This window comes from Phaethon aethereus, assembly GCF_964289735.1.
Source record: "Phaethon aethereus genome assembly, chromosome: 12".
NCBI lineage: Eukaryota > Metazoa > Chordata > Aves > Phaethontiformes > Phaethontidae > Phaethon > Phaethon aethereus.
In genome coordinates, this window is record NC_138588.1 from 18,276,650 (window position 1) to 18,853,365 (window position 576,716).

General features: G+C 40.5%; 3 protein-coding genes across 3 annotated transcripts; all 3 read right to left on the reverse strand.

Moving 5' to 3' along the window:
* Positions 1 to 3,838: 3,838 nt before the first annotated feature.
* ANXA2 (annexin A2) lies at positions 3,839 to 27,352 on the reverse strand. Its single transcript, XM_082005136.1, has 12 exons — positions 26,721 to 27,352; positions 22,530 to 22,629; positions 16,469 to 16,563; positions 13,174 to 13,287; positions 10,386 to 10,476; positions 8,942 to 9,021; positions 8,548 to 8,607; positions 7,798 to 7,891; positions 6,977 to 7,072; positions 5,894 to 5,952; positions 5,121 to 5,243; positions 3,839 to 4,206 (listed from the first exon to the last, which is right to left on the reverse strand). The coding sequence occupies exons 1-12, from the start codon at positions 26,766 to 26,768 to the stop codon at positions 4,147 to 4,149; spliced, it is 1,020 nt and encodes a 339-aa protein (XP_081861262.1). The 5' UTR covers positions 26,769 to 27,352; the 3' UTR covers positions 3,839 to 4,146.
* A 22,011-nt stretch (positions 27,353 to 49,363) lies between these two features.
* On the reverse strand, positions 49,364 to 76,756 carry ICE2 (interactor of little elongation complex ELL subunit 2; the record flags this gene model as incomplete). The annotated part of the gene is made up of 15 exons (XM_082005135.1): positions 76,716 to 76,756; positions 75,570 to 75,674; positions 72,539 to 72,806; positions 71,272 to 71,391; positions 69,466 to 69,600; positions 68,982 to 69,098; positions 66,452 to 66,611; positions 64,223 to 64,407; positions 62,757 to 63,705; positions 61,305 to 61,483; positions 59,755 to 59,884; positions 54,073 to 54,157; positions 53,925 to 53,975; positions 51,738 to 51,996; positions 49,364 to 49,552 (listed from the first exon to the last, which is right to left on the reverse strand). The coding sequence occupies exons 1-15, from the start codon at positions 76,742 to 76,744 to the stop codon at positions 49,364 to 49,366; spliced, it is 2,961 nt and encodes a 986-aa protein (XP_081861261.1). The 5' UTR covers positions 76,745 to 76,756.
* Positions 76,757 to 88,765: 12,009 nt separating this feature from the next.
* On the reverse strand, positions 88,766 to 459,845 carry RORA (RAR related orphan receptor A; the record flags this gene model as incomplete). Its single annotated transcript, XM_082005461.1, has 11 exons — positions 88,766 to 89,398; positions 90,706 to 90,818; positions 92,158 to 92,268; positions 93,678 to 93,785; positions 94,466 to 94,598; positions 95,828 to 95,949; positions 99,038 to 99,433; positions 101,059 to 101,200; positions 109,198 to 109,283; positions 199,630 to 199,659; positions 459,677 to 459,845. 11 exons carry the CDS (start codon positions 459,843 to 459,845, stop codon positions 89,234 to 89,236), a joined length of 1,575 nt encoding a protein of 524 aa, XP_081861587.1. The 3' UTR covers positions 88,766 to 89,233.
* Between the last annotated feature and the right edge of the window lie 116,871 nt (positions 459,846 to 576,716).

Sequence of the window (576,716 nt, forward strand, 5' to 3'; positions counted from 1 at the left end):
TACCTGTTTTAGATCAGGAAGCAGCAGATAACTTCAAGATCAAAACCACTTCCTGTTAAAGAAAGGGGAGAAAATTCCTTTACAGTTATTATCATTAAGCCACTCTTTGAAAGGTTATTTATAGAAAACCTTTCAGTTTTGAAAATTCATAACATGATTAGAATACAAGAAATCATTTCGGTTGCCTACGCCTAAAAGAGAGCAATTATAAAATTTGGTTAAGTATTCAATTTCTAGATACAGAAAAAATACTGGAAGATGAAACTGAATTTTTGACGTGAAGACTTAGAGTCAGGGAATGTAAATGTTTGGAGAGACTGGAGTTCGTAATATATAGGGAGATATAGTAGAATTTTTCTTGTTGTTTTGACTGCAGGAGTACTTGAAGCTTTCTCTGAGCTCCCTCTCGTGATCAGTTGCTGACAGTGCACCAAAAGCATCACTGACAGCAGGACTCGAATAACGTACGAATTGCAATTTCATATTAAGTTACCTGTTTCTTAATGCATCTTGCCCCAAAGGGCCTTGCACATAGAGATCTTTTATTCCAAAGATACTATCCATATACATTTATCTTTCCCTAGAAGAAACAGGATATATATAGAAAGACACCCTACACCCCACAACCGCTTCTCTATGTGATACTTCTCAAGAGCTCACCACCCCTCACTGCAGTGAGAAAAAAGTACACTTGAGGAACAATCTTTATGAACAGTCATGGCAGTGTTCAGCGGCAAGTGTAACCTGTTAAAAGTAAAATGATATTTATCTTTCTAATATTAATGAAAAAAGTATTTTAAAGCAAGCACTTAAAGAAAGCTTCTACCTTGCAAGGAACTTTTCTTTTATCAGGATGTGAACATTGGCTTAGTTTTGACTGAAATACAATTTGTTTTAATAAGTCCATTCTAAATCTGTTTCTCACTTGTAAAACAATCTTGCATTATTCCCTATGAATGCACTGCAGTAATGGACTACTCGTTTTTGTAAGGTGTTTAGATGCTGTTATGGAGTTACAAATTGCAGAAATAAGGGTTTTTGCATCAAGGAACTAGCAGAGCCTAGTACAGGCCTGACAGCTATTCCACATTCGCAAGCATTTAATGACTTTATCTTACTCTGAATTAGGCTGTTCAGACTCTGACTCCTCTGAAATCTGAGGACTGGAATTCTGTATAACTAACAGTAAAAATCACCCTTATGCGTATGAGTGGAAACCACACCAAGGAAACTACTTACAGCCATGCTAGAAACATCATTACTTTCTTAGTAGGTGTTTAAGTAGATACTTGCCCAAAGGTACACTTCTTCAGCCCTATGTTCCAATGTCTGTGTTACACAGCAGGTCTGGTAAGAGACTAGTACAAATCCAGTTAAATCCTACTACTGCTACTTGTTGTGTAATTCGGGATAGACAAAGAAACAGTCCCAATGAAAGGAAAACCTTTTGTTGTTGCATGTGGTGTTAAAATGGGAACTCCAAAGAGAACAATAAACTAAATCAAGATCTGACTTGAAAAGAACTGAAACTGGACCCTTTCTTCACACATTCTTGGGACAGCAAATATCTGGAGAGGCAAATTTTAGCTGTGTTTTTTTTTTTCCTTCTGAATGTAAATAGATCTTAGAGTAACAGTCTAGTCTAAATTATATCATCAGCAACTGAAAGTTTCTTTTTTTTTTCTTTTTATCATGTGTTCAATTTATCATGTGGGGAATTATTAGTAAAACATTGCAACACTGCCAAGCACCATTCTTCAAGATATTTCTGACTTTCAAAGTCACAGTGACTTGATTTTTGCAATGCATCTCCATGGACAAGGACCTACATTGCATATTAGCGGGCCTGCAACCAAATGACAGGATCAACACCAGAGCTTGCAAATTTGTTCCTATCTGGAACATCAGTATGCCAATAATAGTAATAAAAAAAGTTTAGAGAAATCATCAACAATACCAACAAACAACTTTAATTACATTCTTGAAAGCTTCTAGCTCTCACAGGAGACTAATTTTCTTTCTAGTCTACAGTCAGCAAAAATGGCCCTGGCCTTTGAAATCATGACGGTTTATTTAACATTGCCTTGCTCCCAAAGAAAGACTGCCTGCAATTTTGAACATCCTGTAGCAGTGAGGCAGAGCATGCCAGCCATCAAATTCTAGTTGTTCATTGCACTGACTGGAAAAATGCCTGCCATTTGATTTCTTTTATAGGGCCACATTTGAGCAAGCAAAGTTTATCGAGATGACTTACCTAATTAGATTCAGAGAGTGATTTGCTACCTCAGCAATAGTTTTTAAATGTACAAATCTAGACAGAGAGACATTTTGTAAACAGGTGTGAATGACACTGCTCCATCAGACATTAAATTGGAGCTGCTCCTGAAAAATGGCATCATTTGTGCATTTAAGTTACCAATATTTTATCAACTACAGTGTTTCTACACCAAATATTCCTTGTGGTCTACAGCAAATGATATTTCAGCAAGATCTCTCACCCTTTTAATAGCAGCATGAAACGGGCTACTGTGTGCTTCTCATGTCTCTTCTGAAAGGTTGATTTAAAAAGCCTCAAAATTATCTCTGAGAAGTGTATCAGTCTCTGAAAACAGCCGATACTTGCAGGCAGTTGTGTATTTGCAAAGGAACAACAGCTGGGAAAGGAAGAAATTACTTTCTCTTACGACAGTTACCTAATATTTATATTACAGTTGTACCCAAGGCCTTCTACACTAGGCAGTGTGTGGATACACAAACACCCAAGATGACTCAGGCTTGGCCCTTGCGCCCAAGATGGCAGCTCCCCTCAGCCTTCATGCCTGAGTACCCAAAGGTGACACTTGCAGCTGGAGGGAAAGCTTTGCTCTTTACCCCTTTTCCCCAATATTTGGATATGACTTTCACACAGTAGTGGAAGATAATATTACAGTATGACATGAAAAGTGCATTTTAACAGGTAAGCTTACTTCACCACGGCTACAACTAAAGACTGAAATACCTGTCACTACACGGGGGAACGAGGAGCCCCGAGCACAACTGCAGGGGCATGGCGAGCGCCTGCATCCCCGGTTAACTGCTCTTGGCTGCGTTGTGGACGGTCCGCGGTCCCCTCAGCCGGACGCCTGCCCGCCGCGGCCCCAGGGCGCGCGGAGGCTGACCGAGGCGGCGCCGCAGCCCCACCGCCGCTCCACTGAGCGCCGCGGCCCCGCCCGCCCCGCCTCAGGCTCTGCCTCGGGGCCAGGCAGAGCACAGCAAGGACCGTCCCTGCCTCCGCACCGTGGCCGGCTCCCCGGCGCGTGGGGAAGGCGGGGAGAGGAGAGGCGGGAAGAGGAGAGGCGGGAAGCTCCCTCCTCGCTAAAATAAGCAGCGCCCACTTCGCTCCTCCTTGCTTGCCGGCCTGGTCTGGCGCACCCGCGCAGTACACCCTCGCGCCCGCGCTCCTGGAGGAAACGCTTATGTTACAACAGGCTGTCTGTAAATGTTTAGGGGGGACTCGAGACTATTTGCCCCACGCGCACCGGCACAGAAAATGTTTCAGAGGGATTCAAAAGTGTTTGCCCCTCACACACAGACGAAGGTGGGGCTCAGGTTTTAGTGTCACTTACGGGGGGGGAGAGGGGAAAAAAAAAAGAATGGGTTTGCTTCTGCTGAGAAACTCAATCACCAAATGGGGGAAGGGCTTCAAGGGAGCAAGACAGAAGGTTTCAGCCACAAGTACTGAAGCTTGGGAGGAAAAAAACACAGAAAATGGACGCCAAAGGCTAAACACATGTCAATTGTTCACACGGTTTTCAAATTAAAGGTCTGAGAGACCCATCTTCTTAAAGTAAAACTTAAGTTTTATTTATGTTTTATTAGAAACTTCGCACAGAGAGGCAGAGTCTTTCACAAGCACTTGTAAGCTCGTTTATCTTCGGAAGGTTAGTTTCCCTGGCTATACGTGGTTAGGACCTTTGGCAGAGCCAAGCAGAGCACCGCTGCTGAGAGAAGTGCACACAGCACCGGAAAGTGTACTACATCAGTGGCCTTGCAGATACAAAGGCAAGTCAAGGTTAGCTAGGCAAGTCAATTTTTTTTCTAGGATTACAGTAATAGGAAGAGCAAAAAAGGCATGTCTCTGGATTTGGGTTTCTTCCATCACAGTTTTCAGTCCTCTCCACCACACAGGTTCAGCAGTGCTCTCTGGTAATCCCCTTTTGTGTCTTGCTGTAAAGCAAGGGAAGAAAAACACAAAATACAGATGAGGAAACAATCACAACGTTATGAAAGTATATGCATTACATCCTAAACCTGTGGACTTGTCTCACAGTTGAAGCCTTGTCAGCCTGCAGGAGGTTGAGTTTTACTTATGCATGAATCGAAATTAATAATCATTCTTGCAATAAGATGCAAGGCCAAGAAGGAAGAGAAATTCTGGTGTGAAAGAATGACAAGACAAAGGAAAGCTGAAGGACTCAATGCTGTTCCTTCTCACTGATCACTGCAAATATCATACATCAAGTTCACTATTTTGAAAATTTGCTTATAATCTAAACTTGACATCTTCAGGAAAAGATTTTGTCTTAAGATTTTGATGCAACTTCACCTACACAAAGAATAATGTATCATATGCTGTTGTGAAGGTGGGTAGAAGACTAGTTTTTAAACAGACAGACAAGCTCTTTACCTATGCCCCAAGTTAAATAAAACCTAGCACCTGTACCTCCTGCCCAATCACAGAAATGGACAAAAATCACTCTAGGTAAAAAGCCTACTCCTTGGGCACTGAAATGAAAAGGAGTGGCAATTTAGATGCTCTATTTTCATTCAGCAATCACAGAGCAATTCTGTTTTTTCTTTTCTTTTGGTCTGCAGATAGGGACAGGTGAACAGAATTTTCCTTGGTAACACATCAGCTGATTGCACAAAGCCTACACATACTTTCACGTGGCTGCCAGGAGTTGTACCAGCTGTGGGCTGTAAAGTTAAAGGCAGGTTTTTTGATAGTGCATGGATAATAATGTCCTATTCTCATCAAAGCCTCTAACACATCTCCCATGAATTTTAAGGTACAATTAATCCAATGAAGGCTGCTGCAAAGATCCATACAATTGATATAAAAAGAAAGCTGAAAAACTTACCTGGATGAAGTAATACAGAGATTTTCCGTACTTCCTCTTGAATTCACTCTTAATTTTTAGCATGTCAACCTCGCAGCGGGAAACCATAATCCTGATCAGAACCTTGTCACGGGTTCCCTTGCCCTACAAGCAGATACACATTTAGAACTCTAATAGCTGAAATGTGTAAAAGGCCACTGTACCTAATGGTAAGATGGCAAACTACAGGCAACTGAGAGGTAGCAATAAAAGATACAATGAATTAAACCTAAGTTATTTGAGTGTGAACATCTCTTTCTCATCAGCCACGTCTGACCAACTACCAGTCACAAATCTAGCTGCTTAGACTAAGCAGCAGTTTGGGTTCACAAGGAGGTCTTCCTGCTATTGTCTAATTCCTGCTACCAGGTGTTTTCTCTTTCATCCTTTTTCTTGAGAAAATGTTTTAAGGCAAATTTAGTGTCTTATTTTGGCACTTCAATAAACAGCTTTTTCTGCTATCAGCTCTTTGTTACCTGCAAAAGATGTGTCTAACTCTCCTAATTACAATCAACTGGTCTAATACAGATCATTATTATGAGACCCTTCCCTATATTTCCCCATATCAGATGCATCTGGGTAGATGGTCTAGGCTCATAACTGTTAAAGAATGCTTTTAAACAACACTAAGTCATTGTCAATTTATTCACATGCCAGTCACACATCATATGAATAAAAGTGCCTAAGCAATCAAAATTTGATGAAACAATGGCAAGAAAAAAAAATGAGTAGAAAAAAAGAACAGTCTTCCCTACCTTCATGGAATCATACAGTCTGTCGGCAAAATACAGCTGCTTGTTCTGAATGCACTGGACTGAAGAGAGAGAAAAGAATGGTTAAACATCCTGCCCATACATGGAATAACAGAACACAGAATCTTGCAGCCATTTTTAAAGACACAGTAGGTAGTCAAAATACGGTTTTCAGCAAAAGTTTCTCCAAAAGGGGACAAAGAGATATTATTTTTACCCAAGTTGTTACTTAGAAGTTGCTTGGTTAAACTTGTGATTGAACCACAAATGCTTACAATCTAAGCAAGTATTTCCCTCCATCACTAGTATAATTTCAGAATGCTAGCCCTTCTCCACCCACACCACAATTCATTCTTCCACTTCTGTAAGCAACCTCTCTTCTGAAAACACTCATTGTATGTTAATGCATGAGAAGTCTCCCTTTCAAGGTTGAGCTCTGTTTATTCTCAATTTGCATTACAGAGCTCTCAGTTTGCTCTTAGTCTGAAATGGTTTTTCCTCTTGAAGAATTCCCTCTAAACATGGTGACATCCTTGTTGTCTTCATGTCATGCCACAGTACCAGCCTTTCACCTTGCCTTCCTTTTTCAGAGAATTCAGTGCCAAATCAGCTCCATTAGCCTCTAGCATCTGGCACTGCCCGTCTTCTCCTCTCACATAAACACTGTTCTCTCTCCAGCCTGTGTCTATATTGAATATTTAATGTGTTCAGCTATAGTTCCAACTTTTTTGTTCGTTTGGGGAAACAAACATTAAACCTCTGTGTCAGACAAAAGCAGAACTAACAACAGATCACAAAACACATGCATTTTTATTTTCATCTGGAAAGCCAGGTTTATATTTTGCAGAGGGCAAAAACATGCTACTTCTCAATACCTGTAATATCCTAAAATACACTAGTGGATGCAATAATGCCAGCACTTCCAGTTTCTTTCTCGTCCAGCAACACAGAGGAATCTGGGTCCTATTGTTATCGTGATATAGGTGATATCGTGTATATATATCACTATAAGGATATCCTATATCACACTGCAAGAGCACCAAGAAGATCCTACCTACAGATACTCTTTACTTCAGCGTAACTCACCAAGATTAAGGAAAGCATTCTCCAAGTCTCCCTTAACCTCCTTCTTGATGCTCTCCAACATATCATATGGGCTGTAGCTCTTGTACCTGTCAAACACTATCACAAGATAGAAAACAGATGAAATCAAAACCAGACCAAGAACTGGTAAAAGTAACCAACCAAATCAAAAACAGAGAGAGAGCAATGCAGAAAGATATGATTAAAAAAAAATATCTGTCCAAGTCCTTCTGAGAACTTTATCTGAAGTACAGCCTAAGTTTGTCAGCTGATAGTCAAATTCCCATGCTATGGCCTTTTTGTTTTCCTTGAATACCTTCATAATCTGGTAAAATACAGTCTTAATCCTGTACTTCGATTTTTTGAAACAATGGTGATTTAGGCCCTGAAAAGGTAAGTCTTCAAATGGCTTTTCCATGTGCTTCTTACAGCAATATCAGAGCTGCTTTTGAGTCTTCGCTGTCAGATTTAAACATGATATAGCTAAGCTACCTTAGGACAGAGGGAAAAGCTAAAGGACTTCTCAAGGTCTCCTGCTGCCCTGTTTTCTAGATTTGTAACAGTTTTGTTCTCAGTGTACATGACATATAATTGAGAGTTGTTACACCTGTGTAAAAAAAGAGGTCTACACATAGTCAAACTGCAAGACTCACACACTCACAGAAATAACTGTATTTTTTAAAAAAAAATTAACAGCTTCGACATCTCCTGTGTTTTGCGAGTGCTTTTCACACTAATTTCAATCATATCTGGGACAAAATAGTTACCGCTTTGGTACAATTTTCTCTTACAGGAAAAAACTAAATCTGTCTCTTGAATAATACCTTTCTGCAGGTGAGGGACACTTCTTTCAGTCATAATGTTGATCCACTTGGGGACATCAGTTCCCTTTCTCTTCACACCAGCATCATAGAGCTCCTGTGGTTAGAATGAAAAGCAACATCATGAAAATCAGGAGTTACACAAGCAGCCATCGCAAATGTATACAATTTCCTTACTGGAAAACAAGCACTACTGGAATTGTGTTAGTGGGGGAAACGCAAAAGGACACGTGGTTGGGCAGACCACTAAGGACAGGATCTATGGATCTAATCTGAAACTAAGACTAATTACTTCGTATTAACTCTATCTACAGGTTTTACTCTGTATTTAGCTCCGTTTACCTCAGCAGAACTACTCGACATATACAGATGTAATAAACAAGCATTATCAGCTGCTAAGTTCAATGGTACTTCTCTCAATCTTACACAATTACTTGGTTGTAACCAGCCTTCACAATGTATGTTTCCTTTTGTTAAAGGCTCCCTTTCTCAACATGCCTAAGGGAAATACCAGAGACCTTCTTTCTGTATAGGTACTTGTGGGTGAGAAGCCTGTGAAAACTGGTAACTGAAGGTGTCAAGATTGCAAGGGGCATATACCTTGCAAGAGCATGCCAACATTACTATGCAAGGCAATCTGAAATACACACATCTGCTTTCATAAATGCCTCTCACTCCCATAGCATTTGTACTTTCAATATCCCCAAAAGCTTGATCAACTGAAGATATTTAATAGTCATTACCAGCACTTACCCTAGCATCTTGGTCAATCAGCTCATAATCAATCACAGAGGTATCTTCACACCTTTTGCCCTTCAAGCAAGGGTAGCAGTATTTAGATGATGTTTAACAGACAGTAAGCAGCTTGCTATATGCATACTTTTTTCTTTGATTTTTAAAATCTGAATTTGCTAGATAAGTAACCGTATGTTCCAACCCCATACGAATCTGCTGCTATATGGATACTACATTTCTGTCAAAATACTTCACCCTTCAACATTTGATTTCCGCCCCCCGCAAAAGACAGTGAAAATACAAGGAAACTTAAAAGTGATTCAGAAATCCAATTGTTTTACCAGCAGAGCCATCAGTCAGTTACCAAAGGGCAGGGATATTAAGAAAAGTGGAAAAATATGAACAGACCTACCTTGGCCAGGGCAACCATTAGCTTGCGGAAGTCACCAGATGTGTCTGATATAATGTCCTTTTCCAGTTCTGTCTTGTACACTAGAAAACAAAAAACTCTTTTCAAGTAAATGGTGTCCTACAAATACTCCTTTACAAGAAGAACATACGCTAATTGCTGTGTTTTATGCACATAAACAAACAGCTACAACCTAAGTCATGCGTGGAAGACAATGAAAACAAATGCATGCTTGCATACAACAAAAACATTGTTACCAGCTAGTCATGAGAGTTCCCATGCAAAGTCTGTCATGGAAAGATAACAGGAAAGCCTGAGTATCAAAAGGAAGGGAATATTGTTTTAAGCTCAATATCCTGTCAGATCATTCTTCGCTACCAATGAATGTTTGCTTGTTTGATAAACATAGCATTTAGGCCTTCTCCACTCATGGAGATATAACTGGACAACTGCAATTACAAGCTTAATGCAAAAGACAAAAGCTGTTATGAAAAAATCAAAGGAACGCTGTGTGTGATTCTGGTCTGGTGCCTAAACATTTTAATTGCTTTCCAAGTGGTAATACTCTACATTGGTACAAAAATCACATTCTCTCTTCAACAGCAATCTAATCTACAGGAGCAACATCTTCTTTGCTGATATAATTTTTTTCCAGTAACCAGCCATTAAGACTACATTGTTTTTGCTTGTGCTTATTGACTTAGCCAGCACCTTACCAGAATTGCTTGACTACTATTAAGCATTAGCACAGAGCAATTTGCTATGTTTCAGTCTGTGTGTGCTGAAGTTCAACTCTGAAGCTCAGGGAAACAAACAGGCACTAGACAGCTGCACTACTGAATTCCAATAAACACAAGCAGAATGGTCAATATAAAAATATAAGAAATATTAAAGAAAAATTAGTATTTTTTGAGAATGGATCTTAGATCACGTCTTATATCTTCTTAGAATCAACTAAGAATTATAGCTTCAATCAGATAACATGCTTTAGAAAAGTTGAAAAACAGAATATATGCTTTTATGAAGTTTTATTTCATGTCTTTCCTGGCAACTCTACCAAATAAACTTACAAGGATGCTTTGGAAGATTTCAGATTCACCTATTTATGACATACTTGATCCTAGAATCCATACATCTAACATCATAATTCTGTCACTGTATTAGAATGCATGTAGCTTACAAAAAAACCCAAACCACATTTACACACAACTTATATGAGTAGTAAACGTTCTCCAATTCGTTTGCTACCAAGCAACAAGATAAAACTGTATAAACACACACAAATATCCAGGACACCAGTACAAAATAGTATCTTATGTCCAACTGACAGAGAATCAAAGCAGATGTTGTGTAAGGGGCTCTAATAATCAAACTCACACTGAGGAGAATTTATCCAAGTAACTTACTGTAAAAACATAGTACACTGAAACCTTCAAAGTAAACTTACTTTCCCTGTAGACTCTGTTAATTTCACCAAGCTCCTGATTTGTTCGTGAGCAGATGATTTCAATGAGTGTGTCTTCATCAGTTCCCAGGCCCTGCAACACATACATGACTCAGGTGCTAGAAATGAACAGGCATGCTTGAACAGTTTAAAAACATTTTACAGACATCTCCTTTCTCCCACTCTAACAGTTTCACAACCACTTAGGGATATCTTTTGCTACCCACACCTGAGAAACCCCAGATGTAACATTTTTAGTTGCCAAATACTACTCAAATAGCTTTGAGATCCTGTAGATACTATCTCTGGGCAATGTGCATTTGCTGCGAGTGTCTGTAACACTCAGTGACCTCCTCAGCAGCATAACTGGATGAGGTGAATTTATCACAGTCCATGCGCGATTGTTTTCTATCCATTGAGAGCACAGGAAGAAAGTCTGATTCTTAGCATGCAAATGGGCAGCAATCAACCTGTTCTCCCCTGCTTTTCTTCCCCATCTCCCTCCACACAACTCCTCCGCCATCAATGCAAAGCCAAGGATGACACCATCATTAGCCTTGGCCTGCCTCCAAGTCAGCAAAGATTTAAGCATGTTCTGAATTTCTAGCTGGCAAATAGCCCTTCTTGAGTTGTCCATATTTTCCATGTACTTCACAACACACAAACACAGATGAAACATAACTATTAGCTATATTAAGAACTAAAAATGTACTTAGTATGATAAACTGAATATTCAGATTTTATATTTTTTTCAACAAGCCAAAAGAATTGAGAGGTCTTATATAATATTTCAAAGCCACTTTTGTGATCAAGGTCAATAAAGAATCAGTACTTTGAACTAAGCTGCATTACTACTGTTTAAAAAGTAATATAGGTATTAGCACTATAACAAAATTACAAACCACATTAAAATGTATCAGCTATCAATTAAACCTTGTAGTAACTCAGATACTCCAAAATAATGTGGCTTGATCAATGTGCTCTAAACCTTGTTCAATTATTTACGTAAGCAGCCACATTTAAAAAAAAATAATTAAGAAAATGCTACCACCACCTAGCCTCATCTTCCAGCACCACCAGCAGACAAAAAACCCCACTCTTCTGCCTCCTGTTAGGATGCTGTTATGTTAAGCCCATCTGGTCTATGGCAAAAACGGGCATGGTTTGCACAGGACTCCAAAAGAAGTCTGCTGGGTAACATCTTGGGAAAACTTCTCATACTGCTGTCTTTCACATATGGAAAATGGAGGAAACTATGTGGAAAACTACCCTCTCGGAAAAAGGGTCTCCAAGGTGTGGGGGGGAAGAGATAACTAAACCCAAGCAATTTTATAAAAATGGCTACGAGAATTAGGAAAGCTTTCCACAGAGTAGTTCTGTGGTAGGTATCTGGGGAACAAACAAAGGCTAACAAAGTTTAAGATTTCCTAAGTATTATTTTTAAGTATTTCATAACAATGTGTACTAGAAAAATAATTTAGTCATCAATGATAACTTTGCTTCACTCAACTTTGATTCCCATGTCATAGCTTATTATGCTCAATATATCAAGTCAAACTTGCGCTCAGGCAAATTCAGGACATTAGACTAGGTGCTTGGGAGTTGGGAATAGCTGACCTATAGAGAGAATAGAATATTCTACATTTGTGGCTACTCTGAGGTAATGGCTTGGTCTTTGGGCTTATAAATGCTATATAAGTATATGGTCATCATAAATATAATGTATCAGATGTAAGACATTAAAAAAAACCCACGCAACCCAAAATAAAAAACCAAACTGATCTGATTCACAGTAAATTATGGCTAGACTCTACTTAAACCAGAAGAGGGCAGCACCTGATTACTCGAAGAAGGGTTTTGGCCCATCATTAGAGTTGCCATCTCTGTACTGGGTTGGTTTTTTGGATTTGAGGTTTTTTTGGGGGTGGTAGTTTTGTTTGCTTGTTTGTTTCTAACTCCTTTTTCATAGTCTGGAGAAATTAATTAATTGGGTTTTTTTGCCTTGTTTTGAATTTCAACAGAAATTTTAATATTTTTTTAAAATTATATTTAAAAAAATAACCTGATCAAGAACATTCAGATTTTAAGTGACAATTATAAATAAAAATTCACAAACCTTCCTTTGCTGAGAAAGGTGAATGTAGTGGCACGACCACCTCTCAAAATCTTGTTTCAGTGGCCTGCAGAGCAGGTATTTCTAAACTGGCAATCTCTTCCATGCTTGCTTGTGATTGTAGGGACTGAACAGTGACTCGCTGCTGTGCTGTTTCTCCAAAGACTACTTTTGATGCCCCCTCTGTGTTCCACACAGAGGCAGGTCTGGTACAGGATGTTCTTTCAATATCAGTGATGTGACCCAGTAACTGGAAACTACTGCTTAAGCCTATAAATGCTAGCAGAGGATTTAATGGCTCCAGCTAATAGCTGCTCTCTTAATGTTTTTTTTGTACTATGAACCTGTATATTGTTTTTAAGAGCAGTCAGCAAAGCAGCAACCAGCCAGAGCAGCCTATCAGTTATTTCTGACCTGATGAAAATTATTTTTTTCCTTAAAGAGAGGATTTAATTAACAGTTTAAAATCACACAGTTCCAGAATTTCTCTCATTTTGGATGCCTTGCAGCTGTATACTTAAACTGTAGTACTTAAAAAAAAAAAAAAAACAAAACCAAACACCAAAAAAACCAAAATCGGTGGACACGTTTGAAAACTCTGGCCTTGATATGAAGTCCATACTCATTCTTGAGACAGCAACATCAGACTAACATACTTAAATTTCAAAGCTCATTTACCTTCATGGCAGCTTTCAATTCAGAGGCATCATACTGTGCTGGTGTCTTCAGCAAGCCCAAGATCACTGCTTCCAAATGACCCGACAGAGCAGACTTGAGCGCTGCAGAAAGTTCCTGTAAAAAAAGGAGGGATGATGGAAGAAAAAAAATTCGATTCTGATCTCCAGAGAATTTAGCCTGTAGTGCTTTAAGTCTCCAAGCCTGCAACAGTGTTTTTTACACAATTGACAAGGAAACAAAATATAAAGAGCTTTTCTTTTGTGAAAGCCTAAGAAAGAAATTAGGGCAAAGGACTTTTTTCTCATCCTTTGGAAATAAGAAGAAATCCACTGGTGGCTGACAAAGTGCTGGGAAGCATGGTGTAGACACATCTGAACAGCTCTGCTCCAGTCCTGAAGCACTGACACTTTGTTGGAGCTAATAAGCACAGATGGATCTGAGTTTGACTCCCTGTGGTGAGTGCTTCTCCATCATACTTCCATAGTTTTCCCAGTAGCACTGTATTATTTGTGTTTTTCCTATTATCCCAGCCCTTTACTAGCTGTGACGCTGGAAAATTGACTGCTCAGTTATTCCACTGTACAGGCCCAGTTCCCAAACAGCTATCTGAACAGAAAAAATCGTCCCTGAGCACAGAAAAATTATCCTTGTCTTCAAGGAAACTATCAGAAGAGTGTAGCTAAAATCTCTATTGTTAATTGTCAGTCAATCCTAGAGAAAGAAACAGGTGCGTTCACTTCACAGGACACATGCAATTCTCTAGCAAGTCAGTCAGAGGCATGTCCTCTTTTATGGGTTTCAGATACAACTTGAATAATGCTAATTATCAGCATCATTGTAGTGCAGTTATAAAAGTTGAAATCACTGGGATCAAGTCTCAGGTTCACACAGATCAATGTATTTCCTAAGCTGAAGTTAAGTCCGTAGCACTCAGAAGACAATTACTGCATTTCAATTGCTGGTTTCTACACTAACAATCTGTGAGCTTGAGGGGCAGGGGAAAAGCGGGCAGAGAAAGAGACCTCAGCAAAATTTCAGAGAAGTTTGTACCAGAGAGATAAAGAGCCAAGGCATCTAGTTCGTTTCCAGAGTCACCCCTTTAATCCAGGGCACTAACATATGCTAATACTGTATACACTTACTGCATGGATTGACCAAGACAGTGAATGAGGGTTTTGGGCATCTACCTGCATTAGTCTAAGTAATATTTTAGTACAATGACTCAATTTTGGATACAATGTTCCACCATTTATTGGTGTGAAAACAGGTTCTTCAGACATCACCTGAAATAGCAAAGGTACCGCATAACTCTGTAATAAATTTTAAGACAATGCCATGAATTCCAATTAACTGAGTGAAGTTTTTGCAATCTTTGCACTTTGGTGTGAAGGCTGAAGGAAATACAAATCACTACAGTAAAATTTACCACAGTAACTGCAACAAAACACCTCAAACTGAACTAAGCACCTGCCCTCATATTAGCAGGCTTCTGGAGAAATAAAGTCTTCTCGCCTGTCAGGAAAGCAGGGTCTCCACTCCGCCATTCCTTGCCACGGCTAAAAGCACTCTAAAAGAGAAGTGGGAAGCAGATAACTGACAGATATAATTAATTTATAAATAGCAAAGAGAAAAGGTTTTATTAAGTGTTCCAAATAAGCATCTGAATATTAGCAGGTCATTTTAAAGTTAGAAATTATTGATGGCAGTTAAGGCTGACCAGACACATATGAAGACACACATGCAGAACCCCACTATTCACTGGTAGCTCCATTAATGCTGGCAATGGGGAAAGACTGCATAGATCAAACACCGTTCCTCAAGATTCCCAACAGTTTCCATTAGACACAGCTCAACTCAAAGGAATGAAAATAGAGGTAGATCTGTGACTTCTTAAAATGATAATCATCTATTGCTAAATCCTGCAACACACAAAATGAGCAGCCTAGTACAACACAACACATTGCTGAAGAAATCTGCACAACCCATTGCCAAAGAAAGCCACAAGATACCCTGCCTAGAAGATGTACCTACATGTCTCTTCATATCCCACTTCCTCCTCTCTTGCCACACTTGTTTGTCACTGAATGGTTTCTACTGCAAATTTCCATTTCTATAGACTGTTTTATTCTTTGGCACTTGTTAAACTTGATAAATTCAGTTTGCTCTTGGGTTGCAGCAAGGTGAGAGAGAAACAGATGAAAAAAGTTGCAGATTTTCTTGACTGAGCATTTTTGTGGTCATGCAAAATATTTAACAAAGCTTTAAGTGACACATTTCACTACTAGGGTCCACTTATATCCATGATTGTCCCAGTGCCCACAGGGTGCAGACGTGGGCACACATGCATGTGTCCAGCTCACGCATGCTTCTGCATGTGGCTATATCAGCCATGCATAAAATCGGTGTATTTCCAAAATTTTACTAGATTTACATTTGGTTTCAGATGAGCATTCTGGGCTGCTGTTAGAGGACTACCATTTGGGGTCTGGCAAACCTGAAAGAGATACATTCACCATAATTCTAACTCTGTACATGTTTCCTCTTTTTCATGGGCATAAAACTTCAGTTATGGTAAGATTCTCAAAACTTCAAAGGTCAAGAGAATCGCTCTTCCCTTCCAGATAGCAAGATACATTATGTAGAATTCTGCATACATTTTACAGATTTCTCTCCATCAATAGATCAGTACCTAAGGCACTTCTGACAGGATAATATCTAGTAATAGTTCAATTCATTTTATCACTTTGTTCCACATCTGCAGCATTTGTAGCACAACTGACCGCAGTCTTTTCTCATTTAAGGTAGCTCTGTGAACAGGAACAGAATACTCTGCTTACGCTGAGTTGTCTTAACAAAGCAAAATAAAATAATTAAAAAAAAACCAAACAAAAACCAAACCAATCCCCTAAAGTGTCTCCCTTTCATCTTTTCCTTCAAACTGAGGCATTTCATGTCACTGGCTTTTCACTATTGTTTTGCATATTTCACCAGGGAATCCTGTGGCTGGCTGGCTGATATGTCACCCATTGTGATTCCTGGAGGTGCTAGGAAACCACCATCTCCAACAGATTTCAGTCCCAGCTGTGCATACTCAACTAATTTGGAAGTCCCACCCGTCCTACACTGTGACAGCATGGACAAAGTAGACACTTCTTTAATTTCAGTGAAAAGACAAACTAAATAATATTTATCTCCAGTTTACATCTGGTTAACTGTGAAACATGCAAGCCCTGAAAAATCTAATCTGTCCTCAAGAAAAATATTCAATACTTGTTATTTCTTCATGTTGTACTACCTTTTTGGTTCTCCTCTGGTAGGCAAAAGCAATATCCTGCCTCTGTTCATTGCTGCGGTTTGTCAGGATGTTGATGATGGTGACCTCATCCACACCTACAAAGACAGAAAGGTTAAAGAAGCTTTCTTGTTACTGTTCTCTTTGTGTTAATATGTTCTCCAACACGCAAAACATAGCCTATGTGCTGTCTGGAGCAGAGCTCAACAGCTCTCATTAGTTAGGGTATGTCATGTGGTAGCCTTGGAGAAAGCAACCAATTACAGCCCAAATTTTTGATGTAATGCATATCTTTGTGTATACAGCCATGTATACACCTCAGCAAAGTCTACAGCCTGCAACTGCAGGCTGAATTGTTAAGATTTAGCATAAGTTAAAAGCCAAAGCATGCATCTAGGGTTACTTTGGCTGTCAGTAGAACCTAATGCACACCACAGCTTTAAATCCTGTAGGGGTCATCAATGCAGGTCAATGCATATAAAGAAGAAGCTTTTATGTTGTACAGGAAGCAGGATTTCCAGATGTTATTTCCTAGATGAAGGAATTACCCAAATTATTACTCAAAGCAACCTCACAGCAACTTGAAACAAAGGACTGCAACAGATATTATAAAATTAATCATATAAAGTTTGAATGTTGCAAATGACCTTTTAGTCCCTAGCTACAGAATCTAAAATGGTAGATCAAACCTATAATACCTTTCTCCCTCTTCACCACATTTTCATGATGAAATACTGTACTTGATAGCCTCACATCCTTAGCTTATGCTGAGGCAGACCTACATCAGTGCTCTTATTCACACAAGCTTGGCCTGCAAAAGTCAAAAGGCCCTGGAAAACATCATATGTCTTAGTTACAAATTTTGGTTTGAAAACATGCTGAACTGCACATTTCAGCCATAATATACTGCAGGACATTTTAAAGTGTTCCCATTTTATAAAAGAAAACAAATTCTCCCAGTCCAGAAACGACCACACAGACAGACACACAGACATTGGGTCTTTCAGCTATTGCAGGGCCACAGCATAAGCCAACATCTTAAGCTTTTCAACATATTCAAGCCATTCTTGGCATTCAAAAATGGCAAATTACATTTTCAAGTTTAATCACAATTGTGATAGATTAGAAGCCCACAAATTATTGCATCCCAGTTTCTTATTTGTATGCTTTGTAGACGGAAATATGAAGTTAACTCATTGCTCTGGCATTTAATGGAAAATAAGTGCTTGTACGCCACACTTGGGAATCACGCTGCATAGACAGGATGCTGACTCACATCTGCTGAGGTGGGGTGGAGCAGGAGAGCAGCTCAAACATTTTTTCTTTGCTCTTCACTAAAATCTCTGGAAGTTTCAGGGTAATGAAACAAAAGTTTATTTCCAAATTTATTCTGGCTGGACAGATTTTATCAGTGCATTTCTATCAATAAGCAACTGAAAATTAGACATTGTGGCTCACAGGTTTTTGTTTTTTTTTTTTTTTTCCTAAAACAAGAAAATTCCTTGCAGATGGAAATGTATTTGATGGGGGTGGGGAAGTGGATCTTAACTCCCCTCCAATTAATAACAACTTTTCCTCGAAAAGAGGCAATCTGTTGTGTTGGTAAGATTACAGTGCTATGGCTCAATCAGCAAAGAAAGAGGAAATTAATGTAATCAAAATGATCAATTAGAGTTTTAAATTTTTTATTCTGCTTTAAAATACACTGTACTTGAATTTCCATGGGCCAAAACAACAGCAGCAGCATTGTTTGGATCAAAACGGATGATATGGACAGTCACTTAACTTTCTAGGACAAGGTGAGAACAGAGCTAACATACTTTCATTTTGCAAGAGCTGAGATACATTCATTCAGCTCCTTTACTAGAAGTCTGTTCTCTTAAACTTCATTTTCAAAGACAGCATGGACAGAATACCAGAAGCTATTTGTGTCCTAACAGCATCTAGGTACTGCAGAGGTCATCAGTCTACATGAATGAATGAAATGGGATAGCAGTTGGCCTCAAATTATTAGTGGGAGATATACACGATTAGCCCTTGTTAGACCTCAACACCACTGTGTATCTGGTACCAACACGGTCCTAGGACTATCTGCCCAAGCTCATGATCTGCAGTGTCTTATTTTGCCTGGATAAAACCCTGGTCCCACTAGAGTCAAAGGGGAAAATTTAGATAGAATAAGACCATAATTTCAAGTCTGCTATTTTGCTTAGCAAGATTTCACTAAGCCCAAGCCATGTTGCAATGAGCTATTTCTTTACAGATACTATTAATATTCTGAATATGTGACTGATGCAGTTTGGTGGATTTCAGGCACTATCCTCCCCCACCAGCATGCCAGCACATCTCCTCTAAACTTTTACTTTATAACATTAAAAACTCTGTTAAAAGGTATGGGCATGTTGGATATACTGTATAAAGAGTGAATTCAATCTTACACAAGACCCCTCTTGTGGTTTACATCTCATGACTGTTTTACCAATTTCTGGATATAATGAATTTATTACAGATGTACATTCTAAGCACTTTCCTACAACAAACCTATGTTTGAATTCTGCCAGTCATGGAATTAGAAAAGTATACAATAAGACCTCAATAAAAGATTGCAGTTTAGGTTGCAAATAATTAACTGTTCATAACCTAGTCTGACAACAAAATTATTTAACAAAGTATTTGAGACACACAAATGCTAGGGAATAACTCTGAAACAGAAGAGAGGCACTTCAGCAGTCTTCTCTCCTATGAAGAATTAAAAGGAAACCTAACATATGGTCTGTTAGTACTCTTCTAATTAGTTGGTTTCTTCTGTTTAGGGTCATATACTTGTGCTAGTCTACACACAGGGCACAATGGAGCATAATACAGAAATTAAACAGCCTCTTGTCCTACCCAGCAGAAAGCCAACAATTACAAAGGACATGCTAAGGCACTAGATGAACTCGCTACAGAAAAACTAAATAGCATAAAAATGAAAACGGCATAGGAATGACATTTATTACAAAAGGAACGAGCCAGAACTGTAGCAAGTTATTTGCATTATGCAAACTCTAGGCTGAACTACTGTTAGCTACAAATTGGTTTTATATCATCTAGAGCCATTTTTGCACATCTCCCTTTCTAGGCTGTTGGGTATATATAAAACTCCTGGATTTAATTCAACTCCACTCAAAGCCCAGCAAAGGGCTGGGCAATATATTTGTGCCAGTATAGTTTTTACAGATAGATCTAATCCCCAAAAAGCACATCACAGTATTTCCCACAGAACCCACAATAGAGAAATAGATGGCTAACCTCTGAGGAATGAATCTAAAGAGTGTGAATGAATGCTGGGATATTTAGATATTACACAGAGCAGAACAGTCAGACACTCTACCCCAGATCTTTGCCCTAGAACAAATATATGGCTGCTGTTTAGCCAGTAAAATAAGTTTTACCTATTTTACACACAACCACCAAAACAGAGATTTGTGACTCTGATTCAGGGAGTTTGCATTACTGGGTAACAGCTGGATAATTAATTAGATGGTAAGTTTTCAAAACTGGCCTGCCCTGACCACAAATACCGTACTTGCATATTGTTTACATAAAAATGCAAAGTATCAGTGATACTTCCTAGGAAAAAGGTAGCTGCTGTGGGTATGTACTGTTTGTTCATTATGAGCGTTACATTTTTAGCTCAAAAACTATGAAGATATTTCCCAGAAATATTCTAAAATGTTTTCTTGCAGAAGAATTTCCCTGTGTAGCTGTTTACATCACTGTTTGTAGACAACCAATTCTTGCCTGGATGATTCAGAATTTTCATTTGGAAAAAAACCCCACATATATTTTAGAGAGTTCACATTTTAGCAAATTTTCTGAATTAGCAGATGAAAATATTCTGTAACCAAGCATTCAAAGTGCAAGGAAGCAGTACCTGGAAGAAGGGTCCTAACACTCTTGTTCCTTCTCTCCCCCAGGAATACTTCCTTTGAGAGAGTGTTTATGGTGGAAGATTCAGTATTAAAACCATAGAGATTCTCCCCTTTAAAGCTACCTTCCCCAAAAAGCTGCTGGATAACAAGCTAAGCAGCAGAGATAAGCTCAATCCTACAAAAATGCAGGTCCATGAATAAATTTCCCTATTATTTATTCAAAGGGTTAGGAATCATCTCTCTAATGAAATGTTTCCATGTATCTTAAAACCAAACTCAGCAAACTGCTTATCTTTGCTGGAAGAAAGTGAAAAAAGCTTGACTTTCCTGACTGGAAAAGCTTTTGTACTGCCTAGGATATTACAATTTCCTTTTGCATTAATTTAAAGCTTGAGTATTAAAATGCGTAAATTTGTACCTATCCTGAAAGTCTGACAGCGTATTTGACATGTTTAGATTTGCCCTATAATCAGAGCTGTAAAAAAATTAAAGTCTAGACAAAACTCTACATACACACAAAGCATCTTCTGCCAAACATAATGACATTTACTCCTCTCTTGCAAAAGGATTTTTAAAAATAAAAACAAACCATAAAATGATTCAAAATTGGAACTGAACCTACTTTAATGAGTAGGCAACAGATTTCTCCAGTTAAATTAAGAAATCTTGTGAAAGGAAGCCTCATGCTTGTTAGGGAGGCACAATGTTTTACATTTTATAGCAAGTCAGACGTGCTTTGTTGGCACTGATGGAAGACTCTGCATTTCGTTCTGATGAGAAATTGTTTGGCTTTTAAATTTCTCCCTCTCTTGACATGTAGGCAAAAGACTTGGCATCCAGCTACACCCAGCTGTTGCTTCTCTGGCCTGGAGGAAGTCTAGAAAAGTAGAAAAAGCGTGGCACAGTTTCTTTGTTACAGAGTAGGACAAGGACCTTTGAAGAAAGGCTGAGAGCATTGGGGTTGTTCAGCCTAGAGAAGAGAAGGCTCCGGGGAGACCTTATTGCAGCCTTTCAGTACTTAAAGGGGGCCTATAAGAAAGACTTTTTAGCAGGGCTTGTTGCAATAGGACAGGGGTAACGGTTTTAAACTAAAAGAGGGCAGATTTAGACTAGACATTAGGAAGAAATTTTTCACGCTGAGGGTGGTGAAACACTGGCACAGGTTCCCCAGAGAGGTGGTAGATGCCCCATCCCTGGACACATTCCAGGTCAGGCTGGACGGGGCTCTGAGCAGCCTGGTCTAGTTGAAGATGTCTCTCTGCTCACTGCAGGGGGGTTGGACTAGATGACCTTAAAAGGTCCCTTCCAACCCAAACTATTCTATGATTCTAAGGACAGAGGATCACTGCCTTGGGAGTATCACCAAGGTATTACTCCAGAGTTGTAGTTCGTACTCCCTGTACTCCTGACTGTTTCAGTATACCAGGCTTTTCCACGCAGCTGCATCTCTCCCGTGTTCCATCATGGTCTCCTACCAATCAGTGGAAGTGGTGGATCCTGGCACTGACATAAGGAGATGGGAGCCTACCTGAGAGCCTGGCTCAGAGAAGCAGAGGACTCTCAGGCTGCCCTGCCCCTCAAACACTGCAACATCATTGCAGAAACTAGATTCTGTTCTTTCTAGGACTTTCTTTGACCCAAAATTAATAAAAGATACATGAGCATTTAGTTCAAAACGCAGGAGAACAATGTTCAAACCATCCCTATTCAGCTGTCGGGAGAGCTGAAAGGAAGCAGAAATGTCCAATCCAATCATCCGGTAGAAATTCATTATTCAGAGCTTGGTTCCAAGTCACTGCCACAGTGACATCACTGCCACTGATCCTTCACTCTCAGTGGCAGAAAGTAGCAGAATTTGAAGTACTGATGAGTCAAGAGAAAAAAGTGGGCATTTTCAGTGATAAACTCAACAACTCTTAGCTACAAACTTCAGAAACATATTCAAAGCATGCATTTAGAGTTCAAAATCTAACTCGGTCAAGATTTCATCAGTGAAGTCTGAGAAATCCAACACCTCCTAAAATAGGTATCCTAGAGTAAGGATATTAAAACGTTGGTCTTGAGACACAGTACTTTTTTTTTTTTTTTTTTTTTGCACACCAGCATTCTACCTTACAAGTAGAAACAAACCCACAGCCCATGTTCCTCACCTTTGGTCTTGATGGCTGTTTCCAGGGCTGCAGCATCCCGGTCAGCATCAAAATTTGAGTAGGCCTTAACTGTGGCATATGCACTTGGTGGCAGAGAATGCTAGAAGAAAAGGAAAACAATCTCCAAGTTAAATCATGTAATCCCATCCTCGCCGCAGTTAATAAAACATGTGCGTCTTAGTTTGCTGGTATTTAGACAAATTTTTAAATACGGGAACGGAATTCTGCTAAGAGCCACCACACTCTGTTCTCCTGATGTGTATTGTCCAGCAATCCACTCACAGCCATGCTTATTATAACAAACAATATATACAAATAGATATATTATTGCAGCAAAACCCTAACACATTCCAAGTTTACTCACTAAACCTCAATATTCTAAAGTCTGGAGTTTTCTGGCTAGTTCTGAAGGAAATTGACTACAGAAAGCCAATTCAAAGAAAGCTTATGTATCTCCTATGTTTGTCTGAAGTATTTTAGTTTTGAAGCCAATACTTTGGATTACAGGCTACACTTAAAAGTAGAGGGAGATGGAAGATGAACAATGAGTAAGTGAGAACAAGTTTTGTGCCCTATCTCATGGGCTTTAAAGGTAACACAAAAAAAACTTTTTTTAAGCCTATAGTTCTAGAAAGCAGAAGTTAATCACAATCTCCTTTTGAAACTACATGCCTGCAGATACTTGGTTACCAGCATGAGGCTTACAAAACCAAATGGCATTTCAAGTTACCTTTGCTAAGAATAAGAGGACTTGCAGGTAAGTTCTCTTAGTAAACAGTTGCAACATTTTAGAAGTTACAAGATTTTATCAGTTTTTTATTATTGTCCTCTCCTGAGGATTATAGCTTCAAACAGGAGGTCACCAGAATAGAGATTCAACAATTCAGCTGCTTCAGTGTAAGCTAACAGCCTATCTTGTATCACCACCTGTAGGCAGGTTAAACTAAACCACAGATTTTCATACAAATAGCTGAGAAATATTCACGAATCCCACTCTACTGAGTTCAATTTAGAGACCTAAATCTCTGGCAGAAGGGTGTCATGACTAACACCTCTAATTGCCATAGCTGTTTCCCAAGTCAATGAATCCCTGGAAACTTTTGTTTCGGTCTCTAACTCCAACAGAAAGCTGGGTTCATAAACAGGACTAAGCTATCTAATACCCCTGGAGGATCTTTTTACATGCAAATTGTTAATAGGAGAACAGATTTTAACTAAAAAATTCCATGGTTTTTGACTACATTTGACTCTATCCTGTAGAGGTCACACTGTCCTGAACAGATTCCTCTAGCAGCAATCACTGTGTCTTCTTGAGACAGTCTGTGTTACGCTGTGGAGACGGGAAGTCAAAAAAGCACCGATAAACTGAACCATTCTTTCTTTTGCCTCTTACCATCAGCTCAATCTAGCAAAGTGGCCCCAGTTTGGCCCACAGCCACACCACAAAACACAGCCTTTCCTGTTAGCAGATCAAATTGCTAACAGAAACAGTAAACGGCGATATGCAATGCAGCTTCAGAGAAATCTGTGCGGCTGAAAGATTCCTCAACCAAAGCCCATATAGTACACACAATCACGTGGCACTTCTATCTAATTAACCAGCACTGCTGGATTATCTGAGGCAAGTTACCTGGTGAGCTTAGCAGACTTGGGTACCTCCCCTTCCACCCAGCTCTAACTATTTTCCGAGCCATTTGGACAGAGTGTTTTACTGTAAGATGGTATCACACACTGAGAAAATGCATAGCATATTTGCAAATTGTGAGCCGTCTTTTCCCCTGTCTTTCCACCCAACACATGCAACAAGTTGGATTCAGATCCCCTGACACTGGTCAAAAGACCCAGGAAGCGCCACGTACGCATGCATACCCAGGAAAGACAGAAACATTCTGCTGGCTACTCTACCAGTAAATGGACTGTCTTCAAATTCACCATCCACAAAGATTATGCCTTACTCTCTCAGGTGACTGTCTTGAGTACTTCAGTGGAGTAGACACAGGTCTTATCAGGGTGATTATTCTGCCTATGAAAAATAGTCATTTCAATTTCAGACTATAAACTCACAAATTACTCTGGTACACTACGGTAGCACAGTACTGGTACTGTATGTTTTCAGACAAGACAGTTTTCCCAACTGACTTTTCCATTTACTTCACTACAAAATTTTCCAGGATGAGTCAGTAAAAGCTCAGCTAGTGTGTAACTGCACAAGTAGTCTGGGCCAGACTAAAGCAGAGAGATTTTTGGTTTTCTCCCCACATATCTAGCATGCTTTAGAGGTCCTCCAACTGGTTTACTTCCTCCAAGCTTGATAAATTCAATCCTATTGGGAAGAGCAGAACACAAGGGAGAAGCACGTGTCACTAACAGGAAAGCTGAAGAAGCTTAATTCTAAAAAAACCCAGGACCCTTTCAAGATATCTACATTTCAGTATTCCCTGTCCTCAAAAAAAGTTACCAGTCACGTTTGAAAACGGAGTAACTTGACATCATCCAGCAAGTAGCCTATAAAGTCTTGACTGAAAAATAGGCTTCTAATTCTCAGTGCAAAGATGGAGCACATGATGAAGCACAACAGCAAGATCTTTGTTACAAAATCTTTCTATACTCTCTCACGGATAGATGCAGAAACTGCAAGCATAGGTGAACTTCAGCTCAACTCCCTCCTTTAAGAAAAGGAAGGAGAAGATAATACCAGGCTGAAGCAGGCAGGCCAGTTTCTTCGTCTTGAAACAAATCAATCACTAGACCACTGATGCGGAATACACAAATTCCTTATTGCACAAGACAGGACTTGCGTTCAGCTGTGGCCATTCTATATCCTCAAAGTTAAAAACTTTTGAGAAAAACAGGTGGTTGAAGTACTGTGTTTAATGTAAGTTGACTTCCTGAATTGCTTAGGGGAACTGGGCAAACACTTTATGCAAACTAGCTACTCAATAATTCTGGCTTCTACAGAAGGATCTACAGAACAAACCAGCTGTCTGATACTTCTTGCACTCTATGGCAGTATTTCTGATGAAAATGCTGGCACGGAACAGTATTCAAATTTTACTTTTGCAACTACTCACAAGCATCATGGAAGAAACGCTTCTGCCCTTGAGAATAGATTGCTCAAATATTATTCCAAAAGTAATTCTCCATTGAAAAAACACAGCCAAGAAATCTGAAGAGTTGACTGCTTCTGCAGTACAAAATCAGCTTTGCTACCTACCTACAGTACACTAGCCAGTTCTTTGCAACAGCTCTTTCACAAAGATCATATGGTGTAATTTATTTTGCAACAAGTAATAAAAATAGGCAAAAAATTTGCTTGTACAGAGCTCAGATCTGGAGGTACCAGCTATAAATTTAAAAGTATAGCAACTTTATAAGCAACATGATAAAATGATGCATGGATAGGATTCGCTTCCTCTTCAGTGACAATCACAGAACCACAAATTCATGGCATGATATCCTGACACTACACCGGTAACCCTACCATCTAATGTTGCAATGTAAGAAAACAGACAAAGAGAGTGTGGTTTTCCAGTATTTCAATAACACTATCAAGCAAGTGCAGATGTGGTGGAAAATACACAATCAAAACCAAGATTCTTCATGCTTTTCAAAACAGAAAATGAGAAAAGTTTGAAAAAATAATTTTTTTTAAGAAGTAGTTTGGTTTTGGTGACAACCATTACACAATAAGATCCCCAATATTTTAATTCCCATTAAGGAATGTTCTCCATTTTTAATTAAAAAAAAAAAAGAAAATAAAAGAAAAAGAAAAGAAAACTCTGAAGGTATCAGCAAAACCGAACACATTTCCATCTTCTCTCATCATCCTTAACTCACTTGTTGCTTTGGAAGAAAGGGGGACCACAGATGCGAACTAGCAATTCAGTTTGTCCTGTGATCTTTTTCATGTGGCCCAGCACATGAATACTGCTCATGCTGCTGGCCAGTTAGAAGAACTGTCATTAAATTTAGTCACTTCATATAATTGTCCTGTGGTTTACAGCTGCTTTGTGGCTGAAAACTGATCACTGCTGACTAGGTTTTCAGTCAATGTAAGTTTAAGTAGAAGAGGTGTGTGGAATCTTGTAAACTGTACAGCTCAGTACAATTGTTGGTAGAGACACTTGTAAAAGAAACAAGATGTAGCATTTAGGTAAACCAAACTTTTCTTATTTAGATAATACTACTTACATCTCCTTCAAGGCTGAGCTTGCTTAAAATTTCATGGACAGTAGACATCTTGAAAGAATGCTGGAGAAAGAGAAAAAAACCCAAAACAAGTAGAGTTAAATATATTTACAATTACATCAGTCCTGAAATACTGCAGTGCTGAAGGTGACGTAGTCGGATAAATCTGCTAATCCCAAGCAAGAAGAAAGCAAATTTAAGAGCTTGCAAGCCACACCACAATTAATAATGCAACAGTGAGAGATTTTCACTCTATTGTACTATAAAAATTTATCTTTACTCCTTAAAAAAAAAAAAAAAAATCTGCATTTTAAATACTTAAACTTAGAAACTGGAGAATCTCTACCTTAGAAACAGAATCAACGTAGCCTACAAGTACCAAGAAAATTTTGCAGAAACATTATAGCATGGTCCAGCTCAAAGCCAAAAAGCAGCAACAAGTAGTAGCATTTCAATCAGACGCTCAATTCCTCAAGTACTCATGGAATACATTGAAACTATTTATACTCATGCAGACATTTTATAAAATCGTAATGCTGTTCAATCATTAATCCTGGACACAGGCCACAGATGCCTCTAATATCATATGGTTCTGTAGTGGCTCCCCAGTAATAAGAATCACAGGGCAACCTACAAACACCAGTTAGTAACATGGTTGTCAGATACTAGGTAACAAGAACTCTCTTAAAATGGTAGCTGCAAAAGTAAGAGCCATTGAGGCAAGATATTCAATATCATTGCTTTGTCGCCAGAACTTGCATAAGATCTTGCTAACATATGTAAAGAAAAACAGGAAAAAATCTGACCCCGAGACAGATTATACACATTGCAGAAATGAACACTGATGTGATATGCTTATGTTACAACACCCTGCCTTTATTCAACTCTGATTTCTGGTCAGGGAAGTTTGCCAGAGCTGTATTACTATTTTACTGGAAGGGTCTCTCAACTAAGGAGGAAACTTTTTCCAAAGGTTATAAGCCAGAGGCAATATTTTAAAAGGCTTGATGCATTCCCAAAACTCTGCTCTCAAATTCCTCTACTGAAAGGACAGACTTTGCCACTCACATTACCTTCTAGTCATCCAGGTTGGTACCTGCAGCAAACATTATTTTGCCTGTTGAAATTAAAGCTTGTTTCTCAGGAACTCTACAGTCAAGCTGTAGAGAGCGTTATGAAATAGGGAAAAAACTTGGCTTGATAAGGAGAGAAAGGACAGCCAACACCTCAAGACCAGTGACATTCCACTAACTGATAATTGAGCCTGAGACCAAAATTGCACCCAGCTTCACTGGGTGCCACTCCCTTCACTTCCACGCTCTCACCAGTTCCCCCAATCCAGCTCCCAGATACCACGCCCGCCAAGCCAATTCCCAGCTATTGTGCAGCCAGTCCTGGGTATGTCCTTTCAACTGGTTTTCAGATTCTGGTTTTTATCCTCCATCAGTCACTCTTCTGATGGTATTGGGCCTTTCTAGCCACCCAGGCAAATTTCCCAGACAAACCAAATTCCTCTCCACTCAATGATCAATCTGAAACCAAGAGCTCAGAGAGCCAGGAAGAAGTTTGAAATAGTTTCTTAATAATGGAAATCTGTTTAAAACTCCAGAAAAAGTGGTTTTTTTTGTTTTAGCTCCTGTAAACCTTCTGTACATCAAGAAAAGCAGAGAAATCCTTATTAACAGATATAGCAAATATTAGAGAATAAAATGCAGAAACACAATTACATGGCTTTTGTAGCATAACTGCTGTAATCACACTTTTCCTCACTTAGAATACAGAAAGAAAACCTTTCATCTTCTGAAGCAACCTAGGTATAAGTAACAAAAGCAACTTTACTTCAAGGAAAAATTAAGATCCCAGGGGAGGAAAAATAAGAGAAAGAACGAAAATCACAGTCATGCATCAACTTATTTGAGAATAAATCTTTTTCAGAGCAAAAATCCAACCCAGACTTTTAAAGATAGGATGCAGAAGTTGTAATAAGCTGCTACCTGCTATTGGCACTGTTAACCATGCTGGTTAGAGGGACATGATGTGTTACTGAGTTAGGAAATGTTTCATGTTTACTCTTAGTAAAATGAAGTGCCTAACAATGAAACCTTTGTATTCCAACAGTATTACAACCAATACCAAAGATGAGCAACTGAAGTCTTTTAGTCTTGCTTGTAACAAAGAACTAAACACCAGTGAAAGCAAAGCAATTGCAGCATAATCTTTCACAAAACAACCACTGAACAGCTTTTTGCAGGACTCCTGTTTCTAAATCAATTAAAAACCACACTGAATCAGGCTTGTTGGAACAAAAAGCTTGAACAGAGTCCAGGAACACAACTAACACACCCTCATGTGAACCTCCCAGTTCCAGCTCTGCATCATCAGCACACAACAATGCTACAACAACCGACTGCCCATCAGCTGCAACCTGGCAAAAGAAAAAAAAAAATTGAAGTTTTTGCAAGAATCTTTGCAGAAAAAGACCTTTACTCAGAGAACAAACACATCTCTTGTCACACCCTGCTTTGTAAGGCACTCATATTTGAGAACAGACTCTCACTGTTCTCTGATGGACTAATTTTATCTGATGTATTTTGACAAGCTCTGAGTGGGTTTGAACGTGTAAATAGAAAATACTTGCACTAACTTGCTCTTCCTTATACTGGAAAAGAATCAACTTCTACCTTCTAGCTGTAAACTAATACTTCTATACCTTAAGGCAAGTTTCTACAACCAGTTTTCCTCCTAAATCCACATTACATAATCCTGAATCATAATGTTATCCTACTAAAAGAGAGAGCACCTGTTTTGACCTGGACCCCCACAGTAATCACAGGTTTGCAGACCTGTTTTTATATTTGGCCTAGTCTATATTCAGTACCTTATCCCCATAACTGTTTGGTGACAGAAGTGTGTGTTGAAAAGCAGCCCCATGTCTCAATTCCCAGCAGCAGCTCACACATATTACAGTGGAAAAAACCCCATGTGATCCATGGAAAAAAGTGTCAGGTATGCACAAACAACGACATTGCTTAATAAGCAGAGTTAGCGTTTTAAGAAGCACTTATTATACTCTTGTAGACAGCATTGAGCAAAGGGTGTTCCCAGACATCTGAGCCAAGAAAACGGCATCCCCAGAATGACAGGATGGAAACTCTTTCACTCAGAGTGCATTTGTGTCAGGTCTCCAAAAACTAGGGCAAGGCCTGTCAACAGAGGAGGTGAGGGAGAGCAAGGAAGATCTGCAGTATCTGCTGTAAATCAAATAAGGACTCAAAATCATTCATTTATATACAATGCTAACCACAACTACAAAACAGCCAGGCTGTATCTCCCCACATCACCCAATAAGGTTTAGCAAATTGTTTAAAGCCACTACTTGGAGAAAAAAATAGCTTTAAAGAAAAGGATTTCAAAACCCATTAAGCCATACTACCACAAACACACTTTAACCGTTCTCTTCCACAGACACTGCTAATAACCCAGGAGATGTTCCATTCCAGGAAGATACTATGCACATACAAAATTAAGGGCTTTTATTTCTTCAAATTCAAGCTATTCTAACTTCTAAGATTTTAGAGAAAAAAACTTTTTAAATCAAGACAAACCATACCATACATTAGCTAATGGAAGCTATACTCACTAGGGCTGCTTGTCACAACTAGCTCCGCCAACAGAAGGCACACAGAGGGCACTGATGGTCCAAAAGATTCTTTCACTATTGACCTACATGTTGGGGTCTGCACATCTCTGTACAGATACAGCATTCGAATATGAACGTAAGAACAACTAACATTAAATAGAATTATAGCTGCCATGTATAAGAACACAACTCACTTCTGCATGACTATCCGGAAATCATTTCACTTTTCTTCCAGTTAAAATACATGGCAACATTCCTTTGCCCTCCCTCCCCTCCTTCACTCGAGGAGGAGGAAGTGGTGTCCAAGCTGACTCACGACCAAAGGGCACCAGCAAGATCTCAGCAATTCCGCTCACGGCCGGGGCAGGGTGGGAGAGCCGTGCCCAGGCCTGGCTCCATGAGCAAGGAACCACACACGGCACGCCGCGGGCGAGCGCAAAGGCAAACCTGGGGTCAGCACTGGCTACCCCGAACACTCCCTGCACAAGGGCTTCTCTTCTGTCCACGCCAGCGGCTGCATCTGCAACTGCGCCAGCAGCCGCAGCCCCACCCTGGGGGAGACGGGAAGGGGCCGCTGCCCCATGCCGGGCCCGCAGGAGCAGCTCCAGCTGAGCGAACACCGCCTGCAGCGGCCGGCGAGGCTGGCTGGCCGGCACAGCCCGCGCCTCTGCCGGGCGCCCGGCTGAAAAGCGAATTTACAGTATCACCGTTAATCCAGCTGAGCCCTCGTGTACCTTAACGAGGAGAAGAAAAGGGCATTTGGGGAAGTTCGACGACCTTTGGGGCCGGTTCCTCTTTCCTGAGCGCTGCCGCCACACCCAGTGTTGGTGCGGACGCTCGAAGCTCTCCGGGGGCAGCCTCGCCCTCGGAGGCCGCCGTTTCAACGTGAAGCCGAGAACCGGAAAGTAACGGGCGGGTAATGCCGAAGGAAGAGGAGGAAAGAGCGGGGCGCGGAAGGGCGGCGACCGCACCCAGCCACCGCCCCGCGGTCGTGCAGCGCCCGCTCCGCTCCCGCCCGCCCCGCTCTCGCCGAGGAAGGGGCTAACCGCGGCACGACACCCGCCCGTACCCCCAGCCCGGCCCCGCGGGGCTACCGGGTCCCCCCGCTCCGCTCCGGTGGGGCCGGGGTGCCCGGCGAAGACTCACCTGGCCGGGGCGGACAGGGCGGCTCTGGCGGCGGCTGGGGCTGGCGGCGGCGGCTCTGGCGGCGGCTGGGGCCGGTGGCAGCCCGGGCGGGGTTTTGTAGGGCCGGGCGGGCCCTCCCCGCCCCGGCGCCCCCCCCGGCCCCGCGCTGACTCACTCGGCCGCGCCCGCCTCCCGCCGCAGGAAGGGGAGAGGGACGGGGTGGGCAAAGGCAGGGCCGCAGCGGCCTCTCCCTCCGCATCAGTGTCCCGCAGGGCCCCGTCCCCGTCGGCCGCCCAGGGGCTCCCTGAGGTTGCGGAGGCGGCGCCGGCAGCGGAGCCCCGGGGCGCAGGGGTCGGGGCTCAGCCCTCGCCCCCCCAGCCCCGCCTCCACGGAGCGCCGCGAAAGCTGCACGGTGGCTGCCCGCCTTTCGGCTGTGGGGAACGCGGCCGCCGCGGCGCTGCCCGGTGCCCCCGAGGCAAGCGGCCCCCAATAGCCCTGCGTTACGGGGACGGCAGGCTGTCGTCGCAGGCTGTGCTTTGGGTGCCCCAAAGCAGGGCGGCTGTGAGGGCGCTCGGGCACAGCACCTCACTCCCAGGCACGCAGGGGACAGCTCACGCTGCAGCGCGGCGGCCCGGGCCCCCACGCCCTGCCAGGCCGGGCAGTCGCTGCCACCGAGTCAGAACTGCACCCTCCTGCTCCGGCTCGTGCGCGGCCACCCGTGCTCCCTACAACTAGCAGCCAGAGCCAAGCTCCGCTTCGCACCACGGGCGTCCAACGATCAGTGCTCAGAGTTCAGCGTGTGTTCCGAACTCTACACCACGCCTGACACAAGCAATAAACGCTGGAAGACCCAGGCAGGAGCTCGGCTCTGAGGCTCACTGAATCATGCTCAGATAACCCCAACAGGCACACCACACCCAGAAGGGGCAGGGGGAAGCGAGGTTTCTCCCAGCCTGACTAGTGAAGAATAAACTATTCGAAGGCCAGATGTTACACTGGTAACAAAAGCAAGATACAGTTAAAAAGTATGTGCAAAAGAAAATCTTCAGTTGCATATCTTCAGATTACTGTTTCACCACAACAGTGTGGCCAATTTACTAGTGATCAACCTCAAATACTTCAGAAAAAAGCAAGTGCTCCCCATTCCCAGTACATACAGTTATTCCTGTAGTCTGTGGGTTTTTTTTAATCCCCTAACAGGTGAATACCCTTAGGTAGTTCCTTCAAGAGTACGTTGTCACAGAGCAGTTTTGATTCTGCAGAGATTTGCCTCTGCTATAAGGGTTTTTTTGGTAGGCATGCACAGAGGTGTCTTCTGGTAGACAAAGAGGGTAAAAAAGTTTAATGCTTGCCCCGGCACATAAAAACAGCAGTGGCAAAAGCAGGCCAGGACAAAAGAGACACAAGAACATGGGCCAAGAGACAAAGTAATTGCTGTGATGAAACAAGATCAGAGATACAAAAAGGGAGAAATATTAAGAAATACTACACTAGACTTCAAACATCACATGGAGGCAAGTGTCACCTGCAGAAGGTGAAAATAATGTTAATAGCCCTCTGCTGAATAAACAAAAGTGACATGAAGGGGACAGCCACAGGAAAAGGCGTATCATGGCACAGTGTTTTGTCAGAGAAGAACATCAGTGCCAGTATTGCATTAGTTTGACACATCAGCTTTCTTTTTGGCAAGGCTACTAGGGTTATTTCTCTGCGTGTTGATGAACTTGTCTTTAAAAATTAATTCCTAGTTATCCCACCTCAACCAGTGTCTGTCACTAACAGTTAAACAGGTAATTTCCCCCTGCTTTTCACGTTTCTTAGAAAAAAAATCACTGGCGAATTGGAAAGGTGATTCACAGATCAAAAATACATACAGTCCTAGAAGTAACAGCCATTCTGTAATGCAGTATTCATTAGGGACTTTAAATAGGGATAAGCAGCTGTGCAGAAGCCAGACAGCCAATTTGCCTACTAATGGATGCACAGTCCCTCAGGGATAGTTCTTTTACCCCCACGTCTTGTCAAACATTCTTAAAGCAAAAGCAGAAAAGCATAACCACAACACCTTCAGGTGAAAATACTTTTTTTCAGCTATGTAATGTATTGCCAACATGCAACATATATGTTGCATTCTTGTATAAAATCTGCTGAGTCACATATTAATGAATTAATTCAGAGATGAACACATTCACTGTCTTAACTGAAGGTCCATTTACCTTTCAGTCCTCTACTGCAGCCCGTTCCACTACTATTCCCACTTCCTTAGAAAATTGTTCTCTAATAACTCAACACTTCTTAAAATTTGAAGTAGCTCATATACCACCATTAATTTTGGTTAACTAGATCTTCATGTGAACAGGTTGCAAAAGCTTTGATATCATGTGAACTATTATTATAGGCACATTAAAAGATTTTCCAGCAATTCCAACAGCTTCAGAAAGGGAACAGAGATGTTGTCTCTAACATCCAACTTAATCATCAATTATTCAATCTCAGAATCACACGTTCACCTCAGTTTAAAATAGCAGCCTCTTGGAACTTACTCAAGCTTCAAGGACTGTTGAAGTGATGTCAAAGGAAAAAAGACTGACAATAGGAAAAAAAGAGCAACCACATTCAGAGCCATGAAGATATGAACATTATATTCAAACATATTATGAATTCCCTCGCTTGCTCTCTGCTTATGTAGGTCAACTGACATCAAAGGCACTTGTACCAGCTGGGGGATCTAAGCAGTATGAACAGCAGAAAACACATTAACACTGTTGGCAGACCAACCAACCATCCCCTCACAGGAAGGCCTGGTGATCTTGCCTGTGGAAATATAATATATTCTTCATACCTTTAAGAAAAAACTCTGCACAACTAGTCAGTTGAAGAAGGCAGCAGTTAAGACTGTGCAAATAGGAAAGACTTCTGTTAATCTGCCAAACAAGGAAAGGAAATCAATTCAATGGGAGAACAGCAGCCAAGTGTCTGAATCGCCTTTTAAAACAAGATATAAGCTTGTAAGTCACATGGGTTATTTCTGAAGACTTACCCAAAGCTTGGAGGGTTTGTACAACACCTATCACAAGTGGTTCTGGTCCATGAACACTGCTCCTGAGCACTACATTAAAGTAGCTACTGTCAGCATTAGGCTAGATAAAAGGCTGGGACAAGGACGCATTAAACCACAAGCCCAATGTCTCTCTGTGCCTGCCTCACAGATGATTTACTGGAAGAAACAGGCAGCAACTCGCCTGCAAGTAAGGCAGTGCCAAGAAAGGTTTTCAATTTGTCTTCACATTGCTTAGTCCCCACACTCCCTTAAAATATCTGCATAGGTGGTCATATTTCAAGTAACTGGCAACTACTGCAATTACCTATTTGTGATCTCCAGCTTCCTGCATGCTGACCAGAGAAAGCAAAGAGAGTGCGCTTTTGTTGAGTGGAGCTCCCCAGAGTCCTGTGGATGGAAAAACAAATGAAATTGTGCTAACTTCTCATTCTTCCCTTCTGACAGCTCACTGTGACTGTGGTTCATCCTATACTCTGTGGACATGCTGTAGGTCCATTTATTCCATCCTCTCAGACTCAGTGACATTACCATTGCTAAGTCTCCCATTGTTTTGTTACTGCTTAATATTGTTTGATACTATTTTTTTTCTCCCTCTTTCAATTCAATATACCATTGTCTCCCACTTCACCAACACCTTTGATTTTTCTTGTCATTATCTTCTTTTTATGTTATACTACTGAAGGCTTGATGTGCTTAACTCAAATATTCAATTTAAGTTCCCCTCTGACCCAAACTTTATCTTTGCAGTAACATTAGTGCATATGGGGTCACTCTAGCTCTCAATAAGACTTTTCTCTCACTTTGATCCCTGATTGTTTGGCTCCTTCATCTACACAGATCTTGCTCACACTCTTTTGGGATGCTGCCTGCAATCAATCAGATGCATGGAGTTATGAAGGCCACAATGGAGTTATGGAGGCCACAATGGAGTTATGGAGGCCACAATTCTGTCAATATGTATTGCTTACTTAAAGTTTTTTCTTAAAAAAAAAAACAAACCAAAAACAAACCACAAAACAAACCAGGACAAAGGACTTTCTGGTTTAGGTGTGGCTGAGCCTTTATGTAGTGTTGCTTCACTGAATGTGTTATGTTGCAAGAGGATAATACAAATTCCTTTCTGATTAACATATCGATCAGGCAGACCTCTGGGTGTTATTTTTGCACCCTGATTATTTGGTCTAATTTGGGAACTGCCATAATACAAATACAAATAGATTTGTTATTAGCACCTAGAATAATCACAGGTTACAGAGAAAGTTAAGTATAGCTTAGAAGATATGCTAGTTGGGTTCCCAGGTAAACAACTTGACAAGGTGTTATGTCTATGGCTATAGAAGAAAGGAGGAAGGACTCCTGAAAGCACAACTAGACTGCATTAGTAAAACTCTAACACTCAAAGTGTTTACCTTCGTTTGGGTTTTCTTTTTTTTTGGGGGGGGTGGGGTGAGGAGGGGGTGTGGGGAGGGGGTGTGGGGAGGGGGTGTGGGGAGGGAAGAAGGGTGGAATGCAGTGGTTTTTGCTAACATCCATAACTATTTACTCTAAATCTTACAGAAGTGTAATTCTAATGTACATTTTTGAAAAAATAGATCGAATACCAATGCCATCTTTTATCTAATATAATACCAGAGAACCAGACATCTTGTTAGGTGCTCCACCTAACAACCTAAGCCCTCGGATCAATTCTATTCTGTGCAACCTCATTCCTACACTACATGCACATTCCTGCACAAATTGTTATTCTCCACTCAGAACTTCATTTACTTGAAATAATCCCTTTTAAAGAGCTAGACTTATCTCTGGAATGACCTTGTGTGTAAGCCAGATTTCTAATATTTGCTACACGTGTATTTTACAAATGAGACATTATAATGGGTAAAGTAGGCGGCATTTGGTAGTTCAGTCAGGGTACAGAGAGTTAGTATGCTTACAAATAGGTTAGAAACTGGACACCTGGACTGTATGCCTTGCAGTGATATGGTTTGCTGTGTGATCTTAGATTGTTTCCTTCTCACTGATCAGGTCCTGTCTTTCGACTGTTAACTCTTCAGGGCAAAGACTAAGTATTGAATCTGCTCAAGAAAATGCTCAACAACATAAATTACTTCATCAGCATAGAGGAATAAATTAGATTCATCAAATTGTTTCCAGTTTATCTTCATCTGTTTCATACAAAGTCTACACTACATGAAAGCTGATGTAACCTTGTTTAAAGGATGTATTTTAGCAATCATTTTAACTGACGAAGACATGACAGGCATTGTGTTCTACGGTTACTTCCCATACAGCACCTTGAAGTGCTTCACACAGTACATTAGAACATGACTGCAAATACTTTTCATGGCTAGTAAAACGTCTACCTCTCTTCTCACCAGTTGGCTGCATCTTGCATGTGACTTCCAAAAGGCTCCTCTTATATCCTGATACTGTTTTATCCCTGGATTTGTCTTCAGCTACTTCTCAACTATGTTTTTGCAACTTAATTTCTGTCTGCTGTTCAGGATCCCTCCTCTGCCACTTTCATGCATGCCTGACCATAATCTTATATAGCTTCTTTCCAAAGGTTTTCCTCACCACCAGTGTAAATAGCACCATAGCCCTCACCCTTTTATCTCACAACCTCAGTGGATCCTTTCCCTCTAAGCCTATGGGCACAAGGAGCTTGCCTCCACAAAGAACCACATGGGTGACTTGGGATCCAAATCAAGACAAGAGAATAACAAAGCAAAATATTAGCTAAGACTATAGTTACAGGACTCAGTCAGAAAGAAACTCCTTTCACTATGCACAAAAGCTAATAATAAAGCAAGGTGTCTCAGGGCACATGTACAGCCTAATTAAAGTCACAACCAATTGCCAAAACCCATGAAGTTTGAGTCACCATGGTGGAATCCCATTGCACTGGCTGTCCACTGTTAACAGAAAACAACATGAAATTGTCCATGCTCCGTCAAAATACTCAGAAGGAAGCAAGATCCTTTGTTAGTCTCATCTAGCTGACATAGGTAACAACATGGGCCAGCAACTTCAAAGGTGCAGTAGGCTTGTTTCCCTCATGACTCAGCCCAGGCTATTGCATCTTCTTTCCTTCTGTTTGACATGCTAACTAGAGTAAATCAGAGAGGTACATATATTCACATGACACAGAGATTCAGTGAGGAATATGCATCATGAACAAATGGTAAACCAGCAATTCAGATACATGTGTACCAAAGAACAGAAAAGTAACTCCTCTGGCATACATTCATCATAAGTATTAATAGTGTCTGGAGTTCAGTTTGATTTCTAAAGTAAAACATGAATCACTTGCATTTTGGTTTTTCAGTGTGCCTCACTGAAGTCATCATCTAGTGTCTGACTAGGAGGCATCGCCTAGAAACACACATAAACTGAAATGAAACACACTTGCCAAATTCCTTGCACTGGTATTGGTGGTATGAATAAACTCAGCATCTTTATACTGAATGAAACGGTCGCAGGATATACAAACAAACAGTCGCTATGTGTGTAACCATGTTTCAATACATTTTCTCAGTCCTTCGGGGACTTCCTGATGCCCTGCTTGATAGCCATCTGCCTCCTTACCCTAAGATCATGTAATCTGAGACAAGACAAGCACTGTAAAGCATAGTCAGACATTAAAGAAGGCAACTTTACTTTCTGGTTATCATTAATACCTTCAAGGCACAGTTTAATCTACTCAGGGTTGGAGAGTTACAATTCCATCTGAATCTAGATATAATACTGTCTTTGGTCCTATGCAGATTAAGAGGTTAAAGACACATCTCAAAACCACTGTGAATGAGTTCAGCTTTCCCAGCAATGTCAGCACAATGCTGCTAGCATAAACAGACTACCAGTATATATTACAGCGTTAAGAGAGATTTTGAACTCGTTTAGATGACACAGTACTTAAAACGACCACATCTGCCAGGTCTACAATAATGTTCCCCAGACTGCCAGCACACTGGAAAACACTGTAGGAAATATTACCAGTGCACATAGGAGCCCCTGACATCATCCAGAACAGAGGAGCATGAATAATCAGTAGAGAGTTTGGTCTGTCTTGCCAAAGGACAGAAACAGCTATAAAAGATGGAAGCTGCCAAAAGTCCGCAGGGAATTTTTCCTAGGAATAGTGTTAAAAGGTTTCATCTAAGACCAAGTCTGTTCTGCTTCATTGTTTCCCATCATTATGAGCTTTTTCCACTTTAGTGACTCAGAACACAAACAGTCTCATGGTTTGGATTAATCTGGCCTCTGCCGAAGTACAGGGGAGACTGCCACACCTTAAATATGTTCCTGAGAATCTTGAGGAATAATTCTGAAAGTTTCAAGGAATCTAAATAAGTACCATGTAAACTTACTCTAAGGATCCTTAAACAACAGGTTCTTATGGCAAATCCACAGGCTGATAACTGCATACTGCAAAAAGTATCCCCTTTTTATTTAACATCACACCACCTCTGAAATGGCCCATGAAAATGAGTTTAAAAATCACTTACAGATTGAAGTTCACTGACAGAAATCAGCATACTACTATTACAGCAGTCTGGAACACATCTGTAAAATCTGAATTAAAATCAGTGACTCTGTGAAATAGCAGGAAAGGGGTTTTTTGTGTGTTTTTTTGTTTTAAAATAGATCAACCCTGATTTTGTACAAAATAACATAAAACACCTAGGATTTTGAGTAAGTTCTTACATGTTCTGAGCTTCATTACTTAATTAGGCTCAGCTGAGGTACTAGCTGGGGAAAAATGACACTCACAACACAAAGGAATGTCAGAAATTCTTGATTGAATGTGACTGTTTACATTGATATCTTTTTTTGCTCTTTCAAGTGACATCTTACAGGTTTAGATAAAATTTAAGGCACAGTAACTTGCCTTCAAAAAAAGCTGTTGAGTGAGTGAAAGGGAATGGCTGTTACGAAGAGATTCGTTTCTGCCAGGCAGGCTAAGACTTGCTTTTCCAGGTCAGAAGCACAGGTTTGAATTCTAAAACTGCAGATCTCTTCCTTTAATGAATCAGAAAAATACATTAAAAGCTTATTGTCTTAGCATGAAGGAGTACCTATAATATTTAATGTTTTCATTAATGTTTGCTTTCAAATAAGCCTTCAGTAAGCACTTCCACCTGAGCTGGATAACCGTCATTGCTGTGTCCTGTGTGCTAGTAGCTAGTACTCACACAGAGAACGGATCTTGAACCTTCAAGGAGATGAAATAAAAGGCTGTAGTGATAGCACAACTACAGATAATTTTCAAACAGGTCCTCAACACTAAAGGTTTATTTTCTTAATGCTACTATCATCCAAGAAGTCATTAATAAAATAACAAGCAGCCATCTCAGTGTGTATAGAATAACTGGTTTCAAAACAGCAGAAGAAATATGTGGAAGCCTAGCTGACTGATCAACAAGAGCAGACATGGAGAGACAGACAGCTGTTGTCCTTCTTGTGGAGAGAGAGGCTGTACCAAAGAAAGCCTCCAGGAGGGTTTTGCCAGTGTACAAGGCTAGAACCCAAAATGTTAAGCAACAGCCTAACCCATGTGTACACACACACAGTAGCATGAAGCCACAGGCATTTAACAGCCAAAGAAACAATATTTTGTCTTCTCAGTTTGTCTATTTGGGCTGGTAGAAAACCTCTAAATGGAAGATAATGCATTCTTATGATAAATATGATGTCAGGTGAAGTATCTTCCCCTGGACAAGGCAGGAAACAAAATTATTTATTCATGCATCTGCATATAAATTTACAGCTTATTATTAAAAGAAAAAAAATAGGCAGGCTATAATGACAGGTCTATTGACCCATGAGTTTCTTTTTCTCCAGAGATAACAACAGTGTAAGTACAATATTCTCTCCAGGTTTCTTAACCTAACTGTGCTGCTTTTGGATTAAACAAGTCAGTCTGACCAATTTTACTGTGCATTCTGCTTAGCTTACTCACAAAGAAGCCGAAGAATTTCAACTGTGATGTTAGCATTTGTTAATTTGGAAATGACTACAAAATTTATTCAAAGTAGCATGCAGTAATTATGCCTCGTTTATATTTTATTACTCTTGTTACTAACAAAGAACATCCAGAGAGTTGCATGAGGCTACTGTGCTCCTCCTGTCAATCAAGGGACCAGAACTGCAGTACTGGATGCATTAACTACATTGTTCTGAAATAAATGGGGATTGACTGCTGAGGTAGCTTTTAACAAGGATACATGACCTACTCAGCAGAAGGGATAAGAAGCATTGGGGTTCTGATGGCTACTTTCTTCCCTCCCTCTTTTTTTAAGCTTAAATTTAACCTAACTATTAAAATGCTTGTTGAAGTGCCCTATCTGCCAAGCAGTATAGCCCACACTAGACAGGCTGACAAGTGACTTGTTTCAGTAGGAATTTTTTTGCATTCTTCCTGTTTTTTTTATTTTGAATTGCTTGTGCAAAGATTTGGTAGGTGGAGCTTCTGAATGTAGTGAAACATCAATTGCAGCAGGCCTGGCACAGGCTGGCACTCGCACTGTTTACTCAACTATCGGACAAAGAAAGTTAAAGTCTGCATTAAGGTGAGAGCCGTTAACAGACTTGAATTATCTTCAAGCTTGCATCATTACTCCAAATCTGATTTTCAGTGATGAAATGAAGTTCTAAACAAATATTCTTATTTTATTCATAGATGCTTTTAAAAAGTTTCTGAAAAATACACTAGAAGCATTGATCTGAGAGAGAATTTAGCTACACTGATATGACAAGTATCATGGATATTCAGAAATTTGTTTCCAGAAAGTCCTTGCATTTTTCTTTCTATGCTGAAGTATACCAGAATGGAGAATTGACATGAGAAGAGCTAGGGCATCTCAGTGATACCAGCTATGCATGAATGCACTACAGCAGTGGCTGTGGTAGCAGCAAACCTTAGGGGAGGCAAGATTAACAGCCACAAACAAGACTTTCCGATAGATGTATTTTGGGAAAACAGTCAAGCTCTCAGGTATACAGATGCATCCTCTAGTTAGAAAATTGACCTAGAAACAGAAAGGTAAACCCTAATTGAGAATAACTGCTCCCAACAACTGATTCTGTGCCCAGATGTACAGTGTTTGCCACTTTTTACTTCGGATTATTCTGGTCTGAAGAAGCACTAGACCGGTCAAAAGTTTGTCTATTTTTCTTTTCCTATAGTTGATCATCCAAAGATACCTGTGTATAAACTCTGGAAGTTTACTATGATATCACAGAAGATCTTTATAAGGAAATGCCCAAACTTTCTGACTGTATTTTTGCAGAGGATGGGTAGTTATATCACTGTGATGTCGCCAGGAACATCTTTAGTATGTGTTGAATAGATAGGGAACAATCAGACTTCATTTGGCATCACTTTATCATCTTTCATGCTGTTTTGTCGAGGAATTCATCAGCTCCTTTTCTACCTAAACATATGAATCTAACTATTTTGTGGTGCTCACACAGGTCATTGCTAGTGAATGACTGACTGCATTTACGCAGCATTATCAGTATCACTAGCTCTGACAGTCTTACGTTTGTTGCTTTTCTGAAGGGATCAGTTCCTAAAAGCCTGCAATGATACAAGAACTCAGGATTGCCTGAAAAAGGCAGTGATGGGCAATGGAAGGGGAGTTTATAGTTCTCACTTCCAAGGGAAAATTTAAAAAAATGCAATTTGAGTCACATGTACTTGAGTATCAAAAGTTATACACAGAAACATAGTTATACATAGAAACACCCTTTAAACACTGAAAAGGCTCTCAAAAGTATGCCAAGGTTTATTAAAACACAAAATTATTTTTAAACTCTAGATTTTTAAGAGTCAGGATCATTACCTTTTTGCAAAGAGTTCTGACAATATCTGGCATGGTAGAGTTTGCTCTTTTTCTTTTCTCACAAATTGTATTAATTTGGCAGCAACTAAGAAATGAGAGGCACTGATGGGGTATGGGCTAATTTTTAGGCATCAGCAGGTAATGTCACATTCCTAGCCATTCATACTGCCTTACAACAGAAGAACTTCATGCACATGCGGAAAACTGTTTAGCTAAGTACCTCGGAGTACGTCTCAAGTAAGAGCTTGACTGTTTTCCCAAATACATCTATCAGAAAGTCTTGTTTGTGGCTGTTAATCTTGCCTCCCCTAAGGTTTGCTGCTACCACAGCCACTGCTGTAGTGCATTCATGCATAGCTGGTATCACTGAGATGCCCTAGCTCTTCTCATGTCAATTCTCCATTCTGGTATACTTCAGCTATACTTAGAAAGAAAAATGTAAGGACTTTCTGGAAACAAGTAAGTAAGCAAGTCTTAACTGAGATGTATTCACGTATCTTTTGGAAAGTTGACTCTAAATCTATCTGTATAACTGTAATGTGGACTACCACTGTCAAGCTGAAAGAAGCTGGTTTGGCTGATTGGATTATATAGCTTTGGTTGATAATATTAGTATACTTTTCCTTTTGGGTCTTCTGAACAAGGACATTGCCCATTGGAAAAATAAACAAACGGTTTTCCTCTATTAGGGCAATAAAAAAATAGGAAACGTACACTTGTAAATACATGCTGTGAATAAACAGAATGATGTGGCTACTACATTTCATTTAAAGAATCAGGGAATATGTTGCTGGGTTCTGTAATAGTGTCCATCCCCATGCCCCTCGCACCCATAGTTACTATTACTCACTTTTTTTGTGTGTTCTAATTTTGAGTTAAAAGTGACAATGTTCTTTTAGTACTTATTGAAATCTTTTAATCACGAACAATAACAGGAAAGATTAAGTTTCCTCTGAACTACCTCTACTGTTACACTTCATAGAAAACTACCACGATATCTTGTGAAAGAATGGGGCTTTCATGGCTTTTTTTTTCTCCCCCCCCTCACTGGGCAAGCATCCTAGCCCACAGAAGAGTTAAGTATCGATACTGAGGAGTGCCCTGAATTCTGCACTAGGACTGATACAGTTTAATAATTAGTATACTAAATTATACTACGAACAATTTAGAAATTGGCAGTGTATTGTTGCAGTTCTATAGGAACTACAAAAAAACCTTCTCTGCAAGGTATAGGACAATGGTGTCTTCCCAGTCTTACAGCTAGATAGGGACTAGCCTGCCTTCAAGACATAGCCATAAGTAAGAGCAGACTTGAGATTACCTACAGGAGACCTTCGTAAGGCTCAGAATGGCTGGGATCAGCTTTTTGTCAGTGACAATTCTCCACCTACAAGCTAGATAGAGCATAATTCAAATGATCCGTGCCTAAACAGACTGAAATGTGGCCACAAAAATTGTTTTTTTGGCATTGAGAAGGAAATTTAATTTGGCATATATAATACAGCAGTATATCTTTGAAAACGTTTTGATGTAATAATTTTGGCATAGAGTAATGGAATTTGAACTTGCAAACAAAATTTAAGAATCTCTGCAGAAAAATACAATTTAACAGCAACTAAAAAAAGCAAACATACTTTCAGCACGGAGAAATGTAACATATCAGGCAATGACAGTGCTTCTGGGAAGGACTCTGCCCACACTTGTAAGAAAGACTGTATTTTGTTAAGAAAGAAGCAGCTTAGTCATGTAACTTTTCAGAGAAACATCTGAGAAATAGTTATACATCCAGTCAGACTTAGACAGAGGGAAAGACTGAAAATGCTCCAATTCCTTCTACTTGTAGAGCTAAAAGCAGCTTAAACGGAGGTCAGCACTAAACATTCTGAAAGACCACGTCTGAACTGATTTTTATATTCTTTTTGAGACAAGTTGCTATTTAAAATATGGGGCAAGCAAATCAGAAGCAAAAGTAGTACCTCTTCAAATGGTTCAATGTCTGCTACTGAACTTCACTGCATGGGGTCATTAGCTGTTGGCAGCTCTCGCCTGCCAGCACAGGAATGGATGTCTGGTCACTTGGTCACAGTTCTCTGCTTCCAGCTGCTAAGCTACATCAGAAGACAGAGAAAAAACATAGTACATCTATTTCTAGCATATTTTACATAGGCAGTGTCTATCGTATCCCTAAAAGGTTTTGCAATGAAACAGAGAAGGTGAAGAGGTTTAGCCAGTTGCATATGGGAATGAAAGCAGTTCCTAAGTGATTCAGTAGTGCATAGCGCAAATAAAATTTGAAAACGCTTGTTACTACAGAAATAAAGTTAGATTTCACAACCAATAACCCATTGCAGTTATTAATACTAGTATAAAGAACTGATAAAAGTTCCATGGTTTGGCATGTATGTCAATCAGTAATCTCAAATACCAGGTAAGAATTCCCCCTCTGGTCCTCCAAAACTAACTTCAAACTGCCTGAACATGACACAAAGCTATCAACTTAATCTCGTAACAAACAAGAGTGAATGGAGAGAACTGGACTTAATATCAGTGATCTTATAAAGCATGGAAACTGATGTTTTCAGAGGGTTTCTTCTGTTTTTATTGAAGTGGTTAGTGGCTCAAAGCTGAACTAGCAGCTGGTCACAAACAGAGTTTCTCAGGGGTTGATACTGGGTCCAGTACTACTCAATATTCTTATAAATCATCTGGATAACAAGATGGAATTATCTTCACCAAGTTTGCAGACGACATCAAATGGGGAGAAGAGGTAGTTAGAGGGGACAGATGGGCCACTATTCAGACAGACTTGGACAGGCTGCATGACTGGGCCAACAAGAATTGGATGAGACTTAACAAAGTCCTGTGACCAGAAGGAAATAATCTCAAGCAGCAGCACAGGCTGCTCCATTAGCACCGGGCTACAAACATCCACACTGAAAAGCTAAGAGACAACTGAATACAGAGATCCCTGTGAAATCAGTTTGACCAATTCTTCAGCACTTCGAGCTTCCTGTTCTGAAAGACAGGACAGCATATACTTCCCCTCCTTTATAACCAGGCAAATCTACATAAATTAAAAAAAATCTAATAAGGGAAAAATATAACCGGGAGATTCTTAGACTGGGTAAGCTGCATCTAACCACACACTCCAAATGCATATGTAAAATATATTCTTATAATACACATTGACAAAAATAGTAATTACGTTTAAAAACAAGCCATATAAATTGCAACATAAATACACACAATCCATTCCAAATACAGAGCTGAGGATTGAAATTATAGGACAGGATTGTGAGATCTGTGGAATTTTTTTTCCTGAACTCAGTGGGTTCAGGCCATAAAAAAGGATCAGCATTAGTTAGCTGTAAAGCAACAGTTATCTGGAGTGTAAGATCCAGGCCCACTCCTTCAGTTGCAGTTCCCTGCTTTCCCCAGCTTTACACTCTGTGTTAACATTTAGGAATTTATACTTTGGTGGTATCACAAGAGTCAGGATCCCCTATATTCCTTCTTTCTCCTCCACAGGTAACTGTAACTTCAGGAAGAGTCTATATAGAACCAGTGATCCAGCAACTAATGCCACCACATTTTCTGGCTTTACTGAAATCTTTCTTACCAATTATTTTGTTTAGCCATTTCCTTTTGTTCAAATTTCTGGTGTTACTGCCTGAAATAAACATGCTATCCCTTCTCCTCTTATCAAACTCTGTTAAACAGAATTTTATTTTAGATGCAAATATAAATGGCGTATACTTTTGTACAATGTTTGCCTCAAAATGATAAGGGGCCATCAGCATTTAACGTGTTCTACTCTCAGATCCATTTCACTGAGCAGAATTTTGCTGAATTGTTGTTAGAGAAAACAGTAATGTAATTTTATTTCCCAATGCAGGCATCATATTGGATTAGAAAGTTGCTTTTTAGGCAAAGTAAAAAACTCACATTAGATTTTAGTGCACGACACTTCATAATCCTCCATTTTTATTTCATCCATCATGACATGTTGAAAAGCAAGGCAATCTTTCCAGAAATGGGGATATCCAACTGCAAGATGATCAAGGACATACTGTCTTAATTCTGTATCAGGCTCCTGGATAAAAGGACAAGTTCTGGTCTTCATATGGTGTTAAGATGACCATCTCTCTTCCCACAGAACCTCATGTAATAAGACCTTATCAGGATGTGGCAGACAAAGACAAATTACATTAAAAATTTTACCCCTACTATTACTCCCGTTCAGACATAGGAAAAGGCTGTGCTGTGAGCTAGGAGGAAGTAGCAATCATTAGCAGAAGCAAATTGCTGTTTACCTTCGATGTCCATCCAGATCTGGAATGTATCCACAAACATGCATAAGACATAAAACTGCCCTACTTTTATAACCAAGTGACATTGTTCTGTGCCAATATTTCAAATCAGTCCTCTTGGGGAATATCCCCAACGTGCATTTTCGCATCCTCAAAGTTATGGAGAACAGCAATTTCCTTTCTTGCATCAGAAAGTTTGTTGTGCTGTAACTTATGTGTAAAAATTGTGATTTGTACATGAAATTGATCAGTCTACAATGTGTGTGGCCATGACAAACCGAACAGACCACAGCTCTTGATAGCATGCATTCCATAAAACTAATGACAGTCAAAGACATGCCACCACCCACCCGTGACAGATGAGTAAAACCGGAGTCTTTTAAACAACTAACTCATCTCAGAGCAAATTACTTCAGTACCACTTAATCCAAAAGAGACCAACCAAATAAAACATAACCATGAATTAAAAAGCCATGTCATGTGTTGTATAGAAACTCCACATTCCCTACCCATTCTGAACAGATTAGAAACTACAATTAGTATACTATCATTAGTGGTATACTAGTGTAGTATATATATATAATACTATATATATATATATATAAGAGAAAGACACAAGTCTTTTAGGCATATAGATCTATGGGCAAATAGACCATACACTTCTAACATAGGAAACTGCACTGAGAAACTAAATTCCATATAAGTCTGGCAAAACTTTACATATATACAAACTGAAAGCTGCTTTGAATCCCCACATAGAGTCAATTATCTGGCAAAAATGACTCACAGCTAAAATATTCCTATTATGAGAGGTCACTAAGTGCATTTAGGATTTCTTTATCAGAACTACTTGTAATTTGCAAACAGCTCTACCCCGGCTGTTTGTCATTAGCAGCAAAATGCTAATGTTGACCAAAAAAAAGGAATAAACCGAGTAATACTGCAAGTGTATCTAACAGCGTGGGAAAAAAATAATCAGAAAATGTTTTGTATTTCACAAGGAATGGTTTCTAATAAACATCCATTGTTTAAGCCTGTTTAAAAAAAACCCCACAACTACCTTCAGGATTTTGTAACAGGTATACCCCAGTAAACAATGTAAATACTTTATTTTTACTTTCATGACATTAAAATGTGTAATGTCAAGCCCCAGTGAGCAGAAGAATGCTTGATCAGATGTGTGTACTTGATAACTTCCTTAGTCCAAATAAAAGACTTGGAAGAACATCTCTAAGGCCTTTGTTTTTTGTGTTAGCAGTTTAAGCATGCATACAAACAGCTCTCCAGAACATCATCCAAACAAAAATTGGCTCAGACATTTTGCAACAGTTGTTTGTGTTGTTTAAAAGGCAAAAATGGGAAAGAATTTATTGGACTCATTCTTGAAGCTTTCAAGAATTCATAAGCTTTTCTAAAAACAATACCCTTAATAAAATCCAGAAAACACAAAACAAGAGCAATGACGGAGAATATAATTTTTGAGTCTCAATCTCAAGGACTGTTTCTGTTGAAATTCTGTTCGATAAAACAGTGAAACTATATACCACAAAAGAGCTGTAATGCAGAGAAATCTTCCCTCACAAGCAGTCATGTTAGTTACAAACACATCACAATACAATGTGTTTACATACTAACACTCAAAACAACTAGAATTTTTCCACACAACTCCTATTCACTAGCAAACTGCACATCATCACATTGCTTGGTCATTTCATAGACAGTAAGCATTCTCTCTTCCTAACTTCCCTCTGTCAATTTGTCTCTAAATTTCAAGCAAACTGCTGATGTACAGCATAGTCTGGTTGAGTTTTTGGGACAATGACTAATGCCTTCATCCTATCACTTGTTCCTCCAGGCAAACCATAACACCTCAGATAAGCACTTACTGCATATCAATGTTCAATATGAAATGAGACTTAGGCTGTAGCTATTCAGTAATACAGTAAACTGCAATATTCATTTTTGAAGACATGCCAGAATCCAAACAATTTTTGGTAATTGTTTTGGGGAAGCATAAAAATATGTATTTTAACTTTTTAGCTGTACTTTTAAGTTTCCTAGTGCAAATTTATGGCACATGCTATTCAAGTAAACAGCCTTTTTTCCCCCCCAAACCTCATTTGTTACACCATCCTAAAAAGAAAATGTATTTTTATAAGTAATTTAAAAACTGGTAGACACTGTGTGTTGAAAGGATTAAGTAATTAAATCCAACTTGTTCCCCTTATGCACATTACATAAAGTAAAATATAATTTAAAAATATGTCACAATAAAAATCTGTAGTGATTCTGGAAGAATTAAGCAAGCTGAAAAGTTATTTTTCTTGTTGTTATGTGGTATCAGATATTGTTGTTGACCACTGCTTCATTCTTCAAGCTGTAGCATTTCTAACAAAATCACGAGAACAACAGAAGATACTTTTGTCCCCTAACCTCAGCTACAGACACTTGCCTTTTTTGCCTCTGACTGAATTTGAGATTTTCACTTGAAATGAGTCCACTGAGGTAAGAAAGGGTTAAAGGTTTATAGAATGTTTCAGCTGTGGAGCCATTTTTCCTGCCAGCTTGTTCTGGCTCCTTTGAAACGGCAAGAAAGCCTCAGATTTCTTGTTTTGTCTTGTCCTTTTCCAGGCCATACTTATCACAGCATGGTTCAGCTATTCCTACTTCAGTTGCATTTTGTTGTACTTCATTTTCCACTTTTTCATCATTCTTTGTTTGCAGTAATTCTTCTTCGGCTTCTTTGTAGCCACACCTTCATTTCTAACAGGCTTAGCTGAACTGCCTTTTGTTTCCATAGCTACTGGCTTTCCCTCATAGGGTGTGTCCGATTGTCCTTTTGCCCCAGGCATCTAGACACATATGGGGAAAGAATAAAAAAAACCAAAACTCGAATTAATAATCTTAAATCTGTATTGAGCGCGCGCACACACACACACACACAACTACCTTCAGAGAACTGCATTCTACTCGTCATTCAAGCCAGAATACTCAGAGGCCACATCTGGACTGTGTGACAGGCACATCTGGTCTTCCTGTCACCAGTGGGATCTGACCACTCCTGCCTCTTTCTTGCCCATGTGACTGGGCTTCCTTCTGGTAGAACCCAAAACGTACTAATTGGAACTGATGCACAACTCCATTTTGCTCTCATATGAAGTCAGGATGTGGCTAAAACATATAACTGGGCCTAAAAAGCATCCCACAATCCACTAAGATAGGTATAGTTAGCCTGTAGCTTTTACACAAATGAGTAAATCTATGCTGAAGGAAAATAACGTTTGAAAATTTTCTTACTTTTAAAGTGTCGTACTACCTCTTCACGACATTAGAGCTGAGAGTCGGATCTTTGGGAATTTCCAAAGCATGATATGCATCACTTATTCACCCACATAAATGACAAAGCAGATTGGATTCCTAAAAAGTTTCCACAAAATTTCTATCAAAAGTTTCTTTGGATGCAGACAATTAATTCTTCTTCCCATAATAAATTGTATTCTGTTTTAAAAACAGCAGCAACAAAAAAAAAAGATGCTAGTGACTTTTAGCTATATTAATTTTTATTTATCCTAATGATGTCTGGAAGGAAGATCACATTGAAACATCTAAACCATTTTATTTCTTTAGATTTAACCGCACTCTGAAGAAATTAAAAAGGAGTAAGCCATCCACACAATTTTGTATTTATTATCTGAGACATAGAAATTAGGTTTTCTGAAATTAAGGTACTCCCATGCCTCTAGACAAAGTATATATACACCTCTATACAAAATAACATATTACTCTTATTTTAGAAACAGTACTGCATATATACTGTTATGAATGTTTCACTGTATAGGGAACAGCATACCAATGAGAATTTAAATTTCTGTATGTCAGGGAAGCCACCTGAATTGCAATGAAAGTTTCCTCAAAGGTGAAGGAGTTCAGGGCAACCAGAGGACTGAGGAAAAGTACTTACACTTTCAATAGAGCAACGACGTTTGATTTTCTGTCTTGCCATATGATTACCCCACACCTACTAATGTAAAAGCTCTGACAATTTTTTGTTTGTGTGGCCAGTTTGCTTACAACCTCTCTTGTCTGCATGAGATTTCAGGTATCAAACATTACAGTTGAGTGCTCATTGCTGTCCCCCCAGAGGAAGCTCTAATTTGGATCCCTCTACTCTACCTGGCTACTTATTTTCACTAAGCTAGTTAGAATTTAATATCCTAAGACATGTCAGTTTCTGATGAAATAGCCCAACAACTTCAAGATTTTGAGATCGGGGGAAAGACAAAGGGACAAATGGAGATGAAGGCGGAACTGAAAAAAACAGGAAACCAGGTTGAATGGTCCTTCCTGAAATTGTTTGCAGAAAAAAGTACATCAACAAAAAGCACCAAAGAGGCAAAATTAGAAAATCCTTATAACAGATACAAATATTGTATCTGTTTCAGCTGTACTGCAGACCTATAAATTACAAAGCTTTTAATTAAGCCAAATGCTACAATCTTTTTGCCATCCAAAATTATTACTAGCTCACATTAAAGATGCAAAACTTCGTTTTGAAAGAATTTTGCAATCAAACTGTATGTGTGTGTGGGGAGTGTATTTAAAAAACCCAACCACTGAATGTTTCACAGAGAACTGCAATAAGAGTTCTCTTACCTGATTTTACGTGTCTACAGTTGTGCCAATCATCTTTACTCCTACTGTCATTAGAGAGAAAGCGACAACTCTACAGCATAAGTCCTCCAATCTATTTAAGAGGACCATCCTAGTGTGGAGATGCATGTTACAAAATATTCCATTTCCCTCTGTTAACAGCACAACCAGCTTAAATGTTGTTTTTCCATACTGTAATGTTTAAAGTTAGGTGAGATGAATTTTTCAGGAAAAAGGCATTCCTATTCTTGGTAGTGGATCCAGAACTCTAAAGGGTCTCTCTGACCCCCAAAGATGACAGATAAATATACCAGCTATATATCCAAGGGACCGAAATAGATTATTTCAAAATTGCTAATCTGCGTTTCCATCAAGTGTGATACTGACCTTCTGTTTCCACAGGGCTTCCTGAGGAGCAGGTGGAAAGGTACATGGCACTCTTCCATGATTCACGTGATAGGGCAAAGGGAGGCTGGGATCTAGCGGCACCCAGGGCACTGAAAGAGTGGCAGGTACAGTAGGCAGATCACAATGAGCTTTATGCAAGTTATAGGATGCTCTCATTGTCTTGTCAACAGAACTCTTGTAGATTGCAACTGATGAATCTCCTGCAGCATGAGTCAATAAATAAGAGCCCTCCTGCAAACTGAAAACATAAAGTTCAAAATGAAGAATATTATTTAAATGTTTTTGATTTGTTTCATTTGATCAGGATAGCTACTAAGTTCTTAATACAAAAGCAAAACATCTTTAGCTATCAGTTCCTGTTTTGTAAAAAGGCTATGGACAAAACAGTAATTGATAAATACATACTAATCCGTGTATTCATAGTGTACTAATTTGTCATCATATTCAACAAAACATTTAAGCATACACTGAAAAACATCCATATTTGGCAAACTGTAATTCTTTAACGAGCGCCTTACAAAGCATAATGTATATATGGACACAGATACAAAGAACAGATATGGTTTAAATACAGGCAGGATTAAACAGGTTTTCAGGAAGATAAATGTCAACTGATGGCCCATATCAAAGATCTTAGCCACAAATCATGAAGCTACAAAAATTACGAAGTACGGGAAAACTCTTCTGTGATTCAAATTAAAAGGCTTCACACACAGAGCAACAAACCTGCTTCACAAAAAAAAAAAAATTAAGACACTTGCAGACTGAAAGCCTTGAAGTAGCTAAATAAATAAAGGAAAGGAAGGAGCAGGAGAAAGGTTGCAATGTTGTACAGAGAAAGAGATATGCTGTTGTAAGTCAAGCTATGCAGAAGGCAACACAAACGGTATTATTTCTACAGATTAAGCAAAAAGACTAACAAAAACCAGACATCCAAATTTTAAATGTCAGCCTACACACAAAATATTACAACTCAGCCAAAAAAGGACTGTCATGGTTTAGCCCCAGCTGGCAACCAAGCATCACGCAGCCACTCACTCACTCCTCCCCCCCTCAGTGGGACAGGGGAGAGAATTGGGAAAAAAACTCATGGGTTTAGATAAAAACAGTTTAATGGGACAGAAAGAGAGAAGGAAACAACGATAACAACAATAATGATACTGACAAAGGAATGTACCAGAACAAGTGATGCCCAATACAGCAATTGCTCAGCACTCAGTGATTGCTAGCTTGTCCCTGAGCAGCTATTTGTGTCTCCTTGGAGCTGCCAGGCTGACAGCATACTTCTTCCAAATATTCTGCTAGTTTATCAGGATTCTGCACTTGTTCGGGTGTAAAGTTCCAAAACACGGGAGGTGCCCACCGCCCTAGGCATTTGCCCATGCTGTTCCACACACCCTGCCATTCCTAACTATCCAGCCTTGGGACAGATCTCTGGATGACATTCTTAAACTGCTTGCTAACCTTAGACAAAACCGAAACAGTGTTCCCCAGAAGTAGCAATAGAAGTATTTTAACTACCCAAGGGTGTTCAAAATACTGAAAAGTTATTGTGATGAAGGAGAAAACGTTATGATAGAGGGTAGCAAAGGTACCATTCTGCACTTCCTCCATAAAAAGCCTTTCAGAGACAGAAGTATAATTGCTAATCGTCTCCACAAGATAGGAGCCAAAATACAGTAACGGCTTTAGTACAGAGCTCAGATACCACATTAAGCTCAAGGTCAGTGTTCTAAAAACAAGTCTCGCAGGCGAGACATTACTAATCATCGCAGAGCACAGCAGACTGCAGAAACCAACACCGATCCTTAACATGTACGGCAAAGACGAGAGCATCATGCAAATCAAATAAACTGATACTGTGACCTGCAACCTGCAATTTCATCTCCTGTGAAATCAGCTCAGGAGTGTCCAGTCTCCTCTCTTGAATAAGTCGTTCATAAAAAGTAAGTTCTTACTCTTTTGCATCATTTATACACAGCCTGTAACCCTAGGAGCATTTTTACACTGTACTGCATTACACTATGATAGACATAAAAGAATGTGTAAAATATTGCATGATCTGAAGAAATAAAAATTAAGAAGTAGATAAGCTTTCTACAGAAGAAATAGGATGACCTAGGTACTGTTGCAAATAAACACAATGAAGAAGAATGAAGCACTTACTCAGACACTTTCTTCAAAATGTGATGAAGTATGTTTAATGAATTTGCAGGCCTGCAAAAAAGAAAGAAAAATAATTACAGAAGTAGAAACTTGCAAGGCTTGTTAGCATTTCATATTCATTGGTAAAAAACCTACTAAAAATACTCACTTAATCAATCCAAGTTTTTCTCTTAAAACTTCTGGAAAAATCTTTTCTAGCATAATAAGCTTTGATGTAAAAGCATCAATATGTCCTGAAAAATATTAATTCAATTAATACACTAAAGGAGAAAACATGCAAAAGCATAACTTGCAGACCTAATGCATTTTAAAAGGAACAAAAAAAAAACCCGCTCTTTTACAGTGTAGGACAGCAAAAAGTATTTATCAATGTTGCACAATAACGGAAAGTAAAATGTATAGCTGCTTCAAGTACAGACATCTGTATTTTGGCTGTCTTTCTAAATCAGGGAGATGCCCATGATTCCAGCAAATCTCACATCTTGGGTGATGTCTGGGATATAAAACCTCATTTTGCCATGGCCTTAATCTCATCAGTTAGTTTGTATATTCTCAAGTTTTTTTGATCCTTATCATTATGCTTCCTCACTGGACAGATCATGAAAGTTTATCTATGACAAATTTACTGCTGAGTTTAATATACTTGTTTTTTTATTCTGATATGTTATATGAACAATTGTGTTATCTGATTTTCTGGGGATTCTGTACTTTCATCTCTTGACAACCCCCCCCCCAATGACAATTTACAATTCAGACCTTGTTCACGGCAAATTGTTAAGGATTATTTTTCTTTGGCATAGCTAGGAGCAACAATTCAAAGCTCTCCTCATCACATTTTTAAAATAAAGGCTGACAAGAACAGTTAAGCCCATGTTTTCACTTGATAAACAATAAAGATCATTAGCATAGCTTGTACACGGATGTGGTGACCGTGCCTTACCTTCAAGTTCTCTCTCATGTTGAGGTTTTCCCAGAAATCTGTTCTATTCCAGCTCCCACAATGAGTATGAGAAGGCAGCATAACAAGATACAACCAACTCAGTGGAATTTACTGCCCTACTACAAATCTGCTCTTGTAGGAAACGTAAATGCTTCAATTGTACAGTTAAAACTGCTAAACCAAGGCCTTTCACATTCCAAGCTAAACATTACTAGCAATTTGTTATGTGATGTTAAAATGAGAGTTCTTTCTTGCTCTTATTACACAATTTAAAAAAAATGCACCAGGGCAATTAATTTTTTTTAAACACTGTACATTTGTTACTTCTGTTGATATCAGTATTTTGTGCAAGTCTAAGCAGCTAGGTTTAATATTCTGTATTGCTGACTAGAGGAAAAGAAACTCAAAGTCATTATTTAAAAAAACCCAAACAAAACAATCTGTTTGTGTTATCCATTCCTTATCAGCCTCTCCTCAATTCAGAAACTTCTCCATTTCTAAACTCACGGACAGCATAGCTGGGGAAAAAAAACCAAACCAACCTATCTATGAACTACTCATACCTAATTTATATTACTCTATCTTATATTTGAGAAGTGACTGATTGAAAACACTTGACATTCAGTAAGTTACCCACACAGAAAGTACTTCTTTCCAACCCATTTTTAAAATAATCTTTATTAAAAGGCCAGTATTATTCTATTCGAGTGAAGGTAAACTATTCTTTTTGCAGTAAGTTTCGCTTAGGCACTTAATGCAAATAAGTGAATAATGGCCGGGGTAAAATGTTCCTATTAATCATCAAAGCTTATCACAACTTTATTTACTGTTTATATCAAGTACAAGTATCTTATTTGGGAAACATGTCACAGAGATTATTCCCTTTGCAGATGCAGGATTTCCTATCTGAGTAGCAAGGGGACTTAAATCAACAACCAAGCAAGGTACTCTACTAGCAAGCAGAGAACTGCACTCTTAAGTTTGTTTGATGATAATATCTCCGCTTTTGTGCAAACAATAACTACCTTCTTTGAGAACATAACAAATAAAAAATTTAACTTAATATCACACCTTGCAATTTCTGCAGGAGGCCATAGTTACACTTGTTTTCTTTCTCATCTCCTGAGGTGGCAGCACTGCTGAGTCACTGCGCTGAGCTATGAGATTGCTCCCTCAGCCACACAGAGCAATACAACACTGAAGAACAACGCCGGGCAATTATGGGGCACAGACCAAGGTCCAAAGAACTTTCCACCCATACTTATTTGGCAATACAAAAGATTGTTGAAACAGTGAGTTAAGTTTTTTCAAGATCCAAGAACTGCTAAGCACTTTAAATGCTGAGGTCTGCTACATGCTCAAGACATAAATTTTAGAGGCTTCACTTAAGATCTATATAGTCTCAGAACTGTCTGAAAAAGAATTCAAGTTGTAGGTACCATGTTAGTAATGGTAAGATCGCAGTTTTCAAACAGTTGTTCCATACTTTCACATTCATACTGTCAGGTAAATTTAAAAAGAGTAGCAAGTCTATGGCTCTACTATGGTCAATTCAAAAATTCCTTTATTATAGGACATATTTCACTTAATTCAAATTATAGCATGATCTGAGAAGTCAAATTTGTCTCTCTGCTTACACCAAACACGATAGCAGCAGTCTTAACGTCAGGTATCAGATTAATGAAAAAGAATGAGATATTCACCCATTTTTCGTTGTCCATTATACAGGGATATTATCACTCTTAGAGGAATGCCCCTGCAGCTTAAGGAAGCAGCTTTCTGTTGCAAAGAGCCATGGAACTAAATTAGGACACTTGCAACACTGTATTTTTCACAGCTCCTCAGAAATACAAACTGAAAGGTAGCATTTAACAGCCACCAGACAATATTTCTCAGAAAGAGCAGAGAGAGTCCGTAAGTAGGATAACAGTTTCCTATTAAAAGCTGTGGTAGATGCTTGTTCATAAAATGGATCATTTACTTCCATGTATGTCTTTTTACCTACCTATATTAGAAACCACATGGCAGCACCAAAAATCTGCAGTCCCCAATTTGCCTACCTGAATAAATCACATATTCTCTCTGTATCAAAAGTGGGTGACATGCTCAGAGTCCAACTCTGTATTTGTAGCAGACTTTTTTTTTTTTTTTTTAAAACAGTGGTGGGTGGGAGCCTGCCCCACATGCTGGGAGTACTAATTTACTGTGTAGGACAGTGACAACCCGCAGTAAGCCTGTGCTTCCTCAGAGCACACAAAAGGAGAACCCCTGTGGACCCCAGGGTTTGCTGCTGGAAGAAGCACATCCAAGAGCTGACAAACATCACTGGAGTGACTGGTGTTTCTCAATCCCAACGACTTTTTCTCCCAAGTACATGAACAGAGAGAGCATGCTGGAGGCCAGGCCAGTGAAGGCTGCCAGCCTCGGGCTCCATGCCTGTTTCACAGCTAGCAGGTATCTACAAGGGAGACACTGAGGAACCTCTGTATCAGAAAGGAATGCCTGTTTATGCCAGAACAACTCCTGCAGCACGCATCCTCCTTTCTCCTACACTCTTGAGAGCCTCTATAAAAAGGGGTGTTGGCTGGACGAGCTGCCTGCAAACTTCTGCACACAAGCCGTATGTTACATATCCTGTAACTGATGTGAGATTAGATAACGTGCATTCTTTCAGTTTGTGTACTTTGTAAGCAGATTAGCCCTCTCTCTATAGTTTCACTATTTCCTCACACTGCTTGTGACTCTGGAAATGTTAACAAAAATGTTAATACTGTTTTCTACAGAGGGCTAAATTTCAGTGCAATTCAGTACACTGTTGCTAAAAAAAAGATAAATGCTTCAGTACTGTACATTAAGATATAATTAGAAATGGAGAACTGTATGTGTAATTATCTCTTGTGAGGGTTTTTTTTTTTTTGAGAAGAGAAAAAACACAGCAAATATTGTTTTAGAATTTAAAATTAGAAACATAGTTTTCACTAAATATGGACAGCAAAGATAGATGCAATCAGCAAAACAATTACCTCAAGTATATTAGATTTCACATAAATCTTATAATTCTATGATAGGATGCAAAGTTTGTATGTAAAAAATAGGAAAGAGAGAACACAGCATTTCTAAAATAGTATTCTGATGTGAGCCACCAAAAGCAAAAGTGTAATTCAGTGCACAAGTGGGAAGGTTAGGCAATCACAGGCCACAACTGCTGCTGTAACAACTACTAAAAAAAGAGAGAATTTTTTCTACAACAGGAAGGCGAGGCAGTCCCCGCTGCAGAACATTCATTCACGGCACAAACAGGACTGCCATCGCTCCGTAGAAAGTGCCAAATATATTCTAAAACGCTTTTTGACTAACCACTTTGTTGCAGATTTTTCCTTTTAAAATCTTTTTAATTAGAAGACAGTTGGTATCAGAGAGCTCTCCATATATTAAAAGGGTTATTAAAATAATCTGGGCACATTGTTTATATGCATAATTTTCATTTCTCTACAGAACATATGTATCCTAATAGACATACACCTCCCTGATGTTTAAAATGTCATGGTACAAACATGAATACAGCATTTTCTACAGGACATTCATTAGTGAAACTTTCCTTGTAACGCTGCATTCATGGAGTGCTTGGTTCATGTGATTTTGGATAAACAGCCTTTACAAGTCAGATACCTTTCTGCCTACATCTCCATGCTTTTTATCCCTGCTTTACTGTCTTTTTATTTTCTGTGCTCTGAATTACAGTTTTCACCTCTTCTACACGAGACTTGTCGTTTCCTGAAGTAACGTATGTTACTTCACATTCATAGATTCTATTACATTATCTCCTGTTTCCATCTGCTGCATGATACAGGACAAGGAGTACCAAGACCAACCCTTTGACAGGGATGTTTCAAGTCATATCACATATTAGGAAATTGTATTTCATGGATCAATTATACATGGCCAACGGAAAACCCGGAAAATGTGCGTGTTTAAGTAAAATCATCCAGTGCTCAGAACTCCTGAGGAATACCATAGCTATGGAAAGAAGTTTTCAATGAACTTATGCTATGTATTTTTCTTCTTCCTGTTAGGAATTTAATTTCTGCAAAACCAGACAATTATTCCCAGCACCTTAGATATGAGACACACGTACACTGTTTTCAAAGCATGTAATTTCTTTTATTTCTGAACAGCAGAACTTGGTTTAGCACTATCTTGCTTTTTTTCCTCATTCTCTTATATCTTATCTGTCCGTGTTATCAGTGTAGAAATATGAACATTATTGCCTGTTTCCAAAGAAAAATAAGTAACATTTGACCTTTTCCCATACTGCAAGATCAAAGGCCAAGGAATCTGTGTCCTCTGAGTCACATACCTGATCCTCTGTTCGTCTTCTATTTTGGTATGTAATAACAAATTCATTTAAAATAATTTCAAAAAATGGTAAGATATATTTATAACTCAGATTTCATCAAGAAATATTTTTACCACTCCTGTGATAAAATAATTCATGTTGTATATGACTCATTTAAAAAATAACCAAACGCTGCACCTCCCGCTCCCGCCAGATACTTTAAGTCATGGAGATTACTAACTTCAGAGAACTAAATTCACCCTTATAATTCACACTTACAGACACATCTGTCTTTGAAAGGCAAATAAATGCAGTTCTTGAAAACAAACATTACTGGATGGTATTAATCTAAAACCAAAGTTGAAATACCCTTATTCTCCACCCAACAGAAATTTTAGACAGAGTGTTTATTTAAGATAAAAGTGAAAACCAAAATTAAAAAGTTAAAATAAGGACATATGGAATATACCTTTAGTAAGTACTTTTCTCTTCTGTTAGCCTATGAATATTCAGACATACATTTTTCTTAAGCAAAAATCAGCACACGAACGTACCAATATAAAATAAGCATTCAGAATGCAGCATACTCTCTGTCCACAACTGACATACTTCACTTTCCGTAAGAGCTTCGACACCGTAGTAGGCTTGGTATTCTAATTTTGGCAACAGGAATATTGGAATAAGCTGTAAAAGTGAAGATACAATAAAAATCAGCACTCACTGTCCAAAAAACATCCACAATTGAACTACATTTTGTAGTGGATAATAATCATCGTCTTCCACTACAGCTCAAGAAACAAAGACATTTCACAGATTTTTTGTGTGATGGCTCACATTCTGTGAAACCCATAGTACAAACGTTGGACTACAGAGACTCTATAGTGGGGAAGGTGAAATGGACGAAAAAACAGCAAGCCTAGGCAAGCTTTCACAGATAAGGAAATTTTGCCTCTAAGTAATTTTTCCATGCGACTAAATCAACATGAAGTTCACACTTCTGTGCTCTACTGCCCTCTGCAGGAGCTTAAGAATACATACATTATATTTCTGATTTGTTTGTTATTAGTGGAATCCTGACATGTATTCCCCTTGTTAGAATCTCATTTGAAATTGGAACCTAATGCTTGGACTCTCATTTGAGACCAGAGGCTAACCTTTGCGTGTTAACGCTTCACAGAGAAAAATATAAGAAAATATACGGAACCGTAAAAAATAACGGTGCTCAATTTGTGATTAACAAACTAAGCAGCTATTCACAGACACTTGTAAGTTGTGGATCAATAGCAAAGAGATGGTATTTCTTCAAAATTAGATTTTGAGCACAGAACCTCTGCAAGTAATCAGAGTTACAAAGATCTATTTCCATATCAACAAAACATAAACACCTCACAAAATGCCTGCCTACTGTAATTCCAGTAGTCTGGGGAGAGAGATACCATGTCAAATTTGTCAGATGATTCAGAGGACTATTGACAAAATAATAAACTACTGAGGATTCCAGAATAAGCTTTCCTTCTTCTGATGTTACAAGGAATTACATTTGCATTTAAAGCATTTTATTCCTTAAGACAAACTATTTGCTAAGATGTATACCAGTGTCTTTTCAAGTAGAATGAATAGGATCTCTTTTTATCTTTAAATGTGTCCTCTATTGTTCATTCTATCTCCTATTTCTCTGTTTAACTAGGCATAATAACAAGGCTGAATCCTGCTTGAAAGTATTTATGATCATGAACATTCTCAAAGCCTTGGGCCAAAAACCTAATTACTGCATTAACTTTTAAGAATAGTTCAAACTGACATTAGTTTATATGAATATAATTATCCATGCATATTACTGTAATGCAGTTGTAGTAAGAAATGCGGAATCACACTTGCTTTTCTTCTAATCAAGTAGGTTTAAAAGAAATCACAAGTCATTCTTCCCTCAATTCCTACAGTAAATATTTACTTAAAAAAGACACACCATAGAATTACAATTAAATGTACTAATTGTCTGAGTGAAAACACAAATGCTATGAAGGACTGGGAATCCCAGAGATGCCAGCTGAGCACAACTGTTTAAAAAAACACAAACCAAAAAAGATAAGAGCAAAATCTGTACCTTTTGGGCTTTCTTCTTTTTATGGTATCGTGGCAATGACTTCACTTTTTGTACACTGCAACGCACAAGTAACAACAGATCATTCAAACTGAACAGCTTATACACAAGGTTGCCATCCTGAGGTGCTTTATACTCTGAAGGGTCTTCTTCAAGCATCTGAAGTTCATTTGGCAGCTTTCCTATAGAAAATAGAACAGAAAACTACAAGCTTGCACACTCTTCACCATGAAGCTAATTAGCTTTTATTTTCTTGCAGTAGATTTAAAAACAATTTTTTTTAATAGAATCTGTTTTGTTTCCAAAGATTTTGGGATAAAAACCATCTCATTAGGCACAAGAAGTCACCTATGTATTAAAAAAATTAAATTTGGAAAACAGCTGCTATAACTTTTAAATAGTGTATTTTTAAATATTCCCACATATTTTACCCTAATCATTAGATTTCTTATATAGAGTTGTGAAACTCCATTCTTGTACAAATGGAGTTCAAAGGCTGGTTTATAAGCCACAAGTCACTCAGCACAAAGGAGACAAGAATTCTATTTACAATGTATGCCTCCTGAAAGCTGCCATCCATTTATCAGTTACTGAAATAACTCAAGCCTCAGGTTTGGATGGTAGCATAAGCCTCTGTTCCAAATTGAATTTGCTTCAACTTCAATTTCAATATTAGCATATTCAAAAGAAACATTTATTATATCTCCAAGGGCAGCTCTGATGTAAGTTAACAAACTTCCCTGCATCCCTTAGAGATATTTTAACAAAACATTTAAAATAAACAAGAATAAACTCCAACTTCAGATCATGGCCCTTATGATCTTCAAGACTTCTGGTTCTTGGTTGAGGTCTGGGTGTAGCATAGGTTCTATTTCCAGCTAAAAGCCTGAAAACTTGGACATGTGAATTGCAGTCCTCATTAGTGTTCTGAAATAGATTGCTAAGAACTAAGAAAGAGCATCTGAACTACGAGGCTCAGAACTTAAGACATTCGAATTTCAAGTTTTCTTTCAAGTTTTAATTGCATAATTTGATGAAATTTTTCTTCTACAGAAAATGTAAATTCCATTTTTGATTGACAAGAAACTATTTTTGCCCACCAGAATACTCAAATATTTAAATTTCTGAGGAAAAGTAACTCATTTCACTACCAAATGATTTCTTTTCCTTGCTTAAAAATGTTGTATATAGCAACTTTTTGTTTCCCTAAACAATATTTCACTTTGACCTCTGCAGACAAGCAGCTCCCAAGATGCTCCCTTATGCATGCAAGACAGTAATTCTCCACAGAAAAGGTATCTTTTTAAAAAAAAAAAAAAAACAAAACGAAGTCACATCTCTAAATAAATGTAACGGAGGTACTATCAGGACATTCTTCAGATGAAGGACTGTAAAATGTTTTTCAGTTAAATCTTCCTGAAACTTTGAAATTTTACTCCTTATACAATTACTTACTCTTTGGCACTCCCTGAAAAAGCCAAGTCCAGGTACTTCTAGATGAGCTGTTGGGATTTGAGGCAGGGACTGGCACAGTTTCTGTGCTAGAGGTCACCAATGGTTTTGGAGATTGAGGCACATGGGCTGGCGTAGCATTAGAATTATCACAGCTCACCACTGGGTGCTCATGAGTTTTTTGTGAAGGTGACTTGAGAAGTTCAGTTTGCATTTTCAAAATCTGTCCGACAGGATCAAATTCCTTGGACAACTTTCTTGTAGGCTTTCTGGAGGCGTTTTTTCCCTGATCCACGACATCTGAGCAATCAGTCATGCTTGCTAATGGAATCTGGGTGGGGGAAGGTGATTTGGCAGTCTCCAATGAGGTATGAGAAACAGTGTTTGCTACAGTTGTTTTGCAACAATCAGTGTTTTTACGTTCTGTATCAATTACCAAACGCTCTTCATCCGTGTCACTACTGCATAAAGAAGTGTAAATCTCATTTTTTGGTGCAGAATCAGATTCTTTCTTGTAACTAGCAGCATTAGACAGAGTATGTAATTTTGTTTCACTGTCCGATACTTCTTTGGTCATGACATGCTGTGCTTTGTTCAGTCTTACCTCCTCTGAATTAAAGCTTTTATGAGATGAATTTTCTTCAGGGCTGAAGCACAGAATGCCACCTAATGATGGAAGCTGCATGCTGGCACATACTGAAACTCCTTGCTCAGGAATGGTGTTTTTCCCTTCACTGTTTATGCTGGACGTATTTTTTTTCCCCATTTTTAGGCCATGTGATAAAACTTTAGCAGTGTTACTAACTGTAGGAAAAGTACTTTCCATTTTAGAAGTTCTTGAGAGCTTGACAGTTGCTCCAAAAGTTTCCAGTTCTGTAACATCATCATCAAAGTCCATCCCTGTGTCATCTGGAAGAGGAATCTTCCTGTACTGGTAGCTATCAGAAGACATCTTAACGCAGGGAAGAAAAAATAATATTAAAGATATTTAATATTAAAAAAATAATCAAACAAACCAAGAAATAGAATGTGTTAATCACAAATGAGACACTGTCAAATTGAAAACATGAAAAATGTTCTACTATCCATATTTTGACTGTTGGGAGAGAGGGGCAGTAATCGAGAAAAAAAAAAAAAATTCCTCTGTTTAACGTGAAATATCTTAAGTCCTAAGAGTTGAAAGGCCTTTCAAAAGAGGAATAAACTTCATAAAACTTCTCCCACTTAAATAAACTGATCAAAATACATTTTAATGAAGTAAACATTAAAGCTGAGAAGCCGATGTAATAGAAGCATTTAAAGGAACTAGACAGACATTTTGGAACATAAAGTCTGTAACTCAGCAGTAGAAAAATAACCAAAGGGAAACTTAAATTTTCCTTCATTAACACAGAACAAGTAACTTAGGAATTATAACAGAAGTTTTTGGTTTTGTTTGTTTGTTTTTAAGAAGAGGTGAAGCTACATACATCCCACTGAAGCAGATTGTCCTCAGCTGGTTTGTCCATCAATACATCAGAAATTGAAACGTAAGATGTTTTAGTTGCTAGGAAGTCCATTGGAATTTCATGGAAGATTTGGTTCCTCTCTCGTACTGTCATTTCCTTTCTCAGCAGAGGTGAATCAACATAAACCACTTTAGCTGGTTTGCTACCTTTTCAAGAATGGAAAGGGATTGAGTACATACTAAATGTAAAGAAAAAAAGATTGTTGTATAATTTAAATAATAAATCTTTCAACTTCCAACTACAGTCAAAGGTATTCCACATTCACAGTAGAAGAAATGAAAAAAACATCCTCTCATTCATTAATGACAGAAAATAAAACTATGTCCAGATATAGCGTGAATTATTAGGATCCTGCAGCAGTAATACACACCAGTAACAGTTGATCATATTTTAAATGCAGTTCTAAATAGAGAATTTGTAAAATAAGAATTTAGGATTCATCGCTCTTTATACTGCATTATATCATTAAATGTATTTAGTTTTCTAAAAGGATCCTTTCTCTTCCTTTGATGAACCTCTTTTTTTTTTTATTTTTTTAAGCCTTATTGCCCAAAAGTGATGACTGCAGTTTATACTTCTTCTAGTCAGTAGCTATGTCTAGGCTCTGCTACCCTACTCTTTTGTTTACACCTTAGCACACTTACACAAGTCATTCATAGATACATTAAAAAATAACAGTGATATCCTGCCCAATATTATACAGAAAACAACAGCATGTGGTGAACATACTATCACTGTTTTATTAAAAAAAAAAACCCAAAAAAACAAAACAACAAAACCAAAAAAACACAAAATAAACTGTGGATGAAAAAAATATCACTAATGCAAAAGGTGGGTTACAGGGAAGGTAGAAAAGAAAGGAGAGGAAAAACCCTTCAAGAAACAGTATATATTGTTAATATATTCTGAATGCCTTTTAAGTGTTAAAAATCGGATCTAAAAGTTAAGTTTAAAAACTATAATGGAGTCAGGCATATCTTTACAGATGAAGTAATTTAATTTCATGCATGAAAGTGCAAAATTAGTAAGATCTGCTGATATTTGACACCTTTACTGCTATCCAGAAGTCTGCTATACGAATTTGTGTGAAATGCACACAACATGGACATTTCAAGACAACAACCATTATAAATAATCGCAGAATTATCAGTGCATTTACAAAATAAAAAAAGGGGTAACAAGAAAGAACATCTATATTCATATTACCGATGGAGTGCTTGACAACTAAAGTATAGCACTCGGATGAATTAATCAGTTTATTCAAAACATTTTTTGTTGCAAATGGGAAAAGTGATCTCCACGGACATTAATTATTTATTCATTATTCTATTTGTCAGTCCTTTTAATTCCAAGAAACATTTGCTCTTTGTTTTTTTCATAAAACTTCAGAATTTATCTTTTTTAGCTTATTGAAATCAGTTCACTTGATAATTTTAACAGCTTCATGCAGTTGTTTTCCTTCTAAGGAACAGAGCCTACAGTTTTGAAAAAGCAAAGGACATTTAATTGATTTTTAAAAAATATTTCTTCCTCAAGTGGAAAATTGTTGTATGTCCAAATTCAATGTTAATGGTGATACCTCTAGAGGTTGTTACTATTCTCAGCAACAAGGTGGAACAAGGTGTAGAAAACCATGGAATGACCTTGCTATCAGCTTTCCTGCTGAGAACAGAGGACAAACTATAGCAATGGATTTTTAAAGTTCATTTTTTACAATAAAGTTGATTAAATTAAACACTTTTCTCTAAAACACAAAGGTCCCTGACTCCTTACTAGATGACAACTGAAAACGATTAATTCTGATTTTTGCCCTTTAAAATGTGTAAACTAAATAAGTCAAATTTTATTACTTACTTTGATTCCTGAAATTAAAAACATGAAAGTACATATGAGAAACTATTTTCTTACAGCTGCATTCTAAAATGCTGCTTCTTCAGGAAGGGCAAAAATCTGAGGTAATAATTATGACTGTCATTAACCTTAGCTTCTTTCTTTTAAAAAAAAACCAACAACTAAACAAAATTAAACTATTATCATGTGAACTAAACCAGACTACCTTCTACCTTCCTCCAGTTGGTTTGACTGGATTTTCTAATTTCCTGTTCTTCAGTCAGCTTGAAAAGGGTTATGAGAGTATATAAAGGTCTTCATGGACAAGACCATAATTTTTATAACAAAAACATACTATACCTGCAACAGGGATCATTTTAATACAAACTGGAATTTCCCATTGTTCCTTGTAGTTTAGTCCACGATTATTCAGTAAAGTAAATAATGAGTGATTACTTAAAACAACTTGAGGACAGTATTTCAAAGCAAGTTTTTCTGCATTTAAATCCGAACTAATATCCTAAACAGAAAAAAAGTTAAATTTTTAAAGGTTTTTAAGAAAGACCCACATAAATTTAAATTCATAAGAAAAACCCCAAATGCAAACAAACATGGATTAACCATGCTCCCCCCTCCCCCCCCAATACCACCACAGTGCCAAGCTTCAAAACTAAATCAAAAAACCAAAAAATTCCCCTCAAGGTTTTTGACTGAATCTTATGCATCCACCTTGCTGCATGAGAAGAGGCTGGACAAGCTCAAGGAATGGGCCCGTGTGGATCTCACGGGGTTCAACAAGGCCAAGTGCAGGGTCCTGCACCTGGGTCAGGGCAACCCCCAGTATCAGTACAGACTGGGGGATGAAGGGATCAAGAGCAGCCCGGCCAAGAAGGACTTGGGGGTACTGGTGGATGAAAAGCTGGACACGAGCCAACAATGTGCGCTTACAGCCCAGAAGGCCAGCCGTCTCCTGGGCTGCATACAAAGCAAGGTGGCCAGCAGGTCGAGGGAGATGATTCTGCCCCTCTGCTCACTCTGGTGAGACCCCACCTGGAGTCCTGCATCCAGCTCTGGAGCCCTCAGCACAGGAAAGACAGGGACCTGATGGAGCGGGTCCAGAGGAGGCCACAGAAATGATCAGAAGGCTGGAACCCCTCAGCTTGTCCCCACAGCAGAGAGAGTTGGGGTTGTTCAGCCTGGAGAGGAGAAGGCTCCGGGAAGACCTTGTTGCAGCCTTCCAGTACTTAAAGGGGGCTTATAAGAAAGACAGGGACAGACTTTTTAGCAGGGCCTGTAGCAACAGGACGAGGGGTAATGGTTTTAAACTAAAAGAGGGCAGATTTACACTAGATATAAGGAAGAAATTTTTTACAATGACGGTGGTGAAACACTGGCACAAGTTGCCCAGAGAGGTGGTAAACACCCCATCCCTGGAAACAATCCAGGCCAGGTTGGATGGGGCTCTGAGCAACCTGGTCTAGTTGAAGATGTCCCTGCTCACTGCAGGGGGGCTGGACTAGATGACCTTGAAAGGTCCCTTCCAACCCAAACAACTCTATGATTCTATGTGTCTTCTTAACTTGCACCTTTCAGTTCACTCCTATTAATTTGAATTACTAAGCTGAATAGGAATTTGGATGGTTGTGAAATACGGGAGTGCACTGCAGAAGAAAAAAAAAGAAAGATTCACTCACGCATATATCACACATTTTCTGATGAGTAATAGTACAATGAGGACATCTAACATGAAGTTAAAACTGTACAATTGTTTGAATACAGACTGCACGTAAAGAATCTTGAAACAAATACAAAAACATAAAGGATACAAATTCAGAATTGAAACAGTAAAATTACTAAACATTACGAGTACAGGTTTCCATGAAGAGAAGAGGCTAGGAATGCGCATGAGGTGGAAGGAGAACATCAAGGACTAAAAAGATAATGGAAGCCCAGGAGCACTGAGGACCATGAGAGAGAAATAAGAAAAAAATCTAGCTGTGTTGTTTTTTCTGCCACCTGAGACATCATGAGAAATACTCTCTGTTTGTAGCTATAACATGTCTTGAGCTATGTATCATTCTCCTGTGTCACCTCTGCTACTTTCATAAGCAAAAGTGTCTTTGCAATCACAGTGCCCCTGTTAAAAGTTTTGGTTTTGGTATGTGAACAAACTCCTTAAATTAGTGGATAAAAAAAAATTATCTAGAACAAACAGTCACAAAAAATGAGTTCTACAGAATGAAAAACTCATTGATTTTCTCACAAACAGAAACATTGGATATTTTATTTAATATTATTATTTCCATCCATTAAGATGGAATGAAATCTAAAAATTGTTTAGTTTATGCTGTTTAGCAAAAGAAATTTCCAGGGGAAGCTAACCTCATCAACTTTTCATAAAGCTAGACAATCTAAAGTATTTCTTCTCATCCTCAGGACTTCTTTCTTAAATCAGAAGCCTTTACACCTATATGCATTCATATATACACTATATATATACACACACACATACATATATACACACACTCTCACAAACACAGAGGCCAGCTTTGAAATTGCAAAGTTTAAAAGGAACAACACTGTAATAAACAATTCTAGATTTCACAGACAGTGTGCTCTAATTTAAGGAGCTCTCTAATGTTTCATTGAGAGAACAGAGGAAGTCCTTTCAAGAGGCACTAGGTTCAAAAGGTAATAACCCAACTTTTGAAGATGGCAGTATGATTGCTATAAATGAAATACTAAGCAAATAATGATACAGTATGCTACAAGATGTGTAAGATTAGGGGGAAAAAAAATTATGAAGAAACTTAATGCTGCCACATAAAAGGACCAAATTGCTCTTCTCTACAAAACATGCCTTAAAAATTACAATTAAAAAGTTACTTACATTGTGCATAATAGAAGCCTTTTTTTCTGGAGTTATAATGGATGTAACAGTTTCATAATCCGTGGGCAGTTGAACAGGCATGGTAGGGAAATCTGTTTTACCACGTCTTGCCGTACCCTTGAAGAAATGAAGCAGTATCAGAAAACAGCTTTCACTGAAATCATGCTGACTCCACATTGCACTTCTTATAATGAAAAATATTAGGTATTTGTGCAGGTGCATTATAAAGCTATTGTTAAATTTAAATATTACTATTAATGTAGTCTTTTTATTGCAAACATACAGTAAAGGGTGTTAACAGCCTTACTACCAAAATAACTTAATTTGCATATTCATTAGCAATTTTAGTTATAATTTACAACCCCTAACACCTAAGCACTGAATACTACTTGTAAAAAACCTGACTCCTTGCATAACACAATCCAGATGTAATTCTACTTATTTGAAAAAAACATTAAAACAATACGCATACGTAAGATACTACCATTACAAGAAGGTTTTTTTCCAGCCTAAGAGTCAACTGTGTATGAAACTTTCCTCCCATGATACTCATGATCTCCTGGAGCGTGTAAAACTCAGGATACTTTTGCACATGTCCAATACAAGCACGTAGTAATTCCTAACATAAAAAGAAAAAATAGTTTATGCATTTGTATCTTTCATAAGAATTTAATTGTAAAAAGTTTCTTCTGCAACTGCAAGTTGCATTTGCATACACTTTCTGTAGAGAATACAGGTATATTTAGGAGACTACTGCTAACAGACTTGAGTTCAACTCAATACTAGAGATAGTATTAAAAAACTTAAGAGATACCAGTACAACTCTATAGTAATCTTACAATCCCTGGTATCAGAACTGAAACATATTCTAAATTCTCCTCAACCCTTCATATGCAAGGCTAACAATGTATCCACACAGGCTCAGACCAACCGTTTAAAAAAAAGTTTAGTACAGTTTGAACTGTGCTAAACCACGTAATTATTTTCTTTTTAGTTTATTTACCTTGGGTTTTAGAGGGACTAGTATTTTTCTGTGCTACTACCTAATTTACACTAGGCCTAGGTAAAAGCCACAGAGGCAAAGACACAGGAACATTTTGTATGTGCTGAAATTTGCTTTCCTGTCAACTCTAGATCCAAAGATAATTTTTTCTGTTATCTGAATTATGTATTTAAGACATTTAGGTTTTATTTAGTAATCAGAATGAGTTATTTCTGCAAGTATTGTTTAAAACAAAGTATGTGCCCCCATTTCATTTTTGACTCAGGTTATCAACTGAACTATAAATAGTACTACAAGTTTGGAGACACATTTTGTAACGAGACAAGATCACCTAGAAAAATAGGCATGAGACAAGATCACCTAGAAAAATAGGCACAAGTATAAGATACAAAGTTACAAAGCCAATACCAATTTTTAGGAAAAAAGCAAGATTTCTCCCTTCACGTGTGCCCAAATCATCTGTTAACAAGAGAACAAGTTTATCGTGTGCATGAAAAAGCATGCAGTAAAGTGTTATGGTGAAATAGAACCAAACCTTCTGAATTTAACTAAGTGATCTACTCTCTAGTGAATTATTTTTCTTTTTTATTCTGAAAAAGAAGGTGATGAGGCACTTACTAGAAAAGATTGAAATTTTAAACGAACATATATAAGTAGGCCATTTCAATTAAGTCAAGAAACTATGTGGAAAACAAGCAAGTGCAAGTCAACCCACTGATAGGAAAGTTTAATGAACCTGTATGCTGGAATTCTTTTCCTGAAATGAGCTATTACACTAAGAGAGATATAGAAAGTTGCATTCATGTTTGGTTTTAGATTCATCAAAGTGGATATCTACCACAGCATGAACTTGCAGATGATTATGATTAAAGCCTGAGTAACCTCTGATTAAAGCGACTTTGTAACATGCTACTGTGGAGGAAAGCTTAACATTCTGTCTGGTAGTATATATTTAGGAGCAGCTTGTTAATGTAAATGCACACCTGAAATGTAATTTCTCCTTTCCCAAATATAACAATGTCATTTACCTAATTGATGACTAAAACTTTTACAGTGTTGTATTCACTGACCTCACTACTATCGTATCTTATTGGCTACAATAAACTGTAGGACAAACCATGCTGCACAGCGTAAGGGAAATTGCTACTTCTCATGTCTCACCCCAACAGGGAATCAGCAGAAGTTCAGGGAACATCAGATCCCATGAGCAGTGCCTATGCATCTTAATCACGATTCCAATATGATTATTTAAGAAGAGAAGGAATTAAACAGAGTATTGGTAATTACCTCAGTATAACGCAGTGCACCTTCAGAGATGGCATCATAATCTTGTGCGCAGCTTTTTGCAGCATTTTGGGCAAATTTCATAAATTCTGCAATTTCATTGTTTACTACTTCTTTCATTTGCTGGAAGGGAGGAATAAAAATCTGTTTTTTAAGACAGAATGGAATCCTCTAGGCTAGGTATGTAACTAGCAAAATTTCCAGAGAGGTAGTACAGGTGATGGTATGAGGGAGGGCACAGATTCCATGTGCTGCTAAATTTGGCAAGTCTTTGCATATGTTCAGAGTTTCACTTAAATAAAAAAGTTTTGCAAGGTCCATTTCCTTTAAAAAAACAAATCCAAAACACCCCCAACAGCAAGCATCTTTTGATCACACATTGGTGGTTTATAAAAAGAAAGGTTACAAGACATTGTTGGAGCAAGTTTACATGACAGAATGACAAAGATATCTGAGCTCTGACTTCATAAGCAATTACATTATAAGCAACAACAATGCAGTAGGTACTGATGTGCCTGGGAACGACATTCCCAGGAAATAAAGGAATCAGGGAACCAGCATTAACAAGGAAGAATGGGAAACTAAAAGCAATGGCTCAAAAACTTTCTGATTAATTACATTATACAGGGCTCAACTAAAATGATCCTTCCAAACAACATGAGACATAGCCTTTCACTATTTAAAGAACATTGCTGAGAGTAAGCAGCAAGTGTGAACTTCTGCCTTTCTAATCCCGTAAGTGCTGATACGGCAAACATAGAAGGTTAACGTACGGGTCCCCTCACATGCTAATGAGGAAGGTTCCCATTACAGGGTGCTGTCAAAGATCACATCAAAATCTATTCTTCTTAATTGTACAAGATTGCTACATGCCATTACAAATGCTAAAATCACAGTAAGGTCAAGTCCTAACTTCCTTCTCATTAAAAAATGCAGGGTTTTTTGGGGGTGGGTGGATGGGTGTTTGATCAGCTATCAAAGATCTACACTTACCATCAGTTGTTTAGACTACTACCCCAAAAAAACCCAAACCCCAAATAAAAAATACACAAAAATACCACCCATTTGCAGTGAAATAACCAAACACACTTTCGATTTATATTAAAAATGTTATCCTGAATACTTTAAACCTTTATTACCATTCATAATACTATGTTAGAAGGAAATTATGACAAATTGAATTTAAAAACATTTTTGCTACATTTGCCTTAACTCTTTGTAACAAAAAAAATTCTATGACTGCCTCTGTGATGTTCATACGTACACTTACCAGATATGTGAATAATTCTCTTTTGCTTGCTGCATTAAGGTGAAAATGGTGGGGTTTTTTTGAGTACTTAATCATCAGATATAAGTATGTTTTCTGTTCCTTCTCAGTCAAACAAGAGGTAAATGGATAGGGGAGTCTAGGTTCTGGAAAAGGGTAATCATCAGCTGTGCTTTTAGCTTCCACTTCAACTGGATCTGCAGCCTTCATGCTACAAGTCTGCCTGTTTTCTGAAGAGTTTGCCAACACCTCCACATTTTTCTTTGCCTCTCTGAAAGAAAGGTAATAAATGAAAGAACTTTTCACATAAATGTTAGTATTTGTGAGAATTAGTAGAGGCGGTCATGCAAGCCTAAACTTCAAATCCATTAAAATGCACTGCGAGATACTGTACTATTCCAATTCCTAGTCTATGTTATAGGAAATTTTTTATTCTGAAACTTCACCTGGACAATCAGACTAACCCTTAGTACCAACAGGTTTGCCACTAGTTTAAACGATTAATTAAAAATAATACTTTTTTTTTTCTCCTCAAAATAGTTTATATATTAGTCTGTATACTCAGTGTTGAGGTCACAAGCTAAAAATGAAACTCTAATTCTTTGTTCTGGAAACACCCATTACTAATGAAAAGACAGAGTCTCAACATTTTGTCATTCACTGATGGCTGGTGCTCAGGAACAGTTCACACCCAGGAAAGTTGAATTTATGATAGTAAAGGAGAAAGACTTAACTAGAAAAAGCCTTTCTTTCACTGTAAAAGAACTAAGTTAAAACTACTAAATTGTAACAATAGAAATTCCAGATTTCAACGAAGAAGTTCCTAAAAACAGAGCGCACGATTCGAGTTTCATTTTCTACTCTAAGCAATGCTGAAATCAGTTGCTAAAAAGAATGTTGGGCTAAGACAAGGGGCATAGCTGCCCTAATGACAACGAAGTACTAACATTATAAAGCTGGTTCTTAAAACAACTCCAGTATATGAAGGCCATCTTAGCCCTTCTCTATTTAAAATACCTGTTCTTAAGCGAGAAAATATTTAAGGTTAACAAAACAAACATTAACTGCTGACCTTGGAAAAAGCATATTTTTAAGATACAATTTCAGCAGTAGAAAACATCTCAAGTATTACTCAAACCCAGCAGTATCACATCCACAGTTCTTAATAATACTTCACAGCTGTCTCTCTGAATATGAGAATGTGTCCATCCTCGTGGCACAAACTGGCAAATTTAATTAATCTGCAACAGCGACAAGATGCTGACTCAAATATGCCAATGTAGGAGCATCAAGAAATTCTAGCAGCTTAAATTGGCTATATTCAGCACTGAATAAAATGGCAGCACATCAAGATCATTTCAGTATGCAGTGCTGTCACAGTCTTCATCAGGGTGCAAACCGAAATAATCTGACAGAGCTTTTCTGTCCATATTTACAGCATTACACTTTATTTGAGCTGACGGCTTAAATTTTCCCCCTTCGTTTTATCAGCGACCTACCTTCACAGCTTCTATGGTGACAGAACATACACTTCAGTAAATATCTATCAGAAACCCCCAATATAAAAGTTGACAAATTTCCTCCAGCTTTTACCTTCACATTTGCCCCAACAGGCTCCATTTTGCTTCTTCTTGACTATGGCCACACGACCCAGTTCCATCAATTTCTGAATTTTTCTGGTTGCAGCCTCTCTGCTGGATGTAAGCCCACTTCTACCATACACAGCTGAACACAATCACACTCTTGAGTGGTCATGTCTGCTCCAGAAACCCTTTTTCTACATCATCTAAAGGAAGAATGCTACAGTAATATTCAGTGTACCCAGTAGTAAGCTGAGGGCTGTGCTCATCTCTGCCAGTTCAAGAAAAGTTGATCCCACAGAGATGAACCAGAAAAACCTTCTCTAGCTAGAGATGTGGGAAATAGAGAGTCATGTGATGTAGACACAGGTATTCCCCTCAAATGCACGTTCTTAAGTGTCAGTTCATAGAAGTAAAGCAATTCCTCTTTACAACAAATTATTTCTCCATATACTGAACTCCACAACTTAAGAGCACAGTAGTGATCTTGGTCTCCCAAGTACAGGAACCTTTCCACGCTATTTTGAAAGGCATGAGGAAAGATTTATATCTGTCTTCCTCGCAAATAAACTAATTCAAAATCAACTCGACTCTCTAGGCTTAAAAAAAAAATCCACATTCTTTGTGGTGTGAATGTTCATCTACTGTGAAACACTTGGCACTTGTACCTCCTTACCAGTTTAATGACTTCTTAAAAAAAACCAATAGCATAAACACAGTCCTCCAACTTCTGAAATCCAGCAGCATGAGCTATGCTTTTCAGTACAAGAAACTAATGTTGATTCTACTTCCTCAACTTAAGAAAATAAAGACATCAAAACTGCACAACCAATACTACCTGTACCACCTGTGTTCACATAATTTCATTTCCCATTCTTCAGCTAACACTCTATACAGTTTCTTCATTACTCAAGAAACTAGTTGCATCTCCACTACACCGAAGACACTGTTGGATTTACGTAAACAGTGTTGGCTACTTACAAAAGACACAAATAAAAAGGATTTCAGTGTACACTATCATCAGCCTTCTACTAAGTGAGAAGACATGAACAGAGAGGAAGACACTAATTTCTAAAGATTTAGGTCTGGTTCATGGGTTACATGATCCTTACCGTGACCAGTTAAGAGCGTGGGTGAAACTTCATCCCTCTTTGGTACATAAGGGAAAGCAAAAAACAAGCACCACCCACAGAAAAGAACCCATACCCCATCCTAAAACCCCCAAAATACCACCCTCCCCCCACCAAAAGACACAAAAGACCAGAGGTCCCAACCTAGACTCTTTCTGCTTTCTGAAGTTTCACAATAGGTAAAGTACAGACCAACTGCTGGACCAAGTCAGTGTAACAAATCCTTGCACACTGAGTAACACGCAGCTTTCCCCCAAAACAGTAAAGGTATGTATCAACAGGATGATGACAAAGAGCACAAAATTATAACATAACAGAATATACCTGTTTGATAAACGCCATAGTTCAGAGAGGCTCGGAGCCAACGAATGTTTTTCATAAATTTCATGTGAGAAAAATACTTCACTGCCATTTTTTGGTGAAATATCCCTGATAATAAAAAGAACCACAAACAACAAAACAAGCACATTACAATACACAAAAAATTAAAGGCCACACCTGTCCCTGAGGAAAAAAGAAGAGAATTATTTATTTAAAAAAAAAAAGGGCTATCTACACAGTTTCCACATTCACTCTTTACAGAGGTTACGTACACACAGTCCAATTCCCTACCAGTTTTCAATAGCAAAATACATGTTCTTCACAGTCCAAAAATAACAATTTCATTAATACAGGATATAAATTGTAGATATGGTGTGAAAAATTCTAATGGAGTTACACACTTTCAGATGTTCATTAATCAAAACCAAACATCGTGTTGAACTTGCTGGAATTTTGAGAAAAATTCAACAATCTTGGTTTTAATTTTTCTGAAAAGAGATATTTTGTCTTCTACACAGACCTTACCTTCTAAACAGCATTTTAAAACATTTTTTTTTTAAATATAGCCTTTCCAGCGTACAGGAATCTTTCCAGGCCATTTTCAAAGGCATGAGGAAAGATTTATTCCTGTCTTCCTCACAAATAAACTAAATCAAAATCAACTCGACTCTTTAGCCTTAAAAAAGCCGGATTATTTCTCTGTAGGGATTTTCATATTAAAAATAAGAACAACGTCACTGCCCCAAATCCATAGTGTGGATGTATATTACTTAATTGTTCCTCATTTCTGAAGGTAGATAAACATACAGGCTAACACTTCCTCAGAGAAAGCGCACTCACTCCTCCCTTTTGCCACTGAGAGAACGACAAAAAATGGCACCGCACCGCCCTCCCTCCCTCAGCGACAGGGCGGAGCCAGGCAGCCGCGGGAACCTAGGCCCGCCTGCTCCCCGCGGCTGCATGCGGGCTCCCGCCGGGCGGTGGGCTGGAAGGCGCGCTCTCTTCTCGGCGGGGCAGGGCGGAGCGAGGGGACACCTTCCCTCTTCAGACGCGCGAGTGTCTTTCCCGCTCCTCAGACCCTCCAGGGGACATCCCCCGCTCCTCAGACGCGCCCTGCTAGGTTAGGGCGTGAGAGAGAAACGTACTCACCAGGTCAGCAGCTGGCCTTTGACCGCCATCTTGACAGACCCCTCGGGCAAGCGTATTTGCAGGTTCCTCGTCTCTCTGCCGCGCGAGCCTGCCTCACGGAATTGACCAATCAGCGTAGCCGAGCAGCCGGCGCGCGGGATCAGGTGTTCTGAGCCAGCCAATGGCAGCATAGGCTCGAGCAGCTTGTGGGTGGGGCTGCGGCGGCCATCTTGTGGCAGGCGGTGCGGCTGTAGGGAGGGGGTGAGGGTGCGGGGGCTGCGTCGCCGCCGAGGCTTGTGCCAGTGTGGGCCGCGTCCCGCCTCGCCGGGAGATGAAATGTACCTAAGGCGTCTCCGGGCTGTGGGCTCCCTTCCGACTCCACGTTCTTCACTAAGGTGTGGCCCTGACCAGGCGTTGGGTGCCTCGAGTGGCAGTTCCCGCCTTGGGTGTGCAGAGGTGGCTGGGCCGGGCTCTGCTGAGCAGCTTGTCACCGAGGGGGGTTGGGACCGTGTGTGAGAGGGCTGAGGTGACCCGCGGGGGTTGCTGCATATTATTGGCTTCCCTTCTCTCCTGGGCTTCCAGTTTTCCTGGTTCACGTCTCACTTGTTAATGTGTGGGCAGGGCCGCAAAGCCTTTTTTGTGATGACCAGGCTTCCGAATGTCTTAAAATGTGGAATTAAAATGTTCTCGGTACCTGTGGGTCTAGGTGATGGAAACTAATTTGTTTGTGGTGTTACAAGAAAAGGTGATCCCCTTCACAGCTCTACAGATGGAGAAATGAAGAGGGAAATGAGGGTTGTGGCATCAAGCAATCAAAGCGTTCACAGCACCTAGTCCTGTACCTTAAGACTGGGCACTATACACATACATAAAAATACTGAGATGGTTCAGAATGATGTCCAAACCACCACAAAGGAGCCTCTTCAGCTTGTTTGCAGATCAGTTTTAAGGACGTTGTTTGATTTTAATTCTGCCCTTTTTTGGTTTGTGTATCTCAGAGAAGTGGAAAGGTTTCTATGTCCCCACTGCATCCACCCAGAGCCCACTCCTGGAGGTTGCCTTGTAAAGGAGTGATCTTACTTCCAAACCCAGGTATGCTAACAGTTACATAGCCAAATGATTCGAAGACTTACCTCAGATTGTGAATGTGGCAGGTTAAATCCTACTTCAGTATGCATGTCTCTAAAACCTGCAGTGTCCCTTTTTTTTAAATGGTGCTCTTCCTTACATGTGATCTTTCTGCTTGCATGACTCAAACATCAGCATCAGGAAACACTTTTTCACTGTAAGGGTGACCAAGTGCTGGCACAGGTTGCCTAGGGAGGTTGTGGAATCACCATCCTTGCAGATACTCAAAAGCCATCTGGACATGGTCCTGGGCAACTGTCTGTAGGTGGCCTTGCTTGTGACCTCTGGAGGTCCCTGCCAACCTCAACCATTCTGTGATTCTGTGAAATAGTCAGAGGTCAAAACCACCACCTCCTAACCTACCTGTGAGTGGAAACATTGGGCAGGAATCATATCCTGAGGATGAGAAAATTAAATCTGGGTTTTCAGTGTCTCAAAGACTGCTTTAGTTGTGGAGCTGCTATAGAACAAATGGCAGTACTTACTGCTACAGTTCTAAGAAAGCAATCCCATTACATTTTTTTATAGACTTGATCTGTAGGTGAAAGCTGCTTCCAGATACAGTGCTTCAAAGATGAATGCTAATACCTATTTCTGGATCATGGTCAGGCATATAAATACTGAGCTGTTAAAGCTCTGTCAAGACAGGCATTTCTGGGTGGGTGCAGAAGTAGAACTTTACATGCCTGAAGTCTTAAGACCAAGTGCACTTGCTGATGTTCAGGTGCTCTCAATGTTAGCGCAGCAGAAGGGGGTTGCAACTTTGAGTTTTGATGCCTGAATTCTATTAAAACCTCCATTTTGATACCCAAATCCTCATTTAGATCTAGCCCAAAGTGGTATTTCCAAAGTCACTGAGAAGGCCTTAATCCAGATTGCTTATATCTTGCACTTGATGCAGTGAACTATGATTTCAAGCAAGAAGACACCTTCAAGGAGAGGGAAGCTACATTAATCCATATTCATTCTGAGGAGGTTTAAAGCTCTTGCTGGACAAAAGGAGAGCTTAAAAGGTGCTTGGAAGTCATGTCGTTTCCCACTGCCAAAAATTACATGATATATGTGCTAAACAGCTCTGATACATGTGCTTGAAAGCATAGCCTAGTTTTGTAATGGTGCATTCCTTAAGGAATAAACATAATAAACCACGATTCAGAAAAACAAACAAGATGCTACTGACAAAAAATATAAGACAGATTTTTCCATTAGAAGCTGAAGTTTTATTACAGGATAAGAGTACATAAAGCACATCTAAAATCGATGTGTTCAATGCACTTAATAAAGGTAATGTAATATTAAAGGTACAGTTTCTAAGTACAATATAACAACATTCATATTAGAATGAAAATTGGAGTATTTAAAAGACAACATTAAATCTCTTATTTTTACAGTCATATTTACAAAATGAATCAAAATACTTTTTTCGGGACTGAGTAAAATAACAAACTTGAATATAAGCAGGCTATTGTAAGAGTGAGTTGGAAAGGTCCATGAAAGTGAAAAGTTAAGTGATTGGGTAAAGATCATTAGCAAAGGTTTAGTACAATACCACTTTAGTATTCCTCTTGATGGCTTACATTTTATCGTGGCTAGAAAAGAATTTATACATACTGTACACATAACAGACAGCATATATTTACATGTACAGTATAATTGCATTTAAATTTGTGTGTATTTACAGAAATTTGAGCATATCACTCAACGAGGTTTTTAAAGTCTATGTGCTTAATCTTCAAACTGCTGTATATTTCTAATCAGCATTTATTCTGGTCTTGTTATGTTGAACATTTAGTAAACAGGGAGAATATATGTTAACCAAATGGTTTTGCATAAATGTATCAAACTATTAAAATTAAAACAATAGGGAGAACATGTTCCTGGCATATAGGTTAGTACCTACAAATTTAAGTGTGAGACCTCTTCTCTTTGAAAATATCAAAAGGTGACTTAAATCAACACGGGAAAATAAATTTGTCATGGCTTATATTTAAATAAGTTGTAGCTTCAAGAGGTTTTTATAATTGTCCTGATAGTGTTTGCAATTAAACATTCCACTTATGAAAATATACCCACGGTGCAGTAAAGTTTGTATTTATTTTTAGGACAACAGTATGTTTGCTGTTTAAAAAAAATTATTTATATATATATATATTCCTTGGATTGAGGGTATAAAAGCAGTGCATGGAAGCCAAGAATCATGGCTTTAAAATTCACTACCTTCTATTATCAAAAAGTGCAGTAAACAGAAACATTGTATTTAATAAATTGCTCAAAAATCTTTGCTAAAGATCTTATAAATTCAGTAATAGTACAGAAAAATTCTAATAAATATTTAAAAGGTTAATTACCTCCTTAGTTAGATATTTGATATCCATCAGTTTTTAAGAATTAACATGAAAACAGTATCTAGAATGAAAGGAACAGGGGATAGGAATACTTTTAAGGGTACATGACTATGTAAATCAAGGTATACATGAAAAATGAAAACAAAACCCCCAGACCTGACAAAACGTTGCAAATTCCACTTCTTAATTAACTTTAGTTGCTAATGGCTGTCCTTGGATATGTATGCATGACTTATAAAGCATATCCAAGGACTGAATTTAGCCATCCACCTATCATGGAAGATTTACAGAAAATTCCTATTTACAGTAACTGGAATTAAGTGTGTAGGCATGGCCTAGTAATATCCACAGTTTGAGTGTGTACAGATCCTATTTAAAGTGAAGAGGGAGGAAGGCACCCAGCAGAATAACATCTATAAATATCAGATGCAACGACAGGATAGAACTCTCCCAACAAGCCAAATAACTACCTCCCTTTCAGACAGACAGCATATTGTAATTTCTTTATAGTGGCAGATGAGATGTTTTTCTTTTTTTCTGATACAATAGAGGCAGACTGTTTTAGTAACCAAAAGGATAACAAGCTGGACAGAACATATTTTAATAACGTTAATAATTAATAATGTTAATAATGTAGAAGAAAATTCTACATTTGATATCAAGTATCTGTACCGGTGAAGTAATTTTCTCCTTATTAAATATACTATAGAATAATTTATATAATGACACTATGCATTTAAAGAGAAAACCATGTCCCAAATCTTGTACTCTGATACAGGTACTTGTTGGGCATATGTTGGTGTGTGTATATATATATACACAAATATATATATATTTATATATAGTTATACTCGGTGAAATTAACAAGACCCAAAGGTGGTATTGTCTAGGAATAAAAGGGGTTTGTTTGCTTTTGTTCACAAAAGTAACTTATCTAGCACCACACATCAGAAAAACACAAAAATAGCACACTCTAGTTCTAAACAGCTATGTCTAAAATAGATTATATAGTAAAACAGATATTATACAGCATAATGTGGTATTTGATAAACAGATAAATATTTGCACTGTGTAGGCTGTTTATAGTATAACTTTATCTATACAGAATGAAAGCAAAAAGTTAACTGTATAGAGGTGAGCAGAACAACATTAAATATTATGACTCCAAAGCAGAGACAAAGTTAGAGTTGAAAGAACAGAGCAAGATAAAATGTTTACAGGCCATTACAAGTCCTTAAATTAGTAGTAAAATAAGGAATCAGTTGCTCAAGTTTAAGAAAGCAGTAAACAAGAGATTGCATTTACATGCAGATGTCTAAAACTTGTATTTCTTTTAAATCTATGCACAAAAAGTCATTTGTTTTTATTGCTTGACATTCAGTTATGGCTAGAGTATTTTTAACCTTTTTTTTTGTACTTTGGAAACAAGAATATTGTTAAAAGGTGCCATAAAAATGGACAGCATTGAAAACAGTTTGCAAATAAACCACCTAACACTGCAGTTCTTTATACATTTTAAAAAGCCTTGTCTGGGGTTTGTCATATGTTAAATATATTTAATCTGGGAAAATACACCGTAGCTTGAAGCCTCCCATTGGCCCAAACATCCAATACAAAAACACATCTCCAGAAAAGGAGCAGGCAGACAATACAGTTACATATAAAGAAGCAGCCAGTTAATGTCCTAATAGTTCAAATATTCACCACTGTTCTGTAACTTGTTTCTAAATCAATGTAGAAATGAGGAATATTTTGGATTTAGAAAGGTGTACAGTACATATGCCATTTTGTGAAATAAAATTCACTGTATTGCTTATGAATTCTCTGCATTAGATATAGATAGCATTACAGATTGCAAGTTCCTGTAAAATTTGTGCATCTACATTAAAACTTTGTGGGGTAATTTAGGGTAGTGTTTCTCAAACCGAAAGTCACAACCATTTGAAAGTTGCCAAAGTGTTTAGATGATTATCGAAACACTACGTCAGGCAAGCATAGCTCGGTTCTCCAGCACAGAGCATGTGGGTGTGCTGGCTGCAGACAAGCGCACTGGCCAGGGAACTCGTCCCACTTACTGGATGCAGCTCAGTCCCTGCAGCATGGAGGAGCTGGAAGAGCTGGCCTTTGGCTGCAAGCATCTGCAGTAGCCATGGAGTTACTAAGTACTAGCTGCAGCTCAGTTCCTTTAGTTAGGAAATGCTGCTAGTAACTATAGCTGGGTCACACTCCCTGCCCCAGAAAAAGAAAGTTAATTCCAACACAGAACGCCCTATGAAGAAGTAACAGCCCAGAGGGATTGTGCTTTCAGAAAGCTTGAGAAACACTGACTTAGAGGAAAACAAATATACGAAGGACATATGAACACCAAAAACATGCAGATGTTAACAGAAAGGTGTGATGTCACACATCAGGTTGAACAACTTGAAGTTCAGCTTGAAGAAGTAATGAGATTATGAGGGAAAACATACAAGTGATTATTGTGGTAGGAGAAATGAACCTATGAGTATTATCTGAAGCCTTTATCATGTTCTGTTTCTTATTTGGATAGCCTACTTATTGCTATAAAGTTATTGCTATATTCTACCAATGATAAAGGCAAAAAAAAAAACCCCAAAAAACCAGCAACATTACATATGAAAAAGGTAGAATACAGCTTTTATTTTGATGTTAAAATTCTATTTAGTACCTGAATAAAGTTCCAAAGATAGACTGTATATTATCTAAAATGTTACGTATTTTCCCCCTCAAGTCCAGTGACTTAGCGTTATTTAGCAAGCTATTATCACAGTACTAGGATTAAAGCACATACTGCAATGATTTTAAAATAAATACTCATGTAAATTTTAAACTTTTCTTTTTGTTGTTGTATTTGGTATCCATATGCATTTTCCCTCATTTCCACCAAATGACAGAAGTATTGAAGCATGAAGGAAACAGGAGGCTAATATTCAAATATATTCATGGATGAAATTTTTAAAGTAATAAATATTAGTATTAACAGTGAAAAAATAATTCTAATAGTTATATTTCTCCAGCTAAGGAAAATAAAGATGTTTCTTCTGTGTAATCTGAATCAGCTAGCACAGACAGAATTTCATATACCTAATACTCAAGAGAAAATGGCTTCTTATTTTTGGATATTGGATAGTAAATGCTGTTTCTGACATTTATTTTAGTAAGTTTATCTACATTGGGGAGTTCAAGAATGTGTATAGAAAAAAAATAGACATTGCTTGCGTGCACAGCTTATACTGTGCAACCTGTTTTGTTCATCAAGTACAGGCTGGGGAAGGTCTATGCCAATCCAAAAAAAGATACTGTAATGTTTGGATCACCCCACTATATCATTAAAACATCTTATAGGTTGTACATATTAACAGTATGTTTAACTGATATGCAAGTACATAAAGAATAGGTTCTACTGTGAATCACCAATAGGAATTTTCTTGTACTGAAGATGCCAGACCACAAACTGGTCAAGAGGTTATACTCGCTAAGCAGTTGCCTGCCTTGGAAGGCCATTCCATCCTAAACTTGACCATCAGCAGGTAAAACCGTAAGAAAGATTTCCCTATTTATTAAGCAACCTAAAGTAAACAACTGGAAGCCATATACCCAGTGAAAAAACCCTCAATAACCTAAGATACCGCGCAACTGATGCTTTTTGCAGGACAACATAGACATGTTTGATGGAGAAATTCACTCTCTTCCCAATCGAACAAAAGTGTTGAAATCTTGTTCTTTTTGTTAGTAGTTGCTCGTTTACTTTCCTACTTGCATTTTCAAAAGAAATGTTAAGCCATAAAACAGGGCTAATTGAGACAGGCTTCCAGAATCCTACAGTTTGGCCCCTGGGGACCTCCTAGACATTGCTGGTTGTTGGTGCCATTGTAGTAATTTGGAATTGCTGTTTTGATGTACTAGACATGAAAATGTCTTAAGCCTCAGTGTTTCTTTCCAGTCAGGTTTTTTGCTTTACCATGAAGCGTATGCAACACTGACAGACAACGTCTGGACTGTTGTGCTTGTACTCCTGCAGGTCTATGGTCCTTTTTATATGACTTCACTGCCAAAACCTAATCATTACCTTTTCATTATTACTGTACTATCACAAACTGATTTGTGTTCTTTGACAGTAATTTAAATACTGAAAACTCCTTTTCTATTGCAAAACACTGAAATTCAGCTGCAAAAATAGTCCTATCATTATAAAAATGTCCAGAGAATATTGAAATTAATTTCAATCATTCATGTAATGGATCAGCATTAATTTATTTTCTAAAATAGAACTGCAAAACCTTTGCACTGTTTGGAGTACTTTTGTTTTGAACAAAATAAAGACCAAGAAGCAGCTATACTGCAAAACTGAGTAAGAGAATGAGGCACGCATAGAGCATTTCGTTAAAAAAAATATCCAGTTCTCTTGTGCCTGGGGGCAGGGGGGGAAGGGAAGAAACACTAGCATATTTTTTGAAGTTATTTGTTCCACCAGTAGTACTGGCCACCCTGTTGAAGAGTTTTAGAAGATCCCTGAGCACATTAGTTTCTGACTCTTAACCCCAGCTCCAAAATGATATTGTTGGTAACGAGATGGATTGTCATTCACAGTTAAGTCAATCATAAGGTGCTTATCTATTTACCCTTTTTTTCACCAATCAGCACAAAGAACTGTCAGAAAATAACTTTTATTTTTCTTTTTTAAATAATAAAAGGGCACAAAATTTAAACAATCAGTATTTTGTGACAGTGGTTTAGGATTATTATCTGGCTGCCCCTCAACAACAGACAAGTGATTCAATCGACATTCCTTAGCAAAAAAAAAAAAAAAAAAAAAAGAAAAAAAAAAAGGAAAAAAGAAAAATCCTGTACAAATATGTATTTTTCCCTGAGGGGTCAAGGTTACACCCGCAAGTGCTCTATGTACATATTGCACTGTAGAGGAATGAAGAACATGTGCAAAAAAAGCAACAATGATTGAAGCTTACTAATCAAACCTTTTAATCATGACTGCTATGTCATCTTGCATTTTGGAATGTCGGAACACAGCTATTCCTTTAATCTAAAATGTAAAAAAAACCAAAAAGAAAGAAAAAGAAAAACACATCTCTACTATGGCACATTCAATGAAATAAAAAGTTTTCCAAAGACAAATAGACAAGATCCATCAAGAAAATAATACAAAGTTCGTTCGTTTGTCGGTTTTTTTTTGTTTTTTAGAAAAATTACATTACTTTCTTTCATTGTTTCACATTACAAAATCTTTTTTTTTTTTGTTTACACAAATCACATTTTATTGCAGGAATATTTCAAGTGCCATCAAACATTTATAGAAGGGTTAAAAAAATAGAAGTCTCTCTAAAGTGGTCCAGACAAGGCTTTGTATAGAATAAATCTTTTTTCCACCTTCTATTTTTGACTTAAGTATTTTGAATACATCATCTTTATTCCATTGACACTTAACAGCCTAGAAGCAGCCACTCACACGTACTCACGCATATATTCATGTGCGCACACAAATGTATTCCTCACACACACAGGTGCACATACACACACAGACATCTTGGTATCTATACTAAGATAGATAAGCTTTAATAAAGAACAACCAAACTTAAAACCAGCCTCCCTTTTCACCTAATCCCGCAGTTTTTTTAAAACATCAAACAACGCTGGAGATGTTGAAGTGTATTAGGGTGGTTCAAATGACCGTATAGTATAGCATCTCTTTCCTAGAAGGCCAGAAAACATCTCTGTGGATAGATAAAACACCCACTGAAAATCTCTTTGCGGACTTTAAGGAACAGATCATTCAGAACCGATATATTATTTTATATTCAGCTATCCTCATTTTTTTTTGTAGCAAGCTGGGCAGATTATGAAAGTGCTCATGTGAATTGTTGCCCTCGATTATATTTTTTTAACTGAATGTTTGGTTGCTCATCTGAAACCAGCCCAGAGATTCTGCAGAGCGCGCTACCTCTGCTGCATTGGGCTCTTACACAGCCACTCTGATGTTGTTCTACATCCCCTTAATAAAAGCCTCCTTGGCAACAGAAGTCTCACCAGTACGTCTGCCGTGCCGTAGCCCTTTTTGCCCCTCTCTATGAAGAGTGAAAGAAAACTAAGACTCTGTTGCCAAGTGGCTGTTAACTGTGATCAGGAAAGCAGACTTACTTGGGTATGTATGCACAGCCTGATTTAACAAGGTGCCAGTACACAGGAGCTCCCATGGACAAAACTGACAGCACTTTCTGGCCTGGATGATCACGTCACAGGCTGTTTTCAGATGCCAAGCGCTTTCAGCTAAGGCCCTATCTGGAACCTTCTTATGGTTATGTATTTCATTAGCAAATGCTCCAAAAATCTGCGTTGTCTATGACTTACGGGTGTAAATATGCTGAACTAGATACCAAACAAAACCATTGGCACCTAGATGCCTGGTAAAGTACTAATATTCATCAGGAAAAGGTAAGAGAAAGATGTGACTGAAAATTAATCCCAAAATACTTTGCCTGGTAGTCTACTTATTGTCAGGAGTTGCATCTTGCGCTCTAAAAACGTACAGGTCTTACTTCATTAGTTGACACTGAAATTAAGTTTAGTTGATCTTTACAGGACTAGCACCTAAGGCTGGTCACATTCAGAAAACATTTGTTAGTTAAAAGGGTTGCTTTAAAAATGGGAACACACATTAGAATGAAAGTACCATATCGTGCCAGTTACTCCAATAAAGTAAACAATGATTCTAGGAAAAGTGTTTCAGTGGGACTGGAGAGAGTATGTGCTGGGCAGTGAGCTGCCTCTTCAGGAGCTGGCAGGATGGAGCAGTAAAAGGCGGGCTCTGGACTTTCTCCAAAAGCCCTCTCATGCCTCCGTCATGGTGCTCGGGGAGGTGCAGGTGCTCCCCTCCCATACTCCGGGGCATACTGCTTTGAAGGGGAAACATACGATGCTCATCTCCCCCTACTTTCAAACCAGAGAGATGAGTGATAGCTGTAAGCCTCTCTGATGCGGCAGACTGTAAAATTTTTAATAGGTGTCACAGCTAAATGTCTCAACTTGACCCTAAAGGAAGCATGTTCAAATCATAGAATAAACCTCTGCTTTGCTCATAACAACACACTCAACTAATTCTCCTTTTTAAAATAGTTAGGCTTCCGTGTGCTTCTGTTCACTTGTGTTACTTCTCAGCGACTATAATATACGTAAGAGATTGTATATCCTTGGAAATTGAAACAGTGGAGCACATTCTGTCTCGTTCCTTTTTCTTATGTACTTCATCAGAAACTTCATTTGCGTAGGCCTACAAGGCACCCAGTTACACATTTTCATCTCATCCAAACCAACTACGCACCTCTGTCTCAAACAGTCAGATGTCGCTTATTGTGTATCTGCTTCCTTCAGAACTAGGTTTACTTGCCAAATTTGCTGAGAGACAGTATTCTTCCTAAAAGGAATGGTAATTAATAAAGATTGCAAGATTCGGCTTACTGGTTGGTTATGCAATACAGGAATCACAATTTCAGAATTACGGAATGCAGATTTATGATATTAATAGTTTGCAGGCATTCTACAGAGTACAAAACAGTGCTTTCTAGCAACAGTGTGCCTTTACTTTTACTTAGTCTGTCCTCATCTGATAAAGTGCATCTTTTTAAATAAGGAGAGCAATGGGCTTCTCTGTTCAGCTACCTGAAAGTGAACTGCTGGATGCTGGAAGAACATGGGTCGGTGTCTCATCTCACTTGAAGTCAGAGCCAAACCTCCTGTGGATTTTGATAGGCTAGAGTTTGGAGTTTGAAGGCATTGTTTACGATATGGAGTACAAAAGTATGTAATATTCTGTATAAAAATTACTTTTCCACATACGTGTCATACACGCATACTTTTACTGTAGATACAGACTTGAGTAAATACCTTCCAATCTGGATTTACAGTGAGCAGAAACACACTTTATTTAATAGCCTGATTTTCAAGGATGCTGTTGTTACTCACTTGTAAATGATCTGTCATTGCTTAGCTTAACTTTGACGACGGAAGCTCAGCACCTTTGAAAATGAGGCTCCTGACTTGTGCACCTAAATGTGAATTTAGGCATGTAATTTTAAACATCCAGGTTTGAAAGGTTTGAAAATAAAAGTACCTTTGAATTTAACAGCTTAAAAGCCGATTTTAATTTAGAAAACTGTCATTATTTTCAACTCTTTAAAAAAATCTGTAACCATTTCAGGATATGACCAGCCTCTCTTTAAAAGTAACATGGAAAACAGCAGCATAAATACCTCCCAACGTACCAGTACCTGCCAAACTTTTTTCAGTTAAACTTGAATTTCTGGTGCACATGCAACACAACAATGAACACGCTAGCATTTAATTTAAAGAAAAAGGTGCAAAATGAAAGTGCCTTATCAATTCAACAAGAAAAGCTATACCAGTAACTACATTTTATATTAATTAAAACAATATATAAACAATATCTCTTTTGCTATATATAGTCTTCATGCCCATTTACCCTGTAATATATTATAATGCTATTGTTGCTATTGCTATGGACCCTTTTCATGCCGTTCTGTCTACTGGCAAACAGTGGTAGGTGAGAAAAATCGTCCTTCATGAAACAATGAGCAAGTTGTGCAAACTGATGCTGAAATCTCTGCAATGCACACCAGTCGCCGATTACTAGATGGACTCTCTGTTCTGATCAACAAATTGATGGTTCTGTCAAAAGTCTGGGCAGTGAACTACAGGAGAAAACCTTCTGACATTAGTACCCTCAGTCTGTGTAAACAGAGGTCAAGGATTGAGAAGCTGAGACAGAAAAAGGGTCCATATTTGTAGGCATAATGGAAATCATATGCATGAGAAAAACAAGTTCAACTTTGTTTCATTGTTTCCCATCCTTCGCCTGACCCCGACCGCCAAGAGATGTGCAGTGTGTTGGCTCCCTAGGTCTGTGCAGGGCCATATAAAGTGTCTTGGTTTTCTTTCTTTTTTTTTTTTTTTTTCTTTTCCTTTCTTTTGTTTTAATGTTTGTACTTCGGACATTCTAGAAGTGCTTAGGTGATACGTTTACCCATCAATTTGCATCGCTGGCTCAAATTCTGAAGTGAACAATTCCTTGTAAAGTGGAGGAAAATGAAGTCGTACAATGTCTGGGTATATTGCTTTAAATGCCATAAGCTTTTCTGTATGTCGTCCACACAGTGCTCTTAAAGTAGACACTTTGCATATTAACTGTAAAAAAATGAACAGAAGTCATACAGTCATATATGGAACCAGGCCTCCCCATCTTGCTCTTAGGATTAAAACTCTCCCAAACACTTTTGAGTTCACTTCAGTGTTGTTTACCTTAATAATGACATTTCAGACCCATAGTCACGGATGTTTGTTATGTTAGATTAAAAAAAAAAAAAAAAAGCCTTTAAAAAGCTATTTAAATAACAGATTAATGCTATTTGTGAAATAATTTTTTCTTTAAGTTCCTAGGAAAATTTATCATTAGGTTTCCTCACTTGCCTACCAAGCACTGGATTGATACAGAAGTATCTCATGGCTGGATCATCAGTCATCCTCTTGGAAGAAGGCAGTCCTGACTACTTTTAAACCCACTGTGAATATTATGGAGGGAACTGGCAATGAAACAGGTTATGCTTTTTAAATTTATGCCAAATAATGTGAAAAGGAACAGGAAAATAGCACTAGGGTACTCCCTGAACTTGCTGAGTAAATTGCTTCTATCAAAGCACGTGAAATAAACTTTCTTCCAGGTATCCGAAGTATACGCTTGGAAAAGAATTAAATAGCTTGCACTTGAGACAAGGAAAATCTGCAAATCCTGGGCTGGACCATCCTGCTTCTATTACAGTTAATTCTGTGGCATGAAACTAAGCAGAAGCTTTCCATCTGTGCAGAGTTCTAAAGGGAACTACCTCTGTAAGGAAGTGCCTGTCCTTCCCCAGTTCTTCAGATGTACTCTTTTTTTTTTTTAACATCACATCACTTTTCCATTTTTTAAAAATTATGTGAAGATACTTTAGATTAGCATAATAGTATGCAGTATCTCTTTTCCCTAGGCATCAGTATTTGGAAGAACTGCTGAGAAAAACGCTGTGTAGGGAACCTCCCATGGAAGACTGAAAAATAAGGTTAGTATGGGTATTGCATCTTATAACTTAATTGTCATGCAGACAGAGGCTTCACAAGGATTAAAGTATGCATGTTGTAGAACTGAAACAGTATTCTGCGTGGCAGAAACACTGTGTAGGAGAAATAGGATAAAAACCTTCGTTGCTTTTTATGACATTCAACATCAGAATACTACTTTTCAGACCATTGTCAGCCTTGTTCCCTAATACATCATCATTTCACCTCTTCTAGTTTTTAGTAAATAGTTTCAGCTAAGCACCTCAATTTTGAACAAAGAATTACAGCTTTATAAATAACAAATTAACTGCATAAAAGCTTTTACACCATAATTAGGATACCGTTCATAAGAAAGCATACTTTCAGAGTGATGTGACATGGCAGAGTATGATTCTTACCTTTGTTAAAATTCCATCTTCTCGGTGGTTCTTCTGTAGGACATGCTGAAGTGCTAGCTGGATCTTCTGTTGGAGTTTTTCAATTTTTACTTTCTCCTGAAGCCATGAGCGATCTAAATATAAATGGAGTTAACACCTCTAGTGCTGCACACATCAATCACAGTGCACCAGGAAGTAGTGAGTCTGGTACAGATTCTCATCTTTCCTGTTTGCAGCCTTCCTTCCACTTCTTACATACTCTCATATAGAAAATGAATTTCAAAATTAATAGGTTTTGGAGTGTATTTATTATAAATAGTGCATTTAAAATTACTTTTATAAAGCCCTTAATTAGAAGAATGCAGCGTATCTGAGTAAGATTTATTAATCATTGCTAATGAGGTCTGTGAAATGCAGGGTATTTACAAAATGAAGCTAGCAACTTTTTAGTGGGAAGTGAGTAGATCACATAATGAACAAGTAGTTGGAGTGGATCTTCTTGCTAAGATCTACAGTGGCCTACAGAAAAATCGGAAGCAAATATTTAGCTATCAAAAAAAGAAAAAAAAGCTCCTAAACTTCCTAGCAGAAAAGTAATATTAGCTGCTATATCCCCTGTGTGGCAGAACTGTGGGATTTTGTGGCTCACATACTAAGACACAGGGCTAACATACTTCTGATCTGGCAAACGGCCTGAGAACGTAGTCATGATAGTCTCAGTAAACCCACTGTTGCTAACAGACCCTTCCACCACCACTCGAGAGTCCACTGTGCTGCAGTCTAAAACCAGAGCATTTATTTCCCTGGGTGTTATGCCAGACACAGACTGACTTTCTGCACTGCTATCTTGTTTCGCCCGACCTAGTAAGCCTTCCCAGAACCTGGAGTACAGTGCCTATCTACTTGAGATTATTAAGTTATTTTAGTCATGGCTATGGTAGACCCAGGCTGACTCTTGGGGTGAGACTTGTATGTCTGGCAGCACAATTCTCAGTGTACTCAGTTTCACAACGGGGACAGAGACCTCGGTACCTTTGTAGACGCTAAAACGGCAACCTCACTTAACAGACCTGAAAGCATTCTGTCATGTGCTTGAGATGATTCTGCTACAGCTGCAAGCTCATAGACCCTGAAAGCTGACTATGTAAATTCAGGAGCTACCTTCTGCCTGTCTCACCTAGATTCATCCAGTCGTCTCACACACATTTAAGCTTCTGCAAAGAAGCTGGAGTCCTCAGTGAGGTGAAAGTTTGGAAAACAAGGGCTTAGGTTAGGATTTCTAACTTAACAAATTTATTCCTCAATTCATAGTTTTAATGAGTTTATTAAAATAAAAGTTTTTGTCAAGAAGACGACACTCGAAAAGATGGCGACATTTCACACTGTCCAATAGTCTTAACATTAGCATTAAAGAGACTTCAAAATAAAAACAACCTCTACCAAATAAATCTAGAGAAAACCTTTATCTCTTACCTGCTGACATTAAAACAAACGCAGAAAACAAAGCTATCTCGTCTTCTGTCAGGTGCATAGAACATAAACTTTTTCCAAATTCAAACACAAAACTAATGAAGTCTTCGCAACCTGCCAAAAAGAAGGTACAGCTCAAACCATGTTGTTTAAAAGTACTTCAGAGCTACAGTTGTTGAGTTACTCTGATGGAGGTGAAAAATGGATGTAAAATACTTCATAGGTGAACTGTCTTAAGGACTGTGGAGTGATGGTAGTGAGATCTTACCCACACTTGAGCTTATTACCCCATTCCCACAAGTGCCTAGCTCCCACACCTTGACAGCCAGTATTTTTAAGGTTTTGCACACCGTATCTCTTTCACATTTGGTTCTTTGGGGGTAAATATGGATAAAACCAAAGCCATTTGCAAGCTCAAAATTGGTTTAGCTTTGTTTCTGTTCTATATCGAACTTTCTCATGTCACTGCGGACTGGAGGTTCAAAATGTGTACTTGAAAAGTGCCGATTTTAAGATTATCGAGCGCACAGAAGGGGCGGGGGGGAAGAGAGGTGTACGAGGTACATGCAGGAGCAAGGGGAGAAGCCAAGGTCTGAAAGCTTTTCATGCGGAAAAGGAACTGTGTCTCCTTTCATCCATTCTCTTGCTCACGCAGGTGTAAGTCAGGTTACTGCTGCTGTCACACATGCTGTTATGCAGTTTGCGGAAATGGAGCCCCGCTTTGAAGGGGATTGCAACCTGATGGAAGAGGGCTCTCTGCAGATCTTGGCCCCAACCCAGCCTAAATTTCTGGATGTAGTTGGTAACAGATGAAAGTTATGTTTCATTGGAACCCACATCTGATACTGCATTCTGTGAATTGCTTGCACTCAGACCTTGTACCTTGAGGTGTTTTAGAAAGGCAGAGAATACTTCAGTGACTGTACGGCCTTCTCTGCTGCTGTATTTTCACTGCCCTCCACAATGGCTTACATCCCAAATCTAGACCCAGTGAAATGCATCTTTTGAAAATTAGCAAAAATATGCAGGAAAAAAATCCAAAATTATAAACGGTGGTTTAATTAAAAAAGATTTACAGTATTTTACCTGCAAATAACTGGGCTTTGCATATTCTAAAACACTATTAACATCTTCAAAGCAGTAACATCAGTCTATCCAAAATTAGCTTAAAATCCACTGCCTTTTCCAACAGGACATATAACATGTTACACTAGAGAAGAAATCTGGGCTTCTGTTCTGAGCAAGTGTGTCCAAACTGCTCCACCCTGATCCAAGTGTTGAATTTCAACACCAACAGTCCTTTGCTGCATAGCGTTAAGCTGTTTTAACTCCTGCAACCAGCTTGGCCTCAAACAGAGCCAGTACGACTGCTTACAGAATAAGCAGTTTGAGCTTTGGAACTCTTGCCTGAATACTATAGCCTGAATTTTTCAAAGTAGTTGTCCCCTTGCTTTTCCACCTTGTTATTTTTATTCTGGTTTTTGTTTGTTTGTTTGAAGGTACAACACTTGATGTTTCCTTACCTAAGGACTTGAAAACCTCTGGGCTAGCATACTTGCCATCAAAGTAGACTGTGTTGTTCTGGGAGTCAAAGGCACGGCACATTCTGATGAACACAACCTCTAAAGACCCTAAAACAGAAACAATGTACGTTTGACTATTTAAGTAGAGACTTCAGTTGCAAAGAGCAAGCGAGGCTTTAAAAATTTCCTATGCTCTGCATTCAGTATCAGTGGAGTAGGGTAGTAGGTTTCTGTGGTGTAACAGAGTGTAGTTGGATTTGCTAGTAGAATTAAAAGAATTCCCATGAAACCTTTTAGAAGTTTTTGCTAAAGCAAAATGCTAGTTAATGCTAATAAACTCTTAATAGTTTCGATTAATGAAGTCTCTGAAGTCAAAGCAGCTCATTTAGATTTATGTTCACGAAGCTTTGACAACTTTGTCTAGTATTTGTAAACTGTGTTACTTCTACAACATCTTGCATCGAATGATCTGGTTTTTTACCTTGAAATATGTTATTCACTGTTAGTAAGCGAAAATAAAAAATCTGAGTCCAACTTTTCCATCTCATTGCTCCCTTTGTTCATAATGGAAAAATGTCATACGTATGCTTGAACTCATTCTATCCAGAGTAACTAAGAAGGCGTATTACTTCAAACGAACACACAGACAATTTTTAAGGTCTCTCCCTTGTATTATTTCAAGGATCATCGTACAATATATGTATCTATGCGTATACAACCACTGTATACAGGTAACACCTTCCTCAGTCAAAACTAATAGAAGCAGACCTTAAAACTGACCCACATACCTGCTTTTAAAAGCACAATTTGATCGTTTTGACACAGTTCCATAAAGCCATCAATGCGTTTGGCAAATTCCACTACGTACTGTATAGCTTCTGTTATTTTGACTGCACATAACTGCCACATTACCTCCCTTTGCTGTTTGAGAGAGAAGAAAAATCGAAAAATTAATAATAGAGGTCTGGAAAGCCCATTTTCATAAAGTAAAACTGAGCTGAAAAACAAAGCAGGGTGAATTCTCTCCAGCACTCCTGGCTACAGTCTGCTTATAAGACAAGGAGAATTAACCTCAAAGCCAAAGCGTTGTTTGTATGAGTGACAATGCAAACGCATTAAGACTTCTTCAGTGATGTCAGGAGAGATCCAAGTTGGAGTATTTTTATTTCAGAAGCCAAAAATGTCAAATATAATGGTTCTGGTCACTTCAGTGGGAATTTTATTTGCTGCATCAGAAGAAGATGCCAGTTTACACTAGCAGCGCATAATCACATTTTTCCTATCGACTTCTGTATTTTGTACTGAATGTAAATTAGCTAGCTAGCTCGTCTTCATAAGGGTACCTATGAAGATATACATACATGAAGATCATCTCGTTAACAATGTAAAGGCGGCATGCAAGTAGCGATTTTTTCATACGTTGATAATAATTCAGAATGAAATTGCCTGACGAGTGGAAAAAATTATATTCCTAAAAGTAAAATATTTTTTTCGGGAAAATAAAAAATATGGTGAAGGGCCAGTGTGCCTTAATAGTGCTTCCCAAGACAGTTTTCCTAGAGTAGCCATTTGGGAGCAGTTTGTGGATGGAAGGCACATTGGAAATGCAAACATCGACTAAATCTTACAGTACCCACTGGCGGTACGGCAGCACCGTGCTGCTGTTCTACAGGTAGAACCGAAACGCCGAGGGACAGCTGGAGAGTGAATCCCCGGCACCGAGGGCTGGGAACCGGACAGAGCTCTGTGTTTGTAAGCTCAAAACAAAACACACCACGGGACATTACAAAACTTGGTGGCTTCAACTTTCTCTGTTGTTGCTGATCCAAATTACAAGTGAAGGAAAGAAAATAACGTGCTGGTTAGGATTGGGAAAATTCCTCGTTTCCTATCCTTGTTTCTCAGTTACAGAGAGAGAGGTTTCAGGAGCACAGCTTTGCCTTCTCCTGTGCCTGTAGGAATCACAAATGCAAAGGCTATCCTAACCATCTGGCGGCTTTTGGTTCGAGTGTATTTTTTTTTTTGAAAACACACAAAAATACACATTCCTGACAGTAAACACCCAGCAGTGAAAAAGTGAATTTTGCAGCATGTTATGGAAATACCATGCTTTAAAAAACCGCATGCCGTCATTTGGCATGCTTTTATACCTTGTTCTGATAGTTCTCGATCTCTTCCTGCAGAAAAGTCTGCCACGTTATCTGCTGTAACTCCTCTCGCAAGTACTGGCACGTTTCCATGTGCGACTTGGAGATATTCTGCGCGAGATGCTCTGGAAGAGAAGAGCAGACGGCGGGCGGTGAGCGCGGCGAAGCTCTCCCCTCGGCCGCGAGCGCGCCGACGTGTCCGGTTGCGGCGGGGGCGGGGCGGGCGAGCCGTCAGAAAGCGCCGCTTGCCTCGGGCTCTCCCCGCGCGGCAGCCGGCGCCTCGCAAGCGCGCGCTCGCGGAGGGCCGCCGCCTCCGGCGCCGGGCGCAGCCGTTAGGGGGCGCCCCGCGCCCGCGCGCCCTCTCGCCCAGCGGGCGCGGGGTTTCCCGGCGGGGACGGGACGGGCCGAGGTGTGCCGCCCCGCCGGCGCGCGCTCGCCGGCAGCCAGCCGCTCCGGGGAGAAGCTGCTGGCGCGCCGCAGCGGCGGAAAGCCGGCGGGAGCGAGAGGCCCGCGAAGGCGAGGCGAGGCGCCGCTCCTCGGCGGGTCCCGGGCGCGCTCGCCCTCGGCACGTGCCGTAAGGGGCCTCCTGCCTCCGGTACGACGAAGGCAGCTTTGAAACCCGGGCCGCGGGTAGCGCCACAGACATAATCCCAGTGAGCGAGGGGCGACGGACCCCTCAAGTTAGGGTCCAGGAAGCTCCCTGGGGAGCGCCCTGCTGACCACGGGACGCTACGTATCACAGGGACCACCGACAAGGGAACACAACGGCACGGCCAGCCAGGCAGACGGTCTTCAAAAGCGTTTCCTACCGCAGAAGCTTTCTAATAAATACTGGTAGTGAGCACCCCGTTCTGTCAAGCAGGACGCCACCCCCTGAGGCTGCCTGTGAGGGAGAAGTTTCTTTTCTTTTCTACTGTCATATCATTAACAAAATACTAGGAAAGTACGCTTCTTATTAGAGAATCCAGGTAACCAACGCTAAAGACTCGAGGGTTCTTCTCCTCAGCTTTAGAGTAGTCGCTTAGTTAACCGCACAGGACCTGAAACTTCCATACAACGTTTTAATACCAAATAAACTGTTTTCTGCTGCTAGACCTACCTGGTTAAAAGACCCATAAGGCAGATTTACATTTATTAATAAAACTTGATCCCATAAACCTTTAGGAACATCTTCAAAAGCATGAATAGCATTGCAATTCCACTTCTACTTTGTCTCCCTCTTTTCTACCCTGACTCTTCACACACGTCTGTTCCCCTATTTTAGCACGCGGCAAGGAGAGGCCTGGTGACTTGCCTCACAATTCTGCAGTTGGTGCTTTGTCAGGTTAGGCCACCGAAAAGGAAAGCTCAACATGAACAAGAACGGTGGTCATGAACAAGACGCGGGTATTCTGAGGGACTTGAGCGTTGTGACACTTGCTTTGTTCAGTAACGACCAAACCCAACTCTTTCCAAATTGAACTGCTGTCCCAATCAGTCTGTTGAGTATCATGCTTACTGCATTAACAGGTTGATGTAAGATACTACCCAAAATGTCTTTAACATACAGCTGAGGTAAAATCAGCTTGTATGTGTTACCTGAGCGATCAGTAACGTAGAACATAAGATAGTTTATACTTTGGTTGGCATCATAGCTTTCATGTATGTCACAGCAAATTTTTTTTTCTTACAAGCGTGTACTTCAAACATTTGCTCTCAGTAGCAGCAACTGACAGCATTATACCTGAGCCCTTGCAGGATACGGAAGATGAAATATTACGTTATTCACAAACCTTGGCCTCCGTTCTGGACTGTATTTCAGCGCACACCTAAACGCTTTCCAAACTGAACCCTTAGTCTGGAAGACAAACATTCTTCAAACCTTGTTGGGTAACGTCAATGCTGGGCACCCAAATCATGCTCTGTAGGGTTTAAGTGCAAGCACTACGCAAATAAAGATAAGCAACAGGACAAGCTTATTTTAGGCCAGTGTTCCAAACTCAACACCTGGCCTAGGAAGGAAATGCCCTTTCTTTTTTCTGCAGGTTTAACGTAGATTTTTTTCATAACTCCCACGAGAATATTAACAACCATTTGATTGAGACAAAGCTGGTAGCACAGCCTTTATCCTAATTTTTTCTTCTCCTTTTCTCTCAGCTGTAACTGAAGTTACTTGAACTGAAGGCAGACACGGAATTTTGGCTGTCACAACAAATCGTATTACAGAAAACTACATTCTGCAACATAAGGACATTAAAAAGTAAGCCTTTTTGTCCCTTCCCCTCTGCAAAGTTTCTCAAAGGAACATAAACTAAAATAAAACAAGCAAAATTTCCTATCATATACTTGCCTCAAGTTAAAAAAAAGTTAGCAAAAAGAGAAATAACACCTGATTTTTCAAACTATTTTTAAGTTTTCAGAATGGAATCATTAGCCAAAAATGTTGCTTAAGCAAGCAAAATCACTGTTTTAAATACCTGACTGCTTATGTAAGTAACAGAACCTTAAAGCCACTTCTCAAACATCCTGTCGCAGTTTGCTTACAACAGTTCCCACAGCACGCTCTAACTCCAGTCTTGGATATTGACAAGTCATAGTTGTGGAATTCAGCCCAAGTGTAATCATTCAGGGAAGAGTTTAAAGCAAAGTGTGCTAATTAATGTGGTCATTATAAGGCTCTCGGGGAAATTATCAAAACTTGCTACATTCAAAAATTTTCTTAAGTATCTGGGGCCAGATTCGCTTCTACCAGTGGCAAGGAGAACTGCCCTCAGGTTAGGCTGGTGCTTTCGTTTCCTATTTCCCAGGTACAGGTAAAGGGCAGAAGAAAATCAGTCACATCACTTTTTGCTAGAAAGGAAGAGCATTGAGGTAATGAAAAAGAAGATAAAATATTCAAAAATAATCTGCAAATAAAGAAATACTCTGTCTGATTGCTCAGCACTGAAAAATGAGCTTGTTAATCAGTATTCAGAGGGTTCTATTACAGGGACTGAAAACAAAAGCAACACTGCTAGAGCTGATCAACCACAAGCTCCCAGGATTTTGAGTCCAGTTCCGTAAGGTGTTCCCCATGTACCCCAATGAGGGTATTGTGCGCTTCACAGAAGAATGCCCATACATGCTCACAGCTGTACTGAAGCAGCATTCTTACTATCAGCTGGCTAAACGTGTCACTTTAATCCAAAGGGTACTATTAAGACAATTACAATGGAAGCTTTTCTCTCTCATTACCTAATTCTGCCATGGACACAGTTGGAGAGGTCTCCCCATTTGTAAAAGAACAATAAGGGAAGAAGCCCGATGCTGGTGTGTAGTCACATATTGGTTCTGGTTTGATTCCATTAATATCAAGACCCGACTGATCTGGAGAAGGCTGTATGTCTAAGTAGAAGCTGCTAACTGCAGAGTCTGCTTTGCTACCTTCAGGGGTATGCCCATCAATGTAATTACTGAGGTCATCATGTAGCTCTGTTAATCCATTGGTGGTGATATTGTATGTTGGTGTTAGTGGTTCTGCCTCTCCTGGTTGCTGCTGATGATCTCGCTGCTGCTGCTGCATTCGATGTTTCTGCACCTCCGCATACAGGCTGTCCCTCTGCTTTTTTGACATTCGACCAAACTTTACAGCTGAAATACAGACACATAATGTATTACATCTCCACAAATCCACTACTGCATGTTAATTGTCTTGGGTGTTTAAATGCTACGGGGAAGGACACGGTATAAAAGGCAAATCGGCAGGATGGGCAGACCTAACAATCACTTCTGTCAGTTACAGGTAACATAGCTGCAGCATCTACTCTTTAAAAGACCTTCTAAACATGCTACTTCAATGGACCATTAGAAGTCACTGTTTCAGCTTAATTAACTAACTTTCCACTTCTATACCGAAAAGACTTTTTCTTCCATGTCCACCGAAGTTGACAGGTGCAGCTCTTCAGCATTCAAATCCTACCTGGAAAAGCAGAAGCTAAAACAGAATATGCTGGCCTGACATAAACTGTCGAGTTCCTACTAGCAGTATATTCCTACTACAAAGTGAACCTAGAGTTCGATACAAACACGTGGGGTCTAGCTGAAAATTGAAAAGCAAGCTTTACTGCTCTTGGGACCGAAGCACTTGCTTCTCAGTGCTGCTTACTGTGACAAACAAAAATGTTCACCTGGTGAATTATTGTTAAAGCTGCATATGTTTGCCTGCGCATGCACGTGTGCATCTCTCTCCACAAAAGTATTACTACTTTGAGAAGTATTAATATTAAGCGTAAGCCAGAAGCAACTGGTTTGCAACATCCAGGCAATTCCTAAGAACACCGTATGTGATTTCTGGGACCTGTCTCAGCTGTAAAAGCCTCATCGGTTAGGAAGACGACTGCCACCTTGTACTCTTCTACAGGAAAGCAAACATTGGAGGGACTAGTCATTACACGAGCAACCATTTCATGCCCAATACAAAAATTAAGACAACGTAATTCAAGAAGTAAATGTAATCTGAACACAATCTCCTTAATTGGGCCTCATGTACATAGTGTAACGCGTAGGTATGTGTAGAACACTTAGCGTTGCTGTCACTGTGGCAGGGGAAAAGACTGAGTCACATCTTCAAATTGGGTAAGCGACAGCAGCTTCATTGCATCGATGAGGGAAGGTGTGCAGGTATCAGCTGCAAATCCAGTTCTGAGTTACATAACCTTCCATTTTACAGAGGTGGGTTTCTGTCATGCCACTAAGTGTAATTTTGAGCTCAATACTAACAGCGCTGGAACATGTTTTCTTCAGAATGCTACCGTTGAAAAAACACTGTGCTATTTTCTCTTTGCATTTTTTCCATTATTCATTACACACACATTTAAACTTCTTTATATATTGTGAAAGAGTTCAGAACTGTACCAATAGGGCAACTGGAGCTTTACTTGCAAGTATAGTATGTCACTTCAATTGGAATGAACACACAGAGAAAGTATTAACTTTTACTTAGACTAAAAACTGCATCTCAAGAAGGAACCAGAGGCAAAGCTCCTAACTGGGAACTATAATAGGCAAGTGGGGGGGGGTGGGAATATCCATGAACTTCATATCTGCCCTGATTTATAGATATTTATGTGACTATATAGCAACATCTAAAACAAACTCAACTACCTCAGCTATCAGCCTGATGCACAATTAAAGTTCTACATTGTTTTAGCTGAACACACAGTATACTAAACATTATTTTACTTTCTGCAATTAAGCTACGCGTTAGCAGAGCTTACCATCTCGAGACATCCCCACAGCAAGGCATTTCTGTAATCGACAGTGTTGGCAGCGGTTTCTACTAGTTCGGTCAATCAAACAGTTCTTCTGACGAGGACAGGAGTAGGTAGCATTGCTTTGCTGACTCCTTCTGAAAAAGCCCTGTAATAGAATTGCAAAACACAAGTCAAGAAGCTGTTAACTGATAGAGCAAGTACAGACTCTGAGGGGTAGCATACTGAAGAGAAAATGAAGTTCAAGTGCACTACAGTCAACTAAAGGAAGTTAAGAGAGTGGGTTTTTTCCCCCTCTCTGAGGAACAAACAAAACCCAGTAGCTAGTAGAAAACAGTTCATAACGAAGTGTTATGACAAATAAAGGAATCACATTTTTTCACTGATTTTACAGATCCCGTATTACATACGGTACACCAGTTCTTTCCAAATTAGATAAAACTAATTATAGACCTAGATTGCCTATCTTTCCTGGGTCAGCATGGATCTCCAAAATAGGGAGGATTCAAAAGCTGCTACCCTGCTCTGCTCTTCGGAGGTGACAGTGGCAGGCTCTGATGTTCAGCCTCACCCATGTACATATGTGTCCTAAAAATACAGAACATGATACTGAGCAGTTCCTTCTACAAAGAACAATTTTAAAAAATGTTTTCTCTTTATTAGTTCGATGCTGACAACCAAAGTTTTGTTCAACTTCGCACAGGGTTTAGATTTTTAAGGAGGGGGGAAGCCAAAACAGTTTTTACGTATTCTCTCTTTTCCCGAGTCAGCTGTAGTAAGTAGGCCCACCTCCGAAGAAAGTTTGCGCTGGAAGGTTATGCATTAGTTACAACCGAGTTCTCGCCATCAGAACGGCGCGTGTTATTAGCCAGCGTGCCAGCTCTTTGCTTTGACATTCATCTCATCTTTTTGCCACAGACTGTCCAAACATAAGCGGGTGTGTGTGTAATACCTACTTCACAAGGATTCTGCGAAGATGTAGTCATTCTAAAGAGGCATTTGCCTGAGATCAGTGAGCACAGTATTTTAGTTTTATGTTGCCACATAATGGATTAATTAACAGCACCGCAAAGAAAATACTTCCTCAGAGAGGCTGGGCACCTTTTAATTAAAGCTGGACTTTTACCAATTTTTTATTTATTCGAAGGCCACTTTCTGGCGTCCCTTGGCACATGCCCACGCTGTCCAGACACTTGGTGAAACAACAGGAAGGAGTTCTCCGTGACAAGTAAGAGATGTGCTAGCAAATTTCCTGCAGCCAGAAACATGACAAAACACTGAGAGGAAGACCCCCGCTCCATCTTACGAGGAAGGCACCAGTCTTCATCAACTATGCCCCTTGTATTAAAGCTTTAACAGGGAAACATGGAATATAAAAAAGTGAGGGAACTGAAGATGCCTGTCTTTAATCCTGTTTTCCAGTACATCGTTTCTCACCCATTTATTCTGGTCCTTGTTTCTATGTGATTGAACTTTCAACTGTTTTTTAATGTTTGTCAATAGCGAGATGATCGTCACCGAGACTGAAAGTATTGCACATATTGAGCACTGATCGAGCGCATTTCACCCTAAAGAAAAGCTGAAACGCCGTGGAAATTTCTACCATTCCAACATAGTGACCGATCCCTCTGGAGGAACCAACTCCTAGGTAAGTAGATCGCTTCACTGCCAGTTCTGTTAGCACCCTTGCTGGAGCCTGTCGCTCCAGTGCGAGTACACGAGCAAGTGCAATGCTATCCACTAGAAAAACAGGATTAGGTACCGACCTGACCAGTGACTTACCGATCACGGTTCTGCATCTCCGCAGTACCAGTCCCTCAAAATTTGAGTCCTCTGAACACTTTAACAGTTGCACTGAATGACATGCTCACATATGAACTGTGCGACATCTTCTGCCACCACTGAGACCCTGAAAGTCAGCTTAATCAATATGTAAAATGAACCTGGCCCAATAACCTCAAAGATCTAGAAGTTTTCCTTCAGCCGAGATGTATATAGAAACTGTATTGCCAGTTTGGCACATTTCTCTTTATTAAGAATAGTCTTGTCAAGCTGAGGATTATTTTTAGTATTATAATGGAGAAAACTCTGGGCTTTTTGCTTTTCCAGATTTTCCCTAGACGAGACACAGCTGCTCAATACATTTTAGCGTACAATATATCAGCTACGTTAGAGCTTGAAGCTAAATTTTCAATAGAGCAGAACCGCCTGAAACCAGGGCCTTTAAAAAGCACTTGCGCTTTACAAACCAGAGATGTAGTAGAGTGCTTTTAAAAACAAACCCTACAACGTTATTGTGGGCACATTGAAAACATCAGCAGTAGCTAAAGCAACCCTCCCCGCCTTACCTCAAACTTCAGAAATGAATCTAATCTGGACAAATGAAACTTGTCCAGAGCTCAGAAATACACGTATCTGAGATTTGGGATTGGATTGACAATGAAGTTAAACTGAGGGTTTTTTACTCTGAAGTTTTTTTTATATATAGTTCTTCTATATTGTTGTCATTTATTTGTGAGTTTTCTAACCTTTCGGTGGTCCTTGGGCTCTCGTATCATTCTAAGGCATGCGGGGAAGCGCCTATTATGGGGGCCTTCTGTAAGTAAATCTTAGGTTGTTTTTTCTCCCCCCTTTATTAGAAGAAGAGGAGGAGAGACGCTATATTCTGTTGTTCTATTTCCTCGCTTTTGCCAGAGGCACAGAGCTAACTATAATTTTTCCACCAGGAAGGAGGAGGTGGATGCATGCATGGTACACGTGTATACGTTCAAGCATTATGCAAACCAGCCCAGGCCACATGCTTTTAAATTGCATCCACGTTCACAACCCTTATTTCACATTCAGACTATTGCCTAATGGGTCACAGGCAGAGTGGACCCCTGTTGATCAAATACACAAACGAAACTACCGCTGCACTAAAACCCGTCACTGTGTTACACCGCTCCGACCGCCAGCACAGGCTGAACCAAGGTCTCTGGCAGCGAGTGCATGGAGCCCTGCCTCCTTCTGATGTCAGTGTAAAGATCCACCTGATTTTGGTGAAGCATCATTCAGCTTTGCATGTCTCCCTTTAGATGCATTAACGCGGTGCCAGAAGAAGAGCAGAGCAGATTACAAGCCATAGCTTCATCTCTGCATTTCAGGCTCCTATTTATATACAACACAATATATGGGTTTTCATATGCTGCCAAGAAATCAAGTTTGTGGAAAAAAAGGCGCAAGAACTTTTCATCTGCAAGTCAGTTTGAATAACAACTTGTTAAAAAGGAACTTTGAAATGTAAATAGCAGTTTTGGCAACGTCTATTAATAGTTTCAGTAACTCCACTGCTCAGCGGCTCGGTATTACAGGCGTTTGTGTCCAAGCTCGCTCCTTAGCAGGGGAAAAGCCAGTTGTGCTTCCCTGATGTCCCAAAAGGCACAGCCCAGGCTCCCTCTCCGCTGCGGCACAGGCTGAAATGCTGATCTCATGTTTGGTCTTTTGACAAATTTCCATTTAATGAATTGATTCCTACAGTTCATTAACATACCCACTTCCACTTCTGTATACACATATGTCTTAATTAGCTGCTCATTGGTTGTTTAATTACAAGAAAACAGCTGACAGCTGCCTTGCTGCATCCTAATGGCAGACGTTTTGGAATGACTGTATGCAAGCCTGTGACAACAAAGGCTTATTCATAATCCCATGATTTATGGCTAATACTTAAAGACTTCCACGTATCATTAAGTTTTGCAATATTCTAAGCAATTAACAATTAGTTCGGGGGATGCAATTCTCTTACTGTTTTCTAAAGCAAACGATCACCAATTTTCTTTAAAGAAACATCAGAACAATACACTGTCATATGAAAGACAGGCAAACATTCAAATTCGATTTTTAACGTTTTTATGACAATGAGCACATATTTTCGTTGTAAAAGGAGGGAAGTGCTGCAACAATATTGTTTGATAAACTTAGTTAATGAAGTATTTGATAACAAATGTGTAGTGCCACTGAAAACAGAGAAAAAATGTTCAGTTTTACATATATAATAAAGACAGGAGTGAGATTGTGTTCTGTCAGGTTATACAAGGCTTCTGACCCGCCCTTTCCGTAACATGGCTCATCTCTCTTCTAACCTGTTTCGCTTGCAGTTGGCTGGGCAAAAAAATTAAAAAAAAACACCTTCAGAAGCACAAATTTGAGGTAAATGTTTGCGACACCAATATGACGCTCCACGTTCAATAGCGTAATGAAAAATTGCATGGATGGTTTTTTGAGACCAACTGTGTACATCAAGTAGAGAGAGGGATCACAATAATGCATTTGTGGGTCAGCTGGGCATGAACTGACGCTACTGACAGCAGAAGCAAGACACAGTTCGTTAACAAAAACTTCATTGCAAACTAAATGCTCTGCTATATCCTTTTGAAGCATTCAGGTATTTTCTGACAATGCTGAACTGGATTCAGCTTTCAGGTATGAGAAAAGAACATGGATGTGTACAAACCAGTCTCCTTTCTCAGCACGGCCCCTGATATAGAGCAAACAGTTGTTAATGGGTTCCCTCAACTAACAGCTGAGGAAGTGCTCCACAGAGATACTTTTTTTTTCAGTAGTGCAACTGCAACAGCAGTATTTCCAATCTTACACAGGAGAATAAACTTATTTCTGAGTCATGGTACAGTCTTTGTGTCATTCTTCATCCATGCTTCTGAGTAGAAGTCTTATATGATTAATCTTATCTTCCCTTTTCCCCCCAAAAAACCCTCTCTCAAGATTTATTTTATTTATAAGCCACAGGAGCCCTCCTAGATAAAGTATAAAACAGAGCATGGCTAAAAACTTATTTTTTTCACTAGGTGGGAAAAACAGGAGAGGGCGTTAGATTTTATTTTGTAAAGGCAGATTCAAGTTCAGCACAATAGGTTGATAGATTGGGAGTACTCAGTGATGTTTGTGCAAAACACAGCCGCTGACTTCATCAAAACAGCCAGTAACATCACAGCAAGGTAGGAAATGAAAACTTCTCAAGAAACACCAATTGGCTTCTTTATAAATCTTCAATTCTAGTTACATGAAACACAATATAACAACAAAAATCATTCAGAAAACTTTCAATTACCATGAAATGCAAGGGTCACAAACCTGCAGAAGCGTGACAGCATCAGCTCAATTTGACAACAGCTTGTCTGTGATTTCATACATGATATGAATTAAGATTGCAAAATAGGCCTTTGCAACTAAACCTTCACTTTAGGTTTTAAATGAATTGTATTTCTGGTGGTTATTAGTATTTCCACAGTAACACTTCCGTTAACATTACTATTAAGTAACATTAAAATTCACACTGAACTGGAGTGAAAACCAGTAAGAGCTGAAAACATCCCACTTTGCTGCTGCTATTGCTGCCTGTAGATCATTCTTGACAGGCCTGGCTTGAGAGGGCAGCCGCACATCTGCTCACTTCTGATGCCTAAGGCCCCGATCCTGCGGTCTGATGCACATGGATGGGTTTGGAGCACCTGTGCAGAACCTCACTGACTTCTCTGGGACTGTCTGTTGGTGCAGGACGTCAGCTCCAGGACTCGGAGCACAGGACTGGGAACTAGGTCTTTACAAAGGAAGGTTTAGCACAGCATGAAGAGCAGTGTAAGCGTGCTCAAACCTGCAGGGATCATAGCCACAGAAAAGCTGGGGGAAAAAACATACCGATACACACCTGGCTCATTTGGCAGAAGCCAAGCTATGCCAACTTTTTCACCAGCCAAAATAGTTCTGTTGGGTGAGACTTTGTTGACATTACTGTGGAAGAGCGTAGCACAAACAAAATCAGTCTGCTACAACAGAGCATTTTAAATACTGTCCAGGCCGTGATCAGTTAAACTCCTCCTGTGACTTGTGCCCGTTAGCACTCCCCTGTCCGTCACTACTTGCAGGTCATCTGGGCTCTGGCACTAAAGAAGAGCGAGCTTCAGACTTGGTTCCCTCCTGAAAGGGAAATAACTAAGTTGATATCCATTGGTTTTAGAATTCTGCCTGAAATTGTACGATTAGAAAACTTTATTCTGCTACTCCACGAGAAGGGGAAAATGCCTAACCTCATTCACTGGGCCACTGTCTTATTTATTCATGCACTCTGCTCTCAAGGTTCAAATGGGTTTCAGCATGCTGAGCATATACTCGCCTGCTTGCCTTCCCTTCTGCCTTTTCCCACTAGCTGAGCGTTCTGGTGGGTTCTCGGAAGCAGACCGAGGATTGCACAGAGCTCCCAGAGAACTCGATTTATACAGAGTTCAGAGGAAAACCATTTGTTCTAAAACGTGAGGAACTGCACACGCAGTTCTGACTGTCAGGCTAGCACCTGTCGTCCTGACTGCTGGAAGCACACAAAGGACTCCTCTCCTTATGAGGCACGTTTGCATTTATTCCCGGGGAAGTGCAGTCACTCTGACGGAGCAATGCTCGATGGGTACGTCTGTCGCTTACCCGCCCGCTACGCACTAACGTGACTGCGAGCACGGTGCGCTCTGTTGCTTCCTTCTGCATGCAGCAGCCCTGCTGCTTTTGGTGGGGGCTTTTCTCACGTACAGGACTGAGGAAGGCAAGGCCAAAGAACTGCGTGAAGATGAAGCAAAAGATAACAGGGCTCGCAACTCTGCTTTCCTTTGGCAGCCTCTTCCTGTTTGCAGCCAGCCATGCTGAGAAAAGCCTGTTTTCCGCGTAGACAAGCGTCACCATTACGCTAACCTCGGCCTGTTGACAATGATGTTCGTCGGGGATCTTGAGGCAGCCTCTCAGGTATACTGGTCCCAGACCAGTTAAGGATTAAAGAGGTCTCGGACCTTGAACATAACTTGATACTCTCTGACAAAACAGCTGTACAGCAGAATTCTCACTGCAAATGTCTGCCACTTCACACAGCTGAAATTTGATAAATGCTGCTCAACCACAAAGCTGAGAAAAGTAATCGCTTTACTATCAATGCTTTTTTAGTGCATTTCTTGCATTTTCCATAGCACAGCAGTTACAAAGGGCAGAAGGTGCTGTTTGTAGCATTCTAACCTTCCTAGATTTTTTTTTTCCCCCTTCCTTCTTACCCATACTTCCATGAGACTGAGAGATCATGTTAATGAAAGCACAAAGATCTTCCTTGAAAAAACACAAATCTCTAAAATGTGAAAGCAAGGAAGTTACTTTCTGAGGACGGGTGGTAGTATCGAGCAGGTCAGGAGAACAGACTAAAACCTGTCATAACTTCTTCACACCCGAAGTGTAGATTAACAGTGCAAAACGTATCAGCGAGGGATTGCAACACGCGCATAAATGAAGGCAGCAACAAGCTAGAGCACGGCCGTGCACACTGTGCCATTCCCAAGCTAGCGCTGTAACTCTGTACTAGTTGTAAAAAGGAGCCATTAGCTTCACAGCACTCTGGCCTACTGTTAGCCTTGTCTGATTTAATTCTTGGTTGTGAGAGACAAACTAAGCAAAATATAAATACTTCTAGTGTAATCCTTCTTCACTTCAGCTACTAGAGTTACTGAAGGTGCAAAACCAGGAAAAAATCCAAAGCCTAAACCTTACACAGCAATAGCTGCACTGCAAGGAATAGGCACTGCTTCCAGGAAGGCCTGAGTATGCTTAACACCAGTAGCATGTGCTATTTGTGCAACAACAGCTTCCATACCAAACAGAATAGATTTGTAACTGCAGCAGATTACAAACAAAAACTGAGAGTCAGAGAGCTCTCAGGTATTTCAACACAGCTTCCTAGCAATTTACAAAGCAAAAATGGAGAGAGAGAGTCAAGAAAGCCACAAACACCCTCTCAAGTGAATCCACAGAAGACATTCTTTGTGGTATGCTAGAAGTGGGTCATCTTTCTGCACCCCTTTGGCTTATTCACAGAAAGACAGTTTATGGCACAACTGCATGATTTTTGAAGCTTGTCCTGAAATGTGTGTGTGCATGTGACAAAACCGATCTATTTAAAAGACAAATAAAACCAGTACTTGAGAATCTCCAATTGATTTCATATTCTTTGAAACGGAATCCACCAATCCAATTTTGGTGCAGTGCTTGCTCTTTAAAAAAGGAAGGAAAATAATCACTATCAAAAGGCTAAATGCCTTTTTAAGATTTAGTATTTTGGAAGCTTACCTTGCAGCCTTCACATGTAATGACACCATAATGGATTCCTGATGATTTGTCTCCACAGATCTTGCATGGAATAATTTCAATTTGAGCTGCAACAGAAGCACACAACCAGTTAATTACATTTTCTTTTAAACACCTTATAAAAGCATTCCCTGATCAGCGTTTGTACAGTGAAAACTAATAACCTGCTAAACATTATACTGCATTAACTATTCATTGCTGAACTGCAAGGGTCCCCTAGAGCTTTGGACTAAATTATGGCTGCTCATTATATAATAGCTTTTGGGTTATTAAAATGGGTCATTTGAGAAGGTGTTTTAAGAACCCACAAGAAAGCCAGAATCAGCATTTCAAGGCCGAAAAGAACAGGAGAGTCCACATTTTGGCCAAAGAGCTAAGACGACGCTTGAAAGGTTTCTTCCAATCTTATTCCTGTGAGATCGTAAAAGGTAATTTTGAAGTTCATCCTGCCTGAAAACGAATGCACCCCCTTCACCAGAGGGGTCACCTCCATGCCATCCACTTCACACCACTGGCCAGTCCGGAAGAGAAGTAACAAGGTAAATAGCAACTGCAGTTCACACAAGAAATCCAAAATTCACATACCCGAATTGGAAGTGAATTATCAGTACGTATTTGTGTATTAGCCACCACAGAACAAACGAGGGAGAAAAATACAGCAGTATTCTTCTGGTCATCTTACAAAAAAACAGAGGTGTCGGTACAGTCTGGAAAATGTCATAGAGAGATGTGATATGAAAGCCCCGATTTTTTAAATTAAACTTCACACGTATAAAACATACCTACTGAATTCAGTTTAGTGTGTGACGACAGTCTCCGCGTGTTATCTCTATATCACAGCAGCTTCCCATCTGAATACACGGACTTAAGAAGGGACTTCTGTATGCTCAGGAATACCTCTGCAACTGCTTTTGGAGTATAGGGCTGCAGTAATTTCTGGATAAGCCCGTCCTGAGGCAGTGCTTTACAGTATCAAGACCCACAGTCCACGTTTTACTTGCATGTGCTTACACAAACACAGACCGTACGCATTAGGTAGATAACCCAAAAAATCCCAAGAAAGCACCTTCTCTTCCGCAGTGGTGTCTGGATCAGGCTGCATTAGTTTTCCTGAACCGGCTCAGTCCGAACAGGAGCACAAACACCACTCTTGCTGTGTCTCTAGCTGCGATATATGAAGTGCTGTTAATCTCCCGTGAGGAACAAGATGCTCCACTGTTTCAGAGAGCTTTTATTTCGTGAAGTTTATGGCTATCCAGACCGTGACAAGAAACAAAACCGCATCGAGTACTGCATTCACTTAACTTCAGTTGTGCTCTCAACAGTGCTTTCAAAAAAGCAATCCCTTACAGGATCAGGCCAAAACTGTAAGATAACTATAAACTAGAAGACCAGCAGACTTTTAGCACGGCACTGGCTGTGCTACAACTCCCCTTCAAAATATTCTCCAGATGACACCAAATGCAATGCTTGGAGCAGTTGAGTAGTACCTGCATAGTACCCATTTGCTCCCAGGAACCTAATGGCAGCTAAAATGCTCTGCTTGAGGAAAGCAGTGCCCAGCAGCTACAGGACTACATTGCTGTTTTCCCGACAGTTCTGTATCAGCAGCTTCCAAAATATTTTCATACTGCAGGACACCACTTGCATCTGCTTCCATCATAAGGATCCTTATGTTCTTGACCTTTAATCCCCCACCTTCCCTGCAGCAACAAAACGATAGGCTGAAATTAAAAGGTCCGTTTAGGACACTGAAGAAAGGAAACCCTTCTTCCCTGCAGTCCTACAAAAACTGTTTTAATTTCACTTTGCTCTCCACTAACACACTAAGCACAATGGAGCAGGAAGTGAACTAATAAAAGGGAAAAATAAAGTGTATGCCATTTTGTTAATGTGTTACATTAATTATTGCTAGTGTCTCACACGCTTACGAACAAAAAGCTGCTGGCAGGAAGGGTAGCATAGCCCCACTTCACGGCAACAACTTGCACAGACTGAAGTTGACAGAAGCTCCAAATTTGTATAACGTGCAGTTCAAATTCAGCAGCAATCCTGCGGGCAAATTCCGGAATACATCTACCGATCCCCCAGTTGTGCCTTTTCAATATATGATTATCTTTCTATTCTGCTACAGTGAGTCAGCAGCCTTCTCCAACTCCTTTGGCAGGCTAGTGACAACGCTTATCTCAACAGCTACATGGCAATGTATTTTTTACATTTCACTTTTATATACATAATTACTGCCTTATTTTGAGTAGGTACGATAAAATTGGATCTTGTTTATCTACAATCTCCAGCAGATTAGTTAAATCGCCCATGAAGCCTGTCCATGCAATCCCTATTTCTTAAGCAACAGGACATTTGCAGAGTGCTTCTGAAGGAATGTAACACGCCTTCAAAGCGACGGCCTAAAGCTAGGTTACTAATAGCCTAAAAGGTGCCATAATTAGTCCCAAATGCATTTTCCAGGGTGCTTTACTGTTAGAGAGAATCTCCACAGATTCACAGGCTCCAGCTCTGCCAGCATTTGCCAACCACTGTGTCTACGAGCAGCACTACCAAATCAGATACGTTTTTAGAATTCCAGATTTCCTCGAATTTACTACATCTTCAAGGTACTTAATTAAGCACGCAGCACTTAAAACTTCAGCTTATTGTTTCACTCTGAGATACAGGACAGTGGGAAGAAACTCAGAAGCATAAATCGCTCGGGACTGCCACAACCAATTGTATTACAAATTAATGCATGGAAAGACATCAGATCAACTACTGCTCCACGTGGCTGCCTTTGCAAATCAACTCACTGAAATGGAATCCCTGTCGCAAGTTCATACACTTTCCATACAGCATGAAAGGAGGTCGATACTTTAAACTTACTAAATGCAAATTGCCTGTGCCAAGATTATGCATTTTTCTTACGAGGGTGAAAATATTTTCCCCACTTTTAACTTTGACATGCAAATATGTACTTGCTAAAACCTTGTTCTTATGCAAACAAGGCAGGTGGGAAATATTTTTACATGTCAAGAATATGTTCCAACTTGGTTTCTCACATTCCCAGAGTTACTTAAAGCTTCCTACTGTGCTCACATTAATTGTACCTGTTCTGTGCTTACATATATTTATATGGTATATTTTCCAAGATTATATAAAATACTCTAATTCATGCTTTAGACTAGAATTAGCCTAAATTACAGTTTACAATTTCTGTCTCCTGGGGTGGTGCTCAGGCTGATTCTGGTTCATGCATGAGCAAATTATTTCTTAAATATGAATTGCAGAAAAAAAATAAACTCTTGTGGTTGCTTAGAAACCGCTACAGATACCCAGGTGACAGATGTAGTTTGTGTTCCCAGATTAAAGGCCTAAGAATCTTTCACACCCTGAAATAACACTGCTGCAGAATACTACCACGGGTGTCCTGTGCCAAAGGCAGCAATGAATGGGAACAAAAGCCCAAACAAACCACCAAGAGCAACAAATGCCAGCTCAAGCACAGAGATCCAACGCAAGCATCGAACCAGTTGCTCCAGAAACGGCTCCTGAGAGACGTGACCATCAAGGGCCGGAGGTAGGAATCGTTACAAACTGATGTCAAACACGGGGCAAACTCGTCTCCATAGGAAAGGGCATCTGACATCCACTAAGATCTCTCAGGATATGTGCCTTCAAATGTGGCTATTCCTATCACTGGAATGCCTGGTAATCTTCCTGCTGCCGTAACGTCCTATGATCTTCATTTTACAGGAGGAAAATAGAGTGCTGACTCTTTGCTTTGCTCAAAATCAGGCAGAACCGGAACTTGAGCCCAAGTTATCACAGAGGAAAAAAGCCTGTGTTTTTCTCCTGAACCCTACTTCTTCCTCCGTCCACTGTGTCTTCACTTGGCAATTGTCTGGAGTAGCTCAGGTAAGCTTAAATTACACGTTTGCCTCCACCTAGTTCCTAGTGAACATGCCTACCAGACAAGCAGAGAGAGCGCTAAACGACATCTTTCGTTGGCAACCAGCACAGAAGAATACGCCTTACTCCCTCCTACTCCAGACTTCACTTCTGTCCCCAAATCTGGAACAGTTTCACTGGGCTTGCCTGCCTTTTTCAAGCTCCCTCCCACAACCAACCCTTCTAGACAGCCTCTCCCTCTTTGTTAATTCCCACTGCTTTATTCCTTGTCCCGTTTGAGCAGTAGCGGAGGAAAGAAATCTAATTCTGCATCTGTAAGGAAATGCTCTGTACAAGCATATCATAATCTTTAGTTTCTTCCTTTCTAACTCCTTGGGCAGACTCCAATCAGGACAAGAACCTGTATAGCCAAGTAAAGCATGGGGCATCTTTCTCCCCAGTTCTGCCATTCAAGTGGAAACACATTGAGCTTCAACCCAGGAAAGCATACTGCCAGTCCGCCCTGAAGAAAACGTTTTTCAAAAGAAAACATTTTCCAAAGACAGAAGTTGTTTCCTCCCCATTAGTGTGTCTGAATGAAATGTTCGTTTCTAGTGCATTAATTGTCTTGGGGTAAAAAAAAGGATTTTCCCATTCCTCCTCCTGCTTACACACTTTTAAAAGTGTATTTTAAAATCATACATTCACACAGATCAGATCATGTTGTTTTTTCCAATTTGCAACAAGTTTCATAAACCTCAGCTTTGGTATCCTGGGAAGGGCTCTTCAATGGAAGCAAAAATTGGTCCCCATACCTGCCTCTTAGGTGTGATTCACCTAGCTGACCTGAGCTATCTTGAAGGTTGGGTAATAACCTGAAGTTTAGCTAATTACCTTAAGAAAGAGAGAGAATGAGAAAGCGAGAAGGAAAAAGGGAGAAGGGGCATGATTCATCTTATCCAAGACTAAGCAAGATGAACCCCTGAGTGGAGATGCCTCCTCTTCACTGACCAGAGAAGGAATTAAACAGTACCTTAATTACAAGCATAACTTTTAGAAGGTGAAAGTCAGGTGACTGCTACTGCCTCTTACTATTTCTGAATTCAAAAATTAGCATTTTCTGGACAGGAAAACCTGTGTAGGAAGCGCTCTCTTCCCCTCCTGTGGTACACAGGGTCCCAATCACCTGCGCACACCGGCACCACTGAGGTAAGAGCATGCACTTCGCTGGAGTTCCCCGTCACAGCTCCCACCCTTCAGCTCTCAAGGCAGCAATATCAAGAAATTCCAGGTATACACGTTCCTTTTTCACTCGGTAGAGATGGACTTAAGCACATACTGGTTCGTCTGCCAGACTGGTCTCTATTTGTTAAAACCTCTGTGGACAATGAGCGTCCTTCTCTGACGCACTGGCTTTCTGGGGAAGGCACCCTAACCGAACTTGCTAGCTGAACTGAGGACTTCCCTCGAGGCTAGACGTGGGGTACATACAACAGCCAGGACTGCAGCTGGGATCCCCTGGGCCTCAGGGTACTGCTTAAGAAGTTATGCCTTCTTTGACTGTAAGAAGGGCTTAAATTCCTTTCCCTGAACGTGGCTCGCCTGTCCCCCACTTGACGGGGTATGCACAATTCCGCAGCTAATTCAGAAGGGCTTTGAAATAAATATGATACACATACAAATTGGGCTAACCTGCTTCTAAAAGGGATGCAGTTTGTGCCAGACATCACTGCTAGTGCTCTTCATAAGTATATTGATTAAATTAGGAATATACATATTCACTGACATATTCATACATATTCATTGACTCAAACAAGGGTACTGCATGTAATGTGGTATTTAAAGCAACATAGTATCTGATCACAAACTGAATTAACAAGGAATGATTTTACTATATAATATTAAAATCCTCCTGCATTTTCAGCTTCATTACCTGAATAATTTGCTCTGTCATGTACCCTAAGTAATTTGAGCTGGCTGCAAATTGCTTGCCTCCGAACACCTGCAACTTACAAACGCTGCAACTCCACTGAACTGAAAGCTAGTGGCAGCACAGTTCTGCCCATTCCATTAACGTACTATGTTAAGTGACCATCTGTCCACTCATATATATTAAAATACTTAACCCCACTGTACTTCTAAGGGTGACGGCTGGTTGGTAGATGTCCGAGGCATTTTTAGAACACACAGTAAGTGTGTTGATCAAGAGCTGATGGAATTTACCTGCCCACTCCTTGTGTGAAAGGTTTCTTTATTCTACATACGATCCCTACCATAACGGCATTCTGGCCACGAGCAGGCCAGCTGGAGATTGCACTGATAGGGCTAGTAAAAAGTAGCTCCCGAGAAGAACTAACAAAGCCTGGTATCCTAGAGATGTGTGTCTCATGGCTGGATTTTCTGGGGTCCAGGAAGGTTGAAATTCCATCAGAAGCCTTCCCAGCACATGGGACATTCCTTGCGCCTTTCACTCCTTTACAGATTCTCCTATCTATAGCTGAGCTCAGGCTGTGCAGCACCCCTCAGTGCAGTATTAGTTGGGTATCTTTCTGGGTATGTTTTTCAATTTTCATGAAACACGTAGGAACACATCTTTGGGACTGCTGATGCTCTCCAGCTTGGCTGAAATGGTTTTGGAAATGAGGAGGATTGGGGTGATGGGCAGAAAACCAGACAAACACAAACAACCTCTCCAAGCCTTGTTTCCTTAGGAAATCACACTAGTAATAAAATAAATACTGAGGTTATGCTGGTACAAATCCTTTGAAGTCTGTGGGTGTGATGGGTGGAGTAGAAACGAACATGGCCATCACAGTATTAATTAAAAGTAAAGTATGAGCAACACCTCAAACACACAAGGCAGAAATGCTGCAATGCCAAGACTTGATCTTTGGGTCTGAACACAGCTGGATCCCTCTTAGTAGGTCACTTGATACTATGCAGCAGTCCATAACACTAAAAACATTCGGCTTCAGAGTATTAAAGGGGATGCACGGTAAACAGTGTGGAACAACCTGAGCACTTTTAGGGCTTGCAGTACTGACTTTTAGGAATAAATCTAAATTTTTTCAACCTCTGTTACTGATTGGACACATCGAAGGGAACAGTGCAGTAACAGCTCCTATTTTCATGCCAGGATCACCAACATTTATGTTTATTATTTCACGTTAAGCCAAGAAATTTTACTTACACAGATTTTAATTTGACCAACTAAAGCCCTTCTGTTACATGAAGCACCGGCTTCAACACAGGCACTTGCACACCTAATGAAAGAAGGCTATATGGAAAATAGTTTGGATTCTCTAACAGGCAAAACTGTTTCTGTGAAGTTGTTGTAGTGAGGTCTCTATGTATATTTTTAATGTTAGATTCAAACAGAAAATTAGTGAAAAACCTTAATAGGCCATCATAACATTCTTAATTCTCATAAAGAAAAATCAAAACAAAAAGAAATCCTAACACAAACAATCTAGGACTTTGCAAGAGCACAAACAAGCTAAAAACAGATTCAGGGTTTTCAGAGGACCTTGGAGAGACGATGTTTGCTCCCTCTCAGTCATGTGTGCAACACTAAGTGATTTTTGTTTTCCTTTTGTATGACAGTCTCCTACCTCTCCACTGTCTTGGCTTTATCCATGCAGAAATATTCCCATTCTTTTCTGACCCAGCCATGCCACTTGGTATCTCAACATTTGTATCACCATGAAACTGAAGACATACTTCCTCTTGTATTTTTGAGGAAAGAAGATCAGCAATCTAGTTTGCAGCTGAAGGTGAGATGATTTGATTTCCCTCGTTGAAGGAATGACAGGTAGAGACAACTCTAGCTTGGGACTCTGATCATATTATGAAACCATACCACAGACCAAAATACCAAACCGCTGACCTACAAGCCTCGGCTCAAAATAATCAGGACTGCCGCATCCAGATGTATTCAGTTGTCCAGGAGCACAGAAAAGCAGTTCTTTGGAGAATCAACCTCTCGTTACTTCCCGGGGAATACAACTAACATCTTCCCAGTTTGTGAAGTCTAGGAAGTTATGAAAGCTCCAGCTTTGTTACTATTTTCATGAACTGAAACCAAACACAAATCATGAAGATGGCTGAAATACACACCAAGAGACGTACACTGTAGCAAGATGGAGAATAACGATACTAAGTCTATTAAGGAGAAGATAAAACCAAGAAAAACCGAAGCACCGATTCTGAATACAAATTTTGTCTTTTTATAGTGGAGGAGAAGATTCATTCACTACACATAACACACAGGCACAGTACCAAGAGACAGTAACCAAACTTAGTGGTAAAGAACAAGAACAGAGAAAGAACAAAGGGAAAAGTTCTGCTATGCAATGTCCTATGCATTTCAACGCTAAAGAATTTGAAGTAGTCATCTAATATTTCAATATGGTCAGAAGAGACTTCCAAATTTCATAACACACCAGTTTTGTCCCATAATATTCTGACTTCTCACTTTCATTCCTGCTGGCTCAGGTGCTTATGAAAAAACATTTAACCATTTTACACCCCTCTTCTCCTCTGGCTGAAAATTAATAGTAGTTATACTGGCTATGATGAGCACAGTTTGCAGTATGATTAATTTGAAGACTAGGCTAAATGTAATTCTTGTGAAATTAAGCAATTCAGAAAAACAGTTTTTCACAAGAAAGGAAAACACACTCGCACTGCAGTCATGTGACTCTCTAATGAAATATAATATACTTTTAATCAAAGCCCTGAACTGCATGCCAAGAAATAGATACTATAATCCTCATTCTAGTGCTGATTTGCTGCATGAATGGGGATGCTAGTTGGTGTCTCATTTTCTCTATCTATGTAATCGGGATAATCGTTCTTTATCTCTACCTCTATCTCTAGCTATCTTGGGTGACTGGCACATACTGCCAAATCTTGGGTCTTGGTCTTATGACCCAAGAAACTAGTGAGCAGATCTCCAGACAAACCAACCTCCAGCGTTTTGCATTGCTTAGATAAAAGTTGCCACAAAACTCTACAACAGGACTGCTATTTGTCTACACAGCTACAAAACATTGTTCTTGACAAAATTACACAAACCACAAGTTTTAGAAGCAACATAGATGCGAGCTATTATCACAGTAGCTGCCAACACTGACTTTTTCTGCTCTGATTTGCTACTGCATTTATTCATTAAGCAGCAAGCTAGTGGTTATGTCAAGCCACCCTGTATGTTTTTACATGATTCTAGAGCTCGCTCAGGTTTTGACATCCCTAATTTCTTCCTACAGATAGCCACTAACATCAGGTATTTGCGAAAAGGAACACCTGCTGCATGGGCATAAGCACAGTTCTGCTATGATACCATCTATACCATGCCACTGTGCCGCTAGAACAAACCAATGCATATTGTCTGTCAAATTAAAAAAAAAAGCAGCAGTAAGCTGGTAGGCCAAGACACATGTGCGCTTTGAGGCAGGGCAAGTGCCCTTGTAACACTCAATCACACCGAGGTTTCTCGTAGTCTTTGCAGCTTATTTTTCTCTGGTACTGGGAAAAGCAAATCTACACAGATTTCTCCTTCCTGGCGTCTGTATGTTGGTCTTTCATTTTGTAGTATTAATGGAGAGGAAAACAGAAAGTGAAATTTGCAGGAGAACATAATTCAGAATACATTTATTTGCTGGAGCTAGCTGGACAATACTAAATGCATTCTCCCCACTCCCACCAAAAAGAAACCTGTATCAAAAAGCTTAAATGTATTTGTACTTCTGTCCAACTTGCCAATTCTTTGGAAGAAACTAGTAAAGACTTGATTTTAATAAAGAAAGTCTTATAATAATGTAGCATTTTGGAGTGAAAATCTAAATTACCTCTGACATTTGCTCCACAGTTTAAATGCACAGAGCCCCCATTCTATGTGAAATGTCCTACTCCCGAGTGTTGAGCCTGGCCTTCTGAAGACTGGAATTTGTTCATTCCAGCAGTGCCCTCCCACCTTCCTTTCCCTCATTAAATGTACTGGCTTAAGGGAACATCTCAACATTGCTGTTTGCTTGCAGTAGGAAAACAAAGAAGAACTGACCACCCACTCATCAATTTTAAGCACCACTTCAGGAAGTCAGCTAGGACTATCACAGCACAACAACCTTTACTTGAATTATTTTTCATAGGCTGCAAACTGTCTTAAAACATCAATACTTGGAAGGCAATAAATTCAGTCCCTATTACAAAGCGTATAGTTACTGCATGCAGGATTACGAGAATAACTTAGTTGCTAGCTAAAGCACACTGCCATTCATTACGGAAGGATCTTGTACTAGGTTTTGAGAACAGTGGTGAAAGGGTACTTAAGAGAGTCTTAGACTTCCTTTTATACAATATGAAACCTGGGTCATTTGATTTTGTTAAGAAGCTACATACATTTGTGCTACCCATTTGCAAAATTAGATGTCAGTTCAATGGCCTCATTAGGCTATCTACTAGCACAAATCAAATCACAACTACAGTTACTAGATTAAAACAAACCAAAACAAAAAAAAACCACCACCTGGCAAAGCTAATCACCTGCAGTGTCCAAATTATCAACAATTTCAACTAAATTCATTAACAAGGTGACAGGCTCCTGAATCGTTGAAGGGACATTAGATCAGTGGGAGCACGGCACCAGATAACTGCAGGTAACGCTGCCTTTTTTCGTTCTACTCATAGGCATGTAGCTTTCAGATCAAGCATTAGTAATTCCTCATACTGCTGCTTAGAAGGTCGTCTCCGACTGGCAACCCATGTGAACACCGCATGTTCTCTATCAGAATGCACACGCTTTCCTTTGTACTTACTATTTGACCAAGTCAAGTTCCACTTTAATAGTTAGTTCCCCAGAGATAACAACAGGCAGTTTGGAAAAAGGAATATGGAATGAATGTAGAAGAGGTAACAAAGCAGGGGGGAACCCAATAAGGGAAGTGTCCCTTTAAAAAAGGGTCTGTCATGATTCAGTTTTATCGTGCCATTTTGCCAGGCTGCGCAAATTGTATTAAGGGTTTGGCCTCTGCAGAAATTGCAGGCTGTATCCCTGTGTGTATTGAGAAATGGGACTTTGTCCAATTAAGTTAAAGCCAGGCAAACATGGCTGGTGCAGAAGCCACTCCCTTACAAAAGAGCTGCGCTTTGATGAAAAACCGCTCAAAACCTAAATTTACTCCTAGGTGAAAAAAGTTGCAGGGGAAAAAAAAAAAATGTATTTCACCCAGACTAGAAACTCCATCATTCTGAAGTGACTACATCTGCATTTTTAAGATATTTTTCTTTTTGGCTGCACACGAATTTGATGTCATTAAAAAGGCTTCCTTTGATGCTGGATGCCAAGTAGAATCATTAGTTTCTCACAAAGGTGCGCTCTAAATGTCTAGTTTAAATTTTCATTTTCAGATGATTCATCTAAGAGATGAACAATAACAACCAAAAACAACTTCAGAACTCTAAACCGTAAAAAGCCTTTTAGCTGCACTCACTCATTTATTAACTCCCTCCGATACCTCCTTTCTGGATTCACATGGCAGTCAATACTGAGCATGAATTCTGCAACTCCTTAAGCGATACATGGCCATAAGAACCAAACCACAACCAGATTCCTTCAAAATTCACAAAAGATGTTCTTCTGAAGTCTGTACCCTGCATCTTTCTAGCTGACACAGGGTCACTTTTTTTATCCAAGGATGCTTTCCACTGACACCTTTTCTAGTATATATGCATTGTTTTGTCACAGCTCCTCTTCATGAGTCCTCTTCAGAGGTCATTAGAGGATTAATGAAACTGAGGGACACTCCAGGGGAAGCCGCATCCTCAGCCAGCGTAGCTTCACAGGGTGGTGGGGAGGCCACAAAACAGATTAATTATACCTACATTTCCTCCATTTAAATGCAAACGTCACTGAAGTCCAAAAACAATCAATGATTTCCAGCTGATCTATGTTTCCTGATACACATTGAAGACACTAGAAAGCACAGATGCTATGGAGAGCTTACAGCCTTTTTTGTAGTACAGGGTCAAATTGCTACTGAACATTTGTTTTCCCCGCCAAGAAAGATGCTTCTCTTTCAGCCCCCACTCCATCTGAGAGGGAGCAAATATAAGCATATATGTGGGATCAAGAGGAAGGCTACATCACTTCTCAAAGAACTGCCTAGAAGACAGCCTGGACAGTGAAAAACTGATGCAGAATATAGTTTTGCCATCACTCTTCCCTAATACCTGTACAACTTCTTTGACCACCTAATTATACTGCTTTGAGGAGAAGACCTACACACTCCCCCACACATTGACCACTTGCTCAAGATGACCTGGATAGGTTGCATGCACGCTCGCCAGACCCTGCTACCACATAAGTCTATAGGAGACAGACACCAGCACACGCTGCACTTACGTATGGCCACACATGCTTCTTGCTAATGACGATTTTTACCTACCCGCAGCATTTCTACCAGGGTCTCCCATCACCTAGAACGGGCTTTACAAGGCATGTCTGTCGTACTTCATGCTGACACTCTTGCCCTTCCCTCGACCACTGACTGGATCGCTCCAGTGTCATGGCGATAGAACTTTTTTCTTTGTAGTAGTCTTAGCAGTACTTTATTGACTTGCATGAAGTTACACAACAGTCCTTCATCTCTATGAAGCAGGCTGGGCCCTCCCGGCTGGCCAGGGACCGGGGGGAAGCCGTGGGAGGACAGCCATCTCTACCTGTCTGCAGTCAGGCATGTGTTTTTCTCCTCCCTCAGATGTTCTCTTCTAGAAGGGCACAAGAGGAAAACGCTATGACCCGTCCCCAAAAACTGCGTCAGGAGGAAGAATATGCAGGATGATATCAGGGTAGATGGGCATTTTATAGGCTCTGGCTTACAACAAAATAAACCCACCATCAGTCCAGCAAACAGTCACAAAAACACTCCTACCAGAGAGAAAGTTTTTTTCCCCCAACATGTTCTTCAGACAATGTATTACACCGTTATCCCCCATCAACGATGCTCACGCCATCCCCCTGGACCCGGCTGTGTTTCTGTGCTTCTTTGTATCCTCATGATGTCTGTATATACTGCCCTCAGTGTTTGAAAATCATCTTCATTTTGTGACAAAGATCATGAAAGAAAAAAAAAGTAGCTGCCCACAAAAATGTTTTAGCAAATTACAAGCTTGTGAAAAGAAAAGGTCTAGCAAAAGCTCTTCCTTTGCCACAATTAGATTAGGTGCTATGACCTTCATTAAACCCTTTCTTTTGCCTAGTTATTTCATAGCATTTAATTTCCTGCCTCTCAATGATTAAACCAACTGAGAGGTAGTAGATAAAGCAAGTCTGCTTGCTGTTTCAAACAGATATATTAATACTTTACACTTGAAAAGCTTTCAAAGCGTCTTCACATGCTGATTAGCAAACATTGTACATAAAACCATGTCTGAGGTCAGACTGTGGCAGCAGATATGTGACTGAAACTTACTCCAACAGCTCTATTGCAATGCTGTACGCACAGGATACCTCCATTGCATACATTAAGGAAGCTTAAAGTTAAGCTTCACGTATTTAAACACTAACACAAAGTCTACTTAATGGCAGTCTTCAAAATGACAGTGGCCTCCTAATCTGCTGGAGATAAAGAAGTGCCAAGATTAATGATTACATAAGTGCATCGCAGAGCCCAGAAACAATAATCAGCTCTTCTGTTGTTATTTGTGTACAAAGGCTATTAGAGTCATCTGACATTCCAAAATCCAATTTAAAGTTGTTAAACCCCTTTCACGTTCTTATTTGAGGTTGGAAAACCGACAGGTTCGAAAAGGGAAAGGAAGGGTTTGATTTCCCACTTCTTTTCCCCTTACTGATTTTGCTCTAAGCCAAATCTAAGAAATGCAAAAAAATAAGCTTTTAAACAATGCCTGGAGTAACCAATATTGCTGTTGAAGGAATAATACCAATAAAACCCTAACATGCTTAGATAGCAAATTGTAAAATAATGACTACAAGCAAACCGAGTGACTATTCTATAGGAAAAGACCTCATTGAGTTGAGGGTGTCAATGACATCAGCTGCACAACTCTGACAACAGTGGCCATCTTCAGCAAATCAGGAGGGTGAGAAACTGAAGGTGCTCAGGCACCAAAACACCCATCTCAGTCTGGTAATGGACTCTGTGAGAATTCACTCTCTGGATTCATGCAGGCATAGTATTCTTTGCCAGAGACCAGACTGCTAACTGCAAAGAAAGGCAAGTGACAGGTCTGACTGCAGCCTTTGTAAATAATACACAGTCAATTCTTTTTCCACAAAAATCCTCTGAAATTGAAAACAACCCTCTTTGTTTCTGACAAGACTGAAAAGCAAGTTTAGAAACCAAATGAACAAATTGGTCTTCTCCAGATTCCTACGTTGGTCCTTCGCCTCCCGTGACGACACGGGGAATGGGACAGGAAAAGAGGTGGCTACATCCCTGCCCTCTCCATCTGATCAACGAGTCGCGCCTCCCCAGCTCCAGGCCGACTGCACAAGCAGGAGCGCCCGGCTGCTGGGAGCTTCGTCAGTGGCCACGCGTGCAGCGGGCGCACGGGTACGCTGCACATCGCGCTTGCCTCTCAGGGGAGCCGTCTGTTATTATCCTGTTTGTAGCACAGATCGCTGCAGCCCTGAATGCAGAGTTCCCCCCGGCTTCAAAACTCAAAGAAAGGGCAGCTGAGCAGGCCCCAGCTCTCAGACAGGAAGGTGTGCATGGCAGACAGACATACAGACCAAACCGCTGCAACTTGATCTTGTGGGCGACGCGCTGGGCCTTGTGCTGAAATGGCAACTCCAGCAGCCACTGCCCTTCTGGGGAAAGGACTAGCCTGGGAGCAGTCAGCCTCTGGAGACCACAGGCCCCACTCCCTCAGCTTGGTGGTGACTTCCTCTCCTTATATCAGGAGAGAGGCGAGGTGACACCTGGGATTCAAGCTAATGAAGGTAATCATGAGAACACGTGGAAAGGAAGGGCAAGATGCCGACCGTCACAACCGAGCTCGCGTAGCGGCGGATCCGAGACAGGCCTTCTCCTTCCCCGTTGTGACATCGGTAGTAAAACAGCCTCGGTTTCTTGTACAGCAGAACAGAGCCATTACAGACTACGTGCCGAAGTTCTTCCTTTACGGCTGTGAAATTATTTTCTAGTGTTCCCTAAGGTAAAGTCAATTAAGTGATAACTGCATCTGTGCAGAGAGTATTCAAAATGCTAATATCCCCACCCAGATAAGTCTTCAACTTTGACTGCTTATTTATCTCTAACTCTTCGAAATTATTGCCACGAATGCTCCAGTGCCTTCCCCCATTATCTTTGCAATCCTGCTTCTCCCTAACAAAAAGGCAAAAAGCATAACGCTTAAGAGCTGTACCACTCTGACCACACTGGGGAGTAAAATGATACGAGCAAAGAAGCATCAGCTGATCTACTGCAGTGTAGCTAACTGGCATATTTTGCCACTTTCAAAGTTGTTCAGCTTTTCATCTAACCTACAGAGGTAAGAAAATCTGCTATGCCGTCAGAGGCTCACATACTCTAGAAATAACAGCAGTTTGCATCATGAATTATCTAACATGATTTACCACTCAAGGAAAAGAAAAGCTGTCACGTTTGGTGTTTTTCCATTTGGCCACCAGACTCTAAAATTTTAGTGTTTTTTATCTCTGGAACAGAGAGAGCACAATGCTGGTCCCAGGCACTCAGCTGTAAGATGGCTTCCTTACCTCAACATGGGATGACGCACGTCTCTGGTCACACGTGTTGTATGTGTTCCCATGTTTTTAAGTGAAAAAAGCCCCCACATTGAAGCTGGAAAACCCAATGCTGAAAGCAAAGGAACTTGATGTGCTGACTTACCATCAACATTTATATGAACACCTTAATATTTTATTACTTTTGTTTATTAAAATCACAAAATTGCAAAATGGCCACCAAGAAAACCCAAAACAGAGAATACTGACACCTTTTTCAAACAAGTCTGACAGTACAGTAAGGAGAGGACAACCCTATGGCCCACAGAACCAAGCAGAATACACGCATTTGGTAGAGTATGAATAGGAGATTACAGAATAAAATGACTGAGTCAACTGTTGCTAAATGCATTTAGATTAAAGAAATGTATTAATTTAACAGATTAAAAGGAAAAACCCCGACCTGCTTCAAATGGTTAACACTAGGTTCTAATGGCCAAATCACTCAACAAGGTAGACGCTGGCAAGTAGTGAATGTATTGGATTTGTGTTTCCTCAAATAAAGGAGGCTTGACAAAAGTTAGAAGAAAATAATAGAAACAGCACCTGTATTACTGTAATCATTTTACGCAAAGACAATCCAAGCCATTTAATGAGCTAAGCTTCATCACTTTGTCAGGACAAGAAAACAACCTTGTAACCAAAGCTGAATGAAGCCATACAATAACTTACCAAGAATGACGAACATAACTTTTCAAACCTTTGAAGACGGTCTTTAGCCATCATTCTTGATGATGTTTCTTTCTATGCTTGTGTTCTGCACGCATCAGAAAACAGACAAGAACGAATGCCAGGCAAGTCCAAATTGGTACCATTTTAACACCATGCTATTTTAAAAGGCTGACACAGACAGTCAGTTCCTGTACCGTCCTTGATGAAGACCCAAAACGTTTAACCAGAACTCCCCCATTCCTACTCTCGGAAGAATACCTGCAGCATAACTTCGATTATCCAAAGCTCCCAGGGGACAAACAGAAGCAGAGATAAGTGGGGGAGCAGCCAGAGGTCTGAGAATAATGGAAGGGAAAGGAGAGGAAACAAACTCCACAAACAAGAACTGTTGGCTCAGCTCAGCCCTAAAGTTTCCCTATTCCTGAATGGAGCATTCATAAGTAAAATAAGCTTCTCTAAGCAAGCACTCCAAATGATTGTAAAAACCATTTGACAAAGTGAAGAATTATGGTTCGTTTTGGTACTTGACTCTCCAGAGAGACAGCCAGCTGTTGTTCTTACTGCAGCAATTTATTAACCAGTGGTACAGCTGTAACAATGTTCCTGGTAGCGTCTCGATGGTTAACAAGCAGGCAGATTCTTTCCAAATCTGTGTTTCCCAAAGTAGTATTTGGAAAACATTGCTAGAAAAAGTTCCAAACTGAGTGAAAAAAAAAAAAAAAACCCACAAAACCAAACAGATATATCACAAGCCTTAATCCCAGGGCAGAACATCCATGTAGAAGAAATCTGTTTGGGGAGTTGTGGGTGCTTTATGCAGAAAGTACAAGTTTTTATTTATATTACTGCAGCACAAGTTAATGCCAATTAAGTAGGAGAGTCACTTTGGATTTAGCACAGAACCTGGCCCAGGGCACTGGCACACAGAATAGAAATAAATACTAATCATGCTTGCTCACACTGAGAGGATTAGATAACTACAGACGTAGGAAATTAAAACCACAACAAGATGACCCCACGCTTGTGATTTCCCTGTTGTACCAGATCAGTCAATATGAATAATCGACAATGTAAATTGAAATCCTCAGATAAAAATAATGGTTTTACCGCTTTATTTCTCTTCGCTTGCACATAAATTGAGTTGACTATCTCTGACAATGCCATGGTTTAATATTCTAAACACACTACCTCCTTTAACAATGCCTGGAATAGAAACAAGCTGCTGAGCCAGATCCTCAAGGGGTGAAAATCAACATTGCCACACTGACTTCAGTGGAAGCACATTGATCTCCACCAGCTAAAGCTTTGGGCCCTAGTGGGCAATTAGGTTTCTATTATATGCTAATTTAAATAATGTACCACAGAACATTCTCTGTACAATAAAGTAAGTCTACATTCTTTTGTGGAGAAGGACAAGCATTTGCTGTGGCATGATGAGAGTTATGGATTCTGGCTTCAAAGAGCAGGATGAAGTTTCGGTATAAACTACTCCTCATAATAACATTTTTAAACCTGCAATTACTCATACTATACTGCTTTAGGAAGCCTGTAATTATTTGGTAAGTTCTTACCAATGTCTAGTCTAGATCATAATTGCTAACACTGCCTCCTTCAAAGGAACTAGGGACTATGTTAAAATCTGGTTTTTGTTAGGTTCCTACTACAAAAAGTGGTTGTGCTGTAATGTTACGATCTGTATTCAGTGGAGGAGGAAAACCAAACTGATTTATGTCCCCGTCTTGAGCCTTTGAGCAAGGCCTGAGCAAAAAACCGAACATAACAATCCCACACACGTTTCTTTTGAGGCTTCTGAGATGGCTGGGTTGGAACAGGGACTGTGGCTGCAGCCGACACGGGCCGGAGCTCTTTTGTAACAGAAGTTAATGGCACTGAGGACCATCTGCAACACCTTCTCACTCTCCCAGTGAGGCTGCGCACTCCAGCCAGAAGACAAAAAAGCAGAAAAGTGGGAAGACAGGGTTCAGCCAAAAAGACAGCAAAAAAGATTTTCAGGGTGTTATAGGGCAATTCGGGTGAAAAGATACGACCCCTGTGTAAAAAATGTTAACAGCAGTTAAAGAAAATGTTTTGTTCTCTTCTGTAGCGATTTCTTACGTACAAGAACTTCTTTCAGTCTCCTTTTAAATGTCATTGGCACCCTTCTTCCTGCCTTAGTCATCAACAACCAAGTTATTAGCATGCCAAGGTCCCTGCCTAAAATTTTCTGGACCTCTGATGTAGTCAGGATGAGGGCATCATTCCACACTTACAGGTTCTCCTACGCCACAGTCCTTCAAGTGAAGCAGCAGGGTTCAACACATACCCTGTTCTCAAAGCACACCTTGGTGCAGCAATTTGGAAGCTCTCTCAATGCCGCTTCTGAGAGAGGGATCCGCAAAACAGGGGCTTCTCCCCATATGTGTGACTCTCGCCTGAAAGTCATAGCAGAAAGCTCCTGGAGATAATACTCCCGCTAAAGAGTATAAAACATGCATGCAATTCCAATTTGTCTTGTTTTCTACGGAACCACTCAAGACAGGAAGGCAAAGTAATGTGGGCTCACGTAGGTCAAAGTGGTACAAGGTGAGATGTGGTATTAAGCTGCAACACTTAAACTATGTGATTCCCTTTATAAATGTACTTATCCCAGTAATAGTGCTCTGCTCTGCTGCATGTGTAACTCCTCAGAAATAGTTTAATTTCAAAGAGAAAAAAGCTTATACAGAGTCAAGCGTTTTTAATGATAGCAGCCACACAAGAAAAACTTGCTGCACAGGGAAGGTCTAGAACGTCACCACAGTAGGAACTCATCCAAAGCTTCCTCTGCGCTCTGGACTTCTCAGCTGCCCTGTCACCGTGCTTTGGGTGGCCTCTACAGACACGGGGGAAACTCACAGCATGCAATCTGCACTCGAAGGAAAGAAGAAACCAGAACTGACTTTGGTTAAGCTTTTGATTTTGTTTACATGCCCAAGAGGGAAAGGAGAATACAGAACTCGACCCCACTAACTCCAGAAGCATTTTAGCCAGCAGGAATCTCCAGTCGTTGAAGAGAGCTGGCCTCCCCTCCCTCTCCCAGTGCCTGTACAGCCGTCCTGCAAGAGCCAAATGAGGGAACGACTCAGGCTGAAACTGTTCTTTGGGGGATTAACTTTAACCTGAATGAGTTTCCTGCCTTAATTCCCCACGTGACTGCAGAGATGCTGCTTGCACTCGCACAAGGGAGGGGTGCATGTGTTTGGCAATGCCAGATTATGGGAGGTTAAAATACTCACAGAACTGAACTGTTAGTCTGCTAAATCAGTAAGAGGAGATCTGGGGTAGCAGGCAGAAGGACAAGGAACACAAGGTTGGTTTTCCAAGAAACAGAATAGTCTATGAATAAGTCATTAGTTTCTATGTCCAGTATTGCTGTGAACCTTTAAGCAAGTCCCTTATTTGATGTGTCAATTCCTCAGCTGTGAAATGAGGACAACGCTTTCTTACATCACTGAAGTGTTGTAAGTTGAAAATTAATGACTGAGATACTTGGACACTCTGGTGCTGAGGGCCAAGACAGGAGGTAGCTACAAGAGCTGAGTGATTAGTGACAGGGAGGGGCTAAGGAATCAACGCAGTATTTTTGGTGGACTATTTCCTTAGAGGATAAATGAGAGTAACTGCTACTTACTTGATTGCAAGGAATTGAAAGGCTCTCTGTAGCTCCCTCGTGGGTGGACACCTGAACAACTAAACAGCTATGACCCAATTTTAGCCAGAAACCTTATGTCACAAGGAATTTACAGGGAGGTGTCTTCTGTATGGGCAAAAATAATTGCACTGTGGAAGGATAGTTGACCAATATGTTAATTTAGCTGTACAACATTTAGGGATAGACTGTATCCCATACTCCTTCCTCATATTCCCAATCCTCAACTTTCTGAACATAAGAGATACAGCTGCATGATACAAAAGATCATAGGATTAGGACTGCAAGAAATTCTGTGAACATGCTGCTTCCAGCATCAGAATGATGGGGTCAATTTAAGGAGAAGTTTACAGAAACCGAAACATAAGGATGACAGGTAATGTTACAGTCCAATCTCACCTTCTGTGCGATACAAACAATGGAACATCACCCAGTGGGTTTTGTATGATGCCCATACACACCAGTGATACTAGAAGACACTTCTTTTTAAAATGCCATTATTACGCACATAGAGCCATCAAGTGATAGAAAATGCACCCCAATTCTAGAAGAAGTTGTTCCAACAGCTTGTTTTCCTCACAGTTAAAACCTGTCCTTTCCTTCTAGCCTGAATATTCCTGCCTTGTTTCAGAGGAAGAAGGGGAACATTTCTTCCCCTCAGGCTAATGCAGGATTGCTACTATGGGATTGAGAAGATCTGACTTCAAGTCCCTGTGCTGCCGCAAGGATCGCGTGTGAGAGCCAGGATAAGTCACGTAACTACCACAGAGTTACGTGTGCATCCAACTTCTGTAAAATGTGTAGGTCTCACTGAAAACGTCAGGAGTTAAATGATTCAATAGCCTCATGGAGCTGGGCACATGCCTTTCTGTAATTCAGTTGCTACCTGTAGAACGTTAGGATTGGAGGCTTCCTATCTGTGAGGATCCATTAAATACCCTACTGTGCTTGGATACATTGTTAGGAATAGAAGCCACGTAAGTACTTAAATATGTTTACTTAAAGTGTTTCAAGTCTTATTGAGCTTATTACATCTCAAGAGCTTATTATGCCCTTGCTAGATTAGAGAGCACGTATTCAAAAAACAAACACAAACATAAGGAAAATAAGAATCCACCAAAGAAAGCTTTTCAGTTGCAATACCAACCTTGGGATTTCAGCTCCAGCCTTATGATTTTGAGACATCGGGCTGACCATTCTAAAAATCCCTTGGAAGGGGTAATACCAGAATTCCCTTTCCTCAGTCCTCTGGGCCAGGGCATCATCCCTAAATAATCATTATTATGAAACTGTATCAGTGGATTAAAAAAAAGGTGTCAGTAGAAAGTGAAAATCCTGCCCTATCTGGATTTGCTCTGAAGACCACTGAAATACAAGGCAAGCCAAAATCTCTGCAGCCAGTCTGGCAGTTTGCAATTAAACTGCTAGGAATGCATAAGCACTATTGGCCTTCCAAAGCAGATCCTTCCAGTTTTATGGGCAGAGAGTTAAGCACTCTGCAAAAATTGTACCCAAGACTCAAATCCTCAGCATTGCATCTGTTTTTGTTCAACTTCTTATTTTCTGAAGTCTTGTGGTTAGGCAACGAAATGTGAATCTGTTGATTCCTGGCTATGACACAGGCTTCTTGTGTGGCCCAGGCCAAGTCTCTTAAGCTATACTTCAGTCCCCTACTTGTGAAACAGGTAAAACACATCCCTGAGTGATGTTTTAGGCATAAATTAACTTGTGGAAGCCGGTTTTTCAAAGAGTTCACTAATTAACATTATAGACAATCCTATAGATAAAGAGATTGTCAGAGGGCTCTGTCTGGCAACCCTGGCCCAGGGAAAGAGCGCATTCCAGAAGCGATGATAGGATCTGCATATGATTCCAGAAAACCAATTTACTGAATTCCACAAAGTTATTTTTTAATTTTAAATTTTCATTTTTTATTTTTAATTTTAATATTTTTAATTTTAATTTTTTATTTTTTAAGAATGGGTACTTCTTGGTAACATATCATAAGGATTTCATACAATGTAGGGCATCTCCTACATTTAGTTTTATTTGGAATGAAATGCCACCATCAGTTTTCAGCACAATTTATATGTGCCCTCTTGACAAAATTTTATTGGAGAAATTATGAAACATTTAGTAAGCTTGGAACAAAGAGTTTAACATTGGACACCCTGTTTTCCACAAACACACATTTACAAGTTGCTGCAGAATGCAAAGACAGTTCTACAAACGTCATGCTGATTTTCACATATTTTCAGATGTAAGCTCAACAGGGTAGATAATATATTTTTCCTGTGTTTACACAGTGCCTAGTATCTCGCTTGTGCTTAGGACATGGCATAATGTCCACAAACAACCTTGTTTTCTAGTTTTCATATACCAGTACAATATCTAAGTACAAAACAAATTAAATAAAACAGTTTTCATACTAGGATGACCAGAAATACACTAGAAAGAGAACTGAGTATTACTAATCCTTGTTCTGCCTACACTGACAAAAGAGGCTAAAACAAGAAGAGACTAAACCATGAATCTTCGCTGTCCCCTCCCTGCCTTTTCTTTACATGGTATAGGATATAACTTCACAGATCTACAGACTTCACTGTGATCGCATGATTTACTTAACCTAAAAGTATCAAACCTTTTAAGCTCATCTCACATTCAAACACACATCAATTGAAATAGTCAATATTGAAAGACACAAGCAAGAGAAAGTTTTTACCAAGTCTGCAATTACGGTTTTCAGGAACCACTGAAAAGTGACTCTACAAGTAGAGGCTGAAATACGCTTTCAAACAACAGCTGAACTTCTGTCATAAGTTACCTCCTAGCCCACACCCCAAATATTTCTAGTTTTCTTTGAAACACAGCAGCTTACTGATTACAGGAACTAAATAATAATTTCTGCCTTTGATTTTAAGGCCATAATCCAGTACTGGAAAACGGATTTGTCACTGGTACTGCACACCAGTGAATTCATTTGCTTCATTTAAAATGTAACAACATTACCATCTCACTCTAAGGCAAATATCTGAGCAAGTAAGAGCAGCTGACAACAATCCTCAGAACACAGGTAACAAACTATAATTTTTGAGTTTCTCTGTCAAAGCGCAGGTGAACTTCACCTTTGTTTGTCTTGTGTTTGCTCACAGGTGATGTAATTAATCCATCAAAAGCTCTGTTGCAACTTTAATGACATTCAAAATCAGCATGCACAAAAATTGTTATTAAGTTTATTTAAAAAAATAAATTGCCATGATTTCATGACCGACTAATCAACACCACTGCTTTTCTAAAACATATATTCAACTCCACCTTGTGCACAGTGTTACATAAGGGAGGAGCGCCTGTCTGCCCCTTCACACTTCCGTCCCAGAACTGACGGTACCGAACTAAAACGCGGCCAGGGCTTCCCTCATGCCTTCATACTGTCCTACGGCTGGGACTTTGCCATCACTACACTTCAGTGGAGTTCCAGCCTGCTTACATCCCAGTCCCCTCGAGCGTAGTTTATCATCTTTACACAAAAAAGAACCTAAGTTATTCCAGAGAAAATGCAGCCATTACAATACTGCAACTTTTAAGTAACTGGAATCATTTTTTATGTCGGGGTGGGGAGAAGTGCTTCTTGCCATACGAAACTAGACATGCCACTGCTAAATTAGACTATCCATTTCTGGAATATACACTATTAGGGCACTAAAAGAGTAATTTGCTAGTGATGGTGCAGCTCTGAATCCTCCCAGTACGGCAACAATACTAACCTTTCAAACCATTCAGCTATTTTGCACTTGTCTCAGAGAGCTTAACGATGGGGAATTTTTTGACCAATGTACTTTTACATTGCAAGTGAAGGCAGCAGCAAAAAGCCAAATCCGTATTTCAGGCAGAAACTACAGTCATAATCCAGAGTAACAGGGCAGACAGATCTCTTATGTGTGTGACTGCTCAAGTGAGAGGAGTTGGAAAACAAGCATTACAAAACTGGGCTGTAATTTTCATCTTTGCCCTTAAAATGTAAAGTCTTCCCAAAACTGAAGAGAGCAGTTTAATGAAGCCTATGCAAACAAAGGATTACTAGCCCCTTATCTGATGCCAATGATCCTCCGAAATTAGGTGTTACCCAGGCAGAGCAGTGGGAAGGTACAGGGCTTGCCACTCCTAGGTGGTACCCGTCTTGAATACATTCCCACGGTTTTTCACATTGCTAGCAAGGAAAAATAAACCGAGCAAGGCCAGCAGCGGTTTTCTGAGAAAGCTGTGAAAAAGCAGTTGCGGCTCCTACCATCCATCTGGTGCAGTGGGGAAACGACCCTCCCCTTTCACCAACCTCCACCCAGCCCTAATACCCAAGAAAGCTGTGGTGGCCCTGCAATAGGAGGGTGCCAGGCTGGGAGGGGGAAGGCTGACGGCGGCTCTCCCAAAGAGGTAGGAACGATCAAGAAAAGAGCGATGACTCACACTATGTGATTTATTGCTGGGCACTGTTCCCAAATGTGTTAATAAAGTTGCAGCCAAACAAATACACATCCCCTAGGTCTCGTCTTTGTTCCAGCATGGCCAAGACAATCGAGTATTATTTTCAAGTAAAACAAGGATGAGATTCTAGACAATATTCCTACCACAATTAATATTTATGTTTCACTGTTCTACTTCACAGCGTTGCCAACCCTCGAGTATTTCATAAAGAAAAACAGAAAACAAGAAAGAAGCAAGCATATGTAGGGACACAGAAAGTAATCAGAATTTTAAGAAATGGGTTTGAGCTGTTCTATTTGTTTTTTAGTTTATCTTCAGTAATTTCAGGTGTAAAAGACAGCAGAACCACTCCATAATCATCACATTCAACTGAAGCAAGATGTCAATACAAAACCAGTTAACTCCGTGTCAGGTAGCAGATGGCTTCAATAGTTCACGGCAAAGCTCCTCTTGGAGGTCTTTTGGAAACTGAGAAATAGAGGGAAAGAGAGAGAGGCCAAAGAATTGTTTGAACTGAAACATGTACTTGATTAGCAGTGAAGCTCTGGGGAAGTAGCGATCAAACATTAAAAACTGTGACAGGTTTCTGTAAGCAGCCCGCTCAGGTTTCACACACCAGTTAGTGACAAAGAAACATATTTCCATATAGTGTGATCACTGTGCAAGCAGGTGCTCCTTTTAGCTTTAGTTAGCATTGAAAGAGATGCTATATTCGCCCTTTGACTTCCAATATAGCTTTGAATCACGAGAGACATGATAGCTAAATATGAATTGCCTGCTGGCGTATGCATTTCACAGGGCAGTTCTGTGAGGGAGAGAAATGATGAAGCCACTAGAAGGGCAAGGAAGTACAAAAGAATGATGCAGTTTGCAGGATATGCTTTCCCTGGTGTTACCCACAGGTAGTTTCTGAAGCCATTGAGTCTGGAGATTCCTTTGTTTCAGAAACTAGATAAGCCATGGGTTAGATGCACAGAATCACAATATATTTCCAAGCTATATCCACGAGTAAAACCACTAGGAATATTTTTAAATGATAGCTGAGAATCAGCTCTATCCGTTTCTCACTTCACTGTAATTCTGGTTTTGTATACCTCATACGCGATTTAGACTACAACTACTTGTGTTTTATACAACAACTTGTTTAAAGAGTAATTCCATACAGCTTTCTTGCTGCATGCTAGTTCATGTTAGTAAACCTCAAATTTACTAGGCAATCTCTGGGCAAGGCAGAGGTTTCATCTGCACCTTCCTAAAATCTAGCCTGCGCTTGATCTGTTATTAATCACGCTGGTAACCAGAACAGCTTGTATATGTTTAGGGAGCTGACGATAGAGAGTTAAACATTTTAGATACTGCAGCAGCTTCCACAGTAATTCCACATCTCTCTCCTCCAACGCTGCGAATCTGAGCGCCGCAGTTTCTCTCCAAGGAAAACAAGAAGCAAGAACAAATTAAGTTTCCTAAGTGTGCCAATGAGTGTCTGCTAGTGTCCCTGGCACAGGCGACCAAGAAGTGGTAATAAAGTCAGAAATGTTTGGTGGTTGGGGGGCGTGGAGCATGGCTATAGAGACCAGACGTGAATTTTGGTAGATGGCAAACAATTAAAGCCCATCTGGAGAGATGGTTTCTTCCAGTTGTCATGGCCCTCTGGTGTGCTTGGAACTATTCCAGAAGGCTACTAAAGGAACAAAGATCTTTTGAAGAACTGAGCGGGCAGTCTTAGGTAAAGCACAGAGGTGTCCTATCTTTCATTCTTTCATGATGATCTGAAACAGCTGGCTATAAAGGACCTAAAACGTACAGCTGTGTTGTTACCCCTCACTACACTGAAAAAGAGATTAAATGAGGCACTGGCAGTTTGCTTTTAAAGAGGGTGAAAGAAGAACACAAGAAAGTGAATTAGAGATGAAGAATGTTAATATGAAGGAGAAGAAATGAAAGGAATGAAATTAAAGAAATGAGAAACTAGACAGCAAAGGAAAGAGGATCAGGCAATTACACAGCACTTCAGCGAGATGACAGTACCGCGTGCAGCCTATGTGATCCCAGGGCGATGTGAATTCCAAACAGGAAAATTCTTGCAGCCACCTAAATGGAATAGCCAAAATGGAAGGATAAAGATGGAAATATAGCAGAAGTACCACACTCCAGTATAAAGAGATATAAACTACTTCTTTCCCAATCTGTCTTTGGGAAACTGCAATCAGCAGTGCTTAGGCTTATTATTTTCTCTCTCAAACTCCTGAAAAGACAAAAAGGAATCCTGTTAATAAAGCGTAATGAGCAGGCTCACGAAGACTGCATTAAAATCCACCGTGTTTTGGCCGCATCTAGATTTTAGTTTTGGCGATCGCTTAGCACTTCATCATAAGCTTCACACAATACACATATTATAAAAAGTCAAAGCTGTAACATCTCTGTCTTACATTAAGTTGTTTGAATGTAGCAAACCAATTACTCATTTGAACATACATCTGAAGGAACTTACCTTGAAAATTTACCAATCTGACAAGAGTTAATGTATTTAATATCAAAAAACAAGGGTTTTTTTTTCTGCACAAACTAGTAGGCTCACTGCATAGCCAGATCTTATTGCAAAGCTGAAGACCTTAACATGATAAAAGCAAAAAGCATTAAGTGTATTAGTGCCCGTTCAAAATGAATTGTCTTTGCAGTATAGCAATGCATTATCTAGCTTCTGTTCATACTTCTTTGATTAGAAAAACAACACCACCAACCCAACAAACCACTCGCTCTTCATAGCTTAAAAGGCCCAAAAGCCTTTTCACAAAACAATTCTGTTGTCACTTTTATATAGGGCTAGTTGATGCCTTTCCCTCTCCTTTTTTCAATGAGCTAAGTATAATTAATGACTTCAGAATGGAATTAGTTCAACAGCATTTGGCTGAAAGCATTTATTTCTATGAATCCAGTTATAAATCATAACTCAAAGGCATATTGTAAAGAAATTTACTTCATTGAAAATTCAAATAGCAGCCTTCTATATAAAAGTGGTATTAAAGCTTAGACATTACTACAGTCAACATAAATTCTGATTTTAACAGGCTTGGATAAACTTATAAATTTTGGCTCAGCGAGTCTGCTTCGGCTGTCAATACTCTCAAATAGATACAAGCTTTAACAAACCTTTAATGCAAAAGCCCATTATTGTACCAACTGAAATAGAAAGACTCTAGTATCAAAGAGGAGTTCTTCCCCACTTTTATGGCATTACTTCTGTAAGACACCAATTGATCTACAACCTTTGAAAGAAAACAACTCGCTTCCCTCTCCTGGATAAAAGTCAGTGCAGTTTTTTCATCCATCACAGTGTAACAGCAGCAAAATGCACCTTCCACATCAACTTAAAACAAGGGAAAAAACCTGCAAACCACAAAGCCGTGTCAATTTATGTTGTCTGACAGGTTTACCACAGGAAAAAAAAAGTTTTCATTAAAAAACCTAAATGAAGATTTGTTTAAAAGGACTCAGTAAGAAAGAAATGAGGAAAAAGAGAAGTGAGAATTTATACAGATTTACCTATTGCTAATGGTATTCTGAGGTGCTCTTCAGCTTCATAAAGAAAACATGGATAGCTTCCCGAATCCAGTAAGCGAAACATCACCTTCACCTAAACACCAAAGTGCAAAGCCCCCCTTTTCCTGGCAAAGAAAAGAGCAGCTGTGCAATCAGCACAGCGGTCAGGAGCTGCTTTCTCCAGCAGCATCTACGGGAAGGAGACGCACTAGCTGAGCCTTACAGAGGGGACGGGCGGGTCAAGGTAAAGTCAGTCCAGCAGCAGAGAAAGGCCCGGCTCGGGCAGCCAGCTGCCAGCGGACAGTTATTACAGGTCTAAGTTTTGACAGATTTAAGCCCTTTACCAGTTTAATATCAGACCATTTGGAAAGGACGTGACAGATGTAACTGTTACAGGCTGTTCAGGAGTCTAAAGTCTAAAGAGCACCTGGTGATTTGTCCGGTGCGTGCTCCTTTGGGGTGGATTCCAGCCCACTCTGCTCCTTTTAACCCCTGCCATAACGCCCGTTTCTGCGGGCTCTTGCAGAGGGCAGGGTGAAGTTCCATCCATCCATCCGTGGCGCGCGGCTGCCTGGCACAGCCCCGTTTCAGATGGTGGCAGGACATCTGTCCAGAGCATCAGACTGGATACTCACCTTCTAAACTGGAGATTATTTTTCTGATCTAGGACTATTAATGCAGTGTCCTGAGATTTAATAAATTGCCAGACTAACTGTTGGTTACTTAATAACTAAGAACATCCACAATATTTAGCAGCGTCTGAAAAATTGTGTAACTGAATTAATTTACCCTCTCTGACATTAAAACCAGTTATTGTTAATAAACAATGCCTTAAAATATTTAAGTGGGTTCTTTAATACAACTGAACAATGTACTTGGAACTATCGTGATGGCATTAGCAGACAGGTAAACAGATACATGCTTGTTTTCATTCTTTCAGTGCTACAGGTATTTTCTCTTTAAGAATACAGTCCTTTGGCTTCTTCTTGTGTACTATTACTATATGCCGTTTTCCCTGAAAAACACCACAGTATTTACACTCAACTTTTTTTTTGGATGAAAATGCTTTTTTTCCTTCCAGGCCATGCTAAATCCTCTTTGATTAGGTTGTTCAAATACCTGATCTCATCATGGAAAGAACACCATTTTAAGGAGGAGGAGGAGGAGGAGGAGGAGGAGGAGGAGTGATAAGCACAGCTTCACTGCAAGACCGGATTTCCTTACTGGCCCACACCAAAGGAGGGAAGAGCTCTTCTGCAATGTTACCAGAAAGGTACTGCACAGATGCAGCTCAGCCTGTCTGCATTCGGTGACAGGAGCCTCTTGCACATTTGATGCACACAAGCAACTCCGTTAATGTGAAGAGAAATACAAACAGGATCTGCTACACCAACCTTATAGCCACTTGCTATGAATCAAGCTAAAGGACAACTTCTTCCTTTAGCTAGTCTTCAGGACAACAAACAAGTTTTAAGAAGAAATGTAAAAGCCTAACAGAGGGTAGGTTTGGAATAATTTCTCCCAGTCTACTAACATGATTTATGAGCGTTCAAACTGCCTGGGACACAACATTGTTTTCAAAAGGAAAAAATGAGTAGGTACTTAAAACTAAATGAATCTCAAGACTACTCTGTACTGACATTGTTTACAATGGGCTTAATTATTTACGGAAAGAAACCATCCTATTGTATAAATGCCTGAATTTCTGAAAAACAAGTAAAGGGAATAAAAATTAAAATCTTGTTTGTAAAGCACTGGATTAGCAGCAAGCAATCTGGGTTTTGTCTCCTTGGATAAATCTCTTAGATGGATCAAAGTAGTCCTTTGTGAAACAGACACTTCACTGAGATGTCTGGAGACTTGGAACATTTTCCAAAGTGATAACAATTTTGGTATCCAGCTTAATACAACTTTGAAAGCATTTTCTGAAAACTAGAATTAATTATAATTAAATTTAATTCTTCTCCCACATTATATTTGGTGATTACATTTGAAGTCACGCTATGTAATTTCAATTATTAAGGTGCTTTTACACTAGAAGTAGACAAGAGCCCTCAAAAACTGTAAAACCTCCACAATGAAAATATGCTTGGTTAACAAAAACTTACTCAAATTTAGAAATAACGCCTTAGCAAGTGCGCAGCAGTGCTTCTGCTGTGCTTTGTACCAGCTTTGGACATGCTCCTAGAACTTTAACTTTAGGCTCCTAGGAGACAAGTTGGACATCTGTGCACGTTGCCCATTCAGACTATTCACTCATGTGTAAAGAGAACCCACCCACTGCTAATACAAAATCTGAACTTAGCATAGTTACCAAATAGCTAACAATGTGACAACAATCCAAGAAAAGAAGTTAAGCTACACAACTCCACATTATTTTTTGTTGTCACTGCCCTAAGAAATTTTTCAATTCAATTCAAGGCGGGGGGAGAAGTACTGAAGGATTTCATTTTTGGATTTTGATTTTACAAGTTGCTGGCAACTCTCCCTGCACATGCACATACACACACTCTCTGAAATAACAAGCTATTAAACTTGACAGTTCAGGTTTTTTAAAGGTGGGAAAACCGTATCTAAAGAGTTAGGTTTTGGTAGTGTTTTTTTTCAATTCAGAAGTAAGCTCTTTCAAGAGTTCCTTCAATTTAGCATATAAATTGAATTCATTTGATTAGTCTTTCTAAAATGTAAATGCACTCTATGGCAGCTAGCAGGCCAGGACTTGACCAACTTGAGTGAGGAAACCTCCACCTTCTTTTAACAGTACAGTACAAACATGTCTGCTGTTAATTCCTCACAGCAAGGTACACACACAGCCACCGCATTTACTTGAGAGCAACAGTCATGATTTACAATCAAGTATCATAACTTCCTGAGCAAAGGCTTGATTTCATCATGTTGAGCATCCTCAACTCTTCCCAATGCCCCTGTGTGCAGAAGTGGGCAGTGCTATTAGGAGCATACCACAAGCTCCAGGTAGAGCCACTTAGTCAGTAAAGCTCTTCAAGTATGGCTCATTTCTCCCCATTGACAGGGTGAGGCACCAGATACTGAAACAGGCCTCCTTAAAAATAGCTATATTTTTCTCTAAACAGAAAAATATGAACCTATTTTCCTTGTAACGTCTTCCTCAATTCACCAAGAATTAACGTTTCTGAAACACCAGAAGCTCATGGTAGTAGCTCCTTTTTCCTCTTGGCCACAGGGACTCATCACAGTGCACGTACTGTGCCAGGGTGGAGTTCTTTCTCCAGGTACTGCTATTGCAATGGGGTAGCAACAAAGGATTTGATACAAGTTTTAAACACATTTCCGGAAAAATAAGTCATTCATGTATCATCACATCCAGCCTGATCTCTACATACATAACTGCTGCATCTCTTTGCGGTAACGTTATAGAAGACCCTGACTTTTCCAAAAAGATAATTATAGACTGGTTGCTGACAATTATTTCTAGGTCTCAAAGCAAATAACAGAAACAATGGCACAAATCAGTGATCCATTTCATATCTCAAGCAACAACCTGACTATTAGAATGACTGACTTTAAAGCACAATATTAAGAAAAGGAACATTTTAACAACACTTAACCTGACATTGTTTTAAAAATATAAGAATATAGTCTAGGGAACTGTCAGAGTATCAACTTGAAGGTGGTAAGGAATATTGCGACCAGTAGTATCCAAGGTGTTCACAGTTGTTTCATTGGCGAAAGAAAGCGCTAAGCACAAGCCTGAGCCTCCACAGTTCCCCCTGTCCTGGCCTTCTGGAGAGCTTTCTATCCTTCCACCAAATGCAAATACTGGTCTCTCCTGAGGCACCCAAATTGTTATTTTCAAGCCTTGATGTCTTTACACAATTCCCAGAAGTTCTTCTTAGCCTCTTACATTCTGACTTCTGTTTACTGATGCACTGAGTGTAGTAGCAGATCAATTAATTATACAGTAGTATGCCTAATCAGAGTTCCCTAGGGTTTTTAACAGAAACCTTTTGTATTTCTTAATGATTCCATGAGATTGTAACTATTTTTAGTTATGTAATAAAAGAAACAAGAGCCTGCTGACAATACTATCTCCGTAAAAGGTGAAACTCGTTTTTAGTAAACCATTGATCCAAGCACACTTTGGAGAATTCAGTTTTAGTCTGGATTTTATGATGAATATTTTTACATACCACATAAGCAGCCAGCACTTATAGACAAGAAATACAAATGAAGACGACAGACTGACACTGAAGAATTAATGTGACCTACTTTACATTTTAATATTAAAACAGATACATTCAAATTAATAGCAGGGTCTCCACTGCCTCCAACACAATGCTACCACCAATTGGTCAACAGCAGCCCAACAATTTTCTGTGATCAATTTCTCGTGCCCTGCCTTTTTCTGAAAAATGACATGTGCTCTAGATAACCCAAGATTACTTTTTTTTAGTTCTGAGGCAAACATCCACAAACTATCTCATTAATTCAAGGGAGAATTCAGGATTAAAAAAAACCACCACCAAAACCACAATAAACTACTGAAAGCTCAAATCAGCAAAAATACATCCAGCTTCCACATTACAAAAGCTCAGAAAAACGAGTAAAAACAAAACAAAACAAAAAACCAAAATCAGTTTGGTGGACTTTCACTGTGCTGGAACTGGTCACATTTTTGGCCAAACTGTGTCTTGTGTTAGGAGCAGTCATAACTAAAACCGTAAGTAGACAGCTGCCTTACTATAAAAGTGTTATTCTCATAGAATCACAGAAGAGTTGATGTTGGAAGGGACCTCTGGAGATTGCTTGGTGCAGCCCCTGCTCAAAGCAGGGTCAACTACAGTTCAGGGTTGTGTCCAGCTGAGGTTTGAGTATCTCAAAGAATGGAGACTCCACAAACTCTTTGGGCAACATGATAGTTATTTGACCACAGGCATAATAATATATAAAAAGAATTAATCCAAAAGTAAGCATTTAGCTTTCATTCATGCATTTTCTGTACCTTTTGCCCATCCTGCCCCCACCCAGCGAAACAGCAGTATTGTATACGCACTTCCTATCTGTCACCCATGTTTATACACTTGAGTCACGCCGCACACAGAAACAGCACTGCTGACATCATGTAAGCTCAGACACTCCTACCTAGTATATTGGCAAGGCTGGATTCTGAGACGCTGCTTTTAGTTCTTAATCTTACCTATTCTCCAAATCAGAATTGAAGATGTGCAGAGATAACTTCCACATTATGAAAGCAGGGCTCTCTGGCATTCCACGGGGACCTGTCTGCAAGGCTGAACTGTATCTCTGTAAGTTTCCTTTTGTCCTGTATTTGTTCTTTGATGTACAAATATGCCACAGACTAAGCTGTGATCTCTTTGATGTTGAACTTTTATACTTTATTGCAACTAGTGTGCTTACAAGAGGAGCTGCCACTCATTTTCCCTTCTAAACATTCAAATTTCATGAGGCAGTTGCTTTATGAGTCAGATTTCTTAGCAACTTGTTTTCAGAATTTTCACAAGAACTGTGCTACTCTTCTGGAATGATAACTTGATTAAAAACCAAGATCTGATCAGGTTTTTCAAGTATTACAAATTAATAGAAGCATTAGCTAATATACCTGAATATATTTAACATAAAGTATAATTACCTAGTCACATATGCATTTCCTCAGTTTTGTTTAGATAAGTCAGGCTGGTGCCTGGACTCTATCAGTGACCAGGAGCAGCTGCACTGGAACAGTGTAAAGCCAAGGCAAAGCATGTAGTGGTACCTCTCCGGCTCCTCTGCCAGCCTCCAGCAGCTCACAGTTCAGGGACTTCCAGAGCCAGCGGTAGCCTCTGCAGTACAGTTTTTCATAATGCAGAGTGTATACATAAAATTTTAGACTGACAATACCAAGGCAGATTAAATTACAAGGTTAGTTACCTCTGTGACAAAACACTAATCAACGTTGGCAGGAATAACATGTTATAAAGTGCAAATTTACCACCAGTACATGCTAGAGCTGCCAGTGTGAGACATACAAAAGAGGTTCCATTCTGAGGCACTTCTGCGAGGGCTTTTAAATCAATTCTAAGAGCAGAAATTCTTTGGAGTGAGATTTTGCCATTCAAAAGGTCTCTGCTTTAGAGTAACCTTTATGTTTGGACATTTTTCCCTTCTGTAAGTATAAACACTGTGGTTGAGAGGGAAAACATCAGAAGAAAATTAGAATATTTTGGAACCCTGACAGCAAGGAGAGAACGTTTCCCCATGCTGAGCTCTAGGTTTCCACAACAAAATCCATACTGCTACTGATGCCCCTCTCCAAGCCAGCTAGTTTAAAGATACATCGTCAGTGTACTGGCCAGAGAAATGCACTACTTTGAACACCTTAATTTCAAGTTAAAATTTTGAAGTAAGGAAACCATATTACAGCTTAGTCATTTTTAGTAAGGGAGAAAAAAGAATCTAAAATGAATCAGATGTGTTACAGATTGCGATTCCTCTTTCAGAAATACCTAGCAGCTCAGTAACAAAAAGTGCATGGTAGAAGCTCGATGTATCCAGAGCAAGCCCTTAGCACCAGCCCTGCCAGGCAGCCAGGTGCTGCACTCCACCTTTCTGGCTGGGAACTGCCAAGTTATTCCCAGAGATACCAGTAGATCTGTAAGAAATCTGGTTAAATAGAGCCAGCCGTAGCAATACTGGAAACAGCACATCTTCAGGGCCTTTTCAGGTCCAGGCCAAAGTTAGTTCTCAGCACTCACCCAGATCCTATCATATGTGCAGTAAAATAACCCATCAAGAAAAAAAACAAGGCTAAAATACTGCTCGTGTTACTGAGAGGTTTCACACAGAGAGCCTCCATCGAAGCTTCCCGTGCAGGAGCCAGGAGAGTGAATTTTGATCCTTCTTGAAGGCAACAACAGGAAAATCAGTTCCCTCATTTAGCTCCCTCCACCGGCACCGCTCCAGCCCCTACGCCTTAGCGCCAGCCCAGAGCCTTTCCCCACTGCTGACTGCCACAGGTGCCGCCAACCACCGCTGCCCTTCCTGCTATCACTGGGGAGCATCTGGGCAGGGAGGAATGCTCTGGGCCTGTTCTCCTCAGCCATTTAGAAGGCGCCTATGTATATGAGGTTTCTCAAATTAAACATCTCTGGCTCTTTAATTAACCTGTCTGGTTTTTTTATTATCTGTTGATACAAGAATCTATCCAGCAGTTATAAACATCTTTATGTACTCATATTTTAAGCAAATACTTCTTTTAATTCAACAACGTACCCACGGTACAAGAAAAACTCTACCCAAAGCTTAGCACAATACATCTCTGTCAATCTAACAATTGCAGGGAGTGTCCCTTTGAAGGAAAACAACGCTGAGCGTAAACTCAGCTACTCCAGACACTCACCAACAATCTGCCCGTCTCCGCGTGGCAGAGTGTGACCCTGCAGTAGTAGTTGCAAACACACCTCCAACACCCTAGAGCGCTCCAGCCTGATGTATGAGGCCTACTACCAAACAGTAGTTTCTCTTACATGTATATTCCCCAAAACTGGTTAGTAATCTAACACCCAGCATGCAAACATTTCCACAGTAAACTAGAAGGAGCTAGTCCAAGGAGGGGAAAAACCAGTGGCAATCTACAACAAGCAGTTTTCTGCAGTGCAGAAGATGGGTTTAGTAATTCACAAATTAAGCTTCAAGCAATTGCTGTAAGTCTACCAGAAAATGGGTGCTTTCCCACAATAACTACTCTGACAAATCAAACACAAAGATGAGCTAATTAATTTACCTAAATGGAAAAATGCGCCCATTATGAGTAACATTACAGTTGACAGAGGAAGAGAGCAGCTACTGCTTCTCCTGTCAAGTAGTAGAGCAATTTATACCATTCAGATGTAAGTCAGAATTAAAGCATGCAAATGCCTATGTACAGAAAGGAAGCTCCAAATGTTCTGATGACCTGGGATCACTTTTTACCGGCTTTCTATGCCCTACCTAGACTGAGGGCTTCAGGAAAAGAGCACCCGGGGCTTAGAGAGAATTTCACCTGCTTTTGGGGTAACAACATGATAAATGGCACTTCCAATCATATCCCATTTAGGCACAGGGCCAGGTAGAGGCTGGACAAGAAAGTGCTTCTCTCAGAATTGAGAGTCAGGGAAACATCAGCTCAGGTACGTTTTAGGCACGCCTCACCCGTGGCACAGTATCAGCTCCTAAGACACCTGGCAATCTCACAAGATGTGTGAATTAAGTGCCACATGCAAGGAGAACTTGATTTCTAACTGGATCGTGTAAATTGTATTAGGTCTTGAACAGCAAATGATACTTGGATGAAGGGGGAAGATTGCTCTGCCAATCCCAACTTTCACAGTGTTTTGAACGAACAGACAGAAATTCAGTACCACAAACACATGCTCAAGTGCAGCCCTGTCCCTTTCAAACTGCAGTGGAGACTGAAAACCTGAGGTTCTGCATTCAATCCACTGTTCCAATACATCTATTCTGAAATTACTATTTGAAGCTAAGACAGTTCTGTCCAAAACAAAAGTCAGCTGAACAAAACACAGCTTTCAACGGCATTTCACATCCACGCCACCCAGCCTTTTAAGAATAGTTAACTAAAGCGGTTCAAAATACCACCCTACCTCACTTGTATAACTTGGTAGGTAGAAAACCCCAACACCTCAGACACCTCCCCCTTTGCCTCTGGGGCAGAGAGGTGGAGCTACCAGCAGAAGCAAATACATCAGCTCTTGGTATCTGCGCGGGCTGGAAGCAGAAGCCACGGCCATACTGCATCCTTCCCCAGGTTTCCTTTTTGTGCAGTTAACAAAACAACACCAAGAATAACAAAGTCTTTAGGAATTCAAGAACACTAAACAAACAGCACGCTGCAGGAGGCAGCGTGTGCAAATGGTGACAGGACCCTTTCCTTATTTTTAGTCGGCAGTGCAGAAAGTATTCTCAACATAGCAGGTGTGACAGAGGTGGCAGGAGGCCCACACGCGCCTGCCGTGCGCGGCGCCCGCAGCCTCTGAGCAGCACCACCTACAGCCAGCAAAAAGCAATCCTGGCACGCAGGAACATGGCCCATGGTACTCGGTCACCCAAACAAAACTCCCCTTTGTGGTCACTTCAGTTTGAAAAAACACTCTGACAAACCCTTTGTCACAGTGCATCTGTCTATGTAAAGATTTAATGTCGCTTTTCCGCCCCCTCAGTTGAGAATGATCAATTTCTTCTCAAGTGCATAAATAACGAGTCATGCAGTTGGTTTTATGAAGCACCTTGTCCCAGGATTCAATGGCAATAAATAGCACAGTATTTCAAAGAACACAAACATTACACAATAATTACATGGCTGATACCCTATAAGTATGCTGACTATTCTATTTGCATTGTTCAGAAGTGAAGAGGTTAGACTTATTTACATCCAAGTAGCTTTAATTAAGCTTTGAGATAAATGCTCTTAAAATGAAAGCTGGGATGATTATACCTCTCTCGACATTGATTTTAGCCTAGATGGCTATGTATGTAGCATGACAAAAGGCCCAAAGGCTGGAACCACACAAACAGAAGAGCCACAAGCTATGGGTCCTGCATCACTCTCCACCACATAGGAAAGAAAACAAAAAATGCAGTGAAGTCGTGACTTTCCTGAAGTCAACTGCTTAAGTGTAGTGGAGCCAGGCTGCACGTTAAAGGGCAGCAGCAATGGGTGCTGCTGACCACTGCAAGTTCACTCTAAGATGAACTGCACCCAGCTGCATTCACTAACAGTGCTGAATAAATGGGCTGTTCGATGATGAGGGCAGCACGCAACCCCCCTGCCCCCCCAACCGTGCTGTGGAACGCCCAGACTTCTTGGGCTGGGGACTCTTGCACTTGTGAGAGCTTTAGGTGTCAGAGATTCACACTAGGCCGCACCCAAAGAGCACAAGGGGCATTAGCCATCTCAGCGACTCCAACTGCGCGGCTAGTAACAGCTTCAGCTTTGTGCTTCTGAGTGGTGGACAGTACACACGCACAAAGCGAGAAGCTGTAGGACGTGAGATGCCCTAACATTCATAACACTGGACTCAGATTTTCCCGGATATACATTTGCTCCTATTAGCATAAAGGCTTCACCTTCCCCAATACCAAAAAGGAAAAGGGAAGCAAACGCTAATTTAATTACATTTTTCCACAAAAATGGGAATCTGTGTGTGAACCTGTGCAGTCAGACAATCTCAGTGTAGAGTGCTGGTACCACAAGGGGCTCTCTCCAGTGCATCGGCTTTTCCAAGTCTGTCAGCAAGCTCCCTGATGCAGCTAACCCCCACTCTTTAGAGGGGAACAGCATGACACCCCGTGAGTCACTGCCGCCCTGAGTCACTCCCTGGTGTTCTCAACATAAGGTGCAGGCAACTGGGAAACAGCCTGAAACTGCACCGAGCTTGCCAACCTGTGTTTTGCAGAACTTCTTAGCCTAAATGCCTCTAGCAAGAAAAGTGGAAAAAAAAAAAAAAAACACCACCACAAAAAACCAACCAACCAAAACCTGGGCAAACTAAAGACTTTGTTAACCACAGGCAAGGCTCCCTTTAAAACAGTATGAAACATAAGAAGTCCATCTGCCAGATCCCCTAACAAGGCTTTCTGCTTCAACTTTTCAGTCTGTGCTTTTTTTTTTTTCTTTTTCATTCAACAAGCAGAGGTCTGCACTGTATAGAGTCACCTTTTTCTCACAACATAGCTATTCTTGGAGGACAGAATCCTCCCCTCCCCATTAATGTTTATTGTAAAAAAGAGGGAAAAAAAAGAACAACTTATCTTCAAAAAGGACTGAGAGATTTAGAAGACAGTTTCTGCACCATTAGTTATGTGCATATCCCTTGGATATCAGTCCTCAAGGAAAAGACAAATCACAAAAGGCGAGAACTACTGCTTGCTTGATCTCAGGAGTGATCAGCTGTAATTGCAAACTAGAGCTCACAGACAAATACAAGAAAGGTGAGTATCTTCTTTTCTCTCACTGCAAATAAAAAAGCACAGAGAAACATTCTAAAATGTATCAAGTCTGATACAGTTACTAATTCTTGTCATATGCAGTTATTTTGCACACTACAAAAACTTATGTTGTGGCAATGCAAAGGGAAAAAAAAAAGAACATGCTGCATCTCAACTTCCTCTAATACTAGATAGAGAATTGCGAAGTCAGACAAAGTTGCACGTATCTACTCAGGAGAGACACAAAGATTTGTCAGTTTGATCTAGTATGTATAGTTCAGAAACAAATATACCAATTTGGAATTCTGTTGTGTAGTGAAGATCAAATACTAATAACCCCAACAGTAATTAGTACACAATAGCCATCATTTCTATATTGTACTGTAGGCAAGAGAAGCAAGAAAGAACATTTAAAACCCCTTAAGGTTAAAATTGAGTGCTACGTCATCCTAGAAAAAAAAACCAACAAAGATGCAAGGCTCTCTATAACGGGGAAAGAGTAAACAAAAATCAGTCTTTTTCATAAACGCTGGGTAAGCACTCGATATAAAGAGGACTCAGTTCTTGACCGAGGTCTCTAGACACTACTCCCCGAACTAATAAATGCCAATACAAACATTCACCTCTCCAGTGCCAAGCTAACCTGCAAGGCTGCAGGCCATTCCCCTGCATCACGTGCTGAACCAGCCACCATCGTCTCCCGAACCCCCCCATCAGCTCACTGGATAAAACGTGATGATATTTGTGCAGAGACCGCACCCCAAACACCAGCTTAACTACCCACCTCTACAGCCTCATCCCTTCAGGAATTTTTTTCTTTTTTTTTTAAAAAGGGTACAGAAGTCCTTGCGTGGTGTCCATAGACAACTTCACTTTTTGCCCAATTACTCGGAATTATCCTAGAATAATTATTTTTAAGATTATATTGCCAGCCAGCTGGAACAGGCTCACCATTTTAGCTTGGCAAGAGCTGTATGCAAGTTTAAAGAGTTTGATCTAGTGGGATGTTCAGCACCCACAGTTTTTGCTGACTTAAACAGGACATACAGATTCTCCACACTTGAAAAGGAGCATCCCCAACTGTGGCTTGTACAGAGCACGCAATTGCCTTTGATTATGACAGAGCGAGACACAAAAACAGATTTCCTCCTCTTTTACTTGCAAATCTTGAGAGTCTTTTAAAGGGCCTGAAAAGTACATTTCAGCAATAAACCTCAAACCGATCTCATCCTGCGAATGTGATGCAACAAATGGCTTAGGTACAAGTAAGTCATTCAGATCAGTCGTATGAAATTAAAGCAGCAAGAAAACAGCCTCTCAACTAGCAATTCCAAAGGCCAGATTCTGTTAATATTTAGTCAACAGAAGTTCTGTACCAGGGTATTTGCTAAATTGGATTTAACTTTCAACAGTGCCACAGCGAAAGCAAATTTAAACATACTTCAACTTGTAAAGCAACTTTTTTTTAAACCTATGGCAAGGTATTTTTCCATAGGCAGCTGCTTACTGGTGAAAAACGCAGAGTAATTACCAACACACTGGCAGGTTGGTGCCAAGATACATGACAAAAAACACGTCAAAAGGTCAGGCTTGACAGACTCAGAAAAGCTCACCCACGGTAAGCAGTACTGTATAAATCCCCGGACGGACAGCCTCCGAGCAACCCGGCTCTGCCGAGTCCAGGGCATGGAGGTTGCTGCAAGTAAAGCACGCTCCCGCCAGCGCTACAGCCAGGCAGCAAGGCAAATCCTGCCTATCTGCCCAACCGCAGTCTGGGTAGGCAGAAGAAATACAGTAAGATCCAACAATCACGTGCACTAATAAGGAAACCAACAGAGTCTATTTCCTTAAATAGGTATTTTCAAATGATTGAATTTTCGTTCAGTCACAGCATCAGATGGGAAACTAGTTACATTTCCAACAGTCCACGCACAAACACAATGTTCCTTACAACCGAGTAACAACTGATTCTACTCATCTGGGCTATCCTCCACAAAACAAGCAACAGATTCAACTTTGTTGATGTCCACACAGCAAAAATTAGGACTGGCAGCTCAAATTCTACCTTAACAGTAAACACACCTGGTAAAAAACACATAGAAAATTTTACATTTACTTTCTCACCAATCTTTATTTAGAAACGCCCATAGGAAGGATAGTAAAACTATTGCTAGGTTCGTTTTCATACTTTATAAACTCATCAGTAGATCAAACCCTTCTGCCTAGGTGTGATGATGGTACAGGACAAGTTCTTCAGCTCTCACCAACACCAGGCCTGATTCACCCCTGTCTCTCTACATAGCAGGTACCAAAAATAGGTAAAACACGACACTTTTGAATCTAGCTCCCTCTGTCTTGGACTCACCTCCATGGTGAGCTACTGGCACGACAACTGAATCCATATTTCTACTCCAGCCCAGAGTATTTGCTCACCAATTCATAGCACTTAGACCATTCTCCTTGAAGTCAACCTTGAAGCCTCTGCCAGTGAAGACTCTCACAGGAATAAGATCGGTACCAATGAACATGCTGGCGAAATTACCTGATTTCTTTGCAAACTTTTACTGGTAGGCATATAGAGTTGCACTCTCCCTTAAAGCTATGAGCTTGTTAACTGGCCTGCATACATTATAAACTAAGAATGCAAGGCTCCCTGAATCCTCCACACAGACTCACAACAGTTGATAAATAATTTTTAAAAATCACTAAGTAGCTCTGATTTTGCCTTTTATTCCAAAGCCTTTTCAAAACGAGCATCTGTCTCTTAAGATGGCACTTTAGCCCCATTAATCTACAAAACGCTTATTTGGTCATTATGAACTTTGATGCTTCATCACTGCCTATTTTCTTAGAAATAGAAAAAAAACCCCTCTTTCCTCTCTGCTTGGAACCAAAAAGTTGTATTTCTTATCACCAGCCTGTCTTAAGGCCATGCCCAGCTACTTCATTGGACTGGTCTGTTTTCCAGCTCTTTAAGCGTACTAGCGCAGCTATTGATGTGCTGCCAGCTGGTCAAAATCTTTACTCATTCAAACCTGTGTATCATCTGGAAGTCTGAGGACTTTTCAAAATGAAAGAAAGCATGTTTACCAGAACATTATATTGCATGAAAAATATGACGACTTGCAAATTTCATATGGTATCAATTTGGGCTACCTGAACAGCAATAGGAAAGGAATTAATACTCTTCTTTTTCTCGTAAAAAAAAAAATAAAAATCCAATACAGAAATCTGTAACATCCCAAATTCTCCTGCACTTTAACTTCATAACTATAGAACATCAGAAGCCCCAAAAGATGCCATTTCAGCACCAAGAATAAATAAAATATTCAATTCACCTACACATTTTACGTTTTTCCCTTGCACCTTTGAGCTTACATAAAGCTGCATTCCCTATGCTACTGGTCTACTTCTCTCAAACCACAATACTGGATTGCAGATCTATTATATCATGGCAGACAGAGGTCACTTTAAGACAAATGACAACACACTTCCTCCAGCTGAACACTGTCCAGCAAATTAGAGAAAGGATAAGGACCCAAGAAAGTTTTTTAATGCACTAGAAAACTAAATAGCATGAAACAGGAATAAAAGGTCCCATAGAAGTATCTTGTAAAAAGTACAAGGATCTAAATATATTAATAATAAAGCCATTAGGAATTACACTTTAAATCCCAAAAGCTGGGCTCCATCAAGATTTTGCATCAGTGGGGAAATCGGTTTAAATGAAACCCCAAGAGAGTAAAAAAAAAAAATTTCAAAATCATCTGCCTGCTCTTTTACAACACAATCTTAAGTCTCCGTCCAGAAGCATACACGGCATTAACACTCTTTGATATTTTTAAATTTGTGTATTTTCCTTCTTTTCTTTTTTAAAAATTTAATTTATTTGATTCTAACATTTAATTTCTTCGGTTCTAACAGGCTTCTGAGGGACATGCTGAAAAACTATCTTATCAGAAAATGTAGAATACTAAGGAACTGCTAAAATATCGATGTAGTTTGCACTTTAAAAAATGCATTTCCTTTTATTACACATGCAAGTATTTGAATCAACCCAATTACATTTTCTTGCCAAATAAATTCAGCATGGCTAACGATTAATGAATACAATGCTTTTCTTTTTATTCACGTAGGTTTCTCTTCAAGAAGAAAAAGAAGCCTACTAATTGAAAATTACTGTGCTTCAAACACTGCTGCTATTGGTGCACATTACCTACTGCTCGTGCAAAGTGGGGGGGAAAAAGGAAACATTCTCTAGCTGAAGCAGGATTCTATCTTCTTTTTTGAAGTATTTATTTTTTTTTATAAAAGAGAAACTTTACCTAAAAATCCATGAAAATATTTTAAAGTGTACAGATGTAGTATTTTAGTGGGGGCATTAAATTCAGATGTTAACAGTGATACTCTTTAGATTACTATGGAAAAAAATCGCATTTAAATAAGAGAGTTACTGGTTTTAGGGTTTGGGGTTTTTTTGCTACAATGCAAAGTTCTACTGTGAACCTCATTTTATTAGGAAACAGGGCAGACTGAAAACATATCTCTAAAGTTTTTATTTCTCATCAAAAACTTCGTTTGACTCTCCTAAGTCTGACATTGCCCCTCATTAAGGACTCGGATCAGCAAGCAGAGGAAACTTCAGACTTAAAAAAGATAAAATAAATCACTAAGTAGCTCTGATTCTGCCTTTTATTCCAAAGCCTTTTAAAAACGAGCATCTGTCCCTTCAGATGGCACTTTAGCCCCATCAGCTACCTCCAGGGTGCTGCACGTTCTTTTCCCCTTTGCTAGAGACGGGTTTTGCAGTACGTATTTTCTCCAAGGGGCTGCAGAAAGATGAGGCGGCTCGTCTCCGCTGCGTGCGGCTCCCGCCACGTTAATCACAGCCTCTCCCTCCAGAACGCCGTGGCGGCAGAGCAGCTGTCGCTTACCCTCCAACTAGTACGCGACAGCGCGAAGTGCAGCGGCAGCGCGGGGCTATCGCTCTGCTCCCTGCGCGGCGCGGCCGCCTGCGCCCGAACACCGCAGCAGCGCAGCGCCGACAGTCGCGGGCGCTGCCCGGCGCTCAGGGGGAGGACCGAGCCGCCCCAGCCGCTCCGAGCTCCTGAAAACCGACCCCTGCGGCAGGGGCCGCCCGGCCGGCCCCCAGCGCCAGCGGGCAGCTGGCGGGGCAGGCACCGGCAGGCCGCCCGGGGGCGAGCGGGGCCGCCCCACACCGGCGGGACGTCGAGCGGTAGCCCCGGCACACCGTCACTCCAGGCGGCCCCGCCGATCCCGGGACGGGCTCCCCGCCCCGTTCCCCGCGGCGCGGCGACTCCCGCGGGCTGCGCCTACCTTTCATCGCGGCGAGCACAACACACATCATTTGTCAGGGGCGAAGCGGCAGGGAGCAGAGCGCGGCGGGCAGGGAGGCGGGGAGGGGAGGAGGGCCGGGCCCTCGGCGTGAGCCGTCGCCGCCGCCTCAGCAGCCGCCGCCACCGCCGCCTGCCAGCGGAGAGCCGCGCCGCGCCGCCATCCCCCGGCCCATATGAGGCTCCATGTGACCCGCTGACATCAGGCCGGCCTCGGCCCCCGCCTTGTTTACACCGCTCGCGCCGGCCCCGCCCCTGCCGGCGCCGAGGGGCGGTGCGGGCGACCGGTCACGGGGCGAGCCCGGCCCGGCAGCCCCGCCCCTGCGCGCCCCGCCCGAGGCCTGTGGCCGCCGCGGCCCCGGGGAGGCGGCGGGCGCGGCAGGTGCGCCGGCCGCGGCCCGCTGGGCGGGGCCCCGCAAGGCCGGGGCGGGGGGGGGCGCGCAGGGAGTGCCCGGCTGCGGGGCCAGGCCCGGCAGCCACCCGCCCGCCGTCGCTTCTGCAGCCCGCGGCAGCGCCGGCCGCTCGCTTCCCTTGTCCCGCTCCGCTGCCGAAGTTGGCCACCTTTGTTGTGTTCAATTCCCCTGAAGGATCTGTGCGTGTTGCTTTCAGTGAAAAAGTAACCGGAGCGAAGCTACATCTCGGCATAACACCACTAATAGTCGTGGAGGGGATGATCAAGCAGAACATTTACATTTTAAATGTGCCTGGTGCTGGGTGCCTGTGCTCTGAGGAGTTACTTGGAACGTATGAACCCCTATGCCGCAGCTGGAGGTATTTCATATACTCTATAGCACTGGCTGGCACCGGGCTGTCAGTTTGCGAGATGAAGTTTTGCTACAAGAAGGGATAGTACAAGACCGAATGCAGAAAAAAAATCGAACCCATGAAAACAAAAAACCCCAACCATCCCACCACTTTGGTGAAAATGGTATTAACAAAGCCAGTATTTTTTCCTATTCCTGTCTTAGCCACTGGAAGAGTGTCACAAAATATAAAACTGCAGAAAAGCACTGATGCATTGCAAGCTATTTAATAGGGGACAGAATATAACATTCCATAATAATTTAATGGGAAGTATAAGCATTTAACGAAAATAAGACAAGGGAAAATAGAAACAGAAGCCAGAGGAAGTATCTTAATATTTGAAACTAAGCCCTATATTTAGAAAGAGCCTTTATGAGATGAGGACACTGAAAAAATCACTTACTAAATGGCCCCTAATGGCTAATTCTTACCTATTTTTTTAATGAGTTCTTAATACAGCATGATGTTATTCAAACACGATTAGAAGCTATCCAGGTGTACTTACCATTTATCAGGCTAGTCATTCAAGTCCCATTAATACAAAATATTGTTTTAAATCTTCCTTATTTAAAAAAACCTCCAAGAGCTAATCTGGTGCAGTTGTGTAAATTTAGCAGGTATCTTTGGCATGAAGTTTTTGATCTGGGTTTGTCACCCTTACTTACGTTAAGGCAGTCCTACCAATAGCACTGCATAGATAGCGAGATGCTGCTCAGGGAAGTTACAGTGGCAGATCCGGCCCCAGATGGGCTTGGGTTCATGGAGTTTTATCCGCAGCACTTGTCTTAGAGTTGCGACATACTGAACAGAAACCTTAACCGGTCACCCTGGACTGAATCACGTACCACTGACGGTGCTGTTCAGAGCTCTTCAGAACCTGGAAAATGCTGCTTTTACAGGTGGGCCAGCTGCTGCTGCTGCTGGGGAACTTAGATGCAGTCAGAAAACCCGCAGCATGCACAAGAGAAAAGAACGATGTCTTAATGTATTGTAATGTGGAGTTAGATCATTGTAAACATTTCACTCTGACACAGCAAGTAATGTCAGACCTATGGCTTGAAATATGTCACAGTCCATTAGCGCTCGTTGCCTTGTCAGACATTTAACCTTAAGGTACACAGCATTACGTTATTACTGATCTGTATTTGTTTCCAGTCCAACTGAAATGCAACTGGTAATCTAGAAGGACAGCTGATGTGCTAAACGCCTTCAATAATAAGCAGGCAACACAGATTTTGCATTCTTACAAATGCCTTACAACAGCGGCTTCATAAAATTATAGAGGATTGGGTCATCAGGCATTTTAAGTGAGAAGAGCATACTTAAAATAGCCTATTATTTGTTATCAATATCCCATCTAAAGCCATCTGCTAACTGACTTCTGGATGTGTAAGTGCATCCATTCGCACTTTAGCTTTCTGTCTTGGTTTGACCTCATTATGAAAATTCAATTCAAAATCCATTCCCTCCCAATTTACCAAACTATTGCAATACTGAAAGTCTCACTTGAATTCAGACACCATATCAATGACGACACCAAGACAACGTGCCAGTCAAATAATACTTAGCTCGGTGTTACAGCTTACTTGACACGCAATTGCTTTCACTGGTTTGTACAGCAGGGTTTCATTTGACTTAGATGAATGCTTCTTATTTCCCAGAAGCTTGTACTCTACCATGCTTGTTACTTAAGGATTTGATAAATACCTGTAAAACACTGCAAGACTGCATACTCTTCACAGGAGTGAGAAACTACACCTCAGGTTACATGAAATTCTTTCCCCAGTTTCTGCATCCAAAGACCTCCTGAAGTTGTCAAATCTATGTATTAATGGTTCAGACTAATTAGTGGCCTGCAAAGCAGACCCTCACCACAGCGTGCATTCCTCCTTCGTGCCCCCTTTTCTTCAGAAAAGACAGTAGTGGGCCCCAGGGGGACGACTGGGCTTGCTGCTCAACATCCGAGTCACCATTGCTCCCTTTGCAGGGAGCACGCCCATCTCCCACTTATGTACGTGCCCCAAAACGTCGGTGGTTCCAAAACCGCGCTGCAGCTTGCCTCTGGCTCCAGAACGGGGCCATTTTGGCGAAACGGAAATTTGCATTTCAGACTGGGTGCTGCTGGGGAGCAGGCTGCCCGGCAGGGACAGAGCAGCAACGGCTAGCACTGTGAGGGGGGCCAGGAGGATGCGAGATGCTCTCCCACCCTTCCACAGGAGGTGGAAACGAGTCAAGGCAGTTGCACTCTCACCTTCGATATGCCAGTCCCGAGGCCTGCCACAACTGAGGGAAGCCGCGAGCGCTAAGGTTCTGCTACGGCGTAAACTTAAATTCTAACCACACTCAAACACCTAGGAACAATAAACGTTAGGCTGCTAGTTTAAAGATGTTAAGATATTGTGTAACCTTATCAGGCATTGTTCTGTGTGGTGTTGATACGAAAGGCGTTCAACTTGTCAGCCTGACCGCAACAATTGGAGGGAAACAACTGCTTCTAGCAACCTTTTCAACCTCTGCTAGGCAAAAACCCAAAAGTGTTAAATTGCGAACAGAGAAAGGGAAAGCACCTATGATGGCTATTAGCACTAGTAATCGGGAAACTAGGATTTAATTGAGACAGAAAATATGGAAAAGCTCTCCGTCTCCACCTCTTTTTAAACCTACTGGGCAAAGTAATAAATTGAGCTTCTAAGATGAACCAGTAACTACTCCTAACTACTTGTTCAAAGACATCCCCAACAAAAAGTAGTTTAAATGCAACTAATTAAAGAAGGATGTTTATGTTGTCCTAACTTGGAACATGAGTGGAGAGCATTTCTGCAGACTGCTGGGTTACGTTTTGCATTCTTGCCTCAGTGAAGCTGCATGGTTAGGCTTAATTCAGGAAGAATTTTGAGCCCTCCTTATCACTAAAATTTAAGATTTGAATAATAAATGTAGGATGTAACCACCACCTTCCTTCCCTATATAGCATAGAGGGAAAAAATGCTCACAGAAGAAGAAAATGTGTCATGTAATAACACCCTGTCTGAAGGACGTATAACCACACAGGGTTGTTTGGAAGCTGAAGTCGTCAAACCACTACGAGGTACAGCATTTACCCACTGCTCTGTCACTGTCACATACACAACCACATGCAAATCCTCCCATGAAATTACTGCATGCTGCATTCTCCCATGGAGATGAAAACTTTGCTTAATGGAAAAGAAACGCAATATAAAAATATTTGAATAAATAGTCCCGGGCCTTCACATTTTCAGTTTTAGCAGGGACAGCTTCTTCACTTTGTTAAAATGACCTAGAGCTAAGTTTTCCACACATGTTTTTGCTTGGAAAAAAGCACTTAGACTGTCAGTATAAATGTACATAATCATGCATATTTTCAATTTTTTTTTCTGAAGTTTTCATATGCTTTTAATGAAAGAAGTTCTTTAAAATGTTCAGTAAATCTTGCATTGATTCAAACAGCGGTAACATTTAGAAAGGTTCAAGTGTTTTCCAGTACTTTGAACACCTATAGAAAATTCACTCCTTATCAACATTTAAATAGCTCCTCTGAGGAGTTCAACCCTGTCCAGAGAAGGTGGCAGCAGCTACCTGGTAAATAGGAAAAAGCAGGTGATACTGAAAGCAAAGCCTGTCTCCAATTGCAACCCAATCACATGTCCTAACATCAGGTGAAGTGTTCAGCTCCCAGCTCATATTAGGGATGCAGCTCTAGATGTAACAAGAGTTTAAACCATGTGATGAGTTCCAAGCATCGGAAAGCTGTGCTGTTGCCTTTCTGGCTTCTTACAGAACAATAATCATACATGAAACCACACAGGTACAGCAGTCGCAACAGCTTTGTTTACCAAATACATCCAAAAGAAAGTGTAGAAAAACTGCAGATCTAAATAACCTTTAAAATACAAATCACAATTCTGTCCACCCTATTGACAATCACTTTTTAAGGGGTTTCTAACTGGTATACGCAAAACCCACAAAAAGAAAATGATTGTTGCTTAACACATTTACCCCTCTAGATTTAGCGGTATTTTAATCTTCATTTCTAGCCCTCCAAGTAGCACACTCTTGAAGATGAAACTAACTGAGGTTGTCCTCATTAAGTTGCTTCTTTTTCATCTTTTTAAAACCGCTACTATGCTGACCCTGCAATCATACCATTCTGCTTCAGATAAAATACTTCCTAAGTTCTTGCTGAGGAGGTGTGCTTTTGTGCAGTGTGGGCCTGCAGCTATATGTCTTAAGCCATTTTATAAACTACCCCACAACTTCCAGATAAGTACATTGCTATCCACAACTGTTGAACTGGTTGCTGTGCTCTGCCAAACAGCTGCTACAGTTCTGCACCTGGTTAAATGAAGTATGAGTTGACAAAATATTCTGGGGTTCATCTGGATGAAAGGTAAGTCCAAAGTCATTATCACCAGCTTGGTATGCTGTTGGCAGTAAAAGACTGTAAAGATCTAGTCAATTGGATTGCCACCCAGTTTCCTCTGACCTTAAAATCCCTTGAAAGGCTATCGTATTTACTGCTTCTTGAAAGGTAAGGTAACAGCAATACACCTTGGAATTAAAGTGATTAGAAAGATGAGATTATGGCCTATTAATCAGCTGCCACCAACTGCGGGTGGGTCCATGAAAAGATTACAAGACTATCAAGAAATAGATCAAACTGGACTTAGTAGCATCCCTCTTTTCTCTACACCTAAAACAGGGTTATGAAGTGGCTGGTATTGGATTACTGATCACGCAGCTACTGCTGAGTCCCTGTTTAATCTCACATTGATTCTTGTCTATGCAGTTCTGAAGTTGTCTTAGATCACATTATCAAATTTTCCTACAATGTCCTAACATTAATGCTGCCAAAAAGCAGGAATTGTTTGAAAGCTGTTAGAACTCTTTTTCATGCATAATCTTACCTGGCTATTTTTGGCCAATGTTGCTTGCCAAAAACTGCAGCTGTGTATTGTTCAGTATATCCCTTTTGGTGGGGAAAAGTCAATGGGCCGTGTAAAACCTACTGTTGAGATGATTGTCAGTAGCATGAAGAACAGCAAGATACTGGTCATCCTCGAAGAAGGATAGAAGGATAGTGAGACCCTTGTTTAAGGACCATCACCATCATATAATTTTTTTTTTGGCATAAACAGGCTCTCCAAAGACCTGCTTTTCCCTGTAAACCTACTCAAAGAGAATCGTGTTGGTTGTAGTGAAACATCTTCAACATATTTTTGTAATCATCAAAAGTCCTTTTGCTCCTTATCCTTAGCTTGATGTTTGGGCTTCAGTAGCACAGAAACAGCCCTTGTGAAGTTGCCTAGTTAACGACTGAACATCCTGCTGGTGACAAATGAAAACAACTGCCTGGATGCAGAGATACTGGCTGTCAACTGTACAGGTGCTGGTGCCTTTTGGAGGCCTGCTGAGAGTAGACAGAACTGTGTAAGCACTTTGGTCCCTTTCTGAAAAATACCTTAGTAGTATTGGAAAAGTTCTTACTTGTCTAAAAAGCCTTTGGTCTGTACCCTTTTTAGTCAGTTTTATGGGCAACAACTGAGTTTCACGAAGTATTAGGTCCAGTTCCCAAAACTGAGTGCATAATACAGTCATTTGCAGAAGAGTTGCAATACTCACAGGGATGCCATTTCCTGTTTCCATGCATTCCCATAGGAAGGGAAAATGAGAACTAATAAGAAGGCTCAAAGCCTCCTTGTTTCCCCCAGCAAATTTATGACTGACCTGACCACTGGCTTCAGGTCTTTAGCCAGTTACGTACTAGGGTTAAGTAACACTTTTTTTCCTGAGGCACATTGATCAAATGGTGGTGTTCTGCTTCTTTAATCCCTGGGTTTCTCTTTCTGCCCTCTTTTCAATCATCAGGGATGGCCAAGGAGGGAAAAAAGGTAGCAGTGAGCAGCACATGAGATGAAGCCACACAGACTTCTTTCTCAGAATTTTCCTCACAGATGTGTCTGGACAGATGCAGTGTCAGGAAGGAACCTAATGGTTTTCTGGCCTTTTCCTGAAGACTGGTTCAACAGTCGAGATGATATGGGCATATTCCAGTGGATGCTCCATGTGCCTAGGGCATTAATAGCACTTTAGCCTCTTTTATTTCCTCTCTGCTGATGGCACATGCTCTAATCTGTTGACAGACAGAATGCTTCAACTATGCTTAAGAATAACCAGAGAAATGTGATAGTCTGCAGTCTACAGACAGCCAAACAAAATTGTCCCTTCTGCCTATGAACTCGAGAAACTATGTCTAAGTCATAGCTGCCAGAGAACAACTGAAGCAGTCTCATGTACGGAGCTAAGGGGTAGGGGTGAGGATGCTTCATGTATTGAATTTGCCCTGCACTCACTTCGAGATTGAGCAAAATCAACCTAAGTGAAACTGTAAGTATGCCAACATTTAAATTGTTTCAGGTCATGCCCAGTGTCAAAACTCCCTCTTATGCTATACAAGACCAGCAAGCAAATATTCCCTATTTTCAAGAATGTGATTAAGAATGTGGGCTTTAGTGGGACAAATAAGTTGTGCTGGGCATTCAGAGAACTAATATGGAAATTATTTTTCTTTCATGGAAAATAGAAGCATCTGTCCAGTCAAGCAAACCAAGCAATGATTCTGTGTTATGAAATACTCTTTTTATAACTATTGACATTTCAGTCAGTAGTGCCACATGTCAATAGTGGTTTTATTGCTCACATTTAAAGTACAGCTTTCAGGACAGGATTCTTTTACGTTGACATTGTCTGATCAGCAGCGTATTTCCTGCTCCTATGAACATACACATTATTTATACAGCTTTGCACTGGAGACTCTTTGTGCTATTATGAGAAAAAATTTTAAAGATCTGGCACGTTTTCTATGTCCCAATTGAAAATACTAGCTTAGAACCACACATGCTTTCTCAGATAATTAAAGTTCCGTGTTAGGCCTCTGTCCAGAATTAGTCTTCAAGCCACAGCTTACATGGGCTTCTAAGCCTGTCTGACTCCCTCTTTTCCAGCACAGTATTTAACAGACAGGTCTTAAGTACTGTGCATATCGCATTTTCTCCAGTTCCTCATCAGATTAATACTGAGCTCCAGAGCAGAAATATTTTGGCAAGTCTACCATACCCCCTGATCACCTACGAGTAGATCACTCTTAATTTCTCCCGTTTCTCACTTCTTGGTATTCTAATGGTAGTGAGCAAACTGTTTTTTACGGATCAAATGCTATTGTTTTAGTGAAACTTAAGAGCCACTCCAGCAGCCTTCGCTCCAGATGTCCTCCCTCACGAAACCACTACATTCTTAAAATTATCAAAGAAAATTCATTATGCCTGATGCTGTTAGTGAAAAATAAATGGCAGCCGATTATGGCTTTTAAGGCTTCAACTTTAAGAATAATATAAACTTTAATCATCTATTTTCAAAAGTCAATACAGCTTCAACTATTGTACTTCAAACAAACAAAACACTGGATACCTACACTTAGAGTGATAAATAAGATACAGTTCCTGGGCATGAAATCCACATAGCTAATTCCTCTGCATAATTCTGATTATCAGACATGATAAAGTGACACTGTTGAAGGATATTAGACTTTAGTAGAGGCAAAATAAGATGATTCATTCACAGAGAAAGATAATTATTTGAAGCATTGTTTTACTAGTAATCACCAAGTTCAGAGGAGAACACCTGCACAATACCATCTTTTACTTTAGAAGTGGGGAGAGCAGTATTCTAAGCTGATGAATTTGATTACAAAGCAGAGCATATAGGGCAGACCACCTATAGGGAATGATCTATTGCTTCATATAAAACCTGGTTTTAGAACCTGTATTTGTATTAATTCAGCTCGAGACAGCATTTTAAAATCCTATTTAGAAAGCAAAACAGGTAAAGAGGAATTTAGAAACCTTCTCATTTTCTATCTTAGTAATTTAATCTGAGCTACTACCTCTTGCTTGATAAGAATAATTTTAAACTCATAATTTGAAACTCATTAGCATACACCCATCTTGCAGAAAAGAATCCGCCAAGCATTTTTCACATAGGCACATCATTTCTGATTATTTCAATTCAGTTTTAAAGGATCTTTGACAGGGCTACTGAAAGGCTTGTCAAAGAAGAGGGAAACATTATGACATTCTTTCCCCTTATCCCTTTCCAGAGCATGAAATATGAGGGACATTTCTAATAGAATCAAGGATAATTTAAGACACCATTAATCTTTACTTTAAGGCTGCTATAGCTGGGGAGGTTACCTCTAGCACATGGCAGCTGCTCTTCAGTCCACATCTGTAGTCAGGTTCTAACACATACCCCATTTATTAAAACGCAAATTTCTTGACTCCAAAGCAAATGTATTGCAAGCATGTACTTTACAAGCTACAATAAGCAGAGACATTTGAATTTCAATACAGGTTGTTGGGTTTTTTTAAGTGTCCAATAATTTAAAAAGGTACCTGCTGCTTTTAATCATTCTATTCATTTTTAGCTGAAGGACAAAGATAATTTTTTTTTTCCGACTGGAAACTGCTTCCCAAAAATAGTATTTTTGCTATTTTAAGAGAGTCATTTATCTGCTCTCTAGCATGGACAACTGAAATTGATTTGTATTTTCAGTTGAAGTGCATCACCAGCGCTGTTATACTTTACATCTGTTCAACAAGCCTATTTCAACTACGCAATCCACAAAAAGTTGTATGCGAGTTAGAGATAAGATGCACTGCATATAGCGGGCCAGACTTTGCATCCTGTACACATCTGAGCAGCCCTGCTGAAACCAGTGGGGTCGCTCACACTTTTGGGGCAAACAGCACTGATCCAGTATGTTGGAGCACTGCTCTTCTGCGGACTGTGCATACAAGATCTGCAACACCTGGGACAGGTGAGTAATTGTCACGTGAAACAGAGAGGCGCATAAGCTGGGGTATGAAACAATGAAAAATGAGATACATGCCAAAGAATAAAAAAATCAAGAAAATAATTACTAAAAGAAATAGGAGGTGTATCAATAAAAAGTAAAAGACGAAAAAGGCTGTACAAGATCAAGGGACGTTAAGTTTCTCCACGTCATCATCAGAATTACAGCAGCGAGATAGAACCTCTACAATTCACTGATCAAAACCAACGTGACAGACTGCCCACAGCTGTGGTAAAGCCAGATGAGGGATGGAAATGAGCTCTTGTGCAGTTGGCTAAATGCATGCAACGTGCTAGATGAACACATGACACCATTTTTTAACAAGTCTGACATGAATGGAAGCTGTATCACTCCTAATAGCAGAACTGAAGAAAAGTTGAAAAGGAAGTGAAGAACAACTGAGGTTCAGAGATATTGATGAGATCCGCACCAAAATGCTGAGGGAGGAAGTTTCTGAAGCACTGCTAAAGATAGTTAATACAATACAAAATTAACAGAAATCGCTATCAAATCGGAGGAGAGCTATCAATGTGAAATTGCTAAGGTAGGACAAACTACCTCGATGTGAAAAATGTAGAGGACTAACACTATTTTTACCCAGAATATCATCATCGTTTTTTCTTCACAATCTTCCACTTAATAATTTTGAAAAATCATACAGAAGAGATGTATGGTAAAAATCAAAGGCTATTCTAATAGAAGCAATCATATAAAGCTTACATTTTCCTATAGCATGTTTCTGAACAATACAGAACACTAGACGACTCTTTCTGAGCCTCAGTTTTGAGAGAATGAGAAAATACAGCATTCTTTGTAACAGCTTCTTTACTCTCCTCAGTATCTATGATACATCTACTGTATTTCCATCCAGTCTCGAAAATGAAAAGGAGACAAGTAGCAAATGGGAGCTGGTGTGAACAGAACCTTGAAAGCCCTGTACTCAAAATTAAGTGTACTACAGGAATGCTCACCAATGCACAGGACAGAAGAGGCATTTCCAAAAACTAGCAAGTATATGCAGCGGCCCTCAAAGTTAGGAATGTATCAGTGCCTGTGGTAAAGACAGTCTGCTAACATTCTGCAGTACACTATAGATCCAATAGCAAGGGTCCCCAAAGCTTGGTGTCAATGTGCATTGACCTCTTACAGGAAAGACGCACCATTCCAAAGCCCTAGACGTTTTACTTCTACCTAATCTTGCTGTCTCTTTTGTTTCATCTATATGTTAGCCTTTCCATACAGCATTCAAAGCTATGCAAAAGCATTTATTCTATGTTAGACTTCTTTTCCATTTAAGACAGGTACTCTGCAAAGAGCAACATGCACAATTTCAGAAGGGGAAATGAGTGCATTATTTTTGCCTTCACAAACTCCAGCCCTTCCTCTTTAGTTGTCTAGTGATCCCAAACTGAAAACATGCCAAGACATTGCAATATAAATGCTTGATTGGTTTTGTCAGTCAAGTAAGAAAACAAATGTTTTCAAGCAATCATTATATTTAAATTAAGCCTGCAAAACATTTAACAGTATTAAGAAGGAAGAAATACACTGAATTTTTGTATGCTGAAGTTGAAAGGAAAAATTTGTAAAGCCTATAAAAAAAACCACAAAACCATATTTCCTGACACAAGAACTAAATCTTAAATCTGGCCCCTAAATTCCATTCAGGATCAGTGGTCTACCTGTACGAAAGAGGCAGTAGCTGGGGTTCACACTAGGGTTTCAGCCGGCATGGTAACAGTAGGCAGGTCTGTCATTTTCCTAAGTGAAAAAGATGCTATCTTTGTCAGGAGCAAATCAGAATATGTTTCATCCTGCTGTACCAAATCCTCAGGTCTGATCTAACTTTAGAGCTGTATCACAAGTACGTTGTGAGCATCGATGACCATACAGCATGGGCAAAAATCACTATGTTTGTAGAGGTCTTATGCCAGGTGGAAACTTTCAGGCGATTCATTACAGATATTTCACCTTCTTTAAATCACAGAATCACAGAATCACAGAATCACTAGGTTGGAAAGGACCTTTAAGATCATCAAGTCCAACCATTAATCCAGAACCACCATGTCCCCTAAACCATGTCCTGAAGCGCCACATCCACACGTTTTTTGAACACTTCCAGGGATGGCGACTCCACCACCTCCCTGGGCAGCCTGTTCCAATGCCTGACCACCCTCTCAGTGAAGAAATTTTTCCTAATATCCAATCTAAACCTCCCCTGGCGCAACTTGAGGCCATTTCCTCTTGTCCTATCACTAGTTACTTGGGAGAAGAGACCAACACCCTCGTCGCCACAACCCCCTTTCAGGTAGTTGTAGAGAGCGATAAGGTCTCCCCTCAGCCTCCTCTTCTCCAGACTAAACAACCCCAGTTCCCTCAGCCGCTCCTCATATGACATGTGCTCCAGACCCCTCACCAGCTTCGTTGCCCTTCTCTGGACACGCTCCAGCACCTCAACATCCTTCTTGTAGTGAGGGGCCCAAAACTGAACACAGTATTCAAGGTGCGGCCTCACCAGTGCCGAGTACAGGGGCACAATCACTTCCCTGCTCCTGCTGGCCACACTATTCCTGATACAGGCCAGGACGCTGTTGGCCTTCTTGGCCACCTGGGCACACTGCCGGCTCATATTCAGCCGGCTGTCAACCAGCACCCCCAGGTCCCTTTCCGCCGGGCTGCTCTCCAGCCACTCCTCCCCAAGCCTGTAGCATTGCATGGGCTCAGATACACGTTTTCGCTACTTGCAGTGCTGATTCCAGTTATTTCACACCCGGCCATCTAGCTCTTTTTTGCTTTCATTTTCTCATGCAAATAGAAGGGCAACCTAAGGAAGCACCAGCATGGCGTTAGTTGGTCCTACTAATACTACAGTAACGTCTCAGTTTGTAATTATTTCATGTACCATGATACCGAGTAGGATACAGTCATCCAAAATTGTAAGATAACGTTCTGCCACATTTCAAGTGCTCGTTGCTGGAGATGTGACAGGTTACTGATGTGAACCAAAATCCAGCGAAGACAGAAAAACAAATTTAAAAGACATGGGTAGCATGACCAGCTGAATGCCTGTATGCTTCTTGCTCTGCTAAGTAAGGTGAAAAATCTCACTGGAGATAGGCCTAATTGTTTTCCAAACTGATGAAGACAAAGGAAATAAATAGGAAAGGACTGGCAAAGGCAACACAATACTACCAATGGTGTACAGAGGGTTTTACAAGAGTTAGGCTTAGGGATACAGCAATAGCGCAGTATCTTGGTGTTCACACTACTATTATAAAAAATCAAGACAAACAGAACTAGGTCATATTTGAAAGCATTACCTTGCCTCTTTAAAGGACATTAATAGCTTACCTTCCAGGCTAGTATTATTTTTTCCCCTTATCACTCAGACCAATCAATATTTGTATGGATATTGCTATTCCTTTACGGCAATTCTGAGTTTTGCTAAAGGGGACTAGCGGGAGTGGTGCACTGTAGTTCCCGCCGTTAGTACTAGGCAATGTTGCGCATCTGTGCTGCAGGGTGTGATACCGTACCGTCTGCACAGCGCTCCTTCCTGTGCACGTCAGCTACATTCCTCTGAGAGCTGCATTTGTAGCCGTGGGGTTTGAAGGGAAGCAATGTTCAAGATCACTACTCAAAAGGCACAGGCACAAATAAGGGACAGGATTGTCACTGACAATGCCTTATTTCTTCAGGTCTCCCACTGACTGAGTTACCATTTCTAAACTGGGATTACTGGGCTAGGGCAGTTTTCCTCTGTACCCGTGACACCAATCCCATGCTGTCTGCCTAATTGTTCATCTTTAGGTTAGACAGATGGGAACAAAGGTCTCCCTGAATCAGTGCGGTGCACACATCTTCCCCTCTCTAATTCTGGTAACAAATGTGTTGGTGTCTCGACAAAACAGGAAGCTTTTCAAAATTAAAGGAGGCAATGCAGAGAAAACAAAAGCTTCACATCACATCATTCCAGAAAGTTTGGAAAACACTCATTTTTTGAATAGTGAATATTTCCTGGTCCTTTCTCCAGGTTTCTAGACTGCATGGCTAAATATGGACCCTCATTTGCTGTATCAGTTAGCATATTTTGTTCAAATCTAAGTATGATAAAATAGTTTGAGGACTAAGACTTCAGATCAGAAACTCAGCAATGGAGCTTATAATTTGTTTCATGAGGTGTCAGATGGCCTGTAATGGAACATTTGGAGTAGAATTCAAATAGATCTGAGGTTGTAAGAGTTATTCAACAGTGAGTTAATGAGAGCACTCCTTTATAAAATGAAGGACTACAGAGTGCTTTTATTGAACCATAGCTTTTTTGAAAAGCATTTACTATGGAAACCAAGTTCTGTGAAAAGATCCAGAATACAAGGGAAACCGCAGGTATGGCGTCTGAACCAGCTTTCTGACCAGGGAAACACGAATTTTAAAGCCTGTTGGTAGGGGGTGATTGGATAGGAAGATAAAAATCCCTGTTCAACAAAAGCAACGTCTGGTATCCTATCTTGAAGACTGCAGCTTTTAGCGATAAAGAGCAAGGTGTCACACTCCTCCTCTGTATGCATTTCCCTGGCTTGAGAATATTTCATTAAAGCAGATTTTAAAAAAGACTTAGCCATTTAGAGTGGTTTTTCACTCATTATAGGCAATTGCAAGCTCTACTGATCATTTGCCTAGCTGACCTCCCTACAGAGAAGTGCTGGGAACAACATTAGAGAGACTAAAAAATTCAGGTCCACCTAGGAATGTCTGGATCAGCCACTGGACACAGAAGGTAGAAACTCTGCTGTGAAGTGGTAGAGACCTGGTGTAAGCTCAGGAAATTATCACAAAGCCTTTCACCCCTGAGAAACCAAAATTTACAGATTAAACTCCCGTGTTCCATCCAATCTTTCAAATCCTGGTGCACCAGAATATGGATACCTGGGCTCTCACTAACTAAGCACTCCACTCCTTAGCTAACAACACTGTTCATAGATCTCAAGTGTGTTTCCATGCGCACACCTGGAAGGTGTTAATTTCCTTTATTCTCTGTAAGGGTAAACACACCTTCATGCAAAAGATTCAATAGTCAATTCAATAGGTTACAAAGGTGCCCTACCCATAAATACAGCGTTAAAATAAGCCTTTTATGAACAAGATGATGGAAGGGAACAAAAAAGCCCACTTAAGAGTAACAGCCTACTGGGTTTGTTCACCAGAACTAGATGGAAAGCAAAAGAAAACCTATGCTGCTTTGCAACTTCTTGTCAAGCAGGTGAATTGAAAATGTGCTGTGCTACACATTTCAATATTACATGCCCACACCCAAAGGATGCACAGGGAATGGAGATGAACAGAATTACATGTTCCTTCTTCAAATTGCACCTATTATCTAATATACCAGTAGCGACATTTCCCACAATAATAATATGCATAAGCCTCAAAAGCTGTTTATTTGGCAACTTTGATGTATACTTCATTAAAGTACTAACTGGCATATCACCCTACTAGCTTATTGCAATGATTTAGGGAAGAAAAAAACAAAACGGAGCCATCTTTTGTCCACATTGTAAGCACAGCAAAAAAGAAGCACGGACTGGCATTTTTCTCGATGAATTTGCGCAGCTTTAGAACCACAGACTGTTTACATGGATGACACAGACTAAAGTGTTTGTCCTGCACTATAATACTGTTAAGTGAAGACAGCTGGATTCTATTCTACCAAGAACATCAATCAATAGAGCTGCCAACTGAATTCAAATGAAGAAACCAGTTATCGTTAAAAACAGCAGAAGTCAAAGGAAAGGCAGAACTGGATGTAACTAGATCACAGTTCATGTTTAAAATGTTAAAAAAAGAATCAGAATGACTTTCAAATTAAAACAATTAAATGCAGAAATTTGGAAAACAAAAACGTCGCACTTTGAGTTGTCAAAGAGAATAATGGCTCCTTCAGTACTGTTAGCAATTCTTTCCCACCTTCACTAGGCCAGGAGAAAGTAAATGGTACCTACTGGACAGCCATTTTGTGCCTGGTATTACTCAAACCAAGCCTGCAAGCTGTCCACGTAGCTCAGAAACCACTTCCTCTTGCATATGATTTGCAGGAGACTTCATTGTGTACTCCAAAGCAGTTATTTCAGATCACGTCTAAAACAAGCTGGACCACAGGCCTAAAGCTTTGGGTGTTCAGTTCTCCACCTGGATATTCTGGAGGAGGGCTCTCAGATGCATTTGACAAGCAGTACTGATAATTGCCTGCTAGTTTTACTGCCCTAACGAAGAACTGCCCAAAACGCTTAGGAGCAAAATGTTTTGAAGACAGCCATGCTGAGGAGCATGTAAAGGACTATGTTAAAAATACTCCATTTAGCTTGCAGCTTAAGCAGGGAGTGAACCAAAACACAAAATATTTCCACACACAAAAAGGCTATTAGGGATCTTTATGTATGTATCTCCTGTGGCTTCTCTTTGGGTCAGAAATGTCCGCTGTGCCAAAAGCACAGCACATCAATGATTACCCAGTCCTATTTATAATTCCCATATGCCAAACAACTGTGACACAAGGCTCACCATAAACTCTGTCATTTTCTGCTTATAAATAATACACTGTTTGCTGAAATGACTCCACAAATAGTAGTCCTGCACATCTGCAGTAACATAGGAAAATAGATAAATCTGCTTTATTGGCAGATTTTTAAAATACCTATAGGCAAGTTTGTAGTTTGTCTATGGCTACATTTAGTGCAGCCGGCATGATGAGATCTGTGCATATTTACTGGGTATAATGTTACAAAATTTACATTACTAGTGTATCCAAATGTATTTTTGGGAGGGTAAAAAACTGAGGGAGTGGTGACTGAGTCAGGATCCCACATATTAGATTTCCATTTGGAATAGGTTTCCCAAGGTATCTAATTTCACTTGCAGCACTATGTGTCTGGGATTTCTCAACGGCTAATTGATGGAAAATATTATGTCTGTGTTTTAATCCAATTCCTAAAAGGCATTCCCTTTATATGGTTCTGAGTACTTCAGTTGGGTATGCCAGCAGACTTTTTGGTATTGCCATACCAAAGAAATCATGCTAGATTTTCCATAACGGGCATAAATTCCTGTGGCTGTTGGGTCTTGGCTTTTTTAACTATCAACCATATGTCCAACAACATACTCCTAGCAATCACAAAATATTTGGAACATCAAATATTTTAAATTAATTCCCTCAAGGTCTATATGGATCAAAAGAAATCCTGGAGTTTTAAGCATTTTGCTAGTTGGCGAAGAATAGCAGAAGGTATTTTTAATTTAAGTTTATGAGGATCACCTTCCCTCTTGATTTATCTCCATTAGAACTGCACTTCACAGTAGGAGTTCCTTTGCCTCTGAACTATCAGATCGGAGTCTAATTCTACAGGAGTATGATTAGAAGCCCAGGGATGGGCATCTGCTTCATTATCATCTTCTTTCCGACTAGACCAGCAGACTGGACACAAGGGAGATAAATTACAATGCAGAACTAGAATACAGCTGTCATTCCTCTGCTCTGCAAAACGGATCACTTTGTTGGGCTCTGGATCACAAAAAGGATCACTGAGAAAAACTGCTGATGAATTTAAAGAAAGTGGAAAAACAATAACCAATAAAAGATGCGACCAGAAAAACAAATGGATAGATTCATATCACCAATTTCATTTGCAATTACAAAATCATCTCTTTGGGATGTACTTGGCTCCAGACTATTGGTAGGGCCAGCATACAGTTCAGAAGGAGGCATGAAGTTTAGATCCTCAGCAAGCTATTCAGCAGCTCAGTGATCCGTCCAGACCTGCTGTTCTGACCAAGGCCCATCCATGCTAAAACAGATGAAAGAACACTTCAGCCACGCTGCTCCACTTGCTGCTCAATCGCTGAATGGCAACAAACAGCTTACTCAAAAATTACAGGTCCAAAATCCAACAAATACATTGCATAAGTGGAAAAAAATAATTACATACATGATTTCTGAAAACAAAGTTACCGATTCTGGTTTCACCCTCACATTGCTCCAGGCATGTATAATTTTAAAGCTGAGACTGTTAAAAGCTTGTGCCTTATGTTAAAATAAGTATGTTTTACATACCTTGTTTGTAAGCTAACAACTCAGATATGCTTATTTGTAGGCTAACTGTAGTACTAATCACATGAAGACAAGGGTATAAGTTCCCACTATCGCTATGAATAGCTCTTATTAACTGTGCATGTAACAGCAGAACAGATTCTGCCTATTTTCAGTACTTACCACAATGAAAGCTCTGAAGAATTAATGCTCAGGGAAGTTCAGGATTCATTAACAAACTGAAAGTCCAAAAATCCATACTTCAGGAAGGAAGAATTAGAGGAAACTGCCATGTCCCACTTATAGTACATTATAGACAAAATTAAATTAAACCCATGTAAACAAAGTTGCAGACACAAGAATAAAAACGATGATGCTTTGCCACAGAAAGAACAGCTCCTCTGGGAAAAGATTAAATCAATATACTTAACCTTTACATTCCAGAGGACTGCCAAATTGCCTCACTTTGGCAAGGACAACATGTAAACAATCATCAATTAAATTAAAAATCTGGGAGAGAAATCTAGTTGAATTCCTCTAGGAATGACTCTTGCAGATATAAATCAAACGCCAATGGAGGGCAAGAACATAATAATTCCTATAAATCCAAGGTTTATAATTCTTCAAACACTTCCAACCAATTAAGTCCATGCAGACTTTAAAAGCCAGCTTCAGTATGAATATTCAGGCAAGCTCTAAACATGCCTATACATACAATGCAAATAGCACCTCTAGCCCTCTTATCAGCAAGGTTTCAGCTGGAACTCAAAGAAAACAGTCAAAGATGCTGTGACACACCGAGTTTGAGAAGCCTACGACTGCCGCACTAGGAAGGCGACTTCTCCGTTTCGACGACAGACAAAACAGGTCAGGTACATACAGGCACACTTGCACGCCAGTAAGCACGTCCGGCTAAAGGTCAACAAACAATAGGTGAAAATGATAACTTTTCAAACCCTTTGACTGCCCCAAAGCACATGCTATTACACCTGAATACAATTATACTAGTTCTGCTACCCAAAACTAGCTGTACTGCTCTTTTTACACAGCGCTGAACGGTATATCTAAATGATATACCTCTAGTTTTAATTCAAAAAGCAGATAATTGAAACCTGCTGAGTAGTTTCAGCTGACTGGGAGAGTGGCAGATGAGAAGAAGGCATTTTGCTCTTGCACATCTAAAGTTCCACATTCCGCTCACCAAAACTTTACTTAATTGTACAGCAGTTGATGGAAGTCTTTACAGAGATTAAAGTATGCTGCAAATGAAAAAATATCCCTGACCTGAAGAGTCTCCCCTCTAAGGTGTTAATAACTTACTCATTCACCAAGAAAACAAGCAAGCAATATGGCAGGGAGAATATGAGGACGACAAGGTTGCTTCTGCATGAAGTTGGGCAGTTCTACAGTTTAATCTTTCCAATCTTTACTTTACACTTACATCTTTCTAAATGTAATTATTCTAAAGAACCGGTCATTATAGTCTGAAGGTTTTAGGAAAAAGTCTCTTGCCCTATCTCACCTGTCAACCATGGGACATAGGGCAGTCAAGCTGGCAGAAAGCATCTTTTGGGCATACTGTATCAAGAATGAAAGCAAACCCTTCCAGCTGCTACAGTATTGTTGGAAATCAGTCTGATGGACAACATAGTATTAGGCTGTCTGTCAGCTTTCCGGAAACAATGGCCTTGTAAGGGTGCATCATCAAAACTTCTGCTTTGTCCCTTGTGCAGCTGTTAAACTACAGAAGATAATGGTTTCTTCATAGCAGAAGGGCAATAGCCATTCTCTCCTCTTCACTCTAGCAGCAGCCTTGGGAGTGCACCCAGGCAATGTGGAGAAGCTCTGGCCATTTAAGAGACCTACATTTTAGCTGGGCAAGAACTCCAGGCACCCATTCATTTCCAAGTGCCTCTTGTCTCCCAGGTAGCACGGGCCTGGAAAATACACTCCACAGGCTCCACAGGAGACCAGGCATACTGTAAGGAGGTCTTTAAATAGTTGATCCTCACTGCATCCTGCATTTTGATTTTTAGAGAGTAGTTATATGTCCTGCAACACTTAATCTGGCAATGCTGACTCCTGGTGGAGATTTGCCAGAGTTGAAACACAGGTTCTAAAGGTCATCTTAAAATATATTGGAAGAGGGCCTGGGAAGGAAGGGGGTTAGAGCTCAAAAGCAGGAGAGCAAGTTTTCCCCATTCAGGGAGCTCTTGAACAACACATCTCATTTTGGCTCCCTATCTTCATGGGTCAATGTCCAATAGATCACAAGTCAGGAGAGCATCAGGAAAGAGGCATGCTTTTCCACGATCCTTCAGTGAGATAAAATTAATTCCCATTCTAATTCCAACACTTGCCTAGGGCAAAAGGATTCTGTACAAGAAAAAAGGCTTCTAGTTTTGGATGAAAAAGGGCCATGAGCACGGTGGATGTGCAGCCTTTGACAGGTTCACTGTGTTTCAAGGGTTTGGGTGTGACAGCATTTCTCCACATTTTCCTGGGCTGTTATAGAAAAGAGAGCACTTTGAGTTAAGTTTTTCCCCTCCAAACATGCTCTGAATGGAATGTGCAGAGCTGTGTTTCCTCATTGGCCTATCACACACGTGGCGAGCTCTTGGCACACACAACCAGCCCATCTACTCGAGAAAAATATACACCCGCCTATGCAAGTACAGCTCATGGCAGGTTTCTTCAATTATCATGTCTCAGTCTCTCACCACAAACCCTTAAGAAATCACACTTCATTCTGGCACTGTTGCTTTGATACCTCCATTTTACAGCTAGTGGACATGAGACAACTGGAATTTAGATATGCCCTCGCCCAAGTCAGAGGAAAGTTTATGGCCAAATATGTTCTCATTAGCTTTCTGGCAGAGATACAGGAACTGTAGCTGGCCTGTACGTGCCTGTGTTAGCAAAGGGTGTGCATAATGTTCCTACCACATCTCTAGCTGGAAGCTGTTCTGGCTATGACTTCTGCCATTTTGAGTATTAAACATGCCTTTGAAAGATTAAGGTGGAAATTTTCAGAAGAGTCTAAGGAAGACAGGTGCTCAGATCATAATGGAAGTCAGTGGAATTTAGCTTCTGAAATTCTACCTTAATTAATTTTGGTTCCAGTTCAAACAGGACGTTATAATAAGTCATGTTTGGAATATCAGAAACCACATTACTAACTTAAATTTTGCAATTTCTAAGTGATTAATACTTGGGTTAAGATGCCAGAAACCTTCAGACTCCACTTCCTTCGCCTGTGCCAGCCAGGTTAACAAAACACAGAATAGAAAGAATGTATTGCCTGGCTCTCCGTTCATCTTCAATAGCTCCTGTCACTGAGTCATTTGCCTCTACTGCTACGACTTTACACAACACCAGTCTCATAATTACCTAGTGCTGGCTTAAAAAATACAGATGCACTACATCTCACACTGCAGTTATGGAGAGGCTGCCAGGCAAAGGAAACACTTACTTGTATTATACGTTGATATTCTTCAGTCGGATAGCAGTGTTACTTACCTTTTTTGTGTGTGCACTGGCCATTAAACTTCATTGTGACAGATTCATATAACTGAGGTACACAGGAAAACTTGGCTAGAAAATGCAGCTGTTCAATACAGATGGCAAGACCAGCAGCGGTAGGGCTAGGAGAGTTGCTCTCTCTCTCACTGCTAACATCATATAAACTGATATATCAAGAATCAAGCCTGTCTTCACCTCCAAAGGTTAGATTTGGTGCAGTTTTGTTAAGCAAGGAAGGGATAAGCCTTGTGGAGAGATAATAAAACTGGGCATAGCAAAGCAGTGATTTTTCTGCCTGCAGAATCAGCCTCCTCCGGGAAGGTGCAGAATAGCACATAAGAAAGTAAATGCGTTTAGGATGGGTCTGGGAGAGAAGGAGGATCCTCTTCTGCTTGAATCTCCTTCTGCTGAGGAAACCTCTCTTCCCTTTGTAACCATCTTCCTCTTGCCACTTAACAAGTAGAAAAACTGATTGAGGAAGAACAGTAACAATGTGGGAGCTATCTGAAGAGGAGGTGAGGGTGGCATTTAAACAAACCACACGTTCTCATGCTCATTATCTCCTCACCAAATGAAGTCTTCTTACCCACCTGTGCATTGTTCTCATGCAGCTGCCCTACTTCTGTTTATTATGTAGCATTCATTAACTGGTTCTAGGGATAGCAATTGAGAGTGAGTAATTATCTCCCTAGCAGAAAGAATAAGGGTCAGATTCTTAAAGGTGACTGCTGAAGGTTTAAAAAAAAAAGAAATGAAAAAAACAGTCAGGCCTATTTTGCCTATTATGCCACTGCTGCATAAAGAAAGCCTGGACTTATAAAGAGATACACTTTATTTATACTGTAAAAATTCTGCATTGCCAAAGCAGATTTTGATGGGATACTGACAGATTTCAGAGGCTCTATACTGTCAACTCTCCCCTCCGGATGGGTAAATACAGTATGGCCGCTCTGTGTGTTCTTTATTCAGAAGGTCAAGTCAGTTATCAATGGTAAATCACAGTCTTCAGATCTGTTTCACTAAAACTTTAGCACATGTTAGCATGCATCCAGGTAACATAATTTAAAAGAGCAGTAAAGATACGGTAGCACGGTATTTACTGGTGATCGAAGTGCATAGGTAGGGCCACTGGAGGGTTATTAATCTGTTTGCTGGAACATACTAAGCTTGTGCTGTTGTGAGGTTGCTGCTGTTGTTACCTATGCTAGTTGTTTTTTCTTATAATGCAAACTTTCTAAGACCATGATACAATTTTGGCTGAGAATACTGCAATTATACTACTTTTATCTTAGTATTCCTCAACTAATTTCCTCGTTAGTAATTACAGAATGCCCCTAGTTGCAGTGGTGAATCATAATGGCCCACCGTAGCCTACCACTAAGGAAAGTGGTGGGACAAGGGCAGGAAAAGATGGAGCAGCCTAAGAAAAAGGACACGTATCACTAGTATAAAAAAGTTCAGGGGGCAACTTTCATGAAGTGATAAGCAATCCCAATTCAGAAAGTCTTCAACAATTTGACAAAGGTCTCCTTTGCAGCAATGAATGTTTCAGATACTTGATTTTTTATTTTGTTGCAAAGCATGGTCTTACCTTCCCCCGAGATGCCTTCCTAAATACCAGAGAGTGCTTCTTTTGGCACTGGCAGGGCCTGGCCTTCTGCATAGAAAATATTTTTCTTAATAATAATTATGTAGAAGAACACAGTAGTATTTACAAAGAATAATGTAAAAGGCTTTTCACATTTTCTGATTGGAAATTATTAGCATCAACACAAAAAAAAATTGGTAAGCACCAGCACCCATCAACATTACTCGTTCCCACTTAAAGCAGTCCGAATTAAAGCTCTGTCTGAAAGCAGTACATTTGTTAGAGCCTGGATATCTACACAATAAAAACTTGCTAATAGAAAGCAAAGCAGTTACACTGAAGTGTCAGCAGGGGCTACTTCATCCCACAGAAATTTCAATTAGCTGACACTGCCAAAATTTTCCTTATTTACAGATGTTGCCAGCAGCAAAAATAAGGAGCATACTCAGGAAACAAGTAGTACCCAGTTGATCTATGTAACAGTTGGAAAGTCATCCCTCAGAGGAGGGATACACAGCATAGAGGACTATCACATAACCAGGAGATCGGGGAAGTTCTGTTCTGAACACACAATGCTGGCTGAAACTGGGGTATTAGTTGGACCACTAACCAGCATCAGACCGGCAGTTTCATGAAAGAGGAAAACTGCTTCCAGCAGCAGCTGATAGAGTTTGCTTGGCCTTGTCAGCTCAACCGCGCAAGAGGAAAAGCCCACATGCCACTCAGCCTGTGGGACAGCGAGTGCTACAGCACTAGATGCAGATTAGCTCTGAAGCCATGGATCGATGTTTACCCTCAGATCAGTAGCACGCAGCAGTAATGCAACCCTCAATTTCTGTTTGTAGGACAGTATCTGAGGCAGCTTAAGTAACCACTCCCTAATCTACAATGGAAAAAAAATTAAGCAGTCAGAATTGCTGACCAGGGCTAACTGGGCTGATTTTGCTGTAAGGGGGCTAGGGCACATTCACACCATACCACTAGCTACGAGCTGGAAAAGGATTTGTATGACTCTGGTTTCTGTAAGTCTTGGTTCTCCTTCTATGGATGAGAGTGCTTCTCTGCCTTGTTCAGATTGTGAAATATTAAAAACTGTGAAGTACTTGGCTCTGATGGTAATGAGGGCAACCCTAGATATGATTACACAAATGGACAGACTCTGCTCAAAATTTGGCATTTGTCATTTTTCAAACTTGTCCAACCAACATGCTCCTAAAAGATGGACTGATCCTTACTGGCAGGGATGTCCACTTTCAGACACTGTGGTTTATGGACTAGTTGGGTTTTTTTAAATTGGGTTTTGTTCTGTGTGCTGAGAAACGCGCATGAAAGGTCATGTTTGGAAAACCTCATCATCAGTTACCCTAGCTTAGCTACAGATAACAACAACTAAGCTGATGCCAAGACTGTTGGCATCTACAAAAGTTACTACAAAATATCTTTTAGTTTGTACTTAATTTGACTACTTTTTGTTGTTGTCAGTATTGAAGTAATTTAAAATCCTTTCAATTGCTAATGTGACGTATGAGTTGGAAAGTCAATTTAAACACTAAGTGGGACCTACATGAACCTCTTCACAATAAGTACCCATCTAAGCCACGGCTCCTGTATTGGAAGTCCACCAAAGCAGTCTTGAAATGGGCTAAACACCATGTGCTGATCGGGAATGAAATAAAATGTTAATGAAAATTTCAGAACACTGTGCAAAGTCTTGGCAAAACTTTAATTATTAGCACCCCAGAGATTCATTGTACGTTTTGATTATTTTTCCATTTGCCTACAACAGCAATTTTATTTTTTTTTCCTTTTTTAAGATTTAATTTGAAAACTAGAACACGGGAATCAGCAATCATGCAGTGAAGAGTTGAAAAGCACACAAATTCAGACCCAGGCTCTTGCCCCTGCGTAATGCCTCTGCTTTTTCACCTTTATAACAGGAGTAGAGCACTTTGCTAGCAATCCATTCGCTGACGGATAAAAACCAATTGCATATGGTGTGCCAGTACAGCTAAGTACCTACTAGAAGCAGGCATGGTAATGTTCCTCCTCAGAGGAAAAACAGGTTTTATGTAGCATGGATTTCATTACAGTGTTTTCCAGAGGGAAAAAAATTTCTGTCCAGGCTCATCATGGAAATCGTACTTGTTTCCAGCTAGCAGAACTGCAGATTTGCATTGTCATTCAGAAAAACTTAAGAGATCTGAGCTGACAGATCCAAGTTCAGAGTAATAGTTTATAACACCTATTAGCAAGCAAACCAGACTGTGTTTAGTAAGCAAAGCCGGGATTCTTTCCCCCAGAAATAAATACATTTGCAGCAGGTAATTGTTAACGTCATTCAAGTTCTTTTGGCATCACTAATACTCTACAACCAAAAAAACCCCATTGCTCAAGTGTTACTCACCCTGCTGGCTAGGGACCATGCTAAGGCATAGGACAGTGGCCTATGAAAACATTACAAAAAAAGAGTACTAATAGTAAAAGTAACATAAATACACACTTCACAGAAACTTGGGTATGTGTCAACACCAAAGCACAGTTGGGAACTGATTCACAATCATTGTCAGTGGCCTGTGCAAAGGCCAGCATTTTTAATTAAAATCTTTATAACAGCAAGATTTTGCAATGCAGCTGTTTACCTAAATGCTTTAAACTTTATTTACCACCTCCCCGCGTCAACTGCCAAATTACACTGAAATGCAAAGGAATTCTGGATTTTTTTTCCCTGAAGATTAAATGGTAGCTGGCCGTCGTGGTTTAGCCCCAGCTGGCAACTAAGCACCATGCAGCCGCTCACTCACTCCCCCTCCCGCAGTGGGACGGGGGAGAGAATTAGGAAAAAACCTCGTGGGTTGAGATAAAAACAGTTTAATAGGACAGAAAGAGAGAAGGAAACAACGATAACAACAATAATGATACCGACAAAGGAATGTACCACAACAAGTGATGCCCAATACAGCAATTGCTCACCACCCCGTGATCGATAGTTTGTCCCCGAGCAGCGATTTCTGCCCCCCGGCCAACTCCAGTTTATGTACTGGGCATGACATCGTATGGTATGGAATATCTCCTTGGCCAGCCTGGGTCAGCTGTCCTGGCTGTGTCCCCTCCCAGCTCCCCGTGCACCCGCAGCCTTCTCACTGGCAGGCCAGCACGAGAAGCTGGACTGTCCTTGACTGCTCAGCAACAACCCAAAACATCAGCACATTATCAACAGTTTCTCATCCCAAATCCAAAACACAGTCTCACACTAGCTTCTGTGAGGAAAACCAGCTCTATCCTGGCTGAAACCAGGACACTGGCTAAAAGACATTCAGAACCACTGCACTAAAGAGTTAAAACCCTTAATAACATAATAGTTAAAATTCTGTTAGATGAAAAAAAAATCTACTATTTCTGGTGCACTTGAGTCAAGAAAGGATGGTCTGTCGGTACAGGGGACAATAGGAGTATTCACTGGCTTACAGCCAGCTCATAATTCATATAGTAGCATTATCAGCCAAAGTTAATTTTTTTTTTTTTTGATTAATCATCTGCCAGAGCTTGAGAGTTTGTGGCTAATTGTTCTGTTGTTGACTACAGAATGAATTAGAGAACAATGTGCAGTCCTAAGCCAGGGAGGGAAAACACAAAGCAAACCCATGAGCACATAATGAATGAATAGTTCAGGTTAGTTAGGTACTTTGCTCCTCTGTTCCTAAAGACATGGTGAAAATCCACTGCTCCAAGGAACAGCAAGCATAAGCGATAGATGTTAAAATCCTACACCGTGTGCTCACAGGCGCTGGACTCATGTTTGACAGCTTGGGTTATGGAATAATAGGTTTGAGCAAGGAAGAAAGGAGAGCAGGATCACATTAGAAGGTTAACTCAGATTTAAGAAGTAACTGACTGAGGCAGCAGGTGTCCAAGGAATGATGAGTGGGCAGCAATACAGAACAGACACCTTTCATTATAGGTGGCTGAAAAATATTGTTTAAAAGGATATTACAGAGCAGTTCTTGTGGCTGTATCTCTATGCTAGCAATGTCAATTAAAGGTCTGTTGGTACTGGCTTGTGTAAGTGAAGGACTGAAAAACAAAATTGTCAGACAAATTCTCAAACAAAAAAGAAATACAACATTAAAAATGCAAATATAAAGAAACAAAACCACAGACTACCACACTTACACATGAGCCACGATAGGGTCATTGTCCGTGACTCCCTCTCATTCACATTAATAACAACATGTTTGCAAAAGAGCATGGAAAAACAAGATGAAAGCTAGATAAATATAATATACTGAAATTCTGAGGAAAAAAAATGATGCATTCTCTGCTTGGGCTTCCCCTTTCCATTGAGAATGAAGACTTGGAGGAAAAGGAAACACCAGTGCCAACAAAGAGAACTATTAAATGACTGAAAGGACAGCAATGTTTAGATGAAACCTTCAAAAGAAACGCCGAAGTTACGATGACCTAAACAACCAACGCCTAATACTATTAGATACTTTTGGGGTGAAGAAACAAAGTTGACTGACAGTAGAGAATGAAGTGGCACCAACACAGAATAACAACACTGACTCAGAGGAAAATGTGTCCTTCTAGAATCTGAGGAGATTCTGGGACCCCATTTCTATGTAACATTACAAAAAAAGAAGGGTAGGAACATGATTTTTTAGTTCACCGTGAAAACGGAAACGGATGAAGGCACTAGAGATCGCTGAGCTGCTCAAAGTACCAAAGACGACGACTGCGAGGAACTACTGATACACTTATGCAGAGCCTGGCAGCAAATGACAGTCCATATATTCAAATATTAAATAAAATGTTATCTTGTAGTAGGCAATTACCACAGTCTTTCTTTTTACAAGTTACGTAGCACATTGTCAGCACTGTAACAAATAGCACCGAGTTAGTATTTACTAGGGCTGATCTTGAGTGAGTAAGCGAAGGCCGTGAAAGCTTTACCACAGTACATTAAATTGGCAAAAGAAGTTCTGAATCAGAAACTATATGTGCACAGGTAATGACAAGAAAAAGGTCACACCTGTGCACCTGCAAAAGAATTGGGTTCCGTGTGGAAAACTTCTCTTTATAGAACACCTTGTTGTTTTCCTCTTTTCTTCATGGATCTCCACTGCTATGGGCAATGGAAGCAACGTATGCCATAAGGAGCAACGTAGCTTTTTTTCTGTAACAAAATAATACTGAAGAACATTAAAAGCTGCATTTCAGTGACCGTTTTCACGACGTGCAGGGGACACGACATCTCCTCTCTCCTCTACCCCACTAAATGTTTTCTCTGTAGATGGTAATATTACTGATATTGATTTCCAGCACTTCCTTACATATTGAACATATCCAGCATACTGGATATGCCATACAACAGAAATAGAAAGGAAAAATGGAAGATCAATCTGAATTTCCTTTATGAACTGAAGAACAATTAAAGGGCATTCTCCAACCACCAGTTAGTTTTGAACACGGACAATGCTAAAAGATTAATATGATTACCCTTCAGCAGTTATTATATAGTGTAACGAAGGAACACTTCATATTTATAGAAAACCATGTCCTTTCACAAACCTATTCACTTTACAATGTATCTGTGCATATGGGTTGCTTCTGGAGAAGCGGAGGAGTTTAGCTATCCCCACGATGTGTCGGAAATGGGCAGAGTCATGGGGACCACTTCAGGGAGAACATAAAGGCTAGAGGAAGGCAAGGAGACTTGCCACAGGCAGTTTAGGAGAGTCTGTACTGCAAACGCTACTTTGCTAGGAAATTTCTAGCCCCATTCAGAAATTGCACGTGCAACTTTTTAGTGTTAGTCTCCAACAGCATTTTAGTGCAGATCAGGAGTGTGCTTCTGAAGCAACTCTTCCCATCGCTTCACTATGTTTTGGTTTGCATGACAGAGTGGCCTCAGAGTGCATGAACAGGATTCCTTTCTGATGAAACTACAATGAAAGATGCACTCCCAAACAATATGTAATTCATTCCAGCTGCAATAGGCTCCATAAGACCAGACTAAATCAACTCTAAAGTCAACAAACAGACCAACCCTGAAACAGGTAGAGTGTGGATGTCAGATCCTCTGTGTCAAGTGCTCCACTGTATAGAACTGCTCACTTTCATCTGCATAACTTGGCAAAGTGGACATGCCTTTAGCGTTCCAGACTGGAGTCTTTTCGTTCGGTCTATCCCAAGTTCAGCTATGAATAAATTACAAGCATGTACCGAGAAGTTTGCACAGAGTGTATCAACGTTAATAAAAACAGATATTGATACATCTCCAATAAATCTTCCTCTGGCTTGTGGGTAAGGCTAAGAATTTATAACTTCTTTCTGTTACACCATTAATGTAAGAGATAACACAGAGAGAGAACCTATTCTGGGGAAAAATTGGAAAATTATTCTGCTACTATGTGGCAAAAAATCACAGTACAAATACAGAGTATAAGCAGTACAAAGTTTACAACATCACAGCTCAGCACCACTTAAATGGTTTTCACCCTTCCTTTAAAATTAAATGACAGCTTCATACCAAGACATCTGTATTCTTATATGTGGTACACCACCTATGACAACTACACACATAGGTCAACATTCCGAAAAAAAAATTGGCAATTATAGTCAGTCTCACATAACCACTTTGTCTAGCAGTAAGACGAAATGAAAAATGGCTGTTATGCAAATGTCTATAAACATTCACTACCTCTTTCAGATAATCTAACACCCATTTCAGTCACCTGAATCTGAAAGTGATAAATTTACTATCTGCTTTGCATTTGTGCATAACAATAAATAACCAGCATATGCCCCGAGGACTAGGATTTCACAAATCGTTAAACTTGTCACCAGGTGGATGTCTGTCATTAATTATAGTTTGAGCTGCTAGGAGATATGCATAAGGACAGAATTGAGAAAATTAAGTGTAACCGATGCTCACAAAAAAATCAAGTTCTGCCATTTGATCTGCAAAGGGAAGGACCATGGTCTTACACAGATATCCCAGCAGCCACGGAGGGCTGACTAGGAAACAGGGTTTTCTCACAGGTCCCTGTGAGACACCACATAGGCACAAGTGTGGACAAATAACCCTCAGAGAGTTTGAAAGATGAGCAGGTGTTAGGCAAACTCTGTGTAAGGAACTTAAAGCATCCATACTGCTTTGAGTCAAGTCCTACAACTTTTTCCAACAAGAAATTGTCTTCAGTTTTGCTGCACAGAAGAGACAACCACAGAATAGAGTCAAGAAGATATTGAAAGACATTACCTGTGTGATGTGAAAAATGGACTTAAATCCCATCCATTAGGGTTCAAAACAAACCAATCCATTTAGTTAATTCCACTGTGAAACTTCAAATTCATTGTAGAGAAATTTATTAAAGGCTTTTCTACAATCACAAGAGGAAATATAGTTGAAATGTGCATGTAAAATATGCATACATTTTCCCTGTAGAGATAATAAATAAACTAAATAGCATTTTTTTTCCTAATTATTTGCATAATGTAATAGAGTAATATATGCAACTGCACTGATACCTGGAAATTACTCCTGAAAATTTTTGCATGTGAAGAATGAGCCATTTCTAAGTAGAGTCATATTCAATTAAACTGTATGATCAACAGCAGTTTATACTATAAAATACAGCACAGCATGACAGAAGGAAAATTGATTTTACTGCCTTTTAACCCATAGATACTGGAATGTCAAGATCAGTGGGATGACAGCGTTGTGTTTTTTTTAAAGTGTAAGAACGATGGAGGCAGGAAGGCTAAAAGGGCTTTTCTTGTACAAGTATTTCCTATCTTAGTCAGGGAAGATAACATTCTCTTTACGATGACCTTTACATTGTCTCTGTTCCATATGCATCACATACTGTCTTAACCTTCTCTTGAACAGCCTGATGCCCAGCACACCTGTCAGTAGAGCAATGACAGACTATGTTGTTGTGAGTACAGTTTCCACATAACAAAGATCACTTACTGATAAAACTACAGCTCATTCAACATACCTACCTCACTGACACAGGACTTTTTTTTTGCTATAAGCTTACTCTGTAGGCTCTGCTCTCCCTTCTAGGCGCCAGTCTGCTTTGAAAGTAATTTTTCAGCCTGTTACCATGTGACCCATGAGCCTGCAGTTACAATTCCCAAATGGTTAGGCAATGCCAAAACCCTTGCTGTAGTCCTTAAGATCAGTCAGCTCCAGTAGTATTGGGTATGTACAGTCATGTGGAGCCATTTCTTCCAGCTTCCTTGCTTTTTAAAGCAATTTCTGCAATGCATGAGCTGAGTGATAAAGTTAAATGTGCAAAGACACTACAAACTCTACCAGCAACCCTGATATTTATAGTCAGCCCTTACTAAGCACAGATGACTCTGACTTAGACACTGATGCCACCTCTTTATCAGTTTAAATATTTAAGGATAGTTAGACTAAGGAGTTTCTATTATCTTAATACAAGCCTCAAACAAACACGCCTAAATTACCACCACCTACTAATTGACAAGAGCCTAATTTCTCCTCCACGTGTGAGACTTCAGACCTTTTAATGTCTGAACATTGACAATTTGACAGTTTTAAGCTTACATCATAAAACACTGACACAGTGAACATGCCAATTTCAAGATGACTGCCATGAAAACATAAACTGTTTGGCATTTAATAAGCTTGTGTTTTCATAGAAATACAATGTGTTATAGATGGTTTCTTTCCATGAAAACACATGGTTAGAAATTAAATGGAAGTATTTTTCTCAACACTAAGCACAAAAAAAAAATCATCTGCAAAACAAACTAAAAATCAAGAATCTTAGGATTCACATTTATATTAAATAACCAATGAAGGGTCAAATACAACAGCTAATAGAATTATTTTTACCTCTTTCAAAATTTGGAGTAAAGGTGTTTTGTGAAATTTATTCAAAAGCACCAAGGGACACAAGTGCTGCATATGGTAATGCAAAGTAGAGAGAGCAAACACACGCAGATGGGGCAGTTTGGGAGAACTGTATTACCCTATTGGCAAATAGTCCAATATGATGCTAGCTTCTTTCTTTACTGAAGTTAATACCTGTATAAATAGAGCAAACCAAATACAGTATGGTGTAGCATCGTGGGCATAAAAAGAGAAGCTATACCACTTTGTAATAAACAGGATCTTCTGGCTCTAAAACCAAGGGCAGTTTTTCTACTGGTTCCAAAAGGTACACAACCTTCCTCTTTCCTTTATGTCACTGTACCGGTCTTTGATCATCTTTTTTCTCTGATGGAAAAAGGTCTCATGAGGAAAATCAGGAGTGCAACAATTAAAGAAGTGAAAGCTTCACTTTCTAAGTGAAGCCTTTTCTTTTAAAGGAAAAAGGACATTTCTATGAATATGTTATGTTTGGAGTATGGACAGCATCAGATTTAAATTAGTAGTTGCTGCTACATGCAGATTCCTACAGGAAGTATCCTAGAAGTGCTTTTTTGAAAGAGGCTAAGTACTTTTGCTCTAATCTTGTAACCTAGGTATGCTCAGCTTGATGCATGTAGGTAGTGGTGTGATGAGTTATGACCTCATTGGAAGGAAACAGAAGTTTAAGAGCTTTAATGGATCAAATATAAAATTTGCCATCACTTAGTTCCTGTTGCCTTTCCTGTATACATAATTTGACCACCTACTCTGAAAGTAGTCAAGCTGAAGCTTCTGTTTCTCTTCTTACCTAATAGGTGCAAATATATTGAACAGGCACGCAACTTTTTGGTAAATACTCACTACATCCTTTCCTCTTCTTTTTTGCTTCTCCTGTCCTTTTCCTTCTGTTTCTCTAAAGCTCCAAGAATAACAATAATCATAATAGAAATATAACCTCAAAACGATCTGGAAGCAAAAGTGTAGCAAGCACATAAAAACCATCAAAGGGGTTTAATTTAACTGTGTTCAGTGATCGAAAACTAGAAAACAATAGCAGCCCAAAGCAGAAAAGACTAACTTGAGCTAAAACTATTTAAATAGTCGATTAAAAACTTTTTTTGGATTTATTATCCAGCAATGAACTAACCTCATAAAGGAAATGGTTATTTTTGGGTATGTCACTCAGAACTGGCTTACTGAATTAGGTGTTGTGTTTTGTTTGGGTTTTTTTTTGCTTTGGGCAAACTGTATTTGCACCTTGGTAACTTATCTATTTAGAAATAGAGCCATTTTTTAATGACAAGTGCCTAGGAGAAAGATGTTGTGCAGGAATTAGCAAAGGGACAGGAAAGGGAAGAAGGAGAATGGAATGATACAGTTACTACAAACTTTTGTAGTGGATATAAAGTCTCTCAACAATTGCCCAAATCCCACCAGTGGGAGGAGGTCCATGTCAAACTAACAGTTACTCATTCAATTCATAACTGCTGGATAGACCTCTGGTTGTCAAAAAGAGCACAATCAAGTTTTGATTTGGAGCGGCACAACATGGAGGCTTACTACGCCAGTGCCATTAAGTCATTTTGTATATGCAAGCCAAATCTGACACAACAGAATACACAAGATTTCCTGGACAACCTACACCCACCCACAATACATTAGAAATAGATATGTAAATAGTCTTTTGTTGCTTAACTAGAACATATAGTAAAATGCCAATCACATTCATACACTCAGCTTTGTGATTTCAAGACCAGGAACTCAATACCTTGAGTCAAGAAAATAAGCAGCTACATGTAAGCCTTCTCAGTTTTGCACTTACCAGAATACAATACCATTTACTAAGCTGGACCCATAGTCTAACTGCAGATTTAACCCCAGAGTGAGGAAAGCAGTCTATTTGCAAAACAAGTGACAGGTTCCTACCTGGAGTGACCATAAAACAACCTCCCATCCAAGGTCCGTAAAAAGCAGCAAATTAACATGCAGTAAGGGGAATTTTCTTGGCAAACTTGGATTGCCAGGTATTAGTTTCACAAAGAGTAAGCTTGCAAACTATCTGTTCTCAAGTCAAGGTTCTCTGCATCTCTTTTCTAAGGTTCCCTGTTAGAAATGGATGGGGATTTTTTGGTGACAACATTGTCTGTCAGAGTTTAAATATCCCAGAGGAATATATATTACCACTTCATCAAGGATGGGATTTCATACTAAAATCTACCCTCAAAACAGCTGACAGTGAGGTGGTGAAGTCCTGTTAACAGGACATGGGAATTTAAGGTTGAAGTAACTGAACTGCCTTGTTTCTAGGCCAACTCAAAGTCATGTCACTACCATCCCATGTGAAGGACTACTCAACCATGTTCTAAGTTAACAAGGGGTTTTCTTACCTTCCTCCTGAAAACTGTAGAAGAAGCCTGAGACTATTTCAGTAAAATATTTTTTTGAAATATCAAAAGCTCTGTTTAACAGGAAAATTATTTTCAGCCAGCCTTCAGTACCCTTATGTCCTCAAACAGCATGTAAAATCATCTTTTTGGATGACCCCTTTACTTCCATTTTTACTTCAAGGACCGTAACTCTGGAGTAAGCCAGCAATATAGGGAGGAAAAAGGAAAAATGGGTCAGAGTGAAAATGTTAAGAATTTAAACAGGAAACTTGCCTTATCTGTAAACGTTGTCTTTGCAGCCAGCATGTATCACACCTACGGATCAGTTAGGTAACAGTAACAAAGATAAGGAAACAGTTCTTCAGACAAACATTGGTGGGAAGGATGGTTATCAACTGGTAACTATATCTAAAAGGAAATCACTAAATGGCTTTGGTCGTATACTGGCTTTCTGAAACCAGAGGTTTCCCTACCTCTGTTGCATAGAGATTAAATAAAGCCCAATCTGAATTTCCAGAAAACTGCGAGAACACCACCACTGTTGTGAACTGCCTTTTGAAGTTGGTGGTAAACATCACGGGAAAAAAAAAGAGAGAGGAAATTGCTTTGAGGGTGTGCCTAGTCTGTTGTTCAGCAAGTCACATTGCTACAACTTGCAACCCATAGTTTATGTTAACCTTGAACAAGAACCCATCTTACATACAGGGGAAGCTAAGCCTGATAGCAAAAAGGTCTCATAACAGTTCTCGCAGCGAAGTCATCATCCTCTTTGTCAAGGCTTCCTGTTTAATTTATTGCTTACATTTTTTGCAATAACTCATTGAAGGTTCAGTTCTATTTCAAGTCAAGGATTTTACCATTAATGACAGTAAGGTTAAGACAGGAAGCTTCCTCAAGTCCCAGTTGCAATCCCTTAAAACCATAACTTCTGTTTAGGTGAGATCTATTTCTTTGATAAAGTGAACAGTGAATCCAAAACCAGAAAATACAGTAATTTAAGGCAAGGTAACTGCATTGGGGTTAAAGACCGAATCCAGGTTCTACTCCTATAGTATCTTATAAAAGCAAGAGATAAAATAGCAAAGGATAGTCACACTGTAATTCAAAGCTATTCAGACTGGAGGATGTAATTTTGGTACTTACTAATACTGACTCACTTTCTTGCTCTGTGTATAAAACATTTAGAAAAAAAGTATTTCAATATTGTCATGCTTATTTCAGTGTGTGCTGGTAGCACATCCGCATATGCCAAATCATGCAATTTTAACCATGCTTTTAGGGTGCACATGCAGTTGATTGAAAGGAAATCATTACGGCATTACAGAAAAATTGTGTTGTTCTGTCATATCATGAAAGCGCTGTATTTCTTCTCCTGTTTTAACGTGAAACACAACTATTAAATTCAACTACTCTCCTATACTAAAATAACACCAGGTACCATGTTTTCTGAGTCTTTCAGTTTAATGAAGAATTTTGCATAAGCAATTTGTATGTGAGCATAGTTTAGGTAAGCGGATGACCATCTTCCCAAACACAAATGCAGAGGGCATTACTCAAACTGAAGTAACTGTCACTACCTTTTCATCCATATAAAACCCAAGAATCACCTGTACTCTAACTCAACTATAACTCATATCTGGCAAGATTTCTGAAAAGCTGTCTGCACTGCTTTCCCTGCCTGCTCTCCGCCCCCCCCCCCCCCAATTAACCAATATATACAAAGACGTAGCATTTTGTCAATACACCTCAAAACTCTTCAACCATTATGAAGAAAGAAAAAGAAAGTTGAATTTTAAAAAGCCTATATCCCACATTCCACCAGGATTCCATTTAATTTTCGGTTGATCTGTTCCTGTACCTACTTTTCAACTGTGAATTATAGTTCTTCAGACTGACACACACTGCCCTTTGAGGCTTTTGGTCCTTTTTAGGTGAGCATTAATTACTATACTTCATCATGTTTGGAGACTTAGAGGGAGAAAAACTCTGCAGCAAAACTGTTTTTAAAATAGGAGCTTTACAAATATCATCATTATTTGGTCATAAGATTAAGAACAAGCTATTTAGTATGAGTTAGAGTGACTACCTGATCTGCCATAAGGAGCTGCCTTACATGTTAGCTGCAGGAAACTGTGTTCCTGGCTGGGGTCAACATTTATATAATTCCAGGTTGATGTTCTCAGAGAAATGCTGCAAAAACTTCCAATATTTTTACGGTATTAATAAGGTTAGCCATCAACATACACTAAAAAGCCCTTTTCAGGTTCAACAGTTGTTTCAGGATGCCAACTGCGCAAGGCTAGCAATGCACTGTCAAATAAACGCGTCTATTAGGAATGATGGAATCAGGCCCTGGTTTCAAAATTCAGATGATAAAATGTGCTTTTTTTGGTTCAGGTACCAACTTTGGAGAAGTCCGTATGACTGAGCTTGCTTTAGAATCATTAGAATTCAGCCTCGCTAACACAAAAATGCAATATTTTGTTATAAGAAACAATGTCACAAAGTGAAACGAATGTGAGCTGAACGCTTTAAGGACAGATTCTTCTCAACGTGTGAAAAAAGGCAGCAGTGATACATCCATGGGAATAATCCATCTACTTCAGGAAAACACTTCGACATTTGATCTTTGAACAAATGGACAACCAGGCCTAAAGATCATGTTTTAATCCTGATTTTAATCCTAATTTAATCCCAACATTTTGCTGTATTTGATAGCAATCCACTCACAGAGACAAAGACTTACCTTCCTATAAAGACTGAAGTGACTTTAAGGAACTGTTCAAATCAAACTGACAGTCTTGCACAAGTCTCATTTAGTAAGTACAATTACCTCTTAGGAAACTGTTGCAAAGAATGTAGTCAAAAGGCTTTCAGTGTATTGATATTCCTCTGTATCTGTAGTTAGAGCTGCCTAGAGTCAGACTGTTCAGAGCCAAAATATGCAACCCACATATTAAAGAAAGTCATGAGCAGTGACACTTCCTATTTGTTTTCACACTGTTCGCATTGAACAATATCCAGAATGCAAAAGCAGATTTGGAGATGCCTCACCTGTCAGTTTCCTGGTGCCCAAGCCACTCAAAAACTGCAAAAAACCCCAAATTACCTAACCTTGTGACTTTGCCAAGACTAACTTCTACTGCTTTCAGAGTTGGATTAAAGTCTTAGAGTGTGAGTGTATCACGTATTTTGAACCTTAGATTGCAGCCCATAACACAGTTCTCTTCTGTAACCAATGACCATACCAAAACTGTGGATGGCTGTTGTTATCAGGCCGGAGACATTAATTTCATATAACAGCTGTGAGAGTTCTAAAGACAGGAGACTTGAAAAACAACAGCAACACAAATGAGAATATGTTTTAAGGGCGATCAAAGCATATTTCAGCCAACAGAAATCCTTAAAGCAGCTGCAATAGGATTCAGATCAGTCCTATGCTTTCTCTGTTAGAGTGAGTTGCACAAGGCACAAAGGGTGTTCATGACTTAATTCATTATCTCTAACATCAGCCAAACGACCTCAGGAATTAATAGATAGAAGAGGGTACAAATGGCCTAGGAGCAACTTTCTAGGGAATTATAAGGGAAGACCTAGGTATAAGAGAACACAGCAGATGCTACCAATGTATTTACTATGTCCACAAACAGTTTAAATTTGAGTCACATTCACAATCTCTTAACATCCATCAACCACACTGACAGAATTTAGGTGTCTAATGTCAGGAACCTCGCAATGCTCTCCTAGCACTTCATCATTCCTTAAAACATGGGCTTCCAGATCATTTTTTAAACAGGAAAGAGAATGTCTCTTCCCATCTTGTATGCTTGCACAGGACAGATCAGAAAAAGAAATGAAGTGTGAGCAGAATTGGAATTTACTGATTTGTAACCTCTGTTGATATGTATTACAGACATGGAAAGGGTCAGGACTTACCCCCAGATAAAGACCTGCAAAATTTAAGACAGCTTCCTTTCTTCTGCCATGCCTAATTGAGTTTGCTAGGTAACTGTAATTTAGAGGTATCTGAACTATAATCCAACACACTCACACATTTTAATACTGGATGATTAATATTTTGCAAATGCTACTCAGTCTTAATTTGCCAAAATTAATTTTCATCTGTTTACAGTTTTTTACCTTGCTGCAGTTTGCATGCTTCTTTGCTATAAAGGCAAAGAAAAACCTATCTTAAGGTATTTACCAGAAGACGCACAGTAAGGTAAGTCCATAATTAATGGTTGCAGCCAAAAACCCCACGTAGATAGAAGCTGCTCCATATACTTGGAACAGAACCAGAGAAGAGACCTGACATTAGCTTCAAGTGCAGCAAATAGAGTTCCCCATGGGACTTTGAGGGCAGTGCATTTAATTGCCTGTTCCAACAGCCTTAGAGAAAATGAAATGTTCCTTCCAACTGTGCCAAAGGGTAGAGGCCCAGGCAGAAACCAAACTTTTGGGTAGCTAATAGAAGATTAGAGGCACCAGATTTGTCTCACCTCTGATCAGTTATTCTGTGAGGGCATAAAACCTGAATTAATAAGAAGTTCTCCCAACACTTCACCCACAGCTGCTTCACATGGGCCAAGGGCCAGTCTCTCTCACAAATACCAGAACTTTCACAGAGGAAATGTTTTGCTGCTATAGACCTACCATGAAGAACCAGAGCATCCACAGATTTACATGTATATCCATATCATGAAAGTCACACAGTCACATGCAGCACTGTCACTCTGTGTACTCTTTCTCCCAAGCCAGCCAGAAACATTTTCTGATTTTAAAAATATTCCCTCCTCTCCTGACTATTAGACAGTGCCTTCATCTTTGCCCTTGTACTCAATAACTTAGCCACCACAAGAAGGCAACATTCATTCTCCCTCAGGCAACAAATAAGTCACTGACATAGTGTTTTGTGTGGCAGGGAATAAAACTGACCGATTGATGATGCTGGCACCCAAAAAAAAACTTTTTACAGGGGTGGCTTCAAAGTGGAATTAAAGGTACAATATCTAGCTGCTGATGGAGAGGTTTTCTTTGGCTCACAGCATGAAAAAAAAATAAAAATCAAGTGTAGCAGTAGTTCAGTAAAAGTTTTGAACGAGAGAAAAGCCCTAGATAGTTGTCTTCAGATTCTTCAGCAGGGCAAACAGCGCTTCAAGGACAAGTAGGAAAGTAGCTGCTATTTGAGGCAACTTCATTATAAAATCATTTTTAATAAGCAATCTGAACAAAGAGAGGGAGTGCTCTTGCAGAGAAGCCCCCAAGGGATCTTAAGGCTGCCCAGTAAAGTTATTAGGAGGTTACGCACAGGGGACCAAACAGCTATTTTATTGGCCTCAGGGGACAGGGTTTAGTTTTCACCTGTTCTCTTTAGGCCTTGGTACTAACAGCAGATCCTGTTAACCATCAGTTTTCTGCAGGCTCCTATTTTTGAGGGAAAAGTATCATTTCCTTACTTTAGCTGGCACCTTCACATGAGGTGAAATAGACAGTACAATGCACAGTAGACATACTAAGTAATTATAAATCATATCAGAAAAAAAAATCAGAGTTATTTTCTTTTTAATGCAATTAAGCAAAATAACTAACAAACTTTGAGAAATCAGTGCCTATAAATATAACGTGGAAAGTAAAGTCAGGGAAAAAGAGAAATCCAGATCTTGGGTTCAATTAAGCTGCAAAGCTTCATATGCATGTAGAACTTTGGTGAACAACAGTTCTAAGATACTTGGACATCTGAGAAGCTGAAGAGCTGTCTCCTGCCCCAAATCGGCTTCTTAGCTTCTAAAAAGCTATGTCCTTTTCTTAGCAACTGCTTAGAGCCAAAGATACGAAGGACATGATTTAGGAATGGATCTGCTCAGGATAGTATTAAGAGTGTGCCTACGCCTACGGAACAAGACACTCCCTTTTTTGGTTAGTTGTGCTGCAGTAGCAATGAAAGTACAGCACTCCAAGCTTCAGTCAAAGGCTTACGGGCTTTGGATATGGGTATCTATTGAGATACCTGAACTTTTTCACTCCAACTTCTCAGGTCTTGTTTCATATGGTAGGCAGTATACAGTCAAGCTGATCTCCCTATTGTATAATCAAACCTTCCAACTGCAGGGTGAACTTGAAACACGAACTGACCACTTAGCCTGAAGGTAAGTCTCACTGAAGCACACAGAGTCAAGATACTTCTCTAGACCAACACCTACTACAAGATGAGTGTAAGAATAATTCCAGAGCTTGATGTGGGAGTGATGGAAGGGGTTGGGATAGGTGCTTGGTGTGGGATCTGAGATAGCAATAGGGATGGGTTTAGTTCCACCCTTTGCCAACAAAGCTGCCAGCTCTTCATGCAAATGCTTTTATTTAGTGATAAAAATTAAAAGCTCACAGCCCCCACTTGATTTTCCAGCAGGAGGTCGTAACACTAAAATCAGCGCCTAGCTTTGGAAACATTTCTTATCTGCCAAAAATTAACTGACAGGATAAGTTCAGTGTAAGTAAGGGATATTTAATCCAAAATTAAGGAATTCATACAGAGATGCCTACTGATATAACTGTTTAAGAAAAATTACTCTAGAATAACTACTTCAGTAAATCACGAACAGCAGAGAAATCCCAAGTCTGAAACAAAGGGCAAATACCTTAGAGTTACAAAGGGGTCTTAATCTATAGAGGGTTTTGGTGTGACTGTTTTCTGTTGAATCTGGATATCTCTTGGGTTATGAAAATATAAAATACACACTGCTAAATGTGATACCCCAAGTACATCTACTTGCATTAGAAGCAAACACAGATAATAAAGGATGGAGAAAATTAGGCCACAAACTACTGATTGTAGCTTTCTCACTGTTGTACCTATCACAACACAATCTACAATGCACAATCACCAGCCACCGTTTCTTCCAGTATTGCATGCTACCAGGCAGTGACACAGAATAAAGAAGCAAGTGTCAAAACTTGTGGTAGTTCAGGAAGCAGGTAACAAGTGGTAACATGCTGAAATGTGACAGTCCATGCCAAACCTGTTCAGGTACTGAGAAGGTATAGTTGCTCTGGCCTTATTCTACCACAGGAAGCAATGCAAAATATTATATACATATATGTTTGAGATGAAGCTGAACTTCCCAACAGCTTAACTGATCAGATTGCTGTGAACAGAGAATGAGATGCACATTTTGAACACCATTTTGCAGCAGCCTTTAATGTCTGACTCTCTTGAGTCGGAGGTTTAGGAAAGAATAGTGGCAAAGCAGCACAACTAAAAAGTTCCATGACCAATAAGGGAAATCCTTATCATAAAGACATGAGAGAACAGACTGGGCTGGCAGGTCTTAATCTTAAATTTCCCTGAAAAGTGAGCTGGTCCAGGTATAGGAACTGAGGTACTTGGCTCTCTGTCTGTAAGACTGCCCAAAGAAACATGCTTTCTCTCTCTCCAAACGGCGATAATTTAAGTCTAAGTGCATGAAGCAGGCAGTTGTCAAACAGTTTTGGACTTGGCTCACAAATGGCCATCACCCACACTGTATGTTGACGGTGATCTGTAGGTGCACGGACACTGAAAAGTTAAAACCCAATGAGCAGTCCCTAGTTTGAAGTAGCACCTGGGTTAATCTAGTCCAGGTAAGAGCTCGCCTGCAGGTCCCTGCCTCTGCACCGACATGTATGTGTCACTAGGACCTAGGGCTCCTGATTCTTTCCTGCTGCAGAACACCACACCAATGGATGCTAGGAGCTCTTGCATGGCTTTCTGGAGATGTGGACAGAAAATTGTGTGAAAGGAAGGCTTGCAAGATCTGTGCAGGTTTTTTTTCTATCTTAAAAATGTCAGGTAAGCAACTAACTGAATGTAGCTGGACCTCTATGCAGATATGAACTCCAGCTAAGCAATCAAACTCCTTTGAAGCTTCTGACTGTGGTTCATTGCAATTCAAATAGCGAGGGAAAGAAGGTTCCATTACATTGCACATTCATTACAATACTAGCCTTCCGGGTGCATCTGCAGGAAACCACCCCTTACTTTGCTAGGCAGTCAAGTCAAATTCACTTAAGAAAGTCAGTGCCCAGGATATAAAAATAATCTGGGGAAAAATAAGGTGATTTATTTGTGTGATAATTCTGAGTCACAAGTGGTCTGGTAGGGGCCATCAAAGCCATTGCATGAAGTATGGCAAGATTTAGATCTAAGATGCCAGAAATGAAATACTACACACTTCAGGACTAAGCATAAACCCAAGTCCGGAGGTGCTAAATGCCAGGTCCTTTGCAGCCTTCTGTTTCCCAGAATTTCAGGTCTTTATTATGACTGATACAATGACACCTCTCTGAATTTGCAAAAAGGCTGAAGCTATGCACCAAAGTTATCATTCGCTTTGAGTACTTTTCTATTCGGAGCATAAAACACAAAAGGAAGAGGGTTGTATTGCAAATATTAGTGCAATTTAAATGATTAGAAAAGAATCTAAGTGTCACTCACATCTTTCTTGAGTCAAAAAAGAACCAAAACACCAAAAGTCCCACTTTGTATGGAAGATGAGATAGGACTTGGCCTCTACTGTCTGACCTAGCTAGACTAAAGGTTATATAAAGTGATGGTTAACCTAACAAGTTGCCATGTGAGGCCAAGAGAGAATAGGTCTACAGATAGACTGAAGGCATGAATTTTTACTTCAAAAGCCTGTTTAATCTACCGAGGGAAAAACTGCGTTTGTGAGGGACGGGACAAAATGTATTCCTTTAGTACTGCTTGGAAGAGTATTACAGTCCGTGTTTTAAAATGTCAGGTTTTCGTAATGCTCAAACTCTGATAAAGAGAGGATGTGGAGAAGCAGCTAGTGAAACAGAATACTTGGATAAAACTGATTGTACCAGAAAAAATGAAAATCTCTCAGGTTTTATTTAGCTAGTTACATTATGAAAGGCCTATATTTCTTCAGCACTATATTGCATGTGTACAAATAATGAACTGCTGCTTGATTCGGAAATGACCTAAGCACCTGTCATCAGCCCAGTAGTTCAATTTCAGCTGACAGAACACTTTTGTCACAGACTAATGCCAAGAAGGGGGTAAAATATACCCAGAATCTCCAACAATAAAACCAGAAAAAACTAAGTAGCAGAGACAGACCACCACCGATTTCAAAACCTGCACAGTTAAAACGGCTATTAGGATGAACTCTGAAAAGGATTAATCTGATGTTTCAAATGCTAACTTATCAAACTTTCTGGCATTATACTCCACTAATTAAGTCAAAAGGTCATTAGAAGTGCTAGTTTACAGTCAGCCAACATCCTCATATGCCATATATTGTAAACTCGGAATAAGAGGACCTCATCCATATATCTCAGCACTAGTGCAGACAATGTATATACACTTCACAAAGTGTTTGTGAGAATGTTTTTTGAAATTCCTTTGCAGAAATCCTACTCCATGTAACTTAATTTGGATATATTTTATATATATACTGATACAGAGTGGTAGGAAAAGTCTAAATCAACGCAATACACAAAAACTCTCTCCTTGTCATTTGTAGTTGTTAACAACTCAGATTAGAGCTGTAATTTTTGCGTTTAGGTGTTTATATAAAATTATTTTTTTCCAAGTCATTCCAAAACTGTAAATTTTGATGTCTACTTCTTCTATTCAGTAACAGAAGAGTTTCAAAAAATTCTAGGCGATAAGGAAAAAAAAAAAAGCTTATTGTGCAAGATGCCAAAATGCCAAAGATGTGCAATTTACATTAATTCCCGCTCCATGATGATTTGTCCTAACAGGAATGAATCCTAACAGAACTTCAACCAAAACTGAATGACATCTCATGCATATTTGCTAACAAACACAGTCTGCATTTTCATCATGCCATTTACAACATATTGCTCCTTCTATTTTAATCCTTTCTTAGTGGGCAAGCTCATCTTCCCATTATTCAGGGAACTTTTTGGTTCATGCTTCAGCAGTAGCATGACAACTGATTAACAAATCAGGGAACTATTCTTTGATAGTTCTCTTAGAATGGCACAAACAGAGCTCTCAACATAGAAGACACTGGGACCCTAACTTGCATCTTAACTAGAGTAAAAGCCATATATGGTAAACAGGAGTTAATCATCTAACATAATTGAGGAATAGATCTTTTTTTCGTCACAGGCCTCAAACATAGCATCCATTGAGACATACATGGCGACAACAATTTATCAGTCTGGCATGGCTTAAGAGCCTATTTCCTACACTCTCTAGGCCTGTGGTTACCATTTAACATTCGCTACAAAAAGTATGGAATACTGGAACTGAAGATGTCACTCTTCTAGCAGGTCAGTACATGGCATTGCTGTATACAAAATATATTGTAGGGTGATGTCAGCTGATTTCCAGGTGGAGCGTTACAAACCACCACGTACAGCCATTAGCCTCTATACAAGAGAGGCCCAAGACTGAGCTAGCGTAAACGCTGAATTACTTACCACCTCTAGAGAGGGTGGTCGCTCCAGGCCAGGGTTGAGCTCATGGGCAAGGCTGTGCAAGGAAGCTGTCTGTACAATGCCTGGCCTGCGGATATATAGAGGACTTCAGTCTCCTGTACTGTCAGTCAGCATGAGCTCAAGTATTCACCAAAAATGTAAGGGTCAAATTCCACCCTCAGATGCCTACCTGTAGCTCCCACTGAGTTCAGTGGAAACCATATATTCAGCCAAAGAGGATCTGACCCTAAGAATGCATTAAGCAGCAAGCCCACCTAAGCAGCAGAGGATCATCATGTTCTGAAAGTTTGTGACATTTAACATTTGCTTCAAAACTCATACAAATCAGCTTCTCATTTGAAATTCTTAAATCAAGCAACTGTATTTTGTAACTCAGTCTGGTGAGAATTCATAATCTCAAGTGAGATTTTTCATTACATGGATTATTTTAAAACCAGGAATGAAATAAGAATGAAATTAATGTAAGACACTTTACGACACCCCTTTAACCCTAGAAGCTGCAGTGAACATACTTCAAATGCATAATCCTGTTAAAATGTATAGTTCTTTGTAAATTTTATGCAGCCTACCATCTGTTCTGCTAGAAGGCTTTCATGAGACTGATAGCCTCAGTTTTAGCCTACTCCTGTTTCAGATCCTGGGCAAGTACAATTCCTGCACCACCAGGTTTCCAAACCTCCACAGTATCTGAAGAATCTCAACATATCTCCTTCAGCTACAAATCATAACATTTTCTTGGAATTGTGCTTTTAACTCACTGCAGAGTAGATGAGAGTTGATCCCCAACAATGATGTCTTTGAAGAAGATTCGGAATAAATGTATACATAAGTATATGCACGCATCCACGTCCATTTCCAAGGTTGGCAGTTATGAGGACTGTTTGTTTATATAGTTGAGAGCAAAACAATAATCTCCTCATTTTCATCAAGAGCTCCTTAAGCACAAGCACAGAATGATTTACCTTACAGATTAATGCATAGGAAGGGACAGAAGACTTTCAGTTAAATGTTTTTTTGTTATTTGAATCATACTGCGTATATGACAGACATATCAAAATATAATCATTCTCCTCACCTGTATTTTCTGGATATGTTACTTATCAGCTAGCTGCAAGGTATACATACTAGAATACGGAATTCTGCCTTTCCTTTTCTGCCCTCTGACTTAACACATGTGAACGCACGCACACATAAACACACACACACGCACGCATTGTATATTCATTTAGACAACATTTCAGGTGAGGACCGGAACCACTCCAAACCAGAAAACCCACCAGAATTTTTAAAACTGAGCCTTCTCAGACTAGACCGACACCTAATAGTCTCAGCACCCCAGCACAGCCTAATATGAATTCCATTTGTATGAAAAGGCCAAATGAAAAGGTGTTACTTACATGTATGAGTCTTCTTTGTTACAGAAATACCTGTAGGGGAGAAATGATACAAATGTTAGCAACGCGTCCACTGAGTAAATTCTTTTGACATATATTTAATCATCAAACTATTTTATTTCAGACACAACAGAGGCCACTATAAAAGAGGAATGAAAATTGCAATGATTTGTACATTAGAGATGGGAGGATCTCCTTTCTTTGCATACAGACTTTAATGGTATATTCGCTCCTCACACCTCATCGATAAATGTTTCAACATGTATTGCTTAACTTTTGTGGCTGGAATGCGTACCTACATGCTGCTGTTTTAAAATTGAAGCTGATGCTAACAGAAGACACCAACACCACTATGGAAGCCCCCCTTTTATTTTCCATGGTTAAAAATTTTCTCACACTAGCACACACCAAACTACCCAGACAGAACAGATTTAATCCGTACAACAATTCATTTGCTATGTTGTTAAGCTCAAGTAGTTCCTTGACTGCAAGCTGTAGCTTACGCTCATTAAAACCAAATCAACAGCTCTCTCAATATGAGCATTACTTGCCATAATTCCAAGCCAGATGCAAATATCTCCAAGCTGTTAAATATACACTTTCTGAAGTAATAAAGATGTTTTTATGCTAGACAGGCATGTGGCGGCAATCACCAGTGATGGTCCAGTGCCAGTGAAATTTGAGAGGCATTTTAAAGAAAGCAACAGAGCGAGCAGAACGAGGCAAAATTCATAATACCAAATAAAGATAAAATTAACTCTGTTAAATGTCATCGGAATTCATGCTTGAATACAAACGATATTGTCTCCACTTTAGTAGATAACTGGTGCTGTACTCGAACCCCTCAGTAGTTAAGCTTCACTCTCCTTGGGGGGAATTTTATGAGAAGAGAAAGAGGTTACTGGAAGCAGTACAAGTATTTGAAGTATTTAATTTCTGATTAAGGCCTGTAATGAAATTTTGGAATTGGAATTGTTTGGCTTACTGTCCATGAAAGACAGAGAGACCTGAATCTCCTTAGCTACCCTCCTATTCCTTTAACTACCTCTTCCAAAAACAAATTACTATGGAAAAAACAGGCTCTTATTTCAGGCTGCTTTGTTGTGGAACATCTCAGGGGGGCAGCAGGTTATAAGAAGTCAGAAAAATATAGATACCTTGTTTGCAAATTTAGACCTAACCTCGCAAGCCAACAGTTTTCAAACTATTCATGTTTTTGGTAGATACATAAATCTACAATGCCAACCCCAAATATGTAACTATCGAATTTGACATAAATGTCATGAGGATTTTTTTTAATTGCAATTGTGTCACTCTTGGCTTTTTGTTTCGAACCACTGAGTTCTACAACTGCGAGCACTGGAACCTTTCATTTCCCTGAAAAGAAAAGCTGAGGTGATCCAGGCTTTGGAAAGAGAAGTTCTGAGCAGCTCCTTTGAGTCATTTTGTACATGTGAGACACTGGTAAGCCATTTACAAAAATTGGAATACTAGAACTTGATTACGTATGTGTACTGACTGAAATGGGAAGGTACCAGCCAAATCTGCACATTCCCCATGCTAGGAATTAGGGTTGTAGCCTCAAACTGTAGAGCCAGGGTAAGCAATAAGAACAAAAGGAAAACAAGCACAACAAAAATAAAACCTTTGAGTTACATAAGTAGCTACTACAGGGTGCAAATTCATCCTTTACATTTGTGTTTTGTAAAAGCCAGCTTTCTTGGATTTTCATTCCAGTCCAGTCATTACTGGCTGGCTCAGAGTAGGTGGACAGGACAGGACACGAGCGTGTGTCAAGGAGGTGAGCGTTATTATAGGAATGATAGCTTAGGGCAAGAAGAGGGGCAGCATGAGAAGCAGCAGAGAGATCTGAAGTATCTACATCACCTTCGAATTTGAAATTACAGCTGTTGTTAGAACATTTGTTCTTCCACCAAGGATGAGCATTTCTGCTGCTGTTTGACTTGTTGAGAGACCACTGACCAGCATGTACAGCTCCTGACAGTCTTCATTGTCACGAACGGTCCTAACATTCCCTTGGCAGAAGTACCCGCTCCGCCCTTGCCCAGCTCCTACAACTTTAAGGATGTTTTATGGAATGGGAAATGCAGAGAAAAAGGTCTTAAATCTGAACACCATTTACAAAACTTCCTCTCTGAACACTAGTGCTAATAAATGGATACATCAGTGCTCTTTCAGCATTATGGGAGCCATATGTGTACTTTTCTCAGAAAATAATGCTTTCTGTAAAATCACTTTGAACAGAAAGTGCTTATGCTGTCACTTCTGATTACTCACAGCCTCTTCACAATGGGATTTGCCAGAGCAGAGAACAGACTTCGCTGTACTCGCTGACTGAGGGCCTACTTTCCCCTGATACACAAAACAGTGAAGGAAATATTAGTGCTTATATTTTTCTACCTAATTGTTTTTTTATACAAGATGAGTGGTGGGTTTTTCCAATCAGATGTTTCCACAATAATTACTGATTACCATCTGGTGAGGCCTCTTAGCTGGTTTATGCAGATATTTTTAGATAACCTTTTAAAACAACAGCTTAGAGGTAGACTTTTTTGAATCATCTTCATAATTACATTGGTAGCTGCAATGAAACCAAAGCATTTTGCTTTGAACTGTGATTTTACAGCAAGTAACTGCAATCTGGTGGAACAAGGATAAATGTTGCCAGTAAGTTCAACAGGATTAGATTTAAATTAATCAGGAATCTTTACTTACATTAAAATGAGTTGTGAGTTCTTAAGAAGCCTTCCCTTCCACATCAGTAAGTAACTGTGACTAGAAAAACTGAGCAAAAGATGTACCAGCATATCCAAACATTCACCTAGGTTAGATACATTATGACTAGTGTTTTAAACAAAAATATTAAGTATGCAGCACATTCCTACATCACTGCAATCAGTTTTAGTTTTAATGCAGGAAGCCAATGACTCTGCTATTCAGAACACTCCTAGAAATGAGTGTATTATAAAAAAAAAATCAGTCTGAAAACTACTTTATGTAAAAAAGGAGAGTTACAAGATCTTTGCCTTTCTTTGGGTCAGTGCTAAGTCCCGCCTGCACATCTGTTTGAATGCCTTTCCTATGAGCTGTATCCTAGAAATCTTACACAGACAGCTCAGTAGTTCTTTTGAAATCAACAGGATCCTCTTGAGAAACTAATTCTGGAAGTCCAACATACATCAATAATTTTCTTCACAAGATTAGGCATGATTAACTGCGATTGCTCTCGTTTGTAAATATTTCTGGGACCGGACCATTAGTTTCCGTAGATTTGAGTAGACACTATATAATAAAACCTAAACCTAATACACCACTGAAAGACAAACATTTATTTATTTTTAATAAGTGGAGCACAAAGAACCGACTGATTCCTTTCAAAATGTAATTTAATGTAAAATCTCATTTTTAAATGGGCTTCATTTCAAAGTGTGATAGACTGGAGTAATATGTGACTGCTTGCCACTATTAGCACTATTCTAAACAGCCAGCTTTCCATTCTTATTTAACAAAAAAAAAAAAAAAAAAAAGGAAGAAACAACCGTATAACTTCTGTGTTGCTAACACAGAAAGACTTCCTGACTTAACCAACTAGACTTCAAAGTAAAGCAAAGGAAATGTCATGAAAATACCACAATATATCACTGCCATGGTTATCAGTGAGTGAAAGTTTCAGTATTACAGTTATCACAAAATTTATCACTTCATCAGTACAATTTGACATTCCTGATCAACACCAAATCTTGAAACAAATTAACTTCTTAGACTTTTCAATGCTGCTACACAATGCTCTTTGCAACAAGAATTGATTTTTTTAAATGAAAAGAATTCACACACCATTCCCTTTTCCCCCTCCCACTAACAATATGTAATTTGCCATGATGGGTGGTATTTACAAAAATAGCTTTCTTGATGCAATGAACTTTGAAAAGAGTATCTACCAACACAGACAATATATTCTTTTGCAAGCGGTTAGCCTGACTGACCTTCACTAGCCAACTTCAAATAGAGATAACAATGTCTTCAAGTACAAAAAGACACTGAGATATTTTATACATCATAAGCTATTTCTCACAGTTGTCCATCCAAATAAAGAAGCATAATGATACACTGCTTACTCTGTGAACCCAGATCCCTGCTGCTGTTGTACAGTTGTCAAATTCCCATATTTCAATGGGAAAACACACTTTGATGTACAGCAAGATAAGTAGAAATCCCTTGTCTGGCAGAATACATTACTCTGCAAAATATCAAAGGAGGATATTCTTGAGTGCAGTTTTCTTAACCTGAGAAAACTATTCCTCAGAAGTTTGTATGAACAAACACATGCCTCACTGGCAGAGCTCATACCTAATCTCCAGGACTTCTGTTAAGTACCATTGTTTTTCCTTTGCTTTCCTTTTTCTGCCAACGTCAGGTGATTAACATTTGTCTGATGAGTAGATGGTATACATATATGATGCTTTGCTGATGTGGGTGTGTGTATCTCTATCTGTCTATATATACACCCCCCTTTTTTTTTTTTTTTAACTTTATTCTACTCTCCCCTTAAGCCAGCATAATGGCTCTAGCATGCTTTGGAATTTGGTCACTTTACAACGGACTGGAAATGTTGGGGGAAAAAACAGTTGCAGTTTTAAACTCTAAGCATCCTGCCTGACATATTGTGTAAAATTAGAAAGAAAATGTATTATAAGCTTGGATCCCACTGTGTTTCAACCTGTCACTCCACTTCTTTTTTACTTTGTTACTACACAAAGCTAGCAATTACGGTGGAAGAGTATATGTAACACTTGGGCACTTGCAGAGAACCTACCAAAGCAGAGTAATAGATTTGAGTGTATTCAGAAAGGAGTTCATTCTTTTAGAAACTTTAATAACAGTTTATATTAAAGTCTGTAAGAATCTCTGGCTTGAGGAATTTTGTGATCTTTGTAGGCCATTGTTTACGGTGACCAAGGTAAAAATAACATACATACAAGTACTGTAAATACAACTTAAGTGAATTTAATCGAAAAGCTTGTTGCAAAACAGTATCCTTGTCTAGGACAGAAGAGCTCTTAATGGTGATCAGCACACACTACTGAAAGTGTTCCAAGTAATTTCAGTATTTTGTTTTAAAAATTGTTAATGGACACTAATGATATATTTAAGTCAAAAGAGAAATAAATTATGTGCTAGGGTAGTGAGGATCAAGGATGACATCCACTAGGCATGTAAAAGCAAGGAAACTTTCCATAATTATGAAAAAACAAAACAACAAAAAAAAAGATGGAAAACAGCAGCTTTTTCTTTAAAAAAAACCCACCAAACAACCAAACTTCAAATATAATGACTGTAATTTTTAAATATAATATTCCAGTTTTTCCCAGATTTGTTCATAGCTTTTACTGAAAAAGAAAGCGCTCACCATGCAAAACAAGGATTTTTCAACAGGTCTAAATAATTTTTCTGTTCTCAAGTCCATAGGCGTATACCAAAGTTCCAGAACTCAAGATTGACCTAAATGCTTCAGTACTGACAAAAATTAGCCTTGCTCTCCTAAGATTCACAGCTGTTTCTTATACCTAAATTCTATCAGAGCACTATTCTGAGTTTTATTTTTGAGGTGCTGCTTCAGTCTTACTCCTAAAATCATACAGCTATATCAGAATTAGCTACAGAAAATTTTCCACAACACCATTATTTTACTTTCTACTCATATATGGATGCAGGATATTTGAGACAAACATGTTAAAAAACCAAGGATTTTAAAAAAATGTTTTGACATTTTGGCCTAACAGTAAGTGCATCTATAATAACAATAGTATCGTTATCTCTTCTTAGGCTGAAACCAGGACACTTATTTTACTGACATAGATGACTTTTTCAGTCCTTGCAACTCACACTGGCTTCCTGATTCCAAGAGTGACTTCCTGCATCATCTAGACATTTTATGACTTCATGTTTTGGTGGCTGACAGCCTACCCCGCCCAATATCCCTTAAAATGATAGTAGTACCTGTGAAAACATGAATGCAAATGACTGTAATTCCTCCAAAGTTACAGAGTAACTCATAAGAGCGAACACAAAACTATCATGAGTTATTTGTACAGTTCTCAGTTAAAAGAATTCACTGTCCCAGATTTTTCCCCATCAAAAATTCTTAATAGACCCCAAAGCAATTTCAAACCTCTGATGCCAAAACTGCTCCAAAAGAAACAAGAATTTAAGAAACAAATTGAAGATCCAAGTGTCTGCATTTAAGGCTGAGATAACGATACAATTGTTATTATAGATGCACTTACTGTTAGGCCAAAATTAAAACACTAACTTCTCATTTATGATGAATACTGAACAAACCATTTCCCCCTAATATCATTCTAGACACCTGACCACATGCAACTACTTGTTTCAAACCTTCCTATAAACAATCTGTTCCTAGCTGTATGGAAATCTTAGATTAATACTCATTTGATGCTGGACTGAAGTCATCTTTTTATGTGTGGATCTCTCACACACAAATAATTACCAGGTGCTGGCATCATACGTGACTGCTGGCACAGAGTGCTGACTTTTTTTTCTCTGATGTGAGATTAAATACTGAACAAATCTGTGAAAATTACAAACAAAACTCTTAATTGTAAAAATTACGATCTTTAACCACTTCTTCATTCTTGTACAACCTCACCAAAGGTCCCTCTGAGCCTTGATATTTCTTTTGTCCTCACATATAGACACTCTCTTAGATGGGGAGAAATGAAATAAAGAATCTTCGTTAAATGGCCATTATGTTCTCCGTTGACAAATGTCGCCACAGAACATACAGCCAGAGAGCAGGCTAAATATCTGTCCCACATTTGTACTGTATTTCACACATTAGAAGTTAAAGATAGTTCAGAACTGTATGTAAGGGTTATTACCAGCAGAAGTCTTTATAGGAAAACCATTAATTATCTTTGTTTTAAGGACTATTAGTTACACAATTGACAAGCAAGTCACAAGTAAGGATTTCACAGTAGTCTTGCAGAGCAACACAGTTACATTGACAGAATCCAGTTGAACATACAAAGTTGTGTAAATCCAAGCAAGCCCCTACAATTCTTGAAATAGACTACAATGTAAGGAAAACCAACATTTCTTAAAAAATGTCACAGACTTTCTTAGTATTGTACAGTTACTTGAAGTGTGAGTCTTGCTGCAAGTCACCATTTGACATGCTACCAAAACTTTTAGTCTACGCTTCCTTTTCAAGTATTTATAAAGCATCAAGTATTTGGATGTTTCAGCCTTGATTTCCTAGTTTCAGATATCTTAAGTCAGATGCTGAATTTTGACATCACGTACGTTGCAAATGGATTTCAAATTTTATCAGCAGAGGTCATTCTGAAAACAACGCAAACAATGCAAACCTGCATCCAAAAAATACATATGTATGGGTGAAATTCTACCTGTTTAATATCAAGCATCACATTTCAGTAGGAAGTAGCTGTAGAATTTCCAGATATTAAGTACATTTTCTTTAAAAAAGTCTCTAGGAATTAGAATTATCAAAATAAATCAAGAAGAAAGACTGTTACAACACATTTTGTTGCTCAGAAGCACTTAAGCTGGTGATAGAACATTGGTGACAGAACATTGCCACAAGTATGGCAGACATCACCACTGTAAGCACTGTGCTTTTTCCTTCCAGTGACACTCGGTCTCCTTCAGCTAAAGGCCTGTCCTGTCAGCACACTAATGGCAACAACCCGTTTAGATTGCGCCAGAGCTACCGGCAAGAAGCGGCGTAATGCGTGTAGTTTCCCGAGGGGAATCAATCCTCGCATCTGGCACTCCCTACCATTCGATTCAGTGAGTACAATTCTACTTTCTTTCCACTTAGCGCGAGCTTGGACAAAGACAATATCCCAGTAGACGTGAACCATTAAACGAGCACCATTTTTGCAAATTCCCTGTCTGTTGATATTAAGAGGAGTCAAAGAGTACCACCTATAAAAGCAGCAAGTTAGGCATGTGCATGCACACACATGTATGTGTGCTGGACACCCCACAGTCCATACTATTGTACCAGTAATAGTACAGCTTTTGTCCTCCATTTTGAAGCATAAAATTCCATTTTACTTGGCTGCTCTCCCAGACCTACCATATCAAGCACCTCATCCCAAGAATACTTTGAAGTAATTTCAAAGCAACATTTTACTGAAACATTGCACTCTCCATTCTTATACAAGCCTTTCAGACTGCCTTGTTCAAGACTTCTTGACAGCGTAACATTTAAAAGCACGAGCCAGGCCTCAGAAAGTTCATGGTATTTTCATAAAATCCAGAAAATTATAAAACTACAAATAAAAACTGAGGGTGGGAGCTATCTTCCTGTATGTTACCTCAGGCCAACTGTTTTCAGTCATTTCTCCAGCTGCATGGAAATCTAACTGTCCTTCGAGCAAAACTGAAATTCTCAGAGAGAGGCCCAGGAGCTGAGATATTGGCTGAGATAGCAACCACAAGGCTGCAGCGGTCCCCATTACACCAATTCTCACCTACAGGCAGTCCTTCAAGATGGAAGATAAAAGAAGCCTCAGTGCCCTCAATTCTGTGCCTTCAGGTAGCTAAAACTATAATGTGAACATTTTCACACAGGCTGCCAAAGCTCTCTCACATATATAAACCAAAACAAAATGAAACAAACCCAACCAACTACCAAATGCGTAGCTGTAGTCCTCGTTACTTACATTTTGTGCACTAGGAATTCAATATTTAAGAATATTAAAAAGTTAAATACACTGGATTATGATTTAAAATGATCTGATGGATATTCTTACGTCAGGGAAGGGAAAATAATGGGTTTCTATTTAGAACACATTTTAAGATATGACTGTAGATTATATTTCTTCTTATTCTACCCTGTAATATCTTCCAGTGAAATCTGCTGTATTTAAGAATATATCCATTTATATTCTGTGCTCTTACTGATGCTACAGGAGACAACCAATGAAAATCCTATCAGTATTTCAATGACCAGGAAAAAAAAAAACCCTGTTCATCGGTTGTCCAGAAGTAGAATGTGATCATAAAACTCTGGAAGCTGTATGCATTCATGAAATACAACAAATCAAACCCCCAAATAGAAACACATCTCCTTAATTCATGAGTTACCGTTCCACTCAGTTTTCTGAAACCATGTCCAGTGAATGCTGGTACTGCAGTGGGCTACCTGCTTTTACATATAGTTTGCATCTACAAAATTAATCATTTAAGATTTAGGCCTCCAGCATTCAGTAATACAAGTAACAAATATTTACCAATCACAGAACCCAGCCTTGCTGAGCATTAAGCCGTTCAAAGCATATTATACCGTACCACTGTCTGATATGGCAGAATCTATTTGAAATAGCATTAATAAGCCGCATAAGATACTCTAAATTTTACAGAATGCAAGTACATTCTGGGAAACAGTCTCCTGCACTAGCTACACACTTCTTACCCAGCTGCCCTTTCTGTAGCCTATGTTCTAGGCGAATTGAAGCTATTAAAAGTCATCACACTCAGATGTCTGTACACACCCCGCAAGTACCTTTGTCCAGTTCTGTCTCATACAATCATGCAGGATTTCTTTGTATTTCTTTTGGAGAAGTATCAGCAGTTGCAATGTCAATTCTTTCCATCCTTCACATTACTACCTAGTGTAACTATTTGCATTAAAACTCATTTAATATTACATCACTCGAGATGATGTTAAATTAAATGTGAGTGACTTGTCAGCATCAGGTAGGCTCTGTGTGTCAGTCTGACACCAAACCCCAAGGATCTTCAGGTGAAAGGAAACAAATGATATACCGTCATGTTCTGAAATCTACTTTCACAGGAATACATGGGTTTAAATGATTGCATGTATGTACCTCTTTATTTAAAAAAAAAAAAAAAAAATTAAAAGGACAGAACTGTTTTGGACTTCAGAATATTCCAATCTACATCTATGCATCCATCCTCTTTTTCACAAGAGCTTAAATCAAAGCCGGCATCCAAAATACTTGGTTAGCAGGTATGCTGCAACATGTCCTGCTGGTTAGTTACATCCAAATATTCTCGCTCCTTTTGGTTTTAGTCAAATACATACACTTCTCTTGAAATAAAGAGACCATCAAGACTGCTGTAATTTCAAAAATTCAAGAACTCATTATCAATTCAAATGTCAGTCTTAACTGCCTGGTTCTCAGGAATAACCATGAAAAGAAAGAGTGTTCATAGATGAGTTCTTTCAAATAAGCAAAATTTACATAATTAAAAAGTACATGTAACAATTCTTCTAACACCTTTCTATGAGAAATTAAATTTGTACACTCATCAGTAAGAGACAATGACCTACAATTTATTCATGTACTCAAAGCAGAGGAATTCTTTTGCATGGCCAAATGAAAATGCTACTTGTTTTTGCCCCTTGAAGCCACTGACGACTGTCTATGGCAGGCAATTTCCAGCAAATGGAAGTCCTCATGGAAACCCAGTATTAGAGCATTAAGTATGCTCTTAATCCATTTCAAAACAAAATTTCAGCTTCACAGAGTTTTAAATGCTGGATCAAGTGAAGACAATGAACAAAGATTATTAGTAGTAGTAGTATTGCAAAGATGCCAGTGAGAAGAGCACCTTGCTACTCAGTTTTGCCTGTACCACATTCCAATGCCTTTAAGCAGTTCCTGTTGTTATTACACTGCTATATAGTCCTACAAGAAATACTGCTCAGCCAACTCTGTGATGATGGTCACTTTAAACAAAGAACAGATGCATCCATGGACTATTGAAATGTACAACTCTGATGGCAGGTTGTAAAATTGGCATGAAAAAGGATATAGGAAAGTTACAAAGTAATTGCAACTTGCTATGTATTTTATCTGAAAGACAGCTTTTTGACTAGCACAATCCTGTCTGATAGAACAGAAATATGGCTTCTCCACTGAGCTGGAAGAAATGGCGTGAGGAAGGACACTATCAAGTGATTTATCAACCCCATTTGCTCCGACATACAAGTCGCTCTGGGAGATCTCCGATCCAAATATAGCCACAATAAAGTACAGGTTAACTTTTGAGAACAAGCGGGAATATCATACGAGGTGATACGTTTGCAAGCTACAAGCACTTTTTATTTGGTCAGTTCCTTCTCTAACTTACAATCAACCTATGCGATTGCACTTCACTGAGTAACTTCTGTGACTGACCATAGGTACAGTTGTAATGTTTGCAAAGATGTGAGAAATTTAGTGAAAAAATATGACAGTTACGCTCAGACAAACCCCAAAATTCTAAGATTTATCCCACACCAAAAAGCAGGCAACTCTACCATGGGTACTTTTTGTGTTTCCCTTGGCAATACTGGGTTGTCTTTTTTGCCATCATCAAGTTAGTGCTTAGATATCCTCAAAAACCAAACACTACTTGCAGCTAACAGACAAAGAAACAGAAACCAAGTACTTATGTAACTACAAGTCACGTATTTACAAACTGGGTTGCCTGGCTCATAGCAGCAATCTTGATTCAAAAACTCTCCAAGCAAGAGATTTTCTCCACTGACTCTTTCACAATCAGCTCATGGATTCATCAAGATGACTGAGATATCACAAGATAAGCAGTATAACATGTCTGAAGACCAGAATTTTAATGCTGCATCTCATACTGTAACCCACATGTATTTTACAAATGCAATTTTGGTTTCCATTCTAAAAGTAGTCCATGTAATAATGTGCTAAGGTCACATTATTATTATGTATATGTGCTAAGATCTCATCATGAATACACAGAAAATAAATGCTTCCTAAAGGTTTTTCAAATTATCCTACAGTATTGAAGAGATAATTCCACACTAACTACAGAGAATTCAGTGTTCTTTTGCAGATTTCTACAGGATTTAAAATGACAGCTGTCTTGTACGGTAGTTATTTCTCTGCCATGCAAGAAGCCCTTTGAAAATAATGAAGGAAGTTTATTAGGCTGACTGAACTCCTTGGTTCACCCCAATGAGTTTCAGCTACCTAACACCTTGGATGAGTTTGGCCCATTGTGCATCAAATGAAGCCAGCTTTGGATATCAGGTTCTTACTACAACTGGGAGGATTATTTTAAGTTTAATTGAAAGGTCATCAATAGTTGTAATAAGGAGCATATTTTCTTTACTCAGTTGTTCTGCGAAGTACTTTATAAGGTAATATTTTTTGATCCAGAAAAACTGATTCCTTATACATCACTTCATCTATCCCAACTGAATACTTTATCTGGAATGTGCTTGTACATTTGCCTTTCAGTATTCTTCTGAGACTGACTGTTGCAAAAATTATACTTTTTCAAGTAGTCTCCTGTCATGGCAACTTTTTTTTTTTTTAAATTTTTTTGCAAAATATACTGAGGTTGAACCTCAACTTTTCACTGCTTTTCTCTCCAGAGGAAAAGAAATAAGATTCTATTATGTCGTCTTCATCAGCTTTAATGAATGAGGGGAAAATAGGGAAGGGGAAGGATTTGTGCTAGAAGTTCATGCAAAATTTGAGACTTGAATATAGCACAAGTAGCACTTCAACACTTCAGACTCCTTCAGTGCTGAGACCCCTGGAGAGTTGAGTTTAAATCACTAAACTTATTTCAGGAAAGGGGAGAACACTCTGGAGAAAAGTCTGTCAACTCCAGCAAAATTAATAAACTGGTTGCTCTTGATGTGAACTACATTTCTTGACAGGAGTTTGACAAATTTCTAATTCCCTCTCAGCTAGCTTGTGAATACTGCACTTGTTGCTCCTTTTTAACAGTTATTTAATACTACAGCACAATAGAAGTGATAAAAATTGCTAAGTTTCACTCACCTTGCACTTTCAGTGCCAGTTAGAAGTGACATAGGAAAACTAAGACATTCCTCAATGTCTTGTCAAAAAGGGCATCCTACTCTCTCCTCATTTAAAATGTTCATGTACAGAAAAAATTGTTTAACCCCCATTAGATAACTTTTGTTTAAAGAAATCCAAATTAATAAATTGAACCAGATCTCAAATAAGAAGTCCATAACATTATGCATTTTTTACTAAAGACAGGGGCTGGTTGTCTGGTCCCATATGTGCTACAAATCTAAACAGAATTAGTGAAGTTTCCTTTTTATCTAACTGCATTCATCTAGCATAATTACACCCCAAATTTGGCTGGACACTCAATTCTCAGAGTTTTTCTTTTCTCCTTCTTATTAAAGACCATTGCTGTTTTCGCTGTGTTTAGGATGCCAGCTGTTTTGCAGCGCTCAGTGCACTGCGGTGATGGCTGGTGATGCACAGTCCAGTCAACATCTCAGCAGGTCCCTGTACTCAGGGACTTGTGGAAAAGCTTAATTCCTTTACAGATATGATTATGTTCTAGAATTCAAATGCAGCTCATAATATATTTATGTGTTTTAAGAAACAGAGTAAGGTGTTAATATGCTCTTGACCTGAAGTATATTTTAGAACTTCTGTAATAAAAATGCTTATGAGATATCTGAATTACGCTTAAGAAAAGCCATAAAACAAATTGGAATGGATTCCATTTGCTTTTTATAGCATATACTAAGAAGTGGCATTTACCATCTCGGGAAAGAAGTCAAAAAGGACATGCTGAACCAATGGCCCCAAAGTGACACAGTTACTTGGCAGCACAAAGGACCTTTTTATTATTGCAAGATAAGGTTTTGTTTGCTTTAACTATTAAATTATAGAGCACAGACACCACCCTGATGTATTTTTCACTTACGTTAGGGCTCTGTCATGCCTGTAACTGTATGGCAAGGTCAATATGTTTCCCATGATCCTGGACCTAGGAGGGCCTTTCCATTAAGTAGGAAAGATCTTCCAATACGAGATCAAGAGAGTTTCCCTTAAAAGCTCTACTCAAAAGTAAGAAAATACCTGCTGTGGTTAAAGAAGGAGGAGGAAAGATCATATTAAGAAGCATCCTAAAATACTGCATGGATATGTGTGCTGTACACAGAAACAATGATCACACCACAGCTATAATCACCTGTAAAGTACAGTTGGGACTCCGCGCTTGTTACTCCAGTCTTCTGGCGGCTCTGCTAATAGGCAATTGCATGTTCCTGTTTACAGCGTATGACAGTAGATCCGAGTGTTGCACCCACCATTCCAAAACTTCGTACTGCAATGCACACGGGTTTCACCCGTAGATTGGTGGAATGAGATTTGCAAAGCAGCCTACTGCCTACAAACTCTCCAATCATCCCGCCTAGGTTAGTCTTGTCCATGTGTTCTTTCAGATCTGAAAGGTTTCTTGTTTCTTATACATTAAACTTGAAATGCAGCGGAGTACTTCAAACAAGTGTTTACCGCTTTCAATAACTTGGCACAGAAAAAAGAAAGTTAATTTTAGAAATAAGCCCCAAGCAAAAATCCTGCTTCCAACACATGTTTCAGACTGACTTTAGTCTGTTTCTCCCTCTGTGCACTGAACTCATGGATGCTATCAGTGTCATCTCTCTCTTCTTATGCATATGCCTGTGGGAAGAGACTCGTTTCTATGACTTCAGTGAGCTGATATTATTGACACAGCATGGTTGAATGTGCCAGGCCAAGTGGTTAAGATTTCAACTACAGGTCCCTCAAGTCTTAGTGCATGCACCCACATTCTGGTTTTGCCATCAATTCCTCCAATGACCATGCAAAATTCACATAATTTCTATGTGTTACAATCTCCTACCAGCAAAATCAGTAAATTCAGCTTGTTTCTTCCTCTCTTTGCCTAGCCAGTTCATCTGATAAACTTTTTAAGATGGGTCCTAATTCTTGATGTAAGTTTGGATCAACTTTATTCATTGGTGCTTCTTAACTATTAAAACTATTTTCTAGAGGTCAAAATCACTGAGTATCATCACAATGAAAAGATTTTATTTTTGGGAAACAGAGAAATTTGGTTAAAACAAGTGATTTTCCAGTCCGTTCTGTACTTTATATCACCATCCACAACACCTACCTGAAATTGTAACTATGTCTAACCACATTTAGCCATCAAAATGCTTTCCTTAAACTTTCTGCTCCCTGAAGACAACAGTTTGCTCAGGAGTACAGCAAGAGCTTTTACGAATGCTTGGAAGCAATATGAAGCTATATAGCGGGGGGGAGGGGGGAAGCATGAAAATATCCAAATAATCCCACATTAGTTACTCTCAGGCCTCCAGGGAAATTAAACAAGGGTGGGAAAAAGGCATAACCTGACTCCTTTACATACAGAGCTCAACTTTACAGCATTAGGAATTGAAGCGCAAGACAAGAAAATTGAGCACTAGTCTGTAAATTCATTCTAATGACATCACTGCCATGATTATCCTTTTGGGGATGACTTGTGTAGGGGGTTGGGAGGAGAAGGCAAGGGACTGAGGAAGGGAGATTTGATTATGTTTGAGCTATTTCGATTTGAGGATGCTCTTAACTGACAAAACAGAAAGCATCTTCTCTGAGAAGGGATTTCTCTCAGCTGCTTTAAAAATCCTCCATACATACTGAAAATCAGCACATTCCCTGCAGGATCAATTGGCTTGACAAACTCTAGACATCCTCTATACCATCCTACAAAAAAAAAGTATTTCCATATAAAAACTTTCTCCAGGCAAAAGCATGATATGCAAGGGTTTGTCCTGGGGCAATTAAAAAAGAACTTTTTATAAGTAAATTTAGTGCTTGCAAAAGTTGCTGCATTGACAATACTTGACACCAAAGGGTTCTCCTTAATACAACAAGCTGCAGCAGGGCAAATGGCTCTTCTGCCACTGCTCTTTATCTCACACTAGGATAAACTAGAACTAAAGGGGGGTGAGGGGTGGTGGTGGTGAAAGGGAGCTTAGCTCTTCAGGCCTATTCATCAAGAAAACTTACTTTTAACTCACAAGCTGTCTCCCTGATTTAAAGAAAACTCTTGTCCAAATACTTGAAGTGCTTAAATGACTTCCTACATTTTAAGCAATGAAGTATCGGTCTCTGCTGAAAGGGCCAAGACAACTGCCAACTATAGTCAACAAAAGCTCTGTATGGAGCTATTTGGTACAGAGGTGAAGAGCTGGTAAGAAACTGACATTTGCTTCAAAAGATTTCTTCGATTCGCTGCACTAAAACACGGAGTTTATCTGCCTAACAGCAGTCAATTTCAAGAAAGCTGTCCCTCTTGAAAATGATAATGTTTTTAAAGCTTTTTTATAAGATTGTACTTTTTGCACTGAATTTATTAGTGTATTTGCACACCACACATCTACATAATTATCTTTAGATAGCAGAGATGCCTGCAGAATTATTCCTAAAAGACAAAATATAGGAAGAACATAATTTAAGAAAAAAGAGCTTTCCTTTTTAAAAATCTGAAATTACAGGTGATCATCCTTACAGGTGAACTTACAATCTTTTACAGAATACAGAAAATTTAATGACTAAAATACAAAAGCCAGATTGCCTGAAAAGTGATCCTTAGCTGGAGATCAAGGGAAGGATTGCCATATCACAGCCCGATCTTCACAGCAGAAGGATTCCCTAGGAGCTCTTGCCTGGGTCATCAGCTGGAGTAGCTGAGCACTGCCGATTCCCAGACTGGATCTGATCTCCACAGCATGGAAATAAGCCATGCTCACCTGCATCAACTAACCCAGAGCTCCTTACAGCACTGCCTTGGCACATAAAGAAAGGAATTGCAACTCACTTTAACTTTAGGCATCTAATTTAGGTGCCTAGAGTTCCTATAACCTCACATTTAGGGAATACAGTTCCATGGAGATAGAAAGTGTGAATGCTCCCTCTGTACATCAACTAATGGATAACAGTTGGAAGGTTCACCTTCCATCCTATATTTGTTTTTGAGAAAATTTAAGTTGCCACTACCGTGCATACTTACTACAACCAATCTAGCATTCTTCCCTCTTTTAAACTTGTCTGCTATCAGATTTGGCACCAAGTAATGAAATAGGTGGGATTTTGTTTTGAACTGCTTTCAAAGAGGACTTTACAGTTGAGGCATTCCAGAGTTCCAGGCCACCACACGCTCCACATGCAAACAAAACTCCCATTAACTTCAACGTGACCAGTATGGGATGGAATACCATACCTTGAGCTGCTGGGCAAGAACTATGTAATTTGGCATGTGACTTAAGCCAGACAGCATGGTTTATCATGCTCACTTTTGGGATAATACAGCATGCCTATAACAAACACTTCTGGGTAAGCGTCTCTACTAGTTAATACATGTAGTAAACTGAACAAAAAACTGTAGGATGAGCTCCACTAAAAAGAAATGAGTTACGCTCATCAGAGTTATGTCAAGGTTACTGTACACATTAAAAAATGATGGGATGTCTTCAAGGATTCTACAGTCTTAAACATGAGAGTTTAAGAGACATTGCTACGGCTCTATCTCACCACAACACAGAAAACTGGACAGAGCTAGTTTAGCATTCTCTTGTGATCCAAATATTTATGCTAACCCAAGCATCCCCAGGAAGATGTGCACCCAGTGTTCCATCAATCCTTACACAGCTAACATATTTTTGTTTTCTTATTTCTCCAAACCGCATACATTAAAGAATGAGAAATCCAGGAAAACTACTGCCTAAGACACCTCACATAAAAATAACACATTACTTTGTAACATCAGTAGTGCTGCATAAATGCAACCAAGAGTAGTACTTGAATCAAAAGATAAGAAGAGAATACAGCAGAAACAACTGAAGGAAGAAAAAGAGTAATTTGTGTGAATTTTGAAATTAAGAATCCTCTAACAACTAATTTAAATTAGAAATGCTCCAAGAAGCTCCTGTGATGTTTCCATAAATTCAATACTTCGGTGCTCACTTCCATTTGTGCGCACAGAAAGGAGATATTTGCATATGCAGCTAAATGTGTATGTGTGAATAGCTGGATACGTGTTTTCCCATATAGATGGGCAATTTTGTCAATATATCTAAAGCAAGGATTCTGACTGTGTCCTTGAGCCAATCATTCCTTCTCTGTTCCCCATCTGCCCATCTATTATCTATAGGGATAATATTGCCTCACACGGATTCTCTGGGTGAGGATAAATAGGATTAAGTTTGAAAGGTGCTAACGCATCCCAGAAAGCTCATACAAATACATCCTGATAGGTTCCTAACTAATATCAGCACAGCACAGCATTCAGTTATCTGACAGATACTCAACGATAGTATTAGCCAGTTGGTTTAAATTAGTAATTGCCATCCACTGTTTTTTAGTGGTTTTTTTCATTTTCCACTCCAACTCCTGGCAAACATGATGAAAAATGATAGTATCACAAAGTGGAGTTCAGAAAAAACCTTCAAAAACCAACAAGGTTTAAATTTTAGAATTGCTATGCTCAGCAGGGGTCAGACAAGGAATTTGTTAATATGTGTAAAAAGCCTCTTTTGGATGTACTGAAAATGAGCAGTATTCATAACTAAAAATAATGCATGAGTTGTATAAATATTTACTGAGCTGCAAGAACATGTCAGCCAATGTTTTCCAGAAATTGGTGGAAGGGAGTTTCTAATTAATAAAACCAAAAGCTGTAGGGTTTTACTAGGCACTTAAGACCAGTTCTGGAAGCTAGACGCAAATGCCATAGTTCAAACACTAGAGTCTAATAAGTCCTAGTGCACTCTTGCTCTCAGCTGACGGCTTGCAAACTGTGAAGAGGATTAAGGTGGATGGGATCACTGCCAACTTGAAGCTGTTAAATGACCGCATTACTAAAAAAGCTCCGTAACTCACTGTTGTGGAATATTTTCCCTACAAAATTCTCAGCCCCTAGAAAGATAAATAGGGAGGGGGAAAGGTTACTTTTTTGGGTTTTTTGGGGAAGTTGGAGTGGATTTACTGCACTGACAACAGCAGGATCATAACCACCTGACCCGCTGAATACAAATAATAATCGGAAAAAAAGAAGCAATAATTAATGACCAAGTCTATGTGCATTCCATTAAGTACAAACAGCTGTCAAACATCTTAATTTGAAGAGCTGCTGGATAGGGAATTATAGCACTGTAAAAAGCTTCTACCTTCTGCTGCTCCACAGAACTAGAACACATCAAGGCTTTAAATTTTTAAACATGGCTTTCATGTTCTTTAGTGCACAAAAAAACCTCTGAAAAATCAGCTTGTTAGGAGATTAATCTAGCAACCTCCTACCTTCCTTTCTGTTTGGAATGCTCCCGTACACTGAATGGAGATCATTCAGCTTATCAAGGTTTTTAAACAACTTAAAAAAATTATTTAACAGTATAGTAAGTTAACCTCATTATATCCAGAGTGTAAGCAAATCTTGCTAAAATGTCACATCTTCTATTAAATTGGGCAGACCTCAAGATTTGCCCAGCTTTTTCTTACAGGTAACAATGTTATCGTAATTAAGAGCTGGAACATTTGAAAGCCACAAAGACAGACCACTTCTCATACCCAGGGTGTAGCCAGAGCACATTCAGAGGAAAGCAACTCTACAGTGATAATAACAAGTTGTTATTATTAAAGGAATAAGAGAATTTTGTGCATGCCAAAACCTTCTCAAAACGGCAGTCCACTGCTGTCTGCTCATTGTATGCAATGTTTTCGAGATGAACAGATCCTAGCACTACAGCCTCCTCCATTAAGAAAAGTCACTTTATTTGCCACACCATATTTGAACATGTGGGGTTTTTTATTGCCTCCTCTTGCCAGTAAAGAGTGACTAATAACTGTAACTTGTAATTTCCCAGCTTTTGTGGTTTCTGTTTTAAGCAGCGTTCCTTATCTTTTGTGAGTTTCAATTTGGGGAAAATTATCTTTTATACAATATTTTCTTCCCATTTCGTGTCAAGTTAACACCTTCTGGGTCCTAACTATAGCACAGCTGACAAGTACACTGACAAACACACTGATAGACACTATTTTTGTTTTTATAATGCTGCAAACAGGCCAAGTATCAGAAACATTAACTGCTTGTGTTGGTCATGCAAAGAATGCTGGAATTGAACTATCTTTCAAATTCTGAGACTGAACCATGAAGACAGGTACCAACAACAGGAAACACCGCTTCCCCCCGCCAAGAAAGGCTTTTCTTTTCAGAAGCACACTCTGCAGTGTCCCTGCCAAAAGGAATACTTGGTATTCTTTTTCAGCCCTGGCATACATTAAATCTTTCCTTTTAGATGCACAAGCAGCTGATTTAGGCCTTTGAAGACGTTAATCCTCATCTCCTTTCCAAGCTGTAACTTAGCTCCGCTGCTGCATAACCCCTCGAAAACAGGTCGCAAGGAAACGCTAGGCCTAGCCTTCACTAACTTCATGCCCTCTGCACAGATTAATGAACGCAAGACACAGCGAAGGACCTGTTTTCCCATGAAATGCTGATCTTTCTTTTGAACTAGGTCTTAGAAGATGAGCGACAATGTGTGTGTTCCCTCCCAGTACTCAAGCCTCATATAGCTCCACTACATGTCATTTATTTAACAACAGACTAGAAAGCATGAAAAATATTTCAGTTATACCAGCATATTAAGGAAGAAATTAAAAGTGCAGATTTTAAGTAATATAGACCAATCACTACGGCATTTTCACAACTCTGAAGTCCAGAACATGGGGGTTTAAATGTTTCAGTTGGGAAAAAAGCACACAAATAAACACAGAATACTCCAGAAACCAAACCAAAGCCACAAAATCACAAAACTAAACCAAACCTCCAAACTTTAAAAAATGCTTTAATTAATGTTCTTCACGAGCGTCTTCTCAAAGAACAGCAAAGGGCCAATTTCTTAGTGAATCAGAGGCTGGCAAGACATCAGCTGACACACAGGATATCAGGCCTTAGAACACAGTGCAGAAAGACAGAAGCACTTGCAGAACCATCTCAGCAGACTGTTCAGGTGGGTCTCTTACACCTGTATTTTCAAGTAAGCCCCTCAATCACCCATACTACCTAACATTCCTGTGCAAGTCTTGATTCAGTTATCTCACTTGCCAAACCCAAAAATTCAGCCACAGAAGATGACTGGCTTGAACGTAGCCTCCCACCCTCACCCCTGTTCCAGGCATCATGCATATAATGCATTTGGCAAACTTAAAACCATGGGTAGCCTTGCCTAACAAAGACAATGTATGCATAGTCTAGACCTAACCTTTAACTCTGACAGATTTGCATGATAACATGTATCTGCATTTGAGACCAAGAGAGTCTCTATCTATCCACAATCTCGTGAGAAAATAAAACCTAGGGTTCTGGTTAACAGAGAACAAAAAGAAGGAAGTCTTAAAATGATGGGAATGTCCATCGTTTCCTTGTTTGTGCTAATAAAAATGCAGAATTTAAGTAGTGCTTTTGTTTCCGTATTTCCTTTTTCTTGCTCTTTTGCTGTAGGTGTTTTTTTGTAAGTAGGAAAAATGGAAATGGCAAACACTTATTTTGTAATCAAGGAGAGAATCCAGTAAAGCAAGGCAAGGGCATCCTAGTCCCAAGAAAAAACTGCAAGCTCTTCACACACAGCTGTTTCATCTCAAAAGCAAGTTGCCAGTGTATTCCAGGAACAACACGCAGTTTGTTCATTTTCCTTCTTTCAGTTTCAAAAACATAATGCAAACTGACCGAACGTACTACATCATTCTGAGACAGAACCAGGAAGAGGATAGGATGAGCGATGGAACTAAACTTGGACTGTAGGGAAACAGTGATCCAGAACTTCATAGTTAACTATCTCTAACTGTGATGTGCCAATAGAAAGGTTTTATAGTCTACCAGTGCCGTTGCCAAGCTACTAATTTTCAGTACTCCCCAGATCTCTGCTGAGATGCAGCACTGGAAAACTTCCCAGCAGTCTGCCTACCTAGGCTTCCAGGATTGACAGCCAGAAAAACTGGTCTTTTCATTCTAAAAAACTTCAAAAGGAGTACAGACACCCAAGAATATTTTAACTGTGGCATCCAATGACTGATACCGAATGTGAGTTGTCATTATCAGAGCAATGAGACACAAATATTCTATTGACATGAAAGTTTTAGGCTAAAAAAAAAAAAAAAAGAGGAATCAATTTCTTTCTCCAAAATATATAGCAAATATCAAAAGACACAGTAACATGCACCTACTCTCATTCCAAAAAGTATTATTTTTAACTTCTGACACTTTTTCTAAAATATCATCAGTATCTTTTTCCACACCGAAAAGTAACTCTGTGCCACTTCTTCTATCTTTGGCTAGGATCGCCTTCTTCAGGGCCATTCAACACCGACACCTCACCTAATACTACTTTTGTATGTAAAATTTTTAAGAACTGTTTCTTGCTGGTTTTTCTTCTTCGGATGAGCTTACATGAACTCCTTCACATTGGGATAAAATAGAGTGTGATGATGTTTTCTTGCATCCAGCTCTCTGTATACATAAAACAACTGGTGCTTTTAAACTGGATTTTAATTTCTCCTGCCTTGGCCCCACACCTATGTCTAATAACATATGTCTTTCCAGTATCTACTCGATATTTTTCTCTACCAACAGTGAAAAGCATACAGACTTCAGCATCACTGAAAAACACAGAACATAACAGTAGCCCTACTTCAGAAAACAATCACTTCCCTCTTTAATCATGTAACTCAGCTCCAGGTATCCATGATATACCATATGCTCAATTCCATGCTAACATTCGTACTTGTTTAGTTAAAGCAAGTGCTGCAGAAGATGATAAAGGAATCAGACTTTATTCACTGTTACTTAACTGTGTTTTCACATCTAATTACTTTTGAGTCTCACTTTTTAAACCACCAACGGGTAAGGAAATTTTGGACCAATATTTGACACAAGCTAACACAGAGTAGAAAACTCTCTCTTCTTAGAAATAGTCTCTACCAATGCTAATGAATCTGTTCTAATGCCACCATATTAGCACCACTGCACTGAAAAGCCACCTGTGTGACCACTTAAATGAATCTGTTTGGCAAACCACCTGCATAGAAACACAACAGAAAATGCTGTTATACAAAAATTGCACCAAAATATTTCATTGAAAGTCTTAATACAGTCTTTGTAAAAAAAGAGTCTAAATATTTTTTTTTTTGTTTACTAATCTCCTATCAGCTGTAATACTCCATTTGGGATGCATTGAGAACTAGTGTAATTCAGTTCACTTGCATTACTGGCAGAGCGAAAAACAATGACCTTTCCATTAAGCATTAAAATACTAATCATCCTAAAGAGAAAACTTGATGATATTAAGTGTTAGCTTTTTAGCCATGCAAAGAGACTGAAGAGAAAGATATGCACATGATGCTTTTGTTTGACAGATTAGATAAAGGGATATTATCTGAGAAGATAGGAACCTTGACTTGCCCAATTCAACAAGTCTCATGCAAACCCCAAGTGCAGACAAGCAATTAGCGTTATTGGAGTCTATTGGTTACAAACAGGGTAATTTTAAACAGAGCACACTGTGCTTTCCTTATTTATGCACTCAGGTTTGCACAAAAAGGTTATGACCAGTTATTGGCCAAGTAAAAACAAGACCTCACTCTTCTTGCACACCTGAAATGTAACACGAGTTTACTCAAGCTTGGAAAAACAGACAATGGGTAGTATCTGAAACAGTATCTCAAACTACGGCAGCTCTAGCCTGAAACTCATCCCTGAAATGGACCTGAATTTATAAACAGAGATGGATGTCTCTTTGCTAGACTTTTGTAAAGGACATTAAATGAAAACAAGCAAGAAGATGTATTTGGTTTAATTAAAAGCAAGCACGCTGTATTTTGAGGTGCCCTCACACACTGCTTTTATACTATACGCTGAAGAATATTAGCTGAAAGGCACCTGAGGAAGTTAACAACATCTGATCGGCCAGGTGTGAACAATGTTCCTTCCCAACAGAGTGAACTTACAAAAAAATTTTAGCCCTAAGAGAAACATACAAAATAGGTATGTTTGTTGAACAGTAAAGTACAATTTATTAGTTCATGTGGAGGAAAAGTAAAAAAGAAATAATCCTTGTTTCTCATGGAATCCAAAACAGACTAAAGTGTTAGGTCCTGCTGTCCTCTTAAGGATTCTAACAAAGTGAGTAACTGAATCCCATGTACTCTCTGGAAAAAAAATCTCAGTCTCTTGCTTTTAAAGATAATAATAATAATAATAACAACAACAACAACAACAACAATAACAGAGAATATTCAGAAAATCATATTAAAAGATAATTGACAATAGTGTTTTATATTAAACCCTAATGCTCCTAGTTAGACCACTGAAGCAGCCTTTGAAATATCACAGATCCACTAGATCTTATCTTGCCAAGCTGTAAAATACACTCCAAGAAAGTTCTCTTTTCTTTCTCTGCTCATTCTCATGCGGATCAGTTCCTGAAAGATCCTTAGAGACTGCTTCAGGACAGGAAAAAAGCTGCACTACATAAAAACTCCAGGGATACCAGAGAGTCCCTCTGCGGTTTGTGGAGCTCTCACAGAAAATAATTTCTTAGCACTTGGTAAGCAAGAGGTTAATAGCCTATATAAAAAAACACCTCTAACAAAAATGTTATTTCAATTGTATTACATTTCGGAGCCCTGAGGGTCATGGGGTAGATAATCAAAAAGGACAAGGAGGAAATTAAAAAAGGGAAGAAGGCAATCAAAAAGGGCATTCAGAAGGACCCATAATCCTCCATAGGAAGAATACTAATTATACTACTGCATCATCTTATAATTAACCCTGATCTAAATTTTTTTTTTATTTTAGCTGTAATAACTTTCACATGTACAATGATTTGATTGCTAATTCTTGCCAGTCTTCCTTGAACAGCTATTTTAGTTTTGGTTGCTACTTTTTACATAGCAGTTTAACTCTCATCTCTAAAGAAGTAAGACAAAATATTTAGGTATTTGAACTGTTTTGTCATCATTCTGATCAGCACATTTTATTCTGACAGTGTTGGGTGGTACATTCTTTCTTTCCGCAAAAGTCTCTTCTATTTAGGAGTAAAATCAATCTCTGATATAAATTAGTGTGTTGCATCCACTTTGGCAGTCAAATGTGGCCATACGTCTTGGTGATGACTTCCATCTGTATTTCATATTTCATTTAATAAATGTGGGATATTATTGTAGCCAGCAAACCAAATTCCCAACATACCTTCATTCCATAGCAGACCCCTGCTTGGGCTCACCTACATTCTTGGGCAACTGGGCACACATTGCTATGATGTTTCTAATGACTTACAAACAAGTCTGAGTTTTTGTCAAGCTGCAGAATATAAGCAAGCCCCAAAAGAAGCTGCCTTCCCTTGGATGAAGACTAGTCATTTATGTATGAAGCCAAAATTCATTCCCAAACTAACCTGAGGTGTTGACACATGCAAGGATTTCACAAGAAAATCTGGCAACAAGAATGTATAAAAAGTGGACTCTACAACCAATCTGGAGAAATAAAACAATCCAGAAATAAGCCTGTCTGAAGTCTGTCCTCAAAGGCAGGCATCTACAGGCATAACTTTTCCCCCCCTGCCTTGGTCTTTTGGATTAATTCTAGCCATACATACTCTCTGCAGATATAAAAGCAGACCTGCTCCCCCCATAGATTCAGATGTATGAATAAGCATACATAACAACAGAAATTACTTCTAACTGAATTTGTGTAGCATGATATGAAGTTACCCTCTTATTTTCTATACTTCCTTCATGTATCTGTAAGGCACCTTGCTAATTAGTTCTTAATGGTCACTAGATTCTCAGATAATTAACATTTGGAGGGCATTATTCCCAAGTCAGGGCCAATCTAAGGATGGTAGTCTCTAAGGCTTCCTCCATAGCATGTGTTGTGGGAGGAAGCATGTTTTTTAATATTTCAGCAATCACTTTACTTGAGAAAGATAGGGCCTGAGGGTTTTGGCTTACACGGTATGGGAAATATCAACTTCAGAGAAATCTGGGACTACACTGTGTGGTCAGCGGCATGTACTCTCTGGACAAACACACTACTCCTCTGGACAAGAGAGAACAACAGAAAAAAACAAAAGGCAATCTATGTGATTAACACTGATTTCCTTCTGATTAACCAAAGAAAGTATTCTTTCCAAAGCAAGAATTTAACCCTGATGAAAAGGCAAACCCCAAACTTTACTTCTTAAATAATACACTTTAGTCCTGCATCAAGAAATTTTATCTAGGCATAGCAACAGTTCACAGAGAGGAAATAAAGTCAGGATTTCTTCCTGTATCTGGGAAAGAGGAATGCTACCTCCCTGGAAAATGAGTGAGAATGGAACATTCTAAAATGTGAGTAGGCCTGCCTGAAAAACTCAATCCTTTTTTCTTCCTTTTGAAATCCTATCTTAACCTAACTGCACATTCTCAATCAATATTTAATAATACAAAAGCCACATCACCCTGCGGCATTCAAAATTCTCCTATTCGTAGTATTTTCAATGTGATAATATTTAATATAGCCACTGAATCATTTGAACTGATGGTTGCACTCCCCAGAAAATACTAAAAACTAAACTCGAAGCCAGTTTAAGCTTCTATTGCAGTCTGCATCATCAGGCAGATGAAATTGCAGGTTTGAAATTAGAGAGTAATTATTACTTAAAGTATCACCTCTTCTATCTTATTCAGAAATACCGACTGCAGCTGTAGTGATTTTGTCATAGGACATTGCCACACTTGTCAGTGTTTTTTCTTTTTGCTGGTTTATCTTACAAGCTACTAATGCAGACAGTAATGAAATGAAGCACAGAATCATCTCATTAATGACCTGTCATTCCTAATGCCTCCTACTTTTCATAATTGAACAAATAATTTAGAGCAAACAGAGTAAACAGCTTACACTTGGAAACATCAGAAAATGGCAAAAATTGCCATCTTGTAAATGAACTTTAGGTCAGCTTTGAATGTTGAGCATGCATGCCCTGTTATGCCCACCCAAGTTGTGCACTCACAGCATGCAATTAATGATGTTGAAAGTTTTCCCTATTAAAAGTTGAGCAGTCACATTACCACTCTGCAGCACACTTTTGCCCTGGTTAACTCAAGGCGGTGCCTACTTAAGCACCTGCATACTCTGCAGTCAGACTAAGTATCACGGAATTTTCTGCCAATACAGCTAAATAGAGCCCTTTTATATTGCCAAAGCTCAACATTAAAGTGTTATGCTGTTACTGACAGAACCAAATAAAGATTATTTCATCTGCTTTCAGCTATTGCTTTTATGAATATAACTTGATCACCTAGAAATGGAAACAGCCACCAACAGAGGCTACTTGCTAATGATTTTTTCTATTTATGTATTTTTTTTTTTCAATCACAGCTCCCAAAAAACTGCCTCCATTAAAATGAACAGGTAACAACTCCAGTCAGAGATTTAAAAAAATATAAATACTTTTGGAAATAACTAGAAAATAACAATGTTACAACACCAATTTGCATAGGAAACAAAAATGACAGGACTTATCAGATAATTTTTTTGTATATGTATAAATAATTGCTCGCTCAATTACATGGCTACCCTTTAAGAAAAGAATTATGCTGACTCCACTGTACAAGTAAGTTCCACCACACAGAGATGGGCTGGCTGATATAAATACTTTAAAGCTTATCTAGGTTGAAAAAAATATTCAGGCATGCAGGGCCCTGCCACATGTACCCCGATCAACTCATGCTTCTTGAGGCTATTGCTGCTGGCCTGTCCTGCAATGCTGCAACAGCCCAGCCACAGGGTTCTTGGAAGATGATATTATCTCCTGCCCAGGGACCATTTGTTTCCAAACCTTGTCCTTCCTCAGCTTCCAATATATATGTTCTGGTTCATGGCAAAAGAATTTTTACTGGATGGCTCATGGAGTCAGCAATTGCCCGAGAAATAAGCCTAAAGTACTAGCACTAAATATAGGCTAAATTTATGCTAAGGGTATGAAGGAACCTCAAGAATAAAAAAAGTTAGCCTAGAAATCACAGGTGGGAGATTTGTAGGTATGTTAACTTTATGGTTTTCTCTTCCTCTTTCAGCGAACACATGGAACCCCTTTTCTGTTTCTTCCTTAAGAACCTCCCACAATGGTGGGAGTCACATCTTCAGGCACTATTGAGATGGTACGCTGATCTTTCCAGATGCTATGGCAGCTCCCTGGTGGTTTTTCCTGCAACCTTCAGCATGTACTGAATGCTGATGGCAGCTGGAACTTCATTCTTCTTTTACTCATTTGTTAAATAAGCAGGCCCCCTGCTTTAACTCTTTCCTGCACAGCACAAAATAAAAAAGGGAGGCGATGATTTCAACACTTTAACTCAAATGTAACTGAACAGAATGCAGATTAAACATTTCTTTACAGGAGTTTTCTCCCCGCTGAATAGGCATTCTGCAAACAATGGAGGCATTATTCTAAGGGGGGAAAAAAAAGTCTGCAAAAACCTAATTTACCACGTTAGGTAACCTAAGCATAGGCCCACCACAGCTCCCTTTGTTATTGTCTATCCAAAGCTGAGCAAGTCTGTTACATGGATTACCAATAGGTTGATAATAGAATTACCCTGGTATAAAGCTGCTTTGCAATCAAATTTCTCTTCTAAGGTTTGTGGGGTTTTTTAACCACTAAACTACAGTTCACCTACTTTTTGCCCAGCAAACAAACTTACTTTTCTCAGAATTTCAGTTTACTAAAGTTGTCCTGAAGTTGTTCAAGGGACAAAACCCCAAAGAAACCACATAAGATACTCTTTCCAGTTCAGTGCAGGACTATCAAAGCTCAAAGGATTTATATATTTTCTTGAGACCATTCTGCTCCTCTCTTCTCCATGCACACTGCTATGCTCACACCAAGACAGACAAGGGGCCATGCAGAAGACTCTCTTTTTCCCTCTGAAGAGCCCTACCCCTATGCATGAACTCGGAAATACTATTTTGGGTAGTGTATGCTCAAAAAGTGGGCCTGTGAAAATGTAGGCTTTGTTACTAACGCTGAAACGTATTTCCCTGGTTAGAAAAAGTTCAGAACTCATACAAATGACACGGCAAGACAGAGAGGGATACGCAAATTTACATTTCATTGGCAATCCTGTGATGTAACGACTTGAAAATTGGCAAGGGAGAAAGGCAGGCAGGAAGACAGAAAGATACCAATTGGTGAATATTCCAAAGAAAGTTAAATGAGATCAGCAATAAGTAACTGACACTGTGCTTTCTAACTATGCTTCACTAGAATTTACTCAAGGTAGATAAGGGCAGTTGGATAACCAGTAAAAATAGTCACACACACTGTATCTCCACGGGCCATAAATGGGTAAGCTACAGGCAGCCTAAGCCTATGATGCAGTTGCCTTGAAAGCAACTGACCACCCATAAACACATTTTTTACCCCAACATGCTGCCTGCAAATGACTAAACTGTTTTCATGCATTTCCAATTTCAGCTGTTTTTCTTCTGATGCTGCTGTAATTGGATCATTTGCTTTTGGAGATGTTTCGGACCTGACTTCAGCTTCAGTGACTTCTAAGTAGCAGTACTAGATTTAGGGAAGAGGGCTACTTAACGTCATCAGGTGTGCTCTTCAGCCACTCTATTTACAGAAGCAAATCAGTGTGAGCTATAAACAACTAAGACTCATTGAAATCTCTCCGGACAGAAGAAAAATAATTGTAGCCACAGACTCTGTAATATGCAAAGTAGACCTGAGTGAACTATTCGGAGAATAATCTTTGTGGCAAATTCTCCCTTCTTCCTAGTTATGAATAAGCTTTGACTTTCATTAACTCACTTGTGATTTAAAAGAATTACACAGTCAGGATCTAGCCTCACAGATCACAGCCATGTACTTGGTTATTTAATCATGAGGGACCAGTTCTGCTCCCTCATTGGTCACATGTATGTTTGTAATTAAAAAGGAACACTGAAGAATAGAGCTAACAGCAGAGCATCCTAAGTTCTTTTAGGAATACATACAGTATTGAGTTAATGATATTCACCAGCTGGATGAGAGACTTTTACAAAATGGCTGAAATTTAACCACTGGAAAAGACTGACTTTTTAACATGCACCAGAGCCAGCCTTAAAGTAAACATAGAGGGTGCATGACCTCCTATATTCAGGGGACAGCCAACCTCCTCGAGTGCAACCAATTATCTAGTCAAATTCTGGCCTTGGGTAGTGTGCTACTTGTCTCACCTAGAGATTACTGAGCCTGCTTAGGCTGCTTATAAAAGACACTCCATACCTTCTTACCCTTAATGTTCATAGCAAACAGGAAACCCACTATAGCTAAGTCAGACCAAGGCTTGCTAATCGTGTCTTGCAACTTCCTCTTTACCAACTTCTCAATCGCTTATCTAACATGGATGAGAATATAAAAAAGTAAAAGCACTTCAGGGATTTGTTGGAAAAAGAATTGGCAAAAAGCCTTAAATTTCCTGGCCAGAATAATTTTAAAAGCCCCATGCTTTTCAAAATAACACAAGAAGTCATTTCATTTGAATAGTCTATTTCGCTGTTCCTCTCTTGCACTACCTAAGGGTTCTGAGACAAGCCCAGCTATTCCCGGTTTCTCAAAGCTTTTACAGTGAGTGAAAGACTAACACAAGCTACCGGGAACACAGCCCCCTCAAGAGGCAGAATGAGAGAAGTTAAGCACCTCTGCCCCTTGAGCTTCAGCATAAACACAGGAAGTCAAGGTTTGGCCCGTTTCTCCCACACAGGCTTCATTTGACAGACAGACTGCACACCAAATCATCCTGCAGGACTTGTACTAATCTACTTGGCACTGTATGTGCTTAGATATCCAAGAGCAATCCCACTGTGATGTAATTCTGCACTTGCATAGTCTGTCTTGTTTCTTTGGTTACCTAATCTCAAGTAATCCTCTGCTCATCATCTATTTTGTTAAAAGTTAGCCACGAGACTGTAACTGCAATGACTATAAACTGCAAGAATCCTTTGTTGCTTTAAAGCGCTCACTTCAAAATAATCTCCACAAACGGGTGTAAGTATATGTCTTGTAGCACGTTCTGTTGATCAGTTTATGAGATTTTCACACATTTGGGTAAAGAGAATCCAATTGTCTTATTTTCAAGCCCATGATCTCCATGTGACTGCCTTCTTTCAGTGTTTTTACCTTCAGTTACACTGCAGCGACATTAGGTATGTTCTTCTGCAGGTAGGTGTAATTTATTCCTGAGTATTCACTGATCATCCAGTCAAAACAAAGATCTGAAAATGGAACTCTGTCTAAGAAAGGTTAAGATGGAAACAGAAAAAAGAAAAAAAAACGAAAAAAAAAAAAAAGGGCAAATCAAAGGGGAACAATTGAGATCATATAAGTACGCCATTCTGTAGGATCTATTTTATAAATTATCATCAGGCTTTCAAACAACAGTCATTAGACACTCTCAATAATGCTAAATGCTTAACTTCCCAGTGGAGGTGGAAACCATAACACATAAACTATAAATTCAAAAGCAAAATAATCTTACACAAAAAATAGACTGATACAATGAAATAGCTTCAGAAGCATGTAAAATAAAAACTGATCTTGTGCACAAACTTTGACTGTCCATTTAAAATGCAAAACTCCCACTCTGTCAAGGCTTACAGATTTGTCTGGAAAAGACATTCATATTCCTTGATGTGAAACAAGAGCCTGAGAAATCATTAAAGGCAGCAGTAACAGTACTGTTAGGCTTTGTCAAATGCAGCACAGCCCCTGTGAAATGGTTCTCTGAGTGAACAGAGGTAAATAACAGTAATTGCTTTGTTAGACTGCATGCCAGAAATAAAGCCTTTTATACTTATGCAGAGTAAAAGTCAAAATCACGGCAGGAAGACTCTATTTCAGCAAACAGACTGTAATGAAATAATACTGGTGGTTCTGCTAGCCAGAAGCTTCCTTGGGCCTTTGAAATGGTAATGTCCTTCACTGTATAGCGGAAGCCTAGTAAATGAATAATCTTGTTGCATAGAAATTGATATTCTTTGAACAGATACATCTATTTTCCCCAACAGCTCTATTTTCAAGTTAGCTCTACTACATCCCTTCAGACTCTCCTGCTCCTATTTTACAGGCTACCCACAAGGTAGACAATGTTTACTAATCCTGTTTGGACTTGACAAGATACTGATTCACAAGGAAGCTCTTCTTTTGTCCATCAAGCACATCTGTTTTCAACATCTCATTCAAATGTCACATTCTTGCATGTGCAAAGGAAATCTGTGTCATTTGTGCACCTATGGTAATACGGTCATCTGTCATATTCTCCTTGCCATGCTCTGCCTCTTCCAGAAAGTTCTTTTCTTTCAGATTTAATGGCAAGTATTTGCAAGGTCAGTTCGTAGTTGTATCTTCTAAAATACGTTCTTCTTCTACCACCAATTCATTTCTGAAAGAAACTAGGCCACCATTAAGCAAGTAACAATTTTTTGGGCATTAAATCAGGCAGCATCCCAGACAATTACGTTTATAACTCTTTACCTATGCACCTCGTAACACATGACACTGCTTAACGCAACAGCCTTTCTACTCTAATACACAGCTTGGCTCTTAAAAACACCAATAAAATTTCGTGTAACTCTAAGCACCTATGCTTTCTTTTTTCTGTGCCCTATCTGCCATACTCCCAATCCTAATAAAAAAAAAATTTAAAAAACCCCAACAAATTACATGAAGCAAAAAGTGCAATATAAGGTCAGGTGACTCCAAAATGCTTAGACTCTGCCACAATGACTTAGCAAGGTAAATGCTGTTCAGACAGCTACAACAAAGAGGTCAGAAGTAGAAGTGTTTGGAATCAAGTCCCAGAGCCAGATTCTGCTCTTAAACACCTGAGAAACTCCATGGGTTTTCAGGGGCTTCATTTTCAACCGGCTGGGGGTGATGGGGATGATTGCCTATGAGGATCAAAAACCCAAAGAAGTCAGTGGGGTAGTTTATGTGATGCTACAGTGCTAATCAGTATCAGGAATAAAAGCAAAGGCCTCACAGCTCAAACTAAGGTTCCATCAGGCCTTCAAACGTACTGTTGGGTTTTGTAATCCCCCTCGTCCATTTACTTGTCCAGAGGAAATTATGCTGAGCAGGTCAAAGCACACTGCAGAGAACATCTGTGTTCCCTCATTTTGAGGCCAAGCTGGAACGCAGATTGCATTGCATTTACACAACATGAATTTTTGTTACATCTAAACCAAAAAGAGACAACCACCAAAGTGAGGTTCCAAGTCTGCGCACTTTGTACACACAAAGTTCCCTCTAAAAGTTCCCCCAACGCTGCCTGAGCAATTGACACTGTATGGGTTCTGCTATAGGCTGCAAAAGGGAAACATTACACACAGCGTTTGAGTATCACTGGCATAAGAAAGACCTATAAATGTCAGACTCAACTGCAAGGAAAAATGCTGTCTTTTCTCTGATTGCCACTTGAATGAAAGATGTGGAGGTTACATTTCAGATGAAGGAGCTAACTGCATTCAGAAAAGATTTAATGAAACATCTTCCAGTAAGCTACTGATAGTGACATTAATCAAAGAGACATTTAGAGAGAGGAGTATAGCCCCATATGCCTATGAACTCACATTTATGAATTTGTTTACTCTCTGAGAAGGGTGACGACTGGGATACAGAGCATTAGCGTGAGATCTCATATTCAACTCTTACAAATGCACATAAATATACAAAGTACAAGATAAAACAATGCTGGGTTTTTTCCCCCAACAACTTCCGCTGGAAAATACAGCACTTTGCAGCTTTCTGCCCAAAACAGAAACATAAAACTCATGAATAGTATTAGTAGACTGTGGAGCAAAAGGCTCCAACTCTTTCACAGCTACAATGTCTTCAACAGTGTGAGAAGTGACAACTGGCACAAATGAGTATTGGTAACACTGAATCTCGAAAGTGTTCCAGCTCAGGTCCTGACCAACAGTCTATTCCACTGACTCCCTTTCGCTATCCAGAATGTTCCCGTCTGTTATTTCTGTCTGTTCCCAATCTTGTGATGTGATTAGAATAGATGATTACACTTACATAATAGTAGCAAATTAATTTGCAGCAGAGCACAACAGCAGAGGAAATTGTTTCGAGTTCTGAAATCTCCCCCTCCCCAGTTTATTTTAGTGACATCAGGGGATTGAGGCAAAATGGGTCAGTAGAACACTGCTGGGAAAACAACGAAAACAGCAGTCCTGACCTTGTAAACGGGAGTGAGAGAGACTGCAAACAAAGCAAGCCATTTATAGCATGTTCTGTAAGAAGAGCCATCAAGGTGAATCAGCTTCCTAAACACCTATCACCATCTGAAAGCTGACAGAGGACAGCAGGTAAAAACCACATTGCACAGAGTCTTTCATCAGAAACAAGCATTTTGGGAGTATTTTTCCAAAAACGTGGAGGACAGACATTTAGAGTTTTACTTTCCATTAGAGGATGCCTTAATGCCAACAGTAATAAAAATAATAAGTTCCTGCTACTTTAAACCAAGGTGGGGGCACTGAATAAAGCCACCTATGTGCAGTCCAAGAGGCCTAACATTACACATCTCAGTTCTCTGGCATTCAGTAACTCTGGATGGTTCTTCTCTCACTTCCTGTACAAACAATTTCCTACTGCTGGGATGCTGAGATGGGGATCATGTTGTAGGGTTATATCCACGTAATTTTATAGCACTCAACACAGTCTTCTGATAGGTGTACAAAGACCATGTTAGTTACAGACCAACAGATTTATATGGACTGTTGATCGTTGGCTTAGCACAGGAAAGCAACTATTAACCAGGTTTATCACACTGCACAGCTGGTTTGTGATCGCTGATAACCCTTTATGTACAAGGCACCCACAATATATTTACTTTCCTTTGGAAAAACAGATGCTTCTTCAACAGCTGGATAAATAAAATTTGGGCCTGGGTCCAACTTCTTAGAAATATCCTAATGACTCCTTTTGCTATCTGTTTGTCTTTTCATCCTTCCAATACAGGCACCTACTTTCCGCCCCAAATATTTTAATGGAAGTAAGTTAGTATGACTTCTCATTTAACAGCAGCTTCAGTTTTACACCTTGACATGCCATAGCAGCATCCTTTGTGCTTTGTCTGCTTCGTAAGCTGAGGTAAGCACAATAACTAGGAGTGATGTGCATTTGCATGCCACTGTTGCCGGCTGTGCCAAGACATTGACACCTTCTGCGCTCTGAAAAAGGCAGTATTTTAAAAAAAGTATCACTCAAATGTTCAAATTTTATCATGACAAGTAAATCTAGGCCTAACACCATTAATTATCTAATGTCTTCCTTGTGCTCTATGAGCAGCACCATCATATATCTGTGCTTTATATTAGGTTTACAATGCTAAACACGTAGATTTCCAATGTCACTAAATTCCGCCTCCTCCAACATGGGTGCAGTCATACATTCAGCGCTCAGAATAATTCTGCATGGCTGGAAGTTGCCTGGTATGGCACCTACTTACTGTATTTGATCAAGTGTGCAGTGTCACAATATGTTGATGCATTTAGTCTCTTCCTTCAGCAAGGTAGAAAGACAGGCTTCATCTTGTTTCTAGAGCATACGAAATGACAGAAGCTCTCCATATAAAAATTTTATCAGTGATCACAGTGAAAAATGAAGAAGATCACACAAAGGCAAGTACTATGCAGTTCTTTCCTGAAGCATCACAAACACAACATAAGGTAGTCAATGCTGGAAGTATCATCTAAACCTACTTTTCCTGCTCCTTCCTATTTGTTTTTCTTCTCTATCAATCTTATAATGCTTTGATGAAATGCAAGTATGAATGCACAGACATACTGTAATTTGTTGTGCTTTTCCTTTGCCCATGTCTGTAATTTCTACATAACTAAGACAACTTGTTAGTATTAATCTGATTTACACATAATAAGAAACACAGTACTTTGTTCCTTTAAGCATATAATCATGAAACTTGCCCATCGTGTTACTGGATTACAGAAGTCTAACCTGTGGTCACGTTTATTAGATGTTCAGTCTGCCCACAGATATTTCCATTGCATACATTAGGGAGAAAACATTAAACATTAGAAACTTTGGATATACTAAGGTTGACTCCCTCAACGCTGCACATAGTATTCTACGCTGCTCTCTATATGCAAGATACATGAAAAAAACCCGACAGCACAAAGCACAATGTGGAAAAGAAAAAAAAAAAAAAAAAAAAAAAAAAGGAGGGGACATACTTTAGGTTTCCTCCATTCTGACTGCTTGGTATTCTTCTATTCTTTAACATTGCCCTAAAGACACTCCTCTTACATAACTTCTCCGAATAAAATAAAATGGACTTTTATGTGGGGAGAGTGAAGGAGGGATTGTAGTATTCATAAACTGCCTAGGTCAATGAAGTCTTCAGTACTGTCAGTGAAGAACTCACATCTGAAACAAGGTACTACCTAAACTGATCTGTCAACAAGGTTTTCTTAACAGAACATGTTATTTTTCATGCCTGTACTGTTGTTGGATAGCTATCCAGTGCCAAATGATTAGTAATTCAGAAAGACAGACACTTAAAATTCTATAAATTTACTCTCTGCCCCTGCTTGGGCATCCTATAATCAAAGTACCAAACCCTACTAGCCAAGCTGAAGAATACTCTACAAAATTACTAAGTTCCTTGATACAGAACAATTTTTTCTGCAGAACTTACAAATTCATCCAACTTCACCTTCAACAGTGCACCAGATTCCTCCCATATGCTGATGAAACGCTCTTACTTTTTCATCATCAAGAAGACTTTACACTGCAGTCTTTTGATCCTCACGCTACTATCAATACTATTAGCAACAGCCTTTCCCCCAAGTCTGCTCTAATGTCAAGCCTGATGCTACCTCCAGCAATTAACACAATATCACAAAAGGGACCACCTCTTCCCCTCCAATATGTAGGAGTTGCTACTCCCATGGATGTGTCATGGAAACTCTCAGGAGCATTAAATAACATGTAAGTTCACAGACAAAACTAGGTGTTTTGAAATCCTATATCAAAACCCTGTTTTTTCCAGGGCTCTGACAGACTCAGGGGTGGATTCAAACAGGACATCTGTATCTGCATGCTACTGTCCCGTCCCTCCTGTGAAGGTCATGGAAATTTAGGCAGGGATACCTAATCTATTCATAAACCAGTTCCCAAACTACCATACTTCTCAGATTAGTACAGTACTATAAATTGAAAACTAGACCCTATCTTCTTTGGTAGGCTAGGCTGAAAAGAGCAGCAGTGGATCAGACACCACCAATTCTGGTTTGTGACTTTTGCCTGGAGAATGGATAGCAGGAAGTGGTAATATCTTGAAAGGCTCTGGTTAAGATGCTGCAGTTGATCTGCTAGAGTTCTCAATCAAAGAACTTTCCTGGGACAGATATTAACAATTTAAAAAAACTTGGGGTTGACAGTATTGGCTACAGCTGGCTGATACTGATGCAATCAAGTCATAAGAAGCTTTCATAACTCATTTCTTTGTATGTAAAGCTAGAATCTACTGTCTAATCCACGGCAATAGTCATGAAATCTATGGCAAACAGCTGCTGAAGATAAAAAGCAAGAAAAGAGGCTGGTTTTGGATGGCTATCTATATTCCTTTATCATGGACTTAAGAGTTAGTTCTAGTAGCTGTGAAGACAATTTTAAAAACAGACAAAGATGTACCAATCCAAAGCGCTACCACTTCAGCCACTAACTTCAAACCTTCCTCTTGTTTTATACCACCAGGGAAGCAGAGATCATGCCTCCATCTTTTTTGGGAGGTGGGGGAGTGGAGGAAGAGTGGAAGAATAGATCCTATTGCAGAAAAGTCTGTAGGGTCATAAGGATGATTGAGCTTAACTAAAATGCCAGAAATTTCAAAAAAGTGCTTTGAGCAATATTTTCCTTAGGCTTGCGTTCAAGACTTTAACTCTCTACAGACACTCGGGCCTGCGTTTAGTGATCAACTCCTTAGTCGTAACCACTACAACATCGCATATTTACTTTTTCCAATTTATAAGCAGAACACAACATTGAGTGCTAGCTTTACTCATTTTCTGCATCGGACAAACTCCAGCCTCAGACTCCTGTGCATTTAAGATGGATGACAGTACTTTAAGGTGACAGTTGAGGGCACTGTGCTGTAATACACAATTTATGTCTCTAATGTGTTCTTAAGTCATTAGAAGCTAATGCAGAAATCATAAAATATGTACCAGTACTTCCACCATTTGAAAGCATTTTATCAAGCATCACAGACAGCACCAAAAGGAACATGAGATTGGCATGATTTGTGCACCTGACTGAAAGAGGCAGAGCTTTTATAAACCACATCTTTACATGCCTGAATCTTCATGCTACTCAAACTTCTTTTGAGTACAGTAGGGCTAAGGATTGTGCACAATGAAAAATATCCAAAAATAAGGTATTATTTCATTAGACTTGTGATTTTAGGAATAATTTTAATAGAAATAAAGCAGAATTATATTATAAACTAGCTGCTCAGCAACTTGCCCATTCATGGGATTTGCTCCCATACACTCAAGACACCCAAGACAAAACCCTATTGACTTACATTGGGGTTTGTCTGAGCAGACAGGCAACACGGATTCTTTAATGCATACATGTACTTGCCAGTGCAAGGAACCATGTATTTATTTCCGCAGACAGCAGGAGCCAAATGAATCTAACAAATGTAATTTTATCTGATGCTTCTGCTGTTTATAATAATAAACCTACATCATTCCTCAGTCTGCAGTTTCTGTAGGAGCTGATCCAATATTATGTCTCCAAAAAAGAAAACATTAAAGTGTTATAAACCATGGCTATTTCTTCACTCTCTGCTAGACATGGTCTAATGAGTTCAGAAAATTACATTCAAGATGCTGTTTTGCTGATCAGAATTGTCACTACCCGATTCTTGAAGGGCACACCCATGCCTAACTATGCGCAGACGTTTTATTAACTTGTGGTCTCTGCTTCTTGCATTTTAAGTATTTAAACCTTCAGAGAGTCAACAAATGTTTTAGAAAAATACACTCTGTAACAAATACCTACATCCACTAAGGCAATAGCAGCCATTTTGATGCATCTAATTTTGAGCAAAACTGGAGTTTTACCTGAGTTTCTGGACCACAGAATCTGAAAAACAGTTCTCCTCTCCTGAATTTACCCGATTTTTTCAACCTAGGTATGTAACACTGGACAACTAACCTAGAAATCTAAAAATTTTAGGACCAATCACAGACTTTGAAGATTGATGACACAGATCCAGAAATATCTGTGGAGGCATGAGGAAACAAAAGTGAAAGGTAATCTTCTATGGCACGGTCTGCATCTGTAAACTGATCCAGTTTACTCTTTTCCTCAAAGATGTAACACAGTCATTTTTCAATGGAAACAGATAAACACAGAAACTAGAAAAACAGAGAAATCAGACAGAAAACTAGAGCTAGCTTCCCATGCAAAGGATTGAAACCTTTGGTTAAGTAGCCATGAGACCTCCTGCCAGCTGATGCCAGCAGATGTTTCAGGAGGACCAACAGAATATGAAGTCTATTCCTGCTCCTGTACCAGCAGGAGCACTTTACACTCCTCTGTTTTCATGTCGTAGTCCAACAGAACATCAGGGTTACTTCAGCCATGTCCACAGCTCCTTGGAGTTTAACATATAAGCCTAAATATTAGTATTACAGTCGTGGCTATAAGATTTTCACTCTGCTGCTTGTCTGGTTGGGAGAGGCAAAAAGAAGAAAGTGCAAGAACCAACCATCTGGGATCCTTACCTGGTTGCTACATAAAATGTAACCTTTAAGAATTCAGTGTAAGAATGAATTCAGGATAGTTAAGGAAGCAGAAATACTATGGGAATCTCATAAACACAGAACTCGTGCTCAGGTTCTTCCAGCACCTCATGTTTGACAAATACAGCAGTATCACACAAGCCTCTGGAAATGGGCTGCAGAACTCAGAACCATGCCAGTTTTGTTAAGGAAATGAATCGCTTCACAAACTGTGAACACGTAATAAAAATAAACAGGCATTTAGAAAAATTACGTTGTGTCCTAAGCTGTTGCCAGTTCTTCTTGAGCAGCAGAAGTACTGTCTTTGTAATGTTACAGCCCTGGCAATTTGTAAGTTAGCACTGACTTCGCCCTTCCAGCCAGGCCGAGTCACTCGTGCTCATCAGACAGAAATAACTTTACTCCCTGTAACATTAGAGCCCTGATCTCCACCTGCGTTTCTTTTCTCTTAAGCCTCGTTGCTTCCTACCTGCTTCTGATGGTGGTACTGCTCTCCCAGCAGGCTTTGTACATCACTCCCAATGTGACTGGCATGTTATTAATGAAGAGGTGACTGGTGTCTCTCATTACACTTCCACTGAGTGAAAGTACCTCAGAACTAATTTAGCTTTCACTCGCAGGGGAAGACACAGTACTCCACCTAGAAGTTCACTATTCTGCTGCCTTTAGCAATAAAATCCCTTTCTTTTTTTGTTTTAACATTAATAAGGTGAGAGAATAGAGTATTTCCAAAAGAAATTAAGAAATGCAGAAGATAGATGCAAGTGCAGAGGTTCCCTGTGAGTAATCACCAAGCCCTATTCAAAGAGATAACATGCATACTGAAACAGACGTACAGGGTGGAGAAGAAATCCACAGGCAAACAAGCGGTAACAAAGCCCACACTTAGTGCACACAGTTAAGCAGGTCTCTCAACCATTTAAACTTTCTTCCCTGTTTGTGAGAGTGTTCAGTGGCAACAAATGCAAAACTCGTATGAAATTAAGAAGTATGGAAATAATTTTGCTCCCCAGGCTGAGAAGGTCAAATAGATTCAGAAAGTACTTCATATCCCTTACTGTAAGAATAGAAACCTAATTAGAGACCAGACTTCACTGGCTAAAACAGATCAAACTCACTTAAAGCTATAATGTGAAACATATTTTTAAAGGCTTTCCCTTATTATTAATTCATTTACTTATACTGCAGACAGGGAGAGTCATTCACTTGACACAGCTCTGCAGTCGCTCATTCCCTGAAATGAACCACCTCTTGACTTCCAGTCACATTGTATTTGCCAGCATCACTGTTTGTTACACTTTCTCCTTTTCCTATTTCTATTATATCTCCTACTTTCTATTTTATGCTCTTTAAGCCAGGATATTTTACATTTTATATTCTCATACTTCACTTTAACAATTTACATTTCATGCTTACAATTTTGTATTTTACTAATGGAGTAGCAGTAATACAGCGAGCTATCAGAACCACAAGATGACAGCCTGTATTGTAATCACAATATCAGTAGGTTATGTGCAAACTTACCAACAAAGGTGTCCTCTACCATAGGATCAAAGCCATCAAGAAAAGGGAACAAGAAAGATTTCTCTTGCCACATGCATTTAAAGATTTTCCAGCTATGTACCAATTAAATAGTGTAGTGGAACTGCCAGTTAATCATTACATAGATGGACTGGGATCAATGTCAAACCTCATTTAAGGACCAATGCATATTTGCCTTATATGTAAGGAAAAACTTACTGATTTTCATGGACATTTTCTTATTCCTTCATATTTGAATAAATTTAATGCTCAGGAAAGAGTACAAAAGAATAATAATTAACTTAATTTGGGCAGGCATGCTTTAAATTTTCTGTGCCATTGTTGCAGCAAAAGGGGTAAATGTTTCTTAATGTGCAAGAATAGAATGAGGATGAAATTAAACGCACTTTACCCCTTGTTTGAACAACTGCAAGACTAAGTTTATAAGGCCAACTATTTTGCAATTATATTTTGGTTAGTGTTTATCTTAGGCTCATGCATTCTCTATTACTTACTCTGTACTAAACACTAAAGATAAAAATCAAACAGAATTAGATCACTATTCCTCATGCTAGTGATAGATGCTGGGTAGGCAATCCAAGTTTAATTGTTTTTCTACCCCAAAATTATCTGCATCCAGAAAGTTAATCAACCTTCCTTTGACAAAGGGGGGGGGGGGGAAGAAAAAGCTGGAGAGCAGTTACACAATCAGAATTTTTCTGCATTTTAAAAACGTTGTTGTTACTACTTATGAATGTATCAATTCCTCTTTCTAATATGCAGTTATTGCTAGAGAGTATTATTATACTACAAGCTACTTGGGAGATTTTGGCCACATTATTTACTTGTGACATTAAAGTTCAAAATTTGGTCCTAAATGAGCTAGCTTTGGCTTGATCAGCTCAGTGTCTGTAGATGTGTGGAAATATATGCATGCCCAGATAAACAAACTCCAAACCATAGATATAACTTTGAATGCAAGCTATACTGAGACGTCTCACGATCATTTCAAAAGGCTTCCTACTGTCATACTGAAATGCCCAGATAAGTAGACTGCTGTGAAATATGTAGGCGATGCCTGCTGACTGGTTTTCAGATGACGAGAAGCATTTGAAAGCATCAAAGATTCTTGTGTGGATGTGTGTACACTAATCCCTCCCTTTGTGATATATAGACTTGACTATTGTTAACACGTTGTTTAATAGACTGCAAAACTGCTCCTCATAGACTGAACCCTGTTCAGAAATGTCAGTGCTCCCCACCAGGCTTCTTACTGATTTTAGGTATCCTAAACTTAACATGATGGTTGCTGAGAGACTGCATTGTTTGAAGCCTAAGTTTACATCTCTCTCAATTTGTTGTCTTCTCCATTTCGCTATTGGCAGGACTAGAACTGAAATGCTAAATGCTCCTCAGATAGGAAACCTGTAACGAAGGGTAGAGCTTTGGATGAGGCAGTGCCTGATCTTTAAAGCTTCTTGAAAATGTAGTTCAACTTACATTTGCTTTAATAAAAAGCAATAATCTGTTGTTAAAAATTCATATCCCCCACACTGCTCTAAACAGAGGAAAGATGCTGGGACAGTTGTTTTGGTTGTGGTGAAATATATAGTAGAAAATCTCAGATACGATGGTGAAGAAAGACACTAAGCACCCAGACTTCCAGTAACAGTTTTTCAAAGCAGTAGAGTTGCCATATTCTGTTACATGTCATGTTTTCAGCTTCATTCTTCATTATGGCATTTCAACAAGTGGCATAAAAGTCAAATATGTGCTTATCCACCTCAGTGAGCTTGCTGCTTTCAGTTCACAAGAGAAGACATTTGTACACTGAGCAGAGGAGCACAGAGAGAATAGCCTCAGAAAACCTAAATTGTGCTTCACTGTGAATGATGAGTAGTTCCCAGTTCCTATGCTGTGCTGCATGCTTTTACAGCACCTTTCTGAACGAAATGTTGTCTGAAACAATGGGTTCAAATCTCACTTAATATGTAGAAGTGAGGTCTGTGACAGCTGGAAAGCCAGCACTTCTACAGTATGTACAGCGCTGTGCTAGTTCATCATATAACCTCCCACAGTACTGAGGAGACTCACATTGAAAAAAGTATCTTTAATGTACCAAATAAACCAAAAAAGACAAGCACAATTTAATTAAATAAACATTCAAAGTTAATTTTTCAGAATTATGGAATATTTTTATGGGTGATAACTCAAGACTGACAACACACCTTTGCTGAAAAAGAATACGTGATTTCATGAGGGACTGCAGGCCTCTCTTCTCTTAAAGCATGCACAAAAGGGAGGGACAGTTTGTAGCACTTGCCTGCACTGTTCTGGGCTCATTTCTAAGTTGCTAACAAATGTACTCAGATTCTACATGTATTTCCATTATCTTCTTCAGGACTTCCAGTGCAGCTCTCGCAAAGATCAGTCACTGCCCTCTTTCTTTGAGAATGACTTCTAGCTCTTCTTTAAATCCCTTCTGGTTCTTCCATACAGTCAGCATAATAATTTACCACTGACAGGACTTGCCAAACTTCCCCTACATCTATTTCCATTTCCCTTCATTTTTCTTGCTCCTTTCATTTTTTTTTCCTGCGTATGCTGACTCCCTAGTTCCTCTTCTACTAAATTATGCTCTATTATTTCTACAGCCTGAAGAACTCACAGCTGAAGCATTATTTCTAACCTTATTTTGTATTCCTAGCATGTCCTATAATCTGTTTTGAGTGTTATTTGCAGCCAAGATGCTGACACAGCATCAATTTTGTTTTCATGGTTTGACTGGGTAGAAACGTGCCTTACTACAGGCACTGGGATAAAAACCGTCAGCTAACACAAACAAAACCACATTTAGAATGAACCTTATTTTTTCCAGTTTGTGCATTATTGTTTCTGAGTGGTAACTGCAAAGCCTCAGCTCATCTTGGAAAGAAAGGGAAAAAAACCAATAAATTGAAATGGTCTTTTTGTTGCATATTCTCTTTTTTCCTTTCCCCATTTTAGTATGTCAGTTCTTTCACAGAGAATACACATTCATACCTGACCCACATCAAAAGCTACAGCAGTCACCAGGCTGAGAGGGGCCCGAAAAGCTTTTCTGACTGGTTAAAATAAAAATAAATAAATAAATAAGTAAATCTGCTTTCCTTTTCTCAGAGATCACTAATACCTAAACTGACTCATTTATACTAGAGCTCCTTCTTGTGTGTCCTTAAACACCTGAGGCATTCACACTTCTGTCTTTGACCCACACAGTTCTCCTCTTTTCATGTGAAACTATGCTTTATGAATACACTTAAATCTAAAATCGCATATCCAGACCTTTACGAAGCTTTAGGGGAGACCTGGAATGTGAACCACAATCCCATTTTATAAAAGGGCCCTTTAACAGCTGAACCAACCTCTTCAACACTTTTGAAGAAAGCCAGTAAGGACAGTGAGACATTAACTTCCTTAGCTCTGATAATCTAAACTCTCCATTTATTATGGAAGTCTAGGGAAGTTATTAAGAAAGCCTAATTTTTATACTTTACTTTTGACACTGCTTTGTGAGTTAGTAATAAAATTTATTGCAAAATCATCATGCTTAGCTTATTTGATGTATAGATTGCAAAAATAAAGTCATCACCAATGATGCAAATTCAACACATTAGAAAAACAGTCATGAAGAAAAGTATTCTTAGTGTAGCTTGTAAATAAGCATCATGTAAACTGGCATTAACATTTGTAATTAAGAAAAAAGAAACACAATTACAGAGGACCAAAAACCTGGATAACTATAGGTTTTAACACACAGCAATACAGCCAATGTCCAGAGATGTATCATGTTCAAAACAATTAACTAATAATGGTACTGGAAAGCCAAGCTTACCTCAGAAGAGTGAGATAACCCTGGGATGCACATCATCACCACCTCAAAGGAAAAGTCGTCTTTTTTCGTCTCCCCCTGTCCTCGCCCTCCCCGCCCCCCCCCCCCCCCCCCTTAAACCAGAGAGGAAGTTATATGAATACTGAGGAAGAATAGAGTTAGGATTTCTAGCTCTCTGACCTTTCAGCCTAGCATTCTGAAAGAGAGGTCACTAAACGACAAAGAATTGCTACTGGTCTCCTCAGAGTGATTCTGCTGTTCTGTGTGTAGTGCAAACGTGTTACAAAACTCAGGACGAATAACTCAGCACGGCTAGCTGGGAAAAAGGCTGATAGCTGACAGGTGAAGTTCAAGGTTTTAGAATTTCCAATGTGACACCAGCCACTTGTTCTTGTGATTGCCATTAGCTTCCCATTTTGGGCACAGCCTTTGTATATTGAAGGTACTCCCTTTTATTAACTCCCAGAGTTCCTTTGCGATAGGTTAAGTTATATAATTTTCTGAAGAGGCAAGCTTCACTACTGGCTCATCATCAAGAGCCTTGTGCAAGCAAGGCTTTTGCTAGCTGAAAAACCTCCCCTGGAAATTTCCAGGTCTCAGCATATGAACTTCTACCTCAACCAAGAGCCTGCAGATGTCTGGATGGACTCTGTGCTGTCCTCTTGCTCACTGCAGAGCTTGCTGACCTAACTGGGCTTTAGCCTAATAGTTAATAGCAAAAAAGGCTGCAAAAACACAGTACTGCCAGAATACATTGGCTTTCAGTCATGTAATAGAAGAGACGTGGCCCAGATTTATACATGCAGTCTCCCCCAAACACCAGGCACCTAACCAAGGTACTGGCATCAAAACATCACCTTAGATCCCTGCATAGCTCACAGGAGAGACACAGGCACCCCAACCCTAAAGGGCGTCAGCCATTTCAAACCTGCATCAGTGAACCTCAGCTGCTGCTAAAATCAATGAAGAGCTACAGGGACTTCCACAGAGCAATTCAGGCTTGGTGTCTGAATCTGACATTGAATCCCGGCATATAGCGAGCACCGTTCGTGAATCCCCATTACATAACAGGGAAAAAAATATTTAGAAAAGTTGAGAAAAATAATATGAAAGACAGTCTTAGAAAACTACAGCTGTTACAGATTTCAGGCTCCCAACTTCACATGTGGGAATGGCTATATTTGAGCAGCATCAACAATACTTATAATTAAGAGGCATCTTGGATCAATACAATTTTCTGCGTTTATTTTACTTTAACTTCTATTCAATGCCAAAACCAAGAAAGGATGGGTAGACATAATCTAACAAACCTTACTGTACTTCAAACCCTTCTTCTCCAGCACATAACTTAGTTCAATTTGAGTTTTAACTAGAAGGTACAAAGCTTCGGGTTTAAAATTGAAACATAGTCTTACCTGTACTTACAAGAAGAGGAGCTAAAAAAGACAGGTTAATACTCAATTTGGGAGTACTCAGTTCAGTTCACCCAGACTGAATTCCCAGTGTTATGTCTAATTATCTTGGTCTTCAATCTTTTTTTATGACCCATTTTAGATATGCGTAGTTTCATTACTAACAGAAATGTTTACCGATGTTGACAGGCTTCTGGTGGTTTTTTTTCAACTTACATTAAACTACCCAGGAGGTCCTCTAATACTAACCACAGCCAGGAAGCCCCATTAACTTGACCAAACTATGTTTTCTGTAGCTTGATGTACCTTTCTTTTCATGTGGCTTTTGTTTTCTCTTGGCCCTGCCTTCTTCTGTGACTCATTGCTGGTTATACTGTCATATAATCCCACACACTCATTCTCTGCAGCTTCAACTTCAATAATTAGCCCATTATCATGTTGTATCCATGTTGTATCCATTTTTTACCTTAGCAAAATACCGATTTTTATCTGATCCTCCCATGCAGAATGCCACACCTGCTCTTCAGCATGAGGCAGTTCCATACTTCAACGCCCTAACCCACCCCCGCGCATGATTGCTCTGTCATTTCATTCCTCTCTGTTCTTTGGATTCACTGTTTTATTCCCACTACAAAATTTATATTCCACAACCAACCTTGGCTCCCTCTCCTACTTCTGCTACAGTCAGACAATTTTTTCATCCTGAAGAACTAGAGCAATCATTTCTGTATCCCTCGGTTTACACCCTCATCTTTCACCCTGTACCGTATTCTCTGCTGAACTACAGTATCCATGTTTGGGGACCCCTATATGTATTATCCTGCTCTGCATAACTGTTTGTAGCTTCTTGCAAAAACATCTGAATGCTTTCTCCTTTCTCAGGAGCTTCATCAACCGGTCAGAAAGACCGCAGCCCTTTTTCTGTAATCCCCTGCACTCTTGTACTGAGGCAGATAATGACTTGGTAACGCAGGTATTTCCCAATTATTTGAAATATACATTACTGTTAAAAGAGGGAGAAAGGAACTGGGGAGCTTTTGGAAAACTGCAACTTTGACTTACTCTCTCCCTTTGTCCGACATTTAGCTTCATAGTACACCCTCTGAGGTACAGCTGTTATTGTCGCACCTCTGTTGAGGACGCTGCACAATAAAGATACTGCTTTTGCGTGGGAATCTTCGGGTGCTATTGAAACATACGTGTTAAACAATACATCTCTTAACAATGCCCTGTTAGTGTTTACTTTCTCCCTTCCCCCAACACCTGTATATTAAGCAAACTATTGCACAATTCTAGCAGACATCCAAGAAAAAAAATCAGGGTTCTATATTCCCCCAGGGTAGTGCATTGTGTGCTATGTATTTTATTATACTTTGTAACTAATTTGGCTAGTTATGGCATATATGAATGTGACCAGCACAAAATAATTTTCTGCTGTTTATCATCTCATCTTTCACAGGAAGAAAACAAAATAAATACAAAGAACCTCCTAATATTTATGTCAATGCAAGAATGGATCAATGGATCAAAGCCAAAACAGTCCCAAGAGGAAAGCAGTAGTCTCTTTTCCTGTTAATGAACAGTCTGTTGTTGCAAATTCAAGTAGGTCTTAATTTAATAAACACAAATGGATGTATGTGCTTATGGGATGTCATCCCCTTTAGGCTTGAAATCACTGACATGGAAGAATTGTCACACTTCAGTGAATTGAGCGCTGCTCCCTACCCTTTCAAACCTTATTCACTGTGGCAACACAGACACGTAAAATGAAATTTAATTTTATAACTAATTCTTGTGCCTTTGCTGAGTTCAATTCTTTTGCATTGGAATGTGGATTTTAAAAGTTATGTCTTGTTTTACCTGAATTAAAGCTAAATTGTCTCAGTTTGACTAAAAAAAAAATACAAAATCAAAGAATGCTCAGCTTGAACACAGAGTTTTAATAAATTCAAAAAAACCCCAATAAATTACAGTTGGAGTTCACTTGACCTCATGCAGGTGGACTCATTTTCTGAGTCTACTAATGTCAATAAGCTTCAGCCCCCACATAAAGCTTACTGCAATTTTGGACATATTGATTTAATAAATGCTCTTAGTTTCAGCTAGAGTCTAAAACCTGCAATATATAATGCGTATTATATAGCGCAGAGTTTTTAATCCATTCTGGAAAACAAGTAATGATCACTAAAATCCAAACCCCCTGTGCAATAAAATCTGCATAAAACAGAAACTCAACAACTCTTTGTCCATTGCTACTCAAGCTGGCAAGGGTTAATAATCCTTTTGTAAGCACTACTTTGTTAAGGAGGGAGACACTTCCCTAGAAATAAAGGGAAAAGAAGCAGGGTGCAAATTCTGGAGGCCCATCTCTCTCTGTATTCTTTTAAAATAGTTTGGAGAAACAGAACTCACTGCAATCACATGTGCACAAAATACACAAACATACCACACAAATCTATCTGGTACGCTTACATTCTCTTAAAATGGCTTTAAAAGGAACAGTTTAACACAATCTAACAAAAGCACACCTGGAGTGTCACGTCACTCTTACACATTCTTGAATTTGAGCTCAGAAATAGAAAATTACTTAAATTTAATCCAAGAATCAATACAAGCTCTGTTGTTTAGACTCGATCGACACAGAGCTCAAGTACAGCCTCCAGCAAGGGGGGCCTTACGCACACATGCATATTGTACTGCAAACCTGTATTGATGGACACCACTGGGGTTTGTTCCTTCAGTATGAAACAATTACTGAGGAGTGCATTTTGTGGGAACAAACGTAATCCAGAGATCAATTCAGATTTCTCAAGGATTTTTTTTTTTTTTTTTAATCTATTTTACAGCTTGAGTAATACCGGCTTGTTAACTCAGGCATGTCTCAAAGTTTCTGTAACAGACAGGGTTATGCTCCATGGGTGTTTTGGGTTTGCTTTGGCCAGGGCTTGTTTGGTTTTCTTCCAGGAAAGCCTTTTCAAAATGTAACCAGAAAAGCTACACTTTCCCAAGCACAAAGAAATGTTGTTCCACCTCTTTGTCCTTTATTAGTTGCAAAGGATATAATTGCATATAACAAACTTCATTCAAACAATGCTTTTCAATCTGCATTGACTAATTTGTCCAAGTACTAATACAAAAACAGATCTGTGACTTTGCAAAATTGGATCTAACTTAGCAAAGCTGGTAGTACACAGTCATCTAGCTGCAGATACACATTTACATCTTGCTGTTTTCTAGAACTGATATCAGTATTACCTAGCAGAAATGGAAACAACAACAACAAAAAAAAATTAAAGGGATACTGTCATGCTTCTGACACGGAACTCTGCCCTCCAGAATTCATATGAAATGTACAATGTATATAATTTCCAAATTTTGCTACCCCTTAGAGTTATAGGAAGGTGAAAGAAGCTGGAAGAACATAGGATACCAGACAGTTCCACAGAATACACAGGCTACAACCTTCACACCATGTCAGTTTGACTAATTTAAAAGCCATCTTCAACGTTTCAATGGAGTGATTACCTGTCACCCCAACCACATCAGTCATGTCATTCAGTAGCATAGCATATTTTAGCTTAATTCATTATAAATGTCTTGCTTCAGAGTGAGAAAAGGGGATCAAAAGCTCACCTGATGGGGTATATAAACTTTATGTCAAGACACATTTCTTGTCTAGAAAACAGCCATGAGCCACAGCTTCATGCTTGTCTTTAGCCCTTGTGAGAAACAAACAGTAAATTTTTTGCTGTTTACCCCAAATGGTGGCAATAAAAAGGAACACAGAATGGACATTTCAAAAACAAACAAACAAACAATCAAAACCCCCAGGCTGGCAGGCGATGAAACTTACTGGTTGACACAGCTAATCCACAAGCTTTTCAGAAGACTAAAGTGAAAAATTCCAGGGGGGTGGGGGGGGTGTGTGTGATAAAGAACTTCTTCCAAAATGGACAAAACAGAACTTCAGCTACCCTTGAAATGACAGCACATGTTTCCTAAAGAAGGTGGAGCCACTCAAAGTCCATCATCAACTTGTTAACAAGCTATTCTACCTACTAAACTCATTAAATCCTCACTACCATCTGAGATCAGCCTATCTATTGCTTTGATAAGAGGTACTAGAAAGGACTCCAGTGAAGCACAGTGCAGAAAAAACCTTCACAGCGTACTCTTGCCTGAACATTTTGATAGCACAGAAGCCTGCAGAAATACTAGCTCAGTCACAAAAGAAATAGCTGCAGCCAGACTGATAATCTGCTTCTGAGGTCATCCAATTAGCTGGTTTGTGGGGTTGTGCTGATGAAAACATACAGCTTCTGGTTCTAGAGTTAGATGAGTCAGGGCTAGTTGATGGATCTCTGCATAAGACTCTGCTGCACAGTTTAAATGTGCCAAGCCTCAGGTAAATCCTTTATTTCACTTGAGCAAACCAAGTATGGAGTATATTCCCTGTTTGTTGTCATCTTTAAAGAAATTTCCTCACTCCTAAGTTAACATTGCAGAATGCCACCGTTTTGAGAGATATACAAACCCAGTACAGTTAACAGACATATACATCACAAGTGCCTTCACCATGGCAATCGATTGGAGACTTTTCAGACACAGACTTACGGGTACTTCGAGTTTTTTGTAAATGTGGCCCTTTTGGGGCCCAATGGTCTGTGCCCACCTGAAATTACTTGCTGTGAGCATTTTCATGTGGACCACAGAGCTAATTCTGGCTGCTCATGGTGAGTGATGACTCCTGCATGAGCAGAGAGTGAGAGCAAGCGATGCAGGCTGTGTTTATCAGGTGCCTATGTGAATACTGGAGGAGCTGAGCCACTGCTGGAAATGCAGTGTAGTTAGCTGAACCGTGGCTAGTACAAACTTCTGAAGTTCCTATCACCCTCTGGTTTATGACTGACAGTTAAAGGAACACTGAGCTATTGAAACACAGGCCTACTTACCTTTCCCACATCTGCCTTTTATTTTTTTCTTTAAGCAGTTTTTCTTGTAAACTGAAGTGTTTGCTATTTAGACCGGCTTGATGAAGTTGATGAGGCCTAATATTTAGGTTAACTGTATTTCTAGAAAGGCAGTTTTCACACATGTATTTTACTACAAATACTGTAGAGAAAAAATAAGTCGCAATGCTCCAGAGAGGCAAAGCAAGGTACAATGAAATTAAGGGTCTTTTCTAGGGATACCTATGAAAATTGGCACAATCCTTTCTTCTACCAGCCGCAGCCCTTATTTTTAAAATAAGCTTTTCAAATATTAGAAAGTACTAACTACTCACGAAATAACTATACAAATATACCATTATTAACATTTACTTCAGATTTATCCATGCATGCATGCGTGTGCCATGATCCTGCCTGTACAAATCACTTCCATTTAGAGCAATTCAGTTGAACGAGGTTATACTAAACAACTTTGGAGTTTAAGGCTTTGGAAGAACAAGTAAAACAACACAAAAACTCAGTCTGCAATCCAATCACTGTGTGGCCACATGCTGTTGACTATTTCATTGTTGGAAGAGTCTGCTGCTTCCATGAGGTGAATACCAAGTGCAGTAACTCCAAGTTAATGTGGCAAGGCCTAAATGCAGTTTGGCAAAACAGAGCTATTAATTTTACTTGATCAGGTTCTGTACTCTGCTCAGCACGTTTACCAATACTCAAACAGCATGAAGTCAGTAACCAACAGCTTAGTGCATTACATACAGCTGCTCTGTAACGCTAAGTCATCCATTTATCCTCTAAGTGTGCTTCTTCATGCAGTTAGCACCACTGCCAAGCGCACTAAGGAGAATTCACACTTTGCTACAGTTCAGTAAGCTGAACTCCAGAGCTACTGGTAACTTGGCTGCCGTGTCAAGCCCCAGTTATATAACCCGCTGAGCTGAACGCCTCCCCAGAGTCGGGAGGCGAGAGCACAAAGGCAAGAAGGAGCAGGAACCCACATTTCAAAGGCGTTATAGTTCCAAATGTCAGGGTAACAGACTTTCTAATCTTCTAATCCACAGCAGATTTTGTAGAGGTTTGTTCCTTTTTTTCCCAGGGTAGAACATTTGTAGTTTGAATCTACACAATTAGAGAAAACAGTGAAGTGAATTAATCTCAGCCACTTGGATATACACTTTAGGCTGTAGTCTAAAGACAAATGATACTGAGCACTATTATCTGCATTCCTAAACTAAACTTCATGAGCAGGCATGTATGAATTAAAGGATTGCTGCAAGACCAAGTTACTGACATCTATATGACTGATGGAAGCCTAGAATGGTAAAAAGGAGAGGTCTTGCACCTAGAGTCTCTAACATGATTGAATAAATACGATAGCTTTATTTCTACCATGATGGTAGTTTTTGGCTACAGTACACCAATCACTTTGAGAAGGATGGCAACACATACCGCCTCTCAGATGATCCCGCCAAACCCTATTTTGTCCAGACACACCCTCAAATTCTGTTATGGCGCAAAGTCAGCTCCTGAGCTAGTACAAGTGAACTGCTGCAAGCAGAATCCTATTAATTTATTCCAGTTTGAGCTCTAGCCCTATGAAACCTTGACAGCAAAACAGCTGAAAAATAACAAAAATGAGAATTAAATTAATGCTGACTCTTTTCCCAAAACTGTCTCAGGTGGTAGGGATTTTGGTAATGCTGCCTAAATGCTAGATTTAAGATAACTAATTTATTTCATACCATGGATAGTTTGCAGTGTAACAAAATTCTGTCACTACTAATCTGGGTTGCTATTTAAGTAACTGTAAGAAAAGAAGGGGTGAACAACGGGAAGTAAAATCAGTACCTCAAAAATCCAGCACCTCACAATCCGTCTCTTGTACCCAAATTACTTCTGCTGGGCCTTATTCAAACTTTGCAAAGTAAGGGCAAGTTTTGAGATCTGGGCTAAACCACGACACTTCTAGTGGATTAAAAGGATGAAGAAGTCTGAAGATTAAAATATTTTTCTAGAGACAGGAGCTTTATAAATAACTTTGCAAAATACTGATGACAGGTTGGTCCACTAGACTAATTTCTACTGTTTTGGAAGCTACAAAAATAAATACAGTTTCATACCAGGGCAAAATATTCCATCTTTTTAATTCAGCAAAGGTATGGATACTGTTAGGTGACTAAACGAAAAAAAAATACAGCAACTAATTTAATTAGAGGAGATATTTTTTTTTTTTCCTGCCAATTAGGTGGTGGTCAAAACCTTCAATATCACAATTTTATTTAACTGACCTTAATTGCAAATCCCACAAATCACTGTAGTAGCTATCTTAATAGTTTTAAGTAAAAAAATCCTCAAATTTTAACCTCAGCCCATCATTAAATCTGACTCTTAAAGATGAAGTAGAAGAGGTAACTAACTTTACTGTGCATCTCTTTTGACCAAAACCAGAAACAGGTACTGTGAAAACCACGAGAAGTTATCTTCTTTTGGAGAGGTGGTAGTGTTAGCTGGTTGTTTTCTTGTTTGTTTTGTTTTTTTGTTTTGTCTAATCCTAGATAAAGTCTGGAAAATCTGTAAGAGACTACTCTCCATAGAGAATGACAGTCCAAAAAAGGTGAGCTTCTGAGTATTTTGATCTTTTCAAAATTCCGAACTAACTAACTGAGGCCCTAGTAACTCATAACTTGTGCCAGTTAAAAGTCTGGACGGCTGCACGAAAAGGAATAAATATGCAAAAACCAGTATACCTGAAAATTGGGACATTACAGCAGTAAAAAAGCAGCAAACAAGCAGCAAACAGAGATTACCACAGAGGAAGGGCGCTAATTTTTATCTCCTAGTAAGGAAACAGTGAAAACAAAAGAAGTCACACAGTAGCTTTAATTATATAGGTTTGACCTCTTAGATGATAAAAACAGTTCTGAACAACTGGATGTCTTCCTCAATGCACTGAAGGCCCTGTACAGAACAGAATGAATCATAAAGAAAACAGTACCAAGTAAAATGCAACTCCACAAAGAACTAAGTGCCTCTCAATATGCTGAAAAATGGAATGGAGCAACTTGATAGGCATATAGACCACTCCAGATTAGCATGCAGATGTTGCTAATTCTGCAAATTACTTAATTCACCGTTAGGACAGTAATTAATACTGTTCTTGTTATACTTCTGTATATCTAAGAGCATGGAGGAATTTTAGAGAGCATACCTGAAATTCTGAACCAGTAGTAAACTGTCTGCAGCTGTATGCATGTACGCAGCGAACATCAATGTGCATCTCTCTAAAGGATCTAATAGACGCACAACACTAAATTATGACACTTGAAGGGGAGAGGGCAACGGCGTGACTTTTGAAACAATATAATCTTTCAGCTTGCTGAGTATTTCAACTCTGTTGAAAATAGGAGGGGAATTTATGGGAAGTTTCTTTCAAGTGGGAAATACTTTAAATAAATAAATAAATAAGTAAATGGAGAGGAGATTTGGGTTTTATCTGAAAACCTCTAAGGCATAAAGAAGCCAAAGCAGTGCACGCAAATACTGAGACAGCCTTATATCATCCTTGCTGTTTCTTCCTCATGAACACACATATATGTAACAAGCCTGTATAGTAAAAGAAACTGTGTCCTTCTATTGGGAGGTATCTGTAGTAACATTCAGAGGATTCCTTGGTCACCTTCACGAATCCTTTGAGTCTGAGCCAAAAAGCTTAAATTCTTCAATTCTGCCTGGAAGTTCCAGTTAGCGTCAAGCAAATTACGTAGTTAATAGGGGATATCGATTTGTGCATCCATGTAAGTACTGACCACCCTCTGCTCCTTTTTAATAGTTTGTGAACAGCCACTGAGGTCCTGCTGCCTGCTTCTACTATTTTGTCTCTCCTGGCTGTGCTGTTGATAAGTACTCAGAAGCAGTATAGTAGGACTCTCAATGACTAGTATTACGTATTGCAAAAGCACGAGGGGCTCTTCCTAAAAATGCTCTCAAGTAGAGTTCACCCTTCTTACCTGCTGCAGACAACCACAACAGTAACACGGTGTTACACTATATTGCAGTAAGTTTGCAAGCGCCAGGAAAGCCATTTGCAATACGATAGGGCTGAGGGGCAAACAGTGCCACTAACTCGGAGGAGTATCTGGACATCAGAGCAGCATAGGACAAATGAACTGTTAACTGGAAAAGGCCTATTCTTTTAAAGCTGTGTACTGGAGTATGTACGTAGTACCATCAAAAGCAAAGTAAATGGCAGTGAAAGATAAACAAAGTGCACAAAATGAATCACCTGGATTACAGCTAAGCATCAGATTTATGGAAACACTAGTTATCAGAGTGCTGTGAGAACAAAGTCCTAGGTAAAAACATGCTAGACTCCTAGGCTTACCAAGAAAGGTTATTTAAGAGGGAGGTTGCTAGGAAGTAAAACTGAGGTTGTTCAGCAGTATTCTAGGGCTCACAGGGTACAAGTCGACAGAAACGCATGCTCTGAGCTCTCACTGCCCAGCAATATCCTCTGCATATCCCAGCCCCCAATGCCAGCTGGCCCTTTTGGAAAACTCTTCAACATACGTTTCTCTCGGGTGATCTTCTGTTCTGCCTCTACAGAGTTCTTTAAACTTGATTGCCTAAGCATCCACAGAGACACCTGAAATTCTGGGTGTTGGCTCATATCTTTAAATACAACTTACAGCTTCCTGTCTCTGAATATAAATACCACAGGCTGAAGTCTTCGAATTATACGTTAACAAACATTGTGCTCCAAAAAACAGAAATTGGTGTGGGCTTCACTGGCTAAAACCATTTGTCTCTTGCCTAGGCAGTAATACAGAGGAAGTTAGATACTAGTCTCTCAAACTCACCTAGACACAGCATCAAAAGTAAAGAGGCATGTTTGGTTGTATCCAACATGGTTTTCATGCCAGTATTCTAATGTATTGGACTCTCTTCATAAATTTATCCAGCTGCATAAACAGAGAATACGGAATATGAAAATAGGGTCCATATTCAGACAACAGGAGAAGTGAGCCAATATTTAGGGAATATCTTTTATTCTATAAACTAAATATATCATTGGTAGAGTTTTTTCATTTTAATTACAGAAAATAGCAATGTATTACACCAGTGCTGCAAGGCAATCTGCCAAGAGAACTAACTAAATTTATGAAAATACTTTCACTGAAATAACTTCAGCTGAATTAAACGTTTTGCCGCTTTATTTGATTTGGCTTACTGATCATTTAACTGTCACCAAATTCTGAACTTATGAAGTGGCAATATTTAATAACAAAAAGACACTGTAGATCATGTGTTAATGCTGATTAATGCACTTCCCAAGCGTGCTGGAAGCATTTGGCTTGCCTTGTACCTTACACTATGCACCCAAGGCATGCAATCATCAGCACTACCGCTCAGTCTGTCATGTCTTATTGCTGAAGTAGCACACCATTCTCAGTATGTTTGCTTTGAGCCTGCCTCAGCCAATTTACATTACACTGCCCACCCAAACCCACATTTTTGAGGTTCACCCAGCTCTTGATGATCAGGGGCCTGTATGTTTAATAACATTTTGCTCTGCCAGTCTAATTAACTCCGGCACTGTATCTGCAGTCAGATAAAATGCTCATTTCACACCACATTAATTTTTATCAGCTGAACATTAAGCAACACAAAGCTATCTATGCTTGGTTTAATTTACATACTGACAGAGCTACAAAGCATTACTGCAGTGACTGCAAAGCAAATAAGTAGAACTGGCATCAAGCATGGCTCCTTCAAAATGAAATATTGATTTGCAAGAATGGCATCCCAAAGTGAAAAAGAGGAAAAGAAAAAGGGAATGAGAAATTACTTTCCCCTGTCAGCACTAGAAAAAAATACGCCTTTTGTAACCAGTATTTCCTTAAATGCTATAGCTTGAGAGGGTTATTAAAATTAAAACTTATTCTTTGATTGGCCAAGAAAAGTAAGAGGTGCTGGTAACATTTCTCATGACTTAGAAAGAAAAGAAAGAAGGTGGAGGGGGATGACAACACACGACTGTGTTAAAGACATCTTAAAAGATTTTCCTGCTCTCTTCACTCGGCTAAATTTAGCTGAGCAGTCATCTTTTTGTGGACTATGGCCAGAAGTCAAATTTGAAGTAGGATGTATAAAAGACCCTGGAATTCTAGTATATGAACAAAAATACAGAAGAAAAATTCTAGGAGCCTGGGATTTTATTCAGGGTCTAGCAGTGATCCTTCGGTGCTATTTAAAAGCATCTATGACCCTACAGTACCCAGAATAATAAGTATTCCTCAGAGTTAATCTGAACACATAAAAGCTGGCCATGTAGATCAATCATTCCCAGCTTTTCCAGAACGTTGCACCACAGTAGTCAGGCAAAGACCTTAGCTCCAAAAATAAAAATATCCTGTCTTCTGCCACCAACTGGCCAAAGTCAAATCTTCACTAAAGCTAATTATGAATTGCACACCATTAAAGTGCTATGGTACACATCCTCCTTTGGGCTTTATCTAGTCTTTGGTTTGAAGTTAAAAAATTGGGCAAGCCCAACTGGGCTGCATTGCAAAAATCTCTCAGAGGTTTAGCAAATGAGCAAAATTAATAAACTAGTGCCGTTACACTTCTGCCTGTAGGTTGATGTAATCTTTTAAACCTTGGAGCTAGCACCATTAAGTATATGAATGATCTTCTAATGCTTTTTTCACAGTTCCTCAGCCATTCTAAACATTAAGCAATGATTCTACCAGACTAAAAAGGTTTCCACTCACAAAAGTGCATGAGGTCATCAGCACAAGCAGCTCCCATGTAAGCAGGCAAGGAAGAAAACGCTTAAGTCCTAGAGGAGGACTGAATAGCTAACATTCAGTATTCCTTTCCTGAAGGAAAAATCCTGAAAAAGTTTTTGTAAAATTCAAGAGCTTTCTTGAGCTAGGATTTAGGCTCTGTTCAACCGCATGGTTTTCTGGCTGCTCTGTCCTGAAAAACTGTTATTGGCATTGATAAGAGTCACAAGTCCGAACTCTCCTCTGAAGGGAGAGCTTATCGCTCTCTACAACTACCTGAAAGGGAGTTGTGGCGAGGTGGGTGTTGGGTCTCTTCTCCCAAGTAACAAGTGATAGAATAAGAGGAAATGGCCTCAAGTTGCGCCAGGGGAGGTTTAGACTGGGTATTAGGCAAAATTTCTTTACCAAGAGAGTGGTCAAACATTGGAACAGGCTACCCAGAGAGGTGGTGGAGTCACCATCACTGGAAGTGTTCAAAAAATGTGTGGATGTGGCATTTCGGGACATGGTTTAGTGGGCATGGTGGTGTTGACGGTTGGACTTGATGATCTTGAAGGTCTTTTCCAACCTTAGTGATTCTGTGAAGTCTCTATGACATTTGAAATTTTCCCTGTTCCCATCTCAATGGTCTCCCGTACTTCCCTGCCCCTACCTCCAAGTGGGCAGAAGAGTAAATCTACACTGGACTGGGGCAATCATGGAATTGCTCCCTGAGGAAATCGGCTATTGCTGTGAAATCTTTCTTTGCTGTTGAAGTCACCTTTATGAGGAGCTCTTTTCTCTTCAAAGAACAAATACAGTTAATAACCTCCTACCTAGAAGCACTAATATTCAGCTTGACTGGTAAGTGAAAAACCATTTCAAACAGGACATGGTATTGTAGCTACTTCTCTTGATTGCAATGCAGTTTATTATGGTATTCCAGCTATTTTGGGAAACAAGTCAACTTAAAATGTCGTCTTAATTATTTACAAAATACTGGCATAAATGAAATTAATATTTGACTGAAGTAACAGTTCAGTGCCTAATTCTGCCTTCTTAACGAACATAACAGGGAACTGCTGAATAATTTTCTGCTTACTCTACCACAATCTTCCCTTCTCCTCCTTCCCCTGCAAGGGGAAATAGACCATCAAAAAAACCTCAGGCTGAGACATCTCTGAATCTTGGATGGGTCAAAAATCATTATCAAATCTAGATTCTGTCTTCAGATAATGCTGGGGAACTGTTTGGTTTGTCTTTATGGAACATGCCTTCAACATATGTTACAGTTAGTGTCTCAGGGCACGCTCACTTTATTTTCAGCTGTGCTTTGAAATATGAGAAGCAAAATAGCCCCAGAATACCATTCTAACTAAAATCAGCCATTGTTTCGGAGTAACTACAATACAAAGATTATTGACCCTTTCTGACTTCCTTGCAGATTAGTAGCAGGCAGTTTTCTAAAACATTAAGTCAGTCGGAACCCAAAGGATAACATGACTTCTAATTCAAGGTAACTGGAATAAAGAAAAGAGGAGAGAGGCTGATTAATTAGATCTGTACAGTGAACTAATTTGCATCCCTATTCTCACTGGTTTTCTAAAAAGAGAATCGACGTATGTTTGTGCCTCTTGTCTTCTGGTTCTTCCCCACATTAAAAATGACACTTTTTGCAGGTGAAAAAAATAATTTTCCTATAAAAAGGTACTATTTCCTATTGGGACACAAGTGATTTTACCAAAGTAAAAATTTCTTCATCAGTAGTGCGTTTGGGATAAGAAGCATGGAAATTTGTTCTTGGAGTTCTTCCAAGAACTTGCAGGACTTCCAGCACTGCTGTTACAGAAATTTTGAGAGGTTAATCTATATTATTTCATGCATCCTGCCACCACGTCATCTGTCGTGTCACCACTTCTGCCCAGCAGACAAAACAGTATAACCCTTCCTTGCAACTTAATTCCTAGATCAAGGAATCATTGCCTTGTTTCTGTCTTTCTAGCACATGAAGATGCAGAAAGCAGCGAGTCATCATACTGAATTTTCCATTCAAGACTGCTGACTGAAACGATAGGTCTCACAGCTGCACAGTAACACCATGTACTCTGTTGGAGGAGATCCCTCTCAATCCATTCACGTTTCTGTTTTAAATCACGTTTTTATGGCAATGAAATTTTACTAGTAATCCCAGCTGCTTTACTGAATTATTTTGGAGGTCCAAAGATCCTCATAAATTTCTTTCAGCATCTAAGGCGGCACTAACTCATTTGAACTGAAGTGGCTCTGATACTTCGAAATAAATCTCACTTTATGGCTTGGAAAGATCTGGGCAAATATTAGCCATTTAATTCTCCTCTGACTTCCTGCCTTAAAAAGTGATAAAAGGCCTTGCCAGGGCTATTGAACTGAATTTTAACTCTGCTTCAAATCAGCTTGAAATGCAGAGATAGGAAGAGTTGTGTTACAGTTCACATTGCACTGTCTCTGCATCAGCAAACTAATCAAACTTCTTTTCAGATGTTTTTTTGGTTTCACTAGCCCCAAAGCTGTTTTTCCGAACTAAGACTGGATGTGCCCTGAAATGTTGGCTTGCACCCTAGGCACATTTTGTAAAGCATTCACCCATTTTGTACAGCACTGGTTTTGTATAACATTATTTTCTGCCCTTCCCAGAATGGGGGAATCTAACTTATCTATCTGTAAATATTTCGTCTTAAAATGAACAGATTCCTTTTCACTACCCCATTCCATCCAACTTTTTCCATGGGCTCTGCTTTTGCCAGCATTTTGTGTAGACTGTTTCTTTTGGTACCAGCAGTTTACTGCTATGCAGGCTTCAGGAGTGAAACGTCACTGGCTGAGAGGGAGCAAGTATTGGTCTTGACAGTTTGGATGCTGCTTCTTTTCTCAAAGATGACTTTTTTGACAGCACCAGAAAGCTTTGTCTGTTTTCAAACTCTAAGATATGACAGGGACTCAGCAATGCAGGATAAGACAGACCATGCCAGGTCAGTGTTTTTGTCTACACAAGCTTAGGGTCTCTTTGAATTTATAAACTAGCAGAGGAAGAGATGCTGGGGAAAAGGAGGGGAAAGAATATCTAAAATTCTTGCAATAGGTATGAAGAATATCTCAAATTCTTGCAATACGTATGCTTTCCACAGCCAAACCCTGATGTATTCAAGTGGAACCACATAGCCTTTGTTAAGCTATACATCCAATGCTTAATTGAGAAATGATTCTTAATAAGTCCTGGAGAGCTACAGGTCTATCTCTCAAATGGGAAACAATCATATCTCACGGCAGCTCATTACGTATTCTTTTTGTACCATGAGTTGTTTTAAAACCGTGAAATTAGTTCTGGCAGAGTGTACAGAGAAACACCCATGAGATGAGACTGAACGAGTTATGTAAGGGTTCCACACATTCCTCATGAATGTTAACTCTTCATGGCTAGCAGTCAGCCTTTTCAGATGAAGAAATATGCATGTAGTATATAAAGGAAACATGGCTTTTTTTCTTCCCTCTGACACGCTCTGTATACAACATCTCTGTATTTATATTTGGCAAAGAAGTTGACAAATTAGTTGAGCTGGAGCTGCTTGTGCTGCCAAGTAAATTGACCCTTCTGTGTGGTATATCGAAAACTTTTCAGAACATAATCAGACCCATTAATATACGTAACATCACATGAGAACACAACTGCCAGAAAACAAGGTCAATGCGATGTTCTGCCTGATGGGTTGGACTCTCTAAGCCTGGATACCTTGGACTCTCCAGCAAGTATCACAAGTCTTCCCAAAGACTGTAGCCACTGTAACTATCAATGAGCTTTTAGCCTCTCTAGGAAGAACATTAGCCTTTGAATATTAGCACACACACTTTTTTGTAGATGCTAGGTTTAGCGAATTGAAGGCCTTTAAAGCTGGGATTCTTCGTTTGTCCTACTCAGCCTAGAGAGGTATGATGACAACTGGGGTCAGGTTAATGGTATAGCTCAACAAATGCACATTTGGAGGTGGGGAAGAGAGTCCTTGTGCTCTCCTGCAAGTAGGGCAGAGGGTCAGGAAACGAAGCTAAAACTTTTGTTCAGCTTTGAGAGCTATGAATGGGGTCAGGATTGAGCTGCAGCTCAAGGTACATTTTAAGATGGGATCTTTGGTCGTCGTTCTTTTCCAGTGAGGCTCCAGCCCATTGCTAACTAAATCAACAAGTCTGCCCATGATACACACAGTGTTCAAAGAGACAGAGGGAAGAATTTATGAGGCTGAGTGTCAAGACACAGTAGGATCTGTACAAAAGCACATATTGCAAACTCAATCTTCCTGAATTGCAGGTATTTTTATAACTACTCAGGGTATGAAAAAAAAAAATCACATGAAACTTTCAGTGGAATTCATGTCAGAAAGATTTTATGTGAAAACCTCACTGCTTGCCAGGCCTCTAGGAGTGCAATCTAATGAACTGCCTTCGCAGAGTTGCTAAAAACCACGCTAGCTCTTCAGAAATGCAGCTTCTTTTACTTTTTGCATTTTAACAAGAAATTCAAATTCTTTGACAAAACCACAGTGGAATTAAGTGACAAAACCACAAACAAACAGAAGAGAAGCCATATATTAGATAGATTGAGTAGCTTAGATAAAGAGAAGGAAAAATTTTTCATTGTAATGCAAGAAGGTGACCACCACTTTTGAAAAAAACCTTCCACATGTTACATACATATCAACTTCTGAAATTTCTTAAGTTCTGCGGATAGAAATGGTCTCATTTAAGGCCATGTGAAGTTAATGAAAGAAAACCAGAAGATTTGCTTTTTAATTCCTGACAAGCTTCTGTTGACATACTCTGCTACATACATAATGAACAACAAAAGTCAGAAACTTCCTGTTAACTGATGGGTGTTGAAGTTCTGAATGTTATACAAATTGCAAGAAGTAAAAAGTTTCATTGACTTGTTCTAAAATTGCATTAGGCCATTAAAAGAGAAAACAATTTTAGCTACTTAAATATTTCTTAAAGCAAATGGGACCCTGGAGTTCAGCAAGACTGTAGTACTGTTTCCAAACGTCTTCTTTTCCTCTTTTTAAACATTCTGGAAAATTGCTCTGAATATGATGCCAAAATGTAAAACTGAAAAACACAAAGGATATTAGGACTGTCTGAATTAGATTCCTCTAAAGACTAATGGCATAAAGATGTGAAACAGACTGACCTTAAATGTCCTTATTCACAACCTCTTTAAAGGTCTTGTGCTTGTTTCTTATAGTTCACTTTTATACCTGTGCTGACTGGAAATGATGATAGCCATTTATAGATATCTTTAAAATAGAATCTAAAATTGCTCCTCCGTGCAACCGAGCCCACTGCAATGTATTACAAATAGCTAAGATTTCTAAAATCCTTACCAACTTTTCTCTACAAGACACAGCATTTGAGAGGAGCAGGTGAGCAACAGGCACTGGCAATTGATAAAAAAAGGAAACAAAATAACTCCCTACTACAACAAACACTTCTGCTGATAAAAAAAGAAAGAGACAGAAAATCTTTCAGGATATCCTTTCTTGTTTACTACTGCAGACACTTGCCATGTGAGAGGGCATAAGGCGTGAAGACAGAAAAAGACTTCCAGTGGTGTAATTCAGCTTTAAAGTTACAGAAGAATGTAACAGCTCATAGCTCTTGGAGCTATTGTGTGCTACCTTTATAAAACTCCTGGTATTCCATTGCCCATTGCAGTGAACAACGTTGGTTTTATTTTGTTTAATGGAAGGGTTTTCACTAAGGTTAGCAGAAAACCAAGGCAACTGGTTGTCATTGTTTTAATAGCAGCAAATTAGAAAATTAGTCTTTACAATTACATCATTTAATCATTCTCTCTTTCTTTGTCTGTTCCAGAGCAGACCGATACAATTTACTTCTGAATGCAGTGATGTGCGCTGCTGGAAAGTTACCACTTTTTTGCTGCAACCGATACCTAATGTTTTAAAGGTGTCCCTGGCTTGATGCTTCAAAATAACTTTCTGCTTACCAACAAAATTACGCAAGGGCAGAAATTCAACCTCTGCCCCCCAGACCTCTACGAGTGAAAAGGAAGCTGTATAACACTATAGCCTGACTCACTTCACTAAGATTTTTTTTGTGATTTGATACTTCTTTCCAACTGACAGTGAGCTGAGACTCCAGCTCTGAATGTACAGTATGCATGACTGAATGCATGACATAGACAGTTCTACCTCAAACTGAAAAAGGATAACACAGGATACAACCCTCTTAAAAGCTGGTCTGAGTCATGAGGAATGTGTTCTGTGGCTCTGGCACACCCCGACTCCATTCATTCTTAGCAATGACTAGCCACAGGATGCCTTGCACTTTCCTCACTGCTGCTTCCACATCGGTAAAACTGAGACGAGACTGGATGAGACTGAAGAATCAGATCTTCCAACACTTGAGGAAAACATGAGGTTTAAACTAATCTCTAACTGCAAGAAATAGTAAACGTGACCGGCAATTCCCCCCAAGCCACCTCCCTATTTGAGCTTCTCCGTGAGTTTTCATCTGTGTGTATCTTTTGGGGATAGCTGGGAACAGGAGGACACTACTTGCAGTCAAGTAAATGGTTTTGGCAGAAAATACCTTTTGCCTGGCTGTGAAAACAAAGACATGGCTTGAATTGTGATTCCATCCAAACTGTGATTACTTAATAATCTATTAATTTAATAATCTACATAATCTACAGCCTAACATGCAAGTGAGGCTGTCCAGCTCATGAGATTCAGACCTATTGATTTATCCTAATATAGTTCCAATAGCCAAGGGAACACCTGCCACCACATGAATTACTTCGTTGCCCAGAGTTACGTTGACAACAATTCAAAGATACCTCATTCCCAAAGTAAGCAACAGGATCTTCAGTTGTAATTGAGCAGCTACTTGTTAGCCCAATCCAACATCCAGTATTACAGCTTATAAAAGTAAATGCAGACCCTCCCTTGTTAAAAAAAACAAAACAAAACCAAAAACCAAAACAAACCAAATCAAACCCACAAAAAAACACCAAACCCCTCAAAAAATGTGTAATACTAAAACAGAAGAGTAAGTGAATTAGGAAGTAGAAGACAAAATAATTCAATATTCCACATCATTTCCACTTTTCATGGTGGAAGGCCAAAATAAACCATAGCACCTTCTAACACTGAGAGTGGAAAGCAGCATAATTCATTTACCTTCACTTGCACAAGTATTTCAACTATGAGCTTTATGGCTCAACTCTAAAGAGCCTGGGGTACAGCCAATGCATCCTTAATATGCATTTTGATTGGTGAAATACTGCTTGGAATACTTTCCTTTTTCTTAGAAAAGTCAAAGCTGTCAGAAGTCTAAATTTTCTGCTCTCGATTTTTAGTGTAAGAAGCAAAAAAATATTTTTAAGGCACTTAAGAAAAGGAAACACCCATCATCGAGTTGAAAATAGTGCCTAACTCATTTTATGTTTTTGTAATTTCATCTTCCCTAACCAACATAATGCAAGTGACCAGAAGCAAACACACAAGACTTTCCATGTTGACAGGATATTTTCAAGTGGCCATTTCAAGTAATGAAAAACTAAGAAATCTGAAAAATAAATTGTCTAAACCCCATCCAGTTTTATAAACAGTTTAGTTATATTTTTGCAGTGACGGCAAAAGGTCAATTGCTGTGCCAATTTTGTAGACCTTGGTACTCTTTTTTTTCAAAGAAATGATGACTAGAACTTCTGAGTAGGGCAAAACCATTCTTCTATGCTTAGCTCTGAAGTTATATCTTAAGAAAGAGTTGAAGAATTTTGACTAAAATTTAAAAAATTAAAGCAAGGAAAAAATTTAAAAACCTCTCCTCTGTTTGTACTGATTTCAGTAAAGACAGCAGTAACACACATCACTGCTTCTCTAATGGAAAATACCAACTGACTAATTAATGACTAATTAATGATAACACTTTATCTGCAGTACATCAACCTGAGCTACAGACCCAGCAATGCTCCTACTGTCCAGTAGCTTCAGAAGAGCAATACTACCATGGCAAGTGAGAATATTAGAAATTCACTATTATTCTATGTAGCCCAATTTCTTGACAAACCAAATGGGTCAATTTTTAAAGTTTAAGGTTTAAGAGAAGTGTATCACTACAATATAGTAAAATCAATTTCTTCTGTTTTTCTATATAAAAAAGCTTAACATATTAAATCTGGTGGCCAAGAATTTCAGTTATCTTTCAATATCAAGCAGGAAGCGTGAATTCCACTAACGTTACTTTTCATATTTAATATTCCCTTTCCTGTTACTGCATTTAACTAACACTATGAGAGCTCACTTGTATCTATCATCGTATCTCAATGCCGCATTTTAGAAAATGCAAATGCATGAAATAAAATCCAATGAAGAAAGAAAAAAAAATGCACCTAAGTTAATATTGACTAAACCTACCTTGCTAATTATAAAAAAGGCACATTTCAATATTGTTTTTGAAAGCAGATACAGTATTTAAATTAAAAAATATGTTAACACGCCCATTTTTATAGCCGTATGAAGCCCTCACAGGAATTACTTAGGCAATATGTAATAACTACAATACCAGCTGCATGCATGTGCTAAACCCAATATGCAAAGAGTCTGAAAATAAGAAAATGGATTAGATATTAGAGTTACATAACAGTTATACAGTCTTCCCTCTTTACAACCGTTCTTCCTGCATTCTACTTATGGTTCCATGGTTTCAGCTGGAGAGGAGTTGTTGCCTGTTACGTATTTCTAGACAGCATGCAGAAATGCAAGCAGGGTGACAACTGTTAAACTGCTCATTCCCTCCTAGATGCTGTAGTTAGGGCACTGATCTGACTTCCATTGCTACAGTCGCCAGTCTCTTAAGATCATTTTGCCCTTGCTGTGAGGGAGACCCTAACATTATGAATAAAAGTATCTAGAAGAAAGGCTGCTGTAGTTGAGACGGTACAGTTTTGAGTAGAGTCTGACCTTTTTCTCTTTGCACTCATGTATGTATTAAATATTTGCATGTACGTGCTCTCCTAATCCTTATTCAACACACTCATGACACCTATTAAAGGGCAGCGAACACTGCATTCTTCACAATGGCTAAATTCTGCTGTGTAGATCATTATCTTGTACCTAAATATATTAGGTGGTTTCACACTTCGTTTTTCTGCCTCTAGAGTTTCCCCTTGCTTGGAGGCGTAAGATTTTTTTCTTTCTTTCCCTCCACTTGTTAAAGATTCTCCAGCATATAGTTGTATGGTTGCATAGTTGTCATATAGTTTTGCATCTCTGTGAAACATGCCCCTAAGTCATGCTTTCACTTATGGTCCTTTAAAAGAAATAGCTTCCTAGTTGTGACAGTATCAGAGGTTTAGTTAACTAATAAATACTTTGGGAATTTACTTTGGATATTGATGAACCTTTCATGAAACCGGAACATAGAATATAGATGGAGAGCATTCCTCCTTATGATAAAATGTATTCTGGACAAGTCTCCCCTAGAGACTTAGACACAGTACACAAAAATCTTTCTCTTCAGTTATAAAGTTATTCATAAGGAATGTATTCTGACATGAGGAGTTCCTGAGACTTGTTCGGAAAACTACTTTTCTCTTCTTTTTAGCAAGTCAGAAACAGCCTGACAGCAATCTAATCAAAACATGCAAATGAGGTCAACTTTCTTGAAGGGTTGTAGCATTTCTCCAGAGAAATGTACAGACTGTCCTGGCACAGAGGTATTTTCTTAAGTCACTGACTTGTCTTCTCTGGTTCTATACCAGTCTATAAGGCCTCCTTGTCAGTTTGTACTCTGCTGGGCACAGATGCCCCAGCTGGGGAGACACTTAATTTTTAATTTAATTCTGAACACCTCAAAGGATGGTGAGTTTCAGGAAGCAATGGAATTACAGGATCTTACATTTAGCCTTCCAAAATAATAATAATCTGATAAATAATAATTTATTCAACACTCAAACCTAAGTGACTTGGCCGACTTCAACATCGAATTTAGAACTATGGTCAAAGCAGGTGTTTTCTTCCACTGCTGATTACACTCTTTACTGCAGTTCACACAGAAACTGACTTTGCATGCAGACTGAGCTAAGAATAAAATAAAAGTCTCCCTGTTTTCTTGACTCTCTTCCTTCTCTTAGCTGTCTGCACCGTCCCTTTCCATGGCATTTGGTGAGACACCGATGATCTGAGGAAGCTGTTAAGATCCAAGTGTGTGCAATGAGCGTCAAGCCATTTTTATAGAAGGCAGATGAATTTTGCTGAGAATTAGAATAAGCGTTCAGGAAACCCCGCCTAAAAAACAGAGAAGGAGGTTCCGCTAATACAAGCAAACACCACCAGCATCCTGCCTTTGCAATAACATATCACTGGTATAAGCTAATGTGGAAGATGAAAAATATGTCAGGTTCTCTTCAGCACTGTAAAAGCACACACCTCCATGGATTATACAAAACAGATTGCATGTAATAGCCAATCACCACAGTTTGGTTTCCCACAGTTTGACAAAAAACATTAACATACTACAGTCTATCTACAGCTTGCATACATGGTAAACTATCTGATGAACTTCTAATTGTCTCATATTATATACACCTTCCTGCTTATCGTGTGTCTACTGGAATCGCAATGACGAACTCTGGCATCCAGCAATTTGTACAAAACCACACATGAGCATCTCTCTATAAATAGACCATACTGCACTTAACAGTACCACAGAGCTCTGTCTCTCTGATTAAAAAAAGCACTAAAGGGACTTCAGCATAAGCGGAACAACAATACTATCCCAAACTACTAATACACAAGGGATGAGATTTTCAGAAAGGCATATAGGACAAGTACTACAATTTCTATGAAATGGTGACTGATTAAATGCGCAAACTGAAACACACCCATTTGGAAAAGAGACTGAATACTCAAGGCACAGGATTCAAGACTGGCATACAAAAAAGGCCCTAGTCCAGTGATTAATTATTTACACAAAGTGGAAGTACTGCACTGAGGCAGCCTGAAAGGGCTCTAATGCAAAGACAGTTGCCTATTGGTCAAGGGTCCCCCCGACTGCTACAACACACAGCTTTAATCACTCATCTCACTGAAGAAGGAATGGGCCTTGAACCTGAATGGCTTTGGCAAACAGATAACAAACTCGTAAAAAGAAATCCATTCCGCATCCCGATGAAATGCAGAATTTTGTACATTACTTGCAGATTACCAAGGTCAGAACTATTAATTCAAACTAAAAGAGCTGGAGAGCTTCAGAGAGGGACAAACCCATTCTTTTTCTGTATTTAAAGACATGACAGTCAGATATCAAGACACTGTCCAAAGCTGGTGTAGTGTCTAGAAAGAGAAGGCTCCTCCTGCAAACCTTGGTGCATGTTTCTTCACACATACCTCTGCACACCACACTAGTATGTCAGAAAGTAACTAGTCTACGTCTCCCACACACACCAAAGCAAGATCAACACAAAGTTCATCTAAGTGTATGTACTAAAAAAGTCAGTTTCCTCTACTCCCATATTAACATGCACAAAATGTGTTAAACTTGTCACTTACACATATCACTAGAACTGAAAAAAACCCAACCTCTCAAGATCATACTTGTAAAAAATTTATCTCAGTAAATATGATCTAATGAAGAAATAGTTACAATTATTTTTATTATTGTATCACATATTATCATAGCTGGATTACTGAAATACAAGTAACCAGTGATGACATGTAATGGCACCAGTACCAGTCTTATTTGATTACTTTGTACAAAAACAACAAATAGTGATTCTGATGCATTTTTCAGACTCCTGTTCACTAAACGTAATTCAGAAAATGAGTAGTTTTTTCATGGAATTGCCTAAATACTACATTTATCCCTTTATTTTCTTATTACTTTGTATTGCTTGCTTACTATTAAAGGTATTCCTATAATTCTTACAGAAAGTATAAACTGCTGTCTGCCCCTCAATTCACATGCAAATCTGAAGAGGCAGAATTTATCTCCATAAACAAATCTGTAATGATTGGATGCCTAAACACTTACAGAGCAGATGCTTAACATTCCAAATTGTGCAACACAAACAGTGCCTGACAAGTAGAAATAACAGCAGAATACTGATGATGACATCAGGACTACCTGGAGATTTGTTTAACTCCTCCTCACCCCCAAGCTCTCAAGAGGAAAGCTAGGAAAGGAATTCTCTCTAGACTTGGATTCGGAGTCTAGGTAGCGCAAACCCCCAGAGTTTGGTGGTACAAATTACAACCCAGATTAGTGAGGGCTCTGGTTCGTTAACTCTAACAATTCTGACCCAGACCAAATCGGCACGCAAGTCTTCTAAACCCTGAACCAGCTTCGTGTTCCAGAACAGGTTTTTTTGTTGCATTATATTGAAAGGAAAAAAAAATAATTGGATTCTATTTTTAACTACTCTTGATACTAAACCTCATTTGACATAAATGCGAAAGGGAGAGTTAGCACTGACTAGGATTTTTCTCTTTCCCTTACTCCTACTCCCCACTGAGAAGGGTGTAATATTTATTGCAAACTGGCTGATACTTTCCTGGCTTGGAAATGATAACTTTTAAAAAAACAATATCATCTTTTCTTCACACTATACTGCAAGCATAGGCATTACTCTCCACTTGAATGTAAGTCATTTAACCCTTATGATGCTTTTGATCCACAGATCAAACAGCACTCATTACAGATTAATTCGTTACAACCTGCAGTTGTCTCAGGTTTTACTATACCATCATCCCTGCTTTACAACGGAAAAGCGACTAAGTGACTCCCCAATATCAGGCAACATGCCAGTGGCTTAGCAAGTACCAACACCCATGAATCTGGAAGTACAGGCTCTCTCTAACCATCATTCCACTCTCTCAAACAATGGGCTTCATAAAACCAGAATAAATTAATGCATCTCCATGGAGTCAGATTCACATCATGTAAGTACAACCAGAATCAGACACAAAATACTTAATTAGATTTTGGATGGGGATTTTTCAGCTCACAGTCATTTAATACAACTGAGTCATTCATGCATTATAAAAAGAATACTGACTTCTTATTAATAGTACAGATTAGACGTAGTTCAGATGAAAGCTGGGCGCGAGGCGGGGGTGGTGTTTGATCCCTATACAATTCTGCTTTTTTCACTGGAGTCATGCCGGTGTGAATGCAAACAGAACCAAACCCAGGCTAGAAAACCCAAAGCTTAGGGGTTCATTGCTACAAGATTTGGGCTACCTGGCCTCAGCCATTAAAGCATTTATGCAAAACAATTATAAACAGCCCCACTGAATTCAAGGAACCAGTCATGCACTCAGTTTTAAGAGCTGAAGATAGAATGGCACTTATTGCTTAACTGACCTTAAAAGCCATCTCACAATCCCCAATTTACAATAAAAAAAAACACAAATGAGCTAAAAAAACAGTAACAAAGCTGTACAGAGGCTACAATTGCAATGGCCTTTCTGCATCTCCAGATGCCAGCTAATAAATCTCAGCTAGCTAAAATAAACAGCCACAAAAGCACAGCTCATTTGATCCTGAATATACTGAATTAGGGATTTCAATTGTGATAACAAATGAAGTTTGATCAATTATCCCACCATAAGAATAAGTTTTCTAGGTGTCAAACTGCATTAAGATTACAGAATACTTCTAAGAAGTTAAAGAAACAGCTACTAAAAAAACCCATGAAGGTTATCAGGCATCATTCATAGTCTGAAAAGTCTGGAATGTATCTTTGAGTCTATAGAAGAGCTTTCAATTTATATTAATACCTTGAGAACGAAGACCACGCTTTCAAACAGAGCTGAATCCTGCAGTTACTATTTAGCTAACAAGTTACTAAGCAGGTTTAGAGGCAAAATGCTTAAGAACAAGGGGGACGGAAAGAAAGTGCAAGTAAGTTCCCTCATTCTCCGTGTGTGCTAGATAGTGTATGGAAATAGCGTGGCTGGAAGCGTATTGCCCAGGGCTGGATCTCATAGTCGATGTGATACCAGATTGCTTTAGAATTTTAGGGACTGCTTGACAGCTTAATGAACAAACAGGTCAAAGAAATCCTTGTTCGCTTCCACAGTCTACTTGCCCCAGTGGAACCAGTCACAAATTTTCATCAGAAATTCACAGTAAGCAACAAGGCCTCTCCACAGATTTAGAAAAGCTGTCCAAGACACCGGCATAAAGCCAACCGTAAGGACAGAAAGTGAGCATATTTTATTCTTGCTAGATGGCAGAGTTGCCACTGCAACATGTTCTCCTTGTCAGCAGCCCACAGTTCTGGCAGGGTTAACCATGACAGACTCCCTCTGCAGAGTGGGCTACTGCACAGCATCGAGAGAGACATTTTAGAAGGTGCTTTACTGTACTGAATTAAAAGCAGGTTGTCTCTCCTCCCTTTGAGACACTTTCTTAAATGTGTGACATTGTTCCATTTTTAAATTGTTTTCAGCTGATTAGTATTTGTATTCATAATGCCAGGCAGTGAACAAACATAAAAGAAAACATACAATCCATCATCTAAGAAGAAACTGTCGAATGCAAGATCGCCTGCTTCAGAAAATTATCCAATCTGTGTAGTAAGTATAATTAAAAACAATTCTTAAAAGGAGGAGGGAGAGGTGTTGTTTTTAAGTTTATATTTATCTTGTTATATTTTCTAAGTCCAAAGAGAAATATCTTTATAGTATCATCCAGTATACACTCCCCCTCAAAAAACCCCGAGAACCCTCCCAACCAGAACTTGCAACAGTGCCAAAAACTCAAAGAAAACCAAAGACGAATAATAACTAAATAAACCAAAGAATTAATACCCAAAGATAATAGGGAGGAAAGAAGCTTACCAAATGTGAAGTAGTTCATTACTAATCTTAGTCTTTGTAGACAGTGAAGGAAAAAATTGCTAATTTGTGCGTCTCTATGGCACTGCAAAGTCCATTTCAAGCTTTGACGAAATTTACTCAATTCTCCACCCTACACAGGTATTTGAGTTTGCCTCCTAGTGCTGTACTACACTACTAAAAGAAACCTAACAACCTATTGGTGGTGTTTTTGTGTTTGAAAAGCAGTCTGGGCTCACAAGCCAAAACTATGAAGAGAGAGACGGAAAGAAACAAAACTTATTCACTCATATATGTGATACATATAATGAAAAATAGCAGCTTTTATGGCTTTGCTTCTGCCTTAAATGCAAAATAGACTCTAAGAGCTGCTGGCAGTTTAAAGAATACCAGGAGACAGGTGAAAAGCATTTATATTTCCTCTCTGGCAGGGAGACACAGAGGAAAAGCTCATCAATTCCCATACTACCTTTAGATATTTGCTGCCAAGATATGAGGGAGAAGGTTGGCATTGCTAGTTTTGGTTGTGAAAAACAGAGATGGTTTACGACTGCTAATGAAATTTTTATGCTATCTTAGCATATAGTAAGTCTCACATTCTTACCCAGTTGCATAAAAAGACATGAAAATGTAAATCTAAAGCTTCAAAAGCCCCAACAAATTGGAAATCCTGATCTTTTAAACACACGGGTGTTTAAGTTCTAGGCTTTCCTCTTGCCCTTAAAAAGTTTTCAAAGACTACACACAAGTCATCAAAAACTTTCCATGGGACCAAAGGCTAATAAAAATGGATACTTGAGCTTACACTCCATACAATGTGACCTTTGAGCATGAGTTTTACCTTAACTCAGATCCTTTTGCTTTTCATCCTCACAATTAAAAGTATTTCTAGTCAGACTGTTGTGATATTTATCATATTATCAGCTGATATTATCAGCCTTTGTAATACTGCTGTGCTATCTTTGAAAAGAAACCTTAACTTTCATTTTTCACTGTGACAAACAGAGTGAAAAACATGTTCTGGTGAAATAAGAATTGACACAAAGACTGCATTCAGTTCTACAAATAAATTTAAAAAACAAATAAAGACTTTCAGAGTTAAAATAGGATGGCCCACTCCTATTAATTTTCAGATATCTGCCTGCTTCCCTATTTGTTTGCTACCATCCAGAAATACTGGAAAAATCATAAGACAAATTACTTCCAGTGTAATTGTGTGATTATTTGCTGAACAGAACATTTGAGAATTGTTGCATATTTTGGTTTTTACATGGCAGTAGAAGAAAAAACAGAAGTGTACAGCCGAGTTCCTTATAACTGTTTTTAACTAGAAACAGAAAACTACTGCCAAGCTGCCAAAATTCAGTTACTCCAGATTTGATTCTAAAAGTGGAATTAAATAACATTAATGGCACTGAAATTTGAGTTCATTACCATTTTTTCTTGTGTTGTGGGCTTGCTGTGATTTGCTAGGATACACATGTCTTCAAGAAACAGGGTAAATATCATAGCTTCTTTAACACTTTTATCTTCATAAACAAAACCAAGGGGCCAAGTACCACATATGTCTCAAAAAAAGGATGGGAAACTAAATAACATTTGAATTACCATTGTTACAAAGAAGTCTAGGATCAACTGATATTAATAAAAAATCCCAACCAACAACAAAACCAAACAAAAAACCCCAAAACCAAACCTAAACCAAAACCCAAACACCAAACCCACCACCCAAAAGACTGGTTTTCCCCCATACATGCACAAATCAGCTGTCACTCAATATACATTTTATCAACTTGAAAATAGGCTATAATTCAGGGAGTACAGATGGGATAGTTATTTTTCATGTATGATTCAATGGATAAAATATATGAACGTCAATACAGTCATCACAGAGGTATCACCATCCAGTAAGTACTAGTCAGCATATAAATACAAGGGCTTTTTTCTGCTACTTCCCTTCCCTCAGGTTGGGACAATGTTACTGTCTTTTCCAAGCTGCCTAGTATATTTAATAGTGATCTCTATAAAACAGGAGCTCCCTTTTTTGTGTGTCTGCAGTGCTTACCACACCACAAGCTTGGTCTTGCTATGTAAATAATAAAAGCAGAATACATTAGGTGGAAGCAAAATTACAACTTGGAAGCAAACTGCTTTTGTGAAACGCTAAGTTCTGAGGAAACTTTTAAGGCACAGCAAACAATCCAACTACTGTTGACTTCCTTTAGTGCTTGAGGAAGAATGCAGGTGAATTTGTTTCTGTAAGACTGAATAGTTGGTGGGGGTGCAAACGTGGAGTGTGTTTGGAAAGCTGGAGGGCTTAAATCTTGCTCTTCTACTGACTGTGGGCGTGGGAGGAGGTAAATTGCTAATTGAGACTATTTTGTTTTCTTCAAATGTTAAATCATTACCTCACAAAACCTCCTGGTGGCATGGCAAGGATTGACACGAGACCTAAGAGTATTCTGAAAATGAAAGAACCAACTTTGCGCTTACCTTCAGTAACACAGCCTTGAAGTCTTTTAGGCAGGGCTGGTCTGATGGGAATATCAGAACGCTTCTTCAAATTGTTAGCATAACACTTACACGTAACTGTGAGGATTATTTGGATCTGGGAAAACACAGTAGCATTTCCAATTCCTACACAAGCCTTCCGAATTTTCTGAACTTTTGCATGTTTTCACCATTTAATCTCCATTATATCCTAAGCAACTGGTGATTAGAATATCAGCATCATCTCCAGTATGGAAGCTGCACTGAAGATGAAGTGAGGGGTTTAGGTTTACATTTCTCTACACCTCCACTGAAATGCCAAAATACACATAAACAGGCACAAGCACAAGATACTTCCAACTCCAGCCAGACAGATTACTAATCCAAAGGATAGGCATTCCTTTGATAAAACCAAAGGACTATTTAAAACTGAGTTTCAAATGTTTATCGCATAAGTTAATTGCGAGGAATGTTAATTTCTAATTTCTCTACTGCTGTTTTTCTTTTTTTGGCCTTTGAGGAAATTTCTAAGCGTGACAACAGATTTTGCAGCTACTGAAACTGAATACAGGAAAAAATGCAAAGCTCCTTTACTTGCTTTTTGGTGTGAGACCCTAACACCACAAACCAAATGTCATAATGAAACTGACAACAATATGGTCAGATAAACATTTTTTTGAGAAACATCTTTGTGAAAGCTTAGCTGTTTCTATCAGATTTCTAGCACAATGATATTGGCACCAGACAGCTGACAAGTAGTGGGGAAAAAGAAGGGTTCCTTGCCCTGCACCCCAAGAGTGTCTTCCAAGACAAATAAAACAACACTTAAGAGTTTAACACTGTTCTGCAGAACTGTACAACTGATTGCAGGACTCGGCAACACTGATAAGATCAATGAGCTGCACCTGCATCATGTCAACAATGTGGTAAAAGCAAGCACCCTGAAAAACTCCTTTTAAACTTAGGCACAGTTACATTTTATTAATTTGACATATTAAAATATGATTGTTTAAATCTTGTTTCTGGGGCAGTTGAAATTCCCATGTAACTATGATTGACAACTTTCAGAGAAAGCATGATTGTCTCTCATGAAGTATACATTAGTATACTGTACTAAAGTTAGTATTTTATTGAACTGTTTGCGGCTGGAAAGCTGACCAGGTTGCATTTAAGTGCAATTGCAGGAATGAGGCAGGCTCAGAAAACAGCAGAACACTATTTTTACGATAGTCATGCATGGGCAGTGAGAACTCAGCTGAAACAAACCAATAGAAATTTTTGGTTAAATAGTTAATTAACATTTTGTCAATGTCAGAAGTATCATTTTAGATCAATATTTGCTTTCAGACTGAAATGGCTTTGTCGAAATTCTCAGCTTCAAGCAGAAGAGCAAATTTTCAGAAGCGAGTACTTTAGTGTGATCTGCTCATGTATTGAAAATATGTTGAAAATATAACCAAGATTCTGTCTGTGCCACCTCCTGGCTGCTAAGCACTGCAGAAAATCTAGATGGGGTCTTTTCTTTCTCAGTACCTCTGTCTGGGTTGGGCTCTTTTGAGAGTCAGTTTGCAAAGATAACAGAACAGGTAAAGGGACAAAAACATGTTAATCAATTATGACGGTTTTGAAACATTCACTCCTTCCGACAGTTCTCTTCCCACAACCACAAAACAAACCTCCCATAAATGTAGTTGTCATAGGGCTCTATCATAAAAAACAGCCACCCACAACTAACCTGAACCGTGCAATATTGGAAGAGTCATTAGCACCCTGTGGATAGCATATAGCAGTACAAGCAAATGTTCAGGAGGGTTATATAGTTCATGTGCAACCCTCTGATTTCCTTTTAAGGATAGCAGGAAAAGACACACACATTTAAACTGAAGGAGGCTTGCAAGAGGGCTGAAGAAATCATAGCTATATGTGGTGTAGATTAGTCTGGAAATTAGGAAAAGGATTTATGTTTTGATTTGACCAAAGCTCTCTGTGTGTATGATGTAAAATTATCATAAGCTGTTCCAGCTAGATTTAGACCATGAGTAGTGGAAATACATTTAGTTACTTTCACATTATTCAATTTAGGTTGAAAGAGCTGAAGAATGACTAATACTGTGAGATTTCTATTACACCTATTCCCGAATGAGTCCAGGCCTGCTTGAGAAACTTTTGCCCATATAGCACTACTGGTTAGAGGTGTGATTTTTTCCTTTTTATTTTGCAACAGTACTATACCAGCAAAAACTGTAGCACAGAGGCAGTTTTACCGTCGTGAGGGTTTTCACTTCTGTAGTTTACTGTATTCAGGGAACTGACAGAAGCTGCATCATCAAAAGCACTTTGTTGTTGTGTAAATGGGGTTTATCCCAGACGGGTTTGGTGGCAAAACTATGCAGGCAAACAATCCCTCTTTGCCATAAGCATTTATAGTGTGCCTGTACCAAAACTGTAAGGGATCTTCCAGTTTTGCTACAGAATGTGGCTCTATCATTTTGCAAAACTGTTTTGCAGAAGTAAATACAAATACAAAAAGGTTTGACATTTATAATGCTTTCATTTACCAGTATTCAAGTCTTAATTCTGATCTAGCTCCAGTAACATGGGGGCTTCTAGAATATGATATACTGACTTATTTGAAGTGTCTACCAGTGGAAGAAATTAATTATGGTCTAGAAGTGCCTACTTGTTTCTGCTGACTACAAAGAAAATCTATATAAGTAGATTAAATGTAAACGTGTTCACTGCTGGCAGCTGAAGGTCTGTCAGATGAATCCCCCCCACTGCCTGCTTTTACAGCTCACATCAGCCTCACTTCTGTCATGTCAGAGATCTGCAGGTTGCAATATAGATGAATTATAAGAGGTATTCCTTTCTCTTACTCCCCCTCAAACACAACAAGCCTTCAAAAAGCTAGTTGCAGAATCACAATCTGCTACATGAACACTAGAATCAGCTACTCAGATCATTCTGCCATTTGGCTGAAGAAATTGATAGACTGGAAGAAATACTGAACTGTCAGAAAAAAAATGCTAAGTCAGTGTTTGCCAGAATTTCAAAAGTTCTCATTTTTAGGAAAGTTTTCAGATTCTCTTCTGACACAATAAACCGGTATGAACATCTAGGAAAAATCTGTCATTAAAAATTAGTCATGAGCAAGGTAAAAAGTGAAGCAGGGACACAGAACGGCATGTGATGACCTAGTGGCACAAACAGGGCTCTTATCACATGAGACAGGATTCGATCTTTCTTTCAGCAGAAAGATAGAGATACTACATGTTTGTTTAGCTATGTTTCTATGAGCAAGTCTCAAAAATTACATTTAATTTGAAAGGATTAAGTTATCTATTCTATTGTAAAATGGCAGGATAACCTAAGTCTGGTGTCATACCCTACAGAAGTTTGCATCAAGTACCTCACAGGAAAATGAACTCTCTTCCTCCAGCTATAATACACATGGTCAGATTTGCAGTTCTATGTCATATCAACGCTGGCTTTCTTACAGATCTGGTCATTATTTATTCTATAAAGCATGAAAGAGCATTTTTAAACATCAGCAACCTCCTCTTCATTATTTTTCTTACTACGTATGTTTATCTATAAGCCTGAAATGAATCACCACGAGCAAAAATGGTCTAGATTTCTTTTTTCCTTGGGGCAGGAGGGAGGGTAGAGCAGAGACATGTGGCAAAGTAACAGGGGTTGATGAGTACTGGATAATCTTGTGGGTTTAAAAATTCAAAGTACAACAAAATCTGGAGAACAGTAGCGAAGGCTAAAACCTCAAAAAGGCAAAAGCAAATGATAATCTGAATGGACAACATATCTGATAATAAAATCAATCCACCCTTCATTTGAGCTTACAACTGAGAAAAAGTGTAAGAGTCGCACAACAGCTGGGGCTCATTTGTTACAGTAACTGCTGATGATTAAGCCAAGTATTTATTTTCATGTATCTGCCACAAGGGCAGATATAAAGGTCTGCAACCATCTTGGCAGCAAGCTCATTTATAATATCAATGCTCTCAGACGTTTTCACATTACTAATACAGTAACTGAAGTTGGAGGTGAAAGTGATTCCCAAAATACACTCTTGCCATTTATGAAAAACTCAAACACAAAACAACAAACATAGCAAAAAATAAAAAGCCCAAATCGTATCACCTGGAACAAACAACTGCGACCCACTTCTGACCAAAAGGTCACTATACCACAACCTCGGCCATTAACTTCAGCTCTAAAGGTCAGGTGCTTTCAGCCACGCTCAGAACTTACTGCAGCTCTGACACCTAAAGTAGTCGAGGCACATTCAATGTAAAAATCAATAATCTTAAGATATGGCACAACTCCAACCTTTTCATGTAGGTTTCTTTGGCTTCCATGAAGCAAAGTCACACAATATAAAATGAGACATTTCCACGCTCTACAAAAAACTACAAGTCTAATTGGATGGGTTACAGCCAGCTGCAACAATTTCCGTATAAAATTTACACCAGGTGCTCAGTAATAATGAACAAAGATGAAATTATAATCACATTCAAAGTAACTAGCAGAAGAAAAGGGAATCTGGTAAGACATTTAAGGCCACTAACCATTCATTTCCTTGACTGTTAGCATTGAGCTGGTGTCTTGGTGGCCTTGTGCTATGATCTGTAGTTGCCTCTGCAGCATTTCAGTTTCAGGAGATGAATATGTGTTTTCGATATGAATCAGTCTGTTGGACTCCGGTTCTTTATCTATGGTAAGCTTCAAAGCTCCCACTTCTATAGAGGCCTAATGAGAATCAAGCACACTATGTACAGAAAAAAATTGCGTTACAAGTATAGAATGGTAACTAATCTAAATGAACTCAAAACTGGAATTTAGTGATATTCTATGGCATCTGTAACTACACTACTTTTCTTGCTTGTATGCATCATCATAAAGGTGAATTCACAGATACTCAGCAACCTGAATGAACTAGAATTAAGCTTTTCATGATTTTGAGCTGATTTACAGAAATAATGCAAAGCTTAGAGTATTGCATGAACAAAACTATGGCTGTCTTGAGGTACATTAGAATTCTGGAGTTAATCTGAGTCTCAAATAAAGAAATAAACCCACGGAAAACTAAGCTCAGATGCAATTTCCATACTGCCCAGAGAACCAGAAACCAACAGTTTTTGCTGAGTGCAGCTATCAACCTCTGAAAGCAGACAGATTTTTAACTGCCACACACCCCCACGTTTCAGCTTTGCATGCACGACACCCATATGCAATAGATGTAAGTAATCTCAGTAGCAATCTTGACGTCACACATGGAAGCACCCACATACTTCTCACACCCACAAACACTTTCTCCCAAAAGTAATTCATGGAACATATAACAATACTATTAAATAAATGTTTAATCATTAAGTGAACAACACAAAATTAGTGATGTAGGGAGCAGTAACTTTTGAAGTTAAACATCAGACTAACTAGAAGTGCAGTCTGATAATCACATTATGAAAAACCAGATTAAAAATATATTACATTTTGACAAAGATGGACAAAATCAAATACTGAAGCTATATAGATATACAGGATTCTGACAGCACTGATTTGCTGTTTTTTCCATGGCATGTGGTGGCATATTACTCAATAGCATCTTGCTGGATACTGGTGTTTTACAAGTAATTGGACATGGTAGAATTTGTTAAGTGTGGCAGTTCCTTACAGCTTTTAAGCGTGTGCTTATATCCCCTTCAGTAAAGGGCACACATAACGAAGTAGGGAATAACTGTTGCATCAGGTCTGACTGGAAGTGTAAAACAGATCCCTCCTCAGCAGCACGCTGACAATAAAACGGTTCACTGTGCTCCAAACTGCAGCCCTCATGGGACCACGCTATTTCATTTCAAGAGAACTGCTCGAAGTAGGCTCCATGCTTTGTGACTTATGATATCCACAGGGGTTGTGTATATGATTCATTTTTACATACTGGTTGGCCGAGGTAATCACTGTACCTATGCTGAAACAACATTCTTGTGAGATCCTTCTGCTTTCCACACTTGTAGTAAAAACACAATAAACACAAGAACAATTGTACTATGTATTACTCAGCTTGGACTGGAGATACAAATGCTGGTCTCATATCCAAGGAACGAAATGGATGTTTTTAACCCAAACCAGAACTCAAAACACCCATTTTACTGATGGGCTATCAATGAACTGACATTTCTGCTACTGATTTATTTCCAGTCACCTCTTTCTCCCTACGGTTTATGTGGATTGTATGCTTCATATACATTTAGTTGACTTTATGGTATAATACAAAAATTGAAGAAAGCCTATTTAAGGAACTCTAAAGCCCATATAGAAAGCAATTCCCAGAGAAACCCTCTATTTTTTTTCCAAAGGAGCCCATCTTCTCCTCCACTACTCCCATTCCCTTTCTGTCATGCATGAAAAACCTGCACAAGACTTGACTTCTACGAATTGCAGGTTACAAATCAAACTACTTTCACACTAGTTTCCTCAATAGATTACAGCTATTTGTCTTCCCTCATTAAGAGTAGGTTACACATATAACAAACTATTAAATAAAAGCTACTCAGGTCCGGAATATTTGACTCTTCCAATGCAAGAAGAAAACCAGTATTTCTAAACATCTTCTCATACTACTACGTTCAGACTCATTCTGCATAGAATATTATCTTGTTCAGTGCAATGGTCTTTCTGAGCTAGATCACAGCTGAACAGAGTTAAGCTTTATGGATATCTGGAACTCATCTGTTAAGTCAAAAGAATATAACAAGAATGTCTGGTGAAATCTGTGAGACACCTGTTTTTCACATTCCTCTCTGTTCCCTGGAGCAAGTTGTATCAAAGAAAAACAACAATGCTTTATGAACTCCTCTTTCTCCTTTCATGTGGTCTGAGGAGATAAAGAGCAGCTACCCAAAGTCAGTGGTTATTGCACAGACACAGTAGTTGTATTTAACACATGCATATATATTTGTATCACAAAACAGCTGCAAATGAAAAAATCAGAAAGTTTACCTCACACACAGACTACTACCAGAAAATTTCACAGCGATGTCATAGGAAAATAAAACCAAATGGCTTATTTTAATTTTTCACCCTCTTTTTTCCCCAATAGAAAATATGAATTAAAGAAAAAGTTTTTACAAAATTTTTCAGCTATTCAAAATATACAACTCCAGTTATCTGAGCACTAAAATATATGCATAGCTATGCATTTTGGATAAATCTGTGTCACATCTTACAAAGATAAACATATAAAGTAGAATGTGTCAATTCTCACAGATCACTCAGCATTATTTAATGAGTCTGTCCATGACTTTCCACTAAGTTACTGCGTCAGGAAACAGTAACAGCTTACCAAATGCATTATGTGCACAAGGCAGTATGCTGTTCTGTTTTTCCAAGCTGATGTGATAGAGTGGCTGGAGAAAACATCAACTATCAAGCCAAAAGCATTTTCATACTCAAGGTCACTGTATCAATCTATTTATATAAAGAAATTTACTATGGTATTTATGATTTAGTAACAGGACAAGCATGTGTCTTCATTACCTAATTACTTAACTATTTGTTTTGATTTTGTAAACACAGGCAGGAGAAAAAAAAAAAAATCAGCAGTCACTGGTGGTTCCTCACATCCTTAGAGTATCTGAACTATGTTTAGGCTCGCCACAGCAGCCCACTTGAACATTAATATATTCACAGTATATTAACACTGTAAGTCAGGCTGTCTTGTGTCCCAGCTTGCAGAAATTGATAGTGCTTCTCACTAGAGTGGAGTGATTTGTACTCAGGGTACAGGTACAAGGAGAGTCACTAGTCCTTGGTAGTATTTCTTTTGCTTTCCCTCACTGTGTATTTCCAACACAGTAACAACCAAACCATTATTGAGAAAGTCCTTTGTAAAAGCAGTGTCTAGCTTTTTCATGGAAAAAAAAAAGTGCCACAATTGAAATAAAGTATTACAGTTCTGTTAGAATGCTCTTCTCTTCTGCAGACTGGCTGCAGCATAACTTGAAGCCATTTCAAAGAGCCTTCAACCACGCGCCCCAAGATACTTCCACTCGGTCACTCAACAGGAACAGTTTTCATGAAAGAATTTCCAAAGCTTCTAAGCAATCTATTCTGTTCAACAATAACCTGGTAACCTCACAGTTTATCCACTTAGTACACTTGCCTTTTAAACTCAACATGACTCTTATTCCTTAATGAGAGTCCTCCGGAATATTTTCATCACACACAAAATAACACTGCCTGCAACAAGTGGTGATAACATTATGTTCAGATTGTTTATAGCATTACAAGAAATGCACAGCATGATTTGGCTTTCATCCAGATGCATTTAACTGCAGAATCCTCAACTAGCTTTCATTTCTGTCCTGTCTTGCACCCATCAAGGAGAATGGATGAAGATCCCTACACCAATAAACTTACTGATGGTTTTTAATTAGTTCACACTTTGACTGGGAACTGAGTACTGCGGAACACAAACACATCCTTGCACATCAACTTACCTGTAGTAAGTGTCTTTGAGTGTGCTCACAACCTCTTGTAAAAGTGTTTAAGAGATTTTTAATACAAAAGACTGAAGCAAATCTGATTTTTCTTCCAACTGAGGTTTATACCTATAAAGCATTTGCTGAAGGCCACATAACTTCTGATCAGTTTATGTCTGTAGCTGGTTTCTCCACTAAAAATGCTGAGAGGACACTCTGCCCATACTGCAACCTTAATCCACCACAGATGTGAACAAAGGACTAGCATTCCCTCTAAAGCCTGCACACATGGTAACTCAATGTTAAAGGAAATCATTCAGCAACATGGGTGCCAGGGTAAAGCTTTGGAACTTTACCAGAATTATGTTCCTGTGTCACCGTGTATCCGTATCACATGTTGTTCAACATTCTCCTATAAAATTTTCAAAGACAAGGAAATAAACATGCGTTTCAATTCTGATAAGCACTTTACTAGGTCTCACTATTGACATGTAGTATTGTATTTGCTTTGTACTATCGCTATTTATTTCTAATAGAAACAGTGGCATCATTTCAGCATGAAAATATACAGGAGTTCTGTCAAATACAAAACAGACATTGCACTCTGAATACAGCTTGGGAAACAGAAAACAAGTGACCCAGTCCAACTAACAATTTTTTGCAGTACAATAGCCTGAGATGTGATGACATTTACTAACTTGCACTTAATAAATGCAGAACTAGGATAGATACCACTTAGAAATAAGCTGATGCTAAAGTAATTTCAAAAGGAATTGTTCTCGTGCATATGATGGCAGGTTTGAAACAATATACTGTAATGTACAACAAGGTGCTGGCAATAACTAACCATTGGGATATTTTTTTCACTTCTTTCTACCAACAGAAACAAACAAAAACTTGATTTTATTTTTGACACTTCTTACAGTTCTGTATTTCACCACTTTGCAATGACTTGCTTCAGTGCTATTAGTTTGCCCTCAAAATTGTCCAAGATTTATTAAAATGTGAACTCTTGTGTTTGCCTATGTAAGTTATGTTGTGTGAAGAAATGACGCTTTACATTAACCAGTAAGTGAGAAATTCAAAGGCCCTCAACATAAGGCTCCCACAATAAGTCATCATCTTTTGCACCAATTTGCTTTTACCACAGTTCTAAATGAAACCTGCACTAAATGCACACCTGGCTCTGGCAACACTAGTAGCACAAATTCTTAAACTGCCATTAATCCAAAGATGTTGCAAAACACATGTATTTCCTAGACCTCTCTGACACATCCGTGTGTGTACATCTGTGTTATCTCTTCACAGCGTTGAGCCAAACTCCCAAGAAACAGAACACAAGAGTCCTCAAAGGCTTAAAGCACACCCTATCTCAGAGCTCCGAACTCAGTGAATTTTAGATTAATGGCTCAACTTGCCAGGGACAAGAGACAGCTGAAGTGAAACACAGACACTGTGTTAGGGTCCTATGAAACCTGTTTTTACCTTTGATTGCAACAGACATCTATTATCCTAACACCTCCTTATATTATTCACCTTTACAAACAGGTGAATATCTTGCAGCATCACATAAGGAAAAGCCTCAAACTGTCCTTTAGTGACATGTCACGTTTCCTTAATAACAGCAGTATAACCAGTTTATATAGCTAAAATAATAAAAATGGCTCTAAAAATAAAAAAACAAAACCACCATTGCATTTTCTGCTCCAAGTTAAAAAAAAAAAACAAAACCCTAAGAAAAAAGAACTACAGGTGAAAGATGGGAGCAGGGAGAAGAGACAGAAGATTTCTAGATTCCTTAAAACCAAAAATACTTGTATGCTTCTAAAATGCTGTGAATGCTTTTTTCTGTACAGGAGCTCAAACTGCTTAGTTTGTAGACATTAACCACTCCAAAGTGTGGAGCATTACCATTTTGCTGAACACTGCAGTATGTTCTAGTGCTCGGCTCAACATCACATCTCATTCTTTCAGGCTCTGCTCTCCTTCTACACTTTGTTTTGGTTGTTACTGCCTCTCACCATTGGAGGAGAGATTAGCTGTAAAGGGTAACCATGTATTTAGTAGTTGTAATAGTCATACCTGAAGTACAGCAGTTTACTTACAAACTGAGCAGCACACCAGTGGCACCGATGTGTTTCCTCTTAATTCAGATGTATTATACTGGATATAAAGCAAGCTACTCCATTACACAAAAACCTTAAGCTGCACAATAAGAATTCAGAATTTTCTTCTGTGCCAATTTCTGTCTATGTCTTGTATTAAGAACTGGGGGCATGTGTAGCAGTAAGACTGGCAAAGTAGTATATTCAGAGCTACGCTGACTGGCTCCGTTAAGAACGCCCACAGTAAACAATGGTGAAATATCCTCAACATGAAGGGCTGTACCACTATCACAGGAGTCATCAGTTTCTTTCCAAAAACCTCCTAAGGAAACTCTTTAGCAGCTGATTTATGCACAAGATTGCAACTATGTCTAAAATGTAAAGGTATAAATGATTGACAGTCTGTCCATTGGAGTTCACTACAAAAAACATAGTATATACTAGGACAAAAAAATCTCACCAGTTACTGTCAACTTATTTATACAGTAGATCCTCACAGAACAGTCTTTTCACCTCGCTGTGTGGGAATACAAATCCCTTTGATCATGCTCTTGGTTTGCATTGTCAGGGGATACACATGCATAAATAGTGTATAAATAACAGCCATGTTCAAATTCTAGGAATTGCAGATATACACTTTGCTTGCATTTGTTTTGAACCAGTTTTAAGGAACACCACAGAAAACTCATACTAAATCTATGTTAATATCATGCTCAAGATCTAGAAAACTGTTATAAAGATGAGCTTGCCTCTTCATCATTAGGCTGGCACTCAGAATCACATCAAGTTTTTTTAAGTGCTGTGGTCCTCTCTAAGGAACATTTAGACAACAGGAGATTTGCATACACTGACCATTCACTAAAGCATAACAGGCTGAATTAAGACTTCTATTTCTGTTTTAACATCAGATTTCATGGCTCAATCCTGAATTTTATTTCTCATAATTAAAAAAAAAAAAAAATCTTTAAAATGATAACAAAGCAGAGAAAATTACTGTCTGAGCTCCTGAAAGTGACTGTTGAAGCAAAACATTTACTCTATTACGAATTAATAATACAACTCATCTATAATCTATAATTGAGTGCTTGAAGAATTGTTTGTACTCAAGTGGACAGAAATTCTCTCTAGAACCCATTTATTTTAGAAGATAAATTTAAGAGTAGTGTCACATTTTGAAAAATGTTATTTTATTGGCTGTAATTTTTCATGGTACCTGTGGGGACTGGATGACAGCTCAACACTGCATTTGTCCTTCATGTTGATATCCTTTTTTTAGTTGAGACTGTCCTGGGAATATACTAAAACTGATTTATTTGTCCCTGGACCTGTAAAAGGTTTCAGGAAGGTGGAAATGGATGTACAGGTAGTTGAAAAGAAATAAAAAATGAGCCCAGCATACTTATTTAGCCAGAAAACTAACAACCAGCAGGGAATATTTAATCACTTCACATTACAACTGAGTAAGACTTTTGATGGTTCATCTCCTTACTGCTTGCAGTGAAAAAGCCAGCCAGCCCAGAATCAGCAGCCCACTGCTTCACAATAATGAGGTATCCTTTAGCATCTACTTTATACTGTCATCCTCAGAGGCCAAGCAGTGTAACAGTATGCTGCATGTGCTATTGTGACTAATTTTCCAAACGAAATAACCCTCCCAAGTCAAATCTTACTTAATGAATAGTATTCAATGTTCTCTATCAACGGCCTACAAAGCTCCTGTTTTAACAAAGCCAGCTCATTTTAAGATAGACACTTGTATTTGTTACCATCCGTACGAGAAACCCACATTCTGTAACTGCATTAAACCTGCTCATTATTGGGTCAACCAGGACAACAATCAGTATTCCCTCAGCCATAGCAGGTAAGATGACAAAAACAAAAGAAGGGCTTTGTAACAATTGTATATTCATCACACATTCTCCCGAGAGGAGGTGTTTGCTTAAAGAAAAAAGAAGATATGCCTTTAATTTAAGTAGGGCAAGTTTTATTACTATTTAATGAAATTCAGCCTTTTGGAATAGCGTATTTTAAAAGCACCAAGACTACCCATTTGCAGTTTATCTTGGGCAGAAGACTGTGGGTCTTAGAAAGATTGAGGGAGCCTGTCTAGACACAACCAAATGCAGGATCAGAACTTCGCTCTACAAATGACAATAGCAGCAAACTCTCATTTGGTTTGATTCTCAGCATGTAACTCACTAACAACAGTAACAATAATCAACTGTTAGTGAAAACAAAAAAATAGAAAAAGTTTCCACAGAATTTCCTTGCTTTTGGGCTGTTCAATTTATTGCACCATATACACATGAAGAAATTATTTACTATACAAGCCTCATGCATCATCTTTCTTCCTCTCAAGCCCAGTTATTACTACCTGGATTATTCAAGCAAAGCATCCCCAATGGCATTGCTATTTAATTATTTTAAACACGAGTTATGCAGACCCACTCTAGAAACATGCAGGTTTGAAAGAACGCATTCAGATCTGCAGTGCTTATAGCATGATTTAAACTGAAACAAAAAATATTTATTAAAACAGGAATAGTCTTTGTCTGAAAAGTCCAAATACACACATACAAACTTCAGCTACCAGGCTCCACCTCATAGTGCTGCACTGTATAACATTTCTCTAATATACACAAATTAAGTTAAAAAGATACTATAAGGCACAGCTAACCATTATATTTTTAAAGATCTTCGGCTGAAATCTGGTCATACTGTATTCCTTGGATGAAAGGACTGCAGATACGTAAGCAAAGACATTTTTAACCAGCCAGAAAACATTCCATCATATAACATGATGCTCACTACAAACCACGAACCCTATCCCCCAGTCACAGCACACGTCTCTTGTATAAACAGGTATTTTGCATATTTATACCATGTCAAGTGTGGCACCCATTACAACACATAATTTGCAGAAGGAGGACATCAGAACTTATCCATGCTGTAAATTACATTCTTGGCCAACAATAATAAAATTATACCCCATTTGCAATACATCGTCGCTTGTTTGTCCAAACTTCTTACTTTGGCTAATTCTGAAGAACACTTTGGGGACTAATTTTAGAAGTACATTTCAAGAGTTCAGCAACCATTGACACTTATTCCTTGCTCTGGTTCATTAACTTTTTCAAGTAATTGAATAATTTTTATCCTTTAGAAAAGTGTTTTTCATTTGTGCAGGGAGAAACAAATTTTTATTCTGAGCTACCATGAAATTACCTTTTCGTATAAAATCTACTCAGATGCAGCCTTCAGCCCTCAGAAATTATAAGGTATACTAAAACACTAAGACAGAGAACATCAAATTAATTATCAAGGTAATGTATTTGTTACTACTATTTAAAGTACATAAATTACGACACTGACAAAGCAAGTTTGACAATTATTAGGTTTTGGTTGGGTTTTCCTGGGTTTTTGTCCTCATTTTCACGGCTACCATCATGAAAAGGCAGGCACAGCTATGTGACCAGGACATTAAATAGAACACAACATTTCTGTTAACTTCTCTTTTAATTTAGTAGTTTTACTAACCAAACTTTAATGCTGACAAATAATTTTACACTATAAAAACTAAGTGCAGTCATACAGGTCCATGAACAAACACTAAGTATTTTAGTCTTTCAAATCAAAACTGTGGCACTGTCCTCAGAACTAGCAATATGCACTCTGAAATTTTTTTTTTCTCCCACTACACTTGGCCACCTTCAAAATTAGACCAAGGTAATTATGTGATTAGACAAGGGAAATGATAAGCATGTAGACACTCATTTCAATCTTGAAACTATAATAAAAAAACCCCAAGACTAGACATTTCCTGTCGAATTAACTCTGTAGAAGCAGTCATTTCCTGCAATTCAAGTTATATTAACCAAAGCACAGCTAGAATGACTGGGACACTGCCATAAACCGATGCTTCAAAAATAAAACAAATGGATAAAGAACTACAGGGCAGTTCCAGACCTGTAATGTTCCATGGGTAGAATTTATAATAATTTACCTATAGAAGTAACTATTCCTGTGTTGTTGTGTTTCGAATGACTTTTCCAGAAAACATCAGAGACAATACCTTAGCTGTTGGAATACTGACTATCCTTCTAATGATGCTCCCAGGAGCAGTAACTTGTAGGGATGGAACAATTTGGGATGTCTGGCGATTCAATAAATATCTTGATGATTTTGGCTCCATTCTGTTTTCAGAAGCATAGAGCTCTTGTAGGGTAAAAAAGTTTTTTGAAACTAAAAGCTCTGATTTTGATTCAATATTGTTCAAGGCCACTCAAGCAGATTTCAGGAAGCCTGCTGCTAAATTTTTGAGTTCAGCTCTCAAGTGCAATGTGCTCTAAATACATGCCCTGCATTGAACTGCTGCCCTAGCAAGTTGTAGCTATTATTCACTTCACAATACAAAGTCCATGGTACTTGAAGGCTGGATCTACACCATATATTAAATGCCTTATGAACACTACTTTCTTTAAGAGAGCATGGCCATCCAAACTGTGCACAATACCATTTATCAACTACACAAAGACATTTTTCCAAGTCCTCCACCTCTTTTTCACCTAGATACAATTCTTAGGCAGAAGAAGGTAAAAAACCCAAAACATTGTGCGAGATACAAACCTACAGTGTTTTCTGTCACTGAAGACTTCCTCCCTTAATTCCCATTACTTTCCCAACAGGGCCCAGTTACAACCTCTGTCCAATATTATCAGCCTATGTCCTCTGTAATTAGTAGTTTATGGACTGACTCAATGAACTGGAAAGTAATTGCTCATAAAGTAAGAAACAATCTAAACAAATGTAACACAGCAGTTTGTCTCCAGTGCTTTTGCTTTGTTCCCATGTAACCTTACATATACAAAATGAACTAATTGTTCCATTAGAGGTTAAGGATAGACTTTGTAATTTCCAATGGAAGCTATGAATGGCATAGAATAATTAGCTAAATCACATTTCTCCTTTTATTCTTTTAATTCACAAGACATTAACACTTTTTGATTTTACATCTGAGGAGTGGATATTTGAGGCCACATCAAAAATAAAGACAATCAAACATTTATTCTTAAATGAATAAAAAAAGATGCTTTCTTGACACACTGGTATCCTACAGTGGTTCTGTCCAAAAAATAAACAGCTGAGCCTCTAACAAGGAGTTAACAGAAGCATATAGATACATATAGAAGGGAGTATTATATGAAAGCAGGCATTTTAAAAGTTCATCATTATGACTTGATAGACAATCATCATAGACAGCAAAAGTAATTTTGTTGCTTGCTTCACTCTAGTCAGGGTAAGGGAATTTCTGAATGAGTAGGGCATAGGAAGGCACAGTAAGACTAGCAATAAAATTGGTCTGCTCAATTTTTAAAACAGAGGACTGTGTGAAGAAACCCTTTGAAATATTTATTCACAATTGTGTCTAATTCTTATATATTCTGATGCATGAACTGACGTATAAAGTAGTCTCAGTATTGAATAATGGTATACGAACTAAAACCGCCACTCGAAAGGAACCTTCACATTTTTATTCATCTATCCCTCACTAAGAACTTCTTTGGTATTTAGCACTAGGAAGAACACAAGTCTTTTCTCCTGTTCAGTGAGTTATTTAATGCTGCAGATGTCTAAGCAAGTTTTGAGACTAAAACTACGTCATCCCAAAGATCTGCACTTTCTCTAATGATCTCTGATAGCTCTCATTTCATGACATAGGCATCTTTTCCAGTATGAGAAATAGTTTCCTAATATGAGGTCACAACAATTTGATACTGAAGCAAGTTAATCAGAGGAATGTCTGTTCCACCTGAGCAATGCGTAAACTAAGAATACTCCCAGCATTTCACTTCATACTTGGTATGAAATATGTACCTCAAATTTTGCGGGCAACGCATGTTTAGGATGTCAGCTTTATGTTACCGGGTGCTGCATGGGAAAGAAGAATTAATTTTTCCCACAAAAAACACTGTACGTAGGCATAAATTCTTTATACAATCTATTTTGCTTGCGGACTTTTTCAGGAACATATACAACCATGTTTACAGGTGACTCTGACTACTATCAAGTATGTCAACACAACAAAGAAAAAACAAACCAAACCAAAATGATGTACTGCTAGCATAGTGAGAACCCATCTTACACCTTATCATCTGTCAGGGAGTAGAGCATCCAAGATATGGCCTTTTATATTGTTAATAAGGAAATATTTGGTGTGGTTTCTACTTTCAGGTGAGTTAAATTCTTTCTCTGAACATTACTTTTACATGCTATTTAAAAAACGTCTCAACTTACATGTTAATCCTTTCAACCCACAAAGCTGGTCTCTCTCGATTCTTAGGCTTACCTTCTGTATTTCACACCATGGTCCTTCAAGTGCACTATCAGCAACACTAGATTAATAGATTATCTTACTTTCATTCTAAGGGGTGCGGGGAGCTATGAAATTAAAAGAGGAGTGCATTATTTTTGCAGTGCCCTAAATAGTGTTCTTTCCCTTGCTCATTAATAAAAACACCCATGATAGCTTACCATTGGCCCAACTATTTAAGAGACAAGAAACATTTCTTAAAAGCAGAATCTATAGATATAAACTTCATGTTTCTTGGCTATATGGTAAGAGGGAATTATTTGCTGGAATATAAGGATTTTAAAAATGAAGTTTAACTAATTCAAAGCTCCATAGGGCAAACTGAAAAAAATTGCCTTCAAGGATCTCTTCTCTCAGTCATTCATCAGTGGGAGTGATCTTCGCCAAGACAACTGTAGGCAGTACAAACTAAGACCAAACAGTATGTGTGTAAATGAGTCCAATACTCAGTACATTATGTTAAAAAATTAAGAAATTTCTCAATGTCCCCTGAAAACAGTTTAAGAGATAGCTCAGAAATAATTAATATTTTAGTAATAGGATCTTACCATTTTCACATGGCCTATACAGGGAATAGAAAACTAGCTGTAGAAACACAAAGCTTCACTTCACTTTGAAAAAAGTAATTCTTCAAAGAAATCAGGTTTTCAAATGTGCATTTACCCACTGAACAGAACATTTGCAGAATCTCGTCTTCATTTGCTACTCACAGATTGCACATTCATAAACACATCTGGAGTTTTGATACTAAGTGCTGCTTTAAAGAAAAAAAAACCCAACAGATTTTGTATCATGGGTGAAATATTTGAGACCTTTAACATTCTGCTATTGTACCTGAACCTAACAGAATTAGCTAACAATAGACTTGAAACTAACACCTATACTAGACAACCAAATCTCAAGTCCACCTACAATGCTCTTTGCTTTTCTTCAAAATAACAGTGAAAGTAGGCTTAATCAAATCTATTAAAACAGAAAAAAAAAAAATTTCCAGTGTTTAAAGGCGGCTCTATGAAATGAACCTCTAATTAAGGTTAGAATACTATAAAATTACACAGATATTTATACCCTCTAACTTTGAGGAATTGATTCCTTTTACTTTTATTTATTTATAGCACAGATGGAGGGGGTAAAAAAAAAAGTATGACTCTCATTTATTGCTGTTTAGTTTTTCATTTTGAGCCTGACTATTTTTTCTTACATCATGAAATACATCAGACTTGTTTTTAGTATAAATATCACGGCAATGGATACATTTAAAATTTGTGAATACAAATTTCACCTCTTCCTTCCTCAAGATACTAGACAACCATATGTGACTTTCAGGCAAAATTAAAACAAATGGGTCAAGATTAATTAGTATTACTGAACGTTACCATGGCTAAGTTGGTGTCCACTACATTATTCACACCACAGCTTATTTTACAAAGCAGCTGGTAACACATCTGCAACTCTTCTTACATTTCATCCTACTTCTTGTCAAGTGGAGCCGAGAGACAGTACAGGCCATACCTTGTGGAACTGGGGCCCTGCTTTATTCCTAAAATGACAGGCTTCATCCAGTAGGAACCAGCTACCTATTCTTATCTTCTCTCTTCAGCAGCTGCTTTTTTTTTTAAAATGCTTTTTTTTTTTTTTTTAAATAGAAAGCACAGCTGATAGAGCAAGCTCTTACCACTTGTCTCTGTAGGAAGTTAGTGTGCACGTACAATGTTCTAGCTCTTCTCCACTAAATCCACTCGTGGGCACTTTAATAAGCCTTTGTGTGAGGATAGATTTCTTCATTTTAAAAGAAGTATGTCTGGAAAGAAAGAGAGCCTACTTCTCTCGCTTTTCTTGACATTAACTTCCTCATAAGAATTAGAGAATCCTTCCTGAAGATTCCAAAATGCTAGTTTTCCTTAATAGTTACTTTTTCACTTTTTAGTCAAGAGTAGGTATTTGCATATCTATGTTCCACCTCCACCACAGTACCTTCCCATACCAGTTTGGGAAGAGCTTTTCTCAGAGCATTTCCAGTGCTGCCAGAAATGAGAAATACCTGGTATTTTACCAGAAGCTCATTTCCTCAAGAGATTTCTAGACAACTTTATCAGAATGAGCTCTGCAAGCTGTTTCTTGTAAGGTTTGTTACTCTAACAGAAACCACTATTTCTCCAAAAGCAGAAAGTCAGGGCAGAATAAAAATAACGGTAACAAGGGGCAGAACAGTCTCTTTATTGGTTCTTTGGTAGTAGAGCGCTATGTCAGGAAGTCTTTATCACTGAAATTATCTTTCATTATAAATAAATTATCATATTTTGTTGCAAATTAACCCACATTCTTTGCCACAAGAAACAGAACTAATTGATCTCCAGATCTGAAATTCAAACAGGATGGTATTTGTTAGTGATCAGTTACTGTTGGGTCACTGACGAATCCAAGTTGTGAGAGAGATTTGGGCTGTTTAAACAGCAGTCATTCGTAACTGCCCTCCAAATCAGGATTTTTTTTTTTTCCCCTTAAATATCAGAGGAACTTAACTAGACAGAGGTATGCACTTCTTCAGCATGTCTCTACTATTATGGCAAAAATTACTCTATGCTTCAGAATATAAACATTACATTATTGTGTTTGATAGAAGGTAGTATGATTTGACACTGAAATGGTTTGGATAGTCTGTGCAGCAAGCACAAACTGTGTTGATTTAGACAAAGTATGTTCGCTAGACTTAAGGAAACTATTTAAAAAACAAGTAGTTGGAATAAATTACAGAGGTTTAGAGGCCAGACTTGCCTTTGACACATAGCTTTCATATCACTCCAGTATGCTCTATAATCTTTGGTTTTATTCAGATTAGAGGAAAAAAAAAATTACTCTATTAACACTGTTTAACAGCCAGACTTGTTTTCTGAAGCAAAGCCAACAGATGAACTAACTACAGTGTCAACTACATAGACAGTTCCTCTAGATCAGGGATGAGGCAGTTTGGCAGGAGAACGATGGGAAATAGTGTGAATGTGATCCAAGATCTTTTTAGCTCAACAGCAAGATACCTTTTTATTAGACCTACACAGTATTGGTAATGCAGCCCTATTTCTGTAGATTATTCTTTAAGATGAGCACATGTGCACAGCCACAGAGCCTGTAAGATAAAAGCTGGGATAACTCACAGGGCTAAGCTGTTCTTTGTGGACTCTCAGTACTATCTTTGATTTTGAAAAGGGACATATAGTTGGATATTTGATTTCTTCATAAAAAAAGGAACAAGCAACACAAAGGCATTTCCCCTTAACTAGTATAACCACTGTAAACCTGGGACTTTCTGGTTACCTACGCAAATTACTAGGAAATGGATTGAAATCTAAATGGGCATGCCTTCCTGCCTAGAAAGGGCAACAAAAATATATAGTCCACTGTGAAGAGAAAGTAGGATCCATTTCCACAAACTGCTGAGCAGGCCACATAACACACTAAATGAAATCCAGACTTTAAGTACCCTGCGGGCTAGAAAGAGAACTGGAAATCCAGGAAAATCCAAATCTTCCTGCTTTTTCACAGTAAACAATTCTGACTGGCTTTCCTTCCTCATTCCTGTACATACATGAACTTCATTAACAAACATGCATCAAAAAGGTGCTTGAGGTCAAATCAGTAATTGCTCTTTTATAACAAATCAGAAGTTACTGAGAAAATCTTCTATAAAGACTCTGTCAAAACAAGTCCCTTAAGGATTAGCAGAAGCTAAATCCTCTGTCAGAGAGATTTTTCTCAACAGCAGTAAAAGGGGTTTAGTATCAGAAGATCTTAGAAAATATACTTTCCTCCCTCTCTGAAGGGTTATCTGAATAGCACAGCCTTCTTCAGAAGCACAGATTCTATTTCTTCCCTTTTGTTTTTATACAAGCTGTACTTTTCACAGCAAATACCCCATTTAACAACTCCTAAAGCAACAACATTGATTCCTTTCTCATTTCACTGGTATTGTTATTGGCTAGGACAGTACCTTCACAAACATTTGCCTAGTGTGAATGAAAGGGAATTAACAAGCTTTGAGCTAGCTACATATTTTCAAATGATAGCCCGCACGTTATGTCTGGGGAATACACCAAGAGTTAGATTTCTTTTTTTTTTTTTTTTTAAATACAGAGTCTTATTTGCTTGTCATAGAAGTCAGCATTTGCTCTTTCAGCCTATAAGACACTTCTGCGGAAGATTGATTTTAAATAGTCAGAATCTTGACACATGTCAAAGCCTTTCAAACTCACAGTTTGAGAAATTTATATTTAACACACTGTCAATGAGGAGCCATCATGTTTATTGTCTTAAAGTAATTTGAAAAAGTTTTTATTTTGACTTGTCACTTGAGCTTACATCACTAACAGAATGCAGTATCTGTCTCACTCTGAGCTACTGTGAAGTAAGTAACTGCAATCGATAAGATAATTACAAACAATGCAGGGTTTTCTCCACACGCAGAGAATAGACCAGTGGTATGTGCCAGCATGGTCACATTCACAATCACCTCCTGGACTGGAACAATACGCGTGCTTTTCCCAAACGCTTTTCTGACTGGAATTTGCAAAGCTTGTCTGGATTGTATGCCCTTAGCACTAATCAATAAGATGACAGAAAATCACTTACATGTTTAGTTTATGAATGGACCCCCTTATTTGCCAATGTTTATGTTTTTCAAATACTGTCCAAACCATTTCCAGCACTCAATTTTCTTTTCATCACAGCAATACCCTTCCAGAATTGAATATATAAAAGCTTTAGGTTGGCAAATTATGTACCATCACAACTACTAATGAATAGTTGGTGTAACCTAAAAGCAAACAATGTTTTTATTTCCATGTCACAGGTAGGCCATTGGGGGGGGGGGGGGGAAGAGGTGGCTGTTCACTGAATTTAAGCCTTTTTCTTTATCATTGAATTGGCAGTACTTCCTACTTAGAAAGGGTAATCTCATCTTGAAATGGTGTAAGACTAGCTATTGTACATGGAAAGCCTCCATCCACTGCAGGCAGTCAGCCTACCAGTGCATTGTTGCACTGCATCACTTCCTTGTAAAAGCAGTGTACTGTATAAAGTAGCCATACAACTACTTGTGTTGTCCAGTTGTTTTTGTACCAATCTTCAACTACTTGTAAAAACCATAAACTTGTAGATCCTATCATACCCTGATTCAGCAAGTCAAGCAAACACATGAGTCTAATAGATTAGCTGACTCAATTCGTGATTTGAACATTCAGTTTATGCTGGGGTTTTTTTGCCCTAAACATCTCATGCAATCTATTTTTATCATTTACAGCTCAGAATGCCCAAGAAAGTATCCAAACTGCATTGCAGAACCTTTCATATGTACAGCTCAACACAGAAATAAAAATAATTTATAAATATAACCCATTTAACAACAGTAACCGCTCCCCATTTCTTTTTATTTAAAAGACAACCTACAGGTTGATCATGAATAGGTCACCAAGTTCAGCACTGATGATTAGTTGGCTTGCTTCACAATTCCGGAACAGATGAACCACCTGTTCTTTAATCACGTGCAAATACTTCTGGTGCAAATAGTAATGCACGATACCGTGATATGGTCAATAGGAACAACCAAATTCAAAACTCTAGACCTTGTGGTTTCTGATTTTTAACAGCTTATATGAACATGAAACATACCTGCTCTCCCTTGAAAAAAACCTTGCTTCTGGAGATCGTGGGCAGACACGGTCAACTGGCTACTGACTTGACAAGAGACTGTCAGCAAAACGAGTCTCCAAATGGTCAGTGTCACTATTACATAGGCATGACAGAATCGGAAATCTGTTGTGCTACATAAACCTATTCCTCCTGTCTGACTATACATACAGAAATCTACATATAGCCTAATGCAGCTACCAGAAGCACTGGCATTTGCAGTATTTTTATGAAATCTCTAAAATGGGAACAGACATCTCTTTAGGGTCTTGGCTGCTCCACCAACCCGTATGCTTGAACACCTACTACAAAAGAAGATCAGAAATCTAAAGAATTTGCACAAGTTACTGCCTTAATCCACATATTTTAAAGAACTCTCTGTACTACTCCCTATGCATTTATTCTAATGCAAATTGTAAAGATTTTGCAGGAGCTATTCCATTTATATATCATCTTTTATAAAACATTTTATGATGTATCATTCATTAATAAATCAACTGAACTATTGAAAAAAAATTATAATCAATATATATTGTTAAAGGGCAATTCTTTTTGCAGCCTAAATTCTACAGCCGCAATCCTTAAACTTCCTGAGAATTTTGTAATAGATGCAACAAAATGAACTAGTACATTCTAAGCTGATGAGTTGTAAGCGTCCATTCTCCATTCAAGAGTAAGCAACAGGAATGCAAAACTGTCAACTACAACATTGTAGTTTTGTTCCAATTGTAAAGCTGAATGCCAAGCCTCAAAGGGACACCGCTAAAAGCAATGCACACTCCCTAGCTACTTCCATTCATATTGTACATTTAGATTATTATATGCTACTCCATACTAAGATTAGTTTTCTTCAGGCATCCCTAAGGGCAATCAACTTAAAATGCTTACGTTACTGGTTAAAGATGTCTTGGCAATGTGTATTTTAGCCAGTTAGAAGTTCCAGGTTCTAGGTGTTCAGACATTTTCCCTTTAAAGTCTCTGCTAATAAAATACTTCACTGAGGAACCACATCAGTTGCCTAACTTCAAATTCAGAAGTTAGAGTTCTTCTGAAGCGTATGATTCCTTGGGATGATACTTCAAAATACAATATACTTAAAAATCTCATCTTGTACACTTGCCAAGACAACACACAGCCCTAAAGGCAACTGGTTGGTTGACTTATCTGAACTGTAAAGGACTCATTAGCATTCCTTGAAACAGTGACAACTCCTTTCTTATTCTAAAACTACCATAAAAACATAAAACCAACAGAGAATTCTCCTTCATGAAAGGCCATAAGCTGATTCTAAGCCTGCAGAATAAATCGTGAGCTTCAGATATTTTTCTGATTCATCACTAAGTTAACATACATTTGAGAACATTTGATAAATAATTTTCTGAAGCATTAATAATTATGTCTTCCCTAACACAGACTTTAAAGTGAAAAGTCCACTGTCCCAGTTTTTAAATGAAACATCTTGTGATACATAGTGAGTTAGTGAGGCAACATCAAGCTTTAAAGGTGTACAATCCTGTTTTCATCAGTAGGCACCTATTCAGTTTCCAGCTTCCCTACAGCATACTTTCATTACAGACTTAGCCCAGATGACTAGTATCTTTCCCTAAGCACAGAGCTACCTTGGATTAGGTACAGCAGTCACCTCAGAAAAACCCCTCAGGTTCCTGTGTCTTTCTACAAGAGCTGACAAGCCTTTTGTCATGCTAGGACTTCTGGGAGCACATCTCAGTGTTAACAGTAAGTTGAGACCATTCTGACTCTTTCTCACTAGCTTCGGCAATATGCTTGTAAGACATGGGCTGCATACTCTTTGAAAAGTGGTCTAGTTACTTGTCAGAATAAAATTTGGCATTTCTTCTCTAACTCAACCAGCAGACTAGCTCAGGGTACCAGTAGTTAGATCTGTTTGCAAGCAGCAGAGAGAATTGTGTGCATGGAAAGAATGGGGATTAGAAAAGAACTCAAATAAGAATTCAGACAAATTGAAAGTTAAGCCATATCATAAGATACGAAAACTTTAAAATAATGTCAAGAAATTAGACAGATGAGTTTGATATGAATCCTCATCTCTTTTATTGAGAAGAATCTCAATAAAACCCATTAATATATCCAAATCATTAGTAAGTTCTGAAACAACGAGTTTATATACTAAGCAAGAACTCCTGAGTGCATTTATAAAGCTCCTCAGCTAGGAAAAGCATTACTACTTATTTATCGAGGCTATGAACCTAGTCATGCCAGCCTTCACACCGCAGACATACTATGCTAAGGCAATAGCAGATGACTGGTATTTGTAGCCATTCTTAACTCTTTCACCTGCTTTTGAAAACACAACGCAATATCAAAATGATATTCAAAAAATATAAAAATAAATAAAAATTATTAAAAAATAAATCAAAATTTTAACTGGTAGAAGAACAAATACAGAGTAACATTGCTGGTCTAAAAGAGCAACAAATGAGGAGCATGAAAGGTATTGTATCTACGTACTGTAGCAACAATGTGAACTATTGCCAGAGACTGGTTACTCTTCCTGTGACAGTTACACGTATTTTGCTATTTTTTAAGCTGTTCACAAGAGTTCTGTCAGATAGTAACCTTCAGACTCTATACCGATTTGCAAAGTGAATAAAGAATGCCAGTTGCTTGCTGTTCATAGTTATCTCATCCAGCATGAAAACAAGTGAGGGATTCATGGGTTTGGCATGGGATACATTACAAAATTTTCAAGGAATATAAATACTTCTATCAGACAAACCATCCCATTCCACAGGAGGCTGGACAGAATCAGTCCTCTGATACACACCAACCAGAAGTGTTCTGAAGTATCACTGTTGCTATTTCTGTTCTCCTTTACTAGGTTCCATGTTCATATTTAATCTATGATTTTTATTATCTCAGTTTACTAAATTTCAAACGGACCAAGTAACTTTCTAGCTTTGGTGATACATAGGCTCAAAATAAGAAGAAACTAAGTTAAATAAGAATAAAATTGTTTGTGTTAATGGGGATGCTGATGCACAAAAGTTATGGAAAGAACTATTAGACCACACTGAATACAACTGGAACAGGAACATGTTGCATCAGTGGGAAATGCATTTTATGTCCTCGGCTTACTTTGGCATTATTAAACCATGGATGTTAAGTACAGTTATTTACACTGTCCCATGATGTGAGAAGCTTTCCATTAAATCTGTATGGGTAAAATTTTTGGATAGCAAGTTAGTGTAGCATACCCCCAGATACTACAATGTTAACTTTGTGGAGGGGAAACTCTGTGCTACCAGTTTGAAAGAGTAACAAACACTGAACAGAGCGTTCAAATTAGATGACGATCACACAAAATCTTGTAGCCTTAAACAAGTAACGGGCTTCTCTCAGAAGGACTTTTCTTGATTTCAGGAGCACTAATGGCAAAGTCTTTGAGTTTGAGCAGATGTGACTAAGAGCATGTGTCCTAAAAACATATTCAGTAAACAGAGATATGTTTGCACAGAAATCTTCCACTTGTAAGAGGAATCCAACTGGTTTTGTAGAAGATAAATTCTTGTGCTTTTTAGGTAAACACATCAGATCAGCAGATATCTGAATTACCATTTATTTGTGTACAAAGAATTCAAAACAAACTAACAAATGATGACAACATCTCACCCTCTTCCATATTAAAAACCCATTAATCAACTCCCTTTTTCCCACATCTCTTAAAGCAGCTTTGAGTACAGCTCAGGTAATCAAACAAGTTCTCTGCAATAAAAGTGACTGTCTGAAAACATTTTTCAGATAGCTTAAATAGTCATGTTTTGTTTTTTTTTTTTTTAATGTTGAAACCACCTAAATTCAATCCTCGACCTTACTGAGAGTTTAAGCATCTAGCCAGCTAAAAAACCTGGCTCACTGTTGAATTATCTTTATTCACTGCAACCAAAATCACCACAAACTCTCACAAAGAAGCTGGCTGAGATGTTCCACTTACCAAACAACAGCCATGAGAAACTGCTCTGCTACTAAGTTCCCAGTCAGCACCTTCTGAAAGATAGGTTCTTTAGAGATGACACAAAGAAGAGAAAAAGGAGAATTTGAGAAAAGAAAATTTTTCATTATAATTATTCATGCTCAGAAACACTGCATGCTAGCCAGAATCCCTATGCAATCTGGAATATACCCAATCATCATGTTTATTCACACCTTAATGGGTATTTGTTTAAAATATATTCACAGCATGAATCTCTGAAGACTTCCTACCTAGTTTGCACAGTATTTAGAATTGAATGACAGACAAAGAAGACCTGGTGGACCTAGCTATGAGAAAAGCAGAAGGTAGACAACAAACAAGAAAAAGAGATAGCTGTATCATTTCCAGGCTAGGAATTCCTGTATTACTTTTTTAAAACATAGATATATGTTTGCATATAGCACAATTCACATCTGCTTGAAACAAAAAGAACAGTGCCTAAGTAACTGAAACACCAACTCAAGAGAGTGTCTATCAAACTCTGGATTTGGACAGCAAAGATGACCATCTCCAAAGATCAGTCTAGGGCCCACTACTAATTTGCATGGATGCTGGTTAATCCTGTTACTACTAGTTTTTGTCTGTCACTGCTACTAACAAATGAAACTGTCAGAAATAAATCCTTGTGAATTGAAGCCGTGCATTTAAAGTTGCAATTGCTTGTAAATGAGGCAATAGCTGGAACTAGTTGCTTCTATAAATGTGTAGCCCTCAGAACAGAGAACACTAGATAAGAAAGAGATTCTGCAAGAGACATGGAAGAAAAATTTAGATAAGAACAAAGAGCTGAGGTTGTAAACCTCTTTGAGAACTTTCCCTCTCATGTAGGGCTACCTAATTTATTTAGGGGTAGACCAAAGAAACCACACATCGAGGTGTGAAAATTAATTTAAAGTCAACTGGAGAAAGCTCAGCTTTTGCAAGTAGTATGGCTTAGGGTGAAAAGCAACAAGCATTTTATTCTCAATTATGCATTTCTCTGTTGTGACTCTTGCAGATGAAAAGAACAGTTGCCAGGACCTTTGCATGAAGATTCAATTACCACTGGAATAGGAGGAAGTTCTAAGCTTCAATAAAAGAACTTCAGGTCCTGAGCGAGAGTCTTTTCCATAGTCAGATGACTATATACTGAGGTTAAAAACAATGAAATAAAAACAAAACAAGCGAATTAGAGAGATGGATTAAGTCTTCTCACACACCAGTTTCACAAACAGGTCCAGTCAGACAATAAAACCTATATTCAACATGTTCCGACTGCAGCAATTAATTTTTTTTCCATGGCAAATAGCCCCCCAAATGCAGCTTCACGACAAACGTCCTAGCATATAACTACAACTTCTTCATGCTGCCACCTGGTGGGCTTTAAGTGACAACACCAGCCACACATAAGGAAAATGAAAACCGAGGATCGGGATTTTCCATCCGATTTCCCTCACTGGAGATCTCGTTCCACGCTAATCTGGAGGTTTTGTTCTCTCACATCCATCCTCCATACCTTGTCTACCGAGATCCAGAAGACATTTGCAGTAGCATCTTTGTTTCTGCATGACTACAAAAAGTACATCATCACTCCCGGAGTAGAAAACTGTTACGTATCACCACTTTCAGATTTGTCAAGGTTGCATCTCTGCTCTCATGATAAACAAAGACTATTAGCAAGACTAGTCTTCCTCCATACATGAAGCATGAGTCGACTTTCACAGTTAGGTTGTCTTGTGAAGTGCTGCGGTTCTAGGCTAGCTAGGCTTTCAAATGACCCAGTATTACCATTTCTGGTTTTTAGGTGTGCCTTACTTACCCATCATGTCATGTTAGAGATTAAGTGCAAGTGAGAAAGATCAGTATTATTTCTATTTTGTCTGTAAGAAAGAATTATGGTATGGATGTTTTGAAAGAAGATTCTGACACAGTAAACAGCCTGCTTTGTAATGTATATGATTTTCAAACACGATTTTTTCCTTCAAACAAAAACTAATGAAAGGAAAAGGTTGTACCTGTATGTAATCTCCCCATCACCTTTTTTTTGCTGCAAATAGACAAAATGCTCTTTGATTTAAAAAAACCCAAAAAACAAAAAAACAAACAAACAAAAAACCCCAATCTTTTTCTAACACATTCAGTTAAAAATCACTAAATAAAAAAACTAATCAAACAGGCAATGTCCCACAAGCAGTAGCAGGCACCCAGGCAAATAAGCATAGCAGCTGGCAGTGACCAAGCAAATGATTTAATACAATATAAATGCCCATTAAAAACAAACTCCAAGTCAGAATTTTATTTTTCCTATAAGGAAGTATCAGGAAAGAAAGAATCATCTTATTTGAAAATCTAAAACAAGCAACAGGAAAAAAACCCCACACTTTCTCCCCACATACCCAGCCAGCTTGGTTGGCCACTTCAAAAATCTAGTATTACTGCTAGTTAACCAACCATGTAATTCTAATTTGTTATCACAGAGCAGGTACTGTACATGCTTATTTAGGCCATCCACATGACAAGGTAATTTGTAGTTATATAATTTCATGGTAATTATATTTGGAATTACTGTGTACAAACTGGGCATTTCCAATGTAATTACCAAAAACTACAGGCTCAATATTGACATGATTAGTAGAACCCTTGCAAAACAAAGTATTACATAAGACTGACTTGGAGGTTGTTTTTCCCTCCTCCTTTAACTTTGTAATCAAAGAACAAAAGTGCAGAAAGCTGGAGACTGAAGCCAACATTTTTTGGTGTGGGTGGTACTTACCTCCCATGAGCCGATTACAGTTGCTGATTCTGCCCGCTCCTATTTGTTATCAAGGATGACACAATTTTTCAAATGTTACCTCTCCACCAAAGAATTTTGGTGGATAAAAAAATATTTTTATTATAAAACTTAATTGTTCTGTTTCAAGACAGACACCAGTGTTACTACTCTTCTTTCTGGTATATTCATAACTACACAGTACATGGTTTCTACTTGTGTCACCAGTCACAGAACATAGCTGCAGCTGCATAAGCCTGTGGAAAAAAGCAACTCTGATATCTGAGATCATGAACATGTCGCTAGCTGTATCTGCCTCATTTATTTAGAAGTGGTCCAGGAATAAAAGTACTGTTAGGCTACATAAATTCTGTAAACTGTGTTTCCTGAGTTATCTCCAGTTCCCAGTTCATGGTCTCATTTGAGAGAATTATTTCAGGGAAGCCTACTCACATGGTTACAGTATTTGAAGCCCAAGAGATGGTGCTGTCTTTGCATGCTCTGATGTTTAAGCCTTTGTATCAACATTTGGAAATGAAGCAATGGTCACATGCAAATATGCAGAGTATCAATTCGAATGTCCCAATAATATGATCAATAAAGATAAAAAAATAAAAATAGGAAAGTTTATAACTATCTCAAGGCAGTGAAAGACTGAACAAGAAAATTCACAACAAACAACAAAAAAGTATTCTCAGATTATACTATTAGGGACAGAGACAAGATACCATGTGCGAACTTTCAGACCCATCAACAATAAAGGAAAAAAGCTGGCATAAATGAACTTGAATACAGTATTGAACTAGAATTATTTCACTACAGCTCTTCATCATATACAGACATTCTACCATACTCGCCATGACATGCTGCGAACGCATACCTATGGCTGCGGCAAGCAAGCAAAAATTTATGAAGTGTACTTAGTCAAATTCCTGGAAAACTGACAGCCAGGGAAGACTGAAGGAGTGACGAGGAAGCAGCAGCTCCTCAAGACTATTTCAGTCAAAGCACCTCATTCATGGTCCTGTTTCTTGTGCTAATAACATAGCCCACATTATTACAAGTAGTTTTTAATAAAAAATAAAGAAGTGGGAAAGATTATCTGTCAGTGAATACTTCAAAAAAAATATTGTAATGCTCAATTTGTTTAGTACTACAACAACAACAATAAAGTCACATACCCTTGTAACCAAAAAAGAGAGCCAGCTAGCTGGTGTGTCATGCCTGGAATGCTACAAGAAGGACACAATTGCGAAATGACAAAACCAAAGAGATCTTGCTAAGCACTGAGCTCCCAATCAAAGGATGGGAGGTGGTTCTGCCCCAGATTAGTAGAACTGGATGCTAGTTATAGTTGGTTTCAAAACTGACAGTTAGAAGTTGCCCACAGCAAACTTCTCCCTACTTGCTTTATTTCTCTCAGACTTTTCCTACCCATGTGGTTTCTTTCTTGTTGCTCATGCTCAAGCTGCAAGGCTCCACTTCCTGGCTCCAGAAGTAGCTGCTAATATTTTGGCAATACAGCCTAGGGTATGAAGGATAGAAAAAGGCCCATGAGCAACACTTGCCTTTGAGTTACTGCATAAGGGAAGAAGAAAAGAGGGAAGGTGAGCAAGAAGGGGGCAGGATGCTTTCCAGCACTGGACAGGTCCTTAAGCAACCTGTTTACCAGGCCTCCAGATCACATTTCAGCTGTGACCAGAATGTAAAAACATTCTTCAGTATTTAAACATTAAACCCATCCAATGTGGAACTAATGCTCTAGAGGGTGAAAAATCCACGCAAATTGGTGCGTGCAAGGTTTTCCCTCAGGGTTTTACCCTGCTGTGGAGTGGTTTGGGGAGTGGGGTGGGGGAAGGACCCTGGTAATGGGTCAACTAAACCCTCTTGGTCCAGGTGCCATGCTGGCTATTGCATCTTTATTGGCAGCACTAAGTTTCCTAACTGAGAAATTAGGCACAGAAAAGTAACCAACAGAGATTGCTGCCACTTATCATGGGGCTGGGCTGCCATTCAAACCAGAGCAAAGGACCTTATGTCTTGGGTCTGATTCTCCCTTGCTCTTAATGACCCTATTCTCTAGACCAAAACAGCAACAAAAACCCCTAAGAAGTTCATCTTTGTTATGGTTAGAGCCCCAATTATATTGTCTTTACATAAACCCAAATAGAAAAGAGTTAAAAACTTAAAAGGGAAATGAAACAGCATCCATTACCAGGCAGACCTGTAGATAGGAATTAACTACTCAGAGAAGCTGCACCACAGGCGCCACCGTTTCCCTGTTACGCTGCTGGTGGCGGGGGGAAGCTGAAGAGGCTGCACGCACGACATGACGCAGTGTGGGCAAGAAGCAAGCCCCTCAGGTAGCGGCGGAGGAGCGGGGCAGGGCAGGGCGGGCCGCTGGCCGGCCGGGAGCGCCCGCCTTGACCGCGTGCCCCCTCAGGGCTTCGCCTCAGCACCCGCTCCGGGCGGGCGGGGCGGCGGCGCCGCTGATTGGCTGGCCGCTCTCGCTGGCGGGAAGGCCAGCTCGCGCGCTTGGTGTGCAGCGGGCCGTCCTGCCGCGGTGCGGCGGGCGGGCGCGCGCTCCCCGCAGCAGCTGCGGCTCACGGCCATGTCCCGGGGAGGGGAGAGGAGGGGGGCCTGGCCCCCTCAGGCGTGCAGGCCCGCACGGGGAAAGCGAGCACCGAGACCCCCCCCCACCAGGCTGCTTCTTTTAGACTTTTTCCGCTGTATGCAGGAGAAAATTCCCTGGGAGGTACCCGGGAGCTGCGCTATAAATACAGAGTATTCCACTGCCTCCACGCTCACAACGCTACCAGCGTGCACTCACTCTTTTAGTAACATCACGCATAAACAGGAGCGAGGAAAACAAAACCTAGAGGGGCAATGCCGATGCCGTTCTCGGTAACAGTGCAGGGAACCGCACAGCCTTTGAGAGAAGAGTGGGGAACAGAAGGGCCAGCTGGGCATGGGACCTGGGGCCTTGCACTGCTACAGTCTGCCACCAGGTTTCCATGCTAGCTCCAAAGTTACAGCACCCTTCAATGAGTCATGACCTATCTACCGTGCAGAGTTATGGCACCACGTATGTTACGGCAAAGCCTTCTAACCAACAGCTGTGGCTGCAGAACAGTCGCTGTTCCGTGAATGGCACCGCTTGCAGGCCGCCCGCTGCGGGCAGCCCCCTCTCCTTTCCCCCAGGCCAAATCCACATGTGGCTAAACAAGACTTCGGATTCCAAGTAGGTTTCCAAGTGCCATTCAGCTTGCAGTCATAAAACGAAAAGACCAAGTATAGCAGTTAAAAAAGAAGCAATGGAGACTGCTGTCATAGTTCCCGTCACAAAGGCCACTTTTCCCTTCAGGGACATAACCAGCCTCCCAACGAGCAGCAGTGGGGAGCTGTGTGCACAGTCTATCGCCTACCACAAGTTTGGCAAGATAGCGTCCTCCCCACTGACAAAATGACATGCAGGAGAGGTCGCCCCTATGCCCAGGAAATCCTTAGAGGGGAACATAAAGGCACTGCACCTGTATTTCACTTTGGGAGGCTGGAAAGCTGTCAGAAGAGGAATTCATCTTCATGGTCAGCATTACCTGATTAAATTATCTCTACACAGAACCACTTGCTCAAGCTCTAGCTGAGGGAGAAGTGTTATTTCACACCTGAGAAGAAGAGACATACCAAAGCCATAAAGCTCAAGTAGTTTGATTGTGCCTACAAAGTTGATTAGGCACCTATGTCAGAGCGAATCTCAGATCTCTTGACACCCAGCCTGACTACTCCCTCTTCTAGACCATACTACCACGAGACCTGGTAGCCACTCACTGACTGATTTAAGAAACTCCCAGGCTTTGCTGCTACAGAAGGCACTGGCTCCTTTGGAAGAGAGGAGCCCAAAAAGCAAGTACAGGAGTAATGCTGCTCATACTGCTGTGAAAATGTGAGGATTTCACATGGTGTTCTCCAGCAAGGAGCTGAGCATTTACCTCAGAATCCTTTGATAGGAAAACGTGCTCCTTTCTTGGCAAGACTTAGCAGGTACTCCTGTCTCAAAATACTTACATGTGATAAATACTCTCAGGTGTCAGTTTACTTAACTTCCTTTTAGGCCATAGCTTGTTAGAACAATTTCAGATTTTAAACAGCTCAGCATCAAATCTGCAATTCTTCATAGAAGCAAGCTCGTCTGCCTCAGCATTTATTGGCTGAAGAAGATTTTGCCCTTTCTTTTATCACCCTCCACAATGACTTTCAGCTACGTTTCCTGCAGACACCTCTTGTGTAACACGTGCAGCCAGCCACCCGCTCAATCCTGTACCTCTCCCTTTCCTGTTCATGCTACTTCTCAGAGAAAATGCCTGCCCATACTGCCACAATAGGATGTTTGGTCAAAAGACCTAGCCTTCAGCAGGGGCAGAGAGCTAGGAATCACAAAAGTTCCCCAAATGAGTGCATCTCTGAATTAGGCACATATTGCCCAAAAGGAATAGCTTTTCGTCTTGGTATGGAAAAGATCAAAGACTGCTGTTAGGGAAGTAAGGGGTGGTCAAGTCCAGAAAGACAAGCTGGATGCTTGCCTTCGTATGGGATTGATAATCCCATGCTTCAGCAATGCACAAAGCGGCACAGATTTAAGAATGAAAGTTGAAAGCACAAGACAAACATACACACTCCTACTGGGACATCCAGGAAGACCGAAACAAATGCTTCTGAGAGGACCGAGAGCACTTGCTACAATTCTGGATTGGTATCTCACAGCAGCCAGTTCTCTTCAGGGTACACACATGCACATCCTACTTTACCTTTTAATTCCCCTTTTTTATCCTTTGGTTTGAGTTCCAGCCTACTGGAAAAGCATTGTACAATGCCCCTGCTGCGCTACAAGTCTCCTTTTCGGTTCAATTAATGAGCCATAAATAACACGATGAAGGTGTCAACAAAGAGTGTAATTTATCATAACTTGTCAGAGGGGCGATTCTTAGGAGGAGAACACTCATTCGCAGTCTGGCGTAACACACAAAGATTTATTCCTTGCCTAGTACCTCCCTCTACTCCCTTGGCCTGCCAAAATTTATCTTGTGCTGGAACCCTCACAGGTGCACCGCTTTGACAAATATGCTGTGAAGTCTGGTATTCATCACAGGCCAGTCTTTGTTGGGAAAGAGGCAGCAAGAAATAAATTTGTTTTAGAAAGAAGGTGCTTGCGATTCAGTGTGCTCAGGGGTATGGGAAGAGGCAGACAGGCTCATTATTTTTAACCTCCCTGTGTCTGCAAGAGAAGAAAATGAGGTAATGTAGTTGATGTGACATTACAGCCCCTGACTTCATTACTTGCTGCATGGTTAAACAAGCACCTAGGTAATTCCTACTGCTGCAGTCTTACTTAGCTTCATTTTCACCTCACACTTGCCTCCAATAGGTAGGGCAACTGATGGCTGCTAGTACGTTTTATGGAGGGAATTTTTCTCATGGCCAAGTCCTTTACATAACTTAAGATTCACCAGCTCAAAGGCTGTTCTTACAAAACCCAACTGGGTATAAGCTACTAAAATAGTTTTTGGATTCGTGAAGCAGCACTGTAAGACAGACAGTACCCCGAGTAAGAAGAGATTCTCTGCAACAGTAAGATTCAGCATACAGAGGAAGGCTACGCTGGGCTAAAAAGCTAGAATAATTACATCGCTCCAGATTTACACCACTATGGCATTACACATCACAGCATAACTGTAGATTAGTGTCTTCCTTGACAAAGTGCAACATTTACAGGCCTGAAACAGACACTCACAGATCCAAACTGAAGTTTTCGGCATACACAAATGAGGGCAAATACAGCCTGCGCCTGAATTGGATGTCTGCAAGAGGGCATGCTGCCTGTAACGGTCTGAATCAGTCATGAGGCTTTATCACTGCCAACAACTGTAGTTTGACATTCTGAGTGCGAACTGGCCCAATTCTACCAACACCAGGATGGAGAGTAGTTTGGAAGTAATTCCATTTTAGAGTACTAATACAAAAAGCCTCCAAACTGTCATACTGGAGTGATATGTGCCTGCTAGTTTTCTAAGGTGATACAGAAAGAGAAGCAGAAAGCTCAACAGTAGATCATCAAAACAACAAACCAAAAATGACCTTGATATAAAAGAATTGTCTGTTGAGAGGAAGTAACAAGACCAAAGCATTTTACTCCTCGGTCTCTGGACTGACCAAATAATATTTTGCCAAGGAGAGAAAAGCTATTTAAGACAAGCTGGACAGTCATTGTATTTCTTGAGATTATTTCTGAGCACGGAGCTAATTATTTGGTCTCTGAATTGCTAAGGATGGATCACACAGATTTTAGCAAATTTTCTGAATAATTTACTCCCTTCCTGTTAAAATGGAAAAGTGAGTTAAAATTACAATTTCTATGTGCACAGAATGCTGACTATTCATAACTAGAAAACATGTCTGTTATGCCAAGTCTGTTCTACACATACACAAGTATCATCCTGCTCTTTGAATAGACACGCTTCTGCTTTTATGGCAAATCACAATTGGATCTTCCCCAATCCCAAAACTTACGCTAACACCAGGAATCAGTTTAGACTTCCTCAAGCTATTATCCTACGGGTTTGAAAAGGCAGTGGGCTTCACCACTCCCCCCATTCTTCCACCTCTCTGAGGGGTCCCTTTAGAGCATGCAGCTTGCAAGCAGAGGCCCTTCCTCATCAAAACTGTCAATTTCTTTTAAACATTAAAACCTTTTTATTTAATACAGTTGTGTTAATTTTGTGCTTTTGAGGTTCACCTGGTGCTACCACAGCGTTTTTCATTAAAAAAGTAAGTCAGCTTTGTTGTGGCTGTAAAAGCCAAGTGCAGAGAAAGACACAGGCTGCCTAGAATTGTACACTTTCAAGAAACTTTAACCTTCTTTTTCTTAAAAAAAAAAAAAAAAAGAAAAAGAAAAAAAAAAAGAGTTTTGAAACTTGGAACTGACAGTCTCTTGGTTCAAGAAATACCTACTTAGCATAACAGCAGCAACATGTTAAACAAATTAACTGCTGTAGGGTCACAGCGGCCTCCCACTGACACAGTTCCAGGCAAGTTTTTGCTTTGTTTTGCTTTGTTCTAAAGGTTGCCCTGGTCTCTTCCAGTCTCCACTCCCTCATATCATTTACTACCAGTTTCCTACATGACGGATACTGCAGGAGTTGTTCCACTTAGAAATACTTTTTTAAGCAATTAAATCTAAGATGTTTGGATATAGATTGTGGTTCTTGCCCAACACAATTAAAAATCACTTGGCAGACAGGGTTTCTGAGGAAAAACTGCTTTCCAGTGACACAGCAAGGGCATCAGCTGCTTATGCACCGCTGGTAATTCAGTGCTAGGCTGTTTTCACCTCAGACCAAGCAATACTTGTGCATGGCGACTATGATCCATGTTAGCATATGAGAACATGACGTAGGATCCTGAGCAAGGAGCTCTAGAGAAAGAAAAAAAAATCCCTCATGGCAAACAGCTCACAGACTCAACCTCTGCAAATGTATCTGATTTGCAGGGTATGTATTAAGTATAGACACATATGAACAAACATGTGAAGGAAAGGTACGAATGCCTTTAACTGGAAAAAAAATAATCAGTGTTTTAGGAAAATCTTTTCCATCAAAACATGGTATCTCTCAGCCCCCTGTCAAACATAATTAAGGGGAGCACATGCAGAACACATGCAGGGCTTAGGTCTCGGCATGCTTGACACAGCTCCGGAGGTGGGTGGCAGAACTAGCTGTAGGCCACTTTTCTGTTTTCCCTGATGGCAGTGCTGACTGGAGTCCAAACTGACTCTTGCCAGGAGTTACAGTTGTGGCTGGCAGGAAAACAGGAACTGTATTTCATAAAGGATTGGAAAAATACTTTCCATTCGGTACTGGAAGAAAGATGAAAGCCTTGAAATTTTGCAGAAGCGCTATCTTAGACCAGTTAACAGTCTAGCAGCTTAAGCAGTTACCTAGGTCAAGGGTAACGAGTCAGGCAGAACAAGGACTTGAACGTCACCATCCCGCATCCTAAACAGGTTCTCTAATGGCTAAAAGCTAGAGAGTCAATCGCCACGTATATTTAGCCCAGTGAATGATTAATCATTATTTCAAATGGGATATCCCCAAAAAGAGACTGAGAGGTGCCAGAGCTTGTGCTGATTTAAGCACGCCTGTCTCTGCCACACCCCAGAAATCTCGCTGGCCATCCTCAGGTGACAGGATCTTTCTTTCCTTCCTTTCTGGTGGCACAGCAGTGAATATTCCTTGTGGAAATACTCAAATTCCCACGTTAGGCAACGGATGTGGCATTTTACTTAAGACAAGATCCAGGGTCCAAACAGAAAAACTTCGCAAGAGGGCTTTCTTGCGCCTGTAGTTTTCTCAAGTGTACTAAGAAAACTAAAATGTGTTAAGAAATCTAAATGGTATTTACCAACAGAGACCTTTTTATCAGACCACAGGTTATGATGCGAAGTCAGTGCCTGGCAATCAAATATTGTCCGTTATCTTCAAGTAACATTCTAAGCACACTGGCCTGTGAAAAAGAAAATCGTATGTGCAAGAAAAAAAATAACGTACATTTACAGACAGTCATTTATTTATATGCACACACACGACAGGTAATTTCGTAAAAGCTGAAACTAGCTCCTGTACATATTGCTATCATCTTTGCTTTGAGCTCTGTGTATTTGAGCTCATCTTCTGACTTCAGCACAGCAGGGGCAAGTACATTTACTTGTAAAACAAAGCCAGAGCTGTTTGGAGGTGGACACAACAATCAATCCACTTGCCACAGAGACAGTAAGCGTTCATTTACCATTATATGACCTGCAGCAATATATATTATGTCTTCTGCCAGCAGGAGCCTTGCCAGCTGCAGTACACCACAACTATGTCAGCGATCAGACACAACCGTCCTCCGCAACCTCTTGTTTGCTGTTCATTAAGGTGAATTTACAACAGTGGGATGGAAGATTTTCTGGAGACCATCCTTCAGTTCTAAGTGATAATGTTGATGCTGCTTCAAGTCAGCACTTACCACTAAAGTGTCCTATAGATTTTATCTCTTGCATTTCCACTCCCAGCTCAACTTTCTGCAGCCTGAAGAAGGCAGCCCTTCCTTTGAGCATGAAGGAGACCTCCTCTATTCTTAGAGCCTGCATTTTGTATGGCTGTCATATCCAAAAAGGCCTCGAGAGAACACTAGACTGGTTTGTAGTACCGTAAGAGAGCTTACTAAATTGAGTAAAGGAAGTTACTAAATTGAGACTGAGATTATATATATGCAAGAGATCACAAATTATTCCTTACAGTAGTGGAGGCCTGATTCCCCATACGTGATGCTAGCAGAGCTGGCATGTATTTCTGCAAATTTTTAATAACCGTTTAACAACTTCATTCCCATCTAATTACTAACAGAATTTCTACATTAGAACACATAATTTTTTTCCTTTGTAATACTATTAAACCCATGCGAAGTTTGATGACAGACAGAATCCGTTAATCATGCCATCAATATCCAAACGCCTGTGGTCAGTAACGTAGAGACAGCTGTGGGAAAACCTATCAGCCATTATGCTAATTACTTCTGGAGTGTAGGAATGTCAGCTACAAGTTTCAAATATATCTTTTTTTCAAATGTATCATCCACCTTCAGAAAAAAGACGGATTTATGTTTCTGTGCCCTTACAAGCTGCCAGTAACCAAATAAGATGGCTGATGGCCTGCGCCCTGCCATCGTCTATTCGTAAGTGACCAAACAGCCAGGGAGTTGGGCTCAGATGCTTTGTTCGGTTCTGCAACAATCTGGGTATATACTACATACTAAGTATATACAGTATGCTGTATACTTACTAAGTATACACGGTATGCTATATACTCCACCTTGCTTTACCAGGGACCCTTTCAATCACCAGGAAGACAAAAGAAGAAAGCAAGACAGACAAAAAGCACTGACTGGGCTGTGCTGCATCCCAGCGTTTGCTTCTGAAGACTAATTACAATAATACAGTTGAGACCCTGTCTGTTCCCATATTCACAAGCCTCATTTATAAATTACAGCTACTGTGGAAAGCTCTGCCATAACTCAAACAAACCACTTACTAATCATTAACCCCTCCTTTACTATGATTTGAAACAAACAACATAAAAAGGTCTGGAATGTACAGAGTTTTGCTACAACTAAAGTGCTCAGGCAAATGAATACTAATCTAAAGGCTCTAAAAAATACTAAATATTGCAAAACCAATCCATCTTAAGCCACCGATAAAACCTTGGCATTATTACTTCCTTGACTGTGTTTACATTTTTTACGATTTGAAGATTTCTATAGATTTTCTTATACTTTTTATATAAGCAATTTATATCATTATTTTACATTAAGAAATTAAATTTCTGAGGAGTGTTTTCAATTATTTTATTGTCTCATTTAATACTATCAAACATGCCTTTCCCAGATAATAACTTTGTCTAATCTCACAATCATGTGATGAAGTGATTTTAATTTGTTTTGCTTTTAAAAGTGTCTAAATGAATACTTCAGCTCAAGGTTTTGGGGTTTTTTATTTGTTTGGTTTGGGGTTTTTGTTGTGGTTTGTTTGTTTGTTTGTGGTTGGTTGCTCCCCCCCACCCCTTTTCTCTCCCAGCTGATGATGATCAAAGACAAACCTCAGCTATTCTGCTTACAAATTCATCTCATTCATGAACACAGAACCAGGTCATGGTCACTTGTTTTCTTCTAGCCACCTCTTCAGTCCAGTCCTAATTGAAGACATCTAAATCTTCTCTTTTCCTACTCTCAGTGATGCCTTGCAGAGAGCTGGGGGAGTACCCGGTCCCCCACACTCTTTGCTTGTCTGAACTCATTGCAATCTGACTGAGGAAGAACTCTGGGCTGGCAGGGAACAATGCTGATGGTGGTAAAGCAGCGCTCGCTCCATTTTTCCCCTGGCATCATCGAGAAAGGACAATTGCTTAGAAACTAAAAGTATCAAGATTCATATTCATTTAGTAATGTGGCATTTACAAGTGTAAATGCTACACACTAAAAGCTTACAAGTGGCATACAAGCACATAGTAAAAATGTGGTATTAAAGCCCATTTGGTTTTTCTTGCCTTTGTGTTTTACAGTTAAGGAGCCCATCTCAATTCTCACTGAGGTCAGGAGCCTAATTCCCCAAAGGAGTGCTTCAAGCTAACATATATCATGTATTTTTCAGTTCTTCTAATTTATGGATGACGATGTCAGTATTAAAACTAAATGCTAAGTTCTTTTAATAAGTAACCATCTCTGAAAGATGCCTCTGCTCAAACAATGTATTGAAAGTGATTTCCTAAAGATAACAGATAAATTCCCAAGACTGTCAGGGAAAAAAAAAAAAGTCATATTTTCCCTAAATGACATCAAGGGTACCAAGCAGGAGAAAAAAAAGGAGAGCAGAGGAATATAGTTAAACAATGAGTCCTGAGAAGGAACACACAACCCTAAGGACTACTGGCAAGATAACAAGTGCAGCGATAGATGGGACACCATTATGGGCCAGGGCTCCCAGAACTGAAGACTGAAAAACCCCTTGAAAAGAATGAGCAAAATTGGGCTGACAGACCTTGTTTTATTTTGAGGAGACACTCCGAGATCAAATGACTTATCCTAGCTTAGCCCTGGACAGATCTATACAACTGATCAATCCTAACGTTATCAGTAGCAAAAAGTAAAGATTACCAAAACCGGACGCATAGTCCCTTGCATGAATTACGTGCCAGTCCTATACTGGCTTATAGGCCTACTTAAGCAAAGAAGAGCCTTCATCAGTTCCAGCTAGAACCACAAACAAACATATACAGCTAAGCCCACGGAAAGGTTGGAAGGATCAGATTCCAACTATCTAAGCCTGAACACAGTAGGAGGACAACAATTCTCTGGGGAAGAAAGAAATGTTGGCACACTAGGAGGCTGCGATTTTGCCAGCTGGATCAAGTCTTCCATTGGTATTGTTTCAGGAAACAGCCACTTACTAGCAGTCTTTAATAGCGGTATTTCACAATAAGGAAAATACTTCGTCTGCAAACCGTCTAAGGGCGGGAAGGGTCACAAGCAGCATGAATGAAGATGAGAATTCAAGCGTTCTCAGACTGGAGCGCAATGTGAAACAAACAGTAATTCAGCAAGGATGAAGGCAAAATGCTCAGCTTGGGTGGTGTAAGCAACTGCACAAAAACAGGGAAGGACTGGCTAGGAATTCTTTGGGGAGGATCTGATGCTTCTAAGCATCTGACAGATGCTGCTTGGCTGGGGAGAGTACAGAGGAGAGGAGTGGTTATATGGACGTAAGGAGACACGGAAAGGATTTGATTTATGCTGTAGATACCAGAAGACTGAACAGATACCACAAGAGTCTCCGAATAACTGAAAGCTTGCAAAAGACAGGAGTCGGCACGTTCTTCTCCCTGACTCCTTGGGATAGCACTGAAGTGTTGAGCTTGAACTGCAATGAAGCAGATTTAGATCGGCTGTCACAAATACCTGACGTGGACTACGTGAGCAATTACAAAACGTCCATCTTCAGAGTTAAGGCAGGCACACGTCTGTCAGTCAGGAATGCTGACTGCCAGGTAAGGCGCAGGCACGGCTAAGATGACCTCTCAGGGTACCTCCCAACCCTATTCACTATTACCCGTTGTGTTTGCCCCAGCAAACAACCTTAGACAGCGTAACAACCTACAAATAATCCTCAAGTCGCTGCATCCAGACACATGGCTTGTTAGAATAGAAACAACTGTGGTAAGTAGCTCGGGGATCAGAACAAACAACCCAGAAGGTGTTCTGCCAACCACTGACTATTAAAACTAAACAAAGCAAGCAGATGCTCTGCATCTTGGAAAGAAATTAGTAATTAACAGCATGGCCTTCCAGCCATGTGCAGGACCAATCATGCCAGTACCATAGCCAACCGCTAGCTAACTATTTCCTGTCTTATTACAAGCACTACCACAAACTTCATGTGCTATAGTGCCGACATCTTCACCGCTTCCTCCTTACTCTATCACGCAGCAGCCGTAGCTCTGTAAACTTCTACTCCAGTGCAATTCACCACACTAAAATAACACTATTATAAACACTAAAATAATTGTTAACAGCAACAGGACAGTGAAAAAAGTTTCCATACACCTGCAAACCATGCAAATACAAAGCAGACAGGACCTCCACGTAGTAAACACGGAATTCATTTTGTCTGAGAGGTATCTTCATCCATGGCGTAAACAAACAAACCAGAACCCAGTTACTTTTTACAAGCACAAGGAATGAATATGTTGTACTAAGGCTCTCCTACTGTCTTTCTCCCAGCAACTGAATTACGTTATGCACATGAGGGTAACTTTCTCTGATATGCCGGGGCTACAGCTTTTGCAGCTGAATTCCAAGCTGGCAGCGCCATCAGCTTCCGAGTGACCATGATGCGTCCCATAATGAAGAGAAAGAAAAAAAACTATCTTAAAACAGAAGTGGATTTGTTAAATTCTGCTTAACTGTCAAAGGTGCTATGAAAGCTAAATACAGTACTTTGGAAGTACTTCTTAAGTCAAGGACCAGAGCAGTCAACATTTTCAAATGCACCCTTACCATTTTCGCAAGTACTTTTTTTAAGTGCTCGAGTCCCACAGAAAATCAATGGGACTTGCTGCTTGTCTGCAACCTCATTCAAGTCAAGTTAAACCTAATTAACTAAAGTGAAAATTACTATGTATTAAAGATCATTAAATTCTTTGGAAAACTCCTCATTCAGAAGCAAAGTGGCTTTCGTTAGTTCTCATTTTAATTCGTTTTGGAAGTGCTCTAGTGTTCATTTTGGCAAAACATCAACCTTCAGACTATTTGTCCCAAAAGCACAAAGGCTCAGATTAGAACCAAAAGAAATCAGAATAAAGGTTCATAAAGCAAACAAACATTGAAAACAGTGATTTAATCACAGACAACATGGCAATTACTAGCAAGATTGTTTTCCTGGGCTGGTATCACCACCAAATGCCCCAAATAATTATTTCACCTCCTACAGGTTTGGAATAAAAGCAAAAAAACCCAAAACACCCAACCCCAAATTTCCCCTTCTGTTTATGTCCTCAACCCAAATTCTGCCAAATGCAGTAACACTTATTGCTGCTGGATCTACACGTCCTCAATGTACGACAATGTTTTTCCTCTGAGAACCTGGCAGCCAAAGGAGGGGAGGTAATGATGGTAGGCAGGGGTGATGGCATAAGTGATGCTTGAAGTAACAGTAAGATGTAGTCTCTAAATGACCAAATGAACTTCTCCTGGAGGTGTTTGCATTGCAGGGGCGTTTTAATCTTGTCAAGATGGCAACCCCACTTCTCTGGTCAAGAAAAGCAAGCAGAAAAATCAACATCCCTGTCCCAAGGAGCCAAGAGCCTCCTGGGGATGATGTGGACAGGGTGGGGAGAAAAAAAAAGAGGCAAAAGCCTTAATTGCTGGTGTAGAATCAAATAGGACTGGAAGGGATCTTAAGAGGTCATGTAATCTGCATCCAGCCCCAAGCTGGGTTCCACAGTACCTGTGTCCTTCAGAGAGATGCCCGACTGCCCTGCCTTTATCAGCTTCTAACAATGAGGATTGCAGAGCCCTCCCAAACTATCTATTCTGATACCTTTTACAAGTATAGGAATAAGAAAGATTGTCTTGCTTAATACTGCCTCGCTGCGCTCAAGTGAAGTGATCCACTTCTTCGTGGTGGACTACAGAAACCTCACAACTGGATTTCAAGACAATTTTCTTTGCGTTCCTCTTCAGAGGGAAGCAACAATAAATACAAAATTACAATTTCAAACATTCAAAGGAAAAATTTATTTCTAGCATTCTAGAAAACAGTAGTCAGGTAGGACCAGTTGAATGACTAAGCAGTGAGCTGAAAGGAAACACTGGGTAATTCCGTATCTTATGTTAGATATAATTTTTACTGCACCAAACAATATGAACATAGGAGAAAGTAGGAGAATGTGGCCCACCAAGTGTGAGTCACAATGCCAACAGCACTTTAAATATTTACACTTTTAAAGCCAAGGTAAATTAAACAGCAGGTATTATTGCATGAAAGTGAGAAGTGTTTCCTTTTACATCTCCAACTGCTCAGAAAGAACCAGCAAAACTTCCTTTGTGCCCTGAAACTGAGTATCTTAGTCGTGGCACAATGCAAATTCTCCAACCAGTAGCCAGTATAGTAAAATCAACCAGGTCCCAGGGCTCTGTTTTGCCAACAGGCACTGCAGCATACAACCCCATTTCTTAATGGCGTTGTCGTCATGTAGCAAAGTCTCGTACTCCTGAGAATTCAGAAGGAGCTAAGATCAGCCCATCTTGTTACTACATAACTGATTTTAAATTATTTTGCCTTGTACCAAAGCAGCCTGAGTTAAAACACACATTATATTAGTAACGTTGATGAAAATAATCATCATCTTTTACTTGAAGACTGCAACTGAATAACATGAAGTAACAGATTTTTCAAATATGACCTCTCAGTCTACACACACAATCTGCAGTGGCTTTAGATGCCAAAATCCTCAAGCTCAAATACTTACTGCACATGGGAAAATACAGAAGTCTTGTTTCACAGCTACTTGACTATTACTTTGAAAAATAAATCATCACAAAACCAATCAGTACTAATTGCACATTCATGTAATTCAAGTTTCGTGTCTATCTAAAGTATGGCTAGCTGTTTCACTGCCTTGCTGCTTTATCATCTAAAGGTGTCTCACTGATCTATCTATTGAGCTACTTCGTTCCATTAAACCTGAGCCATTATTTCACTGCTTACTTAGTGGGGCTGAAGAAAACTCTACACATTAGTCAAACAAACAAACAAACAAAAAAAAACCCAACCACCAACCAACCACCAGGAGCCTCAAAGCTGAATTTCAAGGTAAGTCTTTCTGCTTTCCTCCCCAGAAGCAGAGAGGAGACAGAAATATCCAGTGAAATACAGGCAACCGAGTGGAATGCAGAAAAATCCCCCCCCCGAGCTAACATTAATAAAGGAGTAGAGATGTGGAAAGAGAAAAAAATCCAAACTAAAACAACATTTAAAATATATTATATGGAGTGGGAGCTTATTTTGCCAAAGATCAATTCAAAAGCATGTTTTTGTTCCTGTTGTCCTACCTCTGGTTCTTTGCCTGGGCCTTCCTTTGAGTAGAAAAACATGGCAATATTTTTAGCTGACGCACCCCGAGGCAGAAGAGAGACTGACTTCTGCGAGGTTGTCCATTCTCTATTTTTTTTTCCTTTCCCAGCAATTTCGTTATCCACTCATCATATATCACAGCAACAAGATGTCTCTTAAGTATCAGCAGATTTTCTAAGACTTCTTTTTTGATTTTTGCTCCTTTGCTGAAGATTCTGAATGGGAAGTTGCAGCTTTGAGAGAAGATTTGCACGTGCCACTACAAAACGTAGCACCTCCTCACGTCTGAAGGAGGGCCTTGCAGCGGGGTAGGAAGGATCGTGACTGAGTAAGCAGGCATGCGACTTTCGGATCTGACTCAATGCTAAAAAGGAGTAAAATACTCTAGGCTTTACTACTTGAAAAAGTCCTTGAAAATGTGACGTCTAACAAGGTAAAAGCAAAGACGGAGTAAGCCACAACGTTTAAATCCTTCTGTATTTGTTATCAGTTTGTCAGGGCTCCGAAGGCATCGATCTGTGCAGTTCACAATAACGTGGGTGATCACAGATTTGATGGCACGACGAGACATAAAATTATGCAGCAGCAGAAATAACCAGGATACTTTTACAGTTTGTCAACAGCAAGTTACTCATTTATGCTTTTTCCAGTTGTACGCTGTGTATTCCAGTCTGTTTTAAAAAAAGAAACGGTGCTGTTCAGCTATGACTTTTTCCTTCCTCTGTTTATATTCGGAGGCCGTTATTTAGTTATTTATTTTTTGTAATAAAGTCTGCAGGCATCACTGTTCAAATTAATAAAATCCCAGTATCTCCGCCACAAATGCAGAAGTCTGGCACTTTTTTCGTTGACTGGGGAATGAGCTGGCAAAGCTAAAAGCTTAAGCCAAGCTTTTAAGATTTTTTCTGATTCCTCTCTCTCATTCCTCCCCCCCCCCCGCTAAATCTTGGAGTAAAAGAAGATTAGTGCAGATGGATGAAAATATTTTTTCCACTTCAGCATTTGCTGTCACTATTCAGTGCTAAGCAGGTTCTCATATGGTGTCACTGGAAAGATGGAAATTCCTACGCTTCTCTTAAATATAATCACCTTCCCACAAAGAAGGGAAAAAAAGCAAAATTGGCTGTTTATTTTGCCTGGGTTTCTTGCGATTTATCCGGCAGGACAACCTGTAAGCGCAGTAACATCTCAGACTGATGCCCTGCCTCGTACGAAAGCTCAGCTGGCCGCCAACCACCCCACACCAATCCGCATCTCGCCCACTGCGCCCGGCCAGCAAATTGACCCGGACCCAGGAGAGATGAAAATATGCAGACTTAAAGTAATCCCCCGCTGAGCACCCGGGCAGACGGCCGGATTAGGCAGGGAGGGGAGGGCGGGCGCGACGGCGGCTCGAGGGAGGCCTTCGGGAGCCGGCGGCCACCTCCAGCGGCAGCCGGGCAGCAGCGGAGGGGGGGGGGGGGGAGCCAGGCCCCCCCAGCTCCCGCCGCCCGGAGCTCCGCGCGCGCTGGCGCCTTCCGCGATTCAGCGCGTCCCGTCCCGCGCGCGGTCGTACGAATCCGGGTCCTGTATTTCCGCAGCACTCGGCCGTTTACCGCGAGTAACCAAAGGGGGGGGAATAGAAAAACTTGGCACGACGCTTTTACACGTTGCAAATGTCGTAACATCAAATAAATATAAACCGAGATGTAAACAAACACTTTCATCCCCCAGTGTTAACTCAGAAAAGAACCAGCTTGCTAATGACCTCATGTCCCTCATAAATATTCAGACTCTAACTGGATTCAGTCACAAGCGATCAGCCGTGCTTTCGCGAACAAGAGAAGTGGTCACAGCGCCGAGTTCAGCGTAACAGCGCGGAACGGCTGCAAACCGCCCTCGCCCCCGGCGGGGGAACGAAGCGGCTGCTCCGGCAGCCACACGAGGGTAAGTGACTCGTCAGAAACAGGCGCTGTTAAGCTGTACCTTGGCTGTTTAATGCTACTTAAAAACAGTACTTGACTTAATAAGTAAAACATAATTACTAATTACTGATTAGTAAGCACGTTTCCCTTCCGTCTGAAAAATAAACGTTTTAATTACCAACGGTTCTGCACAGAGAGAGAAATCCACTTCGGAAATCTCTGCATCCGATCTAAACTAGCTTTGTCATTCATAATGAGGATATTTTCAGTTCTGAAGCCCATGGCGTGTCTGAAAAAACAAAACCAAAAAGCCCAGGACATTCAGCAGCCCTGCAGGCCACCAGCACATGTGGCCACTATGACGCTCTCTGTCTTCCCTTCCACTGCTCCTCCTCTTGCCACACCGATGCCCTGATTCCTTACAGCCCAGCCCTTCTAGCTCTGTAGCCCCTCAGTCTTCTCCGATTTTGCATGGGCTGAGGATCACAGACTTTTTTTCCCCCCCCCCATGGATACAGATTCTTATCAAGGCAGGGATTGTTCACGCCTTTTTAAAATTTGTATAAAATCTATGCAGTTTGTATTCTTTTTATATTATAGAACCTCCATGGGGATCCCCCCAGTGTCAGCCATCAATATAAATCAGGCTGGGATTTCCTAAAACATTTTGTTCGGACCAGAGCAAGAGATTCTTCCTTCTTTCCTTCACCCTTTCTTGTCAAGGCCAAAGCTGATTTTTAAAGGCATCCTGAGCAATCATCTAAATCAAGGTTCAATTCAAATACATTTTGAAGCGCTCTGTTCAGCAAGTACCTCAGAAAATCAATCTAGAACTGCAGGGAAGGTCAGCAGACTCACCTGTTCCTCCACAAGAGCATCTCCAACAGCAGACCAGGGTTGAAGTGCACAATTGCTCCAAACTACAGGCAAGGTCCACCTTTTGCTCTGAACAACATCACGAAAGAGGTTTGAAAACAGCGCACAAGAAGCCTGCGTAGAGGTATCGTTAAGAAACCACTGACACAAACTTCCTTGGAAATAGAGGGGTCCCTTAGCCCTCAGCCTCAAGGAACAGGCTCTCCCGGTCCTCACCTCCTACCATCTACTAAAAACGCTGACATTAAACGTAACTTAAACAAACAAAAAGAATGCTGAAAGACTGGCAGACATATCTGTCTTGGCAACACAGCCTGAGAACAGAAGTTGTTCCTACCGTATCTCGATGCCAGCTTAGGAAGAGCTATGTATTTACACTGCACTGGATTCTGGATCTGAACAAGCAGAAGGTCCTCTAACAGCCCAGCTAATGACAAATAGCCATGACAAATAGCCAAATGTTTTGGGATTGACTGAAACTCAGTGTCTTTCACATAGAAGTATTCCCTAATCCTGGCAACTAGAAATCAACTATGGCAAACTAGTTCCCCTGTAAGTTAAACACACAAAGGAGATCAGAGGTAACAACGCATAAGGAGTAAATTTTATGTGCACTTTGCTGGATATTACATGTTCCTCTCAAAGCATCTTTTACATACTTAGAAATCACAGAATGTATTAAAAAAACTAAAGTATAACAGGCGATTGAGCAAAATCTCATATTTTTGCATTCGGAGTTCAGTATTTACTTTGCATGCTTACTATATGGAATGTATTGAGCCATGAAACACCAATTAGGTTAAAAGAGAAGTCATACAGAATTCTCTTTTTTTGGTTACATTTCTAACACTGGTCATTTGGAAATGTCTTATTTGAATTTACTGGACTGTAAAGTATCACTGCTTTCCAAGATCTGAAAAGGTAACAGATTATTTGCATGTCAAACCATTTAGCTATATTTTAGTTATTTCAAGATTTAGTGTATTTAAACAATTATGGGACTTACTGTATTGTCTTTTGTTTTTTAAAGGAAAAGAAGTGGGTTAGAGTTTGTGTATTTAAGAAATGAAGACTGAAATCGTGAAAGGAACAATATTCAGATTTCAGTAGATAGTATACATCATACTAGCCCAAGCGTGCAATAGACTTTTAAGAGTGTTCACAAAACCGATGTAACTCTTGAAAGAGAAAAGTTATGGTAAACAACACATTCAAACTAATGAGTTACAACTGAACCTCTACAGTGGCAACTTCCCTGGGTTCTCTTGTACTTCTTTCTTGCCAATACATTTATATATAAAACCACAACGAACAAATATACTGGAAATCAACATCCTACAGCTAACGGTTCGCAGAAAGTTTTGCATTTCTGCAAACTGTTTTGTGTAAAAATAATAAAAACACACATTGAGTTTAGTAATTTATAGAACTTAGTAACATGAAGAACTCAGTAACATGAAGAACTCGGGCTCTGCACCCGAACCCCAGCACCACTGGCTACCTAACAGCTGTTACGTTTCTCCCTGGAAGTCCTTCCGATGTAGCACGTGGCAGAGGGAACAAGAGCTATTTTGTTTCTACAGCAGTAGTGCAAATTTTGGATACCATACCCAATTTTAGAGGAGAAAAAGTGTTCCTGTATAGGTTTAAAGAAGTCTTTATAGACTTGGCTACGTGAGGCTAAGAAAGCTTTTAATGCAGGTTTCTCTGCGGAGTAGACCTTCGCTATCTATGCGTAAGGGGGAAACGACGGCAGCTGAAGAAAGCGGAGGTAGAAGCCAGGCGGTGCCCGCTGAGCACTGAAGGGTATGGCCACTAGGAGTATTTCTACAAACCCGCATTATTCCTTGCACTGCAAAACAATCTTTATTTTCATGGCTAAAGACAAACCAAACCCACACCACCTTTAGAACTGAAAGGCCAGCTACATCTCTGAATGCTTTCGACACTCACATTTTGTATGACAATGCTAAATCAAACTGTACCGCTTAGTTTGGCTAAAACTGATAAAGCAATTCATAAATCAGTCACATAACTTCTTCTGAATAATGAGCAAATAGCATTTAAATAATTCTCAAAAAAGACTTTCCAGCAAATGCCATCAAGAATTTAAAGGCCCCCTTCTGCCACTGTTCCAGCTGACACCCTGACCACAGAACAGTGGGATTATACAGAGTTGTATGCTGTTTGGCAGAATCTATTTTCTGAAAAACATTCACTGCACTCGCTTTCTCCCGTAAACGTTGATTTCCTATGTGTTTGGTGAAAGCATGTGCTTGAACGATCCACGTGCTGGAGCGTCGACATGAACAATTCTACAGCATAGCTCCACTACGCAAATTGTTTTTAATATCAGAAGAAAAAGGAAAAGCTTTCCCCAGAGAATGCTACATTCTCAAAAGCAGTTCAAGGTCACATTCCTTCTATTGTATTTACTGTCACATAGTTTCATATTATTTAATATAACGATTCAGTATCTATTTAAGATATGACATCCTCAACGGGTCTGAAAAGAACACTATCCTCTGAGGTAGGAGAGAGTAGATAATCCTATTTACAGCCAGACTTCCAAAAATCTTTAGTCTATTCCTGTGTCAGATGACTAGACCACAGGGCTTCAAGTTTTTCCTCCAGATTTTACATGTTTAAGAAAACTGAAAACACCACTCCATCAAGCACACTCTTTCAGCCTGTAACCAAACAGCCTTGTTACTTCCAAGGGAGTTTAAGTGACACCATATATACAAGCAGATTTTAAGCTTTCTTTGTACATAAAACACGTAGGTGCTACTAAAAGCAGATACATTAGAAATAATTCCTTTTATTTGACAGTTCTTAGTTTGCAGAAGAGCTAATTTTTAAAGGTCTTTGCAGCATAATTGGTGTTACTGTATTGTAACTTCCACTATATCCATCTCCCACCAAAAAAAGTCATTTCTCATCATTATGAGAACCCTGTACATCCCAACACAGAAGAAAAAAGTAGGAGAAAGTGGACTCCACCATTCAGGCAAACGGTGCCTGAATTTCAAGGACCCTTCTACACCGCTGAGTAATACAGCGAGCTCGGCTGACACTACTCCAGCCTGTATGGTTTCAGCCACCTGGTCAGTACAGACATCCCACGAGAAAGTCTGAAGAGTCAAGATCAATTCTAAGACACTATCTGATGCCACCACACCTGAAGTGATCAAAATAACATGAACACAATCAGTTTGATTGGCCACCTTAGTCACAGCTTTCACGGAGGGCAGGAGTTTGGCTTGAAGAAGCTCTCCACCCCAGCATGCATCCATCTCCTTATGAGCCCTGTGTTTTGGTGATGTTCTGCAAGTCAGTTGACCCTGTCTGTTCCAGGCTGCACGCACACACCTAGAACCGAAGTTTGAAGAAGGTGCCGTGTCCTTTTGAACGGCAGTTAACACAAGGGTCATGCTTCCTTCATCTGTCTTCAGAGGCCTACAGTATGCAGAACCATTAGAACTGTGGTAATTATGCTTTTCTCTATCGATCCCTCATAAGGTCAGCTTGAGCACAAGCTGTATTAAGAGTTTGGAAGTGAGTCCATCAGTAAGGAGTTCCTAAAGTTCTGTGTCCACAGCATTTTGCTCCTTGCCGTGTGTGTATATTGCTCACGCATAGCATCTGCCTGCAGTGTAGCTGCACAGGCTTGTTCCCTGTTCCCACATCACTAACTTCTTACATCTTTTTAATCTCCGTCATTCCCTTATACCGGATCTTAAATTGTGCAGATTTCCTTTGCCAGAAATCATAACAGAGACAACACCACAATCAGACTTCACTGCGAACGGACTTCAGCTGATTTTTCAAAGGGATTCAGGCAAGTAATTCCCCCAGCACCTAGTACAAATCCTTGCCAATAATTCGGGCAGTAGTAAGAACAGAGTGTTCTCCCCTCAAGGCACTATCAAAAAAGAGCAAGACGCCGGCCTTCGGGAGGCCTGATCCAAACCCGGCGGCGCACGCCCCTTCGCCCTGCGCCAGGACCCGAGAGAAGTACTTTTGGGGTGCCTGGTCCCACGGCCCCGCCCAGAGGCCAGCAGGATCCCCAGGGGAAGCGAAGGAGGGGTGCCCGCCGGATACCACCACAGCTCACTGCGACTCTGCAAATGCTACTGTCAAGACCTTCCCTTAAACATCAAACTTCCGAATGCATGCTCTCCCCCACACACTCCAAACCATGGCTCATTTACAGTTTAGGTCAACTTGCATTTACTTATGTGATGCAACAGGTTCCTTTATTACCTTGGCATTAGGGTATGTTTCATCATTTCTGTTAACAATTGCTTTCAAGCCATACTATATTCATAGCGTGGCCTGGCTGGCTAATCATTTAATTGCTCATAGCCAGTAAATGAGTGATTTTCCACCGGTACAACATTCTAGCAACAGTTTATAAGAATAGCAAAGAAACTGAAACACAAACTAGACGGCCAAGCATATACTTAGAAGTGATATACTCCAGAATGAAATTCTTACTGGCTAATATATGCTCATTCAGGAAATTAACAGCTTACAGCTTAATTAGAAGAGAAGATCATTTAAAATACAATCTCTCAAAGAAGAATTTCACTTTACTGAAGAAATCAAAATGTTTTCTTCTTCAAATGTAAGCATGCATTACCAATTTTGTGTATAATAGTTTAATTTTTAGCTGTAACTATGAAAAGGCCTAGAAGGATCATCTCATTAACTACTTAACCACACAAACAAAATCATAAAAACCCCTGTTACTTACTGATGGAGATCTTTACTAGAAAACTGCTGGCTATTGAGTGCATCCAACATTACCTACCTGTATTTCATGACTCATAAGTCATTTGGGTTGAAACATTAAGATTTTAGGACTTCTGTCACTAAAATCATCACCTGGGAGCCACTCTTCTACATACCTACTACTGAATGAGAACATCTGTGACAAAAAAATACAATTGCTTATTACCTAACAGACACAGTGACTGTGTGCATGTGTGTGTTCATCTTAAAGTTACCTACTTTTTAACAACGGCACAGTTCTTTTGTGCTTGGCCTATCTGTATCAAGTATTTACAAGATAGTTTACTTACAAGACTTCAGGACTAAGAAGCCAAAATAGCCACCAGGAATTGTAAAAGAAAAACCTTAGGTGCTTTCAAGGGCTGAAGAGTGGCACTTGAAGCACATCAATGCTGCTGAAGCACAACTGTGATGGAAATACTCCGAGAAGAAACACTTATTACTGTTCCTCTATAGTTAGAGTCACTTTACCAATAAATCCAATAAATCTTGAGCTCCAGGTACCTACACATTGCTTTCCACATGGAGGAACTCCTGTTACCAACTGTCGTTTTAACACAGGCTTCTAAAGACTGTGGAACGTGATGTCAAAACTGGGGCTTGACTGTGTGACTGAGTGACATCTGAGTTGCAGCACTTGTAACCAAGTACTACGTGCAGCATAAATCTTCCACGGCAAATGCTCCTAAGCATGTGAGCATATTTACTTCTAAAATTATCTAGCTTAGTTGTTTCACTTTAGCAACTCTTCCAGGTGTACAGTTGCCGTCTCTAAACACTTTTGTGACTGCTACTTGCTGATCCCTGGAAAATGAGTCGAAAAGAAGATTCGGCACATTCTGATCTTTAGATAATGCCCAGAAGCATTTCGTCTGGGGCCCCAGAAGGTTTCGGTAGTATTCCTGGCTTTGTCACTAACCTGCTGGGTGACCTGAATAGTCACCTAACTTGAAGATGTCTTTGAGAACACATGTACCCATCATGATGTGCAAACACCTACAACTGTCCCACCTGGTAGTATCATGTGCTGGATACACAGCCTTTCAGTGACAAAAGCACTCTTCTGGTGCAAACCTGAAGCCAGTTGACATACCAATCCCAGGCCTAGGAGACAACACAGTACTTGGCAGGGGAAGGGGTCAGATCACAGCAGCAGTGTTGGTCCTTACTGATACTATTCCCACACAGCTCAAGCACAGGTTCACCGACATTCCTGGCAGAAATTTTCCTTGTGGAGGCCCTGACAAAAATCCCTTTGTGGGAAGAAGAGGGCCAGGAGCTTGTGAGGCTTAAAACTCAAACATCACCACCCCAATAGGGAGGGATTCATCAGCAATTTTACCTCATTACCCCCTCCAACTCCAGCAGAGAACCCTCTTCGGTGTCATAAGGGTATTAGACTTTAACAAGGGCAGACACTCCAGTAGGATTTAGAGTATGCAACAATTAGGTAATTTCAGCTTTTTATCAGTGGATATTAAAACAAGATAGTGTCAGGACAGAGTATCTACCTGCAGGAGGAGAGACTGGAAAAATTCCAAGATTTCAAGGTAAAAAAGGAAAGGAGGGTTATAAACATAGTTGAAGAAAAAAAAGAGAAAAAAGGACAAGGGCGGGGGTGGGGGGCAGCGAGGAGAAATGCCTAAGAATAATGACTCCAAAACTTTTTCTAGGTCTGTGCTGCTCTGTTCAGAGGCACAGCTGAGACAATGTGGCTGGCTCTGTGACAAATGTGAAAAAATAAGCCAATTTGAGCTGGTTGTTAGCAGTCGGAGCGCAGCGTCTCAGATAAATGAGTGTCTGCCTCAGGTATGGCAGCAGATCTTCCTGAACCATTCCTGAGAGACTTGCAAGGATTCCAGCAGCCCTTAGCCAACACAAGCAGCAAGAAAGTTCTCTTCAATCTCACATCCCTGTGGTAAAAGGTGACCTTGGAGAAAGATTTTCTTCTTCTTCATGCCCTCTGCCCCTCATACCAACTCCATCCCTCCTCCTGTCTAGAACTAGACATGTTGTCTTATTTAACAGTAGATAAAACCAACACTTTCCCCAGTACAGTTGCTCAAACTGATCTGTGTGGGTTGTCACACCTCCAACCGTATCACTGTCTCTAACTCGAAATGGTATTTCCAGCCTGATCTGATGTTTGCCAGGAGTCCCAGTTTGGCTCGGAATCTCTCGTCTGTCTATCCTCATTTGAGCTAACAGCCTCTTACCAGGGAATGGCGTGCAGAGAAGAATCCATGCAGTACCCTGTGCCTGCTTCCCTTTCCGCTCATCACATTTACTGAGGCTGTTTTCTCTCCCAGATAAATATTTCACCTGCTGATGCTGCTCCACTTACTACTTTTTTTCCCCTACACAGGAAGAAAAGCAAACACAAAGAAAATGAAAAGTGAAAACAACAGCCATAGTAGTATTGTTCACCCACCCTTGCCTTCAAAGCCTTACAAAGCAGGAACAATGTCTTTGGGTCCTTTACTAATTCCATAGTAAAAGGAGCCAGAGAGCGCAATCCTTGTCAAGGGTGGAGGAAGAAGGCTTGAAAGAGAGAAGAAAAATATAGCAGGAATGCATAAGGACCGATGGGCAGGACACCCAACCAAAAAAACCTCACAAAAAAACAAATCATAAAACTCCTTAAATCCTGAGAGAAAGGAAAGGACCTGGCAATTCCTCTCAAAGACAAAGCAGAGCTATGGGCCTGCTGACCACTTCTGACCAACCACATGGGACCAAGGAGATTTCTTTCAAGGGCCAAAATTTCATGAAGAGATGGAAACAGCTGCACGTACAGAACTACAGGTCTTCTCAGCAGGTCAGCAGGCAGGCATCCATGCTCAGAGACCTCTTGTGACACATTCCCTATTCAAAACTTCCTTCTGTTCTGAGACTGTGGTTTCCTGTGTAAATGCTTGTATCATCACACCATACATAATGGAGTATGCTATTTTCAAGCAACAAAACAGTATGATTTCCATGGCAATAGCAAGGAATTTGGCAAGGCTGTTTCATAGACTTGGTCTGGTGAGAAAGTTTTTGAGAAAAATAAAAACCAATTTAATTTCTCAGCACTGTGATAGTGTAAAATTCTCTGTGTTACCTATCCTGTTTCCCAGCAGGCTCAGGAGCCTCTCCTTACCTGGACACCTACACCAGAAAAACTTGCTTATTAATGGTAACATGCTGAGGTTGCACTTGAGCTAGTGACTGCACCAGTATAAGGTGAACGAATGCCTGCCTCGAAGAATTTACAATACTTCTTTACGGACAAAAGATTTCCTATTTCAAATGGACTCCAAGCTCCTTTGAGGATGCCACATAACAAATTTCTATGGGTTGCTGCGATTTACTGTGCACTTGTGATTTTAACCTTACACTCCAAATCACCGTAACGCAAGCCAGCTTGTAACTACTTCTCCCAACAAGCTGTCTTTACGTGATCAGATGACACAATATTACCCAATTACATGTGGGGGCTGAGAGAAATGAAGGTAAGATGATTCACCCATGGCCACCCAGCAGATCAGTGACCAAGCCTGCAATAGAAGCAAGCCCTGGTGTACTGACTCTGCACACTCTTCTCTCAGCAGCACTGACCCTGTCAACAGGAGAAGAGAACCTTAAGGAGGACTCGAATCACTTGGAGATGACCTGCAAATAATCCATGCTTAAGCAAAAATTGTTCTTGCAGAGATCTGCTTTTATAATGTCTGCTAGTTCTCCTCTTTCATTTTCTTTCAGCTTCTGAGAAGACTTCAGCAATATCGGCCTTAGGGGACAGGGATTGGCTCGTGGCCACAGATTTCACACTTTGTTTCATGAGCAAAATCTAAACAGGCCTCAATTGCAAAGATCCTTGTGAGCAGCTGAGCTGGAGATGGTTTTCTGGGGAGGGACAAAGAGGTAAGAATTAAAAAAAAAAAAGTCTATCAAACATTTAGAAACACTTAAGAGACTGGAAAAGCAACTTCTTGTTTCACATTTAATGTTTCAAACGGTTTAGCAGCTGGAATAGCAACCTTCTAGTGTTAACATTTAATAGTTTGTGCCACTCAACTGATGGAAAATTGTAAAATATATTTCACCTGTAGAGGTCTTTTACAGGAAAGAAAAATAACTTTCCAGAAGTAGTGTTTTGGTGTGGTGGGGGTTTTTTTACATTTCATAAAAATAAAGCCTGAAAGAATGGTAATGACATTAGCTACACATTGGTTTCCAAACGCTAAATAGCCTCTCATCTAAGAGCAAGCATCAGCAGTAACTCAGCAGTTTCATTTCACAGGGGCTTATGCAATCATCTCGGGTTTTGATCCACACAGGCGCATGCCTTGCAAGCATTTACTGAAGTGTCAAAGCCCCATGTCTCAGAGTTAAGTTACCAACCAAACAACAGTTTAAATTCATCAGAAGCAGGCACTAAACTTAATGGGATTACAATTAGTGATGGACCAAAATCCAAACCCTACAATCCTCTCAAAATGTAAACAAGCCTACCAACCCACAAGTAGGCCCGTCTCATTTTGAGATCAGACCCAAGTAAAACAAACAGCAAAATTAGAGCTTGCATTTTTCCAGGTCTGCACCAGTCCCGAGGCTAAAAATCTTTGCAGTTCCTACAGGCACATCAGAGAAAACAGCAGGGGGAAAAAAAAAGAACAAGAGTGTGTAAAATTAATTTAAGTAACAACCAAGTATAATGCTCTGTAGCGGCATTCACTTGGTACAAATCCTGCAGTCACTGACGGGTATCACCCTAGAACCTCAGAGCTCCGATATTTGAATTAGCATGAAAATACACAAACATTTGTTTGTGGCTAGCTTTTGCATTTGGCCACAAAAGAAGACATGCACACACAAAATAAAAACTGTAAGAGAGGCTATGCAGAAGGAGCGTTATAGGCAGAGAAGTAACAAATGATGGACAAAACTAATCTTAAAAAAAAAAAAAAAGACAAAACTTCCTTATGAGATTATGGAATTGCAGTGGTGTAGAAGAGAACATAAAAATATAGATGCTGAACAAGTAGGGATGGCAGTGGTTGGTGCAGGGATGGCCCAACCCCTTCCCAGAACCCAGCTGTCTTATCAAAACATCAGAGTGAAGCATTTCACTGAGCCAGCAGTCTAAGCCATAACTCTTCAAAAGTATTTGGGTTTAGCAACAGGTAAGGCAATACGCGTCATCCAACTCACGGAAACACCTTGAGAATTTTTAAGTATACACAGGTAAAGTTAGAAAGCCACATGGAAATTCATTTACTGTACCAGAGGTAAAATTGTTGGCTTCTGTGACACAGGCACACTGCTTTTATGACTGATTATGTGTCCAAAGCTTTTATGAAAAGTATTTAACATGTCTGACAGACACGTACTCTCCACCATTTAAGTTATAACCCCATAGTACAGACACTAGTTATTAGGTGGAAATTATGGGATCTCAGTGGTATTTCTGCCACATGGCAGACTTTATATTGTTTAATTTAACAATAAACTCATTATATCAACTGAATTCAATAGAAACAGCAGGGGGAACCCTGTTAATTTAATCTTGAACATCAGAGAGCCTCCGAATGTGCTAAAAGAACGAACACAGAAGAAATTAGTGGAATGGTTTCATAAAGAGGAAGGCAGTTTCCATTTCCTCAGAATGCTCATACTGAATTTAAAATTACTATGTCTGATTTGGTATTAAACAGTTCAGACATATGGTTACTGTCTGAGACAGGATACTGGGCTTGATTTGACCTAGTGTAGCCCTTGTTACATTTTTTAGTATGGAGAACTCCTATACAGCAGCTGCCATACAAAGACACCACTTCTACCCACTACCACATGGGTAGTATCAGCAATGCCGTTCTTCCTCCTTCAACTGCGGAAAGCAAGAACAGTCTCATACCACCACAGCTCAGCCAGCAGCTCTTAGTTAGCAGCGATCATCGCACTGGTCTCCTCAGGAGGCAAACCTTTGTTACCAGCGACAAAGTCTTCAGGTTGAAACTCGAAGGACTATTCTTAAATCACTTGACAAGGATTACAGCAAGCTCCACAGGTTTCTCCACTGTATTAATTTGTGCCTTTCTTGTCTTTTGTATTGGAAAAGCACCCTGGAGCATTTGACAAACGCTCCTCCTCCTCTTTTGATTTATTCACCTATTCAGGAAACCTGCCACTCCCTGAAAGTAGCTGTAGCAGCAAGGAAAACGGACATACCTCGATGCACTCCAATGCCTTCTATAAGGACAGCCAAGAAGAGACACTTGGAAACAGACAGTAAACATCCACGTTACTTACATAGGTATTTCCTCTGCTTCATATAGGTGGTAACTGCTGATCCCTGAACACTTGTGGGGATGCAAACACTTGGACTTGCACTCCCAAATCAGAAAGCAAAAAGCGGTGTGAAAGGTGGGGTGCGCCAAGGTGAAGAGCAGATGGGATTATGCTCTGGGATGAAAAGTAACATTCAACAACAGCAAAGGGAAGGGTTAGAAAAAAGGCACGTTTCCTCCTGCACATACACGCACCCTGACACAGGAACAGAAGCCAATGCCATGCATCGTGCTGTTCTCAGCCACGGTGACCGACAGCGTCTACCTGTCTGCTGTACTACTGTCAAGATAGAATCTAGACACCCACAGCCAAAACCTCCAGAGGAGACGTAGATGACCCAAAGACACATTTACAGACCAATGAGGATGACAAGCTCTGTCAGGTTTCTGATAACCAACAGGTCTGCCCAAAATGACATTCTCAAAATGGAAATTTAATGAACAAAGCTGATGGGCTGTGTAAGAAATTGCAGTTCCCTTACCTGCGCACACACACCTGCAACAAACTAACAACAGTATCAGGGGTTCCATGCAACTTGATGATCTGATCAATTGTCCTTTTGGAAGGAAAGTCAAGTTAACTTTGACACTGGATATTACCACATGGAAGAGCTAACCCTGCTAGATTCTGGATTGACCGTTAATCTTCTGAGATATACAGACACCACAGGAGCAGCAGTTTGTTTACATCTTTCACAATATTCAACATAAGAAATTCAGCTGTGCGTTTTCATAAATTTGCAACCCAAAGAAAACACTTGGCAGCAGAGCATTCTCAGAAGGGCGCGTTTATGGGCTTCTGGCATCACTAAGCACGTCACTGCCATTAACTGGAAAACACGGGAAATTTTTTTCCCCATGCTTTGTGGGCATCTACTAACTAAGCCTCAATAAAGCCATAGAAGCAATAGTGAGAGAAGTATTATTTACATGTTTTCCAGTAGCAGAAATGGAGACAAAGACAGGCTATAAGCCTTTCACAGAGTCACGTAACAATCTGGCCGCAGAGCTATTAACAGGTGCCTGGATTTCCAGTCCTTCATCCCCTGCTCCTCTGGCACGTAACCCCACTCCTCTCAGCTTCTAATTTTATGCGGAAGGCATTTCTGAGAAGGTGCTATCAAGTACCCCCCCAAAAAAAAAAGAAGGAAGACATTGGTAAGCAGGATTTTCCTCTGAACTAAAGAGTCAGGCCTCACCTGTTCTGCCCTCCAGGTACAGCAAGCCTTGTTCTTTAAGTCCAGATGCAGAGAATCCTTAAGAAAGGCTGACCAGAATGAAATGACTCTGGCATTCTGTCCACGGTGGGGTTTGAGGGAGGGCAGGAAAAGCAAGATAGGAGGAAGAGAGGAGGGAGGCAGAACACTGATGCTAGGACAGAAGTGAAACCAGAGGCAAGACACCAGTCTCTAGCGGAACAGACTTTGTACTTACTGTGCGCTTTTTACATTTTGGTTTTAAGTATAAAACCCCCAAAGTATCACGATACCACTCTTAAAGAACACGCTCCCTCATTCTAAGGTTTGTCACTCAGAAGAAAAGTTTACACAGGGTTGTCTCCCCTTGCAGCAGGAACAAACCCCCAAATTCATAATGGTTTCATTATGAAACTTCACTGTAGGAAGTAAAGGAAACTTCACACATGCTTAAGAAATCTGGACACCTTAATTCTGAAAGGAAACACCAGCTAGGACAGATACATATGAAACACTGGCGGTTTATGAAAGGTAGAGAATATATACCCGTTTATCCTTTCACTCGGGAGAGGACGTGAGGAGATCCAGCCAAACACATGTAACAGCCAGCAGAACTCATGGCCACAGGTTATCACAGACGCCAAGAGATTAGGAGAAACTCTTGGCCTTTGCATGGACAGTTAGTACACCGCCCGCCGGCAGGGCGAGATGGACTCTTTCGTTATGTAGGGCCCTCGGGTCTTTTTCTGAAACGGTGCTGTCAGACACGGAGAGATGGCCCAGCTCTGATGCATCTTCATAACACCACCAGTAACTTGAAGCAGGGAACACCAGATGATTAGTAAGGGAAGGAAGACAAATGTATTTCCTTCCTTTGTACCAGAATTTCCCTTCCCTATTTCCCCCTGCGGCACAATGTTTACTTGCTCATGATATCTTATCGTACTCTGCCTTTGGGGAATTTGTGCGGTGTTCCACCTACGCTGGCAATGAAGCCTGTACGCTGCCTTCCCAAACGGATGCGGGTCACAGGATCCTTTGCGTATGGCCATGTCCCAAGACTCTGTACGTCCCCTGACCTGCAGGATCCTGCTTCACAGGTGTCACAGGACAAAAGGTGCCCATTTTTTGACCCTTCCGAATGTCTCACATAAACACACACAAAACCAACCTTTTTTCCATGTCTGTTTCTGAGCTTTTCTTCCATTATGTAAATTACCTATTCTACTTGCACTCGTATTGACAGTGTTTCTTGACAGAGAAAAGATTAATTTGCTGTTAAACATGGAAGATATAACCTCCACTATCAAAGAGCACATGAAGGCAAAGAAGAATTTCTACTATTGTAACAAGCAATAAAAATAATGTTTTTTTCCTTGTTTTGTAGAATAAGCTTGTGACCTTTTCTTCTCCTCAAGGCTACTTATGCTTCTGCATAATCCTGGATACCTGCAAATGCCTCAACAAGCATCAGTCAGGACATTTGTTTGGAAAAGGCCCTAAGGCCCGTGCAAGGATCAAGCAGAGTTCTTTCAAGGCAGCTCCAAAGTGCTCTTAAAACTGATGCATACATCAAAAATATGGGCAGAAAGCATAAGTAAATTAACTGCGGTGCTAAAAGCCTCGTACCGTTGAATTCTGAACAACGCTACATATGCTTCTTACTCCACGGCTTTCAGGTGAGCACCAGTCTGTTACTGGAGTAAAAGTACTTGAACGCATGACTGTACCGTAATAAATTAATTCATGGCTAAGCCCATGCCCTTTGCCACAGTTTCTGTGTCTTTTTTTCAGATAACAGAATAAAATTACAATAAAATTATTACAAGACCTTTTTCAAGGCCTATGTAAGAGCCATCAGACTAAATACGGAACACTAAGACATGATGAACAGAAGCAGATTTGAAAGATACAGTGCATTCTGGTCACAAGTCCTCTTTGTTAAACAAAAGAAATGAAACGGTAGAAATGTGTTTTGTGCTGTTAAGGGGCGCAACTGATAATGAAAAACAAAGTTCCTTCAAAGTCAGAGTAAGGGGACGTGTACCTTTCTTGTGTGTACAGACTCCTGGAAGCCAGCCCGCCAACACACTCTGCCAGTGCGACTGTGCGTTTTGATGTACTTGCCCATACGCTTTGAAAGGCATCGCTATACCGGGCCAGGCCCTGGTGAAGAGTATTCATTTGCACAATCGAAAGGAAAACAAATAAAAGCAGGCATGTAAATCAACACATGAACTGCAAACACTGCTAGTTTGTCTCCTCTGGAACTTTCTAGTAAGAACACCTCTGTATGCAACCGCTGTGTGCTATGGACCAAAAAAAAAAAGAAAATCTTCCGAGGGTTTACCTGAGTGACCAACAGATGCAATAAACTGACAGCGCTCTCACTTCCTGAGCTCAACTTCGTAAGTCATTTCCTTTCGATGTTAAATTTTAGAACAATTTGGTTTTGAACCCAAATCTACGTAACTAAACATAGAGCGATTTTGAGTGTTAAACAGCTGAAAGTAGAAAACAGCTATGTAAAACCTCCTTATTTCAACTGACTTCTAAAATCCTGCCTGACTTATAATGGGCAGGCTGCCAAGTTCCCAGCTTAGCCTGCTTCTATTGTTTTGGAGCATAAATTTAAGAGCAAAGCATTGCAGAGATTTCTCTAACTTCCCATCACAGCTGTACTATATGCATTGCCTTGCAGTCCCCTCCAAAGACACGTTTATCAGCAGCTCTTGGAGATCTGCATGCTGGATAGATTGACTGAATACACTACAAATTTAGTTTTTCACCCAGTATTAAGTGCACATCAGACTGCGTTAGAGACAGTACGCTAAAGATTGCTGAACACCTATTTGACAAGCCATATGTTAATTGCCCAAAGGTCGGAGTAACTGTTTTGGAAAACGGTAGTTCTGTAAATGAGTAACAGCCAAGCAATACAATTACAAAATAATGGCATAATTTCCAAACAATCTATATAACGTGTATGAAATGAGTACAAAAGATCGATGAAATTTAGTGCCTGATTTCTCACAATTCCAAAATACTGCCTTTTAAAAGTTAATTGTAATTCTTAAAACATGCACTAAAAAAGAACATATGCCACCATATTTCCAACATTTGGGAACACATGTGCTACAACAACAACAACATTCCTTTGCTATGAAATGCCAAAGGCTGTTTAGTGATAAATCCAAATAAAACCCACTAATAAGTAGACTGCAGTAGGAACAGTGGTTTGTTCAACAGAGAGACACGTGACACTGAGAAATGTTTCGTGTCATTTATAATACCTGTAAAGAAGAAAACTGTATTTCATTACAGGCCAGTAAAGACTAGGCTAAATTCAAAGCTAGCACAGGTTGCTCAGGCCCACAGCCAGCTGAGTTTCAAAGTCTCTAGGGATGGAGATCCAACACCCTCTCTGGGAAACCTGTTCTGGTGCCTCACCACTCCCGCACCCAGCAGGAATCGCCCCTGCTGCAAGCGCAGACCGCTGCCTGTTGTCCTTTTGCTGTGCACGTACCTGAGGAAAGTTTGCCTCTTTTCTCTGTAGCCCTCCATGAGCAAGCCAAGGAATGCAATGAGATCCCACCCCGTACTACAACCTTCTCACTTTCTCCTGAGCAAGCTGAACATACTCAGCTCATGTGGCCTCTCCTCACATGCCAGTGCTGCAGCCCCCCGACCGTCTTCATGGCCACAGAATCCCCTGATGGTTGAGGTTGGAAGGGATCTCTCCTCCTCTCCTGCATATCCTGTCTTTCCATAGAACAACTTGTAAAAGATCTTAATTTTGTCCACTATACAATGGCAAAATTCTTGAATTCTTGAGGCGGCTTCCGGGAATCACCCCCATCCACTCTTCTGGGGGATTCACTACCAGTTCTTAAATCCTACACCAAACTTTGAAGTTTATACTTCTCATCCTCCCAGTCACACTGCAGCACTAAAAACACGAAGGACAGAAAAACGCAAAGAATTATCAACTCATACATGCCGCCTGCCCGAGCCTGCTGGCAGTCTAAAGCAGGATTTGCATACCGTGAAGGATCGAACTGATTTCGGGGGCTGCTAAAATTGATCTTCAAGGATGCCAATTCCAGTGCTAGTGTAACTGATCATTTACAGCTGATATCAACAGCTGTAGCCAACTTGTGTTAACTAACAATCCAAAAAAATCTCTCCAGGTGACAAAAACCACGACGATTTTGTATTTATACAGACTGAAAAAAAACCCCAAACCTCAAAAGCCATTCATTTTCTTCCTGACAAATTTTACAGTGCAGTTCAGCGTTGGTAGTACAAAGAAAAGAGAGCAGCTCTAATCATCAATTATACATAGAGCAGTCTGAGTTGCATTCAAATCTCTCACTTGTTTGAGTACCACTTGTTTACTGTGGGAGTTTCTTTTTCCCCTCCTTTTTGTGCTTAATCTGGAAGATTTTCATTAGTAAAACATTAATTTTTTATGCTCTCTTTTCTGTGTTCTTTTCTTACGTTTTAGTTTCTCATCATTTAAGACAAGAGCAGGATCTACAGTCACCCTCCAGCTTTTTCAACCCTCGTATAATAGGTTATAAGCAACATATTCATTATCATCGTCCAGATAATTAGAATGCCTGTCTGTAAATAGAAAAGCAGAAATGTTACCTCAGAAGAGCACTCTCCAAGGAGGGGACACTTCAGAGTTCATGGGAGCTCATATTTTACTAAGCAGATATGAAAATAATTTTCAGAACTTATTTTTACAGAATTCCTATGGTGTAGAATGCACTTACAGAGAAGCTGCTCTGAAAGCCTTTTGTCTGAAAAGGGCCCCTATGGAGAAAGCTCTTTGATTGCCTTGGACGAGATGATGTTATAAAAAAAAAATTGTGACTGTCAGGAAGCACAAAGTTAATATAGAATTAAATTACTTAAACACGATGCAGTCATCTTTTTTTTCAGGAGCAAACCCAGCTATTTTCAAGCAAGTTTTCCCACAGCCACAAAAAAAGATTAGAGATCCAGGAGCCGAGTCAAGTCTCACAACTGCGCGCTGTCCTAGACTCATAAAGGCAAAGCAGGTATTGCATACCTCACGCATGTGCTGCGTCTTCTCCAGAGTAACTGAAGCACAGTGCAGAGGAGTGAGCAGGAGGGAACCAAAGTTCTAAACAGGCCAAAATCCTTAACTTCGTTATTTCTGATGCATTTACCTCGCTGCAAATCTTTACTCGCACATGCCTGTTGAGATGTAAACATTTACATCATTGACAGTCCAAAGCACTTTTGTCTACATTATCATGATTATTAACACAAAATGTACTTGATTTTTTAAGGCACTGTATAGACAAGAATCGTAGTCAATTCAACTACACAGGAAACACGGCAATCCTCATCCCCTGTTAGTTATACCAGTATCACAGTGGTTAGTCCGGTGTTGGCAACTCCAGCTGACGAAGCCGCATCACCTGGCAGACGCGGTGCTGTGCTGGCTCAGCTGGTGTCACACGGCTGTAGAAACAGTATGCCAGCTCGCAGCTCCTGAGGCGAGTTTGACTGTGCTCCATTTGTAGAGGAAACAGACTAAAGAAACCAGTGATACGAAGTTTAAGAGGTTGGACGATTTAGAACCCCTTTCCATTTACCTGGGAATACTGCAGAAAGGAGGAGTCACTCTGTTCCCAACCTAACAGAGGAACACGAGTTTCTAAGGAATCTGACCAAGACAATGGAAAAACTCCAGTTAACGTCAATATTGGAAAACCAAATCCTTAACTCATCAGCCTGCCAACCTGCCAAAACCTCAGCTGTCTGTGATGTCTACGCAGATGAAAGCGGTCAGATAAGTAAATGCAAAGAAGTAAAATTATTTGCCTGCAGATGAGAGACTGTAGAAGATTTTATTCATCCTTCTTGATTTTTCCTGTTAGTTAACCGCTGAGACGTAAGTTAACGTTTGACTCAGCTGGTTTGCACAACTCAGCTGTAGCACGAAAAGTCAAACTCCTCGTTTCCACCTCAGAGAATCAGATCTGAAGTCTGTCTAAAAAGAATATGCCTCCATCTGATCTTTACTAGTCGAAGCACCAGCTGACTCCAAGCTCTCTTCCTGCTTTTTTAAGAAAGTCTGGAAAAGCTTTGACATCATCATAATCATGAAATGAGAAATGTCAATCCCCCTAAGCAAACAAAAACCCACAAACAAACAAACAAAAAACAATCAAAAAACCCCCAGACCGAGTTTTGCTGACTAAAACATTGACAATTCTGCTGGCGTGTTCTTTAAATTGACTTACTCGAGGGGTCAGTCTGCATCTCTCGGACTGAACGCTTGTCCTAAGTGTCAACACGCAGAGATTCCTTGCCTGGCAAGGTAACTCGCTTTGTTTCTTTTGCTGACTTCTTGCCACTTGTAGATTCCTTTTCTGATTTGAGATAAATGAAAAATTGAACAACCCAGTAAGTTTCCACAGGAAAATACCAAAAATCCTCAGGATTTCCCACTATTGACCTTTCGCAGTATATTTCAAAACAAATTAGTAAACCAGCAATTTTTTACAGGCCAGAACTAAAACCCAATAACCTCAGACCTTCCCAGAGATCTGGGTTTTAGCTACTGTTTAAATTCGGAGTGGGACCAAGCTGACGTTTCAGAAACAAATACCACATCTGAGCACCCTGACTGGCGAAGGTACTTGTAGCAGACTGTATACGCTCAAACTTTGGGGTGAGTTTTGGTGAGTATTGCAACCATTTGCCACGGCCTCGCACACGCAGGTTCTAATTAAAGCAGAAGCTCTAATCTTTACGTTCCTCTTGCTCGCTTCTTTGTGGGAAATATTCCAAACAACTTATGATGCTAAAAGAGAAATCCAAATTTCTCAAGACTGCTTGAGAAAGATGACTGTATGCACCCTTTTTGTTTGTTTGTTTGCTTATTCCCCTAAACCCCAGGTATTTTGTATGCTTATTAACAATATTGACTGTCAATGGTACTTGGTTAAAATGATTATTGCACACAGCATGGCCAACTTTTAAATGTAAATTGTATGCAAATATATGCAATACCATCTTTAATGCAGATGTAGCAAAAAGTACTAAGATGTGTAGGGCCTAATTAGGTCCTACATCAAAAACTATATATAAGAGCTTGTCTCCAACGTCTCAGCAAAATAAATTTGAGCTAGAAATCCCAGCGTAGACTCCTAGGGAAGCAGGGGAGCAACTCTTTCCCTGCGACTTCTGAAAGCGGAACGATGCGATGAACTCCAGTGAATGTTTTGTCTGTTCTTTGTTCACACAAAGCACTTCCCTTTTAAGCAAGATGCAGATGTAAAGGCACGGCTGCTTCGCTCTCTTCTCTCTCTTATTACTTAAAATGATGAAAGAAAACCTTCACTTGTTATCTGGGCTGTATATGAAAGTCAGGAGTAGGGACACAAAAATTCCTGGGCAATGTAAGGCTCAGCCTAAATCAAGGGGAGGGGATGAGGGGTGGAAAGCATGGCTTATCTTTTCTAAGCCAGAGGCTGCTCGGCACTGGCCCTGCCAGTGGGACTTTGATTACTGAATTCATTGGAATAGAAAAGCACTTGCACATAGCAGACTCTAGAGACAATAATCAGCCTTAGGGACCTGCATTATTAATATACTGAAATAAATGAGGCAGTTGACAGCCTACAGTCACTGATCAGGTATGTAGCACTGAATGGGATTTCCCTCACATACACACACTTCTTTGCTTTTAAACATTTCTGTTTCTAAAACAAGAGGCTGCATTTTGGGGCCTGACTGGTGAATTCCACAGAGGGCAAGGACTGCATGGAGCCTGCATACACAGATTTCAATAGAAAGGAAATCCATCTTACATCAGGTCAAAATGAAAGCCAAGGAAGACAGACTTATTCCAAGAAGGGTGCCAGTCTGAGTGCGAGCTTGAATTGAAGACAGGTCTAGCATCAGAGAGACCAGAGAAAAATCCGACCGCATCGCCTTCCTGGAAAGGGAGCAAGGTTAAACTCTAGTCGCTCATGAGCAGCTATGGAAAAGTAGTAAGACCCACTCCAGGCTCCAGAGGTACCTGGAGAAAAGGACACGCGCCTCTCCAGCAAATGCACATCCCCTTGTAAGGAAGGAGCTAATACCTTCCCTTCCTGCCTCAGTAGGTACAAGCCTAGAGGTGTTCACTGGTCAACTACAAGCCGAGAGTCTTCTCATCCCTTTTCTCCACCCTACTGTCTCCTCTTTCCTAACACACACCTGGAACTCTCCTTTAGCTGGGCTGCTTGCAGGCATCTCCCAGCCCCACCCCACAGCTGCCCACAGCCATGCCTTTTGCCAAGTCATGGAATGGGGCTGCAGTAATTCGGATATTCAAGCTGACTATAAATCCGCAGAAAATGTGATGCCACTCGCTTCCTATCTCTAGTGGCAGCCCAGTTTCTTTGAGGAGAGATGCCGCAAATTATTCACTGTGAAATACGAAGCTTGCTTTTCATTTTAATTTTGTTCCATTTCTATCTCTGTATTTCCCTTATATCTATTTTTCCAGCATTATGAGGAAAAAAAAAAATCTGAGGCACCACGTCAGCCCAGTCCAAGCCAGACATAACATCCTGCGCATGCTGCCCAGGGTATTATAAAAAATGCCTTTCATTTCTCTCCCCCCAGCGCTCGTCGCAAGGCCCGTTCCCCTCCGCTGCCCACGAGCCAGCAGCGCTTTCCAGCAGGCTGCACACTGGAATTCCTCGGCTCTCGCATTCCTACAGACGCAAACATAGCTCACTGCTCTCAGAGTAGGACGGACTCGGCAAGTGTATTCTTTCCGTCTTCCAAAAAAATAGGGTGGGGGCTAATACTGGCCACAGCTCAATTTTTTCCCAGCTTTAAAAGACACCAAAAACTCCTTTTCAAATCCTGTCTAGGCATTGCATCACCAACGATGAAGTCAAGCAGCTCACCGCTACGCGCTGTGCCACCGGGTAACAGAGTATCTGGGAAGGCTGTAATTATGAGCTCCCTAGAAACAACGTGAAGGATATAAAGGAAAGCAAAGCTGGCCAAACGTTCATTTTATTAGCGCACAGGACTGACAGAGGAAAGAAGCGAGCGGAGTGGCTTCAGACGAGAGATCTTCAGGATATTGGCACCTTTCAGCACCGGCATCGCAGCCGCCCGGGCTCTCCGCTGCCTTTGTGCGGACGATTTGCCGTTCCCGCATTCTTGCCGGCACTGCAGCACTGTTCTGGGCCTCGTATTTGAATTAACCAGGCCCAGAGGATAAAACTTTCAAATTAAATGCATTCCTACAGGATTTCAGGCTCATTGTGTATGCACCAAGGAAACATAACATCCTAAAAATAATACGTATACAGAAAGAAAGCACATTTTGCAGGCATATTAAAGTGGAGTATGAATTATAAGCAAGCTCATGGGAGAAGACGTCAGATTCCATGCAAAATGGAGCTTTTGTAAATAACATCATTCTTTGTAAGCTATCAAGGCTATCATCAGCCATTTAATTTTTCTCACTAACAACACCTCTATCACTGTTGAAATTGTCCACTTTTTTCCCCCTACTGAATTGTAAAGCCCCCGGATTATACAGCTAACAGCTGTATAGATCACTAATCGTCAGCTAGAACTCAACTTACATTCATTTCAGTAGATGCTATTTCATGTTTGCTGTTTAGGTATGCGTCTCACCAGGTTGCCATCACTAGAGTACAATATTCAGAAAATGTTAAAGCTTTTGGTGAGATTTAATAGGTGACAATGCTCCAAGTTTCTGTGTACGGAACGGCACAGAAATCTTAATACTGAAGAACTCATCACATGAAAAATATTCAAATATTGCACTATTACTCAGTAGTGATTCAGAAAACTTCAGTAAAGGCAACATCTGTTTAGTTTAGATTATCAAAGCGAAAACTTCAGCATTATTTTTGTGAGGTTTAGTCTTTTAGACAGATTCACAGGGTCCTGGTATTTCAGATTACTAAATATGACAGAATATTTAAGGGCTTTGCACATTAAGCCCGACGAAAAATTCAAAATCCCTCACTGGAATTAGTAATTTCGCCCCAAGCTAATCAGAGATGTTATTCCAGCAGAACCAAAGTCTTCCAGTTGGCCCCCAGCTTAATTTCACTGATTAAAAAAAATTAATACAAGTCAGTTTGCTTTGCTACAGTCCCTTTAACAAGCTAGCTGAAGCTGGTACAGAGAAACCACAATCCAAAAAAAAACATGTATTTTGAGCATCTGAGAAGCACTTATTCCTCTTATCTCTTATATTAACTTACGACTGGCTTTAAACTTGAGTTTGAAATTAATCAGACGGTGGATGGGAGGCTCTTAGTGGTGGAGCCCTCATTTGAAGAGCTAAGGCTTCTATTCCCAGGTCCATCAAGATGAACAAAGAACAACAACTCTTACAAAGCTACCCCTCCAGGAAGAGTAAGTCAGGCGTTCAAGCTTTGGCACTTACACCAGTGTCTGATTTTCAGAAGTATCAGGCAACTCAGGATACACAAGCAAATCCTCAAAAGCTGGTAGCGATGCATCACTATGTACAAGAAACATTCATATGCTAAGACAAATAACAGTCATTAAGTAAAATAAATAAATGTAATATCATAATGTCAATAGGTGAAAAATAGCGTAATTCCATTCCCATCACATGTAGCCAGCCTTTTCCAAAGGTCGTTGTTTCATCCAATCTGTGTTTGAAGGGCTTTATGAGGAGTGCCCTACAGAGGACCACAGCTCCTCCATCAGCGGCTCAGTGCCCCTCAAGGCTCAGAGCTACCTGTGTCAGTGACTTCAGGGGTGCTGCCCAAAATAAACCCACTTCAGGCAGGAGAAGGATGAGAGACACTACATCACGTTAAAAGTACACTGGGAGGGGGGGGAACCAAAATATTAGAGAGAACTGTGCAACAAAGGAGAAGAAAGAAAAAGGTAGAGTGGGGTCACTCACAGGCAGAACTTCATTTCTGAACATAAGGTACTGTCAGCCCCAGCTAGTCAGCAGGCGCAGCCCCAGAGTGAAACAAACGCACATCCTTACCAGAGATCCAAAACTTACACTAGGCTGTATGCCGTCAAGTGTCATCTAGTCACACTGGAGTTTACACGTGTGAATAAAGTCTCTCTAACCACAGTTAATCATCAACATCTTTGTATTTCTCTCAAGAATTATAAATATTTTTTCCGGATGTTTAAACATGGGCATTGGGTTGATTCAGCTGTTTGTAAGCTTTGCCCAGAGCCACTTCTCCATTGACACAGAGCTACAGGAAGAGAATTACCTGACTAGCTGCTTCAAATTTTCTCCTCTTTACCTGATACAGCATCCTTCCCTGCACCGCATCCCCCCCTCCTCCCCAGATATATAAAGTAGACTGTTTCAGGTATCACACAGGTTCTCAGACTCCAAGTATCTCATAATCACGAAGAATCACTAATGAAAGAAGTAATTAGGGCAATATGTATCTCTGCTGTAGAATCCAGACAAGAGTCTCTACAATGCTTCATACCTTACCAGTTGTGCATAGCCCTGTACAAACCAGCAAACACAAGGGACAGAAAGAATGTGAAGCAAATACTACAGCAATGCCCAGGAGTCAAACACAACAGCAGACACTTTCAGCTATTCTGTATCTAGAGCTTGGCAATACTCAATCTGTGAATGGGCAACGGAAGCATTTAATACACGCTGCATTTCATAAACCTTGGACTAACAATATCGCGTTCTCCCAAAGAACTTGATGCCCTTGAAATCGAGGCAAAGCACCATTTAGAAATTCACTACCTATTACGGCACCGTCTGCAACGGGGAGCCAGCAATCCAATGCCTCCCCCCCGCCGAAGTCTGAGAAAACAGAACTCAAACAGCGGCACTAAGGCGATACCCCTTCTGCAAGCAGCTGCGCTTCTCCGCGCAACGGCGCTCACGCTCCCTTTCTGAGGCAGGGAGAGCAGGGCTGCGGGACAAGACAGGCATGCAGCGTAACACACGAGACAAACGGAAGGACATGTCCTGAGCCTTACAAGTGAGTTCTAGTGACAACTCAACATACACAAATATATGGAAGCCATAATCAGTGTGACGTAAGCCCACAAACAAAGCCTTGCGATTAGTCCATTTAGATCCAAGTCCTGAGCACACTCGGCATACGTGAAAAACTGTAAAACCCTGACGCAAGAGGTGCTGGGTCTTTGCAGACAGACCTCACAGCCCTCTGATCTGAGTTACTGCACACTGACAGACTGCTGTAGAAATGGGAGACATCCGATGCCAAACAGGTTTTTGCAAACAAAGTCAATCCGGGCTGATTTGCAGGCACCACACCGCAGTATCTTTCCTCTAGAAATGAATGTAATGCAATATATTGCGCTACTACTCTGTCTTTGGCTTAGAGGCAGCCTATTACATTTATTTTTCTAAGCAATACATTGTTTTGACCTTGATACCCCCAATCCTTACTGTGCACTTTTCCATGTATGGCAAAACCAGCATTGTCTTTATGTTCTTGCTAAAGAAGAGTTGTACATGCATATGTGCATATGTGTGTGTGTGCGCGCACGTGTTTATGCACAATCCTAGAGAAGATGCAAGGATTTGGAGCGTGGGGCAGCAGAGAGACACAGAATTTGAATTGCTAAGTGTTAAGCAACTACACTGCCAAGGTTTGGTTTTGCTTTTTAACCCAAGGATGAAGAATTGTCACATACCAGCTAACACCTATAATGTATGGATAACTTCTTCAGGACACATAAGAAAACATGAAGACTAACAGCAATCCCACAGATGAGCTTGAAAACAGACAGATCACTGACGGAAGATCCTGAATAATAATTCAGCTCTCTTTCTTAAAGGCAGACTTTAATTCTTACGGTTTGAGTAAATAACTGGAGCAACAGTAAAGCTGGAAAGCTCTAATTCTATCCATAATTTAAGGCAGATTTTGGACCAACGTCCTGTTGAGTCCACATAGCAGCCCTGCAAACACAAAACAGACCTTTACTAGCAACCTGCTCAAGAAGCATACTCCACATCTCGATACAAAATTTAACAGCTCCCAAGGTCAGACTCGGGGTTTTGTTTTGAGCAGTTTCTGTCTTGCCAATCACACAAAACTGTGAACATAACTTCGCATAACCAGATTCTTCCTGGACAATGTCTTTTAGTCCTAAAATAACAGTGCTGCAGTGAGTGAAACCAGAAAAGAAAAAAAAGCAAAAAGAAAAAATCAAAACCAACAAAAACCCCCTCAAAACAAACAGAAAAACCACACACACAAAAAAAAACCCCTAAAATATTTCTTTGTCATTTTCCTTTCCTGGCAAGGAAGAAATTCAAGTAAGGCAAAAGAGGCATCTGGATCTGAAGTCAGTATCACACCAGAACATATGAAAACACCAATGCAGAAAAGTACAACGCCTAGATTACTAAAGGAAAATGATTATTTATGGGGTACAATAGCAAGGAAAGATTTTATTTTTCTTTATTATCCAGTGCTTAGTGAGCACTGTTGGCAGCTTCCCCCCCTTCTCCCTCAGTCTATCCTAGTAAGCTTGCTTGCATACTTATTGCATCTGCTTCTCATTTAATGACCATTGTTTTGGTCTGTCAGAAGAACTACAACAAGTATCCAAATCTGCAAGATTGTCAAAATATTTGCCTAATGTTGTGTGTCTCATTTTCCTGGAGAGAAAGAATAAAGAGGATTTTCACTTTTCACATAACTTCACTGGAGCTCTTAATCAAAATGCTCAGAGAATCAAATAGCAGATTGAACATACTTCTAGTGACAAAATAAAGCATGCCATTTTGTTTCCGAGAGCTTGCCAATTCTCTGCACATTGCTATCACAAGAACTCAAACATAGGACTTTAAAATATCATTCACATCACATGGCAGCTGTTTCTAAGCTGAGAAACCAACAGACCCAGGGAGCAGTAAATGGCAACTAAATGGTAATGCGGGCTATTGGGAGTTCCGGGGAAAAAAGAAAAAGGTGGTCCCAACCCTAGTTTTTTTTACCTGAAAGTGCTGATTGTCCTCTCCATTGAGGTTTTTGACTCACTGCGATAGCAAGAACAGAAACCGTATTCTTCTGACCAACCATCACAACCTTAAGACTTCGGATATTATATGTGTGTTCAAGCAGTCTGTAGGAAACAGGAGTGCTAGAGCAGCTGGAAAGGTTTTACCACTCAGGGCAACCCTCATTTCCCTCACGCTCTGTGGCCAACAGCTACAGCAACCTCTGCCCCACAGATAACCTATCGTTTCAGTTCACAGCGTGGGGTTCTCGTTTGGTGGGGGGGGGCTGTGTTTGGTTTGTTGGGGTTTTGCCTCCCTTTTTTTTTTTTTTTTTTTAAAGAGATTAAAAAAGGGTTCTTTGGGTTTGTTTGCACCTTCCTCTCACATGCAATGGTAATTTTGTCATGGTGACAGGTCAAGTGAGTAGATGCTGCAGCAGCTCTAAAAAGTCTTTGTTTGACCGCAGACCTCCCTCTCCTATCTTTCCTTAACTTTTACTAATATCACTGAGTCACTGTAATACAAGACCAGAAATGTCAGAGAAAATTCAGTTTCTGGTATCTGGCCCACCCTCTCTTTTACACCATGCCCTTCTGCTACTGTAACACAGACGGAATGATTGAAAAAAAAAAAAAACCAAAACCACCAAAAAAACGAAGCTGACCTCTTCCAGTATAAACACTCTTCCTGTTTGGCTAGCTTCCCTGCAAAACAGTTTCTTTTCTGATTTCACCGAATCCTGCATCACCATCATGGTTGTCTTTTAACTGCATTTGGCTCTTATCTGTCCATCTCCATTGTTCTTCTGCGCAGGATTTTAATGATTTCCTCAAAGAACGCTGGCAAGAGTAACAATCTTTCACTTCCTTTCAATTTGACGCATCTGTAATGTCACTCTACCAAAGATAAAAGACATGTTAAACTTTTTTTTCTTCCTCCAACACATCCATTTTCCCCGTGGCAATACTTGATCACTTTATCTTTTGAGTGCCCACTATCTTTTCTTCCTGCCTACTTCTGCTCCTTCATCTCACCTACTCTTTTGATTGTTTCAAGAAAAGTCAAGCCCTAATCTGTTCCCCATGAGAAATACTGACCTAACTCACTACCATCACCTTAATATCCTCTCTAAACTCACACACGTTTTCCTGCCAAGAACTCTCTCCACGTGCAGCACAGGGGCTGCAAAACAAATTCTCTCTCTCTCACGGACCAAGGCCGGTATCGGCACAGACTCTGACCCCGTAATTCAGAGTCATACTTTGCAGCTACTCTCCTCAACATGTCAGCCATCTTCAGTGTAGCCAAGTGCGCTCCTTTTCTTTCAATAACCTCCTTCCTTTAGCTCTCAAGTTTGTTTTTTACTCATGCTTCTTCCTTCTTCAGCACTCATTTATAATCTTTTGAAGAGCTCCCATCTTTTCAAGGGCTTACACAGGACTTGTCATTCCATTCACAACATAAATTTAGCCACCAGCTCTACCAATTTCCTAACACCGTCTCTATCCATCCCGCACTCGCTCTCTGCTTACGGGCATCTATCACACAAACACATACCTCATCACCTCCCCTTCCCAGCCCTCCCCATCGCCTCCCTGCATAGCTCACTAGAGACAAATACCGTGCTCACCTCTCACACTGCAAACGGTAACGCAGTAGCGTGGTATCTTATTTCACTTAACCTGGATATTAGAACGTTCAAAAGGCCTGTGTCTAAATCCTGCAAGTATCTACTCATGGCATCATTAACGTATGGCCTTCTCTGTTTACATGAACGATGCTCGCACCCAGAAGGAATACAGGCCAGCGTGAGCATGCACTGAAGTTGCTGGAATAGTCCAAAAAAAAAAATGCAATTTCTATAGAAAAAAAAATTTTAAAAAATCACAGAAGGTGTCTCTTAGTAGTGACCAAGTGTTTTTCAGAAGTCAGAAAACCAAGTCCCTGTCAGCTGAGCCACCTGCAGCTGTACAGAACACACTGTACCGGCGTTCCCCCCACGCCTGCTCAGAACTGGTTACAGCAGGAGAATAAGGTTTAAAACTTCTCAACAAATAGGGCTAAATAAATTTCTGAAAAGGTGGTAAATCACTAGCATTGAGGGAACCTCTAAACTATACTATATTGTAAATGAAATTCCAGCCACAGCAAATCACTGTTTTGTCAATAGCTTCCACAAGCCCCCAGTTCCCTTTTTTGATTCTATGTCCTGTCAAGCACTTTGACCTGTACCTGACAGTCTGCCTCATCTAGGCTAAACACTCTTACTACCCTAGCAAGAAGCTGCTGATTTTTGCTTCCCCTGTTAATAACTTTCATGGTTTTGGTTACATACTTTTCCCGGCAGCCTTCAACCACAGAGGTCTTCCTCTCAGTTTAAATGCCAGTAAGAACTGGGAGAGGGAAGGAAAAAAGGAAGGACTGTGTGTCATATTGCTTTTCACCGGCCTGATTTCAATACAGGGACATCTCACAGGGCATTCCCATATCTTCCGCCAGTAATTGTTACTTACACTATCTTAAAAATCGACCTCCTTAAACGCTCACCATTCCCCTCTCTGGGATTAATCTCATAAATTTCACCTTTATTTTTCTCACTTCACTTATGCATGGGATTTGTGTTTACTAGTTGTTTTTTTAAACATTGTATACTTATGAATACACTTTTTCAGAGCATGTCTTCAACCACACGGTAGAGTTGGGCAAGCATTATTACCCTCATGCTACAGGCAACAGAACTACAACACAGAGAATTAGAACCACCATCACAAGATTCAGCAAAACCAGCAGCTAACAAAGTTGTCCCTGAATTCTCTAGCTTTTAATTGATTAGCCATGGAGATGCAGAAATCCCTACTGATTTACTGTGCATATGCAAGTAAGTTAATGAGTTTTCATGTGGACTACAGCAAACACAGGTTGTAAAATCATGATCCAACTTTTACACTGTAACACTGCTGTCATCAAGAGCACTCCCACCATTCTGAACTAATTTTATAGTATGGAACCAATCTATAGTGCAACAAGAACTTCCTAAATGTTGCCAAGTGTTCTGTTATTTTTAGGCTTCTGGGTAGAGTTGACCATTTTAAGACCATTTCTGACACAACACAAGCATGCTATGGACAACAAAAGATTCCAAGCTTTGCTATAGTTTGTAAAAGGCAAAAAAAGGTGTTGGCAGCAATCTCAAAGCATCCATTTCCCCTAGGTTGTTTTTCTGACAAAAAAATGTGGGACTTGGTCGGCTCCAGCATACTAGCTGGTAGCTCTCAGGGGCTGGGAAGGCAGAATGATAGCTCCATAATGGGTGCTAGAAACATATAATACAGCTCTTGCTGCAGCTATTCTTTTCTTCCCATGCCTGTCCTGCTGCACGTTATCCTTCTATGGCCAGCTTAGAGAATTTCCCCTGAAAGAGCATCTCTTTTCAGCACCCTAAGGTCTTGTTTCCTATTAAAGGGGATTTTGCCTGAATGGTTTTAGAGATACCCTACAGAAGGGCTTCACTTTGAAAAGACCACATGGATGCACCCGTGTTCACTCACGTACTTTTGGAACCACCAGCATCAAAGAAGTCTGTCTGTCTTTATGTTGAGATTTCTACCATCAGTACTAAACACTAAGCGTCCACTGATGCTCTTCCAGTGTTCAGCCACTTCATTTTGTTTGGTCTTGAGTGGGTTCTCTCTTACCATTGTGTGGTCTAACCTCACATTTTTCCTCAAGAGGTGGAATAGGAAGCAAATAACTACAAAAATCAAGCATAAGAAACACATTTAGTAAAGTCTAACAGCATTTCATTTAGAGATTACACATATAATTTACCAGCTGGAGTTTGTAAAGAGCAAGCTCGAACGGCTTTTCTGGTGTCAGCAATCACATACCATCATTTTGCATCAACCTCTGTCTTAATTTCAACATGAATGCAATTGGTGCCCGTTGAAAAGGGCTAACCATGGTCACAGGGCTTCCCGCTGATGACTGGCAGAGGAGCTTCTCTGCTGTGAGCATACCCTATCATCCAGCTGACACAGCACAGGTCCGAGACATGGGATGAATGGCCCAACATCCTGGTTGGTGAACCAAATAAAAAGAGCAGCACATCCAAAGCAAAGAGTCTGACAAAGCACTATATTTTCTCCTAGTCCTTCCCATCTCCCTACCAGGACAAAACTGATGTCAGCACAGATAAGTCAGTTTTCCAGAACAAGCCTCCAGTTACATGTCCATAATACTCCACACAAAACACATGGTATTTTTCAGCTCAGAAAACTCCATGAAGGCATCTCTGAAAATCAAAATTCCAAGTTGTCCTGTTGTCCTGCAGGCCCAGAAGTGGAAAGGACTGTCAAGAGTACCCAGGAAGACAGGTAGCAAATTAAGGGACATTCAAGGTATTTCCCTTAAATAAAAGAGGCAGTATGTACAATGTTTGCCTCACATTTGCTTTCACAGAGACAGTTTAGAATAGTTTAGCTTCAGATTCTATTTGTCATATGCTATGATGTTAATAGCACCTGATCCAACTGTAACCGGTTCAGATTCTACTGGTTTTCCTCACAACTGGTGTTTTATAGGGACTGCACAACACCATCAAGAGAACTGATTCTGGCAAAGATACAGTAGTGATACCCACACCAAAGCAAAGAAAGAAGTAAAGGTAAAATCTACTTTATGGCTCTGAGCTATAGGACTTAAGAAGTCCTCATGCACTCAGCTGTTGAAAACTTTTTACAAACGCAGATTCTGGAAGGATACATAGAGAAGCGATTGCTATGACAGTTAGTTGGTATCCTTCCCATGTGAATCAGATTTGGCTGAACTTAAACCTCAATTTTAAAACTCAGGGAAGTCAAGGCAAGAACAACCAAATTCAGCACAGGTACCAACACTGAATTTATAAAGTTGCTTGTGCAAGCAATTCTGCATCCCAAGTGAGAACAGTTCCTGGCACCACCCATGTACATTTTTCCCCTCTAAGAACTCCCCATAGCTGTGTTTTGTGATGTACTACACAGAAATTTTTAATGCAAAAACCAAGAGCAGATGGTGTACCTAAACATGATCTCTCCACTGCAACAAGAAAAAGAAGAAAGCTTGCCTTTAGTGTTGTCCTCATCTCCTCCATGCTGCACCAATGAAAGAGGATGTCTGTCTGGGCTTGGTGTTGCCTGTCTTCTCCACATCACCTTCACTGCCAAGATGAAACCAGCATTTCTAAAGCAAATGCTTCTCTTTCCAGCAGGATTAATGCTAAAAGGGCTTAAGTTCAGGCTGTCTAGTAAGATCCAGAAAATATATTCTCCTGAGTGTATCTTAACTTCTCATTTCAAGAACACTTTAGAGCAAGCATCTCAGGGACTTGTAACTCTTTCATTTTTTAAATGGGCACAGAATTAAAAAAATAACCTGGAGATTTCATCTACATTTTCCCACTGAGCTGTAGCATTGCTTTTGGCCAAGCTGCTTTGTGTATCTAGTCAAAAGGGAAACAAAGCAAAGAAATATAAGGCACATCAACAGCGACAATTAGTACAGATCAACATAGTTACACGCACGTACTCACCAGCACACACAGAAGTACATATCTAGAAGTAAAATCAGGCCAGAAGTGATAAGAAAGAGGGAAATGGACAGATCACAGAGAATAAAACATCTCTTTCAAGACATGTCAAAAATAAAAAAAAAAAAAAGAAAAAAAGACCAAAACAAAAAAAACATTGTGGAAAAGGGACACGCACAGGGAAGAGCTACATTTTCCACTGAAGATGCTTTTATTTTCACACGGTGATTTTAGAAAAGCTCCTTTTCTGCCTGCAAAAATCTCCAGCGCATCATAGCCAGGGAGCCAAACCTGCTTGTGATTATTCTGCCCGAGAGGAAGAAAGTACTCATCTGCACAGCTTCAGAACTTCTCCAGTCCCGGGATGTGGGCGAGCCTGACGTCAGTCCCAATGTGAGCCATAAAAATCCCCTTCAACAACTAACTCTCTCCTGTGTGGGAAGCCTATAGCATTATTTTAAGCAAGGACCCAAGATTATCCTGGTGCTTGCTTGCTATATTTATCATAGAACCAGGAGTGGGACTGAACCCAGAGCAAATGCTAAGGCGTCCATCAAATACTTCCACGCGATCTGCACTTGAAGAATAGTGCATTCTAAGGGGATGTATACATTTAGGCTCCCTAAATCTATCCTACCATCACCACCGTTTTCCACTGTATCCGCATAAGTGTTCCTGTCACAATGAAGAAATTTTGTCTTCACAGTGGAAATAAGTCTGATATTTATGCAATATTCTGACAATGGGGGGCCCTTGGAAAAAAATCTTCATTTCCTATTATAGGCAAGACATATCCCAACCCGCTATGTTTAATTCACAGCTCTGAGGTTGATTTTACCACACTATTCTGATTTTCTGCAAGTATTTTGATGGGGGGTCCTCAAAGAGACTTTTATTTTGCTTTTGAAAGGTAACCAAGCCAGAACGGGTTTCAAGCTACTTTAACAGCAGTAGTAACACCACCACCACACTCTCTTCTAGAGTCTTTCATTACAAACGAAGTTGAGGCCATGCTTTATTTTCAAACAGCAGCAACCTTAAATAACTAAGTATCACTGCACCTGAAAACACCCAATTGAGGCAGCCAAGTATGAAATCCACCTACACTGAACATACTTAAGCAGGTAATAGTTGTTCTTTCAAATCGTAACTTCTAAATCATAACCTCTTATTGTATATTCAAACCCACGTTCCATTCTTAGACACATCCCTACCACTCCAATTAAAATCACTGCCCACAATCAGCATGCCTGAAAACTCACGTTGGCTTAGAGAAGTGAATCCACACATCACAGTTCAATGAGTTGACTTAGCAATTGCTGAGAATTTTCTGAGTCCTCAGGACTAAAGACGTTCTAATTTCAAAAACACCTCAAAGTAAACTTGACTCTACCCCTCTCATAAAGTCCATCCTACACTTTGATTTCTACCAAATGAGAAATGAATACAGAAACCGTCATATACCTTTTAACTGGAGTTCCCCCATCTAGTTTCGTAAATAAATATTCAGAGAAGTCCCAGCTCAACAATACACTTAACTGATATTCCACTTTAAGCACAAACTTTGTATCACTATTCTTCACTCCTCTAGTGAAAACACTTAAGCATGTGCTTAAAACATAAGCACCTACTATAAAGTGTTTTATTTAAACATGGAATTATATACTGGATTTCCTGGAACAAATTCCAAAAGGCTGAAACAGACCTTCACAGGAGCTCAGTAACTCGACAGGAAGACTAAGGTACACGTCTGGTAAAACAGCATCTCAAGCAGCTTTGGAAACGTAATTTCAATTTTTTTTTCCAAAGTAAGCAACATCTTCAGGGTTTTTGCCTGTACTGCCTTAACAGAAGCAGGCCAGGTTTCTCAGGACAGCTCTAACTTGCATAAGCCTGAGCGCACTCACCTACCTGCCGCGTGATTGAGTCCAGTGATTAAGTGTTAAGAGTGTGCTATAAAAGAGCAGGACATCGTGTCTCTTAGACAGCAATTATTTCAGACTATAATCAAAACCTCAGTTGCTACAAATGTGGTTTGACCTGGGTAGTACACCAGGGTGGCTATGCCACCTAGTGATATTTGTAACGTACTGTTCTCAGCCCAGAGCGGCAGGAAGGCAGAGGGGGGAAAGCCTGAATAGATGGGGCTCAGCGGAAGTCAGTGCTCAAAAGCATTCCTCGGCTTGCTACGCAGCCGTATGTATCGTTTGCTGAACGGCAAGCAGCAAAAAGGTAGAAAGAAAAGGTGGCAGCCCCTCTCCTGCAGCCTTTGCAGCCACAGAAATAGCCCTTGAGCTTCACAGAAATCGGGGGAGGCAGGGGGAAACGTCAAGACAGATGCACAGGGCGAACGGCAATCAGACAAGACAAACAGGAACAAGGCAGGATCAAGCTAACATCACCAGGGTGGCATTGCTGACTACTTCAGAAGGTGGGTATTATCCCATCAACTATTTATGACTTGGCTTAGGCTCCTTACACGCCTCAGAGTTTCCGTCTTTTACACAAGAGGTAGCTACCTCGTGTGAATAAAAAAATCTTCCAAGGTGGTTTCGATGGGCACTATCCTCCACCACCTTTAAGAAAATATCAGCCTATTCAGCAGTTCTTTTGTCCAAAAAGACCCTAAAGGAGCTTACACAGAGCAACAATCCTATTAGGAATGCACGTGAAAAAATTAATGCACAAAATCTGACAAGATCTATCATTGCACATCTAAATTACGAATCGCTCCAGCTGTGGTAGGAATGTAGTAGTTCTTCAGCACAGGACACACCATGCCATGGCATTAGAAAATTGAGTATTGCCCAAACCACTCTTTTCCATAGTTCAAGCAGAGATTAAGTTTTCTAGGGAAGGAGACGAAGGTCAGAGAAGACTGAAGAAATAAAGCTGGCAATCACTTAAAATCTAAGTAATCAAAAAAAAAAGTATTCCACTGGTATCACACCTGCTAGCTAGGCCACCCCCTGCACAGGCTGCCTACCTGTTTCCCAAACAATAATTTTAATTCATTAGTTCTCAGCTTCTCCCAGCAGCATAAGAGTTCCCCTATGCAAACATTGACATACCACCTTAATAAGCTAATGTCTGGCAAAATGACAGGAGAGAGTGATCTCAGACATCAAGATAACAGGAAAGAAAAATAAACAAAACAAGAACAGAATCTCTTCCTGGCTGGTATACATCAGGCACTTCGTGCTTTCTAGCTGGCTCAGAATTGCTCTCTCTTTTATTTTTTTCTGTTGGTTGTAGTGGGTTGACCCTGGCTGGATGCCAGGTGCCCACCAAGCCGCTCTATCGCTCCCCTCCTCAGCTGGGCAGGGGAGAGAAAATACAACGAAAGGCTCATGAGTCGAGATAAGGACAGGGAGAGATCACTCGCCAATTACTGTCACGGCAAAACAGACTCAACTTGGGGAAATTAGCTTAATTTATTTCCAATCAAATCAGAGCAGGATAATGAAAAATAAAACCAAATCTTGAAACACCTTTCCTCCACCTCTCCCTTCTTCCTGGGCTCAACTTCACTCCTGATTTCTCTCCCTCCTCCCCTCCAGGCACACAGGGGGACGGGGAACGGGGGTTGTGGTCAGCTCATCCTAATGTTGTCTCTGCTGCTCTTTCCTCCTCAGGGGGAGGACTCCTCACACTCTGCCCTGCTCCAGCGTTAGCTCTCTCCCACAGGAGACAGTCCTCCAGGAACTTCTCCAGCCTGAGTCCTTCCCACGGGCTGCAGTTCTTCACGAGCTGCTCCAGCCTGGGCCCCCCACGGGTGCAGGCTGCTCCAGGCCGGGTCCCACTGCGGGGTCCCAGGTCCTGCCAGCAAACCTGCTCCAGCCGGGGCTCCTCTCTCTCCCCACGGGGCCACAGGCCCTGCCAGGAGCCGGCCCCAGTGTGGGCTGCCCACAGGGTCACGGCCTCCTTCGGGCATCCCCCTGCTCCGGCGTGGGGCCCTCCCCAGGTGCGGGTGGAGATCTGCTGCAGCATGGACCTCCATGGGCCGCAGGGGCACAGCCGGCCTCACCATGGGCTTCACCAGGGGCTGCCGGGGACCCTCTGCTCCAGTGACTGGAGCCCCTCCGATCCCTCCTGCTGCTCTGGCCTTGGTGCCGGTGCAGTTTTTCTCTCACATACCCCGACTCCTCTTGCCAGCTGCAGTTGGGGGTTCCCCCCCCAGCTTCTTCACTCTGCTCTCCCAGCGGCGCAACCACCGTCGCTGATGGGCTCGGCCTTGGCCAGCGGCGGGTCTGTTTTGGAGCCGGCTGGCACTGGCTCTGTCTGACACAGAGGAAGCTTCTAGCAGCTTCTCACAGAAGTCACCCCTGTACCCCCCGCAGCCAAAACCTTCCCACGCAAACCCAGTACGCTGGTATGCTCCGAAAACCTCCTGCAGCTCCTACCAGCACTGGGCTGACAGAACTGCGTCTTCTCCCTGTTGACAGTCCATCGCCGCTTCTCAGGGGAGAGCTTTACTGAGCACCTTGCAAGTTCTGCTAACAGGGAGGCTCATCACGCACACCACCTTTGTTTGCACAGCTATGCCCTAAGTTTATATTGGTAAAATTAGTGTCAAGACACTGATAAAAATCAGCCACTACCACATATGCCACAATACAAGTGACAGGTTGGACCATGACTTAAGAGTAAGAACTTGCCCAAGTTTATTACCCTTCAGCCAAACAGTAAAATGGAAACAAACTGCTGCAATAGACATTTTCATACATTCCTACAAAACCTATAACCAATTATTAGAAGTGGCAAGAAAAGGATTTTTAAATGGCCTCATTATCACTTAGTGTACACAGTAACTGTTACAGTTTGAACAGTAAAATGAACTCCTTTGTTGAATTACTTCAAACACTTGATAAGGTGGATTTAAAGTAGCACTCGGGAGTATGCCTAGTACCTCTGCTTCATTACTTGCCAGTAGGTGAAGACAAAACCAGGCAGCTAAATGAAGCAGTTAGTCCTCGATAAAGTGCTATCAGGAGACTGTAATTGATTAAGAGGGGGATGACCAAAGTCGGAGACATCCTGTAACACACTGAACTTAGCCACAGTAACCCACAGACGTTTCTTAAAAATGCCAAGTGGCTTGGGAAGCTAAGGTCCACGTCAGGTATGCCTGAGGCAATTGAGTCCCTGCAACCCCACTCCTCCCAGGGACCTGGAGACTCCAAAGTCACTGGAGAAAGTGGACCTCTGGAGCCTAAGCTGCTCTGCTGTTTACAGCTTTCCTCCATACATCCTTTTCACTTCAGCTCAGTAGCAATCCAATTTTTAATTTCAGTTCTTCCTCAATTACAGCCCTTCTTGAAGCTGACCATGACTTTCTAATTGTTTTTTCTGCCTTCAGCTTTCACACACCAATTAGATATGAAGTGCTCTCCAGCTGCACCTTCAGTTCACACACAATTAGGGGATGCACAGCAAAGCAGAGCTGCCTGGTGACAGAGACATTTCCTGTGTTAGAACAGCAGGAAATGTGGCACATCCTTAAGAACACAGCTTGACAAAGCATGTCATCCCAGCCTCTGCTACGCCACAGATGTGAGGACCCCAGAGTGAGTTACCTGACTTCTTCGTCTTCTTTTTTTTTTCCTTTTTTTTTTTTTCTTTTTTTTTGGGGGGGTGGGGGGTGGGGGGGTGTGGAATGGAGGGCATAGAGCTCAGTAAGCAATTAAATGAGATATCCGAGTTAAGCTAGGAGAAGGAGGGGAAGGTCGCCTTCCTTTCTAAGTGCCCTCGCCGCATATGAAGATGTCATTGTACTAAGAGAAAACAGAAAATAAAATTACTTAGCAATTCTTAAAAAAAAAAAAACAAACAAAACAAGCCACAACTTAAAACATAGCCTGTATCTCCTATCCCTTCAGCATTTGTCCGTTCAGATATCTTACAAATGCACTATTTGTGGTATGACTGATAAGTATTCTTCTCCAACTTGAAGAATCTTTTAGAAAAACCTACTTAGTTTTCAAAATATTGTTTGAAATCCAGTACATTTAGCCTTCCTCAGGGAAATCTATTGCATCCACACGAAAATTAAAGCCCCCATGTATTTCAAACATACAGCATTTCTTCAAAACACAAGTTTTGAAGGGGAGGGGAAGAACCAAGAAAAACAAGATTCCAAAAATATTTTACCCAGGTATTTGTAATCACTCTACAAATCATTCCAGAAAACAATCTGAAACCTCAGAAACCAGAACAGATATTCAGAATTATCCCTACCCTTACAAAATCTCCCACAAAAGATGTATATAGAAGTGTTTCTCTCCCTTTAGGTTTTCCTCTGACAAGACTGAACACAGACCAAATTAGGGCCTCATGCAGAAATGGGTAAAGGCATTGTTGGTAGATGTAGCGCTATTTAAAGTAACTCTAGCGATTTCTGATCTTCCTTCTCTACAGGGAGCGGCGGGTGAAACATTCCCACACGGAGGGGTTATGCATCCACAAGCACCGTATGCGCGCGATCATCGGGCGCCTGTGTAGCTGCGGCGGAAACTTGGAAGCAGCCCCTTCTCTCATCCTTCTAACGCCATTCTAGGTGCATCCTTGAAAGGGCATTGACTTTAATGGTATAAAATTCAACAAGACTTGAAATTAACCTTATAGTGAATCTTTCACATTCAATGTGAAATAACAGAGCAGGTTGTGATGTGACATTTTTGTAGGCGCAAACATCAAAGGCAGCCCTGCCGCAGACTGATCTACCTTTGAACACCCAAGGGTATCTGAGACTGCCAAGTCTCTGTAGACTAGACAGAGAGAAAGAAAAAAGGAAGAGAAAGAGATCTAAGATATTCCACTATTTAAGGTGAAGTCATTCTAACTAGGATTTAATTCAATCTTTTACACTTTGTTACTGCTGGTGGTTTTTTAATACACAGTCAAAAGAGAAAAATCGGGATAAAAGGAAAAGAATATTATTTCTGACTGTCAGGCCATAATAAGGCATAAATACATGAAAATTTAACTTGCACCACTTATTCTTTCCTTCCTCGTTAGCATTCATGCCTTAGGAATTCCTTTCTATTGGAGTTATGCAATAACCCACCCACCCTCAAAAGCAGTACCAGCCTTTGAAAAGGCTGCACAAAAAGGTAAGTACCTGTCTAACAAACTCAGAAACATCTAAATTAATGGACGCCAACTGCTCTTGCCTTTCTCCGCCAGCACACACCGAACGCTCTCCTGGTGTTCTGGTTGGGGTCTTGCTGGACTTTGTCTCTCTCGAAAGCACTCCTAATAAGATCCACTCCTGAGCCTCGCTCCGGGCATAACAAGAAATGCCAGCGCCGTTTCTGGCTTGCAGCTCGCTCCATGCTCTCAGGACACCTTCGGGGCATCTGGCCATGCAAAGCTCCTGATCCAGGGAGCCGTGACCAGAGAACTCACCAAAGATTCAAATGTTTTGTCATCAAAATGGTGCACTACTGGATCCTACAAGGTTACAAAGCACACAGCGGTAAGAAAGTAAACACCATTAATTTGGAGGGTTCTCCTTCCTGCTGAGTTCCTTTAGTAACTCCTTTTTACTCGAACTCCAGAGAGGTCACCACTATATATAACAAACGTAAGAGAAGAAGCTTTCTCTTCTCTGGAATAATACTGCTAAAGGTTATTTATCCCTTTCTCAAGTGCTTTCAATATCATCTTCAAAAAGTGTCAGCAAATGTCAGAGTGAAGATACAAACGCTCAGCGTGATGGAGCAGGACGTTACTGAATCAACCTGGTCCATTCTGTACAAGCCGTTCTGTTTCGGGGGCTAGAGCTGGTGCTGGGCTCTTCGCTTTACAGCAAGCCTTTTCTGCTGCAACTGCATCCGAGTCCAGGGCAGCCAGCTAAGAGGGGCTCTGAGCCCGTACTCTGGGCTCTGCGCGAGAGCTACAGCAGAGGAGTCTGGGGCCATCTGCATCGTCTTTCAGCAGTAAGTGATGAAGAAAATTGTATGTAGAGACAGAAAGAGGTTGAATTTGCCAGGTATGGCACCTGTCTGGGAAGTTAGCACCTCCTTCTACTAACAACTCGAGTGCTTTATTTAAGGAAATGGGCTATGGCAAAAGGCTCGAGTAGGCCACGGAAAAAAACAACAAAAAACAAAATCAGAGCCAGAAAAGGTTAAAGAGACGCTCAGAATATCCACAGCAGACTGTAGAAGCAAGTGGGAGAGTAGGAAGTGCGACACCCTACTTCTAAAGTGGAAGTGACCATACCAAGTTTATAACACCCTAGCCTCTAGCAAGCAGCACGCTCCCTAAGGTGTGACTTTATGCCAGAGTGGCCAACAACAAAACAGGGAGCACCCCCAAATTTTTTTCTAGGGTTTGGCTCACAGACTCTGACTTTCTGAACGGCAGAGGTCTGCACGCGGGCACCGAGGAAACATCAGTCCACCTTCACCACACTTGACCCAGGAATATATGGGATCCAGAAGGCAGATCCACCGACAACAGCTCTTACTTCAGAGGAACAAGATCAGCACCTAACAGACAAATTATGTATGTGCCAATATACAAACCCAGAGACAGTGGAATTTGTGTCTTACAAATACCAATAGCATTTTTATGGCTTTCTAAGGATGTGAAAGAACATGCCAGAAAGTGGAGGTGGGAGGGGAGAAAAAAAGAAGGGAAGAGAGAACTTGCTGCTGCCTTCAAGTTACGCACAACTTCTTCACACAGAACAATCCCGGCTCGACCATGCCTGAAGTTCCTTGATGAAATAGCATCTTATACAGCCTACCAGGAGCCTCCACCAGGAGCAACCTCTCACCTCCTTCCAGAGCATGTGAAATTAAGTAAACCACTTGAAAAAGTAAAGAATTCTTAAATGGCCTCTTTTCTGAGTCAGCTTGAATCCATTTGAACTTATCTTCAAAAAGGTCCCGAGATCGCACGTAATGGGGAAAATTATACATATGATACAATTTCTCATGGCTCTTTCACAGTCACTAAGAGACAGGGGAAGAAAGACAAGTTGGAAGCGAGCTGAGATACCAAGCCTTAGATGAAGTTGCTAATTCTCACCCAGCTTCCTCCCACACATTGTGGTAGACTGACCTTGATTTCATCTCTATCAGTGATAACTTCAGTGCGGCAAAGATATTTCTGATGATAATTTTTCTCAGAGTCTGTGCTGCCACAGTAGACATGGGGTATGATTTCATGCATTAAAAATCTGAACTGTTAAGTTCAAGATCAGAACTGCCAGTTTTTACCCTACTTCAACACAGAATTCTTATGTTTCTGAAAAAAGTTTTAATTTGAAATTTTCAGTGATGCACCTGTGAAGCTCTCAAAATCATCTTTCTTAATAGCATGAGCTAGGTATGGACCAAGTAGGTCGAAACAAAATCAACAAAACTCCCAGCAGCAGAGCGCAGACTCCGGTTTGCACCATACCTCCTGAAGCACACACGGAAACACCAGCCAAGATTCCTACCTTCCACACTAGTTCTTCCTCTTGTTGTCGCACAACTGGAATTACAACTTTATCTGCTCCTCAGAACCACTTTTTCAGCTTTCCTCTTTGGAGGAAGAGCCCCTACAAGAAAAAACCCCAACAAACGCCCTAAAACATAGCAAGCAACACAACATAGGAGTTTATGACTCAAGCTGCATTTCCATCGAGTCAAAAACTTAGCAGCATAGCACACCGCAACATCAACAACTTACCAGCACAGGATGATATGATCAAGGATGGAAATTTTCATAATGTTTGGTTATCTCTTCTTATCGCTCTTTGAGGAAGGGCTGCTAAGTTGTTACATATACCTGCATTGTTAAACTCTAAGAGAAGGGGAAACATGAGGCCTGTTGATGCGGCCCAGACCTGAGCTTAAAAGGGGCCCCTGGGCAGGGGAGCCGGTGGAGGCCCCAGGTGAGGCTGGTCGGGGCAATTGAGGGCAATTAGCACACTCGGGGCCCTAACAGGCTCTAATAAGCAACGACCAACGTCAAAGTGCTGGAGGAGAAACACCAGAGACCTACTTCTGAAGACAGAGTAATGCTTAAGCAGAAACTTCCCCAACGTAGCATATATGTACTTTTTCCAGAAAGCAGAAACAAAGACTGAAATAAGGCTTGTGAAAGCATGAAACAGCTTCCATAATACCTGTAAGGTCCCATTCTAACTTATTTTGAAATAGTAACATTGCACAGGTATCAAAAATAACATAGCGTGTTGCTCCCCACAGCCTCTGCTTTGTCAAAAAAAGGAAAGAAATAGAAATGAAGACCTCCCCTTGATGCGTGAGCGCGTGATTAGACGGTGCCGTACCGTCGCGCATCGCTCCTGCGCTTCTGAGGGCCTGATGTCTGAAGATACGCAAGTGAGTGCACAGTAGCAAAACACATTATTGGTGCCTCCTACCCTGCCGTTACTTCTGTGACGGCCCCCAGGACCCCTGCTCAGAACCAGACTGGCACCATATAAAGACACACAGGAAAACAAAGGCCTGCCAAGCATTTTCCAGGCTCAGCCCAGATCCTAGGGATACAAACTGTGGGCAGGTATGGACGGAGGGTGTTGCTGCTCTCAGAACCACACCTCTAACGGCAGCTTCACAGGAGCGATACGCAGTGAGGGAAACGACTCCCCTCTACAGAGTAAAAGCTACCTCTAGTACTTTGGGATGTAATGGCTCTACCTAAATTTCTGAAGTAACTGGTAATTTGGGATTACCAAAGACTAACTTGGAGATGGGACTGATCATTTAAAACTTTTTCAGAAATCTTTCCCATTGCTGAAAATTGGAGGAGCTTCTTGAGGGCAACCGGGCTTTGATGACCAAGTAAGTTAGTGGGAAGAGACAGACAAAGCAATGAAAATGGATAGTGCAGGGATACTCGGCTGTAGAAGGAGGAGAGGGTTTTTTTATATGCTTATAGCAGGTACACTTGGAGCAGGTTTTACTGACAAACCTGCTTTTTCTATTGCAGGCCAGGGATTGCAACATGAAACAGTCAAATAGTTCATTTAGCTTTCCTGTTTTTTTACACCTAGTCACACCAGCCTGACAAAGCACAATACTTAGCAACATACCGTAGCCTAAGATGCATTTCTTTCTGCAACTGTGTCTGAACGTACGACAAAACGACTAATAACCAGTAAATTGTTTCAATTCCAGTATGATAACAATAAACCCTTTCAAAAAAGGGGAAGTTACTGAATGCTCAGATTTCGGAGTAGGACATCTCCTGCACTCTGTTCATTGTTGTTCATGCAGCGGACTGAACACATTGCACTTCTACACCAGATTCCCCAGGTACGAACGGCAGACTTGAGCAGAGGTAGCATCAGGCAGCCTAGCTGCACCTAGTGCTACTGATCCAGCCTCTGTAGCTCTGCAAATCCGAGGCAACAGCCAAATTCCTTCTCCTCTACTTGCACAGAATTTCCAGGGGAAGACAAAAGACATATTGGGAAAATCTGGACTTATCACAGCTCTAAGACTGTATGAATTCAACCACGTAACAGGCTCTCCGCACCATATTGGTGGTGTACGGAACGTTCCCTCTGTCCTTCCAAGAGCCTAGTCCCTTCGGTGGTTCAGCGTAACAAAAAGGAGAACTAGGGATACAAAGGAAGATTTGTCAAAGACTGTACAACAGAAAACCCTCTACAGGTTGTCTGAAGAATGATGAAAAAAACATTACGTGTCCTTGATGTGTTAAATGTCTGCTCAGTTTAAAGGAACATCGTAATTTTGTTTCTGAACTAATACAAGCATTAGCCTTCAATTCTCTCTCCTCAACTCTGTGTACACATTGCTTAACTAAGAACGAGTTATGGGCTGGTACAGCAGAGAAAGCCAAAATCCCAAATTACCTGAAATATCATTTGGAGTAAATGCAAGATCCAGTTTACCACTGGGATATGCCTTAAGTCACACGCACAAGTAGCAAGGGCATTTAAATGTTTGCTTGAAGTCCAATGGCTGTCTACATCTAGCTTTGAAAAAAACTGATCTCCAGTAATAAAACAGGAAAAAAGAAAGCTACAGTCCTTTGATAGAGTCCAGGGTTTCTCACAGTTTCTAAAAATTATGGAATGAAGAATCTTGATGGTTAGTTCTCAGTCAATGAAAGGATTTTAATACTGGTTTGAACTGCTAGTCAGAACCCAAGATCTCTGAGGCATGAAGAAAAGATGGAAAAAGCTAGAAAAAATCTAAGAAGTTTTACAAAGGGGGCCTCTGAGGGAAAGAGAGATGCAAAATGGCTTGCTGCTAGTCACATAAGAGACCTGCATAGATCTAGGTACTGAATTTATGTCTTCCAAGTCTCCCTCACCCCCGGTAATCCACAAAGCCTCCTAGTGCCCACTGCCAGCATAAAGTCTGTAGGATGAGATGTTCTTATTGAATACCCAGGTAATAAAAACCACAAACAGGAATTAATGACATCAAGACTTTCTCTGAACACCATAGCGCACAAATTTGCAACTTTCTCAATCAGCGACGTACTTTTAAGAAAGGTGCTCACACACGTGCCATTTTCCTACTATGTTCTCAATACATATTTTTCCTTTTCTATATAGGCCATACATAGTAGTCGGAGAAACTCACCTGTAGGTAAAGCATTAGCAATAGTACGTGGAAAGTACATCATCAGTTGTTCCATTACATGCTACTCTAACATAAGACATAGGACTTACAATGGCTCAACACACATGGGTGCTTTCTGCTGTTTCAAAAAGCTAGCAGAGCTAACTGCTGTCTGAAAACAGCAAATTTTGGAATTTTTTACATGTCAGTTTTAAATCAGAATAGCCTGCCATCAGAGGAGGCACAAACAAGAGGGAGCATACGCCCTTCAAGACTTTTCTGACTTCATAATGGGAAAATAATACTAAAAATAGAAAATCACCAACGCTGTAGTTACTACTAAAAAACTAGCTACGAGCCTATTACAAGAGGTGTAGCATCCAAAGGCTCTCGTAACACAGCCAGACCATCTCATCAGTGGTTTTGGCCTACTCACTAAAATGAATCTGTGAATTGTGTGCGGGTGTTTGTGCACACAGGTTTTAATGGAAATACTGGTTGGGCCATGCGGTGGTCCTTGCTGCAAAGTATCCTGAAGCTCAGTTAGCATGAAAAATGTCATGGAAAATGAATGCGTATTGTCTTACACTGTGTCTACTTTCCTCTTTATTGCCACAAATCGGGAACAGCACCGATATCATATTAAAAACTGCAGACGTAGGTGGCATGACATATTCAGGGCTTACCTATGCTTATCATACAATGGGGCAAAAAAAAGGGAAGAGAAAAATAACTTTGAAATTAATTCTAGAAGGATAAATGGTGTAGGCAACTTATGAGCCACTTCCTTCTGGGGAGTTATTTCATAGAATCATCATGGAACAGGCTGTAGAATCTGTGGCTTGGAAGGGACCTTTTAAGGTCATCTAGTCCAACCACCCTGCAGTGAGCAGGGACATCTTCAACTAGATCAGGTTGCTCAGAGCCCCGTCCAACCTGACTTTGAATGTTTCCAGGGATGGGGCATCTACCACCTCTCTGGGCAACCTGTGCCTGTGCTTCACCACCCTCATCAGGAAAAATATCTGCCTTGTATCTAGAATTCTTTATTTCTACTAGTCATTAAGGTCTTGATGCACAGCATGGAAGTGTCATCAGCCTTACCAAAGCTAGGCTACCAGCTAGGGCAAAGCAACAGCAGCCCTACCTCAAAGCCAAGAAACATGTCCTACAGTGCATCTCTATGCAGAGCCTTCACAGTTTGTCCCTGCCTTTGGTCATCATCATCTCTTCATTTCTGAGAGAAGAGGTGGGTTTGTCACAATGAATGTCCAAGTATTTTCAAGCTTCTCACATTGTCTGAAAACTGCACCTTCAAGCAACATCTCATGCTTCAAAAGGGTTAACATCTGCAAACCAAATTAGGCCCAAGGTGATAAAAAATGGGCATCAAAAAAACATACCTAAAATAACGCATTTTGAAAGCATGCTGGGAAGAAGCAAAACCAAAGCAGAGACAAATGACAGAAACGGAGATCACAAATTTGTTTTACAAAGTCACAAGAAGGGAGACGAGAGAGGGAAAAGGCTGGTGCATCCAGGGAGGGAAGAAGGGGTGAGAGGAAACAGCTGGAATTGTTCAGCTGTGTCAACATTCGGCTGTTTCACAGATTGACTAACAAAGTGTCATCTGAAACCAATTACATTCCCAAAACCCCATGGACCCAGTTCATAACATTGATTAATCCACATTGTGAAAACGTCCCCAAGCAAAACTAGAACAGCTGTCAGCCCTTGGAGCTCAGAAATAGCATTTGACTTTTTTTTTCTTTTTTTTTAAGTAAAAGCCATGCACACTCTTTAATACCATTTTTGTAGTTTACAAAAGATCATATACCTGTTTCTACTGATTAAGAGCAAAAAAGATCCCCACTTCTTCCTACTCACGTTGCTTTTCCTGCATCACCATGGCCGGTGATAGAAAAGGTGGTCAGCATTTGACACAGGCCAGTACTAATCCCCACAAAGCACCTGCCTGAGAACTAACACACTAAGACTCCTTTTCCTCTCTTTTGCAGACCCTGGCGGACCACAACTTACTTTCTGAAGGATGGAAACTCCCTGCCTCCACTCCAAGTGCCCTGAAATTATTATCTTCAGGCAGATTAGGTATGCAGAAATCATCAGCTGTACTTCTGAGACTCCCAACGCTACCTGACTGTAGATCAGCCCAAGCCAGGCGTGGGTCAGCTCCGACCACCTCCCCACACAGCACTCCTCCTCACAGCTCTTCTGGCTCACTTCGAACACTGATCAAGTGCCTGCTATAGGAAGATCTTGTACTTGATGAGGCGCTTCCCCGCTGCCATCTCCATGGTCCCAGGGTTTGCTGTAAGGTGCTTCACAGCGCAACCACATCCTGGTCAAATCCTCGCTCTGCCCATCTGAGCAGCACCAACCTGAACCAGTGTCCTCCTGTTCAGAGCTCCTTACTGGCCATGAAGGCATAACTTATCCGTCACGTTTCCCAAGGGAGTATCAGACAGGTGTGTTCTGACAAGTCTATAAAATATTTCCAAGCTGAGCAAAACCACTGCAAGAATTTCATAACAAATAGGAATGGAAAAGTGCATAAAATGAAGTCAAAAGAAACAAAGAGGGAATGGGAAGATTTGCCATTTTCACAACTCTCCATTAAAGGTTGCAGGAAAAAAAAGCTATTTTTTGCTTGCATGTTAATTAAATAACTTTATTAAATAAGGTACTTTTATATATATTTTTTCGAGATGTATCTATTTACCGTATCAGCTATTCTAAATTAAAGTTTAGAGGAGCAGGAAGGCTCCACCAGCTACTGTCAGTTACTGATCAAGAAACCTTGCACTTCAACCTGCAGTATTCTTCCTGCAATTCTGTCAGGAAAAATTGCTGCCACTGTGTAACGTCATGAAAAATTCCATACTGCATTTATATTTTTCTTCCCCCACCTTCAGAGCAAGGAATTGTCAGATTGACAAGGTAAGTACCAGCACATAAGTCCACAGAAACAAAAGTGTGCAAATCATATTGCTCTTGTATGATTCTAAGATACTGGTGAGTGACAATTTCTTTTCCAATGAATACTTGGTACATGTAACTCAGTCATCATGCATCTTTCAAAAGAGTTCATGGATTCAAATACAGACACACAAGAAATCTTTAGCATTACTGCACAGTCTGTAGCAGACCTTTAAATGAATAAAGTCACCATCACGGGACTTCACACCCCCCTTACTCTGTACTATACAGAAACACTGCCCAGCTTTAAAGAAACTGTTTAGGAGGGCAAAGTATAGCATTATCAGAGTCAGCTTGTGCCTCCCTTCACTCAGTCCTCTTACTTTTTTATTTCTAAGGACTTGTCACAGATCAAAAATCCACATTGTTTAAACTTCAGTATTTCATTTCAGTTTCACAATCAAATACACAAGGTATAAACCAAAATACACCACGCACGATCAATTCCATCAATTCATTACTCAGAAATTAAGTTACGCTAGAGCAGTTATTTATTTGGGGACAATGGTATACTGTTGAAAGAATTTATATTCAGAAAAGTAAATACACTTCCAAATTCATGACAGTGAATTTCCTTTTGACTCTTTGCAAAACACTCCAGCAACGTTAGTTACCACTGCTGGATGCAATGCAAAGGCTATCACCATTTGCTACCTGTTTCCAAGCCCCAACCAGGATCAGCATCCAGTATCATGAGTGCTGTATAAACAGAGTAACATCTACTCATTAGGCTCCCTATTTTTCAGGGTGTCAGGATGTATCAACTCAGTGGAGCATTATTCAAGCCTATAAAGTGGTGTAGTATTTACACACGTGCTTCGTGTTAAGTATATGCCAATAATAAGTTACACTGCATTAAAAAGCCACAAAAGAAAAACACTACTTCGCACATACAGAATTCTGTGAAGATGCTCACAAGCTGTTCTTGTTTTCCATAAATTTTAGTTAATAAAAAATAGTCACTGGAGCTAATATTTCATAATCTGCAACAGAAAAGAAATAGACAGTGGCATTAAATACAAACCAGAAAATTGTGAGGCCGCAGCAAACCTGAGTTCAGATGGATGGTCCACATACAGTAGCCAGGCTTTTTAGAGCGGCCAGTATCTGATCTGCAAAGAACAAAGAACTCAAGAGCTACAAGATACGGTATTCTGTGCTGTTGAACATGCAAGCATCAAGTTATATTTTCTGGCCACTAAGGCTTATTATATATTTTCTCATGAAAACAGTCGAATGACTCATAACATTTGTCTTCAAGAACATAGAGTTACAAGTCAAATTACTTCCACCTTATCAAAATCCAGCATGAGAAAGTGCAATTATTTCCCAAGTAATTCTTACACCAATGGCTGGATTCACATAGGTTGCTAATAGTAGCTAACAGACTCAGAGAATAATATGTAAGGTATTCTTAAGATTATAATGAGAAAAATTTGTACAAAGACTTGTAGAATGAGGGCAAAGTACAAAGAGTTATTCAAGCTGTATCACTAGCAGACATCCATGAATTCACAGAATTTAAAGCCAAAAAAAAAAGAGTGGTGTGATCTATTCTTGCATATCCTAAGATGTCCGTATCACAGGTCACCACATTTCACACCATTAACCCCTGCACTGAGCCCCATAAATAGTGTTTGATTAAAACTTCTCTTACAGAAAAGCATCCAAGCTGAATCTGAAGACTTCAGGAAATGGTGCAGCAGCTGTTCCTCCTAGTAATCCATTCCAAAGTTTAAGCACATTCAGTGTTGAGCATTGTTACCTTTGCTCCAATGTGAATTCATCTGCTCCAGCATTCCAGCCACTGGTTCTCATTTTGCCTCTCTCCATTAGATTAAAGATGGTCCTTTAGTACCCAGTTATTTTCTTTCTCTGAAGACTCTTAAACACTGTTATCCTAGAGGCGTCCAGTTTTCTCATTGATAAATTTAAGAAAGGATGCTCCAAGTGGCTGAAGACCAATCATTTTCTCCTACCCCCAATATTCTGTGGTGACTTTCTGAACCTTACCCAATACTTCAATGTCCCTCCTAAAACATGGATCTTAGAATGACAGGAATTATTCTAGTATTGTCTTGCCAACAAACACAGGCATATAAGCAGGCAAAACTTCTCTGCCAATGTCTCATTCCCATTTACACAAACAAGTATTGCATCACAGTTTTCTTCCACTAGAAGCCTGTGGTCAGCTGTGACCGGAGATGACCATCTCTGCTTTGCATGACAGTCTTCTCCCACTCAAACATTTATTTTACTTAGGCAAATTGATTTACACAGGCCCTCTGCTTAAACGGGCAAAACAATTCAGAGCTTTCTGGGTAAAGTGTCTACGACTTTTTTATCTCGCATTTTCGCTGCTCTTTATGCTACCTGGAAATAAAGCATCAGTGATTCAGATTCTTGCAAGCAACTGACAGAAATATTGAATAGTGTTGAAATTAGTCCTGATCTTTGTCAAATGTCTGTACCAGCTCACACCGATTCTCCATGAACATGTGTCTGAGACAAGGCAGTTAGCCAGAGCTGCATTTAGTGCACAGACTGCGGCAACTGAAGCAGAACTCGCAGGAAAGAGCAAGAAGGAACTTCAGATGAAATCCTGGTGAACAATGTGCGTTGAACCCCACGCTGTGGCTATATGAAGAACTCTGTCACAAATAGGAGCTGCAAATGACTGTAAAGTTCAGAAGATCTCAAACCCAGGAATCGCACCTGTAATGCAAAGGTGAAGGTGTGCTGATGTACGCTGATGTAAAGTAGTAATTAAGGCAATCGGGAATTCCTAGCACTGTCACTAAGAGTCTTTTTCATTCCCAGTTTTCTGAAAAAAATATGGATCATCACCACAGATTGGTTATCTTGGAAGGTCAAGTGTTGAAGAGGAGGTATGAAATGGGTGACTAAATTAAGCGAAGGAGAACAACAGAAGGAACGTCTTCCCAAAGACAGTAATGACCATATGTAGCATGCTTTTTTATATATAGTTGATGTGTTTGATGTCTGAGGACCTTTCATCAACTCTGTCATCAAGTGGTATTTCCCAAATGGAGGACTGGTGTTCTGTGAGTGCCAGCAGTTATTTATTCGAGCTTTTGGAAGCATGACTGCTCTATTTATCCTTCTAGGGACCAAAGAGCATTTTGTAAAATTTGCTACTGACAGCAGGAAATCAGGCCAGTAACATGGCCGTTCACACAACTACCCCGTTACCTCCCTGTAGAACAGCAAGAGCCTCCTGTGCAGATCACCTGTGCGGAGCTGGGCAACTTGGGACAACCCCCTGAGTTGAGAGATCCCGTGAGGTCTCCCCGGGCACAACAGTCACGGGGCCGAGTTACTGTGCGTGTACATCTTCTTAAAACTTAATATGGATTAACACCTGCATGCTCACAATACATACCTTTAAAAATGTGCCCGCAAGCTTGATCTTTACTATCTCTCAGCGTAGTGCCCCACAAGACCTGCAACTGTAACTACGTAGCCAACAAAACATAGCACAGAAGTAGTAACGCTGAACAATGCCACTACTGGATGACATGACAGTTCTTCAGATGGCCTGATAAACAAGCTAGCCTTGGACAGAAATACAGCAGAGGTTATAATACCTATATATATAGATATATCAAAAAGATAAAGCACTTCTGATGCAGTGACAGTACAAGATACAATGAAAGAGTGAGCCTGAATCAAGGTCCTTCCTCTCCGATTCTAGAAAATCACCTTCTGCTTCCTTTTACTACATGCTGACGGGGAAAAAAAAACCACACAGCAAAAAAACCCCAAAACAAAACGGAGACATTTTGTATAAGCTGTTAGGGAATATGGCTTTTTAATCACCCCCTAAGAACAAAAATAGGGAGATGTGGATTATTACTATCATGAAGGCTTACACTCGGAAACCTACTGAAGTAACAGGATACAGCTGTTAGGCGCCCATGGGTATCTTCCCTGCTTCTCCCACACCTCAGCCGCTGGATTCGCTGAGCCCCAGGGATTTTCGGAAGGGACAACAAAGGGACAGCAAAGGAACAGCTCTCTAAAGCTGAGCTCCCACTGTGGTTAAACTGAGCTGGTTTTATGCCTCCTCATCCTCTGCAGTGGCACACAGCAGACTGGAGCAGAGCAAAGGCCACGCATCAATGAAGCTTCCCTCTCTCCAAATTTATGTTTAGTCGCTGCTGAATTTGGCACTGAAATTACCTAAAAACCAAAATGGTGGGCAAATAGCAAACAAATTAATTTTTTTTACTACGCTACAAAAGGATCTAGAGACTAGCAATTTGCAAACAGAGAAAACCGCCAAGAAAAAGTCATCAACACCTTTAATTGCCTTTTTTTTTTTTTTTTTCCCCAATGTTTAGGAACAAGTATGTAGTAATTTAATACAAGATTCAGATGCAGAAGCTATCCAGGACTGAATTCAATCAGTTTGGATTTAATGCTGCAAGAACTTCATTTTCTTTGCTCTGCATAAAGCTATGACTTGCCCTCTCTGCATCTCATCCAGTCTCTGAACACATCCACAAATATGCCGATACAAACCTGGACGCAGGAACAGCAGAGAGCAAACCGCGGTCTCAGCTCAGTGACCCAGCACAGGCGCTGCACAGACTAGAGGGAGGCTATTGCTCCCTCAGCTTCTGTAGCACAGCGTATAACTGCGTAACCAGGGGCTAAACTTCTAGAGGAAGGACCTTCGGATCCAAGTTTCCTCACTTCCCATGTCTTCTTCCAGCACTGGAAGCTCATTTTTAAGTGATCGATTGTTATTGTTTTTCCCAGACACATGCTCTCTAAGTGCCTTCGCTACTATTTCTCTTTCATCTTTTTCAAGTCACTGATTTTATCAACACTTAAGCAACCCCAAAATGCTAAATATCAAATCATCTATTGGAGTGGGGCAGGATCTGTTTGTTTGCTGAGCTTTCCAACCAGGCCAGTTTCCTGGGTTACATTTCAGTATGAACTAGCCTCAGTAGATAAACAGATTTTCTAGTGTATGTGCTAATGAAGAGACAAAAAACAGAATCCACTTGAGGACTTCCTCCATGTTACACAATGGGTAGAAAAATACCTGCCATCTGAGCTTACGTTTTCACGGTACAAGAAAACCACCATGCCGTTGATTTATCTACTTTTTCCCCAGATATCATTTTACAGATTGCCGTTGTTTATTAATGCTTTCTTACTAAGACTTTAAATTTCTCTAGAATAAAATGACATTTTAAGATATACTTGGACAAAAAGCCAATATGAAGGAGGCTGTCTGCATTTGTATGTTGCCGAAATGCATCATCATACACACCAAAGACTTTGGCCCACAATGTAAGCCTCTGCAAGAGGCAAATGTTTCTGGAAATTGGGAATATTATCCTGAAGGTTTCTAGAAGCTATTGAAGTTGCATAGATAAAATAAAATTGAACTGTAGTGCTTAATCCTAGAAACGTTGAAAGGAAAATTTTATTTAAAAGAAAATACTTCGGTGACAGCATGATCTGAAAGGTCAGAATATAACTGAAGTTACATTCCAGTCTTCTACAAAAAAATTATACCATGCTCCTATGTTGTAAAAAGAGTACTTCCCACAGAACTCGTACACTTTATTTTAAATCCTTGAAGGCTGTTAGTAAGGTCCTGAGGAAGACACGATTGTCTTGTTATTGTCAACACGCCCACCCACCCAATCAACCTCCAAAACATCAAAACTCATTTTACTCCCACTATCCCCTTGATGTACATTATTCCCCTATTAATAATTCTCTTTTGTTATAATCATCCTTTCCTGTCTTGCATGAATTGCTCTCATTTGAGAGCAATATGACTAATATGACTGAGTTTCATCTTACTTTGTGAAAAAAAAATGAAAACACAAAAAACACCTCATTGAAAAGAATATATAAGTTTGGGGCAAAATCCTTGTCCCCCTCCCACCACTGGAAAAGCTGTCGCTGTTTGTGGCGAATTTCATCCTTTCATCTGCATGATTAAATGCATCTCTGTAATACAACTGGATATATGATGCTGGAGAAACTGGCCATTGCTAACAGGTGTGTGCCAACTCACTTTATACTGATGCATGCTATCTGGAAGTAAGTAACAACTTGCTTTGCTCCAGAACGCATCTCCCTCTCCAGGTCATGGCAATTCCAAGCACCCCTGAGGGTGTCATTCCTCGGAACGGCCTGATGAGCCACCTTACAAAGAAGTAACCACACACTGTATGCCTTCCTGGCCAACGGGACTGAGGCACTCGCCAACATTTATTTGCTAACCCCGCATTGTGTCAGCAAGGCAAAGCAAATTTGTTCCATCTCTGAATTATTCCTTTCATCCTCACTTAAATGGGTAGCTTTACGCCATTAAGCTGTTATGCCGCTAAAGGAACAGTAAAGGCATCATGCGAGTTAGCCTGTATGTATTACCTGCTGCCAACATTGTGTTCAACACGAGGAATGGACTTGTTGGCAGAAAAATTGAGGACGCTTCCGAAGCCAGATCCCTATAGCAGAAGCCGTAAATTCTGTAGCAGGATGTAGACTTCCTAGTTTTGCAGTGAATTTCCTCGATTACACTCCATCCTTTCAACTGTTTTCCAGTTTCGTGGAAACATTTCTAAAGCAACCCATCTTTCTAAACACTACACTATCTGTTCAGCATCTGGGAGAATGGCGGTCAGAGGTATTGCTTGCACCAATAGTCTCAAAGTCTGCCAAATCACACGGGAGCCCCAAAGGTGGAGAGAAAAACCTTCGGGCCTGGCACAGCACAAGAGCTCTGGCTGGTGTTAAACTGATGTCAGATTAGACAATTATAAAGGTCCCTTCCAATGCAAGTAGTGCAAAATACAGCCTTTCGTGTTTGTGCTGTTTGTTTTCTGCCATTAGGTTTAACAACCTGTTTATACGACTGGGTTTGTTTTTTTCCCTCTGGCGTTTAGGCTTCTCTCCAGCCACCACCCCCTTCCTGGCTAGCTGAATTCTCCCCCAGCATCTCTGAATTTGCAGCAGCAATTCCCAGTGATTGCTCTGACATGATAACAATGGTGGGACTGCAGCTCCCCAGCTGTAAAATCCAGCCAGTGATTCTCTTGGGGTCCCGTACAATCCAGGATATTTAGGTTTGTTTATTTTTTCCTCATTTTATTTTCTTTTATTATTGAAGATTTTCTTTTTTTAATTTCCCTTTATTATTGTTAAAGACACTTTGTTACCTGGGGAGTTCATTCAATTTGTCAAGCAGAAAAGGATTCTGAAAGGCAGGGACAGCAAATGAATTGGCCCTTTCCCAGTTTCTCTGTCTTCCCACATGCTTTTAGCACAGGTTTTTTTCATCAAACATATATATTGATGTATAATAGGTGCCAGAATCAAATCTCTTCTGCGCCCAACAGGCACTGGATTATAGAAAGTGCCCCTGCAGCTGTTGACGAGTTGGGCAAAGTGGTTTTTCATATCGTCACTACAATATAGTGTGCTGACTTCCTAATAACAAACAACAGGAATTTTCTATTTTAGTCTACGATCGCATTTCAGCTCTTCTACTGCACCTGATTTCTGTGGGGTGACAGGAATACAAACACACTTGCAAACTTGCGTTGTACGTGAAAATCCAAAAGACACAGGCAAATTAATGAGTACTAGCTGGGAGATAGATTACTGTCTTTTGGCACTGAACACTGAAAGATCAATTATTTTCGTCTGATTTCGAAAAGTAGCACAGGTCAAACAGTAGAGCCGGGCGACAGAGCGCTGCAAGCACATATAATGGCAAGGAGCCACTTTCAGCTGAAAGTGAAAAACGTCTCCTACATCTGTGCAGCATGGCAGAAGAAGGATTTTTTGGGGTTTGGTTGTTTAGGGGTGGTGGTGATGCAATTTATATGCTGTTCAGCAACCTTTTTGTATTACACAGTTGAGACTTCTAAAATACGGTATTTTCCTCCTCCACATCAAAGTCTTCAATTTAAAAAAAATACGAGTATGTAAGTTCTGGTAATACTTGTCAAATGTAAAGTGATGCTGTCAGAAATGAAGTAGCATTGTACTTCAGACAGTCCTTCCCACCTCAAGCCACTCCTTGTTGTTGTACACAGGTATGTACACTCCAAGGAACCTCCTCTATGCAGGTTTCCTTACGTCGTGATATTGAGGAGTATTAGCAAGGCTTTGATTCACATGCTTAGAACTGGGTTCTGTGTTGTTCATTAATGCTTTTACACCTAGTATTTATGTTCTCTTACTTTTATAATACACTTAGAAATAAAGCCAGTAAAATATCCCTGCTCTAGAATACTGCAGTGTAGATTGCTCAGGAGAAAAATAAAAGGCAGAAAGTTCTCCTGGAGAAGGGCTGTGTGCCTCACTCTTGTGAAACAAGTTTAAATCACTTGAAAGCAGTTACAGAAAGTACCCACACAGGGATGTATTCTCTTATTGGTGGAGTTAACTCAGGGGTACATTAGTTGAAGAACAAAGCTATGCATTAGCTATTTATACACTTACATACTCAATACTGAAATAAACACACATATAATTACATAATTATCACATTAGGAAGTCCATAATGAACTATTTAATCAAGCAAAAAAAAGATCATAAATATGGCGAAATTATAATGAAACTGCACTACATGAGTAAGTCTTACTGAGAAAAGACAAGTAACCAGCAGAAACTGGTAGGGGACAACAAGTTAACACATCAAGATGTATCACAACTTTATTATTCAAGAATCCTGAGGTCAGTCCTGTTGAAAACAAAAAACAATCCCATTGAGACCAAAACTTGAAATGAGTAATGTTTACGTGCAGATTAATGCTGTTAGAGATTAGAGCCATAGAGATCACTGTCTGCTAATAAAGACAGATGCATGATAAGAAAGATGCCAGATTTCTGAGAGACCTTTTCTGCTCCGAGGATTCATTTCACAACTCCCCATTCAGTAACTGTTCCATTCGTTTTGTTCGCTTGGGGCTGGTTACCTCCACCCTCAAGATTTTCAAATGGTGTCTATGCAGCTCAGAAATGAATAACTGAAGTCCCCTGTATTTGCACCCAGAGACTTGACTTCAGGCTGTATCTAGCTGGCATTCCAAAGGCTGAGCAAAGCAGGCTGTGTGACGTAAAGCACTACGTGACCAGTTGCAACATGCTTGGGTGCAGACACTGACAGAGGACATCACCGCCCTTGTTCCAAAAGGGTCGTACGAAAGGGCTGGCAAAGGTCATTATGAGCGCAGAAGTCACTGAGGCCCCAGCTTTGCAAGTACATTCGCAACTATAAAACTGGAGAGATTTAGGCGAGCTCAGTTAAGTTCAACCAAGCTACATCAGAAGAGCGGGTCGCAGCCCCCAAGGGGGACTCGGAGGAGCTCCAGCACCGTGGCAGTAATAACGGCAGAGAATGAGCAGCCAGGGCTGTCTATGGAAACAACCGTTGCAGGGTTGAGAGCAGGAAGAGACAGTCACAGAGGAATGAAAGCACGAGGGAGAGTTTAAGACAGAGCCTAGCCGGGCCAAAGGGCCTCCCTTCTCTTCCTGCAGCGTCTTGTGCTCTATTAGCACTTGTGAGGCTTTCTCCCCAGTGTTGCCTTTGCTCCTCATTGCTATGCCAGCCATCGGAATTGCGTCCCAGTCCAAGGTGGTAACCAGCAGTAGTGTATTTCTTAATAAAGCAGTGACTGTACCAAGCTTTCTTTGCCTGACATAACGGTTTCTACAAACACATTTCCATTATTCTGTAATTTCAGCAAGAAGCAGCAAAGAATTGAGTGGGAGAAAAGGACACGCTAGGGAGCGGCAAGAAACAGTCTCTGGAGAGCTCAGACCAACAAAAATGCACAGTCTCGAATGTGGAAAAAAATACGGCTTAATAAATCATCATCTGAAGTTGCCATGGTAATAGTAAATGTCTAGTTCCCTATACTGTTTAACTCCATACATCCACTCCTGCAGGAGAGGAATAACACCGATTTCTTATTTAAGGTTCTTACTTAAGCACGAGGACAGAGTGGGCAGCTCAGCACAGTCAGGCTCACGACCTGCGGGGTACTTGAGGTGAAGGAACACTTTCTTCATGCAAGTCAGCTCCACGCCGCACACTCGCTGTACTTTTCGCAGAAAGCGCTTCCTGGTGTGGCTGCCTCCAAAACGCAGTTTGCCAGATAACCAGCAAAGCAGTGTTGGCTTTCTAAAACTAGAAAACACTTGGCGACTGACTAAAGATTGCAGTCCCACATGCAACACTGTACAATAAATTATCATGGCTGTAGGTAAATATAGATACTTAGATTGAATCTGAAAGATCTTTTTATGTACCAACGACGTCTTAGAGGGAGGGGCTCGAGTAAGTAAAAAGAAAGAATCTGACAAGAAAAAGGATGGTGCGTGGGTCTCTCACAGAATAAGGTCAGCTCCCACAGACTTCCTCAAGCAAGTTTCTTAATGTTCCCGTATCTCGGTTCCCCCATCTGTACAACAGTGTTAGCATGTACTCTGCTTATCTAAGCTTATTAGCATGTAGGAAGTGATTTGTAGTCTGAAAGTTCAGAGCCTATGAAAAAGGAAAACTTTTGTTTCAAAACTTCACTGCCTACAAGAGTCTGAAAAAAACAGCCCGGCTGACAATCCCTGTGCTAAAAAGCACTGTCAGTGTTTATAAAGCAAAGATAAAACATTTCCACATCACATAAAGCAGCAAATTGTCTAGTCACACTTAAAGCATTATAAAAAGATGGAGGAGTAAAAAGAGAGTCAAGAAATAAACTAAAGCGACAGCAGCACTAGGAGCAATTACTTGTTGGAGAAGCGCAGCTCAACAGCAAGGGGAGAGAGAAAGTCAGATTCAGCTTTCAGCGAAGGGGCATGCCAAGGAGATTTCAGCGTCCTGAAAATCAGTCAGGTTTTTTCCAACTGTTCTTTCATGCTCACAGTACCATCTCAGAACATAACCATGCCTACAGCACGTGCTACTAGTTTCCTTAAGGTCAGGTTAAGTATCTTTCCTGGTTTCTTGAAGCGAGGTCCCTTAGACCACATACAGACCGTGAAATCTCATTGCCAAAAACCAAGCCACAGTCTATGAAACAACCTGGGAATAAAGAATACTTATTTTCATCAAAACAGGCCTTAGAATGCAGTGCCAGAGCACCAATCGTAAGCCCATGCAATTCAACTACGCTTTCTTTGCTGTAGTCTCGTAAAGCCTTTGTTATTGCGATTTCACATTAAATAAGATATGATGTTAACCTAGAACACAGCCCTTGTAAAATTGGGATTTTTCAAGAGGTGCTGCCAGGTCTCTTCCTACTGACCGTTCTAGGACAGTGTCAATCACCAGTATTTTTCTCCCAGTCTTTACAGAATGCTCTTTATCAGGCTATGTGTATGTGATGCGTATTAAAGTACAGTTCCTGGCCTAGAGCAATTTATCACAACTCCATGTTCTCTGCTTTAAAGAAATATGCTATCTGGAAAAAGGAATAAGATTTTCATCCAAACTAAAACATAATGTACATCTGCATCCTTTCTAAAATGTATTCTTTTCCTAACCTGTTAAAGCCGAAGTTACAAACTTCTCAAAACAATGATTAAATTTTGCACATGGTAATCACAGATAAAATCAGCCGTTCATCACAGACTACATCTCAGAGGAACACATTTGCATCTGTTTTAAAGTAGTACAGCAGCTGAATGATTTCAGAGTGTTTTACACGTTTTACTTTCTCGATAGAATATTTCAAACACCCGTTCTCCCCTCTTTCTGCATGTAATTTACGTTCCTGAGACACAGAAGTAATGTCAAAACCTGAAAGAACAGACAAATCCACAGCTGTGAAAGGCTCCTTGGTATCAACAGGTGTACATCAAATACTGTGAGCTAAGACTACATGGTTTCATGGTGCCTCCAATTCTTTGGCTGTGTACCTACAGGACTCCTGCTTGATTAAACCTCTGCATAGAGCCTTCACAGTCTCACATTGCAAATCCAAGCCCCAGATGGAAATATAAATACGTAACAGGTTCAGGGCAAATATCCAACATAGCAAGGTTACATCACAGTGGATGCAACTTGCAACTTCAATGGAAAGACAGTGAAAAGAATCAAAGCGATGCGTTGAGGAAAGCGTGATTTACTAGCTAATGCAAGACCAGTATTTTGTGTCACCTGCACAAAGACATCCATAGCTTGATATTAAATATGTAAAAAACTTGAGCTAGGGCAGCTTCCTCAGAAGCTAGCAATGCTGTCTTTCTGCAAACCCTTTGCTTTGTCTCTAAAAGAGGCCAACATATCAAAATATTGCCATACTGTGGAATATACAGGTCAAATGCTATCTCAGGAAATTAAAAAAAAAAAATAAAAAAAAATAAAAAAAGGACACCTTCTTTACCCGAGGAAACATTATGCCAACAATGGACAGAAACATGGCCTCTAACGACATAACAAAAGAGGCAAAAAACAGCGCAAAACCATAATGAATGACTGAGTTAAAATCCAAGAACAATTTGACCTCTAGTACTCTCTTGTTCTCCTCTCCCAAGGGACACAGGACTCTCCTGAGGTCTGCTAGGCACTTTCTGCGTAATATCAAAGCAAGCAGACAGTGTCAGAAGACTTGGCTGCTAAGCAGGCTTGGCGAAATGCATACTGAAAATCATTTTGTCTCGTCTGAACAAGGACCCTGCCAATGTCTTCAAACCCACAACCACAAGCTTATTTTTATGTAGTCATATTCACCTTAAATTTAAGAAATTTCCAAAATATACTTTATTTTTAAGATAAATGTTTCTCAGTACACTAATAATCTGGCTCCTCTGCATGTAACGTAGCCTCTCTGCAGCGAATGATTCAAGTAGGTATCACAGCACAAAGCAGTTACGGTTTCTTATTTCTCTTAGCCATTCTGGGGACAAAGGAAAAGAAAAAAAGTACAAACATTCTAGCTACTAGAATACTAATATTCTAGTAATACTAAAAAGCCAGCCATTTTGCATACTATATGCCACGGAAGGGGACCTCCCCAGAAGGGGCAGCACTAGCACCGCCACACCAGCCTGGCACTCCCTGCACTAGCACTCACCCATTTCCACCCTCTGCATGACATTTTAGGTGTTACTTGATGGGCACACGTGGAACAGTATCAGGCCTGCTGCAGGACCCCTCTTTACTGTACACAACGCCAGTACACACTAAGGCTGCCTATATGCCAGGGGCAGCCTTTCAAGGGAAAAGAAGTCACAACGGGATTCTGGACAGAAAGCACAGAAGAGGTTAACAGAGGAAAAAATTGTATTAATAAAACATGAAGTTATTTAAAATAGTTCAAGTATAGCAGAACTCACTTTCAGTTATGCCAGACTGGATGACGAAGTTTGTGTGATTAATTCCATTCTCTTCCTTTTCATCTCAGAAAACTGTCAGCTCTGTTGTACCAACAACATACTGTTACAGTGGCATCGTGAATAGCTCTTGGATAGCAAACAAAAAATATTAAGTGAGCTTTGCCAATTACCTACCACACATTTTGCTCACAAGCTGCCTTATTCCCTTAAAATTCTATTGTTGGAATATCTAACCTTTTAAAAATAATAGGTACCACTTAAAAGCAATTGTTATTTTAATTGTGAATTGGGATCATAAATCCATTCTTTAAGAAGCAACTGTATGTTCTGCTGAATTCTTTTGAATGTGCCTCCTTTAATTCCCTTGCAGGCAACTTCTGCTATAATGAAATTTTTCATTTGCAAATTAGATTTGCTTGCAGCTAGAAACAAAAAGCCATCATCACAGAGCCAGTTAAAGGGATGCATCCTTACCTAGTAGGAACAATTAGTTGCACTGACTGCAGCTGTAAAAGCTGCCTCTTTTCTTCTTTCTCCTCCTGCTCTATGATCTGAAGTCGGACTTGGAAATGTGGGCACAACAGGAAATCATGTGTGTTTAAACAGTAAAATAAAATCTGCAGAGCTGTGCCTCTTTACAGTATCTTAAAAGTTGCACTACAGTATGTAGGATCCCTTCGGTAGGTGTCATTTCTACATCTGTGTACATATACTGTACATATTCATGTTAGAATGGAGAAAGGAAAATTTAATTATTACTGTAGAACTACCATTCAGCAAGGAACTTCAGCATAGGTTCATGTAATAAATAACCTGTTTAAATGACAACAGTAATCAGCTCGACGAATGTCACAAACTCCACAGTGTACTCGACTTGTTTTTTCTATGTCTTATTGGCACACAGAACTCGAAATCACAGAGGAATCAACCCAGCTATAACTCACTTTCTCAAGCAGAAAAGCATGGTTGTTCCCATTTCACTTTCAAAAACCTGCCGACACAGAACAGGTATGAAAAGATTAAGCAACTAATCCAAAGCTATTCAAGAAGGCTGTTGAAGAGTTAAGTATTGGAAAGGGATCTTGCAAGTTCCAGCCTCCCACCTTCACACACATAAACCCCTGCTCACCCTAGAACACCAGGTACAGCTTAGACTTGAAACCGTGTTTTCCCTGACACACATTTTCTTTCAACTTGCAAGATTTCCTATTTTCTTGAGACCAAAATAATCCTGGTACTGTACGATCCAGTTATTTCAATAACTAATCTCTGTGTGAGAGAACCAAGTATTGTATTTTTAGGTTCCCTGCAAGAAGCATTGTTCATTTTTGTCCTTTCAGTAGGTGATTTTTATCTCTGGCAGCATTTGGGATACTTTCTTCCTGTTCGAACACCAAGGACATTCTTATTATGCTTCACTCTAATGAATCCTGTAGTTTTCGGAGTGGGCCACAACTCATTTGGGGAAATTAGTGAAAGGGAATAGCTACCAGATGACAATGAGGAGACCCGAGAATGATCCCATTTTCAGTCATGAAAAGGAAGTGGCTGGAAACATACCTGCCATTAGGCGCAGCAGGAGCTGGAAGCTTTGAAACGAACACCACATAAAGAGAAAGTTCTGCTTTTGGGAAAGTGGAAGATTTTATCTGGGCACGTAAATCTGTCAATCACCACATGCTTTATTTCTCTTTGCAGCAGAGAGGTTTGTGAGGACTTGCTCTTTTTTTTTTTAAAACCATTTCAGATACAAAATTCTGTTCTTTTTTTCCAGTCAACCCGATACAGCAAGCTTGGGAGTGCTTGCCAAAAAAGTTCTTCTGGCCTTTTATCCCAAGCCCTATAGAAATCCATTTGAGAGCCATAAACCAGGTTATGTACAAAACGTTGACGAAACCATCATTTGTGGCTTTGCATTGCAATGTTGTGCAAAAATGAAAGATCTAGTCCTCTCTAACTCTCCTCCCTTTTCTGAAAGGGGGTACTCCGCTATGGTGGGGTAGGGTTTGCAAACACTCACAGGCCACAGCAACAGTGCAGTCAACAGGAACGGAAAGTACAACCAGAATTTGCCAGACTGTATCCAACCACTGTCCCACAAACTCTGTAAACCACCTTGAGCCATGTGCAGTGCCTGATGAGTGAGAGAAATACACCCTATGCTTCTGAGGCTCCATGTCAGGCACGCCACGTTTTATACTGGAGCAGCAGGGAAGTGAGGCCAAGAGTCTCAGAACTTCCATACCTTTCCACCACTTGGTGACCAATTTAAACCTTACACTTGTGGATGAGATCATGTTCCCTCAGCTGCAGTACCTTTCAACTCCTGATGCTCTCGGACTGCACTTGCTTATGATACTCATGCACTGGAGCATCATCACAAACCACTACTTTCTGATGATTACTCAAGACAACATACTGCATCTAGTTAAAAGAAACAGGCAGTGATAGTGGTTCAAACCTGGAATAAAGGAAGGACGTGCTGACAGCCATGAATTTGCAAATAAAGGCTGCTCCTCAGCAAACATGCTGACCGAGCTGACTGACGCATACCAGTCAGTTGAGAAGCAAGAATCCGAAACACTTTCAGTGAAGAGTTGTCCAAATACTGCACTTCTGCTTTTTCTCGTATCTGCTAGGTTCAATTCCAAGATAAAGTAGATTGGCTTAAACTAAGAGGATGAGATCGGAACATGAGACAAGCGCAGAAGTATGCAGTCAAGCTTTCTTGCTAAATAAATACATTTTATTCCTACATCAGCATGAAATCTGGCGCAACAAAAAAGCCAAATCTGTAAAATCCAAATATCCTCAACTCCTGGTAAACTATTTTTGGTGAAGCCCACTGTTGCCCCAAAGCTCCTGGGAAAACAAGGACTTGAGCCTCAGACTGAACCACCTGCCCATTACCAGCTCACAGACATGGAAAAAAATATTGGTGTCAATTCCTGCAACAACTTGGCAAGGTCTTCAGACCTCTTCCACAGCCTTCCACCCAGGATGGCACACACTCCTGACTCCTGGCTAACCGTGAGGCTGGAGCAAGCCACGGCAACCCCTTGTAAATGGCACAAAAGCTGAGATCTTCCATTTTACGCTTCGCGGAAGTCTCGGCTGTCCTCCTCAAAAAGAAAACAAGTCCCACCTCAAGCTGTGCACTGCGTATTCCACTCCTCTGTAACACCACGGCCATCGCACAGCCCTGGCTCCCCAGATCTCTTCCTCTGTTTTTCGCAGTGTCATTTACTCTTTATCGTCACAACCATCAGTCCTGTGTGATGAACACCAAGATCTCCCATCTAAGTACTACTCTTTTTTATTTCTTTCCGCCTTACCACACACTTACACTTCTCTCCATGTGGTGGCAACACACCTAGATGCGGTTCCTGTGGGAACTGGTTAGCATTAAAAGGGAAGAAGAAAAAGAAAAAGAAGAAGAAACAGGTGTAGGCAGAGAACAGTGCCTGACAATACCAGCAGTGAGAACAAAAGATGGCCGGACATGCTGTCAAAGGTAACAGGGATAGAATGGTCTGGACGAAGCAGGCAGCTACATTTATAGCTCAAACTGTGCCCACGATCCCATTGCAGCAGCTCAGATCTCTGCTGCCAGGAAAAAAAAAAAAATTAAAAAGGAGGTGGGGTTAAGGATGACCCTCAGGTAAGGGATACAGATAACCCTCTCCCACAACACGACAGAAGTTCACACGAATTGACCAAAATTTTAAGTACCTCAAAACCAGAAGAGAAGCTAACACTTTAGGTGTCTTCACAGTTCTAGCATCACCCCTAGCACTGAATCGGTCCAGTCTCCAGAACCTGATGTAGCACCATCCTCAAACTACAGAAAAGTTGACACCTCCTCCCCTCTCCTCTTGAAAGTACCGTACTACACTGGCACAGAAGTGAGAACAAGGAGGTGACTCTTCTTGCCCTCTCACAGCAGGTACCCTTGTACCCTGGAGGAGCAGAAGGAAGCCCCACAGTTGTTGGGGTGTAGGGGGCAAAGAAGAGAGGTTTTAGAAACAGGGCAAAGCTGTAGGGATGTCCTGACTGCAGAAACAGTTCAAGGCGGAAGACGACAGACTGGAAAGAATGCTGCTTCTCTTGCATTTAACGAGGGAACGACTCCGGATTTTCAGAAACTCTGGTAAAAGCAACGCTTCTGTTACCAAAAGGCAGCATGCTGCGTTCCCTCCTTCTGCTATTGCCGGTCCCCCGGCCGCAAAAGCCTGCTGAAGTTCCTCCATAACACAGGCAGCAGCCAGCTACGCCTCAGACCTGAACCCTGCTAGTGGCCTAAGCATAAGTCAGGACAAGTCTACAAAAGCTATTCTGCCATGTGCTTGCACATTCTTGAAGATGGGTAACTCCACGATTTTTCTGGATTTTAAAGGAACAGAGTAAGATTGGACACAGCACCAAAAAATAATTATGATCATGCAAATAAGCAACTGAACCTTAACGCAAATGCAAAGGGCAGAGGTGCACCTAGGCTAACATTTCTAACTTCAACGCACAGCAGTTCACAAGCTTTAACTTACATGTATACCAGACTGTATCTCAGAGGCAACAGCTTCCACGGCGACTGTACCCCACCACAGTTTGACAAATGTTTTACATTCCATGGACCCCAAAAACCATGGTACCTGAAACAGTCGAGGCCAGCTGCGCCGCTCAAGCTGGACAGCAGAAAAAACAAGGGCCAGACGAAATGTAATCCAGCCCTGCTCTTATTTGCAGATCAGACATAGACAATGAAGTACCCCTGCTATTACAGGGGGGGAAGAAAGTCCCACCCACAAAAACCCAAACCACAGGGGGAAAAAATAATAATTAATAATAATAAAAAAAAATCACTCTGGCACACAGTATGATAAAAAAGTTTATGACATTTGATAGCACAAAATAGATTTAGATCCAAATAAATGACAAAGAACACAACACGTTTTGTTTGAAGCGTGCCTGTGGTGTGAGCTCGGAAGGGCTGCATTTGTAGGCAGCAAGCCTCTGAAGCAGTTAGAGGTAACTCCAAATGAGTACCGATAAAAATCTTTGAAACTGGCCATCCATTTCAGACACAACCATACTAAGCCCTCTCTATTCTTCCACTAATTCTTCAAATAGCATTCAAATCATCTTTTCATTTTCCCTCCTTACAGAGGAGTCATCAGCTTGAAGGTTTTTTTTTTTATTTTTTAGAAGTCTCCTTAAGCTTCCTTAACAATTTCTTATTGCTGGCATGAAACATCTTTAGATTTCTCCCTGGAGGGCCATCCCTCCTGCCTCCATAACCTATTTCTTGAAATCCAGGGGTTCCATAATTAATCTGAGATACTTTCTGTAAGGGTTGTATGACATTTAGAGTTACAGTAACACTGCTTTTGGTTATGTTTTGGCTTTGTTTTAATCTTTAATACTGAACTATACTTCAATCTAAGAATAACTATGTGAAGTGGCTGTTAAATGTCCTTTATTTTCCTTTATCTTGAAGAGATTTGCTGACACTCTGAGCAACCTGCACAATTCCTAAAAATTACCTCGGCTGATGCTGAACAAGCACAAACTAATAGGTACAGGATATTAAGTAGTACATTCCAATTCCTATCACATTCATTGACTCTTGGCTCCAGACACATCGGAAACCTGTGTCCCAGAAAGCTGGGATACAAAGAAAGGGATCTGAGAATAGTGCAACTCTAGATCATTTGCATGCGGGAAGGGATGAAATCCTTCTCCCTTAAACATGCTGAATTTGCCTTGCAACCACCCTGAAATGCCACTTTGCAAATGCGGTGTCTTTCGTTAATCTAGAAAAGAAGCAACATCAAACTCCCTCAGATCTTAACAAATTTGATAGAAAGGGTTATTCTTGTGGGTGCCCCCCCCCTTAAACAATATGCAGCTCCTTTTCCCTTTCTTTGTATTAACTCAACAATTAACCTGTGTCCTGCTATATTTTCACATTTATTTCTTCCCAGCAGTAGTAAGGAAACACATACATACTAAGTCACACCTTCGAACGAATGCATCTCAGGCTTTCTATCTGCCTTGTTTATCTCATTTCAAAAGCCAGACTTCCTTCTCATGACCCACAAAGCAAAAAAAGCCTCTTGTTCCCCCAGTCAGATGGAAGATTGTTGTGCTCTACAGAACCCTTATCCAGGCAACTAGGAAAGTCAGCAAAATCACACCGGTTTGCCCTTTTGTTTGTTTGTTTTGTTTTTTTAAACTAACTCTCAAAGTCGGTAAGTTCTATCAATTTCCACTGAACATAAATGCTAACAAGTGTTGAACTTGAAGCTATTACTTCAACTTCTTTAATCTTCCTAAATGTATTACTTTATAATGAAGGTGTTCCCTTCAACCTCCAAAAGCTTTCCCTAAACCAAAATGCTTATTTAGAGAAGAGACATGTGACTATAACACCTGATCTGAGGTGATACCTAAAGACTGATAGCTCTTTTTTCTTTTCTTAGTATTTTCCCCTCCGAAGAAACACCTGACCATTTCTGTAACTTGAAAAGGTGGCAAGACTCAAGACGTTAACGCAGGAAATGTATTTATCATGTGCCTAATCAGCATGTCTTACAGTCTGGGTATACTGGAGAGCACAGCCTGCTGCCATACCCCTCAGCTGTTGTTGTATCCCAACAAGAGCAACAGATTCAAACATGAAGGTGCAGAAAAACTGAATGGCATCAAGCTCTGACCGAGGCTGCTCTGGCGGCGTCCCCATGAGGAAAAATGGTTTATTCTGCTCCCGTGCACCAAAGTCTGCAGAATCCAATAAAAACTGCCATGGTTACTCTAAGTGTAAGCTACAATATGGCCTTCCCTCCGAATTCAACTGAATTTGACCTCATTCATTAACCCAAAATATTTTACCTAATGAAAACAAGACCAACATTCGCAATAATCACTGTGTGCTTGTCTTTGCTCTCTTCAGCGATCTTCACATAAAAACTAAATACAGTGAAGTAAGCACAAAAATTCAGTGAGCTTTAAAACCAAACAGACAGGTACCGAATTATTTCTCCATAAAGAATTAGATTTTAAAAATCCATTGTACAAGTGAGGGCTTGCTCAGTTTAAGGAAAAAAAAAAAAGTCCTTTCTATGAGACGCACAGGGATCCTGACATTGCAAAGTGCGTGCTGGGCATTTTGCTGAATTTAGTAGGACCTAGGTGCATGATATGCTGGAGGATTTCACCTAATCCTTTACCAAAGGGAGGCTGTATGAAGGATCTGACTTCAACTCTATGTCCTCAATATTTCACCATTGCAAGCACACACACAAAAAGACATAAGCATGGTTTTCGGTACACACCTGCTCTAAAACAGCAACGAAATAGATGGTCTAGCATTCATCCTCACTTGCCTATGCAGACTAACATGGTATTATGACAAAATTGTTAACAAAGAAAAAGAGACATTAAAAAAGACATGTCCAAAATCCACTGGTGATATTACTTTGATTTTTTTATTCTTCCTCGTATTTCCTCTGAAAATTTAAGCTTTGGATATTTGACATAGGACTTCATGAAAAATCTTTCCCCTAGCTTATGATTCGTAATTTATGCAGGCTATCATAATGTGAATAATGAAATGATGCGTTGCATAGTTTTATTCCTGTGGGTTATAGAAGGAAGAGCATTGGCACTGTCCTGTCATTGCAAATGGTCCTGGATTTCTGATGTCTCACTTCAATTGATGTTAATGAGAAAAAGAATACTCAGGCAAAATCTGCTGTTGGCACAGCATACAAGAAAAAAGCCTCACAGAATCCCAAAAGGGGGAGGGTAGAAGCAGGCAAATCTCTAATGCATAAAGTAATAGAGTTTCAAAAGACCTTTACAAGCTGTTAAGTAGCAGTTGGTGAAGAGACAAAATAAAAAATATTACCTAAATGGCCTCACAAGATTTGGGCAGGACCCAACCCTTAATTTAGATTCTCCCCTCCTGCAAATTGTGTATGCCTGTACTATGCTTTTCAGCCGAACCGATTGAAAAAAAAAAAAAAAGTGGTCTCACTCCATCTGAAACCATTAGAGAGGTCTGACAGTTTCTCTGGGTAATAAAAGTTAACATATTACTTTCAACAGTTTTGGCTTAAAATACAATGAACTTTACCCAAAGAAAATGGCAAACCTTCTGAGGCTCAGCCATCACGGCTAATAAGTACTGCAATGAATCAAACTGATTAACTGGATTCCCTGTAGACTTCCAAAACATTTCCTTGTAATTCACAGGCAAATATACATATGTGCCATGAGCTTGTTAGATAGTTGACAAATGAAGAGAAAAGCCTCAGTGTACATACAGCTGTGCTGAGCTGGAAATCCCCGATTTAGAATTCGAAGGGAACTCCTCTGGCACCATTTCCTCCCTTGAACACTTCGGTGAGAAGGCTGAATTTCTAGATGAACACTGCTTATTTGCAACCAGTTCCACTTCATCCTGCTGGTCTCAACTGGTTTACATCAGTAAACTCATTAAGGATCAAATAATTACTTCCAAAATTACAAGTAGCTTTTTTGTGAAAAGTCAAATGTTATCAATTAGACTGAAGAACTGAGGTGAAGGAAGAACGATCCAGACCCCCCAAAAAAACAATTCAAGGAAGGAAAGAGGACTGTGTGAGCCCTCGCTGTTTCTGTGAGCCCACCAAGTCCTAATAACCCCTCAGCTTCTACAAAAGCACCTGATATGAAGGAGAATCCCAGGCCCAGGGCTGACAGGTTACCCGGCTGGGACCCATTTCTGAAGCTTGTGAAGGACTTAATGAGTGGTTGTATTGTTTTATCTGGAGGAAGAGGGAAATGTCTGTGTAGTATAGGGAGAAATGAAGCACAGCTCTAAACATCAGCAGTTATTCTAAACCATCCTTGGCTACATCAAGGAAGGAACCGAAATATCGGAAGACAATATAAACAGAGTCAATCACAGTCACTGTACCTGTTTTCCCAGAAACAGATTGTCTGTAGGGAAGAGGGTTTGTTCATTGCAAATCAATGAGGCACTCAGTAAGACTTAAGGAAATCATTCTTTCTTTCAGAGACGCATTTCAATATCCACAGTGAAGCTCCTATATATTTTCTAGAAATACATGCATTAAATATAACTCGGAGGAATTCACATTTCTATGATGCACTGAGAAATAATGTATCGTTTTAAACATCCAGCAGTTATCTGTTTCTTACTTGCAGGCTAAAAGGACTCAAGGCAAAAACTGATTAGGGCTCTATTTTTAGTTAAAGATGCTTAAATGATAAGTAAAGCAAGATGGCTAGCATACCTTTTTTGGTTATTAAAAATTATTTTATATTCTAGAAAAGTCCTGCTGTATTGCTGCTTCTTCAGAGAAAGCATATATACATACATATACTTTAAGGTTGTTATCGGCACCTGCTAAAAACATGCCGTTTTTTGCAGGTTGAAAAATTAATTTCAAGAAGTTAAGCAAGCGGCTTGCATTGAGAGTCTATTCCCCATCAAAATAAGAACCCACTTCCTCCTGCTCCGATTTCTGCCTGCCTTAGAAATTCCCCCTTCATACGCAGCGTGCGCTAGGTGTAAGCTTTCCGTCTCTCCATCAAAGTGTTGAAAACGGAAAACTAAGTTCCACTCAAATCGAGTGAAATGGCTGTTATCGAATAGGAATCCAGTTGCACATCTTCCTTCAAGTTCTCCTTATGCCCTGCAATGAAGCCACTGATGCGGAAGGCTACTTCCTAAGTTCTTGTCATGAAATATATAGGAGCCTAGGACTGCATGTGTGCGCATTTCAAGGATGCAGTCTTTTTCGAGCACTAACACTGCCCTTGAAACCATAGCAACTCAGCACCCAGTGTGATGTCAAAGTATTTCAGTTTCAAAGACTAAAGCATTCCTTGGGACACCATTAAAAAGAAAAAGACAGTTTCTTGTACAATTTGTTGAAAGACTAAGTACACCTGCTTCTTATAATAAAATATTGGGTACATACCACTTCTTAAAGGCCTTGTAATTCATTAAAATAAAACCCACCCCCCAAAACCTTCATGGGAGCATGTCGAACCAAGGGAAAATCCTGCATGAAAGTTCCTGCTGAAATCAGGGAATTTATTGGTATATTATCTTAACTATGGCATAAATAGGATAAGTTGAGGAGTCTTCTCGTAAAAACTGCAGATTTGGCAAACAGCATTTCGCCCTGCAGAGCGTTCAGGTGACACTGTATCAACCAAGTTCAGAAAGACCTTGGAAAAGAAACCGCTCTTACAGTACCTAAGCAAGTTGGTAGTAGCTGGGCAAGTTCCAGAAAGGTGAACGAAGGGGTTAGAAGGAAGCACAGATCTTCCTTTCCCTCAGCCATCCCTGGCTGTCTCTCCCAGAGAGCTGTCAAGCAATGTGCAAAGAAAAGAAACAAGAGCAGCATATCGTTTTGTTCCCAGGCTTCTGCTTACCTCAGAGATTCCAGATCACGGTAACTGTTGACTGAGCCTTCATTTACCTCACGAAATCTCTAACCTCATTGAGGAGCCCACAAAACCACTCTCTAGCTGGCGGTAACTCCAAACAGCCTCCTCTCAGGCCCTCTTGCCTTGCAGAAACTGTTCCCATTCCATTATTTACTGCAGCTGGAGACCCTCTCTCCTCCAGGTTTCCTTTTTCTGGCAGTGCACGTTAGATAAAATTGTCCTGCAGATGGAAATAATTAGCAATAAAGCATTTCCTATTTTAGTCCCCTGGGAGAGCTGGTGTACTTCACCACAACCCTTCTCCCACATTCCACAACTTGCATGTCTTTCTGTTCCGAAATCTATAAAAAAAGTTTTGCTTAACTCTTTGGCCAGGTACAAGTGCATATCCACCCCCCCCATTCCCTCTGCTTCTGTACACTCCCTTGCACACGATCGGTTGGGTCTCTTCTGAAGTCAGGGACAGGAAAAGTGCCAAACATCACTTTGGGAAATAGATTACACAACAAGCAATTTATTTCTTCGAATAATAGTCAATTAGAAGGCAAGAAGCTCTTAAACCAATTAGCCAGCAGTTTCCAGCTGGAAAATTGGAACCTGACTTTATACAAAACACTGCTACATTTCAAAAGAGACGGTCGTCTTGTCCAGCTCCAAGGTGTGGGTACCTACTGTCCTTTACTCAGCAGTTTCATCCCACCTAGAGACACAAACCTGTGTTCAAGTGTCTGTACCCAGAGCTGCCTCAAGGCACAGTCAGAGCAGACAGCCACCAAGAACAGCTGCCAGAAACTATTCCAGCTGCAAGAACACCTCTCCTGCTTGTCCGTCGGTCAATAGGTTAGCGTTTGGAGAGCAGAACGTCCTTACAACGCACCTCCTGAACAACACAAAAGAACGCTTTCCCCATGGAGCTGCCTCCTTGTTTCCCATCCAGGCTCCATTTACTGTTCCCCTCTGATACAAGGTGGTGCCTTTTTCTCCCATTTTGCGCAGCAGATAGAGCGAAGTGACAACGGGCGGCTAGGAGGAGGCTGCTGCTCGTGGGGTGGGGATATGGGCTCTAGGACAGGAGCAGAGAAGGAAGAAAGCATGCCAGGAAAGAAAAGAGAGGAGATGAAAGGCTGACTGCCACCCACCTCAACACCCTCTTGAAATATTTTGCATCCCCCGAGTTCCTCCCAGAACAACCCTAGACTAAGTCTTCTTCCCCTTTCATGTCACACACCTAAGGTGGAAATGGGACTTCGCCTGTATGACTCAGCCTTGGGCTCTGCCTCTCAGCTGAACTTCCTCACCTGAACGCACACCTTTCATCTAGCAACAATATTGCTCCCACTCAAGACTACAGAGCAAAGGTAGTATGACATGGGCACCTGTTTGTCACCTCTCTTGGATGTATTGTCTCCAACTGCAGCTTTACCTGTTTCCTTTTAAACTCAACAGAAAACGTTTTAATATATGCAGCATTCCAGCCAATGAAGGGGCCCTAATTTTTATCTTTCCCCCATTAAAGACAACTCCTTTGTCACAAACCAGTTACAGCATGACCAGACAGTGTTTGTGCTGAAGGTCAACTGAAAAATTTTAGACTAGATATTAGGAAAAGTGTCTTTATGAAGAGAGTGGTCAAGCATTGGAACAGGCTGCCCAGGGAGGTGGAGTCACCATCACTGGAAGTGTTCAAAAAACCTGTGGACATGGCACTTCAGGATATGGTTTAGTGGGCATGGTGGTGCTGGGTTGATGGTTGGACTTGATGACCTTAAAGGTCTTTTCCAACCTTAATGATTCTGTGAAAAATATCAGTTGTTCTTTCTCTTATGGCATGCTCCTCTGCTTTTGTACATACTCTGATGGAAATGATTCTTCAATTTCTTCTGTGTGTGGGAAAAACTCTTTCCTTTTCTCTTTCCTAACGAAACATTTTTCTTCTTAAAAAAAGATATTCTTCCTACTCAAAACAAGATGGGATATAAAAGTACAGAATGTGTCTTACTCCTGGTGGGCGTGAAAAGATGTCTTTTATTAGGATACACATCATCACTCATATGAAACTATTTTCCTCTCTTGGTGATGGAGCTGTTTGCTCAATTTCCATTAATGACTCTCTCTGAGGTTTTAACCTCTTTTTACTTGACTAATCTCTTAAGGCTTGCTGAGGTTTTCTTATATTTGGAGAACAATTCTGTACTTAGCCATTTCCATTTTATTTAGTAAGCCAGACAACTAGAAACCTGGATGAAAGCTCAACCAATTAGTTTCTACTCTGAAGTATTTCAGGGAAAATCCCTCTACCATTTGTAAATAGAGGCAGTCAGTGACTTGTCATTTCTCCTATTTTCCATTTGAACTCCCACTCCACAGAGAAGAGCTGTATGCTCCTCCCCTAATTTTAATTATCAGGCAAATGTTTGAGGTGTATTTAACTTTCAGTTTCAGGTCAGTGCAACGGGGGGGGGGGGGGGGGGGAAGAGTACCTAAAACACTCTGTGAGTGAAAAACAACTTTTCTTAATGCAAAAACGTGACATTCTAAAACTGCCTGTAGCTCAATGACAGCTATCAGACAAATTGCAATGGTGTCTGGAGGCTAAGATACTGATATATCATCTCTTTGGGTATTACAATAAGGAACAATTGGAGGACAACACTAAAAAAAGAATCCAACCAGTATGGAGTATCAGCATCAAGTAGGGAGATATCCTCTGGCACCAGGAGGTTTAAGAGTTCAATTCCTTGGAATACATCAACTGGAAATATTAAACCGATATTGCAGGAGCAAAATGTTTAATGCTTAAGATCACCAACAAAAATATTGAGATTTTTCAAGTACCAAGAATAAACCAAGGCATCTTTTAAATACTCATGTGACCAAGAAATCACATACAAGAACCAAGACTTCATGTGGCACTTCCACAGAAAATAGTCTCAGCACAGGTGTATGTGTAAACACTGGCTTCTATCAGCTATCTCCTGTTCATCAGTCTGGTTTCTGATAGCCAAATGGAAAGATTTTTACTTGCAAACCCACAACTTGCCAGCAGAGTTGAGAACTGCCACATATTGTGTGTTTATATATGTTAGAAAGACAGCAAATGCTGTTAGGACTCTAATATACTTGGGAAATGAGAATTCCCTTTACCTATGATGTTACAAAAGCATCTGACCTAAAACCAGATCCTTGAATGAAGAGTTGGTGGGGTTTTTTTTCCTCTGAACTGAAGATGCTGGAGTTAACAGAATTGTGATATTATGACAGGAACAAACCATTATGGTAATTTAGTCTAATCTGCAAGAAATCTGCAAGATAATATACAACAGAACCTTTGTATATTGAAGAAGTTCTTTGCTTTTTTTACTCTTACCTTTATCTCTTATGCTTATATTTTTATCACATTTAGAACAGTTATGACAGGGACCAACTCAAGGTGGTTGTCACCACATGAATGAGTATTAGAAGACAGCCAAAGAATGGAGATTCAGATACACAAGGTAATAGATGCTGCGGCTTTTTGAAAAGTTTTGAGATTCAAATACCTAAGGAGAATATCCTGTATTATGTTGCACAGAGTTCAGTAAATGTGGAATGACAGAAATCCAAATGCTTCGTGGAAGAAGCCAGTCTTCAGCTGAGATGGAAAAAACATCCCATAGGGCCACATGACTCCCTAACTGGGCTTTCTTCCACTTTCCTTCTCAACAGCCAACACAGGGCATTGTCAGATAAAAGCAACACTAAACAGGGCAGAGATCCAATTCAATTACTTAATTTTCATCTGGATGGAGAGCGCTTAAATTTTGGGGATATCCACCTTTAATGCAACCACCGTTTTAAACACATAAGTAAAACAAATCCAGTTCAAAACAGTCCACATTACTGCCTGTATTTCATGCTGAATCATCATAATGTCTTTCTAAAAAGAAGAAAGAGGAGGATTTTATGTTCCAAAGTACCTTCAGTTCGTCTCGTTCCCTTTTTTAAGCCCTTGTATTGCAGCAGGAGCACAGAATGATGAAGTCACATTGCTGACCTGCCCTTTAACGGGACCTTAACTTTTACACTCCTCTGCATTCAGCCAAGCTAGAGAGATGAATAGCTACTGTAATTTCTGTCATCTTTAACTCTGAAAGACAGAATTTATCTTGGTTCCACTTCATATTTTTCCTAACCTTCCCTTGTTCTCTACTCCCATCTTCACCAATCTTTTTTCTCCTACATTACCTATACTTTTGTAAAGTCATCTCCTGCTCACACATTAATTTGCACCTTACTTACAATCCTTCCCTTGATATAGTCACGTCTGGTTTATTTTTTTTTAAAACCAGTATCTTAATAGTCCTTTTTCCAGCTTATTTATGTAAAAGGACGTTCTGAAAATTACTCTTCTTGCACTGCTATCCATAATCTGCTCCAGACGGCAGTGTTAAACATAGCTGTTGCTAGGACAGTTTCAGCATGAGCTATTTATCAAGACAACAGTTGTTGACTAACTTGCAAAAGGTAGCTGGGGAGGCTGGCTACCTTCTCTCTTTCTGTCTCTATCCCTCAATACTCAAACAGGTCTCTTCCACTTACCACAATTGATTCCTCTGCCCTATGTATGTGCAGATGGTATTTCCCCTGCTTAATTGTTTCCATCTATGTCCAGTATTCTTGGATATGTTATGTGGCAAGGAGACACCTGTGTGTGGCACTGCTGTGTTGACACCATCCACTGATAAAAGTGAGGAATCAGGTCTCTATTGAGATTCAGTAAAAATACACATAAAGCACCCATGGGGGGGGGGGGGGGGCAGAGAGAGGAAGATAGTCCTTGAACAGCAATAAATTTTAATCTGTGAGCTAGTTTCACAGCTACTGTGATTCTCCAGTCTCACATCTGTGTTCAGCAATGCTTGCAATATAGCCCTGTGCAAAAAGAACCAGCTCTGAATCTCATGACTGACTAGATTTAGTATCACCATTACCTAACAGTTTACTTCAGAAGACAACAAAGACAGACTGTTAAATCTTCATCACACAAATATCTAACAAGTGAAACTAAGTGCACACCACTGACGAGGCAGCGAAATGCTACGGATTACAAGGGACAGGATTTGTCTGATGTGAAGAAAAATTATACAAATGAACACACTCTACACCATGCATTGCAGTACCCATAATAACCAAGAACATTATCCAGTGTTATCTTCAAGATTCAAAAAACCTAGTAACACAAGAATGCTTGCAGCCGAGTTACGGCAAAACCACTTATATTAGAAAAAAAAAACTAAAATAGAATTAATCCCACACAGAATTAATCCCATACTCCCCTTTAGTTTCGAGCTTAATAACGTGAAGGAGCAATATTCTTTTTGCTTTTACACATAGTAGTAAACTAACCCTGACAAACTTGGCATTACTGCAGTAAGCTCATTGCCTTCACTCATACCACAACCACCTGTCTACACTTCTGTGGTGCTATCAAAGGACCTTCAGGAACCCGACAGTACCAACAGCTGAGGCACCAAGACACCAAACAACTTCGGCTTCCGATGCAGTCACGCATGTGACAGAGCTGGGAATAGCATCCAACAGCTTCAACATACAGCCGTAACCACAGAACAATCCTTCTCATGAATCAGTAGAACTCTATAAAGATTGGGGAAGTGCCTCTGCACACCATCAGTGCACTTTCCTCCCACTTCTTCTCCAAGCTGAGAAAATATCCAGAGACATGTTCACCAAATGTTATGACAGGGTTGTGCAGGTGCATACCTATGCATCCATCTGCCAACATCCTGGCACAATACATCCTTCCACACACTATCAAACGAGCCGTTTCTATTCAAGTGGGACACTGTATAAAAACAACTGGAAAAGCACAATGCAGAAGACTTACCAAAAAACCAAAACCTTTCACTGTGAGCCTTAGACAACAGGCAGTTTTAAACAAGGTTTCATTTAAATAATACACAAGAAAATGTGTCCACACATGAACAACAACAAAATAGACTGAATAATGGGTGGGTGTTATATAAAGATGATGTAACTTGATCCCACAAGTAGGCAACCTGTGTGTAACACAGAGCATGAGAATAGCTCTCAAAGAAAAGTGGTTTCATACAGATTTTAAACCAACCTTCAGAAGTGTGTTTTTTTTAAAAAGTCACCAAGCTTCATAAATTAAAAGGAATTGAAATTATAAAAATGAATACCAGAGAATTCAGATTTTAAAAGTCAACAACTTTTCAGCCAGGCAGCAAATCAAAACATACATTTGGCATTTTCATAAGCCATAAAGGAAACAGCATGGGTCTATTCTTTATTTTTTCTCCTGCTCCTGAGCTATTGCTCTTAATACAAAGAAGCTCCTTCAGAAAAATACAGTAAGATGAAATAATCACTTACCTCTTTGGGGCAGAGCTGCAGATAACCGGACAACTCATTAGAAACAGAAGCTAATTCAGTTCAGTTATGGGGACTGAAATTTCATGGAGTATCAAATGGAAGCGTAGTAACAAGAAGGACCTCCACAGTACCTAATGACTACTAAGTAACTCCAATAAAACTTCTAACACATACTAGGTATTTGAACAGAAGATAGGTACCTAAACATCTTCAATAACATTGTCCTCTGTGGGACTGGTGTGCCAATTTTTGTCTATATGAACCACAGTTTTCGCTCTAAAAAAATCCTACAATCCTCGACAGATGTCAGCCACAGAGCACAGCATCTTTCATATGCCAGCTAAATACTCCCCAGGATAAAATTCACCTCAACACAGAAGGGCTCTCAAACCACAATTTAAAATATCCCTACATCAAAGAGGGCTGAAAGAGTCCCAAGAGTCTTGCGAAGTTGCTTTACACTTCAGGTGCAGGAATAAATTTCACCCCCCAAAATACAGTAATACATTACGCTTCCATGAACAAAGCACAAGGGCCTTCTGCTGACGTTCTGTGTTAATCACTGTTTCAGAGTAAGTTCAATAAAATAGCAATACTGATGGTAAAACAGAGAGTCTTGGATACACAGGAATAAGCTATACAGTATTTTCTCATCTTGCTAATACTTCTCATTTTATATTTTCCCATTTGTACAGTTGAAAGTTAAGCATAATGATGTTTTTCATTGAAAAGGCATGAAATTTATCCACTGCAATGATATTTTTAAGATGATACATGTATTATTTTTTAAAACCAGGCTTTGTCATTGCTGGTGTTGTGCAGGAAGGTATTTGGCTAGCAAGAGATAACGAAAAGCATCACGTTCATGAAAACATTGTATAACTCTGTAGTGAAAGAGTCTATGTCATTGGTAACAAGATAAATATGAGAGAGGAATGGTCATATCAACAGCTACAATTATTTAAGAAGTAGGGGCTCATCTGAGGAGCATCTCGAGACACCAGTGAAAAAACTTTGTTCTTAACTGAATTTCAGAACATCAAAGGAAAAAAATACTGGGTTTACTGTCCTTCTAACAATTGTAGCTGAAATTACACCAGAAATGCAAAAAGTATTTTGCCTACTTCCATAGAAACCAGGCCATTTCTGCTTTTTGTATGCTTGAATTTTTCACCGTGCAAATCAGATCCATAAATACAGTGACAGGGCAGGACACAGTGGCTCAGTGCCCTCATATTATTAGAGGGGACTGGGGCAGAGGACTTCATCCGAGCCTGACTAATAGCCACAGATCATTTCTAATGACAACACTGACATAAAAGGAACAGGTATCATCAAGGCGAAAAAACATCACATGCTTGTGATGAGAAAAGAGACAGAAACTTATGACGTTGCTACAACATCTGAGAAAGCAACGCACAGAAAAAAACAATAGTTCTTCGAGCCTGACAAGTACTTCTTCAGACTTGCGCGGTTTCTTTAAACAGAACGTTTGTCACAGCAGTTCACGCCGCTTATTTGTCAAACCCGGTTTCCCAGCAGAGGGCAAAACGCTACTTCTGTATCCGCCGTTGGAGCCGCTTTAAGGGACACCGAGCCGAGGGCGAACGGCGGATGGTCCTGAAAGGAACAGCTCCCGGCCAGGGGCGGGCCCTGGCCCGCGGCCGGCGCGGCCGGGGGGGGGCGAGGCGGCAGACGGCCGAGCCGGCCAGCGCCAGCGGCCCCCTCCGCCCGCGGCCGCGCAAACGCCACCGCACCCCCGCGCGGCTCCAGCCGCCGCGCAGCGCCGGCCTTCTCGCAAGGTGATATTCTGTAGTGAATTAGTTAGGGATTTGCACTTTGCAGAAGAGGAAAAAACCAGCACTTCACAGGTCCAGAGAGTAAACAGCATCAGTAGTCAAAATTATATTGCAAAAAGGACATTTAAAAAAAAAGGGGGGGAGAAAAATATTTGTACATCACAAACAACACATTCAATATTAACAGTTCGAAAACAGATGAGGACATGGAAGACACTGTAAATAATTTAGGAACCAGTGCCCTCATTAATGATTTGATACTGTCAGAATGTTGCTTACTCCATTTCCGCCCCCCCATCTTCACTCCCCAAATTGGCTTTATATTTATATAAGGCAAAATACATATTTTGTACTTGCCTTATGATAAGACGTTGCCTGAAGGGCTTACATACTGCTGTGAAAATAGCCCTCACAACCCCTGGATTTGCTAATTTCAGGACAACAGGATACATTTACAACACCTTATCACAGATGCAATCCGCTAGCCAACATGAATAGAGATCACTATATCCAATTAGAAAGTATCAAAGATAATGGAGTTAGATTTGCAGAAAATGTTCAAAGATGTCACATCTTTGAACAAAACTTATTAGGGCTCCATCAGCCGTTTGAACAGTTTTAATGAAGTTGAAGCTCAGCTAAATATGGAGTTATTTTACTCCATGATTAACTTTGAAGAATTTTATTTTTGAAGCCTTAACATCCTGTAATTAAAAAGAATCCTTAACACATTGCAGTAATTCAGTATTCAGTAATTCATGTTACAAGTTTTACTTCCAGAAATGGTCTTGATATATAGCCAAACGCTGTTAACCAATGGGTGCATTTTTATTTATTGCTACCGGCTTCTTTAATATTTTAAATCTCTCAAAGAAACCATATTCTCAGCTTCTCATTCAACACTACAGCAATACATTTGAAAAATGCCCTCTTTTGGCAGCCAGCTCATCTGCCTGCGGTGTTTGCTGCATGTTAACATTTACCTACAGCAGCGCAAGTCACTTCAAATGCCAAGGTGCAGGCCCAGTCCAACTACGGTATTTCCATGAAAAGATGAAGCATTTGCAATTATTGATACGTAAAGCTATTTGAAGCTACATTTTACCATCGTCTTAATTCCACACTCTCGCTCGCTTAATTCGAGTCTCTCTAAAATTACTCAAAATGCATACTAAAGCTGGCAGGTAGCAACCTACTGCTACTTTAACCGTAAGGGGGGTTTTTTGTTTGTTTTGGTTTGTTGTTTTTTTTTAAGTCTCCAGGACACTGAAGAAAAATATTACCACCACTGTTATTTTACCAACACTCTCCAAGAACAAAACTAAAACAATCACACAGATAGCACCAATGTATGATACAAAAGAATGGATTTCAAATACAGAGCACAACAAATAGCTTGGCTAGATTTCACAAACCTTGGTTAAAATCACAGTGTTTGGAAGGATTTAGTAGCTCAGGACTCAAATGACCTCTTAACATCACATGGTGTTAGCACAAAACTTTTCATCATGGCATGAGAAGGCTTAGTAGTATAAAGTATATGGTATTTTGAAAACAAAGTATCTCGCGTCCCACTTCTAAGCCAGCCCTCTTGCCGCCTTCGTTTTTCTCCGCTTATGCATATTTGTATATATATACACATTATATTGATAAGAATAAGGAATGGAAAGATCACCTATAATATCAGAAATAAAGAGCACTATACAGGTGATTACCTACAAGCAAGAAAATAAGAAGTCTCACCCTTAAAGCCACAAACTATTTGCAACATATGTTTTTCAAAGTTATACAGGCACCGTACACGGTCCTCTCAAGATTTATTTCTTTCAGAGCAAAACTTAGAAATTTCAGCTGGGACAAGGACGAATTGTATACAAACCATAAAGACAGAACAAAGGAAGCAGAGAGTAACTTCTCAAACCTCTTAACAGAGAGCATGGCTTTCTCACTGAAAGCACCAGGTGAAGATTTTGAGATGTCCCAGTGGCAACATGTGCAAAGATGCCTACCAGCCTGGAACCGCAGCCTGAAACAGCTCGCGATAAAAATGATTGCTTTCCTAGTTTCAGAATGGAAATAATGCACAAAAGCACAGCCATCAGAAGAGTTAATTTTGAAAAACATCTGTATTTTGTTTTGTTTTGCAAAAAGCCTCCTTTTGGTAACATTCCTTGGCTTTAATCCATATCCAAAGTCACTCAGCCTACTCTTACAATATCACAGTAGCAACTTAATGAAAGACTAGTGGACCCCTTCTTTTGTGACTCTGGAGTATCTGTATGCCTTTTCTTTCTGAAAGGGAAGCCACAAAGAAAAAGCTTTGTGTCAGGCTTAGGCTAGTTTTGTGTTGGCAGCCATGCTGGGAGCTGAGAGGCATGCATCCATCTTAGACCTCCCATCACCCTGACTTAGCATCACATCACGGAGCTTTGGGGGGGTCCAGCCTGCTTAGAAAACACTGGAAGCCGTCCTCCATCACTTGTTCCTTGCCAGGAGGACACCTGCAGGGGTACGACCGAAGGGAAAGCAACACAGCTCTGTCTCCCTGGCAGCTCTATGACAGAACAAGAAATAAAGTAAGAGAAAAAGCTACTGGAAAGAAACAAGCCGTAAGTAAGGAGGAACAAAAACATTTCCCTCCTCTCTCTCCCCCCCTTCTCTCACACACACACACTCTCCCTCTCCCTACATTCCCTATTATTATTATTGTTTTCAGCTCTAACCTGTGGGGAGATATTTTGGGTAAAATGAGACAAGTCCACATGAAATGCAAGCTTCTGATGTAGACAAGAAATCTTCTTTTTTCCCCCCAGAATATTTGGCTTGACACTTCAAAGGCTTATTTCTCACATTCACAGCAATTCTTCTATAAATACATCCATCTATATGCACATAGCGACTGCAACAAATCCACGGTCACATAGGACTTCACAGTCATTACATGCACACCAGACTGCAGCCCTACAGACCTCACAGTAAACCATGGGGAAGAAACTGCAGACCTTCCACAAACACCCCAGTTTGTGTTAATGGGCTAGAGAAAATTATTAGCGGCAGTCTTCCTAGGTACTGCTCCATGTTCCAATCATTGTCAGACAATGCGGGCAGGTCCGCTCCTTTCACTAGAGAACAGAGGCTCTTGGTTCACATCATACCTTCTGTTGGCATAAGGTGCATAGAAACTCATCTTTTATGTCTGCTCAGTCAGGCATTTAAATAGGGGGGCTACGGGAGAGAGTTTAGAGCATGTAACATTGTGACTTTTTTTTTGGCTAGAGGAATTATTTTTAAAAAGCAAAGATGCATTTGTACTGTTTCACACCCTATCCCTGATATCTCTGTGCATCTCTTATTTTTGCAAGGGTTATACTCTGCTGGTGTCTGGTACCAGCCCACGCCCAAACCATACTATTAAGTCTTCCAAAATGAATAATAGATGAAAGGAGGTGCTGCTGAAAACAGTGACAAGCAACTCATCAAGAAAAGCTGTTTTTCCACAGTAAGAAACCTCCTGCTCAAAAACACTAAGCCATACCTACCATCATACAGAGCATATTCTATTTACAGTACACCTAACCGGTTTTAATCACATCAGAGAAGTGTAAATTCTAGGAGTGAATCCTTTTATCTTTAAAGCAAAGAGATGTATCAAAAGTTAAAAACACAGTATCAAAATATTTTCATCACATTTTGAGCTTCATCACAAAGATGTATTTATAGCATCAACAAGGGGGTGTTGTGCAGACTTTCTGAACCAACCTTTATAGAAGTGCCATACCTATGCAGTATTATCATAGGAAGTACATTCTTCATTATTTGAAAAAGCTCTGTGAGTTCTCCTTTAAAAAGGCACCACTCAGGAATTTAGCTCTCATGCTAGGTTTTGAAAAACAGGTATTTGTAAAAGGATGGGGTACTTCACTAAATGCAGTATGATGTGTTCCCGTTACTCTCTTTTTTTTTATAGCCCACTGAGCTTTTAAGACACTGGAAATAACAAAAAAGGGTATTGTGCAGCCTCCACTTGAAAACCTCAGCAAAACAGTTACCTGCACATTCCAGATAAATACATCTCTTAAGTAAGGAGATGTATTTAATAAGGAGTATAGTTCATACTTGAATATATTCAAAAGGCCGTATTTCATATATCAATGTTCTCCTATTAATATATACTTTAACGACACAGATTGCATTCTGTATCTAACAGTTCCCTGTCCATATTACCAGAGCCACTTGAGTAGTCTGCAAACCCCAAACTCGGTACTTTGCAAACACCAAGGCTTTCCTTCTTACATTACCCTAGAGTGCTCTTCCTGTGTTACACAGATCACACCAATGTATCTGCTTTCCCAGAGACTGTGGGAAAGCAGGAGCTGGACTGGGATTGCCCACCTGCCAACCTTGAGTTTATTCCTACTCTCTGCCCAGGTACAGGAATCTGTTCCCAGGGATAAAGATCTTTAACACTGCAGGCTAAAGATTCTCAAGTCTCTGCAAGCGCCGAAGCGTGGACACTGGTAAGGTCAGAAAGAATCAGCACAAGCACAGTAATATTTTCAGTTTGCTTTTTAATCTAAACATGAATAAAATTCCAAATCCCAGCTATCACAGCATTCATTCCCCTATGGTAACTCCTCATGAAGAGGAAGAGGCAGACACCGCAAGTGAGAGTTGGAGACAACAGCACAAAACAAACCCCTCCATTCCTGCTCACTTGAGACATTTCTTCAGTGTCTACAAGGTTTACTATATCTTCCCTGAAGCAACGACTGGGACTGCATTTTTCCAATCCCCCTTCAGCTCATCCAGCCACATTTGTCATCTCTCCCAGCATCTCTTAGCTCCCTGGTGATATCCGCTAGCTCTTCCATCTTCATCTTTCAGCTCAGCCAGACGTATCTGTTAGCTCTGTTATGATTGATCTAATTTTGACAATTAATAAACATGACACACTTAAATGTCCTGTTACCTTAACACTGAGAATTCTTGGGAAGGCACTGTCTTTAAACAAGGTTTTCATGAATGAACATTTCATCAGGAACTAAACCAATCCTACTTTCAGGTACAGTAATGTAACTTACTGTCTCCAGCTAAATCGCCACATCTCCACATTTCTAACATCACAGCGATGTTAGAAAGTCCTCAAATGGCAGGAAATAGCCAATTCAGACATATGTGACTGCACTGGTGAACTCAATCGCATTCTGATAGCTGTCTCTAACTAACATGGTCAGAACACAGGAAAACAGTGTGCATTCTTTACATTAAACTCTGCAACACAGTTGCTGATTTTATGACAAGTTAACTCCTGCAATACGTGGCGTAATGACCGTCAGTGTAGAGCATGGTCTGTCAAAAGAAAGGTGAGGCTGCAAAGCCTTTCTTCATCAAGTTACCTGACAGGAGGTAGCAGAGGAGAGGGAGAAAGCAAAGTTCCTTGCCTCCGTTCCTTGGAGGCAACCTTGGGTTCTGTTAATAAGATATGATCTGTCAAGCCACCAGAAGTTAGTCACTTCAACAAACCAAACTCAAGCCTGGGTAAGAAATAAAAACAACAGAAATAAATCTGAATTATTTGCACCGGCATTCCAGTAGGGATGAACTACAGAGTGTCCTCAGGACAACTGTGCTGTAGACAGTTTGGGCATTTATGATCATCTGTAAAATCAACATCACAGGGAAGTTCTGCATCCCCTGCGCTGGGCATTTGGAAGTGGTCCCACCTCTGCACATCTGTGTGGAAGACACACAGAAGCTGACACTGTAGCAAATTAATAGTGTGGCAAAAAGCACATTGTGATAGATGTTCTCCTCCTCTGCTGGACAGTGATAACCTCTGCGAAGGCCCCAGCTCCTAATGGAAGCTTGAGACCATACGTGTGGTTAATACAGAAGAATGATAATGCTTCCATGAGCTTCACTAACTTTAAAATGTATTCATAACCTTTTCTCTGACTCTTGCACGTGTACTCGTCATTTACATAAGATGCAAGACTTCCTTCTTTCTGGGCAACATGCTTCAGAGCAGGGGATAAGTCACAGTTGCCTGAATCACAGAAGAGTATTCTCTTTCCAGTTGAGCACAACGGAAAATGCGGCGGGTGAAAACGGAGCAGTGTAGTTTGTGCTGTCATTACTACATGGTCCCCTACACACACCATTTATACAGATGCAACTGAAAGGCGTGAATTTTCCACACACGCAGTGGGGGATGAGCTCTGTTCTCCACTCCTCTTCAAGTTGAGGATTGGTAAAACTGTAGAGGCACAGTTTCATTTGATTGTAAGTCACCAGAAAGAAAACATACTGCTAAAAATGCTATAGATCAACAGATTTTCCTGGAGATTTTTTCCCAGTGTCTAGATGAGAGAATAAATTGCTAGGGCTTCGCTGTCAGTTTATCTTGTCATCCAGACCCTCCAATTGAGATTACTTCTGTTCTTCACTACAGACCATCTGTTTCCCTATACAGAAAGGATGTATGCACACTGGCGTTCATTAGTGTACATCAGGAATGACCACTTCTTGCACAATAGCACCAATTAATTGTTGTTACTTTAAGGTCCAAGAGAGCAAAGTGGAGCCTAACGCCACATACACACAGTGACAAAAATGCCACTTCCATCTATAATTTAGGAAAGTGGATGCAGTTCAGCAACAGTTAAAGACTAATCTCTTATGCTTTTTGTGCATTTACATAATTGATTTGCTAGATAATGCACTCTGCTTCCTTATTTAATAAACATGTTAATGATTTCAGACAATTACTCAAAACTGCCTACAAGTGTCTGCCTAAGAAACACAAAAAAATTAAAATGAAAATACACACCAAAAGGCACATCCTTCATATCACATTACACAAGATATTAAGTCAATATGTCACCCTGTCAACAGTCACTTGCTACCTGCTGTTACACATTTATTCAAACTCTCATGTATTAGCCGGGACTAAGGCACTGACTAGACACCCATGTGGGCTAAAAAGAGAGCTCGAGAAGAAAACTGGTGTGCTGTCAAAAGTCTGCGTGTGTGCGTGCGGGGAGGGGAGCTGTGAGACAGAAGGAAAGGAGGAGGGAAAGAAAATAATGCAGGGTAGGAAGAGAAGATTAGACAAGACATCTCTGCCGTGTAGTCTCCTTTGGGCTACGGGGGGAAAATTATGGAAAAACTAAGCTTGTTCTATTTTTCCCTCCACAGCTTGAAGAAGGCCCAGCAGACAAATGTATCACTTCGAATCTTGTAAGCCAGCACACATTTTAGCCACTCTCGTTCCGTTTCAAGGCACTAGAGAAAGGGCTGATTGTAGGGCTGGGAGTGGGGCCCACATCCCACCTGGCTCTGCTATTCCAGCCCGCAGGGAAAGTCCCAGCGCGCCAAGCTGCCTCTGGAAGAGGCGGAGAAGATGTTATGGTAGCTACAACTGCACAAGGCGTGCTCCACAGGGAGGGTATTTTTAGGCTGAGATGCTCAGGGCTCCCTTTCTTGCCCTGCCATTGCAAGCTGCAGCAAGGATTTCGACAGACACATTCGGAAGCAGCTGAATCGAAAAAAGCAGGAGGGGAACTGAGGAAACGCCAACCAGCAGAATAGCTGGTAACACCATTACAACAGAAAATCCAACACTGCACTTAGAGGAAATTCCAGCACAAGCGGCTGCAGGTCGGATCTCCCACTTGACATAAAACATTGTACAGCAAAGGTCAATTTGCTTTTGGAAAACTGGCTAACGCGAGGCACTGCATAAAGCCATCCACAAAGCTATTTTCACGGCCAGCGCTGCAAAGAGATCCAAGAGGGTGCTACTCGTCCACCCTCCCAGCTGGAGGTTAAATTGCTCCAGTAACAGCTGACAACCCAGAGAGCAGGATAAGAGAGAAATTGTCAGTGTCTTTTATCTACAGTTTTTAATCATAATAGGTATTTTAAAAATAGCTATTCACTCCTCTGTGTTGGCTTAGCAATTCAGGGTGGGAAAGAAGGAATCAATAAAAAAAAATATTGTGCTACAACACTGTTATCTTCATCCAAGCAAAATTAATGGAAAAGTATCAGCAAGATGTTTCACTAACTTCAAGTCAAAAACAAGAATGGAGGCATGGCTGCGCAACGAAATAAAACCAGCACATTCTGAAGGGAAAATAAGAAGTGGAGTAGTTTTGTTGTGGCACAGCCAAGAACTTGACCACTGTACAGTGGCAACAGCAATACTTCGTATTTCCTAATTCACTACTTTTTAAAAACACACAGTATTTTACCTGTGTGCACCATATCCACAGCCTGGACAATACCAAACTTGTCTGCTTATAAGATGGGAATTAAAACCATCTTACTTGCAGTATCAAGCATTTTGATCACCACTTCTATACTGAAATTCCTCACACTGAAGAAAGCGGGCACAGAGACCTTCTACACGTCAGACCATGGCACACAAATCCCGCACTTCTGCAAGTCACACTTTTAAGCTATGAGTTTAGCACTGTTTTTAAGGAAATGCACTCACTGGTTATACTTAAGTTTCTATTGGTTTGACATAACTTAGGAGTCGTACCGGGATGCCGCATTTGACATATGATAACTTCTCTTGGACTAGCAAATTTTTCCATGCGCTGGAAATGTTTTACAACCATCACTGATGGCATATGGGCTGAAAGGCAAAGTTTTCCGTAACTCCAGTGTCTGCAAAGTTTCCATAGCCAGACTGTAGATCGTTAATAAATTCTGACCATTTTATGAGACCAGCTGAATGGCAATGACATTATTGCTCTAAAAATAATTGCCACAAACTAAAAAGCTCCAATTCTCTCTCTCTGGATTTCCATTTGCTTTCCATGTCCAATGGACATGGAACAAATCAGCACCACCATACTTTCAGACCCTAAACTCACGTCCACTCTCATCAGCAACAGCTTGTTTCATCATACTCCACAGGTGACTCTCTGAAAAAGTAACAGACTTGCCCCAATTTCCATCATTCCCCTCTTATCTGCTACCAACGCTGAGGCTGATTGCCAAGATTTCACTTTGCAACAACACTGTTCTCATTCTCCCCAACTTAAGGAGATACACACAGTCACTGGCAGGGACACAAATGAAATGTTTTGAGCAGGTTGTAAGCACCTTGCCTACTAGACACCTAGGAAACAAATGCAGTAGGGTAGGGAGAAAAACCCCTTAACTGAGCTGTGCAGCTTCAGAGCATGACCAATTTATTCAGAACAGAAGAGCAGTGTAATAAGTCCTATTACAAACCCTTTAGATTTTTACTCCCAAAGTTCACTAATGTAAAATCACATTGTATTTGTTTACCTGAAGTGGGTACATCAACTGGCCAGAAGTACCACCTGGAGTTTTCTGAGCATCCAGTTACTTTCTAACCTGCAGATTTATTTACATTTAAGAGAAGAATATATATGGAAATGACTAATTTAAAAAAGAAATCCCACTCCAGTTTACTACACCGCACCAGAAATTTGGTTATTCTACTTCTTCCATAGTTACCATATCCAGAGCTACAGCAGCATCTCCCAGGGTGTACTGTGGAGAGGATGCCAAATGCAAAAGAGAAAATCAAAGTAAATGATAAATCATCTACATCTTCTGTGAAGTTGGTTTCCACTTTCTCTGTCATATCATGATTCAAGATTTCCAGATGATGTCTAATTTGGGAGAGGACAGCAAATTCACACCTGGAATTAACTCTCCATGTTTGTGTGTGTACATTTAAAACACAGCACACTGTCAAATCTAACAAGTAAAAGTTTTAATTTACCCTCTCTCCCCAGGAAGGCTAACTGCTTAAATTCAAAGACAAGACTACAAAACCAGAAATCTAGACGTAGTTTTGTATGTCAGGCCTGGCCCCGTGAAACTCTGCTTTTACAAACAGAATTATAAGTTACAACATTTGCAGGTGCTTTGTCATATCTGAGAAATATGTATATAATACACATATAAGGAAGCAATGCCCTTTTCCACACACATATATAAAGAAGATTTAAAAAAAAAAAAAAAAAACAAACAACCAAAAAAACCAATGAGTGTGGTGAGACACTGGAACAGGTTGCCCAGAGAAGCTGTGGATGCCCCATCATTGGGAGTGTTCAAGGTCGGGCTAGAAGGTGCTGTGAGCAACCTGATCTAGTAAGATATGTCCCTTCCCATGGCAGGGGGGGTTGGACTAGATGATCTTTTAAGGTCCCTTACAACCCAAACCATAATGGCTTCAAACTTTTATTTAATTTTGTTACATATGTATATATACGTTTCCTTCCACACATTAACAGGAGGAAGAGAAGGGTCAAAACTACAAACTGAAACATAACTACTACTTCTAGCTCTATACAACATCACTACTTTATTGCTTTTCCATTAAGTCTATTTGGAAATTGAGCGAGAACAGGGAGATGAGGACTTGTCCTATCCAAACCGATTACATTTGTTAGTATTTGGTCACCTAAACCCCTTCTGCTGATCCATCAGTTCTGCTCAACTTTCAGTTTCTAAATGTGCTTTCTCCCTCAAGGTACCATATTCATTTTCCTGCACCACTGCTGGTATTCCACCAAGAGCAGACTCAGGATGATGACAAGTAAAAATGGTAATCAGCTATGTTACTGAAATACCAAAGCCACGACTGCCTTGTATTCAAAATAAGAGACAGACAGCGAGTGCTTATAGATTAGGGCTAATAAGTATCACGGCAAGCCACCGATTAATGATTAGTGACTCTCAGATGCATTTACTTTTTATTTAAAAGACCGATGAGCAAACAACATAAAAAGCAGGCTTTTTGCAGAATGAAAAAAACTTCAAATACAAACAGCACAGAATGCCCGTTTAATTCCAAGTGCACCGAACTAAAGCAAATTTGTTGGTCTGGGCTATTTTTTTCCTCTATGCTATGAAACCTTAAATAAATGTAGCATCCCATTTTTGCAGTCTCTGTCAAACACCTACGTGTCAGAAGGCAGGGAAGAGGCAATGCGAATAACCCTTATTCTGTTTCTTCAAGAGGGCCAGCACAGTCGCTTCTGTTGTGCATGATACGCCAAAGCACTCACTGAGGAGCAAAGGTGCAACACAGATTGCAAGGCGAAAGGCTTAACATAGGTACAAAAAAGTCCTTTTCCACTCTAGGTCTATTACTTTGTCCTAACTGCTCCCACTGGGTTATATCTTCGGCTGGAATGAATCAAAATCAATGAAGCAAAGCTTATTGACACTAGTTGTTCACCTATTGTAAAATCCCCTTGCAAGCAGCATATTCATGCTACTCCCAATGTCTAAGACAGCCTTTCTTCTCCGCGCACACAAAAGACGACCCTTCTCTTCCTTTACAAAACTCATCAAGACTGGTGAGTCTGTTCAGTAAGCTCTGCTCCAAAATATTACCTGATTTCAATTATAACGACAGCAAACAATATTCTTTCTAAAAATAAGAAGGTGACACAAGAATATAAAAATAAGACATGGTCTCCTGAGATTTATGCCCACCTCCCTCCCCCCCTGCCCACTGCTCCTCTCCTTTGCACTTCTCTCTTCTTTGATCCCTTCTTCCTGGTTATCTATTTCATTTAGACTATAAGCTCTTTGAGGCAAGAGCCAGTATTCTCAGGGGTTTGAAAAGCATCACTGCAAACTTAGGGCATTCTATTAAAGAGCTATTTATAAATAAGGCTCTGTTGCAGGATGAACGTGATTTATCAGTCATCACACTGACATCAATTCAATATATACTTTGTATGGTGGTTCAGCTCACTGTCCTAGGAAGGGCACAAGGTGTCATGCAATCTTTACTCTTAGGATTCAATGTTTGTAAGTCATGATACATGTTCATTTCATTTAAGAAACTGCATTTTAAAATTAAAAACAGATGGAAAAATATTCCACTTCTGTAAGTAGAAGAGTTCCAGTTGTGAAATTCAAATGTAATGTTTATTTCACACATTAAATTATATATAAGGTGCCATGTTAAATTATACATATAGGAAGAGCTCATGTAAGTGAGGTAAAGTCTCTCCAGATTTCTCTACTTTCCTCTTTCAGGGGGAAAAAAAAAATCTGCCACTTCCTTCTCCTTTTTATTTTGTCAGCAGCAGGTGAGACCTGTGTTAAATTCTGACTGAGGGCTCATGCCACAAGTCTTTCGGGGACATTTAGCTTCATCATGCCCACGTGAACCTAAGGCATTTTCTGGCATTCGAAACACCTCGGTAGTGTCTACATTTCCAAGACAAGAAGGCATATATTTTCCCCTGTGTATAAAAGTACCCTTTAAGAGGCTGCTGTATCCTTTCATTCTTGCAATCAATACGCTGGGTTTTCCAGGCAGTACCATCTGAAATGACACACCTATCAGTAATATAGCAGACTCATGAAAAGGTGGCCTTACAGAAGGAAGAAAAAAAAAAAAAATATCACTTCCAGTCAGTTACAAAGTTATTTCAGTCTCATCACTACTGTTCCCAATATTGGACAAAAATATTCAATTCAGATAATAGCATCCATCCATTGATGAGATCACTCAAAATGGGAAGGATGTCAAGTACAGTAACAGGCACAACATGTGGACACCACTCAAAAATTCATTACCAGGTCTACTGAAAGCCAGAACTGTAGCAATTATGAGGTTTTGGAAGCAATTTATTTAGGGTACATAAAGTACTTCTTTCAACTGCTCATTATTGCTACTACCCAGAAGAATCCTTAACAAGTACTACAGTGATGAGCAGTTTCAGTGCTCACTTTGTTTCCTCTCCTGTGGCTGGGTCACCATCCTCCTTCAGATTCTGAGCAGCCGCACAGGTGACCTGAAGCCCTACTCCCAAAGAAACAAGGTCTAAGACATAAAACCGTGCACAGAGTTTAGCAATTTTTCACTGCGTTTTGGAGGAAGACAATGATTTGTTTTCTCATCTTTTTCCGAAATGTTTCTCCTCTAGCACTTCCAAAAGCTCTTGTCTGAGGGGGAGGCGGCGGCTGCCGAGCCAAGGGGAACCGGGAGCGGCGCCGGGGCTGCCATGGAGCCCCCGCGGGACCAAGGGCTGCTGAGAATAGTGTGGCCAGTAGGAGTAGGGAAGTGATCGTGCCCCTGTACTCGGCACTGGTGAGGCCGCAGCTTGAATCCTGTGTTCAGTTTTGGGCCCCTCACTACAAGAAGGATGCTGAGGTGCTGGAGCGTGTCCAGAGAAGGGCAACGAAGCTGGTGAGGGGTCTGGAGCACAAGTCTTATGAGGAGCGGCTGAGGGAACTGGGGTTGTTTAGTTTGGAGAAGAGGAGGCTGAGGGGAGCCCTCATCGCTCTCTACAACTACCTGAAAGAGGGTTGTGGTGACAAGGGTGTGGGTCACTTCTCCCAAGTAACTAGCAATAGGATGAGAGGAAATGGCCTCAAGCTGCGCCAGGGGAGGTTTAGATTGGATATTAGGAAAAATTTCTTCACTGAGAGAGTGGTCAAGCATTGGAACAGGCTGCCTAGGGAGGTGGTGGACTCACCATTTCCGGAAGCGTTCAAAAAAACGTGTGGATGGGGCACTTCAGGACATAGTGTAGGGGACATGATGGCGCTGGATTAATGGTTGGACGTGATGATCTTGAAGGTTCTTTCCAACCTTGGTGGTTCTGTGATTCTGTCTGCTATTTCAATTAGAAGTCCTAATACCTCTTACCATTCTACTGTCTCAGCGTAAGCAATTTCACAGCTCAGCCTTCAATGCTGCTCCTTTGTCCACCCAAGTTTCATCTTGAGGGTGCCAGTAACTAGATGAATCACAACTCTTGTTATACAAAAAGAGCTATTGAAACAAATGTGACTCCTGGCATCTTATCAAGACGAGGACACAGCATCACGTGAAGAAAACCAGAGCGATGGATCCTTGTCACTGTACGTAGCAGAGCTCCAGCAAACCAGCTGGAATGTTTACCCATGCCTTCCTCCTCCACAGTGTAGTTACTCCTGGTAGACATGGGAGTCTTTGAGGACAAAGGTATATCCAAAGAGTAAGAGCTATCACCTGATACATGTGGTATGATGTACCTAGGTAGGTACTCAAGATTGCACGCAGTCTTAACAAGATTCAAATGACATACCAGCTGGAAAGAAACAAAATCCACAACCTTTTCTTCTGCACAAGAAATTATCACATAAGAATAAACATGCAGTGAATGCTGGGGATGTATTTTGCAATTAGGTATGAGCTGGTCAATCTGGGACACCAAACCAACTAGCAAAGGAATAGCACGAGAGATAACAGCCATCATCCAGATGGCAGAAAACAGATCAAGCCCATGAATGCTGCTTCTCCCTCCTTCCAGGCTCTCAACTAAATGGCCTATGTCATCTGAAGAACAGACTCCCCAGAAGTCTCACCAGATTCATAACCCTTTTATTCCTCCTCTTTTTCCAGCCATTGGTAACTTATTCTACCTCCATGCATACGTACACTCCTTGCACCATCCCTGATCTCCTGCTTCCACCAAATGGAGAGATGCAATCTGTCACTTCCCTTTTTTAGCCTTTGGAGGGAGAGACCTTCCACATAACTCTGAGGCCATAACTTCAGGCCATCTCCAGGCATACTACTTCCACTGTATTTATTCTTCTTCTTCACCTTTTTCCCATATTCCCTATAGTCCATGGCAATAAGAATGTTTTCACATTTCTAAATGTTACTCTATATTCTGCCTTCTTTTTTTCTAGCAGTAAACACCGTCAGAAATGCCCTTTCTGCATGCTAATTTCACTGCAAATACCTGGTCTGAATTCTGAGTAATTAGCAAAGGAGGTGACCTCTGACAGAAGTTGGTCTGCCTTAATACATGTATGAAAGCTTATCAGAGGGGGTATTTTAGATCAAGAATGTCTATTGCCTGAAAAACTTACGGGATGTTCAGGAATACTGGGGAATGTTCTTTATTTACATTAATAAAACATTACTTCAGTACCAACTTGGAGAAACTGCAAGAGACTATGTAATGTACCTGATTCCGAGTGAAACAGCTCACCTCATGCCTACATGATGCACATTAATTTGCGCTTCCACATTTAAAAAAAAAAAAATTTCTCTGCTAGACCAGAATTACATTTTCTAATACTAAGATATTACAGATAAAGGTATTTCCCATTCAGTGTCCTTTGTGCTCCTACTTAAGTTCTAAGCACTGAAGAGGAATGTCTGTAGTATAGGAGAAAATGACCATTTGTTAGAGGAATGCATGTTTCATCCAACGAATAGTTCTCCTTCAGAAAAAATCGCTAGTTTTAATTTTTGACTGCATTTTTTTGCCACAAACCAACACATACAAAATATTTAAGTTTGGAAGTATTAAATAAGCAATCCACACATAGTAACTGAGCAGTCTGTTCAGTTATGGCCCGCAAGCCATTTTAAAGGCAAAAAACATCTGCCAGTATATATTTATATAGTCATATATGTTCTCACACCACAGGAAGAAACAAATGTGTTCTTAGACATTATATAAAGTTTAGAGTTCATGGGGATTGTTTTTAATTTAAAAAACAACTCATGATCTCTGCAGAGGGAAATCTAAGATGTAGAAGCCTGTGTTTAAAGCTTCCCCCAAAACTCTGACATACCACATTTTCACATTCATACCCATGTATTAAATATGAAAAATTTAAAAGCAAATGTTTAAAGCTGCTGAATATGACAGAATCACTCTGTATGCTCAGAAAGTGTCTTCTAGAAAAGGCATATGATTTCTTTCGGTGAATGTTAAGATACTAAAATAAAGAACTTGGGCCAAAAAAAAGATCACTGGAATATCTTATAAGTAAACAATTAACTTGCTTCATAGCAAGACAATCCCCGTCTAGCTTAAGTTAAACTGATGTGAAATGTTCATCCTGTTGTCTTCAGGGAAAGGAGGAAACTGTTTCTAAAGGGACACAGCACGAAGCTGCACGACACCAAAATACACTGTTCACTCAGAAGCTCCTTGGAACTCACCATCATCATCACACAGGCACAGGGGGCCGCTTCCTCGTACGGCTGGTCCTGGGGCAGCAGAAAGACTGTAGTTCCAGTCAGGCTCTAACACGCTGCTGCTCTAGAGTCCCTGAAGCTGGTTAAAGTGTCAATTTAGATTCCCTATGCTGTGCAATTAAGAAATCACAGCACCCACAGTGTGTACGCAGATGTTACCCTCAAAATGCTGAGCGACTGGTGTCGTACGACAGAACCTCCTCCCATTTCCTTCAGTTACTTTAAGAGATTCCATTATCGAGCCAAGAATACAATACAGTAATGCAGCAGCATCTTCCCACTCCGTTCTTTTACATACATACTTAAGTTTACTGCAGAAAAAGGTTTCCAAGACTTAAAGGTCAGCTATCTTTTGAGCTCAGGTGGACATAGGTGAGGAGGCAGTATATACTGTAAAACATGCACCCTAGAAGACAGACAGGTTTAGAAGGATTGGTAAAAACGATACCAGAGAAACCAAATAGGCAGGTCGGAGAGGTAGATGAAAGCTCTGCTCCAGCCAAGTTGTATCACTCACGTAAACAGTGCAAAACTGATTCTAGGAGTGTGCTCAAAGGGCCTCTGTCCAAAGTAGAAAAAAATTATTGCCAAGCTAAATGCAGACACGCACAGTGCTGTTAATGTTCAGCCCGCAGCATTCGCTAGTGACAGCCCCAAGACAGAACTTTTCTCACTCTTTCCCTCACATGAAACTCCAGATATCCACACAGACCACTGCCTTAGTGCTATGGCACGTTGGAATAATTTGCATTCTCTTCTCGGTATCTCTGTTGTTAGGAAGTGTTTGAGGGGGGGGAAATGACAGGAAAATGGCGAACTTTTAAATATCTTTTCTCACTGGGAGTAGAGCATGAATGGCCAGCAAGGAGTGTTCCTCTCCTTCCCCAGTCTCTATCTCCCCTCCACACTTCACCAGTGCCTCCTTCCTTTGCTTTTTCTCAGCAACGAGCCTGCAAAACACTGTCTGTTCAGCAAATGGTAGCAGAAGTATCTTTTACTCCATTTAAGCCGTTCCTTTAGTCATCCCCTCCACACCGTGGGAAACTGGCAAGTTGAAAAGAGGTCATCACAGTTTGTATTCCATGAAGACAAAAAGTCTTCATGGAAAATAGGTGTGATGTCCAAACGTCTCTGTCAGACGGGACCAGCGTGCACTAACAGCAGAATTCTGTTGTTATTCTATACTGCAGAATGACCAGGACTCCAGCGACCAGGAACGTATGTCCTGAGGTAGAGGGCAGGCACAAGAACTTAACTACATTATTTATCCCTTTTAGGTAATAAATGGAAAGAAGGAGGAGTTATAAACGGACTTTGGTCTTATCCTAAATGTCTCTCTACCTATACAGATAGCTTCAAGGTAGTAAAACAGACTTACATGATGTTTTCACTAGTAAAGACTTCTAAAAATCTAGACAACAAATCAGCCAAAAACCTCACATGCAAAAGCATTTTAAGAACTTGCCTGCAAAATGGAAAACAAAGCAGTCCAAGTGCTAAATACCAGATGCTTAAAAAAATAAGCATAAAAAAATACCATTGCAAAGAAATTGCAGGTTTGAATAATAAAAAAAAGTCTTACAAAAGAAAATAACTTTTAAAAGCCTATGCAAAGCTGAACATTACTCCACACCAATTAAAAAGCTAGGAAACTTCTTTTTGATTAATATAAATCCTCACCCTTAGACTGTGTCAGAATTCAAGACTGGTGAATGAATTCCAGTTCTACTTTAAATGTTTGCACAAACGAGGAAGTAAAAAAATAAAGATCAGCCACTGACATAATACAGTCACTGGCCAAACCATTTGTGGGTATGTGGCATTTTTAAGGACACCACTGTTTTCCTAAAACTTTCCTAGTATCATTGATGTCTGCCTGGAACTGCGTGAAGTATCTTCACCTTCATGTAGGGCCTTTCAGAGAGGAAGAAAGTGGCTGTATCCAAGGTCCTCTGATATATACCTTTTGCAGTCAGGCATGGTACCCTGCAACCACTTTATGTCTTTAAACAAAAAAAAAGAGGGGGAAGGAGGAAGTTCCCTCACGCATTCTGGATCTCACCAATATGATTACAGCACTCTGTGAGGTATTTAGATATAAACTCGTCTCAAAGAAGCATGAACATTTTAGCATATCGTGGCAAATTGCAAATTAGGATTTTAAGCTTTACACAAGAGACCATTTAGCCTCCATAGGATCTTCTAAGAAAAATACATACTGTAGACATTTGAGTATTTTTTCCCCAGAAAAAAAAAAAGGAAGGATAGGAGCAGAAACCTGCAAAAGGAAGCACACTAAGTTAGTTCAAATTTCTGACACTGAAATTTGAGTATTGAGCATTTGGGTCTTAAGACAGACATCCTTTTCCTGGGTATCCGCATGCTCTAAACAATAGGTGTATCACAGGATGGTAAAAACTATAGCAACCAATATACCACGAAGGTATTTTGTTACTCCCTAGCTGCAGCAGCAGCAGATTCTTGTGCTCCTTCATAAAGTATTTGGAAAACCAGAGCACTTGAGTCAAGAAGGATTTCTGAAAACAATTCTATGTAAGAGAATGGCAAGAAGGCATTTTGCAAGATTTTCAGTGACAAATACATACAGAGCCTAAGGAACGGGGCATAAATGTAGTTATCCTTTTACCAGCATTCTTTCTCACCATCTGGTCTTCAGTGGGTGTGGGACTTCCCTAGCCAGGCAATAGTCCACTTGGACTGCCAGTTTTCAGTCAAGGAAGTAACATGAGACCTGCCACTAGGTTTAGATTCAATTTTTTATTCATTATGAGGAGATTCATTATGAACACCTGAAAAATACTTTAAGACAAAATCACTATGCAGGTTTTATAGGCAGGCTTTGTATTGTTCATACACATACACAGTACCTAGCATCTTTTTGCATTGTTCTTAGTGTTGCAAGAACTAAGGTATGCACAAACGATTTTGTACATTTGTTGTCGTTAACTATAACCTGGTAGACATTACACTGAAGTACCTGTAATGAGCCTGTTTTCCATAACCTGCACGGTTTTGCTTTCACATCACTTCTCTTCTGAAATTCCTCTGTTTTCAAATTAAGCTTTATACCTGCCAGCCTTATCCATGTCTTGTTCATCATAAAGATGAACATGCTGGAACTTGTTCTGTTTGCAGATAGACATTACATAAACCCTTCATCACCACCAAGAGAGGCTATCAACAGATTATTCCAGTACTACATTTATATGAAGCACTTCTGGGAATAAATCAGAAGTCAGAAATCCTTATTTAGCTTGTGTAAGAAACACGAAGCCAGACTGTACTAGCGTTTATACACACCTAGGTTCTGATAAACCTGATGGCAGATCAGTGCTGCAACCACCAAGCCCCATCAGGTAAGTTACACTTTTTCTGCGTCTGTATAGCCATGTAGAACGTTACCTAGAAATCAGAGAGACTGCGAGGTTGTCCAGATGGTAAGATACAGGGCAAATTTCCAGTGCTACTAGCTGTCAATGGAAAACTCGAAGGAAATGCAGGAACTTTCCAGTGAGTACAAAACACCACAGGCTTTCAAGTGATCCTCTCAATTTCTGTATTATAAAAAGCGTAACATATCATGACCTCCAACTTCAAATACACAAGTTAAATCCAACACATATTCATAGTTATCAACAAATGTTGTATTTTATCTATAAAGTTTATGGCATGAACCCAACACAGGAGAGGCGATACCCAGGCTAAAGACTGTAGAAACCTCCCATCTTGATTTATAACTCTTATTTTTCTTCATGCACAACTTCAGACAATACAGATAGCGCTGTATATTTATATCACCATCAAAAGTAACAGAACCAAGAACTATATTTTTTTGATGAATGTATCTTACAATGAAGCAAAAGCTGAGAGGGACTCTCATGGATAATAGATGTACAGGAATCAAAGTCTGCACTGCTATTCCATTAGAGAGTGAACAGCCAAAAAATGAGTTAGATACAAAATGGTATTCACGCTCCAAACACTGTAATTCAACAGAAGTTTAAATGGCAAATAAGCTCAGCATTGAACAATGCTCTAAAGACACCCAACCCCAAAATAAATCAAATAAATCACCCTTCTGAACAAGTAAGCTTTTAAACAGGCATACTTAGAGGAGACTAGGCTCTAAATTATTATTTTTCCTAACTTCCAAAATAAAGCTACAGCAACAACAAAACCAACAAGATCTTTTAGAATATGCCCTGTATGCCAAATTGGAGCACTAAGTAGTATTTCAATTTTCTTTTCCGTTTCAGCTTCCGACTCACTGAAACATCCTCCTCAATTTTTACGTTCCTTTTCAACAACTGTTTGAGTAAAAAAGGATTCACTGTGCTGCTACAGACAAACCAAAGTTCTGTTTTCCCTATTCCCCTGAGCACATTTACTAGCAAAGGGGTTTGAACCTGTGGAAGGTGCTCCTCAAAGCCCGCTGCCTAAGCGGCCCGCCTCACCTCCCGCGCACAAAGGATGCGGGGAGTTGCCATTGCCCATGGCAGGACGGAAAGGTAAGCTGCGAGGATCCACGTGCTACGGTGCAGCAGTCGGGACTCGAGCCTGCGTTTTGATTTGACATAGAGGGATTGTTTTTGCGTAGAGACTACATTTTTAGAGAACCTTCCTAAGATTGTACTACCAAGTGCTGCCGATTCTGACTACTAACCCCAAACAAGCATTGCATTATCATCTCTCAGCAGTCCCACTTAAGAAATCAGCTGTAGAAATACTTCCAGGCTTCCGATTGCCTTACATCAGTCTCCGAGAATTAGAGCAATACATAGCACTGTTTTCCCTACGCACCCAAGAATTTAACTATGTGGTGAAATTTGGCCTTCCTTTTTTTATGGATTAAAGCTGCGTACATCAAGGCACTCCTTGAAGATGCACCCATGTCATAACCTTCCTTAAAAAGAACTTGCACTAATATTGGGAAAGAAACAAAAACCCCTAGCAAGTAGCCACCCACATCCTAGGTTCTGACTGAAAGCACCACTTCGAAATGAAAATAATAGTATCAAAATGCGGTTATAGAGGGAATAACCTCAAAATAAAGCAACTCTACAGCAGCAGAAAGGACACGATAGTTCAAGATAGTTTCACCCTGAAATAAAGCCCTCTCATTACAAGAGTAACTCTCTGCAAAACTCAAACCCAACAACAGCTTTGCTTTCAGCAGTACCCGTGCCTTACCAAAGTCTGATTTTTTCATTCCTGTATTCTACATAAACAAGCTTCCTCGGGTGCTGCTTAAGCGCCCAGCTCATTTTGTCACCCGTAGTTCCTTTGATGTGCTCTCCTAATCCTCCAGCACAGTCACCCCAAGACAGCTCTCCTACGCTGCTGATCACTGGCAGCATTCTCCTGCTTTCCTCTGCTACATGGTGATTTGCAGCATAGTGGTAATTTAATAACCCAGCATCTGCTTTCCTCCAACAGCACACTCTTGTGGATTACACCTTTAGAAAAAAAACAAAACAACAAAACAAACTGGAAAAAGTCTTTAAGCTAAAAACCAAACTACTTGGGTTTTTTTGCCTAGAAAGCATGGATTTGATTACAAAGAATCACTAGTGGGAAAGACAGCTCCAGCTTAACTATTTCTGTGAGGGCAACTGTTGTTCAAAACAAAAAATGCAGCCCTTTTATTACCAAAAATCATCTACAGAGACACAAAGGGCGGGGCAGGCAGGCAGCAGCAGGTAGAGAGGGAACAGCAAAACCCAGGAAAAACGGAGGGTCAGGTCTTGCAGATCCTACACTCACGCATCACCTCTGACTTCACAAATAAGTAACTGAAAACAACTCAGTGCAGAGCTGGAGAGAAACACGCTTCTGCTCAGCTGTGTTCATGTTCTTGACATCCCGACAAAAATTGAAGGAGATGGCAGCAGTTGAAAGCTTTTTCAGTAATGAGGGAACTGAAGTTACCAGTTCTAATTCTGGCCAACCTTCCCCCTTTTTAATGGAGGGGGAGACAACTACTATATTTTCTGAGACCATGAGGCTGCCAACTGGCTGTTCTGCTGGAAAGGATTAAAGTATAATGTAAAGGAGAACTGTTGGAAGAATGGGACCAGGAAAAGCATATAGCTGGGAGTTAGGGACTCTTCCTTTCTAATGACAGTACAACATGGATTTTAATACTTCTCCAGGACCTGCCGAGCAAGGGGCTGCTCTTCAGTATTTTAATGCTGACACTTTTAAGTTTACTTGGCAACAAGACCAGGAAGCAAATTCTTCTCTGTAGTTTCACTGGTGTAATTCCAAAGCAGTGACAGGGGAGTCAGTGGCACTACAGATTTACATCATCACAGAAGAGCTGGACTCGCTTCTCATCTTTTACCGTCTGCACAATGAACAGGACAGGGAACTTGAGAAAGCAACAACTCCATATATATTTGACAATATCTTCCTTCTCGTAGCAGAGACATTAGTACAGTTAAACAGCAGCATTCCTTCCTTTTCCAGCACCTGATGCATGCTAATTGCTGCAGCTCCATCGCCCTGACTTCCAAGGCTCTATAAGCACCGAGAGGCACCAGCAGTTCAGAAAACACGTGTCGAGTGTGATCTTGAGTATTAGTCCACCATGCACACACACAAAGTTACGAAAGCTTTAGTCTTATAAGGCACCCAGGCTTGTGGGTGCTCTCACCGCTGCCATCCTTCTCCATCTCCCATCCAGCATCTGCCACCCCCTCCAGCTTCACTTAACTGGCATAACAAGTTCTGCCAGAGAATCCACCTTTGTCAGTACAGCAACATCCACAGCCATAACAAATTAATAGTAATAAATGAGTAGTGTTTTATATTGACAGTAAACTGGTGGGTGTGATGAAGAAAAGATGCTCATTTGCTTGGTACACTGTGGGATATTAAAATCAATACTTGATATTTCCAGCTATGAATCTACTCTGTTGTTTTAATAAGCTTGAAGTCTCTCCTTTCCTAAAGAAAAAAACGGAAAAATAACTTAGTCTAAAACATGATCACCAGTTATATGGAGGCACATTCAGAAAGACGAGAAAAATGGTGGTAAGGGGTTAGATACTTTTTTGCCAAGTCAGAAAAACCAAAAGGGCTTGCTGTTTGCAATTTCGTTTCCTTCCATACATTCATGTTAACGTTTTTCATTAAATTTTCTTTGATAGAAATTCTCTGGCCAACTTCACATTCAACCATATTCCTTGTTGTACCGACCCTTCCTAAAGGAGCGGGTGTGAAAGGTGGTATCAAGAAAGAACTGCAGCTGCCTGAGCAGGAACTAATGCACATAGAGAGCACTGCACGGGTGTCAGACAGAACACTCTTGTTTATAATGACCTGTGCATGAACAAACACATACACCACGACATCCCAGATCACCAGGGCCACCAAGGCCCACTTCCTTGACTTGAACCAAAATGAGTCAGCAGAAAGGGTCTTGAAGCTAGCGTGTGCAAGCAAACAGTATTTCTAAAGGGAAAAAGAGGGTAAGAATAGAAGGCAGAACAATATTTTTATGTAACACAGCTCAACTTATACTACAAAATTTTGCTGGCACAGTTATGTCACCAGGGAGAAGAAAAAACCCAAAATACGCCCACAAGTGGCATCACAATGCCAACAAAGGCGCTCATAGAGATGAAACTTTTCAGCAAGACTGTCATTTGGTCAGTACAGCTTCCACCATTTAATCAGATGATTTCTGAGCAGCCAAAGGCATCCCTTTGACAGTATTTCACTGTCCTCTCGAGCGAGGAACTATGCTAGCTACTCATCCTGCTTTCTGCAGGTGTTTCATGCATCTTCCCCGGGGCCCTCTCTGCGCAGGGCAAAGCCTCGCAGCGTGGACTACCTCTTACGTGCAGTGCGCAACCTCCGCCTGCTCCTGTCACAGCACCAAAACAAGACACACCAGCTTCCTGTCTCAGCGGCTACAGAAAGGAGATCCTACCTAGAGTATCTGCAGCCTGCTAACCTGCAGTCTTTGAAATGCCGAGGCACTTTGTCCAATTAGAACTGTGGAGAAATATTCACCCTGTCCCTGACTAAGATGAAGCACTTCTTTCAAAAGCTACAGTGGCACAGCGCCAGCACGAGGGAGTCCAAGTGTTCTGTGTGGAGCCAAGAGTTATTAATTAGTTTTATTAGTGGCAGGTCCTTAATGTGAAGTGACAGGGAAAGAGAGAATATCCTGTCACTACTGAAATATAAATTGTCCAGATTTCAGTTTTGTTGTTCCACAACACATACAGGCGACCAGCCAGGGAAGAGTGAGGAAGAGCGAATGCAGCCAAATGCCTGTATTCAGTGTTCCTGTATATTAATGGTGTACTGAAAAGACTCTGTTACCTCAGGTGGCTCTCCGGGGAACTGCTCATGAATTTTAATTGTGAGGGAGGGAGCATTTTGAAAAATAATGCTGCCTGCATGTTAGAATTAAGCATGGCCTAAGCTACAGCAGTCACTTCCCATGAAAACAAAACAAGCAAGATGAGGAGGACAAAACCTACTCATTTTCACTTCAGCAGGGCTGCTAGTTTGAGAAGAGGATTTGGCCTCAAGGATGGATTCAACATTCAGAGATCAGCCCAAAATAAAAATGTTATGAGCACAAGCAGTATTAATTCTTGTAGAGACTAACACAAGTATGTAGGTAAATCAGGTCACATACTTCAGAAGAGAGGTGTTTGGGAACAACAGGCCCCATCTCAAACACCTCAAACAAAATATCGTTACTGAACAGGTTAGAAATAAGTCTAAGCACAGTTGGGTCCGGTGATGCCTTCAGTCCTGCAGCACGTTCCTAGTGGCCACTGTGTTAGCTAAGACTGTGAAACTGCCCAGGCTGGCACTGCCGTATACTGCAACAGCACTCAGCAGCCAACTGCCAATTCACTTCTATGGGCTGATGCATTAAAGGAAGTTTAGCCGGTCTGTATCAGGGTTTTTAAAGTACTTAGTTAAAAACAGTAAATTGCGTTCTAGATTAGATGCACTGATAGAGAGCAAAGAGAAAAATGCGTCTGTGCTGAAAGAATTAAGTATGTACTGAACAAATGCGTAAGACGAGTTTCATTGCCGCCTGGTAGTTGCACCAGAACAGTACTGAGGTCTAAACAGCTATCAAGGATCATGCTAGGCTCTACGGAAACACACGGGAAGCGAATACTCTCCTAAGGAACATCAGATACAGGATGGAAAGTGCAATACAAGAATGGAGGTGAAGTCACCTATGCAAGGTCACACCTAAAACACAACTTGTTTTGGAGCACGGAAATTACACACTGCTCTACTCCTCTATCCTATACCTGTAGATTATATGACATATGACATTAAGGTTGCTTCCAGCATCTGCTATAGTGTGGCTCCTCCACAATACAATACAAGGAATAAGTAGTATAAATAAAGGACTGCAGACCAGACCTCCAGCTAAACAAGCTGTCAATGTTATTGCTTAAAACTGCTAGTGAGAAATAGAGGATAGTCACACAATTTCCCTAGCACTCCCCCCCCCCCCTCCCCCCCCCCCAAATAAAGCCAAAAAAATCCTTGGAGCAGAAATTACCTACTTCCAACAGTCACAGAATCACTAAGGTTGGAAAGGACCTTCAAGATCATCAAGTCCAACCATTAATCCAGGGCCACCATGTCCCCTAAGCCATGTCCTGAAGTGACCCATCCACACGTTTTTTGAACGCTTCCAGAGATGGCGACTCCACCACCTCCCTGGGCAGCCTGTTCCAATGCTTGACCACCCTCTCGGTGAAGAAATTTTTCCTAATATCCAATCTAAACCTCCCCTGGCGCAGCTTGAGGCCATTTCCTCTCGTCCTATCGCTAGTTACTTGGGAGAAGAGACCAACACCCTCGTCACCACAACCCCCTTTCAGGTAGTTGTAGAGAGCGATAAGGTCTCCCCTCAGCCTCCTCTTCTCCAGACTAAACAACCCCAGTTCCCTCAGCCGCTCCTCATAAGACTTGTGCTCCAGACCCCTCACCAGCTTCGTTGCCCTTCTCTGGACACGCTCCAGCACCTCAGCATCCTTCTTGTAGTGAGGGGCCCAAAACTGAACACAGGATTCAAGCTGCGGCCTCACCAGTGCCAAGTACTGGGGCACGATCACTTCCCTGCTCCTGCTGGCCACACTATTGCTGATACAGGCCAGGATGCTGTTGGCCTTCTTCCATACATCAAAAGGCAACTTTTTCACTTGGAAGGAAAAAATAAGGGAAGGGGGACAGTGAGGAGTGAAAGAGAAGGAAAGAGAGAAAAGGGGTAAGTAACCAGCCATCCAAAACAAATCATTGTGTCTCCTTTGCCATAAGCCCCTCCAATCAGAGCACCGCTCTGCAGCAAATGCCGCAGATCTGAGCGATCGGTTATCTCTGAGTAACAGCATACCTGCAAGAAAAGACCTGGAAAAACATTAATCTGATGGAAAGCTTTAAAGCAGCTGCATTAAACAAAGCCAGCCAAGGCTACTCTCGCAAGTTCTGAAGTAAATAACTTCCCAGTGGAAAAGGAGCCCCATGGACCAAACTAATAAAGAGAACTGTATGATCTAATGGTAATATTTTTAATTAAGTTAGCTTTATCAGATTGGCAGGAATGAAGCGATACTCTAAAGAAAACTAACCTTCAAACAGGAGGAAAAAAAGTGGGGGGAGTACGTTTGCATTCAGACACGCATGAAATTCACAGGAAACTTCAGAACACCAGTGACAAGCCTTGTTGTATTAAAATCTCTTATGAATGGTGGTGCAGCTGAAAGGCAAGCAGCTTCTCATTGTGTCTTTTCATAGGGAGAAGGTGAAAACAGTCACCTTGTTTAAAGAAAAAAAAAAGTCACTGGTAGCAGAAAAAACAACCCTAAAACTTTTCACTGGTTTGCTTGCCCAGGTCATTGGGGCTGGGGGGGTGGAGGGGGCAGGAAACAAACCAACCCACAGCAACTTCATGACACTACTCTCAAACCAGAGCTTCCAGCACATGGGAGATTATTCCTACTGACAAATAGAAGAGTTTTAAGGGGAAGGAAAAGGTTTCAAGAAGCCAAAGATGAGCTAGCAGCCATCAAAGGCACTGGCCGTTTACACTTTGCAGATCTCAATACTTAAACTACATGGTAGTGCTGCTCAAGAGACTGTCACAGTAGCTGAAAATGGTCCTGTCTTAACAGAGCAGTTTCATTTAACAAAGAGGTCAAGACCAGGCCCTTCCCTTTGTCCCTTTTTTTTTTTGAAAGCAAAAACATGTAATTCATCAACTGTACAGCTACTAATGCTTTAAAAGCTCAAGTTTGGACTCCAAAACCATGACTGTACTAACTCCGATTTCATTTTTAAAAGGAAGTGACTCACATGAGCACATCCATTTCTGCTTTTTAAGAACTTGGAATTAACTATACAGAGATGAAGCTAGGAAACACAGCTATTTACCACAACCAGAGAGGTTCTTCTCATATGTTCAAGAGAGGCAGGAATCATGTTTTTCCTTGTCATTATTTTTCACTGTCCCACTCTCTTGAGTCTTCTTATCCTGAAAGTAATAACCAAAATGGCTCTTCATATAACAGTGTCCAAGAAATAGAACACAAATTATGAAACATGGGAGAGCTGAATAGGAAGGGGAAAAAAAAAAATCAAGTGTTTTATATCTCCTCGTTCTAATTGGGATGAACAGTACATGTCCTCATTGAAAAGAGAAAATAAGCCCATTAGCTCTCAAATAAAAGACAAATATCAGGGAACAGTCACAAATGGAGCTCTGTCTGTCCCAAATGAAAAATATACAAAAAAAATTTAATCCATTATGCTGGGGTTCTCAGATCATCCTGTAGCTAAAAAGCGAGCCTCATCTCTGAACACTCAAATATCATCTAATTATGGCTCCTTATTAGCTCCTATAAGTTTTGCTTAAGGCAGAAAGAAACAAACCATTTTGCTCTTGGACACCTACTAAAGCACTGATTTCTTATACTGCAGACTGCAGCACTGATTTGGCTTAAGAAATTATTCTTATATTTTTCTGAATTCTTGACCTAGTAGTAAAAGCTCCAATTTTAAAGATGGATGTTTGAGAGATTAAAGGTAATGTATCTCTGCAAATAATTTCACTGTACTCTTTCCAAGGCCAGCATATAGCTCTAGCATATAGCTCTTTAACTAATCTTAACAGTTCTGTGCATAAAAATTAGTAGGAAGACTACAGTTAAGAAAACCCAAATAAATTATATGGCTAAGAATAACATATGTAAATTGTATTTACCAATAGTGAGATACTGTTCTGAACATGCATGAGTCCTGTGTTGCAAAATTTTATTTTTTTAAATTGGTATCTCTGATTATCAGTGACATTCAACAGTGTTTCTGGATGCACTATAAATGAGTTTGAAGAGCCTGAACACTTAACGTGGCAACTTCCTCCACTGGCAACACCCTGCAAGGTTTATAGTTCTTTTAACAACTTGGTTTTATGCTCTTCCCTTTTAGACTCCTCAACACCTGAAACCAGTCCCCTGACAATTACAGCATAGCTTCATGACAGTTATCCCCTCTGGTACTGTTGCTGCAATTCTGTCCTGGGCCCCCCTTGCTGCTTGTGCTCAGGTCCCTTGTGCACACTGCAGCTTCCCTTACAAAGTTAGCCTAACAGTGCGCTGTGCAATGGAGCGTAAGAGATTTTAATGGTTCTTTGCCAGGCTCCACTGCAGACCACAGGCGTTTCGCCAGCGAAAAGATATAACCCCTTCTGGGGATCATCCGGGGTACAAACACCCAACCTTCAGGCTCTTCACATGGCATGGAGGGTCTTCATTTTTATTTACTGAGCGGAAAGCGCAATGCTAGCACAGAACACAAAAGAACCATTACTGCTTCAGAGGTCTCCAAAAATACAAGGATGAGGGAGAAGCACATGGGTTCGGCCACAGTGTGGAGGAAGTTCCAGTACACAGCCTGGGACAAGTGTCTTGCAACTCCAAGTCCTTGCAAGAATCCAAACCTTCAACATCCTCTGCCTTCCTCCCCATTGCCTTTCCTTACCTCCTGAGAGAGTTCGTATTTTGATTAAACACACCAGAAGTTGGAAAACGTCTGTCTTATTTAACAAAGCTCTGCAAACACTCCCATGGGGAACTGAATGCCTACACTCAGAAAGGGAACTCAACAGACCATTTGGGCATGCTCTCAGCTGAGCCATAACACATTAATGAGAGGATACACGATAGATGATCTGACCACTGTGGACTGGGGAGCGTGCAGAGGTAATTGCTTTACACTAGCACAAGGATTCTCCTCCGAGTTCTGCTGGAAAGAGCTGCTGGGGAAGTGGGGTAAGAGCAGTTTCAGAGCAGTACATGAAAGCTGAGCAGTGTTTAATCACCACAGTACCTCACAAGATGTCAGCCTTAATACTATTATCTAAGCACGTACAGTGGTGTATGCATGTTACTCACAAACACAACCACCTTCTCACCCAGCTTCATAACTCACCAAGTTGTGCAACAAACAACCTTATCTGCCAGCACATCGCTAAAAGCACTAAATAAGCTACCGGATAGCCAAACATCCAAGTCAGAGAATAGTTTCAGCAATGTAGAAAAGAAAATTAAAAAGCTCTTTATCCTCCTGCCTATGTAACAGACCAAAACCAGCCAGCTTTTTCATGGCCTGCTTTATCACGGTGTTTGGATTAGTGCAATGTGAAACGCAGCAACTGGTGTTATGTAACTAAACCCTGAGTATACAGTTGTCATTCTGGGTAAATTTAACTCTGCAGGTTTAGGACAGAGGTCTATCGCAGGCAGGCCACGTGAAATTACAGAAATTTAAAGACACAGGGCCCTTTTTGGTTTCCTTCTTGCACAGAAATAATGAGATGGGCAACTCCCACATCAAGGCCCCAGCCTGCCCATTACAGAAACCCGGTGGTTACGGCCACTGTAACAGCGAGCTCAAGAACAACAAACCTCGCGGAAAGCACGGCGGCTCAGCGATGAAGCTGGCTCCCTTCTCGTCCGCATGCGTTCAGACAGCAGGCGCTGGCCATGCAGACAGTTCCAGCGTTTAATGCAGCGAGGAGGCAAAGTGCACGTGCGTGTACCGTGCTGAAATCATAACAGGGAGCCTTATAATGAGAATAGAGTGTATTATTAGCACTGTTATGAAACTGGTTTAGCACTTGCAATTAGCGCTTCCCTATGACTATCAGTTAACATTAATTTGTGAATCTGTTTTCCTTCTTTTATCGTTTATCAACAAGCAAGTCAGAATTACCTTTAGCTGAAATGGGTGAATAAGCACTCATGTCAGAACAGAGCATCAGGTAACTATAACATAGCTCAGACGACTAACAACTGAGTATAAACACAAAAAGGAGTAGCAATAAACACATGAATAGCTCAGAACTGAAGGGTTTTTTTGGGTTGGGTTTTGTGGGGTTTTTTGTTTGGGTTTTTTGTTTGGTTTTGCATTTGACAGAGCTCAAGAGCTTCGTTTAGGTGAAGAGATACTTTACCACCACAGATTTCTACCCTGTTCTACCAGCATAGCTGTGCCACCTCCTGAGCAGCCCAGAGCCCAGAGGACACTCTGACTTCTGTCTAGCAAATACCTTCAGGTTTCACTGGGAAATGCTTGCACTTACTTTACTTGAGAGTAAAAAATGACTTCTGTCATCACAAGAACAGTTTTCACTTTCCTGAACAGAAACTTGTTTCCAAACTTCAACGAACGAGGACGTTGCAGAGGGAAAGATCATATCATTGACTTCCACTGGATTACCTCCTAATGACAATTTATCCTCCAGTTCACAAGTTAGGGACAGAATGTGTCAAAGCTTTTTGTAGATTATTCTATTCCAGAGAAAAAGCATTTAAAGCAAGTATACTGAAACCCTGCAAGCTAAAAATCTGATTGTGACATGACAAAAGCATGTACTGAAGCAACATCGACAGATGTTTTAATACATTTAAGAGACAAGCACGTTAGAATGTCTCTTGAAACTCATAAAAAAAATTTCTGTTCACAAGTGAAGTACAACAGACTGCAACAGGATGAGAACTGAAAAAAGGAGGGGAAAATCATAGTTTTATACAATTAAATAAAAAAGCATATACTATTATGTTTATAAACAGGCATGTGCCATTTGGGTTATGGAAATGAAGCATTCACCTTCTTCCAACTGCACATCTTGTTGGGCCTGAAAAGCAGGATTCACAAAACTTACCAGAGATTTCTAGACATTCTGCTAGCCAGCCAAAGTAGCTCAGACTGCACTGCCGGACAGCCCAACATCCAAAGGGACACAACTGAGCATGCCCACATCACCCATGCAGTCAGTGCATGGCTAGCCAAGTCCAACCCCTTCCGCAGCAGTAGATTCACTGCTTATGCATTGTACAACAAATGTAATTTTTTCCCCTCTTCTTTTCAAGGAAACACCAGAAAAATTTGAGCGTTCCATCAACTGCCCAAAGGCTTAACTTCTATAAATAAAACGTAATAAACTCACGTAACAATCAGACTGATGAGTGGCTAAAGATCTAGGCACTATAGCATTCTAGATCTGTAGATCTCTTCCCTCAAGATAAAAGCTGCTGGTCAAAGAGCTTTTCAGCAGTTAGTGGATGGCGCAGCCTTGGCCAAACCAACCCTACAGGTTCAAAACTTCTCTGACACAGACCCGGCTATATAGTACTGCAGAGTCCTAAGAAGATTCAAAGGTTAAGACCAACAATGAATGACATAATGCTTCCTTTATTTTCACTTTCACTGTTTCCCCCCTTCATAAATTATTATCTACAAAGAAATAGTCACTCTTCGGTGATAACAATTGAGGAAAGAGCTTGGAATTAGGTTTGCCCAAGTGTTCTTCAACTTCTTCATCCCATAAGTTATGTTCACATGCGAATCGCTTCCGCCAGCATCTACTGTAAGAATTATGTACTTTTGTTAGCAGAATCATTCCTTTGCAGAACTACTTTACAGTAGCTGTGCCAGACAAATGCACTGGCTTTAAATACTTATCCCCCAGTTGTTGTATTAGTTGACAATTTTCCCATTAACAAGTGAACTAAAAACGATCTTTCAACCAGAAAACCATAAGTGATGGTAGCTAGCTGTTAGCCCTTGTGTACAAGCTTGGCATCAGAAGCCCTGCCCACCTACAAGATTATATCAACCCAGACACTGCTCATGCATTCAATGCCTGTTGATTATACCCACAAGCCACACCCATCTTCCCAACTACTCCTGGCTTCATCATTCCCTTTTCCCTCTAGGCTTGTAGACAGTTCTGTATCTCGTTTCCTAATAGACATAACAAGGCCTTTGATGTTCTCATCACTTCTCTTTAACTTCCATTATAGTCAGCATTTTCATCGAGACTGAAATTAGAGCTTAATGCTCCTAGTTTAAAATTACTTGAGAGTAAGTTCATGAAAATGTATCAAGTGACATATATAGGTTTTAAATGCAAAAACCCTACACAACTCATTGGACTGGGTTTTTTTTACTTGAGACCACAGTGTTCCTTTCAGAATCAAGCTGAAATGGCAAGCAAATAGGAGCCTTGAAAATGCCCATCCTAATGAGAGGAAGAAATTTTAAGTATATACCTCCTTAGTGTTGACCTGGTTACGTTCATTTTATGTGAGCTTGGTATCGTATACTCCTCCATGACTTAGACTCTGATGATAGCAGGAGAAACAGGGTAATACATAGTTATAGGAGGGACGATTGGCAGCAGTTGCTCAGGAAGCTGGCAAGGAGGATGTGCCCAAAGTAGGACACTGACTTTCTGATTCCCAGGTTCACACCTAAGTAATAACATAGAAGTTTCATAGTTAGGACTTGTTGCCAATACATTTGAGGAATGAAAATTAAAGCACTCAGCCAGCCAACCAATGGAAGTTGCTGGTTAAAGTCTACTAATGTATTGATAAAATGCTTCTTAGGACATGCTTCCACTAACATACTAAGAGATGCCCCTGTCTTTGTATTAGATACCAAGAGTCAAACCTGGTTCTCACACGCGACTTCTTGCTCACTCGTAAGAATTTAAAATCACAAAGGTTTGTTAACATTTCTAAACATCTTATACTACAGAAAGTTATGAGTCTTCTACAAGTCCATGTTTGAGAGCATACATAAAGTATTATAAAAGCTGTGTGGTTTGATAAGAGCAGTTTATCTGCTTTTTAATGAGATGAACACTGTTCTTTCCCTGCCCTGTCCCATTCCTCTTCTTGAATAGGGAAATTTCTAGTGTAAGGGGAAGGTAATTTCCACCCCCCTTTTCTCAATTAAAAATTTATTAAAGTCTTAACAAGTTTTTATTTGAGTACTCTGCATTTCAAAGGGCACCAGCAGGTACCCACATATTACAGCCTTCTCTACAGGCACCCCAGGTTTTGGCTTTTTTCCTTCAGTGTCTGTTGTTCCTCCACAGTTACATCCAGGTTTTTAAGATGCCTGCAACTCATTTTCAGGTTAGCAGCAGACAAGTGGCTTCTGCTTCACCCACAAGAATATTTTGTCTGCTTTCACCAGTTTCAATTCCAATTTACCTTGGACGAAGCCTGGTGCAGAGAAGACGTTATCCAAATGGCAGTGTAACATCAGCAGGACCTCCTCATTACCCCAAAGTTCATGAAAGCTAGTAATTCATGAAGAAACTGGCACTGCAGGGACTGCAGGGACAGAACAGAATGGCGGGGTCTTGCCTGCTCAGTGAGATCCGCACCAGGAAGAGCTATTTTATTTCTTCTTGGGGGAACAAGAGAGGGTGAACAGCACATTCTAAATTCTAGCTATAAGTATCACAGATGGATTTCTAAATTACCAGGAAAAAAACATATTAATTTATTTGCAGACAACTGAAATCTCAGAGCAAAGGACAGTTAGTTTGGGGACTGCCTGACATCTCCATCATAATAGCTCATTATTTTCATGCTTTCATAGCCTAAGGACTTTGGGCACATTAACAACAAATAAACTTCTGAGGATAATTAAAACATAACAAGAATTCCTTACTTAAATGAATACAAGAGTGAAAGCAGAGAACGGTTCCCAACATGTCATACTGGTATGTGACAAAAAGCAAAATCAACGAAGATAGATATAAAAACCTGGGAGTTGTTTTATTTTTAGGCACCTCCCAACCTTTTCTTCTGCTTGCCAGTGTGCCTTTCTGGCTCGCTGAACTAGTTACTCAAAGCACCTGACAGTTTCAGCTGACTCAAGGAACACATTTAAGCTTTATCTGTGCCGCAGAGTTATTTGCATCAACTCAGAGTCTGTTCTTTTGACAGTTGTCTCATTTAATTGAGTAAAAAAAGCTGTCAGTCTAAAGAAACTGAGCCCAAGGTAAACTCACTTTGAACTAACCATCTGCCAGAGCATCTCTCAGGACAGCCAATACTTAAAGATACGTTGAATTCAGTCTCTGGATCCCTAATTAGATCATTCCTGAATTAAACTGTCAATGGCCCTAAAAATTCCATGTGCACCTTGCAACTACAGAGACAAATCTTTTTTCCCTAAAGATGGGCATGAGGGAAAGCCCACAAAACGTCTTTGATAACAATGCAGTAGAACAAAAACATTCTCACGACAGATTAAATCCACACAGCAAGCCCACAAAGTATCAATTTCTATGGATATGCTAATCCAAATACAGGTTTCTAGGGTATATCACAGCAGAAAAAATAAAAAGCAACAATATGCCAGAAGAGGAGAAAGCAGATATACTGCCCTGGGGAAGAGTTTCTTTCAGTTCCCACCACTACTGTGGGTCAGGCCTGGCCAGGTAGTTTACTCATTGGAGTACATACACAGGACTCGCGATTGTTGCAGGTCCATAGCCTTTCTAGCTGCAGTAGTAGAAGAACTAAACGTACTTTGCATTAGTAAACCAGTGAATGAAGAACCAGATTTACCACTAATGTTACTGAGTCTGCCTCATAAATGCAGCCTGATGCATACATAGCAAGGAGCCCGGCACTATTAAAGTAAGATCTCACAGGGCTCTGATGCTCATTATCAATTACAAACTCCACTGGCATTTTTTTCTGTAGAGGAATCATTTTTAAATTCACTCCTCTATATGGATTCTCTAGTGTCTAATAATAAGTACTTTCCTTTAATTGCATGCAATTAAGCCTCTTCTGTATGCCTGTTCTCACAAAAAACAACTTGCGGATATGTCATTATCTTTGAAACATCTGTCCTTCTATCAAACATGACCAAAAGTGATGGAATAAAAAGTAGTGGTGGGAGGGGAAACATATGTAAACTTGAAATCCCCATGAAAGAATGAGAATGAAAGGGAATATGAAGATGACAACCTTGAGGGTAAGAGAATGAGAAAGGAAAAGGAATGAAAACATCCTATGATTAGTTTATTGACAAGAAACAAACGCAACTTGTAATTCTATCTGTGTTCATACTGTTAACTAATCTGCCACCACTTTCATGCACAAGCAGGTGAAGCAACATAGCACTGGAATACAATTATTAGAGACACCTTCAAAAGCTACTTGGATCTAATTAAGCTTTTCTAAAAAGTCTATGCAGACCATTTCAGGGGCTGTAGCTGAGTGCTGGAGAGTTAAAGATTAATTTGGCACTCTTAGCAGACAAAAATTAGCCCTATTTATCTTCATTTGAATTTAGAGTTATTAGTGCCCAGTCTTGCACAGAAAACAAAGACCTGAAATCAGGAAAATGTGACTGAAGGGCAAAGTAATCAGGCAGCTACTTCTGTGCAACTCCATTTCCAATAGAAGGTGGGAAGGCAGAAAAAACCAAAAACTTAACGCAGTGTACAGCGTTCCTCTTCAGGTTTTTTCACTGTCTTACTTTCATCCTCAGCATCCTGGCTTATCTAAGAAAACTATTTGTCAGCTAGCTGAATTCTCAAGTCACTGAAAATTAATTCCACATTTGTAGTTTCTTTGGTATATTCTCAACCCTTTGAAATACACTAGGAATTAATCCATTCAAAGAGGTCTGTTGTTCAAAGCTACCCATTCTCTCATTTTTTGGAGGAAGGATTCAAGAAAATATAAGAGCCTGGGTTTTACAACATGCATTTTGTACCTGGTCATGACCTGCTAATCTTCAAAGTCTATTGATCCATGAATGTTTCTGCAGTAAAATCACTGATTCTTTGGAGAGTCAGAAAGAAGCTGCTAAAATGAGGATGTCTGGGGAGATCTGTGTAAATAGAAAGTGGAATTTCAAATTACTGTAATTAAATAAAGATTTTCAGCTCTTAAAAGTAGTATGCATTATGACAATTTCATAAGGATTCCTGGGTTTGGGTTTAGGGTTTTTTGGTTTGTGTTTGTTGTTGTTTCATTTGGTTGGTTTTAATACAATATAGTGGTATAAAGGGCCAAATTCTGCCCTCAGTTATGCAATGTGTAGATTCTGACAGCAGCTTCAGAAGTGCACATGAAAGCATATTTAGGTGGCCCTAGAGTCAGCCATAAAAATTTAAATGTTATAGCATATATAGAGCTGGAAGTGTGTTCCCACTTCATTCAATCTGAAATATTTCCCAATCGGTAGCAAACGTAAGTTACTTGAAGATGAAGAATGTTATATAGTGCTTGAATTAAAGGAATTTGAAAAGGTCTCAGTTTATAATAATTACATTAGATCTGAAACAGACTAACCGCAGCGGGCCACCTATTCTCAACATACAGTTTTGACTAAATTTTTTTTCCTCATAATGAATTATGAGTATGACTTTTCTGATTGCTGCATTAAGCCTGTAAAGAACACAACAGTCATAACAAAGGAAGGACTCTTCCTGCATTAACAAGTACGCAGGGCTGCATCTCTCAGTAAAATCATGTTCAGCTTCACTGGGTAGACAGCCATGCTCAGCAATTTCAAAATCATGCCATTTAAATACACAAAGATCCAATACTCAACCTCACAACAATTAATTTTTTAAATCATGGCTAGAAGGAAAAAAGTAGAGAGAGCGCGCACTTGGTTTCAATTTATCTTTGGCCTAGAAGTTGTAAGTGGGGTAAGTGCACCCTAAATAAACTTACACATCTCTAATTCTTATTCTGTAAACCATGCTGTTGAGAAGGATTCCTTTCCCGCTCCTAGCTTTAAACGCCCATGGTGTCGATACGTGAATTTGCTGTACTCTAATACACTGGGCTGGCTGTACAGAATTTCTATGGCTTAAAGGAGAGAAACACATACACGCAGGGTGATTCCTGCCTTAATTTGAACATCAACCTTCACAAGAGTTACCCTCCTGTATTATCCCCTAAAAATGCCCACTTCTTTATGTTAGACAATAAGGGGCATATTGAAGACCTAACTTAGGAATATGTATCTACTGCGCGAACATCTATGTATTGTTAGATGAATCCTACATGAGATGACTACTCCCTGTTCCGTAATTTGGATGAGTAAGAGGTATCAATATTGCATAGCTAAAGACAAGTAGTATTAGAACACCCTATGGTAGCTATCAGTGTGGAAAGTGAAATACAATAACGCTTCTTATCAACCTTGGAGACCTGCCCCTTCCCTTCTAATGCTTTTCAGACAATTAAGAAAGGGAAACCAGATGAAAACAGATAATGCAGGCCTTACTCGCCTGTTTGCAAGGAAAATGGCTGGAGCTTCATGGCCACAACAGAGTAACTGAAGATCAGAAGAGCTGTAAAGTTAGACTTTGTGAGCGAACTAGGTAAACATCTTCCACCACGGCGCTTTACGTCGTTGGACTTACAACAAAATAACGCCGTTGAGAGTGAGCATGCCTTAAAGTATCTATTATCAACATTAAATACTTGAAGCAATCTCAAAACCTGTAAAGTACATTACTCACTCATCTGGTTTCCAGGCATCAGAAGCCTCTCGGAACCGGTTTCTCTCATCTTCTGCTCTTTCCCAGTCCCTAGTACGCATTTTCTTAATTTGCCCATTAATCAGCTATCACACTAACAATATTTTCATACTCCTTTCCTCAGCCCAAACAGCAATTTCCATTTGCTCTTCAGTATTTATGCTTCCAGAGACAAAATCTACTCAGGACACCACGGTGATTTCTCCAAATTTCTGCCAGAACTCTTTAGTGTCATTGGCACACATATAACCTCCACATAAGGATCAAGGGAAAATCTGATGTAGGCATCAGAATATACCCTCTCTTACTTGTCAAATCTAAATTAAAGAGCACCAGTCACTCTTGGAGAGAGTAACACTCTCTACCGTAGGTTAGAAACTGGCAGCCTTATCTGCCATAGAAGGTATAAGTTCCTCAGGATTCCGTACATTAGCCTGTCTGGGGAAGAAACAGAGCCTTCATTAATTTTTTTTTTTTTTTTTAAGTTTTAGCTATTACCGTCTCATTTAAAGCAAGTGACTAAGTAACGGCCAAAGTATTCCCCCTCCAAAAATTCCTTGTGTGTACGTTACAATGCCACAGTTTTGATTGTGTAGTGTATCAATGACAACAGCAGCAACGCTGTTCTTTGAGCAACTAAATTTAGGAATATTTTTCTTTCTGCCTTTAGAAGCCCACGAATTTGATTTTGCTTGTTTGGTAAGACTGTTATTTGCATTGCATGACTATGCCATACCACCCAATACTGATCACATATCCAGCATCACGGAGTCGAAAGCAAACAAAAATCTGGCACTATTTTTACTTTCTACAAACTGTAAATAAATTTATTTAAAAGCAAAGAGTTATGTAGGAGACATTCCAAAAGCCGTTTAAACCTCTGTATATGTTTATTGCCACTTCCAGTGAGCCGAGGGCTTACATTTAGACTACACCTGCAGGGCTCCGTGGTCTGCTCTCAACTAAGCAATTAAAGTTTGAGTATTTCACCAAAAAAAAAATTCCTCTCCCTCAGGTTGAGTCTTACAAAGAGCAGGAAAACGAAACAAAAGCATTAGTAACCAACCTTATGGCAAAACAACCTAAAAAACCACCACAAAAACTCTGGTCATGGTACCTCTTAAGCATAGCTGGGCCGGCAGCTCCGTTTACCAAAGTACTCGTCGTTACAGGGGCTCTTTTCCCAGCGAATACTAGATACTGCCTCTTTAATATTCAGAGTTGGTAGTGACTACTGCCAGCCCATAATCCTAGCTTGTTTTCAGCAATCAGCTAAAGTTACTTGTCAAATCTCAACGCAAAAATGTCTTCAAAGAGACCGGAGCTTAATTTTGTCTAGCCAGAAGGAAGGTTGTTAGGACAGCGATGAGCAAAGCTAAATTTCATTAAGCTATCACAAAGTTTACTCACCCTGAAAAACACTTGGCTATAAATGAGGAATAAGATATATAAGGAATAAATAAGTGAGAAATACCTACAGGCGAGAGACTGAGAAGGCTGGAGCACAAGCAGCACAGAGGAGAAAAAGCAAAACAGTAAGACCGAGTTACTCCAATACAAGGCACAAATGAAACACAGCTTATTAATTCTCAGTGGAGGGCGACTTCAATTCCATTACACTTTTAACACACAAGGCATACAAGCCAGTAAAATAATAATCTACTGAAACATTATTTTTATTAGTGTGACTGTCAGTACTTATCTCACTAAGACAAAAATCAACACTTCCTCAAGCTCGTTCCCAGCTGTTTATCTTTCAGAAGCAGTACTTCAGTGCATCAATTTAGCAATTTATGAGCATACCTGCATCTGCTCCAGTTGTTCACCACATCAATTTTCTGAAACAAAATCATCTCCTTGTTTCCATTAATTGGTCATTACAACATGTTGATCCCAGCAGTCCATCATTTGTTATAATTTTGTCAATTAAAAAAACCAGCCTGGGAGATGATCTCTGCTAATGGGACACCGCATCCCCTGCATTTACTGTTATCTAAAACCCTCCTTTGCTATTTTAGAGTTACTTGATAAAGCTTCTTGTTAAACGCTTTGAATGAAACCTTCACATTCAGGATGTTTTACTGGCTGGTTAATTACACCGTAATTCTAACTTGGCACCTCCATCTTCCTAACTGGCACTCAATCTCAAATTTAGAAAATCTTACTGAACCCATTTATAAAAAAGCTCATATTCAAAGGCGTCAGAGCTTCAAGATCACACAGACCCGTAAGGGGAGATGAATTTTCACAAGTGTTCACTGAAAGCAAATACAGCACATGTGTCACTATCAATTAAGCAGATGTTAATTTTTTTTCTGAAGATGTACCTTTCCTCTAGGAATAGAAATATTTCACTTAAATTTTAATATCCAGCAGCTCCCACTCCCTTCATGTTGGAAAGAGAGCTCTTTAGAAGCCTGCCTACCTTGGAAATGAAAGCTTAAACAAGCTGCTCGCTTGAATAAATATAAGAGTATTTTTAGAAATAATTCTTGTGTTAGAAAAGTGACTCCCATGCCCACTTGGGTGTGACAAATGCTACGAGCAAAACCTCTTCTGCTTCCTTCCACCATACAGAAAAAAATTAAAGAAATCAGTGTTGTTTCACTGCAGATTTAACACATGATATCTTGGTAACACTTGCATTAGCAGGATTCAAACAGAAAGAAGAGCAGAAGCTTCCCTAGTCTCTTGAGAAGCAGTACAATCTGCTGCAAAAGGACAACACGTATATATCGAGGAGGTAAGGAAATAGAATTTCAAGAGATATTTCTACTCCTAAAATGGGAATTTTCATTCAGGACATCAGTCATCTCAGGTAAGATGCAAAAGTTAGACAGTCAACAGAATCCTAAACCATTTTTAATAGCTGAATATAAAAAGGGTCTTCAATCCAGCCGACAAAATCATGATTAAACACGTAGCTGAAAGTCAACTGACATTACAGTGATGGGAATTAACAGAGTCACTACATTACTAACAGGATTTGAGCGACATCTCAATGCAAGGTCTTCATACTAAGATTAAATTTTTTTGTTGGTATTTGGGCTGGTTTCTGTAAGAAAAGGTCTATTTCAAACCTACTGCTTAGTTTGATCCATGCTTGAAACATGTGATGCACCATGCACAGTGCAATATTCAGTTAATTGCTGCTTTCAGTTTCGATACAAGGAAAGTCCAGAGCCTACTGATGCAAGTTGCAGATTCCATCTCTTCTCCAGCTTCTGAAGGGTACACAAACCTCCTGTCCTCTCAAGGCAGACAGCTGGCATTACTGCTGTTCCCCATTTGTTTAGCTAAGCTAAGTTCAGAACCAGTATCTCTTATACTCTGGGGGAAGACTTCTGGTGTGGTTCTCTCAGAAGAATCTCAGCATTAGGTCTCTGACAGAGACTCCATCTGTGACAACTGCTGCAAGCAAATCTGCCCCTCTTCTTTTCTTAGAGGACGCTTTCTCCCTTCTCACCAAAGTACACCATGTACAGATGATGTTGCATCCAGAAAACACCATTCCAAATGTACTGATCACAACATATTTGCCAGATTTTCCCAATACAAGAGAAGATCCATAAGGGGACAATCATTTCTTCTTTGGTTCTCTCTTCCCTGTGCTGGCATGTTTCTCAATTTTACTAGTTACTTCACTTGTCAGGATACTTTAACTGGTTGTATTCAAACTCTTTTTTACTCTGATGTCTGTCAAACACAGGTTTCTCCAGTGCTCCCTGAATACATGAACCAAAAAGCAGGTATCAGGCTTGTTTCTCTGGCTAAAACAAATGGCAGTGACCTACTTCCCATTTGCTGGCAAGTTCACTTTAATACAACTTCAAAGTTTAAACCAGCCTTCCTTACCAATTTTATCAATCGCCTGCCTCTGCAAGATACTGTTAATAAAAAGCTGACAGGATGACTAACAATATTTTAGGTATCTCCAGTTCCTGAAAGTCTTTGGTTAAAAACTTGCCCTTAATCCTTTTCTGTAATACAACCGCATATTAGTGGCCTACAGTTACATAACATATTGTATTTCAATTCTTTTCACATCCTGGATCTGAAATTCCAGTTCACATTAACCAGGTCTTGGATGGTTGGTATCATCAACTTGTGGTGAGCGAACACTTGCACTGTAAGCTCAGAACCTGTAGTAGCATTTGATGGGGCCAAACGAGAGCCCCCCCAATGCCCTTTCATCCCCCAGCGCTGCCAAGCCAGGAGACAGTCACTCAATACCCGCTCCTGGCCGTAACGTGTTAGGCACAGTCACACAGTGACTGCGGTCACCTCGCACATACTACGTCTGAACTTGGCCAGGGGAGCGTGGAAGAGAAATAGGTGTTTTTCCCTTGGGTCCAAAGGAGAAGGTAGTTCTAGACAAAAGGAGTTCTGAAGTACAGATTTGATCAGGTAGACTAAACCACATGAAGCACTGCTACCAAGGAACTCCAGCAGAGTTTGTGTTTGGGGCTTTTACGCTATACTGCAAGACTTTCCCCCCCTTGATAACTCAATGGCTACAGTAACTACTCTTACCTGAGACAACAAACTGAATTACCTTCTTGCAGTATCAAAAAAAAAAATAGAGTATGAATGTTTCAGAACCCTGTCCCACTTTTGACCACAGTAACGGTGGACACCTGTATTCAAGAAAGCATATTCCATCTGCACTACATCCTTCCAGTTCCACCATGCGAAGTGTTAAACAAATTTAAAGGAATGGACACCTTCCCATTTGGGATATTCTTGAGCAGATTTCACCAGCAATAGAGAACAAATTTATAACCACATCTGTGCCACTGAAAGGAATTTATTTTTCTTCCAAGTCGTCCTTAAAGAAAATACGAAGGAGGCTACTTATTATGGCAGTGCCCTGAATAATGTGGGTTTAGATTGTATTAGAAACCTCTCCACAGTGCTAGAAGCCTACCTGGTTCTGAAGATCTGAGTGACTGCCATATTGCTATTAACTGCATATTAGAAGACAAATTACAAATAAAAGCATAACCTCTAAAAGGAGGCAAGTAGACTGCTTAGTCATTATAAAGACTGGTGGAGGTCATGGAGAACAGCTTCATGATATGATTTAAATGTAAAGTATGCTTTAAATTTAAATTACCTTACTTAAGGTACTAAAAATTTCAAAAACCTTAATTTTAAGATAGCTTAAACTAAGAACATATAGGAAATAATTACATCTATAGATTTTTTTCTCAGTAATGTCCAGCAGTTACAGGCCTCTCTGCTTAAAAAAAACCACACTGGAAAAATATGGAAGAGAAACATAAATCAAAAAGCAATGTGTTTTCAGAGAAAACATTACACTAGAAAGCAGTAATTTAGAAATATTTACTTTTCTGGAGAAAAATCACGTAGAAATGCCAGCATTACACAAAAACTTCAACTCATTACATTTGCAATCTGGTTGCAACAATCAGACACTACATGAGATAGAATAAAAACAAATTTCTCTGTGCTACTCTGGTGAAGATATGCTGAAAAAATGCTCACAACAGGTAAGAACTCATAGCAAAAGAAGGAATACTGCTTCTCCCCCCCCCACACCCCATTTATCAATTTCTTTTAAAGTTTTAATACATAACATACTGCAAAACCTTTTTGTAAAACACCACAGAACTGCAGTGTACAGTCTGCAGGGGGATCTTAAGTCTTTCCTATAAATTAAAACCATGTAACTCCACTGATCAGTAGTGGTATAACTGCCACCTGATAAGGGCTGGCCAGAGAGAGCCCTACAATCTGAAGACTGTTAAGCACCGTCTACTCAGCAGAGCCTCTGCTAACACAGCTATAACAAAAAACATCGCCCTCCTTCCCAGCCCTCACGTTCGCCAGCATGACAAGCTATAGCTTGACAGGGGACAATTTTTAAGGGGAAAAAAAAAAAAATTATGCTGGCATTGCTAGACCCTTCCCCCGAACACACAATAAACTGATAAACGCTCCCTTCTGCTGGCATAGCTGCCTCCACAGCAGGAGCTTAGACTGCCGTATCAGCGACAGAGCGCGGATTTCTCATTTCCTGTGCCAACAAAAGACACAGGTATCCCAGGGACACCTGGTTGCACAGAGCTGGTCTTATGAAAGGACACCTACAGCAGATGCTGGAGAAAAAGGAGGAAAACCGTTCAGGCACAGCTGCTGCCTCCTCCACTGGTGGAGGGAAAAACGCCAGACTTCTGCCTACCCCTTCCTTTGGTAGGAAGTAAACGGCTACAAACTCCAGCCTTGAAGTACCTTCTATGGCACTTCAGCAGCCTGGTGCTGCTAACTCACTCCACAGACAGGGAAATAACAGGTCAACTCCGTTGCATCTCCTGCCTTTTTCTGCCCTCGCGTTTTCAAACTCAATGCATCTCAGCCTAAACCTCCACACAGTGCAGTCCGTAAGCATTCCATGACTTCTCAACTCTCAACTTCATCTGAAGAGGCCCCAAGGTGCAACATTACTGATGTAGCAATACACAGTCTTGTTTCTTATTTCCATGTAGGGAAACAAGAAATGAATGGGAAAGCTACAGAAATAGGAACCGAGTCCAGAAAAAATACAATGCTCACTCTGACACCATACCATTACTCTGTCCCCTCCCAAATACATATTACAATAACACGTGATGCCTTAATTAAGCTATTGCTCAAACACAGTAAGATGCTATTTTATCTTAAGCACGTGTCATGTCCGCAATAATTTCCTTATAGCTTTAGACAGTTTATGTGACAAATACCACACAGGTAGAAGCATAGTTATCATATAACACGTCTTGGAACATGATGACAATAAGATTAGCGTAAGTCAGTAGAAGTAAAATACTGCTGTAACTAGAATATATTCTACTCATAAGGGAGAAGGGACTGATATACAAGACAGGAATTCAGGAGACACAGTAACATGAATCCTGAATTTCACGCGTACCTCTGCAAAGCCATCACTTGACTACTTTTTAAAGCAATTTCTCTTACAAACAAACAAAAAAAAAAGCTGGCAGTAGCTGCTAATATGATGTTTAGTGCTTTTCAGAACAGCCCAAAATCATCCCAGGACTGTCTACCAGAAAGTAAACATAGCCTTTTAGTGACTGACACAGGTTTGAAGAAGGAACTGCACAGCTGCCTAGAAAGTTAATTTCAAAAGACAACAACAACAAAAGGTATCTTAGTAGAAACTACCAATCCCAAGCTCTTCCCCCTGATTTAAAACACCAGGGAAAACAATATAAACCTTTCCAAGAGAAGCTTGGAACTTATCTCACCACTTAGGTTACAAAATGCATTTGCTTCATAATGCCTCCTCACAGCACCCCACTGCTAGATCACAGCTTCCCCCCCCCCCTTTTTTTTTTTTTTAAATATTTGCACTGTTCCTGGACCATAGAAACAGGCTTTCATTTTAATCTGCTTAACACACTGTGGGAAAGGGCTTCTAATTTCACAGCACTGAGATAAGACAAATAATTCATATAACACATTAGCACAGTATTTAGCACAGTATCTATGGCGAAAGCATTTAGTCAGAGCTCATTGGGAATAGGGTGCTGAAGCAAATCTGTGAGGGGCAACTGTTTGAGACCCCACCATGCACTAAAATATGTTTTATTACATTCCATAGCAGAGACAAGATCACAGAATATTAATATATGAACTGACCAGAGGCGATAAGGCAGTAAATTCCCCTCCCCTTAACAGACACTGTAGCTTCCCCCACTACTCCAGTTCTTTTCTAAATGTTTTTGGTTTGGGTTTTTTTTTTTTTTTCCTTCCCAGGCCATTCTCCAAATCAGTCATCTTTCCTTTGTGCCCTTTCATTACAGTTCTTCCTTAAGCGCCACGTCTTTCTTTTACTGTTCATTACCCAAAACTACCCTGCTCCCCCTTTGGCTTAATTTACTTCCTTTCTGGGTTTGTTTTTACATTTTCTATTGCTGCCTTTCCAGAGCTGAGTTTGCTTCCAGTGTGCATTCTGCTGTGTGCAGAGAAAAGCAATGCAACAAAATATTTTCAGTATATTGGCACGAGTCCCCACCTAGCCACTTGTGATCATTTGCGCTCAAATCCCTAAAGACACTGCTTTGAAGCTCTGCTGTGGAAAAGGAGAGAAAGGATACGTGGAAGAAATTCAGAGAAGACTTGCCAACTGCAGAGATCTGTGACAAGCCATTTCTACAGTCTGTAAACTGGGCTGAAAACAACAGGACGGTGGACTTCGGAATGCCTGTCAGCCATTTCAGCACATGGCTAGAACAGAAAAGCCCAGCGCTGGGACTAAGTACAGCCTGCTAAATGGAAGCTCGTGGCTATCCGCAAACCTAGCTGCTCTGTTGATCCTGGCTTCGTCCAGAGGCTTTTGCCCTCATCCCCTCTAAGGTGAAGGTTGCATGGGGGAGCGTTCTTTGGAGAACTGGAACTAAAGATTTCAGTGCCAGAGCTCCTTGAGCCTCTTTCTAAGAGATGCCAGCACTGCTCTGGAAAGTTAATGACCAGCTTGAATTTTAGGAGGATTTTGCTGCCCTTTTCAAAAAAATTATCTTCTCTTGTTCTTTTGCATAGCCTTGGATATTACACTACTAGTCACACTAGAACATCTCTGGGACACTGCTGACCTGGCATGATAATTTCAGTGGGGTATTATGGTTAAAAAAAAAAAAATAACAACTGCAACTTTTCATGAGCTAGAGCCAGGAATCTCTAAAAAGAGGTGAACTGTTATAGTGTAACTTACCCAGAAAACAAAAAAGGGAAGAGGATTCAGTTATGGTCAAACCCTGTTCGAAGCAGCCAAGACAACATAAACAAGCACATTTTGACAACTAGCCAAAATCTAGAGAGATAAATACCAATAAGCCAGGTCACCTCAACAGCCAGCTTTCTAGATTTTCTGCAGGTAAGTCCCTACAATTTGCTCCCCTTTCCCTCCCTTCTTCTCTCCATCGGGAAACAGAAAAGACTTTTTGATTATTACAAGGATAGAGCTAGGATTTCAGCAATTACAAAATAAAACTTTTAGTAATGCTAGCAAAACACATTCCATATGCAGTGACAGACAAGTGCAACTCAGGTTCTGCACACGAGGAAATTCTTGCTCATCTCCTAACAGCTGTTCTTAAGTAAGGACAAATTCTTCTCCAGCAATGGAGCCACACTATGATCTCAGAAGCAAAATTATAGCAGGGCAACAACATATCCGCCAAAGTAATTACAACTACTCACCCAGCCCTACCTACCCTGAAAACAATAGTCAATTCATCTTTTTTCCTAAGTCATTTTCATTGGTACTAGAATTTCGTATTTTTCTTAAACAATTTCGCAGTGCAGTTCCTGATGACTAGCAGTTCTCCCTCGATCTTTACTACACATACACCCCTAGCTCTATAAAGTGAAGTAGTATCACTGACATCAACAGAATCATTCATGATGCTTAGTGTTAAGCACACATATAAACTGTCACAGGATCACGTCTTCTGCCAGTAGAGCAGAACTCTTCTAATAGCCAAGGGTAGCTCTCATGCTGCTAACACGACTGACCTTCATCTGTTTCTCTTGCAGATGCATGTTCATGAAAATCAGATTACTTCATTTTTTAAAAATACACCGATTTTAGCAGAAAATAGCATACCATTACAAATGCCAAGAGTGTTGAATCATAATGAAATCTGTAGAAACTACTTACCGGTTTACTTTTTAAAGACTCTCAAAGTGTAAAAACTGGCTGGCTATTGACAGACGGGCAAAAAAGCCTGGAGACTGAAAGTACAACACCACTACATGTTTTTTCATCCACTGTTCTTCCAAGCATCAACGCTGGAAAAAGTTGCTGTTGTGCTTCATGCTAACAGACTTACTTTTACATCTATTATCTCAGAAACACTATGACTCAACATCAGATGTTGATATTGATAATAGTTCAGTATACTTCATTAGAATTTTGAAAAGGCTTCTCTGTAATGACCCAGACATTAAAGGACCCTTCCTAACTCCTATAATGACAACACAAATGACTAACAAAACATCTCTTGAAGATTTCACAAATGAAGTATGATGCAGAGAGAGGTTTTTGATATGCCCTAGTTTCCTTTGAGATTTGTTTCATTTTATTTTATTTTTTAATATACATAGGGTCTAGAAGATGCTTTATGTTGACAGGTTTGACTTCAAGTATTATCAAAAGCTGTATTTTAGCCTGTCTTATCAAATTTCAAGACTTCTTTCAAAGGAATAGTTTAAACCTTACCTTTCTGCCCTTAGTTAACAGATGTAATGCAGCACAGCCCTCTGATTTACATTTGGTAAAGACTTTGGCAAAGTTATCTATCAGTTCATAAAAAGGCATATTTCCCCACCTCTACCTTTGAAGAGAAACTATGAAGGGAATCCTGCTTTCAAGTATTCTCACACCTCCACGACAGAAAGAAAAAGAAAACATATAATCTGTATTTCACAAGCCTTGGCCTTGGTTTTATCCTTGACTGTACTTAATAGACCTTGCTTCAGTGCCAAAACAGTCAAGTCAAGCTCGACTAATACATAATTTAAGTCTTCCCCATGGTGTCTACAGTTTTGCATATGTATTTATTTCAGAAGGGTACGGCATACACTTCTACATAACCACGGAAAAAAATTCCTCTCTCATATGTGAGGAGTTGGCAATGCTATTGGATGCGTACTTGATAGCACTTACACCAAATGGTCTACCTCTGGTTTTTGATTTTTTTTTTTTTCCACGTTGTATTCTTCCAGCCATTTTTTCAAAGGCAGCTGTAGCCTTCTTGGCCATATATTCACCATTCTTCACGCAAACTGCCTCTTCGGATGAGCATGCCCTTTTTAAGGATTTTTATGTGAATAATAAAGCAAGGTGTGGGGGGCTCTCTGTTCAACGCCCTTCTAGGAGTTCAGGAGTTTCCATTTCCATCGCTGCTGTATATTAAACACTTTTGATCCATTTGAACAGTTGCAGAACTAAAGCACACAGACATATTGTCAATTAATGCTGTAAATATCCCACAGTCTGTACAAAATGAAACATTTAAAAAGGAACGGCAGCACCACAGTTTTTCACTCTGTGATCACTACTCCTACCTCATTAATCTCATGTACCCATGTGAGGTAAATACATAGTACAACTACAAACTAAAAATCAATAAAACCTTTAAAAAGGTTTAATTTGATTCTGCAGGGGAGGTTATCATAATCCAACTCCACTGTCTCACATTCTGCTAGCAATTTCTCTCAGCTCAGTTTCAACTGCTAACTTTGTTCTCCATCTTGCTATCTATCATGCTGTTATAATGCCAGCTCAAATGCTGTTTGTAACAGCACAGCAATTTCTCAGAAGTTGCCAGCATCATAGTGTATTCCTTTAGAAGTGCATGGAAATTATTAGATTAAATTACAAATGAAAGACTCTGCAGTTGGTCATGATTACTGGAACATTTATGTACATTCAGTTGATCATGAATTTTAACTGTTGTTGCTTTACATTCTTTACAGATCTTCTGTTTATATTCTGTTTCGCTAGATTATATGGGATGAGAAATTGAAAACAACTGGAGAAGAGCTGTATGTTTGCTTCATACTCCCTAATATCCTCAAAATACTGGAGACACTCACCTCTCCCATCCCCTACTGGCTTAGGGTCAACAGATGCCCTGCAAGCATTTTTAAAACTGCTGTTTGTATGAGCACATTTCACATACAGCAGTGCAACTCTCTATTTCAAGAACGCAACTGTACAGGAATATGCTTTACAAAGCAAGACCTGCAACATCCCGGTTGTGCCCCCACCGGTTTGTAAGATTTCACATACCAGCATGGGACGAAACAATTAATACATCTAAAAATACCTGAAGAAAACATTGATCATACCACAGCTGGTGATCACAATAGGGTAAGCAGCAGGATCTTCGATTATCTCACTGCTGGGGGTATCATTTTCAGGAAGATATTTCAAACCAATTTCTTGACCATACACTGCCACTGAAAGTATCTAGTAGTTTTCTACAGGAATAGAGCTGTTTGACCCAATTCCAATGCAGATAATTATATTATCTGTAGCTAAAATCCCTCTGAGTGTTTCAGTCAGGTATGGTGTTCTTCACTTTCTGTTCTGATCTGCTTAGCATGGCTGAGCACCATTAAACAGCTGTCAGATTCCACACAAGAAGTGGCTGGATTTCAATAATAAGCAAAATGGTTCCCGATAGTGCTTAAAACACCTGGGGATCCTTCCAAATGAACAGTGCAATGAGACTAAACTATAAGATTAAACTGCTGTAAAATAAGCCCCACAATTTCTTCATAAAAGAACACACCCTAATACATTTAGTCTCTGAAGAGCTCAGCTGTTGCCGAGAGTGAAACATACCTAGATGAGACTTCAGATAGGAGTATGAAGAGTAATTCACCACCTTTACATTCAAGAAATGAGACAATTAGCTCCTCGTGACACACAGCCCAAGCTATTCTCATGTTCCTATCAGCACAGACCATCTACAACAGATACGCTGAAGTGCTAAACCATGAGTCAGAGCACAGAGCTCAGTATGTTAGTTTAGCTATCACAAAATACAGTACCAGCCTCTTCTTCATTTTCAGTCCAAGGAGTTTTTTTATAACCAAGATTTAAAGAAGCAAGCAAACTAACTGATTGTGAACACAGTTAGTTACAAGTGAGAAGAGGTAATCGTCAGAACAGCAAAGCTGTAGAAGAGCCTCATGTCAGAACACTGGGGCCAAAAAAGCTAACACCACTTAAAATGAAGTTCAATCTGTTTATGACATGAATCATGTAACATGGATCTAGTGATGGTAGAGGATTTAGACTCTGCTCTGCAAAGCCTTCCTCTACATATCTGTAAGAATTGGTGCAGGTAAAGGAGGCATGGATTGTCTGCCAGCCCTGGGTACATATAATCTTAAAACTAACAGCTCTGTAAAATACAGTTCCAGAAGTGATTATCGAGGCTACAGAGACTGCCCCAGCAATAGGTGAAACACAAGACACTTGAAAAAAGAGTGAGAAGAGAAAACAAAACAGCAGAAATCTGCACGCAAGTGTGGAAGCTTCCACACATCCAAAAGTTTTTCCAACACCTTACCTGTAGGAACTTCCTCTTCTACCAAAGCCACAGAAATTCAGAAAACTACAGTCTCCCTGGCGAGCTCAAGTCCAGGTGTGAGTGTACTGTGACAGAGAAAAAAATTCAGTTCCACTTGAGAAGCAGCCACCACTTCCCTCCCACAACATCCTGCCCCAAGGAACTGAGATGACAGAAGTCTTTGATGGCACAGGTGCCTCTAGCTAAAAGGTCTAGGATGGACAGACAGCTGAGGTGGTGACAATTGCCTCGCAGTACAGAAACGGAAGGCCCTAAGTCAAGTGTATTGTTCCATTTGACAGCTCCCTGTAGACTACCTGGACCCAGTATGCCCGTTTCTCTTCCCCTGCCTCACACAACCGCACACCACCAGCTACTGCTGCCTCCGTCGATAGCCCCTTTGCTTCACGTCTAGAAGCAAGGAAGCATGGAGTCTGTAAACAACCCCTAAGCTACACAGCACCCAGACTTGCCAGTGCATTTAGATATACCCCCAATTTTAATTTTTTTTATTTATTTACACCTGTTCCTACAACTGTGTGTCACTGAAGACACACTCTTAAAAAATATTTCAGCAGAGAATGGATCACCCCTTCATGAATTAGTGTCAAGAGAGATACAGATATCACAGTAACTTAAAACTAGGTTGGGTGTCCCTCCCCCCTCTTTCACTGGGATGGCTCTCAGATTAAATCCACTGAGGACTCAATTGAGTCATTCCAGATTTTCGCCAGCACACATTTTTGCAGCTTAGAAAACAAATACTAGAAGGGGGGGGGGGGGGGGGGAATAAAAACCACAAACACACACAAAAAAAACCACCAAAGAACATCATCAGACAACCTCCCAAAGCTGAAATTGCCCTTTCCATTCAAATGCAGTGCTATACCCAAAACTGAAATTGTCACACAGCCTGTTAATCTCCATTACAAAACATGTTCTTTATTTAGTAAAATTACAGCATTTGGTTGAATGATAACAGTATTTACATACTGGTTTATGAGCTCCTGAGATGTTCCTCAAGCAAATAAAATAAGAGAATAGGTTACGGTTTATTGAAATAAGAGAACTGCATTGTTCCTAAGAGAACAACATACTGCTGCTATTATTGCTCCTATGCCACAAACATTTAAAACAATGTTGTCCTTGAAAGGATTCATAGCACATATCATTTACCAAAATAGGACTAAATCAGTGGTGCATGCAGAATAGCCCTCAACGATGACAAAGGCAACCTATAGAATCTACAGAAAACACTCAAATTTATAACAGAGTCATCCTAAAAACAACACATGAAATTTTGCACCGTAACTATGCTCCATGGAACAGTCTAAATCCAGAAATGGAGAAAATCTCGCAATAAAGGATTTTTTAAAGAAAAAAATACCACAAGCCTACTGATGTCACTGTTAATGATGTCACATCCCTACCTGTGGAGCATCACCCAAATTAAAATGAAAACAAGCAACTGACTGCCCCCTCCCCTCCCCATCAGCAGAGAAAGGATCAGACTGAATAGGTGACACGGATAATAAATGCCAAAGTCTTCTGGAAAATAGCAAATACTCTCAGTACCTCAACAGCAACAAAACAAGAACAAGCTTTCTAGTATTAAATATAAAGCATCATAAGAATATTTATACACAGCATCTTCCAATGATGTAAGAGCTGCCTGTAATTTTTTTTCAGCAAGACATTCTCTTGATTGACTTACCACTGAGACCAAGAGCTCAGTTCCAAAAAGAAAAAGTTGTGGGGTTTTTTTATCGTATTAAAAAGCTTTTTATATACTTTTCATTTTTAATAAGACAATAGTTCTCTATTAAAATATAGTTTATTCAATTACGACTACTTTCTAAGGGGACCAGTAGAACATTAAGCCTTAGACTCCAGCACGGGGAGAACTCCACGGACAGCAAAGCCCATGAAAGTGAAGTGAATGGCACTTAACAGTCTGAGTCCAGGGCCAGAGCTAGCAAGTAAAGCATTCCTCCTGCTAACCACAGCAAACCACAAACCCTTGTTGCAGAACACACACGGACTCAAACTCAACCTGCTGGACAGTGACTGCTCTTAGGAAAACCTTAACAATCAGTGTCAGCAGTAAAAATATCCTTCTGGGTGGGGGAAAACCAGGCTTTTTATCCATTTCTTGCTTTTTCCATGTTATAGTGTCAATTTTCTAACAATCAGTTTTGATATCAGACTGCAGGTTATTTTCCGAAACACATGTGCATGCTCCTGTATGCTAAGGAAATCAGGTAACGATTCTCTATTTGAAAGGTGCTTTTGGTAACTCCTGGATTTATGTTTTCAGTTAAGCCTTCCACACAGCAACACAAACAGCATAACCTTAGCAAAATGAAAAGCAAGTTATGTAAGGATCTGGTGCTCCAAACATGCACGTACATCAAGGAATAGGGTATTTTGAAATGCTAGCATTATGATAGCTAAAGCTTCACTTAAGAATTTATTCCACAGCATGCTTTCCCCACTTCTTCAGCAGCAGCCCTTTCTTCAATTTTGTTTTCTTCATTCCCTAGGTGAACCGGTTATTATAAACTCTGAAGTATCAAAGCAGCTTTGCAGCAGGCACAGCTATAAAAATAAAGGATATGAAGCAAATATTTCTAGTATTTTAAAAGGTTTGCCAAGTCAAACAATAAGGACTTCTACAGTTAGAGAGGCATGTGTACGTATACCTAAGTATCTCTATATTTGTATCACTCCCACATACAATTGCAGGAGAGTCCAGATCTGCCACCTTACAACGCACTGCAGAATCATGACCCGAACAGGTAAATTCTTGAGCTCTATGCACAGCTGAACATACGAGCTTATAAGGTAGCTGTTGTAAAAATAATTTCACCTACAGTGGTCACACATCGAGGTCATACTGTTGCAGTAAGAAGTAAAGGACTGTATGAAAAAAAACAATTAAAATTCTATTTTAATAGCGAAAAAAAGAAAAAAAAAAAAAAAGAAAACTACAAGTCTGTAAGGACACCCACCTAACACCTAATCCATCAAGTCCTGATTTCAAGCAGGCCAAAATGTCTATATAGCCATGTGTTCCTGCACGGTTCTGTATCTTCAGGGTTTGACTGGTAGAAAGGCATAATCAGCTGGTGCGCAGTGTGTAGGTCAATTTATTTCCAATACACTAATTTATGCAATCTGAGCACAGAACGCCAGCTCCAATTCTCTTACTGTTTGCACTCTAGGAGTAGACTTGTTTTTTCTGCCAACTCCATTACATCATCCGAAATAAACCCAAACATTTCTTTTTTCCTTTTTTCCTCCTCAATCCCTGCCACGCTCCCCCCGCCCCCCAGCCCCCCCCAAGCCGCACGCCCACCGCTGCCGTGAGCTTTATTTCACTTTCCGGACGGCCAAGCCGCAGCACCCGGGCGCCGCGGCTGCCGCGCGGTGCCTCCCTCCATCACTGACCTTCGCGTTCTCACTCAGGCCGTTACATAACGCAGTGCCCGCTTGCGTGCGGCGCGCGCGAGCCGGAGCGAGCGTCCGCGCGTGCCTGCCGGCGCCTGATCCCCCCCCCTCGCCCACCCCGTTGGGTCCCGGGGGCGGAGGGACATGTGGGTCAGCAGGTTAGCAGTACCAACGCCTCAGCAGTCCGGGACGGCGAGGCAAGCGCCCTCGCCACCGCATCCGCCCGGCTGCCCCCCGCCCCCGCCCCGCATCCCTGCGGAAGCGGCGGCCGGGCGTTACATAATCCGCGGGATCGCCGCGTTACCCCCGGCCCCGCGCGCCGGCGGCACCGTCCGCCCGCGCCGCCGGGGCCCTGGGCCGGGAGGGCGGGGGCCTCCGCATAACGCCCGCCAGCGACGGCCGCTCCGCAAACATCCAGCGAACTCCCCGACAAATTAAGGAAATTTTCTCCGGTGTTTCTGATTAACCTCGTTACATAAGGCGCTTGCATTCCAAATCCCCTCTCGCAGGCTCTAAATATACCCCGCGCAGCCAAACGCTCGCTGCATGCACGCCGGCGGCCGCCCGGCCTCCTGCGGCCAAGCCCGCTCTCCTCGCCCCGGCCCGCCGGGCCGCGCGCTCCCCGCTCGCCAGCCGCCCCCCGTGAAGTGTCACCCCGGCGGCGCCTTCTGCCCGCGGCTCCCCGGGGTGGGGAGCTGCCGGGGAACTGGGGGTGTGGCCAAAAGGGGAAAAATACTGTAAAACACAAGCCAACACATGATCAGCCATGTTCCAACCTACAACCAAAAAATCCCTCCGTCCGAAGAGAGACGGCCTCGCCGCCGCCGGCGGCCGGGCCCCGCCACCGGCCACCGCGGGGGACGCCGCTCCCGCCGGGCACGCACTTTTCTCCGCCCGTCGTTTCTTTCAACGGCCGCGTCTGTTATTACGCAGCGCTATTTAATTCATTTTTACCCACCACCGAGTGATTTTACCGAGCGAAGACTCTCTAGCGCGCTCCCCCCTCTTGCGGGAGCAACGCTTCATAAATTATTTACAAGTAATTAAAGCGGCAGCCTCCTCCCTCCGGCACGTCTCGGCAAACTCCGGCGGCGTTCGAAGCCGGCCGCCCCTCACCGCGCCCGCGGCGGGAGCGAGCGCGCCCGGACCAGCCCGCTCCGCTCCGCGGGGCCGGTGCGCGCAGCCCCTGCCGCCGGGCGGCCCGGGCACCGCCGAGCTGACACCAAACTTCGGCTGCTCCGAGCGCCCTCGGAGCTGGCCCGCACGAGCAGGAGACGCATCTGAGGCGGGCGAGGGCTCGGCCGTCAGCGACATAGACGGGGGGCACGTTTGTTTGCTTGCAGCGTTTTATCGGGGGCCGGTGGGGTGAGCGAAGGAGAAGCCACGGGGAGCAGAGAGACCCTCTGCAAAGTTGTGCCCCTTTCAGAACCAACAGCAGCTTACGAGATCATCCGCTCCGCGAGGAAATCGTTTTTAAGATACACTGAAATGAATTAGGGGAAAACGGCGCGCAAGAGTGAATAAGTCACCCGCAAACCGCAAATCTCCTGTTTAATCACGGATCCCCCATTCACAACAAGCCACAGCACATCAGCTAAGAAACTGTCAAAAGCAGACAGACGAGGGGGAGAAGGAAGGGGGGGGGGGGGAAGGACACTGCAGCTTTAAAAGTTTGTTCCCTTGAATCCCAATACTCCTGCTGTTGCTTTATATATTTATAAAATTATGTAATTTCAGGGGCACGGCACCCATCCGGATACCACAGGCAACAACCGAGCGAGATAGGAAAGCACCGAACACCGCTCAGTATTTTCATCGCGTTTGTCCCTCCTCCTGCAGCAATTAAAAGAAGCTATAAAAGTTTGCAAGGTTTTGCAAGGGGTAGAAGCGCGGCGCGATTGCGTGCGCGGCTTCAGGGAGCACGAGCGGTGAACCAGAGGATTAAATCGCTGCATTTCCCCCTTCTCTCTTGCCCCCCTCTTCCTATTCCCACCCACCCCCCGATCCCACTCCCCCGGCCCCCTCCCCCTTCCCCAAGTCTCCCTACCTCTGCTGCCGCTGCCGGAGTAGCTCTGCCTGCGGACGGGAGCCGGCGCCTCGCTTTTCCGGGCAGGCTCCAGGTTCACCGGGGTGTCCCTGGCGCCGGCGGCCGCCTCGGAGACGCTGCTGCCCGGCTCACTGGCTGCTGGATCGGGGGCTGCCGGAGCGGACTCCATGTTTTTCCCAATGTAGATCGCTTGGAGATGGCGAGCTCCTACACTCCCTCTATCTTCTGTTTCCAGCGCAACTCTATGGTAGGAAAGCAGAAGGGAGAGCGCGAGCGTGATCCAGATGGGATGTGAGCTTGCCTGGCTGTGACCACAAGCAGCGCTAGCGAGAGCTGCACACCCCCCCGCCCCCGCACCCCGCACCCCCCGCCGCCAGCCCCGGCCCCGGCCGCCGCCGCCCCTGCAGCCCCCGAGCGAGCGGGGCCGGGGGAGGAGAGGGGGCTGCTCTCGCCCAGGGCGGGCGCCAGGCCCGCCCGAGCCCCTCGGGGCCGGGGCCCGCGGCTCAACGCCTTTGTGGGGCCCGTCCAACGAGGTCACCGGGCCCGGGAGGAGCCCCCACCTCTGGCCCCGGTGCTGGGAGGAAGCGCTCCGAAGCGGGGCTGGCAGTTCCCCCATGGATCCTTCAGCTGAAGCTGCATCAGAAGAAGATGCCAGCTGTATTAGGTGTCTCAAGACCCACACATGTAGCAGCCCCGCAGCTGGAGAAGGCAGCATTTCAGACAATGACTCTCTCAATGAAGTACGCTTTGACATAGGACAAAAGGTGGCTAGCAAGGTGCCAGAACACCTCCCGATCTGCTCTGCCTTCGGCAAGCACTCTCGTGCAGTTCATAGTCTCAGTAACAGTCAACTCCTTGTCCATTACCCAATTTTAAAATAAAGTAACAGCTGCCACACACAACGTGCTGAAGAACACATCCCTCTTGTGTAATGGAGGCCATGTTACATGCAGCCCTCCTGCCCAGAAGCTGCTAAAGCTGTCTGCTCTCATTGTTCTGACTGGAAGCATGGCCGGACTGAGTAGACCATGGTATTTGCACCACCAGCAGTACAAGCTTCTTCCCAATGGTCATGTGCAAGCAGCTGATATGCCACCCTCTGACAACCAGGTCTGCTGCTACAGCTTTCAACACCACTGGTGCTGGTACCTGATGAAACTCACAAGTGGACAAATCCACTTTCTGCAGCCTAAATCACCAGTATTGTGCTGCTCTGTCACAAATGGTGGCTGCTCACAAACAGTTGTGAAACATACCATGAGTCCTATTTGCCCCAGGAGCTTGTCCATAAATTGGATTACATCTTGCACTGCTGATAGTTCTTTTAGTGGAAGGGTAGAGTCCTGGGTCAGTTGATTCAGAGGTCCTGAAGTTCCAATTACCTGTGTCTGAAAAAAAAAAAAACCCACACAAAATATTTCCGGTTGTCTGTTAGCTGCCTATATCTGAGAAGGATGGACAGATCGCATAAGATAGAGTAGCATTAAGAATGCTTCTGCATTTATTTTCAGAGCGCAAATAAATTTGAGGTCAGAGCTGGGCTGATGGACCTTGCCCGCCGAGTAGGCCAGCGCTTACTTCTTGACCATTCAGCTACCGCAGGCCTGGAAGCCCTGGGGTATGGACACAAAAGGCTACAATCTTTTTCGCCAGCGACAAGTGAAACCATCTCCAGCCTGCTAGAAGCTGTTCCTAGACAGCAGACTTAGAGCACGAGCGAGTGAAAATGGAAGAGGGAGGGAGGAGTACAGTTTGCTCCCAGTGCCTTATCTTGAGGCTGTGGGGAACGTCCCACCGGAACACACGCTGGCACAGACAGGTTCACAGTTCACAGTCGCTGGGCATGGTCGGGCCGGAATCCGCAGAGGGCAGCGAGGTGGTCCGAGGCCAGTGCAAGTTTGGAGAATTAGGGCTGCAATTTCCTGCAACTCTCTCCCTTTACTTTTCATTAATTGGCAGCCTCCAAATAGAAGCAAGAATTATGTGAGCTGTGGAAACTGAACTGCCTGTTATCCTGAGAGAAAGCTTATCCCTCCCTCTTCACATCAGGGTTTAAGCACAGTGACCAGGCAGTGTGTGTTGGGAAACTTGCCCGGCTAATAAAAAAAAAAAAAAAAAAAAGAAAAAAAAGACTTCATTCCTCAAAGCTGCCAGACCACTGCCTTTCACCAGCACTGGGAACAATTGGACTACTTGCCGCAGTAAGGATTATTCACGAGTGTTTTGAAGGACTGTTCAGTATTGCAGATACTTCAAATTATCAGAGAGTATGGGGTGTTTTTTTCTCTGCTCTTTTATCTGTTAAAGGCTGCTGAGATTTAGTACACCTACCTGCTATAGCTATACGTTTGCCATTTAGTCTATCTTCTCCCCCATTTTCTGAAACTAAACAATTTTTCGATTTACTTTCTTAGAAGAGAAAGAAGAGAGGGAAACACTGAAGGCTAGAATGGGATGACATACAGTAGAAATTTGTTTTTCAAGAGAAGTTACAGGGGAGGGAAATCAGAGAGGAATAAACCCAAGTGCCTAGAACATCTGAATCAATAGAGAAGAAAAACTAGTTTTATATTGTTAAACATCTCTCTCAAGTCACTAGCAATAAGAACCAGCTAAAGCAGGACAGACTTGTAGCACGTTTGTAGAGTCAACAGCGTAAGAGTTTTTGTAGCACCTACACAAGCAAAGAGACAAAGCAGCTTCGCTCTTTTGCAAAAAGAGAGGGTGCCCAAAAAACCCAAAAGCACCATGTGAAAAAGAATAGGGTGGCAGTTCACTTGAGCTTTATATAATGAAGGAAAACCATCATGACTTTTGTCTGGCTCCTTCTCTATGAAGCAGCTCTGCTGAGACATTTCCTACGCACAGAAAAGGTCTTCCTCGTTCTTTGGTCTTTTATTTCTGACTTCCAAACCATACCAAAATGGTTCATTAACTTTGATCACTAAGCTTGTTCAAACAAGTGAGATGGCATTAACAGCAAAGACAGGTATGCTGAAAACTTGAGGAAAAATGTTTGGTTAGATTAAAAAGGGCTTTAGAAATTGCTGCAGATGTTACCTGCAACAGATCCTACCAGAAGTAACAGTAATGAGGGAAAAAAAGAGAAGTATCATCAAACATTTCCTGTTGATTTTGTCGATTCCCTGTAGATACAAAAATTACTATTTTTAAAAATTTGTAGTAAAAAAAAATATCACACAAATCTTGTGTGATTCTGGAGTAGACAAGATATTAAGATCATACGGTGAGTTCTTCAGAGCACCAACAGAGTGGTGGAGTTCGTGGCAGAAAAGCTATAATGCACACAATCATCCAACACCACAGAAAGCATGCTCTTATGTGGGACAGGCACAAGGTACACAGAGCACACACACACACCACAAAATCGTAGTTCACAAGAAAATGGTACACCACCATTTTGCCGTAGTGTTCATGGTCCATTAATACGCAAGCATATTTTGAATTTGAGGTAGTCAATAACGGTCTTCTACGTAAACAGCTAATACAGCTGTTGAAATACCCCACATTAAAAAGTGCCATTAAAATGCCAAAGTACATTCCTGACCCAAGACGTATGTAATAGCCCACGTTCCCTTCTGTGGATCTGGGCTACAGTGACCTCTGGCCACGCCACGCACATGTCAAAGAGGACAGTCAAACCTTCCTAGGAAGCAGTGTTAGCTCCGATTCTGCAGCTGTAGAGAATATATTGCTGCAGAGCTGAATAATCATGAGGGCAAAGCTTGGGTGATATCACACAAGAAGTCGTAGTGAGGTATTTTGGTGCTGGTGGCATTTTCTCTCTTAGGTGTTCCCTTGTGACACTCCCCCAGGTTCTTCCAGTTACAGCTCCTCCTCCTGTACAAGATGCCAGGGTGAAGGTGCATTTGCTTCCATTGGACACATTCCCTGTTTGTGGTTTTGATGTCTTTGCAGGAAAAGAGAAAGCAAAAGGTCATAGGTTGAGGACATTCAGAAGAGGAAATTTCAGGGTCATCCAAGTAGTAGGACATCCACTAGATCTTCAGTGGAGTCAACTAGTACAATTCCGATGTAGTCATGCTTATAGACCAATCGTGAAAGAAGAATGTAAGTCATATGCATCTATTCTTTGTAACCATATTCTGTGGCATATGTTGGAATGGTTTACAAAACTTCAGTTAATTAAATTTTACAGTAGGACAAGAAACTGCATCCACTTGAAACACATGCAGCCTGTAACACCTGAAAGCAACTTTCTCAGAGTTAAGCACCCCACCAAGCTTCAGCAAAAACAGGCAGACTAGTAAACTACATGTATAGGACCTGAACTAATTACTGAAGCTGAATATTTGGCAGTAATTAAATTAAATACTACTTTAGCAGCATTCTGTCTTATTCTAGATGAAAACAAAATAAGAAATTATAGGAAAGAAATAAGACAACTGTGCTGGAGGCACTGTGACTGGATGCAGGTTCAGTGGACCCTTTCCCTCTAAGCAAAGTGGAAAGCTCAAACAGTTCATCTGGAATTTACACTCAGACATAATTTTGTTTTAAAGATGAGGAGCATTCATTAACTAGCTAGCACAGCACAGATTCTGCAGAATCTCCTTCGTGCTGCAAACTCGCAGTGTAAACTATGAGCTGCTTTTCATTGTTTGTTAAGCCTCCATTTCCACGTTCCTCTCCTGCCATTTGGATTCATTCCTTACTGGATTTTCTATTTCTGAAAGAAACTGGAGTGGAAAAGCACACAACATATGAAGTAATGAATCCTTTGTGCTTATCTGTATAGCACTACGTCCACAATCGGCATCCTCTGATATAAAGAGTAAGCAGCAATAGCACAGGACAGTTCTTAAGAATTCAACACTTTTTGTGAATGAATTAAGGCAAAAGGGCCAGAGATATCTGTTTTATTCAGCATGCTGTCCTTGATGCTGATGGTTAAAAAAATTACTGAATATTTTCCTTTAGCAAGATGAACACCTTTCTCACATTCCATATGCTTGCAGACAACCTCTTCCTCCCACAAAGGTAAGCTAATTGAATTAGAGGAGCAATTCAGCCAGCATTTATTCTCTGGAGAGTTGAAAGGAAACAGGGAAGAGAAAAATCTGATCCAAAGATACATTTTCCACCTCAAGAAAATGGAAGCTCTTTTAGTGAAGATCAGTAAAAGAGACACCATTTCTGAAATCTTGAATTCTGAAATCCGGTTCAAAGTGTGGGGGGGTGTTTTTTAATTAAGTCTTGCTTCAAGCACCTTCTTAACTGTGTGTTTACTGAACAGCTGCTCCCTCAAATACCACATTTATTATAGAATTCATCCTTTATATCAGACTGATAACTCACACATGCAAAAAATGTGTTTCTCTAGAAGTAATAGTAGGTTAAAAGCAGGTGAAAGCAAGGAGAAAACAGAGCTTCACCTTAAGGAAAAAAAAAAGATGTTACTACCGTCTAGATGATTATTGTGCATATGCCTTCATACATCTCTGTCATTCTCCCAGTGGACTCCATCAATAACCCCTTTCAAAATACCTTACTTGAAAGAACCATTCCAAGTTATTTGTCTCACTGGCAAGATCCTAAAATATTAGGGAGTTCAAGTGCATTTGGAAAGCTAGCTTTCACTCATAATCATTGAGGAAGTTTGCGTTAGCCAAGCAAAAGTGTATCAGACTAGAAGTTCTTAGTTCCAAGGCATCCTGAATCGGAAACTACAAGTTACCTTGTATTACTATGCGTTATCACATAGTTAATAAGATACTTTCTAGAAACTGTCTAATGCGTGCACAGGAGAGCATATTTAAGACGAAACACAAAGTTGCCTATTTGCAGGAATCTAAAACACGGCCAAGTAATATTCTTTGTGATTAACTTGTCCTAACATCCTTCTGGAAGGAAGGATGACAATAAAGTACTGGCATACCTGAGGTCTGTGAACAGCATACCCACACTGACACTTAACCGTGTTGAAGTACTCACACAAACCTATTACACCACCGCCATGCTTTCCTTTTAACAGTCGTGATGCTAAGTAGCAGTGTACTTCACCTCACCATTACCTCACAACAGACGCCGACATAGTACCTCAGAAACATGGGGAAGGTATGTCAAAAACTATCCGCCTTTTCCTCCTCCACCACAACCCAGCCATCTAAGAAAACATTCTGAAACAGGTGGTGGGAAGCCTTCTCAGGCATCCTAGTGCAATGGTGAGGAGCCATGCCTGCGCACCAGCTGGTTTGCCTCCTTTTTCTCCAGGTCACAGAACTTTATCTTCTAGCTAGATTAGAAATACAAAAGTTGCCCTCACTGAACATGTACCAGGAAATTACACTAACCATCAGTTTATTCAAGCAGCCCAAATACACAGCAGAGACATTACAGCTTAGATAAGCATTACAACTGATTTATGCCAGAAAGGCAGAAGTGAAAGTTGCAATTTAATTTGAAATAATTAGTCAGGTTTTACATAATTTGAAGCCTCATTTGGTTTATTTAAACACTGTCTCTAGCAAAATATTTATTTCAAGGAAGAGTGGAAAGCCATCTACTGCATGCAAAGGTCAAGTAGCATGCCCAGCATTACAGAACATGTATGTTCTCCTGACTGCTTTAACCCTTTGAGAACTTAACGTGCCACAATAGAACACAACAGCCTCTGTCTTTCATAATAGTGAGTACAAAATTTTGTATATTTCGTACAGACTAGAAGGGTGAATTTGAAGATTCAAGTATTATGCTGGAAAAAGAACTTTTGGAAGAGGAATTTCATAGTGAATATATTCCAATGTGTTTATGGAACAGAGGTATAGTGAGAAGGAAAAGATCCATTTCTCCCTGTGCTTGGACATGAGAGGGAAGAGGGCAGAATTATTGAACTTTCACACCTGACAGTTCTAATAGTGTAAAAAAAAAAAAAAATCTGGTTGTTGCTAGAGCTGTCTTCATGTTCTACAAAGCACCAAAATCCAAAATAAGCTTTGCAATTTTTTTCAGCGTTTTTCCTGTGATGAAAAAATAAGATGGGAAAAGCACCTTTTAAGCAAACAAAATAATTCATTAGACCTGAAATCAAGAGATGCATTTTGCACCTTGATTTTTTAACTTGTTAAAAGTGAAGTTTAGATATGCTTCAAAGTAAAACAGTATTTTCCTTTAAAAAGAAAAAAAAAAACAAAACAAAACACCACCACCACAAACTTTTGAGCACATTTAAAAAGGAACAAAGTCTGGCATATTTTCCAATTTCTTCTTCATTTGAATAAATCAATCAAAGCAGAGCTCATTAAACTGACCCAACTATGGATTTTTCTAGCCAAAAAAACCCACTCCATTTTGCTACTGTTAGCTCTTTTGTAGCCTTTGTACAATCAACATGGCAATTCTTACACAATTTCAACTACAGAAGTACAGACACAACGTTAAGTAGGCTGCTCAGTAATAGTATCAATAGAGGCTCTTGGTACGTCTTAAGCTAGGAGACTCAGCTATCCTCAAAGCCATTTACATATCAACGTGAAAAAGTTAGGTCTTACTGTAACATCAAAAATGGCTTTCATACTCATAGTTTGTGACTAGCAAAAGTGTCGTGAGACCTATGTCTGTATTAGGCCACAAGCTCTCCTCAGACAAGGGCTTAGACCACCTGGCAAGCTGTTTTCACATGTCATTTTGGCTGAACATCCTTTTTGTTTCATGGCTATGGATGCACTCCCCTCACAGGATGAATCTCAGTGACCACCAGCTGCTTACGGCAATACCCATCGCCGTATCAGCAAAAAAGGCAACTTCTATCTCAAACCACCAAGACAATCTAACCAACCTACAAACAACAAAACAAAGAGCCTATTAAAAGTTTTGAAAATTATTCCGTATCAATTAAAAGACAAAGATAATCCTGGAGGGAAGAAACACACATTGACACACTCAGTCCTTCTCTGTAAAGTCAAGGGAGAAAATATAAAATAAGCATCCAGACAAATTATTTCAAGGGTGGATTTTTTGACATTTTGTTTAGTTGCAACCGTCTTTAATTTTAAATTGGACAGGGTTGTTAGCCAAATAGCTACTGCCTTCAACTCTTTTGCCAGAGGTTTTTATTTACATCTTGACTTATGCAAATTATATCTCAAACCATCAGATTTTTTCCCTTCTCATTCAAAGAACACAGAAAAATATCAAATTTCAGCTTAAGTAAGCCTAGTAATGCAAGATCCTAGCCCTCTATTTCTGAGTCTTCCCAAGCCTATGAATGCAATATCAACCGAGATAGGCAAGGCATTTCTCCTCTTTCTTCTTGACAGATTCTTTACTTTTCTTTAAAAGAAAAACAGGCTATGTAAAATATCCTCACAAATGTATTTAGACATGCTATATTGTCTCATTTAGAAAAATAATTGCCTGACAGGTTTCATAGTCAAAATGGGAAGCTCTTTGCCATACCAAGTTTGTTTTAGCTGAGGTTTGAATCTTGTGACTGGGAGAATTCATCATAACCCACACAGTTATTTTGAAGTTGAAAGCAAAAATAAAACCTGCCGTACTCCACAGATTCTTAGAGTACTCTTGCATTTGAGCTTGTCACTTACAGCAAATTTTATGTTACGTTTCTTTCTATCTTTACTATCTTCCACAACACATGGGATTCTTTCACAAATCACCTCAGCCATCTTTGTTGCTATTGTAGAAATTTAACCACAATTTGAAAAACAACACTTTAGGCAAACGTTTTTTAGGGAAACTCAGGCAAAACTACTGAAGATTACAAAACAAGAAAATCTGTGAAGGTAAAATCCTATGTGGTGAATAACTAACATGAAAATCAACTTACTTATATAAAACAGAATACACTTTTTCTACATCCTTCCTAAATATGTTACCCTACAGACACATCAATTTCCCAGTTTCTTTTTGCAGCTTCCACCATGTTTCATCTTTGCAGGCCTGCCATTAGTCACTCAAAATAATCAACACAAACTTTCACTGGCAACAGTATGCTCTTTCTCGCCTTAGCACAATGACAATCATTTGCCTCCAAATTTAAGTAGATTAAGCAAGTAATTTAATATTTACAGCACAAGCTTTACACGAATACAATTTTACTCTTCTTCAAATTATCTATAATCTTTATAATACATTGATATTTTCCTGGTACATATACCAATGAAAACTACTGCTGTGCCTCCCCTCCACTGAGGCTTACAGACCTTTATGGTGATGTTCAACTACCATAAGGAACAGCAAGATCAGTGAACAATTTTCAAAGGAACAAGAAGTGGTTCACTTTAAAGTTCCTTACTAATGTTTGTGGCTTTTCATAAATCAATACAAACATGCAAAAACAATGTAGCAGCTCTACTTAAGAGCGATTGTCTGAACATTAAACTGAACTCGTAACAAATACTAGCTTTAAATTCTCTTACCTTTTTTCCCCCTAGTGTTGCAAAATTTGTCTGATGGGAAAATGTTTGAAATCGATAAGTCTAGATTGACAGCTAAAAGATTTTCTATTTCTCACAAAAAATCTTAAATATTTTATATCTACTCTTTCTCACCATTGTTTTTCACTGTGAAATTTTAAGTCTTCCCTACTTTCTATGCAGTCCCCCAAAAATGCCAATATCTAACAAAACTGGGGGAAAGAAGTTTAAAGAATAAGAAACAATTAATATGGCTTTTATCACAACTGCTTCATGCCCCTCTGCTTCAAGTAAACAAGAGGGAAGAAGCAGCACATAATGATCTTCCAAAATGAATGGTAATAGCTATTCTGTCATTTCATGTTCACGCAGAAATCCAGGAGAGCAATTTCTTATTTCGGATTAAAAAGCCTTTAATATTCTTCCACCTCAGAATCTTCCAGTTACATTCAGGGATCTTGTGTTCTTTCATTTGGCATGCTGGGCCCCCATCTGGTCAGCTGTGAGCTTATGTTCCAACACCAAAAAAAAAAAGTTATTTTAGGCATGCTCTTCACATTGGTGCTCAAAGTACAAGCTTCATGTGATATAAAGTTTATGTTCCTTCTAATCTGATCTCATAACTCTATTCCATGGGGATATCTTTATCAAGGAATAGATTCTTGGCCTAGGATGCTGGAATTAAAAATTCCTTACTAATTAATTTTTAGCTGGCACAAATCACAGTCTTTTTAAGTTCAGTAGGAACTGTAAGTCTTTTCTCCTTGTTTAACCACTTATAATTAAAGATAAATAAATAGCTCAGCTCTATTTTTTCCCCAGATGAATGTACTGATTACCACGGTAGCTTTTTCTGCAGAACTTTGGTTTGTGGATGAGAGATTGTTTTTTTAAGAGTCCAAGTCTCCAAATGCTTTCCCCCAAGAGTAAAGGGGGGGGGAGATAGTTCTGAAACTGATCACAAAAAGTTTACAGAAATGTGGTTTTTTTTAAATCCCATAATTATTTTTAATACTCAAAGATGGAATATTTGTTTAAATGACCATGCTTGCATATGCTTCTACAACCCATTTATAAGAAAAATTGTGTACCCTCTAGACTGCATACACAGACACAGGACAATCATACATTTGCTCAGTATTTTCCGTGTCAGGTAAAGTCATCTGTGTTCCCCTTTTGGCTACGCACAACTAACAGAACGTATACCTCAGGCTTTATGGGCACGCAAAACACCCAGAAAGCAAAAGACTCGGTGTCAATGGAGCTACACATATTTACACTATTAAAAGAATAAGTTTTTGGAGAAGTAAGGCTTGGGAAAGCATACAGCTAACAAAGAGTGAAACTAATTGCATGCTTTACACAATACATGCTTAAATGCTTTGCTGAACTAAGATCTCATAAGCAGCAGGAATATGAGTTTTTAATATTCTGGATTTGAAAATGGACTATTAAACCACAATATTTTTAAATTATTGAAGCTTCCTTCTGAGAAGTACAAAAGCCTAAATTCAAATACAAGGTTTGATACTTCCCCCGTCTTTAAATATCCCCTATTTTTAAAGTTTTGATTCAAACTTAACTCAATAGTTCCAAGATAGCCATACAGTTACACTTTATTTCACCTTGCTCTCTCCTCCCCGCCAATATTATTTTGCAATAGAATTATTTCACTGTCGGAAAACTGTGCTGTGTTTTTTGATCGATCACATGATACCACTTCTGTTCCCCTGACAGCACCTATGGAGTTACCAAGAGAAGCCACAACAGAAACAATCATCTGTATGATTGTTGTGTTCATCCTGGAATACGATATATGCCCATATGCGTATGTATATATACACTGTGTAATCAGACTGCTTACTGTATGTACTACAGGTGGTTTAGCTTCTGGACCATCAGGAACACAGAAGAAAAAACACAGTGGTTCAAAACAAGCCCCTTGCTGGAAATACATGTGGAATAATTTAATGCTTTCAGTATGAGCTATGAAGAAGCTTCAGCCAAGTTACAGTACTTGTTTTGCCAGTACAGGGAAGCAAGAGATCAAAAGGACCACAAATAGTTAAATAATATCCCTCTGTTCTTGTCAGGCAGACTGACACAGATGCAGCAGCCTGCTTGAGCTTCTGAGGAAGTTAGATCCAGGAAACGGCAAGCCTGAGGGATGACAGACCTGTTCATCACAGTCCTTCCACTGCACTAACAATCTTTTTTCTCCTCTCCTCTTTCCCTTTTGCTTTGCTCCATTTCTGCTGTTAAAAAACAACATCCCAGTTTAAAAGAGCTACCTACTCACCTGAGCCACAAACTCCCAATAGGAATAGCTCCGGCGACTCAAATCTCCATGTTCAGGGTTTCAAAAAGCAGGACTTGACCTACAGCTGGGAGAATTTGGAGAACCACCTCAGAACCGTCAAAGCCCAGCCGCTGCAGCAGTGCATTGACAGAAGGCAGTCATATCAGGAGCCATTTAACCATGATACCAGTCTGCCTTTTCAGAACCCTGATTCTCCCTCAGATGTGTCAAGGTGATGTGTGATACTACAAATACATATATTTAAGCTTTTATCCAGATGTTCCTTGGTTTGTGACTGTCTTGAATTCACACTGTGCCCACCTTCTAAAGTGCTTAAATGGTGGCAAAAAGCCATTAAAGGAAAGCAGAAAAAATTAATGAGAACATGCACGGTCAAAGTGAATTTATTTTTACATTTAAGTGAACACACACAGAAATTTGTCTGTGATATTCAGTGATCTGCACTTTCTGAAGCACCGTCCTCCACAAATAGAGAAATTCAATAATTAGCTTTCAAGCTATTCATTAAATTTCTGGGGTGGGTAGATAAATAATGAATAAGAGCCAATTATTCATTAGTATGCAATACCTGAAAACTATCTGTTATCCCTTTCAATGAATCCGACCTAAAGTTTCCCTGCTGTTGGAGGGAACTAAAATTGTAGCTGACAGAATAGTGTGCTTTACCTATAAAAAAAAGCAGAAAGAACAAAATAAGTTTGTTACTCAAATAAGCAAGCTGTTCACTCCAAATTTGTAAAAACCATGGGAAACATTCTTTTTAGGAAACAAGTTTAGAGCACGCTACTGTTGGTCTAACACATCCAAACAGCATGCAAGCCTTCCAAGATGCAGAAGAGGTGTCAGCTGTTCATGACTTAGCAACAAGTTGTCTGCCTAACCTCTTAAGTCTGTTGCTGATGAGCCCTCCTTGGTAACAGGGAAAAGGCAAGAGGCTCCTGCATGAAACCCCCTCCATCATTTCAAGACTTCAGTCCTGACTCATCCCTGCCACAGACTCACTTTTGGTTACAGAGGAATTGTTTTGTTTGATTGTAATTTCATTCTGAATTGGAACAGCTTTATTATTCCCAGGAATTACAATGGGTTAGCATGCAGCTATTTTACATTTAAGCAAGATAGTGCTTAATACTTTCAATTTTAGTACCACTGCCTCTGGGGAATCTGTGATATTTCGGTGCTTGGTCACTGCTACTTTCTTTATCCCAGCAGGTTCCCAATGCAAGCAGTTCATATACTGCTATGCCAGCTGAGCTGAGCAAGACCAGGAGTTGTGTGTTTGTACTGCCTGTGTCTAACTAGAGTAGCAGCTATTGATGAACACTCTGAAAAACAAAAACTCTAAGTGCTGGAAGAAATAGTTAAAGCAACAGGCTGTCCAAACAGAAGAAAGATCAGATCGCAGTGCAGTTCAGAAAGTGCTATAAAACCCATTAATAGCATATGTTCTCCACACATTGAAAAGATGAAGCTAATTAGTACATTTCTGCAGTTCCCCCCCAGAAGCCTTTTAGATTACTAAAAGGGTCTACGATACTACTGGCATCATTCAAAGATGTGCCTTTACATTTGATCATTTACCAGAGTGTTTCTCACGATTCTTCTAATTATGGACTGAGTGCCACACTTCTAGACTCCTAAAGAAGTCAAAAAGAAAAATCTGCAAAATCTGCATTATCTCTCTTCCTGTTGTAGCTTCAGAAAAAGCAATTTTTGGGTGGACTAACTTGTGCACACCTCTGTAGCTTCATCAGGAAGAAAAGGATTACTGCTCCCGTTACCCTCAGGCTTGCTCATGAGAAATGCAATTCCAGAGTCCTGTGCTGCAAGCAGGACTCCCCTGCTTTTTACTCGGAGAAGGCCTAATCAGCACCAAACTAGGAACCACTCCACCCCAAAACCATGTGTCAGACAGTATTGTTTTTTCCACCCTACATCCTCAGGAATAAAGAGGTACTGCATTCCCAGCATCAACTTACCTTTGGAACAGACTTTTCCCCATCATCTCCCTGCCTGGCAGATTAGTGGGATGGGGGAGGATTCTCCTGAAATCAGGAACACTGCAAGCCTTAAATCTGCAGGCTCTGAGCGACTGACTTGCTGACACAAGTCCCTGTGTAGCTGGGAGATACCTTCTAGCCACTACAGCTTTGGTGATCAGATAGTTACTGATTACAGACAAAATTAATTGCAGGCCACTTTCTCCTGGAAAAGTGGGGCAATTCCAAAGTATGTCATTCCACGACCATCCTTTGCAAATTCCTGCTGTAGACAGTGTTGTGCCTGGTTAGTGAAAATGCTCAGAGGCATCTGTGAAATCAGAAGCATCCTGATACTCATTAACAAACAGCAGAATTCATGCCCAGAAAACACAGTAGTCAGACACGATGTAATGCAAACCCAGTAGTGAGCACATTAAGTTGTCCCAGCAGTTCTTCCACTCACTGCAGTTTTACAGTTGTTTCCAAACACAGGAATAAAAATTGAGATTTACGTTACGTCCTGAATGTTTCCCAAACTGGGTACACTTGAGATCGTGTGAAAATGGAGGAAAGGAGTAGGAAATCCAGAGCTGGGTTCATCTTAAAGAGACTCCTCAAACACCAGGCTTTTCACATGCACAAACACAGTTTCAATCTGGATACCCGCACTTACAGAGCAAGTCAAAGAAGCAAGTTTAGGCTGTCTAACAAGTTGTGAACAACAGCAGGACCTTATCGGAGGCTGGCTGTTGTCAAGCCCACAGACCTGTGTCTTTTGCACTAAGCCAAGGAGGTGCTTTCGGATCTTAAGATCAGCCCAGCTAGAATTACTTTTGTGCCGTGTATGGATTTATCAAACCGAAGATGTTGATAGGACTTGTGAATTGCCACTTGCCCAGCTGAAGTTGCACTGGCGACTTGTACTAAGAGGTTGGGTGGTGTCCAAGCTGCTATTTGTCAAGTTTTCTTCTTCTGGAAGTGCTCAGAGGGACAACACAAAATTGCTGAGCTGGGATATTACCCCACTGATGTGCTACAACCACCTCCTACATTTTAGAGGCACCTCTTTATACACTTAAAAGGATGCTCCAGCTGCAGACTTTCAAGGGTAATTTTGAATCACACTTGGACTTTAAGAGGTTCTAACAAAGTATAGGGCTATAGGCATATAGACTGATGGATGCTTCAATACTGACTATAAAGCCTTCTGTGTTACTTGATTCTGTATTTGTGCTTCAACTTATACTGGGTTTAATTATGCTGCACAAGATAAAAATGCAGCTTTCTCAAGTTACTTGTCCATATAAAGGATTCAGATGCCTCTTCTTCTTCTCTGGTGGGGGTCTTTTATATGATGTGATAAAAATAAATACAAGTGAGAATAACAGCCAAATATTAAGCTGTTGAGCATTCCCAGAAAGGAAAAATCATCTCCTGTTTAAAGTTTCTATGCACCATTAAAGAAGCCAGAAGAGGCAGATGGAACTGCATTCAGTACTGGAACCTTAGGAAGGACTCTAGAGGGAAAATTAGCAGGTTTTAGTCTTCATAAAGGGAGAAAGGGATTTACTGAAAAACAGATAAATAAAAATTAAATGGCACTTTCTGGATTCTGGTGATCATAATAAATCACTCAGCTACTTTCTTCAGTTTTTAATTTTATCACTTTTCATAGGTAAAAGTAGCTGTAAATATCATTTGCATCCGTCTCAGCTATACTAAGATGACTGGGGAAAATATACTCTAGTCAATGAGCTCATATCAACTTAATATGGGCTACATTATGAATCTAGAAAGTCATACTTTAATAGTCATATGGTGAAGTTTGGACAAAGATACAAATGAGGTTTGATACTATCAATCAGATTTTCAATCAAGGAGAGCTACACATCTTCAGAAATATCACCCAGGTTTATGCAAGTCTAGAAAAAACAGTGGATGTCCTGAAACTCTTGTTTCTTGAGGGAATGTTCTGAGCATTTGAAATGAAATCAGATTTCTGACATATTTCAATTATGTCTCATTTACTCAGAATAAAGGTTTTTCTACTGGCTTATCTGGATTTTTCTCAAAGGCATTGGTACAATATATGAAATGGGAAGATAAGAATAAAGACTACTTGCAAAGATCGTATCAAGATAGAATATCAGATAATACTACTGAAAATAGTTAAATTGGAGCAAAACCTGAGAATTATTTTTGGATAGTGCTGATAGTCTGTAGATCATGAAGTTCAGGTCCCTCTTCAGTAGAGGCCTCCGTATCACCTTTGAAAAATCTGGCTTTGAAAAAAAAAAAATTAAGTATTTTCAAAAGCACTCATGAGACTTTGGGACAGAATTCACAAAAAGGCTTCTGCACAGTGACACCGAGCTTCACAATGTCTCACTGACAGTCAAATGAGGCTTAAAACAATCCCCAGTGCCCAGTTAAGTGCCAAGGGTTTCTCTACAATGCAGAAGGAGGGTTAGACAGAGATGAGGTTCACGCAGAGTAACAGAGATGTCTTAAGGCTGCAGATACCAAGTGAGTGATCCTCACTGCAGGGAGATAGTTGCCCCACTCTCTGAACTTCCAATACTGAGGCTTTTTCTATCAAAAAGAGAGAGTATACCTGTCTTTTGTAAATAGCTGTAGGAAGAACTCTTTCTTCATCTAATTGCTCAGCAGCTGGAGCTCTCACAAAAGTTACAGGACACCTTTAAATCCTCCTCCACCTGAGGTCCACATCTTTTACACAGGGGAGTGTAAGGCAGATACACTTTCAGCTGCTGTTGTTGAAGCTCTCTCCATGGTCCGCAGGGCAAGAGAAGAGAATGATGTGAGTCTATAATCTAGTAGTTACATGCTGCTCCATAAGACACATACCTACAAACTTTACCATTATAAAAACCAGCAAACAGCAGACTTGATCAGGTAGTGAACGTGCTTAATGTTTGCATGAACTAAGGTGCAAATATCACTGTTACCGATACCTGCCCTTCTGGGGGAAGGCATCCAGAACATGTAGAGAGCTGCAGTAACCGGTTAGTTTGGCTTGGATGTCACAGTTTAGCTTTTCCTTCCCAGCCCCCCAACACCAAAAGAGTCCACCCAGCAGCAGCATAAGGCTGCGGTTCCCATGCCTACGATGGCTCAGAGGCAGCCACTGCTTCCAGAGACAGTTTGCTGATCAGCACCATCACACCTTTCAGTGCCAGGAGCTCCCAGCTCTTGCTAGACTCTTAATAAGCAGAAACTGTGAGCAGGAAGCCAGCACCTTTTTAGAAGCAAATTAACAACTTGCTTCTCTCTGATGGGCAATGGACTCCACATCCTTCTGTATTCCCAGCTTCTGATGAAGTTAAAATTCAGCGGGAGCTGGCAGTCCAGAGACACTATTTCTCACAGCATTTCACAAAAACAGCTACAGCATACCCAGGGGAAGCAGAGGTGCTGAGAGGAACATGATGATAGCATCATCACCGTGCACTGACCACAGCTAGGGATCTTCAGAGACAAGCCTTACAGAGCAGAGAAACTTCCCAAGTTTAGATGCAAATTATCCTCCCAACATTACCCACCTAACTAGTGTTGATTTGACCACAGTTCAATCCATCTCAAGAGGCCCATGGTAAGTGGAGGACATTTTGCTCCAATCTAATGGATGTGCCCTTGAATTGGTTTAATTGCTCAGCTCTGCTTTTGAGTGAAATGGGCCAGCTTCAACTCATTACTCTCCTTTTCTCAGGAACTGTCATGAGGCTGCTAAAAATGCGCAAAATGTCTAGTCTGCTTCCTCATAAGTTATAGACAATCTCAATCCAGTAAATGCTTCCATCTCTGTACCTGTGATTGTAGTTTACTTGCACTTGTCATTTAAACTGTTGCATTTCATCGAGTTGAGTGACACTTGTGCTACTTGACACCAGATTTGCCAGAGATACGTAGCAGAGAAACAGGCTGTGCTCCACACGGTCTTTACTATAAAGATAGCGTACCTCCCAGCTCAGACCAGAATTACAGACACAGCAGTATCTTGGAAAGTCTTTGGTTTTCTTCCTAGTTTGTATTGTATCTTAGTCTTACATGGTTGCACTGGAAAACACTCCCCGTAATAATTCTTTTGAAAATACACAAAAAGTAGTATACGAGTCAAAAAAACTACCTAAATATTTAACATGGATAATGAAGACCATTGACCTGAAAAGTATTATATTCAGCATTTTTATCTGAGTCAAAATAAGTATCAATGCTACTTTTTCACATACAAAAGAGGATTTTAAAAGGTACATTTAGGAAAACTTTCACACCTCAAAGTTTATACTATAAGAAAAGATATAATTTATGCCCTTTGCTGCTTTAAACCTCTTTCAGTTGAGGAAATTACAATGAGAAAAGTATTTGAAATGTCAGACAAAGAATATTAATATCGCAGGCACTCTAAGAAAATCAAATAGTCTTAATTAAAACTTGTTTTAAGTTTCTTGTCAAAATAAGAAGGTAGGCTGTGTCATAGCTCTATTTAGACAAATGTAAGCAGAGTTCTTAGGTCTGGAGGAAAAGAAGTTTTAAGTCTTAAGAATTTGGTGCATCTGGTTTGGCCACTGATGTTTCTCATCTGTTGGGGGCAGAACTCATCAGAAGCTTGATGAGAAGAGTTCAGCTGCTACACGTTCTTACAAGTACTGTAAGTCTTGGAAAAAAACTTTAGGTGGAAAGACTGAGAAATACAAAGGCCTTGCCCCAGCTCCCGTCTTACTAACTTAAAATTTCCACTGAATTCAGAGTTGTGAAAAAGGGTAGGTCTGTTTCTGTGAGCTACACTCCTCTTCACATACAGCCAGGATTAATTACAAGTTTGTCAGTCATGACACATGGTTGCAACACATTATTTTGCTGCACACACACACCTGACAGATTTCACTCTCCCCTCCCCTTCACCCGTATTCCGCAGGCTTTTTTATTATTCTATACTGGAGTTCTGCCTCTTGATTAGATATATTCACCAAGAACTCATCTTTATTAAACTCTCCCAAGCATTTTACCTTTTCATTATGGCCCTGCTTGCAATGCTATTCCAGGAATAGTTGTTACCAACCTACAAATCAACAAACATCACCAGATGGTGAAAACATGTCTGACCGATTATTCCAAAAACGTAAAATGTGACTTTGTTCATTAAGATTTGTAAAGGCTTGTTTCGTTCAAGATCACCACCAAATTCAGTGGACAAATTAACAGTACAAAACCATTACTAAACAGTGAGTTGCAGTCTCTAGAAAATATTCATTCAACCAGAGATTACAAGAAAAATCTCATTTTGAGAGACGTCACTTCTTTTCAGCCCATGTGCCATAAAGCTTCTATGTCACCCCTCCTCTTGTTTTTGTTTCTAGGACTTCTACATGGAGACTATCACTATGAGAAGCCATTGCATTGAAGAGCTGGTAATTTTACATGCATAATTTTTAATTTTTGTATTATAGTATATTGGCATCTTCTCATCTGAGCTTGTAGCCCACAACTGGGTTTAGCTGACTGACTAGAATGAACCTGCATTTTGCCAAACAACTTGCAGGACAGACTGAATACATAAGTCTAAAGATACATAGTTATGTACAGCAATATTAAAACTGAGAATTTATGAGTTGTCTTCAAGTTACTCACAAGAAGATTTCAATTTCCTTAATATAGTCTATTGTAAAAACATTTGCTAGACATATGTAGTAGGTAACTCTTAAGCTAAGTATTATGGATATGAGCCTATTACCTCTCCAAAGCTCGTTAGCTGGTTTAACACATTCATATGAAAAAGCTCCATTTAGATTGGTAGTCTGACTTTAACCAGTGTTCTCCAGCATTCACTCACAGCATGCTCTGTCTAGGGCAGATATAGATTACCCGGTCCCGACTTAAAGTTTTCCTCTTCGTCTTTTTGTTTAAAACCTGACTGAATGAAGAAATACTTCCCAGATCTCTTGCTGTATTCATACACAATTCTCTTACTACAATAAGAGTGTAAAGAAAGCAGAGATTGTATAGGTGTTATCTTCAATTGATATATTGCAATCATTCAGTTCAGCTGTATAAAAAAGACCGGGATCAAGCCTTCAAAGAAGGAAGCACTCTCAGCTATTAGTAACTTAATGAACACAAAGGCACTATGTACTTACAAAATGGAACAACTCTTTAAAGGCAAAAAAGGCATTTTCCTGCACCAGACACAAACTTCAGGAGTGTTTTAAGGAAAGTAATACAATATACAGTAACAGATAATGAAAGTTCTCCTCTAATTTATCCTTAACTGCAAGCAAAATTCCTTTTTCTTTCAAAAACCAGAGACAAAGTAGGCAAAACAGACAAAAATCTACACATTGCATAATTTGGACAGCTCATCCTGTCCTTTAGTGGGAAAACTCGGGTGCAAATGTTTTTGACTCCCAAAAGAATTAAAACTGTGATCCCAAACTGAATTATTAGAGTGCATCTAGTTAAAAGATACCCTGCAAGAACTAAGGCTTTCCATATTTTCCGAAACGAGTGCAAACATCACAACACCTTGCCTAAAACACTCTTCAAAGAGCTTTAGAAAAAGACAAAATTTCTTGCATTCTTACCCCAAGGCATTAATGTTTTTTCCTTCTGCAAAAACATTTCCAAATCATTACTTTCACAGACTATAAAACTTATCAGACTCTTCACATGAGTTGGCTTTAGATCAAGCCCTGATATACTCAGTATTGTCTTTAAGGAGCACCCACAGCAAGAATTTTATTTGTCTGTCCCCCCCCATGTTATCATACCCTCATCTTATATTCCTGTTGCAAAATTAAATTCCACGTGATTTTCATACAATACAGACAAGAAAATCCCTAAAGGAACTTTACTGATTAGACTTCTAAGAAATTCTCCTCAGTCATTATACCAGTGCATAAAATCTTCCAAATTCAGGCCTACAGAAAGCAATCCCCACAAAGACTTGAACTACAAAAATATTTTCATTAATACTTTTTGTTTTAAAACTCTCTTCAGATCTCCTTAAACCTCAAACTTCTTAAATGGATCTTGAATATTTGGAGATGATCTTAACATAGATTTTGTATCAACATAAACTTGGGTAAGGATTGGTTGGGGTTTGTTTTTTTTTTTTTTAGTTTTACTTGCTTGTTACGCCACAACAACATGACTGTACACATACCCATATAATTGAAATCATACTACTTGGTGTTACTTAACCTACTCTAAGCAAACTGAGGCAGATGAACTGGTTTTCAAAAAAATAATAAATTTCAATGACAATTTATAGTCAGCATTCTTTTCAGAGTCCTTAGTAGTTCAATATTTGGTTTGCTAATGCTACAAACACACACTTATTTGAGCAGCTCCTCCAGTATGAATTTTTAAAAAGTCTCCAAATTTCATTTTATCAAACGCAGTTTTAGCAAATGTTTACCTTGAGGTCAGATATGAATGTTAAGTTGTACTGAAATGCCATACCAGATTTTCACAACAAAAATAGGGTGGTAATGCCAGCAAAACCTAAACTGAGCAAAAAAGCCAAACTATAAGAACATCAGTTTGCAAAAAACCAAAGAAACATCAGAATAAAAAGCCATCACTTTACTCTTACTCTCTCATGAGAAAAATACTGTAGCCTTTGATTATACAATAACATAGTACTTCTTCCATGATATTCCTACCTCACACACACAAAAAAAGTATTTTTCATGCAATGAGCACAGTTCCTGCCTTACATGCCATGTAGTCTTCCAACGTTAAAGAAATTGTAATTTCTGCTTTTTCTAAATCTTTTTACCAACTGTTTCTACAACAATGCCAGTGTTGTTCTTCAGTGTCTGTTTCAATTAAGACTGTAGTTTTATAAGCATGTTCCTATAAACATATACAATTATATAAGCAAACAGGCACCAGAGGAGTGCAGGAAGAATAAATGCCAGCAAAATCACAATGAATTTGTGGATTTAAAAATTATTTTTTAGATATTCTTTATGCTTAAGAACCTTGCTTCTTCCATATTTCAGTACAGTTTAATTATGTCAGTTATTTTCAAGAAAACTAACTTCACTCTGTATGTTTTCTTTCTTTTTGATCTCTCTGATTTAGCCTCTATTTCTTATTTCTTTTCTCACTCTCCATTTCTCACTGGTCCTATTCCTTCTCCAGTTATTTTTAACACATTTCATTCTCCTGAAATATCTTCTCCATCTCAGCTTTATTCCCTGTCTCCTGTTACTGGTTCAACCTTGAAGTTTCAACAGTTGTCTTATTTTCATGATAGGGTTTGTCTCACAGATCTACCATCATCTCAACTGCACCCCTTTCCCACCCTTTTGATCCCTTCAAACCTCATTGTTTCTCTAAGCAGAAGGCTTTGAAAAAGAGCCCTGTATTCTGATTAAAAGTCAGATGCCGTTCTCCTCTTACTTCCTCTCAAAAAAGTCAACAAGATATAGGAAGGTTTTTTCCCCCTCTCTGATCCATCAAAACCTAGAGAGCACAGATTAAAAATTAGGAAGTTTAACTTGAAAGAGTATCTTTCTATCTCTACTTCAAATTTTTAGGATATAAGGTAAAGCTGAGGACAAAGCAGACCCCAGGAATGCATACATCTTTCATAAAATGCACTGCTTGAAGTGACACTATATAGCTGGACTTCTAACACCTACTATTATTAGTACTACAGGAAGTCCGTAGCTGCCTTGTGCCCTCTGCAGCAAGCCCATCCTTGTCTCCAAGATCTCACCACAATTGATTTGGATACCTGAATTTGCTCTTAGTGGAAGTAGCACCTTAATGAGTTGATATGAAATTCAAGTGTATGCATCGTTGCATTTTGATCTGTTTTCTGATATCTATAGAAGCAGGCAAGCAGCTCGACATGTTCACAGATTCTAAGTTCTCACTTGCAAGGCTCTGTTTGCTTTCAGGTAACTTTTTTCTGTCAGGCTCTGATGCAAGTCTTGCATTCTAGAGACATCCATGAAAAAGGCAAGCTCTTCGCAGACAAAAGCAAAACACATTCTCCAGCTTATTATTTCAGAGACTTCTCAGAAGAGACAGTGTCTGCCTTAAGCTTATTCCTAGTATTTCAGTCCCTTCACTCTATATTCCTTCTGTGCATGTGCTTGGCCACAGACTTCCAGCATTACTGCTCCTGTTATCAGAGACCCTCTTAAAAACAGAGAATAGCACAGATAAGAGTCCCAGAAGACATGCATGAGAATAATTGGCAGGCCAGGGAAATCTACTATGCAGCAGGAGATATTAGCTGCACAAGGCAAACAAGCTGAAAAAGGCAAAAAGTTTAACACTTTTTTTTTCTTCCAATCTCATGAGCTCAGAGCTGCTACAGAGTGGTTCTAGTAGAAATGTGATTTATAGGTTTACAATTATCATCTGTTTTAAGAATGAAAGATTCTACAACTAAGAGCCTTTTAAAATTACATAATGGAGTAAAGCAGTTGCTTGATTCAGGGTTAGCCTTCAGCAAACTTCTGCAGTGAACACCCTAGCTGGAGCTACAAGAGAACGTGCCTTGGGTTTCTTATTCAATATACAACAACAAAGTCAATCTGGAGATGCATAGTTTCCAGAGCTACCTCAAATTTTTATTAACACTAATAGACTATATTAGAGGTTAACTCATCCTCTGTAAGGATTTTCTCTTGTAGCTTCTTTGTCTTTTTCTTTTATCGTTAATTTAAAATGTGTGGGTTTCCTCTTCCAGAGGAATACAAGCATCAAATTCTTAACTGCAGTTGCAAGAGACCTTGTTGCTCTCAGATAGCATTACGCTCCTAAAAACTCTGAGCATGAAATGGAAAATATCTTTTCAAAGATGACGTTAAGAGAAACTCTCTCAAGCCTTTAAAAAAAAAAAATCAGCAACGATGAGTTTAAGCTGTCCAAAAGTTCATCTCAAAGGCCTTTATAAAGCAAAGACCACAACTTAATTTTGCTCACTGTAAAAGACTCAGCGAGTCCCTTCTGCACCCTAAATAAGCCAAAAAAGTTCCACATCAGGGAGGGGGTATATATGTCACACTGTGCTCCAAAGAGGGACGATTCTCTGAGCAGGCAGCATGTAAACTTGCCCATCTCTAGAATTCACATACTTCTTACATATGCAGACCAAATAATGCCAGCAGTAGCATTTTTGGCAGATGTTCAATCCCCCATGTCAAACTTTCCTTGAACAAGGCAGTCATGCTGCCTTTTGGCTGCAAAGCTCCAAGGAGGTTATTCCTGCACCACGTATTTTTGTGGTTTGCAATCAAGTGCTTTATTTGGGAGATAGAAACATTTGAGAATCATGTTAGACCACAGAGAAGTATTTCATCTCCACTACATCATCATCGCTGGACCATTTGAAAAGGCTATTGCCAAGTAGTTGTCTTTTCCATCTCAGGAAGCCTTTGAAAAGGCTATTTGCACTTTTGTCTTTCTTCAGGATTAGATTACTGTAATTCTTTATTGACTAGTTTGCACAACAGGGCTCTGCACAGTCTCCAGCAGGCACAGCCTGCTGCTCCATTTTTTGTGAGAAAGGGATGATTTGAACATATTGTGCTGACTGTAAAGCCCTTCCATCAGTCGCAACAAAGTCAATGAATTGATTATAAAATTGTTCTGTTTACTTATGGCACAAGTCATGGTCACTGCCTTTTAGCTGGCATGTTTAATCAGAACTAGTTGAATCCTTACAGAAATTCTGTACTGTATGGTTTCATTCACATCCTTTCCCCAGCATTGCATGAAAGCTGCATGAAGCAAAATCTGGCAGCTACAAGTTCTTAAGACCTACTGCTCTACACCTCCCAGGATAGATGGGTTTATCTTTTTAAAACTGAAGCTGGGAAAAAAAAAAAACCCACCCAAAAAACCACACAAGCCACTTTCTGGCAGCTCATGGTGTTAAAATTGATTTTATGGTGGGCTGTTTCACTTGAAGTACTGATTTCTGTGTTTTATTAGCCATATTTTTTATTGCTTGCTACACTCACTTCAGACTGCAGGATTTTGATTATTTTCTAGCCTCTCTATTGTTTACCAAGATAAATACTTAATTGCACTTAATGTAGTAGGAGGCTTATTCCACCCCTTACAGATCTAAACTATCATTCACATTTACTCCCATAATCCAGCCAATACTTCATTTACTGCTATAAACTAAATATTGCTCAACTCGAGCTCAACCAGTTTCCATCTAGTGAATCTAGAGCTAGTATTTACTGTCCTAGACAGATTTTTAGCATCTTCTGGCTATAAAATTATTTGGCATTATTATTATCCATTGTGTTAAACACAAGGCATTGTTTCTCCAGAATCGTAAGGCTAACTAAGAATTGAGAATATTCATCAAAACTAAAGATTTAGCGAGTTGTGTTGGATTAGCAGAGCAGAACTGGGCCTTATCTTCAGCAGACCTGAAGCTGTGATTAGCAGTTAGCCTTTCCAAGTCCACCACAGGCTTTTTCCAGCACTGGTTCTATTTGCAGTTTGCAAGGCCATTTCCCACAAGGTGCTCCAAAACTTATTTCTTCTGGCTCTGGTTCCTTGTTTTATGAACAGAACTCTCCTACTTGCATGCCTTCTAAAGAATTATAAGGTGTTCTCAATGTTTTTTAATGTTTCGTAAAACAACAAACAGATGATTCCAGCAAGACATCTACCTCAAAATTTGTTTTCTTGATCCTTAGCCTGTATTTTATCTTGTTTAAGATCTTCAGTTCTGTGTGACAGGGTCCTTTTTGTAAAGTATAGCACACTACTGTGTATAGCAAGGGAGACTCTGCAAGCCAGGAGGACTCAAAGGGCCTCTTAACACATTTACAGTGAAAATTTCCTGCAGCATAATAGGCTTGGTGCCCACTGACACCCACTAGAAAGTTGACTAGTGACAATTTGTTATTCTAGTCAGACTTGTTCTCAGCCACTCCTGACATTCAGGATTGTAGTATGAATGTATAGCTTTATTATACTGAAAACATTCTTTGAAACAGATTCAGAATTGCTGGAGATCTATTGATGTAATTAATCTCAGCTGAAACTAAAGAGCAGTTTGAGGCTTCTTATTCCTTTCTGTGTTTGCATATTTGACAGTAGCTGTTTCTGTATGCTTAAAAAAAGTGATGTCTCTGTCGGTTATTATTTAATTCTCCTCTCAATCACATTAGGCTGAACAAAGACAGGTCAATTACATACTCTTTTTTAAAAGACACTTTCATTAAAATCAAGTTTGATCAAGAATCAACATTATTTGAAATCTTTTCTCCTGTCATCCCCAAGGCACCCAGAAATTTGCACTGAAGTTTTAGCCAGAAGCAGTGGAGAGATTCCCTTAACTAATCTTTCTCTGAAGAGGAAGACATGGTTTGCATTTACCACCATAGTAGAAATATCTAACAGAAAATGTTGTTAAAGAATAGATTTTTGGTAGGATGATACTAGCTGTTCTGGCGAGATTTTCATCACACTGGAAATACAGAATATAGCATGGAAAACCACCAAAATATTCAAGATAGTCATGGAAAGATTGGCCCACTTTTGACTGGAAAAAAGTATCTTGCAGAATTTAATCTACTTTCTGAATGAAGATGGTTTTCCAAAGCTTGTGTAATATTAAAAACCTTTAAATATTTGTGACATGAAAATGGCTTCCCCGAAGTTGAAAACAGTGCAAAAGATTATGATCTGCATGAATTACTTGAAAAGAAGAAAGAATATTTATTTAAGAATCCAACCAAATTCAGTTAAAACAAGTTTAGTATATATGCTTGCTCCAAGAGTAAACCTCGACAGAAACCATACTGTGAGTGGAGCCATGAGACTTTGGATCCAGAGTAACAGACAGGATGACAGAAGATCCTTTCATTTAGCTGGTAGTTCATGACCAGACTGCATTATCTTCTACCTACCTACTTTTAGTAAGGATACCAGAATACATTTCCTATAAGCCTGATTTACGTTTTCAGTCTGCTCTCGTGCGTCTTATGCATTTTGGAGAAGTTTTAAAAAGAGAGAAGATCAATGGAGAACTTTAAACAGAAGATCGCCTCCTCTGAAGGTAAAGCAGAAACTGGGACAGTTTCCAAATGTTTAACGAAATCATCTAATACTACTGGTAGCTCCAGAGATCATTAAAGTCTTAAATGAGAAAGCAAATCAGGGAGACATACCCAGGACACTTGATAAAAAGACCAGCTATTTAGAACGTTAAATACAAAAAGCATATCAAAAGAATATGAAGTACTGAAGAAATAATTACACTGTTGTATCTCTGGCACCTAAAAGTATTAGAACAAAATAAGGGATCAGGGAAGACCCTCCCCCTGTGCCAGAGCTCCACTCAGCATGGAAACGGGAAGAGGGAGTGGTGTCTCATACCTGGTTACAGCTCCTTACTTCTCAGACAGGTTGCCCTAATTTATTCTGGCTCCTTTAAATTGCTCTAATTTATGCCATCCATGACTGACTTAAAGAATCACAGGCCAGAGGAAGATCAGCAAGCAGAAATTTATTTCTGTCCACTCAATTCTTTCTTCCTTTCTCTCAGCCATTTGCAGTTGAAAAATCTCTTCATTAGTGCTACTTCACCAGCTCAGAGGGGTTGATAATGCAGTATCTAATCCAGCCTTACGTTAAACAGCTAAGGCTTCTAGATGTTAAGGGAGATTTTCTGGTTTGGATACAACACTTGAAGAGGTTTACATTTACAGATGTTTCAGCATAACATGTTCCTTGCTCTGAAGACTATCAGAGCACTTTAAGGTATTAGTGTAGGTGATGCCTGGAAACACAGAACAGATACCTTGCAGAAGGTCAAAGTAAGATAGAGAGATTGCCTGAAGATTCACACAGTAGTGACTTTCACAGAGCATGATAAAAAATACAGAGTATGGAATGTAGCTACAAAGGAATAAATCTGAATAGTGGAAGGAAACAAGAACAGGAATTTAGCTGAAAAAAGATGATAAAAATCATGATTCTAGTACCAATGAACTACTCTCAAAGAGAAACAGGTTTGATCATGGTATATTCTGTTTTCTTTCCAACTTCCTCCAAGTTTACACAGATTTTTCAGAATTAAGTATTCAAGCTCACCCATTGTAGGTCAGTGCCACACAGATGTTAAATCTTCTGGAAATCCGACCAAGAGCATGCCAGCCTGTCAAAATACATTGTTGATGCATTCTACAATACAGCCAGAACAGAAAGCTACAACTTCTGCATAAGTATATAATCTTTCTAGCTTTTTGATAAATATTTAGATTAAGTACCTTACAAGCAGAAACTCATACTGTGTTTGACCTCTGCCATAAGACACTCTGGGGCACAGAAACTCATCTCATGAATAGCAAATGGCCACTTCTGCGCATAGAAGATGTTCACAACCTGTTCTCATATGTACCCACAAATGAAAAAGAACATGTGCATAAGCAGAGATGACAGTGGTTTATAATACAGACAGATGCTTGTGAATACTGCCTGTGTAGTCATCAACAAGCTTAAGGGTTTCAAGAACAACGCATTTGCAGACCGGCTTTTTTTATTTTAACATGCCTAGCAGTAAACAAAGCAACTTTTGTTAATGGATAAATCTTATCTATTTGTAATATGAAGTCCACGGGACTCCTGTCAATCACTAGCAGTGCAGAAACATTCATAGGCTAATCATGGCTCAGCTAATTTTGGCTCTATCAGAGCCAAATTATGGCGTTCTGTGCCAAACCTTTATTATAAATTAATTGCAGTCCTAGCACATAGTCAGGAATTTGAAGATCAATACAGAAAGGTGTTGCTGCACCTGGACACCATTCAGAGTTATGCTATTCAGTTTTTCATCTTAAATAGAGAAAACAAAGCACATCAAGCAGCACCATTAAAATAGATATCCAAGCCATCCATGAGACTATTACAGAACATTTTGACGAAGTAAGTATTAAAAGTCTCTTTTTGCAACTCGGCTGCTTTAGAAATAAAGACTGAAGGATAGTTTGTGGTTCAATTCCCAACTGGCCTCTCAAGACTTAAAAGCAGATTGGCATTGTCATATAACTTTAAACTAATTACTGTACCTCTGTGTTCTGTATATGAAAAACAGTAATGGCAGTCCTGTTTAGACTAAGCTCTCTCTTTTTTCGTGTTTATTGGAAGCTACCAACATGCAAAGCTAGTTTGTGTCTTCAGCAAGTTTGGTTTAATCCTTTTACCTACTTCTCCACATGCATATATACCTTCACATTAGCAAGCCCTGCAGCCACCTTCTTCCATAGTGTTCTCCAGGTAAAAGCCATGAAGCAAACATGGTTAAGACTTTTTGACCAGACTCTGTGGATCTACTAGCCCTTCGTGTAAAAAAGAGATGTCTGGTGTTCCCTTTGAAAATCACCTATCATGAACCTAGATAGATATTTTTTCATTATTTATGCTTTTCTTCTGTTACTTGTCCAACAGGAGCTCAAGTAAGCCCCAGTCCATTTTTCTCAGTTCAAAAACAGCTAGGTGTCTACTGATCCATCATCACTTTGACAGCGCTGAGATGTACTCAATTGCTTGAAACACTGAACACACCTGACAGGTCCACTTGCTGTCAACAACCAACATGGAACTGGTTAAACGCATGGAACAGCGGGAGGTAATCTGCTACTAGATCTTCACTGCATCAACTTGACACTCACCTCAGTGAGAAGTTACCAGCTAGTGTGGTGGGATGCTAGACAAAGGTTCTGGCAATTGTCCCTCCAGTGGCCAAGGGGTTTGACCACTGCAGGTTGAAACCTGTTTAAAACATCAAGTAGGCGAGTAGATATCAAAACTCATCTGAGTTAAATTCTTTGCCCAGACTTACATTTCTTATTATTGCTACAAATGGGAACAGTGAGCAAATAAAAACTGTCCTCACAATATAAGAAGTCCAAAAAAGAATTTTAACTAGGTAGAATACAGTGTTCTGGTCACAGCATAAGCTCCTCTTTCTAGCTGATTTTGGACCAACTGGAGTACTCTTTACAGTTATCTGAAGCGAACAACTAGCCAGCTTAACCTAAAAGTTCTCCCCCCAAATCAGTCCGTGCAGAAAAAAGCAAATTCTGAACAAAGAGTAAAAATAAAACATGGAGAAAGAAACCTCTCATATGTCCTGTAGTTGATCCAATATATAGAAAGAGACATCATCTGGTAGCTGGCCACTCTACTTGTGCACACTAGTAAATGACACTGTTTGTTAGCAGAATCCATACTGCTTTAAGCACTGCTGTAATTTTGAATGATATAGCTTCACATAAACTTCTATAACTACCTGTTATAGAGAAGTCTTTTACTTCACAAAAATTTTTGGCCACTTGGTCTAAAAGCGACTCTGGTCTAACTACTGCTTACATGCTTAGGTCTGAATCAAATACTGGTAAGTTGGTCTTAACAACATCTAAATGTAAGTCTAAGCAAACTCTCAAGCATGCAGATTCCTCTACAAAAATATTCTTCTGCTCTTTAAGCTTAATGACTAACTCTGTCATTAAATTGACAGCCTAAGAAATGTATTATTAGCATCCTGAAATGTCAAAATTACTATTAAAGCTAAATTTGAGGTCAGCTGTTTTTTGACTGCCTGACTTGACAAACTGATCCCAATAATTTTCTTGACTTTACTGGAATAACACAGCAAAACCAGCTTTTTTTCTTTTACCACAAATATATTAATCTCCAGACAAACTCTTCTGATAGAAACACCATTGCAAGAGCCATAAAAAAAAAATACAGCCAGAAAGAAATGCAGGTTTAAGGACATTAATGGTGAATAAAAATAAAACAGAAGATAATTTCTTCACTGCCTCCAAGGTCTCATTAAGTTCTTTTCTGACTTAGAGGAGGAAAAAAAAAAAATCAGGAACAACCAGGACCAAACTGAAATATTTGGCAGTTTTATTTAGGAAAAGAGACTATTAAGCCACTTAAAGGTTAACTGATATGCATGAGTTATCATATACTCCTTGTCTTCAAGGTTATAGACTGTTTAGCAGAACTCTGCCAAACGCCAGTTATCTAAAGGGAGCTAGAAATCATCTCTGTTGATGACAGACCTCTGAGCAGATGGTAAGTAAATCAAGGTCCTGATGTGAAATGTTAAAGCTTTTATGCTGGAAGACACTGTTAAAGCATTATCCAGGTTAAATCAGATTCCATAAAATACCAGTTTACTAGCAGGCAGGCATGAAGTCTTCCACTGAGGAATTCTACAAGTTCGGTGGCTTGGTTTGTTTGAAGGGTTTTGTTTGTTTGTTTTGGGTTTTTTATAATTATTTTTTTCTTTAAAGACACCCTAACTGATTATTTAATTTTTTTCTTTTTTCCTTTTGAGTAGTCACTGCAGCAGTTCTATCAAAAGGGCAGGGTGAGTAGGAGAAGGGAGGACCATTCGTTTGTGTGTCATTAAAAAAATTTCTGGTCTTGTTTAATTAGTCTGACAGAATATAAGAAAGGCAACGTTCATAAACATAACTGAGAATATAGCCGGGCAACATTAAATAGATTTTTTTTCCTAAAATTTCTACTTAGATAGGCCCAGGCAAATCTGTGAGTTTGAAAGCCTTTCCAAACAATGTTTTGGTGCCTAAGCATTTGGAAAGTAAAGAGTTACTTCTGTTTCAAAGGCTACAATTACCAAAGGACATCTGCTAGACCTGCATGGGAAGACCAGGAAAAGCTCTGTAAGTAATTTTGTGTAACTACAGATGGGGTGAACCAATTTAACCGAAGCAGAGAAAGCAGTAAGGCTCCTTTAACTTGCAATGCTTAAAATCAGCTTGACTACCAAAGTTAAAGCACCGAAACCCAGTGCCTTCACAGGTAGGAACAACAGTTTTTGGTTTGATAATTTGGACTGCTAAAATTCATGAATGGTTAACCTACATCAAACAGATATTATGACTTGAATGACTTTGCTAATTGCTCTATCATGTTCCATGGCTGATCCAAGCTACCCATGTTGCAGAAAATTGCCTTGAAAATCATGTTGAATTGATCTATAGTGTTGAACACCTGATTCAAGTTTATGGATCTATATACCCAGCTAAAATCAACCAAAACCCTTTCAGCAGCAGCCATGACATTCAGTTTCTCCAAAGCCTAAAGCTCCCGTGGGAGTATTACAGGGAAGTCCTCAGGAAAAAAAAAAAAGGTAGTCAAGAATCCTTCTTAGAACCTATACAGAGGACTTCAATTTCATCAATTACAGAACTCACAAGCTACTGGAAGACAATTCTTCCACTGGAAAACACACAAATACATGTTATTTTTCTTAAATATTTTCTTTATACCCTTACAGTAAACTTGCAACCCTATTATTTATCTGCCAGGTAAGGAAACAGCCTTTGTAAAAATCTTTTCAGTGGTCTGAAAAGCTTCATGTGAATAGAGATTGCACTATTGCTTCTTTCTTAGGTAGTGGTAAGCACTGGTCTAGCCACATATTTTAAAATTTCCATCCTGCCAATAGCAGGCCTCTACCTTCTTCCCCCAACCCCCATCTTGCACATGAAGATCCATAATCCCTGTGCTAATGCCTCCATTGTCCTTTAACTTCTGGAGTCATTTCCAGCTTATGCTCCAAGGAATGGTGGGGGGGGGAGGGAGAAAGAAAAGTACATTTTTGACAAAGACCCTAAGTGATGAATACAGCTACAGGGGGGAGAGATTCCCCCCCCCACCACCCTTTAGTCTTTTCATTCACTCTCCAAATGCATTGAGATTAATAATGCCTCTGGGCCACTGTATGCAAACCTCCACTGTGCACGCAGAGAAAAGATTATAATTGAATACCCTATTATGATGGGCAAGGAAAAAGAAAAGCAGACAGACAGACAGGGCTCAAAGGCTGAATTGGCCTGGTTTGGCTCTCAGCCCACAGCACCTACAATTATCCTGCAATGATTTTTATTTATCTATTTAGTGTTCCCACTAGGCAGAGAGAGAATCTAGTATTAATTTAGTGCTCGTGGTTAGACAGAGAGCTTTAAATTGAAAAAAGTTATTCAAATGGATAATGAAATGTGGCTGGAGCCCTAATGTCCTGCTTTGAATGAAAATAGTACAAACCCCAGCCCTCTGCAAGTGTTTTACAGTCTGATAGTTTATACAAGGATTCTGCTAAATTACATTTTTACAGAAGAGCCTTACCAATGTAACAGTACTAGACTTTTACGTAGATAAGCAGCTAGCTGTTGCCGAGCATCCCAGACCCTCAAAGCAAAACGAGTAGTGAAGGACAGGAGCAGAAGAGAAGAAGCAGCTCTGATATATGTGAAGGGAAGGATGAAGTCTGAAAACCTTCATAGCTATTTGTTGATGGCATCCAGATAAGTCATGTAGTTTGCTCCTGAACATCTCATCTATCTATGGCAAAACATTCTCTTCCAAATTAGTAGAGGGCATTGCTAGCAGTTACTTTCTGTTAGAGGAAGACCTTGCCAGTACCAGCATCTGACTAACGACCTTAAGCAGTACAGGCAATAAGACTAAGAGAATGAAACACCAAATCAAATTCTCATCTTTAGACCGTTGTAAATTCAGACGAGCTTCACAGAAGTGCCTGCTTGAATTGAGCTGGTGCTCTCTTCAAATGTTTGAAGCTGCAATTCATGATGGCAAATTGTAGCATAAAGAAAATAGTTGCCATCTTAGCTGTAAGTCTTTTCATAAAAGCTTTCCAGAAAATATGAACGTAAGACTTCATATGAAAAAAGTATGTGAACAAATTCAGACAGGTAGCAGAATGCTGAGTGTACAGTCAAGAATGTGCAAGTGTTGATCAGGACAATTCAGAATGGTTGCCCTAACGAGCACAGGGACATTTGTCAACTCATCTACAATTTGAAGTTTAAAATATATTCCATAAATCTAAGGATCAAGCTTAACTTCCGTGGAACACTAATACTGCATTCCAGTAAATAATCTAAATTGATTATCTTAACTATATTGTCACTGCTTTTTCAAAAAGACACTAACCACCACAATTGTTCCATTACTCACCACAGTGCATAAACTGTCTAAGGCTTTGGAAAGCAAATAACAAAAATATGGATTAAACTGATAAAAATGATAATTCCAGACATGATTAGATTCACTGTGTTGTGTAGCCTGCACAGCAGGTGGGGGATCCTTCAGAAGAATTAGGGAAAGGTTTAGGGAAAGCAGATTAATGGGGAAAAGATTAAATGCGCTCTAAAAGCAGGACAAAACATATTTTTAAAATGACAATTCTAACAGCAGTGTTTAGTGATGCTCTGGAATGCAAAGTACACATCCTCCATTTAAATACCAGATGCACAAATGTCTGCTACTTACAATTATGCAGTGCATTGTACGACTTTAAATCATAAGCTGAATAAGCATTTGACATTAAGTGGTGCTAGTGACAAATATTAATCAAAATATAGCCAATAGTTTCTAGCACACAGTAGTCAAGCTCTATTTTCCCCTTCTCTGCATGCAACTTTTTACAAAACTGAGCCTATGGATGAAGGCCTACCAATCAGTTTATTTTTATATCCAGAAACATATTACAGTTGAAAGTGAAACACAGTAATAGCAATTTCTAGAGCCCCAAATAACGCACACTGATGCCACTGCTCTCTCTCCAGTGTTGAAGGCAGTGTCTCTTCCAAGAGAAGACGCTGTGTGTTTAACTAGGTGAGAACAAAAATCAGTGGAAAAGGCCCACTTCTATAGCCGAAGAGGAGAAATGCTCTTTAGCAGCTGTATCTGCCGGCACCAAAATGGAAGACAACTGCTAATGCAAGACCTAACGTTTCTTACAAAAGCATTAGCAGCAGTAAAGCGAGTATTTTAGGTTGTTACCATCCAAAATGTCACGCTCGTTTATGTAACAAGAAGTAATAGTGGTACACTTTTACATCCAAAAAGCACAAGTCACACTGCCTCCAACGTTCATGGAAATTTTAATGGATCCATCCTTGCTTTTTTAAATTTAAGGGGGTTTCGTAACTCTTCAGAATCTTCCTGGTAACCTTTCCCAGCTTTTGACTATATGCTTACAGATTACTCCTTAACTATTTAAATAGTAGGAGGCTCACAACAGAAGTCAAATTGAGTTTGCCACACTGGGAAATAGATTTAGATTTCCAAAGTTATTACAGAAACATCCACAGATCTTGCTAACATCATCTCACAGAAAGAATATCCCCTTTTCCTCAGAATCGCCTAGTAAATGTCTATCAGTCAAAGCCGCTTACTCAGAAAATGCGAAAAAGGCAGAGGTATTGTATCTGGTTGCTTCTACTATCCAGTGAACTGCTGGTATGAGCTTTTGGGGCAAGTCTGCTGGGCTGGCCTAAGCAAAGCTGCTAGCGCTATGCTAGTGGAAGGCAAAGACTTCTGTTTTTTCCCCGCACACTTAAACCCAAGCACTGTTCGAGTCAGGCAAGTCGCACTCAAGTCTTAGCATGCCAGCCTTTCTATTTTGTTGTCTGTGGTAGATGAACCACTTTTAATCTGTTTTCTTCCTACTAATTTGAACTATATGCTGCTTAGCATCACTTTACCTGTGTCCATGATGCTTCTCAAACCTGTCCCTGGTTTTTAATTCTACAAATGTGACATCACTTAGAAATCTGAAGTCTTACAAAATAAAATCCACAGCCATAGCACTAAGATTTGCATATCACTCCCGAAGGGACTACATCGTCTTGCATTCTTTCTCCTCTTTTCATTCACCCCAGTCTCTTTTGTTCTCTTGTATCCATTTGTTAGGTTATGCCTGTCTTTATGCTGTAATCTCCTCCAGGCAAGCATGTCTTCTGTATGTTCTGCAAAGTGCTTTTTCTAGCAATAAAGCAGAAATTACGTCTCTCTGTTTCCCCATCTGTAGAAGCAGTATACTAACACAGTACTCACCTACCTCACAAGACAGCTGGCAAGTTAAATTTGTTAATGATTGAGAGGTATGTGGAGATCCTCTTATGGAGCGCTCTACAGAACGTATGAAGTATTGTCCTAGGTCAAAAGCAAAGCTTATAGCTTGAGTTAGTTTTCCATTCCGAGGGCAGACTATTGTCTTTCCATAATTAAAGAGAGGTTTAACTACAAAGTAAAAGCATTGTTCATATAGCTTGGGCATGTTATCTTAGATGTACATAAGGGGAGTGCTTACCAAGTACCCCGGGATCATATGGAGAAGAATCAAAATGAAGTGTTCCCTCTTTTCTTTCACTTAACATTAAGGCACAGGAAAAAATGCCTTATAGGATGTCATTAAACTCAAACTAGGTTTCTTATCTAACACTGTTTCAAAAAAGAAATTTAGAATTTTCTAGCTTATGTCTAAAATAAAACCCATCTAACTGCATATTACATTAGACATGCAGAAAGGAATGTTATTGTTACAGTCCAAGAGGTTTCAGCCAGGCACTCTGATTTTATATTTTATTTTTTCATAATTAAATTTGAAAGTGCTCAACATGCTATCTCCTTAAATTTTTCATAAGAGTGTAAAAAGTGTTTGGAATAGATCCAGCCTCACTCTAAGCTCCTTATATTCAGCCATCCCTTATGGTGACTTTTGTATGACCAAACATCAATTTATAGGGGTTCTCCCTCTCAACTTGAGTCTTTATTTTATTACTGGTGAATATTCTGAAATTCTAAACAAGAAGTTCTCTTCAGTCTTAGATATCAGGTATTCTCTATATTCATAACAGCAAAGGACATTAGCATCAGCAGTACTGCCAGAACACTCTTATTAAACCGTGCTCCTCAAGCCTCTGCTAATCCCACAAAGCTGTAGCACACTCTAAACTATGACACACCCCACCCCCCCAAAAAAAACCCCCATACCTAACAAGTACTCTCCACGGCTACACTGAGATGCAGGAGGGGGAAATACATTCTCCTTCTTCCTTTCGCTCCCCCATTCAAGTAGGCAGCCAAGCAAAGCTTTTGTACAAGGCACTACGGTATGACATACACATTAAACAAAGAAGGGTAACTCCAGGGCAGAAGGAATGAGGAGAAAAGGTGCATGTGACAGTGAATTTGCTAGGCTTGGTGTAATATTAAACTACAGCGTGAACAAGTTGTCATTCTCCCCCACCCAGTGGGTACTGGAATCATTTTTAGCATTTGCAATACTTAGAATTACACACTGCTGAAAAGCAAAACCAAAAAATATACACTATATAAAACAATGTTTATAAAAAGTTCTTACACCTCCTTATTTGCAGTCTGTGGCTTTACTTCCATACCCTGCTCTTTTTTATCTTGCTTATAACAACTGTACTCACCATACACAAGTCCTCAGCATTCCAGGAGAAATCTCCTCACAGAAGTGGGACGTGTTGGTCCGCAGTGAGAATCTGCATTTAAGACAACTCTTAGCACAGAGGAAAAATCCCCTCTTGCACTTGCACAGATGACTTCAGGTAGGATTTACCCTGCAGCAGAAAACAAAACAAAACAAAACCCCTATATTTACTGTAAAATATAGTTTATAAGAATGCAAGTAGCTTAAGAGAGCTGTAAACAAGATGCCTCATTTGAAGGTGGTCACTGATGGCGGCAGCTGGTGTCACCAGCACATGTGCATACATCTCTCCCTTTGTCTTTGTTACACCTTGCTATTTTCCTGAGACAACTGCCATGTTGTCATGAGGCTGTTAAACAGGACCTTAACTGAAACCACAGGAAGAGCCACAATCAAATACAAAAAGCCACGTAATTCTGAACAGTACGTGTCAAGAAGCCACTCACCATCTACTGTTAGATAAATTAAAATCATCACGAAAGAAGTACTTGGTTAATGTGATGATGAACTTAAACATCACAGAAGTAAGCAAGCTGCCATTTAAGAGACAAAATACCAGAAGAGAAGCTTGTGAAGTGGAGGAAGCCACAAACCAGCCCTGTCAGGGAGTTGAGGGGCTCAGCGACGGGACGGCTTTTGCAGTGTTCCCTCAGCCCAGCAGCAGCCAAACCCTGGCACCGGCGGGGGTTCGCCGCCTCAGGCCTCACCGCAGGCGAGAGCACAGGCCACCCCAGCGGGGCAGACCGGGCACCTCTCCTCTCAGGGGAGACCGGACAGGCCCAGGCCCGGGCCCGCGCCCGGCGTCCGTGGCGCCTTTCCCTGGAAGAGGCATGGCGGTTGCGCTTGCCGCGGGCGGTCCCCAGGAAGGCCTCACTGCTTTCGCCGGGCGGACCGAGCCGCCGGCCCGCGGGAGGCGAAGGGCCGGGCCGCCCGCGCGGGCCCCGCTCGCCGCCGGGAGGCGGGAAGCAGCCGGGCAGGCGGCAGCGCTGCGGGTGGCGCCGTGCGGGCGGGCTCCCCGGCCAGACCGTGTCAGAGGACTGAAGAACGCGGTTTGCAGCCCCCCGGTAGCGTGCTGTTGGCGCGTTTAAGAAACACTCGGTTTAGCGGGCACCTCATCTCTGTGCTTGCTTTGCAAAGTACTTGGTAATTAATTAGCAGTTACTTGGGAAAACAAGTCAAATTCGGCGCTTTGCACATCTCCACGTGAACGGGCTGCGTGCAGGCGCGGCCTGGCATGGGATGGCCTGCGCAGCACGGCTTTTCTGGGGAGGCAAACCTGCCTCCCGCCGCCATTTCTTCCGTCTGCACCCGCGCCCGGCGGCGGCAGAGCGGGGCAGCCGCAGCAGCGGATTTGCGAAGCCACCTCTGAAGTACAGGGAGGGAATAATCACAGCTTTGACTGCAGCTTGAAAAAGGCAGCAGAACGAGCCTGAGGGGTATTTCCTGCACGTTCTAGACGGAGAGAGGATAAGGCTCTCTTCATACAGCTTTAGATTAATAAACTCTACACACCTCAATTTCTAATGACTAAAGCAACAGCAAAGAATCACCTTCAACAGTAATGAACACTTCTCATGTGGTGCAACCTGTGACCCTGAAACATGGGTCAATAAAAGTAAACATTTAAACTTACTTTTTAAAAGCATTTAATTACCTTAAAGAAAGTGTTTCTCTGCCTGAAGGTTCTCCACACTTTCTAAAGAAAGAGCAGTGGATATTATAGCCAACCCTCCCAATAACACATCAACACATTCCCAAGTATTTCTGTGCATTTTGTTCAGCACCTAGTGATTTCCATTAAGACCCAGTTTTTAGAGTACAAAAATAGAGCTGCATTTGAACCTGCTGACAAAATAGGCGTATAACCAAGTGTAGTAAGGTTATTTTTCACTTTTCTTCCTTTGAAAAGGATACAGAAATCTTAATGCTCAAGAAACAGTCTGAATACTCAGGCTTCTCCATGTCAGCTACGGAGTGGCCAAGTCAGTTGTCAGCATCCAGCCTGACAACACAGGTATACAGTATCTCATGGCATCCATACGAAAACTACAGAAGACTACCTCTCCCTTCTTCAGTTCCAAGAGTCTTCTTCCACTCTATCCTCTGACATACTTTAAAACTTGGTGAAAACTGTTTCCCATCGTATTTCCCCAGAAGACTGTGCAATGTTAAGAGTTCAGACATGGTTCTTTGCTTCATTGTATAATTGAGTTGCTTCATATTCCAAGAAGCTTTTGTGCTATTTTAGAGCTGTCTTGAAGACGACCATGCAACTAGTCTCAACTGCAATAGTATGAAACATTTGGGAGCAGGATTATTTCTGTCATATGCTGCCAAAATAATATTTTGCTTATGGAATTAAAATTTTAGGGATTTTCCAAAATCCACATAATGTTCTTGAGTGCTTAAATTTGCATTATGACATCTACATTAGCATATACATGTGTAAGAGACCATCTTGTCAGCCAACTCCTATTGGTTATTCAAAAGCTTAACTCCACCTAAACCTAGGATTAATGTATGCTCCTGAAGCAGGCTTCAGTTACAGTAGCAGATATTCTTCAGCTAAGTGCCTTTTCCCATCTGCTCTTACAATCACATCTGCAAGTAAGTGTCTTCAGTGATCACCTTGCCATAATTATGGATGCCTCCCCAACACCCTAGACAGGGACTGATTCCCTGTTTTCTAGATGTGCTATTTCTGTATGCTTTAAAGTTTCAGCTCCTTAGTAGCTCTGACCACAGAAAAATGCAGAATATGGTGCAGTAAAGGAAATCTACTACTTGTCCTAAACTCTTTTCAAATACAAATGCTTGCTGAAAAAACAAACCAGCTTCTAAACACTTTGCCCACATATCCAAGCTAGTGCGGTATACAGGTGAGGTAACTGTTGTTACTTGCAATGTTTATTTTCACTCATTCAGTAAAAATAAGCTCTCCTGCTAAAAGGAACATTTTGCTGCATTGTTTCTAGGTGTTATAGCAGGCAGACCAACAGGCCAGTGCTCCCTCCTCGCTACAAGCCCAGATGAGAGAAAAGTTTAATTCTTGTAGTTAGACTTAATAAAGAAAACACTAATTGTATGAGAACCCATTCAACACAACTTTCTTGGATTTGTTGACAGTCAAAACTATAGTTATACAGTGTAAATTATCCATGCATTTCAGTTGAATTGCAAGCTGAAACTATATTGTTTGCTTCTTCAGTGTTGAAGGCAGAAACAACATGCTCCTACCCAGCTTCCAAATTATTTCCCACACCACTGCCAACACTGATAGCTCCCAAACGCCCTTTACTCAGCTGCCAGAGCTTCTCACTTCCCTGTGACAACCTCTACCATGCTACTATATACATTAACACAAATCTGTCACATCAGAAATGAGAAAGGGGGGACAGTGTAAAATAAACTCAGTTTACTATCCAAATATCTGACAGAGGACAGATCATAACCACATCAGTAAGTTCCAGACTTCCTGAAAACTCGTGTTGATTATACTAGGAAAAGTTGCAGCAGAACGCCAAGTCGGTACCAAAAATCCCCCAACTTGGTCAGTACAACATGACCTCACTCACCAAGCCGGGGCTGTACCCGTGGCCAGACTGCGTGCGCTTGCGTGCGCTTACTATTTCTTACAACAGGTTCATGGGCCTTTGGCTTGTCGCTGAGGCAGACGCTCTGGAATAGTTGTGTTGGAAAGTAACTGTCCTGCAATGATCTCAAAGAGACAAGGCTTCAAAGGCCTGTTGTCTAGTCGATCCCCCATAGACTTCCTTGTTTGAAGATCTGTTTAAAGACCATGACCATAGTTTCCTGAAGTAATATTAAATGAATCACAACATTGACACACCAAGTAGAATTTCTTTTCTCACACTCACCTCCTATTATAACCCAACCTGTATAACACTGTTGTTCATTATATGTTATCTACTGCTCCCACACTTTTTATGCCTCCTAATTGGTTCTGATACCCTATGCACACATCGTTCACAAAATGGAGTAGTTTGGGTTTAAGTGTCAAAACCATTCAGCTAACAAGTCTTTAAATTATCAAAGCTGTTATGAAGCCCATATTTGCCTTTTTTTTTTCCCCTTAAAAGTTACATATTACATATATCTTCTGGCATTTTTGTTCCCGATCATTCACATTTGACATGGGAAGTATGACCTTTTAACTCCTATCAATAGTTTATGCTACATCACATGTACATTCTCCATCCTCCTCAACCCTTACTTACCTGAATTGAGTGAACTTCGTCATATTCATAGGCCTTTACAAGGCTCCAGACCTCTCATGCAATGTACTGTGTTCTTTTATGAATTATTCAGTGCCAGTGTTCTTCCATCATCCATCTCTGGCTGGCTCTTTCTTCTGTTCTGTTGAGATCTTGACTTATGAGCAGAATCTCCTGTTATTCTTTCTCGATTGTCACACTTTATTACAATTAATATTAATTATGTGGATTCTTGTCCAATATGTAACTTCCTGGGCATAAAAGATTGTCATGTTGTAATGTTCAGGTTTTTTCTTTGCAAACTTCTATGTAATAAAGCATTCTCCTGTCAGGAGCTGTCAGCACCACATATATCTACTTGATAATAACCATACAGTAAGAGAGTTAGCTAAAGTAGTTGTGTGCAAGCCGACGTGAATTCCCATAGAGAAGCCAATCTTGTAGCTTATCCATGATTTCCTATGGCTGACATGCAGTTAAACACAAAGTGTGGCAAACAGCCTGCTTGGTGAAATGAATAACCTGTTACAGCCTTGAAAGAAATGCTGGCCTAGGATGTTAAATGTCTATTGGAGGCTTAGATATAATAAGTAGATTCTGACAAATACTGTTCACACAAGTGTTTGCAGAATGAGAGTGTTCCATGAATATTAATGAAAACATTCTCTTGAGCATTCGCAATCCACACAGTAAGCGTAGGAGTCTTCGACCGTTCAAGTGCCTTGTCCATGTTAGAGGAACAAATCCAATGTGATTTTAAACTAAGCTATTTCATGCCATGGTTGAAAAAGTAGGAACATTTTTAGCCATACAGGTCAAAATCCACAGCAGACTTAACAGTAGTTATAGGAAGAAGTGGAAAGAAAACTACAGTTGTTAAAAGACAAGCAACAGTTAGATATACTGCACATTATTGTGTAATATCATTGACTTCAAAGGTGGCCATCAGTTATGGATTACAAGCAGATTAAACAATAAAACACCAGACTGTTTACTAAGCCTGATTAAAGGGTCACACTTGGACTGAAAAGAATAAAGAAAAAAACCAGTCCAAAATCAGTTGGTTGATGTACAGTAATGGCAGATACAAAAACAACCCACCACACACTATGCTGCAAGGAGAAGGTTGCCAGGACAGGAAGTTAAGATAACACGGAATGATGCAGTGCGACGATACGAAACAGAGCACTAAAACTCAAGACCACATCATGTTGCACGGGAGACATTAGGAAAAGTGAGAGTACCAACAAAGAGCGACTGAAAGATGAAGATGCAACCTGGCATGCAGCTGGGAATGAGAAACAAAGTATGATAAAAATAGTTCAAGCTGGACACACGGCGCGTATAACTAGGGAAGAAAAAGCACCGCTGCCCTATCTGTAATTCTGGAGTAACCCCTTCCCCTCAGACAGGGCCCAGAATTAAATATGAGAAATCAGAAAGCATCACAGCCCAGTGACGTCTATTGGCATGGTACTGGCAAGCAGCCAAGAAGAAAAAAAAAAAAATTTAAGATCTGTGTTCTCTCAAGCTATTTCTAACTACTAGAATCAAACATCCATTCCTTGCCGGAGCCGTATTTGCAGTAAAAGGAGTAATACAGCTGGAGAGCAGTAGTCCAAAAGCATACTGCTGCACACATGCGGTTATCGGGACAAATGGAGATCGAGTATAGACGTGCTGCGTTTTACCAGCTGAGCTGAACATGCAATACCCAGAGGGGAACAAGTAAAGCCGAGCACATGATACGGACAGTCTGTCGCAGCTGTCACCCTGCCAGCCAAAGGGGCCACTGGGTACACAGCAACGATTCTACTTCCCAGCATAACTAACGTGGAAGGCCGCAGAACGTCAGCGCTGTGACAAATGCTCCGTTACCTCATCAGGTGTGACTGTGTCAACAGCACCTTCTCTGCTCAGAAGTCAGCAGGTGTTGGTTCTGCTGCTTTGGAATTGTCTGTTCTTCTCACTAACAATATCTTTAAATTGTGTGCTGCTGTTTATGTCGCCTGTTTACTCCAGGGGCGTAGAATTGGGGAAAAAGAAAACTGAACATAGAAAGGAAAATATTAGAAGGTACAGAAAAACAAACCAAGTCCTGGACCATAATACTAGTTACAGCTTGACTGCCAATGGCTACAGTGTAAGATCAGCCAAGACCAGCATCTTTCCCTCATGGGATCAGAAAAATACTGTTGGGGGTTTTTTTTGTGCATGAAGTGCCATTTGGGTAACAGAAGTGTTCATCTTTGTTACATAAATCCTTAACTTAAAAACTGCTTGAAGAAAAAATTTCATCCAGACTGGCTGGCAATTTCCTCAACTGAAAGAAATAGTCTTACAATTTTTGTTCACATCATGTGATTGAAACAGATTAGCAGTAAAAGAAAAAGCATGAGGAAACTCATTAATGGGTTTTTCCTACATCAAATAATCCTTTTCTAGACATGATACATGCACTAGAATTCCTGGAGGTTCTAATATGCTTCATGATAGTAAAGAGCAAAGCAAAATGCATTCCTTTAAATTCATGCTGACTAGACAGCTTATTTTCCATCACAAAACCAAACCAGGATGGCCTCGGAGTAAGTTTAAAAACAATTTGATAATATGTAAAAAAATGTTTTTCCTAACTGGCATATAATTGCACCTGCACCTTGACGATGTATTGCCTCAACAGTCAGGTTCCTCAGCTGAAGTTAGTAAGTGTCCATAACCATGAGTCTGAAGACTTTCTCTGCTGGAGGCATTACACTTCCAGTACCCTCCAGGAACCTCTCAGGGCACAAGCAGCAAGGTTAGCATAAAGAGAAACTATTCTTCAGAAGCGGAAAATGTTTTCCTCTCTCCAAGAATGAGTTTTACTGTTTTTGCAATCACACCGAAGTTCCTATCTGAGGGGAGGGAAGGGTCTAACAGCAGCAAGGAAAGTGATAATAGATTAAAAATACAGACATTGAAATATATTAGCATGCCTATGCCATAACATTGTGGACACTTTTCAGCACATTCATCATACTGATCAGTCCCCAAAGTTATATAGTACTTAATTCTTTCAAAAGATTTTTTTTTTTTAAAGCATCGTCCCAGGGTAACTGGATACCTTCAAAATTTATTTCCTCTGAAATGCACAAAGTATTTCTGTTACAAATACCAGAAATCAGGACTCAGTATGCAAGAGAACTATTGCAAAGTAAACTGAGGTGTGAACCTACAGCAGGTGGGCCTCTCCAGTGTAACTTGCGCAGGCTCTGCCCCAGCAGGAAAGCTGCTACGTCAGGGTTTCCACAGAGTAAGTGTACGCACTTGGGCAAGTACCGCAGAGTAGCTGATGCGCCGTAACACACACCCTGCTTTCTCTCTCAATGTTTCATGTGCCCTTGTCCATTACAGCACCCTGTCACCTACTGCAATGAGATACAACCAGCCTGAGCTGCCTTTCAAGCTAAAAATTCATCGCCGAAACTGTATGCCTTGCAACAACTTAAAGGCGCACACACAGCTTTCTGGGCTTTTGATCAAAGTAATTAAATACTGCATATCTTTGAAACTCAGTCTGTGGTGTCTTGTCTCGAGCCACTTGTGACACTCCTTTTTCCCGCTGCGCCGTTTAAAAGTTTCCCCCAAACACGTTAACTTATCTATTAAAGGATGAATTACCTTACCCACCTACTTGTAGACGCAGGAGGCTACTTGCATAAGGCACTTCCGAAGCATTCTTCTCTCCCTCCTGGATTGAGCTATACCCAGAACTAACGTCTCCTTCAAGACGACTTTGTCAACAGCTGCTAGAAAAGGTGTTCCCCTCCATCTCACCAAAACGCTGCCTGTACCAGTCGGAAAGCCCCATCCGGTGCTGCCTTTGCCCTCCTCGTGCCAAAGGACAGGACTGCAGTCCAGCAGCCAACGGCCACGGATCTCCCCTGGCAGGCAGACGCCGTGGTTATCTGCGGAGCACAGGCACGCGGCGTCAGGGCGGCGCTGAGGACGTGCTGTGGTTGGGAACGCCGCGGTGCTAGGTAAAGCCGGCACCGGCACACAGTCCGCCAGGAAGCCTGAAGCCGGCGACGGCGGGCGCCCCGCGGCAGCTCCAAGCAGCACAGAGGGCTGGCGCCCGGGGTCTGGGCCTGGACCCCCAGCGCCGGCGACAGCGCGCGAGAGGGGTCTTAGGTCTGCCTCGAACTGCATTGCTCCAAACCAAGCCACCGCCATTCTGAGTGTCTCCCGGTTCCCTTAAGGGCACAGTTCTTCCTTTAAGGTAATACAACTGGACACAGCTATGCCTTTAGAGCCTGCCAAAATTGCACTGAATACAAGCAGGACAGTATTCCCTTCTGCCGTTTCCTCTATGCCGATACACTCAGGTTGCACATCCACAGAGGCATATCGTAACTATACATTTGTTTCTCAAGACATGCAGGAAACAGCTGAGGGAGAGGAATTGTGTTTCAATGCATCTAATTTAAAACCAAACATACATACAGCAACAGAAAGTGTTTTCAAGGGAAATGCGCACAAAATGTGATCTGACATCACCTTCTTGTATTGATGGGTAGGCATCCATTGACCTTCACTTGACAGCATTTTCCAGGCAATAAAGAATGAAACAAATGGCAGATAATTATTTTTTTTAATCACTTTTTCCCAGACTGTTATGACAGTGCTCCCTATTCCAGGCTAATAAATCTTAGTCAGGACTTTAAAATTACATTGATATGTAGTCTCTCACCACGTATTGGTTGCAGCGTGACTTGAAACAGCTAGCTTTCAGGCAATATAGGTACCAACACATAACAAGTACCGAGAGAATTGGACGGTCTGGTTTGCCTTCAGTGCAAGTCGCACCTGCTGAACAGGAGCTGCCTCCCCTTGTACTAGAATCTGAGAAAGCAAAGCACTTAAAGCCTTGGACCCATTTGTCCAAATATTTTTACATGCACCTAAGCAGTATAAAGCATAACGCAGTTATGCTTTCATCAGATCCAAGTGAGAGGGGTTTTTTTTAGTTCGTATTCTAAATCTGGCACAACTTGCTACTTTATGTCAATAAAATACACCATCTTTTTTGTATTGATGTCTGCTTAATTTGCAAATTCAGTAGATCCACATGACACTCAAAATGTAATGAATCATGCATTTTTATAATGAATCCAATAGTGAATGTAAAAATCACTCTTTGATCTTTCTTCTAACGGCCCAGATATTCCTGGATTTATACATAGTAAGTGTTTATGGATTACTTTCAATTAAACAACCAAGGCTACAATGAAATAACACATGGCTGGGTACTCCTACTTGAGTAGGTGGAAGTTTAAGCTCCTGATCCCTGGTTTGCATTATTGTTGCTGAAAGACTGCCGAAACCCAGCAAACTGTCCTCATAAGGACTGGACAAAGAGGACCAGGGACTGAAAGCTAAACCAAGCACAAAACCACAAACATTTTGTCATTTCTCTGCTCGTTCTGCCCCACTAGCAGTATCAGAACAAAAAGCGGACAGCTTGGTAACCTGCACTGTTCCACAAAGTTCAGCAATAGAAGAAAAATTATTCCACGCTGGTGTTTTTGATCATAGTCCTGAGATGAAATATCATAGTAGATGCACTATAGACGCACATAGAGCAACGAAGAGAGTAAGCTACTGCAATGGTTTGTGGCAGCTTACACTTTCAACATACTCCAATAGCTTACTTATTTCCTTACTATTGTACAAGTGTCCTTCCTAGCCTGCTCTGCAGCCCTGAGCGCTTCACAGGTCTCTAGTAGGTCTCTTGTATCCCTACCCGGGGCTGAAAGCCTCGCTACCGAATTTTTCTGGTACCTCACTCCGGTCGTTTTGTTTTCCCTGTTGTGTCACTTCTTGCTCAGGTACCTCTGCCCTGCGGTTTCTCTGTGAGCTGAGGCAGTGATAGAGAGAACGGAGAGAGAGAAAGGCTGGAAGAAGTTGGGCCGATGTGTTCGAGCAGCATTGCTCCAGGTCCTCCCTAACATTATGGGGCAGATTCTTTTGAAGCACTTTTCCTTCTTTAAAAACATGCCTTAGTACCCATTTTCTTTGGCAGTTCTCTCAGAAATCCGTGTGAGCCATTCTGGAGAGGGCAATTTATATTTGCAAGTACAGATGACAGATATTACTGCATTTCAAAGGTGGATTGCAAATTTATGTTTTGATGAACTCTAAGTGCCATTTGTTCCACAAATAAACACCCACTGATTGCAAAAAGCAGTAGGGCTCTTTCGTACCTGCTAGTATGTCAGTACAATTGCTTGCACAGGGATGCAAACACAACTTGCATTTCTCTGAAGTTATTTAATTTAAAAAAAATGCATCCTCTAGATCTTAGCATGGAATTCATTCAGTAGACTATTTACTAGCAGAAAAATATTGGACACCATACTGTGGTCTGTGCAACACTTACACTGTGAGATCTACTTTGTTCTGGACACTCAGAAGAAAGGACAAGATGCCTAGGCTGTGATTTAATTCAGTTTCCATTTTATTAGCTCGCTACCTCTGGGAATTGTCAGCAATAGCTTGCATGGTGCCGGCCCAAGATCCCATCAGCTGTGGAGGACTGTCGTTTCTCACTCACATTCACTACAGTGTGTTCCCCACATATTACTCGGGCCCTGCCAGAGCCACGTGCTCCGAGCCAGCTAAGTAGAGTGACAAGGGTGCACTCTCCCGATGTACAAATTTTTACAGTACGTCTCATCCTGAAACTGCCCCGGGCTACCTGTTTGTAAGCAAGAGAGCACACATGAAACGAGCATCTGCACTGCCAGCCTAGGTGTGCTCCCGACTGCTACAACAGGCAAAATACTCCACTATTAATCTAGGAGCTACAAGAGAGAGAGTCTTTGCAGTGCCAAAGTTGGGAGCTCCTTATTGAAGGGAAGGCAGAAAGCCAGACCAGTGGGATTTACCTTCTCCCCCACCACATAGCATACCAACAACCAGGCTGTTCCACACGCCTCACAGTACCAAGCCATGTATCCAAGAGGAAAACTTGAAAGGGATATTCCTCTCCACATGTTCAAGCACAGTCCTCCACCTGAGCACTGCAGAAGTCACACTGAAAATGAAAGTCCTCATCCCAAAGAAGTTACAATTGCTTTAGATACACTGACTGCCCAGTAACTGCCCAATTACTGCCCAACCTAACTCAAAGATCATACGGAAGGCAAGATACTTACAAAACATCTACGTATATGCATATACATGAATCAGACATAGCTTACGCTATGCCTGAAATCATTAGAGGTAAATAACGCATGTAGATGTTCAAAGTGAGCAACTTCAGTTACTCAGTTCGAGCTACCACAGGCAGTGAGTTTATGCTCCCCGCTACTATAGGGAAATATATACCAAGAAAGAGTTCTAGAAAAAAAACCCAACAAAGCTTGGGAGTAGTTATCTTCTAATTGGAGTAATGACTATAAATGATTAAAAAATTTCTGCATAACTGCTAAAGGTAAGGCATGCAGTAAATCTCCAGTCCAAATGGCATCTTGTTATGTGGAACTTCAAATCAAGTGGAACAAACAATGGTTAGAGGCATGTTATGTTCCACATAATGCCCTTTTGTATCTATTGTTTAGCTTATATACAGATCCATCCTGAATCTAGTTAACTAGTAATTAAAGCTCTGCAAAATTCAGTTTTGTTTGAGATAGTGCTGCAATACACACCAATTCATTTTTTTGCAGTGGTCCTATTTGCTTATTTGCCATTACTTCAAAATAGACATCTTCCATTGCAACTTGAATTTACAAAATACATTAGCTTTACTTCTTGTGGCTGGTATGAGACACTTGCGTTCAAAAAATAGAACCATTTTGATACGTGGAACTGGCTATTTCACAAGATATTAATTTCATTCTTTCCCTAGAAAATTCATGTACCAGAACCGCTGCAGAAGTGTCCATTAACATAGGTCCATTTGTGAATTAAATCAAAAAAGCTTTCTGAATTCCAAATAGAATTTTCTTATTGATACTTTGCATAGTATGCGCTAATTTTGCGATTAGGACTAAATATTTCTCTTTGATTCTTTTAAGTAGTTTCAAGGACTCTGAATATCTACTGAAACAGCATATTGTTTTTCCTAAGAGTTACCTAGTTAATGTCCTAGTTTATGACACTGGTTTTATTTTTGGGATTCCAAATACCTTAGTTAACATCAAAATGCAATTCAAGCGGATCTTGTACCTGAAGTAAACTCCACTGAAAAATTTTTAAGTATAGAAAGTATGTGTGATGCAAACAGCACAACAGGCCCAAATTCAGACTGACATTTTTCTCTCTTGTAAGAGCTGAGTAAAGAAAGCAATGTACAAAAAATTCTTTGCTGCTGCTCTTGGCAGGTCAAGTAGCCAGAGTGGAAAACAGAGTTCTGGAAAGCAGCTTTCTCGCACTAGTTTAGAAAATACGCAATGAAATCTGAACACCTTGCAGCTTTGCCCAGGATCTTCGCTTTTAAAAAGCTTTTGAACAAAACAACACAAGCTTAAAAAGCCAGATACTATGTGCCAGGTTATACCAATATAATCAAGAACATGCCAACATACCAGCAGCTTCTGTTACCTAGTCTGACTACAAGGCTGATACAGCAGAAACATCTCCCAGTCTTCCCATTGTGAACACCAACAACATATCAAATGATCACCAGAAATAAGTCTCCCGATCAAGGTTTGTTTACAAAATAAATGCCTTTGATGCACCCTACATAATCCCATTCATTTCCATGCAGTATCTTGTAAAATTAATAAAATAATCCTTCAGCTTTTCCCATCTGTTCTGTACATTGATTCGGAGTTCCTCAGCACCTGCCCGTTTGTTGCGGCATCTCTCCAGAACTTTAACACGCCATTAAATACTTCGCGCCATTCATGATCATATTTTCAGCCATTACATTTGCACATCCCAGTGGAAGCCAGTCAGATCGTGACGTTGTGAAAGCAGCATCTCCCCCGTGCTTTCAGGCAAACCTGGGGCAGACAAAAAGGCAGCACACTAGACATTACCACCACCGGTCTCCTTCCTTCCTCTTCCCTCCAGGAGTTCCCTGCGCCTGGCTGCTACGCTGCCAACGTAGCACACCATGGGAGACAGCAGAGATAAGAGACAAGACTGGCCAGAACCTACCGGCTGGGGCAGGGCGTTGCACGAGTGCCTTGACAGCCGCCTCATCCTTCCTGCCAAGGCAGGCTGAGCCCCACCGGAACGGGGGGGCAGGTGCTGTGCCAGCCCCGTGGAGAGGGCTGCACCTCCTCTCAGCTGCACAGAGGCGACTGTCTGAACAGGCTGCCACGATCAGAACGGTATGTATGTGCCCGAGGGAGCTGACTCACCCCAAGGTTTCTGTGCAGGTCGAATAAAGAAGCGGAAGACAGCAGGAGAACCTTAGTGGCGCTGCCTGGGTTTTGGGGGAGAAGAGCAGGGTGTGACATGGGGTCTGGAGGAGGTCTTAAACGGGATAATCTGGTGACAGCCCTTCCAGGGGCCCCATGGGAGTTCCAGTGGGAATGATTTTCCTCAGGCTGCAACTACTTGAAGAAGAATGTTTTGGAGACAGAGTCAGTCTACTTGAGCCATCCTATATTCTATAAGCAAAGCTAACCTGTGATTTTTTGGTTTAGCCTACCTTGAAGTACTGGAGCTGTAGTTATTATGCAGAGACCTCTCCTAACAGGCCACAAGACGTCCCCTGAACTCCTAAGGTAGAGCTGAGAAGAGTATGAGCCTGGAAGCTCATGTCAAACCTGTCTCTGCAATCAAAGTCTGAAGTAACAAAACACAAAATACTGTTAACGTCCGAGAATAAAAAGGTCACGCTGCCTCCAGCCAAGCTTTGTAAGATTTCTCTTCTCACATAACAGCTGGTCTGTCATTGTCCTACAGCCAGTCTGGCCTCAAGACAATCACAGGACAGAAATTAAGGAAATAAACTCCCTGCAGCAGGTCAATATTGGCAACACAGCTACTATTGCAAGTATTGTCTTTCACTTTCCTCCGTTTTTACTGCACTTTATCTGCTCTAGCTGAGAGTTGTGCGTGTCCAATCTCATCCAATATAGTTTTCAAAAGACTTATTTCCGTATGGCTGGGTATCAGCCATCAGTAGCACAGAATCTCAAAGCGACCTCAAGTAATTTCACAGATGTGCTCCACAGAAATAAAGGAAAAAAGATGCCCGCCATACCCAACCTGACAGTGTAAGAAAGTTTGCCCAAAATATCACTTTCCACCCAGCCATCCCAAGTTCCACACTTAATAGAATTAAGGACAGCTGGCACACCTAATGAAGTGATCATGGGCATCTTATCCTCATCTTTTACCAGGTCAAAGGAAACTACCACTTACTTCGTATTATGGTAGCGTGGACAGAACGTAATATGAGGTGAGGAAACACATTAGTCCCTCCACAAAGAAACAGTCCTTCCCCTCACAGAGGGACTAGTTGTCTAATTAGAAGATCCTGTTCTTTTTACTGCTCCTCAATCACAGTGCAACAACTAAGGCTATTTGAACTTGAATATAAGCTTCATGTGTTTATGTATTGCTATGCAGGTTATTTACACATTATGTAGCTCAAAGTCTAGCCAAGGTTGTTCAAGCTCATGCTCCTTTGAGGTTAGCTCTAAGGGAACTAAAGTTGTTCTGCAATTTAAATGCCTCTCTGCAATAACTATTATATACACACCTGCCACAGTAGTTGGCCTCCTTAAGGGAAATGTAGTCCAGCTGGGACACGTGTGGCCTCCTGCCTCTGGGCCCAGCAAGGGACCTGTGCCACCGAGGGAAGCTGGAGGCCAGGAAGTGCTGCTGAGGAGCGCCCGTGACCCGAGACAGAGGGGCTGAAAGGCTGGCACAGGGGTTCTAGCGGGGGAACGATGACAGCTGAATGAGCTGTGAGGGATTCAGGAACAAAAAGCAGCTGAGAGACAGGAGCTTCCCCCTCATCCCTTCTGAAAGCACCGAAGGAAGTGAAAAAACCCAAGTACCTATCTATTAATCCTTGAGCAAAGTAAAACCCTGCAACACAGACACTCTGGTACCTTACATGGCTTCGACAGTCTGCTCATAATTTAACTGAAAATAACTATTGGCAAGTCAATATGAGATCAAATGTGACCTGAGGCTGGTTATCAGTCCTTCTGGTATGTAGATAAAACAGCGCAGGACCCTGCTTGACCAGAACGGAGCAGCAAGAGCAAGTCTGTCAGCATCTTAGCCTACCTTAAAGTTGTAAGCCATCCTGCACAAATATTATGTCTTTCTATTTTACCAGATGGCTGCTATCATAAAAGGAGTCTTTGGTCCCTGTCACAAATTCTCATCACTGTGTACAAAATACAGCAACTATTTGCATCTTTTAGCATCAGTTACAGAGTATTTGCCATCGTCTCTGGTGCGTACGGTAACGTTGTATGGCAATGTGATTGGGCTGATGAATACCGCTTTATGCCCAAGAAGATCTACCAACAGTTTTCCTATATCATATCCCGTTCGGATTATGAGGTAGGCTCTTGCACTCAGAGAGCATCTGCTCTTACCCCTTCCATCATTCTGGAGGACACATGTATTTCATTTGGTTCACCTTGCCTTGAACTGGAAAAAAGGATTCCTTGGGGTCACAGCAGTTAAGCTGGCTGGGATGCAAACAGATGCCTACGCAGCACCAGCCTCCATGCTATCTTGGCCAGGTGAAGAGGTCTGGGCGCACTGTGAACAGTATTACCTGCTGACCAAGCGCTGCCGCTCTGCTGCAGCCACTCATGCCACGGGAAGAAAGGGTTGCACTTCTCTGGGTGAAAGTAGTTTCCTACTGCAAAAAAATCATTCCTGAGTTAGCGATAGGGATACTCATCCTAAAACTAAATTAAAATGTCCGTGCACATTATTGCAAGTCTGAAGTTTATTTTCTTCCTGTGTACAGAATTGTAGGCCAATAATGTGAAGCTGATAGCATCACGCCCACTGCTACAGCTCTGCACAAGTAGGTGGTGTTGGCGATAATGGATGGCAGAATCACACCAAACATTGTAACCGTGCTCCCAGAATTGCAGTACCTGAGAAGTGCGGTTGACACCAAGAATATCTTGTCAAGAAGATGCCAGCAAATTTAACAAGTATGGAACTTCAAAACTTTATTTTTTCAGAAGCAGAGTACTGAATCACCACACAACCACTGGCAGGGCACATTTTATAACTGCCAGAATGTTTCGTTAAACAGGTAAAAAATTAAAGTTTAGAACTAACAGCTGCTGTAACGCTGATACGCTGAACGTGAGGCTAGTTTCTGGTGTTAAGAATACATCACTCATCTCACACAGTACAGCTAGTAAGCACTGACTGAAATTCACATATTTATGCAGACTATTACCACATAAAACTCAATCATCAGCTGGCATGTAAGTAACTAAAAGCTTGTGTTTAAACGTTCTAGTTGCCAGAACGTTTAATTAACAGAAACCTTAAGCAGTCCGCACTAAGATCAAACTAAAACAGGCCACAACACTCAACAGAAGTCCTCCAGGTGTTCCTCGTGACTAATTTCTAGATCTTGCAGTTGCTGCTTACATCCAAAAGGACAGAAAGCCCCAAGTTTAGAAACAAAGACATAAAAGTAATTCCTTCTGTATCATTTACAGTCTCCTAGGAGGAAGCCCAGGGAACTGGGAAGTTCCTCAGCTTGCTGCAGAGTTAACCAACCTGGCTGATGAAAACTGCTCACTTAAGGGCCTGCAGATTCATATATCTGCACAGGGCAAAGTCTGGAAAAGATCCTTGCAGGATTGTTCATCCATCCTAGATATCACCTGTCCCCACAAACAAACAGGCAGTGCTTCTAACGGTGACCCATGGGCAAGGTTACTACCACACACACAGGCGCGATTTGAGTCACTCCTTATTTGAACCCGTTGTGCTGGAGTACACAACCTACCACCACCACATGGTAGCAGCAGACCAGAGGTGACGACAAGGAGCACATACTTGCAACATGTGCTAGTGTAGTACACGGTCGGGTTTTCCTGAAGACAACGTTTTGCAAGATTTGGGGATTTTCTACAATATAGTCTTGCCACAGTTGCTCAGCGATGTTAGGTGTTCTGTCAAGCACTGTTCTAAGAAGTCCAGATTAGACCCTGTTGGCATACGTGAAGCATTAATACTGTTTCTCAAGGAAGTATCTTAAAGAAGTTAAACATCTGCTTCTCGTCCTCCCATAAAGCAAGGTCCTTATCTATTAAGAAAGCAAACAAAACCCCTCTGTGACTAATTATAAACCTTTTCACCTGTTCTCAGTTCTGCACATGGAAAATTCAAGTCATTCAGGCAAGTCTGAGACATGCAAATATGCTCCATGCTTGTCATCTCCCTGCTTCACTCTTTAACGCTCAAGCCTGGACAGACACTTGCTCTGCATTCCCTTCTAAACTTTTACGGCCATTGAAACCAAGTTTAAGGCCTAAGCAAAGACCACCAACTTCTCTCCCGGTGCTCACTGGATTCTTGTTGAAAAGTTGTTTTGTAATTTTGTCTCCTATCTACCCACGTTCCTACTTAGGTCCTCCTAAGTGGGAGTGTAGCGTGCTCTTTACCTAAGGTTAAATGCTAAAAATACATATTTTGTCAAATTGGCATTTAAAATTGTTTTGTCTGAAAATCAGTAGAAATAGATATTATAGTAACAAAGGAAGATGTTTTGACAGCAGGAAATAAAATATAACAAGAAAGTCAATGGATGTGTTCACCTTACAATTCAGAGAACTAAACAGGCAACTACATCTTCTGCAACTGCAGAGAGAAAAGCTGCTTTGCTTTAGCTGTTAGTAAACAGACGTTCTTCATCTAGCATACGAAATACAGAAAACAGTAGTTTTCTGCACCCAGAGGTGCCACAATTGTCTTTGATATCGGATGTGGCGCTCGAACCCTTGGTTGCACTGTGCAGCCCTCAGGCAGGTGAGCAGAAGATGCCATGGGCGGCCGCTGCAGGTGGTTAATCCCGCAACCGGCCCACAGAGATGGGCAGAAGTTTCTTGCCCAGTTCCGACAGCGTTCGTTAGACAGCGGAGCGGGCACGCACCTCTGCTTCCCACTTCCTATATGACATTGTGACAGTCAAGTACACAGAGCAGGAGTAGACCATTCGAAGTACACAATGCAGCCTAAATCCCATGAAACAGCGATGCTGATATTTTATAACTCATGAAGCAGTACCTAATAGCTACCGCAGTGCCTCTCTCAGGAGGAAGAATGGAAGAGAGCAGGAATTATTCCTGAGCAGTAAGCGAAGCTCTTTGACAACTGACTTACCGATTAGCGCAACACCGGGAGAAACAAGTTCATTTGCTGCTTGGGGAGCCTCAGAAGGGGGTACAGCTCTGGCCCTGTGCCGAGGATGCAAGTTGCCGGCGCTGAGGAAGTGGGGCTGGACCCAGCCATTGGAACTCAGAGCCATTTTTGTGCCATCACTCTGAAAAGCTTGCCTAAGCTCCACAGAAGGTGGGAGCCAGATCCCAGCTTTAGGCCTCGAGACACATCCTCACACAAGCGCCAGAGTGTGGCAAGGACCAGCCGCTCTCCAAGAGGCCCAGACCAGCAAGGCCTGCGGCTGGGCACAGGTATAGCTGTGGCTAAGCTGGAGAAAGGCACAGCTCCCACGGAGCTCAAACCAGGAGCAAAAACCCTGGGCTGAGCTTAAATGGCCCCCTGGGGGGGCCACGTGCAGGATGTGGGAGGCCCCAGGTGAGGCTCATCAGGGCAACTAAGGGCTGTTAGGTGCCTGCTGGAGAGCTCCCTCCCACCCTGCCAAGCATCAGCGTTTCTGCCAAACCAGTTCAGAGTTTCGTTGTTGACAAACACTTCCATAGCAGACCGTGCACGTTCCTACAGTATTGTCAGCTTGCTTAAGGGTCCGCTGCCCTCGTATTCCACATCCTAAAGTGAACAAGCGCCAAACTGAGTAGTAATCGAGCACTGGGACTTGGTCTTTCTCAAATGTCTTTTTAAGCTAGTTCTTACTTAGTTTGAAGTGATTCCCTCTTCTCCAGATCTCTTTGAGAGTTACAAGCCTTTGAGCCATCTGAATTCATGGGCGCACACCGTTTTGTACGTCGCCTGCCACGGTTACGTGCCCGTCCAGAGCACAGCGAGTTACAGGTGCACAGGCAGCGCTTTGGGCACTTGCTTGGCTCGGAACCCGGCTCGCAGCCGAGCCCAGCCTGAGCACCCACTAATTGCCTGAGAAGAAAGTAGGTTGCGAATGAAAGCGTGACAGGCACCGTCACACAGGGTGATGAGAAGGAGCTGTGGTGGTAGAGAAAGCACAAGGAAATAAATGTGGATAATTGGAATGATTTAATTTGCTAATGTTGCATAAGAGGCGTAATTAGTTCAGTAACAGTGAGAGAAGCAGAGGAATCAGACTAGTAATCACAAATAATTACATGCCAATTACACATAGTAAGGGTTTTTTGTTGTTATTGAATGGTCAGAATTTGGGAGCCAGACCAAATAGCAGACCTCGCATTCTCTGTTTCAGTCACTTTTTCTTTCCTACTGCAGCAAAGCCTCTCTACCTTTTCTCTGGGAAAAAAAGAAAAAAGAAAAACCAAGAAAAAACAAGATGTGATGTGCATCCAAATTGGACAGCGTTCTTATCAGGAAAGATAGACTTCTAGTGTCTTTCCAAAGCTCCCTTTCTGTAGCCAAAATCTTTGTCTTGTCCACACTGTCAATACCATCTGCCAGCAGCCTCCTCAGCTCATAAGCCATCTGCCAGCCACTGACCTAGAGCTTTGCCTGCTCTCACTGCCATGCTTGCCTAAGCTCTGCATTTCCAGATCTCTCGCTATCCTCCTACCCTGCTCTCACACATCCTCCCAGAAGAACTGATCCAGACAAATATTACTAAGCCAACGAGAATGGAAGGAGCTGAATGCTGATTGTTTCTCCTGTGTAAAACCCCCTCTTTTTATTTTTTTCTAGCTATTTCCTAGGTAGAATAAAGTACGGACTGCTCGCTTTGAGTTGTTCTGCAGTAACAAATTAATACAATACTAGAATAATTCACTATTCAACAAAACCATGAACGAGTTGATTTGAATAGATTCCTTCTTCTTCATTACAAAACTAAAATAAAAATCAAGAAAATGGAGCCCTATATTTTATTACTATACTGTATGATGCTGGTCACAGATTTGCCCTCATATCTGACAGTCTTTAGCTGAGAGAAACTATAATCTCCTTGGATTCTAAGTTGGACTCTTTTACTTTAGTTTACTGCCCTTAGACAGAGTCATTATAACAAACTAAGCAAATACTGTATATGAAGTAGTACAATGCTGCCGCCACCCCCACTGGAGTTTGAAATTCATATCTACTGAGGTTTTTACCTCAAATTTTTTTATGTTCAAACCTGAACTGTTATATTTGGAAATATGTTAACAGTTTTTGTGTCTTCCAAGTTTGTGCAGAAGAGAAAGGTGTTCATGACAGTCTCCACTCTGATTCCCACACATTCCTAACAGCGTTTAATGAGATTCATTATATTGTGCTCCAATGGAAAAAGGGCAGCCTTTCAATTGCAGATAATACACTACTACTATGAAAGTCAGGATCTGGAAATCCAGATCATTATTATTTTTCCTAATGTGAGAAAGTACCAAGAACCCCTTTTCTCAGAAATCTTTTGCAGCATAAACCATAGCTGACTCCAGCAGATAACATCATCGTGCCCGCAGGAACTAGTTCATTGGATCAGTTGGGAAGTAACCCTTCTACCATTAGTTTTCCTTGCCATAATTACATTGCAACTAACTTCTAAACAAGGTTTTGACATTTTAAAGGGTATATTGCTCTCACCCTTTACTGAGAGACTGTTCTAGGCAGCATTTAGCTTCTCTCCAGCATTGTTTGGTGCACATCAACTCTTGAAGGCTTTGAAAAAAGACGTTGTAGTCCTTTTTCTTAGGAGCAGAGACAAACACAAGAATAACATGCCACAACTGAAAAAACCCTATTTTGATAGCAGGAATATTAGAAAGTCATGTAGTCCCCGATCGCTAGCCTGCACAAATGTATTATCAACTCGCAAAAGCATAAAGGAGCATGCTGCTGATGTAACCTCATACGGGTACATGTCCCTGAGCCCTCAGTAAAGGTAACTGCGCCGCTGTAACGTATGATCAAGTTCTTTTGCACATTTGCCTATGCTGTGTAACTTTCTAAGAATATGTTTGTTCTATGTTTCGCCGTAGAACCGCGCGGACGAAGCTGTTTTGTTAACGTGGGGTGGGGGCAGAGGACAGCGCTCCTCTGGAACCGTGGCAGAGCAGGGGCGCAGCCCATGCCTGCTGTGTCGCACCGCGGCGCGGGGGTACGGCTGGCTGCCTCCTGCCCAGCGCTGCAGCTTCTCTCCTGTGCCGGAAAGTCACGGCACAGGTTAACTGCGCCCGGGCTCTGCACTCGGGGATCTGCAGCGGTGCTGCAGTGCTGTGCAGAGGCATCTCATGGGGAACAGAAGCTTTTCTGCCCCTTCTATATTTGTCTGCGCACTTGCGCATTGCGGTGATGCCATGAGGTCTTTCCTGCATTTGTGGAGCCTGAAGACTACCTCCTTTCTCCTGCCAAAGACGCCCGATTTGGGATATTTCAGATAGATATGAGCAGGTAATAAGTTTAGGGAACGTGATGTAAGGCTGTGGGGGTAGCATACAACTTTAAGCGCCCCGTGCCCATTTGCTAGCCTCCCAGGCCCACGTCCCTGTGCAGTCAGGGCACCAGGAAGCAGTCCCTTGCATGTTCCCATCCCAAGGAGCCATCTTCCCTGTATCTCTTTCACCTCTCTACAAAGGCACATCCACGCGGCACGTCCACAAAATATCCCTAACTATTTCCTCACCAACCCTCCTCTCCCCACCAGGGCAGCACGACTCCCCTCGGGGCTGCCTGACCCACAGCGACGCCGTGTCATTAGCCTTAGCTAAAGGTTCGCTTTCCTCGTTTGGTTAAGTAAAACAGAGGGAATCGGTTTTACTGGGGCTTTATTTGAGCTTTTTTGGAGCTTTTATCTGTAAGTTTCCTGGAACACGCTTGCTTAAAAAAATGGTTCTGATTTCTACTCCACATTCCCCCTCCAGATATAAAAATGTTCCATGTTGAATTCTTTCCCAATATTTCCTCTGGGGAGGTGCTGGCATGTCAGCCTGGTAAGCTTTGTGCCACTCTGTTTGCAAAGCTGTTGTGATGCTTGTAATTTTTTTCTTATGCATTTTGCTGTAGAGATTTTTTGCTGCTTTTCCCTCTGTCTGATACAAGGGAATACTAGGTCCTGAGTATTCCCTGGGAGAACCAAGAAAGCAGAGTTAGAGGGACAGAAGCCTCATTTACAACACGGAGGAAAACAGCAAGTCCCTCGGCCCTTCCCTGCTCTGCAGCAGGAGCTCTGCTTCAGTTGGCTTGTGTGCTGTTTCAGCCGCTGGGAAGTGTACGAATGAATCATGACCCCGAGTTCAGCAGATTTCTATCCCATACCTCTCCCTTTTGTCCTGGGGAGAGTGGCAAGTCACAAGCAGAGAAACTTGTGATCCTTCTGCAGAGAGTATGTTGCTTTTATTTCCCTAAGGATCACGACTATGGCCTTTATGTTGCTTTCAGGGGCATGGAATGCTTCAGGCATTCGACCCCAAGTCAGCTCAGATAATGGAACTCAGATATTGAAAAGGAATGAAAAACCCAAATTATGCAAATCCACTGCACCGAGTAATTCACAATTCCCATTCCCGTAGCCCCATTGGCAGTTGCAGTTTTCCTGTGCGTAGGGGAGGAGGAATGGATTTAATTAGTGGAGGCTTCCATTCTAAAAGTATCCACGTTGGTAGAAGGCAGGCAGCGTGATCTAATGCGCGAGGAACTGCGGGGGGACCCGGGCAATCTTACGCACCTCAGTTTCCCATCTGTAAAATAATGATAATGTTTTACTGATAGAAGTCAATGTCGACCTGGCTTATCTGCTGCTAAGGGAGTTCTACATCAACTGAGTATCACAGGTGGAACCACAACAAGTGACATTTCAATACCATTCAATAACCGGGTTTGGGTGTCCCAGAATTTGTAATCATCATGAAAACTACTTGAAAGGCTTTTCTTCTCCTGTTATAAAATACCGGCATATACAAGTTTTCTGCGTATCTTGATTTAATATGGACAATTTCTTTACTACTTCATTGTAAAGATTGAGGGAAATAGTCCTTAAAGCATGTCAGACCCTTCTGTTCTATCCGCTCGATAGAGAGGTGCCTCTTTCGCCTTGACGCCCCGTGTAGGACAAGGCCCCACTGCCTGTGTGCGTGGCAGCTGCCCCAGCGGGGAGCCATTCCTTCCGAGGTCAGTACAAGCAGTGGATTTACAGCACGCCGGCGCTCTGGGGCTTGCAGTGGCAGAATCTGCCAAGGCACGTTCCTTTGCCCACCGTAACTCGCTGTGTATCATTCAACGTGCTGTCCAGGGTTCAGCGTCCATACAGAGAAGGGAATCCGTGCCTTAATGAATTAAGGAGTGTTAGGGCTTTGTAACAGCCCTACTAAAGCTTGCAGTCTGCGACTTGAAAGCCTACAAGGCTACATTAGTTTTGCAAAAAGTACTATTCACACAGGCAAAAGATTTTTCAAAGTGTATTACAACAGCCACTTCTACCCACCATCATCTGCACGTCAACGTCTTAGCTCTTCACCCATGCATTTTCCAAAATCCGCTTTGGAAGCCTTTACTTCCGTCCTTGTCTCACTGGCTGTTTGAACATGGAAAAATACAGCGCCTTTGCGCCAAACCACGATTTCCAAAATGGTCCAGAAATGCTTCTTAAAACACTTCAGAGCACAGGGGTATCTAAAGTAAGGTACAGACCTGGCGTAACCTGAAGTGGTTGCCAAGTAGTTTCAGAGAAATAGTCTTCGACACTTCCCAAGGTTTCCCCTGCTTAGTGAGGGATTTTGCTTTTCCAGGGAGGACTGCAAGGCCTCACGAAGCAGGGCTTCACTGCTGGCGCCGGCCTCGTGAGGGGCACACACACCGCATTGCCACAGCAGCCTTCAGCCCCACCGTCAGCGTTTCTCCGGCAAGGAGCAGAAGCAGTCCCCTTCCAACACTCACTCAGTTAACATCTACCTGAAGCTTTACAAGAAAAAGACAGATACGGCAAGCTTTAGAGTGACATATGTCACACATTTCTCTCACACGCAACAAGGGAAGTGCTTATAGAGCACTTGAGCTCAGAGAAAAAAGTTGCAATTGGAACATCCAGTGTTAAATCCTAGAGTTAAGCAAACACCTCTCCAGGAAATCTGATGCAAGCCATGTGACACAGAAGTGTGAGTAAGTGAAAGAAATACCTTTCTTTTTGCCAGAAAGCTATCAAAATTACAAAAAAGAGAAATAGCGAAACCGTTTCTGATTCCGACTATTAGGACCAGAGCCAGCAGGAAGCTAAGTGACGCACGCAAAGTGCCGCTCGGTGGCGGGCCCCGCACCATCCCAGGCGCAGCCCGCTCTGTGTCCCAAAAGAGGAAGGGACAGGGCGCGGTCCCGAATCAGGTGTCGGCACAGGCGGGCTGGGTGTACCAAGCACACAGAGGCTTGCAGAGGAAAAGCACGGACAGAAAATATTACTAACTTCAGGCCAAGAGATGAGGCTTGATGATTTGATTCAAGTGAGAATAGTTTCCCTCTTCAGAAGAAAGAGAAAAGAAATGCCCTTCTATAACTTTACTCTTTTTGCTTGATAAGTCTCTTTTTTTCCTGAGAAACAAGTCTACGTGGTAGCTGCCTAAACAAAGAAGTTGGAACTAAGAAAATAACGTGATGGAGCTGGCCCCTTGTGGCAAAATAACCGCAAGCTGCTGGCTATTTCTACCGGTTTCTTCATTCTTAAAACAAATGTAATACTATTTTTCACAAATAAAAATTAGGATGTGAATTATGAGCTGTTAATAACAGAAATTCCCTGCTCAGTAGATTTACTTTGATTTCCATCTCTCAGGGTTTGCAAAATCATAGGTTTTGCTTTCGTGACACAATAGCCGGTCAGTGCTTTTGGCGCAACTCTTCGTGGAAATCCGACCGTTGGTTCCCACATGTACTTGTATATAATTATATAGGATATACTAAAATTCTCTTTCTGCAAATATTCTTCCTAGTCAAACTGGCTCACCAGCATGCTCCCATAAAGATAATATAAGCCGTGGGGGGATTGTGATAAATTCATTTCAATATCTGAATTGGGATCTAAGAGAGATAAAAAGGGCAAACCAGAGTTACTACATCCGCTGTGAACAAAGTAATTTGAGGGAATAACAGCTTTATGTTTATTCAAACGTAACTAAACCCATTATTCTTCAAATGTCAACACAATCTTAAGAATAGTTCTGTGCTCTGTGGGGCACCACACACAGAAATTTTCGTTTTAACTCTGAATAAAAGCAAGAGTGGTATATTATAGAAATTGCCTGGTAGGGTCACAGTTACCAAGACAAAGTTGAACTGGGCATGCAGAGATTCTATCATTTAACAGATTTTCACATTTACCATTTAACAAATAACTCTGTCAAAACATCTACAGGCCCAAAATTGACCTGTTAAAACAAGATGTTAACAGATACCATTTCTTGTATCTTTTTACCTTCCTCCACTTTTCCTTCAGCTGTTTCATCCAAGATCCTGTGACTGTAGTCTGCTGCCTAAAGCCAAATCCCACCCTTGCAAGATTAAAATAAAAAAGCAGGCTAAACAGAATATGCTTCCAGCCCTTTCCCTAGGCTTTTTTTGTGTTCCTTTCACCTTCCTGCTAAGGTCTCACTTTTCGTAAGTGAACAGCGTCCTCTTCTCCAGGCCTCAAACTCGGAATCTGTCCTGAGCCTTTGAATGTCTGCTTTTCTCTTCTGTTTTACTCTTTCCCTGGCACTTTCATTAGACAGCTTCCATATAGATGTAACTTTTCCCTGGAAAGTAATATGGAGCAGTTCCCACCATGATCCTCCCTTTTCATCCTTCTCCTTTAGCTGTATTATGACCTTTTGTCCTACAACTCCCACCCACTTCCAGCATCTAACTTTGATTCCTTCCCAATCACCAGGGCCACCTTAAAAAATACCCACCATCAAAACTGCTTTACTCTGAAGGCATGTCAAAGCTAATAAAACTAACTATCCTTTCAAGTGTCTAAAATCTGGATGCATTCAGCACGGTGAGAGTAATTCAGATCTTCAGCTTTAAAACAATATTGTTTCTTAAAAGATGGCACCTATAAAATGGCCAAAAAAAGCAGTGGGAGTGATTAAGGTCTTAATCTGCATCCAGCTAAATACTCCTCTAACTTCTCTCCAAAGAAGTAGCATGCAAAAGACACAAAGCGGCATCTTGAATAGCTTTCAAAAATAGTAGAGACAAAAAGATTTTCCCTGAGGAGTAGCAAGGGTGGAAGGTTCTGGAAGTCAGTGCATCCACAAAGGGCAATAACTGAAGAAGGTTTTGCAAGAACAACAAACAGCTACAAATCTAAGAGCATTTGAAAAGACTTTTGATATGTTTGCTGCTCATCTCTCCACCCATTGCATTATATCTCTAATCATTAATATAACGAACATCTCTGCTGTTTCAAGGAGCTGACTATTCAAGTTGGCCAAAAGGGAGAAGGCGATACGAGCAGATGGTAAAAACTGTAGGTGCCCTAGGAAAGACAGATTACCAAGAATTTATGATATGGTAATTCTGTTTCTCTGAGTCACGGCAATGAATCTACATTTTTAGATCGAGCTCTCATTGTATGTCTTATTCCTAAAATACGTCATCTTGGAATACTCAAAATATATAAATTAAAAGCCATAAAGTGACATCGCTGACTTAAGAACCTGAGGGCCAAAACTGTGCTGTCATAAAAAAACCCCACCACTACTTACTGTCTTCAACGTGAAATGGAGATAGATACGTATATATTGTCATTTAATGTAAACTTTCCTTGAATCAGCTGCAATAAACAACTGGAGTAATATACAAAAGGGTTTTAAAATGTGTGTGAAACAAGGCTGCAAGAAAGAAAATGAGAACATTATAAAGGTTGAGTAAAAGAAAACTTTTGAAAAAGACGACTGCAGTCATTGGGTCTGAATAGCGGCGGGCAAAAACGCTCTGATGGGGAGAGCACAAGAAGGAGGCTTGGGAGATGGGGGGTGTATTTTGTGCTTCGTTTCTTTAACTTCAGTGAGGTCAGGTCATGTCTCGATGCCTCAGCTTCCCCACAGAGAAAATAAAGAATAAAGACACTGAAGCTCTTCCTGAAGTACTTAGAAATCTGCTGATGGGAGAGCTTGGCATTATGACTTATGCAGTATCTCCAACTCATCCAGGAACCTATCTGGTGCATTGGTCAAAGAGGCAAGGGAAAAGGCTTAACCCCCACCCCCCCGCCCAAACCGGGAGTTGGACTAGATGATCTTTAAAGGTCCCTTCCAACCCAAACCATTCTGTGATTCTATGACTTAACCGATCCACAGAGATGCAATGTGTACCACACCGTAGCGTGAAGCAGTGGAAGGTTAAGGTAGGAATCTCCCCACAGGAGCTGTATCCGTGGTCCATTTCTCTAGGCCCCAGGAGGCAATGGCTAGGGCCTGGGGAACGCTCTCCTGCAGTCACGCTGCAGCCCGCTGTGCAGAGTTCTGTCATGTGTTTTTTCCATGAACCTGATGCCCCAAAGCATGAGATCTCTTGCCTCTTTTTGCGGTATTTAATAGCCACAAAGCAGTTGCTTTAAAGGCCCCCTGGATCACTGAGTTCCACAGCTGGAAAGCAGATCACTATAGTAACTCAAAAGAGGTTATTGACAATGCTTGCTTCCCTCAGCCTCTGTTGGTGGGTTTATTATCATTGTTGTTGCTGTTGTTCTGATGTCTCCTAAGAAGCTGTATGCCCCAGAAGCTTGTTTGATGGAATCTGCTTTCTTGGCTTCCAGTAGAACCATTAGCCAGCACTCTACCCAGACCACTAAGAGCATGCAGGGACTTGCAGGGGGTTGTTGTTCCTATTTATCAGTGGCCAAAGTCCCAACAACTTCAGTGGGAGGATTCGTCTCTTGGTAGTATAAGATTTCCTTCTCTCATTAGCCTGCTGGTGAAAAAAGACTCCAATCACATGTGACTATACAGATACATCCAAACCAGATGCTTTCAAGGCGCTCTATTTATCAACAAATTCCATGCTACTTTTAAAAGATCCATCATTGTTTTCAGAGCTGAACAAATAATTAATGGGTAACTTATTCACTAAATTCAACCTACTTTGGTTCAAAGATTATCAATGTGAAGATCATGATTTCCTCAAATGTATTTGTCTTTGAATGTGTTGAATATGTTAGCACATACTTTGCTCTGTGGAGCCTGATAATCCAACTGTAAACTGTATTCTTTGCTGTGATTTGTCAAAGTAATCAGATGGCACTTAGTGTTTGATCGCTGAGTGTGAAGGTACTGCCAAAGAACCAAGATGATTTCCATATTTGTGTCCATACCAGTGTAACACTCAATCTGATAACTCAGAAGCTGGAACATGAAAAGTAAAAATGGCATCAAAATGGAAAACAAATTTCTTTTAAAACTGATACACTTTACAGAGAAGTAAAGCGTACAGATCAGAAGGAAAAGTTACATGCAAGTTTCAGACACGTTTTCTGCTCTCCAAATTTAGTCTAGGTAGGTACTGAGGACAGCAAGCTTTTTTCACTCTACTACAACTGTAACACTACTTATCTCCAATTTAGAAAGCTCAGAGGGGCAGTAGTGGTCTCCAGTTGTATCTGTGGCTATGCAAATCTTCACCTTAATTGTGCTGTATTTCTACAACAAACTGTAATACCTTTTCCAGATCTAGTTTTTTATTAGTTTAATCGAACACGTTTTAATTCAGGTATTACAGCTCCCGTGAAGAAGCTATGATCCAGAGACCAAAGAGTAAAGTACTATTTTTATAGCTCTTAAAGAAAGGCTACAGTAATACCAGTGTAAAATCCCTAAGAAAAGCTGTAGTCATAGAACTACCCCTTTTATTATACACTTCCAAGTCTTTAAATAGAAAAAAAGAACAGATGCCAAAGCAGAGCCATATGTTTTAATTGTAGCTGTATACAAGCATGATTTTATTTTTTCTGACAGAAAATCTATAACTTGAGTGGGAAGTTACTGAGTGGAATCCTCAATGCCATATTTCTGGCTAAAGAAATAAAGTCCCCATAGAACATGTCAAAGTCTGAGCTGAGAGATTGAGACATTTTGATAACAATTCAATACTTGTCTCAAAACATCCAGTTGCTTTGAAGTAATTGGTGGGAGGAGACAAGCTATTAATATTGGATTTATGTGGCGCAGTTTGTGTCTTATGCTAAAAACAACCACTAGCTCCCCTTTGAATTGCTGGCAGCATTTAAACCAATGGTTGGAATCCAAACTGCCCTACTACTGCAATAGCCCAATATGTCTCTCACTTATTATTTTAAAAAACCCGTTGTCTTCTGAATGTAGATGACGGGAAAGAAAATGGTTAATCAGACCTCAAATGTCCCTGCAAGTTCCAGTCCTGGCTGCAAACATACATTTTTCTATGAACTCTTACTTCACTAGATCAACTTCAAAGATGATGTAATGAACACACTCATGCCTACAGGGAACAACTGTCACTCTGGTGCAAAGGGCTGCAGCAACCTCCCTGCTGCATTCTAGATCTCTAAACTTAAATTCTCATCCTTAAATTTGAGCACTGCCTTGTGCAGTGTGTGCAGCCCAGTCCAGAGGTTGTTTTCCCGGAGTACAACAAACCCACAATTAGCCAAAGAGAAAGATGTGATGTAAGTTGATGGATGAAAAGTTTGTGTAAGTGCGTAGGTGGGGAGGAACAGGGGATCTTACTTTGAACTTATTTGAACTCAATTTACATATCCCAAACCCAAAGACTTAATTTAAAACTGAAAAGGCTGGAGAACTTCCTGAAAATCTGCCTGGAAACGTTATCCAAACACAGCCTTCTGCCTTCACCTGTCTAGTTCAAACACAGGTCACACCACTAAGAAAGAAGTTATTTCCATGTGAGAGCTATTCAGCAGCTGCTGAGTTGCATGGATCAGTCCCGTTTCTGCTGGGCAGATGTTGAGAGTGAAAAAAAGCCACTCAAAACAGTCATCCTCCAGAGCAGCAGCCCCACCAGAGACACCATCAGCTGAATGGAGAGGAAGCATTAACTGCGCTTTTGCTAAGGTCTTCTTCAGCACAGGCTGCCGCAGGTTTGTGCTAGACTTCTGGTGCTCTGCTTGTTACGGACACAGCCAGCGGGACTGATTTGCTTCAGCTGCAAAACTGGACAGAGTTCCTCTGCCCTCAGCTCCGTGTAAGTGTTACCAGGCTGGTGGATGTTTGGAGGCAAGAGGAAGCGGCTGGGTTTGGTACCGCCTTCCTTTTCTGTTGACTTGACCCTGTGCTCATCTCACTGCTGCGTTTTATAGCCCCTCTTAGCCATGGATCCCTGACCGAGAGCCAGGAGTCTTCTAGAAGCTGGAGCATTGCAGGAAAACACTGGTTGCATATGGAAAATAGCCGCAAATTAAACACAGGAAGATTCATTCAGAAAATATTTTCAGAAGATTAAGGGTATAGATGGGCAAATGAGAAGGTAAAACTCGATCCATAAACCGGGATCAAATACCACTGCACCAGCTGCATGCATCTGAACCTGTAAGGAATGGGCAGGCTGTACATTGAAACGTCCATCTAACAAATTCAGCATGAATTTGTCCAGAGTTAAATCTGTCACTGGTACGATGGTGCTAAATTGCTTTTAGGGGTTCATAGCCTTTCGAAGCTGGGACAGCTTGGCATGGAAAAGTGAATGTGTTAACCTGAAGCAAGGGTTTAGACCAACTTTTTTTTGTGGATGCAAAGATCCAATTAAAAATAAAGAATAAGAAGAACAGAACAGAAGTAAAGATCCCATATGATTCAGTAACTTCCAGTTACTTCTGGTGTAACGCTGGGTTAAAACAACCCACATATATCAGGACCTTGCTGAAACCTACCAACACCCATATTACCGAAGCCTAAGAGAATAATCCATTTGAAAAACAGGGGAGTTTTTCCTACTGATTTATCAAAAGGCATCTACTGTAGTAGTGGTGCTAGAACTATGTCAGCTCCATCAGCTTCTCAACAGAGTGCATCTGATCTCAGATACTTGGGCAACATAACTAATGACAGGCTGCAAGTCAAAACTGTTGCCAAGGATGCAATCCGAAGAATTATGAAACATCCAGGAGATTCGAGCTCACAGACAGCATAAATTTATGGTATGATATGTGAGAGAGATAAGCAGAGGTCATTACAGTTGCAGGAAGATGAGCTGTTTATTTAAAGAAAGCAAATGGTGTTTTCTGCTTCTGCTGCTGATCATTCTTAAACTGTTCAAATTAATGTAATGACTAGAAGGTCTCTGACCTGGAAGAACAAGGGAAATTCTCTGTCAACATGAGTGATTACCTAAGCATACAGACAATAACAAGAGATATGCACACACAGTTGTAGCTAGAAATCAGGTTTTGTAAGCCTTGTACAACTGACAGCAACAACCAAAGGTTACTAAACAGGGGAAAACAGTATCAAGGAAGCATACAGCCACTGGTATCTGCTATTACGCAGCGCTCAGCAGGACACCTTGTCTTCAGGTGATTTCAAAACCCTGACGGTAACTCTTTCTGGGCTAGGAGACTTTATCAGCCGATTTGGAAAGGACAGCTACAGACATGGCACTGGCCATGGTAACCTCAACGTTTCATGTTATGAGCCAGAAATAAAGCTGTGAAGTGAAGTAACTCAGATTTGAGAGCTGTACTAACGAGGCTGGAGGAAGGAGCATGCCCTACCCAGCCAAGGCAGCCCCGTCTGAGGTCACTGTAACATATCAACTCCCCGGAGCAAGTACCGGAGACCTTTTCACCAGAACAAGAAGTGCATTTCAGAAAGGGAAATATTGCGGCTTATTCAGATCCAGAACACTGGTAAATCAAGCAGACATCCAGCAGGCTATTATTGAGAATCTTTCTATTTAAACTTTTGTGCTTTCTCCGCTTCAACACAGGTTTTAAGTGTTAGTGACAAAGGCACAATACCCATGGCAGGGTGCCCTTTTCTTGAAACTGCACATTGGCTACGAAGATGAAAGTCATCCAGACCTCCGCATGCCCTAAGTCTGCAGTGCCACAGCAGCCCATCTCACTGCGGTGTCAGGCTGTGCCCTCTCTTAAGCGCAATGTGATAAGGAGCACTTTGGGAAGCAAAAGTTATGAGGAAGAGAGAGAATCAACCATTTGTTTCACCGTTTCGTCCCTCTTGCAAGCTCCAGACTGAGGACCGTAGGTGGCAGGAGGAAGTGCGGGGTCCCGCTGCAGACCAGAAGCCGTCTGAAGCGGCCCTCGTGCAGAAATCGCGGAAGGTTTGGCCGTGGTCAGCCCTGCTGTACTGCGGAGCCCTTTCTTCCCTCCCCTGCTGCAGCACGGAGGCGGGCACAGGTCCTCAGGGAGGTTTGCGCTGTGACACAGAGACACTGGCGCAAGGCAAGTGTGACCCCGTCACCTTTTGGCTAGACCAAAAGCACCAACTGAGGAAACTGTTGTCCTCTGGGCTGGGTCACGAGAGCACTTTGGGAATGAAGAGTTCACACTGTGCTTCAGCAGCACCCAGCTCAGAAGGAGAGGGGACACCAGACGGCAGAGACAAGCAGCGAGGACAGAGCCCACCAGCCAGGAGTCCTGCACAGGTGGTTGCTGCTTCCTTCGCTGTGGCCACCTCCGGCCACAGCTGGGCTACAGCCTTTGCTCTAACGCAGCCCCTCTGCCGGCTGTCAGTGCTGCAGAGGCTGATCAAGCAGGATGCCAGCAAGCTTCACAATGATGTTCTCTCCGTGAAAGACGCCTGCTGCAATTCCTTTGTCGTAGTGTGGCTGTGATGTGGAAAGGAAATTGGGTTTTATTAAAAAATTGAACTTTATGAAAACACCCCCTCCCCCTGCTATCAAATGCATTTCTACAAACACAAAATCTAACTCTGCAGTAGGGTTTTTTTTCTCTTTCTGGATCTGAATAGTACAGAGGAGACTGTGATATAAATGGAAACATAACAATCATATAACAGACAAAGCCGTGCGAGGCTGCATCGCTAGATCGCTATGGTCTCCTTCATGAAAAGGAAAAGACTGGTTGACTATAAAAGAAAATATTAAATAGCTGTAGTTTACCTATAAAGCCTTTAAAGCACGGATGGCTATTATCTAGGGGGTATTGATGCGGAGAGATAACATGGGTCATGCACTATTAAAAAAGAATAGTAAGACAAGGACCGCATCTGACACTGCCGAGCAAGAAATATTTGCTCTTTCAGGGGGTGACCGGACCAAGACTCTAGTTCTGTTCTCAGAGCTGATATCATTATTTAAAAGCACCCGTACCTTCAGCATAATACACCCTTCGCTGCTTTATTCTAGACAAAGTAGCTGGGCATTCTTCTTTTCATCTTACGAGATGGTCTTTAATTTTTATTCAGAAATTGTTTTAAGTAGTTTTAGGAATCTGCTTGTTATGCTTCTGTAAAGGTATCTGTAAAGACATCAAGGTGTGGGTGACTCGTGCAGTGACACATCTTCCCTCACTGACACGCAAAGCGCAGTGTGATTAGGCTGAGGTTACATGAGCATCCAAGAGGTCAGATGCTTATTGTAACTATACAATTTGAAATTAAAAAACTGAGCTCTAAAGCTCACAAAAGCAGACTTCTTTAAATCAAGGATGACATTTTTCTTTCCTCTTTCTATTTTTCCTTCTCTTTCTTTCTTTCTTTCTTAGTTCCGTTTTAGAAAGCGGTTCCGAGCCAGACCAGCGCTGAGGAGGAAGCAAGCCCGTGAAAGCAGAGTACATGGCAGGCAATGCTTCTTGGTCTGAACTCAACTTTGAGAGATTTTTGCTAAGTCTGTTGAAACAGTCTTTAGGAACCGATTTCATTTTCATCAAAGGTATCCTCTCTCTTTGCCAAAAAATGTTGCTTTAAAGCAGGAGCAGCTTGAATTGTACAGCTTTCAGTTTTCACATGAATCACACAGAAAAATGCTTTACTTGAATCCCTATTTCAAAGATCTCTGCCATGTCTTGTGGAGTTGTAGGCCTGGGTATCAAATGTCACCATTCATCTTGGGGAAGGGAAAACAGAGGGTTTCCCTTCTCCCACCCTAGAAAGTTACAAAAATTTCATAGAAGCTTTATGTGAAAACAAACCAATTTTTCCTTTTCACCTGTACTTTCAGGAAGGGATAAAACGGGCGCACTGATGACCTATCCCTTGTCCCATATTTTTTCAATATTTGTGAGAGGGATAAATTCTGTTCCCCCTTCCCTTTTCACCAGCCCTTGTCTTACAGGGAGTGAGGAGGTGGTAATACCATGCCTTCCCCATGTCAGCATAAAATTCTCATGAGTACCCTAAATGCTGCAGCGTACTATTCCAATCGAACACAGAAAGAGTGTATCCAGTTCTCCTGATTTTATTGTAAGGCATACAATATTTGAAATCTTTGATTCATATGAATCTTAGTTTTCTTCCCTGTGTAAATTCTAGCCATTCTGTCCACAGAGAAAAGAATGGAGGTGCCATCTCAGGGCACTCTACAGATACAAATACCAGGCAGCAAATGAAAATAATCTGCAATCGTGATGTTTCAAAGAACAATAACAACTTAATTAATACTGCTCCAGAAATAGTAATCTTATAATTGCGTGGCCTACCCTAGGAATGCTCAGCTAGGACTTCAAATACCTGTGTTAGTTCCAAGGCACATTTTAGAAAAAGCAATTTCATCCCTATGCCACATAACCAGCTCCAATCAATACGTCTTCCACAGCGTAATGTCTATTGAGTGCATCCCTCGGTGACAGAACTACGTACAATACGTCCACGACAGTAGAAAAAAAAAAATTTTAAAATTCACAGTATTTAGCCAGTATCTGTGTATCACTCAAACTTCTCTCTCCTCACTGTCTGCAACCTATCACAAAAGCGATTTGTGCCTGGGAGTGTACTCTAAAGGCTCTGGCACAGGAAAATTGCATCACACATGTTTATGGTGCACCTACGGTTGGCCATTAAGACTACCCAACTAAAACAGCTGGTTTCTGCTCCTTGCAAGCACCATTTGCATAGTAAAGACCCTATACTAATCACGAACAATATAACTGCATAACCCAAATTAACCCTAAAAATAACTTCCAATATAGAGATGCGAAATATTTAGTTCATGCATGTTTTCATTTCACGAGAGCCTTGTTACACCAATTACTCTTGTTGATTTGGCAAAAGTTAGATTTGCTGAGTGCCAAATTCTGCACACAGATGTATGCGCCTGGCTACCGCTGAAATAAAAATCAGAGGCTTTGACTTCCACTTTTCTTTTTTATCCTTCTGGCCTGGAAGACAGTCTATCAATCATAGACAAATTGAATATGATGCACGCCCACATGCACGCCCAAATGGCTTTATGTACACAAAAGAAAACCGGGCCATTTGCATTTAGAAGTGCTTTTATGAGGTATGCATTTAGTAACTATGTTTACAGCTGGGGTCTGGGAGACGATTGCAGGAATAGCATCCAGAGTACTGAATACAGCACGGGCAGTTGAATAAACGCTTGCAGCAGCCTGATCCTCATCCTGAAAGTGGGTGGTATCCCTTTTTTTGGCAAGAATACCACATCACAGGGGCTGGATTGTGCTATTCCCCTTTCTACCCCTTCCCCATGCTCTCTCCCCTCTTCCCAGTTGGCTTCCTTTAACACATCCAAGGCTCTGGGCAAAATGGCACAGGAAAGGAAAAAGAGAGAAACAGGAACCCACACAAGCGAGTGTTCTTCTTGTGGTTTGTTTTTTTTTTTCCCCGATGTTGGAGTTAGCTGAAGAGAGAAACTGCTAAGCATTCAGCTGCGGGCTTTATCTAAACGTCCACCTTGGCTGCCTTTTCAGCCTTGTTTTCTTCCCTGATGCCCACACTTTGGCCAGTACGAATGTCACTTACAGCACGTGCAGTAAGGAGCTCTTCCGCGCATTCAACACCTCTTTGAGGATCCGAGATAAGAAGAACCAGTGCCAATCTAGATGCCCGCACGCTCATCTTCCTGAGAGAACTACTGCCCCTAAAACCAGGGAACATGTTATGTGATTCTCAGCTCGCACGCAGACGTGGTGAGCACCTACGGCAGCAAGCATACTGCTAAAGCAGGACGACGGTTAAAATGTAAGGTCATCAGGCTTGAAAGGGGAACAACAGAGAAACCCTCCCAAAGCAGCTGCTGCTTATTTGCTGAATAAACTTTTAAGAACTTAGTCTGTCACCAAAAAACCCCGCAGTTCCACCACATCACAGCGGCTGAAGAGATTTGCATTACATATCACCTTGGAGCCTGATCCCGTGTTTCACGTTCGCGTGCAGCCCCTGTTAAACCTGACTGAAGTTCTGGAGAGCAAGAACAGGGCGAGACTGCACGCGCAGTAATGAGCTCCCGCTTCAAAATATGGCTCCTTCTTCATAAAGATGAGCCATAATTCTGTCTTTAAGTCTGTGTGGCTGAGGGGGAACATACGCTTTGCAGGCTAAGTTACCAGGTTAAGTACAAATTTGAGAGAGTCTGAGGCATGTAACAATATAAAATTCTGCTCACAACTGTAACCGCAATGCTCCCAGTCCACCTCTTCCCCGTCATTATCAGGCAGTAAGAGGGAAAAAGTAGGAGACACAGAAAATAGGTGTGCTGCTCACCTTGTTTAATTTTACCATCTTACATGAATAAAAAAAAAGATTAATATTTTATAACCTTCCTTTCATCATAAATAATTTTGTGACAGCTCAGCATTCCTGTAGGTTATTTACAGCTTTTTGGTTGATGTGAGCTCCAAAAACATAAAAAAATAATAATGGGATTTTGGATATTGCCACAGTAGCATGAGCACACCTTTCAGTTTTCCTACATTCATTTCAAGGACACTCCAGGCTGAAGGTCCACAAACTCTCCCTTTTCACAGAGAGAGCTGTTCTTTAATAAAGCACCAACACTCTTGCTCCAAAAATGCCAAATATAGTTGAGAGAACTCCTTGATAACATGTTTTTGCTAAAAACTATTTATATTCATGGATTCCTGACAGTTTGCTTCATTTTGATACAGTCTCTCTGCATTTAGCCTTCCCATTCTAATTTGTTTAAACCTTGTTTTTAGTTTAAGATTGGAAAAACAAAGAAAAGCTCTAATCAGGGAAAAAGATACATAGCTACGTAAATGACTTATTCTGTGTGCACAATTACATGTAAATAGCCATGAATCTCTTTGTAAAGCAAGAGAAAACATAAAATGGACTGCTTAGCTGTAAATGTAAGCCTATTTCACTTTCAGGCTTCACTGCTTCCAGTGTGAATCAGCCTATTATCTTTAAGTATGAAATTAGAAAAAAAGATTTGCTGTTTGCGTACACCCAAAGATTAACATTTCCCTGAGATTAACAGTGTGTTTCTTGAAGATGGAAAGCATAGAACACCAAGAAACACATTTTAATGCTGCTTCTCAAGAGCATTTTTGGTTTTATAGCAAATGCAGCTTGAGACTTAAGAATATGCTTGAAAACCAGCTAGTGAAAAAGTGATATAAACCAAACTAACGAAGCTCTGTGGTGAAAGCAAAACAAATTACTACATGGCCCAAAAGTTGAAGACATAAAGCCTGCAGTTTGCAGTACATTTGCTTGCATCTTTTTGTGGTATGCAAAATAAGGCATAAAAATTCAGGATTAAGCATATTTAAATGTCACTTGAATCAGAATTAGAGTAATTGTTAGAATGTTATAATAAGGCATCTGTTTAGAGCAGTATCTGCTCTGTAATTGCCTGGTCAATACTTTTAAGTTTGCTGAGGAACATCTAGGCGGGGAAAAGCAGAATACATCATTGTTCTTTTCTTCGTGTTGCCCAAGCCTTCTGTCTTTCCAGGAACAGTAAAAATATGAAAATACTAACAACATGTGATGTCTCTGTTAAGTTTGCTTTGGGCTAATTCTCATCATTGGAAGACACAAGGACAGAGTAGGCTACTGCATTTACTTCCCAGAGATTTACATGCAAGACAAAAGTAAAATACACTCTTCACTTATTTCCTCTAATCTGCCTGATTATTCTTTCTTATTGAGCTCTCTCCCTTCTTTCTAGTCCCCAGTGGCCCCTGCACTAACAGTACCATCAATACCATCTCAAATATGTTACTGTGGGAACAATATGGGCTGCTAAGAGTGACTGATCCCATAAAGAGCGGAGGCAGCTTTGGCTAAAAGCTAGAGAGTCTCCTCATCCATTGGTGGTGGAAGTGCCCTGTGCCTTGATGCTTGTACCCTCGTGTTCCTCTCCTGCTAAAGTCCGGAAAGGCTTCTGGCATAGTACTTGGCTCTCCTGGTCTCAAATCTTTTAACGGTAGCGAGGCCGGAAAGATACCACCCGAAGCCACTGTCATGAATTGTTTCTGCTGACCTCCCTGAGTCTCACACACTTCTTGTCAGAGCCAAGAGATAAAGACCTGACTGACTGTGCTGGGCTGCAATAATGTCCACTAAATTCTGAATGAATTCTGATACCCTGCCCACATATATGATTTTGTCGTTTCGGGACCAAGCAAAGATGGGCAGCAAGTCAGGTGAGGAAGGAAGGGTCAAGTGCCATTACTAGGTGCTTCATGATCATTCCGAGGACATCTCAAACTGGCCAAGAATGGGCCAAATCATCACAGTGAAGTGCTAGGCAAAGAGACTGCAGGAAAGTGGACAGTGTCCTAGGAAGGCTAGCCTGGGTTGCAGTCGTCTACAGTGTGCATTGCCTGCTGGATGAGAGGTGGAGATACAAAGAGAGACTGGGGTGTGTGTGGAAGGTTTGGAATTTTCAGAGACTCATTCCCTGAAATTTTTGTAGTCAAGTCCTTTACTTATAGTGACCTAAATCTTGATAGAGAGCTCTTCAGACTGGGAGGCCAAATTGGAACACAGAGGAAACAGAGGTTGCTTGCAGTTCTAAGTACAGTTCATAAAACTTGTACAATTCCATCAGTGTTTGCAATGCTGGATAAACCCCTAGTTCCTACTTAACATGTAGAATCTAAGGTCTACATGTAATTTTTGCATATCAAGCAGCCCATGGTGCTTGAAGTTGCGTATATGTGCAGCACAAATAGCGGCTATCTGCCGAAGATTTTCTAAACTGAATGAGCAGGCTCACACAGAGAACATCAACCTGCCTGACAGCATCCAGAAAACCCCAGGAATGGGGTTTATAGCTCTGGAACCTAGCTGCCCCGCCGCAAACATCCATCTCTTGTTTCTATGTTCTTTCTCTCTTTCTCTTTGTTATTAAAATTGCAAAACAGACTTACATCCACTCTGGACAGCGGAACTCTGGAGATTTTTAGAAAGGTGTCTGGAAAAGGTGTACAAGTAAAACAGGATATGATATACTCAGATTGAAATTCTAAAAAGTTGTTCTTAGAAGGACACATCTTTGTAACTCTTCAGAGCAAATCTTCTCAGATACCATAGACACAGCCACCTATAGATACCTCACCGAAGACCAAGCCCTAAGCCTCCAGCCACAACAACTCCACCTTCCATTATCAATGAAGAATTAATTCCTTTATTTGTGTTATTTAGTGGCAAAAAGTTGAAAACTGATCACAACAAATAATTGGCTATTTGGCTATATTTGGAGAAAGGCTATTTGACCTTTAACATCAATAAACTCACACGTCACGAAAGGGAGTAAACAAAGAGATCTATGAGGTTTTAATTAATGTTGTTTTTCAGATGACGACTGTATTTTGACTTATTTTCTAGGTGTTGCAGTATCCTTTTTCTGGTAACACCATTCTTGGCAGATTACTTAGATTAAATATTTAAAGAACCAGTTGGCACAAAAAAAACCCCTTCACAGGGTAGTTCGACAAGATGAAAGGTGAGCAATAGGTGATACGGGAGTTCACTGCAGGACACTCCACAGGCTGCCACAACGACCAAATGTCCCGTGGGCAAGGGGAGAAACAATAGTCTCTCGCAAAACAGAGTCACTATAGAAAGGAGAAGGTGAAAAACCAAGAGAGTTATCTATTTGAGAGTATTGAATCAGTGGAAGGATTGACTAGAGAATGAGAAAACAAGAGGCAGGTAAGAGGAGATTACAGACAGATGCATCACATATGGGTTTTAACTTTGCTGGAGCAGACCACTTCCAGCCTGGCCTTCTAGGCAAATGACCGGTTCGTTATTTCATTGCCTACCACTCGTACAGAGCAGCTGGAGCGTATGTGCCTGAGCAGTGCTTGTTGTGGGCAACCACTGCAAAGCAAAGCAGTTGACACATACACATTCCTCCAGATATAGAAAACAGATCCAAGGAAAACACACTCCTCCAGATACAGAAAGAAAACAAATACACATGCCACTTCTCAGAGATGGAGTACCTCAAAGCAGCACTTTAAACTGAGTACTCTGGAAGATGAATGTTAGGCTTTCAGAATACATTAAGGTAAAATAGGAAATAGGGAGAGAATAGGGAAGAGAAACAGTAGCAAAGAGCTGCTCTATGCATCATCTCAGCATGTAGTAAAGTCCTAAGAAAAAGGCATTTAACCCCAGTTATTACCTAGTACACTGGCATGTTCCATCTAGTAGCTACCAAGCCAAATGGGATGCGAAGGAATGAAAATGGACGCTCCCATGGCTAGGCCACAGACTGGAAACAAGACAGGCTTTGGATTTAGGCTGCACCAGTGCAGATCCGTCTGACGCTAAACTCATCACAGCCTTCAGCACTTCACCCAACCTTCTGAAGTAAGCAGTGTAAACACAGAGCACAGAGGATGTAAACACCCTCTCGGTCAAAGAGCTTTGCAGGATGCTTTTGACTATTTTGTCCTGGAACTGAACTTTCTCAGAACAGGTCAATGTTTAGATTTCAGAGTGCTAGTCTTTTTAAGCGAGACTTCAAAGGTCAATGATGTGGTGTAGCAAATGAGTATGAGCAAACAGGACAACCACAGGTACTAACAGATGAACAGACTATCTCTACTCCAGTCTTCTAAGTGAATGACCACTGAACTAAGTCTTCATACAGATTTGCAAATTAAGGGAGCCTTAGCCTCCTCACTAGGTGGACAACTTTAAAGGAGGACATTAACCCCTGTGTACCATAGCCAAAGAAGTATAAAATCTGTTGTAAAGACTGTTCAGCTAAATAAGAATGGTGCGTGACAGAGAGAAAGGTACGTCCAAATATGAGGAAGACCATGCTTATTTCTGGATAAGGCAGTATTGCTAAATACTGTAATGACAAAAACCCAAGGAGAACCTAGAAAAACGTAATTTGTGCCAACTTCTTTTTAAGCAACACAAAACTATTCCTAGAATGATGACTTTCCACTTCCTAGAAAAATCAGGGTTTGGGAACCTTACCACTCAGAAGTTAGTCAGGATTTTTGTTTGGAATCAAATACTGGACTAGGTAAACCAGTTTCCTACCTTGACTACACAGGGCAGGACCTAGTAGCAGGTATGATAATGCTCTTGTTCCTAATATATAGGTAATGCAGGTAATATACTTCACTGACTCTGTGAATCTATCCCACTTCTTATATAATGCTCCAGTGGAGGAAAGGGCCAAAGATGAAAAGAATATAATCCTTCCAGGGAAGAGAACTGATTAATCCCTAAATGAGAAACATATAACAAAGAGATTGAGAAAGCCCCCCTACAGAACTGGAATTTGAAAATAATTCATTGGAAATACTGTAATCCTCACCAACAGCAATTTTTCTTGAAATTTCTGGAATTTATTTGGAATTTGAATTTCAAGCTGGACCACCAGTGGTCCTGGCAAGCCACCGTGAGTCTCACTGATATCATCACACACTGTTTTTACAGGGTTCACAGAATCACAGAATCATTAAGGTTGGAAAAGACCTTTAAGATCAAGTCCAACCATCAACGCAACACCACCATGCCCACTAAACCGCATCGTGATGTGCCACGTCCACACATTTTTTGAACACTTCCAGTGATGGTGACTCCACCACCTCCCTGGGCAGCCTGTTCCAATGTTTGACCAAAACTCAACTTGGATATTACTCAGAAAAGCTGAAACCTTGATAACTCTGTTGGTATCTGTTTTGTCTTTTCAGATGAGTCCTTTTTTAACTGAAATTTGTCTTACCCTTTGCTTCCCTTAATCCTGACAAATAGTTTTGCAGCAATATCCACACTCATAGGGAGTGACACTCCTTCTAATGCAGATCATTTAAAACAGTTAGCAGAAGGCTTTATTTATAGATGCAACATATATGTGTGAGATGGATGGACCTCTGTACAATAAGCAAATGAGTGTCAAAACCAGACATATCACTAGCCAGTTACTATAACTTATAGATGAAAATAAATGTTCAAATGCTGGGAAGTGATAAAATGTCAAAAAAGGAGGCAGAATGAATGGCCTAAAATGGAGGGCTCCTTTGAGTGATCCAGTCCCAGAAAGTTCCGTCATGCTGTCCGAACAATAAACAATCCCTGCAACTTTCTCCCATTGATCATATGCTTTTTGTACTTGCCAACAGAAATGTATATTTAGTAACTCCCTGAAAGATTTACATCTATTACATTGACACAGAATACAAATGAGGCATTTTAAGTGGCATTTTATGGTTATGTTGTGAAACAAATTGCCACATCTGTTTGAATTCCTGTTTTACCATACCTATCCTTCAATCTTCTTCAACCTGTCTTTACTCGGAAAACCTTCTCTTCCCCAAGCCTCTGTTTTATACCATTCCGAAGCTTATGTCTTTATTTTTCAACTTTATTCTGTGGAATATAGCCACAGTAGCTTTGCAACTTGCCATACATTCCATTAAGTTGAGATATCGTTCCTGTAACATAACAGAGGAACAGCGCAGTCACAGTTTTCTCAGATAATGTCAGATTAATCAATCATTTTTAAATACCAACAGGCACAAAGAATAAAAGTACTCAAAATCCGCTGTATATAAAGCGCTTTCTTATGAGGTATAATTCATCACACACCTTTGCCATGGTATCAGTAATACTAATTTTGCCCTTGCACTTCAAACGGCATTACCACTTTGCACGCATTTCTCTATGCACATTGTTAAGGTACATAGGCTGCTAAAACTCTTCAGCCTTCCCCATTCAAAAAAGACTGAAAATAGCCAAATGAGAAACTGTAAAAGACTCTATGCCCATACTTCTTCAGCATTAAACACCAGAAATCAAGAAGCTTTGCGTTGTTCATTTACTACGTTCCGTGCAAACATGATGGAAAGCAATTTGACTGAGCATCACATAGCCAGCAGTTACCCAGATGCGTGGTATTAGGCGCTCCCGGTCCTGTTCCTTCAGTGCTGAATGCAGCTTTTCTCCAGACAGTTGGTGATGTCTCAGCTTGCTGCAGGGTGTAGCTGTGCTATGTGCAAGTTGACATTTATTTTGTCAATATTGATCATAAAAGAACATTCAGCTTTTGAAAGTTGTGCTTATTGATACGATCTTGTAACATAACACACTGTACGGGAACATCCAAGTTGCACACTAACCCAATAATGCTGCTAAGATCACACAGTAGTTAGAAATGGCACGGCATCACTGAAAGACCTGGCAAACCTTTTGAAACTAAACATCTGACAGAATTAACAGTCCAGTGAGCAGGCATTGCCCAGGAATCAATTCCTCAGCAATCTCCTCTCCTCTCTTCTCCCCATCTCTCCTCTCCTCTCCCCATTTCTCCTCTCCTCTCCTCTCCAGCTCTGTCAGACCTAGAGTGCAACTGCGTGGAAAGCAGAGAGCATAAGCACCAGTGCAGCACAGAAAAGCAGCTCAAGACAGCTGTTCTCTGTCTTCCTAGTGATATCCGCTCTCCGCTGTGCACTGCTGGTTCCAGTGCCTCCCTCCTGTGGCTAATGCTCCGAGCATTAATGCATTGGCACAACATCCATAAACTAGGCACCAGAAATGATCTCCTCACTAGCACTATCCGGGGCATTAATGGATGCCAGCAGCATAGTCGCCACCACCCTCCCCATAACCTGTCTGGACTACCGATAAGAAAGGTCTAATGCTGTCTGCTTCAGTACATGTATGTCACCAGTTTCATCCGACTGCTCTTCACCTACAACTTTGCATTCAGTAACAAACACTTTCTCCGGTCTGTGAACACAGCTGGAGATCCCAGGCTGTCTGCACAATATGCCCATCTTATTATGTCCCAATAGTTATTATTAATAACTTGCTATTCCTAGTTAATCACTAGTACTGTATTAATAACTAGCTAATTACTGATACTATATAAATAGTTAATAATAGTAATTATTAATAACTATTAATAAGATGAGTATTAATAACACTAATAACTAACCATCTACTTCAGTGACAGAGATGCCATCTGCCTCGTCCAAACTGGGAACCTTGGTGAACACTAGCTTTCCCTCAGATTGTCTCTGGGTAACTCCTAACACCCACACCAGTTTCCTAGTGGCCATAGTCAATATAAGCAACAATATATTATAAACTAAAGTATGTAAAAAAAACCCCAGCAGCCATCTAAAACATACAAACAAGACTGTAATACATAAGCAGCCCCTCAAAGGTGTTAGTTTTTGCTTTCAGCAATCTGAAGAGTAGTTTTAACCAAGAAAAACACTTCTCCAGGGACAGAGGTCACATTTTTGAGCTAGCCACTCACTACCATGCATGAATTCACTTCATGCAGAAAGGAACTCCGCGGTGCTCAGAGAACCACGCGTTCGGGTGTCTTCTCTCACCTCCTGCAGACACCTTTCAGCCCTTTCAGTGAAATCTGACGGTGTCATTTATGTGGACATGAAGGACATCTAGTGGAGTCTTGCTCGCTCCCAGCAGAATTCAGAGTGTTAGCCTCTGATCGCCGGTTCCTGAAAGCCAGCATATGCTTCTGTTCTCTGAGGACAGGCAGAGAAGTCCAAACCCGTACAGATCTCTCTCCTCCCGTTGTCAGTGCGGATGTGCAGTTCCTTTCCGGCATTCTGCCCTCCGGCTGTAGAGCGTGCTGTCTTCTGGTCTTCTTCGCAGCCTCCTGCACCTGTATTGCCCTCCTCTCCACTCAGTCTCACAGCACAGAGGCATTTCTCCGCTACACCAAGAAGCCTGGAATAGTCAGCACCACAACCCACTGGCTTTCTAAACTGCACAGGGTAATTGGGGAGAATACTGTGCATTTAACCTATTCTGATCCACCAGGGATTACAGCCGTGTAGACTTTCACTCTCTGGACTCATCTACACTGTAACACTTTAGGAGTGTAGTTTGTGGGCAAAACCCTCTTAATTTTATCCTAACTCAACACCTTGGCACTGAGATTACGGAGGGCCTGAACTTTCCACAAAAAACAACAGAAGGCTTCTGTAGCTGGGGAATCAAGCCCTCAGATATGGCTAAGCACAATTAAGTCTGCTGTGGAAAAACCCCAAAAAGTTTATTCAGATTGCCTTGTAAAAAGCTTAAACATAAATATTTAATTCAGAATATTTTCTAACTTCACTTTCAAAAAACGTCATTCACAGTATTTCAAAGGCTGAGGCACAGAGGTGTTTTATCTCTAAAAGAACAAGTAAACAAACGCAAGTTTCCCCCTGTTCATTTAGCTGAATATGTCAAAGCAAGAAACTGCTAAAAAATTAGGAAAGATGTAAATAACAACCATTCCAATAAGTGGGTGTTTCTCATGGTAAAGATATAACCTGAAAAGGAGGAAGGGAATTCTTGCAAGTGAGGTGTTTCTATTGGAGTAGAAGCAAATCACTGTGTTTCGCATCTCAGAATTGCTGGAGTTCACATCCCCTTCCCACAGGGTATCTCTCTGGTTGCCCGAGGGTTACGGCGGGTGCCCTTCAGGGACTGGGGGGACGCGCTCGCCCCGCAGGAACTGTGTCTTCCAGAGGCTGCCCCACCCAGCCCCATCTTTCCCAGCCCCGAGAGAGCAGCCAGACCCACACAAGAGAAGCACGGTGCCGATGCAAGCATGGTCAAATTGCAGCACTTCCCCTTTCTGTTATCTTAATTGAGACCAATCCTGTAGCCAGCCAAGACAGCTGAGCCCAGTAAAACAAACCACAAAACCATTAAGGAATTCCACATCTCAGATTGCAGTGAGGGCGTTGAGTGCAACGGGTATTGCGATCTTTTTTCCTCAGCCTGGTCCTAATCCCTCCGCATCTCCATACAACTCAGCTTCGGATGGCCAAACTCTGCCTGTCCTCCCTCTGAGCAGCTGACATAAGCTGAGCCCCGCTGACTCCACAGGGTGAGCCAAGGCCAGCGCAGGGCGGACGAGATCCCCTTACGTTCTTCCGCAGAAGTGCCTCCCCTCCTCTGTAAGAGACTTGCCAGAGGCTGTGGAGGCTCACACATACCAACTCGGCAAACCCCCCATGCGCAACACAGACGCGGGAACCACCTGGCTCATCGCCGTGCCCCAAAGCCTGGGTCACCCCACCCGTACCCTATTCGCTCCGGCCGCCCCTGTTCCGCAGGTGCCGGAGAAATCCATCCCAGCCGGCAGCTCAACATGTGCACAGCACGGCACGGGGAGCCCGACACCCCAACGCCCCGCGGGGTGACACAGACCATGCTGAGAACAGGCGCGGTTTTCATTCCCTGCTACAAATATTTTGAGCTGCAATAACGGAACAATTTGTCAAGATGACCCAGGGAGTGTTTTAAGAAGCAAACACGATAGAATTTGTGGACAGAGCTACACAATGTGGATGCCAAGACTCTAATGCAAGAAGCATCTTGTGCTGGAGTTGGGATGTGCGTATGGCTCCTGGTCCAAGTAGCGTACAACCTTCAGTCCAATGCTTGCTCTACTCCCCTTACCCTCTCCAGAGGCTACTTCATTCACCCTGTGCATGAAATCAGCATATTCATGATGGGTAGGAAAGACAGAAAGGAGATACCCAGAATTCACTAAACCAACGACTGAAACCCTATCAGCAACATACTGAATTTTAAACTTCTTTTGAAACAGACTTTCTAAATGTTTTTATAGTGTGTGTTTGTTTTGTTTTGTGTTTTTTCAGAGACCAAAGTCAAGATCTGTTCTGTTCAAATTTTCTCTCTGCCTCACATGGGAGCAGGATTCAGTCCAAACGATTCCTCAGCAGAGTTGACCAATACAATTTTGGCCATCCGTCAGCTACTAATGCTGTCCTATCTTCTTCCCTTTCAAATTTGAGGGAAGTCCACACTTGATGTTCTTAGTAAAGGAAAAGTTCATCTGTCTTACCTGAATGCCAACACAAGTGTTGCAAATTATTCTGAAGTGGGATTACAAACTTTATATGAATTAATCATTGTCCACTATGCTGGTGGAAACCTTAAAATTAGGCTCACTACCATAATGAGTAATGGCTGCAGGAGTTACCAAACACCTCACAAATTTCTTCCAGCCTGAATTTTTTCATCAGCTTTCATAGCATGCTGACTAGGTCTATGGCCTTTTTGTCGCTGCCCTTACAGCTTCGCTTTCCACCGTCGTTCTGGAACAAGTTCTAATGCTCAGAGCAAATGGCCCCAAAAGCAGCACATGCAGGATGTCATGTGGGCAGTTTGTGGGTTCGCCATTCTACTGCTTTCAGCACGTTGAGAGCAAAATCAAAGGGTTTAAGGTTATTTAAAAATAATATCCAAGTAGATGTCCACCAAACACTAGAGGTGCAACGACTGCCAACTGAGGAGCTGAATACAGGCATAAAATGCTCCGGTGAATTTGCACCACAGCATCTAAGTTTTCAGAGCGAGCAGCGAAGTCTGAGTTCTTTGATTTCTCATTGTTCAGATGGAGACAAACAGAGACGCTGGAGTGGGGCGTTAAGACGACTCCGCATCTCTGGAAGTTGAACAGCTGTGTCTCAGTCTCAGAACTGAGAGCTTGGGAACGGCAGGTTCACCAGGGATTTTGGGAATGCATACCATGAAGCTGTAGGTAGGTACGCAGATGTGGTGAATTATGCCTTCAGTGAGCAAACGCTCTTGCATATAAGGACTCGATCCAGAGTAACCATTCAAAGCCTAAATGAGTAAAGGGAGTAGAAGCACATAAACGCCATGAACCATTCCTGTCCCCACACGTAGGAACTCCTTTTGCTTGCTAAAGATGCCCTTCCCTCTGTGCTGTGATTTCTCTAGACTATACAGCTTTGCTACTCTCAGCTAGAGAAGTCACTAATAGCAATAACAAAAGTCACAAATACATTTAACAGTAAGCTACCATATCCTGTGGAAATTATTGCATTGTATTAATATTTATTGTTTAGCAACTGTGTAATAGGAAGGCTAAATGGTCTACTTGAGTCGTTTTGTAAGACTGCATTTACACTTACAGTGTTTAATAAAACATTTGCCAACAGCTACCTGAATAATATACACATATTTTTAAATTAGCCTGTGGGCTAGTCTATAGAGGAAAGTATCCTCTGTCATGCTGGTGTGTTTAAGCCGCCTCTGCCATGCCATTACCTCTCACACAGGCACCCTCATTTCCACTTAACTAAAGCAGAACTCGGTGGTTAGAATGCTCCACAGGAGGAGTTACGCTAGAAAAGTGAGTGGTTTAAAATTCGCACCCTGTCTTATGTTAGCACAGCTTTCCCGGGGCCCAGATCTGTAATTCTGCTTCACAGAAATTTTATAGACATGCATGTACATACACACGCACACGTATTGCTCTTAATTTACAGAGAACAACCTGCATTGTTGTCACAGAGCAGCTACACTCTGGCCAGGAAAATTTAGGTTACTACATCCAAAAAAGAGTCCTACTCTTTATCCAAAACCAAGGATCACATCTGTGCCGACTGGCAGTTAGGCAGAGCCATCTGTCATTTTGGGGTATCCTAATGGGATTTGGCATCAGAAGATGAGGTTCTGTAACCAGGTAAAGATCAAGGGACAAGAATGCCTCGAGGCTTCAATTACCCACAACTTCACATTGTGTTGCCCTCAGAAATCTGTTCTGGGAACAACATTAAGTGCAATTCGTTGATGTTTATGGTTCGCATTTGTTGTTCCTGGAAGCAGAATAGCTTGTAAAATCAGCAGCTGTAGCTCTATAGCTGGGAAAAGGGCAAAAAAGTTGAAATAGTGGAATTTTGATTTTATTTCTTGGTACTTCTAACTTTGGCACAAATCCAGTTTAACAGCATTACCTTCAAAACGCCCTTTATTTCCAGGTGACCGTTCTCTATTTACACCCTATATAGGCTTTATTTTACTCTCCATGTACATTCTGTATCCAGACCTCCAGAGACCCCTATTTCTGAAGCATTTTATCTTTTTTTTAATGCTGAGTGCCCTCTTTTACCAAAAATTTTGGTAGTTATTTTATGAGCTCAGAATTAGATATTTTGTGAAATGAAACAAACAAACAAATCACCAGAAAGAATGTACAGTCCTGCTGAAAAAAGGTGGATAATTCCCCACCCATTATTCAACAATAATCCAAAAAGGATTATTCCAATTAGAGATGTGATTTTGTGGCCGAGGCACTACACTGACACAGATAGCTATTTGTACAAATTAGAGCTACAAAATGTCTTCCCTGCCCAGAGAAAAGCAGAAAAGTTCTCAGCAATATTAGTAATGTATAATATGATTTGGAGCCAAGACGACTTGTATAAACTTGTCTAGGTGTTATGAAAAAAGCTCTTTTATGAAAGAATCCATATTTCTGAGTCTACAGAAACAAAGAAGCTATTAAAGCCAACCAAGTTTAAAAGAAAAAACAACGCCAAAGCCCCCACAATGAGCTGCCAAACCAAATATTGTTACTGACAAAAAATATCGAGTCTTCAGGCCTGAAATATTTCTAATATCTTCTATCTTAGAATAATCTGTGAATCAGTTTCAACATAGCTTTGTGACTGCCAGTATAATGAAGACGACGCTAGTAACAATGCCTTGAATTTTTTATTTGAGAACTGTTGAAGTTCCCAGCAGATATAAAACCACCGCTCTGCTTGATTGCCACGTGCTGCGAGAACAGACTACTTAGGGTGTAACTCTCAGCTGAGAAGGAAAGTCAAGTCACTTGGTTATGTACCTCATTTCCTCTGAAACATTTCTGGGACAGTCGTGGTAGGGATAAATGGGGGTTTACCCAGAAGTCCTCCACTCGGACCTTTGGTTAAACGCAGCTTTAGGAGGACAGCAGCTAACAAGTCCTCGGCATAACCTTTCCACACACGATTTTTTTCTTGGCCACATACTTCATTCCTTCTTAAACCAGCTATGTTAGGCCTCCCTGCCCGCTCTCTGGCTGGCACACCAGCTCTCCACTTCAGCCAGCCGGCCTCGCTGTTGTCTGGCCTTCCCTTCTGCGGCGACTGCCAAAGGGATTGCTTTGAACCTCCTGCTCACAACCCCAGCTCCCAACGGATTCCTTCTGATCTTGGATAGTTCAACCGGTTATTGAATAGCTATTTAGGTAACTGGTCAACAATTCCCTTTGCAGAATGGTATCCCCTAATAAAATAGATGGAAAGCCGTTGTGTACATGAAACGAGGTGGGTTGGGATGTTCTGAGGCACCCATGTTAGAAACCTAATGCCAACGGACAGCCACTTCGGTGCTTGTGATCGGTCTTCTCCCGAGCCAGGCATCACAGGACACAAAGGTTGCCTGGAAACTGGACCAAACAGCAGGATGCTTGAGAGTATTTTTACAAAGTGGCACTATCACAAGAAGGATGTAATTTCCATATTATGTTAAAATATCTCAGCTTTTTTGGTATGCAACTGGAACTTTCTCTGTTTTTACTAAGAAATAATTTAAAAAAGGTATTCTCTTACCAAGTTTTCAAGTAGCCAATGGTCACAAGCAGGAGAAAATGGTAATAAATGGGAAAAATTCCAGGGTGTAAACACTGGAGAGCCTTTGTTTTTTAATTCCCCCTGTCAGCTATTCCATACAGCTATGTTCAGAAAGAAAGACAAAATAAGTGTAACTGTGTGAGGAGCTTCTCGCTTTTACAGGGAACACTGCAGCAAACGCACATCAGCAGAGGCAAGGTAAATTTTTATATACTGCTACTTGAACAACAGATCTCGACAGCAGAAACAACGGCACTGCCTCACGCTTAGCACCGGTAGCGAGGCGCCGCGCGTGGGACTCACAGCCGCGCGACACGGCGCGATTTCCGCCCTCTCACCCTCCCCGCTAAAGCAAGACAACACTGGGAGCGCCGGCCCACCCTGCACCAGCAGAAAGGAAAAAGAATGTTTAGAAGAGGATACTGTGAGTCCCTGGAGCTTCTCTGCAGGACCCAAGCAGCCTGCAGCCGCTACCAAAGAGAAAAGCAAACTGCCAGCAGATACTATTTTCTGCCTTTGAACCTGGAAGAGAATGTGATGGACTCGGGAATGTTGCAAAGAGAGAGACGCATACATGTCCAGTGAAGCTTTTCTTCAGGATTTAAGTATTCCTTTTTTCAAACTTAAGCAAGCTGCATTGTTCATGAAATTTAATGCTCTAACTTGGTCCATTTTCTGAAGGTAAATCCTCAAAAGTTCAGTGTGGCATTTTTAAACAACTGCCACCACAAATCTCCATAATTTTGTGTTTCTAACCTTGCTTTTAAGTGCTTGCATGACTAATAAAGTGTGACATTGCTGAGATTTGCTAGCATTCTTTTCTGTAACATAAGTTCTAGCTGACAAAAATATGGCTAAATTTAGATACCTGCAGCAAACAAGAACCTTCCAAACAAAAGCAGGCTTAAGGATTAAAATTGGCTATGACATGTTTGTGCTCCAACATACGCAAGTTCACGTAACCCCTTGTCTGCTGTCCCACTCGCAAAGTCACGGGCTGGCTCTGAAAAGTAGCTTGCTGAATGCTAGCTATAAAAGCATTACGTAGTTTGATCTGCCGCTGCTCCAGCGGGTTGTGCCGGTATGGCTGGTGGAGCCTGCTGGGTCTTTCAACTACAGAATTTTTTTTTTTAAAATAAGCCATTAACTAGGGAAAAACAGACGGAAAAAGACCTCCTCTGTAGAATTGGTGTTAAGAAACACTGCTTGAACGGCACGGAAGTCTCATACCAGGATCTCCAAACTCTAAATACATTCAGATACTATACTGCATTGTCCCAGTGTTCTGCTGTCTACGTGCTCCTTACATGGGGCAAATCCAGCTGAACCCTTGCTTGTTTCTTCTATATTTCCTCACACTTCCCTGAAAAATACGAACTGCAGTTCAGTATTAGTTCAGTAACAGTCAAACTGAAGCCAATTGACGATTTATGAGACACAAATATAGAAGATCTACAATGGGAGTTACACCTAGAAAAGAGAAATAAGAAAGAGACTGTTTAAATCCTGTAGCTGTAGCTCAAGTGCCAAGTTGTGTCTTTTTTTTCTTCTGTTTTCTTTTTGCATTGTGCCAGACAGCTACCCTAGAAGCCACATGGGAATGATATATAAACACCACCGCTTTCTAATACTTCTGCCGGTAGAATTAGCCACGTTATTTAAATGTCAATTTACTGCAAAGAGAAATTCTTTTAAAAAAAGAAAAATCAAAGTACCATTCAAAATTGAATTTTCAAGCCATTAATTTTACTAGGCTCGTCCTGCTGGCATATTGAATGTCTGCTAGGTATTCTCATAACAAGGTCACTTTTTCTAGTTCAAACTTTGCATTAAAGCACCCTAGGAAAAACAGTCAGTTCATGCAACAGCAGAAACTAAAATAAGAAGGCCAAATAATAGAGCTGCTGTGGAAGAGCCTTCTTCTTTTTCCTCACAGTAAAATTCAACTTTTCTTTTCTGAAAAAAAGCCACCCAAAAGACGCCAGGACCTCTCTGTAGTAACGGAAATCTACAGCATGCATGAAAACTTACATACTGTGTTTCCTATTTATTTTCTTTGCAACTGTCTACTTAATCCTGGAGAGAACACTTCCTGCTCTAAGTACATATTTTGAATTCACTGTCAGATTCAAAAACAAGCAAATGAAATACCCAAACACAACAGTGCACCCAGAAGCATTTGTAGCCTCTTCTGTCCTGGAAAAAGCTAGAGCTGCAGGTCTGTGGGAAATTCCTGGCAGGTCTGACGGCTTTGTATTCCCCGTAGACTGTTCTGACCGTGGCAGAAATGAACACAACTGCTATCTCTAAAGTCTGCAGAAAAATCCCGTGGAATACCCAGCATTACTGGCAGAACAGTTACCTTGTGCCAGACGCAAAAGCTTCAGACTGCTCAGGCCATTCATCTACATTGCACCATGCCAAGCACCTCTCGGTTGCCTGTGTCTCACAACCTTACACAGTTTTGTTGACCTTTAAGATCTTTAAATGAAACAAAACCTAGTCTAAATATCCAGAACAATTTGATATTGAAATATTGAATATTCTCTCTCAGATTTCACTTCATCTCTCACATTCACTTTACCAGGCATGATGTCTTCCATACGCACCGAAGGCAGTTCCTCCGCTCTGTCAGAGGAGGAGTGACCCAGAGAGCTGATTAACCCAGTAAGCAGCTTCCCTTTCAAAACATTTTCCACTTGACAAATCAGAGGCAAAACCCCCAAACTACTTCACTTCTTTTGTTAGCAGAGCAGGACAAAGCAAAAAAACCCAACATCAAAAAGACCCCGGTAATTCTCTGTCTATGCACACTCTGAGCACCTAACCAACTACCAAAAAATCATCACTTTGGGGAAGTATTTTACTAGTGAAAACCACGACTTTCTTCATCAGCAGCATCCTGTTCTCATTTTTCTTCTGACAGCTGTAGGACCTGTGACATTATTTCTATGTTTAATCAAGACATCTCGGGAAGGTTCAGAAATCAGCAATACTTTACGAGATAAAAAAAGGCAAGCAGTGAGCTCTGGTTGCCCCCCGCCCCGTCTCCCACTCCTCCAGGGAATGAAAATGAGGAGTCAGGCGGATTCTGCCGGTCGTGGTCCCTACGGAAGAAGACAGAACACAAACGCTCGCTGCTCATTGTCGTCTGTCACCCACCGATGAGTTCCCCGGTACTCAGCGCTCAGATGACCTCCCACGCAGCTTTCCTGTATCAGGATAACTGCGACGTGACCGCTACTGTCGCAGTAGCTGCCATTAGCAAAAAGCTTCTAACAGCAGTGGTGGACAAAGGCAGACGATGCTTCTTTTTCTCAGTATTGGGGCAACATGCAGCAACCCAAAAGGGACTAGCAGAGGCCACATCAGGCTGGAGATGCCAAGTGGGAGGATGGCCCCAGGCAATACATGCTGCCATCCAGGCTCTGGCTGTTCTAATGGCCCAAGAGCTGAGATTAACTCGTCTCCCGCTTAGCTCCCCCTTAGTAACACAGCAGACGGACACAAAGCAAGGCACCTACTGCATAATCAGGCCTCTCAAAAGTGCCAGCAGAGCTCTCGGCAGTTCCTGTGACAGCCAGTGTCATCAGAGACTTATGGCAGCGTCACGCCTGGAGCCCGAATACCAGTAAAATTCATCCTACTGCCTCTAGGAAAAAATGCCAGGGGTCAGGAAAGGGCAGTGAAAACAGGCGAACCGCACAGGAAGGTACGCTGTCCTCTAACGCAGAGGAAGAGCAGAGATACACCAAAGAAAAGCAGGGCTAAAAATATCAAGAAGAGGGCAGAGGTGCTCACACAGTGCAGGCATACTGGGGCCACGGAAATGCATTTGCAGCTAGTTCTAACCTGCACTGATTGAAAGACAGGTACTTGTGTGGGGAGAGTTGAAAGAGATGTTTTATTTCCCACCTCTCGGTACCTTTTTTCCCCCAGTTTTGTCCCTAGCAAAAAAAAAAACCACCTTGAAAAGAGGACAGAGAACAGGGAAAGCGAACAAAAAAGGCATGTGGAGGAAGGTCTCAGAAAATCCACAGTTTTTCACTGAGATTTTTAAAGTTTAGGGACATAGCACTGAAAACAGAATATTGGACTTGCTTTGTTTTTAAGTGTAAAAACCTCAGCCAGCCCTATTCAATTTTAATTAACTTGCAGATAAAGAGATGGTTAAACTACTGACATGCACAAGGCAGAATAAAATAGTGTCATCAAAAAGAGAACAAAATCGCCACTGGAGAGAATTAACTGTACAGCTCCATCCTCCATGGCCCCAACAGAGCAGAAACACCTAAACCACCCACTCAATAAGCGCCGAGAACTGCAAAGCTGCGACCTCCTCCTGTAAGGGTGGGAACAAAATGCAAAGCTGTAGACTCGCAGTTGGAGTCTCAAGCCAGCCACACTAAAATTAGTTTTGGAGCGACTGGGAGTGCAACACAGACAAGTCAATTCACAAACTAACAAAACAAATAAAAAAGATAGTTTAAAAAAACCAAACAACCAAGCCAACACTTCTAGGACCATTAAACTTGAGCAGTTTAGAGTATGCATCTCTAGGAAAAGTAGTTAACTGAATCCGGCTCTCAGGCACTGGGCTCTGTTTAAGAATAGATTAATTCATGATTTATTTAAATCGATCTAAGTTCAGATTACCTCTGAAAGAGGTGGATCTGCTCTCCTTCCACTCACCTGTGTTTTCTTGTTTGTTCCCTTGAAAAGGCTGCTGAGTGTGGCTCATTACCTGAACTGGTTGAAATCTTTCTTTTTTCTTTATGGCTTAAATTTTACTCAGATCAGCTTCTCACAAATATTAGGATAAGGAAGGGAGGTGAAAGGGGACGACAGGAGGGCTGAACTCTTCCTTTTAGTGGCAAAAGAAATGTAGAGAGCCTTAAATCAACGGCGAAAGGGCCCCACTTCAGGCAAGTGTTTATTGCAGGAAATATTCCGTGCGGTGCACGTATTGGCCATATCCACAGCAGGGGTGGAAAGCACCCCTTAAATGTTATTTTGGATTGTTAACCATTTGTAAAGTAAAAGTGTATTTATGCGAACTTATTTATTTATTTGTACTTGTTACCAGGTCCTTCACGCACTCCTCTTTTTATTTGATTTTGTTTATAGAAGCAAGGCTTTCCCAGATGAACACAGGCACTCCTGACATTGGGGTGTTCCCTCTGTTCATCTTCAGAAGTGTCAGGGACTTGAGCACGTTCCTGGGAAGGCTGGTTTCAGGGAGCTAGTATTTTTTTGACCCATTGTGCCTGTGAGTGAGGAAGGGCTACAAACTCGTCTCTATGCAATTTGAACATACTAGCAAAATGCTCATTCTAACTGGAAAAGATGATGTTTTTTGTCTTTTATCTTTCATTTTCATTGACGGCATTCATGCCATAGTTCAGAAGACCACCCTTCAGCTTGTTCCCGACTGAGACATAGTGCTTTTAATTTATAAATTATGTCTTTTTAGAAAAACAAAAAAACACTCCGTTCTGCCAGTCATATTGTCCTTGTTTTTTAATTACCACCACCAAAGAGAAAAGGCTTTAATGCCTGGAAGAAACGCGCACATATTTTCTACCACAAAGAAATTCATCAATGTTTAGCACAATGGCATGTAATTAATAGTTTTACTTTAAAACTCAAACTAGGCTCATTGTAGTTGTTTGCCAGGAGATATACACTAGCGCTGCCACACAGAATGTATTTTTCCTACTGTTTCTCTTTTCAGTAGGGTGCAAGACTGCGAATACAAACCAATGCGGCAACGGCACAGCGTTACCAGAACACCCAGCTGTAGCAGTCAGTCCCTTCCACGCTGCACAACAGTTACAGGTGAAAAAAGAATGAAATGTTTGTTTCAAGGCCCCCCACCCGCTTCACTGCACAGCCGCTTTCTTTTTTCCCTTTTTTCCTTTTTTTTTTAAATCACAACAGAAGGATGCTGTACAACCGCAGTGAACAAACCCTTTCTCTGGTGCTGCTCCCAGGTCTGGCCCCTTGTTTTCAAACAGCCGATCATCGTCCTGGTAAAACGGTGTGGGCTAAGATTTTCCAACTAAGTGCCTAGCGTTCACTGGCAGAGAAAGGAGGCTGGCTAACTGAAAGGTGTTGTGCATTCACAGCTCGCGTGAAGGGCTCCAAGGTGTGGTAGTTTTAGCTGACACTAGTGTCCCCTGCTGCGTCCCTCTCCCCTTTCCCTACCCGAGGTCACTGTCCTACCGCGAGGGCAGCCGAAGGCCCGTGAGCTTACTGCAGTCAGTCTAAATCTTCCAGTTATGCAAACTTCTCTTTTACCAGCAATGATGGGTGCCAAAATTCACATCAGCCTTGTCATCCCCCTCACTTCTGCCCGCCTGCTCGTTCCTACCCTCGTGCGACAGACCTCTCTTATTTTTGTCAGTACAGCTGTGCGCGGCAGCTGAGTTTCTGAAACTACCCGGGCTGAGGGCGGGGAAGCTTTCCATCTGCGTTTAACCCAACGGGTGGGCTCTTGCTGAGAAGTCAGGCGAGAGCAGGGGTGACCGGGGCGCAGGCAAACGTTTCACCGTGCCGCCTGGCGCCGCGGGAGCGGCACCTTCGAGCAGGGCAGCAGTGACGGTTCGGCCGCGACGGCCTCAACTGCTGCAGTCACACTTGCCTCCACGCTGACTTCCAAGCAGACGGCACAGGTAAGGGCTGCTGGAAATCAGGCCCCTTATTTACAGGCTGGCTTGCTGGCCTTGGTAACGCACAGAGAAAAGCGCCGAAGGAGCTTTGCCGCTGCAGGCTGACAGTGACCCTCTCCCCAAGCCGCGCGTGTTTCCTTCTCCTTCCGACGCCACCGTGATGGCAAGCTGACCCATGCTGGAAGCCGGGAGGAGAATCTCCGTCTGCAAGCAACAGACATGGAGGAGAAAACAGCTGACTAAACGCGATAGCATATCTGAGGAGTTCGGATGCAGCAAGTTCATCTTTCATGCTGCCACATTCACCAAACCCTCTCCGTGTGTTTACGCAACAGATTTGCCTGTGCATCCTCGTGCCCGTTCACTCATCCAGTTGTGCTTCGGAGGTGAAGAGGAGGTTTGAGTCAGGAGCTTCTTAAAGCCTCTGACGTGACAAATCCCAGACATCACATACGACTAGATTTTTCAGTACTGCTGCTGGCATGAACTGCTTTAGCCCGGTATAACTTGTTATAACAGGCCAATGGCATTTGCCTGAAACACCTTCTGCCAGGAGCTGCTGTTGGTCCTGCTGGGAAAGCGTGAAGTATGTTTTGTGGAGTCATTGGCAGAGCTGACACGGATACAAATGAAGTTGGAGCAGCCTTCAAGCAAACCTAGGTTTAAGGGCAGGTATGGGCAGGGAATGGCACAAATCCTTGGTGTAGCTAAGCCTAAAAACAAAGCTTATTGCTATTTTGAGAATATTGTTAATTCATAAATCAAACCTCAGAAATAAGGCTTTGATCTTTATACGTGTGTATGTCAAAACCAAGTTGGGATCTCCAACTGATTACAAATCTGCTAGTTCAGGAAGCAGAAAAAATGGAATCAATTATTTGTTACCCTGTCTGTTCCCACCTGTTGAGTTTTGCCTTACTTTGCTTGCAACTTCTGCAGAGCAGGGGCATTATTTTCCTCTTCTGCAGTTGCAGAGCACTAAAGAACCTCAGCTGCACAACGCAACCGAGGGGCAGTTGCCATACAAATAAGAATGTTACTAGTCCCGAGGCACTGGCCGGCATAAACATAGCCCTCAAAACCTTTTGCTGTCATCTGACACTGAAAGATCCTGACTGCCCACAGAAGGTGGGTTCCCGCTCTGGGTGAAGAGGTAGTGCTCCTGTTCTCCAGAGTGGCCAGCCCTCAGCCACTGGTTTTCTTCAGAAATATGACCCATCTAACGGTCAGCCTGCACCTCTGCAGTCAGATGAAAAACTGAGTGTTCCCCAAAGAGATGGGGAACGCAGCATGGAGAAACAGAGATGGAGAAAGTATTTTCAACCTACGCAGCAATTTCCACAACAGTACAAATATGACCAGGTAGACAAAAATGACACTAAAAAACCTTCCTTCAGCACCATTCCTCTCCTCCCTGTAACAGCATCCTCCCAGGTGGTAGTCACTGAAAGGACCACTAGATGCAATTTTTCTTTGTTAATCCCCAAACCAAGTTAGACAGTAAACTACTGAAAACAACTAACGCTTCAAATAATCTTTCACTCTTCCAGTCTACGATGATTGTTTGCTTTTTGTATTCAGATCCGATTAGTTTTTAAAATAGGTAAGGCAAGTTCCAAGCTATGGAGTGTGTAATCCAAAGCTTATTAGCCTGAAGAAGAAAGTTTGAAGCAAAGCAGTACCGGTTTCCTTTTTGTAAATTACTTACAGCCTGATTATCTGACATTTTCATCTATGCAAAAAAGTGGAGAGTTTGTCTGTTAGTCCTAAATATTGGGAGATCTATCCAAAGGCACCTTGTCAAGCTGGTCAGAGCTGTCAAATGTCAGTCTTGCTGAGGAACAATTCAGAGATTCTGTAGAGATGAACATGCTGTACACATACCTATGAATAAAAAATTCTATTTTGTTTGTGGTGAGCTAGAATTAGAGATGTGTGTACACACATCCAAGGCTATAAATAAAATCAGCATCTTGTTCATGGAGTCGAGCTGGACTTAGGTATGCTAATTCACTCTCTCTCTGTTTTTACAAATACATACATATTGTTAGTATATACATAGCTGTATCTAGGACACCAAGTTACTAGGAAGATACCTGATGTTATGGTCCTCAGAGCTCAGGCTAGGGTCACCTGCAAGGAATTTCGTCTCCTTACGACGAAATTTTTTTTTTTCTTTCCTATTTTTTTCCTTTCTTATTTCCCCTTAGGAAGGGGCAAAAATCCTTTGCCCCTTCCTAAGGGGAAATAAGAAAGGAAAGAGGGAGGACACCAGAGCAGAGAAGGTTCTCACCAACCCAGATATGAAAGACACAATTCTCTGCAAAAGATCTGCCATAACAGACTTCCACCTAGTGAGAGGGAGGAATAACTGTGACCAGTCCTGATGGCTAAGACCTTACGATAGCACAAGGTTCTGCTGAGCAGTGACTGAGCCAAACCGAGAAAAAACGCAAGGCCAAACTCTGCATGCAGGCAAGCGCAAGAGGACGTGTGGATGGAGGCCTGCAAAAGGAGGCTGCAGCAATCCTCCATCGTATGACTGAGATCACAGATGCCACATCAGGTGGTGGTAAAAAAGGCAGAGGAAAAGTGTAACACGATTCTTAGCTAGCGTTATCGACTGTCCCTTGTTTCTCTCCAGCAGGTAACATACATCCCTCTCCTGTGTTGTACACTTGGTGAATAGCACTTACTCAGACTGTGCATGTCATTTCAAGTTGCTTGATCAACGCAGCTCAAATTCCCACTGTAGTCCCCCAAAAGGCAAAAATCCTACACACAGGACTTCAGCCATGAGTCAATCTCAGCTACAAGAGAGATTAGACACAGTTCTGCAACAGAGATTACCACAGACTACTATACGCCTAGGCATACCGTGTGCATATCTACGTAATAGATATTGATAGATAATAGATAAACCAGAGAACAGACAGGCATAAATACAAATATAACTCAGATAATAGATAGGCATAATCAGCTAACAGGCACTAATAGTTAATAGTTTTAAGGGGGCTGATGGGTAGGGGAAGATTAAGCATATCTTTTTCTGAGCTTAACTTCTAGTATCTCTTTTATTTCTTCACATTGGTCTTCAGCCATAAAGAGAAAACTTAAGTCTTTCACTTACATTACTGGATACAGCTCCTGGGAAACAAATGTTTGCTTTGGTGATGGTTACTTTCTGTCTATCTCTAACACCAGAGGACAGAGTGGACCCTGCTCTCAAACATCAGGATTACAGAGTTTCAGAAGGGGTTTTATGTAACTTTTGTTTCAAGCCTTTTTCATTTATTCCTGCAGAGCCTCTTCCTGCAAGATGCCTCTTGTTCTCATCAGGACTGAATGATGCTTAGGTTTATCTCTAATCTCTCTATTTTATTCCATAGGAGATGAAATAAATGTTAGCTTTTGCTGTGGCCAACAGGAGCCTCCAAACCATTAACTGAAGATTATGGCAGATGTTGGTCTGTGGAAGTTGCAGGAACTCAACATCTGCAGAAACCTGACCTTCAGATTTTAAGGCATTGCTTTGCACAGCTTTAGGTAGTCTTGAAAATGTTTCTCATGAGATTGGCCAGAGCTAGTGTGGCTTTTTAAGTTAATTCACTCCGTCTTACAACAATAATAAAATACATTAATTCGGTTGGGATTACATATTCACTCAGCTGTCGTTTGCTTGCTAATAAACCATGCGGTATAGGGATTTTCACCAGCTCATGATCTGTAATTAAATAAATATGCAAAGTTTTTACCTCAAATCCTGTTAAACTGATAGCTTTGCCTCTCTTTATTCAGGACACTGCTTTTAGAAAGTTCTTAAGGAACATAAAAAGTCCTTAAGGTACAGAAAGCACCATGAAAAGAGCAACACATTACCACAATCTGAAGTACTGCTCGTGCAGTGTGCATTCTGGAACATAGCACCGCCAAGCCAGAATCACAGATGGTGTTTTACATGACAGCAGTCATGACTATTGGCCCTCGAGTCATTTGGAAAAACAAACCCAACCAAACCCTCAACATCTACCAGGATCAGGTCATACTGGAGGAGAGGAGAGAGAAAGAGCAGCATCACTGGTTTATAAACATCTGATTTACACCCTAATAGGTAATTATGCCACAGCTGGTCAGGAAAATTTCAAACAAGCAGCTAAAGTAAATTAAATATCAAAATAAAGAATGAACTTAATCCAACCAACATGGCTTTCTCAGTGCACTGCATCACACCATTTTGATACAAGAAAGCCCGGAGCAGAGAAATTTTTTTGGCAGCTTTCAGGGCCAAAGTCAGTCCTACAATTCCTTCTTTGAGCATGTGCAGCTACAGAGACTATGGTAGCTTTCAGACAGTTTGAAAGAACAGGTCTTTCATTTGATGAAGGCAAGACAGAACCAAATTCAGTGTGGCTCTCTAACATCAAAACTAGGTCTTGAGAAAAAATTCATGGACCGGATAAAGAGCATCTCCTTAATGAAACAGGCATCTTCACAGAACGACTCAAGTTCAGAGCTCCTGGCTCAGGAGTGGCCAGAGCACATTTTGCTTTTGACTTGCTAAATATCTCAGGTTTGAAAATTTATCAAGCTCAAGTTAATAATTGATTTGAGGAAGCGTTAGATTTCAGGCCACCGCATCCTGTGTGCTGCTCTCAAACCGTTTGCAGCAAATATATCCAGAGTGCACTCTGGTGCACTGGTGCAAGTCCCTGCAAGGACACGCTCGACATGCCCTTACTTGCGCAGGTGAGGCAAAATCCCGTATCCATGTTAAAAAGCCCAAAGTGAGTATCTTTCTACCTACTTGCCAGAGATTTACCCGATTTACCTAAAGTAGCTGCTGAGAAAGAAGGACTCCACGTGATTGTTTAACATAGCATAGCAGAGAAGACAGGGCTGTACCCATCCTTGCCTCTGCCTGTGAATGCCCCCCAAAGAAATCCCCTAGGTTAAACTTCGCAGAATGCAAAGGAGAACGAACGGTGTTTCTAAGGAGTCCTTATGCCTGACACTTAGGAAAAATATCTACAATGCAAAGCATGTCATACTACTAGTGGGAATTGCGGGAGGGGAGGGAACATTTTCTAAGACATCTGCAGGGAATATTGTACAAATTGAAGTGTGTTTTCTCTTAGGGGACTGTTTCGTCGCTTCACTTGATTATCCATGATGTTTTAACGACCTCGGTTTTTAAGGATTTTCATAAGAATGAAATTTTGAGTCAAGAGGCTATGAGATCCCAAAGGGGAAGAGTGTTTTACTTAGGTAGCCAACCATGACATTGGGGGATATCAAATGGAAGTGGGGAAAATAAAGGAGTCTATGCAAAAATTAAACAGACTGCAAAAAGAAAACGGAAAAAATGCCGATATAAATTGGTCATTTGTTGAATTGCAGAGTGTTCTGAGGAACTGAAACTAATCAAAATAAAGGGGCGTTAATTCCTGTAAGACTCCCATTCAGATCACACTGTCCATTGCTGCGGTGAAACCCAGTGTCACTGGACTAAACCCACCGGAAATAGCTCTGCTTCTCTGCAGATACTGCTCTCAAGTCAGTAGTTAAGCCAAAACTGGAGGCCTGAAACCACTCGCTTCCTGATCAGGCTTTAAAACTTGTCATCGCCACACTAGCACTGGCTTTCTAAAATCTATTGATTTTGTTACGCTCGCTTGCAAAGGTACAAGACTAGGACAACGCCAAGTAAACAGAAGTACAGTAGTTCAAAAGAGAGAGGCTGCCGATCATTTAAAATTTCCTCTCATCTCTCCAGCTTTCTCCCAATAGCCGCTGAAAGCAGTTCTAGCACAGACCAAGGGCCAGGCATTTTAGTCACCGTGCTCTGCAGGTCTCCATGAGGCTTAGTCGCCCACAACCAAATCCTTGTTAACAGCCTTACTCTCACATTTACCCCCTGAGTAGGAAAAGAAGTTGCACTGCCTGGATGTATTAGCGGAAATACTAGACAGCAGCTGGAAACACATAGTCCAAAGAAAGTGTATGTTGGGTGCATTACTCCTCACATTGCTTCCAAGTGTCTTTCAATGACAACTCAAGAGAAAACACCAAAAAACTGCAGTCTGACATGGTTTCTTGATATGTGTCCTAGAATTAAGAGAGAGAAGGTTCAGGTTGTTTCATGAGATGGGTGGGAACCCGTTTAAAGCAGCAAGACTATAGGGCAGGAAGGTTCCTGAACAGAGCTGCCTTTTCATCACCCTCACGGTAGTCACCTGGCTACTGGCTCAGGCCTCCTTCTCCCAAGACCAGAAGTTCCCTTACTGCCTAGTCTGCCTTTAACTCCCCCTGTTGTTTCCTTACCAATCGGATCTGTTTAGGTTTGCAGGAGAGAAACAATCTAAACCCATGTGCTTCCTAACATTAATCCAGCTTTCCCAGCTCACCGAAAACCCCATTGTGCCCCAGCGAAGGGCTGGGAAGCCCGGCGGCTTCGCTCTGCCTGCTGCCGGCTGCAGCTGGAGTGAAAATCAAACTGTTTCTGCTGTCTCCTGCTCCTAACCAGCCGCAGCAGGCAGAATGAGAGCAAAGGGGGGATTCCACTGAGCAAAGGAACCGGGAGGTTTCAGGCGTGGGCAAAGCAGCTGAGGAACAGAAGGCAGCATTTGTTGTGACTGATGCAACCTGACAAAAGGCAAATAACGTGTCCATTTGCACAGCTGCATATTGCTGTAGATGTGCCATGGACCACACAAACGATATTTGATGTAACAAAGTGCTAATACCTAAAGGCGGGGTTTTTCCGCTTTCATATATAAAAATGTAATACATTTCTATTTCAAAGAGATTCACACCATCTTTTTAGGCAAACCCTTTTTTTAGAATTAAACATATGGTGGGTTTTATTGTGCAAAATAGTGTGGGTTCATGTGGGACCAAGCCGTGAACAGTGACAACACCAGTTGTTCTACTTCAGAAAGTGTATTTGGTTGAAACCTGGGTTAGCAAACCACAAAACTTAAAGAAAGCCTGTCTGCAGCTGTTTATGTTCCCCGAGACGTGCACCGTGTGGTCAGGGGAGGGATGCGCAGGGAGAACTAAGCAGCTCCAGTGTTAGCTTTCACTGCTTTTGTTCCCCTGGGAAATGCAAATTGCCGTCTGGTTACTTTTTTGATGAAGGAAGGGTTAAAAACAGGTGTAACTGGAAGGAAGACCTCAGTTTCACTGAAGAGACACAGCAAAACAAAACAAAACAAAAAAGCATAAACCTAGCTGCAGGAAGCCATCTGGGATTCTTATTACAGATGGGCCTGAATTTGAATTGCACCTAACCAAATGGTGCTGGGGCAACTGTTAACTGGGGCGCAGGGGAACTGGGCTGCCTGTGCAAGAAGACTCTCAGTACCAACCACAACCAAGACTAGGTTCTGGTCTAGGTCTTGCCACGAGGGTTCAAATTCACTGAGCATTAAAGCAGAGGAATGCTACAACCTCTTAAATAGGCCGTTGGTTCCTCCTCCCCCTTACCGAGGACTGTCAGACCTTACCTTCCTGCTTAACAGAAGAGGTGAATAATTATTTTTCAAATGTATATAGCAAGGTGTTGATTGATAATATATAATTTTGACATTTATGATATGACAAACTTACATTATGATACTACATGATTTCAACAGAAAAATATTTTGACTGAGCAAATCCATTTCCTTAAACTTCAAAAGAGGCCAGTTGAAATAGCAATTTCCAAAGAACAGCAGAAGCATAAAATATCCTCCGGCAGCTTATCTGCAGGGTTTAATGCACGGACTGCTAGAGTGCTACCAGGTGTGCTGTTTTCCATGCACGGTATCCCTTATTGTAACACCGATAAAATGAGTGCTGCTGGTCCTAAATGCTTTAGGGCCTAACTGACGTAACACTTTTGAACCCAAGGCAAAAGTGTTTTGCTGAGTTTTGTGTTTGGGTTTTTTTTAATAAAAATAAAAAATAAACAAACATACACACACCCCGTCCCAACACTGCTAGGGAGCAACTCTTCTACCAAGGCTGCGCTGTGCCAATCCACCAGCAAAACTATGGAAAGCAGAGACAACTAACTTTTCAACCACCTTAAGCACTGGTCCTCCTCCCCAGAGATGGCAGAGCCTGCTATGGCATTTCTCAGTTATTCCTCTATAAGAAGAGGCATAAGATTTGCATCATATACAAATTCCAAGTGGAGGATTCCCTACCCCCTGCCCACCTGTCCCTGCTGTTTCTTCCCATTCACTTCATGTTATCAGAGCACGATTACAATCTCCAGGTCCTATGGAATAAATGCATGCTGCTTTGCTATATGACATCAAGTCTTTGGTCTAAGACTGCAAAGGAGACGGTCCTGAAAAAGGTCCATACATCATGGTGTGCCCAGCCATCGGGCCCGCCCTGTACAGGAGGGATCACCCAGCAGTGCCAACCCCTGCAACTGAGCCAGAGTTTCGTCTGCACTAAAGCCAACATTATTCTTTCAAATCATTCATTACAAGTAACGTGTCCCATAAACTCCCACTGTATCCACTCTGCCACTGAAATGTACATTTCTAAAATACACAGGATGTTTTCTAACACAATTTTCCTTTTCTTTGTTTAAACAGAAAATGCAAAGAGCTCTAGTTGCAAGAGAGTACAATGGTAAGTGCTTTTAGGTTAAAAAATTACCACGTTCTATATTCCTCTCACATGAAGAGGGCAGCATCAATGACTTTTGCAATGTGCAAAAATGTACCAGCAGACTATATTCTCCTGGGCTGGGGCTTTGTACATATAGTCAGCTAGACATGCAAGCTAGTTTTGAGATGTCTGCCTCAGAACGTATTCCAGCTGACTGCTAGTTCCTCTGCGATGTTGGCATTTTCCTGTGACAGGCCTTTTTTGCACAGCGTAGTTAGCTTTGCTTGGAAAAACTAAATATTAGCTTGTGTACAACTTGCTTAGATTATATGATATCCATCCTGTCAAAAATGTATCTTTATTAGTTAAGACAACAGGCATTTTCCAGAATTGGCCTGTCAGATAACATATCCTAGCATAAGAGAATCTTAAGGGTGATTTCATTTACAGATCTTTAGTGAGCTTCAGTATATTTCTTCACCTTCTACATGCAAATCCTTTCTTTACCTTCTTGAGGGCTGATACAGCTTATCTTCAGGTCACTGCATATCATGAGACATCGTTCCTAGAGCTTTAGTAATTTTTATTGTTTAAATATTTAAACGACAAAACCTCTGGGGATGTGGAATTGCAGTAGAATATCTACCAGACACTTAAGGTGGAACACATGGCAGAGATGTTTTAATTGTTCTTCTTTGGCATTTCTTGTTCCCTGCCTTCCCAGAAAAGCATTATCTACTGAGAGAAATCAGAACAAAGTTAAAATTAAACATACTGTTATGATAAAATAGAGGGATCACAGGTAGTACAAAAGTTTAAGCTTTCTAGCACCACAAGAGAAAGAAGAATCAAGGCTACCTTACAAAACCAATCAACCAAAACTGTTCAGACTGATCAGGGACCATAAACCCTGCAATACCTTTATTGTGCCAGTATGGCCCTCGGTACAGGTCACAGAGAGGACGGTCCCATGCCCTCTTGCTTCTGTTTCTTTTTTGAAATTAATCTCAGTGCCAGGTTTGTTGGCTTTACGGTAGTTGCTTTAGGGACAATCAGGAATTATTGATGCAGTGTCCCCTGTATTACGTTTAGTTAGCAAAAAGGGACATACTAAGGTCTGGTTTAAGGCAGCAAGCCACGCACTCGTGCTGCTGAACTCTTGAGCTGCCATGCCAACAGCAATACACACCTGAACCTGGTACCCACTTAGACAAATACACAACAAAGAAATGTAATCCTCTGAAATACAAAACGGTGCAGTCTGGGGGAGAGGGGCGGGAGGGGCATGTTGCTGCCAGCTAGGGGAGAGGAACCACACACGCGGGACAGAAGACACCCCATGAAGAGCATTTCCTGGGAGTACCTTAACCCCATCTAGCTATCGCTCCAAAATAATGAGCTTTAGCACCAAGCACTTCTAATCTGTACGCTAACCACATGGTTTTTGTCCACTCAACTCACATGAACTGCAGGTGTTCTAGGGCTAATAACACATGTGCTGTTCCTATTCTCTAAATGGCTGTAAATGGCTGGCTGACCATTACTCATTCTGTAGGGCTTAAAAGGTCTTTTAAAAAAGCAGGAGACAAAACATACATGAGAAATATTTGAAAGCAATGCAAGCAAGGATTCAACTGTTGCGAAAGGCTCCTACTTGTAAACACTTTCCCAGGCAGACTGAGTTGGTCTCAGGTTCTAGATGTGCGTGACACAGTCCTATGTGCAAGCAGTGCCGAGGAGATATGACCAGCAGTAGCTAGCTGAATATTTGACTTCTACCATGAATGAAGCATTACACACGAATGAATGTGTCCTTCCTGTTCAGGACACAAATCTTAACTATTTACCTTCGCACAGCAGGATATTCAGTGCGAGTGCCCTGGGTTTGAAAACTGCCTGAATATCCTCCAAAGGGATCTGGAAGGCACTGGACTACAGCTTATGAGAGAGGGCAGAGAGATAATTTTAAAAGACATAGTTCAAAACACTTTCTAGAGCTTGACAGCCAGCTTTTGCATGAAAACAGCCATCACCTTTCAGGTAAGAACGGCTTCTTGGAGTGGACTCATACAGAGCTGAGCTGTTGTTGAGGAATCTCACCCTCACCACGAGACGTGCAGGCAGGCTGTTGTGAGACTGCCCGGAGATGGTTCTGAGGGGGCAGCAACGCTGCTTTTCACTAGTGGCTGGAAGTGAACGTGCTTGTGTTTGACAAATAGGAAAAACGTTGTTAAGATGAAAACTTGGGAGGTGAAGGTGAATACAAAGAAAGGAGGAGAAGAAAAGCATTGCAGGGTATCACAGCAATGGACATGAGGAATTATTGGAGCCTAAGCTCCAAAACCTGGGAGACCATTTAATGCCGGTTCTAGCTGAATACATGAGCTCATTAGCCTCCACAAAGCTCATATAGCCAAGAAAATAATGGAAATATTTCATGATTTTAGGTGTCACAAATATGATCTTGATATTCAAAATTGCCTGGCCAAACCCTCCTGTCTCCTACACACACACACACAGAGGCAACGTCAAGCTGCATCACATTTGATGGGCGTCAGCTTGGTCTGTCGGTGTCAGAACAGGGACTACATAGACAGGAGCTCAAGTCAACACTCCTAACAGCAGAGCACCTATGGAGACTCTGAAACCACACGCAGCCTATGGACACGCCTACCTTACCCTTGACAAGACGTCAGGGTAGAGAGAGCCTATTTCTCTTGTTTCCTCTACATCACTTCCTTTTGCTCTGTAAAGGACTCAAGATTTGGTCCTTACTAAGTATAGAATAAGTATTCTCCATAACCTCTCCCACTACTAACTGCCCGACTTTTATTTTACCAGTCTTGTTTGGCAGTGAACCAGAAGTCTGAGGGATTTATCACCCACAGATTCCTAGAAGCCATGAGGAATGCAGGAATACGCTCTGTCATCTCTTGTCCTAGAGCCCCCTTCCATCGCTGAATGACAGGTCCTTCTAAATGCTTCTATATTGCTGTGGGGCACTCCACAGAGATAGCGCAAAGCATAATAATATATCTGGGTGGGTAATGATACAACTGTTGCTATCTACTGTTGCAGTAATTTTTCTTTTCTTTGAGTTGTTATTTTTCATCCTCTTTCCCTGGGAAACAGAGAGGTTGTTAAAAATTCTTGAGCACAGTTGTACAGTAACTGTAATGATAACAGACCACAAAAATCAAGCATTCACATCAGAAAATACCACAACATATTCTGGAGGGGGAAACAGTCTATTTTTTCCTCAAGAAAATATTTTCTATAATAAATATATCTGGACAGTTTACAAAGTCCTCAGAGGCTAACCAGTTAGCTGTAACAAGTTCTATACCTGACACATTTTTCTTCAGGGTAACTCGCTTCATTCAGAGTTTTAATGTTTAAATAAACTGCTGCCCAAATCAATAATCTACGAAATCATTCACTCTGGGAAAGCCCTTCAATCCTTCCCCCCTGTTTTAGTTCAATTTATATGCTATGCTACAGCTACCTCCGGCTGCATTTCATTACCTTCCCACTCCATCTTGTAGCAGCCACTCTGTAGTTTTTTCTACTATTTTCTCAGCGAGGAGGTCCACAGTATTTTATTTTGTGCCAACTTGTCTCAGACAGCTGAGAGGCCCTTCTGTCTTGTCTCAGGGTTTTAGATCACTGCTGTATTCCAGCAGAGATGGTGAAATCTGAGGCCAAGCAGCTGGAAGGTATATATCCGCTAGTCTTTGCCTAGTGACAGTAACTGAAGAGGTATCATTGCTGTTGGCTTTGATAATCTTAGATAAAGCAGCTGTGGGAGGAAAGAAACCAAGGCTGTATTGATCCGATCCTACGTTATTGCCTTCCCAGCACCGAGTTTGCAGATAGCTGCTCTCCTACTCTGACATTTTTTAAAGATACTTAAAACGGCTATTAACAAAACAGTTTCACAATGACTTCACAGAACAGTGTTAGCTTCTTCAAAAGCCTTGTAAATTCAATGATGTATAGTCCTAACCTAGCCAAGCATGCTTTAATACTTAATAAGCTGGTGGATATTACTGTGCTAAAAAAGATGGGACTATTCATATGCTTAAAACCTCTTCAGTAAATGCAAAGCTTCATTCTGTGTTCAGGGGGCTCACCTGAGCATCAGCAGATGTATAACATATCTAATTTCCAGTATCCGTCCGATTCCTCTCCCAGACATACAGCACCATAATACCCAGAGACCCAGTTAGATGCTTGGCCTCATGACATGAGGGCATGGAGGTTACAGAGAACATGCTTCATCTCCAACCACACAAAATAGGCAACGGCTGTACAGACGAACAGCCTGAATGAGACCGATTCCAAGTCTTGCCTTTTGCCTCCTCACTCCAAGGCCGTTGAGCTTGGTTTCCAGTTGTCTGGAAACAGGATACAATTTCCAAAAGGAGCGGCAGTAGTCAGGAAGCACCTGCCCTTAATGCTCTACACAGCCTCAAGCTCCCATTTATTTATCTGAGAATCTGAATTGTTCGATATGAACATTCAGAGGTATGTGAAAAAAATATTGTACCTCTTGGATAATACCCTGTATACTCTGTGAAGACCCTTCACTCTACAGCACAGGTTTCTGGTGGGAACTACAGGCAGAAACAAGCCCTTACCACAAAACAGACCGTTACCAGCAGTGGTGCAGGGGATGAAGGGAAGAGATCTGGCTGTTTTAAGATACTGCTTATTAGTGAATAACTAAAGACACGTTATCCTTCATCTTTTTCAGATACAAGAAGACCTTAGTGATTTCTTTTAAAGCCTTAATTGAAACAGCAGGAAAAAATAAAATGACCTTGGGAAAGTTCGTCCACTTACACCTCCCCTTCTCTTTTGAATTGGGGTTGCATTTCTCTGTACATAAACAAGGATCTTTAAAAGGAAGGAAAACAGATTTCCCTCAGGCTTGCTCCTAAATACACCTCTAGCCTACCTTAAGTAATGGCTCTCATTTACCAAACTGCTGAGAGCCTAGCTGTTCCCACTGATTTCAGCTGACTCTCCATGTGAACTGCTGAATACACTGAAAGGCCCTTACTCATCACTTAGAAGTTTAATTTGAGGTTCCTGCTTCTGAAAACCCATAAAAATCCCCAAAATTCAATATACTTGAAAGCTTGTGTAGTTAGTGAGCAATAACTTACATCAATTTTTCAAATCTCTCTAGAAACAGAGGAATAGTGGAAATACTCAGAGCCACAACATCAAACATCTGCATCTAAGGCACTGATTAGTGGTGGATGGCCATCCCTCCTGCTTCTCCTGTCACTACCAGCTGTTCAAGTGCACAGCTGAGCCTTGGAGCTGAAACAAGAGAAAGCAGCAAACGCACGTAGCTTCTTCTTGTCTTTATCTTTGAGGAAAGATAAGCAGATCTGTGCCTCCTCTCTCTCCTTTCTACACCAATACAAGATGGAAAGCAGTATGTTTCGCTTTACAGAAAATCATTGTAGTTAGCTACATAAACTCAAGAAAAAAGTGTTTGGAAAAGGTGCAACTTTTGTGAAAAACGAACCAAATGCAAAACGATGAACTTCACAGACCAGGGAAACATTGAGAAACTACTCATTTGTTACTGCTCGCTGTTCTGAGAATACGAACAAGGAGAGATGAGAAGAGACGCAGGGAGAGAGAGAGAAATCTCTAAGATAGAACATTTTTTCCCCAAGAAAGCCTTCAACCCTTTTTGTTCTATTTCTACCTTGGAAGAATGAAATATCCAGACTTGATTCTACCTGTCAATCACTGTTGACAGCAGCCTTGCTTGGCTGCCTAGTCATTAGGACTAGCTAAGACATTCCCTCTCCTCTGCCTTCTTACACCAGAAAAGCCGCCAGCTAATGAGCTCCATTGCCAGGGCTTGATGGGGCCATCTCAAAGTTCTCTCATAGAGAAAACTGACCAGAGATATTTCAGACATTTTTGCATCGCCCATGGTTGTAAAAATGTATTTGTACTGCAAAAGAATCTAATTAAAAATATCTTTAAAAGCCAACTGACAAATATTAGAGCTTTCTGCATTTGGGAGGAAAAAATTCCAATGCAACCAAACGAGGACCTTCTTACGGATTTGCCAGATTACCAGGAAAGCTATGGGAGAGTGCTAAAAGAAAACATGACGGAGACAGACCGAGGAAGATTCTGTATTCATAATGCTGTCATCCCAGAATAAACCTGTCAGTTTGTTACATATCCAGGTGTTGTTTTTCTGTAGCTTTCGAGATATTTAATGTGCAGTTCTACTCTTTGAGATGCGACACTGTGAAGAGGGCATCTTCTTACTCAACAGATCATCTCTGCATGGATTTTCAGTCTCACCTCTGCTTACGTTAGGATTTCAGCTGCCTTTCATCATTACAGTGCTGCGGATCCAAGATGAATCTGAGGGAGTTATCTATATCCTTGGGTTCACATGTCACTATAGCACAATCCTGTACTAGAGCACCTCAGGAACTGATCAGGGACCCGAATCCCTATTCAGCCAGAGGCTTGCATTAGCCACACAGCACAACAGAGCAAAAAGGCACTGCCAGCACTGCGAAGTTCAGATTCTTGGACCAGCTGTGCAGCCTCATGGGCTTCAAACTCTGACACCACTTACACCTGCGCAACCTCTGCGAAAGTCACAGGGTGGCACAGGTAGAAGCGAGGGCAGCATTTGCACTGTGAAAATATTTCATGTGTGAATCAAAAAGAGGCTCATTTCAGAAGGTCAATTCTTCTGCAAAGCCCGGGCTTCTATGGAAGGCTTTTCAAACCAAATTTAAGGACCACAGTGCCAAACAAAATGCAGGCAAAAATTATATAGGCGAAAATGTAGGCCTCATTGATGTTTCACTTGCAAAGCCACTTTGCAGTGGAATTGTTCAAAGTAAGTCAGCATCACCACACTGTTTATTTTCAGAGAGAAAGGAAAAACCAAACAGATCTAATGTTTCTATATGGAGATGCAGGGTTTGCTGTACTGGAGCAGACAAGTGGTCCAGTTTCATTCCCTGTTTCTGAAAGCAGCTTGCATGGCATGGTTTGAACAGAGGCAGAAAACAAAGCACTCACTCACATGACGCATCCAGGCGTTTGTGCCAGACCTTATCACGGGAGAAGACCTTCTTCCAGACCCCTTCAGGTTATCTGACAAAACCACACAGCCTCATATTTTGCAGTCCAACTTACCGTAAGTTGATCTGAAACTCAGGAAATAAACCCAGGAGAGTGACTCTTGCACTATGAGGTGTATTTGTTGAAGGAGAGAACATGTTTTTAGTTGAACAGATATTTGCAATTGTTTCGTTAGAAAGATAGTGTAAAGTAAGAGATCAAAACATCATTAGAGTTGACCGCTCTGCTTTGAGTCTTCTTGCTCAGCATACATTGTAATGGCACTTTCACTTGAATTTAGAGATTCTGCTCACATATTCTAACACTCACTGAGAAGGGGAGGGAGGCAGAGAGGGAAGGACAGAGCATGTGAGAGTCCATCTGAAAGCAGAGCAGCATAAGCACATAAGCATGTACATTTTCCAGCATTCTTGCCTACTGAGCTTAACTAGTCACCTCCGTGTACAGCTAATAAGAAAAATTTCTTTGTATTTCCTGCAGTATAGAGGGATGGTAAAAATTATTTTTAACTCTTATTAAGTATAGGATATATATACACAAGTAATATAGAGCTTCAAAGGAAGATGGAGAGTAATATAGAGCCTCAAAGGAAGATAGAATATGAAAAAAAGGAACACATAAAAAATAAACCATACTGTGCATTTGTTTTACATGTTATGTGCCACTTTACATCATTTGGAGTTTTATTAGTAGGGTAGCTTTGAGCTTAAGGCAGAGTATTTCAGGACCAATATTGCAAAAACTACTAAGTTCCTATATAGTGCCGGATAGGACTTTGGAAGTGAATGCAATATAAAAAGAACACGGGACTGAGAACAGATCTAGCGAACCTCAGAGTTTCCTCTGTTTTGTCATTTACTGAGAAGCGTGCAGGAAGAGGATGGTATCCTTTTAAATAATTTGCAAGCCTTTTACATTTCAACTTTTAGAAGTCACCAGAGACCGGGCAAGCATCAGTATACATGCAGCTAGAGGAGGCATATCTGTACATGAAGGACGGTTTTTGAAGATGAGGCTCCCTTAAAGCGCTTCAAATACAAGACATAAGTCAGCACTTATAGTTGCAAACTCCTACTGTGGTTTGTTTCTTCCTTGATTCAGAGGATTATTAATGTGCTTTGTTACTAATATAGTTTCTAGGACCAGAATCTGTGGTATTTCTGCACATGTGCTTGCTAATCTATGCAAGCCACAGAATTGTCTAAAGAACTACTACAGGCCCCAGTTAAAGAAAACTCTCAAAGAAGCCAAAAGAGCTCTCAAAAAGCTAACACACCTGAGTTCATTTTTCATAATATAGGGACCACATTATTCTGGCAGCTGGCAACAGAACAACTAAATATTCACAGATGCATAATATCTGGGTGGAAACAAAGTGTCTTCATATGGAAAAATAATTTTATAGGAGCACTTATGATTTTTCCAGTGTAGCACACAAACACCAGGGTGTTTTTTGACAGGGCACTACCCAGACAGAATGAGAGGATAAACAGAGAACCAGAAAGCACAAATGTCTCTGGGGTCTGGATTTTCACATATTAGATGATTGGTGGAACAATGGAACAGGACCCAGATCCTTGGGAATCTTCCGCGAGGCCCTTTCCTATGTTCTGCCTTATGTCAGACAAGCAATCAAAATAACCCACCCAGTAGCAATGGGATAAACCCAACCCCCCACTGGATTACTCAGACTTTTCAGGGATATCTCTAGTACCCCAACATTCTGGGCGCTCCCCAAGGGTAAAACCATGAGCCACCAGCCACTATAGCTGAGGAAAAAAAAATTTCTAACAGGCATAATGTTGGGATTCCAAGAAAGAATCATTTTTTCATTATTTCATGGCTGGAAACAACTTCACAGCAGTCTTTCAGTTTTATATTTTAGTATGTCATCTGTTGAGAACAAAGAGAACCATCACGATATTAAAGCAATTTCTCTTTGACCCGTAGTGATCTCTAATTCACTGGACGCTGTAATTTGCTTTGTATTGGAGGTTAAGTACAGCTGCTGTAGCTGAGGACCGAAGGATGACATTATATCACTCTGCAGTATATTTCTCTCTCTGCAATGCATATATCTCATTTCTTACTAAGATGTACAAAGAAAGGAAGTTCAGAGCATGTTCACATTAGGATGTGCTCATGCTCTGGAGATGACTTTAATACAAAGCCAAAAAGTAATATTAGCTTTGTCACACCATTTATTCTTAAGGAACAACACTTTCATTCGAATAGGGTTGTTCTGCTAGCCAAAGAAGTCTTTTACTTCTGTTGAAACCACATTTCTATTGTGAACAAATAAAATGAATAGCATAAAAGCTTTTCATAACAATCAAATCTTATTCAAAACATACAGTAGGGGCCAACTCTTGCTCTCTGACACTGCACTAATGCAGCAGATATAACGGAGATGTGTGTATCAACATATAACTACGCTACAAATGCATTCAATCTATTTCCAAAACTAATTAGTTGGTCATCTAATTGCTCTTAACAAAGTTGAGTTGACAGGACAAACAGTGGCCTCATCCTTTCATTCACTTTTTGGAAAACATAAGGAACTCAGGTCTGGGTGTACCAAGTAGGACAATGCAGATTGATGAAGCAGAAAAGACTGAAAAGACAGCCTTCTTCCCAAGATATGACATCAGAGACTTCTGCGTAGGATGTCTTTCATGGCAGAAGGCTTTCTCTGGGAATGCATAGCCCCTTGCTGCCCTACAGAAATAGCTCTGGAGGCTTTGAACAAAAGTATCTTCAATTCAAGTAGTGCGATAGCAGTTTCTAACTGCTAATCTTCAAAATCGCAGGATAGCCAACAGAAAAGAGCTTCCAGCGTAGTAACTAAGATTAGACCTGCTGCTCCACAGTATTTCAGCTCTGGCTTCAGGACATCCCCTCCAAAAGAACTCATTGCAGTAATCAGCCTGAGACACAGATGTTAATAACTAAGGAGGGCCCCATATAACAGGCCCCATGTTCCTGCTTTGTTGACTATTCCCCATTGTCTTGCAGAAAAGCAGCATCTGCCATGGAACGCTACCCTTTTATGTACAGAAATGTAGACATAGTCATGGAATTTGTGGAAAAAACGAGGATTTAGTAGTCCATATTTTGCAGTAATCCCTCTCTCTTCCTGAACACGCTAATTAAGTCAGTAAGGGTTTACAGATCAGTTTCTCAGAACAACATTTTAGAAGATCTGCAGGCAGCTCAACCTAAGTTTGTCAGATAATGCACATTAGTAGCAAAATCTAATGCCCAGGGGTGCCAGAGTATCCTGAACAGAGGGGGTCTGAGCCTTAGTTTTGAAGAACAGGTGGACTGAAGCACATCTGCAACTCTTAGATACTTGCATATGCAGCAAACACACATTTGCAGATGTCAGGCTTGTCTTTCATTGTTACAGCTAAAGGACACTTGCCTACAAAGCTTTCGGAAAGCAGTTAAATCATTTGTAATGGCCTTTCTGCTTGCTTGCCAAACACCTTTCCTCTTTGAATTAAATGTCATTAACAACTCATTTGTTTACCGTTAGATTCAAAACAGAGCGGAACCGAACTAATCAGTTTAGGTTCGACTTGCATCCTTTTCCAGTTCGATTCTCAGGAATTAAGCCTAGAAAACATCTCACAGATCTGCTTTATCCCTCTCGGTGATTTGTTTCTCTTACTATGTGCCTTCCAGCACATCTCTCTTTCTGGGAGACAAAAGTCAGCTCAGACAATCTGAACACCCCTCTGTTCCGCTTAGATTTCCAGCACTGCAGGAGTTTGCTTAACATTTACACCCCCCAAATCTCAACAATTTAGAACAATTAATAAGAGACATTCCTATTGATTGGAAGTTTAGCAATACTTGCCAGAGTTCCTTTAACATCAGCGGTTCAAAACTTTCCTATGCAAAAATGGCTGCCTCGCAGAAGTTTTTATGGCCTGGTTATAGGCCTGAGAAAAACAGCTTTAGAATAAAAATGCTGATGCAACATTAACTACAGCAGGCATCTCTAGAATAACGTCTTTTGATGACACCTAAAATGACTGGGATTTAGGGATGTTGTTATAATGAGAAAGGAGGGTGTTTAGAACTGCAGGTGGCATTGTTTCCAATCTAAGAACACAACTGGGTGCAGAAAATGATGCATCTCTTACTTTCAAATAATAAATAAGACTATGATATATGTTTCTCTGAAAGGTTACAGACAGAGGAGTAAGTGGAAAGCGGAGACCAGTGCTGCTGACAGGGCAAACAACAGACTTTCTAAAACAACACTGAGGTCCTGTACCACGATGTTGAAAGACGAACTATGTGGCATTGCATCAGATCTGCCTTGGGATTTTGCTAAATACTAGAAAACGTTGTTAGCCAAATCTTTGATCCTTAGCGAAGACTGCTTTCGCAGCGCTCCACGTGTCTGCACCTCCTGACCAGCGAGAAGAGAAGAAGGCGGTCTCCATAGCCCCTTTGACATGTCTCTGTGGAAATGGGCAGCCCAAAATACAACCGGATCAGGGAGACCAAGCCAGCGAAAGGGATATGCAAACTTCCCAAAACTTTTTCTTATACACGCATGTGGAGCATTAAATCCTTTAATAGAAAGTACCAACTTAACGCAGAAAAGGGACAAATGCTTTATACACACAGACATTTCCGTGTTTGGAGGAGGGTCAGAGTAGGGCTCCCCCTCTAAGAAGAATGAGAGACACTAGAAGCAGGAAGGACGTGAGCAGGACACGATCTCAGTGCATGTGCCAGACCCTCTTAGGGGCTGTAGCAGTTCGTCAGATTCTAGACAAGGATAAAAGAATGATAACAGCTGAGATGCCCAGCTGGAAAATACCGTCTTGTTAAAACCAGGATGAATTTATTATCTAGCAAAGCCCTTCTTTTCTGAAAAAACTCATTCCCTCAGTTCGTATCCTTGTGTCTCATACGCGTACCGCCATCTTACAGTGCCACTTCAGTGGTGTTGCTTAATGGCTTTATCAAGCTTACCATTTATCAACGCTGCCTCCCAGATAAATCAATCTGACTGAAAACAAACATACAAGCAAACCTCACCGCCCATTTTCCATGAAGTTTCTGAGGTAATCAGCAGTGTGGTAATGATTCCTGTCATTTTTCTTCTGAAACCCTGAAAGCTAGGAGCTGAGCAGATTTTGGATTTAAGTTAGACACTGCATAGTAGGAGGAGGGATCTGAACACTTTAAACGCAATGGTGGGAAGTCAGCTACAGCAATCCCTCAAACACAAGAATGTCTGTTCAAGAGCAGTTTAACGAACCGTCATATCAATCTTAAAATATCAAACAATATTAAATTGTTAAAAAGTGCTACAGCATAATACTGAAAAAATTATTACAGTTAAAGGTTACGTTGGTTTTCGTAAAACTTTCAACAGTTACATGAAAAGAGACCAAAAACCTGAAATCACCACTTTTATAATAATTTTTGTTCTACGGGTTGCTTGCAAATAGCTCTTTTCTAATATTGGCAATTTAAATCTATTCTGTATTCCTAAATATACTTGCATAAATCATCCAAAGCAAATGACAGAAACAATACCCTACATCTCATCTTGCAAACTGGAATGTTATCTATTTAATCAAATTTCACACTTGAGTTTAGCTGTCAATGCCAAAAAAAAGTAGAAACATACACTCAAAAGGGATTTAGAAAAATAAGAACTGCCTTTTTTTTTTCCCCCTTAAAAAGAAATTACATAAATAAGAGGCAAGATTACAGAAACATTATGAAAAGAGCTGGCAACATAATCAAGTTGTCCCTACAAGTTTGCCACCCGAACTACCATTTTCTATGCTTGGTACGTTCCTCATGTTGAATTGTGGGGGGAAAGTTGCACCAAAACATCCCGGTTTCAGTGATCTGTAGGCATAACATTTCTGTTTGGCTTGTGCTGAAAATCAGCAGCTTGAGATTGTTCAGGAACAGTGACTGGAAGATAAACAAATGTTTCAAGTCTCTTAATGATGCCTGCACCTGTCAATGCAAAACCCAAAGCTTAATCCAGGTTGTGGGTTTTTTTTTGGTTTGGTTTTTTTAGCTTGCATCAAATGTGTGTAATATTTTTAAAAATGAGAATGCAAGTAAACCACTGCATAATAAATATATATGGGTCAAAGAACAAGCGCCTGGCCATCTCTCATTTTAGTATTCATTAATAGCTGAATGAATAAATGGTTTAAAAGCTTAATACCCTTTTCTTACTATTTTCTGCACGTGGCATAGTACAACATGTTACTAGGCTTTTCAAATGTATC

Excerpts from the sequence above, each read along its gene's own strand:
- ANXA2 (XM_082005136.1), bottom strand. The coding sequence starts at position 26,768 with ATGTCTACTGTCCATGAAATTTTAAGCAAGCTCAGCCTTGAAGGAGAT. Across the intron at positions 22,630-26,720 it reads AGCTCAGCCTTGAAGGAGAT|CATTCTCTGCCACCAAGTGC; the intron begins GTAAGTAGTATT and ends CTTTTCTTCTAG. Across the intron at positions 16,564-22,529 it reads AACAGCCATCAAGACCAAAG|GTGTGGATGAGGTCACCATC; the intron begins GTGAGGAACATG and ends CTGTCTTTGTAG.